A 576716-nucleotide genomic window follows, 5' to 3' on the forward strand; every position below is an offset into this window, starting at 1 on the left:
CGCACAGGGGACACACTCCAGAAGAGATCACATATTAGGTCACAAATCAGCCTCAACAAGTACAAAAAGATTGATATCATACCATGCATATTTTCTGACCACAATGTTATAAAACTTGAAGTTAACCACAAGAAAAAAATTGGAAAAACAAATACATGGAGGTTAAAGAAAAGAGAAAGGACCCAAATTAATAAAATCATGAATGAGAGAGGAGAGACCACAATCAATACCACAGAAATACAAACAATTATGACAGAATATTATGAAAAATTATATGCCAGGGTGCCTGGGTGGCTCAGTCATTAAGCATCTGCCTTTGGCTCAGGGCGTGATCCCAGGGTCCTGGGATTGAGCCCTGCATTGGGCTCCCTGCCCTGCTGGGAGCCTGCTTCTTCCTCTTCCACTCCCCTGCTTGTGTGTTCCCTCTCTCGCTGGCTGTCTCTCTCTCTGTCATATAAATAAATAAAATCTTAAAAAAAAAAGAAAAATTATATGCCAACAAATTGAGCAATCTGGAAGAAATAGAAAACTTCCTAGAAATATATAAACTACCAAAACTGAAACAGAAAGAAATAGAAAATTTGACAGACTGATAACCAACAAAGTAATTGAATTGGTAATTAAAAATCTCCCAACAAACAAACATCCAGGGCCAGATGGCCATAAAGGCAAATTCTACCAAACATTTAAAGAAGAGTTAATACCTATTCATCTCAAACTGTACCAAAAAATACAAATGGATGGAATATTTCCAAACTCATTCTACAAGGCCAAAACCAGACAAAGACTCCACTAAAACAGAGAATTACAGGCCAATATCCATGATGAACATGGATGCAATAATTCTCAACAAAATACTAGCAAATTGAATCCAACTGTACTTTAAAAGAATCATTCACTACGATCAAGTGGAATTTATTCCTGGACTGCAAATAGTTGCAAATCAATCAATGAGATATACCACATTAATAAAAGAAAGAGTAAGAACCATATGATTTTCTCAATAGATGCAGAAAAAGCATTTGACAAAATACAGCATTCTTGATAAAAACCCTCAACAAAGTAGGAATAGAGGAACATATCTAAACATCATTAAAGTAATATACAAAAGACCCATAGCTAATATCATCCTCAATGTAGAAAAATTGAGAGATTTTTCTCTATCTTCAGGAGCAAGACAGGGATGCGCACTCCCAGCATTGTTATTTAACATAGTACTGGAAATCCTAGCCTCAGCAATCAGACAACAAAAAGAAATAAAGGGCCTCCAAATCAGCAAGGAGGAAGTCAACTTTCATTTGCAGATAACATGATACTCTATGTAGAAAACCCAAAAGACTCCACCAAAGAGTCGATAGAAATGATACACAGGTTCAATAAACTCACAGGACCCCAAATCAACACACAGAAATCTGTCGCATTTCTATATACCAACAATGAAGCAGCAGAAAGAGAAATCAAGGAATTGAACCCATTTACAATTGCAGCAAAACCCACAGGATACCTAGGAATAAACCTAACCAAAGAGGTCAAACATCTGTACTCTGAAAACTATAGTACACTTATGAAAGAAACTGAAGATCACACAAAGATGGAAAAACAACCTTGCTCATGCATTGGAAGAACAAATATTGTTAAGTGTCTATACTACTCAAAGTTATCTACACATTTAATGCAATCCCTATCAAAACACCATCAGCATTTCCACAGAGCTAGAACAAACAATACTAAAATCTGCATGGAACCACAGAAGACCCCAAATAGCCAAAGCGACTTTGAAAAAGAAAAGCAAAACTGGAGGCATCACAATTCTGGACGTCAAGCTATGTTACACACTGTAGTAATCAGAACAGGATGGTACTGACACATAGATCAATAGAACAGAATACAAAATCCAGGAATGGACCTACAACTATATGGTCAATTAATCTTACTAATCAAAAATGCAATACATGACAATGCTGTTCTTCAATCATGAAGGAGAGACAAAGACATCCCCAGACAAATAAGAGATGAGGGATTTCATCACCAGTAGAGCCTTACAAAGAAAGCAAAAGGGAATTCTTCAGATTGAAAGAAAAGGACACTAACAACATGAAAATATATGAAAGTACAAAATTCACTAGTAAAGATAACTATATAGTCAAGTTTAATATACTCTACTACTGTAATGGTGTATAAATCAATTTTAATCTTATAAATATTAAAAGACAAAAGAATTACATGTAAGTATAGCTACAATAATTTGTTAATGGATAAACAATTTCGAGAGCATAAAGTGTGACATCAGTAGCATAAAAGGTTAATTAGGGAGAGAAGTAAAAGTGCAGAATTTTTGTATGTAATTAAAGTTAAGTTGTTACCACCTTAAAATGGACTGTTACAACTATAAGATGTTTTATGTGAGCCTCATGATAACTACAAATTTATAACCTCAGTAAATATGCAAAAGATAGATAAAGGAATCCAACCATGCTTTTTCAAAAAAATCAGCAAGTCACAAATGAGGACAGCGAGATAGGAAGAAAGAAAAAAAGAACTAGAAAACAATGAAATGGCAATAAGTCCTTACCTAATAATAATAACTTTAAATATAAATCGATTAAATTCTCCATCCAAAGACATAGATTGGCTAAAAGGATTTTTAAAAATAGGATCCAATAATATGCTGACTACAGGAGACTCAATTTAGCTTTTAATGAGTAACATAGGCTGAATGTGAAGGTGTGGAAAGGTAATATCCCATACAAATAGTAACAAAAAGTCAGAAGAAGTTCTATACTTTCATTAGCTATAATAAACATTTAGTCAGAACCTGCCGCCAGAGAGAAGGATGGTCACATACAATGATAAATGGGTCAATTAAACAAGATAATATAAAAGTTGTAATATATATATATGCACCAAACATTGGAACACTTAAATTTATAAAGCAAATGTTAGCAGAGCTGAAGAAAGGTACAGATGGCAATATTATAGTAGGGTATTTCAATACTCTACATTCATAGTTTATCCAGGGAGAAAATTAATAAGGAAATAGGGACTTGAATAACACTGTAGACAAAATGGATCTAAAAGACCTTTACAGAACAATCCATCCAACATTTACAGAATACATATTCTTCTCAGGAGCACATAGAACATTCTCCAGATAGATTGTATGTTAGGGCAAAAAACAAGTCTTAAAAATTTAAGGAGGTCAAAATCCTATCAAGTATCTTTTCTGATTACAATTATATGAAACTAACATCAATAACAGGAGGAAAGTTGTGGAGGAGGAGGCAAGATGACAGAAAAGTAGGGAACCTCATTTCATCTGGTCCCTTGAATTTAGCTAGGTAACTATCAAATCATTATGAACACCCATGAATTCAACCTAAGATGTAAGAAAAGAATGTCTGGAACAGTATAAGTAGAAAAGTGACCACTTTCTACAAGGTGGGAGGTGTGGAGAAGTGAATATGAGGGGATATATTGGAAGATAAATGTCACAGGGAGGGAGCCTCTGTAAGCCAGCTACTGGAAAGTGATATAGCCCCAGAGGGCAAAATTGGAACCCACAGAAATCTGCTCCAGTGAGAGACATCCCTGCCTGAAAGGGGTTCATATGGTGAAAAGGGGCAAAATTTTAGGTGAGACAGTGTGTACTTGGAATCCCCAGAGTCACAGAAACTCTACTGGCTGAGCCAGTAGAGTTCCCAAGCATCAGAGCAGGGAAACTGGTGACAGTCAGTGAGGCTGGAAGGGGGCTCTCAGCTTTGTTCACCGTGAACTGGAAGCCAGAGCTCAATCAGGCGACTGCTCTGAGTGGGGACTGTGCAAAGGACAGGAAATTGAGACCCCTCTGCCTTTCCCTGGGAGGGGTGGGGTGGGGGTGGGCACAACTGGGCAACAGCTTTCAGGGCAGGAACCGTGTAAAGCACAGTACCAGGAGACCCTCTGCCTACCCCCGGGAGGATGGATGTGGATATGCACTGCAGGAGTCTGCAGAGTTTGGTACACACAAAAGTGAAGAACATTTATACCTGAGGGAGTGCTGAAGAGAGAGGACCACAAACTTTTGACTCTGGGGATGGAGATTGGGGCATAGCCATTTTTATTTTGATCCTCTAAAGAGGCTGAAAGCCTTCAAGGAATGAAAGCCACACAGAGGAACAGCTTACACGGAGCCCTGGCAAGGGGCAGTGCAACTCCAACAAGCAAAGATACCTGAGAAGCAGTGCAGTAGGCCCCACCCTCAGAAGACCAAATGGAAGAACAGGTGCATAGCAAATTTACAGACCATACAAGACTAAAGCTCCAGGGCTAGGGGAAAATAGTATATAGAATTCAAGGTTTTTCCTCATGATTCATTTATTTATCTTTCAGTTTAAATTTTCCATTTCTTTTCTTTTTCTTTTTTCCTTTTCAAATAGTTTCTTATTTTATCAACTCTTTGTTTTAAAAAGACTTAAAGTCTTTTTTTTAAACTTTCATTTCTTACATTTACATTTTATAGCTATATTTTTCATTTTTGGCTTCCTTTTACTTTATTCAATTTTATTTTTGTATATCTATAAGTACTGTGTTTTTTTAAAAAACAATTTTGGGATTAGTGTCTTCTAACACACAGAGCAAAATACACTCATAATCAACTGGATCAGCCTGTTTTGTCCACCCTGTTAGATTATATTTTCTCTTCCCTCCACCTTTTTTTTTTCTTTCTTTTTCTTTTCCTCTTTGGTGTTTTACCTCTTCAGATTTGTCTAGCGTGTATTTTGCTTGAGTCATGGTTGATATTTTTAATTCTGCTCACTCGTTCATCCATTCTTCTCTGGGCGAAATGACTAGAAGGAGGAATTCACAACAAAAGAAAGAACCAGAGGTAATGTAATACTCTCTGCCACAGATCTAAATGATATGGACATAAGTAAAATGTCAGAACTGGAATTCAGGATAACAATTATAAAATTACCAGTTGGGACTTGAAAAAAGCATAAAAAGCACAAAAAAACCCACTAAAAAGCATACAAAAGAAAAAAGCATAAAAGACACTAAAAAAATCTCTTAGTGCAGAAATGAAATCTAATCAGGGTGAAACGAAAAATGCTCTAATATGTAGTCTAAATAGGATGCTCTAACAGCTAGGGTAAATGAGGCAGAAGAGAGAGTAAGTGATGTAGGAGACAAATTGATGGAAAAGAAAGAAGCTGAAGAAAAGAGAGAAAAACAACTAATAGGCCATGAGGAGTGGCTTCGAGAAATCAGTGATTCTATAAAATGTACCAACATAAGAATTATTGGGCTGCCTAGGAGAAAGAGAGAGAAAGGGCCAGAAGGTGTATTTGAGCAAATCATAGCTGAAAATTTCCCTATTCTAGGGAAGGAAACAGGCATTCATGCTCCAGAGGTAGAGAGGACCCCCCCAAAATCAATAAAAATAGATCAACACCCCAACATATAATAGTGAAGCTTGCAAATTTCAGAGATAGAGAGAAAATCCTGAAAGATGCCCAAGACAAGAAGTTCCTAACCAAGAGAGGTAGGAGCATTAAACTTACATCAGACCTATCTGCAGAGACCTCGCAGGCCAGAAAGGGCTGGCATGATATATTCAGGGTGCTAAATGAGAAAAACATGCAGCCAAGAATAATTTATCCAACAAGGCTGTCATTCAAAATGGAAGGAGAGATAAAGAACTTCCAGGACAGACAGAAACTGATAGAATATGTGACCACCAAACCAGCCCTGCAGGAAATATTAAGAGGGATGCTGGAAGCTAACAGAGAGCCCAAGAGTAACATAAACCAGACAGAAACAGAGACAATCTACAGAAACAGTACATTACAGGTAATACAATGGCACTAAATTCATATTTTTCAGTTGTTACTCTGAATGTAAATAGGCTAAATGCTCGAATCTAAAGACATAGGGCACCAGATTGGATAAAAAAGCAAGACCCATCCACACGCTGTCTACAAGAGACTCACTATAGACCTAAAGACACCTCCAGACTGAAATTGAGGGGGTGGAGAACCACTTATCATGCTAATGGACCTCAAAAGAAAGCTGGGGTAGCAATCCTTATATCAGACAAATTAGATTTTAAAACAAAGATGGTAATACAGGATAAAGAAGGACACTGTATCATACTTAAAGTATCTACCCAAAAAGATCGAACAATTCTAAATATTTATGCCCTTAATTTGGGAGCAGTTATAACAACCAATTAATAACCACACTAAAGAAATACATAGATAGTAGTATAATAATAGTAGGGGACTTCAACACCCCACTCCAGCGATGGACAGGTCATCTAAGCAGAATATCAACAAAGAAACAAGGGCTTTGAATGACACATTGGACCAGATGGAGTTCGTAGACATATACAGAACATTCCATCCTAACACAACAGAATATTCATTCTTCTCGAGTGCACATGGAACCTTCCCCAGAAGAGACCACATGCTGGGTCACAAATCAGGTCTCAGCCAAAACCAAAAGATTGAGATTATTCCCTGCATATTTTCAGCCCACAATTCTTTGAAACTTGAACTCAACCACAAGAGGAAATTTAGAAGGAACTCAAACATTGGAGGTTAAAGAGCATCCTACTAAAGAATGAATGGGTCAACCAGGAAATTGAAGAAGACGTTAAAAAAATTCATGGAAACAAATGCAAATGAAAACACAATTGTTAAAAAGCCTTTGGGATACAGCAAAGGTGGTCCTAAGAGGGAAGTGCATTGCAATACAAGCATCTCTCAAAAAATTAGAAAAATCTCAAATACACAAGCTAACTGAATAATAAAAAAAAGAAAAAAAGCAGATGTGAGGTATATATATATATTTCAGCCATAAAATAGAATGAAATCTTGCCATTTGCAACAACATGGATGGATCTATAGGGCATAATGCTAAGTGAAATAAGTCAGTCAGAGAAAGGAAATGCCGTATTATTTCACTCAAATGTGGAATCTAATAAACAAAACAAATAAACAACAAAAAAAGGAGACAAACAAAAAAACCAGACTCCTAAATACAGAGAACAAAGTGGTGGTTGCCAGAGGAAAGTTGGGTGTGGGGATGAGTGAAATAAAGCAGATTAAGAGTACACTTATATTTATGAGGACTGAAAAATATGTAGAATTATTATATCTTTATATTGTACACCTGAAACTAATATAACACTGCATGTTAATTATACTTCAATAAAAATTAAATTAATTTTCTACCAAAGAGAGAGAGAAAGAGGGAGAGAGACAGACCACTGTAACTAGATGTACTTTAGAGGTCAAATGATCAAACTTTATATATCAAATTGTGAAAGGAATTCCACATGAAGTAGAATTGTGTGCTGTATGTGATTCGTTACAACTCATCTTTCAAACTCTAAGGTTGTTTAAAGGAATATATTCTATAGGTAGATAAAGTGATATAAAATATTTTCCTGTACCGAGGTCTCACATTTTTCAAAACAAATTACTAAGCTGATGGAGTTCATATGTATTGGACTTAAAAATTTGTCTGTGTATCATTGAGAGGCACCAAAGATGTGACAAAAAAAAATCACTTTGAATCTATCTCTGGAATCTACAATGACTGTATATTATGTATTGAGTCACTGTATATGAAAGATCAAATTCTTAAACACAGAAATTTAAATACCTATTGATTCTTTTTCCACTAAAGCAGTAGCTTATCAATATAAGCACATTTGAAATGATACAATAATTTTGGATACTGGAAAAAAATCTAATTTAATATGTAAATGTATTAATTTCATTTAATTTCATATCATTTGGATTATCAAGTAAATAAGAAACCAAAATATTAATTAATATTTAGGAATAGTAAAAGTTGACAAAATATTTAAAAAATAAATAAAGTAGAGCACCTGGGTGGCTCAGTCGGTTAAGCCTCCAACTCCTGATTTCAGCTCAGGTCATGATCTCAAGGTTGTGGGATTGAACACTGCCTCAGGCTTTCTGCTTGGCATGGCATCTGCTTGTCCCTCTCCCTCTGCTACTCCCCCAGCTCACGCTCACTCTCTCTCTCTCTCTCAAATAAATAAATAATCTTAAAAAAATTAAATCTTCACTTAAATAGAAGCACATTAAAATAATAATAATAATAACAACAACAACAAACCATCAATCTCAGGGCCAAAAGAAAAAACAAGATTGCAAAAAGACACTGGACTACTACTCATTCAATATTTAAAAGTTTTTTCCTTCTTATTCTTTTCAATATTCCTTTTAATACCAGCATTAATTTAACCTGATATTTGTCACTAACATTCCCACACAGAGTATGTCCTTTGAGTTTATAAATCTTTCATTGTTCAACTACAGCTAGTGGTATGATTTGCAGTTTTACTAAATATTTACTATGATTTGTAGGTTTACAAGATAGCATATAAAGAATAAAGACTTTCTTGACTGCTTCAATGAATTTCCATTTTTATGTGAAAAAAATAAAGCAAGATATTTTCTTTCTAAATTTAAATTATTTTACCTGGAAGTATAAGAAATGTATGAAGATGATTTTTCTATCACATCATACAAAATATATTTGCAAAAAATATGACACTTAAATAAACATGACATTTTCAAAACATGCATTGAACAAATTTCATTTAATTGCTTTTATACCACACCTGAAGATATTACAGGGACATTAGTAAATAGAAGCAAGCTGGAGCTTCAACACAGAGCTCCTTTCTTAACATCAGCAACAAAAAGGCTTTGATCTTAGTTTCGAGGTTGTTCCAGATAGTAAAGTAGTCTGAAAATAAACCAAGTAATTGTAACTTTCATTTAATTAAACATGTGTATATACACACATACAAACATTTCTGAAACTTTCATTTTATGCATTTCTTGTTATTAGAGCATATGTTACATTAATTGCAAGCCATTTTTCAAAATATTATCTAGAACTTTTGGTTTTCAAAAACAGTGATCTTTCTCTCAATGCTAAAAAGTTGATTTTAGCAGGACATTGAGAAAGACTCACACCTCCAGCAAATTATAATTAGGTTCCTCTAAGCCCTCTTTTTGACAAGGCCTTGGCCCTGTCCTTGGCCTGCTTTTAGCAAGAATACTGTTCAGCTAATTTAGTAGGAATGCTCCTCCGCTTGATTTCTCTTTTTGTATTTTATATTGACTCCACACACTGCTCATTGGCTGTAAATCACCAGCTCTCTTTGCTATATCTGGAGTTGTGTTCAATCTCCCTGCCCTATTGCAGTAGTCTTGAATAAAGTCTTCATTACCATTTTAAAACAATTTCAGAATAATATTTTTATAACATTATTCAAAGTGGAAAGGACTTGCCTTATCTTTGGAAGGAAAGCCAAAGCTTTCCAAGGACTACAGATCCTACTCATCTTTGCCCTAATTCTGGCCTAATTTGAACTCCTCAGTGTTCTTGGTTGAAATTGACACTTTCTACTCAGTATTAAGGGACATTCTACTACTGTAAAAAAGCACTACATGTTATCCAGCAACACTGTTGAAATACTATTTTTGCCCGTAATTCTCCAGGAGTCTATTTTTACTTACACCAGTCATTAATCAACAAAAATATTTCCTATATATTTTTCTGAGTAGCTCACTGCCTTCCCAGGTCCTGAATAACTGTTGGATCATTGATAATTCTTGAGTTGTGCTATCCAATATGGGAGCCACAAGTTTAATTAGATTTAAACTAATTAAAATTAAAGATCTACATTCTCAGTCACACTAGGCACATCTCAAGAGCTAAACTATAGCATATAACTCATAGTTCCCTTATTAGAGGGAACAGGTACAGACCATTTCCATTATCACAGGAAATTCTACTGGGGAGTGCTATGGTACTGAAGTTGTAATTGACATGAAAGAGGTGGTTTGGGAGAATTTTTAAATGGAGCCAATATAGATTGAATTTCTTCATTGGGTTTCCCTTGCCAGTAGCTATAAGATCTGGATTTTAAAAAATTAGCGGCAACTATTTGTATATGGGTTTGGGTATTAGTTGATTTCCCTTATATCATCAAATGATAAGCAGCATGTTTCTCAATTCTGGCAGCACATTTGAATCACCTACAGAGAATATGGTTTAATTGTTCCGGGGATGGGAGCAGAGAATTCGTGTTTTTTAAAAGCAACCCAGATGAATTCTATTTTGTAGACAGGCTTCAAAAGCACTAATTTAGCACATAAGTTAGCTCATTTAATCAAATGATTACAAAATTAATATATATGGCTTTGTTATCTGGGTAGTCCATAGGGGCAAACTCAGAAGCTAGAATGGATCCAGTTTAAATAATCCTAGCAGTTGCCATTCATAGGGACAGACTGCTATGTTGAACTAAAATTTATGTTGAAAAAATTATTCTAGAGAGAAACATAAAATTCACCTTGTTCACAATCCAATTATTTGGCACCTTGCAATAACAATTTTACTATTTGTTTCTGCATATATTCTCTCTAAACCCTCACAAAAGTTGTTACTATGTTTCATCTTTATATTACCTCTGGGATGTTTCACGGTTTCAGAGAAGAGATAATCGGTCATTAGTGAAGAATTATTCCATTTATTTTCTCTTGGCTGATACTTTAATTAGGATCAATTTATGATTTCTATTTACCACATAAGCTGTACATTTTTTACTACTGTATAAATTGTAAACATTATCTTTAAATGAGAGATTTTAGAAAATAGTCATTATTTCATTAATTTTTCCATTTTTTGCTTCTGAAGAAATCTGTTTTTTTCTTTAATTTTTGACACTAAATAGAACTCCATGTACTTAGATTAATATCATTGTTCAGTGCTCTAATTTTTGCTGGAGATGTATACACACACACACACATTTGAGGTTCAAAAGGATATTATATAAATTCAAATACTCATGTAATAATCCAGATTGGATTTAAGACCATATCATCCAATAGTATTACTCTCTCCAGGGCACAGTGAAAATGTGGTTAAAAATAATATTTTAATGTTATTAAGATCGATTGGTAAGAATCATGTCTTTAAAATTATTAGCACTTATATTTTGTGCCATTACAAATTCTACAAAATATACTGTAACAGATATCAATCAGGTTATTGTTATGAGGCATTTATGTTTACTTTATATTTACTTCCTTTCCTTTTTGAAATTTGTTGTGCAGTGTGCAAACATTAACATTTTGAATAGGCTGAATATTTTAATCATTTGTGGTTTAAAATATAACTTTTTTAAAATTAGAAGGAAGAGAAAGCATTGAAAACATTCAAACTTACCTGCTACCAATTAAGCTCCTCCGAGATCTGGGCATACCCTATTTATCCAGTCTATTTTCCACTATTGTTCAATAAGCATCATCCTTTCAAGTCAGTGTTATTTTCATAAAGCTTCCACATTTGCAAATTTCATTGCTATCTCCATGAATTTGCTCATGTTGTTTATCTTGACCAGAACTCATTTTTTCTCAAAAATAGCGTTACGGTGGAGATTTCGGGCAGTGGTCCGTGACACTTTAAAGAAAAGTTATTGTGTGATTAAAAAAGAAAAGTTTAATTTCATTACAGTTGACATAATTTTTATTATATGTGACATATGGAAAACAGATTATTATATATGAATAATAGTAACACTGGAAATGGAAATGGAAAAGCAGTATGTAAATCATACAAGTACATACATAAATAAACCTATGTTTCTATAGAAATGATACTGGGACACCTTTAACATAGAGCAGTATAAAGATAGTACAATCATTCTCCAAATTTAGCCTATGTCTGAATCATCCAGAAAACTTGTTAAAACAGATTGCTGGACTTGAACCCTAAAGCTTCTGATTCTATAGGTCTGAAGTAGGGTCCAATAATTTATATTTTTAATATATTCCCAGTTGATGCCCAGGCTGCTTTCTAGTCTAGAGACCACACTTTGACAAGCATTGACAGAGAAATTTTAAAAGTTCAAATTCACTGGGATTTTATTTTGGACTACATATGATATTTATACTCAATATACCTATGGTTCTTCAAAAAAATCAGTCAGTTTTAAGTGAGAGACAATTTGTTTACTGCAAAAGAAAGGGGTAATAAAATTAGTGTCAGGGAGGAAATAGTGGCAAATCCTTTTAGGCAGAAGACTCATGTTTAAGCTGATAGAAACCAAGACTGGATTATAAAATAGGTATTTATTCAAATGATGTTTGTTGCAACATCGTTAGAGAGAAAACTGAAAACAACCAAAGTGCCCATTTAACAGAGTCCTAGTTAAATAAGCTTTAGTATGCTCAAATATAAAGGACTTAAAAAGAATTAGGTTGATGTGAACAGAAATAGAAAAAAATCCTAAAATTCACATGGAACTATTAATGACCCTGAATAGACAAATCAATCTTAAGAACAACAAAGTGGAGGCATCACACATCTTTATTTCAATCTATTTACAAAGCAACAGTCATCAAAAAAAGGTCCCTTAAAAAGTTAAAAATAGAACTACCCTATGATCCAGCAATTACACTACTGGGTATTTACCCCAAAGATACAGACGTAGTGAAGAGAAGGGCCACATGCACCCTAATGTTCATAACAGCATTGTTCACAATAGCTAAACTGTGGAAGGAGCCGAGATGCCCTTCAACAGATGACTGGATAAAGAAGATGTGGTCCATATACACAATGGAATATTGCTCAGCCATCAGAAAGAACGATTACCTAACATTTGCAGCAACATGGATGGGACTGGAGGAGATTATGCTAAGTGAAATAAGTCAAGCAGAGAAAAGACAATTATCATATGGTTTCACTCATTTATGGAACATAAGAAATAGCAGGGAGATCAGTAGGAGAAGGAAGGGAAGAATGAAGGGGGTAAATAGAAGGAGGAATGAACCATGAGAGACTATGGACTCTGGGAAACAAACTGAGGGCTTCAGAGGGGAGGGGGTGGGGGATTGGGATAGTCTGATGATGGGTATTAAGGAGGGCATGTATTGCATGTACCACTGGGTGTTATATGCAAGTAATGAATCATGGAACACTACATCAAAAACTAAGGATTTACTGTATGGTGACTAACATAGCATAATACAAAATTATTATAAAGTAAAAAAAATAAAAACCATCTTGACACTATACATTAAATTGAATTTAAATAAAAACTTTTAAAAAAGGGTGGCACTAGCATAATAACAGGAATCTAGACCAGTGGAACAGAATAGAGAGCCCAGACATAAACACACATGCAGTCCAATAATTTTTGACCTGGGCACCCAGAATATACATTGGAGAAAGGGTAGTCTCTTCAATAAATGGTACTGGGAAAACTGGAAATCCTAATCTAGAGAATGAAATTGCAACCCTGTCTTATACCACTTACAAAACATTAACTCAAAATGGATCAAAGACTTAAAGGTAAGACCTAAAACTGTAAAACTCCTAGAAGAAAACAAAATTATAAAGATCCTTGTCATTGGTCTTTGCAATGATTTCTTGCAAAAGATATCCTAAGTAGACAACAAATAAACAAGTGGGACCACATCAAACCACAGAGCTTCTTAACAATAAAGAGAGCAATCAATCAAAAAGGCAACCTACCGCAGGGGAAAAACATATTTGTAAGCCATATATCTAATAAGGGGTTAATATCCAAATTATAAAGAACTCATATAACTCAATAGCAAAAGCAAATATTCCAATAAAAAATGGGCAAAGGAATGGAATAGATGTTTTTCCAAAGAAGACATAGATAAGGCCAATAAGTATTTGAAAAAGTGCTCAACATCACTCATTATCAGAGAAATGCAAATTGAAAGCAATATGAGATATCACCTCACATCTATTAGGATGGCTGTTATCAAAAAGACAAGAGATAAAAATTTTGGCAAAGCTGTGGAGAAAAGGAAACCCTTACACGCTGTTGATGGGAATGCAGCTGGTATAGCCATTAAGGAAAACAGTTTGGCAGGTTTTTTTTTTTTAAATAAAACATAGAGCTACCATATGATTCATCAATCCTATTACTGGGTATATATCTGAGGGAAATGAAATCTGGATCTTGAAGAGATATCTGCAACCCCATGTTCATTGCACCTTTATTCACAAGAGCCAAGATATGGAAATAACCTAAATGTTATTTGACTATTATTTGGATAAAGAGAAAGTCTCATACACGCACACACACACACACACACACACACACACACACACACACACTGGAATACTATTTTCAGCCATAACAAGGAAGTAAATCTTGCCAATGCCACAACATGAATAACTCTAAAGGAATTTATGCTAAGTGAAATATGTCAGAGATAGAAAGACACATACTGTACAATCGCGCTTGATAAGGAGTCTAAAAAAAGCCAAACAAACCAACATGATAGAAACAGAGAAATAGAATAATGGCTGCCAGGGGCTGGTGGGAGGAGGACATAGGGAAATATGGTTCAGAGGGTATAGAATTTCAGTTATAAGAAGAAGAACAAGTTCATAGGATCTAATGTTCAACATGGTAACTATGGTTAGTAATATGATATATTATACTTGAAAGATGTGGAGAATAAATGTTACATTCACGCCATACACAAAAAATCACAACTATATGAGGAGATGGATGTGTTATCTTTTAAAAACTTAATTGTTAAATTTTTCATGGAGAAAATTTGATATATATTAGCTTCAGTACAACATAGTGATTTGATATTTCTATACATATTACAAAATGATCACCACAATAAGTCTAGTTAACTTCCAACACCATACATATTGTATTTGTCTTTTTCTGACTTTTATCACTTAGTGTAACACTCTCCAGCTCCATCCATGTCATTGCAAATGGCAAGATTTTATTCTTTTTTATGATTAGTATTCCATTGTGTGTGTGTGTGTGTGTGTATGATCACATCTTCTTTATTCATTCATCAATTGATGGACACTTGGGCTGTTTCCATAATTTGGCTATTGTAAATAATGCTGCTATAAACATATGAGTACGTGTATCCCTTTGAATTAGTATTTTTGTATTCTTTGGGTAAATACATGGTAGTGCAATTGCTGGATTGCAGGGTAGTTTTATTTTTAAGTTTTTGAGGAAGCGCCATTCTGTTTTCCAGAGCGGCTGCACCAGTTTTCATTCCCACTAACAGTGCAAGAGTTTCCCCTTTCTCCACATCCTCGCTGACACCTGTTGTTTCTTGTGTTGTTAATTTTAGCCATTCTGACAGATGTGATGTTGTATCTCATTGTAGTTTTGCATTTCCCTGATGATCAGTGATACTGGACATCTTTTCATGTGTCTATTGGCCATCTGGATGTCTTCTTTGGAAAAATGTCTGTTCATGTCTTCTGCCCATTTTTAAACTTGATTATTTGCTTTTTGGGTGTTGAGTTGTATCAGTTCTTTAAATATTTTGGGTACTAACCCTTATCAAGATATGTCATTGGCAAATATCTTATCCCATTACATAGGTTGCCTTTTAGTTTTATTGATTGTTTCCTTTACTGTGCAGAAGCTTTTTTTTTTATGTTATGTTAGTCACCATACATTACTTCATTAGCTTTTGATGTGGTGTTCCATGAACACCCAGTATTCATTGCAATACCTACCCTTCTTAATACTCATCACCAGGCTAACCCATCCCCACCTCCAAAGCCCTCAGATTGTTCCTGGGGTCCATAGTCTCTCATGGTTCATCTCCCCCTCCGATTCCCCCCCTTCATTTTTCCCTTGCTTCTCCTAATGTCATCTATGCCATTCCTTATGTTCCACATATGAGTGAAACCATATGATAGTTGTCTTCCTTTGCTCGATTTATTTCAATTAGCATAATCCCCTCCAGTTCCATCTGTGTCGATGCAAATTGTGGGTATTCATCCTTTCTGATGGCTGAGTGATATTCCATTCTATATGTGGACCACATCTTTATCCATTCGTCTATTGAAGAGCATCTCGTATCCTTCCACAGTTTGGCTATTGTGGACATTGCTGCTATGAACATTGGGGTGCATGTGGCCTTTCTTTTCACTACATCTGTACCTTTGGGATGAATACCTAGTAGTGCAATTGCTGGGTCATAGCATAGCTCTACTATTAAACTTTTTGAGGACCTGCCATATTGTTTTCCAAAGTGGCTGTACCGGGGCGCCTGGGTGGCTCAGTCGTTAAGCGTCTGCCTTCGGCTCAGGGCGTGATCCTGGTGTTCTGGGATCGAGCCCCACATCAGGCTCCTTCGCTGGGAGCCTGCTTCTCCCTCTCCCACTCCCCCTGCTTGTATTCCCTTTCTCGCTGGTTGTCTCTCTGTCAAAGTGGCTGTACCAACTTGCATTGCCACCAACAGTGTAAGAGGGTTTCCCTTTCTCCACAACCTCTCCAACATTTGTTGTTTCCTGGCTTGTTCATTTTTGCCATTCTAACTTGTGTAAGGTGGTATCTCATTGTGGTTTTGATTTGTATTTCCCTGATGGCTAATGATATTGAACATTTTTTCATGTGTCTGTTAGCCATTCATATGTCTTCTTTGGAGAAATGTCTGTTCATGTCTTCTGTCCATGCCTTGACTGGATTAATTTGTTTTTGGGATTTGAGTTTGAGAAGTTCTTTAAATATCTTGGCTACTAACACTTTAACTGATATGTCATTTGCAAATATCTTCTCCAATCCTGTAGGTTACCTTTCAGTTTTGTTGACTGTTTCCTTTGCTGTGCAGAAGCTTTTTATCTTGATGAAGTCCCAGTAGTTCATTTTTGCTCTTGTTTCCTTGGCCTTTGGAGACATGTCTTGAAAGAAGTTGCTATGGCCGATGTTGAGGAGGTTACTGCCTATGTTCTCCTTTAGAATTTTGATGGATTCCTGTCTCACATTGAGTAGACTTTACCTTTGTGTATGGTGTAAGAGAATGGTCCAGTTTCATTCTTCTGTATATAGCTGTCCAATTTTTCCAGGACCATTTATTGAAGAGACTGTCTTTTTTCCATTGGATATTTTTTCCTGCTTTGTTGAAGATTAGTTGATCATAGAGTTGAGGGTCCATATCCAGGTTCTCTATTCTGTTCCATTGATCTATGTGTCTGTTTTTGTGCCAGTACCATGTTGTCTTGGTGATCACAGCTTTGTAGTATATACCTTGAAGTCAGGCAATGTGAAGCCCCCAGCTTTGTTTTTCTTTTTCAACATTTCCTTGGTGATTTGGGGTCTTTTCTGGTTCCATTCAAATTTTAGGATTGTTTATTCCAGTTCTTTGAAAAATGCCATTGGTATTTTGATCAGGATGGCATTGAAAGTATAGATTGTTCTGGGCAGCACAGACATTTTAACAATGTTTATTCTTCCAATCCATGAGCATGGAATGTTTTTCCATCTTTTTGTGTCTTTTTCAATTTCTTTCATAAGTGTTTTGTAGTTTCTAGAGTATAGATCTTTTACCTCTTTGGTTAGATTTATTTCAAGGTATCTCAAAGTTTTTGGTGCTATTGTAAGTGGAATCGATTCCCTAATTTCTCTTTCTACAGTCTCATTTTTAGTGTATAGAAAAGCAACTGATTTCTATGCATTGACTTTGTATCCTGACACATTACTGAATTGTTCTATGAGTTCTAGTAATTTGGGGGTGGAGTCTTTTGGGTTTCCATATAAAATATTATGTCACCTGTGAAGAAAGAGAGTTTGACTTCTTCTTTGCCGATTTGGATACCTTTTATCCCTTTTTGTTGTCTGATTGCTGTTGCAAGGACTTCTAGTACTGTGTTGAACAATAATGGCGAGAGCAGGCACCCTTGTCGTGTTCCTGATCTTAAGGGAAAGGCTTTCAGCTTTTCCCCATTGAGAATAATATTCACTGTGGGCTTTTCATAAATGGTTTTTATGAAATTGAGGAAAGTACCCTATATCCCTACACTCTGAAGTGTTTTAATCAGGAAAGGATGCTGTATTTTGTCAAATGCTTTTTCTACATCAATTGAGAGGATCATATGGTTCTTGACTCTTTCCTTGTTGATATGGTCTATCACACTGATTGATTTGTGAATGTTGAACCACCTTTGCATCCCATGGATAAATCCCACCTGGTCATGATGGATAATCTTTTTAATGTACTGTTGGATCCTATTGGCTAGGATCTTGTTGAGTATTTTGGCATCCATATTCATAAGGGATATTGGTCTGTAATTCTCCTTTTTGATGGGGTCTTTGCCCGTTTTTAAGATCAAGGTAATGCTGGCCTCATAGAACAAGTTTAGAAGTTTTCCTACTGTTTCAATTTTTTGAAATATCTTCAGTAGAATAGGTATTATTTCTTCTTTAAATGTTTGGCAGAATTCCTCTGGGAAGCCATCAGGCCCTGGGCTCTTATTTTTTGGGAGGTTTTTGTTCGCTGCTTCAATTTCATTACTGGTTATTGGTCTATTTAGATTGTCAATTTCATCCTGTTTCAGTCTTGGTAGTTTATAGGTTTCCAGGAAGGCATCCATTTCTTCCAGGTTGCTTAATTTATTGGTGTACGGTTGTTGATAATGATTTCTAATAATTGTTTCTATTTCTTTGGCGTTGGTCATGATCTCTCCCTTTTCATTCATAATTTTATTAATTTGGGTCCTTTCTCTTTTCTTTTGGATAAGTCTGGCCAGTGGTTTATCAATCTTATTAATTCTTTCAAAGAACCAGCTTCTAGTTTCACTGATCCGCTCTACTTTATTTCTGGTTTCTAATTCATTGATCTCTGCTCTAATCTTAATTATTTCTCTTCTCCTGCTTTGCTTAGGCTTTATTTGTTGTTCTTTCTCCAGTTCTTTAAGGTGTAAAGTTAGCTTGTGTATCTGGGATTTTTCTATTTTTTTGGGTGAGGTTTGGATGGATATGTATTTCCACCTTGGGACTGCCTTTGTAATATCCCATAAGTTTTTGTCAATGTGTTTTCATTCTCATTGGTTTACATGAATTGTTTAAGTTCTTCTTCAATTTCCTGGTTGGCCCAAACATTCTTAAGCAGGATGGTCTTTAGGTTCCAAGTATTTGAATTCCTTCCAAATTTTTTTCTTGTGATTGAGTTCCAGTTTCAAAGTATTGTGGTCTGAGAATATGAAGGGGATGATCTCAGTTTTTTGGTGTCAGTTGAGACCTGATTTGTGACCCTGTATGTGGTCTATTCTGGAGAAAGCTCCATGTGTGTTCGAGAAGAATGAGTATTCTGTTGTTTTAGCGTGAAATGTTCTGTCTATATCTATGAAGTCCATCTGGTCCAGTATGTCATTCAAAGCTCTTGTTTCTTTGTTGATCTTCTCCTTAGATGATCTGTCAATTGCTGAGAGTGGAGTGTTGAGGACTCTTACTATTAAAATATTATTATCAATATGTTTCTTTATTTTGGTTAACAGTTAGCTTTTGTAGTTGGCTTCTCTCGTGTTGGGGGCATATATGTTTACAATTGTTAGATCTTCTTGTTGGATGACACTTTAAGAATGATATTGTGTCCTTCTGTATCTCTTACTACAGTCTTTAGCTTAAAATCTAATTTGTCTGATATGAGAATTATTACCCAAGCTTTCTTTTGAGGTCTGTTGGCATGAAAAATGGTTCTCCATTCCCTCACTTTCAGTGTGGATGTATCTTTAGGTTCAAAATGAGTCTCTTGTAGACAGCGTATGGATGGGTCATGTCCTTTTACCCAATCTGCAACCCTGTGCTATTTCATGGGAGCATTTAGTCCATTCATATTGAGAGTGATTATTGAAAGATATGATTTTATTGCCATCATGTTGCCTGTGAAGTCCTTGTTTCTATAGACTGTCTCCGTAAATTTTTAGTCTACATTACTCTTGGGGTCTTCTTTCTTTTATAGAACCCCCCTTAATATTTCCTGAGGGCTGGCTTGGTGGTCACATATTCTTTCAGTTTCTGTCAGTCTTGGATGCTCCTTGTCTCTCCATCCATTCTGAATGACAGCCTTGCTGGAAAAAATATCCTTGGCTGCATGTTCTTCTCATTTAGTACCCTGAATATACCTTGCCAGCCCTTTCTGGCTTGCCAGGTCTCTGTGGACATGTCTGACATTATTCTGGTGTTCCTCCCTCTATACATAAGAAATCTTCCCCTTCACTGCTTTCAAGATTGTTTCCTTGGATCTAAGATTTGCGAATTGTACAATTTTATGTCATTTTGTTGGTCTGTTCTCATTGATCTTGGGAGGTGTCCTCTCTGCTTCTTGGGCATGAATGCTTGTTTCCTTCCCCAGATTAGGGAAGTTCTCAGCTATAATTTGCTCAAATATGTCTTCTAGACCTCTCTCTCCACCCCCTCAGGGATCCCAATAATTCGGATGTTGGAACGTTTCATCACGTCATTAAATCTCTCTGTGTCTGATACCTTGGACTTTAATCTGTTTTTCCCATGCTTCCTCGGATTCCTTCTTTTCTTTTCTTTTTTTTAAAGATTTTATTTATTTATTTGACAGAAAGAGACAGCAAGAGAGAGAACACAAGCAAGGGGAGTGTGAGAGGGAGAAGCAGGCTTCCCACCAAGCAGGAAGCCTGATGCGGGGCTCAATCCCAGGACCCTGGTATCATGACCTGAGCTGAAGGCAGACACTTAATGGCTGAGCCACACAGGCACCGCACAGATTCCTTCTTTTCTATCATCTTATCTTCTAGCTCACTAATTTGTTCTTCTCCCTCATTTACCCTGGCAGTTTATCCAGTTTAGACTGAATTTCATTTATAGCATTTTTAAGTTCAGCCTGATTAGATCTCATTTCTGCCCTTAGAGATTCTATATTGTCGCTAATATTTTTCCCAAGCCTAGATATCGTCTTCATAACTGTTACTCTGAAGTCTATTTCTGACATCTTACTTATATCCATATCCATTAGTTCTGTGGCAGACACCACAGTTTCTGATTCTTTTCTTTGTTGGGGGTTCCTCTCTTAGTCATTCTGTTGGGTGGTGGTTGAGGGAATGTTCAGAGTCCAAAGTATTAACCACGACCCAAGCAAGATGCATCTGTTTTATAGGGACCTTAGGGTTGTTGTCCTCTTGTTCTTCCAGCCTGTCTTCTGGGGGAGGAGCTTGCCACACTGTTACTCAGGTAAACCTGCTTGGACAGAGTTGCCATGCCCTCTGTTGGGGGGGTGATCAGTGAAAACCAGTTTTTTGGGGATTTTCTTCTCTGCTGGCTTTCCCTGACAGTTTTCTGTGTCTCTTCCAAGAGTCAGAGCAGAAGTGACCTCATCCAAACCTCTCTTTCAGAACAAAGAAATCACAGTCTGCTCTTCACTGAGCTCTCCAGTCTCCGTTTCTGTCTGTGCTGCTAAAAACTGCAGCTTCTCTGGTTGCGCACCCCTTAGCAACACTCCCAGCAGTGGAACCCAGGACCAGGCATCTCTGCCCTTTGTTCTTCTAAAACTGGGAGCCACCCATGGTTCACATGCACATGTGCACCCGCAGCTCCTGGATCCTGTCTGGGGGCTGGACTAAAGTCCTTTCCCTGCCACTACAGGTCTGCCAGTCTGTGCCCAGTCCCCAGAGTAGGACGCTTTTATGCTCCTGTGTTATTTCACCTTCCTGGCATCAGCACTTATGATGACTCCCTCCCCCTTCTGTTTATCTTCTGATATCTGCACACAGAATCATGGCTCCCCACTTCAAACTTCAAGACTGCCAGAGATTTTCTGCTTGTAGAGATCCAGATATAAATTCTTACATCTCAGGCTGATTTCATGGGTGTTCAGAATGGTTTGGTAGATAACCAGCTAAATTCAGGGGACCGGTTGATATAGGGTCCGCTACTCCTCCACCATCTTTCCGCTCCACTTCGCAGAAGCTTTTTGTTTTGATGAAGTCCCAATTGTTTATTTTTGATTTTGTTTCCCTTATCTCAGGAGACATATCTAAAAATGAAGTTGCTATGGCCAATGTCAAAGAAGTTACTGCCTGTGTTCTCTTCTAGGATGTTTATGGTTTTAGGTCACACATTAAGGACTTTAATCTGTTTTTAATTTATTTATGGTGTAGGAAAGTGGTCCAGTTTCTGTCCAGTTTTGCATGTTGCTGTCCAGTTTTCTCAACACCATTTGCTGAAGAGACTTTTTTTCCCATCGATATTCTTCCCCACTTTGTCAAAGACTGATTGACCATATAGTTGTCGGTTCACTTCTGGGTTTTGAATTCTATTCCATCGATCTATGTGTCTATTTTTGTGACAGTACCATACTGTTTTGAGTACTACAGCTTTGTAATAAAACTTGAAGCCCAGAATTGTGATGCTTCCAGCTATGCTTTTCTTTTTCAAGGTTGCTTTGACTATTTGGGGTCTTTTGTAGTTCCATACAAATTTTAGGATTGTTTGTTCCAGCTCTGTGAAAAATGTTGCTGGTATTTTGATAGGAATTGCATTAAATGTATAGATAGTTTTGGGTAATATAGACATTTTAATGATATTTGTTAATCCATTAGCATGGAACATCTTTCCATTTCTTTGTGTCCTCTTCAATTTCTTTCATCAGTGTTTTATAGTTTTCAGAGTACAGATCTTTCACTCTTTGGTTATGTTTATTCCTAGGTATCTTATTCTTTTTGGTGCAATTATAAATGGGATTCCTTAATTTCTCTTTCTGCTTCTTCATTATTGGTATATTCATCAGACTTTATATGTTGATTTTGGATCCTGTGACTCTACTGAATTCCTTTATCAGTCTGAGCAGTTTTTTGATGGAGTCTTTCAGGTTTTTTTTATATAGAGTTTCATGTCATCTGCAAATAGTGGAAGTTTGACTTCTTTGCCAATTCAGATGCCTTCCTTTTTGTTGTCTGATTGCTGAGGCTAAGACTTCCAGTATTATGTTGAATAAGAGTGGTGAGGGTGGATATCCCTGCTTGCTCCTGACTGTAGAGGAAAAGCTCCCATTTTATATGTGCCCCATTCACAATTATATTAGCTGTGATTTTTTTGTATATGGCCTTTCTTATGTTGAGATATGTTCCCTCTAACCTACTTTGTTTAGAGTTTTTATCATAAACGGATGTTGTATTTTGTCAAATGCTTTTTTTGCATCTATTGTAATGATCATATGGTTCTTATCCTTTTATTAATGTGATGTATCAAGTTGATCGCTTTGTGAATATTGAACTACCCTTACAGCCCAGTAATAAATCCCACTTGATCATGGTGAATGATTTTCTTTTAATGTACTTTTGGATTCAGTATGTTAGTATCTTATTGACAATTTTTGCATCCATGTTCATCAGGGATATTGGCCTGTAGATTTCCTTTTTAGTGTTAACTTGATCTGGTTTTGCTATCAGGATAATGTTGGCCTCATAGGAGGAATTTGGAGTTTTCCTTCCTTTTCTATTTTTTTTGGGGGGGAATAGTTAGAGACAAATAAGTATTAACTCTTCTTTAAATGTTTGGTGGTAGAATTTGCCTGTGAAACCATCTGGCTTTGGACTTTTGTTTTTGGTAGTTTTTGGATTACTGATTCAGTTTCCTGCAGAATATCAGTCTTTTCAAGTTTTCTATTTCTTTCTGTTTCAGTTTTGGTAGTTTATATGTTTCTAGGAATTTATCTATTTCTTCCAGATTTTCCAATTTGTTGGCTTGTAGTTTTTCATAATATTCTCTTATAATTATATTTCTGTGGTGTTGGTTGTTTTTTTTCGAATCTCTCATTGGTTATTTATTGGGTCTTTTTCCTTTGATAAGTCTGGCTAGTGGCTTACCAATTTTATTAACTTTTTCAAAGAACCTGCTCCTTGAGGCTCCTGGGCGGCTCAGTTGCTTAAGTGTTTGACTCTTGATTTCGGCTCAGGTCATAATCTAAGGGTTGTGGGATTGAGCTCTGTGTTGGCTCCATTATCTGTGTGGAGTCTGATTGTCCTTCTCCTTCTACCTCTCTGCCAGCTCCCATCCACTCATTTGGTCTAAATAAATAAATACATAAATAAATACATAAAATCTTAAAAAAAAATCTCCTAGTTTCTATTTTTTTTAATTTCTTTATCATTTATTTTTGCTCTAATCTATACTATTCTCTTCCTTCTGCTGGCTTTAGGCTCCATTTGTTGTTCTTGTTTCTGTTTCATCATTTAGGTGTAAGGTTAATTTGTGTTTGAGACTTTTCTTGCTTCTTGAGGTAGGCCTGTATTGTTATAAACTTCCTTCTAGGACTGGCTTTGCTGCATCCCAAAGGTTTTAGACTGTCATGTTTTCATTTTCATTTGTTTCCATGTATTTTTTTTAAATTTCTTCTTTGATTTCCTGGTGGACCCATTGATTGTTTTGTAACATGTTATTTAACCTCCATGTATTTGTGGTCTTTCCAGAATTTTTCTTGTGGTCAACTTCCAATTTCATAGCCCTGTGGTCAGAAAAGTTTCATGGTATGATTTCAATGTTTTTTTTTTTATTTCTTGAGGCCTGATTTGTGACCTAATATGTGATCTATTTTGGAACTGTTCCATGTGCAATTGAATGTGTATTCTGCTGTTTTAGGATGGAATGTTCTGAATAGATCTGTTAAGTCCATCTGGTCCAGTGTGTCATTCAAAGCCACGGTTTCCGTGTTTTTCTGTTTGGATGATCTGTTTGTTTATATAAGTGCAGTGTTAAAGTCTTCTTCCATTACTGTATTACTATCAATAGTTCATTTATTTTTATTATTAACTGTTTGAATATATGTTTGAATGCTCCCATGTTGAGTGTTTAAATATCTTCTTGTTGGATTGTCTCCTTTATGATTATATAGTATCCTTCTTTGTCTCTTATTACAGTTTTTGTTTTAAAGTCTATTTTATCCAATATCAGTATTGCTACTCTGGCTTTCTTTTGGCATCCATTTGTATGATAAATATTTCTCCACCCCTCACTTTCAATCTGCAGATGCCTTTAGGTCTAAAATGAGTCTCTTGTAGGCAGCATTTAGATGCATCTTTTTTCCTTTTCCTTTTTTATCCATTCTGACACGCTATGTCTTTTTTTTGGAGCATTTAGTCCATTTACATTTAGAGTGATTATTGATAGATATGTGTTTATTGCTACTTTATTACTTGCTTTGTCATATTTCTGGAGATTTTCTCTATCCTTTCCACTCCAAGAGTCCCCTTTAGTATTTCTTGCAGGGCTAGTTTAGTGGTCACGAACTCCTTTAGTTTTTATGTGGGAAACTATACGTCTCTCCTTCTATTCTAAACGATAGCCTTGCTGGATGAATCGTTTTGGGCTGCAAATTTTTCCCATTCAGCACTTTGAATATATCATGTCACTCCTTTCTGGCTTGGGAAGTTCCGCTGAAAAAACTCTAGCTAGCCTTATGGGGTTTCCCTTGTACATATGTTACTGTCTTATCTTGCTGCTTTTAAAATGTTTTTTTAATCACTATGTTTTTGCAAATTTAATTATAATATGTGTTGGTGTTAGCCTGCTTTCATTGATTTTGTTGGGGGTCCTCTGTTCCTCCTGTATCTATACATCTGTTTTCTTCCCCAGATTAGGGAAGTTTTCAGCTGTGATTTCCTCAGATAAATGTTCTGCCCCTTTTTCTCCTTTGTCTTCTTCTAGAACTTCTATAATACAGATGTTATTATGTTTGATGGAGTCACTGAGTTCCCTGCTTCTGTTCTCATGTTCCATAATTATTCTTTCTCCCTTTTGTTCAGCTTCACTATTTTCCATTATTTTGTCTTTTATATCACTTATTCATTCTACTGCTTCTTTCAGCCTTGTGTTCATTGCATCCAGCCCATTTCTAATCTCAGTTATTGCATTTTTCATTTCTGACTGATTCTTTTTAAACTCATCTCAGGGTAAGGACCTCCCTGAAGTCTTCCATTCTTTTCTCAAGCCCAGTGAGTATCCTTATGATTGTTGCTTTAAATTCTCCATCAGGTATGTTACTTGTATCTTTCTCACTTAGATCTCTGGCCATGGCCTTATCTTATTCTTTTGTTTGGGATAAAGTCCTCCATCTTCACGTTTTGTCTAAGCCCTTGCCTTCTTCTCTGTGTTAGAGAAGCCAGTTATATCTCTTGCTTCTGAAAGTAATAGCCTTATAAGGAAGAAGTCATATAGTGCTCAGGGCCTGGCACTTCAGGGGATGTCTCTGCATGTGCTCTGCTGTTGTGTTCTGGCTGCTCTAGGCTTCAGGCTAATTGTCTACAGAGGTTCTCCTTGCCGTCTATGGGCAATGTTTTGTCCCTGGCCTGAGTGTGATGAGTTAACTAACAACCACATTGATATTTTATTTTCCTTTATTTTTATAGTGTTTATTCTGTGCTTAGATATAAAGGAATCCATAGATAACAACACAGTCACTTTCTTCCAAGTTACCCTTATACAGTTCAGAAAAAAGGTAACATGTTTGTGATGGACACATATCTATATGAACATAGAGAAAATGATAAGACAGAAAGACAGTATACAAACAAATAATGAATCTGGCTATAGGCTATATGAAAATTTCTTCTGGAATTCCTTCAATTTCTCTGTAAATTTGAATTGATAGAAAAAATTTAAAAATTATTAACATCCTATTACATAAAAAACTATAATAACAAAAGCAACTAACAGAAAAATAACAAAAGAATATAAATAGGTGATTCATGGAGAAAATTAAAATGACCGATAATATTAAAATATGCTTAGTTCTCATTAAATATAAAATAATACTCATTGAAGAGAAAGCATTTTTACTATGCATTTATTTTTATTTTTAATTATTTATTTAAAAAATTATAGTAAAATATATAAAGAAAATAAAAAACAATGAAAAATGATAATTTATAAATCTTAAAGTTAAAAATCAGACATAAATACTTGATTTCAAATGTGTGTTGTGTCAAAAAGAGATAAAGATATTTAAAATAAATTATAGTAAGAGAGCATTACAAGAAAAAAGTAAAAAAAAATAAAGTTATGGTAAAATATAAATAACATATAATTTACCATTTAAGCCATTTTTAAGTGTATAGTTCAATGGCATTCAGTGCATTCACACTGTGTAGTCATCACCACTACTGATCTTCAGAACTTTTTCATCTTGCAAAACTGAAACTCTACTCATTATAAAATAATTCCTCATTCCCGTTCTCCCCAGTTCCTGGCAACCATAATTCTACTTACTGTCTCTATGAATTTGACCATGTTAAAATACTTCATGTAAGTGAAATCATACAGTGTTTGTCCTTTTGTGATCGGCTTACTCCACTTAGCATAATGTCTTCATATTCATCCATGTTAAATGCTATATCATGCTGTATCAGATTTTCTTTCCTTTTTAAGGTTGAATAATATTCCATCTCATGCAGATGCCGTATTTTTTTAGTCCATTCATCACTGTTGGACACTTGAATGGCTTCTATTTTTTGGCTATTGTGAATGAGGCTTCTATAAACAAAGATCTTTTCATGTCCCTACTTTCATTCTTTTGGGCATATATCTGGAGTGGGAATTGCTGAATCATACGGTAATGCTTCATTTAATATTTTGAGGAACCACCACACTATTTTCCATAGTAGTTGCACCATTTCACATGTACTAGTACATGAATCCCAATTTCTTTACATCCCCACCAATATTTATTTTCTTTCCTTTTTTCCTTTTTTGTCTTCATAATAGCCATCCTGAATATGAAGTGATATCTCATTGTTTTGATTTTCATTTCCTTAATGAAAAGTGATGTTTATCATATTTTCATGGGCCTATTGGCTATCTGTATATCTTCTTTGGAGAAATGTCTGCTAAAGTCCTTTGTTCACTGTTTTATAAAGTTTTTTGTTTTCATTTTTGAGTCTTAAGGGTTCTCTCTATATTCTGGTTGTTAACTGCTCTTCAGATATATGATTTGCAAATATTTTTCTTCCATTCTGTGGATTTCCCTTTTATTTTACTAACCTTTTCTTTCAATGAATAATTTTAAAATTGTGATAAAATCTGCCTATTTTTAATTTTTTTTTTTGGCTGCACCTTTGGTGTCATACCCAAGAAATTATTGTCAAATGAAATGTCTTTAAGATTTTTCCCTATGTTTTTATCTAAGAGTTTTATAGTTTAGCACTTAGTTTTAGGTCTTTTGTTTATTTTAAGCTGTAAGGTAAGGTAGAAGACAGGGATCTAATTTCACTCTTTGGCATGTGGATATCCAGTTTCTCCAGCATCATATGTTTTACAATTCTCCTTTTTCCATTGAATGGTCTTGGTATCCTTGTCAAAAGTCATTTGACCGTATATGTGATGGTTTATTTCTTGGTTCTCTATTCTATTTCCTTAGTTTGTATGTCTGTCTTTATGCCAGTACCACACTGTTTTGCTTACTGTTGCTTTGTAATAAGTTTCAAAAGTGTGAGCCCTCCAGCTTTGTTCTTTTTCAAGATTATTTTGACTATTCAGGATCCCCTAAGATTCCATATGAATTTTAGCATAGAATTTTTTTATTCTTTAAAAAACATTGCTAGGATTTTGATAGGTATCGCACTGAATCTGTACATCACTTTGTGTGGTATTGATATCTTAACAATATTACATGTTTCAATCTATGAAAAGTCTAGTGCTGGCTATGATGTTGGAATATGAGCCATTCATGAATTTACTAGCAGAATTACTAACTACAATCATTTGAAAAGTAACTTGGATTTATATATTAAAATAAAAACATACATACCTTTAATGCAATACATGTTTACATGCTCTATTTTATAGAAATATAATCACCACAATATAGGTATATATGTACAGTGATATTTATTGTACGATTGCCTATAGTAGCAAAAAATACTTTCATAAAAATCTAAATGTCATTCAGTAGAAGAATGGTTGAATAAAATATAGCCCATTCACATTATAGAATATCATAAAGCAACTTAAAGGTGTAAGATACAAAAGAAATCGGTATAACCAATTTACTTGTATTGGAGGTCAGTGGGATCCATCCAGATGATTCTATTATATACAGAACCAGCAAACTCATATACATAGGGGTGTGCGTGTGTGTGTGGGTGTGTGTGAAACCATGTTTGAAGAAAGGTTTAGAAAAATATACTTGACTCATAACATTGGTTGTCTGGGGAAGGGGGTCCATAGGTTTAAGGTGATTGGTAAATAGAGACAATGGAAACATAGTATAAAGCTTTATTTCATTTTTCTTTGTATAGCAGTGATTTTTTACCTTCATAGATAGGTTTTCTAGTTGTAGAGATCACAGCAGGCAGAGTATTTGTAAGTTTAACATGTTTTTTTGAGATAGAATTTTTTGGATGCCCTAAAAAATGAAAATAACATTATTAAATTACCTTAGAAATGTCCTGATTTCGACTTTTAAAAATTTATAATAAATCTTAATCCACTTCTAAAGCACAGGTTCCTTAAATTTTTAAAAATAATTTAAAATAGCTTTACTAACACAAATATTTTCTCTCTAGTTTTTCCTTGCTGAGTATTTAATATTTATAAACAAAACCAGTAAGAGTGCAAATCCAGAAAAAGAAATAATAGAAATATTATATATAAAAATGCCTGAGGAAGAGCTTTCTTTCTTTTCAGTATTACAATAAAAAACTACTTAAACAATTAAATTGATCAATTCTCATGTAAAGTTTTTATCTTTATATAAAGCAGAACACCTTTATTTAAAAATTTTGTTATAACTACCATGAAAAATCTAGTGCTAATGGAGGCAGACATGTTTAGAAATACTATTGTTATGATACATATTTTGAACACTGTTAAAAACAAAACTATGTAATAAAGAAAATATTTTCAATATGCTCATTTCAAGAAAGATATGCTAAAATAAAAAGCAGAGTGTGGGGCATTTGGATGGTGTTTTCTCGAAGTTACTGGGAAAATTTTACTAAATTAACACATTGAGTTTCTACAATATATGCCTTACAGAGAAATAAAACATTTTGAATTCTTCCATTTCCTTAAGGCAAGTGTTTGCTTAAGAAAGGTTTATGTCATTATTTTTAGATTAAAAGTCTTGATGGTTTGATGGAGAATAAAAACATCTATGATAGATTCATTTTTATTCCATCCACAAAAGAAGCCCACTATTATTGTTCTCTTATCATGGAATAGAAATTTAGATAGTAGATTATTAAGACTATTTGTTAGTTCTTATTGTCTTCCTCTTTCTTGTTTCTTTAGGCAATATCACTGCTTGTAATTAACACCCTCATCAAAGAAAAAGCTTCAGTTTAGAAGAAAAACACTAAATTGGGGCACCTGAGTGGCTCAGTCAGTTAAGTGTCTACCTTCAGCTCAGATCATGATCCAAGGGTCCTGGGATCAAGCCCCATGTCAGTCTCCCTGCTCAGCAGGGAGTCTGCTTCTCCCTCTCCCCCGACCCTGCTCCTGCTTTCTCTCTCTTTCACTCTCTCTCATGTGTGTCCTCTCTCTCTCTCTAATAAATAAATAAATAAATAAAATATTTTTAAAAACTCAAATTATAGGTAAACTAGGAGCTAATAAAGGGAAAACAGTATTATAGGTGATATGAAGTAAGAGGTGAATCTGACATTGTCTGGCAGTTAGTAGGAAGAAGAGGATAGCTTATCTGAACATAAAGAGCATATTACAATTAATTTTTCTAATTGTACAGAAGACTTATTTGCCCAATCATGCCTTACTGCAGTTAATAGTCAAATTTATTTTATCTCTGAGTTACATATCCACAGAATGGTAAAAGGTAGCCAATGGATATAATGTTAAGATATAAAGATGCAGAGTTAGAAAGAAAAGCTGGCGAAAGTGTTGGTAGCATATATAATTATTTGGAGCTTTAGAAAATATAATAGGCCAAAGAAAAATAATCTACATTTAAAAAAACTTTCAAACTCAATATCCATAGGAAATACACTAGGGGGGTGATTATATAATGCCTCTGGAGCAATGATAAGAAATGGAGTCTGTAAATTAGTTCCTAGATATTAATGGATTAGATAGCTGGGGAGATAGTAATGAAGGGAAAGGGAAAACATACTGTTTATTTTCCTTCCAATCTACCCTCATGTTGAGTTTCTGTATTGCAGTTCCTACTTGGGATTGTACAAAAAGGGAATATATAAATCTAAAACAGAGGATTACAAGATGGGTTTATCATAATGGTGAGCAAGAAGGGAAGAATGAGTGGGACACCTGTGTGGCTCATTCAGTTAAGAATTTAGCTCAAGTCATGATCTCAGGGTCCTCAGATTGAGCCCCACACGGGGCTTCATACTCAACAGGGAGTCTACTTGAGATTCTTTCCCCCTGCCCCTCCCCCTGCTCAATGTGTGCTCTCTCTCTTTTTCTCTCCCTCAAATAAATAAATCTTAAAAAAAAAAAAAAAAGGTTGTGAAAAAAGTGGCTTTCCAACTTAGTGGTGGCAGGGAAGAAGAGCTATTCCAGGGATACTACTCATTCACTAAGAATGCATATATGTTAGATAAACTTAATCAGTGTTTATTTTCACTTACGGTTTTGCTAAACTGGTTATATGACTAAGGCTACTACGATCTGGTTATCTCCATATAATTAAAGCTTTCCTAGTTTAGGGGCGCCTGGGTGGCACAGCGGTTAAGCGTCTGCCTTCAGCTCAGGGCGTGATCCCAGTGTTCTGGGATCCAGTCCCACATCGGGCTCCTCCGCTGGGAGACTGCTTCTTCCTCTCCCACTCCCCCTGCTTGTGTTCCCTCTCTCGCTGGCTGTCTCTATCTCTGTCAAATAAATAAATAAAATCTTAAAAAAAAAAAAAAGCTTTAGTAGTTAAAAAAAAAATCACATTGTACACTACCTGAAAGTTCTTTATTCAATGAAGGAAGCTGGATGGCTTTATAAATGGTTGACCCAGCCCTAGATGTTCCAGGATTTGCTTTTGGAGGTTCAGTCACATGGGGTGAAATGGACTCATAAGGTCTTTCTGGAAATATTTAGAAAATATGTTAGCTATAAAATGGGTTACATTTGTAACTAATTTTGATACACAGTAAGTTAGTTACCAATAAAACTGAAGTAACTAAAATTTTTCTGAGGTGATTAATTTCATTAATAAAAAATATACATTAAGGATAGTTTTAGAGATCAGAGCTAAGTGAAGGAAGTCACAAAGACCACTTATTATAAATTCCTATTCTATGAAATGTTCAGTGTACAGAAATTTATAGAGACAGAAACTAGATTAGCGGATTATGGCTTGGAGTGTGAAGATTTCTTTTTCATACAATGAAAATGTTTAAAATCGAACATAATGATGGAAGCACAACTCTGTGAATGTAATAAAAACCATTGAATTTCACACTGTAAATGAATAAACTGTATGGTATGTGAATTCTATATTGATAAAGCTATTAAAATTGACATCTGACTTTCTATCACAAACAATGGAGGCCAGAAGGCAGTGGGATGACATATTTACAGTGCTGAAAGCAAAAATTCACAGCCAAGAATTTAATACCCAGAAAAATCACTATTCAAAAATAATAGATAATAGATTAAAAAAAAACACAACTAAGACTATTTGTTGTTATATTAGGAAAAGTGTCTTAAAAGAAATACTAAAGAAAGAAAATACTACAGGCTGGTAAAAAATGACATCAGGTAGTAGCTCAAATCTGCATGAAGAAATAAAAAGCATTTTAAAAGTAATTATATGGGCAACTATAAATGAAAACATATCTTTTGTAAACTCTTTTCTTCAATTAGCTGATTAAAAAAAAAAAAACACTGCCTAAAACTGTATTTCTGGGCATATAATAGAAAACTCGATTTTATTTCTATATATGAACATTGAATGATCCCAAAACTAAATTAGGAAAACAATTTATTTGTAACAACAACAAAAAAGAATAAAATATGGGGTGCCTGGGTGGCTCAGTCATTAAGCGTCTGCCTTTGGCTCAGGGCGTGATCCCAAGACCCTGGGATAGAACCCCGCATTGGGCTCCCTGCTCCGCTGGGAGCCTGCTTCTTCCTTTCCCTCTCTCATTGCCTGTCTCTCTCTCTGTCAAATAAATAAATAAATAAATAAATAAATAAATAAATAAAATCTTTTAAAAAAGAATAGTAATGAATTTAACAGAGGGGCAAAACTTGTACTGAAAGTTACAAAACACTGTAGAGAGAAATTAAAGACAATATAAATAAAAATAAATTCAATGTTCATAAAATAGAACTACTTATTCATTTGAAATATGATTGACATACCACTGTATTAGTTTTAGTAGACAACTTAATAATTGATATAAGTGAGTTCTGGAGTCTCCCATGTCACCATCTTGAACCAGAACTCTTAGAACACTCATATTTTTAAGATGGCAATTCTTCTCAAATTGATAAACAGATTCAATATAATCCTTATCAGTACTTCAGGAGCATTTTTTTTTCAAAAATTAACAACCTGAAACTAAAATTTATATGAAATGCAAAAGACTTAGAATAGCCAAAACCATTTGTAAAAGATGAATAACACTATAGAGACTTCATTTTTCAATTATAAAATTTACTATAAACTTTGTTATCAAAACAGTATGGTAATACCACAGTGATAGACAAATAGGTCTAAGGAACAGAGCCAAGACTCCAGTAGTAAACTCTTATAATTATAGCTAATAATAGTTACCAAGGCAGTTCAATGGAAACTGGATTCTCTTTTCACAAATGATTGCTCTGGCAATCGGATAGACACTTGCAAAAAGATGAACCCGAAACTTTATTTCTCGTTATATACAAAATTTCACTCAAAATAAATCACATACCTAAATGTAATAGTGATACTATAAAACTCTTAGAAAAAATAGAAAATCTTGAGATCTTAAATAGGCAATGATTTTTTAGATACAAGTTTAAAAGTATGATCCATAAAAGAAAAATTAATAAATTGGACTTCATCAAAATTCAAAACTTTTGACTGCCATTAAGAAAGTTAAGACAAGCTGTAGACTGAAAGGAAATATTTGCAAATCATGTATCCAATGAAGAATTTGTGTCCAGAATATTTAAAGAACTCTTAAAATTTTAAGAACTTAAAAAACAAAACTTTTACAAACAGGCAAAAAATTTTAAAGACATTTTACCAAAGAAATACGCAAGTGGCTAATAAACACATGAAAAGAAGCCCAAAATCATTTTTTTCAGGGAAATGTAAGTATAAACCACAATGAAATGTCATTTCATATCCGACAGAATGTCTATAATCCAAAGGACAGATAATAGCCATGTGATGGCAAGGATGGGAAGAAATAAAAGCCTTCATACCTTGTGAGTATGAGATAAAATGGCAAAGCCACTTTTGAAAACAGTTTGGCATTTTTTAAAAAAATAAACATAAGTTTACCATACAACACAGCAACTCTACTCCTAGGTATCTACCTAAGAGAAATGAAAATTTGTCTTCACAAAGACCAACATGGGAATATTCAGAGGAGCATTCCTTATAGCCAAAAAGTGAAATGAGCCCCAGAGTCCATCAGCCTGAATGGATAAAGAATCTGAGCTACAGCCACACAAGAGAATACTATTCAGCAATAAAAGGAATGAACTATGATACATGTTACTATATGGGCAAACCTCAAAACCATGCTTACTGAAAGAAGCTACACAGAAAACACCATGTGTTGTATGATTCCATTCATGTGACATGTCCAGAAAAGGTAAATTGATAGACACAAAAAGCAGGTTAGTGGTTGCCTGGGACTGGAAGTGGGAACTAACTTAACTAAACTATCATTAGGGATTTTGCAGGAATGGTGAAAATGTTCTAAAACCGAGATAAGATGGTGACTGCAGACCGAGGTAAATGTACTAAAATCCTTGACTCATACCCTGACTCATATAATTAAGATGGGGCAAATTTTCTGATATGCAATTTATGCCTCATTGAAGTGTTTAAAAAAATAATTGCTAATCTGTACCTCTCTGAGGAACAAATTACCAATTAGGGTACAATGTTTATGCAGCTGTTTGTGTCTTTAGCCTTAAAGTATCCACTCAAAGCACTCTTTTCCAGGTACTTCAAGCTGCTCATTTTTCTCTAACTCTGACAGTAAGGTTATGTCATTCATTTATTTTTGGTTTTTTTTTTCTAGCTTTATTGAGATGTATTTGACATATAATGTAAGTTTGAGGTGTACAATGTGCTGGTTAGCACACTTACATATTGCAAAATAATTACCGCCACAGCATTAGCTAATTCCTCTATTACATCACGTAATTACCATATCTTTTTTGTAGTGAGAATATTTAACACTTAGGATAATTTAGTTAGTTAAAGTTCTAGCAACTTTCAAGCATATAATACAGTACTGTTAACTGTAATCATCATGATGCATATTAGATCCCCAGAACTTGTTCATCTTCTACCTGGAAGTTTATATACTTTGACCAACATTTCCCCCTTTCCCCCAACCAATTTTTGGTAACCACCGTTCTACTCTCTGTTTCTATGAGTTCAGCTTTTTTTTAGATTCCACATGTAAGTGGGATCGTATTGTATATGTCTTTCTCTTTCTGACTTGTTTCACTTTAGCATAATTCCTTCAAGGCCCATCCGTGTTGTTGCAAATAGCAGGATTTCCTTCTTTTTGATAGCTGAATAGTATTCTATTATATATATATATATATATATATATATATATATATATATATATATATAAAGTTCTATTATGTACATTATATTTTGTATACAGATAATATATAATTATATTTTTATATATATTTCTAGTATTACATATATTATAATAAAAGTTATTTTGAATTCTTTACAGGGTAAATTTTAGATCTCTGTGTCTTTGGGTTTGGTACTGGAAAATTATTGTCATCCTTTGGTGGTGTCCTGTTTCCTTGATTTTTCATATTCCTTGGAGCTTTGTGTTTCTGTCTTACATGTGAAGTAGCAGTCACTTCCTCCAGTCTTTACTAACTGCCTTCAGGAAGGAACTGCCTTTCATCAGCCCTGCTAGAAATCCTGAGGCTTTCTGGGACCTTGAATGCACATACCTGCTCCATACTTACTGCTCCCTCTTGTGGCAGAATTCTTAAGCTTGTGTATTTTCTCTGGATCCGGCATCACACCAGGCCAAGTGTGGACACCCTCCCTTTTGTTTTCTCTGAGGTGGCACCACAGCTCAAGGTATGGTTTCTCTCTGGCCCACAGAACCTGGCTTACTTTCTGCAAGTGCTCACTAGATGTCCACCAAAGCTTGCTGTCACTAGCACTCTCAGGAGCATGCACATGGAGCTGGCTGCAGAGTTGGGGGAGGTGTGGGTGAGATCGGCCTGTTGCTGGGGATGCCCACAAGCCAGTTGCTGGATTCTACATGTGAGGCTTTCCCAGCAGCCCATGGGTAGGCTTCCTGATGGAGTCCAAGCACAGCAGAAGCCACGTCCCTTTAATGCTCTCTGAGAATCATATCTGTCACTCTTCTGATCTAATCTCATCCCAAAATTTAGTACTCTAGATGCTTGGTGGTGTCCTGCACAGCTAGGAAAGCCTGGTACTCACTCACCTACTCTCTCTTCCCTGCAAAGGGGGACATCATGGAATGAGAACTTGGCCCTAGCTGTACCACCTTGGGGGATGTGTGGTGCAGGCGAAGTCAAATTGTACCTCTTATCCAATCCAATGTGTTCAAACTCATTTTTTTGCTCCAACGAAATACTGAAACTTCTTATCTGGAAACCTGGACTTCCACAAAGCTTTCTTGTCTATGGGTGACTACTCACTGTTCTCCAGGTGCTCCCTGACTATGACCAAGAGGGGTTGGAGCCATTCATGAGCTACTGCAGAGTCCACAGCCAAGATGGAGGTTTGGCTGCCTATTACCCAATGCACAGGTGGGCAAGGCTTTTCCAGGTCCATTGGTGTATGATGCTGGATCCCACAACCTCTACAAAGGCACTTTTGTTCATGGATGGGTGCAAAATTTTTGTTGTTGAGAAAAGGGGAAGGGGGCACAAACAAGGGACATCTTATGTTATTGAGATGTTGATATCAATTGTTATACATTTGTAATAGTTCCTTATGTCCAGTGTGCATTTCATCCTAGGATATCCCAACATCCTGGTTCATTTCTTTTTTGCATGCATATTTTTATTGAGAAAATTACAATATAATTAAAATATAATATAATTGAATGATGGAAAAGACAACCTGATTGTATCCGTCATTTACTGCTATGTGCCTCTGCTTGTTGTGTTTTTTCTTTGCCACCTTTCCGTAAGGGACTGGCTACTGTGGGACCTATCCTTGTATCGCTACTGTATTCTGCATGTGTGTATGTGTGTTTTGCAGGAAATCACATCATAGGAGCTGCCTCTGAAAATGATTATAGATCACAAAATTGTGATCTCTGGCCCTAATGCCAAATTCTAATATGAATTTGTGGGGTTCTGGGAAGAGCACATGCATTTTGCATGGGGGGATATCAAGAATATTGGCAACCGAAGGGAACATTGTGGTGGATTGGTTTCAATAATGGCCTCAATGTATTCTTTTTCCCCCCTAAGATTTATTTATTTATATATATATTTATTTATTTGAGAAAGAGAGAGACAGCAAGAAAGCATAAGCAGGGGGAGTGGCGGAGGGAGAGGGAGAAGCAGGCTCTCCATCGAGCACGGAGCCCAATGTGGGACTCGATCCCAGGTCCCTGGGATCATGACCTGAGCTGAAGGCAGACGCTCAACCGCCTGAGCCACCCGGGCGCCCCAAGCCTCCAATGTATTGTTGACTACTGGTATTCATATCCTCCCATACAATTCTGGTCTTGGCTATATGACTTTAGTAAACGGAACAAAAGCAAACAGATATAAGCAGAGACTTCAAATGTTTCTACAATGCTTGTACAATGGGCTTGCTCACATGTTGCTCTAAGAACCTGAGGTTACAACATGTAGACTCTTAAGCTAATCAGCTGGATGATGAGACACAAGGGGCCAAGTCACCTTTTGTGTCACTTCAAAAGTTTGTTTCCTCTTAGCTCCCAAACCATCCTTCCATAGTTGCTTTGTGGTACTGGATGCAGGACTCTGATAACCACATTCTTGCTTTGCCAGGTAACTCCAAATTAGGGTTATGCACATAAGGCACGCTAGAGAGAGACTGCAAGTTTGGAGGAGAAACAAGGGCTTTACTTCCTTCATTTGGCAACCATTGGGCTTCCTGAGAGCTTCATGTCTCTTTTCAGTTCCTGTGAACATCATCCCAGCAAGGTTTCTTTATCCCAGGAGCTAGAAGTTCTTTCCATGACATAAACGGTCTGCCGTTTTCTCAACATTTGCAAAACCAGTTTTATTTAAACCTTCACCAGCTGAGACACTAGCAATGTCCCTTCTTCAGAAGGATGTCTGAGACCCCTCCTGAAAAATCAGAGATACTAGCACCAGCCAAGCTGCGTCTTCTACTCAGAGGTCTTCATCAGCCCTAGGAGTAGCAACTTCCTCCTAACATTCCTCCATGTTATCTCAGAATTCTTTTACGTGTTGTTACCTCGTTTATAACTTTATAGTTAGTTAATGAGTTTTTATACTTTTGCTCTGTTTTCAAACAACTAGTGAGGTTTTTATCTTTTGGTGAGCCCCAACTATATATCCCCATTGCCCCAAACAACAGCTAGCCAATTGCCAGACATGTGAGTGAAGCCATTGACCACAAGGTGACCAAAGATGCATAAGTCAGCCAGCCAAAACCAGTCCACATTGCTAACTCCCAAATCGTGAACTCTAAATCCTGAACTCCTGTTTTAAGCTAAATAGTTTTTGGGTAATTATGCAGTAAAAGGACACTAACAAATATGGAAAAAAAGTAAAGATTTAGATATGATTTAATAACTCAGATGGGCATAAATTAAACAAACAAAACATCCACCTGTATGGCTGATGGTTATGCAGAGGAAAGTATTTTTTTCCTCCACAATTGCTGGGCAAAATGTTAATTTTAATATTCTTTTAGGAAAGCAATCTGGAAGTATCTTTTAACATTAAAAAATCCTAGGAATTTCCCAAAGAAATGTAAGTATCAATAGATAAGAATGCATGTTCATGGGCACATTTTCCAGTGGTGAAAAGCTAAACCTTTAATAGAAGAATGATTAAATAAAGAATTCTATACTGAGAAATATTATACAGCTAATAAAAGTATAAATTAAAGCCATTTCATTTTCAGGCTTACAAGGATTTACCTAAAATACTTCCGAATAAAAAGAGGAAAAATGAGTAAAATGCAAAGCCATACTAAACAACCACTATAGGGGCGCCTGGGTGGCTCAGTCGTTAAGCGTCTGCGTTCGGCTCGGGACATGATCCCAGAGTCCTGGGATCAAGCCCCACATCGGGCTCCCTGCTCTGCTGGGAACCTGCTTCTTCCTCTCCCCCTCCCCCTCCTTGTGTTCCCTCTCTCACTGGCTGTCTCTCTCTGTGTCAAATGAATAAATAAAATCTTAAAAGAAATCACTATAAGTAACTATATACTTATTTTATACATAAATCTATCATCTATCTATCATCTATCTATCTATCTATCTATCTATCTATCATCTATCATCTGTTTTTTTTTACCTTGATTGTCAAAGGGTGATAAAGTGATCACTTTCGTTGGGAATTTATTCATTATGATGTTCTTCGGAAGTAAATCTTGATGATGTGAAAAAATATTTTTGTCCTTAAATAAATTCATTCCTACAATAAAATTTTTTTTTAAATTAGATGAAGACTCTGAATATTCATACACTACTCTCCAAATACCATGTACTAGTCTTTATTTATATGTTTGTAATGTTTTCTTACCAGATTTTATTGAGTGGCCACTTGTTCATTGTTCTAGTTTATACAAACTCTTTGATCATTTTCTCTTCCTTGTCTTTATTCTGTGTTCATTGTTAGCATCTTTTTTTTTGTAGCTCATTGAGTATACTTACTATACAGAAATTGCACGTATTTAATGCATATACATTTTGATATGTTTAGACATACGCGTAAGCCTGCAATACCATCACCACAATCAAGATAATAAAAATATCCATCACCTCCAAAAGCCTTCTCTTGTTTTCTTCTTAGGTATGTGGTAAGAACAGTTAGCACAAATACTCCCCCCTTAATGATTTTTAAGTACACAACACTGTATTTATAACTGTAGGCATGATGTTGTACAGAAGATCTCTAGAACTTACTCATCTACGTAACTGTAACTTTATACCAACTGAAAAACTACCTGTTTCTTTCTACCCCCAGCCTCTGGAAGCCCCTGTGAGTGGCTTCATTCTCTGCTTCTGTGTGTTTGACTCTTTTTAAATTTATTTTTAAGTTTATTTTTATTTTATTTTTTATTGAAGTATAACTAAGATATAATGTTATATTAGTTTCAGGTGTACAATATGATTCAACAATTCTATACATTACTGAGTACTCATCTTGGTAAGTGTATTTTTAATCCCTTTTATCTCTTTTACATTTCATATAAATGGATTATGCATTGTTTCTCCTGTGACTGGCTTATTTCACTTAGCATTAATGTCTTCCAGGCTCATCCACGTTGTGGCATATGCAAGGATTTCCTCCCTTTCCAATACTGAATAATATTCCATTGTATGTCTAAGCCACATGTTCATTTCATTTTACCCAGCTTTACTGAGATATAATCGACATAGAGCACTGTATGTTTAAGGGTATAATGCAGTGATTTGATACATGTATGTATTATGAAAGGATTATAGTAACAAGTTAAAACCTACATCACTTCATGTAACTATTTATTTTGTGCTGAGAATACTGAGGATCTACTTTCCTGGCAACCTTCAAGTATATAATACAGTATGGTTGGTTATAGTTATCACACTGTACATTAAATCCTAGAATTTGCTCATCTTATAACTGGAAGTTTGTACACTTTGACCAACATCTCTCCATTTCCTTCACCCTTCGGCCCCTGGTAACCAACATTCTACTCTCTGCTTCTATGAATTCAGCTTTTTAGATTCTACATGTGAGTGAAAGCACACAAATATCTCACTTATTTTGTTTATAATAAGACCTCAAGCTCCATCCACTTAATCACAAATGACAGGATTTCCTTCTTTTTTATGCTGAATAATATCCCATTGTATATTTTATACAACATTTTCTCTATAAGAAGAGCAAGACTCTTCTTTTCAAAATCCAAATCATACAGACCTGCACCTCACCAAGTTTCCTGGTGAGATTATGCTACTGTCTTGTCTCTGCAGATAAGCATACCTGCTGGTTGGGACTACTACTTTGGTACTGCAGGTAGGAACTCAGTCTGTCAGGGTCTGAGTGATGGTTTTTGCAGGGACTTCCTTCCTTCCCTGTCACAGATTCCCAGTGGTCAAGTTCCATGGATTACCGCACAATCCCCATTACATGAGACCGAGTGGGGGCTCCCAAGAGATGACACACAATGCTAAAGCAGCCAGATGTCCATCTTGGGTTCTCTTTTCCAGCTGAAGAAACTGGGGGCTCAGGGGAAATTTCTCACTGTGGTGCTCCAATGGGCATGGGGGAGGGGCAATATGGTCAGTGTGTAGCCACTTCTCCTACCTTTCTAATGCAGTCTGTCTTGGTCTCTGTGATGTGGAGAGGGGGTGCTTCAGCTTTATCCTTCTGTTCTACGATTTTTCTCAAGGGTGTCCTGTCCATGAATAGATTTTAGTTTTTCTTCTTGTTTGGGGGAGTACAGTCAGGAATGACCTATGTTACAATTTTTGTGTGCTATTCCTCCTTCCACCTTTTACGTTTTTGATGTCATAATTTACCTTTGTTTATTTTGTGTATCTATTAACAAATTACTGTGGCTGTAGATATTTTTAATACTTTTCTCCTTTAATCTTTATGGTAGAGTTAAGTAGTTAATATGTTATCATACTGCAGTATTAGAGTATTCTGAATTTAGATATTTGTCTTTACTAGTGTGTTATGTGTTTACATATCACATGACAGCTAGTGTCCTTTCATTTCAGCTTGAAGAACTTTCAGCATTTCTTGTAAGGCAGTTCCAGTGGCAATGAACTCACTTAGCTTCTCTTTCTTTTTGAGCCTTATTTCACCTTCATTTCTAGTGGACAACTTTGCCTGGTGAAGTATTCTTTTTGTTTTTGTTTTTTTTTCAACACTTGAATATATCATCCCACTCTTTTTGGCCTGCAAAGTTTTCGCAGAGATTGCTTCTAAGGCCAAAGAGGATTCCCCAAGAATGAGATAAATATTTTCCTCTTGCTGCTTTTATAATTCTCTCTTTGTATTTGATTTTAGACAGTTTTATTATAATGTATATTGGCAAACATTGTTGTGGATTGAAATTTTGCAGTGATTTCTTAGCTTTTGAATTTGGATATTCAAATATCTCCCCAGATTTGGGAAATTCTCAGCCATTAATTCTTTCCATAAGCTCTGCCCTTCTCTTCTTCTGGGATTCCAATCATTCATATGTTAGATTATTGGTGTTCCATAGTTCATACAGTCTTCATTTTTTAAAATTTCCTCTTCTTTGTAAAATTTCAATACTGTCTTCTACTTTACAAATATTTTCTTCCGCTGGGTCTGCTATCAACTCTGGAATTTCTCTTTGATTCTTCCTTATGATCTCTCTCTCTCTGTTAAACTTCTCATTTTGTTTGTGTATTCTTTTCTTGCTTTTGTTGAGCTGACTTTCTGTATTTTCTTGTAGCTCGCTGAGCTTCCTTAAAACAGCTATTTTGAATTCTTTACCAGTTAAATTGCAAATCTCCATTTCTCTGGTGCTATTGGAAAATTAATGTATTTCTTGCATGGTACTATGTTTCCTTGATTTTTCATGTTCCTTGATGTCCTCTCCATTTTCATTACATTTAAAAAAGTAGTCACCTCCTCCAGGTTTACTGACTGGCTTCCAGAGAGAAATCCCTTCTTTCAGCCCTGCTAGGAATTCTGATGTCTTTTCAGAACTTTTCTATGGGTATGCCTGCTCCACACTTCTTGTTTTGGGTTTTTTTGTTTGTTTGTTTGTTTGTTTGTTTGTTTTTGTGGCAGAACTCTTAAGCCTTTCTGTGCTGTAAAGACAGGTTGGTTGCTGAGAACCTCCCTTTTGTTTTCTTTATAGCAGTGCTGAGTGCTCAAGTTTATGGTTTCTTCCCGGTCAGCTTTCTGGGGGTGTTTACTGTCTGTCAAAGTTCACTCTTATTGTTGTTGGGAGCATGCACAGGGAGTCAGCCACAAGGTGGAGTTTGTGTGCATGAGACACATGGAATATTGGAGGTGCCTGTGGACCAGTTTTAGGGACTCCACAGGTGAAGGGTTTTCAGCAGCTGTAGGCCTCCTGATGGAGTCCTTTGACACATTTAGGAGTCACATCCTTTTTATATATTCAATTCTGAGCCTTGGTTGCTATTCATTCTCTCAGCCACTCTCTGACCTCAAGGGTCATGCAACTTATGACTCAGTTCTCTGGATGAGACAAGAGAGAAATGGGTCTTTTTGACAGTATCCTGCACAGCTAGAGAAGCTGGGTACTCACTCACATGCTCTCACTTTTTCCCATGGGAGAAATCTTAGGCTGAAAAGGGCTCTCTTGGCACTGAAGTATGCTGCCCTGAAGAAGGAGTGGTGTAGGTAAAATCAAACTGTTCCTTTTACCCCCTACAAAGTATCCAATCTTAGATTTCATTGTTGTTGCTGCTGCTGTTGCTGTTGTTCCAACAGTGTGCTAGAACTTCTTTGCTGGACTCCTGGATTTCAACAAAGCCTCTCCCATCTGTGGATAAGTATCAAATTGGTTTTCTTTTTCACAGGGGGTGGATGGTAAAAAAAAAACAAAAACAAACAAACAAAAAAGAAAGAAAGAAAAAACAAACAAACAAAACCCCACAAAACTCCTACAACATTGATGTCATCACTGTAATCCTCCTCTCTTGCCAAATATTTTACAGGAAATGTCACTTACTGCTTTTGTTTCTCTGATATATCCAATTATGTCAGTCCTTTTTAGAAAGCTTTCTCCCTTCTCACTGAGAAAGGTTCTTCTTTTGTAGCATTTCGATGCGGTAGTATTTTTAGTATTTGCAAATGTAGATGTACAAAAACTCTTCTTCCTCTTCCTAGGTAAATTAGAATAATTAGCAGCAAAACCCTCACTATTTTTTATCTGATATGGAGGGTGGCATACCTAGTTTTTGTCTGAAGGACAGAGATTTTATTCTCAATATCTTCCTTAATTTTGTCCAAATCCTGTTTTAGTTTGAACCAGAATATTCATTTCTGTATTTGATCTGTACTCTACATTTAGAAGGATGCATTTATAAGGATATACCTTTGATAATTAGAGCTGTATACATAAACCACTGGTTCCCCCTCACCAGTTTAATTAATGATTATTAAATTTTTTTACAAATCCTACTGATTTTAAAAGTAACATGTGCTATTGCAGAACTCTTCCATTTAAACAAATAATTATAAGCCTCATATTATTTAATCATTGGCTAGAGATTAAACTGAAGCAATAGGCTGAGAGGCTTAGTAAGAGACTGTAATCGAGAAAATAAAATACTGTTGACATGATTTATTTCAGAAGACATAATTCCAAGCTAGTCATTCACATTTGTCAAATATGAGTAAAAGCTGGGGAGTCATGTAAGATAAAACCCTTAATGCATGTTAGGGGTAATGGCCCCATACTGTCAAATTTATGTTTATTCTTCATCTTATTTTCATGAAAGTATCAAAACTAAATTATTTGTATGAAAATATTTTGGTATATCTTCGTATTAAAAATTGAATATAATTTTGGATGCAGGCGGTACAGAAGTCTAGTTACCCCAAATGAAATTTCTAACTAAAATGTTATAGGCTCAGTCAGTTAGGCATCCAATTTGATTTCAGGTCAGGTTATGATCTCAGGGTCCTGGGATCGAGCCCCACATTGGGCTCCCTGCTCAGCAGGAAGTTTGCTTGTCTCTCTCTCCCTCTGGCCCTTCCCCTGCTGTTTTCTCTCTTTTTCGTTCTCTCTCAAATAAATAAATAAATCTTTAAAAAAGTATGAATAAATACATCTGCATACAGGTACTTATAAATATTAAACAATGATATATGGAAGAATATTTATTAAAATCTTAACTATGCTGTCAAAAAAAATAAAATGTTAGATTAAAAAGAATGTATTTTAAAAAGTATTGCTGAGATGGCATAATAATATACTCAGGAAAACCAAAAGAAGTAAAAGCATTTAACTTGCAGGTTTCTGCTAAAAAGTGTGTGCGTGTGTGTGTGTGTGTGTGTGTGTGTGTGTGTGGTGTACATATTTTTGTAAAATTAACTGACCTACAAGAATAATGTGGGAAGTTGGGGAGAAGACAAGGGGTAATTCCACAATAAAGGAAAATAAAGAGGGCACAATCAAGTATTTTGGAAAACACTTGTATAAAACACCATTATGTATGGCTTATGACGGCCTAAGTAAGAACTGAGAAAAAGTGGAATGAGATTATAACAGCACAGAATGGAAACCATTAGAATCTTGTATTTTTTATATTAGTGTTACATATTTTCCAAATGCTTAAAATATTTCATAAGAAGTAAAATGAAAAAGCATACTACAAAACATGTTCTAGATAATTAGATACTTATTTTATGTTGTTATATATTTTACCTTGATTGTCAAAGGATGAAAAACTGATCTCGTTTGTTGAGAATTTACGTGGTGCGGTGTCACTGGTAAAAGAATCTTCTTGATGTTGTGTGGACATATACCTGTCTTTAAATAAATTCACACCTAAAACAAAAATTTTAAAAATTTCACAAAGATGTTATGACTATTTGCATACTACTCTCCAGTCTCTGTGTATTAGTCCTTATTTCTGCATTTGTAATATTTTCATATTTGAGTGGCCACTTGTCTATCATTCCAATTTCTATAAACTTCTTCATTTTCTCTCCCTTTTTTTGTTCTGTATTCTTAGATAGCATCTTCCTTAATCTTGACCTTTAATCAAACCCATTTTATCTTAAATGTGAATATTAATTTCTGTATTTGAGCTTATAGTCTCCTTTCAACTCTTTTCCTCTTAGCAATTTCTCTTAAATTCTGTTTACAGCATTTAATTATAAATTCACAATTAATAAATAAGCACAGATTAAGTAACTAAATTAATTTTGCTTTTAAAAGGCATCGTATTTTAAATTGACTAAATGTTGATAAGAGTACTTCATCTCTGTGCCAAAGATTATTAAAATTGATGAGGACCCCTAATATGAGGAACAGTGAAGCAAATAATAATTCAAAGTACCTAAACAAAAACAGTCTGAAAATTAAAGATATATAAAAATGACTCTTCACAATTTATCAAATTTGTTAGAGTAAAACACAAAACAAATTTAACTGCTTAATTCAAATGATTCCATTTTCATACCACCTTAGTTATAAGCTCTTTGAGTAAATAATTTTTATTTGATTCATTTTTTAAAAATTTTATCTTAATTCCAGTTAGTTCACATAACTGACTGGCACCAATAGTGTTAGTTTCAGGTGTACAATATAGTAGTTCAACAATTCCATATAACATTCCGTGATGTGTACACTCCTTAATCTCCATCACCTATTTCTCCCATCCTCCCCCCCCATTCCCCTCTGGTAACCATAAGTTTGTTCTCTAGAGTTAAGACTCTGTTACTTGGTTTGTCTCTCTCTTTTGTCTTTTTTTCCATTGCTCATTTGTTTTGTTTCTTAAATTCCACGTGAGTGACATCATATAGTATTTATCTTTCTCTGACTTTTTTCACTTAGCATTATACTCTCTAGTTCCATCCATGTTGTAGCAAATGGAACTCAAAATGGATTTAAAAATGTGAGACCTGAAACCATAAAAATCCTAGAACAGAGCTTAGGAAGTAATGTCTCTGACATTGGTTGAGGCAACATTTTTCTAGATATGTCTCCTGAAGCAAGGGAGAGCAAAACAAAATATTGGTACTACATCAGATTAAGAAGCTTTTACATAGTGAAGGAAAAAATCAACAAAATTAAAAGTAACCTACTAAACAGGAGAAGATATTTGATTATTTTTAACTACTTTTTTTTCAGGAGTAAAAGTGTGATATAATGAAATAAATAAAGCATTCAAAAGCAAAGTTTCAGAAATCTTGCCTTAATCTTAAATTTCATCAAGAACGCCTATTTTGTTGCTTGTATGTGAGGATTCAACTATTTCCAAATTCTAGATTTCAGCATCATTTCTGCCAAAAGTTCATGACTACAGTATTTCTTAAACCTAAGAGAACTGTATTAGGTCACCTGGGTGGCTCAGTTGGTGTCTGACTCTTGATTTCAGCTCAGGTCATGATCACAGGGTTGTGAGATTGAGCCCCCCCGCCCCCAACCAGTGGGCCTTACACTAAGCATGGAGCCTGCTTAAGATTCTCTCTCTCCCTCTCCTTCTACTCCTCCACCTTCTTGCATGCACACATGTGTGTACACACTCTCCCTCTCTCTCTCTAAAAAAGAAAGAGAATTCTTAAGCTTTCTGTGCTGTAAAGACAGGTTGGTTGCTGAGAACCTCCCTTTTGTTTTCTTTATAGCAGTGCTGAGTGCTCAAGTTTATGGTTTCTTCCCAGTCAGCTTTCTGGGGGTGTTTACTGTCTGTCAAAACTCACTCTTATTGTTGTTGGGAGCATGCACAGGGAGTCTAAAAAAGAGAGAGAGAGGGAGAAGGGGAGGGAGAGGGAGAGAGGGAGAGAGGGAGAGAGGGAGAGAGGGAGAGAGGGAGAGAGAGAGAGAGAGAGAGAGAGAGAGAGAGAGAGAGACGTATCTAACAGTGTTACTCCGGGATTAGAAAATGTAGTGTTATCTGTGAATTACATAACACAGCTAGAGAACTAGGAGAGACGTAAATCCACATGTCAACTTAACTACATATGGTATATATGTGGTAACCAATGAAATAACTGTTATAATGTTCTTATAAAACTCATCAATGAGCCTTTTTTGCTTTTTAAATTTAAAGCAACTTTCCTTTCTACACCAGCAATAGAAAGTGAGTAGAACAGCAGTGAGAAATATTACACCAAGAATATTCTAGGTCCAGTCTAGAGCACTGGATTGTATGGCTTACTTTCTAAATACATTTTAAAACTAATAATATCTAGCTAATTTTCTAATGATAATAAATACTAGAGTTTAATTAATTATAAGAGGGAATTCATGAAGATTTTTACCCATGTAATAACATATAGTTACTGTTGTCATTAAAGATCCGTACTTAATTAAATCTCCAAAATGACATAAACCATAAATATTAGACTTAAAAAATGCAGGGTGACTTTTAAGTTGTGTCTTGATTTCACTGATTATTTTTTCTCCTCCAACAGTATATGTCAAGTGTTCTACATCAGTCTCTATAGACCAAAAAGAAAAAAAAATTCCAAACACTTTATAAGGTAAGCATTAATGTGTGGTTGTGTGTATGTGTGTGTGTGTGTGTGTGTGTGTAGTATAAACTTAATCAGCATTTGTTCTTCTAGAAGAAGAGAAAAACAAAATGTCTGAATTGCACAATAAAAAATTTCCTAGAATTTGAAGTGCTCTTAACAATCATATAAGGCTCATGATACTGAGGCTCAAAAATGTTTAGGGATTTAATCAAGAAAACATACCAAGATGATGACAAAACTGACACCCCATAACTCCTTAACCAGTGCTTTTTCTATACAATGCTACCTTTTTATAAAACCTTAAATATCTTGAGAAATTTGTGTAAATAATATAACTTCCAAGTTTATGCTAAAAGAACAGTCATACTGTAGGATATACAACTGAGATTGAACGCGACATTTTCGTTCATAGTTCAAGTTATAAACCATAGTCCCACATCAGAAAAAGTTACTATGAGGCAGAAATTCTTTGGCTCTTTCAAGACTATTTTATGCCACTTTTTAAGGTTATATAATTGTAAATCAAGTAGGCATCAGTGCTATAGAAAGGTAAGATGTTCTGTGGTCTAAAAAAAAAAAGTGCCTATCAGTTCCCTTTATGTGCATACCTTGTGGTGGGGAAAGGAATATGAATGAATTTGCAGTAATACCACTATTGCAATTGCATATCATTTCATTTGAATTTTTATGTGATTTTAACATTTGCTGGATTTAGAAACTATTAAATAGGTCAAAAAAGAGGAAAAACACATGAAAGATATTAAAAAGGAATTTACATCAAGTCAAAAAGGAGATAATTAGGATTGGTGACTTGGGTCAAATAATGTACCTAATATTTTGTGAATGAAAGTTGGTTATTGGAAAGTGTGTATCAGAGATTGGAAACCTGTCATGAACCTGACACCATAAGGTAGATCTTGTTTTGTTGTAATTGCTGAGACCATGAATAACTGTTAAAGGTGTACTATGACTTTTGGACCCCAAATATATATTCACCACAACCTAAGAAGAAGTGGGAACCAGCCTGGATATCTCAGCAGAAGGAACCATAAAAAATAACATCGGATGCAACAAGTTTCAATAAGTACATAATGACATTTTGTGAAAGTAAAATGCTATAGAGCAATGCAAAATGGGGATATTAGGAGATATATCTGAGGTTCTCTGATTTTTTCTGCAATTGGCATAAGTAAGAATAAATGGTTCATTTGGGATGAGTGTGAGGAGATTCTTAAATAAGTAAGGAGACATTTAGAACATTTCACAGCAGATAGGATTAAAAACTGGGGGAAAAAGGTGTGTCCTAGAGAAATTTATATTCTAGTAAGAATCACAGTTTCCAAGATGCCCTTCAACAGATGAATGGATAAAGAAGATGTGGTACATATATACAATGGAATATTATTCAGCCATCAGAAAGGATGAATACCCACCATTTGCATCGACATGGATGGAACTGGAGGGGATTATGCTAAGTGAAGTAAGTCAAGCAGAGAAAGACAATTATTATATGGTTTCACTCCTTTGTGGAACATAAGCAATAGCACGGAGGACCATAGGGAAAGAGAGGGAAATCTGAAGGGGGAGAAATCAGAGAAGGAGACAAACCATGAGAAACTCTGGACCCCAGGAAACAAACTGAGGGTTTCAGAGGGTAGAAGGGTGGGGGATAACAGGGTGATGGTTATTAAGATGGGCACATGCTGTGATGAGCACTGGGTGTCATATGATTCAATGAATCATTGAACACTACATCAGAAACGAATGATGTACTATACAGTGGCTAACTGAACATTAAAAAAAAAAAAAGAATCACAGTTTCCTCCTTCACAACACCCTCTCACTGCTTTAGTATTTTTAAAAACCTATTCTTTCTGAAATTCGTAGTGTACAGTACACACTTTTATGGTTTCTTTCATGTCTTATATTTTCTTTTTGGTAAAAACTGGGCATTTTAGATAACATATTGCAGCAAATGTGAATACTGAGTTCTCCTCCCCTTGGAAAGTTTGTTGTTGTTTTCCTGATTGTTTATCTAGAAATCAGGCTGGACCATTTTCTATTGTACTGAAGTCTCCTTCCCTGCAATGTGAAGCTTCTGATGTTGATTCTTCGAGGGCATAAACTTGAGCATGCACACAGTCACCTTTGAATGACAGTTTCTTAAAAGGGGTCCCTTTGACTATTTCTTTCCCTTGTTTCTCTGTTAAGTTCTCTGCCTCTTTTGATATCACACAAGGATGGATCAGAAGTGTGTGAAACACTGTTCCACCAGGCAAAGAGGCAGTAGCATAAACTATGAACTATATGACAAAACTAAGGTTTCTACTTCACGTGAGATATTATAAATTTGCTTGATATTTCAATCATATAGAGGGAATTAGTAACCAATGCAATAACTAGCTGTTAAATTCCTCTTCTTATCCATTTTATAAGCTAGAATTTCTGCTTTGAAAATACAAAGCAACTATCCTATGTAGCCTGAAAAAACAAACGGAGTACAACAGCATTTGAAATGCTTCCATCAAGCGTATTCAAAGCTCAATTCCACATTGGGTTTTTAAGGATCACATTTTAATGGATCAGTTCTAAAACCTATAATATGTGACTAGTTGTCCATTTATAATAACTGCTAGAATTCCACTAATTATAGGAGTAATGTAATACTCCTATAATGTAATACCCTATATACATACTATATATATTATATAATGTAATATACTATAATGTAATATTCCTATAATATAATAATAGCACATAGATTCTACAGTCTTTAAAGATCCAAATTTAAACTCCAGAAGAAATAAATAAACCTTAAGTAGACTTGAAATATTTTTGTTCTTACCAGGATGACTCTTTGACTGTGTCTCGATTTCCTTCTTTATTATACCTCTTCCGGTAACACCTGGGAGGGGGTCTGTATCAATCGCTATAGAAATAAACAGTTTCAAAGTACTTTTGAAAGGTAAATGTTAGCACATGTGTGTTTGTGTGTCTACTATCCCTCTAATTAGCATTTCTTATTATAGGAGGAGAATTCTAATGAAATGTCTGGGTTGCAGAAACATAATACCTTTTAATCTGAAGAGCTGTTAGTAAACATGTAAGCCTCATTATACTGAAGCATAGAGATGTTTAGTGATTTGACAAAAGTGACATATCTGGGTAATGACCAAATTATGCACAAATTGATGCTTCTTCTAGGGCTTTACCCAGAAAACATAAAGTCTTTTACAATTTTAAATCACCCCAGAACATTTAACTTAATAGTATAACTTCCATTCACATTTTAAAAACACATTCATATGGTGGGGATATACCTGGTGAGGCAGGACTTAACAGTTTTTCCCCAGGTCAATTTACAAACTATGGTCAGTAGAGTCACAGAAATTCTTTGACTTGTCCAGGAATATTTTAATGTTCTCCCTTTTATTAAGTTACGGCACTTTAAATCAAGTAGGCATCAGTGATGGAAAAGAATAACAAATAACATATGGAATGAGATAAAGTGCTCTCTCAAGGTCCTCTTAGCATGTAGAACTTCTAGCTGGGGAGGAGGAAATGGGTAATTTGCAATAATGTGAACATTGGCATTGCATCCCTTTCCATTGGAGTCTTTACATGATTTTTAGCTTTTTCCTGGATGTGGAAACTACTATGTACGTCTAATGACAGAAAAAATACGAAGAAACTCATCTAAAACAATTTCACATTGCAAAAGAAATAACTAGAATAAGCAACTCTGGGTTACCTATTGGGTGAAGTTTTGTGGGCAATAGGTTCTAACACACGTGTACCTGAAGTGGGAAGCATTGCCATGACCCAGACATCACAGGTTAGAAGTCTTGCTTTGGAGAAATGACTAAGCCCATGAATTGTAAAGTTTTCACTACCACCATGGCAGCAAAAAATATACTGCTACTGTAACCTAAACAGAGGCAGAGACCTGATGGGCCATCATTACTAAAACCAAAGACAAAACTGGATTGGGTCCAGAACAGGTTTTCAATAATTAAGTAATGACATTTATGAAAGTAATATGAGCTATAGCAACACGTAACTGGAAAACATTGGCAGACATATTTTAGCCCTCTGGTCTTTCTCCAACAGATGTAATTAGAAGAACTGAGTCACATGAATTGAGAAAGCAAGGGATTCTTATATAAGGGGGAGGCAATGAGAATACCTCTTGAGTGTAGATTGGGTTAAACATTAGGAGCAAAAAGGCATATGTGTTAATTTTCCTCCTTCACAATATCCTTCCATTGCTTCAAGTCCTTAAAAAAATCCTATGTTGCTTGAAGTTCTTGGAGTTATTTTTTAAATATAGCATATTATACATATAGTATACAATTTTCCCATTTTAAATGTTTAATCAGTCATTATTAATATGATCATAGAAATGTGTAACAGTCACCACAATTGTAGAATCTACTTAAGATTTATACTCATCAAATTCCAGTGAGATTTAGAAATGTTACAACGTATTTTGGATATAGAGTTTTGTATATCATTCAAAAGCCCTATTCTCTTTCCACACCTATAAATATAATTAACTATACTTCTTTCATTATTTATAAAACTTTTTGCCCTATAGAGAAACTGAAAGAAGAGCAAATATGTATAGATAGTGTTTGCTATAATAATCATTTTATTTACGATATCTAGTTCTCTTTCAGCCATTATTTTAAATTATATTCTCTGCTCTAATTTCTCCACTCTCATTGTAGTATTTCAATATTGCAAGTTTGCTCATTCTTTCTACTGACAGCATAAATCTACTGGGCACTTCTAGTGAATTTTAAAATTTCAGTTACTGTATTTTTCAACTGCTGGGTTTCCATGTTGTTCTTTTCAAAATACTATCTTTCCCTTTATACTTATTCCCAAAGGGCAAAGTCTTTGGACATGCCCAGAGTGACCTTTGATGACAGTGTTTTTAATAGGGTTGTCTTTGACTGTACCTTTCCTTTATATATCAGTTAAGCTGTCTACCTCTTTGGTATCACACTAGAAGTCAACAGACAGTATGTCCATCACTGTTATATGGGTAAAGGCAGTAATATAATCTCTGAACTATATAACACAACTAGTGTACTTTACTACAGCTGAGATACCATAATATGCCTGGTATTTCCATCATTCCTCTATTCCCATAGAGGGAAATGGTAACCAATAAATCAACTATCCTAAATTCTTCTTGTGACTACTATATTCATGAGGTAGCCTTTCTCCTTTGGCAAATTTTGAAGGAATTTTCTTGCCAAGCCAGAAAAAAAAAATGAATAGAATAGCATTAAACATACTTTGACCAACCATATTCTAAGGTCACTATAGCATTTAATTTTTTATGGTTTAATTTCTAAATGAATGAGTTCTAAAACTCATAATATCTTAATTTTTATTTCTAGTAAATATCAGAATATAATGAAATATGAGAATATTCATGAAGATTTTACCTGTATAATAATAATAACATAGAGCTACTCTTGTCATTTAGACCCGATCTTCATTAAATCCCAAAGAAGGTAAACAAACCAGAAATATTAGCCTTGTAAAACTCTTGTTCTTACCAGGGAGATTCTTTGATTGCATCTTCATTGCCTCCACCAATTTACGTGTTCCATTAGCATCTTTCAAGTGTTCTATATTAGTTTCTATAGAAATCAACATAAAAATACTTCATAAGGTAACCTTCATGTGTGTGTGCAACACTGACTTAACCAGCCTTGTTAGTAATGGATAAACGTTATAGTGAAATATTTGTATTGCAGAATCAGTAAACCTTATTATTGGAAGGGATATTAGCAATCATTACGCTTCCATATATTGAGGCTTAGAGATGTTAATGATTTGACCAAGACTGTGTATCCAGATAATGAAAAAACTGATGCACAAACTCACATCTCATAATCCTTTAACTAGTGCTTTTTCCATACAATGTTATGTCTTATGCTAAATTAAAATATCCTGGAGAGTTTATGATAATAATATAACTTCTGACTTTACATTAAAATCATAATCATACTGTAAGGATATACCTAGTGATGTGGAACATAAAATTTTTTCCCTACAGGTTACAAATCATGGTCTCCATTGCCACAGGAAATTACTAGGGAGTAGAAATTCTTTGACTAGTTCAAGAATATTTTATTCTCTTTTTATGTTACTTAGTTGTAAAAAAAAAAAAAAAGAGCAGGTATCAGTAATGGAAAAGAAAAGCAAGATATTTTGTGGATTGAAAAAAATAACAATGCTTTCCCAGGTCTCTTTGGCATGTAGACAGTTAAATTTGCAGAAGTACCAGGATTGAGATTTGGTCTCTTTTCATTGGAGTTTTTCTGTGATTTGAAATTTTTACTTGATTTAAAAATTTCAACTAGATCCCATTATAAGAAAAATATATGAACATGGTTAGAGGAGAGTTTATATTGAAAAAGCAAGGGTCACCTAAGGTCAACCACTGGCTCGAAAGTTTTGTGGTCTGGTTGGTTCTAACAGCATGTACCTAAATTTGGAAACATGTTATGAATATTCACCCGGACGTGAAAGTCTTTCTTTGGAACAATGGCTGAGTCAATAAATAGTAAAGATTGCACTATGATCTTGGTAATCCAAATGTACCAACACTGCAATCCGTATAAAGGTGCTGCAGCATTAACAGAATGAAATATGTCAGATTAGGCAGAACGAGTTTTCAATAATTAAGTAAGACCAGTTTGTGAATGTAATAAGTTCTACAGCAACAAAAACCTGGGAGTATTAGCAGATGTATTTTAACTTCTCTGGTTCTTTCTCCAACTGGTATATATAAGAAGGGTTTGGTCATTTGAATTGAGGAAGCAAAGGATCCTTAAATAAGCAAGAGAAAATGAGAACAGTATCTGAGGGAAGATCAGGTTAAGTATTAGGAATTAAGAGTTATGCGCTGGAGAAATTTATAATCTAGTAAAAATTACATTTTTCTCCCTTGTTATGTCTTCCCACTTTCCAAATTCTTTTTTTATCCTATTCTTCTTGGAGATCACTGGGTTATTTTTAAAAACATGTATAACAGAGTACATATCTTTTACCTCTTCTGTTAGGTTTATTCCTATGTATCTTCCTGGTTTTGGTGCAATTGTAAACACAGGATTGACTCCTTGATTTCTACTTCTGCTGCTTCATTATTAGTGTATAGGAACGCAACAGATTTCTGTACACAGATTTTGTATCCTATGACATTACTGAACTTGTGTATCAGTTCTAGCAACTTTTTGGTGGAGTCTTTCAGGTTTTCTATATACAGTACCATGTGATCTGCAAATAGTGAAAGTTTAACTTCTTCCTTGCCTATCTGGAGGCTTTTTATTTCTTTTTGTTGTCTGCCTGATAGGCTAGGACTTCCCATACTATGTTAAATAACAGTGGTGAGATGTCCCTGTCTTGTTCCTGACCACAGAGGAAAAGCTCTCAGTTTTTCCCCATTGAAGATGATATTAGCTGTGGGTTTTTGTATATGGTCTTTATGATGTTGAGGTATGTTCCCTCTTTCCCTATTTTGTTGGGATTTCCAAGAATGGATGCTATATTTTGTCAAATGCTTTTTTGCATTTATTGAGAGGATCATATGGTTCTTATCTTTTCATTTATTAATGTGGTGTATCATGTTGATTGATTTGTAAATCAAAGATGTACAAGTTCTGTACTCCAAGAACTACAGAACACTTACGAAAGAAATTGAAGATGACCCAAAGAAATGGAAAAACATTCCATGCTCGTGGATTGACGTGACAAATGTTGTTAAAATGTCTATGCTATCCAAAGCAATCTACAAGTTTAATGCAATCCCTATCAAAATACCACCATCATTTTTCACAGAGCTAGAACGAACAACCCTAAAATTTGTATGGAGCCACAAAGGACCCTGAACAACCAAAGCAATCCTGAAAAAGCAAAGCAAAGCTGGAGGCATCAAAATTCTGGACTTTAAGCTATATTACAAAGCTGTCATGATCAAGACAGATGGTACTGGCCCAGAAACAGACACACAGATCAATGGAATACAACAAAAAACCCAGAAATGGACCCACAACTATATGGTCAACTAATCTTTGAGAAAGCAGCAGTGAATATCCATAGGGAAAAAGACAGTCTCTTTAACAAATGGTATTAGGGAAACTAAACAGCAACATGCAAAAGAATGAAACTGGATCACTTTCTTACATCATACACAAAAATAAATTCAAATTTGATGAAAGACCTAAATGTGAGACAGAAAACCATCAAAATCCTAGAGAAGAATACAGGTAGTAACCTCAGCCATAACAGCTCCTTACTAGATACTTTTCTGGAGGCAAGGGAAACAAAGTAAACATGAACTATTGAGACTTCGTCAAGATAAAAAGCTTCTGCACAGTGAAGGAAATAACCAATGAAACTAAAAGGCAACCTATGGAATGGGAGAAAGTATTTGCAAATGACATATCTGATAAAGGGTTAGTATCGAAAATAAATAAAGAACTTATAAAACTCAACACCTAAAAAAATAAAAATCCAGTTAAAAAATGGACAGAAGACATGAATAGACACTTTTCCAAAGAAGTCATCCAGATGACCAACAGACACATGAAAAGATGCTCAACATCACTTATCATCAGGGAAATACAAATCAAAACCATAAGGAGACACCATCTGACAATTATCAGAATGGCTAAAATTAACAACACAAGAAACAACACGTGTTGGTGAGCATGTGGAGAAAGAGGAACCCACTTACACAGCTGGTGGGAATACAAACTGATACAACCACTCTGGAAAACAGTATGGAAGTCCCTCAAAAAGTTAGAAAATAGAACTACTCTATGATCCAGCAATTGCACTACCAGATATTTACCCAAAGGTTCAAAGGGATACATGCACCTGATGTTCATAGCAGCATTATCAACAATAGTCAAATTATGGAAAGAACCCAAATGTCCATCAACTGATGAATGGATAAAGAAGAGATGTACACACACACACACACTGGAATATTACTCAGCGACAAAAAAGAAGTCTTGCCATTTGCAACAATGTGGATGGAGCTAGAGAATATTATGCTAAGCCAAGTAAGTGAGTCAGAGAAAGACAAATGCCATGTGATTTCACTCATATGTGGAATTTCAGAAACAAAATAGATGAACATGGGGGAGGAAAGAGAGAGACAATCCAGAAAATAGACTCTGATTTATAGAGACCAAACTGCAAGGTGCTGGAGGGGAAGTGGGCTGGGGAATAGGTTAAATGGTGATAGTTTTAAAAAGGGCACTTGTGATGATCAGTAGGATTGTATGTAAGTGATGAATCACTAAATTCTACTCCTGAAACTAATATATGCTTTACGTTAACTAACTGGAATAAATAAAAACTTGAAACTATAAAAAAATGAATGCAAAACTAACTAAATAAATACAAAACAAAATAAAATAAAACATATATAACATATATAATTTACACATTTAAAGTATTCAATTCACTGTTTTTAAAATATATTCACATATTCACAAAATTGTATAACTATTTCCATAGTTATTTGTAGAGGACACTGGATTTTAAATGTTCTTACCACAAAAAAGAGGATAATAATGTGACATAATGGAAATGCTAACAATACTAGGGTAGTAATCATACTGCAATATATAAATGTACCAAATCAACACATTGTACACATTAAATATACAATTTTGTATGTCAATTATATCTCAGTATATCTCAGACTTATACTAATTATACTTCAGACTTATACTAATTAAGTTGCAGTAATTCCAGTGAGGTATAGAAATGTTGCTCTCATATAGCATTATCCTCATTTACACAATTGTTATACATATTACACCTGTAAATATAAAGTCATCGTTGTAATTGTTATAATTATATCTTTGTATAATTTTATGCCTTTTAAAGAAGCTGAGATAAAAAATAGCAAGTATATGTTTATGATATATATTAATCTTATGACTTCTGGTTCTTTCTTTTGTTTCTGCAGATTCAAGTTACCATCTGATATAATATTTTTTTTTACCTGAATACATTACTGTTCCTACTCATTTTCTTTGTGCTGTATTGTGAAATATATTATATGTCTATATGTCATAGGTCCAATAATACAAACATATACATATTGTTTTATACAATTGCCTACTAAATCAATGAAAAGGAAAAAAGTGATGAAATACATACATATATTTTTTAATTATAGAACTTCCTTTGCCAATTCTCTTTTTTAGAGAATTCAGATTACTATATGAAGTCACTTGCTTTCAGCCTGAATAATTGTCTTTTGTTTTCTTGTAAAGTCAAACTGCTAGCAGTGCATTCTCTCTCTCTTTTTCTTTTTTTTAAATTTATTTAGGAATCTCTATTTCACCTTCATTACAGAGAGATAGTTTTGGTAGGAATAAAATTCTTGGTTGATTTTTTTTTCCTTTCAGCACTTGTATAGGCCATCCTACTGCTTTTTGGTCTCTTTTTAGAGACCAAAGTCAGCCATCATGCCCAATAAATAGTAGAAATGTGAACAGTTTTCCAAAGTGTGTCTATCAATTTACACTACTACCAGCAATTTCTGAAAGTTTCAATTGCCCTACATTATCATGACTTGATTCTGTCATTCTTTCTGATTTACACTCAATGATGGCATGTCACAGCATCTTTGTGACTTTAATTTCAATTTTCCAACTAACTAATAAGATTGTATACTTTTCAAATGTTTATTGGTCATTTAGATATCTTCTTTGGTAAAGTATATGTTTAAGACTCTTGCTCAATTTGTGTTGAATTTCCAATTTATTTCTTAATACCATATTAATAATCCTTATAATATTCTGATGAAAACTTTCTGTTGGTTATTTGAGCTGCAAACCTACTCTGTCATATGCTTTTTAAATCTCTTAGTGATGGACATAATACTGAACATTAAGTCCATCTTTAAAACATTTACATTTATAGGTAGTATACATTTATTGTAGTCTATTTTTAAAATACCCTAATCCAAAGATAAGAACACATTTTCCTATAGAAGTTTCTAGAAGTCCTATTGTTTTACAATATGTAAAAGAATTTTCTTTTACTTTTGTTATATGATTTCTCCTTTGTCATCAATGCATTCAAATCTGTTTCTGACAATAATTTACTCCATTTGTCTATTTATCATTGTACCAGTATTATAGTACTTGAGATTATTTTATTTTTTTTAAAGATTTTTTATTTATTTATTTAACAGAGATAGAGACAGCCAGCGAGAGAGGGAACACAGCAGAGGGAGTGGGAGAGGAAGAAGCAGGCTCATAGTGGAGGAGCCTGATGTGGGGCTCGATCCCATAACGCCGGGATCACGCCCTGAGCCAAAGGCAGACGCTTAACTGCTGTGCCACCCAGGCGCCCCCAGATTATTTTATTTTTATAATAATATCTGATATAAGTATTTTCTGATCTTTAAATGTCTTCTTTTTTGTTGAGTTTTTCTATTTTGGCTCTATGCACTGCTCTATAAATTTTAGAATCACCTTATCAATTTTCAGAAAAAAAAATATTGCTGGATTTTTTTCTAAGTTTTTATTTAAATTCCAGTTAGTTAACATACAGTGTGATGTTAGTTTCAAGTGTAGAATTTAGTGATTCACCACTTACATACAACACCTGCTGACCATAGCAAGTACATTCCTTAATCCCCATCACCTATTTAACCCATCCCCCCACCCACCTCCCCTCTGGTAACCATCAAATTGTTCTCTGCAGTTAAGAATCTGTTTCTTAGTTTGCTGTTCTCTCTTCTTTTCCATATGTTTGTTTTTTTGTTTCTTCAATTAGTATATGAGTGTAATCATATGGTATTTGTCTTTGCCTGACTTATTTTGCTTAGCATAATGTACTCTGTAGCTCAATCCATGTTGTTGTGAATGTCAAGATTTCATTACTTTTATGGCTGGTAATATCCCATTTTACAAATATACCATATCTTTTTTATTCATTCGTCAATTGCCATTTGGTCTGTTTCCATAATTTGGCTATTATAGATAATGTTGCTATAAACATCAGAGTACATGTATCCCTTCAAATTAGTATTTTTGTATTCTTTTTGAAATTTTTAATAGATTTTTTTCTAGAGCAATTCAGGTTTACATAGTTACCATATACTTCTCCCCCCCACACTTACAATTTCCCCTATTATTAACATTCTGTATTAGATAATATATTTGTTACAATTGATGAATCAATGTTGATGAATTATTAATAATATCCATGGTTTACTCCTATTGTTGCACAATTCTATAGATATTGACAAATGTATAATCATGTGCCCACCACTATAGTATTATACAAAATAGCTTCAGCACCCTGAAAATTCCTTGCGCTCCAACTCCATTACTCCTGATTCTGAAACCCTGGCAACTCCTGATATTTATACTGTCTGTATAGTTTTGCCTTTTCCAGAGTACTATATAGTTGAAATTATATAGCTTTTTTCAAAACTGGCTTCTGTCACTTAGCAATATTCCCTTAAGGTTTTGCTATGTCTTTCTGTGGCTTGATAGCCCATTTCTTTTTACTGCTGAATAGCATACCATTATATGGATGTGCCACAGGTTGTTGATCCATTCACCTATTGGAAAACATCTTTGTTACTTCCAATATGGTGTAATTACGGATAAATCTGCTATAAATATTCATGTGCCGGTTATTGCATGGATATAAGATTTCAACTCATCTGGGTAAATATTTGGAGCACAATTACTGTATTGTATGATAAGATAATGTTGGGCTTTATAAAAATGCCAAACTGTTTTCCCAAGTGGGTATAGCATTTTGCATGCACAAGAACAATAAACAAGAGTTTCCGTATTCCACATCCTTTATAGCATTTTGTATTGTCAGTGTTTGTGTTAGCCATTCTCATAGGTGTGTCTCATTAGGTATCATATTGTTGTTTTAATTTGCACTTTCCTAATGACATATGAAATCTCGTATGCTTATTTGCCAACTTGTATCTTCTCTGAAGAGGTGACCATTCAGATCTTTCTGAGAGTTTTAAAATTGGGTTGTATGAATGAAGCATGAGAGACTATGGACTCTGAAAAACAAACTGAGGGCTTCAGAGGGGAAGGGGGTGGGGGAATGGGATAGGCTGGTGATGGGTAGTAAGGAGGGCACATATTGCATGGTGCACTGGGTGTTATATGCAACTAATGAATCGTTGAACTTTACATCAAAAACCAGGGATGTGCTGTATGGTGAATAACATAATAAAAATATTATTATGAAAAAAAATAAAATTGGGTTGTTATTTCAACATTTAATTTAATCATTTTTATATATTTCAAACACAAGTCCTTTACATGAGATAGATGTTGTGCAAATGTTTTTTAATTCTCTTAAGAGTGTCTTTCACAGAGCATAGGTGTTCATTTTAAAGAAATCCAACTCATAACAATTTTTGCTCCTCTTTTTCTAGTTTCCTAAGGGGCAAGGAGAGACTATTTTTTATCTTTCTTATTTTTTAATATATGTATTCAATGCTATAAATTTCCTTCTCAGCACTCCTTTCATTGTTGTGTCACACATATTTTGATAAATAGTACTTTAATTTTCACTTAGTTCAAATTTTAAAAATTTATTTCGACAATTCTTCTTTGAACATACACTTCAAAGGTATATTCTTTCATCTTCAAGTATTTTGAGATTGTCCAGCTATCTGTATATTATTGATTTCTAGTTTTAATTCCATTGTGGACTGAGAGCATGATTTGTGTGATTTCTGTTTTAGAAAAAAATTAACATACAATTTCTTTCTTAAAATATGATCTAACTTTGAAAAGTGGTCTAACTTTGAAATGTGGTCTATGTTTATGAATATAGCTTGTGAGTTTGAAAGCAACGTGTATTCTGCTATTATTGGATGGAGTATTCAAACAGACATCAATTAGATACAATTAATTGATGGGGTCTTGTTGAGTTCACCTATGTTTTTATTTTTTGCCTGCTGGTTATGTTCATTTCCGATAGAGTGGTGAGCTCTCCAAATATAAAAATGTACTTTTTTTTTCTCCTTGCAGTTCTATCAGTTTTTGCCTATGTACTTTGGCAACTGTACGTTAGGGATATTATATCTTCTTGGAGAATTGACTCATTTATCATTACTTAATAACTTCTACTTATCCCTGGTAATTTTCCTTGCTTTGAAATCCACTTTTTCTGATACTCATATAGCTCTCATGTACATTTTTCTCCATGCCTTTACTTCTCTGTCTCTTTATGCATATATCCATTTTCCCACCTTAATTGAAATGTAATTGACAAAATTATAATATATTTAAAGTGTACAGCACAATGATTTGATATATGTATATATTGTAAAATGGCTCACACAATCAAATTAACACATCCATGACCTCACATAATCTTGCTTTCTTGCTTTTTCTTTTTTCTTTTCTTCTCTTTTCTTTTTTCACTTCTCTTTTCTCTTTTTTTTTCTTTCCCTTCCTCCCTCCCTTCCTTCCTTTTTAGTAAGAGTTCTTATATCTACTCTCCTAGCAAGTATCACATATACAATACAGTATTATTATATATAATCATCATGCTGTACATTAAATCCTCAGAATTTACTTACCTTTTATCTAAAAGTTTGAACCCTTTGATCAGTCACTCTCCCTTTAACCCATGCCAGGACCTGGCAACCACAATTCTACACTGTGTTTCTGAGTTTGACCTTTTTCTAGATTCTACATACAAGTTATACTGTATTTGTTTATCTCTGTCTGGCTTATTTCATATATCCAAATGCCCTCCAGATTTATCCACGTTTGCAAAAGGCACCATTTCCTTCCATTTTATGGCAAAATTATATTGCATGGCATACACACACACACACACACACACACACACACACACACGATTCATTATCCATTCATCCATCAATAGATGCGTGGTTATTTCCATTTCAGCTAATGTGAGTAAAGCCAATATAAACATGAGTGTACAAATGTTCCTTGAGATAGTGATTTCATTTCCTTCAGATATAAGCCCAGATATGTGATTACTAGGCCATATGGTAATTATTTTTAATTTCTTTGAAAAACTTCCATACTGTTTTCCATAATGGCTGCACAAATTTACATTATAAGTAACCATGTGCAAGAGTTGCATTTTCTTCACATTCTCACCGATACTTGTTATCCCATGTCTCTGACAATAGCGACTCCAAAATTTGTGAGCTGATATTTCATTGTGGTTTTCATTTGCATTTCCCTGATGATTAGTGATGTTAAGCATCTTTTTATGTATCTGTTGGCCATTTGTATGTCTTTGGAAAAATATCTGTTCAGATCCTTGAATTACTGTGATCATGATTGAATTGTTATTGATTTTACCATTGAGTTGTATCAATTCATTATGTATTTTGTATATTAACCTCTTACCCGATATGTAGTTTACAAGTATTTTCTCCTATTCTGTAGATTACCTCTTCATGTTGTGATTTTTTTGTGTGATTGTTTTATTTGCTGTACAAAAGTTTTTTAGTTTGATGTAGTCCTACTTATTTATTTTTATTTTGTGCTTGTGCTTTTGATGTCAAATCCAAAAAAAAAATATTGCTAAGACCAACATCAAGGAGATTTCTTCTTGTGTTTTCTTTTTTTCCTTTTATTTAAATTCAATTTAGTTAACATATAGTGTATTATTAGTTTCAGGGGTAGAATTTAGTGATTCATCAGTTGTACATAACACCCAGTGCTTATTACATCAGTACCCTCCTTAATGCCCATCACCCAGTTATCCCATCGCCCCACCCACCTCCCCTCCAGCAATCCTCAGTTTGTTCCCTATAGTTAAGACTCTCTTATGATTTTCCTCCCTGTTTTTAATATTATTTTATTTTTCCTTCCCTTCCCCTATGTTCATCTGTTCTGTTTCTTAAATTCCACATATGAGTGAAATCATATGGCATTTGTCTTTCTCTGACTGACATTTCGCTTAGCATGATACCCTCTAGTTCCATTCGTGTCAATGCAAATGGCAAGATTTCATTCTTTTTTGATGGCTGAATCATATTTGTACACACACACACACACACACACACACACACACACACACACCACATCTTCTTTATCCATTTGTCTGTCCATGGACATCTGGGCTATTTCCATAACTTGGCAATTGTGGACATTGCTGCTATAACCATTGACGTGCATGTATCCCTTTGAATAACTCTTTTCTATTTTTATTTTTTATTCTTTGGTTAAATACCTAATAGTGCTGTTGCTGGGTCATAGGGTAGCTCTATTTTTAACTTCTTGAGTAACCTCTGTTTTCCAGAGTGGCTGTATCAGCTTGCATTTCCACCAACAGTGCAAGAGGGTAAGAGGGTCTGCATCCTCGCCAACACCTGTTGCTTCTTGTGTTAATTTTAGCCACTCTGATTGGTGTGAGGTGGTATCTCATTGTGGCTTTGATTTGTATTTCCCTATGCCCAGTGATGTTAACCATTTTTTCATGTGTCTGTTGGCCATTTGGATGTCTTCTTTGGAGAAATGTCTGTTTGTATCTTCTGCCCACTTCTTGACTGGATCTTTTGTTTTTTGGGTATTGAGATTGATAAGTTCTTCATAGATTTTGGATACGAACCCTTTATCAGATATGTCATTTGCAAATATATTCTCCCATTCTGTACCTTGCCTTTTAGTTTTGTTGACTGTTTCCTTTGCTATGCAAAGGCTTTTTGTCCTGATGAAGTCCCAGTAGTTCATGTTTCCTTTTGTTTCCCTTTCCTAGCAAGAAATTGCTGTGACTGACGTCAAAGAGGTTGCTGCCTGTGTTCTCCTCAATGATTTTGGTGGATTCCTGTCTCACACTTAGATCTTTCATCCATTTTGAATTTATTTTTGTGTAGGGTGTAAGAAAGTGGTCCAGTGTCATTCTTCTACTTGTGGCTGACCAATTTTCCCTAAATCATTTATTGAAGAAACTGTCTTTTTTCCATTGGATATTTTTTCTTCCTTTGTTGAAGGTTAATTGACCATTGAGTTGAGGGTCCATTTCTAGGTTCTCTATTCTGTTCCACGGATCTATGTGTCTGTTTTTGTGCCAGTACCACACTGTCTTGATGATTGCAGCTTTGTAATACAGCTTGAAGTCTGGCATTGTGATGCCACTAGGTTTAATTTTCTTTTTCAATATTTCTTTGACCATTCAGGGTCTTTTCTGGTTCCATAAAAATTTTAGTGTTCTATAGTTTTCAGAGTATACATCTTTTACCTCTTTGGTTAGGTATATTCCTAGGTATCTTATGGTTTTTTGGTGCAATTATAAACAGGATCAATTCCTTGATTTCTCTTTCTTCTGCTTCACTGTTATAGAAATGTAACAGACTTCTGTGTATTGATTTTATATCCTGTGAGTTTGCTGAATTCCTGTATCAGTTCTAGCAATTTTGGGGTGGAGTCTTTTAGGTTTTCTACATAGAGTATCATGTCATCTGTGAAAAGTGAGAGTTTTTTTCTTTGCCAATTTGGATGCCTTTTATGTCTTTTTGTTGTCTGATCACTGAGGCTAGGACTTCCAGTACTGTGTTGAACAATAGTGGTGAGAATAGACATCCCTGAAAGTTCTGTTTTTCTTTGTTGAGGATGATATTCACTGTGGGTCTTTCACATAGGCCTTTATGATGTTGAGGTATGATCCCTCTATCCTTACATTGTGGAGGGTTTTTATCAAGAAAGAATGCTGTATTTTGTCAAATGCTTTTTCTGTGTCTATTGAGAGGATCCTATGGTTCTTATCCTTTCTTTTATTAATGTGGTGTATCACGTGATTGATTTTCAGATGTTGAACTACCCCTGCAGCCCAGGAAAAAAATCCCACTTGGTCATGGTGAATAATCCTTTCAATGTACTATTGGATATGATTAGCTAGTATCTTATTGAGAATTCCCCTGTGTTTTCTTCTATGAATATAATGATTTTAGGATTTAATTCTTTAATCCATTTGAATTGTTTTTTGTATAGTGTAAATAGGTGAAGATTCTTTTGCATAAGGATGCCCAGTTTTCCCAACTCTGTTGAAGAAACTATCCTTTCCCATTGTATATTTTTGTTATCTTTGTCAAAAATCAGTTGATTATATATGAATGGGTTTATTTCTGTGATCTCTATTTTGTTCCATGTAACTATTTGTCTTTATATATGTCAATAACATATCATTCTGACTACTACATCTTTATTAATATAGTTTGAAATCAGAATATGTGATGTCTATAGCTTTGCCTTTTTCTTTAGCTATTTGGAGTCTTTTTTGGTTCCATAAAAAATTGTGTAGTTTTTTAAATCTTTTGTAAAAGTGCCATGAGAATTTTGATAGCAATTGCCTTGAATCTGTAGTTTGCTTTAGGGAATATGGACATCTTAACATAATTCTTCCAATCTCTGAGTGCAGAATATCTTCCATTTATTTGTGTCTTCTTCAATTTATTTCTAAATATTTTATTTTTCATGTTACTAAATATGAGATTTTTTCCTTAATTTCTTTTTTTGGGGCACCTGGGTAGCTCAGTTGGTTAAGTGTCCAACTCTTGATAGCTCAGGTCTTGTTCTCAAGGTTGTGAGTTCAAGGCCTATGTTGGACTCCATGCTGGATGTGGAGACTACTAAAAACAAAACAAAACAAAACAATTTTAAAAGTTCTCTTTTTTGTTGCTGGTTTGTTGTTAGTTTATTGTTGGTTTACAAAAATGCAACTGATTTTTGTCTGCTGATTTCATATCTTCCAACTTTCTTGAATTCATGGATTTGGGGGAGTATGTAGGGTTTCTATATACAAAATATTTCATCTGTAAGCAGAGACAATTTTACTTATTTTGTTCTGGATGCCTTTTATTTCTTTTTCTTGCCTAATTGTTCTGGATAGGATTTCCAGTACTATATTGAATAAAAGCGATGAGTGGATATCATTATCTTGTTCCTTATCTTAGATATGATTTCTCAATTTTAAACCATCCTTGCATCCCAGAAATATTCCATTTGATTATAGTGTATGATCCTTTCAATGTGCTGTTGAATTAGTTTCCTAATATTTTGTTGAGGATTTTGCATCTATATTCATCAGGGATATTGATCTACCATTTTCTTTTCTTGTAGTGTTGTTCCCTGAATTTAGGATGAGGTATTCTGGTCTCATAAAATGAGTTTGGAAGTGTTCCCTCCTCTTTAAATTGGGAAAATTTTGAGGATTAGTATATATACATATGTGTATATATATATATATACTATGTATATATACTGTGTATATATATATATATATACTATGTATATATACTGTGTATATATATATATACACATATGTATGTATATACACATATGTATATAAATATATATATGTATATATCTTCTAATATACAATTCAGATATATAATATATTTTAAATTATAGTATATATTATATATTACAATTATATACCTATATAAATATATAAAAATATTTATAAATATAAATAAATAACCATATATAAATATATATGTATATACCTTCTAATATACAATTCAGATATATAATATATTATAAATTATAGTATATATTATATATTACAATTATATATAAATATATAAAATTTATATATGTATATATTTATATAAATTTATAAAATTATATAAAGAAAATGAATATAATTGTACATAAATATGTAATTATATATATTGTACATATTATACATATAATATAGAATATGTATATTAGAATAAACCATTGAAGTCATCTGGTCCTCGGCATTTCTTTGGAGATTATTAATTACTTATTAAATTTCCTCACACATTATTTGTCTGCTCAGATTTTGTATTTTTTCATGATTCAGTCATGACAGGCTGTATGTTTCTTGGGATTTACCTCTTTTCTCTCAGTTATCAATTTTTTTGGCATATAAATGTTCATAGTAATCTCTTGTGATGCTCTTTGCATTTCTGTGGTATCAGTTGTAATGTCTCCTCTTTCATTTCTGATTTTATTGAAGTCTTCTCTCTTTTTCTTAGACTAGCTAAAGGTTTTCAATTTGTGCATCTTTTCAAAGAACCAGTCTTAATTTTGTTAATCTTTTGTATTGTCTTTCCAGTCTGTACTTTGTCTGTTTTCTGATTTTTGTATTTCCCTTCCAATAATTTTAGGCTTCATTTGTTCTCCCCCCAACCATGTTGTGGAGGTGTAATCATATTGTTTAACTGAGACCCATCTTTCTTATATGTAGGCATTTATTTCTTTAAACTTCCCTCCAAGAACTACTTTTCCTTTGACCCTCAAGTTTTTTTATGTTGTGTTTCCTTTTTTGGTTGTCACAAGATGTTTTTTATTTTCCTTTTGATTTCTTCTTTTTCTTCTTCCCACCCCCCCTTCTTCTCCTCCTCCTCCCCCTTCTTTTCCTTTTACACACCTACTCCTGTATTATTTTAAATGTATGTTCAGTTTACTTTCAATGAGTTAAGTATTCAGCTATGACCAGATGCTTGAACAGAAAAGTTTAGAGACCCTCATATGTTAAACAAAGGAGACATTACTTCCAAAAGGTTTGTACAAAGTGCAGTTTCAATGAGTTAAGCATACGTGTATTCCAATATGCTTATTTTTCAGGAGTGTGGTTTAATTTCCACACATTTGTGAATTTTTCAGGTTTCATCTTGTTATTGATTTCTAGTTTCATACCATTGTAGTCAGAAAACATTCTTGATATGATTTAAATATTCTTAGACTTGTTAAGATTTGTTTTCTGGGATGATTTATCCTAGAACGTATTCCATGTATGCTTGAGAAGAATGTGTATTCTGTTACTATGTATGAATGGCATGTTCTGTATAGGCTCACTGGCCTATTTGGTTTAAAATATAGTTAAAGTCCAATGTTACCTTATTTTTTTTTTTTTTTGGTCTGGATGATCTATCCATTGTTGATAGTGGAGTCTTGAAGTCTCTTGGTATTGTAGTCTATTTCTCCCGTCAGTTCTATTAAAATTTGCTTTATATATTTAGGTGCTCCATTGTTGGATGAATATACATTTAAAATTTTTACATCCTCTTCACCACTATGTGCATATAAAAGTACTAATTTTTACTCTCTCCTCTCATATTTTATCTTATTGATATCATAATTTACATTTTTAATATTTATCTATAACATATCATTGCAGCTATAGGTACTTTAATAGTTTTTCTTAACCTTTATAATAGAAGTAAAGGGATTTACACACCAACATTACATTATTTTTAAATGGACTATATATTCACTTTTACCAATGAGTGATATACTTTTATATGTTCTCATTATGTTGCTAATGAGCATCCTTTTCTGTCAGCTTAAAGAATACCTTTAGTTCTTGTCAATTGGATCCAATTGTGATAAACTTAAATCCTTTAGCTTTTCTTTTCTTTTCTTCTTGTCTTTGGTCTGGGAAAAATTAATCTCTCAATTCGTTTTTCTTTTTTTTTTTTAATTTTTATTATGTTATCTTAGTCACCATACAGTACATCATTAGTTTTTGATGTAGTGTTCCATGATTCATTGTTTGCATATAACACCCAGTGCTCCATGCAATACATGCCCTCCTTACTACCCATCACCGGCCTATCTCAATCCCCCACCCCCCTCCCCTCTGAAACCCTCAGTTTGTTTTCCAGAGTCCATAGTCTCTCAGGGTTCATCCCCCCTTCTGTTTACCCCCCCTTCATTCTTCCCTCCCTTCTCCTACTGATCTCGCTGCTATTTCTTATGTTCCATAAATGAGTGAAACCATATGATAATTGTCTTTCTCTGCTTAGCTTATTTCACTTCGCATAATCTCCTCCAGTCCCGTCCATGTTGCTGCAAATGTTGGGTAATCGTTCTTTCTGATGGCTGAGTAATATTCCATTGTATATATGGACCACATCTTCTTTATCCATTTGTCTGTTGAAGGGCTTCTCAGCTCCTTCCAGAGTTTAGCTATTGTGAATAATGCTGCTATGAACATTGGGGTGCATATGGCCCTTCTCTTCACGACATCTGTATCTTTGGGGTAGATACCCAGTAGTGCAATTGCTGGGTCATAGGGTACCTCTATTTTTAACTTTTTGAGGGACCTCCACACTGTTTTCCAAAGTGGCTGTACCAACTTGTATTCCCACCAACAGTGTAAGAGGGTTCCCCTTTCTCCACATCCTCTCCAATATTTCTTGTTCCTCGCCTTGTCAATTTTTGCCATTCTAACTGTTGTAAGTGGTATCTCAATGTAGTTTTGCTTTGAATTTTCCTGATGGCTAATGATTTTGAACATTTCTTCATATGTCTGTTAGCCATTTGTATGTCTTCATTGAAAAGCGTCTGTTCATATACTCTGCCCATTTAACTTTATTTTTTTGATGTAAAGTTTGATGATTCATTAGTTACATATAACACCCAGTGCACCATGCGATATGTGCCCTCCTCACTACCCATCACCAGCCTATCCCATTCCCCCACCCCCTCCCCTCTGTAGCCCTCAGTTTGTTTCTCAGAGTCCCTAGTCTCTCATGCTTCATTTCCCCTTCTGATTATTTTTTGATTTCATTATTTGTTTCTCATGTATTGAGTTTGAGAAGTTCTTTATAGATCTTGGATACCAACCTTCTATCTGTAGTTTCATATGCAAATATCTTCTCCCATTCTGTGGGTTGCCTCTTTGTTTTGGTGACTGTTTCCTCTGCTGTGCAGAAACTTTTTATCTTGATGAAGTCCCACAAGTTCATTTTATCTTTTGTGTCTCTTGCCTTTGGAGATGTGTCATGAAAGAAGTTGTTGTGGCCAGTGTCAAAGAGGTTACAACCTATGTTCTCCTCTAGGATTTTGATGGATTCCTGTCACATCAAGGTCTTTCATCCATTTGGAGTTTATCTCTGTGTATGGTGTGAGAGAGTGGTCAAGTTTCATTCTTTTGCATATAGCTGTCCAATTTTCCCAGCACCATTTATTGAAGAGACTGTCTTTTTTCCACTGGATGTTTTTTCCTGCTTTGTCAAAGATTAGTTGCCCATAGAGACAAGGGTCCATTTCTGGAGTCTCTATTCTGCTCCATTGGTCTATGTGTCTCTTTTGGTGCCAGTACCATGCTGTCTTGACGATCACAGCTTTGTAGTACAGCTTGAAATCAGGCAACGTGATGCCCTCAGCTTTGTTTTTCTTTTTCAACATTTCTGTGGTGATTTGGGGTCTTTTCTGGTTCCACACAAATTTAAGGGCTGTTTGTTCCAGCTCTTTGAAAAATGTCATTGGTATTTTGATTGGGATGGCGTTGAAAGTGTAGATTGCTTTGGGTAGCATAGACTTTTTAACTATGTTTATTCTTCTGACCCATGAGCATGGAATGATTTTCTATCTTTTTGTGTCTTCTTCAATGTCTTTCATCAGTGTTCTGTAGTTTCTAGAATATAGATACTTTACCTCACTGGTTAAGTTAATTCTGAGATATTGTGTGAGTTTTGGTGCTATTGTAAATGGAATCAATTCCCTAATTTCCCTTTCTTCAGTCTCATTGTTCGTGTATAGAAATGCAATTGATTTCTGAGCATTGATTTTGTATCCTGCCACATTACTGAATTGCTCTATAAGTTCTAGTAATTTGGGGGTGGAGTCTTTTGGGTTTTCCATATACAGTATCACGTCATCTGCAAAGAGAGACAATTTGACTTCTTTGCTGATTTGAATACCTTTTATCCCTTTTTGTTGTCTGATTGCTGTTGCAAGGACCTTAGTACTATGATCAATAATAATGGCGAGAGTGGGCATCATTGTCATGTTTCTGATCTTAAGGAAAAGGCTTTCAGCTTTTCCCTATTGAGAATGATATTTGCTGTAGGCTTTTCATAGATGGTTTTTATGAAATTGAGGAATGTACCCTCCATCCCTACACTCTGAAGGATTTTAATCAGGAAAGGATGCTGTATTTTGTCAAATGCTTTTTCTGCATCAATTGAAAGGATCATATGGTTCTTGTCTCTTCTCTTATTAATGTGATCTATCACACTGACTAATTTGTGAATGTTGATACACGCTTGCATCCCAGGGATGAATCCCACGTGGTCGTGGTGGATAATCCTTTTAATGTACTGTTGGATCCTATTAGCTAGGATCTTGTTGAGAATTTTGGCATCCATATTCATCAGGGATATCAGTCTGTAATTCTCCTTTTTGATGGAGTCTTTGCCTGGTTTGGGAATCAAGGTAATGCTGGCCTCATAAAGTTTGCTAGTTTTCCTTCTGTTTCTATTTTTTGAAATAACTTCAGGAGAATAGGTATTATTTCTTCTTTGAATGTTTGGTAGAATTCCCCAAGGAATCCGTCAGGCCCTGGACTTTTTGCGGAGGTTTTTAATCACTGCTTCAATCTCTTCATGATTAATTGGTCTGTTTAAATAATCAGTTTCTTTTTGTTTCAGTTTTGGTAGTTTATAGGTTTCCAGGAAGGCATCCATTTCTTCCAGGTTGTTTAATTTATTGGCATATAGTTGTCGATAATAGTTTCTAATTATTTTTTCTGTTTCTTTGGTGTTTGTTGTGATATCTCCCCTTTCATTCATAATTTATTAATTTGGGTCCTTTCTCTGTTCTTTTGAATAAGTCTGGCCAGTGGCTTATTGATCTTATTTATTCTTTAAAAAAAACAGCTTCTAGTTTTGTTGATATGCTCTACTGTGCCCCTGGTTTCTGATTCATTGATCTCTGCTCTAATCTTGATCAACTGCCTTCTCGTGCATGGGTTAGGCATGTTCTGTTCTAGTTCCAGCTTCTTAAGGTAAGAATATAAAGACTGCATTTTAGATTGTTCTATTCCTTTGGGTGAGGCTTGGATGGCTATGTATTTTCCCCTTAGGACCGCCTTTGCAGTGGTTTTGGATCAATGTGTTTTCATTCTCATTCATTTCCATAAATTGCTTAAGTTCTTCTTTAATTCCCTGATTTACCCAATCATTCTTAAGCAGGATGGTTCTTAGTTTCCAAGTGTTTGAGTTTCTTCCAAATTTTTCCTTGTGATTGAGTTCCAGTTTCAAATCACTGTGGTCTGAGAATATGCAGGGAATAATCGCAGTCTTTTGGTATTGGTTGAGACCTGTTTTGTGACCCAGTATATGGTATTCTGGAGAAAGTTCCATGTGCATTCAAAAAGAATGAGTATTCTGTTGTTCTTGTGTGTAGTGTTCTGTATATATCCATGAGGTCCACCTGGTCCAGTATGTCATTCAAAGCTCTTGTTTCTTTGTTGATTTTCTGCTTAGGTGATCTGTCTATTGCTGAGGGGAGTATTGAAGCCCCCTACTATTTTTTTTTTAAGATTTTATTTATTTATTCGACAGAGAGAGAGACAGCTAGTGAGAGAGGGAACACAAGCAGGGGGAGTGGGAGAAGAAGAAGCAGGCTCCCAGCGGAGGAGCCTGATGGGGGGCTCGGTCCCAGAATGCCAGGATCACGCCCTGAGCCAAAGGCAGACGCTTAACGACTGAGCTACCCAGGCACCCCGAAGTTCCCTACTATTAATGCATTATCTATATGTCTCTTTATTCAGGTTAAGAGTTGGCTTGTACGTCTAGCTGCTCCCCTGTTGGGGGCATAGATATTTATAATTGTTATATCCTCCTGTTGAATACACCCTTAAAGAATAATATAGTGTCCTTCTGTATCTCTAACTACAGTCTCTAGCTTAAAATCTAATCTTTCTGATATGGGAATTGCTACCCAGCTTTCTTTTGAGGTCCATTGCCATGAAAAATGGTTTTCCATCCCTTCACTTTCAGTCTGGATGTATCTTTAGGTTCAAAATGAGTCTCTTGTACACAGCAAATGGATGGGTCATGTCTTTTTATCCAATCTGCAATCCTGTAGCATTTATGGGAGCATTTAGGCCATTCACATTGACAGTGATTATTGAGAGAGATGATTTTAATGTCATGCTGCCTGTGAAGTCTTTGTTACTATGGATTGTAAATTTCTGTACTGTATCACTCTTGGTGTCTTTTTACTTTTATAGAACCCCCTTAATATTTCTTTTTTTATGATAATATTTTTATTATATTATGTTAGTCACCATACAGTACATCCCTAGTTTTTGATGTAAAGTTCCATGATTCATCACTTGCGTATAACACCCATTGCACCATGCAATATGTGCACTCCTTAATACCCATCACCAACCTATCCCATCCCCTAGAACCCCCCTTAATATTTCTTATAGGGCTGGCTTGGTGGTCACATATGCTTTCAGTTTCTGCTGGTCTTGGAAGGACCTTGTCTCTCCATCAATTCTGAATGACAGTCTTGCTGGATAAAGGATACTTGGCTGCATGTTCTTCTCACTTAGTGCTCTGAATATATCTTACCAGCTTTTCCTGGCTTGCCAAGTCTCTGTAGACAGGTCTGACGTTATTCTGATGTTCCTCCTTCTGTAGGTGAGGATTCTCTCCCCCCTGGCTGCTTTTAAGATTTTAACCTGGATCTAAGATTTGTGAATTGTACTATTATGTGACGTGGTGCTGGTCTGTTCTCATTGATCTTGGGAGGGGTCCTCTCTGCCTCTCGGACACGAATGCTTGTTTCCTTCACCAGATTAGGGAAGTTCTCAGCTCCAATTTGTTCGAATACCTCTTCTAGACCTATCTCTTTCTCCACCCTCTCAGGAATGCCAGTGATTCTGACATTGGAATGTTTCATTGAGTCAGTAATCTCCCATATTCTACATTCTTGAAATTGGAGTTTTTAAGCTAAGTTCCCACTTTTTCCTTTTCTATCATCCCATCTTCCAATTCACAAATTCGTTCTGCCTCGTTTACCATGGCCATCAGAGCATCTGGTTTAGACTGCATTTGATTCATAGCGTTCTTAATTTCTGCTAGATTTGCTCTACCTTAGAGATTCTATATTCCCGTTAATATTTTTTTGAAGCCTACACATCATCTTGACCATTGTTACTCTGAACTCCGTTTCTGACAATATGGTTATATCCATATCCATTTGTTCTGTGGCAGAGGCCACAGACTCTATCTTTTCTTTGTGTGTGGGGGGGGATTTCTTCTCCTTGCCATTCTGATGAGGGGAGGTTGCGGGGATGTACAGAGCCCAAATTATTGACCAGGACCCAAGCAATGTGCACTTGTTTTATAGGGACCTTAGGAATGTGGGCTTCTTATTTTTTCAGTCTCCCTTCTGGGGGAGGGGCCTGCCATGCTGATACTCAGACAACCTTGTTTGGGTAGAGTTGTCCTCTCCCCTGTGGGGGTGGGGGTTGGGCACAGTGTGAACCATTTTTTTCTGGGCTTTTGTTCTCTGGTGGCTTTCCCTGGGGGTTTTCTATGACTCTTCTGAGAGTCAGAACAACAGTGGCCATTTCCAAGCCTCTGTCTCAGAACAGAGAGTTTGCAGTCTGTTCTTCACTGAGCTCTCCTGGCCACTTTAACTTTGTTTCTGTCAGTGCTGCTAAAAACCCTGCAGGGTCCTGGGTTGTGCGCCCCACAGCCACTCTCCCAGCCATCACTCCCAGGGCGGGCACATCTCTGTTGTTTGTGCTTCTAACACTTCCAGATCCCCCGGTTCCCGCGCACACACCCGAGCTCCCGGTTTCAGTCTGGTCCACGTGCTTCCAAGCTCCTGGTTTCAGCCTGGTTTCTCCGCAGCCTCTGGTCTGCAAATCTGGCCCACTCCCCAGTGCAGGTGGCTACTGCTTCCCAGTGCCTGAGGGCAGCAGTTCCTTCACACTTCCGTTTATCTTCTGATATCTGTGCACGGATTCACAGCTCCCTGCTTTGTACCTCAATATTCAGTGCTGGAGATGTTCGTTTGTAGAGATCCAGATGTATCTTCCTATGTCTTAGGCTGATTTCATGGGTGTTCAGGATGGTCTGGTAGATATCCTGCTCGCTGAAAAATTGTCCCCTACTCCTCCGCCATCTTTTTCTCCTCTAATCTATCAGTTCTGAAGGACAAGTTTACTGAATAAAAAATTCTTGGTTGGCAGTGTTCTTCCCCCCTTTTAAATTTGAGTGTATCATCCAATTCCCTCCTGGGCTGCAAGGTTTCTGCTTGCAGAAATCCACTAATTGATTTATGACATTTCCTTGAATATAATAAGTCACGTTTGCTGCTTTCAATATTTTCTTTTTCTTTAAGTTTTGAGAATTTAATTATATGTCTCAATGTGGGTCTCTTTTTATTCATTTTATTTGATGTTGTTTGTGCTCCTTGTAACTGGTTGTATGTTTATTTCTACAGGTTTGGGAATTTTTTTTAGCTCTTGCTAGAGTACGTTCTGCCCCTTTCTCATTCTCCTTTCCTTTTGTGACTCCCATAATACATATATTAAGTTTCACTTTATGATGACCCATAGTCCCTTAAGACATCTTTATTCCTTTTCATTCTGTTTTTCTTTTTGCTCCTCTGGTTAGATAATTTCTACTGAGTTGTCATTGACTTTACTGATTTTTCTTCTGCTTCACCTAGTCTGTTATGAAGTCATTCTATTGATTTTTTTTCAAGTCAGTTATTTTATTCTTCAGCTTTATGATTTCTGTTTGGTACTCTTCTATCTCTGTTGAAATTTCTACTTTTTTCATGCATTACTCTCCTGACTCAGTAAGCATCTTTATAACCTTTATTTTGAATTCTCAGTTGTGTATATCACTTGTCTCTGTTTCCTTAGGGTCAGTTTCTAGATATTTGTCTTATTCTTTTGTTCAGAACATATTCCCATTTCTTCAGTTTCCTTAACTCTCTGTGTTGTTTTGTGTGCACTAGATAAAACAGCCATCTCTCCCAGTGATGACAGTCTGGCCTTGTGTAAGAGATGAACCTTGCCAATCAGCCTAGCCACTCTCTTGTTTGCCTCTCCAACTCTGAGCTTCTTTAAACTGCTATCTTTGTTCTTAGTAGCTCCCAGGAGATTCAGGTGTTCCATGACCAGTTGGCAGCCCAAAGACATTAGAAATGTCCACACACTAAATCATGCATCATGGATTACCACTAATTGTCCTTTTAGCTCATCAATGCAGACTAAGTGAAAGCTCAATCATCAGGCTGAAGATAGAAAAGTCAGGATGTTAGATAAGTAGTCTATCTCCTAATAGGGAGAAACTTGGAATTGGGTGTTTTTGCCCACTCATCCGGTTATGATTTGGAGGGGATAGTCATTGAGAGTGCTTTTGTACCCATATAGAACTGCATCATTAATTTATGTGGTCCTGGGGGACTCACAAATGCCAAGCCCCAGCAGCTCCCAGGACTGCCAAGCCCTTAGACAAAGAAGTTGGGGTGCTAGATGTATAGAAAAACTCATTTTAAGGAGAAGCTGGAGACTTGGTTTTATCCCTGGGATGAGCCATGAGAAGGCACAGTTTACTCTCACATGCTTACTCCAGATTCCAGAGGATTACTAATTAGGTTAACAAATGCCAAACACTGTTGGTTTTCAGAGCTAAGTGATTTGGGGGCCCATCCCTCAAGTGGCAGCTGTCAAAGTTGTGGACATGTTCCTTCTAGGGAGAAGTTAAAAACTTGGTTTTATTGTTACTGCTGGAAGAAGATAGAGAAAATGCCCACAAGCACTTTCAGGTTCCTAGGAGGATCCTAATTAGCCCCATGCAGGGTGATTTAGAAGTTTGACTCTCAGAGAGTAGATAAGAATGCAGTCAAACCCCTTCCAGAGAGAAACTGGGAGCCTTGTATTTTTTCCTGCTCCCTCTGTATTGAGCCCAAGGGGATTGCCATTGGAAGTGTTCATGCACTTATTTAAAAATGCCATTTTTTTCAAGAAATAAGAAGTGTTGGTGAGGATGTGGAAAAAAGAAACATTTTTATACTGTTGGGAATGTAAACTGGTACAGTCACTGTGGCAACAGCATGGAGGTTCCCAGAAAAAAATTAAAAATAGAAATACCATATGATCTGATAATTCTATTACTATTTCCCCCAAAGAAAACAAAACTAATTTGAAAAGATATTTGCACCCCTATGTTTATTGCAGCAATAGCCAAAGTATGGAAGCAACCTAAGTGTTCATTGATAGACAAATGGTTAAGAAAGATTAGAGATTAGATAGATAGATATAGATATGTAACAGAATATTACTCAATATTACTCAGCCATAATATAAGGTGAGAATGTGCCATTTGCTAAAACATGAATGGACCTAGAGGATATTATGCTAAGTGAAATAAGTCAGACTGAGAAAGACAAATACCATATGATTTCATACATATGCAGAATCTTAAACAAACAAAAAGAAGAATCAGACCTATAAATGCAGAGAACAAACTAATGGTTACCAGAGCAGAGGGGGTTGGAGAATGGGCCAAATGGGTAAAGGGAAGTGGGAGATACAAGCTTCCAGTTGTGCAATGAATAAGTCACAAGAATAAAAGATGCAGCATAAGGAATATAGTCAATGATACTGCAATAACATATAATGGCAGATGGTAGTTACACTTGTGGTGTGAGCATAGCATAATCTATAAACTTGTCATGGGGTGCCTGGGTAGCTCAGTCAGTTAAGTGTCTGACTCTTGATTTCAGCTCACGTCATGATCTCAGGGTCGTGAGATCAAGCCCTGCATCAGGTTCCACCACTGGGCATGGAGCCTGCTTAAAATTCTCTCCCTCTCCCTCTGCCCTTCCCCACCCCACTTATGCTCTCTCTCTTTTAAAAAAAATTAATTTGTCAAATCACCATATTGTATACCTAAAGCTAACAATACACTGTGTCAACTATACTCAAATAAAATAAGATAAAATAAAATAAAATAAAAATAAAATAAAATAGAATGGGTGTCCTCTTTTTAAAATTTGTGCCTTTAGGACTTATGAATACTGAGGCTCACTGGTTCTCCAAGCTAGTAATTTGGGAGCCAGGAACCTGGCTGGCAGCCATAAAACTTGATTTCGAGGTATGTGGTCCAGACCCCTTGCTTTTAGGGTGTTCCCTCCAAGTTGTAAGGCTTGTTCCAGGGGTGGGACTTATGGCATTGAGTATGTCTCAAGTTTTCCTAATCATTTCAATGTGGGTATTTTACTGGTTGCCTAATGTATAGGAGACACTCAACTAATTTCTGGGTTTTTCTCAGAGGGAACTGATCTGTGTTTAGCTGTATATGCAGTCCATCTGTGGGAGGAAGAAAGTCAGGAGTCTCCTATCCTGCCATCCCTTTATTTTTCAATCTACGTGTCTTTATATCTAATATGTGTTTATTATAAACAGGTAGTTGGGTGGTTGTTGTTGTTGTTTTTTAAATCAACTCTGACATTATCTGTATATTTAGACCATTGACATTTAAAGTGATTATTGTTATACCTGGATTAATAGCTACCATATTTGTTACTTATTTCTCTCTTTCTTTCTTTTTCTTTCCATTTTCTCTCTTCTTTTGTCAATGTTGTAAACATGAGTTGGGTTTCTTTTTCTTTTTTTTTTTTTATTCACCCTAGATACCTGATAAAGCTCCTGGAGGAAAATTTCATAAAAGTGTGGGATATTATATAAGACTCTGTCCTAGAACATTTTATCTCTCAATCTAGTTCATGTTCAGTCTCCAGCAATTATTCAATGATACTCTAAGTTTTCTTATTAGTTGCTGGATCCAGTTTTGATTTTTGTTTTCAGTAAGATGTGATTCTCATTTTTCACCTATCTGTATAGTTTGGGAGTCATGGTTTGCCCTATGACTTCAGTTCTTTGATGAAGCAAAGGGTTGTTGAATTTCAGTTAATTTTGTTTTCTTAGTATATAGACATAAAATTGGTTTTTTTATAGTTTTACCTTATGTCCAGTAATCTTAATAAATCAAGTTGATAATTTTCAGAGTTCAGTATAGACTACAGATTCTTTTAGATTGCGATAACTGCACAGTCATAATGTCTGCAGCTGAGAGTTTTCTCTCTCCCTTTGAATTTTTACAACTTTTCTTCTTAATTTATTATAACAGCTAGGGTAACCAGGACAATAATGAGTAAAAATAATGATAAAACACATTTATATCTCATTCCCAATATTGAAGGAAAATAATTTACTATTAAGTTGCTGAAAGTATTTTGTATTTTTTAAAGATACAAATTCCAAATAAAGAAATTTTAATTCATTTATTTATTGAGATTATGTTTTTTCTTATTTGATTAATGAGGTAAAGTTCTATAGTGATTTTTATTCCTATAAAATTGGTATTAACATCCCTACTTTCTATTCAGATTTTAGTGATTTGGGTCTTCTTTCATTTTTTCTTCATCAATCTAAATTTTTCTCAATTTCATTGATCTAATGAATCCTCTGTGGACAGCATATATTTGGATAATGTTTTTGATCCATTCTGCCAACCTCTGCCTTTTATTTGGAGAATTTAATCCACTTACATTTAATTACTGATAAAGAATTTATTGCTGTCACTGCAAGTTGTTGTTTTGTTGTTGTTGTTCCTCGTTTCCTCTGATATTGACTTCTTTCATGTTCAGTTGATTTTTTAAGGGACTATGTATTTTGTTTCCTTTTTAAATTTCCTTTGCATGCATTCTGTAAATACTTTCTTTTTAGTTAGCGAGGGGATTATGTATAACTTCTTAAAATTATAACAATCTAATTTAAATTGATATCAAACTTAACTCCAGTTACATCCCAAAACTACTCCCATACAGCTCCATCCTCCTTTTTTTATATTGCCACAAACCACATTTTTATACATTGTATGCTCAATGACATAGAGTTGGTGTTATTTGTATATATTTTCTTTACAATATTATATAAAATAAAAAGTGGAGTTACAAACCACAATTTCAGTAATGCTGGCTTTTATATTTGGCATGTACTTTACTAAAAATGTTTATTTCTTCATATAGCTTAAAGTTATTGTCTAACATCCTATCACTTCGACCTGAGAGAGTCCCTTTAGAGTTTCTTATAAGCCAGGTCTAGTAGCAATGCCTTGGATGCCAGGAGATCTTCTATTCTTTGTAGTTTGGTTTTGTGCTGGAGCACTTCTTCACATTTCCACCAAATTTTCTTACAATTTTGAAGATTTTTTTCTTAAGTAACATTCTCTTAGTTACTGTAAACATTTGATTGTTTCCCACTGCTCTGACAAAGTTGAAATTGACAGTTCCTGGGGTTTTGTTTGTTTGTTTTTGGTTTTTAATGTTTCTTCCAAAGATCAAGAACTTAGGGACACCTAGTCTATTTTGCTGCCTTATGGTAGTTATTTGGAAACTATTTCAGAACACCTAGTTTATATTTTATAGCAAAGTACTTAGTCAACTGGCCACACCAGTTTTACACATGTTCTAACTTCTTACATATTTTTCTCTCCATTAGAAATTTCCCAACTTGGTGATAAGGAGATGAAAAGTCTATCTTGTGAAAGCTCCATTTTTAAAATTCCTCTTGTTATTAGAAAAGATGATGTAAGAAATGAAAATTATGTTCTCTAAGAAACTGATCATATAACATCTAGTTTGTTATGACAATTCACAATGTAGGGTGAATCCTATCTATTTTCTGTTTCATAAACAGGAAAGGAAAACTATTAACCATTACCTAATGAATACTTGTTTGGTGGATTAATGAGCACATAACAAATTCACTTAAAGATAAATATTAATTGATTGATTAGAATAAAATTATTTTTGAGAAGTTGTCCTATGTTTGAATTTCTTATATTCTTTTAACAACAGAACTATAGATTTAGAATACTGTAACTGTTAAACTGTGTTTTACTTGCCCAAACATCATAAATCTCTACTTACCTATGACTTTGTTTAAATCTAATTGATGTATTAGATCACTAATTGATGGATTTACTGCTGGAAGATCTGCTGTATCTTGAAGTTCTGAGGCCACTTCATTTTTAACTAGAATAATAACAGATTGCCAGATTAGTTGATTTAAAACTAAAATTTTGTTTATGGTCAAATTATAGCACATAAAATTAATTAGAAATATTTTACTGTATGGTTATTTAGTTTTATTTTTTTAAGTTTCTTTTTAAATTCCAGTTAGTTAACATACAGAGAGATATTAGTTTCAGGTGTACAATTTAGTGATTCAACACTTACATACAGCACCTAGTGCTTATCACAAGTATACTCCTTAATCTTATTTACTTCACAATTTAACATACATTATCTAATTAAATACACATATGCCTAATAATTTTTAAAAACTGATTAAATAGCTACTATGTGCTAGATATTATACTAAGCACTTCTCAAATATTACCTCCTTTAATACTCACAATAATTCTAGGAAGTAGGTATTTTATTCCCCTTTAACAGATACCCAAAGTAGAGCTGAGAGAGATTATGAATATTTTAGAAGTTCACATAGTTATTAAGTACAAAAGCTTAAAATGAATTTTGTTCTTTTAGAATCCAAAATCTATTCTCCAGCTAGTAGATTCAAATGTCTACCAGAGGGGCGCCTGGGTGGCACAGCGGTTAAGCGTCTGCCTTCGGCTCAGGGCGTGATCCCGGCGATCTGGGATCGAGCCCCACATCAGGCTCTTCTGCTATGAGCCTGCTTCTTCCTCTCCCACTCCCCCTGCTTGTGTTCCCTCTCTCGCTGGCTGTCTCTATCTCTGTCAAATAAATAAAATCTTTAAAAAAAAAAAAAAAATGTCTACCAGAACTGAGCATGTAATGTGAGTGAAATGGAACTGCTGATGTTTGGAGTGGCATGAATAACAGAAGTGAAATGGAGAGTATATGTTTATTAAAAATAAAAAGTTATTACTCTTACTGACTGTTACAAATACAGGCCTAGTGTTCCTGGGTCATCTAAATTCTCAAGAGAATACAGAAATGTAGATATTTGAAAGGAATTCCAAGATTTTAAAGTATTTATTAAATATTAATTTAAAAGTTTTAAGCATGTTTGTGGATAAAATATCACCAGCTATTATCACAAGAGATTTACCTAATTTTATAAAGGATTAACTCTAACACATGGGTAGAATTTAAGAGTCAATTGCTAGATTATATTTCTTTGTAAAACATCATTATTTATCCACCAAAATATCTATCATCTAGGAACAGGAAAATAAGATGCTGAGGAAATCAACACTTTCAGAAAAAGAAAATGCCAATAAACAAAATATGCCAAGAAAAAAGTGGAAAGAATAATTAAAAATTAAAATTCGCAATTAAATTAATCTTTCAAAAGGTCAGACCCCCCCATATTTTAATGCATAGAATTCCTTATAATTCTTAAAGAATTAAATCTTATGCCATAGTACATAAAAAGGGAATTTTTCCATTTCCTTTGCAAAGAAAATAGTCATTGTGAAGACATTGACATTGAAATAGACATAACTGGTATAATTGACAATTAAAAAACACACATAGAAATATAATGCAATGAAATATAATGCAAGTCACATATGTAACTGAAGATAATAATAGCTTTATCGAAAATAAAAGAAATAAGTAAAATCAATTTTAGTAATGTTTTATTTAACAAAATAGATTTAAAAAATCATTTCAACATGTAATAAAAATACAATGGATGAGATATGTTAAGTAATTATTTTCATAGTAGGTCTTCAAACTCAAGTATATATTTTAACCTTATAGTACACCTCAATTCAGATTAGCTGCATTTCAAGTGTTTGATATCCACATGTGGCTAGTTGTTGCCACATTACACAGTATAGGTTTAGAATATAAATGCGAAAATCTTAAATAAGTAATAAGGAAATAGAATTCATAAGTTTATTAAAATAACAGCATGGCATCATCTAGTAGGATTCATTCCCAGAATTCAAGGTAAATCATCTCTTAATATAGTTATTATATTAATGGTTCTCAGGAGAAATGATGTAAGATTATCTTAAGGTAAAAAGTTATTTATAAAACTTAAACGTATATTCCTTTTTGATTTCCCCAACTTTATAGAGATGTAGTTCACATATAACATTGTATAAGTTTAGGGTTTATAATGTGATGATTTTACACTTATATATTGCAAACTGAATACCACAATAAGATTAATATGTTTATCATTTTACATCTTGCAAACTGAATACCACAATAAGGTTAATATATCTATCATCTTACATCACATACACACACACACACACACACACACACACACACATATTTAAGATGCAGTCTCTTGGGAATTTTCAAGTACACAGTATATTTAAGATGTAGTCTCTTGGGAATTTTCAAATATACAGTAGAGTATTGTTAACTACAGTCACCATGCTGTATATTACAACCCCAGAACTTATTAATCTTATAAACTGAAATTTATACTCTTTGGCCAACATTTCCCCATTTCACCTACTTTCAGGCCCCTGGCAACCACTATTCTACTCTATGTTCCCATGAGTTAGCACTTTTTGGGTTACATATATAACTAAGATAATACAGTACTTGTCTTTTTTGTCTGACTTATTTCACTTAGCTTAATAACCCCAAGGTCCATCCATGTTTTGCAAAGAACAACATTTCGTTCTTTTTTATGGCTGAATAATATTTCACTGTGTATTTTTGCACATTTACTTTATCCATTGATTTGTCAAAAAGACACCTAGATTTTTTCCATAACTTGGCTAAGGTGAATAATGCTGTAATAGACATGGAAGTGCAGGTATTTCTTTGGAATTCTGATTTCATTTTCTTTAGATACATACCCAGAAGTTGGCATGTTGAATCATATGGTAATTCTTTCTTTCTTTTTTTTAAGAACCTCCACATTGTTTTCCATTGGCTGTAACAATATGGTTCCCTTTTCTCCACATCCTCACCAGCATTTGTTATCTCTTGTTTTATTGATAATAACCATTTTAACATGTGTGAGATGATATCTTATTGTGCTTTTGATACACATTTCCTTGACAATTAGTAATGTTGAGAATCTTTTCATCTACCTGCTGGCCATTTAATGTTTTCTTTGGAAAAAGGTATATATTCAGGTCCTCTATCCAGTTTTAATTGGATTACTAGTGTTAATGCTATTGAGTTATATATTTTAGATATTGACCTCTTATTCAACATGAAGTTTACAGACATTTTTTCTATTCTGCAGGTTTCCTTTTCATTTTGTTGACAGTTTCTTTTGCTGTACAGATTTAAAGTTTGGTTTGTCCTATTTATTTACTTGTGCTTTTGTTGCTTGTGCTTCTGGTATGTTGTCCAAAAAGTCATTGCCAAGACCAATGTCGAAGAGCCTTTTCAATGTCAAAGAGATTTATGGTTTCAGGGCTTACAGTTCAGTCTTTAATCCCTTTCAAGTTGATTTTCGTGTATAGGAATCAATTTCATTTTTTGCATGTAGATATTAAAGTTTCCCAACACAACTTATTGAAAAGACTATCCTTTCTTCATTTGAGTATTCTTGGCTTCCTTGCGTAATATTAGTTGACTGTATATGCATAGGTTTATTTCTGGACTCTCGATTCTGTTTCATTTGTCTTTGTGGTAGTTTTTTATGCCAGTTTTGATTACAATAGCTTTGTAGTATATAGTTTAAAATCAGGAAGTCCAATGCCTGCAATTTTGTTCTTTCTTAAGATAACTTTGGCTGTTTGTGGGGTTTTTTTGTTCCTATTATTCCACACAAATTTTATGATAGCTTTTTCTATTGCTGTGGAAATGCCATGTATAGTGACTGCATAAATCTACAGATGGCTTTGGGTTGTATGGATATTTTAACAATATTAATTCTTCCTCATTTTGGGAGAGGAAGATGATAATAGAGTAGGAGGGCCTTGAGCTTACCTCTTCCCATGAATACAACTAAATAACTATAAAATCATCCTAAATACCCCAGAAATTGACCTGAAAACTGACAGAACAAACACAACTATAGGGAAGAAAAAGGCCACATAAAAGAAGGTAGGAAGTGTGGAGATTTGGTATAGAGAAGAAGTGAATCATGGGTACTGCAGAGGGGAGGGAGCCATAGTCAAGAAGAATGGCAAGAGACAGTGGAGCATACAGGGGAATGCACAAGAAGAACATTTCCCCAAATCCATTGGCTTGGAAAATGAGAGGAGCTGAATTTTGTGAGTTCTTGTAACCAGTGGACCTTTAAAGCCCAGAATTTTAAAGGTCAGTGGGCATGGCTGGCATAGAGCTCAGAGGGCACTAGATAGTTCCTGGAGAGAAGGGAGGGAAACAACCTAGAGGCAGACAGCTTGGAAATAGTGATCTGAAGAACCCATGGGGCACAATGGAGGGAGATTATTTGTTCTTCTCAGAGTGCATCCATAAGAAGAAGTGCTCATGGTGACGCCTCTCCAGGAACAAAGGAGCTAGCTGGCAGTTTCCCTCTCCACCCCTCAGCATAAACACAAGGTCATTTGTGGAAAGCAGCATAGCACCAACACTGCCTGCCTAACTTGCATACACCAAGCCCCATGCCCTTGCACTCTGGTGGGAATGCCCTTCTCAGTTGAGCTTGCATCATTCCCAGTGTGTTGGGCCCCTATCCCAGACAACCAACACAACCCCCTGCCCACAAACACATCTCCCAACCAGAGCTTTCTGCAGGGTCTCAGTCCTGGTGGAGGTTGTGTCAGGTCTCATTTCACAAGCAGAACAAGCACACCTAGTTAAAATCCACCATATTCAGGAGCAGGACCAGATGACTGGCCTGAAGCATAGAGCAACCAAAACACAACAGCAGAGTGCACACAGCACATACCAGGGACACTACTGAAGTGCCAGGCCATGACCACTTCTTCTTAAGGCCTTTACTTTCAGGAGCATGAGACATAACTGGCTTTTCTAACATAGAGAAGAATGCTGAGATTTAGACAAAATGCCAAGATGGAGCAATTCATCTAAAATGAAAGAAGATAAGACCATGACCAGAGATATAAACAAAACAGATATAAATAACATGCCTAATGGAGAATTTAAAACTACAATTATAAGGATACTTACTAAGCTTGAGAAAAGAAGACATGAGTGAGACCCTTACCACAGAGATAAAAGAGGTAAAAAATATCAATCAGAGATGAAGAGTGCAGTATATGAGGTAAGAAACAGGTTTCATGCAATGAACAGCAGGTTGGAAGAAGCAGAGGAATGAATTAGTGACCTAGAAGACAAAGTATTGGAAATTAATGAAGCTGAAGAAAAGGGAGAAAGAATAACTATGCAAAACAAGAATAGACTTAGGGAACTCAGTAACTACATCGAGCATAATAATGTTCATTATTATAGGAGTTACAGAAGAAGAAAGAGAAAAAGGGTCAGAAAATATATTTGAAGAAGTAATAGCTGAAAATTTCCATAATCTGGAGAAGGAAACAGTCATTCAGATCCAGGAGGCACAGAGAAATCCCATCAAAATCAACAAAAGCAGGCCAACACTAACACATATTATAATTAAATTTGCAAAATACAGTGATAAAGAAAACAATCTTAAAAGCAGAGCAAAAGAAATCCTTAACTATATCCATAAGGCTAGCTGCAGATTTCTCAACAGAAACTTGGTAAGCCAGAAGGGAGTGCCAGGATATATTCAATGTACTGAATGGGAAAAATCTGCAGCCAAGAATATTCTATCCAGCAAGGCTATCATTCAGAATAGAAGAAGAGATAAAGAATTTCCCAGACAAACAAAAACTAAAGAAGTTCATGACCACTAAATCATCCCTCAAGAAATATTAAAGGGTTCTCTGAGTGGAAAGGGGAGACCAGAAGTGACAAGGACAAGAAAGGATCAGAGAAAATCTCCAGAAACTATGATAAAATAAGTATAAAATGGCAATAAATACACATTTATCAGTAATTACTTTGAATGTAAGTAGACTAAATGCTGCAATAAAAATATATAGGGCATAACAATGGATTAAAAAACAAGACCCATCTGTATGTTGCCGAAAGAGACCCATTTTAGACCTAGAAACACCTGCATCAATCTGCAGGTGAATGAAGAGGGGGTGAAGAAACAGCTATCAAGTGGATGTCCAAAGAAAGCCAGAGTGGCAATACTTACTGGACAAACTAGACTTTAAAACAAAGACTGTAAGAAGAGACAAAGAAGGGCACTGTAAAATATAAAGGGACAATCCAACAAGAAGATCTAACAATTGTTGGGGCGCCTGGGTGGCACAGCGGTTAAGCGTCTGCCTTCGGCTCAGGGCGTGATCCCGGCGTTACGGGATCGAGCCCCACATCAGGCTCTTCCGCTATGAGCCTGCTTCTTCCTCTCCCACTCCCCCTGCTTGTGTTCCCTCTCTCGCTGGCTGTCTCTATCTCTGTCGAATAAATAAATAAAATCTTTAAAAAAAAAAATTAAAAAAAAAAAAAGAAGATCTAACAATTGTAAATGTTTATGCACCCAATAAGGGAACACCTGAATATATAAAACAGTTAATAACAAACTTAAAGGAACTCATTAATAATGATACAATAGTAGGGGACTTTAACACCACACTTACATCAATAGACAAATTATCTAAACAGAAAATCAACAAGGAAACAATGGCTTTGCCTGAAACATTGAACCAGATGGATCTAACAGATAATTCAGAACATTACATCCTGAAACAGAATACTCATTCTTTTCTATTGCGCATGGACCATTCTCCAGAATGGATCACATATTAGGTCACAAAACAGGACTGATCAAATATAAAAACTTTGAAATCATACCATGCACCTTTTCTGACCACAGCACTATGAAACTAGAAGTCAACCACAGGAAAAAAAATATGGAAAAATCCCGGGGCGCCTGGGTGGCACAGCGGTTAAGCGTCTGCCTTCAGCTCAGGGCGTGATCCCGGCGTTATGGGATCGAGTCCCACATCAGGCTCCCCTGCTGGGAGCCTGCTTCTTCCTCTCCCACTCCCCCTGCTTGTGTTCCCTCTCTCGCTGGCTGTCTCTATCTCTGTCAAATAAATAAATAAATAAATAAATCTTTAAAAAAATATATGGAAAAATCCCAAATACATGGAGATTAAGCAACATGCTACTAAAGAATGAATGGATTAACCAGGAAATCAAAGAAATAAAAACTACATGGACATTTCCCCATTGATATTCTTTCCCTACTTTGATGAAGATTAATTGACCATATAGTTGCAGGTCCATTTCTGGGTTTTCTGTTCTGTTTCATTGATCTGTGTGTCTGTTTTTGTGCCAGTACCACACTGTCTTGACCATGACACTTGTGTAATATAACTTGAAGTCCAGAATTGTGATGCCTCCAGCTTTCCTTTACTTTTTCAAGATTGCTTTGGCTATTTGGGGTCTTTTGTATTTCTTTTTCTTTCTTTCTTTCTTTTTTTTACTTAATCTGATTAATTTCATTGTGCTCCCACTTTTTTAGGGAAAGAGAAGATTTAGGAACCCTGGTGCACATTGAAGTCCTCTTAAACTGGACCATATGCTTGATGAACATTAATAAGAATAAAACACATCTAAATGAAACTCTTCTCCTTTCTAGTGTCTCTTTATTTCCCTTGAGTGAACCACCCCTTTGTAGTGACAGAGGAATTAGTGTGCTTTGTTTCTTGTGTAATCGCCAGGGATAGAGCTACTGACAGAAACAAATGGCCTGGATTCTTTGGATTTTTTGTGTGGTGCCTTACTGGGGTTCTACTCAGTCTCTGCTACTGCTCCTAACAAGACATGTTTCCAGACTTCCTTGTGCACATTCAAATGCACAGTCCCTTCAAATAGTGATATGGGGGATCCCCCCAAATTTTCCTACATCATTGTTGTCATTCTATAGTTTAGCTTGCCAAAGTCAAACTCTCCTACAAAGATCGTTTCTTCTTCTTCTTTTTTTTATATTCACTATCTTTTATTTTATTTTTTTAATAATTTTTATTTTATGTTAGTCACCATACAGTATATCCTTAGTTTTTGATGATATGTTCCATGATTCATTATTTGCATATAACACCCAGTGCACCATGCAATATGTGCTCTCCTTAATACCCATAACTGGCCTATCCCAATCCCCCACCCCCCTCTCCTCTGAAGCCCCCAGTTTGTTTCCCAGAGTCCATAGTCTCTCATGGTTTATTCCCCGAAGGCTTTTTCTGCATCAATGGAGAGGACCGTATGATTCTTGTCTCTTCTCTTATTAATGTGTTCTATCACACAGATTGATTTACGAATGCTGAACCACCCTTGCATCCCAGGGGTGAATGCCACCTGGTCGTGATGGATAATCCTTCCAATGTACCTTTGGATCCTATTAGCTAGGATCCTGTTGAGAATTTTGGCATCCATGTTCATTAGGGATATGGGTCTGTAATTCTCCCATTTTGGTGGGGTCTTTGCCTGGTTTTGAGATCAGCTACATGCAAAAGAATGAAACTTGGCCACTCTCTCACACCGTACACAAAGATAAACTCCAAATGGATGAAAGACCTCAATGTGAGACAGGAATCCATCAAAATCCTAGAGGAGAACATAGGCTGCAACCTCTACGACATCGGCCACAGCAACTTTTTTCATGACACATCTCCAAAGGCAAGAGACACAAAAGATAAAATGAACTTGTGGGACTTCATCAAAAGAAAAAGCTTCTGCACAGCCAAGGAAACAGTCAAAAAAACTAAGAGGCAGCCCACGGAATGGGAGAAGATATTTGCAAATGACACTACAGATAAAAGACTGCTATCCAAGATCTACAAAGAACTTCTCAAGCTCAATACACAAGAAACAAATAATCAAATCAAAAATGAGCAGAAGATAAGAACAGACACTTTTCCAATGAAGACATACAAATGGCTAATAGGCACATGAAAAAATGCTCAAAATCATTAGCCATTAGGGAAATTCAAATCAAAACCACATTGAGATACCACCTTATGCCAGTTAGAATGGCAAAAACTGACAAGGCAGGAAACAACAAATGTTGGAGAAGATGTGGAGAAAGGGGATCCCTCCTACATTGTTGGTGGGAATGCAAGTTGGTACAGCCACTTTGGAAAACAGTGTGGAGGTCCCTCAAAAAGTTAAAAATTGAGCTACCCTATGATCCAGCAATTGCACTACTGGGTATTTACCCCAAAGTTATAGATGTAGTGAAGAGAAGGGCCATATGCACCCCAATGTTCATAGCAGCATTGTCCACAATAGCCAAATCATAGAAGAAACCGAGATGCCCTTCAACAGATGACTGGATTAAGAAGATGTGGTCCATATATACAATGGAATATTACTCAGCTATCAGAAAGAACGATTTCTCAACATTTGCTGCAACATGGACAGGACTGGAGGAGATAATGCTAAGCGAAATAAGCCAAGCAGAGAAAGACAATTATCATATGGTTTCACTCATTTATGGAACATAAGAAGTAGGAAGATTGGTAGGAGAAGAAAGGGAAGAAGGAAGGGGGGGTAAGCAGAAGGGAGAATGAAGCATGAGAGACTATGGACTCTGGGAAACAAACTGAGGGCTTCAGTGGGGAGGGTGGTGGGGGAATGGGATAGGCTGGTGATGGGTATTAAAGAGGGCACGTATTGCATGGTGCACTGGGTGCTATACACAAGTAATGAATCATGGAACTTTACATCAAAAACTTATGATGTACTGTATGGTGACTAACATAACACACAAAAAAATTTATTATTAAAAAAAATAAGTGATCAAAAACCTCCCCAAAAAACAAGAGCCCAGGGCCTAATGTATTCCCTGGGGAATCCTACCAAACATTCAAAGAAGAAATAATACCTATTTTCCTGAAGCTGTTCCAAAAAATAGAGAGAAGGAAACCTTCCAAAACTCCTTCTGTGAGGCCAGGATTACCTTGATCTCTTTTTTATTTCCATACAAATTTTAGGATTGTTTGTTCTGGCTCTGTGAAAAATTATGGTGGTATTTTGATAGCGATTGCATTAAACTTGTAGTTTGCTTTGGGTAGTATAGACATTTTAATAATTTTTGTTCTTCTAATCCACGAGCATGGGATGTTTTTCCATTTCTTTGTGTCATCTTCGATTTCTTTCATAAATGTTTTATAGTTTTCAGAGTACAGATCTTTTACCACTTTGGTTTGGTTTATTCCTAGGTATCTTATGGTTTTTGGTGCAATTGTAAATGGGATCAATTCCTTGATTTCTCTTTCTGCTGCTTCATTATTAGTGTATTAAAATGAAACAGATTTCTGGGACCTGGGTTGCTCAGTGGATTAAATATGTGACTTTTGATTTTGGCTCAGGTCATGATCTCAGGGTCCTGGGATTGTGGCCCACATTAGGCTCTGCACTCAGTAGGGAAACTGCTTCTCCATCTCCCTCTGCCCCTCCTCACTCATGCACTCTATCTCTCTCAAATAAATGAAACAAAATCTTTGTTTTATTTAAATTCAATTAGCCAACACATGGTATATCATTAATTTCAGATGTAGTGTTCAACAATTCATCAGTTGCTCATAACACCCAGTGCTCATTACATCACATGCCCTCCTTAATGCCCATCACCCTGTTACCTCATCCCCCCAACCACCTACTCTTCAGCAACCCTCAGTTTGTTTCCTATATTTAAGAGTCTCTCATGGTATCTATCCCTCTCTGACTTCTTCCTATCCAGTTTCCCCTCCCTTCCCTTATGATCCTCAGCACTGTTTCTTATATTCTACATATGAGTGAAACCATATGATAATTGTCTTTCTCTGACTGGCTTATTTCACAGAGCATAATACCCTTCAGTTCATCTGCATCAATGTAAATAGTAAGTATTCAACATTTTTGGTGATTGAGTAATATTCCATTGTGTGTGTGTGTGTGTGTGTGTGTGTGTGTGTGTGTGTGTGTGTATCACATCTTATTTATCCATTCATCTGTTGAAGGATATCTCACTCCTTCCACAGTTTGGCTATTGTGTACATTGTTGCTATGAAAATTGGGGTGCAGGTGCTCCTTAGTTTCACTATATCTGTATCTTTGGGGTAAATACCTAGTAGTAAAATTTCTGGGTCCTAGGATACCTCTACTTTTAACTTCTTGAGGAAACTCCATACTGTTTTCCAGAGTGGCTGTACCAGCTTGCATTCCCACCAAAAGTGTAAGAGGGTTGGTTCCCTTTCTCAGCATCCTCTCCAACATTTGTTGTTTCCTGTCTTGTTGATTTTAGCCATTCTGACTGATGTAAGGTGGTATCTCATTGTGGTTTTGATTTGCATTTCCCTGATGCCAAGTGATGTTGAGCATTTTTTCATGTGTGTGTTGGCCATTTGTATGTCTTCTTTGGAGAAGTGTCCTTTGATGTCTTTTGCCCATTTTTTGACTGGATTATTTGTTTTTTGGGTGTTGAGTTTGAGAAGTTCCTTATCAATCTTGGATACCACCCCTTTATCTGATATGTCATTTGCAAATACCTTCTCCCATTATGTAAGTTGCCTTTTAGTTTTGCTGACTATTTTCTTTGCTATGCAGAATCTTTTTATCTTGATGAAGTCCCAAGAGTTCATTTTTGCTTTTATTTCCTTTGCCTTTAGAGACATGTCTAACAAGAAGTTGCTGCAGCCAAGATTGAAGAAGTTGATGCCTGTGCTCTACTCTAGGATTTTTATGGATTCCTGTCTCACATTTAGGTTTTTCACATTTTGGGTTTATCTTTGTGTTGATGTGAGAGAACAGTTCAGTTTCATTATTCTGCATGTGGCATTTATTGAAGAGACTGTCTTTTTTCCATTGGATATTGTTTCCTGCTTTGTCAAAGACTAATAGACTTTAGAGTTAAGGGTCCATTTCTGGATTCTCTCTTCTGTTCCATTGATCTATGTGTCTGTTTTTGTTCCAGTACCATACCATCTTGATAATCACAGCTTTGTAATATAGTTTGAAGTCAGGCATTGTGATGCCACCAGCAATGGCATTTTTTTCAACGTTCCTCTGGCTATTCAGGGTCTTTTCTGGTTCCATAGAAATTTTAGGGTTATTTGTTCCAGGTCTGTGAAAAATGTCGATGGTATTTTGATAGGGATTGCACTGAATGTGTAGATTGTTCTAGGTAGCACAGACATTTTAACTATATTTCTTCTTCCAATCCATGAGCATGGATTTTTCCATTTCCTTGTGTCTTCCTCAATATCTTTCAACGTGCTCTGTAGTTTTTAGAGTACAGATCCTTTATATCTTTGGTTAGGTTTATTCCTAGGTATCTTATGGTTTTTGGTGCAATTGTAAATGAAATAGATTCCTTGATATCTCTTTCTACAGTCGCATTGTTAGTGTATAGAAATGCAACTGATTTCTGTGCATTGATTTTGTATCCTGCCATGCTGCTGAATTGCTATATGAGTTCTAGCAACTTGGGGTGGAGTCTTTTGGGTTTTCCACATAAATTATCATGTCATCTGTGAAGAGTAATGGTTTGTCTTCTTCTTTGCTGATTCGAATGCCTTTTATTTCTTTTCATTGTCTGACTGCTGAGGTTAGGACTTCTACTACTTTGTTGAACAAAAGAGGTGAAAGTGAGATTCCCTGTCATGTTCCTGACTTTAGGGGAGAAGCTCTCAGTTTTTCCCTATAGAGAATGACATTCACTGTGGGGTTTTCATAGATGGCTTTTATGATATTGAGGTATGTTCCTTATATCCCTACATTGTGGAGAGTTTTAATCAAGAAAGGATGTTGATTTTATCAAATGGTTTTTCTGCATCAATTAAGAGGATCATATTCTTGTCCTTTCTTTTATTAATGTGATGTATCATGTTGATTGATGTGCAAATGTTGAAATACCTTTGCAACCCAGGAATAAATCCCACCTGGTCATGGTGAATAATCTTTTTAATGTAATGTTGGATCCTGCTGACTAGTATCTTGGTAAGTATTTTGGCATCTATGTTTATCGGGGATATTGGTCTCTAATTCTCCTTGTTGATGCATATTTGACTGGCTTTGGGAGCAAAGTAATGCTGGTTTCAACAAATGAGTTTGGAAGTTTTCCTTTCATTTCTATTTTTTGAAGTAGCTTCAGTAGAATAGGTATTATTTCTTCTTTAAATGTTTGGTAGAATTCCTCTGGGAAGCCATCTGGCCCTGGACTTGTTTTGTTTTGTTTTGCTTTGTTTTGTTGGAGGGGGATTAGATTACTACTTCAATTTCCTTGCTGGTTATAGGTCTGTTCAGATTGTCTATATTTTTTCCTATTCCAGTTTTTGTAGTTTATAAGTTTCCAGGAATGCATCCATTTCTTCCAATTGCCTAATTTGCTGGCATATAGTTGCCCATAATATGTTCTTAAAATTGATTGTATTTCCTTTGTGTTGGTAGTGATATCTCCTCTTTCATTCATGATTTCATTAATTTGGGTCCTTTCTTTTTTCTTTTGGAAAAGTATGGCTAGGGATGTATTGATCTCATTAATTTCTTTCAGAGAACCAGCTTCTAGTTTTGTTGATCTGTTCTACTGTTTTTCTGGTTTCTATTTCATTGAGTTCTTGCACTAATCTTTATTATTTCTCTTCTGCTTGTTTTAGGCTATATTTGCTGTTCTTTCTCCAGGTTCTTTGGGTGTAAGATTAGCTTGTGCATTTGAGCTTTTTCTAATTTTTTGAGAGAGGCTTCTATTGCAATGTGCTTCCCTCTTAGGACCACCTTTGCTGTATCCCAAAGGCTTTTAACAGTTATGTTTCATTTTCATTTGTTTCAATGATTTTTTTTAAATTCTTCTTCAATTTCCTGGTTGACCCATTCATTCTTTAGTAGGATGCTCTTTAACCTCCAATGTTTGAGTTCCTTCCAAATTTCCTCTTGTGGTTGATTTTAAGTTTCAAAAAATTGTGGACTGAAAATATGCAGCAAATAATTTCAATATTTTGGTTTGGGCTGAGACCTGATTTGTGACCCAGCATGTGGTTTATTCTGGAGAAGGTTCCATGTACACTAGAGAAGAATGAATATTCTGTTGGTTTATGATGGAATGTTCTGTATATGTCTATGAATTCCATCTGGTCCAATGTGTCATTCAAAGCCCTTGTTTCTTTGTTGATCTTCTGCTTAGATGGCCTGTCCATTGCTGGAGTGGGGTGTTGAAGTCCCCTACGATTGTTATAATATTATCTATGTGTTCCTTTAATGTGGTTATTAATTTGTTGATATAATTGACTGCTCCCAATTTAGGGGCATAAATATTTAGAATTGTTCGATCTTCTTTTTGGGTAGACACTTTAAGTATGATACAGTGTCCTTCTTCATCCCTTAATACCACCTCTGTTTTAAAATCTAATTTGTCTGATATGATGATTGCTACCCCAGCTTTCTTTTGAGGTCCATTAGCATGATAAATGGTTCTCCACCCCCTCAATTTCAGTCTGGAGGTGTCTTTAGGTCTATAGTGAGTCTCTTGTAGACAGCATGTGGATGGGTCTTGCTTTTTTATCCAATCTGATGCTCTATGTCTTTAGATTCGAGCATTTAGCTCATTTACATTCAGAGTAACTACTGAAAGATATGAATTCAGTGCCATTGTATTACCTGTAGTGTGCCTTTTTCTGTAGATTGTCTTTGTTTCTTTCTGGCTTATGCTACTCTTGGGCTCTCTGTTAGCTTACAGGATCCCTCTTAATATTTCTTGCAGGGCTGGCTTGGTGGTCACATATTCTTTCAGTTTCTGTCTGTCCTGGAAGTTCTTTATCTCTCCTTCCATTCTGAATGACAGCCTTGCTGGATAAATTATTCTTGGCTGCATGTTTTTCTCATTTAGCACCCTGAATATATCATGCCAGCCCTGTGGATAGGTCTGATATAAGTCTAATGTTCCTACCTCTCTTGGTTAGGAATATTTTGTCTTGGGCTTCTTTCAGGATTTTCTATCTCTGAAATTTGCAAGCTTCACTATTATATGTTGGGGTGTTGATCTATTTTTATTGATTTTGGGGGGGTCCTCTCTACCTCTGGAGCATGAATGCCTGTTTCCTTCCCTAGAATAGGGAAATTTTCAGCTATGATTTGCTCAAATACACCTTCTGGCCCTTTCTCTCTCTTTCGCCTAGGCAGCCCAATAATTCTTATGTTGGTACATTTTATAGAATCACTGATTTCTCGAAGCCTCTCCTCATGACCTATTAGTTGTTTTTCTCTCTTTTCCTCAGCTTCTTTCTTTTCCATCAATTTGTCTCCTATGTCACTTACTCTCTCTTCTGCCTCATTTACTCTAGCTGTTAGAGCATCCTATTTAGACTACATATCAGAGAATTTTTAATTTCACCCTGATTATATTTCATTTCTGCACTACATGATTTTTTAGTATCTATTATGCTTTTTCAAGTCCAACTAGTAATTTTATAATTGTTATCCTGAATTCCAGTTCTGACATTTTACTTATATCCATATCAATTAGATCTGTGGCAGAGAGTATTACCTCTGGTTCTTTGTTTTGTCATGAATTCCTCCTTCTAGTCATTTTGCCCAGAGAAGAATGGGTGAACAAGTGAGCAGAATCAAAAATATCAACCATGACCCAAGCAAAATACACACTAGACAAATCTGAAGATGTCAGACACCAAAAAAGAAAGGAAAAAGGAAAAAAAAGGTTGGGGGGGGGAGAAGAGAAGATAATCTCACAGGGTGGACAAAACAGGGTGATCCAGTTGATCATGAATGTAATTTTGGTCTGTGTGTTGGATGATACTAATCCCAAAATTGTAAAAAAAACAAAACTTACAGAGATACAAAAATAAATTGAATAGAGTGAAAGGAAGTCAAAATGAAAATATATCTATAAAATGTAAATGTAAAAAGTGAAAGTTCAAAAAAGACTTAAAAACAAGAAGTTGATAAAATCTGAAACTAGTGGAAATGGTATTTTAAACTGAAAAATAAATGAATTATGAGAGAAAAAAAACCCCTGAATTCTATACACTATTTTCCCCTAGTGCTGGAGTTCTACAGTCTTGTGGGGTCTTGTTATATATCTGTTCTTCCAGCTGGTCTTCTGGGGAGGGGCCTACTTTGCTGCTTCTCAGGTGTCTTCCTGGGCCAAATTACACCATCACTTGCCAGGGGGCCAGGCTCAGTGTAAGCCGTTCTTCTGTGTGGCTTTTTTTCCCTGAGGCTTTCTGCACCTCTTTGGAGGATCAAAGTAAAAATGGCCATGCTCCAGTATCCAGCCCCAGAGCTGAAAGCTGGTGGTCCCCTATCTTCAGTAAACTGTCAGGGATAAGCAGTCTTCACTTTTGTGTGTCTCAAACTCTGCAGACTCCTGCGGTGTGTGCCCACAGTGATCCACCTGGGGGCAGTTGGAGGGTCCCAAGTTACTGCACTTTGTAAGTCTCTGGCACTGAGAAGGCTGCTGGATCCTGTGCAAACCCGGTTGGCCCACCTGGGGGAAGGTGGGGGATGATGGGATACTGTCTTTTACAGGGACCCCACCCTGAGAGCTGTTGCTTGGTCATGTGCGCACCTGTTCTCCCCTTCCTGGGGGATGTCAGAGGGTCCCTGCATTCCAGTCCTCTTCGGGGTCTCCCAGAGGAAAGCCGTCATGGATCAGGCCCCTGCTAGTGGTTTATGGCAAACCGATCTAAAAGCCCCTTCCTGGGTTCACTTACCGTAACCAGTTTCCCTGATCCACTGCTTGGGAACTGTATCAGCTCAGTTACCCCCGTTTATTCTGTGACTCTGGGGATCCTGAGACCACACTGCCCCACCTAGAATTCTGCCTGTTTCATCCCCTGAGCACCTTTCAGGCAGGAGTGTTTCTCACTGGAGAAGATTTCTAAGGGTTCTGATTTTGCCCTCCAGGGCTGTGTCACTTTCTGGTAGCTGGCTTGTGGAGGCTCCCTCCCCTCACCACTTAACTTCCAATATTTCCCCTCAGATTCACTTCTCTGCACCTCCTACCTTCCAAAAAAATGGTCTCTTTCTTAGTTGTAGAGTTCCAGATATTCTTTTCTTACATCTCAGGTTGAATTCTTGGTGCCCAGAATGATCTGATAGTTATCTAGTTAAAATCAAGGGACTAGATGAAACAAGGTCCCCAATATTCCACTATCTTTCATCCTCTCTTAAAATAAAATCTTTTAAAAAATAAAATAAGTAAAATTCCTAGAAAAGTGTTTCCTAAATGAGTATTCCATTTCCATGAAACATTACCCAAGATGAAGAAAAAGATAGGCTTTCTTGGTCAATAAACTTAAGAAATATGGTATAATAATTAAGAATATTAAAAACTATGAGGAGTAATAAGTGGTGCAAATAACATTACAGCATTTACTAGTCCTGTAGAACCCCAATTTTGGCAGATATTTTTCTAAAATATACAACCTAAAGAAAAATTCAATAATAAAACCATAAATAAAGCTGGTCATATTTGGGCTACCTGGCTGTCTCAGTCAGTAGAGCATGCAACTCTTGATCTCGGGGTTGTGAATTCAAGCTCCACAGTGGGTGTAGAGATTATACAAAAAAAATAAATAATTTTTTAAAAAGCTGATCACATATCAGATGTATTTTTAATCATCAAGTATTTTATGACTACTATTTTTAAATACATTTTCAAATATCATACACACCACTCAATCTTTCAGATTGGTAAACTCCACTTGTTTGAGGTTGGTCTTTGTATCCTGAAGCGAGTTCTAAATCTTCAAGTGTAAAATCTGAGAGTTCATCCATATCCTGATCTACTGAGATGAAAATGAAAAAGAACCTTTTAGTAAATTAAATATAGAAACACTTGAAATCTAGCTATTGTGGCCTACTTCCTAGAAGAGTGTAATATCTGAAGCTTAGGAAGATATTTTTATATATTATGTAAAGTAAGAAGAGAAAAAATAACTAATAAATACCACAAGTTCATTTGACAAATTTCAACATCTATTCTTCCTAGGCATTTACTCTTTATTTAATTTTCAATAATTTTTTTATTATATTAAGTTAGTCACCATACAGTACATCCCTAGTTTTTGATGTAAAGTTCCATGATTCATTACTTGTGTATAACACCAGTGCACCCTGCAATAAGCGTCCTCCTTAATACCCATCACCGGCCTATCCCAGTGCCCCACCTCCCTCCCCTCTGAAGCCCTCAGTTTGTTTCTCAGCGTCCATAGTCTCTCATGCTTCATTCCCCCTTCTGTTTACCCGCCTTTCATCTTCCCTTTCTTCTCCTACCAACCTTCCTACTTCTTATGTTCATGGTGAAACCATATGATAATTGTCTTTCTCTGCTTGACTTGTTTTGCTTAGCATTATCTCCTCCAGTCCTGTCCATGTTGCAGCAAATGTTGAGAAATTGTTCTTTTTGATGGCTGTGTAATATTCCATTGTACATATGGACCACATCTTCTTAATCCAGTCATCTGCTGAAGGGCATCTCAGCTCCTTTCACAATTTAGCTATTGTGGACAACGCTGCTATGAACATTGGGGTGCATATGGCCCTTCTCTTCACTACGTCTGTATCTTTGGGGTAAATACCCAGCAGTGCAATGACTGGATCATAGAGTAGCTCAATTTTTAACTTTTTAAGGGACCTCCACACTGTTTTCCAGAGGGGCTGTACCAATTTGCATTCCCACCAATAGTGTAGGAGGGATCACCTTTCTCCACATCCTCTCCAACATTTGTTGTTTCTTGCCTTGTCAATTTTTGCCATTCTAACTGGCATAAGGTGCTATCTCAGTGTGATTTTGATTTGAATTTCCCTAATGGCTAATGATTTGAACATTTTTTCATGTGTCTATTAGCCATTTGTATGTCTTCATTGGAAAAGTGTGTGTTTGTATCTTCTGCCCATTTTATGATTTGTTTAATTGTTTCTCGTGTATTTTGAGTTCTTTGTAGATCTTGGGTACCAGTCTTTTATCTGTAGAGTCATTTGTAAATATCTTCTCCCATTCCGTGGGCTGCCTCTTAAGTTTTTTTGACTGTTTCCTTGGCTGTGCAGAAGCTTTTTATCTTGATGAAGTCCCACATGTTCATTTTATCTTTTGTTTCTCTTGCCTTTGGAGATGTGTCATGAAAAAGGTTGCTGTGGCCGATGTCAAAGAGGTTGCAGCCTATGTTCTCCTCTAGGATTTTGATGGATTCCTGTCTCATATCGAGGTCTTTCATCCATTTGGAGTTTATCTTTGTGTATGGTGTGAGAGAGTGGTCAAGTTTTATTCTTTTGCATGTAGCTGTCCAATTTTCCCAGCACCATTTATTGAACAGACTGTCTTTTTTTCCACTGGATGTTTTTTCCTGCTTTATCAAAGATTAGTTGCCCAAAGAGCTGAGGGTCCATTTCTGGGTTCTCTATTCTGTTCCATTGGTCTATGTGTCTGCTTTTGTGCCAGTACCATGCTGTCTTTGTGATTACAGTTTTGTAGTACAGCTTGAAATCTGGCAATGTGATGCCCCCAGCTTTGTTTTTCCTTTTCAACAAGTCCTTGGTGATTCGGGGCCTTTTCTAGTTCCACACAAATTTAAGGGCTGTTTGTTCCTGTTCTTTGAAAAATGTCATTGGTATTTTGAACGGGATGGCATTGAAAGTGTACATTACAAGTATTATCCATCATGACCAAGTGGGATTCATCCGTGGATGCAGGGGTGGTTCAACATTCCCAAATCAATCAGTGTGATAGATCACATTAACAAGAAAAGAGTCGAGAACCATATGATCCTCTCAATTGGTGCAGAAAAAGCATTTGACAAAATACAGCATCCTTTCCTGATTAAAACCCTTCACAGTGTACGGATAGAGGGTACATTCCTCAATCTCATAAAAACCATCTATGAAAAGCCTACAGCAAATATCATTCTCAATGGGGAAAAGCTGAAAGCCTTTCCCTTAAGATCAGGAACACAACAAGGATGCCCACTCTCACCATTATTATTCAACAAAGTACTAGAAATCCTTGCAACAGCAATCAGACAACAAAAAGGGATAGAAGGTATCCAAATCAGCAAAGAAGAAGTCAAACTGTCTGTCTTCACAGATGGCATGATACTCGATATGGAAAACCCAAAAGACTCCACCCCCAAACTACTAGAAGTTATAGAGCAATTCAGTAATGTGGCGGGATACAAAATCAATGCTCAGAAATTGGTGACATTTACTCTTTAAATAGAATATGTTTCTTTCTCAATCCAACACCTAACATCTTGATTTAGAGTGAAGCGCCAATAGATATTCCTATTAAAATTGTGAACAAAATTAAAAATGTGACTCATTACCATTTAATAATTACCAAGTTCTGGTAAAGTTAGTAATATTTAAAATAGAAATTTGAAAATTTTCAGCTAGTATACACATAGGTTCATCAGGATAGATTTGTCATATAGATTTTTATTTATAGAACGTTAAATTTTTTTAAATGAAAAAAAAAACATACCTGGGTCAAAGGGACTACACATTTCCAATGCCACTGATATCTATATTTTTATTATAATTGATACATATTATCATATAGCTTTCCTGAAAATGTTTAGTCATTATGCTTATTTACCTGTAATATTGATGGCTGTTTTCTCACACTTTTCCCAGTTGATATTATATACTTCAGGTATTTGGTATTTTATAAATTATTTGAATGGAATTTATTTCTTTATTAGTATAAACCTACTTAATCAATAAGTAAAAAATATCTGCCATCTATTTTTTCTTTTGAAGGAATTGATTGTTTCTAACTTCTTTTAATATATTTTTATTAAAGAAATAATCTAAATATGAACATTAAATATTTGTATAGACAGACTTATATGTATTTCATGTAAGGATATAACCTGTTGAATGTCACAAGTGTTTTTTTTAATTATTATTTCTTTTCAATTTTGCTTTTGATAATTCTGTGTACAGAAATTTTAAATTATTATTTAGTTAATTTTTAGTGATATTTCCCTTCTTTTTCTGGCTATGAAGTTATACTTAGGGTAGTTTTCCTCAAAACAAGATTGACTTATGTTGGACTTCTGGAGAGATGGCAGAATAGGAGGATCTTAAACTCATTTCATCCAGGGATATACCTACATAACAGCTATATCAGTATAACCAACACAAAAAACGATCTGAAACTGGAAGAAAAGTCTTTCCACATTAACCATGGAGAGGAGGCCACATCAAAAAGTGTAAAAGGAGTAAGGACACAATTGAGAACCAAACTCCCAGTGATACTAACTACAAATGGGAGGAATACCACAGGCATGGAGAAAAGAGGAGCAGACCCCATGCTAGGCACCACAGACACAGGGAACCTGCACTGGAAAGATGAATCACTATAACATCTGGCTTTGTAAACCAGTAGAGATTTAACTCTGGTTATTTTAAAAATCAGCAGACTCATGTCTGAGAGAGCCAAAGGGCAATAGGATATTGAGTTCCCACCCTTAAAGAGACAGCATAACAACCCCACTGAGATAGAATATGGAAGCAGCAGTTTGAAAAGTGCCTAGGGATATGAAGGAGATTTATTTACTAATCTCAAAATGTGTGCTGGAGGGGCAGGTATTTTTAGGAGACTTCTCCAAGAGCAAAAGAATTGGCAAGTGCCATTTCTCTCCCCCCAGCCTAGATAGACATTTGTGGGAACCAATTTGAACCTCCCACCCATCTTGTTAACACCCATGACCCATGCCTACATTCTCCTACAGCACCCTATTCAACCTGCCCCACTAGGCAGAAGTCCCTCCAAAATGGCTCCTGCTGTATCAAAGCTGCAAGCAGCCTCAGCAGGGACTGGCACCACTCCAAAGTGACTCCTGTTCTGGAGAGAGTGGAATATAACCACACACACCAGTTCAACTTCAACTCCAGCCATGGAACCTTATTACTGGCAATGCAGAAACAGTGCCTTGCCAATCAGTACACCTGTAGCCCGCAGAAAGAGTGGGGACAAGCATCTGATATGACTATTGGACACTCCCAGCAACAAAATCCTCTCAGGAGACAACAGAAGGAGAGTAGTTCAGGGCAACTGCAGTCTCAACAAACAGGCTGAAGGCAGACATCAGGTCTGAAAGCTGACACAACAGATCTACAAGCTCATGGTGGCCCCAGACTGGGCTCTTAGCACAGGGACCAAATCCTGCTTAACAGAGGCAAAGGAACTAAAGGTAAATGAGGCTTAGCCAGAATAATAGGGCACAAGCACCTCACATAGGAGACACCCCTAAAATGTCTTGTTCTAGAGAATAAGGGACATTGTCCTACAGGGCATCACATGATCTGTTCTTCATAAGTCTACTCTTTTCAGATCAGGAGAAAGAACTGAATTTCCTAATACATAGAAACAAACACAGAGAGTTAACAACATGAGGAGACAGCAGAATATGTCCCATATGAAAGAACAGGACAAAATCACAGCAAAAGAGCTAAATGAAATAGAGATAAGCAAAATGCCTAATAAAGGATGCAAAGTAATGTTAATAAATATACTTACTAGATTGAGAAAAGAGTAGAGGATCTCAGCAGGACCTTCAACAAAGAGAGAGAAAATATAAAAAAAAGAACCAAGAAAAGATAACTCAATAACTGAAATTAAATTACAATAGACAGAATAAATAGAGTAAGCAGTAAAACAGATCAGTGAGCTGGAAGACAAAACAATGGAAAGCAAACAAGCTAAAAAGCAAAAAGGAAAAAGAATTAAAAAATGAGACTAGGTTAAAGGAACACAGCAACATCACCAAGTGTAATAAAATTTTCATTATAAGGAGACCAGAAGTGGAGGAGAGAGAAGAGGGGACAGAAAATTTATTTAAAGAAATAATAGCTAAAAAGTTTCCATATCTGGGGAAAGAAACAGAAATCCAGATCCAGGAGGCACAGAAAAAAATCTAACAAAATCAACCAAAGAGGGTCTCTACCAAGACACATACTAATTAAAATGACAAAAATGGAGGTAGAGAATTTGAAAAGCAGTAAGAGAAATCGATCTGTAATTCTCCTTTTTGATGGGGTCTTTGCCTGGTTCGGGGATCAAGGTAATATTGGCCTCATAGAATGAGTTTGGTAGCTTTCCTTCCGATTTCCCTGATGAATATGGACGCCAAAATTCTCAACAAGATCCTTGCTAATAGGATCCAACAGTACATTAAAAGGATTATCCATCATGACCAAGTGGGATTCATCCCTGGGATGCAAGGGTGGTTCAACATTCGCAAATCTATCAGTGTGATACATCATATCAACAAGAAAAAAGCCAAAAATCATATGATCCTCTCAATAGATGCAGAAAAAGCAGTTAACAAAATACAGCATCCTTTCCTGATTAAAACCCTTCAGAGTGTACGGATAGAGGGTACATTCCTCAATCTCATAAAAACCATCTATGAAAAGCCTACAGCAAATATCATTCTCAATGGGGAAAAGCTGGAAGCCTTTCCCTTAAGATCAGGAACAGGACAAGGATGCCCACTCTTGCCGCTATTATTCAACATAGTACTAGAAGTCCTTGCAACAGCAATCAGACAACAAAAAGGGATACAAGGTATCCAAATCGGCAAAGAAGAAGTCAAACTGTCTCTCTTCGTAGATGACATGATACTCTATATGGAAAACCCAAAAGACTCCACTCCCAAACTACTAGAAGTTATAGAGCAATTCAGTAATGTGGCGGGATACAAAATCAATGCTCAGAAATCAGTTGCATTTCTATACACGAACAATGAGACTGAAGAAAGAGAAATTAGGGAATCCATCCCATTTACAATAGCACCAAAAATCATACGATATCTTGGAATTAACTTAACCAGAGATGTAAAGGATCTAAATTCTAGAAACTACAAATCACTCTTGAAAGACATTGAAGAAGACACAAAAAGTTGGAAAAATATTCCATGCTCATGGATCGGAAGAATTAACATAGTTAAAATGTCCATGCTACCCAGAGCAATCTACACTTTCAATGCTATCCCAATCAAAATACCAATGACGTTTTTCAAAGAAGTGGGACAAACAGCCCTTAAATTTGTGTGGAACCAGAAAAGGCCCTGAATCATCAAGGACTTGTTGAAAAGGAAAAACAAAGCTGGGGGCATCACAATGCCAGATTTCAAGCTGTATTACAAAGCTGTGATCACAAATACAGCATGGTACTGGCACAAAAAGAGACACATAGACCAATGGAACAGAATAGAGAACCCAGAAATGGACCCTCAGCTCTTTGGGCAACTAATCTTTGATAAAGTGGGAAAAAACATCCAGTGGAAAAAAGACAGTCTGTTCAATAAATGGTGCTGGGAAAATTGGACAGCTACATGCAAAAGAATAAAACTTGACCACTCTCTCACACCATACATAAAGATAAACTCCAAATGGATGGAAGACCTCAATATGAGACAGGAATTCATCAAAATCTCAGAGGAGAGCATAAGCAGCAACCTCTACAACATTGGCCACAGCAACCTTTTTCATGACACATCTCCAAAGGCAAGAGAAACAAAAGATAAAATGAACTTGTGGGACTTCATCAAGATAAAAAGCTTCTGCACAGCCAAGAAAACAGTAAAAAAAACTTAAGAGGCAGCCCACGGAATGGGAGAAGATATTTGCAAATGACTCTACCGATAAAAGACTGGTACCCAAGATCTACAAAGAACTTCTCAAAATACACGAGAAACAATTAAACAAATCATAAAATGGGCAGAAGATACAAACACACACTTTTCCAATGAAGACATACAAATGGCTAATAGACACATGAAAAAATGTTCAAATCATTAGCCATTAGGGAAATTCAAATCAAAATCACACTGAGATAGCACCTTATGCCAGTTAGAATGGCAAAAATTGACAAGGCAAGAAACAACAAATGTTGGAGAGGATGTGGAGAAAGGTGATCCCTCCTACACTATTGGTGGGAATGCAAATTGGTACAGCCCCTCTGGAAAACAGTGTGGAGGTCCCTTAAAAAATTAAAAATTGAGCTACTCTATGATCCAGCCATTGCACTGCTGGGTATTTACCCCAAAGATACAGACGTAGTGAAGAGAAGGGCCATATGCACCCCAATGTTCATAGCAGCATTGTCCACAATAGCTAAATTGTGGAAGGAGCCAAGATGCCCTTCAGCAGATGACTGGATGAAGAAGATGTGGTGCATATATACAATGGAATATTACTCAGCTATCAAAAAGAATGATTTCTCAACATTGGCTGCAACTTGGATGGCACTGGAGGAGATAATGCTACGTGAAATAAGTCAAGCAGAGAAAGACAATTATCATATGGTTTCTCTCATCTATGGAACATAAGAACTAGGAAGATCGGTAGGAGAAGAAAGGGATAAAGAAAGGGGGGAGTAATCAGAAGGGGGAATGAAGCATGAGAGACTATGGACTCTGGGAAACAAACTGAGGGCTTCAGAGGGGAGGGGGGTGGGGTAATGGAATAGGCTGGTGATGGGTATTAAAGAGGGCACGTATTGCATGGTGCACTTGGTGTTATATGCAACTAATGAATCATCGAACTTTACATTGGGAAACAGGGATGTACTGTATGGTGAATAACATAATATAATAAAATATTATTATAAAAAAAAGAATCAACGGATGATTAAGATTTGCACTTGGGAACAAAATAACACCAGAGAGGTAACACTAAGATCAAAGAGAATGGTAATTTGTTTTAACTCTAAACTTTAAATAAGGTTATAGATACCTATTTTTGAAAGAAAAAAAATGAAAAGCAGTAAGAGAAAACAATTACTAAATACAAGAGTAACCCCATAAATTTATCAGCTGATTTTTCAGCAGAAACTGCAGGCCAGAATGGTGTAGCATGATACATTCAGATGCTGAAAGGCAAACATGTGCAACCAAGAATGCTCTATCCAGCAGGGCTATCATTCAGAATAAAAAGAGAGGTAAAGAGCTTCTCAGAAAAAAAAATCACCACTAAACCAGCCTTACAAGAAATGTAAAGGGAATTCTTTGACTGGAAAGGAAAAGCCATAGTCAAAAATTAAAAAAAAAAAAATTAGGAAAGGAAAAGAATTCACATGTAAATACAAACATAATAAAAATAGGATATTAATCACTTTTTAATACCACTACAGAGATTAAAACACAAAAGCAGTAAAATCAATTTTATCTATAAAAATCAGACAAGGGATTCCCAAAATAAAAGGGTGTAAATTATAACATCATATACATAAAACATGGGGGGAGGACTAAAACTTAGGGCTTTTAGAATGGATTCAAACTTAAGTGACAATCAAATTATTATAGATGTATAAGATGTCATATATGAACTGAATGGTAGCCACAAATCAAAAATGTGTAATAGATACAAAAAAGAAAGAAGAGGAATCCAAACATATCACTAAAGAAAGCCATCAAACTACAAGGGAAGAGAGCAAGAAAAGAAGGGAACAGAGAAGAACTACAAAAATAAACATAAAACAAGTAACAAAATGGCAATAAGTACATATCTATCAATAATTACTTTGAATGCAAATTAACTACATGCTCTAATCAAAAGACATAGGGTAACTGAAAGGCTAGAAAAGCCTGACCCATCTATATGCTGCCTACGAGAGACTAATTTCAGACCTAAAAACACATGCAGATTGAAAGCAAAAGGATGGAAAAACATTTACACTGCAAGTGGAAGTGAAAAGAAAGTTGGTGTAACAATATTTTTAGTAGAAAAATAAACTTTAAAACAAAGACTGCAACAAGAGACAAAGAAGGACACTACATAATAATTTTTTTAATCTAACAAGATCTACCAATGTTAAGTATTTATGCACACAACAGGGAAGCACTTAAATACATAAAACAACTATTAAAAGATATAAAGGAAGGAGTCAATAGTAATACAATAATAGTAGGAGACTTTAACACCCCACTTACATCAATGGACAGATCATCCAGACAGAAAATTAACAAGGAAACAGTGGCTTTGAAGATACATGAAACCAGGTGGACCTTATGAATATATCTGGAACATTCCATCCTAAAATGGAGGAGTACACATTCTCTTCTAGTGTACATAGAACATTCTCCAGAATAGATCACATTAAACCACAAAACAAGCCTCAATAAATTCAAAAAAATTGAAATCATGTCATACATCTTTTCCAATCACGATCGTATGAATCTAGAAATCAATACTATAAAAAATCTGGAAAGAACACAAATACAAGAAGGCTAAATAAAATGCTGATACATAATGAATGAGTCAACTAAGAAATCAAAAAATAAATAAAAAATGCATGGAGACAAACGAAAATAAAACCCAGTGGTCCAAAATCTTTGGTATGCAGCAAAAGCTGTTCTAATAAGGAAGATTATAGCAATACTGACCTACCTCAAGAAGAAAAATTTCAAAAAAAAATGAGTGAACCTTACATCTAAAAGAGTTAGAAGAAGAACAAGAAAAGTCCCAAGCCAGTAAAATGAAGGAAATAATAAAGATTAGAGCAAAAATAAATGTAATAGAGACTAAAAACAAAACCAAAAACCCAACAGTAGAAGAGATCAATGAAAGAAGAGCTTGTCCTTTGAAAGGATCAACAAAATTGATAAACCTTTAACTAGACTCATTTAAAAAAAGAGAACTCAAATACATAAAATCGGGAATTAAGGAAGAGAAATAGCTAACAGCACAATAATGCAAAAGAATATAAGAAAATACTGTGAAAATGATATGCCAACAAATTGAATAACCTAGAAGAAATAGATACATTTCCAGAAATATATAACCTTCCAAAGTGAATTATGAAGAAATAGAAATTTGAACAGAATAATGCTAGCAATGAAATTTAATCAGTTATCAAAAAAACTCCCAAAAAACAAAAGTCCAGGACCACATGGTTACACAGTCGAATTCTACCAAGCATTTATGAAGAGTTAAAACCTATTATTCTCAAACTATTCCAAAAAAATAGAAGGAAAGTTTCCAAATTCATTCTATAAGGCAAGCATTAACCTGATACCAAAACCAGATAAAGACACACACACACACACACACACACACACACACACACACACACACTACAGGCCAATATCTCTAGTGAACATAGTGCAAAAATCATCAATAAAATACTAGCAAACCAAATCCAATAATACATTAAAAAAATCATTCACCATGAAGAAGTGCTAGGTGGCCCAATACTCACAAATCAATCAATGTGATACATCATATGATAAGAATAAGGATAAAAACCATATATTCATCTCAATAGATGTAGAAACATTTGACAAAGTACAACATCCATTCATAACAAAAACTCTCAACAAAGTAAGTTTAGAGGAAAACATATGTCAACATAAGAAAGGCCACATATAAAATCCCCATAACTAATATCATACTCAATGATGAAAATCTGACAGATTTTTCTCTAAGATCAAGACAAAGATGTCTACTCTCACCACAGTACTAGAGGTCCTAGCTGCAGCAAGGAAAAGAAATAAAAAGGCATCCAAATCAGTATGGAAGAAGTAAAACTTTCACTCTTTGCAGATAACAAGATACTACATATAGAAAACTTGAAAGACTCCACCAAAAATCTATTAGAACTGATAAATGATTTCAGTTAAATCACAGGATACAAAATTAACACACGTCTATTGCATTTCTATGCAATAATAATGAAATAATAGAAAGAGAAATTAATAAAACAATCCCGTTTACAACTACACCAACAAATTTAAAAACCTAGGAATAAACCTAGCCAAGGAAGGGAAAGACTTACACTCTAAAAACTGTAAAATATTGATGAAAGAAACTGAAGATGACACAAAGAAATAGATATTCCATGGCCATAGATTGAGAGAACTAATTTTGTTAAACTGTCCATACTATACAAAGCAATCTTTAGATTTAATGAAATTCCTATTAAAATACCAACAGCATTTTTCAAAGAACTAGAACAAATAATCCTAAAATTTGTATGGAAATCTCAAAAGACCAGGAATAGCCAAAGCAATCTTGAAAAAGATAAAAACTGGAGATATCCCAGATTTCAAAATACACAACAAACCTTAGTAATCACAACAATCTGGTATTGGCACAAAAATATACACATAGATCATTGGAACAGAATAAAGAGTCCAGAAACAAACCCACGTTTTTATAGTCAATTAATCTACAATAAAGTAAGTAAGAATATTCAATGGGGAAAAGATAGTCTCCTTAGCAAATGGTGTTGGGAAAACTGGACAGCTTTCTCACATCATACACAAAAATAAACTCAAAATGGATTAATTACCTAAATGTGAGACTTGAAACCATAAAATTCCTAGAAGAAAGTACAGGCAGTAATCTCTTTGACCTCAGGCATAGAAACATTTTTCTAGAAAAGCAAAATTAAACTGTTGGGACTACACTAAAATAAAAAGGGTTTTCACAGCAAAGGAAACCATCAACAAAATAAAAAGGCATCCTACTAAGTGGGAGAGGATATTTGCAATGATATATCCGAGGAGTTAATATTCAATTTATATAAAGAATTTATAGAACTTAACACAAAAAAAATCCCCAAATAATCCTGTTAAAAAATGGCAGAGGAATGAACTATGGGAAACAAACTGAGGGCTTCAGAGGGGAGGGGGGTGGGGGATTGGGATAGGCCTGTGATGGGTATAAAGGAGGGGATGTATTTGCATGGAGCACTGGGTGTTATACGCCAGCAATGAATCATGGAACACAACATCAAAAACTAAGGATGTACTGTATGGTGACTAACATAACACAATAAAAAATGTAAAAAAAAAAGGCAGAGGAAATAAATAGACATTTTCTCAAAGAAGACATGCGTATGGCTAACAGATATACGAATAGATGCTCAATATCACTAATAATCAGGGAAATGCAAATCAAAACTACGAGATATCACCTCACACCTGTCAAAATGGCTAAAATTGAAAACACACAAAATAACAAGTATTGGCAAGGGTATGGAGAAAAAGGAACCCTTGTTCACTGTTGGTGGGACTACAAGCCGGTGCAACCACTGTGGAAAAGAGTCTGGAGATACCTCAAAAAATCAAAAATAGGACTACCATACGATCCAGTAATTCCACTACTTGGTATTTAGCCAAAGAAAATGAAAACAGTAATTCAAAAAGATACATGCACCACTATGTTTATTGCAGCATTATTTACAATAGCCATGATACAGAAGCAACCCAAGTGTCAACTGATAGACAAATGGATAAAGAAGTGAGATATAGATATAGATATATACACAATGCAATATTACTTAACCATAAAAAAGAATGAAATCTTGCCACTTACAACTACATGGATGGATCCAGCGGGTATAATGCTAAGTGAAATAAGTCGGTCAGAGAAAGACAAACACCACATGATTTCACGCATATGTAGAATTTAAGAAACAAAACAAAGAAAAACAGAGACAAAAATCCAGACTCTTGGTGATTGCTAGAGGAGAGGTGGGTGGGTAGAGGATTAAGGGTACACTTATTGTGATGAGCAGTGAGTAATGTATAGAATTCTTGAATCATTTTATTGTACATAGGAAGCTAATATAACACTGTATGGTAATTATACTTGAATAAAAAAGATCAATTTGTTTTATTTTAATATTTGTTTTCTCATGGAAATAAGCTATAAACCAGTTTTTTGAACAGTGGAAGATAAAAAAATCTCACATTTTATTTTGTCCATTTGTCTTAATACCATTTGGTAAACAATTGATTTTTTTTACATGACCAGTTTTTTGTGTTTTTTTTTTTTTTTACATATCATATGATTTTCTTTGATTAATTTCTGGAATTTCTAGTCTGCTCCATTGATCTGAGTGTTTACTAGTCATTATTGAGACTTTTTAATATGTAATTATATCAAGTGTCACTCCTCAAGCTTTATCCTCTTTTTTTTTTTTTACTCAATTATTTGCTATTGAAGTATGTGAACTCTTTTCAACGTGTATCTTAGAATCATTTTCATAAAATTCCATCAATGACAAAAACAACTAAACATCATTGGCATCTTGACTGGAAATAAATTGTTAACTTACAAGTTTTAGAAGCCTTTCACTCAGGATTATGGAGTGCTTCACTGTTAAGTCAACATTTCTTTTTTTGTCACTAAAGTTTGTTTTTTTCATCACAACAGGTCAGCATATTTTCTGATGTTTATCATCAGTTATTTTATTATGTTATTACTTGTTTCAATGCTGTGGTATATAGGAATATTGTTTTCCTGTATCAAATTGGTGTTAGTCACTTTGCTAAACTTTTATATTGATATTTCATAGACTTTTGATTATTTTAGGTTTTAAAGGTAAAAATCTAATAATTTATAAATAATAACCATATTGCATTATCTCTCAATATTTATAACAGATTACTTACTACATTGGTTAGATATTTTACAAAAGTGTTTTATTTAGCAGCAATAAATAACAATTTTGTTTCTAACTTTAATTGGTTATTTTATTTCACCATTAAATATAGCACTGGAGATAGATTTTCTTCATCATATTAAAAAAGGATTGCTTCATAATATAAAAAAAGGAACAGATATATATCTATAAAAATGAAATTTATATAAAAATAAAGAGGAAAACACAACTGGCATTTCTTATCATTTTATCAACATGTCTTGTCACTTAAACATCTGAAATTGAGGAACATACTGTCTCCTTTATAATTATCATGGCAATAACAAGTAAATGCTACATAAGTACAGAAGTCCCCCCTTATCCACAGAGGATATGTTCCAAGACCCCCAGTGGATGTCTGAAATCACAGAGAGTACCAAACCTTATATATGTTATGTTTTTTTCCCATACACACATACCTATGATAAAGTTTAATTTCTAAATTAGGCACAGAGGAGATTTGCAGCAATAAATTATAATAAAATAGGACAATTATAACCATATATTGTAGTGAAACAAGTGAATGTGGTCTTACTCTCAAAATATCTCACTATACTGTACTCACCCTTCTTCTGATGATATGATATAATAAAATGCTACTTGATGAGATGAAGTAAGGTGAATGACTTAGGCACTATAACTAGTGTTAGGCAACTACTGACCTTCAGATTAAGTTTCAGAAGAATGATCACCGGCTTCCAGACCACGGTTGACCTAGGGTAACTGAAACCATGGAAAGTGAAGCTCCAAATAAGGGGAAACTACTGTGACCAACTATAAGAAATTCTGATAGCAACAGAGGAATGATAGCAAAAGAGAAAGGAAGAATAAAAGAAGGGTTTGCATGAGAGGTTAGAGGAAACAGTTTCATTACTTTAAAGTTGAATACAATCAGATACTTCCAGGATTTTCTCTATTCTCTTGAGGTCATAGCAGAGTAAATAGCTAGATTATCTAGGTTTGAAGCCCATATTTAACTATGAGATTTAGGCAAGTTACTCCATGTCTCACTGTCCTCATTTCTTAAGTATTGATAATAATAGTACTTCCCTCATAGGGTTTCTACATGCGTTAGTTATTGACTGATATTGAATGCTTAATAAGTAATAAAATATTTGCCATTATTATTATTATTGTTTCTAAAAAGTCCACATTAAAAACCATAATTAGTTTGATATCTATTTGTAACTGCATTCTAAATTAATTTTTCTGAATGTGAATATTTATGTGATTTAAAGTTATTTTAATATTATATATATTAAGCACTTCCATTTGGACAATTGTGTGTTTCTTAATTTGAGGATGATCTTTTGATTTTGAGTCTACTGGCAAAAGATTTTTATCTGATATCTGAGGCACCTTCTCATCTACAAAACAGATGTTTGAAATACAGTAAAGAGACACATACATCTACGTACATTTACTCTAAAAGCATTTTGAAACACATGACATATTTATTTCCTCATTTCATTAAATTGGTGATTTTCCATATTAAAGTGTACAGCTGAGTAACCATCTGTTAAACATTTGTAATTTGTAAGAAATTTAGCATGCGTGAATAAGTCAGTGAACTAAATACAAGTAGTCACCTTTTCCTTCACCCAACTAAAAAAACTCAGGAATAACATATATATATATGTTAACAAACATAAGAGGTTAAGAACAGGGGCCCGAGACAAAAGTAGGTAAATAGATGTTAACTCTTCAGGAAAATGTAGATATTGAAATACTTCAGAATCATATGGGTACAAATATTTATTGCCATTGATGCATATTTTGAAATACTTAGAAGTTTTTAAAATCATTGTATATTTCTACTAATAATATTGACAACCAATACAGCTTCACAATCTATTTCTATCTTTTGCCCATTTTGGGGTATTTATTAAAATGAACGCTCTCAACTACATGGCCTGTCCTATGCATGTCAGTTAGCCTTACCCCTCTGCTACGCTGGTTCTTATTTCATGGACCTAAAGTACCAAGAAGCCACAGTAGCAATGATGAAACATCTGCATAGACTTAATAACAAAGAGTTTTTCTCACTAAGAATGTTCAGGATTCTGGTAGTGCTGAGTGCTCAAATTGTCAAGAGCATAGGACAAAACTGAGCTTTTCAGTATGATATTATTGTCCAGAAGGAAAGAAAACCACCCAGTAGTAGAGGGATTACACTAAACTTTCTATCATAGAGAGAGCAGTGATTTGCCCTCAATGGATTAGACATATATGCTTGAGGTACAAATTCACTTTCCCTGCCTATAGAATTTCTACCAGTATCATTGTTTATTAACTTGAAGAATATCTTTTCCATTGTCATAGTATCATATGTAACATCAGCTCCAACAAGGGACGTGTTTTATGGAAAATGACGTGTCACAATGGGTTTTACCTATGGAATTTACTGGTCTTAGTAGAAGCTCCACCATTCAGAAGCAACAACTTTTATGAAACAGTAAAATGGCTGGGTGAATTCTGTTACTATGGCAAATGACAGACTGCAGCGCTGGTATACAGAATGCACTATATGACTTAGATCAGATGCCAGTAATGCCACTATATACCCCATAGCCTAAGCCCATATCCCAAACAACTAATAACTCACTTAAATAATTTGCACATCACTTTCCAATGACCTTTGTTAAGTGGGTTACAGAGGTCCTTATGCCCAAGGGAAGAAATCTCCTACTAAAGAAATAGTCATGCATCCAATAAACAACAAGCTGTGATTGCCCTCTTGACATTTGGGGCCCCTATGCCATTAAATCAGTAGGTAGACAAAGAGATTACTATACTGCCCACAGGACTGATACCAGTAATCAACAGGGAATCGAGTTGGTCTTAATTAGTGAAGGCAAGAAAAACTATATTCCGAATCCAAGGGATTCACTGAGTCACTGTATAATACTCCCTTCTACAAAATTCATGATAACGGAAAAATGCAGCAAACTAATAAAGTAAAAACATCAAGTTATCAACTATTATAAGAGTAAAAATTTGGGTTACCTCACCAGATAAATCCTTTCTAGGAGGTCGTGGCAAAGATGAGAATATGGAAGTGTGATGTGAGAAAGCAGTTATGGTAACTATCCACTTCCATAACTAGTTACAGAAGTTACAACCATAGCAGCAAAGTTTATGTTCATTAATTATTTTTATCACACCACCCCCTTTTTCTCCTCTGCCACTTTATATAAAGAACATGGGTGGTGAACAATATTTTAGGCTACATATGGGAGTAAGATCATATTGATACTATTCTGTAATTATATGGATTCTATATTTTTCTTTCACCAAGTTTTTCTTTAAATTCCAGTTAGTTAACATGCAGTGCAATATTAGTTTCAGGTATAGAATTCAGTGATTCATCACTTACATATAACACCCAGTGCTCATCACAACAAGTGCCCTCTTTAATACCCATCTCCCATCTAGCCCATTCCCCACCCACCTCCCTTCCAGCAACCCTCAGTTTGTTATCTATACTTAAGAGTCCGTTTCCTGGTTTGGTTCTCTCTTTTTCTCCCCCTTTCATTTGTTTCTTAAATCCCACATGAGTGAAATCATATGGATTCTAATAGGACCTAATTCTCCTTAAGTTGGGGACATAAATTCATCACATGGATGAAGAATGAAATGGGGATAGTGAGGGTCAAAAGAGGTAGGCAAAGAAGACATCTTTCATTTCACATTTAGAATCACTCTCCAACTTTCTCTAGTTACCTATATGTCCCCAAAAGCCAACATATAGGGAGTGCATCAATTAACTCCCTTGCACTTTGGTTTCCAGTTGAATTCAGCCAATAAAAGCACAGCAGGAGATCAGAGGAAGAAAGGACAATGAGTCCAAGGGATGTATTTCCATGGCTTCCTCCCTGCATGGTCACAGTAACCTGGCATGTATCTTCCCCATCTTAGATCTTTCCAGGCTAACCTCTCTGTATAGCTCCAGTAACTATTCATTCTCATTTCCTCTTCAGAACTAGAGGTAGTTAACTTTTTTTACCTCTGAGTTGTTAACAGCTTCCCTTATGATTCCGTAGACATTCTTTCCCCCTTTGTAAACAGTCCTTCTATTAAAATCTAAGAGTACTCAATTTGTGCCATCTCTTCCCCAAAGAGGCTTTGACTTATACTCCCATCAGTAGGAGACTGGATTTTAAAAAAGTGCATTCATACAACAGATTGTTTAACAATTAAAATAAACAAAATATAAGCTACACATGAAAATGTCACACTACATTTTAAAAAGCAAGATAAGAAAACATATTTAGAGAATTATTTATAAATTTCAAAAACTATATTTATGGATATGTATTAAAACAACAAATCAGTTAGGTTGAACCATAAGAACTTGCCATTGTTGCAGGTCAAAAGTGGTTGAATATTGGCAATCCCATATAGTTGCTCTAAAATAAAGAGAAATAGGAAAACTATTGCCAAAAAAATCTAAATAGCAATTGCCACTGTGGGAGGAAAGGGAATTGTGAAAGATATACTGAAGATTTTATGTGAGAGCAGTACTCTATTTCTTGACCTCAGTAGTGGTTACCCTAGTTTTGTTAATATAATTGTTAAAACTTATACACAAGTCTTATGAAATATCCCATGTTATATTTCACAGCAAGTCATTTAGAAATGTTAGAGATATTTTCAGTATTAGTTGTTCTTGAATATTCTTGTTCTGGCATCTCTTTCAACTTCTGAACTACAAGAGATATTTTTAATTCACTTAAAAAATTACATATTTAAAAAAAACCCTATATATTGAAACTATACAGCAGTCTTTCCTCTCAGTTTTATAACGTAATGAGAACATGACCACAGTACAGTAGCAGTGACTATGTGGTTAAAGCACAGACATATAGACAGTACTTTTTCTGAATGCATGTGTGAAAATATTATTTCATAAATATACCTAATTATTAAACACATTTGAATTTACTATTCAATTTTATTATGGTACACATATTTTAAGAAAAAGTTTAAATTCTTAAAAATGGTTGAAAAAATGGAAAGATGAAAAAAATTATCAATCCAAAAGAATGCAAGAAAGAAGAGAAGTCTACAAAATGTAGGGAAAGTAGAAAGTTAAAAAGAAAGGAAACTCGATTTCTGCTTTGGCATGTAAGGAGTCTAGAAGTTGTTACTCCATTCAACAAGTAAAAAGCTTAACAAACTAAAAAATCAATTCTTTTTAGGTTTTTCATAGAAGTGAAGTCACAGGGTAATCTGCTGTCTCCAAAACTGGAGAGACTGACAGGCAGATACAGAGAATCGGAGCTTAACAGAACAGAAATTGTGATCAGAAACTTCTGTGGGAACCAGTACTGGAGTAAGAAAATTTGAACTGCAATTGATGAACTGTTGGAGGCTTAGTGTGGATAACTGTGAGAGATTAAAAAAAAAAAAATCCCCAGGAAGGTGCCCAGTCATAGTGGATCTCCCATACTTTTGTGAGTTTTGCTTCAGGGAGCTCTTCCAGGTTCTCACAGTGAATACGGGGAAAATCCACTCCTGTTTTCAAAAGAGGAGAAGAAAAGTAACCATTTCGAAATATACCAGAGCAGTCTATTCTTCCTTAAAAGGCCTGGCTTCAAGAAAATCTATTTTACCAGAGCCAAACCTGCTGGAGCCTAACCAACTTAGAGCCTAACCAACTTGAGTGATGGTAAATACCCAACTCCAATCTCTCTGGCCTTCCACCTCAGGAGATGGAAATATCCAACTCCAGGCCACTCTAGACATCTAGTGCCACAGACATGGGGGGCAAATGAGAAGCATTGGTGAAGGTGACAGTGCAGGGACTTAGGCTCACAAACAGAGTGAGATGTAATAATAAGACTATAAAACACTTCCCCCGCCCTCACACCTTACTACCACATCATTAAAGACCTATTTACTGGGGTTCCTTTTCCCAGTATATCATGTCTGACTTACAAAAAAAAAAATTATAAGGCACAGCAAAAGGTTTAAAAAAAATAGTTTAAAGAGACAAAAAGCATCAGAACCAGATTCAGAGATGGCAGGGATGTTGGAATTATCAGACTAGGAATTTAAAACAACTATGATTAATATACAAAGGACTCTAATAGAAAAAGTAGAGAATATGCAAGAACAGATGGGCAATGTAAACACAGAGATGGAAATTCTAAGAATAAAAAATAAATACTAGAAAGTAATGTCAGTTAGATAGCAGAATAGAAGGTTCCAGACCTTGTCCATTCACAGAAACAATGATTTGATAACCAACCACACATAAATACCTTCATATGAGTTCTGAAATCTAGGTGAGAGATTACAGCACCTGGATAAAGCACAAAAATAAGAAAAGACACACTAAAGAGGGGAGGCCAGACAGTTTCACTTAACCCATGTCACCCTTTCCCCAAGCCTATGCAGTACTATGTCAAGAGAGATCCCTCTTTATTCAAGAGCTCTCCTGGGGGGAAAGAAAATGAAGTGAGTGTTTGACTTCACTACAGTCCCTGGCATCCCTGGCACCAGACCTGCTAAAGTGCGACCTGGTACCAACTTGGCCCCTGTGGATCCAGGCTCCAGGCCCACCTCCAAAGATCCCAGTACCAGGCCAACTTCAGCAGATTCAAGCTCTAGGTCTGCCTCTGCAGACCTGGACTCCAGGCTCACCCAAGTGATCCCTGGTACCAAGTTGGTCTCCACTGACACAGCTCTAGGCAGGCACTATTGATCTAGTCTCTATTGGAAGTTGGTGCCAAGCTGGCACTCATAGACCCAGACTCTGGGTCTGCTTCCATGGACCTAGACATCAGGATCCAGGACCACCCCTGTGACTCAGGTGAAAAGCCAAGTGCAGTGGACCCTGGTGCCAAAGCAGCCTCTACAGATTCTTTCTAGGTCTATCCCACTACCAAGACAGTTCCTGCAGACCCATGTGCCAGACTGCCCCAATGGATCCAGGCTCCAGGACTTCCCCTGCAGACCCAAGCACTAGACAGACCCATGGACTATCTGGTGGTGCCTGGTGCCAATTTGGCTCCTTAAGATTCATGATACTGTCCCACAGTTTTGTACCCAGTCTTGAAACTCACCCCACAGACACCAGCTTTAGGTCTGACCTATAGACCCTGGTGCCAGGTCAGCCTTCATAGACCCAGATGCCAGGCCCACCCTGAGAAACCAGGCTCAAGGATAGTCTCCATGGAATCAGACTCCAGGCTAGTATCCATAGAGCTATTATCCAGGTCCATTCCTGTGGACCCCAGACTCTATGCTGGACCTAGGTTCCAGGCTAGCACACATGTACCAAGTCTCCAGGCCTGCCCCAATATAATTCAGACCCAGCCTAGACCCCATGGACCCAGGATCTAGTCTCCTTCTGCACAGACCCAGGATTCAGCCTTATTCCTGAGGACCCAGGTGATAGGCCCACATCAATGGACTCCAGCAACTGGCTGACCTCCATGGACACAGATACCAGGTTCCCACAGAACTCAGCAGCCAGCCACCCAGAATCTCTGACCAGGGTGACTGGTGAAGAGCTTTCCTGATGAAGCCAGTATGTAAAGATGGTAAGAGGCGACTACTTCAAATTCACAGGAATCAATTCAAGGCTGTAAGAATCATGAAGAATCAAGGAAACATGATACCACCAAAGGAACAAAACAAAGTACCGTAAACAAAGCAAAAGAAATGGAGGTTTACAAACCTCATGACAAAAAAATCAAAATAATCATTTCAAAGAAGCTCAAATGAGCTATAAGAGAACACAAATAGACAACTAAATAAAATCAGGAAAACAATACATAAACAAAATGAGAAGTCAACAAGAGATAGAAATCATATAAAAGAAGAACCAAACAGAAATTCTGGAGCTGAAAAACCCAATAACTGTACTGAAAAATATATCAGAGAGCTTCAACAGCAGACTCAATTAAGCAGAAGAAAAAAATCAGTGCACTCAAAAACAGGTAATTTGAAATTACCCAAACAACAAAAAGAAAAAAGATGAAAAAGAGTGAAGAAAATCTATAGGACTTATGGAATAACATCAGTTAAACAAATAGAAGAAGAGAAAAAGGACAGAAAGCACATTTAAAGAAATAATGGCTAAAAACTTCCCAATCTGGAGAAGGAAATGGATATCCAAATTTATAGCTCCCCAAAGGTTCCAAATAGATTGAATTTTAAAAAGTCTATATTAAGACATACTAAAATTAAATTGATAAAATGAAAAAGACAGATTTTGAAAGTAGCAAGAAAGTACATACAAGGGAACCCCCATAAGACAATCAGTAGATTAAAGAGAGAAGCAAATCATAAAACAGACTCTTAACTGTAGAGAACAAACTGAGGATTGCTGGAGGGGAGGTGGGAGGGGATGGTTTAAATGGGTGGTGAGTATTAAGGAGAGCACTGCTTGTGATGAACACTGGGTGTTGTAGATATGTGATGAATCACTAAATTCCACACCTAAAACTAATATTACACTGTATATTAATTAATTGGAATTTAAATAAAAACCTGAAACTAAAAAAAAAGACTATCAGTGAATTTCTAATCAGAAATATTGCACCCTAGGACAGAATGAGGTGATATATTCAAAGTACTAAAAGAAAAGAAAAACTGCCCATCAAATATATTATTATACCTGGCAAAACTGTTGTTTAAAACTGAGGGGAGATGAACTTTCTCAGACAAACAAAAATTGAAGAATTTTGTCACCACTAGACCTGCCTTAGAAGAAGTAATAAATGCAGTTTTTCAAGTGAAATGAAAGGATGCTAAGCATCAGTGCAAAAGCATATGAAAGTATACAACTCACAGATAAATATATACACAATTACAATATATGTGATACTGTAAGGACAAGCCATAAATCAATTTTAATTCTAGCATAAAAATTAAAGCTTTGAAAAAAGTATTAAGACTAACTATAACCATAAAAATTGGTTAAGGGATATACAATATAAAACGAAGTAAATTCTCACTTCAATAATGTAAAGTTGGACTGGGACTAAAAGTGTAGAGTTTTTGGTGCAATTAAAGTTGTTACTGGATCAAAATAGACTACTATAACAATAAGAAATTTTACGCAGGCTTATTGCTCAAAGTTGAGGGTGTATTAGCTTGAATCTTAGTGGTACCCCCACATTACCATGAGTTTTACCTCTAGAAACCCAACCAGGTTCTCAGGGTGAAGATCAAAGAAAAATTCCCACCCAATTCCAACAGGAGGAGAAGAAAGTAGCTACTTTTAAACATGTTCTCCTTAACAAAAGTTTGCCCTCAAAGAAAACTATTTTACAATTTATTAGAACCTAATAAACTTTGAGGAAGGAAAATATTCAAATGGTGTAAGCAGATACAAAATTTCATCCCCTTTTAACCTTCCTACCTTCCCAAATAAATAGGAGAGACATGGAAACACTTATGAAGGGACTAGGAGGCACTGACTTACTAAAAGACTGAACCCTAATCAGATGCTTATAGCATGTCCCTCCCATCCTGACACCCTATCACCACATTATTAGGGCTTCTATATAATAATAATAGATTATAGCTAAAAGAAAATCAAGCCTCAGACCCCAAGAATGAGTCTGAAAGGAAACCCAAAGGTATCAGGGGAGACAAAAAAACCCACAACAATATAGGAAATTTTAGCAGCTGACACCTTCAGCTACAGCAAACAGAAAACAAAACCTTACTTCTAGCAAGATAAACATGAAGCTTCACACCAGAGTCCTATATACCTCACTTCCTTTTACCCAATACATCACACCTACATTTCAACAGTGACAATAAATGCAAGGCATGCTAACAGTAAAAAAGTCTGAAGAAATAGAGATCAAGTATAAGTCAAGTCAGGTATGGCAAAGATTTAGGAATAACTATACTGAGTATTTAAAACTATTATGACTCATATGCTAAGAGCTCTCATGAAGAAAATAGACAACATGTAAGCATAGATGGGTAAAGTAAGCAGATATCTGGAATATCTAAGAAAAAATCAAAATTTTAGAAATCAAAAGCATTGCAACAGAAATTAAGGATGTCTTTGATGTTCTCATCAGCAGATTGGACATAGTCAAGGAAAAAATCGGTGAAGTTAAAGATATGTCATTAACCACTTTCCAAATTGACAAGGAAAGAAAAATAAATGGAAAAAAGGAATAGAATATATAAGATCTTTGGGACAATTACAGAAGTTATAACACACAAATGGGAATATCAGTAGAAGAAACAGTAGAACAGAATATTTGAAGTAATAATGGCTGAGAGTTTTCCAAAATGAATGACAGCACCAAACCGCAGATCATAGAAGTTCAGAGAACATCAAAAGTGATAAATACCAAAAAACCTACATCTAATTATACTACATTCAAAGTAGAAAATCAAAGACAAAGAGAAAATCTTAAAGACTCCAGAGGAAAACAAAAACATCTTAGCTATAGAGGAACAAGGATAAGAATTACACCATACTTCTTATCAAACCATGCAAGTAACAAGAAAATGGAGAGAAATATTTAAAGTGTTAAAGGAAAAAATCTACCAATTTAGAATTCTGCATCCAGAAAAGTCATCCCTCAAAATTGAAAGAGACACAATAACTTCCTCATATTAAAAATAAACTGAGGATATTTGTTGCCAAGAAAACTGCATTTCAAGAAAATATTGAAAGAAGTTCTTTAGAGAGAAGGAATGCAATACAGATCGGAAATCCAGATCTATATAAAGGGAGGAATGGCATTAGAGAGGAATAAACTAAGGTAAAAAATAAAATACTTTATTTTTCTTACTCTTAATTGATAGATAAAAATTTGTTCAAAATAATAATGGAAACAATGTATTCACTGATTGTAGCTTGCAGGTAAGTAAAATGAATGACAGCAATGTTATGAGGGACAAGAGGAAGAAATTGTGAATACACTGTTATCAGATACCTGTACTACAGATGAAGTGGTATAGTGTTATTTGAAAGTGGATAGATTAATTTGTAAATATATATTGCAAATTTAAGACAGCCACTAAATTTTTTTAAAGAAATATAATTGACATGCTAAGAAAGGAGAGGGTATGGAATCATATTAAATATATATATTTAAAGCCAGAGAAGGTAGGAAAAGAATGATGGATGGAAAAAAAAACATACTAGGGATTAAAAAGAAAATAGTTACAAATACTGTCAATATTAAACCAAATATATAAATAGTCATTTTAAATGTGAATGGTCTAAGCACATAAATTAAAATACAGACTGTCAGAATTAATAAAAAAACTAACCCAACTATATGTTGTCTATAAGAAACTCACTTTAAAGATAAGATAGACTAACAATAAGAGAATAAAGAAAGACATAGCATCCTAACAGTAATCAAAGTAAAGCTGGAAACGTTATATTGATTTGAGACAAATCAGACTTCAGAGCAAGGAAAATTATCAGAGATAAATAGAACACTACATAATAATAAAGGGGTCAATATCCAAGAAAATACAATAATCCTTAATGAGTATGCATCTAACAATAGAGCAACAAAATACAGGAGGCAAAACCTGATAGAACTGCAAGGAGAAGCAGAGAAATCTATTATTATACTTGTAGCCTTCAACACCATCTATCAGTAATTGACATATCTGGCAGCTGAAAATCCATAAGGAAGTAGTTGAACTCATGAGCACCATCAGTCAACTAAATCTAACTGACATTTATAAATTGCTTCATCTCTTCTCAAGCTCACATGGAATATTCACCAAGATATGCCATATTCTGGGACTTAAAATATCCCCAACAAATCTAAAAGAAGAGAAATCATATATTTTTATTTTTGATTCTTTTAAATTTGTTAAGGTATATCTTATGGATAAAGAGGATTAAGAGTTCACTTATGGTGATGAGGACTGAGTAATGTATAGAACTGTTGAATCATTATGTTGTACATGAGAAAATAAAATAACACCGTATGTTCATTATACTTCAATAAAAAAAGAATAGAAATCCTATGAAGTATCTTTTCAGACCACAGTGGATTTAAACTGTATTATTATAATGCCAGGACTAGACAAACACATTACAAGAAAGGAGACCTACAGATCGATCTCTTTCATGAATAAGACACTGAAGTCCTCAATAGAATATTAGTAATTTGAATGCAATAATCTAAAATAATTACACACCATGACCATGTGAGATTTATTCCAGGTATTCAATACTGGTTCAATATTAAAAATCAATTAATGAAGGTTTTGGGAGATGGCAGCAGAGTAGGAGGACCCTAGGCTTGTTTAATCCCACAAATACAAATAGATAACTATCAAATTATCACAAACACTCCAGAAATCTACCTGAACACTGACAGAAAAATCTCTACAACTAAAGGGAGAAAAGAGGCCACATTAAAGAAGGTAGGAAGTGTGAAGACATGGTTTAGGGGAGAAATGGATCAGAGGGGCTGCAAAGGGAAGGAGGCAGTGGTCATGGAGAATGGTGAGAGAGGAGCACACAGGGGAACACATAGGAGAATATTTCCATAAAGCCATTGACTTGGAAAACAAGAGGGGCTGAATTTTTTAAAAAGATTTTATTTATTTATTTGACAGAGAGAGAGAGAGCACAAGCCGGGGGAGCAGCAGAGGGAGAGGGAGAAGCAGGCTCCCCACCAAGCAGGGAGCCAGATGCAGGAAGTCCATGCAGGGCTCGATATCAGGACCCTGAGATCATGAACTGAGCTGAAGGCAGATGCACCCAGGTGCAGCAAGAGGGGCTGATTCTTGTGAGTTCTTTCAACCAGTGGGGCTTAAAGCCTGGAGTATTAAAGGTCAGCTGTCTTGACTGGGATAAAGCCCAGAGGCCACTGTGCTGCTCCTAGATAAAAGGCAGGGAAAAACCCAGAGGCAGACAGCTTGAAAACACTGATCCGAAAAAATGCATGGGTCACACAGAAGAGAGACCCTTTGTTCTTCTTGGAGTGCTTCCCTGAGAGTCAACATTCACGTAGACACCACTCCAGGGACAAAGGAGCCCACCCCTCAGCATAATAACAGAGCCACCTGCAGGAAGCAGTGCTACACCAACACCTGCTACTTGATTACTCACACAAGCCCCTGTGCTCCCTGCACTCTGGCGGGACTATCCTACTCAGTTAAGCTAGCCTCAGTCCCAGTGTGGGGGGAACTTCCCCCAGAGGACCAGCACAAAACTGTACCCACAGGTCTCCCACCCCGAGTTTTGCAGAGCCTCAGTTCTAGTAGTAAACTATTACTACAGGTTTCATTTCACAAGCAGATCAAGTACACGGAGTTAAAACATCACATTCAGGCCAAGGAAAAAACACTGCCCACAGTAGGCAGGGAGACCCTCTTCAGACACTGGCCTGAAAGAGCATCTAAAACACAACAGCAAAGTGCACACAGCACATACCAGAGACACTCCATGAAGTGTAAGGCACTGGACACTGATCTCTTCTTCATAAAGCCATTATTCTCAGAGGCAGGAGACATAATTGGCTTTTCTAACATGGAAAAGAATGCAGAGACTTAAATGCCAAGATGGAGGAATTCATCTGAAATGAAAGAACAAGGTAAGGCCATGGCCAGAGATCTAAGTGAAAAAGATATGAGTAACATGTCTGATGAAGAATTTAAAGCAACAATCATGAGCATACTCACTAGGCTTGAGAAAAGAACTGAAGACATCAGTGAGATCCCTATCACAGAAATGAAATAGTTAAAAGAGAATCAATCAAAGACAAAGAACACAATAAACCAGATTGGAAACAGGCTCGATGCAATGAACAATGGCTGGAGAAGCAGAGGAATGAATTATAGACAATAGAAGACAAAATAATTGAAAATAATGAAACTGAACAAAAGAGAAAAAGAATTCTGGAACACAAGAATAGTCTTAGGAAACTCACTACCTCAGAAAATGTAAAAACAGTCATATTATAGGAATCAAGAAGAAGAGAGAACAAAGAGGGCAGAAAATTTATTTGAGGAAATCATAGCTGAAAACTACCCTAATCTGGGAAGGAAATAGACATCCAGATCCAGGAGGCACAGAGAACTCCCAACAAAATCAACAAAAACAGGTCAATATCAAGACATGTTGTATTTAAATTTGCAAAACATAGTGATAAAGAAAAAAATCTTAAAAGCAGTGAGACAAAAATGTCTCTTACTTGCAAGGGAAGGCCCATAAGGCTAGTTGCAGATCTCCCAGCAGAAACCTGGCAAGTGAGAAGGGAGTGAAATGATATACTCAACATGCTAAATGGGAAAAATCTGCAGCCAAGAATACTCTATCCAGCTAAGCTATCATTCAGAATAGGAGGAGTGGTAAAGAGTTTCCCAGAAAAACAAAATCTAAAGGAGTTCATTACCACTAAACCATCCCTGCAAAATATATTAAAGGGGAATCTGAATGGAAAGAAAAGACCAAGAGTGACAAAGACAAGAAAGGATCAGAGAAAATCTACAGAAAAATGACAAAACAAGCAATAAACGGCAACAAATGCATATCTATCAATTATTACAATGAATATAAATAGACTAAATGCTCCAATCAAAAGACATAGGATATCAGAATGGTTAAAAAAAGAAGATCCATCTATATGCTGCCTACAAGAGACTCATTTTAGAACTAAAGACACCCGCAGATTGAAAGGGAGGGGATTGAGACATATTTATCATGCAAATGGATGTCAAAAGAAAGTTGGAGTAGCAATACTTGTATCAGACAAACTAGACTTTAAAACAAAGTGTGTAACAAGAGATAAAGAAGGACATGACACCATAGTAAAAGGGACAATCCAAAATGCAGATCTAACAATTGTAAATATATATGCACCTAACATGGAAGTACCAAAATATATAGAACGATTAATAACAAACATAAAGGAACTCATTGATAATAATACAATAGTAGTAAGGGATTTTAACACCCCACTTACATCAATGGACAGATCACCTAAGAAGAAAATAAACAAGGAAACAATGGCTTTGCATGAAACATTGGACCAGATGGACTTAACAGATATAGTCAGAACATTCCATTCTAAAACAGTAGAATGTTCATTCTTTTCAAGTACACATGGGACATTCTCCAGAATAGAACACACATTAGGTCACAAATCAAGCCTCAACAAATAAAAAAGATTGAAATCTTAACATGTACCTTCTCTGACCTCAACGCCGTGAAACTAGAAATCAACCAAAGAAAAAATTTGGAAAGAGCACTAATACATGGAGGTTAAACAACATGCTACTAATTAATGAATGGGTCAGCCAAGAAATCAAAGAATAAATTTAAAAAATACACGGAGAAAACTGAAAATCAAAACACAACAGTCCAAAATCCTTGGGATGTAGCAAAAGTGGTCCTGAGAGGGAGGTATATAGCAATACAGGCCTACCTCAAGAACCAAGAAAAATTTCAAATATGCAACCTAACCTTACACCCAAAGAAGCTGGAAAAAGAACAAATGAAGCCTAAAGTCAGCAGATGGAAATAATAAAGATTAGAGCAGAAATAAATGATATAGGAACAACAACAACAACAACAACAACAAAACACAATAGAACAGATCAATGAAACCAGGAGCTGGTTCTTTGACAAAATTAATGAAATTGATAAACCTCTAGCCAGTCTTATCAAAAAGAAAAGAGAAAGGACCCACATAAATAAAATCACAAATTGGAGAGGAGAAATAACAACCAACACCACAGAAATACAAACAATTGCAAGAGACTATTACAAAAACCGTAAGCCAACAAATTGGATGACCTAGAAGAAATGGATAGATTCCTAGAAACATATAAACTACCAAAACTGAAAGGAAGAAAGAGAAAATGTGAACATGCCTATAACCACCAAAGAAATTGAATCATTAATCAGAAAACTCCCAACAAACAAAAGTCCAGGGGCAGATGACTTCGTAGGCGAATTCTACCAAAGTTTTAAAGAAGAGTTAGTACGTATTTTTCTCAAACTATTCCAAAAAATAGAAAATGAAGGAAAACTTCCAAACCCAGTCTATGAGGCCAGCATTACCTTGATACCAAAACCAGATACAGACTCCACTAAAAAAGAGAACTACAGACCAATGTCCCTGATGAGCATGGATGCAAAAATGGGTGGGAAAATGGGGTAATTGGGTGATGGGCATTAATGAGGGCACTTATGTAGTGAGCACTGGGTTAGTTATATGCAACTGTTGAACCACCAAATTCTACCCCTGAAACTAATAATACAGTATATGTTACCTAAATTGATTTTAAGTAAAAAATGTTTTAAAAAGAGGGGCTTCAAAATAAAAAAAAAACTCAATAAAATACTAGCAAACCAAATCCAACAGTATATTAAAAGAAGCATTCACTGCGATCACGTGGGATTTATTCTTGGGTTGCAAGGGTGGTTCAATGTTCACAAATCTATCAATGTGACACATCACATAAACAAAAGAAATTATAAGAACCATATGATCCTCTCAATAGTCGCAGGAAAAGCATTTGACAAAATACAACATCCATTCATGGTAAAAAAACAAAACAAAACAAAAACCCTCAACAGGGTAGGGTAAAGAGGGAACATACTTCAACATAAGAAAGACCATATATGTAAAATCCACAGCTAATGTCATCCTGAATGGGGAAAAAACTTTGTTCTATGGTCAGGAACAAGACAGGGATGTCCACCATTGTTATTTAACATAATACTGGAAGTCCTAGCCACGGTGATCAGCCAACAAAAAGAAATAAAAGGTGTCCAAATCAGCAAGGAACAAGTCAAGCCTTCTTTATTTGCAGATGACATGATATTCTATGTAGAAAATCTGAAAGACTCCACTAAAAAACTGCTAGACCTGATACATGAATTCAGTAAAGTCACAAGATACAAAATCAACATAGAGAAATCCATTGCATTTCTATACATCAATAATGAAGAAGCAGAAAGAGAAGTTAAGGAATCAATCCCATTTACAATTGCACCAAAACCAGTAAGTTACCTAGGAATAAACATAACCAAAGAGGTAACAAGACCTGTATCTGAAAACTGTAAAACACTGGTGAAAGAAATTGAAGGACAAAAATAAATGGAAAAGCATTCCATGCTCATTGATTGGAAGAACAAATCTTGTTAAAAATATTACCTAAAATATAAAAATATACCAAAAATATTACCTAAAAATATTACCTAAATCTATGCATTTATTGCAATCCCTATCAAAATACCACCAGCATTTTTCACAGAGCTAGAACAAATAATCCTAAAATTTGTACAGAACCACAAAAACCCCAAATAGCTAAAGCAATCTTGAAAAAGACAAGGAAAGCTGAAGGCATCACAATTCCAGACCTCAAGCTGTATTACAAAGCTGTAATCATCAAGACATTATGGACTGGCACAAAAATAGAAACATAGATCAATGGAACAGAATAGAAACCCAGAAATGACCCACAACCATATGGTCTACTAATCTTCAATAAAGCAGGAAACAATATCCAGGAAAAAGACAGTTTCTTTAACAAATGGTGTTAGGAAAACTGGACAGCAACATACAAAAGAATGAAACTGGACCACTTTCTTACACCATTCACAAAAACAATTTCAAAATGGATGAAAGACTTAATCAACAAAAGTAAAAGGCTACCTACGGAATGGGAGAAGTTATTTGCAAATGACATGTGAGAAAATGTTAGTTTCCAAAAAATATAAAGAACTTATAAAACTCAAGTCCCCAAAAATAAATAACCCAGGTAAAAAAATGTGTGAAGACATGAATAGATATATTTCCAAAGGCATCCAGATGGCCAAAAGACATATGAAAGATGCTCAACATCACTCATCATCAGGGAAATACAAATCAAAACTACAATGAGATATCACCTCATACCTGTCAGAATGGCTAAAATGAACAACACAGGAAGCAACGGGTGTTGGTTAGGATACAGAGAATGGGGAACTCTTTTACACTGTTGGTGGGAATGCAAACTGGTGATTACTTATTTAGTTAGTTAACATAAAGTGTAAGATTGGTTTCAGAAGTAGAATTTAGTGATTCATCACTTATATGTAACACCCAGTGCTCATCATAATAAGTGTCCTCCTGAATATCTATCACCCATCTAAGGGCACTTGTTATGATGAGCACTGGGTGTTTCATGTAAGTGATGAACCACTGACTTTTTAGGTACAACCAAAAGCACATTCCTTGAAAAAGATTGATGTTAGATTTCATTTAAAAACAACAACAACAATAGCAACAAAACTTCTGATCTGTGAAAGATACTATTAAGAGAATAAAAAACAAGAAACAGACTAGAAGAAAATATTTGCAGAAGACATATTTGATAAAGAACTGTTATTCAAAATATAAGGAACACTTAAAACTTGACAATTAGAAAACAAATAATCCAACTATAATATGGGCAAATTATCAGAACAGATACCTTAACAAAGAAGTCATAAAGATGGCACATAAGCATTGAAAAGATGTTCTACATATATGTCATCAGGGAATTGTAGATTAAAACAATGAGTTAAAAATAGAGCTACCCTATGACCCAGCAATTGCACTACTGGGTATTTACCCCAAAGATACAGATGTAGTGAAAAGAAGGGGCACATGCACCCCAATGTTCACAGCTACAACGTCCACAACAGCTAAACTGTGGAAGGAGCTGAGATGCCCTTCAGCAGACTAACAGATAAAGATGTGGTCCATATATACAATGGACTATTACTCAGTCATCAGAAAGGATGAATACCCACCATTTGCATTGACATGGATGGAACTGGAGGCAATTATGCTAAGTGAAATAAGTTAAGCAAAGAAAAACAACTATCATATGGTTTCACTTATATGTGGAACATAAGGAATAGCATGGAGGACATTAGAAAAACGAAGGAAAAAATGAAGGGGGAAATCAGAGGGGGAGACAAACCATGAGAGACTATTGACTCTGGGAAACAAACTGAGGGTTTCAGAGGGAAGGGGGTTGGGGGATGGGTTAGCCCAGTGATGGGTATTAAGGAGGGCATGTATTGCAAGGAGCGCTGGGTGTTGTGTGCAAATGATGAATCATGGAGCACCACATTGGGAACTAATGAAGTACTGTATGGTGACTAACATAACATAATAAAAAAATGAAAAAAAATTTTAAAATGAGATACCATTACACACCTATAAGAATGGCTAAAATCCAAAACACTGAAAACAACAAATGACACCAGGGATGTAAATCAATGGAAACTCTGATTCACTGCTGGTGGGAATGCAAAACACTATAGCCAGTTTGAAGATGGTTTGGCAGTTTCTTACAAAGTTAAGTATAGTCTTACCATATGCTCCAGCAATCATGCTTCTAGATATTTGTCCAAATTAATTGAAAATTTATGCTCCCACAAAAGTTATGCATTTCCCAACAGGTGCTAAGTTGTTTGGACACAAGCAATTAATAAAGAAATTGTTTTGCTTTTCTTGTGGTTTAGGATCATTATGAGAAAATTACTGAGACCCTACAGGCACCATTAACTTCTTTCTGAACGCTTAATAAAAAACTATAAATACTTATCACAAGAAAGCAAACATAGCTATATTATTAACAGACAATATAAACATTAAGACACAAAAGCAGTCCTAGAGAGAAAGAGTATACTTTTACAGAGACAAAGGCTCTGTATCAGATATAAATAACAAGTACAAATTTGTATACATTTTTTTATTTTTTATTTTTATGATAATATTTTTTATTATATTCTGTTAGTCACCATAATAACACAGTTTCCAAATATATAAACCAATCTGGCAAAACTAGGAAAAACAGAGAAATCTGTAACCATGGTGGAAGAATTTAATAAACATCTCTTAATAACAGAATAGAAAGAACTTCAATTAAAGAAGAATTGAACAACACATTCAATCTAATAGATGTATGCAAAAGACATGATTGATTGAACGCTCATAAACCTAAGGACAAAGTTTTGCTACTTGCTTTAATTAAAAATAAATCAATGACATTGAAAATTGTCATACTTACTACTTAGTTTCATTTTGATAGGTCTAAGTTTCCTAGTTTGAGATTAGCTTTTTGACAATACAACTTTAGCCTTGGGTAAAAGATTTTCATCTAACACATCTTCTGCTTTCTGAGCTATAAGGAGAAGGCTTTTAACCCATTAAATAGGCAATTGTATTTATTGAAAAACTTTTGTAATTCAAATACATTTTATAATTTCTTTCTTATGCAGGTTGCATTTTGGGGGGGACACAAATTCAAATCTATTATAATTTCATTGTGAATTGTAGTCACTAGCATTAAAAGTATTTTTGTTATAAAAAAAACAAATACATTTCAATTTTCTGGGAATACTTCCTCTCACGTTTTGAAACTACATAATCAAATACCACATTGTTGAAATAGTGATATATACATATTGTTGACATAGTTATTTATAGAATGAGTGTGAATTATAGAAATTATATTTTTCAAGAGAATAGTTTGATAAGGTATTTACAATTTAGGATTGAATTCAATATTTTTATAAAAGATGTGGGTGAGGGAAAAAAGAAGTGATAAAGAATACATTTGAAATAAATTTAAAAGAATATTAAAAACAGATCAGGTAAGAAAGACAAAATACAAATGATGGTATATTTACCTCAAAAAAAATCAGTACTTCCATTAAATGTAAATGTATTAAATGTTCCATTTAAAATACAAAGATTATTACACTGGATTAAAAAATAATAAATCACAATGTCTTTTATTTTAAATTGTTTTTTTAATTTAAATTATTTTAAATTTAAAACAACTAATTCATAGCAATATGTAAAGACTGAAAGCAAAATGATGAAAAAATTATTTTATGCACATAATTAACATAAAGAAAGAAACTATGTTAATATCAGATAAAATAGACTAAAAGCACACAAAGAAGTTTCTAAAAAATGTTCATCACAAAGATAGAAATTTCAGTTCACTAAGAACATATGACATTTTCAAATCTATGTATTTATTATATATATTTTAAAAAGCTTTAGAAACATAAAACGAAAATTGGCAGAAAAGGAGTAATAGAGAAATAAACAATCACAGTAGTTGAATTTAATGTACTTTCCTCACAGATGATAAACATAGAACTTCAATAAAATTAAGAAGGCAACAACATAATTAATCAACTCGACTAAATGGAGAACATACACACACGGTATGTATGTTATGTACATATACATAGGTATATATATACATATATGTATATCTGATACAGTATATAGCATTCATTTATATGATTGAATATATAGTCATGAACTAAAGAGAGAAATTTAATTAAATATCCTTACACAATATTTTTAATAAGTATACTTACTACTAAATCCTGCTTTGCTGGCAGCTCCAAGTGTCTTAATTTGAGATGAGCCTTTTGAGATTAAAACTTTATTATCTTCAGGTGAAAGATTTTCACCTGCTTTCTTATCCATTTTCTCAGCTACAAAATTAGAGGCTTTTAATTCAATAAAAAGTAAAAGTAAAGTCTATTATTAATAAAGAATCACTTAAAGCTTCCTTCTAGTTTTATAAAATTTAAGCAAATAAACACAATTTAAACAAATCAAACACACTCTCCCCACCCTGCAAAAAAAAAAAAAAAAGTCTGGTGCATTTTCAAAACAGACTATAAAATCAAATGTAAAAATCATCACAATGTTTTCCTTAAAGTGTGAGAAGTCACTCTTGTTACTTTGTATATACACTTACAAAGTTGTAATTAGACTTTATTATATTAAGGGCATTCACAATTTTTATTTATTGATTGATTGATTTTATTTATTTATTTGACAGAGAGAGAGACAGCCAGTGAGAGAGGGAACACAAGCAGGGGGAGTGGGAGAGGAAGAAGCAGACTCCCAGCGTGGGAGCCTGATGTGGGGTTCGATCCCAGAATGCCGGGATCACGCCCTGAGCCGAAGGCAGACATTTAATGACTGAGCCGCCCAGGCGCCCCCACAATTTTTAAATACTTAAAATTTTTACAACATATATGACTGATTAAAAAGTCAGACTGATTGGGGGAGTCTGGGTAGCTCAGTTTGTTAAGCATCTGATTCTTGATTTTGGCTCAGGTCATGATCTCATGGTCATGGGATCTAGCTCTGTGTCAGCCCTGATGCTCAGTGGGAGTCTGCTTGAGATTCTCTCTCTCCTCTCCGTCTCTCTCTCTGTCCCTTCCCCCTCAACCCATGCTTGCATGCTCTCTCTTTCTCTCAAATATATAAATAAGTATTTTAAAAAAATAAAGTTAGACTGATTAGAAAGTAATAATTCCAAAATAAGGAAATGAAATAGAAAGAAACCTAGATCAGATAGGAAAAATATAAAGCACTCCAAAAAGGAAATATTTAAATTCAAATGTATCAATAAGTACAATAATTATAAATGGATTATATGTTATAGGGATAGACAGAGACAGTCACACTAGATTTATAGTTACAGGTTATTTATAAGTGACACTACTAAATAATAAGAATACAAAAAATTGGAATCTAAGTAGGTGAAGAAAGATTAACCATGTAAATACTAACCAAAATAAGTATGCAATAGTTATGTCAATGTCAGGCAAAATAGGATTTTAGTCAAAAGACCCCACTGGAGACTGACTGACTAAAATGGCACCTTTCATAAAAAGAAATTATTGAGTCCATAAGAAATTATCTAACATTTGTATTTTTATGCACCTAACAACCTAATCAGTATAAGGAAAATTTGGGCAGTATAATGAAATGGATAGTACTACAGGAAGAAATAGTTAAGTCCATAATCATTGGGAGATTATTCAAGACACATCTCTCTGTAATTGATAGGACAAGCAAAATTCAAGGAAATCAAGATATAAGAAATTTAAATAACACAATAAAAATTTGACTTAATAGATATATGTAAGCTTCTAGTTGAATATATATCCATGGAAAAAATTCTGCCTAATCAATTAAAATTTTAAACAATTTAATAATATTCACAATTATCATATTCACTAGTGAGCCTTTTCTTTCTAACAGTCCCAAGTGTCAGGAAAAAGATTTTCATCTGATACCTTATATATTTTCTGGGCTTCAGGAAGAAAGGCTCATAAAAGCACTAAATAGAGAACCAGATCTATTGTGGAACTTCTAGATTTATAATATACATTAATTATCCAACAATACATCATGTCATTTTTTAATTATATAAGCAAATCCTGTCTAAGTTGAAATATAAACATCATGTGAACACATTTTTCACTTCTATGTATATACGCAGTCTTGTTACTTCTTAGATATACAGAAGAATTAAAAATATTTAATTTAGAGATATTAATAAAATATTATTATATTTACATATTTACTATTATTCTTTAGTTTTCTTAGAGTATTTACACTTTAGAATAAAGTCTAATTTTTTGGATCAGATATGGCTAAGGAAAAATATATACAAGGATAAAAAATTCAGAGGGTGAAAAAGTGAAAGAAAAATAGGAAGAACCAAGAAAATTGTGCAATTACTCCTAAAAATATAAGTAACTGGATTATATATGATCGAGCTCTAATAAAAAGACAAGGATCAAGCTGAATTTTAAAATATATACAATTATAATTTTCTTACAAGAGATACAGCAAAATCATATACAAGAAACAGGATGGAAAAAAATGTATGATACAAATATCAACCAGAAGTTTGTGGAGCTACATTAATAGTAGAGAAAGTAGTTTTAAAGGAATATTAACAAAAACTGTAAAATGATAAAGAGGGTCTTTTCATTAAGATAAAATGTTCTGTCCTCCAAGAACATTACCAATCTTAAATTCATATACCATAAATAATAGAGTACCATAAATATAAATCATAACCTGGAACAACTACAGGAAAAACAGAGAAATCCCAGTGTGAGATTTAACACATCTAATTCAGTAATTATAAAACAAACAGATAAATCATCAATAAAGGTCTGAAGTGTGATGGGAATAATTACCAAAGAGCATATGGTTGAAGATATATTCTAAACCCAAATCAGTGTTCTCCTGAATTTAATTAAACATAATTCATTAGATTTATATTTAATTACTTACTATCAAGATTCATGTTTCTGGTAGCTTCAAGTTTCTTAGTTTGAAACTGGTTTCTTGAAAATAAAACTTTCTCCTCAGGAAATAGATTTTCCTGTGATATCATATCATTTTTTTGCTTTTCAAGAGGAAATGCTAAGTATAAATGAATAAATAAATACATAATAAATAAACAAATGTAATGGAACTTCTAGAAATTCCAAAGAATTATCAAATTTTCTTCCCATGGAAGTGAAGTGAAAAAAATCATGTGAACAATTTTCATTAGTCTTTGTAGAGAAGCTATCTTGGTACTTAATAATTACTGACCATGTAAATACCAGCCAAAAGGTATTAATTTTGCTTTTGTCTCTATCTTAGGATATTTACACTTTAAATCTGAGTGCAAAGTTTCTATAAAATATGTGTTCAAATACATATTCACGAACCAAAAGAAATCTTCTGATGAGGTTAATTTAAGTAATGAATCATGGAACTTTATGTCAAAAACTAGGGATGTACTGTATGGTAACTTACATAATATAATAAAAAATATTATTAAATAATAAAAAATAATAATAATTTAAATTTTCCTATAATTATTATACTTACTTTTGTGTCTCCCCTCTTTGGAAGTTATTTGTTTCTTTACTTGCACTTGGAATTTTGATGCTGACTCTGGATTTTCAAACATAAGATTTTCATCTGGTGCACCAAAATAAGCTACATAAAGAGATAGATTTAGTCTTCTAAATGGAAAAACAGATCTATTGTGAAATCTCTAGATTTCTAATTTAAAACAAGTGTATAGTAACATTTGTTCATTTACATAAAATCATAAGTAAATTATTATAATACTAGAATTGTTATGAAAATGAAAACTTTGAAATTTTCTCATTATTTCATAAATATACCTAAGCAACAAAAATATTTTATATTGGTCTTCAGGTTTCATGGGTGATTTATTCTTCAGGCTGATACAATAATAGAGCAAGCAACAAAAACTCATATGCACAAGTTTATTCATTACAGCCTTATTTGTAATTGCAAAATACTTAAAGCCACTTATATGTTAAAGCATAGGAGATTGGGCAAATAAATTGATATAACTACAGAATTGGTATAATGTGAGTACTACTATACTGGTAGATAATGGTATCTACATATTTGTATATAAGTGTGTATGTGTAAGACACAGTAGGACATTCCTCACCCATCTGCACTGGTATATCTGATGCTTGCCTGATGTCATTTCATGGGAAAATGAAATACTGGTTGAAATACTGGTGGGGCTGGTACCCTTTTATATTTACTTTTGCTTATAATGTCACAGCAAGTAAATAAAGGCTTGTTACTTCCAACTTAGTTTATTGTCTGAATTAACCAACTCCATAACTAGCAGTTCTCTCAGTGACAAATGGTGACAAATAGTGTGGCCCAACTAAACCCCTCACTTTTCTCAACTGGAGCATATGTCAGAATGACACTGCTGCAGGTCAGAAGTGACCATTGGTCATAATCTCCTGGAACCTATAATCTCCCAGAGTCAGCTGAAAGATACTTTGAGATACTGTCGAGCACTTATTGGGCCTTGGTGGATACTGAGTGTGTGTTCTATGGCTGTGAAATAATCTTATGACTAGAAACTTCAACCTAAAGGTATTAAAGGTTTTGCTTTTGTTTTCTAGTTATCTCTGCATTCTCACACTTTAGGGTCAGAGTGTAAAATTTCCATAATATATATGCTCAAATATGTATTCATGAACCAAAGAAAAAAATTTTGATAGGTTTAAAATACCTTAAAGTTATCCATAAGTATTATACTTACTATGGCGTCTCTCACTTCCAGAAGTTATTTGTTTCTCTACTTGCATTTGGGGTTTTGACACTGAATCTTGACTCACAAGCATTAGATTTTCAGCTGGTACTCCAAAATGAGCTAAATAAAGAGATGCATTTAGTTCACTAAATGGAAAAACAGATCTATTACGAAAATTCCAGTTTTGAATTTATGGCAAGTGTACAGTAGCATTTTCTCTCACTTTTATATCTATAAATAAATTGTCCTAATGTGAGGTCTGACATGAAAATGGTAAGAAAAGTTTTTTCATTGTTTTTTTTTTTTTTTATTATTTGAGAGAGAGAGAGCGTGTGCCTATGAGGGGGGAGGGGCAGGGAGAGAGGGAGAGAGAGAATTCCAAGCAGGCTCCATGTCCAGCACTGAGGCTGACAAGGGACTTGATCTCACAATCCTGAAATCATGACCTGAGCCAAAATCAAGAGTTGGACACTTAACCTACTGAGGCATCCAGGTACCCCAATAAGAAAAGTTTTAATGGGTACTACTGAAACTCATTATTTCATAAATACTCTGTGACATCAAATATATTTCATAATAGTCTGTACTTTTGGGTTACTTATACATTAGCTTAATTTATAACAATAGACCAAACGATAAAAGTTCCTATGTACAAGGTTATTCATTACAGTATTATCTGCAATTGCAAAATATTTAAAACCATCTAAATGTTCAAGAATAGGATATTGGTTGAATAAACTAAGGTATATACCATAAACTATGGTATAGTATAATCTATGGCATATAATATAATATAAACTGCTTTATGTATTTGTGTAAAATAATAAATAGTTCTATAACCTGACAAGAAGAGATTTCTAGGAGCTAATGTTTAAGTGAAAAAACTCTTTAAAAAATAGTGAATCTAGTATGCTACCTTTTGGGTCAGAAAGAAGAAACCAGAAAAAAAATAGAGAAATAGATACTAACTTTACAAAATGAAGCACAGGAAAAATAAACATGACAATAATACAGTGAGCTACCTATAAGAAGACAGGGGTGGAAGAGAGGACTTGAGAATGCAAGGGGAAGGACATATATCTTTTGCATAATACTTACTTATGGAAGCAAGCTCATGCTCTACACATTACAAAAATAAAATTAAATCAACAAGGATAAGATGAAGCAACTAAAACTGAAAGCAAACTTAATGAAATGAACCTAGTGAAGGGATAAAAATAACACTAATCCAAGTAAGTCATCACTACAGCCTTTGAAACATACCCTCAGTCTTGGGCAAGAATATAAGAAGTAGGAAGATCGGTAGGAGAAGACAGGGAAGAAGGAAGGGGGGAGGGTAAAAAGAAGGGGCAATGAACCATGAAAGACTATGGACTCTGGGAAACAAACTGAGGGCTTTAGACGGGAGGGGGGTGGGGGATCGGGATAGGCCAGTGATGGGTATTAAGGAGGGCATGTATTGCATGGTGCACTGGGTGTTACACACAAGTAATGAATCATGGAACTTTACATCAAAAACTTGGGATGCACTGTATGGTGACTAACATAACATAATAAAAAATTATTATAAAAAAAGAATATATGGGGCAGACAGCAAGAAAAACACTATTTTGAATAGGTTTTTTTTTTTTAGTGGTATGTGCTGAACAGTTCTTTAACAAGGTTGAAGTATTGTAGGATTGAACAAATACGTAAATCTGTTGATGTTTTAAGATTCAAGGTTAATACTGGAAGAAAACATATACATATGAAATGGAGGAAGGCAAGAATAAACCCTGAGGAACTAGAATTGAAGGTTTCCAAAAGTCCTCATGACTTCTAAAACATGCATATGTGAAATATATGAATATATATGTCCACATGCAAGTGAATATATTAATACGCATATGTGTGTATCTGCGTGTGTATATATAAAACATGCGTATGTGAAATATATGAATATATATGTCCACATGCAAGTGAATATATGAATATGCATATGTGTGTGTATCTGCGTGTGTGTATATATATATTTATGTGTATATATACATATGTGTGTGTATATACACACATATGTGTATAAAACTAAGGAGTGCAGATCAAAGTTAAAATCCTATGTGTAATCTTTCAGGCTCAACCCATAGAATATTACAAAGTTTTACATGGCATTTATCATGTGAGAAATCTTCCTATCCCATGCTAGACCTAAAGCACAGCCAGTGCACTGGTCTCTGGAAGGAAATACTAATCACGGATACCAGTTTTTATCTGTAGTGTCATTTGCAAATATCTTATTCCATTCTGTGGGCTGCCTCTTAGTTTTCTTGACTGTTCCCTTGGCTGTGCAGAAGCTTTTTATCTTTTTTTTAAATAATTTTTTATTATGTTATGCTAGTCACCATACAGTATATCCTTAGTTTTTGATGTAGTGTTCCATGATTCATTAATTGTGTATAACACCCAGTGCACCATGCAATATGTGCCCTCCTTAATACCCGTCAATGGCCTATTCCAGTACCCAACCCCCTACCCTCTAAAGCCTTCAGTTTGTTTCCCAGAGTCCATAGTCTCTCAGGGTTCATTCCCCCTTCTGTTTACCCCCCTTCATTCTTCCCTTCCTTCTCCTACCGATCTTCCTATTTCTTATGTTCCATAAATGAGTGAAACCATGTGATAATTGTCTTTATCTGCTTGACTTATTTCACTTAGCATAATCTCCTCCAGTCCCATGTTGCTGCAAATGTTCGGTAATCATTCTTTCTGATGGCTAATATTCCATTGTATATATGGACCACATCTTCTTAATCCAGTCATCAGTTGAAGGGCACCTTGGCTCCTTCCGCAATTTAGCTATTGTGGACAATGCTGCTATGAACATTGGGGTGCATATGGCCCTTCTCTTCACTATGTCTGTATCTTTTGAATAAATACCCAGTAGTGCAATTTCTGTGTCATAGGGTTGCTTTATTTTTAACTTTTTGAGGGACCTCCACACTGCTTTCCAGAGTGGCTGTACCAACTTGCATTCCCACCAACAATGTAAGAGGGATCCCCTTTCTCCACATCCTCTCCAACATTTGTTGTTTCTTGCCTTGTCAATTTTTGCCATTCTAACTGCCATAAGGTAGTATCTCAATGTGGTTTTGCTTTAAATTTCCCTGATGGCTAATGATTTTGAACATTTTTTCATGTGTCTGTTAGCCATTTGTATGTCTTCATTGGAAAGGCGTCTGTTCATATCTTCTCCCCAATTTTTGATTTGATTATTGTATTGAGTTAGAAAGTTGTTTGTAGATCTTGGATACCAGTCTTTTATCTGTAGAGTCATTTGTAAATATCTTCTCCCATTCCGTGGGCTGCCTCTTAAGTTTTTTTGACTGTTTCCTTGTCTGTGCAGAAGCTTTTTATCTTGATGAAGTCCCACAAGTTCATTTTTTCTTTTGTTTCTCTTGCTTTGGAGATGTGTCATGAAAGAAGTTGCTATGACCGATGTCAAAGAGGTTGCTGCCTATGTTCTCCTCAAGGATTTTGATAGATTCCTGTCTCACATCGAGGTCTTTCATCCATTTGGAGTTTATCTTTGTGTATGGTGTGAGAGAGTGGTCAAGTTTCATTCTTTTGCATGTAGCTGTCCAATTTTCCCAGCACCATTTATTGAAGAGACTGTCTTTTTTCCACTGGATGTTTTTTCCTGCTTTGTCAAAGATTAGTTGCCCATAGAGCTGAGGGTCCATTTCTGGGTTCTCTATTCTGTTCCATTGGTCTATGTGTCTGTTTTTGTGCCAGTATCATGCTGTCTTTGCGATCACAGCTTTGTAGTACAGCTTGAAATCAGGCAAAGTGATGCCCCCAGCTTTGTTTTTCCTTTTCAACATTTCCATGGCAAGTTGGGGTCTTTTCTTGTTCCACACAAATTTAAGGGCTGTTTGTTTCAGTTCTTTGAAAAATGTCATTGGTATCTTGATTGGGATGGCATTGAAAGTGTAGATTGCTTTGGTTAGCCTAGACATTTTAACTATGTTTATTCTTCTGATCCATGAGCATGAAATATTTTTCCATCTTTTTGTGTCTTCTTCAATGTTTTTCATCAGTGTTCTGTAGTTTCTAGAATATAGATACTTTACCTCTCTGGTTAATTCTGAGATATTGTATGATTTTTAGTGCTGTTGTAATGGAATCAATTCCCTAATTTCTCTTTCTTCATTCTCATTGTTCGTTTATAGAAATGTAACTGATCTCTGAGCATTGATTTTGTATCCTGCCACTTTACTGAATTGCTCTATAAGTTCTAGTAATTTGGGGGTGAAGTCTTTTGGGTTTTCCATATACAGTTTCATGTCATCTGTGAAGAGAGACAGTTTGACTTCTTCTTTGCCGATTTGGATACCTTTATCCCTTTTTGTTGTCTGATTGCTGTTGCAAGGACTTCGTTGAATAATAATGGCTAGAGTGGGCATCCTTGTCGTGTTCCTGATCTTAGGGAAAGTCTTCCAGCTCCTAGTACTATGTTGAATAATAATGGCTGGAGTGGGCATCCTTCTCATGTTCCTGATCCTAAGGGAAAGGCTTTCAGCTTTTCCCCATTGAGAATGATATTTACTGTAGGCTTTTCATAGACGGTTTTTATGAAATTGGGGAATGTACCTTCTATCCCTACACTCTGAAGGGTTTTAATCAGGGAAAGATGCTGTATTTTGTCAAATACTTTTTCTGCACCAATTGAGAGGATCATATGGTTCTTGACTCTTTTCTTGTTGATATGGTCTATCACACTGATTGATTTGTGAATATTGAACCACACTTGCATCCCAGGATGAGTCCCACTTGGTCATGATGGATAATCCTTTTAAAGTACTGTTGGATCCTATTAGATAGGACCTTGTTGAGAATTTTGGCGTCCATATTCATCAAAGATATCGGACTGTAATTCTCCTTTTTGATGGGGTCTTTGCTTGGTTTGGGGATCAAGGTAATACTGGCCTCATAGAATGAGTTTGGTAGTTTTCCTTCTGTTTCTATTTTTTGAAACAACTTCAGGAGAATAGGAATTATTTCTTCTTTGAATGATTGGTAGAATTTCCCAGGGGAATCTTGTTTTGGGGGAGGTTTTTGATCACTGCTTCAATCTCTTCATAATTTATCGGTCTGTTTAAATAATCAATTTCTTCCTGCTTCAGTCTTGGTAGTTTATAGGTTTCCAGGAAGGCATCCATTTCTTCCAGGTTGTTTAATTTATTGGCATAGAGTTGTTGATAATAGTTTTTAGTGATTGTTTCTATTTCCTTGGTCTTGGTCGTGATCTCTCCCCTTTCATTCATAATTTTATTAATTTGGGTCCTTTATTCTTTTGAATAAGTCTGGCCAGTAGCTTATTGATCTTATTTATTCTTTCAAAGAACCAGCTTCTAGTTTTGTTGATGTGCTCTACTCTGCTCCTGGTTTCTAATTCATTGATCTCTGCTCTAATCTTGATTGACTGCCTTCTCATGCATGGGTTAGGCCTGTTCTTCTGTTCCAGCTCCAGCTTCTTGAGGTGAGAATATAAAAACTGCATTTTAGATTTTTCTGTTCTTTTGAATGAGGCTTGGATGGCTACGTATTTTCCACTTAGGACTGCCTTTGCAGTGTCCCATAGGTTTTGGACCGATGTGTTTTCATTCTCATTGGTCTCCAAAAATTGCTTAATCTCCTTTTTAATTCCCTGGTTTACCCAATCATTCTTGAGCAAGATGGTTCTTAGTTTCCAAGCGTTTGAGTTTCTTCCAAATTTTTCCTTGTGATTGAGTTCCAGTTTCAAAGCATTGTGGTCTGAGAATATGCAGGGAATAATCTCAGTCTCTTGATATTGTTTGAGACCTGTTTTGTGACCCAGAGCATGGTCTATTCTGGAGAAAGTTCCACGTGCATTCGAAAAGAATGAGTATTCAATTGTTCTGGGGTGTAGTGTTCTGTATATATCCATGAGGTCCATCTGGTCCAGTATATCATTCAAAGCTGTTGTTTCTTTGTTGATTTTCTGCTTAGGTTACCTGTCTATGGCTGAGAACAGAGTGTTGAGGTTCCCTACTATTAACGTCTTAGTATCTATATGTCTCTTTATTCTGGTTAAGAGTCGGCCTGTATATCTAGCTGCTCCCCTGTTGGGGGCATAGATATTTATAATTGTCATATCCACTTGTTGGATACAAACTTTAAGAATAATATAGTATCCTTCTGTATCTCTAACTACACAGTCTTAAGCTTAAAATCTAATCTATCTGATATGAGAATTGCTACCCAGCTTTCTTTTGAGGTTCATTGGCATGAAAAATGGTTTTCTATCCCTTCACTTTCAGTCTGGACGTATCTTTAGGTTCAAATGAGTCTCTTGTACACAGCATATGGATGGGTCATGTCTTTTTTTCCAATCTGCAACCCTGTAGCACTTTATGGGAGCATTTAGGCCATTCACATTGAGAGTGCTTATTGAGAGATATTTTAATGATGTCATGTTGCCTGTGAAGTCTTTGTTTCTATAGATTGTAAATTTCTGTTCTGTATCACTCTTGGGGCCTTTTTACGTTTATAGAAACCCCCTTAATATTTCTTGTAGGGCTGGCTTGGTGGCCACATATTCATTCAGTTTCTGCCAGTCTTGAAAGGTCCTTGTCTCTCCATCTTTTCTGAATGACAGCCTTGCTGGATAAAGGATACTTGGCTGCATGTTCTTCTCAGTTAGAGCTCTGAAAATACCTTGCCAACCTTTCCTGGCTTGCCAGGTCTCTGTAGACATGTCTTACACTATTCTGATGTTCCTCCTCTGCATGTGAGGATTCTCTTCCCCCTGGCCGCTTTCAAGATTGTATCCTTGGATCTAATATTTGTGAACTGCACTATGATGTGATGTAGTGTAGGTCTGTTCTCATTGATCTTGGGAGGGGTCCTCTCTGCCTCTCGGACCCGAAGGCTTGTTTCCTTCACCAGATTAGGGAAGTTCTCAGCTCCAATTTGTTCAAATATCTCTGCTAGACCTCTCTCTTTCTCCACCCCCTCGGGGATGCCGGTGATTCTGACATTGGAATGTTTCATTGAGTCAGTAATCTCCCGTAACCTACATTCTTAAGACTGGATTTTTTGAGCCAAGTTTCCATTTTTTCCTTCTCTTCTACCAACCCCTCTTCCAATTCACTAATTTGTTCTTCTGCCTCATTTACGCTAGCCATTAAGAGCATCCAGTTTAGACTGCATTTGATTCATAGCATTTTTAATTTCTGCCAGATTGGCCCTCATTTCCACCCTTAGAGATTCTATATTCTTTTAATATTTTCATTAGTATTTTTTTCAAGCCCACACATCATCTTGAGTATTGTTACTCTGAATTCAATTTGGTTATATCCATATCCATATCCATTAGTTCTGTGGCAGAGGCCACAGGCTCTATCTTTTCTTTTTTTTTTTTTTAAAGATTTTATTTATTTATTTGACAGAGATAGAGACAGCCAGTGAGAGAGGGAACACAAGCAGGGGGAGTGGGAGAGAAAGAAGCAGGCTCATAGCGGAGGAGCCTGATGTGGGGCTCGATCCCACAACACCGGGATCACGCCCTGAGCCGAAGGCAGACGCTTAACCGCTGTGCCACCCAGGACCCCCAGCTCTATCTTTTCTTTGTTGGGAGGGATTTCTCCTCCTTGCCATTCTTTTTTTTTTTTTTTAAAGATTTTATTTATTTATTTAACAGAGATAGCCAGTGAGAGAGGGAACACAAGCAGGGGGAGTGGGAGAGGAAGAAGCAGGCTCATAGTGGAGGAGCCTGATGTGGGGCTCGATCCCAGAACGCCGGGATCACGCCCTGAGCCGAAGGCAGGCGCTTAACCGCTGTGCCACCCAGGCGCCCCACCTCCTTGCCATTCTGATGAGGAGAAGTTGCAGGGATGTACAGAGCCCAGATTATTGACCAGGACCCAAGCAACGTGCACTTGTTTTATAGGGACTTTACGGATGTAGGCTTCTTGAGTTTTCAGGCTGCCTTCTGGGGGAGGGGTCTGCCACGCTGCTACTCAGGCAACCCTGTTTGGGTAGAGTTGCCCTGTCCCCTGCGAGGGGGGATGGGGATGGGCACAATGTGAACCGATTTTTCTGGGCTTTTGTTCTCTGGCGGCTTTCCCTGGCAGTTTTCTGTGACTCTTCTGAGAGTCAGAGCAGCAGTGGCCATATCCTAGCCTCTGTCTCAGAACAGAGAGATCTCAGTCTGCTCTCCACTGAGCTCTCCTGGCCACTTTAAGTCTGTTTCTGTTGGTGCTGCTAAAAACCCTGCAGCATCCCGGGTTGTACGCCCTACAGCCGCTCTCCCAGTCCTGGCTCCCAGGGCTGGCAAGTCTCTGTCCTTTGTGGCTCTAACACCGCCAGCCACCCGTGGTTCCCTTGTGTGCTCCTGAGCTTCCTGTTTCAATGTGGTTCGAGTGTGCACTCTGGAGTGCCAGTTTTCAGTTAGGTAGTGCGCGCTCCCAAGCTCCTGGTATCAGTCTAGTTCCAGTGAGCACCCCGAGCTCCAGTTTTTAGTCTGGTCATGCGCATATTCCTGAGCTCACAGTCTCAGTCTGCTTTCTGATGGGTGCTGGTCTGTGAGTCTGGCCAGCTCCCCAGTGCAGGTGGCTACTGCTTCCCGGTGCCTGAGCGCAGAGGCTCCCTCCCCCTTCCGTTTATCTTCTGATATCTGTGCACGGATTCACGGCTCCCTGCTTTGTACCTTAATATTCAGTGCTGGAGATATTTGTTTGTAGAGATCCAGATGTATCTTCCTACGTTTTGGGCTGATTTCATGGGTGTTCAGTATGGTCTGGTAGTTATCCAGATCAATTCAGGGGACCATCTGAAAAAAGGTCCCCTACTCCTCCTCCATCTTTTTCCGGCCTCTCCTCTTCAGGATGCAGGCCATGGCGCTCCACTGGCCCTTCTGCTACTGAGCAACGGGTGCACCTGGGTCAGGGGCAGTTCTGGCGACAGGCTGGAGGCTGGTACCGCGGCAGGACCGCTCCAGTCCACATTCCCACAGATCCAAATAAGGGGACCACCTCATAAATATCTCTATGCATCAAATATGTTTTATATTAGTGACTAGTTTTCTTGGGTTATTTACATTTTAGGTTAATATAGGTTAATACATATTCATAGAATAATGAAAATGCATCTGTACAAGGTTATTCATTAACCCATTATTTATAATTGCAAAATATTCCAACACATTTAATAGTATAAGAGACTGGTGAGATAAATAAAGGTATATTTATGCCATATCATTATACCATATATTATTATATTAGTGGTTGAATAAATTAAGATAGATATATAGATAGATATAAATATATATGTAGATATATATATACACACATACACACACACACAATACACACACACACACAGACACACACACCATGGTATAGTATAAATTATGGTTTATCTATAGTATAAGAAAGATCTCAATAAACTCACATTAAGACATTTCCAGCAGATAATATTAAGTTAAAAAAAAGTATCTACAGATAAAGACAGGAAATTAAGAAAAAATTTAAGAGAAAAAGGAGAGATACTTATGTTTACTAAATGAAACACAAGAAAGATATCAGAAAATATTGCTGATCTGAAGGGGTACCTGCACCTCAATGTTTATAGCAGCAATATCCACAATAGCCAAACTATGGAAAGAGCCCAGATGTCCATCAACAGATGAATGGATAAGAATATGTGGTATATATATACAGTGGAATATTACTTAGCCATCAAAGAGATGAAATCTTATCATTTACTATGACAGGGATGGAACTGGAGGGTATAATGCTAAGCAAAATAAGTAAATCAGAGAAAGACAATTGTCATGTGATTTTACTCATATGTGGAATTTAAGAATGAAAACAGATGAACATAGGGGAAAGGAAGGAAAAATAAGAGGAAAACAGCAGGGGAGGCAAACCATAAGAGACTCTTAACTATAGGAAACAAACTGAGGGCTGCTCAGTTGAGGGGAGGTGGGTAGGGAGATAGGGTAAGTGGGTGATGGGCATTAAGGAAGGCCGTTGATGTAATGAGCACTGAGTGTTATATGAACGGATGAATAACAGCTCTATATCAAACTAATGCTACACTATATGTTAACTAATTGAATTTAAATAGGTCATAGATAAATATGACTGTGCATGTGAATATGTATGTATAAAAGCACACATGTATGTGTGGAAATTACTATGTGTGTATGTGTATACATATATGCATATGTGTATAGGTTTATGTATATGTGTGTATATGTATACATTCTGAGGAAAGTCCAACTCCAGGCCAAAATTCTGTGTGATCTTTCAGACCCCATGATCAATAACTACAAAGGCTTTATCTGGTGGTTGTCATGGGGAAAATATCACACCTCATACTACAATTGATGTACAGCCAAGGTACTGTAGACATTGGAGCCAATTGCAGTAATGGGGCAAGGTCCATTTGGGCTGGCCATATCTGCATTCTAGCTCAGGCACATCCATTTGGAAATGTCTGTATGAGGCAGGGGAGACCTCAGTTGAGGCATTATATTGTTCAGGCACTTCTACCTACACCATCTTATTGGATGGGCCTTCAAACCCTTTCTCTTGTTAAACTTATTAAGTGAAAGTGGTACCTTGTGAGGTATTACTACAGATCCCCTATTTCAGAGTTGCTGACAGTGGCCACTTTGCCTAAAGTGGGGGAGGAAAATGGGAAGGAATATAAAAAGATGTAAAAACTGAGACCACCTCCATCTTCAGCTGGGCACTATTTGGGCTCTGACAGTTTTGGCCCACACATGATGAGTTCCTGGCACTAAAAACATGTATGACTATCTTTCCAGAGAGTATGATATCCTGGAGAACCATCCTGGTGACCTCCTGGGTAAACAATTAGCAAGTGAGAACAACAGATGACAAGATTGCTGACCAGACTCAGATTTCTAGATTCACTTGTGTCAATCATGTTGATTATCAAGCTCAATCAAACCTCTTCATAAGATCATGTGAATCCATCCACAACGCAATCCATAGCTTAACTGATAAATTTTAGGACATGGTAAAAGTGTGTGTGGCCTACATAAAAAACATTGGCCAATGGAGAGAATGTCCTGAAAATGGCAACTCTGCTGAATAATCCAGGCAATGGCCTTACAGAAGTCATCTTTGGATCTAGTTACCAAACAATGGGGTCTCTCAAACGAACAAATTGGTGGGCTCTCTACCAACAACTCATAGTTAGTCATGAGCCATGAGGCTCCCATAAAGCACTAAGGTCTATATAGTGATGGCTACTAAGACTAATACAAGTGCTATTTCCTCCAAATATGCCAGTGAATCTTGAGACTTGGGTACTTTGCTTCCTTGATGAAGGAGATAATCTTGTAAAACTTTAGTGAGTGAGAGACCCTCCCTACTTTTACCCAGATCTCTAAGCTTTCAGAAATGAATATGACTAAAGGTTAGACATAGCCAAGAGTTCAAAGGTCAGAGTTCAAAGTAGTAAAAAATTACATTTCTTGGGCCTTTTGGATACTGGTGAACAAATTCCTGTGACCCCATAATCCCTGACGTAGGATAAGGAGGAAACAGAAAATTCTCTGAGTGGTCTGAAGCCACCAGGCCTCTTTTAAAGACCCAGGTATGGATGAATTTCTTTGGACCATCCACATTATTATGGCTTCTACTACTGAATATATTATTGGTACAAATGGACTTTCTATACCAACCAGCAATTGCATTAAACTTTGATTAGATTTGCTGAAGGTAGAGTATTTTGGTGGGGTATGTGGAAAATCATGACCTACCAAACTATTGGCATCTAGCATCATTATCTACCAAACACAATGTCAACAGCCTAGAGAATAAAAAGGAATAACTGCCCTCATTAGTGAACGTTAAAAAGCCAAGAATGTCTGTAAATTATTTCTCCATTTAATAGTTCCACTTGGCCTATTGCAAGACCTCTGAATTATAGGCTTTAAATTGATTAGGGTTACATAAAGTGTCAATGCTGCCTTTGTCATTGGTGGTACCTGACATTATGACAGTTATAGAGGCTACTGTCCAAAGTGAAGGAACTTGGTAGGTTACAGTTGACATCACAAATGCCCATTTTAGCATCCCTCTCCATGCAGATGATCAGGATTAGTTTGTTGTATTTAGTATGAGTTGCATATACCACAAATGTCCTTCTACAACACTTCTTAAACTCCCTGTCTGTAATCAATGCATAGGTGACCTGGAAAAAGTCCCATTCCTAGAGGGAGTGCTATCTCTCCAATCTCTTGATGAAATCATCCTGGTACATCATTATTACCAATAAGGTACAAGGACCTAAAACCAAAGTAAAATTTCTGGGTATGATCTATAAAAGGGCATAATGTATCATCCCAGAGAAACCAATTGTCATGCTTTTGGTCCTCTGTGCCCCCAAAATAAAAACAATCTGAACAGTTAGTAAGACTACTGAGATACTGCCATACACTCACAAGGATTAGAGAGCACTCATCTATCAGGTTACCATAAAGACTGCTAGTTTTGGCTGGGGCTCTACTGGACAGGATCACCAGAGGGTCCCCCAATTGACCATCTTAGATGCCCTTTTCCTGAACCCCTCTGATTTCCATTTATTGTTCCAGTTACAGATATCAGTAACATCTGTTTTTGCATGCTGGAGCATATAGCAGAAGGCCACTACCATAGGTCACAAGGCACTCCTTGGGCTTTGGGTCTGCAATCTGCCAGTTGTCTAAAAAGTGCATATCCTTTATGAGACAATTATTGGTCTGTTATTGACCTTGGTGAAAACTGAAAACATGACCTTGGTCATGTAATAATCTTCTGATGAGAAATTCCAACTAAAACATATTAATATATTTCCTTTTGTTCTCTAGTTATGTTAAGGTAGTCACAATTTTGGTGGTCAATGTTTAAAATTTCTATAAAATACATGCTCAAATATATATTCATGAACCAAAGAAAGTTCTCATGCATTTAATTTAAAACAATATAAAGTTATCTCTAACTATTATACTTACTACTGAGTATTTCCTCCTTGGAAGTTTTTTGTTTTAATTGTACTTGGGTTTTTAACACTGAATCTTGATGTTTAAGCATAAGATTTTCATCTGGTACTTCATCAAGGACTACATAAAGAGACAAATTAATAAGAAAATAGATCTACCATGAAACCTCTAGATTTCAAATTTATAACAAGTGAATAGCAACATTTTCTCACATTTTTATAAAGTCATAAATAAATGATCATAATACTAGATCTAATATGAAAATACTGAGAACATTTTTAACAGGTGTGTATTGAAGTTGTCTCTTTATTTTATAAATGTTCCAGGCACCAGGTATGTTTATGTTAGACTCTAATTTTGTCAAGTTATTTATACTTTAGGTTAGTACATATTCATATACCAATCAATGAAAATGCATATGCACAAGGTTAGTCAATATAGCCTTATTTGTAATTGCGAAATATTCAAAATCTTCTAAGTATTCAAAAATAGGAGATTGGTTGAGTAAACTGATGTATATACCATAAACAATAGTACCTTCCACAATACATGCAAGTCAAACCATTATACTGTACACCTTAAATTTATACAATGATGTATGTTGGTATTTTTCAATAAAACTAGAAAAATTGTATAGTACCAATTATGATAAATTATGATGTGTATATGCGGGTGTATAAACATATAATATATATAGTAATTAGGGGATATAATGTGGTACAAATAACTACATATAGTGATAAATTCCTCTTCTATCTGAGCTAATACCAACCCTTGCCTGATATCATTTTATGAGGAAATGAAACATTGATTGAAGCCCTGGTAGAGCTAGTGCCCTTTCATGTTTAGACTACTGCTTATATCATTTCAGTAAGTGAATAAAGGCTTAATTTTTACTTTTGATTTGGCTTGTTATCTTAAGTGACCTCCTTCGCACCTGGCAGCTTTCTCCTGGTGACAATTGATTACAAGCAGGTGGCTCAATTAAGCACAATGTCTTTCTGGAAAAGTAAAAATCATGAAGATCCTATGTTCAAGAGGTAACAGTGGTGCTTTTCTTAACCCCAGACTCTATTGGTCAAAATGCCTGGTGGGTAAAATAAGAGATCCAACAGGGTTTCTGAGAAATCTAGGGAAGCAATTCTTTGGCTAATACTATTGTCCTCTGATGATAGGATGAAAAATTGTCACATACTCTGTAAACTAAGTTGCACCCAATGTTTGTTTCTAGCTCTAATGAGGTCCTAGACAATGAAAGACAGCCCACAACAGAGCAAGTTATTGAGACTTGTGGTTTAATTAAATGAATATAGAATTCTTTGAGGTTACTTTGTCCAGTGACCTAAAAAGACCTTAGGCTTGGGTTGCTTGCTCAATGATGAAGAAGGTAATCTCCTTAAACTTAATGAGGGTCAGTGGTACTTCGTGGGGGTACACCACTATAGCACTTTCCTTCAGAATATTCTGACCACAGAAAACTTGATCAAGGAGGCTGAGGGGAACACCCAACTTCTTCTTCTTCCTCAGTTGGGTGCTATTTGGGCTCTGACAGCTTTGGCCCATCCATGATGTGTTCCCTATGACTAAAATACATGCTTGGACCACTCCTGCAGAGGCACCAGCAGCACTGAAAACTACACTGGCGGGCTCTTGGTTCTATATTGAGACACGGAGAGGAGTGGATGATAAGATCATTAACAAGACTCTAGGTTCATTAATGCCATCCCTGCTGGTTATTGAACTCAGCTAAACCTCCTCATAAGGTCAGGTCAATTTTTCAGTGACATAATCCAGATCATAACTGAAAAATTCTTGGGCAGGAGGAAAGCAATTGCTAGTATAATAAGGAGAGACCATCAGATAGAGTGACATGAAAATGGATAATAGTCCTGGAAGATTTGGGTAAGAGCTTTCACAGAGATCTCTGAGTCTGGTTACTAAACACAGGAGTCAAAAGAAAAGATGAATGGGCTTTCCACTGAGAAACTCTTGGTTGAGGAGTATTTCATTAGGAGACAAACAGCAGCGCCCCTAGAGACTGCCCAGTGATGATCCCTCTATCTAAGACTAATGTTGCTTCTTCTCTCAGTGAATTATGAAATGGATCAAAAAGCACCGTTAACCTTTACTCAAACTTTTTGGCCTAAAAAAAAAAGACTATGAAATAACAATGTCCTTATGTCTACAATGAGAAATGAAGGTTTTAGGCCGAAGTCAAAGTTTACAGTAGACACGGGGAAGAGCTACATTTCTTGGGTCCTTTGAATAGTGGTGCACAGGTAACTGTAACCCCCAAAGTCTCTGGAATAAAAATGAGGAGGAAATTGATAATACTCACTGACTGAAGCCACCACCACCAAGACCCTTACCCAGACTTGACTATGGGTGGGTCCTTTGGGGCTTCTACATATCACCATTGTGATGGTGTCCACTCCTGAATGGATTATTGTTATAGGTGTAATGTATTGTCTATATGCATCTCTGAATGCATCCTCTGAAGGGAATTGCTGCAGCTAGGACCATTTTAATGGGACATGTAGAAGAGTAAACTTACCAGACTACCAGCACCCAGTGCTTTTGTCTCTCAAAAACAGTATCAATTTTCTTGGGGATAAAAAGAAATAATTGTTCTTATTGCTGTGCTTAAGGATGCCAAAGTCCACCATATGGCTTTTGCACAAGGCCTTGGGTGCCTGAAAATAATTGTTTATCAGTGGCTCAAATATGTAGTACAGCCTTTGGCACTGGCATTACCTGACATTATAACTGCCATAGAGGTTATCGCCCAAGCTGATAAAAGTAGGTATGAAGTAATTCATATTCCAAATGTCCTTTTTTAGCATCCACATCCACACAGATGATCTGTATCAGTTTGTCTTATGTGTAATGGGTGGCAATAAACATTTAATGTTCTTGTACAAGGCCATGAACTTGAAAAAGTCCCACTCCTAGCTGGAGCACTATCCGTCCACTATATTGATGACATCTTCCACATGACCTAACAGGGACTGCATACCATGTTGACCCATATGGAGTAACATGGGTGGGTCATTAATACAGACAAGGGGACAGTGTGTTTCACTCCAGAGAAGTTCTAGTTATGCTCGGGCTCTTAGCTCCAATAAATACAATGGATGCCCAGAAATTGGTGGGACTCTTCAACTAATGGTGGTCACACATTCCCTATATAACTATCTTGATTGTGACACCCATCAATTAGATTACAAAAAAGACGGCTACCTTGAGTGGGGCATAACAACAGAATGCCCTGAAGGTTCTTCAACTAGCCATTTAGGCCACCCTTATCCTTGCCCCCTCTAATGTATTTTGAGTTATGCATCTCAGAGGCCTCTGTATGCCAACTGAAGCATGTTGGAGGGGCCTGTTGGGCTTCTGGACCCAATATCCTGTAGTTGACTGAAAGTAAACACCCTTTGAGAGACTATTGACTAATTATTTGGCTTTAGTGGACACTGAGCTCAAGGGCCATGCCATGAAATCATCTTATGACTAGACATCCCAAACAAATGTTAAATGGTTTCTGTCTTGTTTAATGATTTCATATTTATCTTTTTTTATTTTTTATATTTTATAATAATATTTTTTAATTATATTATGTTAGCCACCGTACAGTACATCCCTGGTTTTTCATGTAAAGTTCGATGATTCATTAGTTGCGTATAACACCCAGTGCACCATGCAATATGTGCCCTCCTTACTACCCATCACCAACCTATCCCATTCCCCCCCCCACCCTCCACTCTGAAGCCCTCATTTTCTTTCTCAGAGTCCATAGTCTCTCATGCTTCATTCCCTCTTCTGATTACCCCCCCCTTTCTTTATCCCTATCTTCTCCTACTGATCTTCCTAGTTCTTATGTTCCATAGATGAGAGAAACCATATGATAATTGTCTTTCTCTGCTTGACTTATTTCGCTTAGCATTATCTCCTCCAGTGCCATCCATGTTGCAGCAAATGTTGAGAAATCATTCTTTTTGATAGCTGAGTAATATTCCATTGTATATATGGACCACATCTTCTTAATCCAGTCATCTGTTGAAGGGCATCTTGGCTCCTTCCATGATTTAGCTATTGTGGACAATGCTGCTATGAATATTGGGGTGCATATGGCCCTTCTCTTCACTACGTCTGTATCTTTGGGGTAAATACCCAGTTGTGCAATGGCTGGATCATAGGGTAGTTCAATTTTTAACTTTTTGAGGGACCTCCACACTGTTTTACAGAGTGGCTGTACCAAATTGCATTCCCACCAACTGTGTAAGAGGGATCCCCTTTCTCCACATCCTCTCCAACATTTGTTGTTTCCTGCCTTGTCAATTTTTGCCATTCTAACTGGCATGAGGTGGTATCTCAATGTGGTTTTGATTTGAATTTCCCTGATGGCTAATGATTTGAACATTTTTTCATGTGTCTATTAGCCATTTGTATGTCTTCATTGGAAAAGTGTCTGTTCGTATCTTCTGCCCATTTTATGATTTTATTTGTTTCTTGTGTATTGAGGTTGAGAAGTTCTTTGTAGATCTTGCATACCAGTCTTTTATCTGTAGTGTCATTTGCAAATATCTTCTCCCATTCTGTGGGCTGCCTCTTAGTTTTATTGACTGTTTCCTTGGCTATGCAGAAGCTTTTTATCTTGATGAAGTCCCACATGTTCATTTTATCTTTTGTGTCTCTTGCCTTTGGAGATGTGTCATGAAAAAGGTTGCTGTGGCTGATGTCGTAGGGGTTGCTGCCTATGCTCTCCTCTAGGATTTTGATGGATTCCTGTTTCACATCAAGGTCTTTCATCCATTTGGAGTTTATCTTTGTGCATGGAGTGAGAGAGTGGTCGAGTTTCATTCTTTTGCATGTAGCTGTCCAATTTTCCCAGCATCATTTATTGAAGAGACTGTCTTTTTTCCACTGGATGTTTTTCCCTGCTTTATCAAAGATTAGTTACCCAAAGAGCTGAGGGTCCATTTCTGGGTTCTCTGTTCTGTTGCATTGGTCTATGTATCTGTTTTTGTGCCACTACCATGCTTTGTGATCACAGCTTTGTAGTACAGCTCGAAATCTGGCATTGTGATGCCCCCAGCATTGTTTTTCCTTTTCAACAGTTCCTTGGCAATTCAGGGCCTTTTCTGGTTCCATACAAATTTAAGGACTATTTGTTCCAGTTCTTTGAAAAATGTCCTCAGTATTTTGATCGGGATAGCATTGCAAGTGTAGATTGCTCTGGGTAGCATGGACATTTTATCTATGTTAATTCTTCCGATCCATGAGCATGGAATATTTTCCCATCTTTTTGTGTCTTCTTCAATGTCTTTCAAGAGTGATTTGTAGTTTCTAGAATATAGATCCTTTACCTCTCTGGTTAAGTTAATTCCGAGATATTGTATGATTTTTGGTGCTATTGTAAATGGAATCAATTCCCTAATTTCTCTTTCTTCAGTCTCATTGTTCGTGTATAGAAATGCAACAGATTTCTGAGCATTGATTTTGTATCCTGCCACATTACTGAATTGCTCTATAACTTCTAGTAATTTGGGGGTGGAGTCTTTTGGGTTTTCAATATAGAGTATCATGTCATCTGCGAAGAGAGACAGTTTGACTTCTTCTTTGCTGATTTGGATACCTTTTATCCCTTTTTGTTGTCTGATTGCTGTTGCAAGAACTTCTAATACTATGTTCAACAATAATGGTGAGAGTGGGCATCCTTGTCGTGTTCCTGATCTTAAGGGAAAGGCTTCCAGCTTTTCCCCATTGAGAATGATATTTGCTGTAGGCTTTTCATAGATGGTTTTTATGAAATTGAGGAATGTACCCTCTATCCCTACACTCTGAAGGGTTTTAATCAGGAAAGGATGGTGTGTTTTGTCAAATGCTTTTTCTGCATCTATTGAGAGGATCATATGATTTTTGGCTTTTTTCTTGTTGATATGGTCTATTACACTGATCAATTTGTGAATATTGAGCCACACTTGCATCCCAGGATGAGTCCCACTTGGTCATGATGGATAATCCTTTTAATGTACTGTTGGATCCTATTAGATAGGATCTTATTGAGAATTTTGGCGTCCATATTCATCAAAGATATCGGTCTCTAATTCTTTTTTTTTAATGTTTTTTTATTATATTATGTTAGTCACCATACAGTACATCCCTGGTTTCTGATGTAAAGTTCGATGATTCATTATTTGAGTATAACACCCAGTGCACCATGCAATACATGCCCTCCTTACTACCCATCACCAGTCTATCCCATTCCCCCACCCCCTCCCCTCTGAAGCCCTCAGTTTGTTTCTCATAGTTCATAGTCTCTCATGCTTCATTCACCCTTCTGATTATCCCCCCTTTCTTTATCCCTTTCTTCTACCGATCTTCCTAGTTCTTATGTTCCATAGATGAGAGAAACCATATGATAATTGTCTTTCTCTGCTTGACTTATTTCACTTAGCATTATCTCCTCCAGTGCCATCCACGTTGCAGCAAGTGTAATTCTCCTTTTTGAAGGGGTCTTTGCCTGGTTTGGGGATCAAGGTAATACTGGCCTCATAGAATGAGTTTGGTAGCTTTCTTTCTGTTTCTATTTTTTGAAATAGCTTTAGGAGAATAGGTATTATTTCTTCTTTGAATGTTTGGTAGAATTCCCTGGGAATCCATCAGGCCCTGGCGTTTTGTTTTTTGGAAGGTTTTTAATCACTGTTTCAATCTCTTCATAATGAATTGGTATGTTAAAAAAATCAATTTCTTCCTGTTTCAGTCTTGGTAGTTTATAGGTTTCCAGGAAGGCCTCCATCTCCTCCAGATTGCTTAATTTATTAGCATAAAGCTGTTGATAAAAGTTTCTAATAATCCTTTCTATTTCCTTGGTGTTGGTCATGATCTCCCCCCTTTCATTCATAATTTTATTGATTTGGGTCCTTTATTCTTTTGAATAAGTCTGGCCAGTAGCTTATTGATCTTATTTATTCTTTCAAAGAACCAGCTTCTAGTTTTGTTGATCTGCTCTACTCTGCTCCTGGTTTCTAATTCATTGATCTCTGCTCTAATCTTGATTGACTGCCTTCTCATGCATGGGTTAGGCCTGTTCTTCTGTTCCAGCTCCAGCTTCTTGAGGTGAGAATATAAAAACTGCATTTTAAATTTTTCTGTTCTTTTGAATGAGGCTTGGATGGCTACGTATTTTCCACTTAGGACTGCCTTTGCAGTGTCCCATAGGTTTTGGACCGATGTGTTTTCATTCTCATTGGTCTCCAAAAATTGCTTAATCTCCTTTTTAATTCCCTGGTTTACCCAATCATTCTTGAGCAAGATGGTTCTTAGTTTCCAAGCGTTTGAGTTTCTTCCAAATTTTTCCTTGTGATTGAGTTCCAGTTTCAAAGCATTGTGGTCTGAGAATATGCAGGGAATAATCTCAGTCTCTTGATATTGTTTGAGACCTGTTTTGTGACCCAGAGCATGGTCTATTCTGGAGAAAGTTCCATGTGCATTCGAAAAGAATGAGTATTCAGTTGTTCTGGGGTGTAGTGTTCTGTATATATCCATGAGGTCCAACTCGTCTAGTATGGCATTCAAAGCTCTTGTTTCTTTGTTGATTTTCTGCTTAGGTGATCTGTCTATTGCTGAGAGCGGAGTGTTGATGTCCCCTATATTAACATCTTAGTATCTATATGTCTCTTTATTCTGGTTAAGAGTCGGCTTGAGTATCTTGCTGCTCCCGTGTTGGGGGCATAGATATTTATAATTGTCATATCCACTTGTTGGATACAAACTTTAAGAATAATATAGTATCCTCTGTATCTCTAACTATAGTCTTTAGCTTAAAATCTAATATGTCTGATATGAGAATTGCTACCCAGCTTTCTTTTGAGGTCCATTGGCATGAAAGATGGTATTCTATCCTTTCACTTTCAGTCTGGATGTATCCTTAGGTTCAAAATGAGTCTCTTGTAGACAGCATATGGATGAGTCATGTCTTTTAATCCAATCTTCAACCCTGTGGCATTATGTGAGCATTTAGGCCATTTACATTGAGAGTGATTATTGAGAGATATTATTTTAATGATGCCATGTTGCCTGTAAAGTCTTTGTTTCTATAGATTGTGACTTTCTGTTCTGTATCACTCTTGGGGCCTTTTTACTTTTATAGAACTCCCCTTAATATCTCCTGTAGGGCTGGTTTCATGGTTACAAAATTGGTCAGTGACTGGCGATTCTGGAAGGTCTTTATCTCTCCATCAATTCTGAATAACAGCCTTGCTGGATAAAGGATCCTTGGCTGCATGTTTTTCTCTGAAAGAGCTTTAAAAATGTCCGCCCAACCCTTTCTCTCATTCCAGGTCTGTGTAGACAGGTCTGATGTAATCCTGATACCTTTGCTTTGGTACATGAGAAATTTCTTTTTCCTGGCCACTTTCAATACTGTATCCTTGGATCTAATATTTGCGAATTGCACTACGACGTGACGTGGTGTTGGTTTGTCGTGGTTGAGCTTGGGAAGGGTCCTCTCTGCCTCTTGGACACGAATGCTTGTTTCCTTTGCTAGATTAGGAAGTTTCAGCTACAATTTGTTCAAATATCTCTTCTAGACCTCTGTTTTTCTCCACCCCTTCAGGGATACCTATGTTTCTGACATTGGAACGTTCATTGAGTCAGTAATCTCCCATAATCTACATTCTTGAGATTGGATTTTTTTTTTAAGATTTTATTTATTTATTTGACAGAGAGACAGCCAGTGAGAGAGGGAGCACAGCAGGGGGAGTGTGAGAGGCAGAAGCAGGCTCTTAGCGGTGGAGCCTGATGTGGGGCTCAATCCCAGAATGCCAGGATCACACCCTGAGCCGAAGGCAGACGCTTAATGACTGCGCCACCCAGGTGCCCCGAGATTCAGTTTTTTTGAGCCAAGTTTCTGTTTTAGCTTTCTCTTCTACTAACCCATCCTCCAATTTGCCTATTCATTCTTCTGCCTCATTCACCCTGGCTGTCAGAGCATCTAGTTTTGACTGCATTTGGCTCATAGAATTTTTAATTTCCTCCAGATTCGCTCTCATTTCCACCCTTAGAGATTCTATATTCTCGTTAATATTTTCGTTAACATTTTTTCAAGTCTACACATCATCTTGACCATTGTTATTCTGAATTCCATTTCTGATAATTTGGCTATATCCATATCCATTAGTTCTGTGGCAGAGGCCACAGACTCATTGTCTTTTCTTTGCTGGGGGGGGATTTCTCCTTCTCGTTATTCTGATGAGGAGAGGTTATGGGGTTGCCCAGAGCCCAAATTATTGACCAGGTCCCAGGCAGTGTGCACTTGTTTTATAGGGACCTTAGGGATGTGGGCTTCTTGATTTTTCAGTCTGCCTTCTGGGGGAGGGGCCTGCCACCCAGATACTCAGGAAACCCTGTTTGGGTAGAGTCTCTGTGTCCCCTGCGAGGGGGGATGGGGATGGGCACACTGTGTGCCAGTATTTCCAGGCTTTTGTTCTCTGGCAGCTTTCCCTGGTGGTTTGCTGTGCCTCTTCTGAGAGTCAGAGCCACTGTAGCTGAATCCCAGCCTCTGTCTCAGAACAGAGGGATCGCAGTCTGCTCTCCACTGGGATCTTCTGGCCACTTTAACTCTGTTTCTGTTGGTGCTGCTAAATCCTGCAGCATCCCGGGATGTGCGCCCCACAGCCAGCGTCCCAGCCGTCACTTCCAGGACTGGCACGTCTCTGTCCTTTGTGCTTCTAACACCACCAGCTGCCAGCCGCCCCCGCATGCTCTGGAGCTCTGTTTCAGTGTGGTTCGTGGGCGCTCCGAAGCTCCGGCCCTCAGACTGGTCACGCGCATTCCCCAGCTCATGGTCTCAGTCTGCTCTCTCGCGGTGCTGCTCCATGAGTCCTGCCCGCTCTCCAGTGCAGGTGGCTACTGCTTCCTGGCATCCGAACGCAGCGGCTCCCTACCCCTTCCGTTTATCTTCCAATATCTGTGCACAGATTCAAGGCTCCCCGCTTCATACCTCAATACTCAGCACTGGAGATGTTCATTTGTAGAGATCCAGATGTATCTTCCTGTGTCTCAGGCTGATTCCGTGGGTGTTCAGGATGGTCTGGTACCTATCCAGCTCGACTCAGGGGACCAGCTGAAAAAGAGGACCCCTACTCCTCCACCATCTTAACTCTTCCTGTGCTCCTTGCCTGCACCATGAGAAAAATGTCCTTGTGCCACTGCCCTTCCACCTGGGCCCTGCCCCATGACCCAGCATGCTCTGATTTCATATTTTAAGTCAAAGATTAAATTTTCTATATTGCTATTATATGCTCAAATACATATTCATGAAGTAAAGAAAAAAGGTCTGATGAGATTAATTCTTAAAATTTTAAGTTTTTAAATTTTTAAAATCCAAAATTATTTATAATTATATCACTTACTCCTGTGTTTTTCTTCTCTGGAAGTTAATTGTTTCTGCACTTGCATTTGAAGTTTTGCCACTGAATCTTGTTGCTTAAGCATAAGGTTTTGGTCTGGTACATCATCATGAGCTACATAAAGAGATTCATTTAGTCTCTTAATAGAAAAAATAGATCTACTGTGAAATCTCTAGATTTAAAGTTTATAACAAATACATAGCAAAATTTTCTCTCATTTTAATAATGTTATAAGCTAATTACCATAATACCAGATGTGACATGAAAATTGTGAGAATATTTTTAGTGGGTGTGTGTTGAAGCTGTATCACTAACATCTCTATTATGATGTTTCAAATATAATGTTATACTGTATGTAGTCTCTAGTTTTCTTGGGTTATTTATGTTTTAAATTAATATATATTCATATAACTAAAAGAAAATTCATATGTAAAAGAAGATTCAAGGTTATTCATTACAGAACAATTGCAAATTGCAAATATTCACAATCACAAAGTTTTAAGCAGAGGAGATTGGTGAAAAAAACTAAGGTATACACTATACACTATATTGTGTATAAATTTTGTTCAATAATGTGCTACAAACAAAATTACATACAGCTGTAATATGAATGAAACAGATCTCAATAAACTGACTCAATTGTCTTTTTCTTTAGCCTTTGACTCATCTACCAAGATGCCCAATGAGTCAAATGAGAGACACAACAGATAGGCTCTGAGAAAACTAGAGAAGCAGTTTTGTGGCTACTAATGGATCAAAAAAAAAGTTTGAGACACTCCATACTGAGTTACACAGTGACTACTGTTAGCTCTAGCATGCCCCTAAAACCAATGGACAACCTATGATTCAGTGAGCTACTGAGACTCACACTTTAATGAAAAAGAAGATAGAATCCCAAGGATTGCTTTGCCCAGCAAGTCAAAGAGATCTTGGGACTTGGGTACTTTGCCTTCATGAAGAAGGAGGTAAATGTTGTTAAACTTAGTGAGGGAGAGGGGCACACTGTAGGGTTTCTTACAGTAGAACTCCTTATTCAGAGGGCCTTGACAGTGCCCATATTGCCCAAGGAGATAGAGGAAAAGGGGGATGAAAGACATGAACATCTGAGACTATTCTCTTTCCTTAGGGTAATATTTTGGCTTTGGGTATTATTTTGACCTACCCATTATGAGTTCCCTGACACTGGAAAACATATTTGAATCATCTCTTATAGAGTCTCTAATGACTCTGTGAGGCCCCCTGATGGTCTCTAGGGTCACAGATGGATGAGAACAGTGATTTGATAAGATTTTTAACCAGACTCAGATTTCTAGATTCCGCCAGGCCACCTTCACTGGTTACCTAACTCAATTAAACTTCCTTATAAGGTAATGTCAATTGGTTCATGGCACAATTCAGATCCTAACTGACAAATTTTCAAGCATGGAAAAAATGGCTTCCAAGAAGATATTATTGTTGAGGCAGTGAACAGAGAGACCTAAAAATGGTAATTGGGCACCTACACCTGAACTATTTGGTGAGGGGTTTTCCTGAAGAAATCCCTAGGACTAGCTGCTCAACAACAGGGTCTCAAGGAAAACATTAATGAACTCTTCACCAAAGATCTCCTGGCCATGTAGTAGGCCATGAGTCCCAACACACATCCCCACTAAAGTCCAAATTATGATGATCCTTGACTAATACAAGTGCTCTCCCCTTTGCTCCTCCAAGTGACATTGAGAAAAATCAAAGAACTAACTACAAATTTTACTCAGACCTCTCAGCTTTCAAAAATAAACAAAATTAGGGAGGTGGTAGGCCAAGACTCTTATGTCACCAGGGTAATCTGAGGATGTATGCCAAGGTCAGAATTCAAAAGAGGGGTGGAATTGCATTTCTAGGGGCATTAGGATACTGGTGCATAGGTGACCATGATCTCCATAACTTCGGAAGCCTGGTAGTGGGGGAAAGAGATAGTACTCTCTGATTTCTCATCTGAGGTTATCACCAAAGTCACCCTTGGTCAAACACTACTATAAATGTATCAGGCCACCAAAAAAATTCCATTTTTATAGCCCCCCCCTACTAAATGTATAATGCTATAAAAGGAATTTCTATGTGTACCCCCATTCACATTCAGCCCCAGGCCCTGATAGGAATTACTATCTTTAGGGCCATTTACATGGGGCATGTAGAAGACTGCAAACAACCAAACTAAACATCACCTAGCACCTGTGTCTCCCAAAACAAATTCCTGGGAAAGAAAATAAATAACTACTCTCATTGCTGAACCTAATGAAGCAAAAATTCTCCATGAGACTCTTTCCCATTTTAATAACTAAGTTGACCTTTCACATGGACCTGGGTGTATAGTGACTCAATTAATTTTGATTCAATACTATAGCACAGCTCTGTGCACTAGGGGTACCTGAAACTGTAACTGTCATACAGTCTTTTCCAAACTGAAGGAACTTGATATGCAATGACTGACATCTCCAATGCCCTCTACTGTATCCCACTTCATGCAAATGATCACAGTTAATTTAACCTTATGTGAAATAAGTTGCAATATACTATTAGTATTCTTCATATAACTACCAAAATGTTTCAATATCTGTCACCTTATGCTAAGTGAAATAAGTCAAGCAGAGAAAGACAATTATCATATTGTTTCACTCATTTGTGAAACATAAGGAATAGCAGGGAGATAGGTAGGAGAAGGAAGGAAAGAATGAAGGAGGGGTAAACAGCAAGTAATGAATCATGGAACATTACATCAAAAACTAGGGATGTACTGTATGGTGACTAACATAACATAATAAAAAATTATTATAAAAAAAAAAAGAAGGGGAAATGAACCATGAGAGACTATGGACTCTGGGAAACAAACTAAGGGTTTTAGAGGGGAAGGGGTGGGGGGATGGGCTAGCCCAGTGATGGGTATTTTTTTTTAAAGATTTAATTTATTTATTTGACAGAGAGAGAGACAGCCAGCGAGAGAGGAAACACAAGCAGGGAGAGTGGGAGAGGAAGAAGCAGGCTTCCCAGCGGAGCAGGGAGCCTGATGCAGGGCTCTATCCCAGGACCTTGGGATCATGCCCTGAGCCGAAGGCAGACACTTAATGACTGACCCACCCAGGCGCCCCAAGCCCAGTGATGGGTATTAAGGAGGGCACGTATTGCATGGAGCACTGGGTGTTATACTCAAACAATGAATCATGGAACACTACATCAAAAACTAATGATATACTGTATGGTGACTAACATAATAAAAAATTTTTTTAAAAAGTAGAAAAAATATCTGTCATCAATGTATAGTTCATGACTTTTAAATGTCCTACTCCCAGAGAGAGGATTAGTCTTTAGTTAAGTGGGCCCAGACAAGGACACCATCCAAAAAGGACTAGATGCCCTTTTGACACACTAGTGGCTCTTGGATGGTCTATTTGTACAAAAAAGGGTACATTTACCTCATATCCTAGTGAAATCCTGGACATGATTTCAAAAGAGCATGACTTCTCATTCCAGAGGAGAAGACTACCAAATATTGGCCCACTCATCAACCCCAATAAATAAAGGCCCAGAAATTAGTGGGACTCTGACTATTTGCACTCTCATTTTCCCTGTGTGGGGTCCTTGATGATACAATCTATAAGATTACCAAAAATGTCGCTTACTTTTAGTAAGGATACAACTAAGAGGATGACCTAAAGACCCCCCAATAGGCCTCTTAGGCAGCCCTTCCCCTATACTCTTTTGATCCCTATTTCAGGTTTGAATTACAGATCTCAGAAACATCTGTATACCAATTGGAGTCTATGGCAGAAGGCCACTGCTACAGGTCAAAGGCATCCATTGGGCTTTTGAACCTGTAATTACCTGGAGTTGGCTGAAAGGCACACTACTTTGGAGAAACAATTATTCACCTGTTTGGGGCCCTGGGAAATTCTGACTGCTTGTCTTGTGGTCATAAAATGATATTAAGACCAGAAATTCCAACCAAAGGATAGCAATGGTTTTGCTTTTTTTTCTAGCTATCTTGGGGTATTCATATTTTAGTCAAAGTGTAAATTTTCTATAAATATATGTTCAAATACATATTCATGAACAAAAATAAAATGATCTAATTTAAGATAAAGTTATTTGTAATTTTATACTTACTACTAAGTCTTTCCTTTTTGTGAGTTTGTTTCTTCACTTGAATTTCTGATATTGACATTGAGTCCTGATGTTCAAGCATATGATTTTCATCTGTTATTTCATCCTGAACTACATAGAGAAGCATTTAGTCAACTAAATAAAAAAGACATGTATTGTGAAATCCCTAGGTTTTAAATTTATAGCAAGTATACATCAGCATCTTCTCTCATTTTTATAAAGTTATAAGTAAATTACCATAATGCTAGATCAGATATAAAAACTGAGAGAAGAGTTTTAATGGGTGTGTGTAGAAGGCATTTTATCATATCATTAATATTCCTAGGCTTTAAGTGTGTTTTATATTAGTCTCTAGTTTTCTTAGTTTTATAATGTTTTCAGTTAATATCTATTCATAGACTGAACAATGAAAACACATATACAAAGATTATTTATTCTAGCATATTTGTAATTGCAAAATACTCAAAACCACCTAAATGTACAAGTGTAGGAAATTGATAGACTAAAGCAGATAAACTATGATAATATAAACTATGGATATAATGTGGTACTAACAGCTGTACACACGAGTATAGAAGGAATGCTATAGATCCCTACAAACTGACTTGATGGTATTTCTAGGAAATGATGTTTACTGGAAAAGAACCTGAAACAGAAAATACCTAGTAGGAGAAGAAAGGGAAGAAGAAGGGGGGGGTAAAGAGAAGGGGGGAATGAACCATGAGAGATTACGGACTCTGGGAAACAAACTGAGGGCTTCAGAGGGGAGGGGGGTGGGGGAATGGGATAGGCTGGTGATGGGTATTAAGGAGGGCACATATTGCATGGTGCACTGGGTGTTATATGCAAATAATGAATCATGGAACACTACATCAAAAACTGGGGATGTACTGTGTGGTGACTAACATAATATAATAAAAATATTATTAAAATAAAATAGTATGCTATCTTTTAAGTAAGAAAGAAAGGGAAATGGAGGGGGATGAAGAGAGATACATTCTACTTACCTTTACAAAATGAAACACAGGAAATATAAACCAGAAAACGAGATATTTGGTCACTAAAAAGTCACTGTAGACACTGATAGCTGAGTTGTATTCAGTGACTATTGTTAGTTCTAAGCATGTCTCAGGCACTAATGGATAGGCTATGACACAGCAAGTTTTTGAGACTCATATTTAATGAGTTGCTTTAAACTTGTTGCTTTACCAGAAAGTTGAAGAGACAATAGACTTGGGTAGTGGGCCTCCAACCATAAAGCAAGTAATCTTGTTAACTTAGCTCAGGACAGTGGCAACTTGTTGGGTGTGTCACAACAGATACACTGTTTCTGAAGTCCCTAAAAGCACCCACTTTGCCCAAGGAAGACAGGGGGACAGGGTGAAGAAAAGACACACAAATACCTGAGACACTCTCCTTCTACTGGCTGCCATTTGGTTTCTGAAAAGTTTGGCCCATCCAAGATGTGTTCCCTGCCACTGAAAATAGTATCTAGTTACTCAACAATGGAGTCTCCAGGAGGAAATGGATGGATTTTCCACTAAGAATCTTCTGGCCAGCGGGTAGTGTGCCATGAGGGGCCAACACACAGCCCCATAAGAATCAAAATGATGGGGACAACTGGGTGGCTCATTCAGTTAAGCATCTGACTTTTGATCTCAGCTCAGGTCTTGATCTCAGGGTCATGAGTTCATGCTGGGTGTGGAGCGCACTTAAGAAAAAAAAGAATCAAACCAGTGATCTTAACACGAGTCAGAGAACTCTGCCTACATTTACCCAGAGCTCTTGGCTTTCAAAAATAAGTAAGACTGGGAGCAGGCCAAGATCTCTCTATTTCCACTGGCATGTGAAGATGTATGCCTTTGAGTTCAAAGAGGTGATGAGGAGAAATTACATAACTTGGGCCTTTTGGATTCTAGTTGATGAATAACTGTGATTGCCACAATTCTGACCCAGGATAATAGGAAGCAATTAATGCTATCTGGCCCTGTCTGAGACCTGACTATGGATGTCTCTTTGGGGCACCATAAGCCTCCATTTTTATAACTTCCGCTACTAAATATATTACTAAAATAGATATATTTTCTATGTGAACTCCAACTGGGATCAGCCCCACGCCCTAATGAGCATTGCTGCATATAGGGTCATTTTAGTGAGGCATGTGGAAGACTATAAACCTACTAGACTACCAATATCTAGAGATTGCCTCCAAAACCAACTATGTAAGGGAGAAAAAAAAATTATCCTCAGTGCTGAGTTTAACTAAGCCAAAGATCTCCATGAGACTATTTCATCATTCGATAACTAAGTCAACCTGTGCATATAGCCTTGGGTGCTTATAGACTCAATTAATTATAGGCAGCTTAAATAATGAAACAGCCTAGGACACTGATGTTACCTAACATTGTGACTGCCATAGAAGCTATTGTCCAAGCTAAGGGAAATAGGCATTGAAGTAATTCACATTCCAAATGCTGTTTTTATCATCCACAACCATACAGATGATCAGAATCAGTATCCCTTTAATGTGATGGGTTTCAATACACCTTGAATGTCATTCCACAAGGCTATGAACAAGAAAAAGTCCCACTCCTATATGGAGCACTATCATTCCACTATATTGATGACATCCTTCTGGTTGGCCTAGTCAAAGGCACTACCCAACAAGGACTAGATGCTGTGTTGACCCACTTTCAGCAACACAACTGGGTCATTAATATGGACATAGTACAAGGACCTATACCCAAGTGAAATCCCTGGACTGGAGTAATATGTCTCATTTTAGGAGACAACTTCCAAATGCATGTCCCTCTCAGTCCCAACAAATACAAAAGAGGGCTGAAAATTTGTGGGACTATCCTGACTGGCACTCTCATATTCCCTTCCATGGGATCCTGAAGGCAACCATCTATTGAGTTACCAAAAAGGCCTCTACATTTGAGTGGATTTCAACCAACAAAATGCTCTGGAAGTCAAAACAGACCTCCTAGGCCCCTCCGATTGCATTTGAGTTATAGGTCTCAGCAACTTCTTTTTACCAGTTGGAGTCTTTTGGAAGAGGGCAACTGCACAGGACAGTGGATTAATTAGGCTTCTGGACGCCTAACTACCTGGAGCTGACTGAAAGTTACAGACCCTTTGAAAGAATTATTGGCCTGTTTTTGACTTTGGTAGATACTTAGGGCATGACCCATGGCTGTGAAATAGTATTATAGCCAGAAATACTAACCTTAAATTATGATTACTTTAGCTTTTGTTCTATAGTTATTTTAAGACATTTATACTTTAGGTCAAAGTGTTAATTTTCTATAAAATACAGATTTATGATTCAAAGAAAAAATCTTTGGAAGCAATTAATTAAAAATAATTTAAGATTATAATTATTATCCTTACTAGTATATCTTTTCTCTCTAGAAATTCTTTGTTTCTTTACTTGTATTTGGGTTTCTGATATTGATTCAAGATTCTTAAGCATTAGATTTTCATCTGGTGTTTTATCATGAGCTACATAAGAGATATATTGTGTACACTAAATGAAAAAAAATGGTTCTATTATGAAATCTCTATAATTTAAATTTATAAAAAACATACAGCAAGATTCTCATTGTTATGAAGTTATAACTAATTACCATAATTCCAGGTCTGACAAGATTACTGTGAAAATAGTTTTATTTTATTTTTTAATAATAATTTTTTATTATGTTATGTTAGTCACCATACAATACATCCTTAGTTTTTGATGTAGTGTTCCATGATTCATTATTTGCATATAACACCCAGTGCTCCATGCAATACGTGCCCTTCTTAATACCCATCACTGGCCTATCCCAATCCCCCATCCCCCTCCCCTCTGAAGCCCTCAGTTTGTTTCTCAGAGTCCATAGTCTCTCATACTTCATTCCCCCTTCTGTTTACCCCCCTTCATTCTTCCCTTCCCCCTTCCTTTTTCCACCGATCTTCCTGCTATTTCTTATGTTCCATAAGTGAGTGAAACCATATGATAATAGTCTTTCTCTGCTTGACTTATTTCACTTAGCATAATCTCCAGTCCTGTCCATGTTGCTGCAAATGTTGGGTAATCGTTCTTTCTGATGGTTGAATAATATTCCATTGTATATATGGACCACATTTTCTTAATCCATTCATCTGTTGAAGAGCATCTCTGCTCCTTCCACAATTTAGCTATTGTGGACAATGATGCTATGAACATTGGGGTGCATATGGCCCTTCTCTTCACTACATCTGTATCTTTGGGGTAAATACCCAGTAGTGCAATTGCTGTGTCATAGGGTAGCTCTATTTTTAACTTTTTGAGGGACCTCCACACTGTTTTCCAAAGTGGCTCTACCAACTTGCATTCCCACCAACAGTGTAAGAGGGTTCCCCTTTCTCCACATCTTCTCCAACATTTGTTGTTTCTTGCCTTGTCAATTTTTGCCATTCTAATTGGTGTAAGGTGGTATCTCAACTGTCTCTCTTTGCAGATGACATGATACTGTATATGGAAAACCCAAAAGACCCCACCCGCAAATTACTAGAATTTATAGAGCAATTAGTAATGTGGCGGGATACAAAATCAATGCTCAGAAATCAGTTATATTTCTATACACAAACAATGAGATTTAAGAAAGAGAAATTAGGGAATCGATTCCATTTACAATAGAACCAAAAATCATACAATATCTCAGAATTAACTTAACCATAGAGGTAAAGGATCTAATTTTAGAAACTACAGATCACTCTTGGAAGACATTGAAGAAGACACAAAAAGATGGAAAAATATTCCATGCTCATGGATCGGAAGAATTAACGTACTTAAAATGTCTATGCTACCCAAAGCAATCTACACTTTCAATGCCATCCCAATCAAAATACCAATGACATTTTTCAAAGAACTGGAACAAACAGCCCTTAAATTTGTGTGGAACCAGAAAATGCCCCAAATTGCCAAGGAATTGTTGAAAAGGAAAAACAAAGCTGGGGGCATCACGTTGCCAGATTTCAAGCTGTACTACAAAGCTGTGATCACAAAGACAGCATGGTACTGGCACAAAAACAGACACACAGACCAATGGAACAGAATAGAGAACCCAGAAATGGACCCTCGGCTCTATGGGCAACTGATCTTTGACAAAACAGGGAAAAACATCCAGTGGAAAAAAGACAGTCTCTTCAATAAATGGTGCTGGGAGAATTGGACAGCTATATGCAACAGAATGAAACTTGACCACTCTCTCACACCATACACAAAGATAAATTCCAAATGGATGAAAGACCTTGATGTGAGACAGGAATCCATCAAAATCCTAGAGGAGAACATAGGCTGTAACCTCTTTGACATTGGCCACAGCAACTTTTTTCATGACACATCTCCAAAAGCTCTAAGAGAAACAAAAGAAAAAATGAACTTGTGGGACTTCATCAAGATAAAAAGCTTCTGCACAGCCAAGGAAACAGTCAAAAAAACTAAGAGGCAGCCCACAGAATGGGAGAATATATTTGCAAATGACACTACAGACAAAAGACTGGTATCCAAGATCTACAAAAAACTTATCAAGCTCAATAACCAAGAAACAAATAATCAAATAAAAAAAGGGCAGAAGATATGAACAGACACTTTTCCAATGAAGACAAACAAATGGCTAACAGACACATGAAGAAATGTTCAAAATCATTAGCCATCAGGGAAATTCAATTCAAAACCACATTGAGATACCACCTTATGCCAGTTAGAATGACAAAAATTGATGAGAAGAGTTTTAACAGATGTGTGTTGAACGTTTCTCATTACGTCATTGACATTTCTAGACATCATAGGTAATTTACATTGGTCTGTTTCTCTTGGGCTATTTATACTTTATGGATCATATAGACTTCAGAGACCAATGAATGCATATGTATAATTTATTAATTACAGCATTATTTGTAATTGTACATTAATGTTGAAATATAGGAGATTGGAAGAATAATCTAAGACATATACTATAAACTATGTAAATTATGATAAATAATATGGTATAAACAGCTGTATAGAAATGTAAAAGGAATGAAAAAAGATATCTATTGGCTGACTTAGAGGGATTTCCAGAAGACAATATTAAGTGACAAAAAGGGGGGGTCACATGGTACCTTTTAGGTAAGGAAGAAGGGGAAATAAGAAATAAGAAAAAGAGATACTTACCTTTACAAAATGAAACACAAGTGAGATATTAAAAAACAGTGTAGTTGGTTACCCACAAGATGAAAGGGAGAAAACGGGACAAAATGGTTCTCTTCTAAGTATATCTCTTTATATATTTTTTTACTTTTGGAAGCAGGTTCCAGTTCTGCATACTTAAAAAATAAAATTAAATCACAAAAGAGGAACTACAACTGAAGGCAAACTTAAAGAAATGAACTTGCTAAATAATAAAAAAGCATTAATGCAAATAATGCATCAATATAATATTTGACATGGATCCTCATTCATAAGCAAGAGTGTGAAGGAGATACTGTAAACACGTGACAAATACTTTTAGTAGTCTTATTTTTCTTTGTTTCTTTTTTTAAAAAGATTCTATTTATTTATTTATTTATCTATCTATTTATTTATTTATTTATTTGAGAGAGAGAGAGAGCATGAGCTGGGGAAAGGGCAGGAGGAGAGTGACAAACAGGTTCCCTGCTGAGCAGGGGGCTCCACAAGGGGCTCAATCCCAAGACCCTGAGATTATGACCTGAGTTGAAGTCAGATGCTTAACCAACTGAGCCACCCAGGCACCCCATTGTTCATTATGCTTATTTTTCCATGTGCTAAGCAATTCCAAAGCAAATTTATAAGCATAACAAGATGGAGCAAATGAGTAAATGTGATATATTATTTACAGTCAAGATTTACACAGTGAAAGAAAGGACATACACATGCAATGGAGGAAAGCAAGAAAAGGCCCTGAGGGGATAGACTAGAATTGAAGGTTTCCAAGATTTATCATGAATTATAAATACGTCTATGTTTATTTACATACACATGTGTACATATGTAGGCATGAGTGTGTGAATATATATGTGTAAGTATAAGTATATGTGAATACACCTATGGAATCTGACTCCAGGCCAGATCTTATGTGTGATGTATCAGACACAAACACAGATGATTATAAAGGAATTATCTGGCAATTAGCATGGGGGAAAAAAGCTTCTCAATCCACAAATGACTTGATACACAACCAATCATCGTCTCAACTTTCTCTTCCCTCAAGCTCTTGCCCATAGTGCATTCTTACCCCAGTTGCTTACAGTTGGAGGCTTCCTTATGGTGGCAGGGAGGAGGCGCTTGACTTAAGTATTGTATTGTTTAGGCACTGCCTCTGCCTAGACCACCTCACTGGGAGGCACTTGAAATTTTTCTGTTTTTCACTTTTCTATTCCTAGCCCTGCCACCACTACTTCCCAAGAACATAGGATCCATAAAGCATCAAGAGACTTTTCTTTGGGGATCCTTCAGCTGTGAGATGATCCTCCCCTATATCTCATACCAGTTTGCACTGATACATCTAACCCTCATCCACTGCTAATCCAGAGGGGAAATGGAACATTGGTGTAGATGGGGCCCTTTCCCATTTAGACTCTTGTTTGTAATATTGTACTAAGTGAATAAAGGCTTGTTACTTTCATTTTAGCTGTTATTTTAATTGACCGACTCAAAAACTGGCATCTCTCTATCTGACAAATTGGAACAGCAAGCAGGGTCAATGAAGTTCAATGCCTTTATGAAAGCACACTTTGGAATATCCTAGTGAATCTGTGGGACATTCTGGGGTAGGGTAGTGCAGTGCTACGGGATCATTAGCAAGAGTCTGAAAGCTGCCTGAGACACTTTGGCAGTCAGACCAATATGTTTTGGACAGTGCTAACAAATCATGCAGGGTGCTCTAGGAAAGCGTGATTTTGTTGTTTACATAAGCTTTTTCAGTTCTGAGGGGGAACGAAGTTTCTTCTCTCTAGACCTCAATTCATTGGCCAAGTCACCTGCAAGAGCCATGGGATCACTTCGGCCAATAACAAAAAAGAACTTAGAAACCTGGGTTGTTTGCCTCAGTGGGAAAGGGAATAATCTTGTTAAACTTAGTGAAGTAAAAGAGCACATTGTTGGGCTTCTACTACAGAGCACCTTCTTCAGCAAGCCTTGACAGTAGCCATACTGACTGAAAAGGTGACAATAAATGAAGGATGAAAAGTGAAAATATCTGAGACTAGGTACTGTTTTGGCTCTGACAGGATGGCCCACCTGTGAGGAGTTCCTTGCCACTGAAAACAATGTTTGGATCACCATTATAGAAGGGAGAGTGTCCCATTAAGTCACACTAGTGGTCCTGCAGTCTACACTGATGGAATGAGGACAGTACATAATAACATTTTTTTAAAAGATTTTATTTATTTATTTGAGAGAGAAAGTGTGTGCATGAGTGGGGGGAGAGGCAGAGAGAAAATGAGAAGCAGACTCCCCACTGAGCAAGGAGCCTGATGTGGGGCTCAATCCCAGGATCCCAGGATCATTAACTGAGCCAGAGGCAGACACTTAACTGACTGAGCCACCCAGGCATCCCAGCACATGATAACATTTTTAAACAGACTCAGATTTCTCAATTAATTATGCCACCCTAACTGGATATCAAGCTGTATTAAACTTCTTCATAAGGTCAGGTCATTGGGCACTATACAATCTGAATATTAACTGATAAATTGTTAGACAAAAAAATAGCAGCTACTGCCAAGGTAGCAATGATTGACTGAAAGTGAAAGCAATGTAAAAATGGTAATCAGTCACCAACTCCTGAACAATTTGGGCCAAGGCCTTCTCAAAGAGATCTATGAGTGGATAACCAATAGTGAGGTGCCAAATAAGTAGATTGATGGGTTCTGTACCAAGGCATTAATGGCCTGATAGTGAGCCATGGGATGTCCAAAGGCGGCTGAACTAGGTTCCACAAGCTTATGGCCCCTATGACTAATAGAAGTTCTACTGCCCAGCTCTTTCCACTGAATCATGACATGAATCCTAGAGCCTACCAAACTTTATCAAGAACTCTTTGTTTTCAGAAATGAATAAGACTATGCATTAAACCAGGTACTTGTCCATTTTTCCTCAGTGGAAACATAAAGACCTATGCAATGGTCAGAATTTAATGGGGAGGTGTGTTTCTTGGGCTTGTGGATACTGGTGCTATGTGACTGTGATCTGCACAACTTCTGATACCAAGATGAAGGGGAAACATGTAACATTCACTATATAAGGGAAAGGGATCTAGGCAAGGATCTCATTGGGTCTGAGGCCATTTCCATGTGACCCCTACCCAGATCCAACTATGGATATTTCCCTTAGGATCACTGCAAACCTCCATTGTTATGATCCTATTAGCATACATATTATTATATTATTAGTATAGATGAATTGTCAATGTGAACTTCCACTTTGTACTAATTCCTCAGCCCTGATGGAAATTTCTGCAGTTAACTACATTTTAGTTGATATATGGAAGACTGTGAACCTATTCAATTACCAGTGTCTAGTGTCTTTTTCTCCCAAAACACCTGCATGGGGAAGAAAAGTTTATAGCGTCCCTAATTACTGAGCTGAATGAATTGAAACTTCTCCATGAAACTATTTAACTATTCAATGACTCAGTCAATCTGTGCTCACAACTTTGGGTACATGGAGATTTAACTGATCTATGCAGCTTAATGTTGTAGTATAGCCCTTACACCTATGGTATTTGACATTGTGACAGTGCTATAGTCTATGTTCAAACTTGAGGGATCTTGGGATGCTGCAATTGATATTATGAATGCCCCTTTCAGCATCCCTTTATTGTGGATATACTGATCAGTATATCCTGTTGTGGACTGGGTTGCCATACACCACAACTGTACTTCCACAATGCTGCTAAAATTCTCTGAATATCTGTCATCAATGCAAAAGTGATGACATGAAAAATTTCCACTAACAGAGAAAGCAATAGACCTCCACTATAGTGATGCCATCAACCAACATGGGCACAACTAAGCAAACACTAGTTGTCCTCAGACCCACACATGGCAACTTAGTGGGGTCAGTATTACAGGCAAGGTACAGTTACCTGGTACCCTAATAAAATTCCTCAACATTCTTTGTAAAGGGTATAACATCTCATTCCAGAAAAGAGTGCCCAGCCTTGGCCTACTCTGCTTCAACAAATGAAAGCCCAGCAATTGATGGGACAATTTAGTTATTTACACTCTTACATTCCCCATGTAGGGCCTGTGATGGCACCTATCTGTGGGTAAGTAGAAAGGCCACTTACTTTCAGTGGGGCCATGACCAAGAGGATGCCCCAAAGGCTCTCCAACAGGCCAACATGTTGCCCTTCTCCTGGGCCCCTCTAATCTGTATTGGCTCTTTGAGTTACAAAACTTAGCAACATCTCTATTCACTGAAAGAAGGTATGGCAGAAGGCCACTGATACAGGTCAGAAGCACTCCTTTGGGCTTTCAAACCCATATCTCCAGGAGTCAGATGAAAGGTACACATTCTTTCAGAGATGTTTTGTGGCCAGTTACAGGGCCTTGGTGGATACTGAGTGGTTGCCCTATAACTATGAAAAAACCATGGGACAAGAAATACCAACCAAAGACTGAATTCTTCTGCATTTGTTCTCTAGTTATCTTTAGGTACTGATACTGTAGGTCAAGGTATGATTTCTATAAAATATATGTTCAAATATATATTCGTGAACCAAAGAAAAATGATCACCCAATGAGTTTCATTTAAGGTTATCTATTACTCCCTGCCTTAGAGGAAGCAAGATGGTAGAAGAGTAGGGGGACCTCATTTCATCTGGTCCCTTGAATTTAGCTAGATAACTATTCAAATCATTTGGAACACCCATGAATTCAATCTGGGGTGTAAGAAAAGAATGTCTGGAACTCTACAAGTAGGAACGCCACCACTTTTTGCAAGGTGGGATGTGTGGAGAAGTGAATCTGAGGGAATATTTTGGAAAATAAGTGGCTGGGGGAGGGAGCCTCAGTAAGCTGGCCACCAGAAAGTGATATAGCCCCAGAGAGCAAAATCAGAACCCTTAGAAATCTGCTCCAGGGAGAGACATGCCAGCCTGAAAGGTGCTCAGGTGGTGAAGAGGGCAGAATTCTAGGTGGGACAGTGTGGTCTCAGGATCCCTGGAATCACAGAAGAACGGGGGTGCCTGAGCCAGTAGAGTTCCCAAGCACTGAAGCTGGCACAGTGAACCAGAGGGAGCTCTCAGCTTGGTTCACCATAAACCACAAGCCACGGCCCAACTGGGAGGGCACTGTCCTTGTGGGGACCTGCAAAGGACAGGAAAGCAGAGACCTTTCACCTTCCCTTGGGAGGGGTGGAGTGGGATCACACACAACAGTGAGACAGCTGTCAGTGCGAGAGCTCTGGAAAAAAACGGGAATGTGGCAACCCTCCATCATCCCCCCAGGAAAAGACTCAAAATACACAAGGTAAAATTACACCTAAAAGAGCTAGAGAAAGAAGAGCAAATAAAGCCTAAGCCAAACAGGAGAAGAAATATAATAAAGATCACAGCAGAAATCAATGAAATAGAAACTGAAAGAATCGTAGAACAGATCAATGAAACTAGAAGCTGGTTCTTTGAAAGAATTTATAAGAACAATAAAGCCCTAGCCAGACTTATCAAAAAGAAGAGAGAAAGAACCCAAATTAATAAAATAATGAATGAAAGAGGAGAGATCACGACCAAAACCAAGGAGATACAATCAATTTTAAGAACATATTATGAACAACTTTGTGCCAACAAATTAGGCAATTTGGAACAAATGGATGCATTCCTGAAAACATATAAACTACCAAAACTGAGGCAGGAAGAAATAGAAGATCTCAACATACCCATAACTAGCAAGGAAATTGAAGCAGTAATCAACCTCCAACCCCCCCCCCCCGCCAAAAAAAAAAGAGTCCAGGGCCAGAGGGCTTCCCAGGGAAATTCTGTCAAACACTTAAAGAATTAATACCTATTCTTCTGAAGCTGTTTCAAAAAATTGAAATGGAAGGAGAACTTCCAAACTCTTTCTATGAGGCCAGATTACCTTGATCCCAAAACCAGACAATATCCCTGATAAATGTGGATGCCAAAATTCTCACCAAGGTACTGGTCAACAAGATCCAACAGTACATTAAAAGGCTTATTTATCATGACCAAGTGGGATTTATTTCTGGGCTGCAAGTGTGGATCAACATTTGCAAATCAATTAACATAATACATCACATTAATAAAAAGAAAGGACAAGAACCACATGATCCTCTCAGTTGATGCAGAAAAAGCATTTGACAAAATTAAGCATTCTTTATTGGATGCTGTAATTCTCCACAGTATAGAGATAGAGGGAACATACCCCAATACCATAAAAGCCATCAACAAAAAGCCCACAGCAAATATCATTCTCCATGGGGAAAAACTGAGAGCTTTTCCCCTAAGGTTAGGAACATGACAGGGATGCCCATTCTCACTGCTATTGTTCAACATAGTACTAGAAGTTCTAGCTTCAGCAATCAGACAACAAAAAGAAATAAAAGGCATTCATATCAGTAAGGAAGAGTCAAACTCTCACTTTTCACATATGACATGATACTTTGTGTAGAAAACCTAAAAGACTCCATGCCAAAATTGCTTGAACTCATACAGCAATTCAGCAACGTGGCAAGATATAAAAATCAATGCACAGAAAGTAGTTGCATTTCTATATTCTAATGAGATAGAAGAAAGAGAAATTAAGGAATCGATCCCATTTACAATTGCAACAAAAACCATAAGAAATTTAGGAATAAACCTAACCAAAGAGGTAAAGGATCTCTACTCTGAAAACTACAGAACATTTATGAAAGAAGTTGAGGAAGACACAAAGAGATGGAAAAATGTTCCATGCTCATGGATTGGAAGAAATATAGTTAAAATGTCTATGCTACCCAGAGCAATCTACACAATCAATGCACTCCCTATCAAAATACCATCAACTGGAGGAGGCAAGATAGCAGAGGAGTAGGGAACCCCGTTTCAAATGGTGCACTGAATTTAACTGGATATCTATCAAACCATTTTGAACCCACGAGATCAGCCTGATATGTAAGAATATATATCTGGATCTCTACAAGTAGAAAAGTAACTGCTTTTTGCAAGGTAGGATGTGCAGAGTCATGAATCTATGGGGAGACATCAGAAGATAAACAGAAAGGGGAGGGAGTCTCCATTAGCTGGTTCCTAGAAAGTGATATAACAGCAGAGTGAAAAATTGAAACCCTTAGAAATCTGCTCTAGTAAGCGACATCCCTCTCTGAAGGGAGCCCTGGAAATGAAAAGGCAGAATTTTAGGTAGCACATTGCGGTCTCAGGTTACTTGGAACTACAGAGCAAAAGGGCTTTCCTGAAATGGTAGAGGGCCCATGCATTGGAGTCGGGAAGCAGGTCATGGTCAGCAAGGCCAGGAAGGAACTCTCTCAGCTCAGATCACCATAAACTGTGGGCCCAGCTGGTGGATAACTACTCTTTCCTTGAACAGCCTGAAAAAATCTGGAACATGCACCCATGACTAGGCAAAACCTCGCACAGTGGTAGTTGCCAGGAAAGGGCTTATAGAGGTACCCAGGCCTGATTCTGGAGCTTCAGGTATGCACAGAAGCTGCAGCTCCTTGCGGTTTTAGAATCACAAAGGGCAGAGGCACTCCCAGGCCCCTGCCAATACCTCTGAGAGAGTTGCTGTAGGCACACAATGTGGGAGGCTGAGGTTTTCAATGGCACATGCAGAAGTGGAGACGGTTTGTTGTGGAGGGTTTATTAAAGAAGGCAGACTGAGATTTTTCTAGTCTGGGCCAGAGATTTGGCTGTGGCCATTCTTGCTCTCATCCTCCAAAGAGGCATGGAAAGCCCCAGGGGAAAAAAGCCACACAGAAGACGGGTTTCCCAGTCAAAAAAAATATGAGGCAGCCCACGGAATGGGAGAAGATATTTGCAAATGACACTACAGATAAAAGACTGGTATCCAAGATCTACAAAAAACTTCTCAAACTCAATACATGAGAAACAAATAATCAAATCAAAAAATGGGAAGAAGGTATGAACAGACACTTTTCCAATGAAGACATACAAATAGCTAACAGACACATGAAAAAATGTTCAAATCATTAGCCATCAGGGAAATTAAAGTCAAAACCACATTGAGATACCACCTTACAGCAGTTAGAATGGCAAAAATTGACAAGGCAGGAAACAACAAATGTTGGAGAGGATGTGGAGAAAGGGGATCCCTCTTACATTGTTGGTGGGAATGCAAGTTGGTACAGCCACTCTGGAAAACAGTGTGGAGGTCCCTTAAAAAGTTAAAAATAGAGCTACCCTATGATCCAGCCATTGCACTACTGGGTATTTACCCCAAAGATACAGACGTAGTGAAGAGAAGGGCCATATGCACCCCAATGTTCATAGCAGCATTGTCCACAATAGCTAAATCGTGGAAGGAGCCAAGATGCCCTTCAACAGATGACTGGATTAAGAAGATGTGGTCCATATATACAATGGAATATTACTCAGCCATCAAAAAGAACAATTTCTTAACATTTGCTGCAACATGGATGGCACTGGAGGAGATAATGCTAAGCGAAATAAGTCAAGCAGAGAAAGACAATTATCATATGGTTTCACTCATTTATGGAACATAAGAAGTAGGAAGATCGGTAGGAGAAGGAAGGGAAGAAGAAAGGGGGGGTAAACAGAAGGGGGAATGAACCATGAGAGACTATGGACTCTGGGAAACAAACTGAGGGCTTCAGAAGGGAGGGGGTTGGGGGACTGGGATAGGGTTGCGATGGGTATTAAGGAGGACACATATTGCATTGTGCACTGGGTGTTATACACAAGTAATGAATCATGGAACTTTACATCAAAACTAGGGATATACTGTATGGTGACTAACATAATATAATAAAAAAATATTTTTTTAAAAAAAGAAGACAGGTTTCCACTGAGCCCATTCCCCTGACAGGGGGTGGGGCAACTCTGCCCAGGCAGGATTACCTGAGAAGCAGCCCAGCAGGCCTCTCCCTCAGAAAACACGCTGGAAGAACAGGTGGATGACAATCCTATGGATCCTATACAACTGTAAAATCCCAACACCAAGGGGAAACTATATATTGTGCTCCAGGTGTGGCCTCATGACTTCTTTATTTTTCAGATATAATTCTCCTTTTCTTTTGTATTTCCTTTTCTCATGCTTTTTTTCCTGTTGTATTTTGCTTTTACCTTTCATTTCAACTAGATGTCTATTATATCAACTCATTTTTCATAGTCACTTTTTAACTAGTATTTTTTTTAAAGATTTTATTTATTTATTTGACAGAGATAGACAGCCAGTGAGAGAGGGAACACAAGCAGGGGGAGTAGGAGAGGAAGAAGCAGGCTCCCAGTGGAGGAGCCTGATGTGGGGCTCGATCCCAGAACACTGGGATCACTACCTGAGCCGAAGGCAGACACTTAACGACTGAGCCACCCAGGTGCCCCTTAACTAGTATTTTTTTTTTAAAGATTTTATTTATTTATTTGACAGAGATAGAGACAGCCAGCGAGAGAGGGAACACAAGCAGGGGGAGTGGGAGAGGAAGAGGCAGGCTCATAGCGGAGGAGCCTGATGTGGGGCTCGATCCCACAACGTCGGGACCACGCCCTGAGCCGAAGGCAGATGCCCAACTGCTGTGCCACCCAGGCGCCCCCCTTAACTAGTATTTTTACACACCTATATTTTTTATAAATATATGGTTTGCGTTAGCCCTTTCTTCACTCTAATCAGTTTTACCTTTTTATACAGACAAGTTTTACTTTCCTTACTTTGGGACATAGTGTCCTCTAACACACAGACCAAAATATACACAAGAACACTGAAACACCTTACTTTGTCTACACTGAGAGATTATAGCCCTCCTTCCCCTCCCCCACTTTTTAAAATTTTCACTTTTTAATTTTATTCTTGTGTTTCATTTGGCTTTGTTTTTTCAGTGGTAACATCTGACCCTTCTGGATTTTGCTAAGATGCATCTAGCTTGGGTTGTGGTTGGTAATTTGGACTCTGTTCATTCACTCAACCGTCCCTTCGAAAAATGACTAGGTGGAGGAACTCTCAACAAAGAAAGGCACCGGAGACAATGTCCTTTGCCACAGAACTAATGGATATGCATATAAGCAAGATGTCAGAGATGTAATTCAGGATAGCAATCATGAAATCAATAGCTAGGCTTGAATAAAGCATTAGTGACAATATAGAAACTCTAAGGGCAGAAATGAGATCTAATCAGGCTGAACTTAAAAATGGTATGAACGAGATGCAGTCTAAACTGGATACTCTAACAGCCAGGGCAAATGAAGCAGAAGAGTGAATCAGTGATCTAGAAGATAAACTGATAGAAAGGAAGGGAGCTGAGGAAAATACAGATAGGCAGCTAGTAGCCCATGAAAACTTAGAGAGATTAAGGATGCCATGAAACATTCCAATGTCAGACTTATTAGGATCCCCGAGGGGTGGAGAGAGATAGATGAATAGAAAGTATATTTGAGCAAATCATAGCTGAGAACATCCCTAATCTGGGGAAAGAAACAGGCATTTATGTCCGAGAGGCAGAGAGGCCCCCTCCCAAAATCAATAAAAATAGATCAACACCCTGACATGTAATAGTGAAGATTGCAAATTTTAGAGGCAAGGAAGCTATCCTGAGAGCAGCTGGGGGGAAGAGATTTCTTACATATGAAAAGAGGAACATCAAAATAACATCAGACCTTTCCACAAAAACCTAGCAAGCCAGAAAGGGCTGGCAAGATATATTCAGGGTATTAAACAAAAAGAATATGCAGCCAAGAATACTTTACCTAGCAAGGCTGTCATTCAGAATGGATGGAAAGACAAAGAGCTTTCAGGACAGAGAGAAACTGAAAGAATATGTGACCACCAGCCTTGTAAGAAATATTAAGGGAGATTCTGTAAGTGAAGAGAAACCCCAGGAGTCACATAGACCAGAAAGAAACAGAAAATCTACAGAAACAGGGACGTTACAGGCAATACAGTGGCACTAAATTCATATTTTTCAATAGTTACTCTGAATGTAAACAGGCTGAATGCTCCCATGAAAAGACACAGGGTTTCAGACTGGATAAATAAGCAGGATCCATCCATATGTTATCTATAAGAGACTCATTTTGAAGCTAAACACACCTTCAGATTGAAAGTGAGGAGATGGAAAACCATTTACCACACTAAAGAACCTCAAAAGAAAGCTGGGGTAGCAATCCTCATATCAGACAAATAAGATTTTAAAACAGAGATGTAGAGGGACACTATCATTCTTAAAGGGTCTATCCAACAAGAAGATATAACAATCTATGCCCCCAACATGGGAGCCAGTTATATAAACCAATTAATAACCAAAATAAAGAAACATATTGATAATAATACATTAATAGTTGGAGAACTCAACACTCCACTCACAGCAATGGACAGATCATCTAAGCAGATCAACAAAGAAACAAGAGCTTTGAATGATACATTGGACCATGGATACATGGACAGATGGACTTTGTAGACATACATAGAATATTCCATCCTAAACCAACAGAATATTCATTCTTTTCAAGTGCACATGGAACTTTCCCAGAATAGACCATATACTGGGTCACAAATCAGGTCCCAACAAATACCAAAAGATTGAGATTATCCCCTGCATATTTTCAGACCATAATGCTTTGAAACTGGAACTCAAACACCAGAAGAAATTTGAAAGGAAATAAAACACTTGGAAGTTAGAGAGCATCCTGCCAGGATGGATTGGGTCAACCAGGAAATTAAAGAAGAACATAAACAATTCACTGAAACTAATGAGAATGAAAACACATCAGTCCAAAACCTACGGGATACTGCAAAGGCGGTCCTAAGAGGGAAATTCATAGCCATCCAAGTCTCTCTCAAAAAAATTAGAAAAATCCTAAATGTACAAGCTAACCTTACACATAAAAGACCTGGGAGAAAGAACAGCAAATAAGGCCTAAACCAAGCAGAAGAAGAGAAATAATAAAGATTAGAACAGAAATCAATGAAATAGAAACCAGAAAAAACAGTAGAACGGATCAAAAAAACTAGGAGCTGGTTCTTTAAAAGAATTAATAAGATCAAAAAACCTCTGGCCAGACTTATCCAAAAGAAAAGGGAAAGGAACCAAAATAATAAAATGATAAATGAAAGGGGAGAGATCAAAACTAACACAAAGGAACTAAAAGACAATTATTAGAAATTATTACCAGCAACTATATGCCAACAAACTAAGCACTCTAGAAGAAATGGATGCTTTCCTGGAAACTTATAAACTACCAAGACTAAAAGAGGAAGAAATAGACAATTTGGACGACCTATAACCAGCAAGGGAATTGAAGCAGTAATCAAAAACCTCCCAAAAAACAAGAGTCCAGGGCCAGGTGGCTTCCCAGGGGAATTCTACCAAACATTTAAAGAAGAAATAATACCTATCTACCGAAGCTGTTTCGAAAAATAGAAATGGAAGGAAAACTTCCAAACTCGTTCTATGAGGCCAGCATTACCCTGACCCCAAACCAGGGAAAGACCCCATCAAAAAGGACAATTACAGACAAATATCCCTGATGAACTTGGATACCAAAATACTCAACAAGTTACTAGCCAATAGGATCCAACAGTACATTAAAAGGATTATCCATCATGACCGGGTGAGATTTATTCCTGGGATGCAAGGGTGGTTCAACATTCACAAATTATTCAACATGATAAAGCACATTAATAAAAGAAAAGACAAGAACCATATGAACCTCTCAACTGATGCGGGAAAAGCATTTTACAAAATACAGCACCCTCTCCTGATTAAAACTCTTCAGAGTATAGACAGAGGGGACATACCTCAATATCATAAAAGCCATTTATGAAAAGCCCAAAAGCAAATATCATTTTTTAAAATAATTATTTTATTTTTTTAATGTTTTTTTATTCTATTATGTTAGTCACCATACAGTACATCCCTGGTTTCTGATGTAAAGTTTGATGGTTCATTAGTTGCGTATAACACCCAGTGCACCATGCAATACGTGCCCACCTTACTGCCCATCACCGGTCTATCCCATTCCCCCGTCCCCCTCCCCTCTGAGGCCCTCAGTTTGCAAATATCATTTTCAATGGGGAAAACCTGTGATGCCATTCTCACCATTATTGTTTAACATAGTAATAGAAGTCCTAGCCTCAGCAATCAGACAACAAAAAGAAATAAAAGGCATTCAAATTGGCAAAGAAGAAGTCAAACTCTCTCTCTTCACAGATGACATGATACTTTATATGGAAAACCCAAAAGAATCCACCACAAATTACTAGAACTCATACAGCAATTCAGCAACATGGCAGGATACAAAATCAATGCACAGAAATCAGTTGCATTTCTTTTTTTTTTTAATGTTTTTTTTTATTACATTATGTTAGTCACCATACAGTATATCCCTGGTTTCTGATGCAAGGTTCGAGGATTCATTAGTTGTGTATAACACCCAGTGCACCATACAATATGTGCCCTCCTTACTACCCATCACCAGTCTATCCCATTCCCCCACCCCCCTCCCCTCTGAAGCCCTCAGTTTGTTTTTCAGAGTCCATAGTCTCTCATGCTTCATTCCCCCTTCTGATTACCCTTTTCTTTATCCCTTTCTTCCCCTACCGATCTTCCTAGTTCTTATGTTCCATAGATGAGACAAACCGTATGATAATTGTCTTTCTCTGCTTGACTTATTTCACTTAGCATTATCTCCTCCAGTGCCGTCCATGTTGCAGCAAATGTTGAGAAATCATTCTTTCTGATAGCTGAGTAATATTCCATTGTATATATGGACCACATCTTCTTAATCCAGTAATCTATTGAACGGCATCTCGGCTCCCTGCATGATTTAGTTATTGTGGACAATGCTGCTATGAACATTGGGGTGCATATGGCCCTTCTCTTCACTACATCTGGATCTTTGGGGTAAATACCCAGTAGTGCAATGGCTGGATCATAGGGTAGCTCAATTTTTAACTTTTTGAGGGACCTCCACACTGTTCTCCAGAGTGGCTGTAACAACTTGCATTCCCACCAACAACGTAAGAGGGATCCCCTTTCTCCACATCCTCTCCAACAATTGTTGTTTCTTGCCTTGTCAATTTTTGCCATTCTAACTGGTATAAGGTGGTATCTTAGTGTAGTTTTGATTTGAATTTCCCTGATGGCTAATGATTTTGAACATTTTTTCATGTGTCTGTTAGCCATTTGTATATCTTCACTGGAAAAGTGTTCATATCTTCTGCCCATTTTATGATTTGTTTATTTGTTTCTCATGTATTGAGTTTGAGAAGTTCTTTGTAAATCTTGGATACCAGTCTTTTATCTGTAGTATCATTTGCAAATATCTTCTCCCATTCCGTGGGCTGCCTCTTAGTTTTTTTGACTGTTTCCTTGGCTGTGAAGAAACTTTTATCTTGGTGAAGTCCCACAGGTTCATTTTATCTTTTGTTTCTCTTGCCTTTGGAGATGTGTCATGAAAAAGGTTGCTGTGGCCGATGTCGTAGAGGTTGCTGCCTATGCTCTCCTCCAGGATTTTGATGGATTCCTGTCTCACATCTAGGTCTTTCATCCATTACTGAATTTCTCTATAAGTTCTAGTAGTTTAGGAGTGGATTCTTTTGGGTGTTCCATAGAGAGTATCATGTCATCTCCGAAGAGAGACAGTTTGCCTTCTTCTTTGCCGATTTGGATACTTTTTATCCCTTTTTGTTGTCTGATTGCTGTTTCAAGGACTTCTAGTACTATGTTGAATAATAATGGCGAGAGTGGGGATCCTTGTCGTGTTCCTAATCTTAAGGGAAAGGCTTCCAGCTTTTCCCTATTGAGAATGATATTTGCTGTAGGCTTTTCATAGATAGTTTTTATGAAATTGAGGAATGTACCCTCTATCCCTACACTCTGAAGGGTTTTAATCAGGAAAGGATGCTGTATTTTGTCAAATGCTTTTTCTGCATCTATTGAGAGGATCATATGATTTTTGGCTCTTTTCTTGTTGATAGAGTCTATCACACAGATTTGCTGATGTTGAAGCACCCTTGCATTCCAGGGATGAATCCCACTTGGTCATGATGGATAATCCTTTTAATGTACTGTTGGATCCTATTAGCCAAGATCTTGTTGAGAATTTTGGCGTCCATATTCATTAGGGAAATCGGTCTGTAATTCTCCTTTTTGATGGGTCTTTGACTGGTTTGGGGATCAAGGTAATATTGGCCTCATAGAATGAGTTTGGTAGCTTTCCTTCTGTTTCTACTTTTTGAAATAGCTTTAGGAGAATGGGTATTATTTCTTCTTTGAATGTTTGGTAGAATTCCCTGGGAAAACCATCAGGCCCTGGGGTTTTGTTTTCTGGAAGGTTTTTAATCACTGTTTCAACCTCTTCGTAATGAATTGGTCTGTTTAAAAAATCAATTTCTTCCTGTTTCAGTCTTGGTAGTTTATAGGTTTCCAGGAAGGATTCCATCTCTTCCAGATTGCTTAATTTATTGGCATAAAGCTGTTGATAAAAGTTTCTAATAATCCTTCCAATTTCATTGGTGTTTGTTGTGACCTCTCCCTTTTCATTCATAATTTTATTAATTTGGGTCCTTTCTCTATTCTTTTGGGTAAGTCTTGCCAGTGGTTTGTCAATTTTATTTATTCTTTCAAAGAACCAGCTTCTAGTTCTGTTGATCTGCTCCACTGTGTTCCTGGTTCTAATTCATTGATCTCTGCTCTAATCTTGATCAACTGCTTTTTTGTGCATGGATCAGGCCTGTTCCTCTGTTGCTGTTCCAGGTTCTTGAGGTGAGAATATAAAAACTGCATTTTAGATTTTTCTATTCTTTTGAGTGAGGCTTGGATGGCTATGTATTTTCCCCTTAGGACTGCCTTTGCAGTGTCCCATAGGTTTTGGACCATTGTATTTTCATTCTCGTTGGTCTCCATAAATTGTTTAAATTGATTTTTGATTTCCTGGTTTATCGAATCATTCTTGAGCAGGATGGTTCTCAGTCTCCAAGTGTTTGAGTTTCTTCCAAATTTTTCCTTGTTGTTGAATTCCAATTTCAAAGCGTTGTGGTCTGAGAATATGCAGGGAATAATTTCAGTCTTTTCGTATCAGTTGAGACCTGTTTTGTGACCCAGAACATGATCTATTCTTGAGAATGTTCCATGGGCATTAGAATAGAATGAGTATTCTTTGGTTCTGGGGTGTAGTGTTCTATATATATCTATGAGGTCCGACTCGTCTAGTATTGCATTCAAAGCTATTGTTTCTTTGCAGATTTTCTGCTTAGGTGATCTGTCTACTGCTGATATGGAGTGTTGAGGTCCCCTACTATTAACATATTTTTATCTATATGTCTATTTATTCTGGTTAAGAGTTGGCTTGTGTATCTTGCTGCTCCCCTGTTGGGGGCATATATATTTATAATTGTCATATCAACTTGTTGGATACATCCTTTAAGAATAATATAGTGCCCTTCTGTATCTCTAACTATAGTCTTTAGTTTAAAATCCAATCAGTCTGATATGACAATTGCTACCCCAGCTTTCTTTTGAGGTCCATTGGTGTGAAAGATGGTATTCCATCTTTCAGTCTGGATGTATTTTTAGGTTCAAAATGAGTCTCTTGTAGACAGCAAATGGATGGGTCATGTCTTTTTATCCAATCTGCAACCCTGTGGCATTATGGGAGCATTTAGGCCACTTACATTGAGACTGATTATTGAGAGATATGATTTTAATGATGCCATGTTGCCAGTACAGTCTTTGTTTCTATAGATTGTGACTTTCTGTTCTGTATCACATAATTCTGATACCTTTGCCTTGGTCCGTGAGAGAGTTCTTTGCCCCGGTCATTTTTTTTTTTTTTTTTTTGGAGAATATCCTTCACCCCTGGGGGCAGGGAAGGATTTCTTTTTTCTTTTTTTTCCAAATATTCATTTATTTGACAGAGAGAGGCAGCCAGCGAGAGAGGGAACACAAGCAGGGGGAGTGGGAGAGGAAGAAGCAGGCTCATAGCGGAGGCGCCTGATGTGGGGCTCAATCCCAGAATGCCGGGATCACACCCTGAGCCGAAGGCAGACGCTTAACGACTGCGCCACCCAGGCGCCCCATGCCCTGGTCACTTTCAATACTGTATCCTTGGATCTAATATTTGCGAATTGCACTATGATGTGATGTGGCATAGGTTTGTCATGGTTGAGCTTGGGAGGGGTCCTCTCTGCCTCTTGGACACGAATGCTTGTTTCCTTTGCTAGATTAGGGAAGTTTTCAGCTACAATTTGTTCAAATATCTCTTCTAGACCTCTGTTTTTCTCCACTCCCTCGGGGATGCTGATGATTCTGACATTGAAACGTTTCATTGAGTCAGTAATCTCCCGTAACCTACATTCTTGAGATTGGATTTTTTTTGAGCCAAGTTTCTATTTTAGCTTTCGCTTCTACTAACCCATCCTCCAATTCACCGATACGTTCTTCTGTCTCATTCACCCTGGTGTCAGAGCATCTAGTTTTGACTGCATTTGATTTAGAATTTTTAGTTTCTGCCAGATTTGCTCTCATTTCCACCCTTAGAGATTCTATATTCTCATTAATATTTTTGTTAATACTTTTTTCAAGTCTACACATCATCTTGACCATTGTTACTCTGAACTCCATTTCTGATAATTTGGTTTTATCCATATCCATTAGTTCTGTGGCAGAGGCCACAGACTCATTGTCTTTTCTTTGCTGGGAGGGATTTCTCCTTCTCGTCATTCAGATGAGGAGAGGTTGCAGGGTTGTCCAGAGCCCAAATTATTGTCCAGGACCCAGGCCGTGTGCCCTTGTTTTATAGGGACCTTAAGGATGTGGGCTTCTTGATTTTTCAGCCTACCTTCTGGGGGAGGGGCCTGCCGCCCAGATACTCAGGCAACCCTCTTTGGGTAGAGTTTCTGTGTCCCCTGTGAGGGATGGGGATGGGCACACTGTGTGCCGGTATTTCCAGGCTTTTGTTCTCTGGTGGCTTTCCCTGGCGGTTTGCTGTTCCTCTTCTGAAAGTCAGATCAGCAGTAGCCAAATCTCAGCCTCTGTCTCAGAACAGAGGGATTGCAGACCACTCTCCGCTGGTGTTCTGGCCACTTTAACTCTGCTTCTGTTGGTGCTGCTCAATCCTGCAGCGTCCTGGGATGTGTGCCCCACAGCCAGCATCCCAGCCCTTACTTCCAGGGCTGGCACATCTCTGTCCTTTGTGTTTCTAACACCACCAGCCACCAGCCACCCCCACGCGCTCCGAAGCTCTGTTTCAGTGTGGTTCACGCACTCAGGAGCTCCGGTTTTCAGACCGGTCGCTCACGTTCCCCGGCTCACGGTCTCAGTCTGCTCTCTCGTGGGTGCCGGTCCGAGAGTCCGCCCACTCCCCAGTGCAGGTGGCTACCGCTTCCCTGCGCCCAAACACAGTGGCTCCCTCCCCCTTCCGTTTATCTCCCGATATCTGTGTGTGGCTTCATGGTTCCCCGCTTCGTACCTCAATACTCATCGCTGGAGATGTTCATTTGTAGAGATCCAGATATATCTTCCCGTGTCTCAGGCTGATTCCGTGGATGTTCAGGATGGTCTCGTACCTATCCAGCTCAACTCAGGGGACCAGCTGAAAAAGGGGACCCCTACCCCTCTGCCATCTTAACTTCTCCCAATATGTCATATTTAAAACATAAACCAATTAATAACCAAAGTAAAGAAACATATTGATAATAATACATTAATAGTAGGGGAGTTCAACACCCCATTCACAACGGAAAGATCATCTAAGCAGAAGATCAACAAAGAAACAAGGGCTTCAAAGGACACACTGGACCAGATGGACTTCACAGATGTATACAAAACATTCCATTTTAAAACAATTGAATATTCATTCTTCTGAAGTACATATGGAACTTTCTCCAGAAGACCAAATACTGAGTCACAAAGCAGACCTCAACTGATACTAAAAGGCTGAGATTATTCCCTACATATTTTTAGACCACAGTCCTTTGAAACTGGAACCCAATCACAAGAGGAAATTTGGAAGGAGATCAACGCTTGGAAGTTAAAGAGCATCCTGCTAAAGAATGACTGGGTCAACCAGGAAATTAAAGAACTTAAAAAATTCATGGAAACTATGAGAATGAAAACACATTGGTTCAAAATCTGTGGGATACTGCAAAAGTGGTCTTAGGAGGGAAATACATAGCCAACCAAGCCTGTCTCAAAAAAGTAGAAAAATCCCAAATGCACAAGCTAACCTTACACCTAAAGGAGCTGAAGAAGGAACAGCAAATAAAGCCTAAACAGAGCAGAAGAAGAGAAATAATAAAGATTAGAACAGAAATCAACGAAATAGAAACCAGAAAAACAGTAGAACAGATAGACAAAACTAGTAGTTTGTTCTTTGAAACAATTAATAAGATCAATAAACCTGTGTCCAGACCTATCGAAATGAGAAGAGAAAGGACCCAAATTAATACAATAATGAAAGAAAGGGGGTAGAAGCAAGATGGCAAAGGAGTAGGGGACCCCATTTCAACCAGTCTCCTGAATTTAGCTGGATATCTGCCAAACCATTCTGAACACCCATGAAATCAGCCTGAGATGTGAGAATATGTATGTGGATCTCTATAAGCAGAAAAATACCACCTGTCACAAGGTAGGGAGGGTGGAATTGTGAGTCTGCAGAGAAGAATCTGCAGAGATATCAGAAGATAAACAGAAGGGGGAGGGAGGCTCCATAAGCTGGCTCCTAGAAGGTGATAAAACATCTGAGCCCAAAAGCATCCTATGCCAGAGACCAGGCAAAAACTCACAGACTGGTAGTGTCCAGGATAGTACTTTAGAGCTGTCCCCAATAGGATCCAGGAGCTGCGGTGCACATGCAAACCCATAGCCATGCACGTTTTTAGAAGTACAAAGGGCAGGGACATGCCAGGCCCCTGAGACTACCTCTAAGAGAGTCAGTATGAGTGCGCACCATGGGAGGTTGTGGTTTTCAGCGGTGCATGCAGAAATGGAGACTGTTTGTTCTGGGGGGAGGGGTTAGTGAAGAGAGCAGACTGCAATTTCTCTGCTCTGGCCAGAGGTTTGGGTGTGACCATTTTTGCTCTGACCCTTGAAAGAGGCATGGAAAGCCACCAGAGAACAAAAGCTCAAAAGACTGGTTTCCACTGAATCCATCCCAACAGGGGGCAGGGCAACTCTGCCCAATCAGGGTTGACTGAGAAACAGTGGGGCAGGCCCCTCCCCCAGAAAACAGGCTGGAAAAACAAGAGGATGACAACCATATGGACCCACAAGAAGTGTAAAATCCCAACACCAGGGGAAAATAGTATATTTAGCTCCAGGCGTTGCCTCACAGCTTTTTTTTTTTTTTTAATACAACTCTCTTTTTCTTTACATTTTTTCTATTATGCTTCTCTGTTTTTTTTTCTTTTTACCTTTTTCTCACTTAACTAGATGTTTAATATATCAACTTATGGGGCGCCAGGGTGGCTCAGTCAGTTAAGCGGCTGCCTTTGGCTCAGGTCATGATCCCAGGGTCCTGGGATTGAGCCCTGCATCTGGCTCCCTGCTCAGCAGAAAGCCTGTTTCTCCCGCTCCCTCTGCCTGTCGCTCTGCCTACTTGTGCTCTCTAGCTCTCTGTCAAATAAATAAATAAAATCATTAAAAAATAATAATAATATGTTGACATATTTCATAGTGGCTTTTTAACTTGTAATTTTTCACACACACACACACACACACACACACATATATATATGCATATGCCTCATTTTAGTCCTTTTTTCCCTACTCAGTATTGCCTTTATATATATACAAGTTTTAGTTTGCCCATAATTTTGGGAAGTAGTGTCTACTAACAAACAGACCAAAATACACCTAGGAACAACTGAAACACTCTACTTTGTCTACATGAACGCCCCCTACCCCTCACTGCCTTTTTTTGTTTGTTTTTAATTTTAAAAAATATTTTTAATTTTATAACTTTTATTCTTGCTTTTCATTTTGGCTTTGTTTTTTTCAGTGGTGGCTTCTGACCACTCTGGATTTTCCTAGGGTACATATTGCTTGGTTCCTGGTTGATATTTTGGACCCTGTACATTCCCTCAACTATCCTGTAACAGAATGACTAGGGGGAGGAACTCCCAACAAAGAAAAGAACCAGAGACAATGTCCTCTGCTACAGATCTAATGGATATGGCTATAAGCAAGATGTCAGAGATAGACTTCAGGGTAGCAATTATGAAGTCAATAGCTAGGCTTGAGAAAAGCATTAGTGACAATATGGAACCTCTAAGGGCAGAAATGAGATCTAATCAGGCCGACCTTAAAAATGCTATGAATGAGATGCAGTCTAAACTGGATACTCTAACAGCCAGGATAAATGAGGTAGAGGAATAAATTAATGATCTAGAAGATAAACTGATAGGTAGGAAGCTGAGAAGGGTAGGGATAGGCAGCTAGAAGACCATGAGAACAGAGTTAGAGAGATCAATGACACCATGCAAAGTTCCAATATCAGAATGGGATCTCTGAGGGGCTGGAGAGAGAGAGAGGACTAGAAGGTATATTTGAGCAAATCATAGGTGAGAACTTCCCTAATCTAGTGAAGGAAACAAGCGTTCATGTCCAAGAGGCAGAGAGGACCCCTCCCAAGATCAATAAAAATAGACCAACACCCTAGCATATAATAGTGAAACTTATAATCTTAGAGCCAAGGAAGCTATCCTGAAAGCAGCTAGTGGGAAGAGATTTCTTATGTACGGAGGGAGGAACATCAGAATAATGTCAGACCCTCACAGAGTCCTGGCAAGCCAGAGGGGCTGGCAAGATATATTCAGGGTAATAAATGAGAAGAATATGCAGCCAAGAATACTCTATCCAGCAAGGCTGTCATTCAGAATGGACAGAGAGACAAAGAACTTCCAGGACCAGCAGAAACTGAAAGTAAATGTGACCACCAAGCCAATCCCCCCTATTAGGGGGGATTCTATAAAAGAAGAAAGACCCCCAAGAGTAATATAGACCAGAAATTTACAGAGACAATCTATAGAAACAGGGACTTTACAGGCAATATGATGGCACTAATTTCATATCTTTCAATAGTTATTCTCAATGTGAACGGCCTAAATGCTCCCATGAAATGACACAGGGTTTCATATTGGATAAAAAGACAGGACCCATCCATACACTGTCTACAAGAGACTCATTTTGAACCTAAAGAAAACTCCAGATTAAAAGTGCGGAGATGGAGAACCATTTACCATACTAATGGACCTCAAAAGAAAGCTGGGGTAGCAATTCTCCTATCAGACAAATTAGATTTTAAGCCAAAGAATGTAGTAAGAGAAGTGGAGGGACACTATATCATACTTAAAGGGTCTACCCAACAAGAAGAACTAACAATTGTAAATATCTATGTGCCCAACATGGGAGCAGCGAACAACATAAACCAGCTAGCTATTAATCAAAATAATCATATTGATAATAATACATGAATAATAGGAGGCCTCAACACTCCTCTCAAAATGATGGACAGATCATTTAAGCAGGAGATCAACAGTGAAACAAGAGCTTTGAATGACACAATGGACCAGATGGACTTCGTAAATATATACAGAACATCCCACCCGAAAACAACAGAATACTCAATTCTTTTTGAGTGCACATGGAACTTTCCCCAGAATAGACCACATACTGGGTCACAAATCAGGTCTCAACCAATACCAAAGATTTAAATTATTCCCTGCATATTATCAGACCACAATGCTTTGAAACTGGAACTCAATCACAAGAAAAAAATTGGAAGGAATTCAAACACTTAGAAGTTAGAGAGCATCTTGCTAAAGGATGATTGGGTCAACCAGGAAATTAAAGAAAAACTTAAACAATTCACGGAAACTAATGAGAATGAAAACACATCAGTCCAAAACTATGGGATACCACAAAGGCGGTTCTAAGGGGGAAATACATAGCCATCTAAGCTTCTCTCAAAACATTAAAAGAAATACCAGATACACAAGCTAACCTTACACCTAAAGGAGCTGGAGAAAGGACAGCAAGTAAAACGTAAACCATATAAGAGAAAAGAAATAAGATAGAGCAGAGATCAATGAAATAGAAACCAGAGGAACAGTAGAACAGATCAACAAAACTAGAAGCTGGTTCTTTAAAGCAATTAATAAGATCAATAAACCTCTGGCCAGACTTATCCAAAAGAAAAGGGAAAGGACCCAAATTAATAAAATCATGAAAGAAAGGGAAGAGATCACAATTAACACCAAACAATTATTAGAAATTATTACCAACACCTATATACCAACAAATTAAGCAATGTGGAAGAAATGGATGCCTTCCTGGAAACTTATAAACTACCAAGACTGAAACAGGATGAAATAGACAATCTGAATAGACCAATAACCACTAAAGAAATTGAATTGGGAATCAAAACCCAACCAAACAACAAGAGTCCAGGGCCAGATGGCTTCCCAGGGGAATTCTACCAAACATTTAAAAAGAAATAGTACCTATTCTACTGAAGCTGTTTCAAAATATAGAAACAGAAGGAAAACTTCCAAAGTTTTATGAGGCCAGCATTAAACCAGACAAAAGACCCCATCAAAAAGGAGAATTATGGGCCAATATCACTGATGAACATGGATAACAAAATACTCAACAAGATCCCAGCCAGTAGGATCGAACAGTACATTCAAAGGATTATTCACCATGACCAGGTGGGATTTATTCCTGGGATGCAAGGATGGTTCAACATTCACATATCAACTAACATGATACATAATATTAATAAAAGAATGGACAAGAACCATATGATCCTCTCAACAGTCTCAGAAAAAGCCTTTGACAAAATACAACATCCTCTACTGATTAAAACTCTTCAGAGTGTAGGGATGGAGAGAACATACCTCAATATCATAAAAAGCCATCTATGAAAAAACCACAGCAAATATCATTTTCAGTGGGGAAAAGCTGAGAGCTTTTCCTTTATGGTCAGGAACACGACAGGGAATCCCACTCTCACCTCTTCTATTCAACATAGTACTAGAAGTCCTAGCCTCAGCAATCAGACAACAAAAAGAAATAAAAGGCATTCAAACTGGCAAAGAATAAGTCAAACTCTCACTCTTTGCAGATGACATGATACTTTATGTGGAAAACCCAAAAGACTCCATCCCAAAATTACTAGAACTCATACAGCAATTTAGCAATGTGGCAGAATACAAAATCAATGCACAGAAATCACTTGCATTTCTATACACTAACAATGTAACTGTAGAAAAAGAAATTAAGGAGTAGATTCCATTTACAATAGCACCAAAAACCATAAGATACCTAGAAATAAATCTAACCAAAGAGGTAAAGTATCTATACTCTAGAAACTACAGAACACTTATGAAAGAAATTGAGGAAGACACAAAGAAATGGGAAAACATTCTGTGCTCATGGATTGGAAGAAAAAACATTGTTAAAATGTCTATGCTGCTCAGAGCAATCTACACTTTCAATATCACCACTATTAAAATACCACTGGCATTTTTCAAAGAGCTGGAACAAACAATCCTAAAATGTGTATAGAACCAGAAAAGACCACAAATAGCCAGAGGAATGTTGTAAAAGAATACCAAAGCTTCAAATTCATAGGAACAGAAGACTTGTGTTCCCCCAGCTCTATGGGACACTACCAAAGAGAATCAGTTCTCTCTTACAGTATACATATAGTGAAGAAGGAGTTCCATGATGATGAGAAGGAAAAGATCACATGAGTGGCAAAAAGGATTCTTAGAGGGCATAAAATGGATTCAATTCCCACTGATGCATTGTAAACTCCATCTGAAAGCCCACACATGAGCTGCTGGAAACCAGTGGGACTTAAAGCCTGGAATTTTAAAAATCAGCAGGCTGGGTTCTAAGAGAGCTTGGAGGGCAACTGGAAGCTGAGTCTCCACCTTTAAATATCCAGCTTAGCAAACAGCCCATGGACATACAGCTTGGTAGCAGCAGTTTGAAAAGTGCCAAGGGCTTATGGGAGGGAGAGTTAGTTACTAATCTCAGAGTTTGCTGAGGGACTTCTCCCAGAACAAAGGAGCTGGCAAGTGCCATTTGCCCCATCCCCCACCCCCAGCATAAACACATTGCCACCTATGGGAACCAGCACTGCAGGCATTCACTACTTAACTTTCTTACACCAAGCTCCACCCCCTCCAGCCAGGCTATTGTTCAGAATAGAAGAAGAGATAGAGTTTCTCAGACAAACAAAAACTAAAGGAGTTCATGACCACTAAACCAGCCCTAAAAGAAATATTAACAAGGACTTTTTGAGTGGAAAGGAAGGACTATAAGTAAGAGTATGAAAAGCAGAAAACAAAATCTGTTAAAATAAGCTTTCTGTAAAAAAAAAATCAGCCAAAGAATTAACAAAATAAAATAATGTAAAATATGACTCCATATATCTAAAACATGGGTGGGAGAGGAGTAAAGAATGGGTTCAAACTTATGTGACCATCAACATAATATAGACTGCTACATACAGAAGATGTCCTAACCACACGTCAAAAACCACTAATAGTTCTGTTTATGGCCGCTGAGGAATGTAGATTCAGTGTTGTAACCCAGTGGGAAAATGCGGCCTTTGATTAAATAAGAGACCCGCATAATGTTTGAAATGATAGTGAAATACATTTGAGAGAATCTTCAGCTCCTGGTCAACAGGTCCAATGGTACCTACTGTTTCGGGCTGCACAACAACTAGGTGTACTATATGAATGAGAAGATCCTGAAGTTGGCCGCCAACATCTCTGGGGACAAGCTAGTGTCATAGGGTACCTCACTAAGACTCACAAGATCCAGTTGCACATCACAGTTCTGGATTACCTTGCATCCTATGCCAAGTATAAAGTGTGGATAAAGCCTGGAGCAGAGCAGTCCTTCCTGTATGGGAACCATGTGTTGAAATATAGGCTGGGCTGAACCATTGAAAATATTTGTTGGCACCAAGGAGAGGTGGTACGCTCCATGGCAGACATACCTTTGAATTTTGGGGTGGCAGCAAAGTCTGCACAAGACTGTAGGAAAGTAGACTCCATGGTGATTCTGGTATTTCACCAAGCAGACATTGGAGAATATGTGAGACACTGATTTAAGACGAAATCATTGTAAAGACTTATGCTATGTGGAAGGACCTTGCTTTGTTTCCTGTGTCTGTGTAGGCTCTAGCATAATGTTGAATTCTTTCAACAATGTAACTGCTTCAAGGACTTCTTAGTTTAATATTATTTATGGATGAAAGTAGGCTGGACTCATGCAGAAATGGCTCAAAAAATGGCGTTTCAGACCTTTGCGTTTGTGACTAAATAGAATACTGTGTTTTATATTGAATCAGAGAGCTTTTGGTTTTGAGTAACAGCTTCTAAATTGTTGGAACTCAGGACAAGAATAGCTTGTTGTTGATGTACTATACCTTGGCTAATTGAATTAAAATAAAAATAAATAAAAAAAAATTTTTTTAAAGAATAGCTTATTGTTATCCGTGACAACACTGTTTTCCAAACTCATAATAAGAACACAATGAATTTTCTTCATTATTTATTAATATGATGAAAATTACATATTGCCATATCAGAATGTTAGGCCATGGATGGGATTTTACAAATGAAATTTGGATAAAATAATAGCAACAGGGACACCTAGGTGGCTCAGTCAGTTAAGGTTCTGACACTTGATTTCAGTTCAGGTCATGATCTCAGGATCCTGAGATTGAGCCCTGCAGAGGGCTCTGCACTCAGCCCGGAGTCTGCTTAAGGTCTCACTCTCCTTCTCCCCCTGCTCATGCTAAATAAATAGATGATAGATAGATAGATATAGATAGATAAATAAAATCTTTAAAAATAATAATAACAGCAATTTGTTCTGCTAATTTTCTATACAGTAGATGTTGTGTGGAAGAAAAACTTGGAGTCAAACCAAGTTCTAACACCTACCAGCTATATGGCCTTAGAGGAGTCATTAAACTTTAATAAGCTTAATTTTCTTCTTCTGTTCCAAAAAACAGCTTTAACCATCTACCTAAGAATGGTTTTTAGAATTAGAAATCATGTTTATAAAATATTTAGCACCGTGCCTGGCAAATGATAGGTGTTAAATAAATGGTAAGAATTATTTTTATATTGCATATACTAGGTATTTCTATTACTAAGAGTAGGATCTTATGAGTATAGTTTAATTATGTATCTTGGCTCTTGAAATTTATTTAGATGGTATGATCCCAGGCTAATTTTATTTTGTCACCTTGATTTCTTAAATCATGTCCCTTATGAACCTTTACTTACCTGACTAAACTAGACAGAAGGCACTAATCAGAGACCCTGAAATAAGTGCCTCCACCCTTCCCCATGACTGCCAAAATTATTTTTGGAATTATAAAAAATGTTTTTTAAAAATGAAAAAAATTCCACTGTTTTTAAAAGCTTCCTGTATTGTTAAAAAATGTCTTTAATTAATATACTTCTTATTTTAAATTCAAAAAAGAACACTAATAGATATGCAAAGAATAAAGAGAAAAGAACCCAAGTATATCACTAAAGTAAACCAGCAAACCATGAGAGAGCAAGAGAAGAAAGGATCAGAGAAAAACTACATAAATAACCACAAAATAAGTAACAAAATAGCAATAAATACAAATACAATGACTTCGAATGTAAATGGACCAAACACAGTAACCAAAAGACACAGAGTGACAGAATGGGTTAAACACACACACACACACACACACACACACACACACACACACACATACAGAGACCTTATGCTGCCTACAAGAGACTCATTTTAGACCTAAAGATACTTGCAGATGGAAAGTGAGGGGATGTAAAATAATCTATCATGCAAATGGATGTGAAAAAGAATGCTGGAGTTACAATATTTATATCAGACAAAATAGACTTTAAAACAAAGACTGTAACAAAAGACAAAGACACTACATAATTATAAAAGGAACAATCCAACAAGAAGATCTAACAATTGTAAAAATTTATGCCCTCAACATAGGAACACCCAAATACATAAAACAATTAATAACAAACATAAAGGAACTACTACTAATATTATAATAATAGTAGGGGATTTTAAGCCCCCACTTACATCAATGGACAGATCATCTAAATAGAAAAATCAAAAAGGATCCAATGGCTTTGAATGACACACTGGACCAAGTGGACTTAACAGATAGCAGCATTATCTACAATAGCCAAACTATGGAAACAGCCCAAGTGTCCATCAACTGATAAATGGATAAAGAAAATGTAATATGTGTGTACACACACACACACACACACACACACACCATGGAATATTATTCAGCTATAAAAAAGAATGAAATCTTGCCATTTGCAATGACATTGTTGGATCTAGAGAGTATTATGCTAAGCAAAATAAGTCAATAAGAGAAAGAAAGACAAATACCATATGATTTCACTCACATATGTAATTTAAGAAACAAAACAAACAAGCAAAGGGGAAAACACAGCCAGAGGAAAACCAAGAAAAAGACTCTTACCTATAGAGAACAAACTGATGGTTACCAGAAGGGAGGTGGGCAGGTGGATAGGTGACAGGGATTAAGGAGGGCACTTGTGATGAACACTGGATGATGTATGAATCACTATACTGAACATCTGAAATTAATATTATACTGTATGTTAACTAACTGGAATTTTAAAACTTTTAGAATCATAAGGAAAATACATATATGGTACTATATTGCATTTGTCAAAAAAGTCTGCATATAAGTAGACCCATGAAGTTCAAACTCATGTTGTTCAAGGGTCAACTCTTTAAGAAATTGGGAAGATAGCAAATAAATGATCTAATTTTGCACCTCAAAGAACTAGAACAAATTAATCCCAAACATAGCTGAAGTGAGGAAATAATAAAGGTAAGAATGAAAACAGATGAAATACAGGCCAGAAAAACAATAGAAGAAATCAACAAACAGTAGTTTTTTCCAAAAGATAAACAAAATTGACAAACCTTTAGCAAGATTAAGAAAAAAAGAATGATAAATAAAATCAGAAATGAAAGAGGAGTAATTCAACTGACAGTACAGAAATCCATAGGATCATAAAAGAATACTATGAAGAATTATAAGCCAACCAATTAGATAACTAGAAGAAATAAATAAGTTCCTAGAATTATACAGCCTACCAAGACTGAAGCAGGAAGAGACAGAAAATTTGAGAGACCAATAAAAAGGATACTAAAATAGTAATCAAAAACCTCCCAACACAGAAAACCCCACAACCAGATGGTTTAAGTGGTGAATTATATAAAACATTTAAAGAAAAACAAATGCCAATCATCCCCAAACTCTTTCAAGAATTAGAGGAGGCAGAAACACTTCCAAACTCATTGTAGGAGTCTAGTATTACCTGATTCCAAATGCCAGATACGGACAGTACAAGAAAACTACAGACTAATTCTCCAGAAGAATACAGATGTAAAACTGACAACAAAATATTATCAAACCAAATTCAAGAACTCATTAAAACGATCATGAACTATGACCAAGTGCAATTTATCCCTGAGATACAGGGATAGTTCATCATTCATAAATCAATAATTGTGATATATCACAGTTCATTTAATAGAATGAAAAATAAAAATCATAAGATCACTTTAATAGATGTGGAAAAAGCATTTGGCAAAATACAACATTCTTTCATGATAAAAACTCTCAAAGCTTAGGCATAGAAGCTTAGGTATAGAAGGCACATAAGTCAACATATGACAAACCCACAGTTAACATTATACTCAATGAAGAAAAATGTAAAGCTTTTCCTCTAAGATCAGGAACAATACAAGTATACCCATATTCAACACAATACTAGAAGTCCTAGCTAGGGCAATCAAGCATGAAAAAGAAATAAAAGGCATCCAAATAGGAAAGTAAGAATTAAAATTTTCATTATTTGCAGATGATAAGATTTTGTACAGTTGACCCTTGAACAACATGGCTTGAACTGCATGGGTCAACTTATATGCAGATTTTTTTTATAAATGCGGTGATATAAATGTATTTTCTCTTCCTTATGATTTTCTTCACATTTTCTTTTCTCTAGCTTGCTTTATTGTAAGAATACAGTATATATATCATATAAAATATGTATTAATTGGCTGTTCATGTTATTTGTAAGGCTTCTGGTCAACAGTAAGCCATTAACAGTTAAGTTTTGAGGGAGTCAAAAGTTATACACAGATTTTTTACTGCACAGGGGTTTGGTGTCCCACCCCTTCATTGTTCAAGGGTCAATTATATATTGAAAATCCCCAAAACTAAAAACCGTGGAATATGATCAATGAATTTAGTAAAGCTGCAGGATGTAAAATCAATACACAGAAGTCAGTTACAGTTCTGTATGCTAATAGTGAAACATCTGAAAAAGAAATAAAGTAAACTATCCTATTTACAATGCATTGAAAATCATAAAACACCTAGAAGAAAATTTAACCAAGGAAGTAAAAAATATGTGCAATTAAAACTACAAGAAGTTGTTGAAAGAAATTGAAGAAGATACAAACAAATGGAAGGGAAATCCATGTTTATGAATCAGAGGAGTCAATATTGTTTAAATATCCATGCTATCCAGAACTATCTATAGATTCAATGCAAACTTTACCAAAATTCCAATGTAATTTTTCATAGAAATAGATACAACAATCCTACAATTTGTATGGAACCACAAAAGAACTCCAATAGCGAAACAATCATGAGAAAGAAGAGGCATCACACTTCCTGATTCAAATTATACTACAAAGCTATAGTAAATAAAATAGTACAGTCTGGCATAAAAAATATATATAGGCCAATGGAATAGAAAATGCAGAATTAAACCTCTGCCTATATGGTCCTCTAATATTTGACAAGGGAGACAAGAACATCCAATGGGGAAATGATTGTCTCTTCAACAAATGGTGCTAGGAAAACCAGATAACCACAGGCAAACAAAATGAAATTATATCCCTAACTTCAACATCTCACAAAAATTAACTCAAAATGGATCAAAGATTTAAACATAAGATCTGATACTATAAAACTCCTAAAAGAAAACATAGGGAAAAAAGGAACTCCTCAACACTGGCCTACCAATGATTTTTTTGGATTTGACATCAAAAGGACAAGCAACAAAAGAAAAAATCAGTAAGTGGAACTACATCCAACTTAAAAACTTCTACACTGCAAAAGAAACAATTAAAATGAGTGACATCACCAAGATGGCAACATAGGTCATTCTTGACCTTGCTCTCCCTCATAAGAAGGACAAATAATTATTCATAGACACCAGTGAGAAAATCCTAAAACATGGGGATGAAGCTAAAGCATTACAGAGACCAAGACAGACGACATTAGAAGAATAAGAGAAGTGGTTACACACTGACCACAGTGCCCCTCCCTCAGGCCAGGGCAACACCACACTGAAAGGTCTCTTCTAAGTCTATCATTCCTTCACTGGGGAAAAAAAAAAGAACCCAGGGTGGACATCGAGCTCAGACTGAATTACACTCCCAGTTTTCCTGGTTCTCCAGCTTGCAGACAGTGAATAATGGGACTCCTTGGCCTTCGTAACTGCATGTGCCAATTATTACAATAAATCTCCTTTTATATATCTATATATAGATATCGATATCCTATTTGTTCTGTTTTTCTGGAGAACACTAATACAGGTGGCTTTATTAATATCAAACGAGATAGACTTTAAAACTGTTTAAAAACTGTTGCAAGAGACAAAGAAACATTATATGTTGACAAAAATATGTTGTTCTGTTTTTCTGGAGAACACTAATACAGGTGGCTTTATTAATATCAAACGAGATAGACTTTAAATAGTTTAAAAACTGTTGCAAGAGACAAAGAATCACATTATATGTTGACAAAAGGGTCATTTGTCAAGAATATATAACACATATGAACATATGCACACACAAAAAAGAACCCCAAAATATATGAAGCAAACAAGCATATTAAAGATCCATAAATAAATATAGGACTTGAACAACACTATACACCAACTGGACATGACAAATGACATTTATGAAACCCACAGCTAACATTCTACTCAATGGTGAAAGAATGAATGATTCCTCCATAAGAACAGAAAACAGACATTGTCTGTTTTTACCAGTACTATTCAACAATGTAGTAGAAGTTTGAGCAAGAGCAGTTAGAAAATAAAAAGAAATAAAAGGTATCCAAATTGGAAAAGGAGTAAAACTATCTTTATTCACAGATGACATGATCATATATTTAGAAAATTCCAAAGATTTCACACAGAAATATTAAAGTTAAATTTAGCAAAGATTCAGGATTCAAGATCAGCATGCAAAATCAGTTGTATTTCTAAACACCAGCAATAAGTAATTTGAAAATGAAATTTTAAAAAATTCTATCACTATATATCAGAAAGAATAAAATACTTAGGAATTCATATTACCCAAGAATTATACACTGAAAACTATCAAATATTGCTATAATAAACTAAATAAGACCTAAATAAGGTGGAAAGGCATTCTGGGTTCATGAATTGGGGGACTTAATACTATTAAGATGACAATACTTCCCAAGGTGATCTACAGATTGAGTGCATTCTCTAGGAAATCCCAAAGGCCTATTTGAAAAAATGAAAAGATTTGATCCTAAAATTCATATTTAGTTGCAGGAGGACGAAAATAGCCAAAGTGGTGTTGAAAAAGACAAAAATTAAGAACTCACATTTCCCCATTTCCAAACTTACTACAAAGCTAAAGCAAATCAAAACAATATGATATTGACATATGGGTAGACATATACACCAGTGGAATACAATTGAGAGCCCAGAAATAAACCTATACATGGGGTTGACTGGTTTTTTACTAGAGTGCCAACACAATTCAGCAGAAAAAGAAAAGCCTCTTCAACAAACAATGCTGGAACAACTCAATATCCACAGGCAAAAACAAAAAATTAAGTTGTATGGATCACTACTTCATACCATACAAAAATAAACTCAAAATGTATTAATGACCTAAATATAAGAGCTAAAACCATAAATCTTTTAGAAGAAAGCATAAGGGTAAATCTCTTATCTTAGATTTGGCCATTGATTCTCAGATATTGACACTAAAAGCATAATAACAAAATAAGAAACAGATAAATTGAGCTTCATAAAATTATTTTTATGCATCAAAGGACATTTTCAAGAAAGTAAAAAGATAACCTACAGAATGAGAGGGAATATTTGTAAACCATACATCTGACAAAAGGTTTAATATCCAGAATATATAAAGAACCTCTACAACTCACAACAAAAAGACTAACAAACCAATTATAAACTGGGTGAAGGAGTTGAATAGACATTTTTTTCCAAAGAAGATATACAAATGACCAATAAGCACATTAAAAAAATGCTTCACATCTTCAATAATTGGGAAATGCAAATCAAAATCGCAATAAGATATATTTCATACCTACTAGAACCATTATAATTAAAAGAGCAAAGAAAACAAGTGTTGGCAAGAATGTTTATCCTTCTATATTTCTGGTGGAAATATAAAATGGTGCACACACTGTGGAAAACAGTTGGGCAGTTACTCAAAAAGCTAAAATTAGAATTATCATATTATCCAGCAATTACACTCCTACCCAAAATAATTGAAAACAGATTTAAACAGCTACCCATACACCATGTTCATTGCAGCATTATTGACAATAGCCAAAAGACAGAAACAACCCAAATGTGAATCAGCAGGTAAATGGATAAACAAAATGTGATAGATAGATAGATGATAGATAGATGATAGATATAGATAGATGATAGATGATTGATAGACAGATAGATAGGTGATAGATGATAGATATAGATAGATGATAGATGATAGATAGATTAGATAGATAGATAGATAGATAGATAGATAGATAGATAGATAGATGATAGATATGCAATGGAATCTTATTCAACCATCAAACAATGAAGTTCTGACACATCATGGATGAAACTTAAAAACATTATGCTAAGTGAAATAGGTCAGATACAAAAGGACAAATGTTGTATGATTTCACTCATATGAAATAGGCACATTCATAGAGATAAAAAGTAAATTAGAGGTTACCAGGGGCTGGATAGGGGCAGGAATGGGAGTTATTGCTTAATGAATTTTTTTTCAGGGTAATGAAAAGTTGTGGATATAGAGGGAGTGATGGTTGCACAACATTGTGAATGTCATTAATGCCACTGAATTGTACACTTAAAAGATAATTAAAATGGCAAATTTCATGTTATACAAATTTTACCACAATAAAAAATTTTAGTGGATTGATTAAATTCTGGCTAACTGCTGGTTAAAATTTGTAATAAACTTTGAATAAAAGAAAACAGCCTGATCATAATAAGGAATATTTATCTCAGATAACCTGGTAACATAGGTGAAACAGTAGAGGAACTCTCAACTCAAAGCACAATAGAAGAGTAATTCTCTTGCACTTTACATCACAATCATTTAATTTTATTTAGAAAGTTCAAGCCAATGTTGGAAGATATGGGTTGATTATAAAAGTTACATGTGTTGGAAAGGAAGAACAAATTTATCATTTAGTATACACATACACACATACATACATATTTTTTTAAGAGAGAGAGGGAACACCCTCAAGTTGGCAGGGGGAGCAAAGGGAGAATCTTAATCAGGCTCCACCCCCAGCACAGAGCGCCATGGAGGGTTCAATCTCAGGACCCTGAGATCATGACCTGAGCTGAAATCAAGAGTCAGTCGCTTAACCAACTGAGCCACCCAGGCACCCTGTTTTAAAACATATTATATAAAACACCTAAATAATCTATTATTTATACCACAAATCACCTTTCTCCTGCTGTACCCTGAGGAATTTTTGGCGTGATATGTTCAGAATTCATAATGTCAAATACTGTTATTTGGTTAAGGCAAAGCAATCACTTCCCTTTTACACAGATCTTAGTTGAAATAAACTCTGGGTAATGTAATGTTAACTCATCAAATTAATTTTTGCATACTGGTCAATATATTTCCATATTATGTGATGACTGTCTAAGGAGTTATTTCCAGATTTAATAATGTTCTCTCTTCATTTATTTATGATTATACCATGGGAACACATAATCATTCACATTTTTATCTTACAAAATAGAAAATCTTTTTACCTTGAAATTCTCTTGCTTCTTGGTAAGTTTGTTTTTCAGTCTTAGTTCGTAATTTCTCTTCTACAACAGCAGCCTTAATGACAAAAGTTATAATAATAATTTCAAATTATATATCTTGGAACTCTACCTTCTCTCAGAGCAAGAATTTTTACTCATATCTACAATGCCAATGCATAAATGTTTTACTTTTATATCCTGAATGCATCAAATAAAAACACAAGAACAATGAAGGGATCTGAAACATTTGGGAACACTTATGTGGAGGGAACCCAAACTATATTGTGATTCTCCTTCTAAATAATTCCAAATAAATCATGTTAATAAGGATTATGATTCTACTTTAGATTTATATTTCAGTCTGATTCAATCTCTAGACTAACTCAAATGGCTCATGAAATTATTTTTAAGGTCACTTTAATAAATTCTATTATAAAAGTATATTGTACATATATGTCAAATATATACAGCCTTTTTATCATTTCTTTTTCCCCAGCATTTTTGCTTTAAGAGTTTCCTAATCAAATACTGCCTTAACAAAAGCAATTCTGATAATTTTCTAGCCCTTGTTTAAGGTACATAAAATCATTTCAAAAAAACTATGTTTTCACAATTACCTTACTATATAAAAATATTTTTTCTAGATGAACCCAAAATGAAAATTTCCCTGTCTCAGCTAGGAATTGTGTATATTTTATCATTAAAACTCTAAGCCACAACTTCTTTGTCAATACAGCTTAGAATTTTTTATGTTAATATCACTGATTCTCAAATATTACTTTAAAGATCCTAAATATAAAACAGATTGTATTAAATGGCAAACTTTTTATTCCTTTCAAATAAGAAAATATTAATGAGTTTTAATTAACATTTGCTTAAAATATTAAAGGAGTCTAGCAATTCAAAGTAAACAGCTTTCAAATTATTATACTGTATCTTACCTTTGAGATGTCACTACCCATTGGCTTTCTTTTATGTGAAATGAATGATGCTGTTGCTGTTTCACTCCCTTGAAGTGATGTTTTGACAGACAGTAAATCTTCAATTTCTTCGTTTGATAATAGTCTTGTTAATGATTTATCATGGGTCTTTAATGGAAGTATATGGGGTAGGTCTTTATCAGCTGAACCTTCATTTGAACTCCTTAAAAAAGCTGATCCATCTTGAGACGTTAGGATCTGTGAAAGATCTGAAATAGCAGAGCTAGCTCTTTTCTTCTCTGAGCTTTAGAATTACAAAACATCTGGTATTAGATTATGTGAAGAAAAATTTTTATTTGTAACTGAAGAATCATTTTCATAATCTATAAGAATATTAAATAAGCAATCAATTATTCATTAATTAGTGGTAATTCAAATATGAAGTTGCTGCTAGATAAGTTGAAGATAATATATCTTTTGGGATTTAAAATAGATGTACAGAATTAAGTGACATTTAAAATACTTAACATAAGAGCTATTCAAGATCATAACAGGCACAGAACAAAAAGTATTTGGTCAAAGTAGAGCACAAGATGTTTTAGAGGATGCCCTTTAGTCACATTTGTCCCAGTTATTTTTCCACAATTTCTTTCAGAATGAAAATAAAAATGAAAATTTCTCTATAGCAGTTTTAATATTACAAGATCACTGTCTTCCACAAGAGTCAATTTTCAAGCTCTGAGTTAGTTTTCTTCAAGGTAATAAGTATTTATTCTTCACCAGTTGGCAGGATCAGCTTATTAGGGTTCCAGAACTAGGGTAACTATATGTCATGGTTTGTCTGCACGGTCTCAGTGTATGTTAGTCCCAACATTCCAATTTAGATGATAATTTAAATGGTCCAACTACCTATGTTTTATAGAATTTAACATAGCTTTTCTAGCTCTATCAAATGCAACAGAGTTTGATGGTTCTTTGTTTTATACAGCTATTACTCCAGTTAGTATAATTTACCTAAGGTTTATTGCAGCACCTAAAATAATTTGAATTTTGGTCACACAGATGCAAAATTTTACAATGTAGCTATTGTCACCCATCCTAATCTGTCACTTTAGGATAAATTTCAAACACCAGGTTTTAGATTATAAAAAGAGGGGTATGGAGGACAATTCTGAGAATAAAAGTGTAAGATAATTGATGGCTATATAATTTATGACAAACAGACTTTTGTAGTAGTGTTATAAAATGGATTCCAATATTAAAGTAAAGAGAATAGGTGGCTGCCTGTCCTAAATTAAGGATGATATCTCAACCTCAAACATGATTTTTTGGTTTTATTAGGTTTTTGAATTTAAAATGACTAGTTATAAAATAGTCTAACACTCTTCTGGAAAATATTTTTGAAGACAGATCCTAGAGTACTGTTGTCATTTTTCAGCCATTGAAGCATAACAATTGTCCAAGTACATAATATAATTGATGCTTTTTTACAAACATACCTGCAGCTATACACAAATCACCACTCCTGCCACTAATATTACCACATAGCTATATATAGAAAGTAAAATATTTTCAAAGATTTTGAAATGTTTATTAGGGGATATCATTAATCACTTGATTCTACACAGGCAAGTGATCCTATTATAACAAGAGAGAAAATGTGTGGCAATATCAAGAACAAGGCCTTAAATACAATACAAAGCATATAATACAAAGTTTATTTATAACCATATAAACACACTCAAGCTTTCCCCACTTATATTGGCTCCCACAACCACAAAGGACTGTCATTGCATAACACCATAATACTTCTGCTGAGGGGGAACAAGAATCAAAAATACTAGAAAAGTATGCAAGCAATACTGTTCAAGCTCACATCAGCCAAACAAGTACCTCTAGAAGTGGAAACAGGCATACTTTCAAGGCCTGATATTTGTTTGAATGATAAAAGAAAAGAAGAGGAAAAGGAGGAGGCAGAGGGGAGGAGGAAGAAAAGGAGAAAAAAGGAGGAAGAGGATAGAAAGTCTATGAAAGTCAGTCTATAGTCACACAGAAAATAATGATGATTTGGCCAATCCCCATTCTTTGGTAAATTATCAAAAACAACCTAAATATATTTTATAAATCTTGCTAAATTTGCATCATTTGTTATCCACTTTTGATTAAAGATTTTTTCTAGTCATCACTGTGTTAAAACACAGAGTATAATAGTATACTTATGAGCATGTATTTCAACAGCTTTGATAATAAGGATGTTGGTAGCATTCTACATGACAGTCTTTAATATCACTGATGTGATATAAAGATATAATAATATTGATATATAAAGAATAAATCTCCTCTTGTTTGCAAAAGCATTTCTTAATACTGAAGATCTGAACATTGCATCCTTTTCTCACCAGCAAATAGATGTATAAAGGTATAATCTGTTATGCATATCATCAGGCACACATTTTTAACACATTGTCATCCAGGCAAAATGGAAGATTTCCATAGAACTACTGCCCAACCTGTTCTGAGTTGATTTGTCTGTCTGTCTCTGTTTCCATTTTCTAAACTGTCAACACAATCCCCAAGACATTTCCCTCCTCCCTTAGGAAAAAAAATTTCTTGTAAATATTGATATATACACTGAACCTTAAATTATCAATGGAAATACAGAGGAGAATGGATTTGATATTCTTATCTGCAATAATAAAAGATGAGGAATGTATTTCTATATGCAAGAAAAACAAAAGATCTAGGATTCAAAGTGTGTAGTACAACCTTAAATGATTCTAAAAATTAACTTCATAAGAAAATTTCAATATAATGAATGTAAAAATAACTTTCAAAATTTATCATATTTGATAGTTTTAAAAATTATAATTATCATTGGTCAAATTCTTCATAGTGGTTAGTTTTAGGCTCCTCAACTAAAAAGGAACTCAAAAAAATTGAAAATATTCAGTAAAAATACAAATGATTAAAAACCTGGAAAAATGAAATGTCAAAATACTTAGAATTATTTCATCTAGAGAAAACAAGGCTGGTTGACTACTTAGAAGTAGTTTGTAAACATCTAAATATATCTTACACTGAAAATATTGACTGGCTACAAATACTAGCTACTGCTATTACTGAAATAATTAAAAATAGAAATTAAACTATAAAATAAGGAAAGTATATGAAACAAAAAAGGAAAACTATTCTAACACCAGAAAAACAAATTATCGGTTAATGAGGATGATAAACATATTTTCTCTTGCATGGCCCTGGTGGATATTTCCCTTTCCCCAACCAATAGCTTGGCAGAGATTCTCAAAATCTTTCATTGATACCTGCAATATTGGACTGTGAACTCCCTCCACACACCCTTTTATTGACATGTCTACTTCCTCTTCATCAGGGAGTTTCACAGTTAGAGAATCATCTATTTTTTCTCTGCATTCCTCCCAACTTCTCTAAAAATACTATATACTAGTATGTGAATAGGACCCTTCCCATAGAGCACTTTAGATTATCCATCAAGTTGTCACTAGCCCAAACATTCCTTGTGCAAAATGAGAGCTTGGAATATTACACATATTCTGCTTCTACTCTGTTTGTAAGTTTTTTCAATAAATACTATTGTAGTATAACAACCTACATCATATAGTCAGTTGTATATGACTTATCTGGATATTATAGATTTGGAAAACAGAACCAGTTTCATTGGACCCTGACAGAGGTGGAAAATTAACCCACTGGAAGACAAACCCACTAGAAGACAAACTATTGAGTTGGAATGGCCAATATCTCAGTGACCATGTTATATATATCCACAAAAGCCCCAGAGACACAAATTACTTGGCCAAACTAGAATGACTAGAGCCCATGTAGCCACAGAGATATGGGATACCACAACCTCTAAGTATGTAGGATAGCCACATAGTCCAAAGACCACTAAAGCCCTGAAATGGGAAAATTTCTTAGAAATTCTGGAGCAGGGAGGAGCCCAAGACGGCAGAGGAGTAGGAGACCTAAATTTCATCTGGTCCCAGGAATTCAACTAGATAGATACCAAATCATTCTGAACACCTACCAAGTCAACTGGAGAAGAAAAGAATAGCAGCAACTCTATGAACAGAAAAGCAACCACTTTCTGGAAGGTAGGAGATGCAGAGAAGTGAATCTGAGGCGACATATGGGAAGACAGACCACAGGGGGAGGGAGCCTCAGTCAGCCAGCTACTGGCAAGAGATAGAGCTGCAGAGCACAAAATTGGAACTTTTAGAAGTCTGCTCTGGTGAGGGACGTCACTCTGGTAGCTAAGTGGGGGGGGGGGGGTGGAACCCTCGCTGGGACAGTGTGGTCTCAGGATTCTCAGAGTCACAGGAAGACCAGGGGTGCCTGAGTGCAGCAGAACTCCCAGGTATCAGAGTGGGGAGTCTGGCTGCAGTGAGCCCAGGAGTGGGCTCTCAGCTCAGAGTTGCCATAAACTATGATCCACAGCACAGCTGGGTCACTGCTCTTCAAGCAGAGGCCCAACAAGTGGCATAACTGGGGAGACTCCCCTTCCTCTCCTGGGAGGAGTAGCATGGGAGCGTGCCAAAGGAATCTGCTGGGTTTGGAGTCTCCAAACAGGGCCGTGTGCCAGAGATAGAAATGCTTGGTCACAGGCCAGGTGACCACAGAGTGTAGCTGGAGATCAGGGAGACAGGAGTGATTGACTGCTTTTCTCTGAGGGTGCACTGAAGAGTGGGGTCCCAAGCTCTCCACTCCTGGTTCCTCTGGGATGGGAGACTGGGAGACTGCCATTTTCATTCTCATTCTCTAAAGCTGGGCAGAAAGCCTTCAGTGAACAAAACCAAAAAAGAGCAAACTGGAGCGGATTACTTAGCCTGGCCCCAGGCAAGGGCAGTGCAATTCCACCCAGGGCAAAGACATTTGAGAATCAATGCAACAGACCCCTCTCCCAGAAGATCAGCAAGAACGCCCAGCCAAGACCAAGTTAACCTACCAATGAGAACTGCAAAACTCCAGTGCTAGGGGAATACAGCACATAGAATGCATGGCTTTCCCCCCATGATTCTTTAGCCTTTCAACTTTAATTTTTTTTATTTTATTTTTTTTTCTTTTTTTACTTTTTCTTTTTTTTTTTGAATAGTTCTTTCCTTTTTCAACCAACCTCTTACCTTATCAATTCCTTTTTTAAAAATCTTTTTAAATTTTCATTGTTATATTCTATCCCTTCATTGTGTTTAACCTTATTTTGTGTGTATATGTAAGTTTTTCTTTCTTTAAAATTTTGGGAGGCAGTTTCTTCTAACAGACCAAAATATACACAAAATCTAGTGTATGGCTCTGTTCTATTCATCTGCCTGATCACATTCTCTCTCTCTCTCTTTTTTAAATTTTTCTTCTTTCCTTTTTCAACCAACTTCTTATCAATTCCTTTTGTAAAATCTTTTTTTTTTGTAATTTTCATTTTATAGTCATATTCCATCCTTTCATTGTATTTAATCTTATTTGTGTGTGTGTGTGTGTGTGTGTGTGTGTGTGTGTGTGTGTGTGTATACATATATTTTTTTCTTTCTCTAAAATTTTGGGATGCAGTTTCTTCTAAGACCAAAGTACACCCAAAATCTAGTGTATGGCTCTGTTCTATTCACCAGCCTCATCAAATTCTTTTTTTTTTTTTCTTTTTCTTTTTTCTCTTATCTTTCCCCCGGGTTTCTGGTCTCTTCTGATTTCTTTACTGTATATTTCTCTGGGGTCGTTGTTACCCTTTTAGCATTTTGTTCTCTCATTCATCTATTCTTCTCTCAACAAAATGACAAAATGGAAAAACTCACCTCAAAAAATAAGACAAGAGGCAGTACCGACTACCAGGGACCTAATCAATAAGGACATTACTAAGATGTCGGAATTAGAGTTCAGAATAACGATTATAAAGATACTAGCTGGGCTTGAAAAAAGCATAGAACACCCTAGAGAATCCCTTTCTGGAGAAGTAAAGACTAACTAAGTCGAAATCAAAAAGACTGTTAATGAGGTGCAATCAAAAACTCAGGGTCTAAGTGCTAGGATAAATGAGGCAAACGAGAGAATTAGTGACACAGAAGACCAAATGATGGAGAATAAAGAAGCTGAGAAAAGGAGAGATAAACAACTACTGGATCACGAGGGGAGAATTTGAGATTAAGTGACATCATAAAGCAAAATATTAGAATAATTGGGATTCCCAGAAGAAGAGGAAAGAGAGAGGCAAAGGTATACTGGAGCAAATTATAGCAGACAACTTCCCCAATCTGGGAAAGGAAACAGGCATCCAAGTCCAGGAGGCACAGAGAACCCCCCTCAAAATCAATAAAAATAGGTCAACACCCCAACATATAATACTGAAACTTGCGAATCTCAGAGACAAAGAGAAAATCCTGAAAGCAACTCAGAACAAGAGGTTTGTAAGCTAAAAAGGTAGACACATTAGATTGGCAGCAGACCTATCCATAGAGACCTGGCCAGCCAGAAAGGACTGGCATGATATATTCAGGGTATTAAACAAGAAAAATATGCAGCCAAGAATACTTTATCCAGCTAGGATGTCATTCAAAACAGAAGGAGAGATAAAAGCTTCCAGGACAAACGGAAACTAAAAGAATTTGCCATCACCAAACCAGCCCTACAAAAAATATTGAAAGGGGTCCTCTAAGCCAAGAGAGAGCCCAAAAGTAACATAGATCAGAAAGGAACAGAGACGATATACAGTAACAGTAACCTTACAGGAATACAATGGCACTAAATTCCTATCTTTCAATAGTTACTCTGAATGTAAATGTAAATAGTTACTCTAAATGTCCCAATCAAAAGACCCAGGGCATCAGATTGGATAAAAAGCAAGACCCATCAATATGCTATTTGCAAGAGACTCATTTAGACCCAAAGACACCTCCAGATTTAAAGTGAGGGGGTGGAAAACCATTTATCATGCTAATGGACATCAAAAGAAAGCTGAGGTAGCATTCCTTATATCAGACAAATTAGATTTTAAAACAAAGACTGTAATAAGAGATGAGGAAGGACACTATATCATAAAGGGTCTATCCAACAAGAAGACCTAACAAATGTAAATATTTATGCCCCTAACATGGGAGCAACCAATTATATAAGCCAATTAATACCTAAATCAAAGAAACACATTGACAATAATACAATAATAGTAGGGGGCATTAACACCCCCCTCACTGAAATGGACAGATGATCTAAGCAAAAGATCAACAAGGAAATAAGGGCTTTAAATGACACACTGGGCCAGATGGACTTCACAGATATATTCAGAAGATTTCATCCCAAAGCTACAGAGAATATACATTCTTCTCTAATGCACATGGAACATTCTCCAGAATAGATCATATCCTGGGTCACAAATCAGGTCTCAACCGGTACCAAAAGATTGGGATCATTCCCTGCATATTTTCAGAACACAATGCTTTGAAACTCGAACTCAATCACAAGAGGAAAGTTCGGAAGAACTCAAATATATGGAGGCTAAAGAGCATCCTACTAAAGAATGATGGGTCAACCAGGAAATTAAAGAAGAATTTTAAAAATTCATGGAAACAAATGAAAATGAAAACACAACTGTTCAAAATCATTGGGATGCAGCAAAGGCAGTCCTAAGTGGAAGTATATAACAATATACTTCTCAAGAAACAAGAAAGGTCTCAAATACACAACCTAACCCTACACCTAAAGGAGCAAATAAAGCCTAAACCCAGCAGGAGAAAAGAAATAATAAAGATCAGAGCAAAAATCATTGAAATAGAAATCAAAAGAACAGAACAGATCAATGAAACTAGGAGCTAGTTCTTTGAAAGAATTAATAAGATTGATAAACCCCTGGCCAGACTTATCAAAAAGAAAAGAGAAAGGACCCAAAAAAAATAAAATCATGAATGAAAGAGGAGACATCACAACCAACACCAAAGAAATACAAACAATTATAAGAACATATTAGGAGCAACTAAAGGCCAACAAACTAGGCAATCTGGAAGAAATGGATGCATTCCTAGAGATGTATAAACTACCAAAACTGAATCAGGAAGAAATAGAAAACCTAAACAGACCCATAACCAGCAAGGAAATTGAAGCAATAACCAAAAATCTCCCAACAAACAAGAGCCCAGGGCCAGATGGCTTTCCAGGGGAATTCTACCAAACATTTAAAGAATTAATACCTATTCTTCTGAACCTGTTCCAAAAAATAGAAATGGAAGGAAAACTTCCAAACTCATTTTATGAGGCCAAAATTACTTTGATCCCAAAACCAGACAAAGACCCCACGAAGGAGAATTACAGACCAATATCCCCCATGAATATGGATGCATCACCAAAATACTAGCCAATAGGATCCAACAGTACATTAAAAGGATTATTCACCAGGACCAAGTGGGATTTATTCCTGGGCTGCAAGGTTGGTTCAACATCCACAAATCAATCAAAGTGATACACTATATTAATAAAAGAAAGGACAAGAACCATATGATTCTCTCAATAGATGCAGAAAAAGCATTTGACAAGTACAGCATCTTTTCTTGATTAAAACTTTCACAGTGTAGGGATAGATGGTACATACCTCAATATTATAAAAGCCATCTATGAAAAACCCACAGCAAATGTCATTCTCAATGGGGAAAAACTGAGAGCTCTTCCCCTAAGGTCAGGAACACAGCAGTGGTGTCCACCATCACCACTGCTGCTCAACATAATACTAGGAGTCCTAGCCTCAGCAATCAGACAACAAAAAGAAATAAAAGGCATCTGAATTGGCAGAGAAGTCAAACTCTCACTCTATGCAGATGATATGACACTTTATGTGAAAAATCCAAAAGATTCTAAAACTGCTAGAACTCATATGGGAATTCAGTAAAGTGGCAGGATACAAAATCAATGCACAGAAATCAGTTTCATTTCTATACACCAACAAGAAGACAGAAGAAAGAGAAGTTAAGGAGTTGATCCAATTTGCAATTGCACCAAAAACCATAAGATACCTAGGAATAAATCTAACCAAAGAGGCAAAGGATCTGTACTCAGAAAACTATAGAATACTCCTGAGAGAAATGGAAAAGAAATGGAAAGAAAAGAAATGGAAAAGAAAAAAATGGAAAAGAAATGGAAAAAGAAATGGAAAAGAAATGGAAAGAAATGGAAAAGAAATGGAAATACATTCCATGCTCATGGATTGGAAGAACAAATATTGTGAAAATGTCTATGCTACCTAGAGCAATCTACACATCCAATGCAATCCTTATCAAAATATCATAAACTTTTTTCACAGAAATGGAACAAATAATCCTAAAATTTGTATGGGACAAGGAAAGACCCTGAATAGCCAGAGGAATGTTCAAAAAGAAAACCAAAGCTGATGGCATCACAATTCCAGACTTCAAGCTCTATTACAAAGCTGTAATTACCAAGACAGTATGGTACTGGCACTAAAACAGACACATAGATCAATGGAACAAAACAGAGAACTCCGAAATGGACTCTCGACTCTATGGTCAACTAATCTTTGACAAAGTAGGAAAGAATATCCAATGGAAAAAAGACAGTCTCTTCAACAAATGATGGTGGGAAAATTGGACAGCTGCATGCAGAAGAATGAAACTGGACCATTTACTTACTTACACTATACACAAAAATAAACTCAAAGTGGATGAAATACATAAATTTGAGACAGGAATGCATCAAAATCCTTGAGGAAAACACAGGCAGCAACCTCCTCAACATCGGCCACAACTTCTTCCTAGACACTTTGCCAAAGGCAAGGGAAGCAAGGGCAAGAATGAACTGTTGGGACTTCATCAAGATCAAAGCTTTGGCACAGTCAACAAAACCAAAAGACAACTGACAGAATGGGAGAAGATATTTGCAAATGACATATCAGAAAAAGGGCTAGTATAAAGAAGTATAAAAAATGTATCAAACTCAATACCCAAGGAACAAATAATCTAATCAAGAAATGGGCAGAAGACATGAACAGACATTCCTGCAAAGAAGACCTCCAAATGGCCAACAGACAAATGAAAAAGTGCTCAACATCGGTCGGCATCAGGGAAATCCAAATCAAAAGCACAATGAGATAACACCTCACACCAGTCAGAATCACTAAAATTAACAAGTCAGGAAATGACAGATGTTGGCAAGGATGTGGAGAAGGGAACCCTCCTACACCACTGGTGGGAATGCAAGCTGGTGCAGCCACTCTGGAAAACAGTACGGAGGTTCCTCAAAAAGTTGAAAATAGAGCTACCCCTATGACCCAGCAATTGTACTACTGGATATTTATTCCAAACATACAACTGTAGTAATCCAAAAGGGCAACTGCACCCCAATGTTTATAGCAGCAATGTCCGTAATAGCCAAACTATGGAAAGAGCCCAGATGTCCACTGACAGATGAATGGATAAATAAGAAGTGGTATAGATACACGATGGAATATTATACAGCTATCAAAAATGAAATCTTGCCATTTGTAACAACGTGAATGGAACTAGAGGGTATTATGCTAAGCGAAATAAGTCAATCAGAGAAAGACAATTATCATATGATCTCACTGATATGTGGAATTTGAGAACAAGGCAGAGGATCATAGGGGAAGAGAGGAAAACATGAAACAAGAAGAAACCAGAGAGGGAGACAAACCATAAGAAACTCTTAATCTCAGGGAAAAAGCTGAGGTTGCTGGGGGTGAGAGGGATGGGGTGGCTGGGTGATGGACATTGGGGACGATATGTGCTATGGGAAGTGCTATGAATTGTGTAAGACTGATGAATCACAGAGCTGTACTCCTGAAACAAATAAAACAAACAAACAAATGCCATTAATAATAATTTTTTAAAAAAGAAATCCTGGAGCAGATTTGCTATACAAGAAAAATCTGGAGCAATAGTTTTTAAGTAGGTGGCTACAACACCTTTTTTACTAAAGGAAAGTCAAAGAGGCTAGGTCAGTAAAGCCTAGAGAAATTGTGACTGAAAGTTAACAGGCCGATACTAAAGCCTAAAAAGAACTAGTTTGTAGTTACTTTTTCCTCCAGGTAGAAGAGTAAAGGTTTAAATCAGCTCCTAGTGCTGGAGCAAAGCTTTAAATAAACCAAAGGGGGGAAAAGGTGGAGGTGAGGGTTAAGGGGGATAAGGGTGGGTGGGGAGAACTCTAGTCTTTTCTTCAACCTAGCCCTGCTAGCTGTAGCAATCACTCTCTTCCCCTTGCATTCCAGCTGGGATCTCTTTGCAGCTCTAATGTTAACTTTGTAAATGCTAAATGTATTGCTAGTATGAATTTGCTATGAGTAAAAATGAGAATTTTTAAATGGCTTTTTATTTTGTAACTGTGCATCTGGATATATGATAAAAATTAATGTGAAATGCTGTATGTTTTAATTTCATAAATGCTAAAAGGGTCGTCCTGGTCAGGGAAAGCTGCAAAGAAAAAGTGTTAATGGGATTTTGCTGCCAAGGGTGACCTGGAATTTAAATTCTTTGGATATTGAAAATAGAACAACGGGGAGCCTGGGTGGCTCAGTTAAGCATCTGCCTTAGGCTGAAGTAATGATCCTGGGGGTCCTGGGATCCAGCCCCTCATCGGGCTCCCCACTGAGTGGGGAGTCTGCTTCTCCCTCTCCCGCTCCCCCTGCTTGTGCTCTCAATCTCTCTCCCTCAAATAAATAAAATCTTTTTTAAAAAAAGAAAAAGGACAAGATTTCATAAACCATGATTTTTGTCTATTAGAAGCCGGAAAAGCAGCTTATGTTTGCTTATTAGAAAAGGAAAAGCAACAGGAGCCAGAGAGTCAATCCCTAAATGAAGATACACATTTGGAGTTTTATCTTTTTTCTTTTTAAGATTTTATTTACTTATCAGAGAGAGAGAGAGAGCACAAGCAGGGGGGAGCGGCTGGCGGAGGGAGAAGCAGACTCCCAGCTGAGCAAGGACTCGACCCCAGGACCCCGGGGATCATGACCTGAGCCAAAGGCAGACCCTTAACTGACTAAGCCACCCAGGTGCTCACATCTGGAATTTTAAACAGCAGGTTTTGGTTGCTAATAGGCTCTTGTAAAATCAAACATTTGACCCTTAATGTTGATTTTCTGGCCTGATGTGCATATTTTTTAAGTGAGTCAAATTTGGGCTCTAAGACTAACAAAGAAGGTTTGGTAACACCTCGATTGACATTTGGACTTGCAACAGGGCTCTCTGACTCTATGGCATCTCAGCTTTGCTACTAATAAAAATAATAAAGAAAAAAGCTATTCACAGATCCTAATTGCCTGGACCTGACTCAGCTAAAACCTGACACTGTCTGCTATGGGCTGTTTCAGCTTCAGCATGGCTTATTCTAAAGAATGAAAAACAGAAAGGCTTAATCAGACTCTGGGACAGCTCCAGATCTAGGACAACTGTCTTTGAGTCCCTAAACTCCAAAAACATCATGAATGCAGACTGCACCATCTGCACCATCACATACCAATATCCACAGAAAAGAGCTTGTTTTCTGAAGAAACCATCTTAAATTCAGCTGCTAACCTACTCTGTATACAGAGACTAACTACACTCCTCACTTTCCCTGATGAAAGTTGCAAGTTGGGGAAAGTCACAACTCAAGAACTGTGACCACTGCATGCTCTTAACAGATCAAACTCCCAACTCCCTCTCTGGATGTTGATTATTGGTTTGACTTACTGGACTCGTTGCAGTTTGCAGTAACGGACTGATACTCTGACTCTACTTCTCTCACCTGTCTCCTGGTATACACACCTTAGTAGGTCAGTTTGACTATTAAAAACAGCTGTTCCCACAGAGGGACTGATTTATTTTTTCTAGGCTGCTCACTAGATAAATGATCAGAACAAAAGGGATGGGAGGTTATGTAAACCCATTTTGAAATTTTTGAATATTCAAAATTTGTTCTGACCAGTTCCTAAACATGTTGTATCTTTCTGGTTAGGATGTTTAAAAATGCTTTTCTGCAAAAATGATTTTGTCCTTGCATACAGCCCTTCTGGTCAAAAGATCTGGATGAAAGCAGAACATGGTTTAGAAAGAATGTAAAGTTTTGATTACTGAATGAAAACACTGATTTGTGTAACGCCTGATAAAAAAAAAACACAAAAGCTCAGCGCCTTAGGAGGCACTAGGGAGGGGGAGGGCACTGGTAATCTTTGTTTTTCAGAACTGTTCCAGAAGTGTTACCCTCTTCCTGAAGGAAAATACCCTGTGCTGCCTTTCCAAGCTGCTGAGAGCACCTTGAATTCAAACTGACTGCTGAGACCTAAGATCACACTTGACAATGCTGATTATGAAGGGGTGGCCCAGATCCTGCACTTTCCACACAGAACTGCTTCAGATGTCCTCCACACTTCCCAGGTAGATTAACTGGTGTCATTCACAAGAAAAACTGTTTGGAACTGACTGCTTTCAAGAAGTCCTTCTAAAACAAAATGATTCAACTAAATCAATCAGCCTGGACCAGAAACCCTATGGTGAGAGGCCACATAGGGGCCCTGTACACCAGCACTGACTAAAGTATGTCCTCTTGGGGTGCTCTAACGATTATAAAGTCTTCATTTCCAGGGATACCATGTGTCCTCTCTGGGATTAAATTTGCTGCGTGTGTGCCCTGTTATGACACTGTCTCAGCCCGGGAAGGCCTTCACATCAGTTTCAACTTTTTGGCCATAGTTGTAGAGTTCCTGAATTGGTGCCTTGGGTAAGGTAAAGAAAAGATCAGTATAGAAAATTAAAGAGAGGGGCGCCTGGGTGGCACAGCGGTTAAGCGTCTGCCTTCGGCTCAGGGCATGATCCTGCCGTTATGGGATCGAGCCCCACATCAGGCTCCTCCGCTATGAGTCTGCTTCTTCCTCTCCTACTCCCCCTGCTTGTGTTCCCTCTCTCGCTGGCTGTCTCTCTCTCTGTCAAATAAATAAATAAAATCTTTTAAAAAAAATTAAAGAGAAAGTCACTTAGCTTTCTAAGATATGGTGAATGGGACTTGTTTTACAAGTGAAGTCCAGGACTCCTAAAGGGTATGACTGAGATTAATACGACCCACTAATGACAATTTTTTACTGTAAAAATGTTTTGGTCAAGGGGGTGTACCACACAGAAAAGAGTGAACCCAGCAGGACTGAGACTGTTATCCTTAGAAAACCTGATTGCAAGGTTGAGTCTTGGCCAACATTTGGGAACTCGGACTTAGGGAGGGTTTCTACAATTCCCAGAACTGATAAGAGTGGCTCACTGTGCCCAAATTGGTAGCACAAATAATGTGATTTATACAGAGTACCTGCTTTGCTAATGGGAGCCTAGAATTTTGGTATATAGCAGGCAGAGGGTGGTATATGACTAGCCTCACTAAAAACCCTAGGCGCTGAGTCTCTAATGAGCTTGACATTCCATATGTATTGTCATAATTCATTGCTGGCAGAATGAATTCTGTGTGACTCCACTGGAAGAGAACTCTTGGAAATTTGCACCTGGTTTCTTCTGGATTTTCTCTCATGAAACTTTTCCCTTTACTGGTTTTGCTTTGCAACCTATCACTGTAACAAATCATAGCCATGATAATGACTCTGTCCTGAGTCCTCTGAGTTCTCCCAGTGATGGGACTGGTCTTAGGAACCCCTGACACACAGGGCTACTATTTGTACTATATTTATATTACAATCAAGTTTGCTGTTTCTCTTAGATTATATAACTGACATTGAAGTTCTGGAATACTAAACCCAAAACAGATACAAAGCCATGCTGATTAGAAAACTACCCTATTGGCCAAGTACATGAACTTGGGAAGAACTGTCTGAACTAATCATTCAATAATATTGCATATAGGGAGGGTAAAGATAAAATTAGTCTCCAAACAAAATTTGATGAATACAGGGATTCTATGAAATGCCAATATGTCTCGTTAAAACCACTGGGCATGATAGTCAAAGCTTCAATAGCAGAAAAAAACAACTGTACCCCCCCCAAGTCTTTGTTATTATACCAGCTACTGAATAAGTTGCTGCCACTACTGATACATGTATGCAGCAAGACGTGAAACATGCAACCTTTACTAATCTTTCTTGGGAATATTTGAATTCCTGACATACATTTTCAACAGATGGAATAAAACCAGCACAATGTGAACTGCTAGCAATTTCCAGACATTCTAGTATATTGAAGACAATGGCCAACACTGAAAAAGTACTGCTTATTTTCTAGGCACATCTCATTAAAGATAATTTTAAATGAAATACAATCCAGGGCCCTGTCATTCAAATGAATTTGGGGAAGGGGATCATTATTTGGACAATACCAAAAAGATATATTCTACATCTTTACAAGAAAATTTATTAGCTCTACAGGTCCCAACCACAAAGGACTTTCTTCTTTAAGCACTGATAACAACACATTCTACACCTAATGACTCTTCAGAGCATCTGTATCACCGTAACTAATTTTAAATGGAAGCTCCTACATTAAGAAGCTATGGAAAAGTTCCAGGCATAAAAACAAGTTTTAACTTTACATCTGCCATATTTTTTAGACTCATGGGATTACAGGTACATGGCATGTAAGCTAACTTTTGCTGATATTAGCTTTTGGCTAATAATACTTCAAATTACTTGTCAGTTCCTGGGACTTTGAATTCCATTATTTCTTCCCTCTGCTAAATATCACACTCTCTTGGCCTATTATTGGGCCCTAATGGGGCAGATTTTCTCACTTTCCAAACATTCCTATCCCATGATGGATCTTCTCTAAAGTCTCATAAGGTACAAGCCTGGAAAATTCTACTGAAATGGGACCTGACTTAGCACATCCAACCAAGGGCCAATCCTGGTTTTTAGGACCTTGGCCAAATTAATAAAATATGTCTGCACACTCGCTGGACACAGAGATACTCCCCTGCTGTTTTAACCAAACCATTGACTTAGTAAGACCCTTGCCTACAAGATTTGCCACCTGACAAGAAAGTATGATTCACTGATCCAACGGTCTCTCTCAAAAGTCGTAAGATCTATCGAGGTACCGCATTCATCCACCAGAATAATGGTAAGTTGTTAAGATCCTATAGAATTGGGATCTTCAAAATTAGGTGAATTTCAGGCATTGTTCATAACCACAGAGCACTTTTTTGTCCTTTTGTAAAAGGACAAAACTATTAAATACACATACTTTTCTGAGACACCCCCTACCCAAGGAAATAGATAGAGCAACCTTTTTTTTTTTAAAGATTTTATTTATTTGAGAGAGAGAGAGACAGAGAGAGCGAGAGTGCACGTGCAAGAGCTGGGATAGGGGCAGAGGGAGAGGGAGAAGCAGGCTCCCCACTGAGCAGGGAGCCTGATGCGGGACTCAATCCCAGGACCCTGGGATCATGACCTGAGCTGTAGGCAGATGCTTAACCAACTAAGCCACCCAGGCACCCCAGGTAGAGCAACTTAATAACAAACTCAATCCTTATTTTCCATGTGTTCATGCCCACAAGGAGGAGCTAAATCTAAAAGAAAAATATCTGATCTAAAAAAGTTAATCAAGAATGTATGACCTTCGTGTCTACTATGGTCTTGGGTCCATCTCCAATCTATCCCATCATGAAGGAACTAGATGTTAAACAGGCAATGTATCTAAAAGACAGAGAAGCCACTGTTGCCCATCAATCCTATTCTACTTGCCACCTAAGCCAGTCTCTTTTAAAAACAACCTCCACAGTGCTTGTCAATACAGCTTTCCCTTGTTGTTCACAAGTTATAGGCTGCCATACCCTGCAAGGGCCTCTCTGTACTGGTTGAACTCCAATGTACTTTGGAACTAAAGAGTGAAAGAAAGAGTATTTCAAGATAAATATTATATTCCCTTTTTTTTTTACTCCCTACTTTGATCTCAGTGTATGAATGGACAAAGCAGACTGCTTATTTAAAAGATGGACATTGTCTTTGCATCAGATTCTTCTGCAAACATCCTCTTCTAGCCCTGCAGGTGACTTCTGAGGGGAAAATAGTAACTTTGGGGTCCCTGCTGAATTTATTGCTCCAAAAAGTGAGAAGCTGGCTCATTTCCAAGAAGGAATAACAGATCTCAGTTTATCAGGCGTGAACATGTCTGACCTTGGGAAATGGTTGGAGGGGGGATATCAAGGGAGATAATGAATAAATTTCTCTCTTCCTGCAGATATTGTACAGATATTCTAAAACAGCCTTTGGCTGTCCAGGAAGTAAAGCTTATGATGGATGAATGTATTTACTTATGCTGGTTTTGCACCCACACCTACCTCAGCTGGTGACCCTACTGGCATCTTTCTCCCAGGCAATACTGTACAAATTGTTGTGATTAGGACCAGATGTCAGCCAGAGCTAATGGAGAAACCTATTAGTGAGACCCAAAGACCAAGAAGTAGACAGAGGACAAACAAATCTCTGTTATGGCATGGGCCTGGTAGTTCTCTCCATTCTCCCTTTTGGTGGTTTGCTAGAGCTGGCTCACCAGGACTGTTGAATGGAAAAACAGCTCTCACTGACACCAGCTATGTTAACATACAAAATGCCTACTCCTCCAGGAGCTTCCTTTTTCTAACAAGGCCATTGCCCCAAGCAGGAATCTCTCACTGTTAACATGGTTGACTAGGTGCTCTCTATCCCCTCCCAATTCCTCTATAATTTTGTAGGGTTATGTAAGGAGCAAGTCCCTGTCAGGAGCACTTTCCATGGTGAATTTGATGTACTTTTCTGCAGAATAACAACAGCTCAGGATATATTGTACCCTCTACTGTTTCTTAGTTTATAAGGTTTCCTCTATAAAATCTAACTAATGTCTATAATTTGGGCCACAAATAATATGTTACTTGTACAACCATTAATTGAGGAAATTATAAAGTCTCCTTTAGGGTTTTTTAAAAGGTAAACCTCCATTTGTAGTTTATTTTGATAAAAATTGGAAAGAGGCAAAAAATTTTGACATGTTTTTTATTTCATAATTAGATAATCTCTTTTCTTGATACATAATATCTTCCTTGACCAGCAATCTAAATTAGCCTTCCCTGTGACTCCCTATCAGGAAGGGAGTTTTATTCTCTTCATTTATTACTCTCTAAAATTATCTTGTTAATATATTTTCAATTGTTTTTTGCTTGTCTTCCCATTATAATGTAAACATCACAAGAGAAGAAAGCTTTTTTGTGTTATTTATCCATAAAACCCAACGTTCAAAAGAGTACATATCATATGATGGTGACACTATTTGTTTTGAGTATTGTATTGATTGAGTTTAGTGAATAAAGGAATGAATAAATTTAATAGCTAATCATCTAATCCATGGGGAAAAAAGGACGCATACTAATACACTTCCTCTTTTGTATATGTTTTTGTGCTTAGTGTTGGGGGCAAATTTGTAAAAAAAAAAAAAAAAAGGATTTAGAAAGAAGTAGGTTGGATGTATAACTCTTAAAAATAAAACACCAGTTTACATTTTCATATCCAAAAAGTGTAAATTTCAATGCTATAAAACATTTAAGAAAAGCTAACACATTTGATGTGAAACACTGAATTATTAACATCTGTTATGTTTGATTAAATATTTGCCACTAACTCATTCCCTAACCAAAACAAATCGCTAAATGTTGTAAAGCACAAAAAAAAATGTACTTTATTGTAATCAATACCATGTGTTTGTTCAGGTGGGATCTCCTTACTTCGCTCCCATCCACTCTCTGAAGGTTTGGGAGACTTTTCCAAAGTATTTTAGAAATTCTATTAGGATCTAAGAAGTAACCTAAAATGAAGTTTGATGAATAATATTGTGCCATGTGCTTAATAGTTTGATTTTTTAATTATATTTAGCAATATTCAACCTACAACTATCAAGGGAAATTCTATAAAATCGAACCAGCTAAAGCAACCTATTTCATCTCATATCTCCCATCTTTTCCTCAGTTTAAACTAAAATAAATTACTGGTCTTTCCCTGGCACATTGCGTAGATTCTAAACACCTTGGTTGTTTTTTTTTTTTCAACTCTTCAGTCCACCTGTAACACCTGTTCCTCATGTTTCCCTGTTAAAACCCAGCCCGTCTTTCTTAAGTTAAATGCTGTTACACTCAATCTAGCCAAAAATAACTTTTCCTCCTTTTTGATATAACCTCTTGGTAACCTTTTATAGAATGCATCTTCTGCATTATACTGCACTTATTTTTGCACATGTCTTGTCTGCCTACTAGAACATTTAATGCATTGAAGGCAAGGATGTTACAGCTGTCATCTTTATATTCCTCACAATATCTAGCACAGTGTGTTGCACAGCATGGATGTTCAATCCATATTTCCTTATTTGAACTAATTGAAATAATCTTCCTTCTGAAGTTAGGGAACATTACATGAATTAACACTAATGGGGGGAAAAGCCATTTAAGAGGAATTTTTTTATATTCATTCTATGAACTTTTTCTGGCCTTAATGTCCTATATTCCCTACCATCCTTAGTCCATTATTCCCCATCCAACACTTCTTCCATTCTTCCACTTCCCATTATTATTCTTATTAACTGTGACTTATCAGCCAAGTAGAATGGGGGCTGGCAGGAGTAGTAACTCACAGTAACACTATCATAACCCATCTTCAAGATTTTTCCAAAGCTCAGAGAAAGTAACTGAGACTGCCTTGCTATGTCTTCAATAGAGACTAGAAATTCTCTTTAAAATACTTTTGTTTAAGCCAATATTTCTAGTTCCTGAGAGTCACCAAATATAGTCTATTAAATTCAGCAGCAGCAACTAAATGTCCAATATTAAAACAACTTATATGAAAAGTTATTACTTCGTGTTCTTCAAGGTGACAAATTATTAGCTTTCCAGCATTTTCAAAGCCTATTACTTCATGATGTTTCCATAGAAGAGCTATAGTAATGTGCCATGCTCTACCATAATCTTAACATGAGTATGAATATCATGCTTTGTTTGTTTCTATTTCTACAGTTCAAAAGCTGGTTAAGTTCCAATTAAAGTTGAAGATAACTATTAATACTTTTTCTTATACCTTCTCATATATTCATAATACTGACCAAATATAATTATAATGTGAAGTAATAAATGACAAGAACTCTACACATAATAAGTTTGCAAAGCAACAAATGTCTATCTTCTCTTGAGATATTAAAAACATACTTTAAAAAATATAATCACTACAGACATTAAAATGGACCTTTTCAAAACTTCTAGCCCTTAGTCATAACATTTATTACTTAATTCTTGCTAATTCATCTGGGTCCGTAATCTAGAAATATTAAAAATAGTAATGAAGCAGAGAAATGCACATTTCTAGATCATGCTTTCCTCTTTTCTGCATGGCAATCAAAGCTAAAATTTTATATATTAAGCTCTGTATAATTAGAGAATAAGTGCCTCATGTAAATTGAATTTGAATTCTCAATAATTCAAGTGAATGACTGAAAGGAAACACTGTCACAGTTTATTCTCATTGAAGAGAAACCTAACTCTTATTGACAGAATTTACCATTCCACTAATCTATCTGGTTCAGGCTTTCTGTTTCTTGACCTGTTTGTGAATCGTAACATGTTAATCAAACAGACTCACTCACTAATGAAACTGTAAGATTTAATTGGATAAGTCAACCAACTCAATTATTTATGTGCATGCATATGCATATACATAAAGTGATTAAGCAAAAATGAAATGCAGAAAAAAAATTTAAGTGAGTTTTATGTATTGAGGTCATGACTCAATGAGGTAAGTAATTCCACACATGAGTATTTTCCTGAGCATAAATAAAAATTGTTTTCACACAAATACCATTTTTAAAAAAGGATCATATTCAGGGGTGCCTGAGTGGCTCAGTCAGTTAAGCGTCTGCCCTGGGCTCATGTCATGATCTCAGGGTCCTGGGATCAAACCTCCCTCCCCCAGTCTGGCTCCCTGCTCAGTGGGGATTCTGCTTCTCCCTCTCCCTCTGTACTTCCCCCACTCATGCTCTCTCTCTCAAATAAATAAATAAATAAAATCTTTAATAAGAAATGGGTCATGTTCAGTTTCTCACTATCTGAAAATTTAATTGTTGCTGGTGGGGAGGGGTAGGGAAAGTGGCTTTGTACCATACCTAGTCCTTAAATTTTTCACTTAAAAGTTTTGATTTTCACAGCATCCAAAACTGTTGATCTTTGACAACATCTAAAGTTTTAAACATTTTCTATTTAAAATTAGTTTTGAAGAGTACGATATTGTAAGCAAAGATATAAATCAAGGAGTTTTACGATAATGAATTTAGAATGGTTATTTTGCCATTTAGGTATATAAACTAATGAAGATTAGAAAAAGAATATTTTAGGGGCGCCTGGGTGGCACAGCGGTTAAGCGTCTGCCTTCGGCTCAGGGCGTGGTCCCGGCGTTATGGGATCGAGCCCCACATCAGGCTCCTCCGCTATGAGCCTGCTTCTTCCTCTCCCACTCCCCCTGCTTGTGTTCCCTCTCTCGCTGGCTGTCTCTCTCTCTGTTGAATAAATAAATTAAAAAATCTTTAAAAAAAAAAAAAAAGAAAAAGAGTATTTTAAAATTTTTTACCTCTTGTCAGTTGAGCTTCCATTTGGGACACTTGAGATCTGTGATAAAGAATACTAAATTTAAATACACTAAACATACACACCAAATGTTTACACTAAATTATTTAGAAAAATGTCATTCAAAGCAGGTTTTTTAATATGAAAATTTTGGAAGATTAAGGTGTCAAAAAAGCTAAGAAATGATCATACCTGGCATTGGAAGAAACATTGCAGAAGATGAACTACTACCAAAATTATATTTCTAAATGAGTGCAAAGAGGGCTTTATATTTATCATAAATAAACATTATTTTAAACATATCCATTACACAATTACTTAATCTTTTTAATATTCTTTTTGAAGCATTTATAATTCAAATGCCAATAGTATACTAATATGGTAGTACTAACACATAGTATACTAACATGACAGTATTTTTTTAATTTAAAAAAGTTGTAAAAGTATATTGAGAATACATGCTAAAAATATACTTACTGAGGTGTGTGATCAAAAATATAAGAAACCAATGACCTCAAGAGTGTGATTTTATTACTAACTTACCCCCTGGGAAGATAACATGTTTTCCTATAGCATAATGTTGATTCTAGATTTTATCCCAGGCCTGAATTTTACCTAACTCAGTTTCTTTCATACAGAGATTAGCTAGTTTTATCCTTACTCACCTGTGTCAAAGACTTCTGATGTTCACCAAACTAATTTCCTTAAGGCACATTACTGGTCTATATTTCTAAGTCCCTCCTACAGTTAAATGTGGTAAATTAATTATGAGAGAAAATGGTGTTTACCACTTCCAGCCTGGTCAATGAAAATTGACTCATGTTTTGTCTTCCATCTTCTTTTCTGGTAGCTGGATGTCTATGCCCAATGTGGCCCAGGAAGCCAATGTAAGATGGCAAAACCTCCATATGCCAGGATACCTGAATGACCCTGTAGAGCAGGACTCCCTAACACAAACATGGACCCTGAACTTCCTGGAAGTATTTACATGAGGAAATAATTTTCTATGTGAGTCATTACATATTCTGGGCCTGTAGGTGACAAGAGTTAGCCTATATATTAAGTAATATACCACCATGGGTTTTCATATGGACTATGTAGATAACTAGACAGAACTAAATGATGATAAAACCTAACATTCACATAATGCTTCATGATATACAAAAGCATTTGGTAAACATTATCTCATTTTACTCTAACATGTTTATAAAAAATTATCATCCTCCTATAAGTAAAGGTTTATTTAAAAAAAAAAAAAAAACATGTTCAGCTCCTGACACATAGAAATGATAATAGGTCTTACCTTAATCTCTAATTTTAAAAAGACTACTATTCCAATAAGCAACTTTAAAAACAGATGCAAAAACAAAGAGGAACTACTTCTAAAATATGTCATTAATATATACATACAACAGACCTTTTGTGTAATGTGATCTAATGTCCAGTGGTAGGAATTCTAAATATTTTTCTTCCACTTCTTCTAAATTTTAAGTTGCTATCACCAGTAGCACAGGGTGATAAGCTGCCTTTCACAGTTTCCCAAGAGCACTGGGAACATGCAACCTCATTTGAGAAAACCCTCTCTTGATACTAGCAATGTCACAGCTCCACAGCCAAACAAGGTATTGTAATACCTAAGACAACTATATCAGCAAAAGAAATGAAATATATTTATAGTTACAATACATAGGTAAGACCTTATGAATTATAGGATCAATACAAAGCAGCTCTTCCCTTTCTGACAACTGAAGACCAAACTGCTTAACTTACCACTCAATTCAAGAGTTTGCACAACCTCATAACAATCTACTTGTAGGCAATCTCTAAAATGGCTCCCAGTGATCCCTGTTTCATGGTATTCATGCCTGTTGTATTACCCTCCCTTGTGTTTGGGCTGGCCCTGGTGACTAGACTACTTCTACTTGTAATGAATAAGATATGGCAAAAGTGATAGGATATCACTTCTGAGATTAGATTCTACCTTTCTCCCTCCCTCCCTGCTGCTTTCCCTCTCTTCTTCCCTGTTTCTGCTTCCGTGTTGTAACTAACTTTATGGAAAGGCCTCCATGGCAAGGAACTGATGTCACCAAGTAACATCCAGCAAATATCTGAGGCCCAACAATAGTTCCATGAGTATATGCTGAGCCCAGAAGTATATCCTCCTCCAGTTAGGTCTTGAGACAAATGTAGCCAAGACCAACATTGACATTGAAAATCTGATTTTATCACTTTAACTACTGCCCAGCTCTTGTTTTTCTTTGACAATTCAGTGCTGTGACTCAGATAGGATCAGATTCATCACTGGCCTCCAGAACACTCACCCAGGACCTCAATTTTTGTGTATTTTTGAAGCCTCTGTTTTCACTCCTGACTGATTGAGGATCCACTGGTGGTGAGTCCAACTCCTAAACCATTGTTCCATGCAAATGTCCACTGAAGTTAGTAGGGACAGATTTTGATTCTTAAGATTCTGAGTATACTCCAGAATCTGGTTAGGGTCTCAGATAAATGGAGGCTCGATTCAATTTCCAGGCTTCTGTATTTGTAAGGGGCTAATCTGTAAGGAACAGAAGCTATGTTTGAGTCCTAAGTTTTCTGTTTAAGTATAAAGGTACCATTAGTTAAGAACATGGGAGCTTCTCAGTTGACTAAAAACCTTTGAAACCTCTCCCTTCCTATCACTAATACTTCTCCTTCCTCTTTTTATCATCGTCAGTCTTCACTAAGGTTCTCTTGAATCTTTTGGTATGTCCCTCTTTAACCACCAACCTCCCTCATCTTTCTGACTACCCTGCCAGACTTTCCCTTTCCCACTTGAGCCCCTCGGTTCCCTACAGTCACTTAAACTTTAAACCCCCATACCCCCTATGAAGAGATCTCAAGAGACTCAGACCCCCAAAAGCAACCATTTCAGGCTGAAAAGAGAGAAAGACACTATTTGAAAACAAAATTAGTGTTTTGCCCACTTGATGAGCCAGAAAGCCACAGACATCTTCTCAGTCACTCACCTAAAACTTAGTCCACACTTCCCTAAGATTACATATCAAGGCAAAACAAAGTCTTCTCCACAAATATTGACAAACATGTAAGCTTAGCTTGTCCCAGTTGCCAGAAACACAATTAGAATAAAAATATAAAGTGGAAAAAAGATGAAAGCTAACTCTTCCATATAGACCAGCTGAGTTTGTATTACAATGTTTTACTGATTCAAGGCTAACATTTTTTAATGAAAGCATTAAGATCTCTTTTTGCATCTCTTTGTTTGTTTATATATGTATTATATATGTGTGTTATTTTTTCCTCCAAATGATATCACCAAATTACTCAATAAAATCTCTTAAAGGAGTTCTATCAAATTGGCTTAGAGATGAATGAGTGTCATTATAAATTAAGTATTTCTAAGACAACTTCCAAAAATACAGAAACTAACACAAATGTTTTGGTGGGGGCTTTTTAGATTCATATGATCTGAAATATAAATTGGTAAATAAAGCTAGTTTTAAAATCATTGTTAAAATAAAAGCAGGCATATATTCAGAGATGTCAGCTTTAATACATGCAGACATGCAATTTTTTCTACCTAAATTCACTAGTCAAACAAGTTTATGTTATAGCTGCTAAATGTTTACTATTATAAACTATAAATCCAACCTAAGAACAAAATGTACAATAAAAATGGATTGCTTCAAAGTCACAGGATATAAAGTCAATGCACAGAAGTCTGTTGCATTTCTTTTTTTTTTTTTTTTAATATTAAAATTTGTTTTATTTATTTATTTTTTTATTAATAATGATTTTTTATTATATTATGTTAGTCACCATATAGTACATCCCCGGTTTTCGATGTAAGGCTCGATGATTCATTAGTTGTGTATAACACCCAGTGCACCATGCAATATGTGCCCTCCTTACTACCCATCACCGGTCTATCCCATTCCCCCACCCCCCTCCCCTCTGTAGCCCTTAGTTTGTTTCTCATAGTCCATAGTCTCTCATGTTTCATTCCCCCTTCTGATTACCCCCCCCGTTCTTTATCCCTTTCTTCCCCTACTGATCATTCTAGTTCTTATGTTCCATAGATGAGAGAAATCATATGATAGTTGTCTTTCTCTGCTTGACTTATTTCACTAAGCATTATCTCCTCCAGTGCCGTCCATGTTGTAGCAAATGTTGAGAACTCATTCTTTCTGATTGCTGAGTAATATTCCATTGTATATATGGACCACAACTTCTTAATCCAGTCATCTGTTGAAGGGCATCTCGGCTCCTTCCACGATTTAGCTATTGTGGACATTGCTGCTATGAACATTGGGGTGCATATGGCCCTTCTCTTCACTACGTCTGTATCTTTGGGGTAAACACCCAGTAGTGCAATGGCTGGATCATAGGGTAGCTCAATTTTTAACTTTTTAAGGGACCTCCACACGGTTTTCCAGAGTGGCTGTACCAACTTGCATTCCCACCAACAATGTAGGAGGGATCCAGAAGTCTGTTGCATTTCTATACACTAATAATGAAGCAGCAGAAAGAGAAATCAAGGAATCAATCCCGTTTACAATTCACCCCAAACCATAAGATACCTAGGAATAAACCTAACCAGTCAGGTAAAAGATCTGCATTCTGAAACCATAGAACACTCATAAAAGAAATTGAGCAAGACACAAAGAAATGGAAAAACATTCCATGCTTATGGGTTAGAAGAACAAATATTGCTGAAATGTCTATGCTACCCAAAGCAATCTATACATTCAATGTACTCCTTATCAAAATACCACCAGCATTTTTCACAGAGCTGGAACAAACAATCCTAAAATCTGTATGAAACCAGAAAAGACCCTAAACAGCCAGAGGAATGTTGAAAAAGAAAACCAAAGCTGGTGGGATCACAATGCCACACTTCAAGCTGTACTACAAAGCTGTAATCATCAAGACAGTATGGCACTGGCACAAAAACAGACACATAGATCAATGGAACAGAATAGAAAACCCAGAAATGGGCCCTTAACTCTATGGTCAACTAATCTTTGACAAAGAATATCCAATGGAAAAAAGACAGTCTCTTCAATAAATGGTGCTGGGAAAATTGGACAGCCACATGCAGAAGAATGAAACCGGACCATTTTCTTACATGATACTCAAAAAATAAATTCAAAATGGATGAAAGACCTAAATGTGAGAGAGGAAACCATCAAAATCCTATAGGAGAACACAGGTAGCAACCTTTCTGACCTCAGCCACAGCAACTTCTTGCAAGATAGGTCTCCAAAGACAAGGGAAACAAAAGGAAAAATGAACTGTTGGGACTTCATCAGGATGACAAGACTCTATGCAGAGAAGGAAACAATCAACAAAACTAAAAGTGCAATCTATGGAATGGGAGGAAATATTCACAAATGACATATCAGATAAAGGGCTAGTATCCAAAAGCTATAAAGAACTTATCAAACTCAACACCCCAAAAAACCAAATAATCCAGTCAAGAAATGAGCAGAACACATGAACAGACATTTCTCCAAAGAAGAAACACAAATGGTTAACAGACACATGAAAAAAATGTTCAATATCACTTAGCGTCAGGGAAATACAAATCAAAACCACAATGAAATACCACCTCACACCAGTCAAAATGGCTAAAGTGAATAACTCAAGAAACAATCAGACGTTGGTGAGGATGTGGAGAAAGGGGAATCCTCTTACACTTTTGGTAGGAACACAAACTCGTGCAGCCACTCTGGAAAACAGTATGGATGTTCCTCAAAAAGTTAAAAATAGAACTACCCTACAGCCCAGCAATTACACTACTAGATATTTATCCAAAGGATTCAAACATACTGATCCAAAGAAGCACATGCATCCAAAGGTTTATAGCAGCAATGTCCATAATAACCAAACTACAGAAAGAGCCCAGATGTCCATTGACAGATGAATGGATAAAGATGATGTGGTGTGTGTGTGTGTGTGTGTGTGTGTGTGTGTGTGTGTGTGTCTGTGTGTGCGTGTCTACGTGTGTGTGTGTATATATATTTATATTTTTATATATATATATTTATATATATAATGACATATTATTCAGCCATCAAAAAGAATGAAATCTTGCCATTTGCAATGATGTGGATGGAACTAGAGGATATTAGGCGAAGCGAAATCAGTCAGTCAAAGACAAATACCATATGAGTTCACTCATATGTGGAATTTATAAAACAAAACAGAAGAACAGAGGGGAAGGGAAGGAAAAATAATATAAGATAAAAACAGAGGGAGGCAAACCATAAGAGACTCTTAACTATAAGCAACTAACTGAGGGTTGCTGGAGGGGAGATGTGTGGGGGGATGGGGAAGTTGGATGATGAGCATTAAGAAGGGCACTTGATGTAATGAGCACTGGGTGTTATATGCAATTGATGAATCCCTAAATTCTACCCTTGAAACTAATAATACACTATATGTCAAGTAAATTGAATTTAAATTTTAAAAAAATGAATTGCTTCATACATGCCAGGCACAACAGTTTAAAAAAAAAGAGGGATGAACCATATGTTTAACTTTTTAGATCCTTTGCTTCTGTGATATATTTGATACCTGATTTGTTGATAAGAAAAATAGCAAAATGAGGACTAGCTTTGTTTAATTTCTCATATAACTTTCATGAGCAATTCAAGAACAGTTAAGAATAATTAAATAGATGTCAGTGGAATAAAAGTTTATTATAAGTGAACTTTTCAACAATTATAGTTCATAATATGTCTCTTTAAAAAGTTTAAAAACAATGATCCTGTATTGTAGCAAAATAATTTTCTGTACGTCATATTGTCTTTATCAAGTATTCAATTACTTAAGAAAATCAAATCTCAATATTAGAAAGCTAAGGTGTTTTTTTTTTAACATTAATGTAACCTTCTATATTTATCTTGGAAATCTTATATTATTACATTTGTTAAATAACTAAACGACCTGTGATCCTATTTTGTCAGGTATTCAGACTTTTTAATGTTTAACAACATTGATAACCTGAAACTTTAAAAAGCTATACTAAGTTAAATAATGAATAGTCATTGATGAGCTAGATCATTTCCAAATAAGATAAAAGATTGAAACATTAACTGCTGAACACAAATTTATCAACTTTTGGCATCTTGTTTTTATACAGTATAGAGAATCTACATATATTATGATCTCTTAATAAACATGATAACTGGCACTATGAAAAAGATATTTTTCTCTAGAAAATTGTGAAATGATGTGCTCATAAATTTGTTAGGGAATGATAGTATGTGGCTGACAGTTCACAATTGTTCACTTCCTAGTATGTTAAAAAGAAAAAAGTCCGCTAATGGTTTAAAATCCTAATTAATGTATGTAAATGAAGCTAACAGGAATGGTAAAGATAGAGGAAAAAAAGAGTCTATATGTAAGGAAAACAACGTGTGTGGTTTTTTTTTAATAAGAAAGGTATGAAGGACATTTTTTGTTGAGGAAAAAATAGAATAATTTTTTCCTAAATTAGGATAGCTAGTTGCTCCAGAGGAAAACAGAAAAAAGTAATACAAAAGTTGAATGGATTTTTAAAAGAAAAAGTGGTGCAAAAGGAATCTTGGAAAGGGAAATTTATGTGTGGTCAAGCTAGATAAGAATTGGAATGGATTTATTTTTAAGTTTTTTTAGTGAGCATTGATATCAAAAGTACATTGGTACAAACCTAGGATTCTACTTTGTCCCTGTTGAAAGGATAGTTTTCTTGGACTGTTGATATTCTCTTGATAAGAGATTATGAAAGATTTTTCTTTATCTCTTCAGTAATCTGTCTAGAAAACAATGATCCTGTATTGTAGCAAAATAATTTTCTGTACGTCATATTGTCTTTATCAAGTATTCAATTACTTAAGAAAATCAAATCTCAATATTAGAAAGCTAAGGTGTTTTTTTTTTAACATTAATGTAACCTTCTATATTTATCTTGGAAATCTTATATTATTACATTTGTTAAATAACTAAACGACCTGTGATCCTATTTTGTCAGGTATTCAGACTTTTTAATGTTTAACAACATCCCCAAATCAAATGCTAAATGAAGTCTTTTGACCTCAAACTATCTTTGAAATTTCCCAGAGGGTCCCTGGAAAATCTCAAAGGATTTGTCTTTCACCTTATAAAAGAGAGAAGTTTAATTATGTTTATGTGGTATGTTAAATCATGTGGAAAGTATTGTCAAATTAGTGAGGATAAACCTTCATAGGTTATGTGTGTATGGATATATGTTACTAATATAAGTATTCCAGAAATTGTTTGAAGTTCTTAAAAATTTGTCAGTACCTTCATCGTCTGCTTATTATGTTAAAATGTTCTATGTCATAGAAATAACAAAATTTCCTTGTCAATTCCATTGTAATTAATTCTTATCAGATTTTTATCTTGACCCTTTTGTCACTTATCATTCACAGATAGTAATTGTTTTACTTTGATTCTTTTTCTGAAAGTATTTATAATCAGCTACTGGTGAGAATGCATCATCATGGTACCACTTGAATAACTTTGAGACCATGCCACTAGACTGATAAGATTTCAAGAACTAATAAAGAAGCTAATGGATTCATAAAACCGCTAACACAAGATCAAGTAGAACAAAAATTGAATTAATTAGGTAGAACTGAATAAACTGATGAGGATGATTAATTTTTTCAATGACCCTTTGAAACATAGCTGCTTCCTGAATGGTTTTTTTTTTCCAGATTTAAGGAAATATTCTTCTCTATTGTCTTAACCTATCTATAACTTGCAGCAATTAGGTAAAGTATACTTTGTGAACAACTACTTTTTCTCTCTATCTGATCCCTCTTAATTTGGAAACTCTTAGCATTCTTATTTCCATGGCAATATAGTTATTTGCATAAATAAAATAGGAATCTGTTCCCCTTGAAACAGAACACAATTGGAAACTGGTTATATTACCAAGACTTTGACTGGAAGGTCACATTTGAGAATGATGTATAAAATCAGTTAGTCAGGCAGCTCTAAGGAACTAAGGTTGATTTGATGGAGCCGATAAAGCCCTCCTTCAAAAACATGCCCAGTATCTTGCTTATATGGTTTCTGACCACACAGATGAGCAAAGAAAGTCACTTCCTGGCAGGCTCAGGAAACTCAGAATATCTTGGAGACCTCTAGAATAGAGGAATTCATCCAAGTCTATAGATATTGCCTGTGAAGCCTGATTGAGAGTACTTGGCTTGGCTTCCTAGCCTCAAGAAGTTTCTAAAAGTCCAACGTCAAATTCCTTATGAAAAATTCCAGCAAAGCAAATGCAAGACCTGTGTAGTCAGTCACTGTTCTTGCTGCACTTGTATAAATAATCAGGTCGATTTTAATAAGACTAGATTTATTTTGCAAATGAATTTGTCTTACTTTATCTTTGCTAGAACTGGGGGGATCACAGATAAATTATGTTTAAATGAAAAACATACCCTTGTGGGTGTTTAATTCTAGTCCTATTCATTGTCTTTAAGTTTTTATTATCCACCTATGAACTGGACAAAATGCTGAACTCTAGTTTCCTCTAATATCTGGTGACAACTTTCCAAATTAGTGTTTTCAATTTTTCTGCCTTTTGACTTGAAATCACTGAGAACAAGAACTGCCCTTTTCCTGAAGCTCTCCAAGCTGAAGTTGGAAGACTTGATAAAAATTTCAAGAAAATCACCTTGACAGATTCATGACAGATCATGAATGGGCTGCTGTCATGCCTGCTGATGTGTGGGCCTCTTAGAAAGTTCAATGAAATACCCAATGCCATCACCACAGGTACTCAAATCACACCAAGAAATCCATTGCAGGACTGGATCGCTGTCCTCACTCCATCATCCAAAGCCCAATATCTAGAAATTTTGACTGGCTTACCTCTAGATTCAGAAACTTAGTTTTTAACTATTAATCTTTGCTTTTACTTTCACAGAAACTTTTGTCATTAAATGTCTGACTTCTAACACCAACAAGTCCCAACAGATGATTCAGCTAGTCCATAATGAAGAAGAAGTGACCAAAAAATGGACTTATTTGTTCAAAAGAAAGAATATCACTTCTTTCCTTGAACATGAGAGGGGGCTGATAAAGATTCTTTGCTTGACCAAAATTTTAGGTTCTTGAACCTTCTCCTAGGCCCATCTGTGTACATCCTTTTAAAATCCCATTTTAGTAAGAACCCTGATAAGTCAATTTAACAGTGCCCATTCTCTATAATTGATCTCCCTCAATACTTAATCAGATTCCTCATCTTTCACTATCCTCTAGGTGATAGCTGATGACTTTTTTTTTTTTTTAAGACTTTATTTGACAGAGAGAGAGAGCACACAAGCAGGGTGGTGGGAGAGGGAGAAGTAGGCTCCCCACTGAGCAGGGACCCTGGGATCACAACCTGAGCCAAAGGCAGTTGCTTAATCAGCTGAGGCATTCAGGTGTCCCTATAGCCGATCACTCTTGCCTACCTTCGGCAAAGATCCTATTAGGTCAGTTCAGCCAGAATCTTCCTTATACTCACAATGTTTCCTCTTAGTAACTGTCCATGGACCACCAACCTACTCTTTGGCTATAAATTTCTACTTTCCACTGGTGTATTAGGAATTGAACACCATTCTATACTGAGGTTTCTTTTCTCCTATTGCAATGGGCTTGAATAAAATCTGTTTTTACCTCTTGACTGCCCAGCTCTGATTTTCCTTTGATAACACTTTTTGATTGCATCTTTTTGAGACCATGAACTAGAGGACCTAGCTAAGCCTTCTTTCTGGATTTCTGACTCACAGATACTATGAAATAATACATGTTTGTTGTCTAAGCCACTAAGTTTTGTAGTAATTTATTATGTACCAAAAGATAACACAGTACTTTTTGTTCTTCATTCATTTTTTAACCAGATGAATTTTAAGAAACAAGGGAGGGAGAAACAGTGTTGAAAGCAAAGAGAACAAGTTATGCAAAATCATGAAGGTGACAGAAAACGTAGTGTGTTCCCTGAACTTAAGGAAGTTCAGTGTAGCTAAAGCATAAATATATATTTGTATGTGTGTCTGAGTGCTCGTGCTTATGAAGTCAGTTGCAATGAATGGGTGGGGAGGAGGGCTAATTAAAAATGAGCCTGGCATCTCAAGAAAGGACCAGATCTGACACAACCTTAACCCAAAATTAGGAATTTGCATTTCAACCAAAGAATGATGGGAACCATTAAAGATTTTAGGCAAGAAGGTTAACATGAACAGATTTTAATTTGAAAGATGACTAGACATCAACATGGATACTGGACTAAAGACAGTTAATTCTGGACAAAGCCACAGCAATTAGAATCCTGGTGGCATCCTGGGAATTGCCAGTGAAAGCGGAAAAAAAAAAATGGGTAAAATTTTATGGCTAATAATTGGATTGAGAAAAAAACGGAAGAGACAAAAACGATTCCCAAGATTCTAGTTTCAGCAATCAGGTTATGAGAATGCCAGGAAATTGTGAGTACTGGGAGAAGAAGCAGTCTAAGAAGAAAGCAATTAGTTTATTTTAGGACATGATGAATTTTAGATGTTGTGGACCATTCCAGTAGGTAAATTCAAAAGGCTGATAGATAATAGGTCTAGAAATTAGGTAATATCTGGGTTAGAGACACAAGATTTATTGAGCACTTGAAGCCATAAATGTATATAAGCATACTCAGAAAGAGTATATGGAATAAAAAGAGAATCCAGGAGGGAAAACTCAGAGAAACACCAACAGTTAAAGAATGGACAGCGCAAGAGGAGACCAAAACACAGTACCAGAAAAATATAAAGAAAACCAAATAATTAGTCTGCCTCTAAAACAAAATGCAGACTACATTAAAAAGAAATAAATGGTCAGGGGGCACCTGGGTGGCTCAGTGGGTTAAGCGTCTTCCTTTGGCTCAGGTCATGATCCCAGGGTCCTGGGATCAAGCCCCATGTCAGGCTCCCTGCTCAGTGGAGAACCTGCTTCTCCCTCTCCCTCTGCCTGCCACTCTCCCTGCTTGTGCTTGATCTCTCTGTCAAAGAAATAAATAAAGAAATCTTACAAAAACAAAAAAAGAAAAGAAAAGAAAAAAAATGGTTGGGGGTGCCTGGATGGCTCAGTCAGTTAAGCATCTGCCTTCTACACAGGTCATGATCCCAGGGTCCTGGGATTGAGCCCCTCATCAGGCTCCCTGCTCAGAGAGGAGTCTGCTCCTCCTTCTCCATCTGCCCCTCCCCTGCTTCTGCTCTCTCTCTCTTGCTCTCACTCTCTCAAATAAATAAATAAAATCTTAAAAAAAAAAAGAGAGAGAAATGATCAAACATGATCAAATAATGCTAAGAGAATAAATGAGATAAATAAACTATAAAGCATCCTTCAGAATAAGGTCAAATAGATTTGTTGTGACCTTGGCAAAAATAGTTTTAATATAGCGGTTGGGAAAAAGGATTATAGTTACGTGAAAAATTACTATAAGAACATGCAGACAGTGAATATGAACAACTTCTATTTCAACAAAATCTTCAGTAATGAATCCTGTTTCATTATTACCAGAGCAGGCCAATCCAAATAAATGATATTATATACACCATCCATGCAAAGAAGCTAGTATATAGTAGGTGTTTAGTAAGGATTGTTAAACTGAGTATTTAAGAAGAAAGCTATCTGTTAATCTATTTATAAAACCACTAAAAATAAAAATCACTTGCCCAGATTGAAGGTGATAAAGCTACCTGGTAAAATGCCTCAGGTATTGAAGTTGCTCTTTCAAATTCGTCTTATTTTTAACCTAACATTTTCTATTTAACTTGTCATATATGACAGGATTTATTTTGGATTTGGGGAAGAATCCTGGGAAATAAAAAAACACTAAGTCTATTAACAAAGTGAGGGTTCAAATGCAGCCACACAGAGAAGCAAAGAAGATATCCTGACCTTATTTTGAAGCCGTAAAAGACCTAGGTTTGAAGTCTAATTCAACATTACTATGATGTTGCATAGTTAATTTTTTTAGGCTCCAGTTTCATCTTCAAAATGGGGGTGCTGATAGCTACCTTACTTATTACTTATTGTGTAAATGACTAGTACATATATATAAAATCACCAGCATATTTTATAATGACAGAGGATATAAAGTGACTAGCATATTTTAAATTGTGTTGCCACACTTTCTCTTTGTCTTAAGCCAGTTCACAGAAACCTGTGTTTCTAAAAAAATTGCTTTTGTATTCAATTCAGGGCAAAAAACAAAAAAGACCCTAATAACCTTAATAATTTCTTTTTCATTAAGAACAATTGCTTTCATTTTTTTATCTTTCCGAGAAGAAACTGACATAATTTGCAATTAAAATTTCATACAATGGGTTAAATAAGTGTTGGGATTAAGGACAGCACTTGTTGTGATGAAAACCAGTTGTTATATGTAAGACTTGAATCACTAAATTGTATACCTGAAATTAACATTACACTGTATGTTAACTAACTGGAATTTAAATAAAAACTTTAAAAATTATATACAAAAAAAGATTAAAATAAGGATAAAATTGCTGTGTGATGATATTCCCCTTTAAAAAGCTAGAGTATTGGCCTTTAATTTTACTTTATTAATTGCCCATTTGCTAATTTTACTATGCTATCTCTAATACACATAAACTCTCATTCTGAAAACGAGAAGGAAGGACACTAAAGAATATAAAATACTATTTAAGAAATGAGGGACCTGATAATACCTATCCTGCTAGAACAAGGACAATCAAAATTGTATTCTCAGCAGTTTTGCTTTACTTCTTGAACTCTTTCCATTACTTGTCAATAAAGTTGCTTATGTGTAGACTGTTATTTTCTTCTAAGCACAGATTAATAAATCTCAATGTTCAGGAAAGTGCTTCTGAATCCACTGGACAACACAATCAAAAATACATTTTTTTCAAGAATTTTTCTGCACAGATAATAGCTACACTTGCAGTGAGCAAAGCATAACATACATACTTAACAAACCACTATGTTGTACACGTGAAACTAATACAACATTGTGTGTCAATTGTACTTTAGTTGAAAGATAAATTTGAAAATGTTTCCCCATAGTTTTGCATTTATATTTAATTTTGTTACTTTATACCAAAATATCTTTAGTCTATGAACTATTTTATCTGGCTCTCAAATCTCAGGCATTTATATCATCATTTAAAACCAAAACATATCTAAATTATAAATGTGTATTCAAGACAATGAATTGCTATAACCAAAGGTGAAAGGCAAAAGGTCCAAGCAAAAAACCAGGGCATAGAATTTTTTTTGAAATAATATATACAAATGAAGTAAACAACAATATAAAAGATAATCTTACAGCACAGATTACTGTTTTTCTGTCTTCTGTTTTCTCTATTTCAGTAATTCCTTACCTGTAGATGCTCTTGGATTGTAGAATTCGTTTTTTGTCCACCTGAATCTATAACTAGTGATTTCCTTGTTCCTTTCTCCAATGGTATATCTTTTGAATCTTCAACTTTCATTTTACTAATACCCATTTCCATTGTTGTCTTGTTCTTCCCTTCACTTTTAAGTAATCCCGTCCCTTGATTTAGGAAATAGTCAAGTTGAAGCTTAGCTCTTTCAGCTTCCTGTTTTTAAAAAAGTAATGGTTTATCAAGCATTATGTGTGACATTTTTCTGTCAATATTACAACTTTCAGGAATAAGAATATGTTCATGTCCACATTACTTTTCAACTTTATTTTTACTAAATTGGAGAGAGCTAAATTAAACCACTGGTATAATCCATAGTTTAATCCATAGATTAAAATTAAAAACCATGAAGAAATGCCTTCCACTTTGAGCGCTAGTTTTATATCCCAGGAAGTTCCCCTATTATTTTTTTAAAGCTCTAATTATTGTAGAGTCACAATAAAAGTAAATAAAAGATATACATTAGAAAAGGTGATAGAATGTAACCGGGATAACTAATATCTACAATATCAAATAATAAAAGAAAATGTGAAAAATAATTTATTTCTTCTAGAATATAAGGTTTTTAAATGCTACTTTTAATAATTTTTTACTTAGATCAACAAAAATGAAGTTCACAAATAATCTCACCACAAACAGAAAATTCACTGTTAACATTTGATATATATCCTTTTTCATTATTTCTGTATATAACTAGTGCATATACGTATTTTTAAAATTTTTATCCATACTGGATCCTACTATACATACCCGATATGCTCTTTTTGTTAAATAATGTCATAGATATGTCCCAATGATAATAAATGTACATCTAAATCAGAATAGCTAATAGAAGCACATTTAATAGTGTACTTTTGTTTAGCAAATTTCTTATTAGGGACACATTGGTAATTTAAAAATTTTTGCTATTAAAATTTTTTATATTATACATACTTGCACAAAATCCCTGTACACTCTTCTTTATGATTAATTTTTGTAACTGCACTGATTCAATGAAAAGCCTACGGTGTCCCAAACTTTTGCTATATATTTTCTTCCAGAGAAGTATTATTAATTCATAGTAATAGAATTATGTAAAAGATTACTTATTTCAACATATATCCACAAATATTAGACATTTCTCTTCCTAAAATTTTTACTGACATGGTAGGTAAAAAACAAATCTATCGCACTGTTATTTTAAGTTGCATTTGATAACTAGTGAGGTTGAATATATTCATATGCATTTATTGTCTTTGTGTGTTTCTAAGTTATGACTTGCCTGTTTGTGTTTATTTGGGGGAATATTTGAGGGAAGGACATTCATATTTCTTATAGATTTGTAAAAGATCTTCATATAAAACATTCTGTTAAGAATTTGCATTTATCTTTATATCTTATGAATCTTCTAACATACAAAAGTTTTAAATTAACAATAGCCAAATATATTGCAATATCCCTTTGCAATATGATGCTTAGAAAACCTTGCTCTAGCCAAGACCATATCACTGTTACCCAGTATTTCTTCTTATATCTTCATACTTCATTTATTAATTTTGGAACTTAAATCAAGCTGCAACTTATTTTGATGTGTGTCACAAACTATCACATGAGAACTATTTTTTTTATAGTAGTTTACTTTTTGTGACTATTTTGTCTGTCTATAAAAAAGTTTCAGTAACTAAAATTATAATATACTAAATTATTGCATTCCTTTGAATCTGCTTCTGGATTTTTTATTCAGCACCAAATCCAGAACCACATTGTTTTAGTTATTATAGTGTTATATTACATATTGATTTTTTAACAACCAAATCCTTATTATTCTTTTGAATAGTCACCAGATTCCTTTCTCAATATATCCTGTAATAATTCTGTTAAACTCCAAAATAATTCCATCTATACCCAGAAATAAATTGCTTTAAATCTATATATCAATTTGGAAAATACAGAAAATTGAAATATTTATAATATTGTACCTTCAAAACCAAAAACATAAATTTCTATTTCTTCATTATTCATCTATATCCCTCAGTAAAGTGTGTTTTACTTCATTTAAAAAACTTTGTATTTTTTGTTAAATATGCTACTCTAGTATTATAAATAGAATCATCTCTACACATGAAAAAATGCTCAACATCACTTGGCATCAGGGAAATGCAAATCAAAACCACAATGAGATACCACCTCACATCAGGCAGAATCACTAAAATTAACAAGTCAGGAAACTACAAATGTTAGCAAGGATACAGAGAAAGTGGAACCCTCTTGCACTGTTGGTGGGAATGCAAGCTTGTACAGCCACTCTGGAAAACAGTATGGAGTTTCCTCAAAAAGTTAAAAATAGAGCTACCCTACAATCCAGCAATTGCACTACTAGGTATTTACCCAAAGGATACAAATGTTATGATCCGAAGGGGCACCTGCACAACAATGTTTATAGCAGCAATGTCCACAATCCAAACTATGGAAAGAGCCCAGATGTCCGTTGACAGATGAATGGATAAGAATATGTGATACACACACACACACACACACACACACACACACACACACACACACACACACACACACACAATGGAACATTACCCAGCCATCAAAAAGGATGAAATCATACCATTTACAATGACACGGATGGAACTGGAGGGCATTATGCTAAGTGAAATAAGTCAATCAGAGAAAGACAATTATCATATGATTTCACTCATATGTGGAATTTAAGAAACAAAACAGGATCGTAGAGGAAGGGAAGGAAAAACAAAATAAGATGAAATCAGAGATGGAGACAAACCATAAGAGACTCAACTATGGGGAAAAAACTGAGAGCTGCTAGAGGGGAGGTGGGTGAGGGGATGGGGTAACCGGGTGATGGGCATTAGGAGGGCACTTGATGTAATGAACACTGGGTGTTAAATGCAACAGATGAATAATTGAACTCTACGTCTGAAACTAATGGTACAATATATGTTAACTAAATGAATTTAAATAAAATAAGTAAAATAAATAATAAATAGAATCGTCTCCATTATGGTTTCTAAATGGTTGTTTTGGATAAGAAGGAAACCTATTGCTCTTTTTCTTTTCCTTTCTTTAAATTTTAACTCCAATGTAGTAAATGTACAGTGTTATATTAGTATGTACAAAATGGTAATTTACCAAATATTACTCAGTGCTCATCAAGGTAAGTGAACTCTTAATCCCTTTCAACTATTTTACCCATCTTCTCACCCACCTCCCCTCTGGTAACCATCTGTTTGCTCTGTAAAGTTAAGAGTCTGTTTCTCAGTTTGTCTGTCCCTCCTTTTTTCCCCCTTTTTTCTCTTTTTTTAAAGATTTATTTGAGAGAGAGCCCATGAGCAGAGGGGAGAGGGAGAGGGAGAGGGAGAAGCAGGCTCCTCGCTGAGTAGGGAGACTGCTGATCCCAGGGTCCCGGGACAATGACCTGAGCCGAAGGCTGATGCTGAACTGACTGAGCCACCCAGATGTTCCTGTTTGTTTTGTTTCTTAAATTCCACATATGAGTAAAATCATATGGTAACTTTCTTTCTCTGACTGGCTTATTTTGTTTAGCATTATACTCTCTAGCTCCATCCATATTGTTGCAGATGGAGAGATTTGGGGTTTTTTTATGGCTGAATAATGCTGCATTATATATATAATATATATTGTTTTATATATAACATCTTCTTTATCTATCAATGGACATTTGGAGTGCTTCCATAGTTTGGCTATTGTAAATAATGCTACAATAAACACAGAGGTTCATATATCCCTTTGAATTCGTGTTTTTGTATTCTTTGGGTACTGTGATTCCTGGATCACACAGTAGTTCTGTTTTTAATATTTTGAGGAAAGGCCATACTGTCTTGACAGTGTCTGCACCAGTTTGCATTCCCACCAACAGTGAGTGCACCAGGGTTCCATTTTCTACACATTCTCACTAACATTTGCTGTATCTTGAGGTGTTTGTTTGTTTGTTTTTTGGTTTTTTTTCTATTTAATGTATTTTTTATTGTAGTCTAATTATTTATTTATTTATTTATTTATTTATTTATTTATTTATTTATTTATTTATTTTATGTAAAGTTCAATGATTCATTAGTTGCGTACAACACCCAGTGCACCATGCAACACATGCCCTCCTTACTACCCGTCACCAGCCTATCCCATTCCCCCACCCCCCTTCCCTCTGAAGCCCTCAGTTTGTTTTTCAGAGTCCATAGTCTCTCATGCTTCATTCCCCCTTCTGATTTTGATTTTAGCCATTCTGACAGGGGTGAGATGAATCTCATTGTGATTTTGATTTGCATTTCCCTTATGATGGGTGATGTTGACTATGTTTTAATGTGTCTGTTGGTGATCTAGATGTCTTCTTTAGAGAAGTGTCTGTTCATGTCTTCTGCCCATTTTTATTTTTTTATTTAAATTCAATTAGCCAAGGTATAGTATATCATTAGTTTTTGATATAATGTTCAATGATTAATTAGTTGAATATAACACCCAGTGCTCATCATATCACATGCCCTCTTTAATTCCCATCACCCAGTTACCCCATCCCCCTACCCACAACCCTTTTCACAACCCTCAGTTTCTTTCCCAGAGTCAAGAGTCTCATACGGTTTGTCTCCCTCAGTGATTTCTTCCCATTCAGTTTTCCCTCCCTTCCCCTATGGTTCCCTGCACTATTCCTTATATTCCACATATGAGTGAAACCATATGAAAATTGTATTTCTCTGATTGACTTATTTCACTTAGCATAATATCCTCCAGTTCCATCCATGTCGATGTAAATGGTAGATATTCATCCTTTCTGATGGCTGAATAATATTCTATTGTATATATGAACCACATCTTCTTTATCCATTCAACCATTAAGGACATCTCAGCTCCTTCCACAATTTGACTATTGTGGACACTGCTACTATGAACATTGGGGTGCACGTGCCCTTTCTTTTCACTACCTCTGTATCTTTGGGGTAAATAGTCAGTAGAGAAATTGCTGGATCGTAAGGTAGCTCTACTTTAATGTCCTGAGGACATTTTTCTGTTTTCCAGAGTGTCTTCCAGATGTTTTCCAGAGTATCTACCCATTTTTAATTGGATTATTTGGTTTTTTTTAGTGTTGAGTTGATCTTTATGTATTTTGGACACTCACCCTTTATCAAATATGTGATTTGCAAATATCTTCTCCCATTCAGTAGGCAGCCTTTTAGATTTATTGATTGTATTTTCAATATGCAAAAGCTTTTTATTTTGATGTAGCTCCAATTTCATTCTTTTTTGCAGGTAGTGTCTGGTTTCCTCAGCACTATTTGTTGCAGAGACTTTTTCCCATTGCATATTCCTTCCTACTTTTTCAAAGTTTAATTGGCAATATAATTGTGGTTTATTTCTGGGTTTTCTATTCTGTTCCATTGGTCTATATATCTGTCTTTGTGTCAATACCATATTGTTTTGATTACTACAACTTTGTAATATAACTTGAAGTCTGGAATTGTGATACCTCGAGTCTATTGTTTGTTTTTGTTTTTCCTCTTTCAAGATTACCTTGGCTATTTGGAGTCATTTGTTAGTCCATACAAATATAAGTTTGTTCTACCTCTGTGAAAATGCTGTTGGTATTTTGCTAGGGATTGCATCAAATGTGTAGATTACTTTGGGTAATGTAGGCATTTTAACAATATTTGTTCTTCCAATTCATGAGCATGGAATGTCTTTCTATTTCTGTGTGTTATCATCAATTTCTTTCATCAGCATTTTGTACTTTTCAGAGTACAAGTCTTTCACCTCTTTGATTAGCTTTATTCCTAGGTACTTTATTATTTTTGGTGCAGTTGTAAATGGGATTATTTTCTTACTTTTTCCGCTGCTTCATTATTTATTAGTGTATAGAAATGCAACAGATTTCTGTACATTGATTTTGTATCCTGTAACTTTATTGAATTCATTTATCAGTTCTAGCAGTTTTTTAGTGGAATCTTTCAGGCATGTCATCTGCAAAGAAGTTTTACTTCTTCCCTGATGATTTGATTGCCTCCTATTTCTTTTTGTCCTCTGACTGCTGTGGCTAGGACTTCCACTACTATGTTGAATAAAAGTGGTGAGAGTGGAAATCCTTGTCTTGTTCCTGATCATAGAGGAAAAGCTCTGTTTTTCCCTATTAGGATTTAAGCTGTTGGATTCTCACATAAAACTTGTTTTCTTGTTGATTTTCTGCTTGAATGATCTAATGACAAAAACTTGACTGATTTCTCATAGAAATGTTTTTACTCCTTTTGTGTTTCCTGCCTTTATACTGTCACTTTTGATTCCTCCTTTCCACTCAAAGAGTCCCCTTTAATATTTCTTGCAGAATTGATTTGGTGGTCATGAACTCCTTTAGTTTTGTCTGTCTGTGAAATTCTTTATCTCCCCTCCTATTCTGAATTCTAACTGGTGTGAGGTGGTATCTCATTATGGTTTTGATTTGTATTTCCCTGATGCCAAGTGATGTTGTTGAACATTTTTTCATGTGTCTGTTAGTCATTTGTATGTCTTCTTTGGAGAAGTGTTTGTCCATGTCTTCTGCCCATTTCTTGACTTATTTGTTTTTTGGGTGTTGAGTTGGAGAAGTTCTTTATAGATCTTGGATACCAGCCCTTTATCCATAGTGTTATTTGCAAATATCTTCTCCCATTCCATGGGTTGTCTCTTTGTTTTGTTGACTGTTTCTTTGGTGTATAGAAGATTTTATCTTGATGAAGTCCCAAAAGTTCATTTTTGCTTTTGTTTCCCTGCCTTTGGAGACATAGCTTGCAAGAAATTGCTGTAGCCTATGTTGAAGAGGTTACTGTCTATGTTCTCCTGCAGGATTTTGATGGATTCCCGTCTCACATTGAGGTCTTTCATCCATTTTGAGTTTATCTTTGTGTATGCTGTAAGAGAATGGTCCAGTTTCATTCTTCTGCATGTGGCTGTCCAATTTTCCCAGTACCATTTATTGAAGAGACTGTCTTTTTTCCATTGGGTATTTTTTCCTGTTTTGTAGATTAGCTGCCCATAGAGTTGAGGGTCCATTGTCTTGCTGCTTTTAAGACTTTTTCTTTATCACTATATTTTGTAAATTTAATTACAATACATCTTGGTATCAGCTTGCTTTTGTTGATTTCAAAGGGAGTTCTCTATGCCTCCTAGATCTGCGTGTCTGTTTTCTTCCCTAGATTAGAGAAATTTTCAGCATTTATTTCTTCAAATAAATTTTCTGCTCCCTTTTCTCTCTTCTTCTTCTTCTGGGACTCCTATAATACGAATGTTATAACCTTTGATGGAGTTACTGAGTTCCCTAAGTCTATTCTCATGGTGCATAATTCTCTCTTTTGTTCAGCATCATTGCTTTCCATTATTTTGTCTTCTAGGTCATTAATTTATTCCTCTGCTTCTTCCAGCCTCTTGTTCTTTGCATTAAGGATCTTTCTAACCTCATTTATTGCACTTTTCATCTCTGATTAATACTTTCTTAACTCTTTTATCTCTGTGGTAAGGGTCTCACTGATGTGTTCCATTCTTTTATCAGGTCCAGTGAATATCCTAATGATCATTGCTTTAAATTCTCCATCAGGCATGTTACTGTATCTGCTTCACTTAGATCTCTGGCCACGACCTTATCTTCTTCTTTCATTTGAGATAAATTCCTCTGTCTTCTCATTTTTCTAAGACTCTGCCTCCTTCTGTGTGTTAGAAAAGCCAATTATGTTTCCCTCTTCTCTCCTAAAAGTAATGGCCTTATGAAGAAGAGGTCATGTAGTGCCCAGGACCTAGAGCTTCAGGGAGTGCCTACAGTGTGTTGCATGTCTTCTGCTTTTACGTTCTGGCTGCTCTATCCTTCAGATCAGCTATTGCAGAGGCTTTCTTTGCCTGCTGTTGGCAGTGTTTGGTCCCTGGCCTGAAGTGGTGAGTTTTAATTAGGTGTACTCTGATCTGCTTGTGAAATGAGACCTGTCATCACCTCCACTAGAACTGAAGCCCTGCAAAACTCTCCGATTGGGAGATGTGATGTGGGCAAGTGTTTGTGCTGGTCTTCTGGTGGATGAGCCAACTACACCAGGGCTGAGGTAAGCATTACTGAGAACGGCAGTTCCACTGGAGTACAGGGGAATGGGGCTTAGTGTAAGCAAGCTAGGCCACCATTATCCACATTGCACTGCTTCCTACAGGTGGCTCTGTGTTTATGCTGAGGGGTGGAGCAGGGAACTAGTGACTAGCTGCTTTTCTCCCAAAATGTGTCTCAGTGAATGCTGCCTCTCAGGGACATGCTCTGAGAAAAGCAAATAATCTCCCCACGGTGTGCCCCAGGCACTCTTCAGATCACTGTTTCCATGCTGTATGTTCCCAAGCTGTTTGCCTGCCTTCCCTCCAAGAGCAATACACTGCCCTCTGGGCTCTATCTCAACCAAGTCTGTTGACCTTTAAAACTGCAGGCTTCAAGCTGTGCTGGTTGCAAGAACTCATGAAATTCAACTCCTTTTGTTTTCCAACCCAATGACTTTGGAGAGACATTCTCCTTGTGCATTCCACTGCATGCTCTTCTTTCACCATTCTCAATGACCACAGCTGCTTCCCCTCTGCCACAGCCAGGATGTGTTTCTCCCCAAACCACATCTCTGCACTTCCTGTCTTCTTTGAGGTGGCCTCTTCCTGTAGTTGTCAGTCTTCAGATTGGTTTCTGTGGTATTTGGGATGATTTGATAGTTACCTAGTTATAGTCATGGAATGAGGTGAGTCCTCCTATTCTGCCATCATCTTCCTGTCTTCTCTCTCGCTGCTTTTAAAATTGTTTCTTTATCAATACTTTTTGCCATTTTGAGTACCATGTGTCTTTGTGTAGACCTCCTTGGGTTGATTTTGTTGGACGATCTCTGTTCCTTCTGGATCTGGATATTTGTTTCCTTTCCCAGATTGGGGAAGTTTTCAGCCATTATTTCTTCAAATAAATTTTCTGCCCCCTTTTGTCTCTCCTTCTGGGATCCCCATACTGCAAATATTATGCTTGATGTAGTCACTGAGTTCCTTAAGTCTATTGCGATTTTGCATATCTTTTTCCTCTCTAACTTGCTCAGCTTCATTGCTTTCCACTATTGTCTTCCAAGTCATTAATTTGTTCCTCTGCTTCCTCTAGCCTGCTATTTATTCCATCATGTGTATTTTTAACTTCAATTATCATGTTCTTGGTCTCTTGTTGGTTCTTTTTTATCTCTTTCATAAGAGTCTCACTGACATCTTCCACTCTTTTCTCAAGTCCAGTGAGTACTATTATAATCATTACTTTAAATTCTCTATCAGGTATAACACTTATATCTGTTTTGCTTAGGTCTCTTGATATGGTTTTGTCTTTTTTTTTTTTTTAAGATTTTATTTATTTACGTGACAGAGAGACAGCCAGAGAGAGAGGGAACACAGCAGGGGGAGTGGGAGAGGAAGAAGCAGGCTCCCAGCAGAGGAGCCCGATGTGGGACTCAATCCTGGGACTCCAGGATCATGAAGGCAGACGCTTTAACAACTGCGCTACCCAGGCGCCCCTGATATGGTTTTGTCTTATTCTTTAATTTGGAATATATTCCTCTGTCTCCTCATTTTGCCCAACTCTGTCTGTTTCTGTGTTTTAGGAAAGTCAGCTACATCTCCTGCTCTTAAAAATGGCCTTATGAAGAAGAGGTACTGTAGTGCCTGCAGTGCAGCATCCCTTGTCTCAAGGAACTGATGCTCATAGGGTGTCTCCTGTGTGTGTTTTATGTGGCCTGCTGTTGTGTCCTAGCCACTTTTTTCTTTAGTCATCTAAACAGACTCTCTGCCTATTGTTGACAGGGTTTGGTCCCTGACTGTGGTGGAGCACACTTTACAAAGTGCGAACAAGTCTGCTTGTGAAATGAGACCTGCCACTGCTTCTGTGGCAGTGGACCAGTGCTGGATGGATAGAACATGCAATTTTAACAAGGTTGCAGCTTGAGCTTCCACAGGGCCTGACACCACTGCCGGGACAAGAGGAACAAAATAGTAGACCAAGAGAGGACATATTGGTGAAGTTTGCATGGTCTTCTGGGGAAAGGGACCCACAGCACTGGGACTGGAGCAATTGGGAAGTTTGGGTCAGCTGAAGGGTGAGAGGGTAGGGCTTAGTAGAAGCAAGTTAGGTACTGAATGTTGGCATCATGTTGGTTCCTACAAGTGGCCTTATGTTTATGCTGGAAAGTGGGGAAGGGAGATGTTACCTATCACCTCCTTTGTTCCTGGAGGGGTTTCCCTTTGATTCCCACCACTCTGAGATGGGCTCTGAGATGAGTAAATAACTCTCCCTCCCATATACTCCATGCATTTTTCAAACTACTGCTATTATGCTGTACCTCCACAAGTTGTTTATCATGATGTCTCATTAAAGACAGAACTCAGCTTCCTAATACCCTCTGAGCTCTCTCATAGCCAGCCTGCTAATTTTTCAAATTCCAGACTTTAAGTCCTGCTACTTGTAAGAACTCACAAAATTTGGAACCTCTTGCTTTCAAATATTACAGAGATTCATCTTCTCCATGCAGGCTCCCCAGTGTAACAGTCTGTTTCTCTTCCATCTTTTTACCCACAGTGTCCCTTCCTCCTAGGGATAGTCGACATGCATGTTTAGCTCCCCACCATGTCCTCACCCTGCCTACCCTCTTCAGTGTGGCCTCTTCTCTACCTTTAATTGTAGAGTTTTTTCTGCCATCCTTCAGGCTGTTTTCTGTTATTTATGCTGATATGAGTGTTATCTAGCTATATCTGCAGGATGAGGTGTAATTAAGGTCCTCCTATTCTGCCATTTCCCCGGCCTTCTTCCATTGCTTTTTTATATCTATTTTGTCCTCAGCCACATTTTGAAATTATGTCATTAATATTTTTATTAATAAATTTGTGTATTATCTTGTTTTTCAAAGGAAAATAAATATAAAAATAATTATACTTTTGTCTATCCACTTATGAAAATGTTTGTAGCTTTTTTCATTTCTTTAATCATTAAACAAGAATTTCATAAAGAGTAGTAAAAACCAACATCATAGTTTAATTGAGTTGAGCTGGGATGCCTGCATTATTGTCCACATAACAGTGTCTCAGTTTGAAATAGATTTATTTTATTTGATTAAGGAAGTTTACCTTTCTTTCTAGTTTATTGTTTTGAATAAGAATGAATATTAAATTTTACTAATATATTCTTAGTACATAAAATGAATGCACTTTAAATCCAGAGAAATAGTACAATACATAGACCTATTAGTTTTCAAGGTCAAAATTATTCATTTAAAAGTTGTTTACATTAGGAGAAGGAAGGGGAAAATGAAGGGGGGGAGATCAGAAGGGGAGACGAACCATGAGAGACTATGGACTCTAGGAAACAAACTGAGGGTTTCAGAGGGAAGGGGTGGGGGGGATGGGTTAGCCCAGTGATGGGTATTAAGGAGGGCACATATTGCATGGAGCATTGGGTGTTATACACAAACAATGAATCATGGAACACTATATCAAAAGCTAATGATGTACTGTATGGTGACCAACATAAACACACACACAAAAGAGTAAAAAACCCAAAGAAATTTTTTAAAAAGTTGTTTACAGATATTTCCTTCACTTGTTAACAATTTTAAAAGAACATAATGTCATTTACCTGGACAGCCTGTTTCAGTTGTTCCTGAAGAACTTTGTTCTCAATTTCCAGAGCATGTGCTATTTGCTATGATGTAATAAAAGGGGGAAAATGCATTCATTTTAGTATTTCTGTTTCTATGAATTAATTGTTATAATTATTATCTTTCTAAAATCCACAGGTAGCCAAGATGATGACTGGAGCACATTTATTTACTTGCACATTTCTCAGGAATAATGGTGGATAATTTCTGCAGGTGTATCTTCCTGTTCATTTCCTACAGGAAAACTGACTTGAATCTGATAAATTATTACTACAATAAATTAAATATTTCATTTTTCCTTTTCTCTAGGCCTGAAATATTTTAATACAAACATTTCAAATTCTATGAAAAGAAGCAACTCTACTCCTAGCAGAAAATAAACATAGTTCTGACTTTGTGAGAATGAATGGATTCTGTTACACATGAAATGTCTCAGCAATTCTCCATCAGATGAGAGACAGTTTGAGGAATCATATCTAAAATCCCCAGCTCTGTTTCTGGTATAGCAGGGCAAGTTCCTACTGGATAGACCCTGCCACATATAAAATCTACAAACCCTGAACAAAATACAAATACCAACACTGGACAGAAACCAAGAATAGGTAGATTCTTGAGAGAAGGGGATGCTTGGAAGAAGAAAGGGTCCTAGGTAAGATTCTTGTTTTCTGGCTTCTAATCTGAGGGCAAGCCCTACCTGAGCCAGGCAGGGCATCTAACAGCTGATAAAAAATAATAATAAAATAAAAAGAGTTTCTACACCTCACAAACCAGAGAAAGAAAATCAGGGCAATCTCAGCCACTCAAAAACTTAGGGGAAGTCACACAAAGAAGAGAGAATGAAAGAAGGGGACCCAAACTCTGTATAAACCCTTCCCAAATCTCCCCCAAGCCCTGAACCACATATACATAGGGAAGACTACCAAAACCTAAAAGAACTGAAATGCAATTTGAGCTGATGCCTAAACACAGAATTTTCATTTTATATCCAATAATGTTAAGTATATTAATGCAAAACAAACAAAAATAAGACTAACCATACCAGAAGAATATAGTAGAATCCAGAGTTTGAACAACATGATATTCCCAATATTCAGAACACAATTTAGAATTACTTAACATTTAAAGAAACAGCAAAATGAGACTTACTCATAAGATAAAAACAATCTACAGAGAGTGATCCCAAGATAGATTCAATTTTAAAGTTAGTGTAGAAGATTTTTAAAGCAACTATTATAACAATACCCAAAGTAAGGGAAAATATGTTCATAATGAAGGAAATAATAAAAATTTCATCAGATCAGTATGACCTATAAAAAATAGCCAATGTAAATTGTAGTAGAGAAAAATACAGTACCTGAATTTTTAAAACTTAAAGGATGAGCATAGGAGCAAATTGGATAGGCAGTGGAAAGAGTCAGACCTTTGAAGATACATCAGTAGAAAATACACCTATCTAAAGACAAGAGAACAAATACTTGAAAAATGAAGAGGGACTAAGGAACATTTGGGATACTATTAAATATCTAACATTTAAATGCATTTTCATAAGGAAAAGAGAGAAAGTGATAGAATAAGTGGCTGAAAAAGTAGCTGAAAATTTCTCAAATTTGGTGAAATTTATATACTCAAGATGCTCAGCAAACCCCAAGTTGATGTATATAAAGAAAATCATGCCTACACACATCAGAATGAAATGTTGAAAACCAAGTAAAAAGAGAAAATCTTAAAAAGTAGACGAAGAGAATGCCAAATTACACAGAAATGTTGATTTGAATGAATGCTTCTCATCAGAAAAATATGAACTTGAAATGAAAATGGAAAACCATCTTCAAAGTGTAGAGTAAATGTTTCTCTTCAGAAAGTGTTATCTTAAGAAACAGAAGAAAGCTTTAAATCTATATTTTTAATCTCACTGAAATTAGAGAGGACACAACTATAAAAACAGAAAAAGGGGATAATGAGGACAAAAACAAGCCTTCTAGCAACTGTTCAGAGATCTCTATATAGGACTATAATGTAGTGAGGAAACTCACATTCGTAAACAGCCACAGAAATATAATAAGCCATTTACTGGAACTAAGTAACTTCAGAGAGGAAGACCAAGTTGAATGATCCAAGGAGGTATCCCCACTAAGGCAGATCTAAAGACACAGACAGAAAATAACTACAAAAAAACAGAACTCAACTCTGATGGATGCAATTATAGCCATAAATTAAGATCCAATGAAATTATTTTTTAAACATGGTTTTGTACTTAAAATGTCAGGAGGGAAGATACTATTGGACTTCCTGGGAAGATAGCAGAGTAGGAGGATCCTAACCTCACCTCATCCCACAGAAACAAATAGATAACACATCAGTGCAAATAACCCAGAAAAAGACCCAAAGACTGGCAGAATAAACTCCACAACTAAATGTAGAGAAAAGGCTACATCAAAGAGGGTAGGAAGGGTGGAAACACTGTGGGGACGTAAATGGATAGTGTGCCATCCATGAGAGGGAGGGGCCTGGGGGCACAGAGAGGGGTGAGAAACAGACTATCACAATAGAGACCCTGAACAGGGAAGATGAATCCCCATAGCATTTGGCTCTGAAAATCAGAGGTACCAGATTTCCTGAGTTCTTACAACTAGCAGGCCGTAAACCCTAGTATTTTCAAAAATCAGTGGCTCCATTCTAAAAGAGCCTAGAGGGCATTAGAAAGCTGGGTCCCCAGCCTTAAAGAGAAAGCACAACTTCTAGGAAGATATAGCTTAGAAGCAGGAATTTCATAAATATCTGGGGCATATAAGAGTTAGTAATCTCAGAGTTCACTGAGGAACTTCTCCTGGAAAAAAGGAGCTAGCAGGTGCCATTTCCTTCGCCATCCCACAACATAATCACATAGCCACATGCGGGAACCAGCCAGGCACTGTCATTCACTACCTAACTTCCCTACACCATGCCCTTCCCCCCTCCAGCTGAGGCTGCCTCAGTCCCAAAACTGCAGGTCCCCTCCCCAGAAAACCAGTGCAAACCATGCCAACACTGCATCTTCTGACTTCTTGCAGAGGACAGAGCATATTGTTAAAACTGAGCACCACCTGAGCACCTGTGGCTGGCTCAGTCTCAACAGTGGCTACACACCCCTGTGGGAAGAAGACAGACACAGCCTTGTTAAAAGAGCATGCCCCACCCACTACTTTCAAGGGCAAGAGACATAACTGACTTTCCTAAGAGACAGAAACAGACACAGAGAGTTAGGCAAAATGAGGAAACAGAGGAATATGTCCCAAATTAAAGAACAAGACAAAATCATAGCAAGACACCTAAGTGAAACAGATGTAAGTGTTATGCCTGATAAAGAATTTAAAGTTATGATTATAATGATATTCGGTGGACTTGAGAAAAGAGTAGAAAACATCAGTGAGAAGCTTAACAAAGAGATTAAAAAGAAAACAATCAGAGATCAAGAATATGATAATTGAAATTAAAAATACACATGATGGAATAAATAGCAGGCTAAAGGAAGGAGAGGAACAAATTAATAACCTGGAAGACAGAATAATGGAAAGTATTCAAGCAAAGTAAGTGAGAGAAAAAAATATATACAAAATAAGAACAGACTTTTTTTTTTTAAAGACTTTATTTATTAATTTGACAGAGAGAGACAGCCAGCGAGAGAGGGAACACAAGCAGGGGGAGTGGGAGAGGAAGAAGCGGGCTCTCAACGGAGAAGCCTGATGTGGGGCTTGATCCCAGAATGCCAGGATCACGCCCTGAGCTGAAGGCAGACGCTTAACGACTGTGCCACTCAGGCGCCCCAGAATGAGAACAGACTTAAGGAACTCAGTGACTTCATCAAGCATAATCGTATTCACGGTATAGAGATTCCAGAAAAAAGAGAGACAAAAGGGGGAAGAAAATTTATTTGAAGAAATAATAGTTGAAAACATCCCTAATCTGGGAAAGGAAACAGATATCCAGATTCAGAAAGCAGAGATCCCCCAACAAAATCAGCCCAAGGAGGTCCACACTAAGACATATGTTAGTCAAAATGTAGTGATAAAGAGAAAAAATTTTAGCAAGAGAAAAAACAGTTACATACAAGGGAAACCCTATAACGCTATCAGCTGTTTTTTCAGAGAAACTTTGCAGGCTAGAAAGGAGAGGCATGATACATTCAAAGTGCTGAAAGGCAGAAATCTGCAGCCAATAATACTCTATTCAGCAAGGCTATAATTCAGAATAGAAGGAGAGATAAAGAGTTGCTCAGACAAATAAAAACTAAAGGAGTTCATGACCACTAAACCATCCCCAAAAGAAATATTAAAGGGGATTCTTAGAATGGAAAGACCATAAGTAAGCATCCCAGAATGCCAGGATCACGCCCTGAGCTGAAGGCAGACGCTTAACGACTGTGCCACTCAGGCGCCCCAGAATGAGAACAGACTTAAGGAACTCAGTGACTTCATCAAGCATAATCGTATTCACGGTATAGAGATTCCAGAAAAAAGAGAGACAAAAGGGGGAAGAAAATTTATTTGAAGAAATAATAGTTGAAAACATCCCTAATCTGGGAAAGGAAACAGATATCCAGATTCAGAAAGCAGAGATCCCCCAACAAAATCAGCCCAAGGAGGTCCACACTAAGACATATGTTAGTCAAAATGTAGTGATAAAGAGAAAAAATTTTAGCAAGAGAAAAAACAGTTACATACAAGGGAAACCCTATAACGCTATCAGCTGTTTTTTCAGAGAAACTTTGCAGGCTAGAAAGGAGAGGCATGATACATTCAAAGTGCTGAAAGGCAGAAATCTGCAGCCAATAATACTCTATTCAGCAAGGCTATAATTCAGAATAGAAGGAGAGATAAAGAGTTGCTCAGACAAATAAAAACTAAAGGAGTTCATGACCACTAAACCATCCCCAAAAGAAATATTAAAGGGGATTCTTAGAATGGAAAGACCATAAGTAAGAATATGAAAAGTACAAAACACAACAGAAGTAAAAATAAGTGTATCTGTAAATATCAGTGAAGGGATTCACAAAATAAAAGGATTTATGACACCACATAGCTAAAATGGGGGAGAGTGAGAGAGTAAGGAATGGGTTCCAATTTAAGTGACCATTAACTTCATACAGATTGTTACATGCACTGTTCTATACAAACCTAATGGCAACCCCAAACCCATATCCAGTAATAGATATGCAAAGAATAAAGAGAAAGAAATTCAAGTATAGCACTAAAAAAAGCCAGAAAATGATTAAAGATAGCAAGAACTAAAGGGATCAGAGAAAAATAGAAACAACTCCAAAACATGTAACAAAATGGCCAATAAATATATATCTATCAATAATTACTTTGAGTATAAATGGATTAAATGCTCCAATCAAAGGACATGGGGAGACAGAGTGGATAAAAAAACAAGACTCATCTATATGCTGCCTATAAGAAACTAATTTCAGACCTGAAGAGACTTGCAGATTGAAAGTGAGGGAATGGAGAAACATCATACTAATGGATGTCTAAAGAAAGCTAGAGAGGCAATACTTAAGTCAGACAAAATAGACTTTAAAACCAAGACTGTAACAAGAGACAAAGAAGGACACTATATAATAATGAAAGTGGACAATCTAACAAGAGGATACAATTGTAAATTTTATGCACCCAACATGTGATCACCAAATACATAAAACAGTTAATAACAAAAGTAAAGGAACTAGGGGCACCTGGGTGGCTCAGTCATTAAGCATCTGCCTTCGGCTCAGGTCATGATCCCAGGGTCCTGAGATCGAGCCCCACATCAGGCTCCCCGCTTGGCGGGAAGCCTGCTTCTCCCTCTTCCACTCCCCCTGCTTGTGTTCCCCCTCTTGCTGTCTCTCTCTCTCTGTGTCAAATAAATAAATAAAATCTTAAAAAAAAAAAAAAAGTAAAGGAACTAATACATGGTAAGAAGAGGACTTTAACACCCCTCTTACATCAATGGACAGATTATCCAAACAGAAAATCAATAAGGAAACAGTGGTTCTGAATGACACACTAGGCCAGATAGACAACAGATATATTCAGAAAATTCCATTCTAAAACAGCAGAATACACATTCTTTTCAAGTACATATGAAACATTCTCCAGAACAGACCAAATATTAGGCCACAGGCAAGTTTCAAGGAACTCAAAAAGATCGAAGTAATACCCTGCCCCTTTACTGACCACAGTGCTATGAAACTAGAAAAATCTGGAGAGACTACTAGTATATGGAGGCTAAATAACATGCTACTAAACAATGAATGGGTCAACCAAGAAATCAAAGAAGAAATCAAAAACTACATGGAGATAATTAAAGTGAAAACAGAACAGTCCAAAATCTTTGGGATGCAGCAAAGGCAGTTCAAACAGGAAAGTTTATAGCAATAAGGCCTACCTCAAGACGGAAGAAAAATCTCAAATAAGCGACCTAACTCTACACCTAAAGGAGATAGAAAAAGAAGAACAAACAAAACCCAAACCCAACATAAGGAAGGGAATAATAAAAATCAGAGCAGAAATAAATGATACAGAATTTTTTAAAAAACAGTAGAACAGATCAATGAAATCAGGAGCTGGTTCTTTGAAGAGATGGACAAACTTGGTAAACGTCTAGACAGAGTCATAAAAAAGAGGACTCTAATAAAACAAAATCACAAATGAAAGAGGAGAAATAACAAATGACACCACAGTAATACAAAAAATTGTAAGAGAATATTATGAAAAATTATATACCAACAAACTGGACAAACTGGAAGAAATGGATAAATTCCTAGAAACATATAACATACCAAAAAGGAAGCAGGAAGGAATAGAAAATTTGAACGGAGTGGTTACCAGCAAAGAAATTGAATCAGTAATTTTAGAAAATCCCAACAAAGAAACGTCCAGGACCAGAGGACTTCACAGACAAATTCTACCAACCATTTAAAGATTAATACCTATTTTTCTCAAGCTATCCCAAAAAACAGAAGACAAAGGAATGCTTCCAAAGTCATTCTATTAGGCAAGCATTACCCTGATACCAAAACCAGATAGACACCACACAAAAAAAGAGAACTATCACCCAAAATCTCTGATGAACACGAATGCAAAAATTCTCAACAAAATACTAGTAAACCAAATGCAACAATACATTAGAGACATCATTCATCACAATCAAGTGTATTCCTGCAATGCAAGGTTGGTTCAATATTTTCATGATGCATGACATCATTAAGAGAAAGGATAAAGACCGTATGATCATTTCAACAAATGCAGAAAAAGCACTTGACAAAGTATAACATCCATTCATGATAAAAAACACTCAACAAAGTAGTTTAAAGAGAACATACCTCAACATAATAAAGACCTTATATGAAAAACACACAGCCAACATCATACTTAGTTGTGAATAACTGAGAGCTTTTCCCCTAAGGTCAGGAACAAGACAAGGATGTCCACTTTCATCACTTTTATTCAACATTGTACTAGAAATCCTAGCTAAAGCAATCAGACAACAGTAAGAAATAAAAGACATCAAACTGGTAAAGAAGAATAAATTTTCATTATTTGCAGGTGACAAGATACCATATATAGAAAACTCAAAAGACTCCACAAAAAAACTACTAGAACTGATCACTGAATTTAGTAAAGTTGCAGGATACAAAATAAATGTACAAAAATCATTTGAAATTCTATACACTAATAATGAAGCAGTAGAAAGAGAAATTAAGAAAATAATCCCATTTACAATTACACCAAAACCATAAGATATCCAGGGATAAATTTAACCAAAGAGGTAAAAGACCTATACTCTGAAAAGTATAAAACATTGATGAAAGAAATCAACAATGACACACAGAAATGGAAAGACATTCCATGCTTATGGCTTAGAAGAATGAATATTGTTAAAATGTCTATACTGGGATGCCCGGGTGGCTCAGTCAGTTAAGCATCTGCCTTCAGCTCAGGTCATGATTTCAAGGAGCCTGCCTCTCCCTCTGCCTGCCACTCCCCCTGCTTGGGCACCCTCTCTCTCTGACAAATAATATTTATCTTTAAAAAATAGTAATAAATAACAATAAAATAAAATAGTCTATACTATCCAAAGCAATCTACAGACTTAATGCAATCCCTATCAAAATACCAATAGTATGTTAACTAGAACAATCCTAAAATTTGCATGGAACCACAAAAGACCTCAAATAGCCAAAGCAATCTTGAAATTGAAAAGCAAAGCTGGAGGTATCACAATTCCAGATTTCAAGTTCTATTACAAAGCCATAGTAATCAAAACAGTATGATACTGAACAAAAATAGACACATAGATCAATGGAACAGAATATAAAACACAGAAATAGGCTCCATGATTATAAGGTCAATTAATCTTCAACAAAGGAGGAAACAATATGCAATGGGAAAAAGACATTCTCTCCAACAAATGATGTTGGGAAAACTGGACAGCAACATGCAAAATAATAGAATTGGACCACTTTCTCACAGCATACACAAAAATAAACTCAAAATGGATTAAAGACCTAAATGTGAGACCTGAGACCATAAAAACTGTAGAAGAGAACACAGGCTTTAATTTCTCTGACATCGACCACAGCAAAATGTTTCTAGATAGGTCTCCTGAGGCAAGGGAAATAAAAACAAAAATAAACTGTCAGGTCTACATCACAATAAAAAGTTTCTGTACAGTGAAGGAAATATCAAAAATACTAAAAGGCAACCTATGGTATGGGAGATATTTGCGAATGACATATATCAAAGGGTTAATATCCAAAATTTATAGAGACGTGATACAACTCAACACCTAAAAAACAAATAATCCAATTAAAAAATGGGCAGAAGATATGAACAGATATTTCTTCAAAGAAGACATCAAGATGGCCAACTGAAAAATGAAAAGATGCTCAACATCACTCATCATTAGGACAATGCAAATCAAAACTACACTGAGATATTACCGTCATACCTGTCAGAATGACTAAAATAAAAAACACAAGAAACAACAGGCGTTGGTGAGGATGGGGAGGAAAAGGAACCGTGGTGTAGTGTTTGTGGGAATGCAAACTGCAGCAGCCACTGTGGAAAACAGTATGGAGCTTCCTCAAAAAGTTAAAAACAGAACTACCCTAGGATCCAATAATACCACCACTAGGTATTCACCAAAAAAAATACAAAAACACTAATTCAAAGGCATACATGCACCTCTAAGTTTATTTCAGCATTATTTACAATAGCCTAATTACTGAAGCAATTCAAGTGTTCATGAATAGGTGAATGAGTATAGAAGATGTGGTGTGTATGTGTGTATATATATATATATGCATGCATGTGTGTGTGTGTGTGTGTGTGTGTGTGTATGACCATCAACTCCATACAGATTGTTACATGCAATGTTCATAAGAAAGAACAGAATCTTTCCATTTCCAACAACATGGATGGAGCTAGAGAGTATAATGCTATGCATAGGTCAGTCAGAGAATGACAAATAACATATGATTTCACTCATATGTAGAATTTAAGAAACAAAACAAGTAAACAAAGGTGAAAAGAAAGAGAGAAAGAGGCAAACCAAGAAACAGACTGTTAACTAAAAAGAGCCAACAGATGGTTACCGGAGGGGAGGTGGGTGAGGGGATGGGTGAAATAGGTGATGGGGTTTTAAAGAGTACACTTATTATGATGAGCACTGAGTAATGTACAGAATTGTTGAATCACTATACTGTACACCTGAAACTAATATGAGACTCCATAATAACTATATTAGAATTAAAATTAAAAAACAATTTAAAGAAGTCAAGAGGAAGTGGAAAGGAGAAAGGCTACTTTTGAGAATAGGTTTAGAACCACTGTCAAGTAAATGAAATAAATATTTCATGGTACAGAACAAACACACAAACAGAAGCTAAGACCAAAAATACAGAAAACTTAAAAATTATATCTAGGAATCATAATATTCAAATATTAGTTTCATAAGGGTAAAAGAAAAAAGAAAGATAAATATTACTAAAATAAGTAGGAAAATAAAACTTAGTTAATTAAATTAAAAAATTACGATCTGGTAAAATTTCTATACTTCAATGAGAAATAAAGGTAAGAAATAAGAAGACCGGGTCCCAAATAACATCAAACTACTATACCTACCTGAAAATATCTACCCAAATTTTCCATGAGAGAAAAATAATACTCTGTCATGTTTAAGCTATTGAATTGTACGGGGTCCCTCTATAGAGCAGCCTAGCCTATTTACTAATAAAAATATAGAGTTAAATAAGCCAAATCTAGATTCAATTGAATTTTATATAAAAAGAGAAAGGGAAGGGAAAGAAAGAAAGGGAAAGAAAATATACACTTCACTTATGGTAGACTAAAATGCCATAAATTCTTTGTAGTAGCTCCCCTCAAATATGGAGTCCATCTCTTCAACTCCTTAAAACTGGACTGCCCTGTGACTTGCTTTGGCCAATAGGATACAATGAAAATGGCAGTATCTGAGGTCTGAGCTTATTAGGCCTCAAGACGTCTTCCAACTTTGTTTTGCTCTTGCTGCTGGGAACCCTTCTGTAAACTACCCTGGGCTAGCCTCCTAGAAGATAAAAGACTAGAAAGAGATCCCATCTGTCATAGATGTCCCAGCTGGGACTTCATATATTTGAATAAAGCTATCTAAGATCATCCAACCCAAGCCAAGCCTTCCCAGGGAGAACACTTAACCAGTCACTAAGAGAAATAACGAATATCTGTTGTTTCAAATCACCAAGTTTTGGAATACTCTGTTATTTAGGAAAACTTAACTGTTATACTTAGCAATAGAAAATGTGTATTTTTACGTCATTAGAACACTTACAAAAATTGAATAGTGTGTTGGATTATTTCCACAATTTCTCCTACTCTATGCCACTCTTCCTCATGAATTTTGGCTAACCTGATGACTTCCTTAAAGAATGTGGTAGAAAAACTACAAAGACTTTCAATACAACAGTCTCTAACAAGCTTTACAGGTTTTGCTTTTGCCAGTGTGGAAAACTGATATTGGAAGCTGAAAAACAGGGTAGGAACTCTGTTATGTAGTTATAGAACAATTAACAAAACTCAGGCCTAGAGTAACTTGAAGGAGTAAAAACATACCTAATAAGCTTGTGGATCTGGCTAAGGAAATCTCCAGCCAGAATGCTAAAAATACTATTTGGCTTATACTACTGAAATGCAATAAAGTTATTGCAAGAGAAATAAACTAAAGAAAGAACTGTTCAATTTTAAAGCAGAAATTAGAAGATTTAGAGGGACTCTAGGACAATATCTCCAGCCCACAAAAGAAATTCTCAAAGTAAGAAATTACTTTAGGGTAAAGATCAAAGTCATAATCCTGACAGTAAAATGTAGCATCAGAGTCAAAGTCAAATCAAGGGCGTAACTACAAGACTCCCTGTTAAGACCTCAGAAACACTTAAATATTCATTGTGGATCCTCCAATAAGACAAAAGAACTTGAATAATCTTGAAAGTATTGTCCTGTAGAAGCCTGACATACTTTAAGTAAAAAGAAGTCTCTCTCAGAAAGAATTTTGGGGTAAAAGAGTGAACAGTAACATACATAGAAAACAAATTTTTAAGAGAAACACCATCATATTAGACTAAAAAATACAGAGACATTTCAAAATGAAGAGAGATCTGTAGGTCCCCAATAATACATGAACAGGAAGCAGGCTGAGTGAGCTATTCAGCTGCAAACATTGGCAATTTCTTATGGTAAAGGAATGATGACTCAGAGAGGAGAATCTATGTACCACACTGCAAAATAAGGGCTACTTTATTTTGGATTAGGAAATCATTCCCTGGCAGCAAAACTAGACCTCAATCAAAGTACAAACGCCACCCTGAAAGTCAGGAGAACTGGTGACATATGTCTGGTTGGATTTCAGGATTGCTTTCTCTTTTCCCCCTATTTGTATAATAGTGTCTGTTGCAATTATCCTATCCTTGTCTCAATAGTATGTGTTAAGTATGTGTTGGGAGGGGTGGGGTAGGAATAACTTCCTTATTTAGATAACAGATCTCCTGATCAAGAAGAGCTGTGCCAAGAACCCATAACTAGTCCTGGTACCATATCTAGACCTGGTACAGATGTTGAGATCCTAGACTTTAAGATAAAACTAGAATGTAATGAGATTTTAGAAGGAAGGGGTGAGCACGTTTTGCCTGTGGAAGAAAATTAACATGTGGCCAGAGAAAAGATTATCACAGACTATTTCCAAAAATGACCATTTATAATTTGCCCCACATATATATGTAGAATATATATATATATTCTACTCCTCTCATTGAGACTATTTTCCCTCCCTGTGAGTCTGGGTTGGCCCCTAACCAATAAAATGTAATGGAAATTATGTTCTCAGGCTTCTGAGCTCAGATCATAAGAGGTCTTGCAGCTTCTACTTTTGACCTATTAGATTCCAGCTGCCATGGAAGTATGCTTGGGCTTGACTACTAAATGTTGAGTAATGACATGAGAAAAATTCAGTCCTTAGCCGTTCCACCAACCACCAGACATGTGAGGAATTAAAAATGAAGAAAAAGGGGGAGAAGAAATAATAAAGATGAAGATTAAAGTAATTAAATAGAAAACAGTAACAGCAACAAGAAATTAAACAGAACAGTTATATGAAACATAAAACCGGTTAGTTGAAAGCACCAGTAATATACAATCCCTGACAAACCTGACTGAAAGGAAAAGAAACAAAAAACAAATACTTTTATAAATGAAAAATAAATGGAAAAAGATACAGAAAAAAGAAAACAATAAAAGAAATCCTAAGATAGCATAAAGTAAACTTCTAACCAATGAATTTGAAAAAAACCATTAAAAATGGACGAATCTATATTAAAATATAAACTACCAAAATAGATGCACCAATAATCTCAAAAAGAACAGGACAAGTGGTCAAAGAGCTATCATTTTTTTTAAAAAGTCTCCTAAATGATTTCACAGTTAAGTTTTATATAATCTTCAAATTATGTCTCCCTTATTTAAAAAAAAAGTCCTTTTTAAATTCTGACTAGAAATGCATTACATTTGTTATATTAATTTGAAAGAATCAATATTTTTATAAAATTAAATCTTCCCATTTGACAACATTAAAATTTAGATTACAAGAAGTACCACTTTCAATTCCATCTTAATAAATTCATATAACATAATTAACTACTTTATCACTGAGTTAAATTATTCCAAAAGCCCTCTAATTGTTCTTCCTGACTACAAAATCCAATCTCTACCCCAAAATTCATCTTTCATAAAGCTGGCAGAGTAATATTAATAAAAAAATACCAAATGGATCATTTTTAATATTCTTCAATAAATCCCCATTTTTTACTCAAAATGCAAATTAATAATGCCCATAGAATGCAATTATAGTTACTGTTTATGTTTGCATTAAGGATTCAATATCCTTAATACTTAAAATTAAACAGAAAATAGTTTTAACAGAATGACAGAGCTCTTGGCACTATGCATAGAAAAAACTAAGTGAAGTTTCTATAAACTTTAAAAGTTGATGATCCTCAAAAAGAAACAATAAATGGGGAGATCACATTTGAAATTACACTCTTAGTCATTTTAGCCCCACCAAAAAAGAGAGAGGAACCCTGGGCTATCCAGTCCAACCAGAGTACCTCTTATAACTCTTCAAATCCAGTCTATTTAATATCTCTGAGTTTCCTCTTCTAAAAATGAAACACAGTAGTCTCCCTTTATCCAAGGTTTTGCTTTCTGTGTTTCAGTTACCTATGCTCAACCACAGTCTGAAAGCAGTTGACTACAGTCAGAAGATCAATAGTAGCTTAATGCTATGGCACAATGCCTACATAATTTCATCTCACTTTATCTCATCACATATGCATTTTATCATCTCATGTCATCACAAGAAGATAGAGGCGTACCGTGCAATAAGATTTTGAGACAAATCACATTCATGAAACTTTTATTGCAGTATATTGTTATAATTGTTCTATTTTATTATTGTTGTTACTCTCTTACTGTGTCTAATAAATTTTAGCATAGGTACATATGTATGTATAAGAAAAAGCATAGAATATACAGGGTTTGGAACTATCCACAGTTTCAGGCATCCCCTAAGGGTCTTGGAATGTATCCCTATGGATAAGGGAGGACTACTATACTAGTAATTACTGCTAAGCCTACTAAAATATGGTATATGTTATTTGACTCAGAAAACATTCAAATATGTAAAACATTTCTATATTCTAAAATTTTAGGTTATAAAACATATGTTTGTCCTCATCCTTATGACTAAGCTGCCAATCAACCCACTCGGTAGATAGTTGCCCAAGGTAAATACACTCTATTTTTCTAATAATCTGAAAATCAAGTTAATAGAATAACAAAACATTTTATAACATTTTATCCAAGCATGATTTTGTTAAGTACAACTCTGCTAGTCCATATGATGTCTTTGATAAAATAAGACCCTTTGTTCAGGCAAATGCAGCCCTATGCCAGAGTATACAGTTGGCAAACCATGGGCTAGATTTCAACACCCACTTTTCCCTTAACCCACTCCCTGCACAACTGTACAAAGTAAGAGTAGCCTTGGGTCCAAATGGATTATTTAATCTACATCCTTGAAATCAACGTTACAATAATTACTGGAATAATGATCCTCTAAAAGGTATACAACCAATAGCAACAAAAAACTAGTTCATTTAAAAACTAAAATAAAGTTTTATAGGACTTATTAAAACATTTTAAAAACATTATAATTACTTGAACAGATAGACAATATACCAACTGATTGTATTATCCATGCTGCCTGAGGAAGCAAAACCAAATATATTTTCACGAACGGCAAATGCTGAGTAGGGTTCAGAGAGCCTTATTTGCAGTTCAGATTTCACTATCAATTTATTCTCTAACCCCAAGCAAGTCACTTTTTAGCTTCTACTGATCTCTACAAAATAGCCTAGATCAGTGATAGTTCAGAACAGAGTTTTGGAAGAGGAAAATAAATTCCTTTAAAATTCTCATTAAATCCATAGATCTTCTCCAGAAAAAAATTATACAGAAATTTTTTACTTTAAATTCAGAGAAAAAAATAAATTTTAAATAACATTAGCTGCCACAAACTGAATGTTTATGTCCCCCCAATATTCATATGTTGTAACCTAATCCCCACATGTTGGTATTTGGAAGTGGGGACTTTGGGAGGTGATTAGGTCATGAAGATAGTACCCTCATGAATGGTTTAATGCCTTTATAAAAGAGGCTCCAGAGATCTCCCCTACCCTTTCTGTCATGTGAAAACACAGAAAGAAGATGGCAGCCTATGAACCAGGAATTTGGCTCTCACCAGAACCAGATCTGCTGGTGCCTTGATCTTAGACTTCCCAGCCTCCAGAACTGTGAGAAATAAATGTTTGTTATTTAAGTCACTCATTCTTTGTCATTAAATCCTCTTGTGGTCTGAATTTTTATTTCTCTCTTCCCCTCCCCCACAAATTCATACGTTGAAATCCTAATGCCCAATGTGTTGGTATTAGTACATGGGGCTTTTGAGAAGTGATTAGGTCATGAGGGAAGAGCCCTTGTGAATGAGATTAATGTCCTTATAAAAGAGGCCTGAGAGAATGCCCTTGACTTTTATGCCATGTGAGAAAGAACAAGAAGTCTGCAATCCAGAAGAGGACCCTCACCCCACCATATTGACACCCTGATCTGAACTTCCAGACCCCAGAACTGTGTGAAATAAATTTCTGGTTTTTTAAAAAATTTCATTTGATTTTTATTTTTTTGAAATATTTTATTTATTAATTTATTTGGAGAGAGTACCTATGAGTGAAGGGAAGGGCAGAGGGAGAGAGAAAATTTCAAGTACACTCCATGCTGAGCATGGAGCCCCGCATGGGGCTCCATCCCACAACCCTGAGATCATGACCTGAACTGAAATCAAGAGTCAGATGTTCAACCAACTGAGCCACCCAGGCACCCTAAATTTCTATTGTTTATAAGCTACCCAGACCCTGATATTTTGTTAAAGCAGTCTGAATGGACTAAAACACAGTCCAAATGAACTAAAACACTAACTTCTAATATTAATTATATAATGGGATTACAGTAATTTGTTTAATATACAAAATACTGTTCTATATAAAATAAAACGGTAAGTGTGGTAGGCAGAATTCTAATATGGCCAGCATGATCTCCAGCCCTGTGGTTATGCTCTGAATAATCCACTCCCTTTGACTATGGGTGGGACCTATGATTTGCTTCTAGCCAGTAGAAGATAGCAAAGTGGTGAGAGTCCACTTACTTTATTAGAGTGCAGTATATAGCTCAAGTGACAAGATATCATTCTCATGATCATGTTACAATATTTAAGACTCTGTCTTAGCAAAAAAGAGAAACCTTTGGCTGGCCTTGAGATAGAAGCAAGCTGCTGTAATGTAAACTGCCTATGGAAAAGGTCCCATGGCCAAGTGCCTCAGTCTTAGGAAGGAATTGAAGTTTGTCACATCCACTTGAGTTTAGAAGAGTACCCTAACTAATAGAATGGAATAGAGCCTACCTACCTAACACCTTAATTGCCTTTAGTGAGCATGGGACAAAGCTAAGACATAGCTAAGCCTGCTCAGCCTCCTGATCCACTCAAACTGTGAGATGGTATAAGTTGTTTTAATAACTGAAAAATTTATGGTAACTTGTTACACAGAAATAGAAAATTAATACCATAAAGCCAAATATTTTATATTCAATATCTTGAATGGTACTCTCATTTTCTTCCCAAATTTATGTTACCTGATTCTTAAAGCATTCAGTTGCATGCTTATGGGACACTTAACTCCAGCCACTCACTGAAATGAGTGGTATGATGCTCTGGCAGTTATTTTAAAAAGTTAATTTGCACAAACACACAAAAAAGTATTCCAAAGTTCAGATGAAATAAAAAGTTACTTACCTTTCATTGGATCACATTAAAAAGAGTGGGCTCTATAGTTCATAATTACTGAAGGGCTTTTTCTTATTTGGTTTTTACACCTCTTATACCTTTTTGAGATAGAGAAGATATTGTTTTACCCATTTTAGTGACCAAAAATATAAAGCTCAAGTAGGTTAAAGGGAATTGCCCAATGTCACAGAACTTAGTAAGACCCTGTTATGACTCACAGCGTGATCTTATTTCCTCCATGATATTACCTGTAATTGAGTTAACCACGGTAATTTTCATAACTTTGACAATAAACATGCTTGGATTTAACATTTAATTTTCTGAAACTTACTGAGAAAAGTCAACAAACAAGGAAGAAATATCTTAGAAAGAACTTTAATACACACATACAAATATACACACATACACACACACATCCCTATGTCACATGCATACTAATGTTGTCTACACATATAATTATCAGAGCATATACTAATTAAATTTAGATTCATAGAGAGAGTACATGTCTTACCTGGACTTGAAGCAAATCTCCTTTTATTTTAAGCTCTTTCGCTACAGACTTCTTCCTGTTAGTAAAAAGATTTTTAAATATATCATGATATTTTAAATTGCATGACTACTTTGCTTTCTTGAGTAGTACTTAAATAATTTTTAAATAAAACTTCTCAAAAGAAATTAATATTTTTAAGAATCATAAATCCATATAAGTGATAAATTACTGAATAACATTTCTCAAGCTAATTTCTCATTGGTAGGATTAAAATATGGAAGTGAGATAAGGCAAGGATTTTCAAAGTACATTGATCATTTTTTTTCCTCTATGGTCATCTTTTCTTAAGTTTTCATTTAAATTCCAGTTAGTTAATACACAGTGTAATATTAGTTTCAGGTGTATAATGCAATGATTCAACATTTCCATACAATACCGAGTGCTCATGATAGTGCCCCCCCTTAATCCCCATCACCTATTTAACCCATCCCCTTACCCACTACCCCTCTGGTAACCATCAGTTTGTTTTCTATAGTTAAGAGTCTATTTCTTGGTTTGCCAACAACACAATAAACAGTAGGTGTTGGAAGGATATGGAGAAAGGGGAACACTCTTACACTATTGGTGGGAATGCAAACTGGTGCAGGCACTCTGGAAAACAATATGGAGATTCCTCAAAAAGATAAAAGTAGAGGAGTTAAGATGGCAGAGAAGCAGGGGTCCCCTTTTCCAGCTGGTCCCGAGTCAAGGTGGATAGGTACCAGACTATCCTGAAAACCCACGGAATCAGGCTGAGATGCAGGAAGATACATCTGGATCTCTAAAAATGAACATCTCCAGCACTGAGTATTGAGGTACCAAGCGGGGAGCCGTGAATCCGTGCACAGATGTCGGAAGATAAACAGAAGGGGGAGGAAGCCTTCGTGCTTAGGCGCCGGGAAGAGGCAGCCACATGCACTGGGGAGCAGGCTGACTCGTGGATCGGCACCCACAAGAGAGCAGACTGAGACTGGGAGCTGGGAAGCGTGCGCGTGACCAGTCTGAAAACTGGAGATCCGGAGTGCGTGGGAACCAAACTGAAATGGGGCTTGGGAACACGCACGGGGGCAGCTGGCGGTGTTAGAAACACAAAGGACAGAGACGTGCTGGCCCTGGAAGTGAGGGCTGGGATGCCGGGTGTGGGGTGCACAACCCGGGACGCTACAGGGTTGAACAGCACCAACAGAAACAGAGTTAAAGAGGCCAGACGAGCTCAGTGGAGAGCAGACTGCGATCTCTCTGTTCTGAGACAGAGGATGAGATTCGGCCACTGCTGCTCTGACTCTCAGAAGAGCTACAGAAAACCACCAGGGAAAGCCACCAGAGAACAAAAACCCAGAAATACCAGCTCACATTGTGCCAATCCCCATCGCCCCTCGCAGGGGACGGGGAAACTCTACCCAAACAAGGTTGCCTGAATATCAGCGCAGCAGGCCCCTCCCCCAGAAGGCAGGCTGAAAAATCAAGAAGCCCAAATCCCTAAGGTCTCTATAAAACAAGAGCACACTACCTGGGTCCTGGTCAATAATATGGGCTCTGGGCAACCCTGCAACCTCTCCTCATCAGAATGACGAGAAGGAGAAATCCCCCCCAGCAAAGAAAAGATAATGAGTCTGTGGCCTCTGCCACAGAACTGATGGATATGGATATAACCAAATAATTAGAAATGGAGTTCAGAGTAACAATGGTCAAGATGATGTGTAGACTTGAAAAAAAATTAATGAAAATATTAACGAGAATATAGAATCTCTAAGGGCGGAAATGAGAGGGAATTTGGCAGAAGTTAAAAATGCTATGAATCAAATGCAGTCAAAACTAGATCCTCTGACGGCCAGGATAAATGAGGCAGAAGAACAAATTAGTGAATTGGAGGATGGGATGGTAGAAGAGAAAGCTAAAACAGAAACTTGGCTCAAAAATAGACAATCTCAAGAATATAGGTTACAGGAGATTACTGACTCAATGAAATGTTCCAATGTCAAAATCATCGGCATCCCCAAGGGGGTGTAGAGAGAGGTCTAGAAGAGATATTTGAACAAATTGTAGCTGAAAACTTCCCTAATCTAGCAAAGGAAACAAGCATTCATGTCCAAGAGGCAGAGAGGACCCCTCCCAAATTCAACCATGACAAACCTACGCCACGTCACGCCATAGTGCAATTCACAAATATTAGATCCAAGGATACAGTATTGAAAGCGACCAGGGCGGAGCGCCTGGGTGGCACAGCGGTTAAGCGTCTGCCTTCGGCTCAGGGCGTGATTCCCGTGTTATGGGATCGAGCCCCACATCAGGCTCCTCTGCTATGAGCCTGCTTCTTCCTCTCCCACTCCTCCTGCTTGTGTTCCCTCTCTCGCTGGCTGTCTCTATCTCTGTCAAATAAATAAATAAAATCTTTAAAAAAAAAAAAAATGAAAGTGACCAGGGCAAAGAAATTTCTCACGTACAAAGGCAAAAATATTAGGATTATGTCAGACCTGTCTACACAGACCTGCAATGAGAGAAAGGGTTGGGGGAGGGCAATTTTAAAGCTCTTTCAGAGAAAAACAGGCAGCCAAGGATCCTTTATCCAGCAAGGCTGTCATTCAGAATTGATGGAGAGATAAGGACCTTCCAGATCGCCACACACTGAACAATTTCATAACCACGAAACCAGCCCTACAGGAGATATTAAGGGGGGTTCTATAAAAGTAAAAAGGCCCCAAGAGTGATACAGAACAGAAAGTCACAATCTATAGAAACAAAGACTTTACAGGCAACATGATATCATTCAAATCTCTCAATGATCACTCTCAATGTGAATGGCCTAAATGCTCCCATAAAGTGCCACAGGGTTATAGATTGGATAAAAGACATGACTCATCCATTTGCTGTCTACAAGAGACTAATTTTGAACCTAAAGATACATCCAGACTGAAAGTGAAGGGATGGAAAACCATTTTTCATGCCAATGGACCTCAAAAAAAAGCTGGGGTAGCAATTCTCATATCAGATAGGTTGGATTTTAAACTTAAGACCATAGTTAGAGATACAGAAGGACACTATATTATTCTTAAAGGATGGATCCAACAAGTGGATATGACAATTATAAATATCTACGCCCCCAACAGGGAAGCAGCAAGATAAACAAGCCAACTCTTAACCAGAATAAAGAGACGTATAGATAAAAATACATTAATAGAGGGGACCTCAACACTCCATTATCAGCAATAGACAGATCACCTAAGCAGAAAATCAACAAAGAAACAAGAGTGTTGAATGCCATACTAGACCAGATGGACCTCATAGATATATATAGAACACTACACCCCAGAATAACAGAATACTCATTCTTTTCGAATGCACGTGGAACGTTCTCCAGAATAGATCATATGCTGGGTCACAAAACAGGTCTCAACGAATACCAAAAGTCTGAGATGATTCCCTGCGTATTATCAGACCACGGTGCTTGGAAACTGGAACTCAATCACAAGGAAAAATTTGGAAGAAACTCAAACACTTGGAAACTAAGAACCATCCTGCTCAGGAATGATTTGATAAACCAGGAAATCAAAAATCAATTTAAACAATTTATGGAGACCAACGAGAATGAAAACACAATGGTCCAAAACCTATGGGACACTGCAAAGGCGGTCCTAGGGGAAGAAATATAGCCATTCAAGCCTCACTCAAAAGAATAGAAAAATCTAAACTGCAGTTTTTATATTCTCACCCCAAGAAGAAGGAACAGGAACAGAAGAACAGGCCTAACCCATGCAAGAGAAATCAGTTGATCACGATTAGAGCAGAGATCAATGAATTAGAAACCAGGAGCACACTAGAGCAGATAAACAGAACTAGAACCTGGTTCTTTGAAAGAATAAATAAGATCAATAAGCCACTGGCAAGACTTATTCAAAAGAATAGAGAAAGGACCCAAATTAATAAAATTATGAATGAAAAGGGAGAGGTCACAACCAACACCAATGAAATAGGATCATTAGAAAGTTTTATCAACAGCTTTATGCCAATAAATTAAACAACCTGGAAGAAATGGATGACTGACTGGAAACCTATAAACTACCAAGACTGAAACAAGAAGAAATTGATTTTTTAAAACAGACCAATTAAATATGAAGAGACTGAGGCAGTGATCAAAAACCTTCCAAAAAACCTTCCAGGCCCTGATGGATTCCCCGGGGAATTCTACCAAACATTCAAAGAAGAAATAATACCTATTCTCCTGAAGCTGTTTCAAAAAATAGAATCAGAAGGAAAACTACCAAACTCATTTTATGTGGCCAGTATTACCTTGATGCCCAAACCAGGCAAAGACCCCATCAAAAAGGAGAATTACAGACCGATATCCGTGATGAATATGGACGCCAAAATTCTCAACAAGATCCTGGCTAATAGGATCCGACAGTACATTAAAGGGATTATCCATCATGACCAAGTGGGATTCATTCCTAGGATGAAGGGTGGTTCAACATTAGCTAATCTATCAGTATGATAGACTCTATTAACAAGAAAAGAGTCAAGAACTGCATGATCCTCTCAACAGATGCAGAAAAATCATTTGACAAAATACAGCATCCTTTCCTGATTAAAACCCTTCAGAGTGTAGGGATAGAGGGTACATTCCTCAATTTCACAAAAACCATCTATGAAAAGCCCACAGCAAATATCATTCTCAATGGGGAAAAGCTGGAAGCCTTTCCCTTAAGATCAGGAACACGACAAGGATGCCCACTCTCGCCAATATTATTCAACATAGTACTAGAAGTCCTTGCAACAGATATCAGACAACAAAAGGGGATAAAAGCTATCCAAATCAGCAAAGAAGAAGTCAAACTGTGTCTCTTTGCAGATGACATGATACTCTATATGGAAAACCCAGAAGAATCCACTCCCAAACTACTAGAAATTATAGAGCAATTCAGTAATGTGGCGGGATACAAAATTAACACTCAGAAATCAGTTGCATTTCTATACACGAACAATGAGACTGAAGAAAGAGAAATTAGGGAATCCATTCCATTTACAATAGCACCCAAAATCATATGTTATCTTGGAATTAACTTAACCAGGGATGTAAAGGATCTATATTCTAGAAACTACAAATCACTCTTGAAAGACATTGAAGAAGACACAAAAAGATGCAAAAATATTCCATGCTCATGGATTGGAAGAATTAACATAGTTAAAATGTCCATGCTACCCAGAGCAATGTACACTTTCAATGCTATCCCGATCAAAATACCAATGACATTTTTCAAAGAACTGGAACAAACAGCCCTTAAATTTGTGTGGAACCGGAAAAGGCCACGAATCACCAAGGAATTGTTAAAAAGGAAAAACAAAGCTGGGGGCATCACAATGCCAGATTTCAAGCTGTACTACAAAGCTGTGATCACAAAGACAGCGTGGTACTGGCACAAAAACAGACACACAGACCAATGGAACAGAATAGAGACTCCAGAAATGGACCCTCAGCTCTTTGGGCAACTAATCCTTGATAAAGCAGGAAAAAACATCCAGTGGAAAAAAAGACAGTCTCTTCAATAAATGGTGCTGGGCAAATTGGACAGCTACATGCAAAAGAATGAAACTTGACCACTCTCTCACACCATACACAAAGATAAACTCTAAAAGGATGAAAGACCTCGATGTGAGACAGGAGTCCATCAAAATCTTAGAGGAGAACATAGGCAGCAACATCTTTGACATCGGCCACAGCAACTTTTTTCATGACACATCTCCAAAGGCAATAGAAGCAAAAGAAAAAATGAACTTGTGGGACTTCATCAAGATAAAAAGCTTCTGCACAGCCAAGGAAACAGTCAAAAAAACTAAGAGGCAGCCCACGGAATGGGAGAATATATTTGCAAATGACACTACAGATAAAGGACTGGTATCTAAGATCTACAAAGAACTTCTCAAACTCAATACACAAGAAACAAATAAATAAACCATAAAATGGGCAGAAGATATGAACAGACACTTTTCCAATGAAGACATACAAATGGCTAACAGACACAATGAAAAAATGTTCAAAATCATTAGCCATCAGGGAAATTCAAATCAAAACCACACTGAGATACCACCTTACGCCAGTTAGAATGGCAAAAACAGACAAGGCAAGAAACAACAATTGTTGGCGAGGATGTGGAGAAAGAGGATCCCTCTTACATTGTTGGTGGGAATGCAAGTTGGTACAGCCACTCTGGAAAACAGTGTGGAGGTCCCTTAAAAAGTTAAAAATTGAGCTACCCTATGATCCAGCCATTGCACTACTGGGTGTTTACCCCAAAGATACAGACGTAGTGAAGAGAAGGGCCATATGCACCCCAATGTTCATAGCAGCAATGTCCACAATAGCTAAATCGTGGAAGGAGCCAAGATGCCCTTCAACAGATGACTGGATTAAGAAGTTGTGGTCCATATATACAATGGAATATTACTCAGCTATCAGAAAGAACGAGTTCTCAACATTTGCTGCAACATGGACGGCACTGGAGGAGATAATGCTAAGTGAAATAAGTCAAGCAGAGAAAGACAACTATCATATGATTTCTCTCATCTATGGAACATAAGAACTAGGAAGATCGGTAGGGGAAGAAAGGGATAAAGAAAGGGGGGTAATCAGAAAGGGGAATGAAACATGAGAGACTATGGACTATGAGAAACAAACTGAGGGCCTCAGAGGGGAGGGGGGTGGGGGAATGGGATAGACCGGTGATGGGTAGTAAGGAGGGCACGTAGTGCATGGTGCACTGGGTGTTATACGCAACTAATGAATCATCGAGCTTTACATCGGAAACCAGGGATGTACTGTATGGTGACTAACATAATATAATAAAAAATCATTAAAAAAAAGAAAGAAAGAAAAAAAAAAGAAGAAGATGTGGTCCATATATACAGTGGAATATTACTCAGCCATCGAAAAGAACAATTTCTCAACATTTGCTGCAACATGGACGGGACTGGAGGAGATAATGCTAAGTGAAATAAGTCAAGTAGAGAAAGACAATTATCATATGGTTTCACTCATTTATGGAACATAAGAAGTAGGAAGATCGGTAGAAGAAAGGGAAGAAGAAGGGGGGGTAAACAGAAGGGGGAATGAACCATGAGAGACTATGGACTCTGGGAAACAAACTGAGGGCTTCAGAATGGAGGGTGGTGGGGGAATGGGATAGGCTGGTGATGGTTATTAGGGAGGGCACATGTTGCATGGTGCACTGGGTGTTGTATGCAGGTAACGAATCATGGAACTTTACATCAAGGGCTAGGGATGTACTGTATGGTGACTAACATAATTGTTATTATTTTTTTTAAAAAGTTAAAAATAGAACTATCCCACAATCCAGCAATTTCACTACTAGGTATTGACCCAAAGAATACAAAAATATTAATTCAATAGGATACATGCACCCCAATATCTATAGCAGCATTATCTACAATGGCCAAATTATGGAAACATCCATAGACTGATGAATGGATGAAGATGTGATGTGTGTATATAGATATACAAGTGCACTTGTGATGAGCAGTGGGTGTTGTAGAAATGTTTAATGTATTGTACATCTGGAACTAACATTGCACTGTACATCAAATAAACGGAATTCAAATAAAAACTTAAGATGACCAGAGAGCAAAAAATGATCAATGTACTTCGAAAATCCTTCCCTTATCTCACTTCCATATTTTAATCATACCAATGAGAAATCAGTTTGAGAAATGTTATTCTACACAGACACACACACAGACACACACAGGAACACGCACTGGAATATCACTCAGCCATTAAAAAGAATGAAATCTTGCCATTTGCAATGATGTGGATGGAGCTAGAGAATATTATGCTAAGAGAAATGAGTTAGTCAGTGAAAGACAAATACCATATGTCAAATTTAAGAAACAAAACAAGCAAAAGAAAACAAGGAAAAAGAGTGGTCGTCTTTTCTTTTCTGAGACAAAGGTCAAGGCTGTTTGTCCACTGAATTTCTTTTCAGAATTTGTGAAACTCTATAAAGATTGAATTCACAGTTTCTTTTTAAAATTATATATTTATATTAGGATTTGACTAGAGCAAATCCTAAATGCAAAAAAATATATATTACTAAAGAAAATATTCACTTAATAAGGCCACTTTACAATAATCCATATGCATAAAAAATAGATAGATTTTATAAAATATGTATAATCAAGAAATTGAGTTAAAAAAATAAAATAAATAATGCCCAGACTAAGGAGTTAAGGTACAAATCACAAATCATTAGCCAAACCATCAAGGAAAAATGTACATCCTTTTGTCCCTAAAATCATTTTCAGATTTAATTCTGTTTACTTATTCCTTAATATCTTGTGGTTCATTCTCCTCTTCTAACCTACCTTTAGTTCTTTGTTCTTCCCTTGTCAGCCCTCTTTCACCATCATATCCTGGCCTGCTTATAAAACTATGTATTACGTAGTGTTATATTTTTAAGAAACTCTTAATAAGTTATGTTTATATGACCTCAAACTGTATAAAATGAAAATGTAAATTAACAAGGAAAAAATATTAACATGTAGCTTTATGTCTTACTCTTCTGAATCCTCAGGTTTTCCTTTGTCTTTTTTCTTCTCAGTTTTTATAGTTTTCTTTGTCCGATCATGTGTAGACTTTGTTTTCTGTGTAATTTAATATATGACAGAAATAGTTAATGAGGTAATAAATTAGAAAGAAATAAAAGATAATATACATTACTAAGATTTCAATTTTACTTTGAGAATTGCTATGCTGTTTCAAGGAAAATTAAACAGAAGCAAAACAAAATAAAGGATATAGTCAGAATATTTCCTATGGCAATTTACTGAATGTAAATTGTATACAAGCTAATATATATCAAAAAAATTAAGTTCCCCTGACAAATTACAGCCAGTTCTTCTAAAGTATAACATATGCCTTCCTGAAAATCATCTTACTATGAAAAATCATGCACTAAAAACTTCAGGATGTATGAGAGAAATGAGGTAAGGTGCCCAGCATGCAAAAAACACTGCCAATGATACATTTTTTTAAAAACATAGAAACCTAATAAGAACAGTTCTGTTTTACACAGTTAAATGATTTAAGAAATACATAATACTAGAAATATAGCTAGCTCTTTATCTTGAGGAAGACTTGAAACTTGTTTGTGGAAATGAGCATCGAATAGCTTGCAACTTGTTTTTGTGCAATTTTGGAAGAAGTGTTACCTGAAATTGGATGAAAAGTTGTAACAGACGTGGACTGGTTTGTCACACTACAAACACGGTGAATGAACCTATATAGTGTATAGAGTCAATTTTCTGCTTTCACCCAGTACTTTTCACAGATGAAATTGTGCGTAAACACATGTAAAATTCATATTTGGCTCAAATTGTTCGTGTTCAAACAAATTTGCATTTCAAAGCAAATATAGGAGAACTAACCACATATTTTAAAGTATTCTTGAACTATGTAGTAACAGATTATTTTATACAAGAAAGTGAGAAAAAACCTAACAATTAGATTATTGAAATTTATAGATGCCCTTAATGATAGAGACCTATTAAGGCACGCATTAGGTGTTTATTTCCTGTATTATACCACAACTTCCAACACACAAAATCACTAGTGGCAAAGTTCTCACTAGTTAAACAAAAAGTGTAATAATTCCTCATAAAATATGAAAAATAAGTATAATGATGAATTTTTAATGAGAATTGTTAAGGTCCCCAAATAACTTTCTAGCTTAAATATCAGTTTTGGGATATATTCCCTATGTGGAAAAATCTAATATACATTGACAATTAAAAAATACTTTAAAAGCGAAAAAGACTAAAAAATAGTGATAAAAAATGATCAATAGATCATCAGTGAGTTGTGAGAAAACTTCAAGTGACTAATATGCTTGTAATTGCAGTATATGATGGAGAGAAGAGGTAAGGAAAGAAAAGAAATATTTGAAGAAACAATGGCCAAATTTTATTCACAAATTTAACAAGAACTATGGCTTGTGGTTCTTTGACAAGAACTATGGTTCTTGTCAAATATAGACTGCAATAACCTAAAACAAGACTGTAAGCGCTTTACTGCTTTACTGTAAAGCAACGAATAAAGCAATCAGTTGAGCAGCAAATACAAAAGTAATAAAGAGTTTGTTACCTGGATGCGGGGTGCTATTGTAACATATAACTAAAAATGTAGCAGTGGCTTCAGAATTGGACAATAGGCAGAAGCTGAAAGAATTTTATGAAGCATGAAAAAAATATATTTAGCAAATTATGAAAAGAAGAAAAATACTTTAACTTGATAAATGATATTGAGAAAGAGAGGCAGGCACAGGTATGCTGACTGACCACAGAAACAAGAAAACGTTCCCTTTATAATTGGGAACAAATGAAAAATACCCACTCTCCTCATGTCTATTCAGTAACATTCTAGGGGTCTTTCCCAGTGCAGCAAGGCAAAAAAGAAAAAAGCAAAAAAAAAGAAATAGCATTTCAAATTGAAAAGCAAGAAAATTTAGGCAATTATTATTCACACATACTTTGACTTTGCAAGTAGGAAATAAAAAGCTAACCATTATGACAGTTTAGGTAGATTTCCAGATGCAAAATTCAATACAGAAAAATTTATTACGCTTCCCTAATAGTAGTTTAAAATATCTTTTAAAAAGACAGCAATTAAAATACCATAAAAATATGAAACATCTAAGATTAACAAAATGAATGAGCTTTATGAAGAAAATCATAAACATTGTAAGCATTAAAGAAAACCTTAAAAATGGAGACATTTAATATTTATAAACAAATAGGTAAATCTTGATATCCTAGATGTAAACGTCTACAATTTGATGTACAGATTTAATGCAATTGTAGAATTTGACACATTAACTCTAAAATTTATACAAAAGTGCAAAGACCAAAAAATAAATAAGTTCTTATAAATAACAAGGTAGGTTGACTTGCCCTACAAAATATCAGGACCTGTTCTAAATCTCTAGTCATTAAGGATTCCAGGCATTAACACAGAACTACACAAGACCAGTGGAACAGAATAGAAAGTAGAAACAAATCTTTAAGCAGTGACATTTTCTAGAAACAGCATACCAAAACATACACAGGTAGAAGATCCCTTTTAGGAAGCTATTATAGAAAACCAGGTGTTAGCAGAAATGAAATAAATAAGGAGACAAACTGTAGGCCAAATGTGCCTTGTGGCCTTTTTTGTAAATAAAGTTTTATTGCAACATAGCCATGCTCATTCATTTGTGACTATTTTCATACTATAGAAACGGACTTAAGTTGCAACATAGGCTGTATGGCTTACAAAACCTAAAATAGTCATCTAGCCCAGTAAATGTTTGCTGATACCTGGAATAACAAAATGGATAACTCAGTAATTAGGGAAACACTACCAAGTTATAGTAGACACAGGATATTTGTGCCCAGTATCCTTTTTACCTTTTGTTAAGAAACAGCACTACATTTTAAGGCAGGTTCTGCACTTCCCCCATCTCAAACTGTCCTGGTGACATTTTACCTAAGTGAAGTCAATAAGATCTAATCACTTAAAAATTGACTATTACGGAAGGGAAGCTGTTGGAGCTGAGTAAACCCAGAGTCACTATCCAAAGGGATGGGGGGTAGGGGAATAGCTTCTCCTTCCACATATCTCCTTCACATTTCCCCTTCACATTTCCACACAATGATCACAAATGCTACAAGTAATTTCCAATGAAAGAAGTTAAGAACAGTCATTCACTGATTACATCTCACATATGTAAAGTATAAGAAATGTGGCCACTGAACGTTAATATATTTTATTTTGAAGTTTTCATTTAAATTTCAGTTAGCTAACATATAATGTAATATTAGTTTCAGGTGTAGAATTTAGTGATTCATCACTTACATACAATACCCAGTGCTCATCATGACAAGTGCCCTACTTAATACCCATCACCCATTTAACCCAGTTGAGGAGTGAAGCAGTAATGACGTGCAGGAATGGAGACAAAAATGAATAAGAGGTATAATCTATCGACAAGCACAGAGTTTCTATAAATCAAACAAGAAAACCATGTTGTATCACAGACCATATATTGAAGAGATTCATACAGAAATAATTGTTCTATAGAGCAGAATAATTGCGGTTTAGAGACACAAAACCTAAAGAAATAACACAAGAAAGCAAAATCAGAAACTGTGGCAACATCTTCAAGTCATCTAAAAAGCTCCCAAGTTTTTTGTATGTGGATCTAGTGCATGATTAAGGTGTTGCAAAATTCCTACACTTGGCCAGACTATTCAATTTTTTAATATGACAATTACTACTTTATATCTATTCATTTACTTATTTTTTAAATTTTCTATTCCTACTTGGAATGCTACCTAAATGAAATTATTCCTCACTGAACATACGTGACAGCCTTGATCTAATATATTGAACACTTGTGTAGGATCACTGCTTCTCTAACTGATTAAAGAGCAAATTTTCTGGTCCTCCTTCTGCTTCCTCCTCTAGTAAGAAAGAAATATCAAGAAACCAACATTAATGAATTCAAGGGTACTTTCCTTTATTTGATTTGACCTTACATTGAAATATAGTTTATGAATTTATGAATTTAAATGGTTAATAAATTTTTTTCTAAACCATTTGATTTTGTCTATAGTTTGACTTTTATAAGTTATTTAAAAATAGCAAAAGAGAAAAAAAGCAGACAAATTTTATCCTTAGTATTTCTTCTATTCACTCTACTTAGTACAGTGAACGTGTACACATACATTACATAACTGCAAATACAATAAAATGTATTTAAGATATATTTGAGGAGGTGGGAGAGAAGATGGTAGATGAGTAGGACCCCAGACTCGTCTCATCGCACAAACACAACTAGATAACTATCAAATCTTTCTAAATACCCCAGAAATTATCCTGAAGACTAACAGAACAAACTCCACAATGGGAAAGAAGAAGCCACATCAAAGAAGTTCTGAAGTAGGGAGACATGGTTTGGAGGAGAAACAGGATGAGGAAGCAGAAGGCCAGCTGAGGACAAAGCAGAAGCTGACACCCGACACCGACCCCCCCCCCCAACCATATGATATGTGTGACATTCCTCAGGCATTCTGGCTGCCCTAAAGCTATGGAAAGGAAAAATAAATAGTTAACTAATAGAGATCACAATCCTGCAGGACAGGAGTCTCCCTCAGTTTACAAATGTCCCAGTGAATTACAAGGAAGAAGCTTTCTTATCAATAGCCTAACTTCCAGAGACCCATAACTCAGTTTCCTGAAGCCCTAACATCACCCTCCCCTCCATAAAATTGAGGGAGGCTGAGGCAGAAGGAAATGTAAATAAAATTGAATTTCTTTTAAACCTACAGCCCATTGATAAGGATGTGTGATAGGAGGAATGTAACATTCCTCCAGAAAGCTCCCAACTATCTTACTGTTAATGCCTTACCAGAAGGAAAAATAACCTTAACTTGACAAATAGCAAAGCCAACAGTATCCTGTGTGTCTTCTTTAATACATGAAAGTTCTTTTAAAACCTCCCTTTTCCTTACCTCCCCCAACCCCATAGTATATAATCACCACCCCTCACGACCCCACTGCAGCTCTTTCTGCCCATGGGTCCTGTCTCTGTGCTTTAATAAAATCACCTTTTTTGCACCAAAGACGTCTCAAGAATTCTTTTTTGACCATCGGCCTCAAACTCTAACATCTTTCCTACATCAAAACAGACTTTTGGTGCTGCGGAGGAGAGGGAGCTGTGGTCATAGAGAAAGCCAAGTGAGAGAGGAGCACACAGGGGAATACACAAGGAAAAAATTTCCCCAAAGTCATTGGCTTGGAAAACAAGAGGGGTGGATTTTTATGACCTTTTGCAACAGACAGGCCTTAAAGACTAGAGTTTGAAAGGTCACCAGGATTGGCTGTTAGACCCCAGAGGGCATTGCCCTACTCCTGGAGAAAAGGGACAGATGGTGTGGAAACAGTGATCTGAAAAATGCCTGGGTCAGCATTTATAGTGATGCCTCTCTGGGGACAAAGTTGCTGGCTGGTACCATTTCTCTCCCCCACCCCTCACCATAAACACAGAGCCAACTGAGGTAAGTAGCACAGCACCAACACTAGCTACCTAACCTGCTTACACCTGCTTACACCCCGGCACTCTGGCATTACTGCCCTTCTCCATCAAGCTTGCCTCAGTCCCAGCAGAATGGGACCCTCCCCCAGAAGACCAGCAGAAACCCCTGCCCACAGCACATCTCCCAACCAGAGAGTTTGGCAGGGTTTCAGTTCTAGTGGAAGTAGTATCAGGTCTCATTTAACAAGCAGACCAGAGCAAGCCTTGTTAAAAGTCACCATATTCTGGCCGAGGACCAAACACTGCCAACTGCAGGTGAGGACAGGCTTTTCAGATGACTGGCCTGAAGGATAGAGCAGGCAAAATACAGCAGCAAAGCACATGCAGCACACACCAGAGGCACTCCCTTGAAGTGCAGGCCCTGGGCACTATAAGATCTCTTCTTCGTAAAGCCATTACCTCTCAGGAGCAGGAAACATAAGTGGCTTTTCTAACACAGAGAAGGCAGAGACTTAAACAAAATGCCGAGACAGAGGAATTCATTCCAAATGAAAGAATAAGATAAGGTCATGGCCAAAGACCTAAGTGAAACGGATATATGTAACATGCCTGATGGAGAATTTAAAACAACAGTCAAGGATACTCACTGGACTTGAAATAAGAATGGAAGACTTCAGCAAGGCCCTTACCCCAGAGATAAAAGTTAAAAAGAAATCATTCAGAAATGAAAAATGCAATAACCAAGATTGGAAACAGACTGGATGTAATGAATACAAGGCTGGAAGCAGAAGAACAAATAACTGATACAGAAGATAAAATAATGGAAAATAATGAAGCTGAACAAAAGAGAGAAGGAGGAATGGAACATGAGAACAGACTTAGGGAACTCAGTGACTCCGCCAAACATAATAACATTCATATTATGGGAGTCCCAGAAGAAGAGGAGAGAGAAAAGGAGGCAAAAAATTTATTTGAGGAAAAAATAGCTAAAAACATCCCTAATCTGGGGAAGGAAACACAAATCCATATCCATGAGGCAGAGAGAACTCCCATCAAAATCAACAAAAGCAGACCAACAATACCAAGACATATTGTAACTAAATTTGCAAAATATAGTGATAAAGAAAAACAACCTTAAAAAGGCAGCAAGACAAAAGTCCCTAACTTACAAGGGAAGACCCTTAGGGCTAGAAGGAGATTTTTCAAAAGCAACTTGGCAAGCCAGAAAAGAGTAGGATGATATACTCTAACTGCTGAATGGGGGAAATCTGCAGCCAGAATATTCTATCCAGCAAGGCTATCATTCAAAATAGGAGAGATAAAGAGTTTCCCAGAGGAACAAAAACCAAAGGAGTTCATAACCATTAAACCAGCCCTGCAAGAAATATGAAAGGGGACTCTTTGAGTGGAAAAATCTCCAGGACACTGACTTTACAGGTAATACAATGGCACCAAATTCATATCTATCAATAATTACTCTGAATATACATGGACTAAACACTCCAATCAAAAGACAAAGGGTGTCAGAATGGATATAAAAACAAGACCCATCTATATGCTGCCTACAAGAGACTCATTTTAGAACTAAAGACACCTTCACTGAAAGTGAGGGGATGGCTAAACATTTACCATGCAAATGGAGGTCGAAAGAAAGCTGGAGAAGCAATATTTATGAGATAAATTAGATTTTAAACCAAAGACTGTAACAAGAGATGAAGAAGGAAGTAATATAGGGGACTATCCAACAAGAAGATCTAACAATTGCAAATCTTTATGCCCCCAAGATGGGAGCACCCAAATATATAAAACAATTAATAACAAACATAAAGGAACTAACTGATAATAATACAATAATAATAGGGAATTTTAACACCCCATTTACATCAATGGACAGATCATCTAAGCAGAAAATCAATAAGGAAACAATGGCTTTGTATGGCATACTAGACCAGATGGACTTAACAGATATATTCAGAACATTCCATCCCAAAGCAGTAAAATACTCATTCTTTTTGAATGTACATGGGACAATCTCCAGAATAGCTCACATACTAGGTCACAAATCAGACCTCAACAAGTACAAAAAAACTGAGATCATACCATGCATATCTTCTAACTACAATGCTATAAAACTTAAAGTCAACAACAAGAAAATATTTAAAAAGACCACAAATACATGGAGGTTAAACAATATGCTAGAAAACGATGAATGGGTCAACCAGGAAATCAAGAAGAAAAAAAATTTTTGTGGAAACAAATGAAAATGAAAACACAATGGTCCAAAATATTTGGGATGCAGCCAAAGTGGTTCTAAGACAGAAGCATATAATAATACAGGCCTACTTCAAGAAGCAAGAAAAATGAAAAAAGATGGCAGAGGAGTAGGGGACCCTATTTCAGCTGGTCCCCTGAATCAAGATGGGTATCTACCGAACCATCCTGAAACCCACAAAATCAGCCTGAGACGTAAGAAGATACATCTGGATCTCTACAAATGAACATCTCCAGCGCTGAGTATTGAGGTACAAAGCAGGGAGCCGTGAATCCGCGCACAGATATCAGAAGATAAACAGAAGGGGGAGGGAGTGGCTGTGCTTGGGCGCCGGGAAGCAGAAGCCTCCTGTGCTGGGGAGCCGGCTGGACTTGCAGACCTTGCGGCCCGGTAGTAGGTGGGGGGTGGGGCGGAACTAGACCGAAACAGGGAGTTCAGGGTGCCTGTGACCCAGACTAAAACTGGGAGCTTGGGAACGCTCGAAACAGACTGAAACTGGGAGCTCCTGAGTGTGCACTCGAACCAGACTGAAAACTGGAGCTCTGGAGAGCACGCAAGAACCAGACTGAAACCGGGAGCTCGGAAGCGCACGCAGGAACCCAGGACAGCTGGTGGTGTTAGAAGCACAAAGGGCAGAGATGTGCTGGCCCTGGGAGCGAGGATGGGAGAACGGCTGTGGGGCACACAATCCAGGACGCTGCGGGTTTTTAGCAGCACCAACAGAAATGGAGTTAGAGTGGCCAGGAGAGCTCAGTAAAGAGCAGACTGTGAACTCCCTGTTCTGAGACAGAGGTTTGAATGTGGTCACTGCAGCTCTGACCCTCAGAAGAGTGACAGAGAGCCTCCAGGGAAAGCCCCCAGAGAACAAAAGCCTGGAAAAACCGGTTTTCACTGTGTCTATCGCCCCTGCCACAGGGGACAGGGCAACTCTACCCAAACAGGGTTACCTGAGTATCAGCATGCCAGGCCCCTCCCCCAGAAGGCAGGCTGAAAAAACAAGCCCACATCCCTAACGTCCCTATAAAACAAGTGCATCTTTCTTGGGTCCTGGTCAATAATTTGGGCTCTGTACATCCCCACAACCACACCTCATCAGAATGACAAGGAGGAGGAACCCCCAAAAAAAGGAAAGAAACAGAGACTGTGGCCTCTGCCACAGAACTAATGGATATGGATATAAACAAATTGTCTGAAACGGACTTCAGAGTAACAATGGTCAAGATGATGTGTAGGCTTGAAAAAAATATTAATGAAAATATTAACGAGAATATAGAATCTCGTTGGGCGGAAATGAGAACAAATCTGGCGGAAATTAAGAATGCTATGAATCAAATGCAATCTAAACTGGATGCTCTGTTGGCCAGGGTAAATGAGTCAGAAAACGAATTAGTGAGTTAGAGGATGAGATGATAGAAAAGAAAGAAAGAGAAGAAACATGGCTTAAAAAACTCCACTTTCAAGAGAAAAGACTACGGGAGATTACTGACTCCATGAAACATTCCAATGTCAGAATCATCAGCATCCTGAGAGGGTGGAGAAAGAGAGAGGTCTAGAAGAAATATTTGAACAAATTGTAGCCGAGAACTTCCCTAATCTGGCAAAGGAAACAAGCATTCATGTCCAAGAGGCAGAGAGGACAACAGACCGACAGCACGTCACATAAGAGTACAATTCGCAAATCTTAGATCCAAGGAAATGAAAGCAGCGAGGGGGAAGAGATTCCTCATGTACAGAGGGAGGACTATCAGAATAATGTCATACTTGTCTACAGAGACCTGGCAAGCCAGAAAAAGCTGGCAAGACATATTTAGAGCACTAAGTGAGAATAACATGCAGCCAGAGATCCTTTATCCATCAAGGCTGTCATTCAGAATAGATGGAGAGACAAGGACCTTTCAAGACCGGCAGAAACTGAACGAATATGTGGCCACCAAGCCAGCCCTACAAGAAATATTAAGGGGGGTTCTATAAAAGTAAAAAGACCCCAAGAGTCATACAGAACAGAAATTTACAATCTATAGAAACAAAGACTTCACAGGCAACATGACAACATTAAAACCATCTCTCTCAATAATCACTCTCAATGTGAATGGCCTAAATGCTCCCATAATGCCACAGGGTTGCAGATTGGATAATCTGACCCATCCATATGCTGTCTATAAGAGACTCATTGTGAACCTAAAGATACATCCAGACTGAAAGTGAAGGGATGGAAAACCATTTTTCATGCCAATGGACCTCAAAAGAAAGCTGGGGTAGCAATTCTCATATCAGACAGATTACATTTTAAGCTAAAAACTGTAGTTAGAGATACAGAAGGGCACGATATTATTTTTAAAGGGCATATCCAACAAGAGGATCTAATAATTATAAGTATCTATGCCCCCAACAGGGGAGCAGCCAGATACACAAGCCAACTCTTAATCTGAATAAAGAGACATACAGATAATAATACATTAATAGTAGGGGACCTCAACACTCTGTTCTCAGCAATAGACAGATCATCTAATAGAAAATCAACAAAGAAACTAGACATACTGGACTAGATGGACCTCATAGATATATACAGAGCACTACACCCCAGAACAACAGAATACTCTGTTGTTCAACACAGTACTAGATGTCCTAGCAATAGCAATCAGACAACAAAAAAGAATAAAAGGTATTCAAATTGACAAAGAAGAAGTCAAACTCTCTCTCTTCACAGATGACATGATACTTTATATGGAAAACCCAAAAGACTCCACCCCCAAATTACTAGAACTCATACAACAATTCAGTAATGTGGCAGGATACAAATCAATGCTCAGAAATCAGTTGTATTTCTATACACTAACAATGAGACTGAAGAAAGAGAAATTAGGGAATCAATTTCATTTACAATAGCACCAAAAACCATAAGATACTTTGGAATAAACTTAACCAGAGAGGTAAATGATCTATACTCTATAAACTACAGAACACTGATGAAAGACATTGAAGATGACACAAAAAGATGGAAAAACATTCCATGTTCATGGATCAGAAGAATAAGCATAGTTAAAATGTCTATGTTACCCAGAGCAATCTACACTTTCAATGCCATCCCGATCAAAATACCAATGACATTTTTCAAAGAACTGGAACAAACAGCCCTTAAATTTGTGTGGAACCAGAAAAGACCCTGAATCGCCAAGGAAATGTTGAAAAAGAAAAACAAAGCTGGGGGCATCACATTGCCTGATTTCAAGCTGTACTACAAAGCTGTGATCGCCAAGACAGCATGCTACTGGCACAAAAACAGTCACATAGATTAATGGAAGAGAATAGAGATTCCAGAAATGGACCCTCGACTCTATGGCCAACTAATCTTTGACAAAGCAGGAAAAAACATCCAGTGGAAAAAAGACAGTCTCTTCAATAAATGGTGGTGGGAAAATTGGACAGTTATATGCAAAAGAATGAAACTTGACCACTCTCTCACACCATACACAAAGATAAACTCCAAATGGATGAAAGACCTCAATGTGAGACAGGAATCCATCAAAATCAGAGAGGGAACATAGTCTGTAACCTCTTCGACATCAGCCACAGCAACTTATTTCATGACTCATCTCCAAAGGCAAGGGAAACAAAAGCAAAAATGAATTTTTGGGACTTCATCAAGAGAAAAAGCTTTTGCACAGCAAAGGAAACAGTCATCAAAACAAAGAGGCAACCCACAGAATGTGAGAAGATATTTACAAATGAAACTGCAGATAAAAGGCTGGTATCCAAGACCTATAAAGAACTTCTCCAACTCAACACCCAAGAAAAAAATAATCAAATAAAAAAATGGGCAAAAGATATGAACAGACACTTTTTCAATGAAGACATACAAATGGCTAACAGACACATGAAAAAATGTTCAAAATCATTAGCCATCAGGGAAATTCAAATCAAAACCACATTGAGATTACTACCTTACGCCAGTAAGAATGGCAAAAATTGACAAGGCAAGAAACAACAAATGTTGAAGAGGATGTGGAGAAAGGGGATCCCTCTTACACTGCTGGTGGGAAGGCAGTTTGGTACAGCCGCTTTGGAAAACAGTGTGAAGGTCCCTTAAAAAGTTAAAAATAGAGCTACCCTATGACACAGCAATTGCACTACTGGGTATTTATCCCAAAGATACAGACATAGTGAAGAGAAGGGCCATATGCACCCCAATGTTCATAGCAGCATTGTCCACAATAGCTAAATTGTGGAAGGAGCCTAGATGCCCTTCAACAGACGAACGGATAAAGATGTCGTCCATATGTACAACGGAATAGTACTCAGGCATCAGAAAGAACGATTTCTCAACATTTGCAACAACATGGATGGGACTGGAGGAGATTATGCTAAGTGAAATAAGTCAAGCAGAGAAAGACAATTATCATGTGGTTTCACTCATTTGTGCAACATAAGGAATAGCAGGGAGATCGGTAGGAGAAGGAAGGGAAGAATGAAGGGGGGGTAAACAGAAGGGGGAATGAACCAGGAGAGACTATGGACTCTGGGAAACAAACTGAGGGTTTCAGAGGGGAGAGGGGTGGGGGGATGGGCTAACCTGGTGATGGGTATTAAGGAGGACACGTATGGAACACTGGGTGTTATACGCAAACAATGAATCATGGAACACTACACCAAAAACTAATGACATACTGTACGGTGACTAACATAATAAAAAAATTTTAAAAAAATAATAAAATACATATTAAATGCAAAAAAAAGCAAGAAAAATCTCAAATAAACAATTAACATTACACCGAAAGAAGCTGGAAAAAGAACAACAAATGAAGCCTAAAGCCAGCAAAAGGAGGGAGGTAACAAAGATTAGAGCAGAAACAAATGCTTTAGAAACTAAAAATACAACAGAACAGATCATTGAAACCAGGACCTGGTTCTTTGAAAAATTTAATAAAACTGATAAACCCCTAGCCAAACTTTGTAACACAAAGAAAAGAGAAAGGACCCAAATAAATAAAATCACAGATCAGCGGAGAAATAATAACCACCACCCAAAAATACAACCAGCATAAGGGAATATTATGAAAAAAACTGTATGCCAACAAGCCTGGAAGAAACAGATAAATTCCTAAAAACAAATAAACATACAAACACCCATATTAAAATAGGAAGAAATATAAATTGAACAAATCAATGACCAGCAACCAAAATCAACAAAAGCAGACCAACAACACCAAGACATATTGTAACTAAATTTGCAAAATATAGTGATAAAGAAAAACAACCTTAAAAAGGCAGCAAGACAAAAGTCCCTAACTTACAAGGGAAGACCCATAGGGCTAGAAGGGCTAGAAACAGACTCTTAGCTATAGAGAACAAATTGAGGGTTACCTAGTAAGGAGGTGGATGGGGGGATGGGTTAAGCAAGTGATGGGAATTAAGGAGTGCACTTGCTATGATGAGCACTGGATGTATGTAAAGGTTGAATCAGTAAACTATACACCTGAAGCTAATATTACACTGTATGTTAACTGGAATTTTTTTAAACTTAAAAAGAAGATATTTTGAAAATGCTAATTTATTGAGATTTCGATAAATAAATATTTGATCTAGAAATGTCTTGGAATTTTAAATTTTATGTCCTTTTTTCATAGCATCTTTTTGGTTTTAATAGCTATATAGTAATTTAGAAAATAGCATTATTTTATTGTTTAAAGCACAGCTGTTAACCATTATTAATATCAAAAATGTATTATAAAACATTTAAATATATCTTTGATTTCTATCCTACAATAATAAGGTTTTTTAGGTATTCTACCATTTTCGGACACTAAAATTGAACTAACCTCAGTATTCTTCAACTTTTGTAGTTCATTTTCCAGTCCCAATTTCTCCTCTAATAACACTTGAAAATCATTTTCCATTTGTTTGTATTTCTAAAAACAAATATTATAATTTCAGTAAGAATGAAAAGCATACATTTCAATATAGAGAAATTATTTGGGCACTTAATTATTACAGTAAGAAAGTCTTCATTAACTCATTAAAATAATGAACCACTGGTATTAATCTGCATAATGAATGATAATTGGGGCTGAAAGAGTCAAGCCAACTAGAAGTACAAGGAATAGAAATTTAGAAGACTATGGGGTATATAGTTCAATATTTCAGAAGTGAAGTGTTTTTGAATGATAATAAGGTCTAGTAAAATCAAAAAAGGATATTATTTATCCCAGGTCACATATGCATAGGAATTTCTTGAATAAACTGAGGAAGTATTGAATCTTTCAGGTTATACATCCTGACAAAGGATGTAAAGGGCAAAGTGCAGTTTCAAACTGAGAGTGCTATACTTACAGCCTCTAACAAACCTTGATCACTCGCAGCTCTGAAAAACAAACCAAAAATATCTATAATGTATCATCATTTTACATGTATATTTTTAGTTATGTAACATACTTCTATATTTTCTTTGAAAAAAATATTAAGATAATACAAACAAGGTTAAAGAACACTTGGACTACCATTCCAAAAATTCAATTCTCTCTCTAGAGATATTATCAGATTGTTGTGTATCTTTTCAGAACTTGTTTGATGCATTCATAAAATGCTACATATACCTATTCAATTCTATAATTTTTGTTAGTGGGTTAGATGACTTTCGTTTTCTTTTTCACATAAATGACATCAATGTATATATTGTCTTAAACTTATTATTTTCACTTAACACAATGTCTGAGATCTATTTATATTGGTAAACACAGATATATTTCACTCCTTGAAGTACCACTTCTTATTCCATAGCAGGATTTGGCAAGCTTTTTCTCTTAAGGGCCAGAGAGGAAATATTTTAGACTTTGCAGGCCAGATGATTGGTCACTACCCCAGCTCTGCAAAAGCAGCTATAGATGACAGGTAAATGAATGGGTATGGCTAGGTTTGACTCATAGGCTGCAGTTTGCTGAACACTGTTCCAAGGTATGGGTAAACTATAGATTTTTTTGATAAATGAGTTATTTATTATAATCAAAAATTTTAAGCTTTATTTTTTAAGATATAATTAACATACCATCCAATTAATTCATTTAAAGTGTACAGCTCAATGGGTTTTAATATATTCATCAAGTTGAGCATCTATTTTAACTATTTGATTTTAGAACATTTTAATTACCTCAAAAAGAAATCCTGTACTCATTAACAGTCACTCCCCATTCTTCCCAGCACTGCCTCAACACTGGCAGGCACTAATCTACTTTCTGTCTCTAGAGATTTGCCTATTCTGGATATTTCATTTAAATAAAGATACATAATATGTGGTCTTTTGAAGCTGATTTCTTACACTTAGCATAATGTTTTCAAGGTTCATCCATGTTGTAGCATATATTAGTGCTGTGTTCCTTCTTATTGCCAAATATTATTCCATTGTACCAGTGTATACATTTTATTTATCCATTCATCAGTTTATGGGCATTTATATTTTTTCCGATTTGGAGCTATTATGGCACATGCTACTATGAATATCCATGTACAAGTTTTTGCTTATATATGTCTTCAATCACTCAGGTATAACCTAGGAATAGAATTTCTGAGTCATATGTTGACTTTGTATTTAACATTTTGAAGAACTGACAAACTGGTTTTCATAGCAGACAGACCACTTCAATTCCACCAGCAATGTATGAGGGTCTCAGTTCCTCTACATCCTTGCCAACAATTATTATTGTCATCTCTTTTTTCTTATAGCCATCCTAATGGGTGTGAAGTGGTAAATCACTGCACTATTGATTTGAAATTCCCTAATGAAAATGACGTTGAACATCATTTCATGTGCTTATTGATCATTGGTATATCTTGCTTCAGAATAGGTCTATTCAGAGATTTGTCCATTTTTAATTTGGGTTATTTATCTATTACTGGGGCATAAGTGCTATTTATATATTCTGGATACAAGTCCCTTATCAAATATATGATTCATGAATAGTTTTTGCAATCCGAGTTAGCTTTTCACACTCTTGATGTATCATTTGTAGTACAAAAGTTTTTAATTTTATGACAGTCAACTTATCTATTTCCTTTCTTTTGTTTGTTGTGCTTTTGGTGTCTTATTTAAGAAGCCATTACCTTACTCAAAGCCACAAAGATTTATTCCTATGTTTCTTCTAAAAGGTTTATAATTTTAGCTCTTAAATTTAGATCTTTGGTAATTTTTGAGTTAGGTCTAGTGGATGGCATGAAGAAAGGATGCAACTTCATTCTTTCACATAGGGATATCCAGTTGTCCAAGTATCAGTTATTAAAAAGACTATTTTCCACAAATGATATATCCAATAAAAGGTTAGTATCCAAAATATATAAAGAATTTACCAAAGTCAACACCAAAAAAAACTACAATCTGATTTTTAAATGGGCAAAGGACATGAATAGACATTTTTCCGAAGACATAGACATAGCAAACAGACAAATGAAAAGATATTCAACATCACTAATCATTGGGGAAATGCAAATCAAAACCATGATAAGATATCACCTCCCATATGCTATAAAGGCTAAAATAAAAAACACAAGAAATAACGAGCGTTGGTGCAGATGTGGAGAAAAAGAAACCCTTGTGCACTTTTGGTAGGAATGCAAAGTGGAGCAGCCACTGTGGAAAACAGTATGGTGGTTCCTCAAAAAATTAAACATAAAACTACCTTACAAATCCAGTTATCACGCTACTGGGAATTTAACAAAAGAATACAAAAACACTAACTTAAAAGGATAGATGCACTCCTATGTTTATTGCAGCACTATTTACAATAGCCAAACTATGGAAGCAGCCAAAGTGTCCATCAATAGATGAACTGATAAAGAAGATACATAGAAATAGATGATATAGATGATATACATTAGATAGACGCTATATATTAGATAGATGATAGGTGATAGATAGATGATAGATATACAGACATGTTCAATGGAATATTATTCAGACATATGAAGAATGAAATGTTGCCATTTGCAACAACGTGGATCTAGAGGGTACAATGCTAACTGAAATATGTCAGAGAAAGACAGATATCATATGATTTCACTCATATGTGGAATTTAAGAAAACAAATGAACAAAGGAAAATAGAGAGAGAGACAGATCAAGAAATAGACTCCAAAATATAGAGAACAAACTGGTGGTTACCAGAGGAGAGGTGGGTGGGTGGATGGATGAAATAAGTAAAGGGGATTAATAATATGCCAAGTAATGTATAGAATTGTGAAATCATATTGTACATCTCTGAAACTAATATGAGACTATTTTAATTATATTTGAATAAAAAATAAAAATATTTTTTTAAAAAAAGACTATTCTTTTCTCCACTGAATTGTGTTGGCCTCCCTCTTAAAAATCAATTGACCATAAATGTAAGGGTTTATTTCTAGACATTCAATTTTATTCCACTCATGTATATAGGTCTAACCTTATGCCGGTACCACATTGTCTTGATTACTACAGCCTTGTATTAAGTTTTAAAATTAGTTAAATGTAAAAAAAAAATGATAAAAAATAATAAAATTAATTAAATGTGAGTCCTCCAACTTTGTTCTTCTTAAGATTTCTTTGGTGATTCTGGATTCCTGGCATTTCTACATGAATTTTAGGATAAGCTTGTCAGTTCATCAAAGAGAAGGTTGAGATTTTGACAGAGATTGCATTGAATCGGTAGATCAATTTGAGGAACACTGCCATTTTAAGATTATTAAATCTAACAGCCAATAAAAATGGAATGTCTATCCATTTAATTAGGTCTTCTTTAAGTTCTTTCAATGTTTTGTGGTTTTCAGTGCACAAGTCTTACACTTCTTTTGTTAAATTATTTCTTGTCTTTGGTGGTATTTTATATGGAATTGTTTTATTTCATTTGCGGAATGTTCATCACTAGTGTACTAGTTTCCTAAGACTGCTGTAACAAAGTATCACAATCTGGGTAACTTAAAATTTATGTTCTTACATTTCTGGAGACTATAAATCTAAAATTAAGTTGTTAGGGCCATGCTCCCTCTGAAACTTCTAAAGGAGAATCCGTTTCCCTCTTCTAGCTTCTAGTAGTCCCTGGTACCGTTTGGATTGCACCAGCATAAATCCAATCTCTGTCTCCATAACTTCTTCCCTCTTTGTGTACAGTCTTCTCCAATTATTACAAGGATACCAGTCATATTGGAATAAGGGCCAATCCTACCCCAGTATGACCTCATCTTAACTAATTACATCTGCAATGACCTTATTTGAAAATAAGTTCATTATGAGATACTAGGAGTTAGAACTTCAACATAACTCTTTGGGGGACACAATTCAACCTGTAACAAGTTAGTTTATAGAAACAATTGATTTTTATTTATAAATCTTGTATGCTGCAAAATGCAAATTCACTTATTTCTTCATATAGATTTTAGTGGATCCCTTAAAATTTTCTAAATACAAGATCATGACATCTACAAAAAGAGGTAGTTTTACTTCTTCCTTTCCAATATGAATCCCTTTCATTCCTTTTCTTCTCTAATTGCCCTGGCTATAATCTGTACCACAATGATGAATAGATGTGCTAAGCATGTCCTGCTTTCTTCCGGATCTTAGAATTAAGTATAGTGTTAACTCATAGAGTTAGCATACTAACTCATAGATAACCTTTATCAGATAAAGTTGTTAGGGCCATGTTCTTTATAGATCTTGGATACCAGCCCATTATCTGAACTGTCATTTGCAAATATCTTCTCCCATTCTGTGGGTTGCCTCTTTGTTTTGTTGACTGTTTCCTTTGCTGTGCAGAAGCTTTTTATCTTGATGAAGTCCCAAGAATTCATTTTTGCTTTAGTTTCCCTTGCCTTTGGAGACATGTCTTGTAAGAAGTTGCTGTGACCAAGGTCTAAGAGGTTGCTGCCTGTATTCTCTTCTAGGATTTTGATGGATTCCTGTCTCACATTGAGGTCTTTCATCTATTTTGAGTTTATCTTTGTGTATGGTGTAAGAAAATGATCTAGATTCATTCTTCTGCATGTGGCTGTCCAACTTTCCCAGCACCATTTATTGAAGAGACTGTCTTTTTCTCCAATGGATATTCTTTCCTGCTTTGTCAAGGATTAGTTGACCATAGAGTTGATGGTCCATTTCTTGCTTCTCTGTTCTGTTCCACAGATCTATGTGTCTGTTTTTGTGCCAGTACCATAATGACTTGATGATCACAGCTTTGTAACATAGCTTAAAATCCAGAATTGTGATGCCACAAGCTTTGGTTTTCTTTCTCAACATTCCTCTGGCTATCAGGGTCTTTTCTAGTTCCATACAAATTTTAGGATTATTTTTCCAGCTCTGTGAAAAATGTCAATGTTATTTTGATAGGGATTGCACTGAATGTGTAGATTGCTCTGGGTAGCGTAGACATTTTAACAATATTTCTTCTTCCAATCCATGAGAATGGAATGTTTTTCCATCTCTTTGTGTCTTCCTCAATTTCTTTCATAAGCGTTCTGTAGTTTTTAGAGTACAGATCCTTTACCTCTTTGGTTAGGTCTATTCCTAAGTATCTTATGGTTATTGGTGCAATTATAAATGGGATAGATTCTTTAATTTCTCTTTCTTCAGTCTCAGTGTATAGACAAGCAACTGATTTCTGTGTATTGATTTTATATTTTTTATATTTTATATTTAGATCTGTAGCAGAGAGTATTACCTCTGGCTCTTCCTTTTGTTGTGAATTCCTCCTTCTAGTCATTTTGCCCAGAGCAGAACAGATGAATGAGAGAACAAAATAAAAAATATCAACAACTGAAGAGAAGTACACACTAGATAAATCCAAGAGATCAGAAACCAAAAAAGAGAAAAAAAAGGGAAAAAAGAGAGAATATAATCTCACAGGTGGACAAAACAGGGTGATCCACTTGGTCCTGGGTGTATTTTGGTCTGTTTGTTAGAAGACACTAAATCCCAAAATTGTAAAGAAAGCAAAATTTATATATATACAAAAATAAAATTGAACAGTGAACAGAAGTCAAAAATGAAGAATATATCTATGAAATGTAAAAGTAAAAATTAAAATTAAAAAAAATACATAAAAACAGAGTTGATAAGAAACTAGTTGAAAAGGAAAAAAAAAGGAAATTTTAAACTGAAAGACTAAAGACTCATGTGAAAAAACCTCCAATTCTATATACTACTTTCCCCTAACACAGAAATTTTTCAGTTCTGAGTGATCTATAAACTTGGTATTTGCCTAAGGATCCTTCTGGTCTTCTGGGGAAGGGGCTGATGCTCTGATTCTCAGGTGTCTTTGCCTGAGCAGAGTTGCACCACCCCTTGCCAGGGGGCTGGGCTTAGTGTAAGCTGCTTTGGGTTGTTCTATGTGGCTTTAGTTCCCCAAAGGTGGGGCCCGGATCTCCAGCCCTGGAGCTGAAAGATCCTTGCCACCATTCTTCAGTGTACCCTCAGGGAAAGGCAGTCAGTCCCTTTTGTGTAGGCCAAACTCCCCAGACTCCTGCAGTGCCACCCACACCAATCCTCCCAGGGGAGGGAGGGGTGTCTCACCACCACCCTGCTGCTCGCTGGGCCTCTGCATTGAGCATGCACTCCCACTGCTCCTCCCAGGGGAAGGAGCTGGGTTTCACAGTGGTTGTCGCTTGCTGGGCCCCTGCTCTGAAGCAGTCACATACTGTGCTGTGGTTTGCGGTTTATGGCAACACCTAGCTGAGAGGCCACTTGGGGGCTTGCTAATTATAGCCAGCTTCCCTGCTCCAATGCTTGGGAACTCTGCCATATTTAGGCTCCCCCTTTCTTTCTGTGACCCTAGGGATCCTGAGACCACATTGTCCCACCTAAGATTCCACCCCACTTCACCACCTGAGCACCTTTCAGGCAGGGTCATTCCTCACAGCAGACTTCTAAAAGTTCCAATTTTGTGCTCCACTGCTATACCACTTTCCAGCAGCCCGCTGACAGAGGCACCCTTCCCCCACGATTTATCTTCTGATATATACCCTCAGATTCACATCTCCACACCACCAACCCTGCAAAAAGTGGTCACTTTTCTATTTGTAGAATTGCAGCAATTTTCTTACATCTCAGGTTGAATTCCCAGGTGTTCAGAATGATTTGATAACTAACTAGCTAATTCAAGTTACCAGATGAAACTCGCTGCCCTATTCTGCCATCTTCCCTCCCTCCTAGTTCTGAATTTAAGGCTAAAACTACACTAAGACTTCTGCCACACCCTATCTTTATTTTAACAGAATTTTCAAGGATGTAACTGTAATAAGTTGTGTAAGGAGGCATCAACGGAAACCCTGAGTTCCCAGTATCACATGCCAAAGTAATGGGTGAGGCAGATGGCCATTAGCACTTCAAAAAAAAAGCAGGCAGCCAAGAAAGAGCATTAAAACCTTTCATTGATATGGACAATATAAAAGGGTCAGGAGAGAAGACTTAAGAGTATTTCTCTGCAGAGAGCTATTGGGTGCCCTGAGCCACATACAAACCCTTAAGGGAGAGGAGGATATGCTTGCCCTGATCACAAGCCTAGTGAGAGGCATTTTAAGAATACTTAGAAAATTGGGTGTTATCTGTAGTTATGGAGAAGGAAGCCAGTGACAGTCAAGTAAGACTTTTCCTGTATACCTGACTTTTCTTTATTCCCTGTCTTCCCAAAGACATGGAGAACAGAAACTACAACTAGATACTTGGAAAGGAGGTAATGAAAGAGAAAAGTCAGTCATAACCCCTAGCAGTTTCCAGCTGGTATATTGGGTGGGAGGAAAAGGAGAGAAGTCTTTTTTTCTTTTTAAGATTTTATTTATTTATTTGACAGAGAGATAGAGAACACAAGTAGGCAAAGTGGCAGGCCGAGGGAGAGGGAAAAGCAGGCCCTTTGCTGAACAGGGACCCCACATGGGACTTGATCTCAGGACTCTGGGATCATGACCTGAGCCAAAGGCAGACACTTAACCGACTGAGCCACCCACGCACCCCAAGAAGTCTTGACTTAGAATAAAAATTAAAATATTGACTATAATATTTGACAGGGAATTTTAATTTTCCAATTAAGGACAATGCTTCTAAATTAAATTTAAATTAATTATTATCTGAGAGTGATCAAAAAAGTCATGGTTTACCCTAGTTTTTATCCAGGAGCAGGGGGAAAATAAGCTTCGATTAGCAAATGTAAATGAACTGAAAGTGTCCAAATAAAAGTTGATTTGTGATTTCATTCTACAAGACATGCTTTTTCAACATACAAGTTTTGTAACTAATTTAACCTTAGTCACCTGAAAGAACTGTGGGTAATCCACAGTGACTATTCTAGGTACCTCATAGAAGTGAAATCATATAACTTTGTGTTCTTGTGACTGGTTTATTTTACTTAGCATAATATCCTTAAGGTTCATTCAACTTGTAGCATATGTCAGAATTTCCTTCCTTTTTAAGACTAAATAATATCCCATTGTATGTATGTATCACATTTTCTTTATCTGTTTATCTGTTTTTGGTCACTCGAGTTGTTTCCACCCTTTGCTACTGTAAATAAGGCTTCAGTAAACATGGGTGTATAAATATCTTTGAGACCCTGATTTCAATTTTGCAGGGTATCTAATCAGAAATGAAATTACTGGATCATATGGTAATTACATTTTTAATTTGTTGAGAAACTGACATACTGTTTTCCATTGTGGCTGTACAATTTTATATTCTGCATGGTTACAATTTTAAAATTACACATATCACGAAAATTGACATAAGAACACTAAATTTTTTTAACAGTGTGCTTATTTATGTTTCCAATTTTTCTAAAATAGATGTCTACTCATTTTCATAATGAGGAAAAGGAGTTATTTTAAAAGCTTACCTCTCCAACATATTTGACTGTTTTTCAAATATTTTCAACATGACATTCAATCGATTCATCAATGAATAAGCAGTTTCTATCACAAAAAAAAGGGAAAAAATTTAAAGGTATTACAAATGGCTAGTTATACCTCTATGCTGATGTACCTCACTACTGTATGTATGAGAACTCGATGAACATAACAAGGAGACAGTACTCAAGGAACAAATGCTTATGATAAATAGAGCTACCACTTTATTAAATTCCTGTTATATCACTATGCTACTTCACAATTCTCTGAATCCTCAAAATAACCCAAAAAGAAGATATTGTCACCATTTTCAAATAAATAGAGTCTCAGAGAGGTTCTATAACTTGATCAAAACTATGCATCTAGTAAGTGACAAAACTGGATTGAGGTCAGTGTGTGTGACCTCCTTATAACATCATATATAAAAGGACTCTAAGATGCTAAGAGAAAAGTTGCTGTTGCTAAGTCAATAAAGTCTATGGGAAGATGCTAACAATTCTGTTAAGTTTTCCACCTGAATCAAATAACCCAAAAGGTTAACTAAAATGCTACTTAAAAGGAAACCCACATAGGGATGCCTGGGTGGCTCAGTCGGTTTAAGTGTCTGCCTTCAGCTCAGGTCATGATCCCAGAGTCCTGGGATCAAGTCCCACATCGGGCTTCTTGCTCAGTGGGGAGCCTGCTTCTACCTCTGCCTGCCACTCGCCCTGCTTGTGCTCTCACTCTCTCTCTCTCTGGCTAATAAATAAAATCTTTAAAAAATAATTTAAAAAAAGGAAACCACATAATGAGAATCCATAGTAATCAATGAACTCTCAGGGTAATAACATAAGATTCTTCAATCCTGTAACACAAAAAGTATATGAGAGAAGACAAACTTCACTAAGTTTGCTGCAAGATAAACCAAACATGAAGTGTAAAAAGATAATGTTAAATAACATGGAAGCTGTGCACAGTTCCTATATATCAATTGTATTTTTTTCTATTCCACATGTCAAAATAGTGGTACAGAGAAATATAATAAATGTTTAGGTGCTGAGAAGGGAAAGGAAGAAGATAAAAATCAGCTAAGCCTTAAAGAATGGGTAGGCTTTTATTAGAAAGAAATAGGCAAAATCATACGTAAAGACAGGAAAAGCAGAAATGTGCAACATATATCAAGGGAACCAAATAAGTCAAGTACTCATGATCTCATGGGTCGTGAGATCAAGCCCTGAGTCGGGCTCCCTGGGTGGCAGGGAGTCTGCTTGAGATTCTCTCTCTCCCTCTGCCCCTTCCCCTCGCTCATGCTCTCTCTAATTAATAAATAAAATCTTTTAAAAAATAAAATAAGTATATAAAGAAACCAAGTAAACCAGAGGCTTTGTTCTAGGACAGTAAATACTCCTTAAAAATTCAAAATGTATGTTAAAAGAAGTCACTTTTAGAAAAATCAAATTTAGAATTTTTTATAGGCAAGAGAGAATATTTAAAATGGATAAAATATGAGGTGCCTGAGTGGCTCAGTTAGTTAAGTGTCTGCCTTCGGCTCAGGTCATGATCTTGGGATCTTGGGATAGAGCCCTGCATCAGGGTCCCCGCTCAGGCAGAAGCCTGTTTCTCCCTCTCCTTCTGCCCCTCCCCCCCACGCTCACACACTCTCTCTCTCAAAAGTTAGTCTTATAAATAAATAAATTAAATATTATACCATATCATTTTAAGATTAATTTGATAATAGCATAGGGCATGATTTAAAATTATGCCTTGGATTTAGTAAAGGATTACAAAGAACATCAACTGTTATTTCTGTCACAATTTGAAAGTGCAGGTCACAGAAAGGAGAAAAGGCCGTGCTATGGATCAATATTCACCAATATGTTGGTACTTGGAGATGGGGCCTTTGAGAGGCAATTAAATCATTAGGCACATGAGATACAAAAGACAGGAGTGAGACAACTTCCTTTCCCTATTTTCCATCATTTGAGGATAATCTGCAAACCAGGAAGAAGGTTCTCACCAGAGCTTGACAATGCTGGAACCCCGATATCAGACTTCCCAGCATTCAGAATTGTGAGAAATAAATTTGTTGTGTATGCCACCCAATCTGTCATATTTTGTTATAGCAGCCCAAACTGACTAACACAGGCCTCCATCTATGATGCTACTAATTTAGGAATTTCAACTCAGTATCATAGAATGTGTAGATGGAAACATTTTACTTCTGTTACCAGGTGGAATAGTTTGAGGAATCAACCAATTGTTCTTCCTCAAGTTCTCATTATGAATAACGTGAAAACCAAAAAATAAAAGAGATCGGGAAACCCATTCTTTTTAAGATTTTTTTATTTTTAAGTAATCTCTACACCTAATGTAGGGCTCAAACTCACAACCTTGAAATCAAGAGCCACATGCTACTGACTGAGCCAGCCAGGTGCCCCCATTTCTTATTCTTACTGAAATGTTCTGGTGAAGATCCTCTTCCTGAGAAGAATACCCCTGGTTACCAAAGTGGCCTATGAAGTAATTTTGAAGTAGTTAGCATGGGAAACGGAGATTTAGCTGCATACTGGGGGGAATGTGAACCTCTTTTATCTCTTTTATAGAAGCTGCAGCATTTTATTAATTAACTGATAAAAATTATTAATAATTAATGCATATTACTTCTCAATTGACAGGTTTTTTTTTTCCTCTTTGGAAGAGGTCTAAGAAACAGCTAATCTGTGTAGGATTCGTGTACATAGATGGATTACAAAAATGGGATAAAAACGTATATAAAATGCTTTTATCTTGCTTCATTCTCTTAAATGTCAAGGAAAATGTTTCTAAGCAGTTTACATAAAGTTATTCTTTTTAAAAGCTATGCAACATTCCATTGCTACAAATGGACCATAATTCATTTAGTCAGTCCTAAAATGCATGTTGTTTCCGTGTTTTTGCTTATACAAATATACTAAGAGTATTACTTCCTATGGAAACAAATATAGAAATTATCTATATGAGCATCTATGGGAGAATTAGAAATTATGACATAACCATAAAATAGAATACTATATGTCCATTAAAACTGCTAATACATCATGCCAGTATCTCTGTTGAGACAAATTCCTAAAAGTAAATGTGTTGTTAAGGTATGCACATTTCTACTTTTATAGATATTACTATAGTGAGCTCCATAAATTTGAGAACAATTTTCATTCAAACCAACGAAGTATGACAGAGTTTTTCTCCATATGGTCACCAATATTAGTTGTTATTAATGTTCACTTCAATATGTCTTATAAGTAATTTTCATTTCCATGATCACTAATCAAGTAAAACCTCATTTCATTTGTTTTTGGATATTTTTATTTCTGCTTCTGTGAAATGCCTGTTCATATGTCCATTTTTCTACTGAATTGTTTGACTTTTTATTATTCATTTGTAGGGGCCAATTAATACTAGATATAATATGTAACAAATATCCTCTAGTCTGTTATTATTTATTTACTAATATTTATAGATTGTTTCAAATGTACAGAATTTTTATACTTAGTCAAATCTATTGATTTTTTCTTTTATAGTCTCTGGGCTTTACTTCATTCTTTAAAAGTCTCAATATAAATTAATCCCCTTAGTTTTATTTTATATTTTATAATCATGAGCTTTGGCATATTTACTGAGTCATACATAAAAATATAATTACCATTTAATGAATAACTACAAAGCAAGTATCCACACAACCACCACTCAAGGTCAACAACATAGTACCTGGAATTGCCAATATCCCAGAGGCTCTTTATGTGTCCCCCCCCATCACAACCTTTCTTTCAGCCTATTATCCCTTTTTTTTCTCATTTTTATATCTTTTCCACCTTTGTTAATATCCTTAATCAACATAGTTTAAGTTTCCCTAGCTTTTAATTTTTTACAAAAGAAAATTCTCCCTGTATTTATGACTTGTTTCTTTCAATCAATATTACATTTGAAAAATTAATGGTGTTATGAGTAGCCATTTCAAATATTTTTATTATGGTATGACTTTCCATTGCATGAATAGGCCACAATTTGTTTATCCACTCCACTCTACAAATATTTGGGATCTTCGATTTGGGGGCTATTACAAAAAAAAAAAAAAAAGCAAACAAAAAAAAACTTGGTATGAAAATACTTGTACATGTATCCCAGAGCATATGGACAAGAGTTTAAGGACATCACCAAAATTGCAGAGTAGGAGACCCCAGCTTCCATCCCTCTACAAAGATCAACCACTAAACAGCTGTCCATGAATGAAACAACTCAGGTAGAGCTCCAAATTCCACTTAAAAAACTTTAGCCACACACTGAAATAAAATAAAAAAAAAAAAACTTAAAAATAACTGCATAAAAATGAAAGGAAGAAAAGCTTCTTTGTGCCTGCACCATCCGATCCCCCAAGCCATCATTACTTAGCACCAAACTGGAACTCCCCAGCTAGAAAGAGTTCCCCTGGCTGGTAAAGAAGAAAAGAAAAACAAGAAAAGAAAAGAAAAGAAAAGAAAAGAAAAGAAAAGAAAAGAAAAGAAAAGAAAAGAAAAGAAAAGAAAAAAGAAAAGTAAAGAAGAGAAAAGAAGAGAAACAAAAAAAAAAATAGAAAAAAGAAGAAGAAAGAAAGAGGGGGGGGTCAGCAACCAGCTCACCTAGGCTTTCCTCCACTCTATAAAGGATCTCCTTAGGTTTCATCCCACCCCGAAACAGGTAAGGCTGACATATATAAATACAGCTAGGAACAAGGAAGCACAGGTGCTACCAGTATCAGCCACAGAGCCTGAGTCACTATCGTTCCCTGTGACCTGCTCCACAGATGACCTCAGCAGCTTCCATCACTAAAGAAACCAATGGCCAGCACAGCCACTGAGAACACCCTGCAAATTTCACTGGGTTTTGTCCCACAGCTATTTTCATTGGCTGATGTCAGTTGCCTGGTCCCTTCCTAATCCCCATCACATACATACATACACACACCACCACCACCACCACCACCACCACCACCACCACCACCACCACCACTGGAGCCCAAGAGCCACACCAGCAGCCAGCCCAAGACTCTGTGGCTGTGCAAGTGCAAAACACCAGCCTAGGTCCCCATAGCTAACACCACCATGCGCTCACTCAGGGCTAACCCCTCCAGTTGTACACCTGCATGCTTCCAGCTCAACCCATCACCAGCTTCTACTGTCATGTGCATGCCAAGAGGGAGACTAGGCAGTCACAGAAGAGCGCTGCCAGCAGCCAGATCCCCGCAGCTGTTTGCAGGCCCAGAACAGGCCCCTGTCTTCTGTCACTGTGCACCACTGCACACCCCTGGCCCATTACCAGCCTCCACTGCTGTGTGCCTGTAGCAAAACCCAGAAGCCACAGCGGCACACACAGACAGCCAGGTTCCCCAAGCTGTCTGTGTGCCCATAATTGGCCTCAGCCCTTGCTGTCTTCCCTGGACCACACCACTACATATGTGTTTACAACTGGCCACTGCCACTACACACACACCTCCTGCTGGCCTTCAGCCAAGAGTGTGTACACCAGCTCTGGCCACACCAATGTTTGCCCTGGTCCCTTGTAGCTGAACCTGGAAACAATGCTGAAGACGTCAACAGCCTCTGAAGTCTCTGCAGACTCTATAATATTTGCCATGGACCGTGCAGTTGTTGATGCTGTGGACTACGATAGCCTGACCCAACAATTCACAATACCTCCAGACTAGTTCTGCCACATGCCCCCCCATACTTGGCACTAGACCGTAGGGTCATGGCACACTCCAGCATCCCCCCACCTGCAGTTGAAGATCTTTCCTTACTGAAGTTAGTCTATAAAGCCTAAAAGAGGCAACTGCTTCTTCAAATGTGCAGTCAACTATGCAATGATATAGGGATCACAGAGAATCAGGGAAACATGATTCCACAAAAGGAATACAATAAATCTCCAGTAATCGGCCCCAAAGAAATAAAGATACAGGACTTGCCCAACAAATAATTCAATATAATTTTTCTGAAGATGCTCAGAGACCTACAAGAGGATACAGATAAACAATTTCATGACATAGAGGAAGTAATACAAGAGAAAACGAGAAGGTAAACAAAAAGATAGAAATCATTTAAAAAATAGAAATTTTGGAGTTGAAGAACACAATGAAGACACAATGAAATAAATAAGGAACAACAAGAAAAAGTGGGACTACATCAAACTAAAAAGTTTCTGCATAGCAAATGACAAAATCAACAAAATAAAAAAGCATGCTATGGAATGAGGAAAATATTTCCAAACCATATGTCTGATAAGTTAATATCCAAATACATATTTTTAAATCCAATTAAAAATGGACAGAGGACCTGAATAGACATTTTTCCAAAGAAGGCATACAAAGAGCCAATAGATACATGAAAATGTGCTCAACAACACTAACCATCAGGGAAATGTAAATCAAAACAACAATAAGAAATCATCTCACACCTGTTAGAATGGCTATTATCTAAAAGACAAGAGATAACAGCTGTTGATGAGATGTGGAGAAAAAGAAACCCTGGTGCACTGTTGCTGGGAATGTGAAGCGGCACTGCCACTGTGGAAAACAGTATGGAGGTTCCTCAAAAAATTTAAAATAGAAATACTGTATGATCCAGCAATCCCATTTCTGGGTAAATATATAAAGAAAATGAAGTCACTGCCTCAAGGAAATAGCTGCTCTCCCACATCCACTGCAGCATTATTTACAATACAATAGCCAAGACATGGAAACAATCTAAAAAATGAATAAAGAAAATGTGATTGATACACACACATATATATAAATGTATACATATATGTATACACATATACATAAAATGGAGTATTATCCAGCCATAAAAAAGGAAATCCTACCACTTGTGACAACACAGATGGACATTGAGGACATTGTACTAAGTGAAATAAGTCAGAAAGAGAAAAACAAATACTATATGCTCTCACTTACACATGGAATCTAAAAATATTGAAAAAGAAACGGAGTAGAATAGTGGTTTCCAGGAGCTGTAGCATGGGGGAAATGGAGAGGTGTTGGTCAAAGGGTATACATTTTCAATTATAATATGAATAAGTTCTGGAAATCAAATGTACAACATGGTGACTATGGTTAGTACTGTATTATATACTTGAAAGCTGCTATAAGAGTAGAACTTTAATGTTCTCACCATAACAACACCAACAACAAAATGGTAATTACATGAGACACAAGATGAATAAACTACCCTTATTGTAGTAGGCATTTTGCAACATATACATATCAAATAATTTTGACCACCTTAAACTTATATATGTCAATTATATATCAACAAAGCTGTGAAAAAAGAGTTTAAGGGTATGCAATCCATAACTTAGATAAAGAACAGCTATTTTTCAAAGTAATTGTGCCAGGCACCTTGGTGGCTCAGTCAATTAAGCATCGCCTTCGGCTCAGGTCATGATCCCAGGATCCTGGGATTGAGTCCCACATGGGGCTCCCCACTCAGCCAGAGAGACTTCTCCCTCTGCCCATCCCCAACTTGTGCGCGTGTGCGCTCTCTCTTGCAAAAATAAATAATTTTTAAAAAACAAAGTGTGCCAATGTACACCTCACTCAGTGTACATATGAGGAGTTCCTGTTGGTATATACCCTTGTTAATACTTATTGTCACACTTTTTAATTTGACAATCTGAGAGGTATGAAAGAGTTTCCCACTGCAGTGAATTTGCAATTCCTTGATTATTCAGTCTTACTGGCTATTTGGATTCCTTCTTTGGTTAAATATCTTTTCTTTTCTTTCTTTCTTTTTTTTTTTTTTTTTTTTGTCTGCTTTTATTGAAATAATTGTCCTTTTTTCTGGATTTAAAATAGTTCTTTATGTCTTTTGTATACTAATCATTTGACAGTTTTAGGTATTCAAAAATCTCTTTTTCCACTCTGATTTATTTCTGATTTCCTGATAGTATGTATTGGCAAACAGAAAATTTTAATTTTAACATAGTTAACTTTATCATACTTATCCCTTATGACTGGTACTTTTATGTCTGGTTTTAAAAATCATTTTCTTACCACATAGTAATGAGGATATTCTCTTAAATCATCCAAGAAAATATTTTTACTTTTGCCTTTCATATGTAGGTGTTTAATGACAGGGAGTGAATTTTTGAATATGTTATGTTTTCTCAAATTTTATTTTCACTAGTATCCAAAAAGATGAGCTTCCTACAGATAAATTTAATGAAACTTTACAATAACTTTTTTCAAAAACTATAAAACACTGCAAAAACAAATTAATAAAAACTTAAAAATGGTGATATAAGCTATTTTCATGTAATGAAAACACCAAGTTAAGAAAATGTTTGATTTTGAGTTTATTTTTGTATATAGTATAATAAAGTAGTCCAGTTTCATTCTGCTGCATGTGGCTGTCCAGTTTTCCCAACACATTTGTTGAGAAGACTGTCTTTTTTCCATTGGATATTATTTCCTGCTTTGTTGAAGATTAATTGACCACATAGTTGTGGGTTCATTTCTGGGTTTTCTATTCTGTTCCATTGATCTATAGGTCTATTCTTGTGCCAGCACCATACTGTTTGGATCACGACAGCTTTGTAATGTAACTCGAAGTCAGGAATTGTGATGTCTCCAGCTTTGCTTTTCTCTTTCAAGATTGCTTTAGCTATTTGGGATCTTTTGCGGTTCCATACAAATTTTAGGATTGTTTGTTCTAGCTCTGTGAAAAAGGCTATTGGTATTTTGATAGGAATTGCATTAAATCTGTAGATTGCTTTGGGTAATATAGACATTTTAACAATATTTATTCTTCCAATACTAAATGTTAGAGAGGAAGCCATTAAAATCCTAGAGGAGATACAGGGAGTAACCTCTATGACATCAGCTGTAGCAACTTCTTACAAGACATGTCTCCTGAGCGAAGGGAAACAAAAGCAAAAATAAACTACTGGGGCTCCATCAAAATTAAAAGCTTCTGCACGGTGAAGGAAACAATCAACAAAACTAAAAGGTAACCTTTGGAATTGGAGAGGATATTTGCAAATGGCTTCTTAGATGAAGGGTTAGTATCCAAAATATATAAAGAACTTACAAGACTCAACACCCAAAAAGACAAATAATCCAGTTAACAAATGGGTAAAAGACATGAATAGGTGTTTTTCCAAAGACACATAAAAACATGCTCAACACCACTCATCATCAGGGAAATGCAAACCAAAACTACAATGAGATATCATCCCACACCTGTTAGAATGGCTAAAATTAACAACACAGCAAACAACAGGTGTTGGCAAGGATACAGAGAAAGAGGAACCCTCTTGCACTGTTGGTGGGAATGCAAACTGGTGCAGCCACTCTGGAAGACAGTATGGAGGTTCTTCAAAAAGTTAAAAATAGAACTACCTTATGATCCAGCAATTGCACCACTGGTATTTACCCAAAGAATACAAAAATACTAATTCAAAGGGATACATACACCTTGATTATCAACCAATAGCCAAATCATGGAAAGAGCCCAAATGCTCATTCACTGATAAATGGATAAAGAATATGTAGTAAATAGATGAGATAGATAGATAGATAGATAGATAGAGACAGATGATAGATGATGATAGATAGATGATAGATAGATGATAGAGTATAGATGATAGATAATAGATGATAGATGATGATAGTTAGATAAAAATAGAGAAATATATACAATAGAGTATTTCTCAGCCATGAAAAAAAATGAAATCTTGCCATTTACAATGACATGGATGGAGCTAGAGACTATTATACTAAGCAAAATAAGTCTGTCAGAGAAATATGATTTCAACAAACAAAACCAACCATCATGGGGGGGAAAAAGAGAGAAAACCAAGAAACAGACTCTTAACTATACAGAACAAACTGTTACCAGAGGGGAGGTGGATGTGGGGATGGGTTCAATTAACTCAAAATGGATCATAGATTTAAATACAAAATCCAAAAATATAAAACTTCTAGAAGATAATATAAGAGAAAATCTAGATTACATTAGGTTTGAAGATGACTTTTAGATACAACAAAAGCACAATCCATGAAAGAAAAAACTAGTAATTTCAATTTCATTAAAATTTAAAACTTCCATTCTACAAACGGTACCATTAAAAGAATGAAAAGAGAATCCAGAGACTGAAAGAAACCCTTTGCAATTATCTGACAAAGGGCTTATGTCCACAATACACAAAGAACACTTAAATCTCAACAACAAGAAAGCAAATAACCCAATTAAAAATGGGTAAAATATCTGAACAAATACGTCACCAAAGATGGCAAAAAAATATGAAAAGATTCTCAACATCAGATATTACAAATTAAAACAATGAGATACCACTAAATAACATTTAGAATGGCTAAAATCCAAAATTCTGACAACACCAAATGTTGACAAAGATATAGAGCAACAGGAATTCTTTTTCTCATTGTTGGTAGGAATACGAAATGATGAAGCCCATTTGCAAAACAGTTTGGCAGTTTCTTACAAAACTAAACATACATTTACTATATGATCCAGCAATTGCCTTCCTTGATATTTACCCAAATCAGTTGAAAAACATGTCCACACGAAAAACCTAAGTTTGCTGTAGCTATTCTGTAATTGCAAAAAATTAGAAGCAACCAAGATGTCTTTCAATAGATAAATTGATTAAACAAACTATGATACATGCACACAATGGATTATTATTTAGTAATAAAAAGAAATTAGCTATAAAACCACAAAAATCATTAAGCAGAAACCTTAAATGCATATTGCTAAGTAAAAGAAAGACTGTATGAATCCAAATATATAACATTCTTGGAAGGGCAATACTATAGAGATATCAAAAAGATCAATGATTGCCAAGGACTCAAGTGGATGGAGGGACAAATGAATAGGTTGAACATGGGATTCAAAACAGTGAAACTCTTCTGTATGATACTATAAAGGTGGATACATGACATTATACATTTGTCAAAACCCATAGAGCTCTATAGCACAAAGATTGAACCCTATGTAAACTACAGAGTTTAGGTAATAATATATCAATATTGGTTCATCAATTTTAACACAGGTAGCACATTAATGCAAAATGTTAATAAAACACTGTGCAGAAAGTAGGAGGCAGAGAATGGATATATAGGAACTCTGTACTTTCTGCTCAATTTTTCTATAAATCTAAAACTGCTCTAAAAAAATTAATTCCATAGGTGCCTCAGTTGGCTAAACATCTGCCTTGAGCTCAGGTCATGATCCCAGAGTCTCGGGATCAAGTCCCGCATCCAGCTCCTTGTTTAGTGGGGAGCCTGCATCTCCCTCTGCCTGCCGCTCCCCCTGCTCGTGCATGTTCTCTCTCTCTCTGATAGATGATAGATAGATAGATAGATAGATAGATAGATAGATAGATAGATAGATAAATAAATTTTTTTAAAAAAGTTAATTCTATTAATTATGAAATGAAGCAACATCAAAATTAAATAGTGGTATAAAAGCAGAGTAGAATACAAAGGTAGCTTTTGTCTTGTTGATTAGGCTATGGTATCAAATAGAATTTAGAGAAAAGGAAGAGAAGAGAATAAAGTTTGTCTGGTAAGATGAAAAGGGGTACTTTTAACAGAAAAAAAAGTGTATACAAGTAAAACTGAACAATACTGAGACAGCAGATCTATACCAAAGGAGCCCAGGGACTGAGGCAGTGGCCATGGAAAAAGTTAGCTCGTGAATACAGAGAACAGATTGGTGGCTCCTAGACATAGGGGGTGGAAGTGGGGTGGGCAAAATGGGTGAAGAAGGTCAAAAGATACAAACTCCCAGTTATAAAATAAATAAGTCATGGAATGTAATGTACAGAATGGCATCTAGAGTTAATAATGCTATATTGCAGGGGCGCCTGGGTGGCTCAGTCGTTAAGCATTTGCCTTCGGCTCAGGGCGTGATCCCGGCATTCTGGGATGGAGCACCGCATCAGGCTCCTCCGCTGGAAGCCTGCTTCTTCCTCTCCCTCTCTCCCTGCTTGTGTTTCCTCTCTCGCTGGCTGTCTCTCTCTCTCTCTCAAATGAATAAATAAAATCTTTAAAAAAAAAATAATAATGCTATATTGCATATTTGAAAGTTGCTAAGAGAGTAGATCTTAAAATTTCTCATCCCAAGAAAAAAAAATTCTTGTAGGGTGTGGTGATAGATGTTAACCAGACTTATGATGATGATCATTTTGCAATATATGCAAATATCATACACTTGAACGTAATGTATATCAATTATACCTCAATTAACTGAATGAATGAAGAAAGAGACAGAAAGAAACAGAAAAAAGAAAAAGAATATTTTTAAATCATCACTAACATTTCTACTATTATATTTTATTCTTTTGGTTTGGTTGGAAGATATGTTCTATCAGCCCATATGGGGGCATAAAGACTTCTGGTTTTGTCCATGATAGAGCATCAGAGACTAGAATTATCCTTTCACCTTAAACCAATTAAAATCTGGATGAAAATATGTGAAAAAGCAACATTCAGAAATTGGAAAACAAAAAGTGCAAGGCGGTAATCTCTGACAGAAGGAAAACAAAGGAACAAAGCCCTTTGATAACCCCATCTTACTTCCTGAAGTTTCCAGGACACAGCATAAGAAAGGGGGACCCAAACAGAGTCTATTGTTGTCCTGTAGTTCAGAGACAAGGTTTAGAGCTTTGGAAGCCCCAAGCAGCTAGAATTCACAGGGCATAGTATTAGAGAGAAGACAGCTGCACAGATAGAGAGCGAGCTCCATAGATGTACAGAGGGTTTCCCCTTGAGGTAGAAAGAAGCTTTCACTATCCACTCCAAAGCTCTAGATACTTTTCTACCCATCTAGTCATTCAGGACTCTCTTGGACCAAAGGTGTCTACAGAACTTGGAAGTGCTGTGGCATCAAGCTGCCCTTAGCTTAAATATGGCAACATTAGTTGAAAAGCTGAAGTTGAAAGAGGGCAGGATTCCCATCAGCCTTTTCCAACCAAATCTTATTTTCCACATCTAAATTGTATTCTATAGCATACATTACATGATTGCTTCAAAATTCTTTCCAGTACTAAGACATAAGCAAAGTAATTTCTCCCTTCTGTTGATAAGTAGTCAGAAGATTAACATGTTAGTTCTTACAGCCTTTTATATTCATGAACTGACAGGTATTCAGCTGTTGTCAAGGAATTAGTGCATACGAGATGATCTATAATTCATAGAAACAAAATCTACAAATGACCTCTTAAATTTATCACTGTTCATCTCAAAGGCCTGGCACTCCTGAAACATTTCAGTAGCATACTCCAATCAAACTAAAAATCCTTCAATCCAAGTGATAGCCAGGTAGTCCTCAAAAATGAGTCTATTTTTTGTAGCATGTAGCCTTAACTAGGAATTTCAATACTTGCTGGATAGCCAGTTCAACTATATGGCTCCAAACTTCAGGGAATCTATGTTATTACCATAATAATTACTTTAAATTATAGAAATTAATGCACTCAACAGGTTATTAACACAATAATGCTTAAGCAAGTGGAAACTTACGTGGATCAGTTGCAGAAACATCTCCAAATTCTTCAGTTGAGTGGGTTTTTATGAATTCTGAAATAATAGTAAGTTCGTCATATATTTCAAATATTAATTATATGTATTGAGTTTAAATTTCATAGTTCTTTTTTAAATAACTCAGTAAAGAGAAAGAAAACTCTAAGAGAAACAATAGAACTGCCGACACTAGAGATTCTCCCAGTCAGACAACAAATGGTAATTAACATCTGAATGAATGTATATAACTGATACGAACTCATCATCGTTTTCTCAACAACACTTGTTTTTCCTCTTCTATTCTCTTAGTTAATGTTACCAAGATTTAATCTCCCTTCCTTTCATATCCAATCACCAAGTTTTGCCCATTTTACCAGTAAATTTCCTCAAATCTGCCCCTTTTCTTATTTATGTTCTAATATAAATATGCACTTATCATACACCTAAAACAGAGCAATAACTTCCCTTTCCTATTCCTAGTCCCCAAATGTAGCTTCTACAAATGGCCTGAATAATCTGTCTACAATTGAATCCAACAATGCCACTTCCCTACAAAAAGTCTTCAGTGATTTCTTATTATATATGAAAAAAAATTCCTTAGCACACCATCCAATCCCTCTGATTGGCTCTCTCTTACCTTATCCCTACTTATTGCTTCACCTTCTAATACCATTCTACTTGTAATTCCCTATTCATGCTGTTTGTTCATGCTACATCCTCTTTGTAAAATACCAGATATCTCCCTTCTTCACTTGACTAAATCCTACTCATCCTTTAAGGTTGCATAAAATCTTCCCAATTTACTTGGGTTGAACAAATTGGCTATCTGTGGACTCACTACAAATTACACATAACTTTTATCATGTATTACACTATACATTAAAGTGATGCATGATGTGCTTGTGTCACTACAAATTACACATAACTTTTATCATGTATTACACTATACATTAAAGTGATGCATGATGTGCTTGTGTCCTTACTAAGTTATGTATTTTATGGTGGCTAACAACCAAGGTTCATTTGTTTTGTACAACTCCCAGAATCTGAAACATAAGAACTTTTATTGAAAATATCATACTCACTACTGAATACCTCTTTAAATTTGCTATTGTATAATTTTATGGCTATAAATTTTTAAATGTAAGTCTCAAAATGTTAATGTAATGTAGAAAACCCTATAATTGCTTAACATGTATAAAATATTATCACCTTCGATTATCTGCTGTACAGCTTCATAACTATGTACTGCTCCTGGTGAACTCTCACTATCCCTGTTAAAATTTTAATAAGTACATTTATTTATTATCAAAGAATAAGAGTTTAAATTATACTTAAGACATAGAATATATGTTCTAGATATATGTAGTTTGTAAAATAAAATTTAACATAATCTTTACCCTTTATTCAGACACTAAGGTAAATTAGAATAATTGCAAGCAAATAAGTATGAAAGTCACACTATGTAATTCTATGAATGCTATATATTCCGTGAATATAATTAGGTATACCAACAATATTAACAACAGAATTAACAAAAGTAAATTGAGTAGAAGCATGAGATTTCTTTTAATAGTGTAATTGTTAAGAGCACAAGTTCTAGAGCCAAACTGCATGGCTCAAAACTTGTTTTACCTGCTTACTAATTTATGACTTTGGGTAAGTTTCTTAATCCCTCTGACTTACAGTTTCTTCATCTATTAAAATTGGGTTATAGAGTACATACCTCGTAAAGTAGTAGTAAGGATCCAACACATGTAAAGTTTACAAGGAAAATAGCTGTACACATCAGACACTTAAATTTCAGGTATTACTATTAATACATTGTCTGAAACAAATTTTGTGCCTCACAATAGATAGCTCAAGTGAATCTGAGCCTCTGAACTAAGGATCTAGTTATACAGCACCTACTGGAGCCAACTCCAGTGCCGCTCCTTTCATTTCTTTAAATCTAGTCATTGACAGAGATATAAAGCAATTGCATAATAAACAGTCCCTCCCAATTACTCTCTATTTTAACACTATAAAATAAAGGGGTTTTGTATATGTCTAATGCAAAAAAAATGGCTATAAACTTTTACTTGGATAAGTTACTATACCAGATATAGTTGGCAATAACAGAATACTAGGGGAACAAAAGTGTTGATTTAATTCAGATACTCATAAAGTTACACATATTTATTTACTGTTTATATGCGATAGGAAATATGTAGATGTGTGTGACTAGTTCTGAACTTGAGGAAATAGTCTTTCCAGGGAGACTTACACAGAAATCATTAATTCATAATATAAAATTACTAGGTACAGGCATACATTATTTTACTGTGTTTCACTTTACTGCACTTCAAAGACTACATTTTTTACAAATCAGTTTGTGGCAACCCTGCATACAGAAAGTCTATCAATGCCATTTTTCCAACAGCATCTGTTCACCTTGTGTCTCTGTGTCATATTTTGGTACTTCTCACTGTATTTTAAGCTTTTTCATTATTATTATATTTCTTGTGGCTATCTGTGATCATCTTTGATGTTACTATTGTAATTATTTGGGGGTACCATAAACCACATTATTCACTTAAGCCAAAGCATAGTTCAGAGAGAACTCTTCAATTCTATGAATGCTGAGAGAGGTGAGGAAGCTGCAGAAGAGAAGTCTGGAGTTAACAGAGGTTGGTTCATGAGGTTTAAGGAAAAGAAGCCGTCTCCATAACATAAGAGCACAGGTGAAGCAACATGTGGTAATGCAGAAGCTGTGCAACTTATCCAGATCTAAGATGCTCAATGAGCGTGCCTACACTAAATGACAGATTTTCAATGTAGACAAAACAGTCTTTTATTGGAAGAAGATGGTGCCTAGCACTTTCATAGCTAGAGAGAAGTCAATGCCTAGCTTCAAAGCTTCAAACAACAGGCTGATTCTCTTGTTAGGGACAAATGCAGATGGTGACTTTAAGCTAAGCCAGTGCTCATTTACCATATTGAAAATCCTAGGGCCTCTAAGAGGTTGGAAGATGATGGCAGAGTAGGAGAACCTGAGGTTCACCTGGTCCCATGAATACAACTAGATAACAATCAAATCATCCTAAATACCCCAGAAATCAACCAAAAAACTGGCAGAGCAAACTCTATAGCTAAACGTAGGGAAGAGGCAGGAAGGAGAAGAAGGCAGGAAATAAGGAGAGAAACAGATTGTGGCCCTGTGATGGATAGGGAGCTCCCGTCATAGAGAAGGGCAAGAGACAGACTAGAGTCCGTATGGGGAAGATGAATCCCAATAGCAATTGCCTTGAAAAGCAAGGGGGGCTGAATTTTGTGAGTTCTTGCAACCAGCAGGGCTTGAAACCTGGAATTTTAAAGATTAATTGGCTTGGCTGGGAGAGACCCTGGAGGGCACTGGGGTTACTCTTAGAGAAAAGGCAGGGTAAAGAGCCTGTGAACATACAGCATGGAAACAGTGATCTGAAGAGTGCCTGGGGCACACAGTGGGGAGGTTATTTGCTCATCTCCCACCATGTCCCAGACAGGCAGTGTTCACAGAAAGAAACCTCTGGGAACAAAAGAACTGGCAGGAACCATATCCAAAACCTTCTGGATACTGGGAAAACAGTTCTAAGAGGCAAGTTTATAGCAATAAAGTCCTACCTCAACAACAACAACAAAATCTCAAATAAACAGCCTAACCTTACATCTACAGGAGCTAGAAAAAGAACAACAAAACCCAAAACCAGCAGAAGGAAGGAAATAATAAAAAATCAGAGCAGAAATAAATAATACCAAAACTTGGGTCTGTCTCTGAGGATCTAGACCTGATGCTGAAGCTGGCTCCATCTCAGGACTGTGACTGGGATCTCTAAGATTTTGACCCCATATCTTCAAGTTCCCACCTTGATCCAGACATCATCAACCCTGAACCTCTGGTAGGTATGTATGTATGTATGCATGTATGTATGTATTTGAGAGAGGCAGAGCAGGGGGAGGGACTCACCGAGAGGGAGAGGGGATTTGACTCCCCTGCTGTGCAGGGGGGGTGGGGTGGGGGCTGATCCCAGAGCCCTGAAATTATGACCTAAACCAAGGTCAGATGCTTAACCAACTGAGCCTATCAGGCCCCCCTGTTCCCCTGGTTCTTGACCCAGTGTGCACCTCCGCCCCACCCAAGCCCCAGACCTGGACCCCCCACCCCGCCCCCGATTCAGGCTCACTGCTACACCCAAGGTTCTGCCCACTAGTCCCATGGTGCTCGCTACATCTGCCAGCCCTCTCCGACCCTTCTCCTGCCCCGATTATGCTCAAGCCTTCTGTCGCTGCTCTGGACTGAGCCAGCACTGCCGCACCCACAGCAGCAAGAAGCCATACCGCTGCCCGACTTGCAAGGAGTCGTTCAGCCATGGCGCCATGCTGGCACAGCATCGAGGCATCCACACCGGCGGGAGGCCCAACCCGAGGGCCACCTGCCGCAAAACCTTCGGCTGGCACTCCACACTGCTGAAGAACGGTGACGGCCACAGCCACAAGAAGCCGCAGCGCTGCCCGGTGTGTTTCAAGGCCTTCAGCACGGCTTTCTGCTAGCACAGCATCTGCGCATGCACAGCAACCCTCAACCATGCAAGTGCCAGGTGTGCGCCAAGGGCTCAGGCAGGGCTCAGCATTGTTGAAGTACCTGCGAGTGCACACCGGCGAGCAGCTGTTCCCATGGCTGCAGTGAGGCAAGGCCTTCAGCCAGAGCTCAGCACTGCGGCAACACCAGTGCCTGAGCGCTTGCGCGCGGGCGCGCGCACGCGCGCACACACACACACACACACACACACACACACACACACACGGCAGAGCGCCCCTACCAGTCTCCCCACTGCCGCAAGGCCTTTGGCCAGAGCTCCAACTTGCTGCACCACCTGTGAATCCACACCAGCTAACGGTCCTATTCCTGCCCCCACTAGCTTCTCCCTGCTGCAGCACCTACATATGCATTCTGGAGTGTGCCCCCTACTGCTGTCAGCTCTGTGGCAAGGCTTTCTGACAAGCCTCCAGCCTCACCAAGCACAAGTGAAAAAAAAAGAGAACTACAGGCCAATATCTTTGATGAACACAGTTGCAAAAATCCTCAACAAAATACTAGCAAACCAAATCCAACAATACATTTAAAAAAATCATTCACTACAATCAAGTGGGATTTATTCCTGGGTTGCACGGGTGGTTTAATATTTGCAAATCAATCAACATGATACATGATATCAGTAAGAGAAAGGATAAAGAAACCATATGATCCTTTCAATAGATGTGGAAAAGGCATCTGACAAAGTACAGCATCCATTCATGACAAAAGCCCTCAACAGAGTAGGTTTAGAGGGAATGTACCTCAACATAATAAAGGTCATATATGAAAAACCCACAGCAAATATCATACTCAATGGGGAAAAACTGAGAGTTTCCCCCCCAAGGTCAGGAACAAGACAGGGATGTCTACTCTCACCAGTTTTATTCAACATAGTACTAGAAGACCTAGCTACAGCAATCAGACAACCAAAAGAAATATCAGGTATCAAAACTGGTAAGGAAGAAGTAAAACTTTCACTATTTGTAGATGAAATCACAGTCTAAATAGAAAATCCTAAAGACTCCACTAAAAAAACTGCTAGAACTGATAAATGAATTCAGTAAACTCACAGGATACAAAATCACTATGCAGAAATTTGTTGCACTTCTATACCCTAATAATGAAGCAGCAGAAAAAGAACTTACTAAAACAATCCCATTTACAATTGCACCAAAAATAAAAAGATACCTAAAAATAAACCTGACCAAAGAAGTGAAAGACCTATACTCTGAAAACTGTGAAACACTAATGAAAGAAATTGAAGACAACACAAAGATATGGAAAGACGTTCCATGCCCATAGACTAGAACAACAAATATTGCTAAAATGTCTATACTACCCAAAGCAATCTGTAGATTTAATGCAATCCCTAAAAAATACTAATAGCATTTTTCACAGAGCCAGAACAAAAAAAAAATCCTAAAATTATACTGAATGATCCTGAAATGATCCTGAATTTCCAAAGCAATTTTGAAAAAGAAAAGGAAAGGTGGAGGTATCACAATTCACACTTCAAGTTATATTACAAAGCTACAGTAATCAAAAAGTAGATGCTGGCACAAAAATAGACATATAGATCAACAGAAAAGAATGGAAAACCCAGAAATGAACCCACAGTTATATGGTCAATTAATCTTCGGCAAAGCAAGGAAGAATATCCAACAGGAAAAAGTCAGTCTCTTCAACACATGGTGTTGGGAAAACTGGACAGCAACATGCAAAAGACTGAAAAGGGGCCACTTTTGTAAAGCATACACAAAATAAATTCAAAATGGATTAAATATCTATACATGAGACCTGAAACCATAAAAATCCTAGAAGAAAATATAGGCAGTAATGTCTCTGACATTGGCCATAGCAACTTCTTATTAGATATGTCTCCTGAGGCAAGGGAAACAAAAACAAAAACTATTGGGACTTCATCAAAATAAAAAGCTTCTGCACAGCAAAGGCAACAATCAACAAAACTGAAAGGCAAGAGATGGAATGGGAGAAGATATTTGCAAATGACATATCTGATAAAGGGTTAGTATCCAAAATATATATAAAGAACTGATACAAACCAACACCAGAAAAAAACCAAATAATCCAATTTACAAAGGGGCAGAAGACATGAACAGACATTTTTCCAAAGAAGGCATCCAGATGGCCACAGACACATAAAAACAAACTCAGCCTCACTCAGCATCAGGGAAATACAAATCAAAACTACACTGACCTATCACCTCACACCTGTTAGAGTGACTAAACTCAACAATACAAGGAATAACAGCTGTTGGTGAGGATGTGGAGGTAAAGGAACACTCTTGCACCGTAGGTAGAAATGCAAACTGGTGCATCCACGGTAGAAGACAGTATCGAGGTTCCTCAAAAAGTTAAAAATAGAACTATCCTGTGATAGTTCTACTGGATATTTACCACAAAAATATCAAAAAATTCAAAAGGATACATACACCAATGTTTACAGAGCATTATTTACAATAACCAAATTATGGAAGCAGCATAAGTGTCCATCAGCTGATGAATGGATAAAGAACAAGTGGTATATATACACAATAGAATATGATTCAGCCATCAAAAAAAAGATCTTGCCATTTGCAATGACAAGGATGGAGCTAGAGAGTGTAATGCTAAGTGAAATAAGTCACTTAGCAGAAAAACAAATACCATATGATTTTACTTATATGTGGATTAAAGAAACAAAACGAACTGGCAAAAGTGGGAAAAAAAGAGAGAAGGAGACAAATTAAGAAACAGATTCTTAATTATACAGAACAAACTGATGGTTACTAGAGAGGAGGAGAATGGGAGGTTGGGTGAAAGGTGATGGGGATTAAGGTGTGCCTTGTTGTGATGAGCACTGGGTGATGTATCAACAATTCTGTTGTATCACTATATAATCACTAAATAAAAAATAAAATAACAAAAGCTGAATAAGTCAGAGATCTAACATACAACATGGTGTTTATAGCTAACAATACTATTGTATATTTGAAATTTGCTAAGAGAGTGGATCTGAAGTGTTCTCACCACAAAAAAAAAAAAATAAGTAACTATGTGAGGTGGAATAAAAGTTATGAAAGATATTCTGTGATGATAATTTATTTATCTATTTAATTTTAAGGCAGCTAACCCTCAAATATCAAAAGTGAGTGTCAACAGTTAACAGGAGTATCACTGTAATCATTATTTGAATCTTCCTCCCATCTGTCAAAAAAAACAAAAAAAAGCTTTTCTCAACTAAAAAACAGGGAATTATGCTTTGGAACATATCCCTGTCCCTTTGAAATTTTTAAAAACGTTCATAAACAATTAATCATTTAATTATATCCTAGTTTCTTACTTGTTATAGAAACTACGCAATCAAACTGAGAGAAGATAAAACCCAGATATTCAAAGCCAGCCACGTCCAATAGAACTTTCTAACAATAACCACATTGGTTACTAGGCATTTGAAATGTGGCTCGTGTGACAGCAGAATTGATTTTTTAATTAAATTGAACTCAATTTTAATTTTAGTAGCCACATGTGACTAGTGACTACTGATTGGACAGTGCCATTTCAGACTATTAAGAATTTCAAATAGGAGCAAGCTGACTAGACTATTTGATTTGATTTAGAAACTCTATGTACAGTATAATATCTGAACCATTATCTTACATGCATTACTAATTATATACCCATTCATTTTTGAATTCTACTAACTCATATTTTACTTACTTGGCTTTAGACAATGTGGCTTTCGTGTACCTAGACTGTTTAAGGCGATTTTTCAGTTCTTCTAGTTTTTGCACCTGCTTTACTACTTGTGCAATATTTAAAGTGACTGTTCTGTCAGGTGCTGGAAAATCTGCCTCTAAAAACGTTTGACCTTTACTTATCTAAAATGATAAAATCAGCCAGTTACTTAGGTAATACCCATTTTGCTCTTATACCTCAAAGAAATTTCATCATTTTATTTACCATATTTAAATAATTTTTATAATACTCTTATCTATAGCTATAATCAAATACTGATATTTTATAAATATAATTTTACAAGTAATTACCTAACAACAGAATTATAACTAAGTGTTGACTTTCACATGTCAAAACTCAAATCAAATCTTCTGTTTATTATCTTAATATATAAGCATTTTAAGCAAGTTCAATAACAATCGAAACAGGATCAGTTAAGGGCAACTCAAAACATTTACAAGAGAATTCTAAGGTAATTGTTTCCCCAAAATCCTTTCTAAGAATAGTCTTACCTATGATAAATATGGAAAGACAATAATTTGCTCTCAAAAGCAATACCTTCTACTACTAACTCCCAGAAATTAATATATAAAAGTCTATGAAACTGACATTCCTTGGTCTGTCTGGGAAAAACCGAGACCCATTTGGGTGTCTCAAGACTTTTAAAACAGACCAAGCTACAGAATAATGAGCCATCAGGAAAAACAGTAATATCCACAGAATAATATGATAGACCATAACTGATACTCTAGGTATTAAGTCTGTTTAAAGAACACTGAGTGGGGTGTCTGGGTGGCACAGCGGTTAAGCGTCTGCCTTCGGCTCAGGGCGTGATCCTGGCGTTATGGGATCGAGCCCCACATCAGGCTCCTTCACTATGAGCCTGCTTCTTCCTCTCCTACTCCCCCTGCTTGTGTTCCCTCTCTCACTGGCTGTCTCTACCTCTGTTGAATAAATACATAAAATCTTAAAAAAAAAAAAAAAAAAGATACGGTACTATTTAAAAAAAAAAAAAAGAACACTGAGCAAGATGAGTGCCTCCCCTCTTAAAAAAAAAAAAAAACTAAACAAAAACAGCCAATATGTACAGACATAAACAAGCAGAGTAGCAATTGAGGTAAAAAAAAATTTTTTTTGACAAAATAAGAGAGATTCACCCATGTATATTATACACTTCCAACCCTAATGATGGGAGGGAAAGCTTAAAAAAAAAAAAGAAGAAGAAGTAGTAGTAGTAGTAGTCAAGGCATAGACCTAAAACCAAGCAAAGAGAAATTCTAGCAATGGGATTTAAAAGAGACTTCATTTTAGTAATGCCTACTTGAAATGGAATTAGGATATAATAGCAGGAAGTATATACTGGGCAATGAACTAGAAGTCTGAATTTGAGGGATGCAGAACAGGTGGAAGGGAAATAGGAAATGTATGGAAACTCTATGGACAAAGGCATGATCCCAAAAGAGAGGACATAATTTGGTATATCAGATATATTGCCAAATCATAAATGGAGTCTAAAAGTGAGGTAGCCAGTTATCAATTTATTGCCTCTCATTTAAAAACCCATTCTTCATTGTCCTGCTTATAACAGTGGAACATTTCTCTCTTGACAGGTATCATGTTAACCTTTATCAATAGAGGGTCCTAGATACTACAGAAAGAAGCAGTTTTCTTCCTAAGTCTGTCATCTCTTTCTGCTTAATCCGAGGACACTGCATAGTATACCTAGTACAGCTCACCCCAAAAAGTTTCAACAGCACCACCGCATAGGTGTCTTCCTTGTAAGGTCCCTGGCATGACTCATTCCCTTGGGCAGCTTCATCCAGAACTTCTTAGCAAAATCTACCAGTGCAGAACCTCCCTCTGGGAAGCTTTCCAGCATACCACCCTTGTAGACAGCAAGAGGTACAGCACCTCCCTGGAAGATGGCTTTTCCAGACCACAGAGGATGGCTTCCCAATGTACCACCAACAAGGGCAGCTTCCCAGTAAATCCCAGTTCCCACCAGCATGGCACCCCAGCAAACTTTCTCTGCCACTCAGTGATGACAGCTGCTCCTTCTTCGCAAGGTGTGGACCTTAGCCCTGCTTTAGGGAGAGGGTAAGGATAGGGGTATTAAGATTTGTTCCTTCCTTAAGTGCTATGCTTCCATCCGATCAGTAGAGGCTGTTCTATATACCTTCTAGCCCTGTATTCTTTAGAGTTGTCTTTATCACTTTATAGGTATTCTCCTGTTATAATAATTTTTTACGTTAAACTTTCCCTATTCAGATTACTGTGTAGTTTTTATCTTTTGATCAGTCCCTAACTGATACATTGTATTTCCCATTAGGAATTCAATTTAAACATAAATCCTTTCTGGGAGAAGAGATGAATAGACAATGAGATTATAGGCTATAAGATTTCATCAAAGAGACATACTGGGCACAGGCTCCAGCAGAACAACTCTGAAGCTCATAGGCTACATGCTTAGCCTACATTTCTCTGTTATGGCTCACCATACATTATGAAGCCTTCCTCATGTATCTTATTAATGCAACATGACCACAAGCACATAAACCTCACCAGCATGTACTAACAATAAAATGTGTCAGCAATAAAAACGAGATTATTCCACAATCCTCAAAAGTTAGTGTACATAATAATCCTCTAAAAAATCCTATTAAAAAGTTGGATTTAGCTCTGAACCTGTAAAGTATGTCCCTTAGCTAAACTGTTTTTATAGAAAATCCATAGACAGCTCCAATTGTTTTGATAGCCCTAGTTGGCTCTTTCAAGGAGAATATGCCCAGATTAACCTCCTCACTAAGTGCCAATTTACCAGTTAACAATTTTTTAATAAAAAATTCAACTAGTTTCACTGTTCCTAAACTATCTGCAAGGCTTTTCTCTTCTCTTTTTTAAATTTTTTAAAAAGATTTTATTTATTTGAGAGTGAGAGAGAGGGAGAGAGCAGGAGCAAGGGGAGGAGCAGAGGGAGAGGGAGAAGGAGACTCCCTGATGAGTGCGGAGGCAGACACAGGGCTGGATCCCAGAACCCTGAGATCATGACTGAGCTGAAGACAGACACTTAACCAACTGAGCCACTCAGGTGCCCCTTCTCTCCTCTCTTTTATAAATCTTGGGTTTTGCCTTTATTCCCCAACAATAATCTAATTACTATTTCCCTCATGAGTAAATTTGCATACAAAATAGTTTTTAAAAATTGGTTATGAATGGCAAAAGAGAAATAGGCCTGTAACTGGAGGGAATGTGGCATCAAATTAGAGAGATATGAGCATAATTTAAAACCTGAAAGGAATGACACAATTAGGAAAAGTTTAATATACAATAGAGAATGATTAAACAAATTTCTTAAGATCCAAAACAAGTAAAAGAATGAGTCTTGTGTAGGAAAAGGAATAATATCTGTTTAACAAGAGGAAAGGAGGATAGAATGAGCATGTACATAAATAAATTTTTGTTTGGTAGCAGAAAATGAAGGAGTTCTAACCGGTGGATTGTATTTTCAAGCATTTTAAGTGACTGGCTGACAGTGAAATAATGGGACAGAAGGAGTGTGGGTTTGAGATGATAGTGAAATTCATTTTGGAAATGCAAAAGAATTGCCAGGCAGTATTTGGAATAATTATGTCTGAATAACTGTGTCACTTTCTTCATCAGTGTTTCACAGCTAAGCTAAAGGCCCAAGAGTAAATAAGTGCACTTATTTAAGGTTAAATTCTGTTAGACGAGTGCAATGAAAAAAAACAAGAGGTAAAGGAGAGTGGGAAGTTAAGAAATTCACTGTTAAGTACATATTCTCCAAGCTGAAAAGAAAAATGAGTAAAAAAGACTGCAGGAAGGTTAAGGAATGAATGAACTAGTGGTCTTGATAAAGTCAAAGAGTGGCCAGAAAAGTATTTAAATAATAGTATTTAAATAATAACTGATAAGACAGAAATTTGTAGTTCAAGAATAAGTTGCTTGAATTAATGATTTTTAGAGTAAAGCAATTTGCTTAATGATAAGGTCTAGAGTATGACTGGAAGTGAGGGCCAAAGGTAAAGAAAGACACTCGCTCTGGGGAGATGAGGAGTCAAGGAACTGAGAGGCTGGGATTTGGGGTGGGTCTTCACATTGACAGAACTAACTATAAAAAGAAGAAAATGAGACAAAAGCATGAATAAAGTAGAATAAAAAGAAGTTGGTAGGGGCGCCTGGGTGGCACAGCGGTTAAGCGTCTGCCTTCGGCTCAGGGTGTGATCCCGGCGTTATGGGATCGAGCCCCACATCAGGCTCCTCCGCTATGAGCCTGTTTCTTCCTCTCCCACTCCCCCTGCTTGTGTTCCCTCTCTCACTGGCTGTCTCTATCTCTGTCGAATAAATAAACAAAATCTTTAAAAAAAAAAAAAAAAAGAAGTTGGTAGATGAAAGTAAGAAGGCAGAAGGCAAGCTAGATTTTTCAAGTTGCAAAGTATGCATTTTACAAGAGGAGAGAACAGTGGACTTCACCTCAATCCTACATCTCTGGAAAGATAATGACCAATCTACCATGGTCAGAGAGCTACTAACACTCTTCCAATGTCAGCCATATCCATTCTAAAGCAAAGAGTATACAGACCATTAAAGTCAACTCTGGAGCCAAAGGTAAAATAATAAGAGGGTGCTAGGAGACAGTTACAATTTCTAGCTTTACTTTTTAATTTTATATCCCAAATAAATGAACTTATTTAATTGAAAGTGCCTGGGATTCAAGAGCATTTAATTGGACTTAACCATAAACATAACCAAAGGAGAACAAGAATCATTCTATAAATCACTGAGGTTATCCTAGAAATTATTCTGTTATATTAACAGCATAAAGTCTTTCCCAAAATAGAATTAAAAACCCTTAAGGTTAGAAACCACTAGCTTTCAAAATGGTCATAAAACATCTGAAAATCTAAAGTACAAAAAAAAAATCATTAAAATAACATTAAGTTTAAAGAAAACCAATATATAATTTTATAAGTAAGTAGATCATCATATTATACATGCTTTTTAAAATACAGGAGAAATGTTTAAGTTGATAAGTTTTCGCTTGTCACTTACTCTTTTATGTAAATTAGGAAAGAATGATAAATTTCCATTATTTAATTTTAAGAGAAAGAATGTGTCAAACTTAGAGCATTCCAGATACATATAGGAATGTAGTATGTAGTCACTGAGAAACATTTTGTTCTACCCATTTGTTCCTTCTCTACCTAAATTAAAAGATTATAAACAATGATTATTCAAAAATTTTTACTTCAAATTGATTTTCAGATGAGACAAAATATTAATTTAATTTACAATTAAGATAATGTTATACTTACCTCTTCCATCTGATTGACCTGTAGCTGAAACCACTTTAAAAAAAAAAAGAAATACTTATTGACAAGTTATTCAAATATATGGGTACACGTGAGTGCATTTGTGTGTGTGTGTGTGTGTGTGTGTGTGTGTGTGTCTTCATCTATCAAATATTAGCCCTGGACCAAACATCAGTTATCATAGGGTTCAGAATGGGGCTAATGCAACATAAAACTTGACCATAATATTTTTCAATGTATATAGTAGCAAGTTTGGGAGTTCTTTTTAGTTCCTCAAAACTTAGAAACTTCTTCATTAATACATATTTCTGTATTAAATGTTAGTAAGCTTAAACTGCAATATATTGAACATACCTTAAAAAGAGATTCCAAAATCTGGAAAATAAAGTTTTAATTAAAACATTTAAGAATAAAAATTCTTCACAGTGTATGATGTGATAAAATAAGTCTCTATATTTCTCAATCAGAAAAATGCACAAGTTACTAAAACTATAAATCTATAATCCAAAATCATATGTTTATAATTACAGATACAGTTTTTAGTATATCTTGAACAGACAACTCAATTCTATAAAAATTTCCATCATTATAGATCGATATTAGGATACCCCCAAATAATTCACATATATGATTTCATGTATTTTCTTAATATAGGTAAGGAAAAAAAATAAGATTCCTCTTGGGAAAGTTTTTTTTATACATCGAGAGTACATAACGAAAAGCATTATCATAAGAACATTATCTCTTCAATAGGACTTTCCTTTGATAACGGGACTAAAAATCAAATATAAAATATTATACTACTACTTGATATTTTTAATGGAAAATGCAAATAACTGGTTTGGGAGATTGTGACAGAAACTGAATATCCAAATCGAATAACATAATCCAAAATACCAATATTTAACACTTAGAAAATGTAATGTTAACATGATTATGTTTGCCACACAATAAAAGCCCATTTTATCACATCCATCTAAGAGTTTTTAATTACTTTGTTAAAGAAAAATATTACTACATTCAGGCAGTAAAAAAAAAAAAAAGTTACTTTACTAAAAAAATCAGGCTAGTCTAAAATTTCTCTTCTGCCACACTAACTCTAAATAAATAGTTCAAAAAGTGTGGTCCCACAATCAAAAACATCAGCACCACCTAAACAAAGATATTCATGGTCAATGTAAATTCTTAGGCCCCACCCCAATCAATTTAATCAAAAACTCTGGGAGTAGGGCCGGCAATTTGTGTTTTAACAAGCCCTCCAATTGATTCCATTGCATGCTAAAGTTTGAGAATCACTGTGCTAAGTAATAAGAAATCAGAAATCTAAGCAAAAAGGGCTGAGATCCTCAAGAAAACATACCAAAGTAAATAAATATCCAAGTCTGAAGGAAAAGGTTTTCAGCTACGTAAGGATTTAGAAACTAATGTTCACTGAGGCAAACTACATTGGAGTAAACTCATTCTTCTCACTATCAAAAGAGATTCCAAGGTTCTCAAAACCTCTTTTCCTATCTCAGAAGATGATGGGAAACCATCATATGTCAACTCATCCATTCATTAGAGTCAGAGTTCAACAACTATCTAAACCACTAAAAGCCTGGAGAACAAAGGCTTTCTCAACTACTGAGAAAAACATCAGTTCTAGTAATGTCGAATCTAGAACATTACTGATAAAAGTGGAAAATGAAAACTGACCGGAAGTGAGAAAATCAATTTTAGGCAAACACTAAATAGAAAGAGAAAATTCTACGAAAATGTGGAATAATATATATAAAGTTCCCCAGGAAAATATTAAACTTCTATTCTAATTTTAAAGATATTATCATGTAGGTGTGAAGCCAAAATAAAACTATTTTCAGAAATTCAAAGGCTCAGAAATGATTTCACCACACATTCTAACCTAGCAAACAAAAACAAAATTTATTCTTAGAAAAGTAAACACAAGAAAAAACTATAGGCAAGGTAATCAGTAAATATCCTATTCTTTTTCTTTCAACTTTTTATTTAATTAGTTGGCATATAGGTTAATATTAGTTTCAGGAGCAGAATTTAGTGATTCATCACTTACATATAATACCCAGTGCTCATCACAAGTGCCCTCCTTAATATCCATCACCGATTTAACCCATCCCCCTGCCCACCTCCCCTCCAGCAACCCTGTTTGTTCTCTACAGTTAAGAGTCTGTTTTATGGTTTACCTCTCTCTTTATTTTTCCCCTTATGTTCATCTGTTTCATTTCTTAAATTCCACATATGAGTGCAATCATATGGTATTGGTCTTTCTCTGATTCACTTATTTCACTTAGCATAATACACTCTAGCTCCATCCACATTGTTGCAAATGGCAAGATTTCATTATTTTTTATGGCTCAGTAATATCCCATTGTGTATATATACCACAATTTCTTTATCCATACACCAGTCAATGGCCCTTTGGGCTCTTTCCATAATTTGGCTATTGTTGATAACGTTGCTCTAATATAAACATCAAGGTGCATGTCTTCCCCCTTTGAATTAATATTTTTTTATTATTTGAATAAATACCTAATAGTGCAATTGTTAGATATTAGGGTAGTTCTATTTTTAATTTTTTGAGGAACTTCCATACTGTTTTCCAGAGTGGCTGCACCAGCTTGCATTCCCACCAACAGTGTGGGAGGGTTCCCCTTTCTTCACATCCTCGCCAACATCTGTTGTTTCCTGTGTTGCTAATTTTAGCCATTCTGACAAGTGTGAGGTGATATCTCATTGTAGTTTTAATTTGTATTTCCCTGATGATGAGTGATATTGAGCATCTTTTCATGTGTCTGTTAGCCATCTAGTAAATACCCTACTCTTAAAAAAATTGTGGATAATGGGACTGGCACTTAATGCTGCTGTCATAAAAACTTCCCAATGAGAAGATGGCATAATATTTTTTAAAGTGAAATAATAACCTGTAACTAAAATTCCAGATAGGCATATTGTATCACTGAAGCCAAGAGAAGTCCCGAAAGACTGGCAGCTTTTGCCTTTGTTTCATCTAGCTCAAAACTCTCTCAAGGCAAAAAACAAACAAAACGAAACAAAAACAAAAGAACAAAAAAACCCAGCTAAGCAGAGGGCTTTCCTCAACATTGAAAGGCAAATAAACAAGGCACAGCTCCCTGGAGAAAAAGACTGCAGTTGTGACAAATAATACACATGTCAGCAGCCTAGAAGAAAAAGCTGGGTAGAGAGTTACTTTGGAAAATAAGGATTTTGAAAAGATACCATATATAAGGGAGAGTCTAACAAGCCATGCACTTGCCCAGGGCAGGACTCATGCTCAGAAAATATCTGAGTGGACACTAAACTTTCATCTTTGGCTTATCTTTATCTCAGAGCAAGTAGAAAATGAAGGCTAACTCAAGATTTGTAAACAACCTGGCTAAGCTTTGTAGGAGTGCCCCAACACACAGCCAATCTTAAAGGAACAGGATTTTTTTTTTCTCCTTTTCTTTTTCTTTCTTTCTTTTTTTTTTTTTCTTTTTTTTTTTTTTTTTTTTTTGTGGCTCAAGGCATTTAAGGGAATCTTCCTCAAATCCACCAGCTGACCACAAGCAACAGGAACAGAGGCCTGAGATATAAAATATTTAATCAAGGAATACAGACTTTCAAAATAAATAGTTTAGACTTCTGGTTTCCAATCCAGCATTCAAGGAGCCTGGATTAGTCACTCTGTCTTAATAATAAAAGCTGAATGGACTGAAAATCAACGACTCTTCTTACATATACACAGAATTGAGGTCACTGAGCAAATCACAGCACCAAAAATTAAAGAAACAAACAGGTGATATTGAGAATCAGAAATTATCAGAGCAGAAATCCATGAGAACAAACCTCCACAGGAACTAGCAGTGGGATAAGAAAATCCAAACTGTAAATGAGTTGCTGAAAGCCCAGTATGGACAAGTTCAAGAGTTAAAAACTTTAATGGGGGCAAGTTTTGAGGAGTTTCTTTAAAAACTAAGCATACTCTTACCATATTACCTAGAAATCATTCTTCTTGGTGTTTAACCAAATGAATTGAAAACTTATATCCATACAAAAACCTGCACACAATGTTTATAGCAGCTTTATTCATAATTACCAAAACTTGGAAGCAAACAAGGTGTCATTCAGTAAGTGAATGGATAAACAAACTGTGGTACAACTATATAATAAATTATTATTCTGCACAAAAAAAAAAAAAAAGAGCTGTCAATCCATGAAAAGACATGTAGGAATCTTAAATGCATATTACTAAGTGAAAGAAGCCAATCCAAAAAAGGCTATACACTGATTCCAACTATATGACATTCTAGAAAAGGAAAACTAAAGACGTAAAAAGATCTGTGGCTATCAGGGGTTGGATAGGGAAAGGAAGATGAATATGTGGAAGACATAGAATTTTTAGGGCAGTGAAACCATTCTGTATGATACTATAATTGTGCATACATATCATTTTACATTAGTTAATACCCATAGAATGTACAACACCAAGAGAAAGCCTTATGTAAACTATGGACTTCGGGTGATAATAATGTGTCCGTATAGTTTCATAGATCATACAAAGATACCACTCTGGTGCATGATGTTGATAATAGGGAAGGTCCATGCATGCATAGGAATAGAGGATATATGGAAACTCTCTGTACTATATGCAATTCTGCTGAGAACACAAAATTGCTCTAAAAATAAAGTCTATTTAAAAAATAATAGTTTAGAAAAGTTGATAAATAAAAATAAAAAAATTTAAGGAGAGGGGAAAATCTGACATCCAGAGTTACCACATAAAATATTCAAAATACCTTGTTTTCAACAAAAAATTACAAAACAAGCATTCAATGATATAAGAAATTGTGACTTATTTGAAGGAAAAAATAAATAAACAGATACTGTCCCTAAAGAAGTTCATATGCTAGACTTAGTAGACAAAACTTTTAAATCTACTGTCTTAAATACACTCAATGAGCTAAAGGAAATCATGCACGAAGAATTAAAGGAAACAAAAAACAGTATTCTAACAAATTTAAATAAAGATATAGAAATTACAGAAAGAAACCAAATTCTAGAAATGAAAACTTAAATTTGGGAACAATAACTGAAATGAAAATTTTACTAGAGGGTTTTGACAGCAGATTTGAGCAGGCAAAAGAATCTGTCAATTTAAAGTCAGACCAATTGAAATTATCCAGTCTGAGAAGAAGAAAGAAAAATGAATGAAAAAGAAAAGAACAGAGCCTAATAGAATTATGGGATATCATCAAGTATATCAACATAGACATTATAAGACTCCAAGGAAAATAGAGAGAATAGGGACCAAAAAGGATATTTAAGGAAATAATGACAGAATACTTCCCAAATTTGAGAAAAGGTAAGGATTTGTATGTCAAAATCCTAGTAGAATAAATGAAAAAGATCCATATGAAGACACATTATAATAAAACTGTTGAAAGTCAAACACAAATATAGAATCCTGAAAGCAGCAAAAGAGAAGTAATAGGTACAAGAGAGCTTCAATAAGATTAACAGCTGATTTCTCCTCAGAGACTATGGACACCAGAAGGTAGTGTGATGGCATATTTTAAATGCAATTAACAAAAAAATACCGTATGCCAAGTATTACATATCTGGCAAAATTATTCTTCAAAAATGAAGGATAACTTAAGAAAAAAACACCATAATTAAATATAAGAAATTTATGAATAAAAATATGTAAATATGACAGCATATACATAAACTGCAGGGGGAATAAAAGGAACAAAAAGAAGTTTTTTTAGAATGTGTTTGAACTTAAATGACCAGCAACTTAATAGAGACTGCTATATGCTTAAGATGTCACATATGAGCTTCATGGTAACCACAAACCCAAAATCTATAAAAGATACAAAAAAATAAAGAGAAAGAAGCCAAATATAACACTACCGAAACTCATTAGTCACAAAGGAGAGCAAGAGGAGAAAGAAGCAGAGAAGAACTACAAAAACAACCATAATGTAATTAACAAAATGGCAATAAGTACATACTATCAGTAATTACTTTAATGTAAATGACCTAAATTCTTCAATCAAAAGACATGGGGTGACATGTGGATAAAAAAAATATAAGAACCATCTACATGTTGTCTATAAGAGACTCACTTCAGACCCAAAGACACATACAGACTGAAAGTGAAGGAATGGAAAAATACTGACCCTTACAAATGGAAGCAAAAAAAAGCCAGGTAACAATACCTGTATCAGACATGGTACTTTTAAACAACAACTTTATTTTTTTTTTTTTTTAAGATTTTATTTATTTATGTGACAGAGAGACAGCCAGTGAGAGAGGGAACACAGCAGGGGGAGTGGAAGAGGAAGAAGCAGGCTCACAGCGGAGGAGCCTGATGTGGGACTCGATCCCGGCACGCCGGGATCACACCCTGAGCCGAAGGCAGACGCTTTAACGACTGCGCTACCCAGGCGCCCCTAAACAACAACTTTAAAAAGACAAAGAAAGGTATTACATAATAATAAAATAAAGAGATCAATCCAACAAGAGGATATAACAATTGTAAACATCTATGCATCCAATATTAGAGCAACTAAATATATTTAAAGCAAATATAAACAGACATAAAGGGAGAAATTTTAATACAATAATAGTAGCAGACTTTAACACCTCACTTATATCAATAGATAGATCATTCAGGCAGAAAATCAATAAGGAAATAAGAGTGTCTGAATGACCTATTAGACCAGATGGACATAACACATATATATAGAACAATCCATCCAAAATAACAGAATATACATTCTTCTCAAGTGTACATGGAACATTCCCCAGAATAGATATGTTAGGCACAAAACAAGTCTCAATACTTAAAAACTGAAATCATACAATGCATCTTTTTCAACCACAATGGTATGAAACTAAAAATCAGGAGAAAAAAATGAAAAGAACACAAATACATAGAGGCTAAACAACATGCTACTAAACAACTAATGGCTCGATGAAGAAATCAAAGAAAAAACTGAAAAATATATGGAGACAAATGAAAACACAACCGTCTAAAATCTTTGGGATACAGCAAAAGCAGTATTAGGAGGGAGATACATAGCAACACAGGCCTACCTCAAAAAACAAGAAAACGTTCAAATAAACAACCTAACCTTACACCTAAATGAACCAGAAAAAGAACAAACAAAGCCCAAGGTGACCAGAAGGAAGAAAAACTAATAAAGATCAGAACACAAATAACAAGACTTTTAAAAAAGAAAAAGATCAATGAATAAAACCAAGAGCTGGTTCTTTAAAAAGATAAACAAAATTGATAACCCTTAGCCAGACTCCTCAAGAAAAAAACTCAAATAAATAAAATCAGAAACAAAAGAGAAGAATCAACTTACACCACAGAAATACAACAGAAAATAAGAGAATACTATGAAAAATTATATGTCAGCAAACTGGGAAACTTAGAAGAAATGAATAAAATTCTAGAAAAATGCAATCTTCCAAAATTGAATCAGGACAAGACAGAAAAGTCTGAAGACCAATTACTAGTAATGAAATTAAATTGGTAGTCAAAAAACTGCCAAAAAATAAACGTCCAGGACCAGATAGATTCATAGATGAATTCTGACAACCATTTAAAGAATTCTCAAACTATTCCAAAAAATCAGAAGAAAAAAGAAAAGTTTCCAAATTCATTCTACAAGGCCAGCATTACCCTAACACCAAAATCAGACCAAAAAAAGAAAACTATAGGCCAATATCATTGATGCACATAGATGTAAAAATCCTCAACAAAATACAGGTAAACCACATTCAGACAATACATTAAAAGGATCATTCACCACGATCAACAGGGATTTATTCTGGGGCACCTGGGTGGCTCAGTTGGTTAAGTGTCTGACTTCAGCTCAGGTCATGATCTCAGGGTCCTGGGATCAAGCCCAGTGTCAGGCTCCTTGCTCAGCGGGGAGTCTGCTTGTCCCTCTCCTTCTGTCCCTCCCCCACTCATGCTTGCCCTGTCTCTCAAATAAATAAAGTCTTATAAAAAAAAAAAAGAGGGACTTATTCTGGGGGTGCAAGGATGGTTTAATATTCACAAATCAATGTGATACATCACATCAACAAAAAGGATTAAAAACCATATGATCATCTCAATAAATGCAGAAGCAGCATTTGATAAAATTCAACAGTCATTGTGATAAAAATTCTCAAGAAAGTGGGTTTAGCAGAAACATACATCAACATAACAAAGGCCATATTAAAAAAAAAAAAAAACAGCTAACATCACACCCAATGCGGGAAAGAAATAGAGCTTTTCCCTTAAGGTCAGAAATAAGACAGGATATCTACTCTCACCACTATTATTCAACATAGTACTGGAAGTCCTAGCTACAGCAATCAGGCAAGAAAAATAAATAAAAAGCATCTATATTGGTAAGGAAGAAGTTAAGCTGTTGTTATTTGCAAATGGCATATCACTATACATAGAAAACCCTAAACTATTAGAACTATTAGAAATAATAAAGGAATTCCGTAACATTACAGAATATAAAATTAATATTCAGAAATCTGTTGCATTTCTATACACTAATAAGAAAGTAGCAGAAAGAGAAATTAAGAGAACAATTCTATTTACAATTACACCAAAAAAAAAAAAATTAAATACCAAGGAATAGATATAACAAAGGTAGTGAAAGACCTATACTCTGAAAATCATAAAACACTGATGAAAAAAATGGAAGATGACACAAATGGAAAGATAGTTCATGCTCATGGATTGAAAGAATTAATACTGTTAAAATGTCCATACTACCCAAGGCAATCTACAGTTTTAATGTAATCCCTATCAAAATAGCAAAGGCATTTTCACAGAACTAGAATAAACAATCCTAAAATTTGTATGGAACCACAAAAGACCCCAAATAGCCAAAGCAATCTTGAAAAGAAAAACAAAGCTGGAGGTAGCAGAATTCTAGGTTTCAAAATATACCACAAAGCTATAGTAATGAAAACGGTATGGTACTGGCACAAAAACAGATTTATAGATCAATAGAACAAAATAGAAAATCCAGAAATAAACCCATGCTTGTGTAGTCAATTAATCTACAACAAAGAAGGCAAAAATATACAATGGGGAAAAGACACTTTCTTCAATAAATGGTGCTAGGAAAACTGGACAGCTATACGCAAAAGGATGAAACTGGACCACTTTCTATACCATACACAAAAATAAACTAAAAATAGATTAAATACCTAAATGTGAGACCTGAAACCATAAAAATCCTAGAAGAGAACAGAGACACAATTCTTTTTTTGACACTGACCATAGCAACGTTTTTCTAGGTAAGTCTCCTGAGGAAAAATAAACAAAAGCCAAGTAAACTATTGGGATTACATCATAATAAAAAGCTTTTGCATAGCAAATGAACCATCAACAAAACAAAAAAGCAATCTACTGAATGAGAGAAGATATTTGCAAATGATGTACCTCATAAGGGGTTAATATCCAAAATATAGGGGCGGGGGGGAGATGGCAGAGGAGTAGGAGACCCTTTTTCAACCAGGCCTCTGAATCAAGATGGATATCTACCAGACAATTCTGAACACCCATGAAATCACCCTGAGATGTAAGAAGATACATCTGGATCTCTACAAACAGAACATCTCCAGCAGTTGGTCTCAAGGTATGACATGGGGAGCTGAGTTTGCGGGCAGATATCGGAAGATAAACAGAAGGAGGAGGGAGCATCTGTAAACTTGCTCCAGGAAGACAAAAGCTTCCCGCACTAGGGACAGGCACAAACTCACAGACCAGTAGAGGCAGGGAAAGATCTTTAGGACGTCACACCAACTGAAACTTGGAGCTCAGGAGCATGCGTGCAAACCAAGGGCAGCTGGCTGTTTTGGAAGCACAAAGAGCAGAGATGTGCCCAGCACTGGGAGTGAGGACTGGGAGAGCAGCTGTGGGGTGCACAAACCAGCCTGCTGTTGGTTTTTAGCAGCACAGACAGAAACAGAGTCAGTGTGGCCAGGATAGCTCAGTGAAAAGCAGACTGCAATCTCTCTGTTCTGAGACAGAGGTTTGGGATACAGTCACTTCTGCTCTGACTCTCAGAAGAGACACAGAAAGCCACAGGGAAAGATGCCAGAGAAAAAAGCCCCAAATAACCCATTCTCATTGAGCCCATCCCCCCACTCAGGGGGCAGGGCAACTCTGCCCAACAGGGTTGCCTGAGTATCAGCATGGCAGGTCCCTCCCCCAGAAGGCATGCTGGAAGAACAAGAAGACCACAAACCTAAGGTCCCTATAAAACAGGTACATCTTGCCTGTGTCCTGGTCAATAATTTGAACTCTGTATATTCCCGCAACCACACCTCATGAGAATGACAAAGACGAGGAACCCCCAACAAAGGAAAGAAACAGAGGCTCTGGCTTCTGCCACAGAACTAATGGATAAGGATATAACCAAGATGTCAGAAATGAATTTCAGAGTAACAATTATCAAGATGATGTATATGCTTCAGAAAAATATTAACAAAAATATAGAATCTGTAAGAGCTGAAATGAGAACTAATCTGGCAGAATTAAAAAGGCTATGAATGAAATGCAGTCTAAACTGGATGTTCTGACTGCCAGGATAAATGAGGCAGAAGAACGAATTAGTGAGTTAGAGGATAAGGTGATAGAAAAGAAGGAAAAAGAGGTAGCATGGGAAAAACTAATCCAATTTCAAGAAACTAAGCTGAGGGAGATTACTGACTCAACAAAATGTTCCAATATCAGAATCATCGGGATCCCCAAGGGGGTGGAGAAAGAGAGAGGTCTAGGAGATATATTTGAGCAAATTGTAGCTGAGAACTTCCTTAATCTGGAGAAAGAAACAAGCATTCATGTCCAAGAGGCAGAGAGGACCACTCCCGAGATCGAGAACAGACCAACACCATGACATATAATAGTACAATTTGCAAATCTTAGATCCAAGGAAACAATCTTGAAAGCAGCGAGGGGGAAGAGATTTCTTATGTACAGAGGGAGGAACATAAGAATAATGTCAGACCTGTCCACAGAGACCTGGCAAGCCAGAAATGGCTGGCAAGACATATTCAGAGTACTAAATGAGAAGAACATGCAGCCAAGGACACTGTATCCAGCAAGGCTGTCATTCGGAATGGATGGAGAGACAAAGAGCTTCTGAGACTGGCAGAAACTAAAAGAATATGTGACCACCAAGCCGGCCTGCAAGAAATATTAAGGGATGGAGGAGTTCTATAAAAGAAGAAAGACCCCAAGAGTGATACAGAACAGAAATTTACAGGGACAATCTATAGGAACAAGGACTTACAGGCAACATGATGACATTAAAATCATATCTCTCAATAATCACTCTCAGTGTGAATGGCCTAAGCGCTCCCATAAAATGCCACAGGGTTGCAGAATGGATAAAAAGACATGACCCATCCATATGCTGTCTACAAGAAACACACTTTGAACCTAAAGATATAACCAGACTGAAATGGAAGAGATGGAGAACCATTTTTCATGCCAACAGACCTCAAAAGAAAGCTGGGGTAGCAATTCTCACATCAGACATTAGATTTTAAGCTAAAGACTGTAGTTAGAGATACAGAAGGACACGATATTATTCTTAAAGGGCATATCCAACAAGAGGATCTAACAATTATAAATATCTATGCCCCCAACAGGGGAGCAGCCAACTACATAAGCCAACTGTTAACCAAAATAAAGAGACATATAGATAATAATATATTAATAGTGGGGGACCTCAACACTCTGCTCTCAGGAACAGAAAGATCATCTAAGCAGAAAATCAATAAAGAAACAAGAGTTTTGAATGACACACTGGGCCAGATGGAGTCATAAATATATATGAACATTCCACCCTAAAATAACACAATACTCATTCTTTTCAAACGCACATAGAACTTTCTCCAGAATAGACCATATACTGGGTCACAAAACAGGTCTCAACCGATACCAAAAGACTGAGATTATTCCCTGCATATTCTCAGACCACAATGCTTTGAAACTGGAACTCATTCACTTGGAAGAAAGTCAAACACTTGGAAGCTAAGGACCATCTTCTTAAAAATGTTTGGGTCAACCAGGAAATTAGAGAAGAACTTAAGCAATTTATGGAATCCAATCAGAATGAAAACACATTGGTCCAAAACCTATGGGATACTGCAAAGGCAGTCCTAAGGGGGAAATACATAGCCATCGAGGCTCACTCAAAACAATAGAAAACACTAAAATGCAGACTCTATACTCACACCTTAAACAACTGGAGATGGAACAGAAGAACAGGCCTAAGCCATGTGCAAAAAGAGAACTGACAAAGATTAGATCAGAGATCAATGAATTAGAAGCTAGAAATACAGTAGAGCAGATCAACGAAACTAGAAGCTGGTTCTTTGAAAGAATTAATAAGATCGATAAACCACTGGCCAGACTTATCCAAAAGAAAAGAAAAAGGACCCAAATTAATAAAATTATGAATGAAAGGGGAGAGATCATGACTAACACCAAGGAAATAGAAACAATCATTAGAAACCATTATCAACAACTATGTCAATAAATTAAGCAACCTGGAAGAAATGGATCCCTTCCTGGAAACCTAAAAACTACCAAGACTGAAACAGGAAGAGACTGACATCCTAAATAGGCCAATATCCAGGAACAACATTGAAGCAGAGATTGAAAACCTCCCAAAAAACAAGACTCCAGGGCCTGATGGATTCCCTGGGGAATTCTATCAAACATTCAAAGAAGAAATAATACCTATTCTCCTGAAGCTGTTTCAAAAAATAGAAACAGAAGGAAAATTTCCAAACTCATTCTATGAGGTCAGCATTACTTTGATCCCCAAACCAGGCAACGACCCCATCAGAAAGGAGAATTACAGACCGATACCCCTGATGAATATGGACGCCAAAATTCTCACAAGATCCTAGCTAATAGGATCCAACAGTACATGAAAAGGATTATCCATCACAACCAGGTGGGATTCATCTCTGAGATGCAAGGGTGGTTCAACATTTGCAAATCAATCAGTGTGACAGAACACATTAATAAGAGGAGACAAGAATCATATGGTCCTCTCAACTGATGCAGAAAAAGCATTTGACAAAATACAGCATCCTCCCCTGATTAAAACCCTTCAGAGTGTAGGGATAGAGGGTATATTCCTCAATTTCATACAAACCATCTATGAAAAGCCCACAGCAAATATCATTCTCAATGGGGAAAAGCTGAGAGCCTTTCTCCCTTAAGATCAGGAGCATGACAAAGGATGCCCACTCTCAGCACTATTGTTCAACACAGTACTAGAAGTCCTAGCAACAGCAATCAGACAATGAAAAGAAATAAAAGGTATTCAAATCGACAAAGAAGAAGTCAAACTCTCTCTCTTTGCAGATGACATGATACTTTATGTGGAAAACCAAAAGACTTCACCCCCAAATTACTAGAACTCTTACAGCAATTCAGTAATGTGGCAGGATACAAAATCAATGCACAGAAATCAGTGGCATTTCTATATACTAACAATGAGACTGAATAAAGAGAAATTAGGGAATTGATTCCATTTATAATAGCACCCAAAACCATAAGATACCTTGGAATAACCTAACCAAAGAGGCAAAGGATCTATATTCTAGAAACTACAGAACACTGATGAAAGACATTGAAGATGACACAAAAAGATAGAAGAACATTCCATGTTCATGGATCAGAAGAATAAACATAGTTAAAATGTCTATGCTACCCAAAGCAATCCATACTTTCAACGCCATCCTGATCAAAATACCAATTCCATTTTTCAAAGTGCTGGAACAAACAATCCTAAAATTTGTGTGGAACCAGAAAAGACTCCGAATCACCAAGGAAATGTTGAAAAAGAAAAACAAAGCTGGGGGCATTACGTTGCCTGATTTCAAGCTGTACTACAAAGCTAAGACAGCATGCTACTGGTACAAAAACAGACACATAGATCAATGGAACAGAATACAGCACCCAGATATGGACCTCAACTCTATGGTCAACTAATCCTTGACAAAGCAGAAAAAACATCCAATAGAAAAAACACAGTCTCTTCAATAAATGGTGCTGGGAAAACTGGACAGCTATATACAGAAGAATGAAACTTGACAATTCTCTCACACCACATTCAAAGATAAACTCTAAATGGATGAAAGACCTCTATGTGAGACAGGAATCCGTCAAGAAATCATAGAGGAGAACATAGGCAGTAACATCTTCAACACTGGCCACAGCAACCTCTTTCATGACACATCTCCAAAGGCAAGGGAAACAAAAGCAAAAATGAACTTTTGGGACTTCATCAAGAGAAAAAGCTTCTACACAGCAAAGGAAACAGTCAATAAAACAAAGAGGCAACCCACGGAATGAGAGAAGATACTTGCAAATGCCAGTTCAGATAAAGGGCTGGTATCCAAGATCTATAAAGAACTTATCAAACTCAGCACCCAAGAAACAAATAATCAAATCAAAAAATGGGCAGAAGATATGAACAGACACTTTTCCAATGAAGACATATGAATGGCTAACAGACACATGAAAAAATGTTCACCATCATTAGCCATCAGGGAAATTCAAGTCAAAACCACATTGAGATACCACCTTATGCCAGTTAGAATGTCCCTTTTTTGTATATTTTTAAATTATTAGTAGTTACCTTAGCATGACAATGAATATCATAAACTTTTAATAGTATAGTTTGAATTGATGCTAACTTAATTTCAAAATTACACATCTCTGTTCCTATACAGCTTCATCCTCCCTTTTTATTGTCATAAAGTAGACCGTTCCACATTGTGTGCTCATTAACATAGATTTATAATTACTTATGTTTTATGCTTTATGCTGTCTTTTATATTGTATGGAAAAAAGGATTCAAAAACCAAAAATATATTATTTTTTGTATTTTTTATTTAGCTACATGGTTACTTCCTTTTTTTACTTTTTTATTTGAATATATTTGACACACAATGTTACATTAGAATCAAGTATACAAGACAGTGAAGGGATTCAACAACTCTGTAAATTACGCTATGTAAGTGTAGCTACTATCACCATGCAATGCTATGACAATACAATTGGTTATATTCCCTACACTGTAACTTTTATTCCCATGATTTATTCATTCAATAGCTGGAAGCCTGTATCTCCTACTCCCCTTCACCCATTTTGCCCATCCTCTACCTCCTGCTCTCTGGCAATCATCAGTCTCTTCTCTGTATTTACAGATCTGATTCTGCCTTTTGCTTGTTTATTCATTTGGTTTTTTTAGTTTCCACATATAAGTGAAATCATATGGTATTTGCCTTTCTCTGTCTGACTTACTTAACATAATGTCTTCTAGGTCTATCCATGTTGCCACAAATGGCAAGATTTCATTCTTTTTCATGACTAATATTCCATTATATATATATATATATATATATATATGTTCTATATATATATATGTATAAACACACACACATATTATATATATATCACATCACCTTTATCAATTCATCTATCAAGATAGATGACTTGTAAAGTCATCTTGGGATGCTTCCATATCTTGGCTATTGTAAATAATGCTGCAATAAACGTAGGGTTTCATATCTGTTCAACTTAATATTTTCATTTTCTTTGAGTGAATATTTGGTAGAATTATTAGATCATATGGTAGTTCTATTTTTAAATTTTCAAGGAACCTTCATACTAGTTTCCATGATGGCTATTAAAGTATAATGCATCTGAACTAATTAATAGTTTTGTCATACTTCTTTAGTCGTTTAAGTGGGGAGAGATTTTTGTATATTCTTGGTATTTAAGGACTACTTAAAATTAGAATGTCATAAAATGAAATTTAACATTTTAGAATAATGAGATTTTGGTAGATAAAAAGAAATAACATTTTTTATTACACTATAGTTAAGTGTTATTTTCACGTTACCACAAAACTATCTGGCAAAAAACTTTCTGCTGCTAATTTCTAAAATATTAAGAAATTTTTTGAAATAAAATGAGATTATAGATAATAAACCAGTAGCAGAGATAAAATGATACACTAAAAAATTATTCAATCTAAATTAAGGCAGGGTGGGGCATCTGGGTGGCTCAGTCAGTTAAGTGTCCAACTCTTGATTTCAGCTCAGGTCATGATCTCAGGGTTGTGAGATAGAGCCCCAAATCAGGCTCCACATTCAATGGGGAGTTTGCTTGAGATTTTCTCTTTCCCTCTCCCTCTGGCCCTTCCCCCCTCAAATAAATAAATCTTTAAAAAAATAAAAAAATAAATTAAGGCAGGGCATGACAGAGGAACAATACCAAAAAAAAAAAAAAAAAGCAAAATGGCAGTCTTATACCCAAACTTGTTATTATTACACTAAATGCATATAGTCAAAACACTCCAATTAAAGGCAGATATCATCAGACTGAAAATTAAAAAAAAAAAGATTTATCTATAAGAAACACATTTTAAATAGAAAGATATAAATAAAGTGGAAGAAATACCATGACGACACTAATCGTAAGAGTAACTGTATCAGTATCAGACAAAGCAGACTACAAGATGAGAAATATTATCATAGACATATGAAATACTATTTCATAATAACCAAATGGTCAATTCATCTAAAAGGCATAATAAATTATTGGATTCAACTAGCTCTGTTTTGCTTAGGATTTTTACATATGTTTATAAGTAAAATTGCACTGTAATTTATTTTTATCTAAATGTCTATAAAAGCTTTGGGCGTAAGAATATGTTAGCCTCTCATACCAAGTTGGGGAATTATCTCATTTTGGATTCTCCCAAAAGCAGATACTGAGACAAGAATTGTGTGCTAGTGGTTTGTAAGGCAATCCCAAAAAATATGGGGAGAGTGGGGAGAAATCAAAGAATGGTGAGTTGTTACTAGGAACAACTGAGGCTCAATCTCACCATTTTAGAGCATGTGAATACATGTGAATACACTTCATAAATGGCCACAAAGGATACTTATTCATCAATTCTGGGAATATTAACTCTGCAGCAATTCTAATCAGCCAGTCAGGCAAAAACACATGATGTACTTCAGTTAGAAGCTGGCATGAATTTCTGAACTTGGATCAGACAGTCGTTTGAGGTTCAGTGGAACTATTATTGTACCTCTAGTAAACAATTCCACCCCTGTCAGATCACAGCCTCCAATCACACAGTACCTAGACTTGCAGGGACTGGAAATAAATATTCCCAAAGTGGATCATTGGGAGTGATGAGAAGAGGAACCAAATCTACTTCGTTGATTCCTGGACCTGTGTAACTCTAGTAACTGGGAACATAGCACCACAGTTGGTTCAACACTTATACCACATCTTGCTGGACAACACCCCCCCCATGCTGTATTATTATTGAGTTGAGCATATATACATTCCTGGTGAACCAAACCTTTGATCATTGTACGGAGACTCATCTCTACTTTTATTTGCCTTAACTTCTAATTTGTCTAACAATAACAAAGCTATGCTAGATTTAAGTTACCATTTGTTTATCCTTTTACTTTCCTTTATTTTTTTAGTTTTTATTATATTTTTTGTAGTCACCACGAAGTGCATTATATCCCCAGAACTTATTTATCTTATGCTGGAAGCTTGTACCTTTTGATCATCATCACCCATTTCTCCCACCTCTCACCAACACCACAACGAACCCACCCCCTCCCTGCCACCTCTGGCTGCCACCAATCTGCTGTTTCTATGAATTCAGTTTTTTTAGATTCCACGTATAAGTCAAATCATACTTCGTCTTTCCTTGTCTGATTTATTTCACTTAGCATAATGCACTCAAGGTCCATCCATATTGCTGCATTTGGCAAGGTTTCCTTCTTTACAGAAGAGTAATATTTCACTATATATATAGATACCACATTTTCTTTATTCATTCATTGATGGAGGGTTTCCATGTCTTGGGCTTTTCTTTTTTAAAAGAATTTATTTATTTATCTGAGAAAGAGAGAGTGAGAGAGAGCACAAGCAGGGGGAGGGGTGAAGGGAGGGGAAGAAGCAGACTCCCCACTGAGCAGGGAGCCCGACACGGGACTCGATCCCAGGACCCTGGGATCATGACCCGAGCCAAAGGCAGACGCTTAATCAACTGAGCACCCAGGTGCCCCTTTGTCTTGGGTTGTTATGAATAATGTTGCAACAAACATGGGGGTGCATATATCCCTTCAAGACAATGATTTCATTTCCTTCTGATATATACACAAAAGAGAAATTTCTGGATCATACTGTAGTTACATTTTTAGATTTTTGAGAAATTCCACATTTTTTCATAGTGGAAATTTATATTACCACCAGTAGTACACAAGGCTTGTCATTTCTCCACAAGCTTGCAAGCATGTATTCTCTTGTCTTTTTGATGATAGTCATTCTAACAGGTATGAGGTAACATTTCATTGTGGTTTTGATTTGCCTTTCCCTAATGATTGGTGACACTGAACACCCTTCTATGTACACGTTGGCCATTTGAATGTCGTCTTTGGAAAAAAATGTTTCTCTGCCCATTTTTTACTTGAATTGTTTGGGTTTTCCCCCCAGGGAGTTGTATAAGTTCTGTATATATTTTGGATATTAACCCCTTATCAGATATATGCTTTATAGACATTTTTACCCATTCTGTAGGTTGTCTTTTCATTTTGTAGATGGTTTCCTTTACTGTGCAGAAGCTTTTTTAGTTTGATGTAGTCTCATTTGTTTATTTTTGCTTTGTTGCCTTTGCTAAAGATATAACATGCAAAAGAATCATTGCCAAGATTGACCTCAAGGAGCTTATTACCCCCAAGTTTTCATCTAGTAGTTTATGGTTTCAGGTCTTATATTCAAGTCTTTAATCCATATTGAGTTGATTTTTGTGCATAATTTAAGGTAGGGGTCCAGTTTTCCCAAAACCATTTATTGAAGAGATTATCCTTTCTCCATTATATATGCATGGCTCTTGTGTCATATATTAATTGACCATATATGTGTGGGTTTATTTCTGGGCTCTCTATTTTTTTTTCCATTAATCTGTGTTTTTATGTGAATACCACACTGTTTTGAGTACTATAGCTTTGTGATATAGTTTGAAATAGAAGACTGATGCCTCCAGCTTTGTTCTTTTTCTCAAGATTGCTTTGGCTCTTTGGGGTTTTTTGTCATTCCATACAAATGTTAGGATTTTTTTTTTCTATTTCTGTGAGAAAATATCATTGGAATCTTAAGGCAGGTTGCACTGAATTTACAGATCACTTTAGATAGTACGGACATTTTAATGATATTATTCTTCTGATTCATAAACACTAAGTATATTTCCATTTATTTGTATCTTCTTCAATTTCTTTCATCAATGTCTTATAGTTCTTAGTGTACAGATATTTCACATTCTTAGTTGAATTTTTCCTTAGGTATTCTATTCTTTAATTTTTTACTTTCAACTTTTCTGTATTTTTATGCTTTAATATGTCTCTAGTAAACATATAGTTTAAATTTATTTTTCATCAATTTTTCTTTTAATTGGTACATTTAATTGGTATATTTACTGATATATTTAGATATATTTCTACTCTCTTACTTGTGGATCAACTTTCCTATTTTTTTCCTCTTCTTTTTTAGAATCTTTCGATTTTTTTTTTTTTTTTTTTTGGTCATTCGGTTTTCCTCTACTAGGGTAAAAATTCCACCTACATACTACTTAAATTTAAAAAAAAAGAAATTTTTAACAGGAATACATAACTTATTAAAGTCTTTACTATTCTCCCAAACAACATAAGGACCTTAGATTATATTTTAATTGCAATTAATTCCAAATCTAAGTTCATTCCTAATTGTGCATAATTATCATGCATTTTGATTCTATTGTATTTTCTTGATCATAAGATTTCAATCATTAATATATATTTACATTACATGCATATATATACATTCATTCAGTGTTTATTACATTTATCATGTTGGTTGCTCTTTCTACTTGTTCCTCAGACCTTCCCTCCGGATCATTTTCTCTCTCCAAAAAACATCTCTTACTGTTACTTTCCATTTGTTATCCAAGTATAACTGGCACATAATGTTACATTAGTTTCAGGTGTACAACATAGTGATCTGACAACTTTTTACATTAGGCTATGTTCATCACAAGTGTACTACCTTCCATCACCATACGACACTATTACAATACTATTGACTATATTCCTTATGCTCTACCTTTCATCCCTCTGACTTATTCATTACATAATTTAAAGCCTGAACCTCCCACTCCTCTTTACTCCTTTTTGCCCACTCCCATCCTCTCCAACAACCAAACTCTCTAGTTTGTTCTCCATATTTATGGCTCTGTTTCTAATTTTTTGTTTGTTCATTTGTTCTGTTATCTAGATTCCACATACAAGTGAAATCATATAATATTTGACTTTCTCTAAATTATTTCACTTAGCATAAAACACTCTAAGTCCATCCATGTTGTCACAAATGGCAAGATTGCATTATTTTTATAGATGAATTATATTCCATTGTATATATATATATATATATATATATATATATATATATATACACACACACACACACACCCCACATCTCCTTTATAATGGTATTATATATCACTGTGTGTGTATATATGTATGTGTGTGTGCTTATATACATATACACATCTCCTTTATCCATTCATCAATTGATGTACACAAAGGCTGCTTCCTTATCTTAGCTGTTAAAAATAATGCTGCAATGAACATGGGGTGTATACACACACACACACACACACATATATATATATATCTTTTTGAGTTAAAGTTTTTGTTTTCAAACTTAAACAGGTGAAACTAGTAAAGGAAGAAGAAAAAAGAACTAATCCAAGTAACTCGTCAATACAAAATTTAACACACACCTTATACTCAGTCTTGGACAAGAATGCTGCTAAGGGTGAGGGGGGCAGGTAGTTCAAAAGAAATCACAAAATCTTTTTAGTAGGTTTGTTTTTGTGGTGATATAGAAGAGGAAATTCTTAAATGATCTTGAAAATATTATAAGATTGAACAAAAGAGTAAATGTACTGATGTTAAGAGTTAGAATTTTAACTGTGAAAAGAAGGACATATACATGTGAAAGAAGGAAGAATAAACCCTTATGTGAGAGACTAGAATTAAAGGTGTCTGTGAGAACTCCAGATTTCTAAATATGTCTATTCATGTATATATGCACGTATATGTGCACGTTATTTGTAAATAGGAATAGAAGTATATGAATTGTGAGTATGTATATGTGTGCATACCTACATACATTTCCTAGTTCTGTCTGCTGAAATGGCATAAAAGCATTCATTCCAGGATCACTGGGCACAATTAACTATCAGATCTTGATTTCTAATACCATTCCTCATTAAAGAAATAAGACTTTACCAGCAAGATGGTGAATATGAAGCCTGAAACTCTCCTTCCCCTAGAAAACCAGGAATTCAACATCAAACAAACCAAATGCGTCTGAGAAATCCCAAAACCAGTTAAAAGGTTCCTGTATCTTAGGCAAGGACAAAACCAACCATATCAAGTCCACTAAAAAAAAAAAAAAAATTGACACTCTCAACATTAATTTGACAGTCTCTCCTTATCCTCACGCTGCAGCACAATTGGGAAGAAATCTCAACTCTTGTTTTCCTCTTGGGGATGGAAAGGAGTAGAACACATATCCAACATTCTGACATTTGGGGCAAGGGGTTGTCCAAGGGGCCAGCTTCCCTCTTGCCTCTATCCAAGTACTAACAGCAATAGGATGCCAGATTGAGAATCTCTGAGAACTAAGACCAGAGTACACGATGCACTAGGGTTTGCAGTACCAAAAACAGACACTGGGTGGAGCTCCCGTACTGAAATTTATGGCAGCACCAGGGAGGCAGCACCAGCGAGGCACTAGGGGGAGTACCTGAATAGAAACCTCTAAGCCTCCTCTAATAGATTACATGCACAACCCCAGAGGAACACATACTCAAAAAAGGCTGAAGAGGTCTCCAGAATCTAGGCAGACTGAATGGAGAAAGGCCTCCTTATAGGAAATCAGACCACAAAATCTAGAAGTGTTGGCGGATGTTTCAGATGCCAGATCTGAACAACAAAAAGTAACAAGACATACAAAGGAAAAGGGGAACCATGCCACATTTAAAAGAACAAATTAAATCTCCAGAAACTAAAGAAGCAGAAATATACGAATTGCCAAAGAATTCAAAATGGTCATCATAAGGACACTTAACGAGCTAAAAGAAAGCATGAAAAGATGCAAAGGAAATCAGGAAAACAATATGTGAGCACGAGAATATTGAGAAAAAAATAAAAACTATGAAGAAAAACCACACAGAAATTCTGGAACTAAAGAATACAATAATTGAATTGAGAAAAAAAATTTAAAAAAAAAAAAGAACCCATTATAGGAACTCAACAACAGACTTGACCTGGTAGAAGAAAGAATCAGCACACTAGAAGACAAGACTTTTAAAATAATCAAGATACAAAAGTAAAAAAAAAAGAAATAAAGAAAATGAAGAGATCCTAAAGGACATATGGGATACCATGGTACAGAACAAAATATGTATTATGGGAATTGAAGAAGGAAGAAAAAAGAAAGGGACATGGAACTTATTTGAAGAAATAATGGCTCACTATTTGCAATAACACGAAACAATGAAATACACCACATAAACAAAATGAAGGACAAGAACCACATGATCATCTCAACAGATGCAGGAAAAGCTTTTGATAATATCAACACTCCATGATTAAAAAAAAAAACAAAAACCTCAACAAACTAAGAATAGAAAAAAACTAAGTCAACATAAAAATCCACAAACAGGCTATAGTAAAGAGCACATTCACTGGGAAAAGACTAGTAGGTTTTTCTCTAGGATCAAGAACAAGGCAAATTTGCCCATCTCACCAGCACTAGCACTATTCAACATAGTACTGGAAGTTCCAGAAAAATTAAAAAAGAAAAAAATAATAAAAGGCATAAAGTTGGAAAAGAAAAAGTAAAATTATCCCTGTCTGCAAATAACATGATCTCATATGTAGGAAAACCTAAAGATTACACACACACACACACACACACACACATATACCGCACTCACACAATGTTAGAACTAATATATTCAGCAAAATTGGAGGACACAAAATCAACATTCAAAAATCAGTTATATTTCTATATATTAACAATGTTCAATCCAAGAAGAAAATTTTTTAAAAATCTCATTTACTATAGCATCAAAAATCTAAAAATAGTTAGGAACAAACCTAACAAGGAGGTGAAAGATATATACACAGAAAACTAGAAAACACTGCTAAAAGAAATCAAAGATACAAATAAATGGAAAGACATCCCATGTTCATGGATTTGAAGACTTAATATTGTTAAAATGTTCATACTATCCAAAGTGATCTACAGATTCAATGTAATCCGTAGAGAAATCCCAATGGAATATTTTGCAGCAATAGTAAAAAACATACTAAAACACACATGGAATCTCAAGACACCCTGAATACCCAAAACAATCTTGAAAAAGAAAAACAAAGTTGGAGGCTTCAAAAATCCTGATTTCAAAATATACTGCAAAGCAACAGTAATTAAGAGAGTGCCTTATTGGCATAAAGATATATACATACCTACACCTAAAACTGATACAGTTTTATTAACACAGTTAATTATACCTCGATTTTCAAAAATTAAAATAAAAAAATAACCTGAAACAAAGGTAACATCATGTCAACTACACTTCGATAAAAAATAAAATAAAAAATTTTAAATATAAAGAGACCAAGAGAACAAAACTGAGAGACCAGGAATAAACCTTTGCACATATGGCAAAATAATTTTTGACAAAAGTACCAAGACAACACAATGGGGAAAGAACAATCTCTTCAACAAATACCACTGGGGAAACTGTATATCCACATGCAAAATATAAAACAAAATTGGACCCTTACACCGCTTATACTATGTACAAAATTAACAGAATAAATCCATGACCAGATCTAGTGATCCCACTTTCAGATATATATCCAAAGAAAACAAAATTAGTATCTCAAAGAAATACCTGCACTCCCATGTTCACCGCAGCATTATTCACAATAACCAAGATATGGAAACAACCTAAGTGTCCATGGATGGATGACTAGATAAAGAAATTGTAATACACACACACAAACGTGCACACACACACACTGAAATATTATTCAGCTATAAAAAAAGAAGGAAGCCCTGCCATTTGTGACAACATGGGTGATTCTGAAAGACCTCATGCTAAGTGAAATAAGCCAGACACAAAAAGACAAATATTGCATGATCTCACTTACATGTGGGTAAAGAAAGAAAGAAAGAAAGTTGAAAGAAAGAAAGAAAGAAAGAAAGAAAGAAAGAAAGAAAGAAAGAAAGAGAAAGAAAGAGAGAGAGAGAGAAAGAAAGAAAAAGAAAGAAAGAAAGAAAGAAAGAAAGAAAGAAAGAAAGAAAGAAAGAAGAAAGAAATTAAGAAAGAAAGCCCGCCAAACTCAGTAACACAGAGTAGAGTGGCGGTTACCAGGTGCTGGGGGTCATAAGGAGTTCAATGCATACAGTTTCAGTTTTGCAAGATGAAAGAGTTCTGAGATGGATAGAGGTGATCATTGCACAATATTAATGTATTTAATACCACTGAACTGTACACTTAAAATTGGTTAACATAGTAAGTTGTACCGTATGTGTATTTTGCCACAATAAAAAATTGAAAAGATATTTATCAATGTACATATAAATGAATTGCATATATAAACATACACAGCATATGTGTGCATATTTACTGTGTGTATATGTATATATATGTGCGTGTGTGTATATATACACACAGCACACTAGAAAACATGTTCTAAAATGTTAATGGTGCATATATACTAGATTGAGATTACAGGTAACTTGTTTTCCTATATACTTTCCTCAATTTCAAATGTTCCACAATAATATGTTTACAATCAAGGGCGCCTGGGTGGCTCAGTCAGTTAAGCATCCGACTCTTGGTTTTGGCTCAGGTCATGATCTCAGGGTTTTGAGATCCACCCCCCAAGTCAGGGTCCATGCTCAGTGGGGAGTCTGTTTAAGATTCTCTCTCCCTCTCCCTCTCCCTCTGTCCCTTCTCCTGCTCATGCTTTCTCTCTCTCAAAATAAATAAATAAATTTTTAAAAAACAATAATAATATGTTTACAATCAGATAAGACACAATAAATACTATTTTCCAAAGGTCAAAAAATAATAAAAGTGCATTACCAAATAGTATGTACAGTATTATTTCATTCTTTCTAACTCTTTATAACTTTGGAAAATCAGTAAGGGAAACAAAAATATGTTAACAATAGTTGGTTATCTTGGGTAAATAGTATTATGGTAATTTTTGTTTTCTTCTTTATGCATGTCTTTTTTGAAATTTTCATTAATTATCACATATTACTTCTGTAATATAAATTTTCTTATTTGGATGGAACTGGAGGGTATTATGCTAAGCAAACTAGTTGGTTAGAGAAAGACAAATACTGTATGATTTCACTCATATGCAGAATTTAAGAAACAAACCAGATGCGCATAGGGGAAGGGAAGGGAAAATAAGATAAAAACAGAGAGGGAGGTAAACTCTAAGAGATTCTTAACTATAGAAAACAAACTGAAGGTTGCTGGATGGGTGGTAAGTGGGGGATGGGGTAACTGGGTGATGGGCATTAAGGAGGGCACTTGATGTAATGAGCACTGGGTGTTATATGCAACTGATGAATCACTAAATTCTACCCCTGAAACTAATAATACACTATATGTTAACTAAATTGGATTTAAATTAAAAAATTTTTAAAACACTAAAATATAAATACTATCAATACTATATTTCCATTTGTAAATATGAAAATACTAATGACCCAATAAATGCTATAAAGGAAAATTCACAGATCTAAATGACTACATTAAGAATAAAAAAATATATATTTTCTAATGCCTTTTATAACTCAAGGCATTGTATCTAGACTAATACTACTGAATGGATTATCACATTCAAGTTCGAACAACCAATATAGCTTTAAATATTGTATTACTAAAATTGTTATTAATAACAATTAATGATTTTAATAAATTAATATAAAACTTAATACAAAATTTATTATTAACATTACTAATAATTTAAATCATTAAAATATTAAATATATTTGACAGTTTACACAGAATACATACATTACGTTCTTCCTTAGCTGCTTCTTCTAACTGAGCGGCAAATTGTGAACAACATACCAAGAATGAATTCAGATCATCCCCAACCTTTTGAAAAGAATAACAAAACAAAGTTACTTTTGTTTCGGAATCCATATGCATCCCCATCTACATTTTAGTATATTTAATTATTTTGGAAAATATTTTTTTGTCTATAATTTATGTCCCTTCAAACCTTTAAGACAAGAAATCATGCTCCAAATGCAATACTAGCGAATTCTCCCAGAAAGTAGAAGAGAGAACATTCTGGGGAGTGGCCCATGAATGACATAAATCCTGCTATGCCTCTTTTATTCTCCCCTGAACGTTGCAGAAAATCAAGCATCCCAGATTCAGACTTCTGAAATTTATGAATATCCAAAAAAAGGTTGGCACTCTGCATATATCTTAGAAATATCTCTTTGTGTTAAAAAATGAATGTTCATTATGACTTCTGAATTTAAGTATACTTGCCAAGAGCTGTAGTCTTTTACCCTCACTCAGTGGGCAAATGAACATTTTGAAGAAAAAGCAGTGACAGATGAAAATATCACAATGACTGAATCTTTTCTAGTACAGCAGTGATTTGTAAATCAGAGACAACCTATGATAAATAAATCTCAGATGCTTATATATGATTAGGATTCTCATAGAATGTTCTCCATGAGGAATATGTTCATTCAACATCACATTTTAAAATATACTCACAGGCTGATACACTCTTTTTTTTTGTCATGATAAAGACCTATGCCCTTATAGGAGAGTGGGGAAAACTGAATTAGTCATTTGGGAGAGTGGGAAATGAATGAACTAGGTTTACTAATTATAAATATAAAATGAGACTATAAGCATACTTGGGGATTTTCTTCTATTCACATTCAGACACTGCAAATATAGAGAAGACTATGATTGATTTGATCAGGGCTGCCATTTAACAAAATAAAATCAATATAGCATGGCAGGGCAAGAAAGTACATGTGCATGGAAGCAATAATAATAATGGACCATGGAATTTAAGCTAGGTAAGTAAGATCACAAGGAGGATTTGGGACAGCAAAGGCAGTAAGACCAATGGATTATAGTTCCGAATGGAATCAAAGGACTTTTGGAGACAGAATATTAGACAGACTAAGTGGGAAAGAGAAGAGATAGTGACCAGAGATTAAGAGGATTGAAACATAAATAATGGAAAAGTTAAAGTTATTGGTTACGACAAAGACTAGAGGATATCATCTTGTCAGTTAGTTGCCGAAATGATAGAAGACAAGATCATTGGAGGAAAGAAATTCAATGAACTGAGATGCTGAATTATTTGCAAAGATCATCTACATGGATATCAAAATCATCAAAAATTATGACAACAGTGTTGTGAGACAAGTATATAGTAGTCTTATAATAGTATCACTTATACTATTATAATAGTATTATAATGGTCATTATAATAGAGACTATTAGTTGCCTACTAAAAGACCTCGATTTTATTGGGGATGCCAATGTGCATAGCTAGTAATAATAAGGGGCACCTGGGTGGCTCAGTCAGTTAAGCATCTGCCTTCGGCTCAGATCATGATCCTGGGGTCCTGGGATCAAGCCCTGTGTTGGGCTCCCTGCTCAGCAGGGAGCCTGCTTCTCCCTCTCCCTCTCCCCCTACCCACACCACTCTGTTCTTTCTCTCTCTCTCAAATAAATAAATAAAATCTTTAAAAAATAACAATAAGTTTTCCAGCCTCCTTTACCAATAAGGGTAGCCATGTGTCCCAATCAGGCCAATGAGACAAAAAGAAATTGTTGGGCAGCACTTCTAAAAAGATCTTTAAAAGGGAAGCAGAAATGCCACTTATGATTATGATGTGAAAAGGTAATGAGAGGTCTTCACTTTGGTGTTAACATCCAGAAAGGACGGCTTGCCTGGGTGGCTCAGTCATGGTCCCAGGAGCCCCACATTGGGCTCCCTCCTCAACAGGGGGTCTGCTTCTCTCTCTCTCCTTCTGCTACTCCCCCTCCTCATGCTCTCTCTCTCTCTCTCAAAAAAAAAAAAAAATTAAACATCCAGACATCCAGAAAGGAAAAATATAAAACATATAATTATCATCCCTTTCCTTGAGGATAGTGAAAAGGAGAGGATAGGATAAAAATCTGATGAACTGAATTTCACAGAAGAACTCTTTATAGATAAGCAAAGAACCAAAGCCATATCCATACCTAAAGGGAACATGGTGGAGAAAGAACACTTGGTCTAGTGTGTGCAAAGTGTGCCAAGTCAGCCAAGTCAAAAAGCAGGCCTACCATTGACAAACAGAATTTAGAGGATAAAGAAAAACCAGCTGAGCCCTTGACAGCCATTTAGGCTAACAGACTGGAATGAGAAAAGCTCCCACAGCAAATCACTCAACCCAACCATTTTTCTTCTACCAAACCCCTTCCCATTTGAATTTTGCCAACAAGGTGGCAGGAAAGGAGGCCTACATTCCTTACGAATGGTCAAAATTAAAAAGTCTGACAATACCAATTTTGGTAAGGATGTACAGCCACTGGAACTCTCCTAGAGAGCTGATAGGAACATAAAATGATTTTGCCACGTTGGGAAGTAGTTTGGCAATTGCTCGTAAAATTAAACATATACTTATAACTCACCAGTACCATTCCAAAGCAATTATCCAAGATGAATAAACACATACATCCTCACAAAGACTTGCACACAAACATTCATAGAAACTTCATTCACACGGAGGGGCACCTGCACCCCAATGTTCATAGGAGCAATGTCCACGATAGCCAACTTTGGGAAGGAGCCGAGATGTCTTTCGGCAGATGAATAAAGATGATGTCGTGTATACACACACACACACACACACACACACACACACAATGGAATATTACTCGGCCATCCGAAAAGATGAATACTTACCATTTACATTGAGGTGGATGGCACTGGAGGGTATTCTGCTAAGTGAAATAAGTCAGTCGGGGAAAGACAATTATCATATGGTTTCACTCACATGTAGAATATAAGAAACAGTGCAGAGGACCACAAGAGAAGGGAGGGAAAACTGATTGGGAAGAAATCAGAGAAGGAGACAAACCATGAGAGATTCTTAACTATGGGAAACAAACTGAGGGTGGCTGAAAGGGAGGGGTTTGGGGGAGATAGGGTAGCCAGGTGATGGGCATTAAGGAGGGCACATGATGCGATGAGCACTGGGTATTATATGCAACTGATGAATTGCTGAACACTACATCTGAAACTAATGATGTACTATGTGTTAGCTAATTGAATTTAAATTAAAAAAAAAAAAAGAAACTTCATTCATAACAGCCAAAACAGTTACTGGATCCAACGACCTAAATGTTTATTAACTGATGAATGGATAAACAAACTGTGGTATAGCCATACAATGGAATATTCTTCACAATAAAAGAAACAAACTACTGATACATAGAACAGCATGGATGACTCTCAAAAACATTATGATGAAGTAGTGAAGGCTAGATATGTAAGGCTACATATTATATGATTTTACTTATAGGACATTCTAGAAAAGGCACAAGTATACTGTAGATCAGTGGTTGTCTGGAGCCAGGGTAGGAGAAAATTAACTGTAAATGGAGTACAAGGAGGCTTTTGGGGATAATGAAAATGTTTTAAGGTTTGATTGGCATTTACACAACTATAAAAAGCAGGAACTAAGAAATAGAGGAATCTCATCCTGCATGTTCTTGTGGTAATTGTATTTTGAAACTCTGCCAGCATTGAACCAAGATGTGAACCAAAACTATTTAAAATCAGAGTTCAAACTCTCGCCACCTAAAATATTGGCAATATCAAAGAAATCAGCCCCTCAGGAGAAGCAGCAATAGGAGAGATTATGGGTTACACAAATCAGACAAGAACTCAACTTAATTAAAATATGGACCAGTTCCTGCTCAAATCAATTCTTGTAGGAATGAGAATTATTAGCTGTTCACCCAAAATGCCAGGAAGGAAACAGTAAGCATTCTTTAGAAAATAAACATTGTACCACAGTTTCCAATGTCTTCCTAAATCTAATGTTTGGGATCCAATAAAAAAAATTACAAATCATATGAAGAACCAGGAAAGTACAATCCATAATCAAAAGAAAAAAACAGAAGTAAACACACTGATGACCCAGATATTGGAAATTAGCAGACAAAAACTTTTAAAACTCTGTGACTGGTAAAAGAATTTGCAGGAAAAGATAGGTAGACTAGGTGAAGAGGTGGATAATAGCAGGAGAAATAGAAAACCCCCTAAAAAGTAACAAAAAGATAATCCTTCAATATATACCAGACATTTGTTAAAACTCAATAACTTCTTGGTTTAGTTTTTTGAGGTTTTTTTTTTTTTTAGCAAAATAGAAACAGAAGAATACTTTCTTAACATGATAAAGAATATACATCTCAAACCAACAAGTAACCAATGTTTAAAAATTAAATAGAATAGGAATTAACAATAAAAGTAGGTTTAAAATACAGATATGTCTTGGGGTACCTGGGTGGCTCAGTTGGTTAAGCGGCTGCCTTTGGCTCAGGTCATGATCCCGGGACCTGGGATGGAGCTCCACACCAGGCTTCCCTGCTCAGTGAGGAGCCTGCTTCTCCCTCTGCCTCTGCCCCTCCTCCCGCTCATGCTCCCTCTCTAATAAATAAACTTTTTTAAATGAAATGAATAAATAAAAATATATAGATATGTCTTAATTAAACTTCAAGATAAGTGTTGGCAGAGGATAGAAAAATAAGTACTCTACTTTCAAGTTCCCTAACTGAATCATTTTCACGGATGGGGAATTCATTTTGAGAGCATAAATGAAATCCAAAAGAAAATCTTAACCCTTTTCAGTGTTAACGTCTCTACATTAGGGTTACATATACTTACTGATAAAGTTAATTCTTCATTTTCAGGCTTCACAACTGAATTTTCTCCATCTTGAATGGTAAATCCATAGGTTTCTTCCAAAGTAGAAACAATCTGTGAGTGAATCAAAGCAAATTAAGTATTTTTATAGTTTAAAATTATTATACTAAATGTAAAAAAACATTTAATCAAACATGTCAGGACCTTCTTAGCAGTAAGTCTTATTTCTTCCAGTGCCATAAATTTTAAACTTTCCATCTCACACCCCATCTCATATCACCATAAAGAAATGACGAGAAACAGGCCTCAACTCTACTCCCTACAATGGAGAAAGTCCCTATGACTCCCATTTCTTTGTTGACAGATGTGTAAAAGACTATGAATAGCTGAAGCATCAACTCCACTTACCACCAAAGTATTCCTCAAAATCTGACTGACTCAACTTTCTTCTTTGAAGAGAAGTGGGCAAAACAGAAATGGAAACCAGAGAGCAATAAACTTTTAAGGAAATTCTCTAAGCTAACACCTCAAACTTTGAGGAAATTTATATTTTGGAAATTTGATAAACTATATTCTTTTCATATTTGTACTATTCTTCATTGTTCTCATCTGGTATTTGGTACATCTACAATCAATTCTGTCTCATTATGCAAAGAGAAACTCACCGAAAAGGAAATTTTTTTTCCCCAACACTAAGAGCTAGTTTCTAAAGTGCTAAGAAGAGTTAGCGTAGCAGGAATGAGAGTTGGAAAGGTCTACCGTTAGAAAGATCTGCTTGCAAGGCTGGCATGGGACTGGTGTCTCAGTACTTGGATTTTAGGAGCGTTCCCATCATTCACTGAGGACAGTGGCTCATTATCCCTAAACTATTTACACAAACAATGTGGTTTATCCTAAACATCTGCTTTCCTTCAGGGAGTCTGGAATTTTGGTACATGCTAGGCAAAGTACCTAGATGAGCAATCCCCAATAAAACTCTGGGCATTGAGTCTCTAATGAGCTTCTCCAACAGACATTGCACATGTGTTGTCATAATGTGTTGTTGGAGGAATTAAGCACATCCTGTGTGGCTTTAAAGGAAGAGGAATCTTGGATCTAGTTTCCTCCAGACCTCATCCCATAAGCCTATTCCCTTTGCTGATTTTGCTTTGTATCCTTTCACTGTAATAAATCTTAGCCATCAATAGGACTATATTTTTAGTCTAGTGCACCTTCCTAACAAATCACTAAGCCTGGCACTGGTCATGCAGACCCCAAACACAGGAACCAAGAAGTGTCTTACCATCTTCAGATGTTTGGTAATTTTCCTGATTAATTCATCTTCTGTTATTAACTCCTTTGTCTTACTTGATGGAATGGGCAAAGCATACCTTATGATGGATTCCCCCATTGGTGGAGAGCCTAAAACCATTGGTTCAAGTTTATCACGTACTAATTTTGCACTATGTTTTTCCTTTGGTTTAGGTGACAATGATAAATTAAATAGTCCTTTTTTGTAAGTGAATTCTGGAACATTTGCCAATTTATTACTGGAGGCTAACAGATGTTTTGCTGGATTCATTTTGTTATTTTACTTCACTTCCAAGTTATAGATGAAAAAATTATATTCCTCCCTGTGAATAAAACATTAAGATTTCAGATTAAAAATTACGGCAGGATTATCAATTGCCATGTAGATGGTGAGTCCCAAAATCAGCTCTACAGAAATTACAAAATGGAGAGAATATATTCCTAACAACAAATACCAACAAAAAATTAAAAAAACAAGCAAAAAAACAAAAAAACTGTGAGAAATCCCTACAGTGGCTGAAGGCTGATTTAGGTATGGGCATTTAGGATGGGGTCGGAAGAGACAGTGGCAGGAATCAGAGAATTTCTTAAGAAAAATTTAAAATTTGATTCTTACCTTTCCCCCATTTTTTGAGGTAATATATGCCCTTTATCATTATTTCTATAGGAATAATAGCCCAGGGTATCAAGTGAGTAATATCAAGGCAGCATGAAAGTCAGGCTGAGATAAGAAGTACAGACTGGACAGGTCTTAGGCTTTCATTCTTCTACTACTCTCTCTTTCCAAAGCTGATTAAAACTCAGGACAATGCCTTCTCCCAAAGAGTTTTAAACTCTATGCTTGACCATGGGAGTTGTCTCATAGACTGACAAAATACAGAATAGCGTTGGTTCTCTGTTGTCTGAACTTAGATGTCTCGTTGTAGTTTGAACTGTGTCCCCGAAAAAAAATATGTTCAAGTTCTAACCTCTGGCACCTGTGAATATGACCATATTTGAAAACAGTTGTTGAGGATGTAACCAAGTTAAGATGAGGTCATACTAGATTACAATGGGCCCTAAATTCAATGACTGGTGTCATCATAAGAAAGCCATATAAGGGCACCTGGGTGGTGCAGTTGGTTAAGCATCTGACTCTCGGTTTTGGCTCAGGTTCTGATCTCAGGGTCATGAGATCGAGCCCCATGTCAGGCTCTGTGCTCAGAGTAGAGTCTGCTGGCGACTCTCTCCCTCTCCCTTTTGCTCTGATCCTCCACCTCCAGCACCACACTCATTCTCTCTCTCTAAAATAAATAAATAAATAAATCTTTTTTAAAAAAAGAAATCATGTAAAGACACCAGAGATATACAGGGGTAAAGGTCATGTAATGGCAGAGGCAGAGACTAGAGTAATGCAACTACAAGCTAAGGAATGTTAAAGATTTCTTGAACACGAATAAAGTGAAATGCACAACACCATCAGTAAGTATTGAGTTAATACCAACCAGATTTTAAAGAATTTAAAAAATTAACAGTCCTATGAAAATGGGAAAATACAGGTCTGCATTTGTTAATAACATAATAAACATGATTAAATTTTTAGAGTAGCACCTAGTATAGAGAGGGTCATCTAATAAATTTTAAGAGCCTGATAATAGGTATTTTTATTTAGCAGAAACCATGGCAAAATTCAATGGCATCCTGTTAGCACATTTCTGCAAAATACAAATATTAGCACCAAATAATAGACCATTTAGGAAGTAAAATACAAAATCAAATAATAAATATTATAGGATACATTATGAATAAAATCAGTTTGATTGACGTTTTTAAGAACTAATTATTTCTCAATTATTTTGGACACAATCCTTAATGTAAAACACAGAAGGCACATAAGAGTTATTGATATAATTGTGGATTTCCAAAATGCAAATATTTCTATATGTGAACATGTATTAGGATTTTGACCAATAAATGACACAACTGGAGAAGAATCATAGACATTTTTAAGAGCTTACCAAAAAAATAAAGTTAAAAAATACATAATATATATATATATATATAAGTATATATAATAGAGATACAATGACTCAAATACACATGAGAAGAACAAAGCAAACAGAAAATCCTCAAAAACGAAAATTCTATGATATTTTGCACTTGTCAAGACATTTTTTTTAACTTGGTCATGAATGATAGAGCAAAAATATCTCCTGACAACACTGAAAATTTTTATTTCATTCACAAACTACACTACTGCTTTATTGTTTTAGAAACACTGCAGTTAATAAACATAATTTTTTAAAAAGATTTTATTTATTTATTCAACAGAGATAGAGACAGCCAGCGAGAGAGGGAACACAAGCAGGGGGAGTGGGAGAGGAAGAAGCAGGCTCATAGCGGAGGAGCCTGATGTGGGGCCTGATCCCATAACGCAAGGATCACGCCCTGAGCCAAAGGCAGACACTCAACCGCTCTGCCACCCAGGCGCCCCTAAACATAATTTTTAAATCATAATCAAATAAGTATTGGAAAACATTATTTGATGCCATGTCACTAAAAATTCATTTTGAAGAAAGAATGCAATGTTCTTTTGGAAACTGTTGATAATAATAATAAATATACGTCTCTGGTTAACTTAATTCCAAGGTAACTTATTATTTTTGGTGCTATTGTAAATGGGATAGATTCCCTAATTTTTCTTTCTTCAGTCTCATTGTTCGTGTATAGAAATCCAATTGATTTCTGAGCATTGATTTCATATCCCGCCACATTACTGAATTGCTCTATAACTTCTAGTAGTTTGGGAGTGGATTCTTTTGGGTTTTCCATATACAGTATCATGGCATCTGCAAAGAGAGACAGTTTGACTTCTTCTTTGCCGATTTGGATACATTTTATCCCTTTTTGTTGTCTGATTGCTGTTGAAAGGACTTCAAGTACTATGTTGAATAATAGTGGCAAGAGTGGGCATCCTTGTCGTGTTCCTGATCTTAAGGGAAAGGCTTCCAGCTTTTCCCCATTGAGAATGATATTTGCTGTAGGCTTTTCATAGATGGTTTTTATGAGATTGAGGAATGTACCCTCTATCCCTACACTCTGAAGGGTTTTAATCAGGAAAGGATGCTGTATTTTGTCAAATGCTTTTTCTGCATCTATTGAGAGGATCATATGATTTTTGGCTTTTTTCTTGTTGATAAAATCTATGACACTGATAGATTTGCGAATGTTGAACCACCCTTGCATCCCCGGGATGAATCCCACTTGGTCATGATGGATAATCCTTTTAATATACTGTTGGATTCTATTAGCCAGGATCTTGTTGAGAATTTTGGCGTCCATATTCATTAGGGAGATCAGTCTCCTTTTTGATGGGGTCTTTGCCTGGTTTGGGGATCAAGGTAATATTGGCCTCATAGAACGAGTTTGGTAGCTTTCCTTCTGTTTCTATTTTTTGAAATAGCTTTAGGAGAATAGGTATTATTTCTTCTTTGAATGTTTGGTAGAATTCCCTGGGAAAACCATCAGGCCCTGGCGTTTTGTTATTTGGAAGGTTTTTAATCACTGTTTCAATCTCTTCATAATTAATTGGCCTGTTTAAAAAATAAGTTTCTTCCCGTTTCAGTCTTGGTAGTTTATAGGTTTCCAGGAAGGCCTCCATCTCTTCCAGATTGCTTAATTTATTAGCATAAAGCTGTTGATAAAAGTTTCTAATAATCCTTCCAGTTTCATTGGTGTTTGTTGTGACCTCTCCCTTTTCATTCATAATTTTATTAACTTGGGTCCTTTCTCTATTCTTTTGGATAAGTCTTGCCAGTGGTTTGTCAATTTTATTTATTCTTTCAAAGAACCAGCTTCTAGTTCTGTTGATCTGCTCTACTGTGCTCCTGGTTTCTAATTCATTGATCTCTGCTCTAATCTTGATCAACTGCTTTCTTGTGCGTGGATTAGGCCTGTTCCTCTGTTGCTGTTCCAGCTTCTTGAGGTGAGAATATAAAAACTGCATTTTAGATTTTTCTATTCTTTTGAGTGAGGCTTGGATGGCTATGTATTTTCCCCTTAGGACTGCCTTTGCAGTGTCCCATAGGTTTTGGACCATTGTGTTTTCATTCTCGTTGGTCTCCATAAATTGTTTAAATTGATTTTTGATTTCCTGGTTTATCGAATCATTCTTGAGCAGGATGGTTCTTAGTCTCCAAGTGCTTGAGTTTCTTCCAAATTTTTCCTTGTGGTTGAGTTCCAATTTCAAAGCACTGTGGTCTGAGAATATGCAGGGAATAATTTCAGTCTTTTGGTATCAGTTGAGACCTGTTTTGTGACCCAGAACATGGTCTATTCTTGAGAATGTTCCATGGGCATTAGAATAGAATGAGTATTCTTTGGTTCTGGGGTGTAGTTTTCTATATATATCTATATATATCTAGGATCTATATTCTAGATATATAGATATATATATATATAGATATATATATCTAGGATCTATATTCTAGATATATAGATATAGATATATAGATATAGATATATATCTAGGATCTATATTCTAGATATATAGATATATATATAGATATATATATTCTAGAATCTATATATATATCTATATATATCTAGGATCTATATTCTAGATATGTATATCTATATATATATATCTATATATATATAGAACAACTATCTATCTATCTATCTAGATAGATAGATAGATATAGAACAACTCATCTAGTATGGCATTCAAAGCTCTTGTTTCTTTGTTGATTCTCTGCTTAGGTGATCTGTCTATTGCTGATAGTGGAGTGCTGAGGATCTATATTCTAGAAACTACAAATTGCTCTTGAAAGACATTGAAGAAGACACAAAAAGATGGAAAAATATTCCATGCTCATGGATCGGAAGAATTAACATAGTTAAAATGTCCATGCTACCCAGAGCAATCTACACTTTCAATGCTATCCCAATCAAAATACCAATGACATTTTTCAAAGAACTGGAACAAACAGCCCTTAAATTTGTGTGGAACCAGAAAAGGCCATGAATCGCCAAGGAAGTGTTGAAAAGGAAAAACAAAGCTGGGGGCATCACAATGCCGGATTTCAAGCTGTACTACAAAGCTGTGATCACAAAGACAGCATGGTACTGGCACAAAAAAAGACACATAGACCAATGGAACAGAATAGAGAACCCAGAAATGGACCCTCGGCTCTTTGGGCAACCAATCTTTGATAAAGCAGGAAAAAACATCCAGTGGAAAAAAGACAGTCTCTTCAATAAATGATGCTGGGCAAATTGGACAGCTACATGAAAAAGAATGAAACGTGACCACTCTCTCACACCATACACAAAGATAAACTCCAAATGTATGAAAGACCTCGATGTGAGACAGGAATCCATCAAAATCCTAGAGGAGAGCATAGGCAGCAACTTCTACGACATCAGCCACAGCAACCTTTTTCATGACACATCTCCAAAGGCAAGAGAAACAAAAGAAAAAATGAACTTCTGGGACTTCATCAAGATAAAAAGCTTCTGCACAGCCAAGGAAACAGTCAAAAAAACTAAGAGGCAGCCCACGGAATGGGAGAATATATTTGCAAATGACACTACAGATAAAGGACTGGTATCCAAGATCTACAAAGAACTTCTCAAACTCAATACACGAGAAACAAATAAACAAATCATAAAATGGGCAGAAGATATGAACAGACACTTTTCCAATGAAGACATACAAATGGCTAACAGACACATGAAAAAGTGTTCAAAATTGTTAGCCATCAGGGAAATTCAAATCAAAACCACACTAAGATACCACGCTATGCTAGTTAGAATGCAAAAATTGACAAGGCAGGAAACAACAAATGTTGGAGAGGATGTGGAGAAAGGGGATCCCTCCTACATTGTTGGTGGGAATGCAAGTTGGTACAGCCACTCTGGAAAACAGTGTGAAGGTCCCTTAAAAAGTTAAAAATTGAGCTACCCTATGATCCAGCCATTGCAATACTGGGTATTTACCCCAAAGATACAGACGTAGTGAAAAGAAGGGCCATATGCACCCCAATGTTCATAGCAGCATTGTCCACAATAGCTACATCGTGGAAGGAGCCAAAATGCCCTTCAGCAGAAGACTGGATTAAGAAGATGTGGTCCATATATACAATGGAATATTACTCAGCCATCAAAAAGAACGATTTCTCAACATTTGCTGCAACGTAATAGCACTGGAGGAGATAATGCTAAGTGAAATAAGTCATGCAGAGAAAGACAATTATCATAAGGTTTCTCTCATCTATGAAACATAAGAACTAGGAAGATTGGTGGGAGAAGAAAGGGATAAAGAAAGGGGAATGAACCCTGAGAGACTATGGACTCTGAGAAACAAACTGAGGGCTTCAGAGGGGAGGGGGGTGGGGGAATGGGATAGGCTGGTGATGGGTAGTAAGGAGGGCACGTATTGCATGGTGCACTGGGTGTTATATGCAACTAATGAATCATCGAACTTCACATCAAAAACCAGGGATGTAGTGTATGGTGACTAACATAAGAAAAAAATTATAATAAATAATAATAATAATAATAATAATAAATATAAACATTATAGAACATAAGCCAAAGTCCCCTATTGAAAAATATTCCTTTTTATATTTTTCTCATATTACCTGTGGCATAATGTTTTAAGTAAAGTTAAGGTAGTTAAGTGATACAGAAATCAAATTCAATTTACAAAACTGAAAAGCATCAAAAGAATTTCAAAGAAATTATATTGCCAAAGGCATTCCATCAAAAGTGTCAGGTCTGAGAAAGAAGGACCAACAAAAAAGACTTAAGAATGAGTGACAAAGGAGCCAGAAGGTAAAACCAAGAAAATACATTGAGAAAATACAGTGAGAAAAACTTCTGCCTGAGTGATGATCGTCATCAAATGCTGGTCAGGTAAGTTGAGGACTAAGAACCAACGGATTTAGCAGCCTGGAGGTAGGTCACTTGTGACCTAAAGTACAGCAATAATTTCAAGAGTGATGGAGGTGAATGCCTGATTGATCTAAGTTCAAAAGAGAATTATCAAAGAGGAAGTGGAGATAGTGAATATGAATGTAAGCACTTGAGAAATTGTGCTACAAAAGAGAGTAAAATATGGGCGAGAGGAAGATTTTTTGATGAGAAAAGTAACATGTTTGTATGCTGTCATAGGTTGAATTATGTCCTCTCCCCAAAAATATGTTCACGTCCTAACTCCAGAACCTATGAATGTGATCTTATTTGGAAATAAGGCCTTTGTAGATGCAACCAAGTTAAGATGAATTCAAACTGGACTGGCCCCAACCCCGGGTTGTATCGGAAGAAAAAAAATAGATACACACAGGAGAGAACACTACGTGAAGGCAGAGACTGGCCCATGACTCTACAAACTAAGCACACCTACCATTGGCAGCAGCCTCCAGAAGCTAGGAAAGAAACATGGAACAAATTCTCCCTCAGAGCCTCCGGGAGGAACCAACACTGCCCACACTTTTCAGCTTTCAGCTTCCAGAAGTCAAAGAGAATAGATTTCTGTTGTTTGTGATACTTTTTTAGGCAGCGCTAGGCAACTAATACATACGCCGATGGAAATGACCCAATAGAAAGCAAAATGTGTTTACTGGCATAGAAGGAAACTGATGGGATGATACCCTGGAGTGAACAAGGGAAAACGGGTTTTCACGCACAAATGCTCCCGTGCACGTAAGGTCGGCACAGGTTACGTTCGTCGGTGGTACCAGATAGGAAGGCAGGGATGCCGGCCAGGTCAAGAAACCAATTAAGAAAAAGACGGCCCATTCAGGTGCTACAAAACCACCTCATCGATGGATCCATGAAATTCACATGCGTATACGAATAAAGGTTACAGGGAGTAAACGCTTGTATTGACAAGAAAATGTTTAAGGATTCTACGTAGTCTCTTCCTCTAACCCTCCTAACCATGCTAGCGGGTGTACGTTGTATCACCACAAATTTGCCCAAGTTTACAGTCACCTGCTACCACAGAGACAAAAGTTTTCCGGTCCTCCGTCAAGGATTCACCTCAAACCCTTTAACCATACAGTACACGAGGAAATGGGGTGCGGGGCACAGGGTAGGAAAGCTCTGATTTGCCTTAGATTTCTCATCAACAGCGGCACCACTGCCACCGAGTGAGGGAAAGGAAACGCTTTTGCCAGAGAACCCAACGCTCACAATCCGGTGAGGGAAGGACCGCGCACGCCTCCCCGCCTGGTAGTCCGTGTACCTGCTGAGGCTGCGGGAAGCCACGTTACTGGGTGGTGTTGCCCGGACGAAGAGGGCTCTGAGGTGAAAGAGTTGGAAATGCCGAGCCTCCCAGACTTCCTACCGCGCGGAAGCCTGCAAACCCTGCAGACTCCAGCCCTGCTGTTTTACAAACTGACATCTGGGCGGAAAGGCCGGGCCTCTGCGCCCTGAGGCGGCCGCAACGACGGAGGCCAGGCGCAAAGCCGCGGGGTTGGCGGTTGACGCCGCGTCCCGGATGCCTCCGCCGCGCGCGTCCCTCCGCCGCGCGCGTCCCTCCGCCGCGCGCGTCCCTCCGCCGCGCGCGTCCCTCCGCCGCGCGCGTCCCTCCGCCGCGCGCGTCCCTCCGCCGCGCGCGTCCCTCCGCCGCGCGCGTCCCTCCGCCGCGCGCGTCCCTCCGCCGCGCGCGTCCCTCCGCCGCGCGCGTCCCTCCGCCGCGCGCGTCCCTCCGCCGCGCGCGCCCCCGCCGGCGAGGTGGGCGCCGCGCTAGGAGCGGGAGCTTGGCTGAGTTTTTCAGGATAATAAAGGAGGTTTTGAACAGTTTTATGCCCAAAAATTCAACAACTTGGATACAATGGATAAATTCCTGAAAGACAGAAATTATCAAAGTTCATTCAACAAGAAAAAGATATCCTGAATACCATTATATCTAAAGAAATTAAATTTGTAGTTAAAAAATCAGGAAAAGTTTTCCACTAAGAGAACTCCAGGTCCAGATAGCATCATTGGTGAGTAATAAAACATTAAAGAAGAAACAATACAAATTTTATACAAATGCATCCAGAAAATTGCAGAGGATCCAGGGATACTTCCCAACTCATTCTAAGAGGCAGCGTTACCCTAACACCAAGACCAAAGACATTAAAGAAAAGAAAACTACAGGTCAATATCCCACCTGAACATATATGCAATAATTGTTCATGAAATTTTAGCAAATTGAACCAAAATATATATATATATTTATAATATATAATATATAATATATATATTATATATAATATGTGCTACAAAAGAGTAAAATATGGGCAAGAGGAAGATTTTATTACATATATATCATATATATATATATATATATATATATATATATATATATATATATATATATATTAGTCATGACCAAGTGGTCATGAGAGTACAAAAGAGAGTAAAATATGGGCAAGAGGAAGATTTTATTATATATATATATTATATATATATAATATATATATATAATATATATATATTAGTCATGACCAAGTGGGGTTTATCCCAGGGGTGCAAGGTTGCATTAATATATGATAATCAATGAAATCATCATATTTACAGGCTAAAACACACACATGTATGCACACACACATAGGATTATCTAAAGAGGGGCTGAAGAAGTAATTGACAAAATCCAACATCTATTCCAGATTTTTTTAAATCCGAAACCCAAAATAAAAACTTTCTTAACCTGATAAAATGCATCAGTGAAAAACCTACAGCTAACATATCCAATGGTAAAGATTGATTGCTTCCCCCCTATGATAAGGAACAAGGTAAGGCTGTCTGTTCTCATTACTTCTTTTCAACCATGGACTTACTGGAAGTCCAAACCAGTGCAAAAGTCAAGGAAAAGAAATAGAATTCAAACCGGAATGGAAGAAAAATGAAATTTTTAATAAGAAACAAAATGATCTATGTAGAAAATCTGATGAAATCTTCAAAAATTAATAAGTTTAACTTTGTTGTAGTTACAAGATCAAAATACAAAAATCAATTATGTTTCTGTATGCCCTTGATGAACACTGAGGAAGTAAAATACCATAAATACCACTAACCATGGCATCAAAAATATGAAGTATTTATGCATAATGCTGCAAAAATGTGCAAAACCTCTATACTGATAACTACAAAAAATTGCTGAGAGAAAATAAAGGTCTAAATAAATGCAGCTACATGGTGTTCACGAATTAGATTTAATAACGTTAAGATGTCACGTCTCCCCTACTTAATGTATAAATTCAAAACAATCCCAATCAAAATACCAGCAGGCCTCTTTGAAGAAATTGGCAACCTGATGCTAAAATACCTTTGGAAATGAAAAGAACCTACAATAACCAAAACAACTTTGAAAAAGAATAAAGTTGGAGGACTTCAAACAAAAAGCAGAGTTCCAGAGGAGTTCCTGGTGCCCCCGGGAATAAAGTCTTATTTACAGCTGTAGAGCAATGCCCTCCTTCCCCCAGGTGGCATCTGTAGCTCTCATAGTACACAGTTGACAGTGGCTCCAACATGGCCTCCCAGCCACTGATACACTTTAGGGTTCTGTCTTCTGTTCAAATTATTGAGAACACTAGTTTTTTGGAGGGACTGCATAATGGCAGTCAGTCCAATTGTTCTGTTTGTTTATAATAACAGTTGAGTGGGATTTGTCCATCAATAATAGGTATGGGAATGTGTGTGAGAAAGACCACAAAAATTTTCATAAGGTTTTGCATAGGAGGTGAAGAAGCTGGGGCCATTTGCTGCTATTTCTAATACTGAGAAGTAAGATTAAGAGAATAGCAATCAAACTGTAGTCAAAGCCATCTGGCAGATAGCAATTCAAAAGTCAGTTACATTCAGGGTGCCTGGGTAGTTCAGTCAGTTAAGTGTTTTCCTTCCTTCAGCTCAGATTATGATCCCAGGGTCCTGGGATTGAATCCCACAACTGGGCTCCTTGCTCAGTGGGGAGCCTGTTTCTCCCTCTGCCTGCTGCTTCCCCTGCTTGTGCTCTCTCTCTCTTTGACAAATAAATAAAATCTTTAAAAAAAAAAAAAAGCCAATTCAAAGAACTTGTAATAGTTTGGGAGAGCTTAACAAGATTTTGTCCTTGTGAGGACGAGTCCAGGAGTTGTGCTAAAAGATAAAAGAATATTAATATTTTTTCATTTCCCAGTACCTCCCACTGCTTGCGTTCCTATCCCCAGGTGCTTAGGTTTTCTTCCTATCTTTCTATTGCCACAAAATTAATGTGTCCCATTCCTGTTACTATAACTTCTTTCCAGTTGCCCTCCACTCTCACCCAAATTTTTCATCTAGAAGAATCAGTCAGAAACAAGAGATCCAAAGGGTTTTTTTTATAAAGACCCATTATGTCCCCTTCTTTCTGCCCATGTGGGCCAGTATTTGGGAGAGTACAGACCCAAGGCAGGGCAGTAAGAGCCGGAACACTACACAGTGAAGCCTCTATGATTTCCCGTGGGATTTTCTCTGTTTGAAGGAACTTTTAGTAAGAGGGCCCTTATGGCTGGAAAAAAAAATCTCAAATAACTCAGAGACTTTGTACTGTCATCTCTGAAATCATCTAAGATTGGCTTGATATGGAATTCAGGAGCAGTTGAGCCATAAGAGGGCCAAACTACGGTCATTCCTCCTCAACAAACATTATATGTCCCTCCCCCTCATCTCCTGAGCTAACAAGCCAAAGTTCTAAAGATTTGCATGATTTTTCCCCATAGGGGTCACAAATTTCCCTCCTTTTGCATTTGGTGTATACATGTGTCTCTGTAAGTGTTGTTTAAAGAGGATCAGAACCTTCCTCTAACCTGGGATGGATCTTAGTACCAATTGTTTCAACAGGGCAGGTATGAGGCTAACCATCAAACTGTCCTTCCAGCCCCCACCCCAAGGAGTAAGAACAACTAAGTCATCTACCATTCTGGCAGCTACCTTTGACCCTACCTCTCAGTACACGGCCTGCAACTACCTCCCTCCCAACCATCTCCCTCCTCAGGAACAGGGATCAAAGTAGAGGCTTATTTATTGCTTGATGGAATGATTGAATAATATAGCTGCTACTAAAGGATGACCCAAGGACATCCCTCAAATCACATTAAATGGAGAGGCCTTTGTCTTTCCTATTACAGAAAACCAGGTCTTGTCAGTATTCCATCTTTTTCACTGAAACTGTCAAGAACAATGAAAGGTCTACAATTTTCCTTATTTGCTTGAAAACAAGTCAGCCTGCCACAATATCATAGACACTGGCATAACATTTGAGACTCCTGGGCTAGAGATGAAGGACCACTTATTAATCACAGCAATAGCAGCAACCAGTATAACAATATTTGTGCTGGCTCCCCAAGCCCCAACTCCTACAAGGCAAAGCAACAATAGCTAGGTGATGCCGGCACACTCAGTGAGTTGGGCTCACTGGTTAGGAAGCCCCGGTCTTCTCTAGAAGTGCTGCAAGCAAATCTTCTCATCCATTTTCCAGTGAGGAGAATTGTCTTTATTATCATGAACAGCCAACAAATCTGCCCTCTGTCCCAGAGAGAGATGCTGTATTTTCCAAAGCTGTTTGCCATACCAATATCCTTGGAAAGGTATCCAGAACAAAATCTATCAGAAGATATGCAGAAACAAGAGAGAACCATGGAGAACTATCTCCCAACAGCTCCATAAATACATATTAACTCAAAATGGATCATCAGCCTACCTAAGTGTAAACCTAAATCTATAAAGCTTCTAGAACAAAACAGAAGTAACCAAGATTACTTTATAGCCAACAAGGTCAATAGTCCAAGGAGCTTGACCCACATAGACAGGAACAGGATTGGAACATTTAAGAAGGCACTTACTCTCGGGTCCGGAGCCTGCACTTGCACAACCCAGAAAGTACCTCCTTAAATTTGTGATTATCCACTTGGGCTTGCCATAATCTCCACACTGCATCTTTTTCCATTATTGATAGTTCCAAAATCAGAAAATGTCAGATTGTATTGTCCAAGGAGCAGTACAGCTTACATCACAGCCTTAGACCTTTTCTTCCCAGGCCAACTTGAATGTTACAGCTTGCCATGTCACATATAGTATGTGCTGGATCAGTACTTGGAAGTGTCGAATGTGTCCACCAGAACCCAAAGAGATCCACCAGATAGTGTACTTCCTTCTTCATAGTAAGTACACTCCCCATTCTTACTGGGAGTGATATCATCCTCAAGGTGGAAAAACCTAGTTCTTAGGGGGCAAAAAATATCTTATACCTTATAATGGTTTGTGGTCCTCCAAAGGCTATATTACCTTAGCAAATATGCACTATATCTGTGCTATTAATATTCCATGATGGAGAAGTAGTTAGAGAAAAAATAATCCTAAAAATTTCCTTAGCAGGGCATTAATGACAAAACGGTTGGGAAACACTGTAGTAGGGAGAAATGCAACAAAAAATTATACCCTTTGAAGTGGATGCCCTAACATGCCTTTGACCATTGGATCTTTAAACTATTTACTGTAGTGGTGAGTTCCAAAATCTTTGAAGGGTTTTTAATCTCCCACCTTCTAGAATGTATGTGTCAAAAATTGCCCATTATGAACTGGGTTCTTCAGATCCACCAATTCATAAAAATGAGTGAACCCAGCAGCAGCTCATCATGAGATGGAAAAGGTGCATCTGGGATTAAGCCTGAATAGAAGTAGAGGGCAGGAGTAATTTATGTGAGGAGGCAGACTGTACCTCCATGTCGGTCACCACTGTTGTACCAATGCTTCTCCCCAAGCCTCACATCAGTGGCTCTATGGGCACCCTCCACTACCAGCTGAACGAGGAGAAAAATCCAGAGATTGGTTTTCAGATGGGTTACCAAGTACAAGGCAAAAACAGATGGTAGATATATATATATCGGCTACTATAGCCAGTGTTAGGAATGATCTTGAATGACAGTGTTGAAGGAAATTTTTCCTAATGGAAGTAGTTGTGAGCAGTATGTCTGGTTTATCCTCTTTGCAAGGAAGAAGTGGCTCAAGATAAGAATATATGTGGACTCATGGGTGGTGGCAAATTGTTTGGCCTGCTGATCAAGGGCATAGAAGGAAAAAAACTAAAAAGTCAGAGACAAGATCTTAAGTGGAGGCATGTGGATAGATATGAAATTTTCCATATCACACGTCATTACCTACTAGAAGACATCATCACAGAAGAAGCACTGAACAACTTAGTAGATAAAACAATATAGCTAATTGATGTTAGCCAATCTTTGTCCTCATTCATACCAAACTTGGTACACGGGGCACATGACGGAAGTGGTCACAGTAGGAGAGATGGAGGCTACACATCAGTCCAAAATCATGGATTTCCTTTCACCAAGGTCAATCAAGCTTCAGTTGCCTCTTCATATCCACCATGACAGCCAGAGAGGCCAGTAACCTAGTGTGACACTATTCCTTGAGGAGACCAGCCGGCCATTTGGTGGCAGGTTGATTAAACTGTGCCCATTCCACCCCAGAAGAACCAGTGAAATACATGGGTCTGGAAACCAAGGGATGGAAGCAGAAGATATCCCAGTTGGCATCATTCCCAATAACCACTAAGGAACTTTGTGCTTTTCTTCCTGCAACTCTGGACTTCAAAAACTTAAAAGTCTAAATCCCCAAAGGAAACGGCATACCTCCTATTGAACCACAAGCTAGAGCTGCCACGGCTGCCACCTAGACATTCCAGGTTCCTTGTGTCCAGGAACCAGGAGGCTGGAAGGGGACTCACCGCGTTGGCAGGCATAAATAATACTGATCATCAGGGTAAACTAGAACTAATGTTACATGATGGTAGCAGGGGGGAATATATGAAATTCAGGTGATCCCCACTTGAGTGCCTCTTGGTACTCCCTTTCCCAGCTACAACTGTGAATGAGCAAATGCAGCAAACCTAGCCTAAGAATTGTGTGGGTCTGGGGGTGAGACCACTCAGGAGTTTAGGCCACACAACCAGGTAAGCTGTCATGACCAACAGAAGGGATAGCTGAAGACATGGAAATTTAGAATGGATGGTGGACAAGGGATATGATAAGTATATGTGTCAGCCCCCAAACAAACTGCAGCAGTGAAGACTGAAATTTGGCCCATAAAGCTCCCTCTTTTAAGTTTATTCTCAGGAAGAACGGCCCATAGGAGCTATGGAGGAGCTGTGCCTGAATGTGTAAGGAGAAATACATGGGAAGCAAAGCATGAACTGTGGCAGCCAGGAAGACCTCACCTGTGCCGATCACATCTCCCTTCAAGAGAGAACCTGAAGCAAAGAATACAGGTTGCTGAAAGCCTCCAGCTGTGGATGTCCGCAGGCTCTGTCTCAGCCTTTGAGCTGAATCCACTTGCCTCTTAAGCATCCCCCAGCCCATGACCGAGCACACAGTGATATAAAGACTTGCTATTTGGGCCAATGTGGGAATCCGCCATGGGCATTCTTCGTACTCGAGATCTCCACTGGACTTCCCGAGACTTTCTCACAGCTATGCCACAGTCTGATGCTCTTTCTACTTAATCTTCCTTCCACCTCCCTCACCTTTCACAAGTATCAGATCAGCATCATTGTCTGAAAGCTTTCGCTGCCTCTCCTGCTCCTTCTCCCCTTCAACTTTCACAGTTGTAACCCCCAATAAATCTCTTTCACTTATAACTCTTCTTGGCATCTGCTTCCTGGAGGGCCCAAATCAACACAGACCTAAATGTAAAAACAAAAACCATAAAGCTAGAAGAAAACATGAGAGAACATATTCATGACCTTGATATAAGCAAAGTTGTCCTAGACAAGGCACAACTATAATATAAGTTGACTAGTACTTAGACAAGTACTAACTATAAAAAAAGAAGTTGATAAACTGTACTTCTTCCAAGTTTGAAAATAAATTATCTTTCAACAGATGAATACATAAACAAGCTATGGTGTATCATTACAATCATTAATATTGTTCAGCAATATTGTTCAGCAATAAAAAGAAGGGAACTATTGATACACAAAACAATTTGGATGAACCTCAAAGATTGTGAAAGAACACAGTTTTAAAAGGTTACACACTGTATCATTCTGTTTATATGACATTCTTAAAAAGACAAAAAACGTGGTAAGAGAGAACAGATCATCATTTTTCAGGGGTTAGAGGAAGGGGATTGTATGCGTAAAAGGGTAGCATGAGGGAGCATTTTGGCATTATGAAACTATTCTGGATCTATATTCACAATGGTTATGTCCATGCATGTGTTAAAATTCACAGAAATGTACACCAAAGAAGGCAATTTTACTATAAGTAAAATTTTAAATGCAAAATACAAAAATAATCCCCATGTATCAATGCTTTGCTTAAAATGACTCAATGAATGAATGTTTGGGGCTACAGTTGCTGGGGCATATGGTAGGGGTGTGTTTACTTTTGTCAGAAGCTGCCAGGCTGTTTTCTAGAGTGTTCTACATCTTGACTGGGGTAGTGGTTACACAGCTATGTACCTTCGTCCAAACTCATCAAACTGAGTGCTTAAGGGTGGCTGCAATTTATTTTATGTAAAATCTACTTCAATAAACCTGACTAAAAAGAAAATATTTTAAATGATCCCTACATATCAATAATAAAAAGATTTGAACAGGCATCTCATAAATGAATACACAGCATCAACAACACTCTTTCTCATTAAGGCAATGCAAGTTAAAACACAGTGAGATATCACTACATAACCACTAGAACGGCTAAATATCACTGAATACCAAATGTTCCAAGAATATGGAACAACTGGAATTCTCATACATTGCTCATGAGTGCGTGAAATGGCACCACAATTTTAGAAAACATTTTGGTCATTCCTTATAAGTTAAACATAATCTTACCCTCTGACTGAGCAAATACATTCCTAAGTAATGAAATATATACACAAAATGACATGGACGTGGAATGTTTAATCATAATAGTACCAAACTTGAACCATACAAATGTCCATCAACAGGACAATGAATAACCAAACTGTGTCACATTCATATGACAGAATACTAATCAGCAACATAAATAACAACCACTGCCACACACAATGACCTAAATCTCACAGACATTATGTTAAGCAAAAGAAGCCAAACACAAAAGTGCATATACTGCATGATTCCCTTTATATGAATTGCAAAAACAGTAAAACTAATATGTACTGGTATATATTAGTCAACCTCCAAGATGCCCTCAATGATCCTTGTCTCCTGGTTTTCATATCTTGTGTAGTCCCATCCTACACTGATCCATGTCTGGCCAAGTGACAGATACAATATTACAGAAGTGACAGTGTGTGGCTTCCAGAGGTAAGACATAAAATACATTGCAGTTTCTGTCTCAGCCTCACTTGAATTGCTCACTCTGGGAAGCCAGCCACCATATCACAAGGAACTTGCTGGCCCTGGGAATAAGTCACCTTGGAAGAAGATCCTCCAGCCCTGTTCAAACATTCAGCTCACGGCAATCCTGGGCCTTGCTGACATGTGACAAAGTCTCATGAAATACTCTGAATGAAACCATCCAAACAATGGAGTCCCAAATTCCTGACCCACAAAACTTACAAGAGAGAATAAAAGTTTCTTGCTATTTTATTTTTTTATAATGATTTTTTATTATATTATGTTAGTCACCATACAGTACACCCCCAGTTTTCGATGTAAGGCTCGATGATTCATTAGTTGTGTATAACACCCAGTGCACCATGCAATATGTGCCCTCCTTACTACCCATCACCGACCTATCCCATTCCCCCACCCCCCTCCCCTCTGTAGCTCTCAGTTTGTTTCTCATAGTCCATAGTCTCTCATGTTTCATTCCCCCTTCTGATTACCCCCCCCCTTTCTTTATCCCTTTCTTCCCCTACTGATCATTCTAGTTCTTATGTTCCATAGATGAGAGAAATCATATGATAGTTGTCTTTCTCTGCTTGACTTATTTCACTTAGCATTATCTCCTCCAGTGCCGTCCATGTTGCAGCAAATGTTGAGAACTCGTTCTTTCTGATTGCTGAGTAATATTCCATTGTATATATGGACCACAACTTCTTAATCCAGTCATCTGTTGCAGGGCATCTCGGCTCCTTCCACGATTTAGCTATTGTGGACATTGCTGCTATGAACATTGGGGTGCATATGGCCCTTCTCTTCACTATGTCTGTATCTTTGGGGTAAACACCCAGTAGTGCAATGGCTGGATCATAGGGTAGCTCAATTTTTAACTTTTTAAGGGACCTCCACACGGTTTTCCAGAGTGGCTGTACCAACTTGCATTCCCACCAACAATGTAGGAGGGATCCCCTTTCTCCACATCCTCTCCAACAATTGTTGTTTCTTGCCTTGTCTATTTTTGCCATTCTAACTGGCGTAAGGTGGTATCTCAGTGTGGTTTTGATTTGAATTTCCTTGATGGCTAATGATTTTGAACATTTTTTCATGTGTCTGTTAGCCATTTGTATGTCTTCATTGGAAAAGTGTCTGTTCATATCTTCTGCCCATTTTTTGATTTGTTTATTTGTTTCTCGTGTATTGAGTTTGAGAAGTTCTTTGTAGATCTTGGATACCAGTCCTTTATCTGTAGTGTCATTTGCAAATATATTCTCCCATTCCGTGGGCCGCCTCTTAGTTTTTCTGACTGTTTCCTTGGCTGTGCAGAAACTTTTAATCTTGATGAAGTCCCATAAATTCATTTTATCCTTTGTTTCTCTTGCCTTTGGGGATGTATCATGAAAAAGGTTGCTTTGGCCGATGTCGTAGAGGTTGCTTCCTATGTTCTCCTCTAGAATTTTGATGGATTCCTGTCTCACATCGAGGTCTTTCATCCATTTGGAGTTTATTTTTGTGTATGGTGTGAGATAGTGGTCAAGTTTCATTCTTTTGCATGTAGCTGTCCAATTTTCCCAGCACCATTTATTGAAGAGACTGTCTTTTTCCCACCGGATGTTTTTTCCTGCTTTATCAAATATTAGTTGCCCAAAGAGCTGAGGGCCCATTTCTGGGCTCTCTATTCTGTTCCATTGGCCTATGTGTCTGTTTTTGTGCCAGTACCATGCTGTCTTTGTGATCACAGCTTTGTAGTACAGCTCGAAATCCGGCATTGTGATGCCCCCAGCTTTGTTTTTCCTTTTCAACAGTTCCTTGGAGATTCGGGGCCTTTTCCGGTTCCATACAAATTTAAGGGCTATTTGTTCCAGTTCTTTGAAAAATGTCCTCGGTATTTTGATCGGGATAGCATTGAAAGTGTAGATTGCTCTGGGTAGCATGGACATTTTAACTATGTTAATTCTTCCGATCCATGAGCATGGAATATCTTTCCATCTTTTTATGTCTTCCTCAATGTCTTTTAAGAGTGATTTATAGTTTCTAGAATAAAGGTCCTTTACGTCTCTGGTTAAGTTAATTCCAAGGTAACGTATGGTTTTTGTTGCTATTGTAAATGGGATGGATTCTCTAATTTCTCTTTCTTCGTTCTTGTTATTCGTGTACAGAAATGCAACTGATTTCTGAGCATTAATTTTGTATCCCGCCACGTTACTGAATTGCTCTATAACTTCTAATAGTTTGGGAGTGGCTTCTTTTGGGTTTTCCATATAGAGTATCATGTCATCTGCGAAGAGAGACAGTTTGACTTCTTCTTTGCCGATTTGAATACCTTTGATCCCTTTTTGTTGTCTGATTGCTGTTGCAAGGACTTCTAGTACTATGTTGAATAATAGTGGCGAGAGTGGGCATCCTTGTCGTGTTCCTGATCTTAAGGGAAAGGCTTCCAGCTTTTCCCCATTGAGAATAATATTTGCAGTAGGCTTTTCATAGATGGCTTTTATGAGATTGAGAAATGTACCTTCTATTCCTACACTCTGAAGGGTTTTAATCAGGAAAGGATGCTGTATTTTGTCAAATGCTTTTTCGGCATCGATTGAGAGGATCATATGGTTCCTGAGTTTTTCTTGTTGATATGATGTATCACGCTGATTGATTTGCGAATATTGAACCACGCTTGCATCCCAGGTATGAATCCCACTTGATCGTGGTGGATAATCCTTTTAATGAACTGTTGGATTCTATTAGCAAGTATCTTGTTGAGGATTTTGGCGTCCATATTCATTAGGGAAATCGGTCTGTAATTCTCCTTTTTGAGGGGGTCTTTGCCTGGTTTGGGGATCAAGGTAATATTGGCCTCATAGAATGAGTTTGGTAGCTTTCCTTCTGTTTCTATTTTTTGAAATAGCTTTAGGAGAATAGGTATTATTTCTTCTTTGAATGTTTGGTAGAATTCCCCAGGAAAACCGTCCGGGCCTAGAGTTTTGTTATTTGGAAGGTTGTTTATCACTGACTCAATTTCTTCATAATTAATTGGCCTGTTTAAGAAATCAATTTCTTCCTGTTTCAATCTTGGTAGTTTATAGGTTTCCAGGAAGGATTCCATCTCTTCCAGATTGCTTAGTTTATTGGCATATAGCTGTTGATAAAAATTTCTAATAATTCTTCCAATTTCAATGGTGTTTGTCATGACCTCTCCTTTTTCGTTCATAATTTTAATAATCTGGGTCCTTTCTCTTTTCTTTTGGATAAGTCTTGCCAGTGGTCTGTCAATTTTATTGATTCTCTCCAAGAACCAGCTTCTAGACCTGTTGATCTGCTCTACTGTACTTCTGGTTTCTGCTTGATTGATTTCAGCTTTAATTTTGGTCAACTGCTTCCTCGTGCGTGGATTAGGCCTGTCCCTCTGTTGCTGTTCCAGCTTCTTGAGGTGAGAATATAAAAACTGCATTTTAGATTTTCTATTCTTTTGAGTGAGGCTTGGATGGCTATGTATTTCCCCCTTAGGACCGCCTTTGCAGTATCCCATAGGTTTTGGACTGTTGTATTTTCATTCTCATTGGTCTCCATAAATTGTTTAATTTGATTTTTGATTTCCTGGTTTATCGAGTCATTCCTGAGCAGGATGGTTCTTAGTCTCCAAGTGTTTGAGTTTCTTCCAAATTTTTCCTTGTGGTTGAGTTCCAATTTCAGAGCGTTGTGGTCTGAGAATATGCAGGGGATAATTTCAATCTTTTGGTATCGGCTGAGACCTGTTTTGTGTCCCAGAACATGGTCTATTCTTGAGAATGTTCCATGGGCATTAGAATAGAATGAGTATTCTTTGGTTCTGGGGTGTAGTGTTCTATATATATCTAAGAGGTCCAACTCGTCGAGTATGGCATTCAAAGCCTTTGATTCTTTGCTTAGTTTTTGCCAGGGTGTTCTGTCTATTTCTGAGAGTGGAGTGTTGAGGTCCCCTACTATTAATGTATTTTTATTTATATGTCTCTTTATTCTGGTTAAGAGTTGGCTTGTGTATCTTGCTGCTCCCCTGTTGGGGGCATATATATTTATAATTGTCATATCCACTTGTTGAATACTTCCTTTAAGAATAATATAGTGCCCTTCTGCGTCTCTTACTATAGTCTGTAGTTTAAAATCCAGTTTATCTGATGTGAGAATTGCTACCCCAGCTTTCTTTTGAGGTCCATTTGCGTGAAAGATGGTACTCCATCCCCTTACTCTCAGTCTGAATGCATCTTTGGGTTCGAAATGAGTCTCTTGTAGACAGCAAATGGATGGGTCATTTCTTTTTATCCAATCTGCAACCCTGTGGCGTTTAAAGCAAGAATTTAAACCATTAATGTTCAGGCTGAGTACTGAGAGATATGCTTTTAATTCTGCCATGTTGTCAGTAAAGTCTTTGTTTGTATTGGCTGTGACTTTCTGTTTTGTATCACTCTTGGGGCCTTTTTACTTTTATAGAACCCCCCGTAATACCTCCTGTAGGGCTGGTTTCGTGGTTATGAAATTGGCTAGTGACTGTCGATTCTGAAATGTCTTTATTTCTCCATCAATTCTGAATGACAGCCTTGCTGGATAAAGGATCCTTGGCTGCACGTTTTTCTCTGAAAGAGCTTTAAAAATGCTCCCCCAACCCTTTCTCTCATTCCAGGTCTGTGTAGACAGGTCTGACGTAATTCTGATGCCTTTGCCTTGGTACGTGAGAAATTTCTTTGCCCTGGCCGCTTTCAATACTGTATCCTTGGATCTCATATTTGCGAATTGCACTATGACGTGACGTGGTGTAGGTCTGTCATGGTTGAGCTTGGGAGGGGTCCTCTCTGCCTCTTGGACACGAATTTTTGTTTCCCTTGCTAGATTAGGGAAGTTTTCAGCTACAATTTGTTCAAATATCTCTTCTAGACCTCTGTTTTTCTCCACCCCCTCGGGGATGCCGATGATTCTAACATTGGATCGTTTCGTTGAGTCAGTAATCTCCCGTAGCCAACATTCGTGGGCGTGGATTTTTTTAAGACCCTCTTCTATTTTTATTTTTTCCTCTATTAACCCATCCTCCAATTCACTAACCCTTTCTTCTGCTTCGGTGACCCTGGCCGTCAGAGCCTCTAGTTTTGCCTGCATTTGGCTCATAGAATTTTTAATTTCTGTCAAATTCGCTCTCATTTCCGCCCTTAGGGATTCTATATTCTCAGTAACATTTTCCTTAATATTTTTTTTCAAGTCTACTCATTATCTTGACCATTGTTACTCTGAATTCCATTTCTGATAATTTGGTTACATCCATATCCGTTATTTCTGTGGCAGAGGCCACAGACTCACTGTCTTTTCTTTGCTGGGGGGGGCTTCTCCTTCTTGTCATTCTAATGAGGGGAGGTTGTGGGGTTGTCCAGAGCCCAAATTATTGACTGGGTCCCAGGCCGTGCCCCTTGTTTTATAGGGATCTTAGAGATGTGGGGCTTCTTCTTTAAAGATTTTATTTATTTACTTATCTGAGAGAGGGAGACAGTCAGCAAGAACGGAACAGAAGCAGGGGAGTGAGAGAGGAAGAAGCAGGCTCCCAGCGGAGGAGCCCGATGAGGGACTCCTTTCCGGAACGCCGGGATCACGCCCTAAGCCGGAGACAGGCGCTCAATGACTGCGCCACCCAGGCGCCCGGGTTGTGGGCTTCTTGATTTTTCAGCCTGCCTTCTGGGGGAGGGGCCTGCCACGCCGATACTCAGGCAACCCTGTTTGGTTAGAGTCTCCGTGTCCCCTGCGAGGGGGGATGGGGATGGGCACTCTCTGAGCCGGTATTTCCAGGCTTTTGTTCTCTGGCGGCTTTCCCTGGCGGCCGGCTATGCCTCTTCTGAGGGTCAGAGCAGCAGAGGCTGCATTGTCACAGAACAGAGGGATTGCGGCCCGTTCTCCACTGATGTTCTGGCCACTTTAACTCTGTTACTGTTGGTGCTGCTCAACCCTGCAGCGTCCCGGGATGTGCGCACCAACCCGGCGTCCCTGCCCTCACTTCCAGGGCCGCCCCGTCTCTGTCCTTTGTGTTTCTAATGCCGCCAGCCACCGGCCTGCGCGTCTCTGTCCTTTGTGTTTCTAATGCCGCCAGCCACCGGCCGCCCCGCGCGCTCCCGGGTCTCCCGGTCTCAGTCTATGCCCGGTGAGCACACCTCGATTCCGGAGTTCCGTGAGAAGCCTGGTGGCGCGCGCACCCGGTTCAGGGTCTCAGTCTGCTGTTTCGCGGGTGCCGACCGCGAGTCCGCCCGCTCCCCCGTGCAGGTGGCCCGCCAGCCGCCAGCCGCCCCGCGCGCGCTCCGGGAGTTCCCGGTCTCAGTCTGGATCCCGTGAGCACACCGGGATTCCGGTGTTCCGGGAGATGCCTGGTGGCGCGCGTTCACGGCTCACCGGTCTCAGTCCGCTCTCTCGCGGGTGCCCTCTGTGAGTCCGCCCGCTCCCCCGTGCAGGTGGCTGCCGCTTCCCAGCGCCCAAACGCGGCGGCTCCCTCCCCCTTCCGTTTATCTTCCGATACCTGTGCCCGGTTTCACGGCTCCCCGCTTCGTACCTCAATACTCAGCGCTGGAGCTGTTCATTTGTAGAGATCCAGATGCATCATCCTGCGTCTCAGGCTGATTCCGTGGTTATTTAGGCTGGTCTGGTACCTATCCAGCTCGACTCAGGGGACCGGCTGAAAAAGGGATCCCCTACTCCTCCGCCATCTTAACTCCCTCCCCTGATCATCAGTTTCTTGCTATTTTAAGCCACAAAGTTTAGGGTAATCACTTATGCAGCAATAGATTCCTAAGACACGAAAAAAATCAAAATGTTATTTGTGGGAAGGGGAATATTCACTGAAAAGAAGCACAGTGTATCTTCCAAGGGTAATAGAAAAGTTGTATATCTTAATTTTAATGATGTTTATATGGATGTATTCCTATGTCGAATTTTGAACTGAATGCTTACTATTGCATTTAAAATATATCTGAGAGAAAGTAAGTAAACAATAAAGAAAACATGATTCAGGAAATAAAAAGCTTATTCGCAGTAGCAACTACACTATAAAATATCTAGAAACAAACATTAAAAATGTGCAAATTCTATGCAAAGAAAAAAAAAAAAGACTATAACTCCTTGGAGAATAATACCAAGGGGAAAAAAAGACCTAAATGAAAAGAGAGACATGGCATGTTCCTAATAATAAAAGTAATTAGAATAACTGACATTTATCGAATGTTTTTAATGTAGCAGGCTCTGGTTCTAGCACTGCACATGGATTACATCATATCATACCTTAAAATAACACATGAAGTGGAGCACCTGGGTGGCTTTTGGTTAAGCCTCTGCCTTCAGCTCAAATCATGATCCCAAGGTCTTGGGATCCAGCCCCGCATGGGCTCCCTGGTCAGTGGGGGAGCCTGTGTCTCCCTCTGCCTGCAGCTCCTCCGGCTTGTGCTTTCTCTCTGTCAAATAAACAAATAAAGTCTTGAAAAAAAATAACACATGCAGTTATTTCTATTTCATAGACAATTAAACAGGTTGAGAGGTTAAGTCAATATTGTCAGTATGTCTATTCTACAGATATTAATCTTTAAATGCAGTGTAATACCAAGCAAAAACTCCAACATTTTTATGAAATTTGGAGGACTAATTCTACAATAAATAGAGAAGAGAGAAACAAATGACAGAGAGATTTGCTTTATCAAATCATGCAAAGTATGCAAAATAAATAGTGATTTAAATGGGGAAATTTGGAAAAGACATTAACAAATATATAGGGAAAGTGAATATAAAGCCCAGAAATAGATCCATATGTATGGAAATTTCTGGTTGTAAAAATACAATATTTTGAATCACTGGTGAAAGAATATGCAATTCAATAAAATGGTTTGAATATATATCTACCATTTAGGGAATAAATTACATTGTTTTCCTACCTCGTACCATATAAAAAGTTCTAATGGATTAAAATAGCAAATGCTAAGTAACTTCAAAGTATTAAAGGAAAAGTAATGTAAATTTTTATAACTTGGGATAGGAATGGCTTTACTAAATAACACTCAAAGCTCAAAATGGAAAGATCTGATTACATGATTTTAAAATTTCTATTTATTGCATGATATCATAAGTAAAAATTAAAAGGAATATTTGCAACATATGTAACTGACAAAGACTATATAAAGAACTTCTTCTAAAAAGACAACTCAATAGAAAAATGAACATTGAATATATAGCTCACGGAGGAAATAAGCATAAGAAAATATATTTAACTTTTCTAGTAATTGTAAAAATGCAACCTAAAATAAAAGTGAGATATCATTTTATACTAACGAACTGGCAAAAATTAAAAATATTGATTATATCCACTGTTCACAAGGATTTGGGAAAGGAACAATCTTATGGATACTTCATGAGAAAACCAATTAACAAAATCCTTTTGTAAAGCAATTCAACATTATTTTTCAAAGTTAAAATTTTAATTATTCTTTGACCAAGTAATTTTACATCTAGAAATCTATCCTGTAGAAATGTCCAAACATGAGCACAAAGATATTCTAACAAGGATGTTTATTGCAGCATTATTTATAATAGTTAAAAATTTTAAATAACGCAAATGTCTGTCAATACAGAGGTTAGTTTAATAAATTGGGATATATAACATAGCAAAAATACTATGTAATGATATGCAACTATTAAGAGTAAGAACTTTGTGTATCATTGTGGAACAATTACTAAGACATGTTCATTGAAAGTTTTATAATTATGCATAAAGTATTATTCCATTTGTTTAAGAAATCTTATGTATTTCTGTAGATATATGTATATAGATATATGTGTATTAATGCAGTGAAAAAGAACTCAAAGGTACAAATCAACATATGTATATAGGTAGAAAATGAAGATGAACTTTGAGTGCCACTCTCGTGTTCATGCACAACTGAGTCCTTTATAAAAATACAGTAATTTATTTCTATTACCTGTACAACCAAAAATACAGAGAAATATAACCATCAAAAATCCATTACATTTACAATATACAGTTTATTAAATATAAGACTGTGATAATTTGAATGGCTGATAATATTGCCAAACATTTTTATAATTTTTGATGTCAATTTTTTACATTTTATTCAGCAAATATTTGAGGTCACTAAGCAACGAGCACTGTGTTGGGTACTTAGACACAGTAGCCAGAGAAAACATAGCCAACTGCCCTTGTAGAGTTCACAGTCTATTTAGAAGTAGAGAAAAATAATGAAGTAGTTAAATGAAATACAATAAATGTTACAATGAGGGAAATATGGGGTACAAGGAAGAGGAAACTGCAAGAAAACCTAATGTAATCTAATCTAAAACTGACTCAAAGAGCACAAAAAGCTCTAAGAAAGGAGATATGCCTTCTCAGAAGAGATGGTTACATTCAAACTGAAATGTTGATTCTGAGTAGCCAGAGAGTAGGAGAGAATACTGGGGAAGGAGAGGGAAAAAGACCAAAATGAGAATGTTCAGGGCAGAAGAAATTATCATGTGCAAAGTAAGGTGGCTGGAATGATGTGGGTGGGGGTTGAGTGGCAAGAAGTTAGTTTGGAGAGAGAGCCCAGGACCCATTTGTCAAGTTTCTGATTAGCCCTGTTAAGAAAGGAAGAACTCTATCCAAAAGCCAATGAGAAGTCATGTAACAGTTTTAAAGCAGGAGCGTACAGGCTCAGATTTCTACCACGTAACCAAAGACCTTATCAGATGACCGTGGAGAAAGGACTCCGGTGGTACAAAAACCGAGGCAGAAAAGTCTATCAGAATACGGTTCCAGTAATTCGGGGAATAGAGACAGAGATGTGGGAGGAGTTGGAAGATATTTAACACACGGAATTCAGTGGGAACTAGTGACCGGGTGGATGTGTGAGGACAGGGCGAGGAAAGAACGAAGACCATTCCCCCAGGGGCCGGGCCGCCGGCGCGGGACTGGCGCGGGACCCAGCCGCGAGGAGGAGCTGGCGGCCGCGAGGCGGGCGGAGCCGGAGGCACTCGCCGGGGCGCTGGGGAGGGAAGGAGGGGCGCAAGTGGAGAACCGAGTGGACCCGCTCTGGGCCTGGGGAGCTCCGGTGGCTCCGCAGCCAGAAGGGCGTTGTTCCGAGAAAACAAGGAGGCCGCCAAAGCTGAGGCTCTCGAGTATTCCCGCACCGTCGCGTGGAGAGCCTCGGCCGGGAAGGCGCCTCGGTCAGAGGAAGAGAAGGCGGAGCCGGCCTCGAGAGCCGCGGGAAAAGCCGGAAAGAGAAGAATAAAAACAAGGCACAGAGGAGCGGGGTGGCTTCCCTGGCACCGCAGGCAGGGCTCCGACTCCCGACTCGTCCTCGCCCTGCTACAAGAGGCGGCGCCACGGTGCCTGCAGCCAGCGCCCCCCACCCCCCGACCCGGGGCAGCTCCCTGGGGCCCCAGCTGCCGACAGAGACCCACCTCCCGCTGGCCCGCGAGCTGGACGGCAGGCTTGCGGGAGCCGGCTGTGAGCAGGCAGGCCACGTGGTCCCCAAGAGGGGGCGGACGGAAGGACGCACCTGCCTGGGAAGGCCCCAGGAGACCTTGCTGTGGCCAAGTACAGCTATTTCTATTTTTCTTTGACGCACTCTTTGTACTTAAATAAACTTATTTGGGGGTTGGGGGGAGAATAAATTCCAACTTTCGATATACCCACTGGTCTCTCTACCCAGGTATCTTCCTTTTACCAATTAATTTTTATAAGTCATAGATATGATTCTCTTAATCATTTTTATTAACTATTTTCTAGTTGTCTGGAACTATTTCCTTCTTTGAGGAGCCTTATGCATTACTTCATTATCTTCCAGAATTAGATACCTGTGGTGTATGTTTCTTCTGAAAATGGAGTTCTATCCTAGGGATTAAATAAAATTGTCTACGCCATATGTAAGGTTTTGAAAATTATAACAAAGAATATAGGAGAACTGTTCTCTAACACAAGAACACAAGTGAAAAGTTTATAAACAAACCATTATGTTGGGTTATGTTTTTAGTGGATCAATAATTAATATCAATTTATGATTCTGTTAGATGCTGTGGTAGGTTGAATAAACTACCACTCCCCCAAGATGTCTGTGTCCTAATCCCTGGAACCTGTGAATGGCAAAGGGATTTTGCAGATGTACTTAAGTTAAAAACCTTCCAAGAATCCAATGGCGCAAGTCATATCCAAAGCATATCTAATTTTATATTTTTAATTTTGTATTCCTTTTCTTAAAAAGACCCCCCCAAATTGTAAGAACTTCAGAATTCCACAAAACCATGATCTATACCTACCTATGAGGTAAATATTATTACTGTCCCCATCTTATATATAAGAAAACGGTCACGGTGAGGTTTTATAATTAACCTAAGATTATATAAGCAGTAAGTGTCATAGTAATATTTCAACCCAATTATTTCTGACTCTCAAGTCTAGAGATTGATAATTTGCCCGTTAAATTATTCTGTCTCTTCAGGGAATTTCTTAACACACCCCTTCTTTTCCTCTAGTTAGTATTTTATCTTTTTTTCATTTCATGAGCCAAAGAATAATGTACATCCACCAGCTCTACTTGCTGATCTCCCACTTATTTTTAACTCACTATAATCCAGTTTCTACCCAACCCCACCAAAACTCTTACTGTCTCCAATAACCTCCAATTCACCAGATCCAATGGAGGTTTTTTATTTAGCATACTTGAACTAACTGAACCATACTCAAACCACTCCTCCCCCCTGAAGCTTTCTCTTTCCTTAATTACTAAAGCATATTTTCAGGGAGCCTGGGTAGTGCAGTCAGTTGAACCTCTGACCCTTGCTTCCACTCAGGTGTAATCTGGGGGGCGTTGAGACTGAGCTTCATGTCGGGCTCTGTGCTCAGCACTGAGTCTGCTTGGGATTCCCTCTCCCTCTCCCCTGCCCCTTTCCCTTTCTCTAGAATAAATAAATCTGTAAAAACAAAACAAAACAAAACATACTTCCCTCTTCTTCCCCTTCTTCTAAGACTGTGCCTTCTTTTATTTGTTGTGTTTCTCTTTTATTTGTCTCACTTCCTCATCCCACTCTTTAAATATCAATGAAATTTCTAGTATTTTTTCTTCTACCCTCTTCTCACTCATCGCATTTCCTTACGGTTATTTTCACATGTCCTACAGCTTTAACTAGATTCTAATAGTCACAAGTCTGTACCTCTATCTTAACCACGTATCATGAATTAAAAACCTACACATACAATTGCCCAGTAGACATCTCCATCTACATACACTACTTCCAATTTAGCAGTTCTAAATCTAAATTTAAATCTCAATCAGCTCTTCTTTCTGCTTAACCCATCTAGTCAATCAAGTCAAACCCCAGGAATCTCCTTATTTCCTCATATTCTACATGTAATCTTAACCAAATCCCTGTGGTTCTGTATCTTATTCCCTCTTCTTCAACCCCACGGGGATTGCTTCAGCTCAGATTATCACCATATCTGACATCTTTTACATCACAAAAATACTTATAATTTGTTTTACTAATCTGTATTTAACCCTCTTTACACACACACACAAGCACACGCACACACAGACACACAGACACACACACAGACACACACTACTCGCATACTCCTAAATAATCACTTCCTCCAGGGTGCTTTTCCTAAAATGGAAATCGTATCACATTACTTCCCTTGTGTAAAGCTGTTTTCATCTTCCTATTGCAGAAGTGATTAAATTCAAATGTGTTGCATGGCAAACTGATATCCTCATTATTTGTCCCTAATTACATGTGACCTTAACTTCCAAAGTGTCTGTCTCAAATCTATACTTGAACCATTGTGAACTTTTCGTAGGTATTAAACTATGTTGTTCCATATCTCTTTCACACACAAGTCATTCTCTCTGGCAAGCTTCCATTTCTATGGTCCTCCATACAAATTCCTTAAGACTCAACATATGTCATCTCTCTGAAGTCTTCCTTTTCCCCTCATTGGGTAAAACTGATTACCTCCCCACATTGCACTTTGTTATTTCACTTTGTATACTTCTTTATAATATTTAATATACAAAGATAGAATCTACAATATCTGCAATGAAAAACACACTGGATTGATTAATTATAGATTAGACATTGCAGAAGAATAGGTTAGGGAACTTGAAGACCTAGCAAAGGAAACTATTCAAAATACAGAGAGGAAAGACTGAAGAAGAAAGAAAAAAAAAAAAACTAAACTAATGCACTATCACTGAGCTATGGGACAATTTCAAAGGACCTAGTGTTTATGGTATTGAAATCTCCCGTAGTGGTTGGAAGAGAGGAGGCATTTGAAGAAATAATGGCCAAAAAATTTCCAAATTTGATGGAAATAACCCCACAGATGCAGAATTTCAATGAACAACAAGCACAAAAAAATTAAAAGGAAACCTATACCAATATACACCATAATCAAATTGGTTAAAATGAGGGAGTAAGAGAAATCTTGAAAGCAACCAGAAACACAAGACATTACTTACTAATGAACAAATATGAGGTTGACAGCAGACTTTTTGTCAAAAACAGGCAAACCAAGAAACAGGAAACCAACATCTTTAAAAGTATTAAAAAATTGCCACCCTAGAATTTTTACTCAGTATGATAAAAAAACAACTTCTTCTTAGTGAGATTGTTTTTCAAAACAAAACAAAATAAAGAATTTTTCAGAGACTCAGATGTCATCAAAATAGTGACGTTACTCCTGACTTCAGTCCCCCTTACAAGACTTCCTATCCATACACGAGACGACATTCTGAAAATCCCAGAGCCCAGAGAGTGAGGCTGAAGCACCACTCCAGACCACAGAGACTGAGAAGAACACATTTGAAGATAATAGGACTGACTACACTCAAACCAGTACAGGGCTGCACAGACAGGGTCTCCCTAGGCCTACAGTTTTTCCAGTAAGAAAAGACAGCCCCAGGTGGACATCCAGCTCCCCCGGTGTTACAGAACACTTGCTGAGAGGTACCTTACTTAGGTTTTGCTTCATGGATAGTCTGGATTGCTCAACTACTAGGGATCAGATTAAGATAGAGAATGGGGGCAAGGCCTACAGCAACAAGTGCTAAGATCTTGGTGGATAACATTCCTGCATTCCTATTTGCAATAGCAACAGGGCAGAGACCCCAGCCAGCAGTTCTGCTCATCTGCAGAACTGAGCTGGAGGCTCCACTGGGCTAGGTGCTCAGTGTGCAGTTCTATCTGATTTGGGTCCCCAGCCAACAAGCAGAACTGACCATGGAGTCTGTTCTACAGCCCCACCTATGCAGGGAAGCAAATTCATAGCTCTTCCCAACAGAAAGCCTGGTCAGTTAACCCAGGCAAACAGAGAGCTCATTCTACAACCCTGCTTCCAGAATGAGCCAAAACAGCAGCCCTGCTCAACTGATAAGTATAGCCTCTGGCCCCACATAACCAGGGAACCTAAACGGTGACCCTGAGCATCCGCAGAGCTCAGCCTATAGTACCACCCAGGCAAGAAGCCCAGCCTGCCGCCCTGCATAAATCCGAGCCCAGCAATATGGCCCTGCCTGATTGTTAGATACAACCTAAGGCCTGATCCAGACAGGGAGTTCAGTGAGTGACCCTACCTAATCATAGAGCATACCCGGAGGCCTCACCCAATGAGTGAACACAGCAACTCCACCTGACACGAAGCACAGTGTCTAGCCCCACCCAACAGGGGGATACAGGTGGAGGCCCCTCCCAACCAGGCGCTACCCAGAGACCTTGTCCAACAGCAGAATGAATACATATATATATCTCAAGACTCCACCATATATATATATTCTCTTACTATACATGTAGTGGCATAATACCACCTGACCATAGACCATGTTACATTAAAGGTATATAATATCAATAATAAAACATCCGCTGAAATAATACAACGAAGACTTATAGCTAATGTGTCAACAGGGGAGATGAAATGAAATAACCTTTTAAATAGTCAAAAAGATGTCAGGAAAAGGAGATGAGGGGAACAAAGAAAAGAGGATAATTAGAAAATGGATAATACGATGGTAGATGATCTCATTAAATATAAATGTTCTAAACACTTTCATTAAAAAAGTGGAAATAAGCAGATTAGTATGAAAGCAAGATCCAATTAATCTGCCTAAAGGAAACTCACTTTATTTTTGTTTTCAGTTTGAAAGTATTTATTTATTAACTGACCAGATCACAAAAATAATCATGGTGGATACCTTGGTTCATTCTTCTAATAAGCCTATTGATCTGGTCTTCCCTGTGGCCAGCATCTCCAGCTTCTACAAAATGGGTGGTCCCCATTTTTCTTCATTCCCCCTCGTGGAGAAGATAATTTTTGAAGGGCCATAAAAAGTTGTTTGCTTCTTTGAAATATTTTCCAACAGTACGGACCTCATGAATCAGATCCTCCATGCAGATGATACCATATTTACCAAGAGATTGAGCAATCAATGTGTTCTATGTTAGGGCAATTTGCTTTTTGTTGATTCTGTTGTAACCATTTTTGTAGATCAGTTCATTCACCAACGTCAGGTTTGGGTACCCCCATGCTATCTATGGTTCCACAGTCCTTAGCATGTTCACTGAAGCTTTGTTGAACCTAACTAAGGTGCTATTGAAGAGCTGGTGAAGGCAAAGAAGCTGCAACACCTTTCGAGCCTATGGGCTCAGACCACTGATAACCTCTCATCCTAATGACAAATGCCAGTTTGGGTTCTGCAGGTACCTAGAAATTGCCAACTTTTCTTGACATCCTAGCCACTCAAATCTCAGTTTCTGTACATCTGCCTATATTCCTTGTGGTAATGCTTAGCTTTTTCATAGATAAGCTTCCTCCTTGCCTTTAGAAGCATCTTTTGGGCAAACTTTTTTCTCAGACACTCGATATTCAACTCTGCGAAATTTCTTTGCTTTTTCTTAAGGGTTTCTGGCATAGCAGGAACCTTATTTGTCTTCTTTTCTGCACCCTCCATGGTTCCAGCCAGAAAAGAGAGCAAGGAAACTCACTTTAAATATAAAGGCACAAATAGAAACATAGTAAGAGATGGGACGCCTGGGTAGCTCAATCCGTTAAGCAGCTGCCTTTGGCTGAGGTCATGATCTCAGAGTCCTGGGACTGAGTCCCAGCCCTGCAGGGAGTCTGCTTCTCCCTCTGCCCTCTCCACCCCACTTGTTCTCTCTCTCAAATAAATAAGATCTTGTTTCAAAAAAGATAAATAGTAAAAGAATGGAATGATAGACCATACTAGCATTGAATTAAATGAAAGGTGCGTGGCTATATTAATATTAGCTAAAGCAGAGTTTAAACCAAAGAATATTACCAGAGTTAAAAAAGCATTATTTCATAATGAGGAAGACGTCAATTTATCAAGAGAACATAATAATCCTGAATGTTTATGTACTTCATACGGGCCTTCTAAATATATGAAGCAAAAACTGATAGAACTGCAAATTAAAGTCAGTCTTTCAATAATTGATAGAAGGAGTAGACAGAAGATTGATCAGAAAGGATATAGAAGATTTAAACAACACTATGAACCGACATCTAGGTGACATTTGTAGAATATTCCATCCAACAACATAAGAATGCACATCTCTTTCAAGTTCACAAGGACCACTGAGCAGGATAAATGATTTTCTGTGCCACAGAACACATCCCAACAAATTTATAAAAATTCAAGTCATGTGGGGTGCCTGGGCGGCTCAGCCGTTAAGCGTCTGCCTTCTGCTCAGGTCATGATCCCAGGGTCCTGGGATCGAGCCCCACATCAGGCTGCCTGCTCAGCGGGAAGCCTACTTCTCCCTCTCCCATTCCCCTTGCTTGTGTTCCCTCTCTCACTGTCTCTCTCTCTGTCAAATAAATGAATAAAGTCTTTGAAAAAAAAAATTCAAGTCATGCAAAATTGTTCTTAGATCTCATTCGAATAATACTGGAAATTAGAATAATACTGGAAATTAATAACAAAGAGATCTCAGGGAAAGTCCCCAAATATTTAGAAAACAAAGTAATGCAAATCTAGAAAAAAAAAAGGAAGAGGGAAAAAACCGGAGCAGAAAGTAAAAACACTTTAAATTGATAGAAAATACATATACAAAAATTAGTGAGGTGCCAGTAAAGCAGGGGAAAATAGCACTAATTGCATATATTAGAAAAGAATATATGTCAAATCAATGTCCACAGTTTCTACCTTTAAAAAAATTATGAAGACCAAAATTAAAAATTAACAAAAGAAAGAAAATAATGGCAATCAGACAGAAATTAATAAACTAACAAACCAACATATAGAAGATATTAATAAAACCAAAAGCTGGTTCTCTGGGAGAATAACAAAAATAGATAAACATTTAGCCATATGATCAGAAGAAAAGTGAAGACACAAATAACTAAATCAGGAATGAGAGAAATGATAGCATGACAAATTACAGGGAAAATAGAAGAATTATAAGGGAGCAGTGTAATTATCTTTGTATCCATAAATTCAATGATTTGAGTGAATAGATAAATTCCTTAAAAAGTACAAGCTACAAAGCTCAATCAAGAGAATTAAAAACAAAATTTCTTTACAAACTTATCTAGAAAATTTGGGGGAGAATATGTCTTTTTTTTAAGACTTTATCAATTTAAGACAGAGAGATACAGAGAGAGAGAATGGGGGGCAGGAGGGAGTGGGTAGAGGAAGAGGGAGAAGCAGACTCCCCGCTGAGCCAGCAGCCAGGTGTGGGACCCAATGGGATCATGACCTGAGCCAAAGGCAGATGAAACCACCTGAGCCACCCAGGTGCCCCTGGGGGAGAATATGTCTTAACTCATTCTTTCAGCCAGCATTACTCTTTAACCAACACCAGATAAAGATACTATAATAAAATATACAGACTAATATCCCTCGTGAATACATGTGCAAAACTTCTAAACAAAATTTTGCAAAATTAAATTCAACAGTATAGTAAGAGAATAATTCATCATGAACAAATAAGGTTTATCCCAGGAATGCCAAGTTGGTTTAACATTCAAAATCATACGATTCACAACATTAAAAAGAAAAAAAAGACAAACCATATCATAATACCAATTAACATAGAAAAAGAGTTCCCAAAATCCAACAGCCATTCTTAATTGTTTTCATTCTTGACAAACTAAGAATAAAATGGGACTTTCTTAACCTAATAAAAGGCATTAATGAGAAAATGATCTTAATTCAAAGAATACAATTTGCACTAGCGTCAAAATATGAATACTTAAGGATAAATCTGATAAAATGTGTGCAATACCTGCACATTGAAAACTATAAACTATTGCTGAAGTAAATTAAAGACTATGTTAGTCTACTTGGGCTGGTACAACAAAATACCACAGACTGGGTTGCTTATAAACAATGAACGTTTATTTCTCATACTTACAGAGGCTGGGGAGTCCAACATCAGTGCCTCATTAGCAAGAGATTTTGGTCAAAATTGAGTTTTATCAAATTTTAGAAGAGGCAGTTCAGAGACAGGGCATGATTGACTAGGAGGTCAAGGATTTCCTTCTAAGGCTGGCAGGTCTCGGGTAAAATAAGCTAGCAAAAGCTGAGTTGGTGGATTGTGACTCGTGTATGTTAGGTTTTCTTGACAGGTGTTTCCTGTAAGTGCAGGCTGACTTAGGTTTAGATTCGTGATGTGAGTCAGGCCTCCATTTTGTGGGTCCTGATATACAATTTAACTTTATCAGATCTTATACAGAAATGAAGAATGTATTATTCGACAATGGAGGAGAGGTGATCCTTGTCATAAAGTGGTAAAGAACTTGGCTGAATTGGTAGTGTCCTATTCTTTTATGAAAGATAGAATTTGTGATGGATGAATTTAGATATTTGGTCAAGGAAATATGTAAATAAGGTGTTGAAGCTGTGTCTTGGCTTCTATTGGGTGCTTATAGTAAAATGCAAGAAAAGAGAAGTGACGGAAGGAATTGTTACGCAACCAAGGAAGCAAAAATTTAAGATTCGAAAAATTTTCAATCTATCCATATTGGGAAATAAATTCTATTAGGAAGAGAACAAAAAGGGTGTGCCCAAATCAGATAAAGAGATTATTATGGATAGGCTGTCTCAACAGAAGCTAGGAGCCATTGTCAAGACAGTGGGGAGATGAGTCATCCATCTAAATGGAAGTCAGGACCTATTGTCAAAGACCCCAGAGGTGTTTCAGAGATTTGGGGGCTGCCCCTCCCATCAGAAGCCCATAGTGGACAGGACCATAGAGAAACCTCATTAGAGCAATACCCAACAGAACCTTGAGAGTGGGGTCACCCCCATAAACCCAGAGTAGTAGAGCCACCACCCCACTCCATGCCTGGGGAGCTCAAATGCTGTCATGGAGGTGGAGCGCTGCAGAAAATAGCTGTAGGGATAGGCACAGGGACAAAGATACCTCAGGGCCTGGCCACCTAAAGCCCTAAGGGCAAGGCTGTCCAGAGCCTGGGGGCCCAAACTCTGCCTAGTGTACCAAAAAGCAGGACCTCTGCCCCAGTGGGCTTAGAAGATAGTGCATCCAACCAAAGATTATTCTTTTTTTTTTTTTTAGGTAAGATATAATGTATTGTTTGCTTCAGGGGTGCAGGTCTGTGATTCATCAGTCTTACACAACACCCAGCACTCGCCATAACAAAAACCCTCCCCAACGTCCATCACTCAGCCACCCATCCCCCCACCCACCTCCCCTTCAGCAACCCTCAATTTGTTTCCTGAGATTAAGAGTCTATTATGGTTTGTCTCCCTCACTGGTTTCGTCTTGTTTCATTTTTTCCTCTCTTCCCCTATGATCCTCTGCCTTTTTTCTTAAATTCCTCACTCTTAAGCCTTAAGATTTTGGACTTATTTGGGACTTGTTACCCCTTTCTTCTTTCCTATTCCTTTTAGAATGGGAATGTCTATACTATGCCTGTCCTATCATTGTATTTTGGAAGCACAAAACATGTTCAGTTTCATAGGTGTGATCACAGCTGAAGGGAATTTGCCTCAGAATGAGTTACTTTGAGTTTCATCCATATCTGATTTAGATGGTATTTAGATGAGACTTTGGATTTAGATTTTTAAGTTAACGCTGGAACAAATTAAGACCTTTGGGGCCATTAGGATGGAATCCACATATTTTGCATGTGAGAAGACAGGAATGTGGAAGGCAAGGGCAGAATGCTATGATCTGGATATTTGTCTCCCCCTAAAATTTATATGTTGAAATCTAACCCCCAGGTAACAGTATCAGGAAATAGGGTCCTTGGGAGGTGATTAGGTCATGAGGGCATGATAGAACTGTGAGAAATCAGTGTTTGTTGTTTATAAGTCACCAAGTCTATGGTATTCTGTTATAGGAGGCTGAACAGACTAAAACATGAACCCATATATATAGGGTCACTTGATTTTCAACAAAGTTGCAAAAGCATCTCAATGAGTAAAGGGTAGTCTTTTCAACAAATTATACTGTAAAATTGGACATTCATATGCAAAAAGAGAACTTTGACCCAGACCTCTATCATATAAAAATAACTTAAAATGGATCATAGAACTAAAATGTAAAATTTAAAACTATAAAACTTCTAGAATAAATCATGGAAGAAAAACTTACATAACTTTGGGTTAGGCAAAGATTTAGATAGTACTCCAAAAGCATGATCCATAAAATAAAATATTAGTAAACTAGACTTCATCAAAATTTAGACCTGCTCTTGGAAAAATAGTCCAAAAATGAAAAACTAAACCACAGACCAAGAAAAAATATTTGCAAATCACGTATCTCATGAAGGACATAAGTCCTTCCTATTTTGTATAAACAAAATACATTAAAACTCTCAGAACTCAATAATGAGAAACAAGCAATCCACATAAAAAATAAGCAAAAGATCAGGTCATGATCTGTGGGTCATGGGATCTAGCCCCCCCATTGGGCTCCACACTTAGCATGGAGCTGCTTGGGATTCCTTCTCTCCCACTCTCTCTGCGCCTTTCCCTGCTTGCATGGGTTCTCTCTCTCTCTCTCTCTCTCTCTCTCTCTCTCTTTAAAATAAATAAATAAATCTTTAAAAAAAGAATTGAGCAAAAGATTTGAACAGACGCTTCACCAAAGAAGATATATAGATGGCAAGTAAACAGTTGCTTAACACCACCAGTCATTGAGAAAATGCAAATTAAAACCACTACATTTAGAATACCTAAAACTAAAAAGATTGACTATACCAAGTGAAGGTATGGATGTAAAATAACTGGAAAGTTCATATAATACCAGTAGGGAAGTATATCCACTTTTTGGAAGTTTCTTAAAAGTAAAACATACATACCATACCTAGCCATTCCATTCCTAGGTATACTCAAGAGAAATGAAAGCTTGTGCATGAATATTCACAGTAATTTTATTTTAAAAAGCTGTGCAAAATAAGCAACACTTAAGATGGCACATACTGTATGATTCCATTTATATGAAATTCTAGAAAATGCAAAATCTGCAGTTCCAGAAAGCAGATGAGTTTTTGCCTGGGATGAGGGAAAGGGCAGGGAGGAGAGGAATGGACTATTTCAAAGGGGCACAGAAAACTTTTTGAGTGATGATTATATTCCTTGCCTTAACTGTGGTGATGGTCTTATGGATATATAATTGATTCAGATTATATAATATATATATATGTATACAAAAAAAATCATATATTTTATGGCAGCTTATTGTATATCAATTATATCTCAATAAAGATGTTTTTAAAAAGAAGTAAAAAATTAACCTCTAGTACCAAATCATAATTAGAAATCAAAATAAAAACAATTATTAACTAAAAATTTGTGGAATTATGTACCCACTATAGGCCAAGCACCGTGCCAGTTGCTTTGGAGGAACACAAAAAAATAGTAGAGTCCTTGCATTAATCACAAATCAAGACCAAAATATTTTCAAGGCAGTGTATATCAAGAGTATTGAACAGCTTTTGACTTTAAGGAAGATGGCAGAGTAGGAGGATCCTAAATTCACCCCTCCCACAAACACACCCAGATAACAGCTACATCAGTGCAGCCAATCCAGAAAATGACATGAAGATGGGCAGAACAGACTTTCCACAGTTAATGGTAAAGAGGAGGCCATATCAGAAAGGGTAAGAGGGGCAGAGACACGACTGGGAACCAATCACCTGGCAAGACTAATCACAAACAGGAAGGATACCACAAGCACAGAGAAAGGAGGGGAACAGATGAGGCACCCAACACAGGGGACCTGTACAGAGATGAGTCCCCCTGACATCTGGCCTTGAAAAGCAATGGGACTTAACTTGGAGAATTTTTACAGCCAGCAGGGCTTAATTCTGGATACTTTATAAATCAGCAGGCTTAGCTCTAGGACAGCTAGGTGCAATAGGAAACTGAGTACCTGCCCTTCAAGAGATAGCACAACAAACAGCCCCCCACCCCAAGATAAAGCACAGAATGAACAGTTTGAAAAATACCTAGGGTATATGTGAAGAATCATTTACTAAATCTTAGAACAAGTGCTAGAAGGTCAGGGATGTTTAGAAGATTTCTCTAAGAACAAAAAAGCTGACAGGCTCCATTTCTCCCCCTGCACTATCACCCACCCACCCCTGCCCCACCCAAGCCTGGATAGCCTGGACATGTGCAGGAATCAACACAAACCCTCTTAACTACTTTGCTAACACTGTGTGCCCTGCCCCCACATTCTGGGGTCTTGGGATGACGATCTGCCCCATCCAATCCACTGGGCAGGAGTCCCTCCAAAGTGGCTACTGCTATGTCTTATCCTACAAGCAGCCCTGGCAAGGACCAGAGCCACTCCAAAGTGACTCCTGCTCTGGGGAGAGGGGAAGATAACCACATACACCAGTTCAACTACAGACCCAACAAATAAACCTTATAACTGGCAGTGCAGAGAGTACCCTGTAAATCAGTGCATCTGCACCCTGAGCAGCTCCTGATCTAACTGCTGGCTCTGCTCATCAACAAAAACTTCTAAGAGGCAGCACAGGGAGAGAGCCCTACAGTTCAGGGTCACTGCAGCCCCAGCAAAACAGCTGAGGGCAGCCTGCTGTTCTGATTGCTGATATCACCCAATTATAAGCCAACGATGGCCCAATACTGCCCAGGGACAAAACCCAGCCCACAACAGGCAAAGTGAGCCATTAGAGCCTACTGAACTAAAGGCAAATGTGGCTCAGGCACAATAGTAGGGTGCATGCAACATACATAGGAGACACCCGTGAAGCACCAAGTTCTGGAGAAGAGGGGACACTGCGCTGCAAGACACAACAGGACCTCTTCTTCATAAAGTCACTACTAGCAAAATCAGGAGATGTAGCTGACTTTCCTAATATGGAGAAACAATCAGAGTTAGACAAACTGAGGAGACAGAGGAATACGTTCCAAATTAAAGAATAGGACAAAACCACAACAAGAGACCTAAGCAAAACAGAGATAAGTAATATGCTTGATAGATAATTTAAAGCAATAATCATAAAGATACTCACTGGACTTGAGAAGAGTGCAGGGTCAATGAGACCTTCAACGAAGAGATAGAAATTATAAAGAAGAACCAATCAGAGATGAAGAACTCAATAACTGAAATTTAAAACACACTAGAGGGAATGATTAGCAGATTAGAAAAAGCTGAAGAACTATCAGTGATTTGGAAGACAGAGTAATGGATAGCAACCAAGCTGAACTGCAAAAAGAACAATAAAAAATGAGACTAGGTTAAGGGAACTCAGTGGCATCATGAAGCATAAAAACATTCATGTTATAGGGATTGCAGAAGAAGGAGAGAAAGGGAGGTAGAAAATTTACTTGAAGAAATAATAGCTGAAAACTTCCCTAAACTGGGAAAGAAAATAGACATCCAGGTCTAGGAAGCACAGAGAGCCCCCAACAAAATCAACCCAAGGAAGTCCAACCAAGACACATAGTAATTAAAATGGCAAAAAATAGTGATAAAGAGAGAATTTCAAGAGCAGCAAATGAAAATAGTTATATATAAGGGAAAACCCACAAGGATATCAGCTGATTTTTTCAGTAGAAACTTTGATATATTTAAAGTGCTGAAAGGTAAATACCTGAACCAAGAACACTCTATCCAGAAAGGGTATCATTCAGACTAGAAGGAAAGATAAAGAGTTTCCCAGATAAACAAAACTTAAAAACAAACGACAAACCAAAACAAAAACAAAAACAAAAAACCAGGAGCGCCTGGGTAGCTCAGTTGGGTAAGCGACTGCATTGGGCTCAGGTCATGATCTCAGGGTCCTGAAATCGAGTCCCACATCGGGCTCCCTGTCAGTGGGGAGCCTGCTTCTCCCTCTTCCACTCCCCCTGCTTGTGCGCTCTCTCTCTCTGTGTCAAATAAATAAATAAAACCTTTAAAAAAATAATTAAAGGAATAATTCACCATCGACCAGCCTTATAAAAAATGTTAAAGGAAATTTTTGAGTGGAAAGTAAAGGCCATAATCAAAAGTAAGAAAATTATGAAAAAAAATTTCACAGGTAAATGAAATATAATAAAAGTAGTAGATGAGTCACTTATAAAACTAGTACAAAGATTAAAGCAAAAAAGCAATAAAATTAATTTTATCTATAAAAATCAAAGGATTTACAAAATAAAAGGATGTAAAAGTATGATATATACATAAAATGGGGGTACTGCTTTTAGAATGGGTCCAAACTTAAGCAACTATCAACTTAATATACATTGCTATTTTCATTCGATGTTATACATGAATGTAATGGTAACCACAAATCAAAAACCAGTAATGGATCCACAAAAAATAAAGAGAAAGGAATCCAGCATCTCACTAAAGAAAGTCATCAAACCATAAAGGAAGAGAGCAAGAGAAGAAAGAGGAACAAAGAGCTACAAAAACAAATGTAAGACAAGTAACAAAATGTCAGTAAGTATATACCTATCAATAATTACTTTGAATGTAAATGGACTAAAAGTTCCAGTCAAAAGACATATGCTGACTGAACCAATAGAAAGCAAGACCCATGTATAGGCAGCCTACAAGAAACTCACTTCAGATGTAAAGACACATGCAGATTGAAAGTGAAGGGATGGAAAAACATTTAAGAATGGAAGCAAAAGAAAGCTGGGGTAGCAATGCTTAGATCAGATAAAATAGACTTTAAAACAAAGACTGTTGAGGCACTTGGCTGACTCAGTCACAACAGCATGTGACTCTTGATCTCAAGGCTGTGAGTTTGAGTCCCACACTGGGCATAGAAATTACTTAATTAAAAATTTTAAAAAAAGACTGTAACAAAAGACAAAGAAGGACCCTATATAATGATAAACATACAATGAATAATTTGACAAGAGGTTATAACAATTGTAAGTATTTATGCAGCCAACATGGCAGCACTAAATACATAAAGCAAACTATTAACAGACATAAAAGAAGAAACTGACAGTAATAAAATAATAATAGGGGATTTTAACACCCCATTTACATCAATGGATAGATCATCCAGACAGAAAATCAACAAGGAAACAGTGGCTTCGAATGACACATTGGACCAGATGGCCCTAACAAATATGTTCAGAACATACCATCCAAAAACAGCAGAATATACATTCTTTTCAAGTGCACATAAAACATTCTCTAGATTGGATCAATGTTAGAACACACAAAAAAGTCTTAATAGATTCAAAAAGATTCAAATCATATCACGTATCTTTTCTATGACAACTGTACAAAACTAGAAATCGATCACAAGAAAAAATCTGGAAAGGACACACAAACATGGAGGTTAAATAACATGTTAATAAATAATGAATGGTCAACCTAGAAATTAATGAGGAAATCAAAAGCACATAGGATAAATGAAAATGAAAACACAATGGTCCAAAATCTTTGGGATGCAGCAAAAGTTATTCTAAAAGAAATTAAAACAATAAAGCCTAACTTGAGAAACAAGAAAAATTCAAATAAACAACCTAATCTTACACCTAAAGGAGCTAGAAAAAGAAGAACAAAGCTCAAGGACAGTAGAAGAAAGGGAATAATAAAGAATAGTGCAGAAATAAATGAAATAGAGAAAGAAAAATAGAACAGATCAAGGAACCCAGGAGCTGGTTCTTTGCAAAGATCAACAGAATTGAAAAATCTTTACCAGACTCATCAAAAGAAAAAAAAAAAGGAGAACTCAAATAAATAAAATCATAAATGAAAGAGGAGAAATAACCACCTATACCACAGAAATAGGATTATAAAAGAATATTATGAAAAACTACATGCCAACAAATTAAACAACCTAGAAGAAATGGATAAATTCCTAAAACATATAAATCACCAAAACCGAAACAGGAAGAAACAGAAAATTTGAACAGACTGATAACCAGTAAAGAAACTGAGTCAGTAATCAAAAAACTCCCAACAAACAAAAGTCCAGGACAAGAGGGCTTCAGAGGTGAATTCTACCAAACATTTAAAGAAGAGTTAATACCTACTCTTCTCAAACTATTCCAAAAAAATAGAAAGGGAAAGAAAGCTTCTAAATTCATTCTATGAGGTCAGCATTATTCCAAAACCAAAATGAGATAAAGACACTAGCAAACAAAAGAACTATAGACCAATATCTCTGATGAGCATAAATGAAAAAATCCTCAATGAAATGTTAGCAAACTGAATCCAACAATATATTTTAAAAAATCATTCACCAAGATTAAGTGGGATTTATTCCAAGGATGCAAGAGTGGTTCAATCTTTGCAAATCAAACAACATGACACATCACATTAAAAGAGAAAGATAAAAACCATACAATCATCTGATGAAAAAAGCATTTGACAAAGTACAACATCCATTCATGACTCAACACTCTCAACAAAATATGTTTAGAGGGAATATAACTCAACATAATAAAGGCCATATATGACAAACCCAAAGCTAACATCATACTCAATGGTGAAAAACTAAGAGCCTTTGCCTTAAGATCACGAACAAGACGAGGATGTCCACTCTCACCACTTTCATACAATATACTACTGGAAGTCTTAGTCACTGCAGTCAGACAACAAAAAGAAATAAAAGTCATCCAAATTGGTAAGAAGTAAAACTTTCGCTATTTTTAGAAGACACGATACTACATAGAAACCCTAAAGACCCCGCCAAAAAACTATTAGAACTGATAAATGAATTCAGTAACGTCGCATGATACAAAATTAACATATAAAAACCTGTTGTAATTCTATGTTCTAATAATGAAGTAGCAGAAAGAGAAATTAGAAAAATGATCCCATTTATAATTATACCAAAAATAACAAAACACCTAGGAACAAACAACCAAGGAAGTAAAAACCTGTACTCTGAAAACTATAAAAATGAAAGAAAGTGAAGACAACACAAACAAATGGAAAGATATTTCAGGTTCATGGAGCGTAAGAACAAGTATGTTTAAAATATCCATACTACCCAAAGCAATCTACAGATTCAATGCAATCAAAATACCACATTTTTCACAGAACTAGAAAGAATAATCCTAAAATTTATATGAAACCACAAAGACCCCAACAGCAGAGCAATCTTGAAAAATAAGAACAAAGCTGGATGTAACACAATCCCAGTTTTTGAGATATACTACAAAGCTACAGTAATCAAAACAGTATGGTACTGACACAAAAATAGAGACATAGATCAATGGAACAGAATAAAGAATTCAGAAATAAACCCACACTTACATGGTTAATGAATCTACAACATAAGAGGCAGGAATATACAATGGGGGAAAAGACAGCCTCTTCAATAAATGGCATTAGAAAACTGAACAGCTACCTGCAACAGAATAAAACTGGACGACCTTCTTACACCATCCATAAAAATAAACTCAAGATGGGTTAAAGACCTAAGTGTGATACCCAAAACCATAAAACTCCTAAAAGAAAATATAGGCAGTAATTTCTTTGAAATTGGCTATAGAAACATTTCTGTAGATATGTCTCCTGGGTAAGGGGAACAAAAGCAAAATTAAACTATTGGAACTATGCCAAAATAAAAGTCTTTTATTGAGCAAAGGAAATCATCAACAAAACAAAAGGCAACCTACGGAAAGAAAGAAGATATTTGCAAATGACATATCTGATAAGGGGTTAATACTTAAAATATATAAAGAACTTTTCTACTCAACACCAAAAAAACAAATAATCTGATTTCAAAATGAGCAGAGGACCTGAAGAGACATTTTTCCAAAGACATCAAGATGGCCAACAGACACATAAAAAGATGCTCAACGTCACTAGTCCTCAGGGAAATGAAAATTCAAGCCACAACGAGGTATCACTTTATACCTCTCAGAATGGCTAAAATCAAAAACACAAGAAATAACTAGTGTTGGTAACGATGTGGCAAAAAAGGAACATTTGTGCACTATTGGTAGGAATGCAAATTGGTGCAGCCATTGTGGAAAACAAGGGATTCCATAGAAAATTAAAAGTATAATCACCATATGATTCAATAATTCCACTACTGGGTATTTACTCAAAGAAAATGAAAACACTAATTTAAAAAGATATATGTTTTTTGCATGTTTATTGCAGCATTATTTAAAATTGCCAAGGTATGGAAGCAGCCCAAGTGTTCATCCATACATAAATGGATGAAGAAGATATGATATATATATATAATGGAATATTACTCAGCCATAAAAAAGAATGAGAAACAACATGGATGGACCTAGAGGTAATTATGCTAAGCGAAATAAGTCAGAGAAAGACAAATACTATATGATTTCATTCACATGTGGAATTTAAGAAATAAAATAAAGAAAAAAAGAGAAATAAAAAACCATACTTCCCATGCAAAACCAAAAAACAAACTTGAGACAATTGGGAATATTCATAAACTAACAAAATATTTGATTGGAGAAAGGGACATATTTTTATTTTATTGCATTGGGATAGAACCCAAACTGTTAATAAGTGAATATGTGGGATTTTGTTTTTCTCTAAACTCTCCTTTGTAGAATTTTGGAAATTTTGAGCACAAAATTTCAATATAAAATTTCAATATCAATAGTATACTCAGTTTAATGTTTGCATTGCAATGCTTCAAAATAATTAAACATTACAGATATGAAAGGGAAAAAACCCAAACTCTTAATAAAGAGACTAAACTGGTGGTTGCCAAAGGGGACATGGGTGGGAGGATGAATGAAATAGATGAAGGGAATTAAGAGTACACTTAGCTTGAAGGTACTGAAAAATGTATAGAATTGTTGAATCATTATATTGTACACCTAAAACTAATATAACACTGTATTTACTTATACTTGAATAAAAAAAGAGATTAAACACAAGTAACACTAATTAATTTGCATTATAATTAACTTCAAGATATATATATACCCATATACACTGTATTTAAGAATATATACATAGGCATACATTCCTACACAATAGAGAAGTTAAAAAGGTAATTATTCCCATTGTAGAGTAATAAAACACTGGAGTTCTTTAAAGTACAGATCTTGCTTATGCATTAAAATATTATTAAAAAGTAATTTGCAAGTCTTTCAGGAATTGATCTCATATAAATTATAATGTACCTCCAATTAAATAGATTACTATAGAGAGCAATGCCTTTTAATCAGGAAACGAGCCCTGAAGTAGGTGAGTTTTAGGTGAATTTTAAAGGTCATGAAGGTTAGGGAATGGTAGATGGGGACGTGGGTAAATTATTCCAGGTGAAGAAAATACTTTTGTGGCAAGCCTGAAAGACAGATGAATTCCAAGAAAATGGAAAGTGAGGAAACAGCAGACAGCCAATCTTGAAGGTCATTAATAAAAAAGGTTTTTGAAAATAAATTAGCTTTTAAAACCAGTGAATGCTACTCAGGGAAGCTATGGATCTGCGTAAGTATGGGAACGGGGAAGAGTCATTCGGTCAATAAGTGAAGACTCATTGACAATAAGTCATGACCATAAACTGACCCCATTTGGGAATTCTCCACAGCTGGATCAGCCTCCCCCCACCCTACTTTCTAAATAGATGAAAGACTTAAATGTAAGATGTGAAATTGTAAAACTCCTAGAATAAAACATGGGAGTAAGCTCCTTGACATCATTCTTAGTGATGTGTTTGGGGGGATATGACACCAAAAGCAAAAGCAACAAAAGCAAAACTGAACAAATGGAACTACATCAAACTAAAAAGCTTCTGCACAGCAGAGGAAATATCAAGAAAATTAAAAGGCAACCTACAGAATAGGAGAAAGTAAGGGGCTAATACCCAAAAAATATATAAGGAACTCATACAACTCCATAGCAAAAAAAAAAAAAAAAAGCAAAAGCCTGATTAAAAACTGAATAAACATTTTTCCAAAGACATACATATGGCCAACAGGTACATGAGAAAGTGCCCAACATCTTCATGTAAACACAAATCAAAACCACAATGAGATATTGCCTCACAGTTATTCGAACATCTTTGAAAGGTCAACTGATGACAAGGGTTGGTGAGAATGGAGAGAAAAGGGGACCATTGTGCACTGTTGGTGGGAACGTAAACTGATACAGACAAATATAAAAAACAGTATGGCAGTTCCTCAAAAAATTAAAAATAGAGTTACCATATGGTCCAGCAATCCCACTTCTGGGTATAATCTGAAGGAAATAAAATCACTATGTGGAAGAGAGATACACACACCATGTTCATTGCACCATAATTCACAGTAGCTAAGACATGGAAATAACCTAAGTGTCTTTCAAGAGACGAATAGGTGAATAAAATGTGCTATTTATATTTATGTACACACACACACAATGGAATATTATTCATCCATTTTAAAAAAAGGAAATCCTGCCATTTGCAACAACATAAATGGACCTTACCAACATTAAGCTAAGCGAAATAAGTCAGACGGAGAAAGATAAATACTGTATGATCTCATTTATATACAGAATCTAAAAAAACAAGTTCATAGAAACAGAGAACAGATTGGTGGTGAGAGGTACAGGGTGGGGGTGGGAAATGGGTGAAAGTGGTCAAAAGGTACAAATGTTCAGTTAGAAGATCAATAACCCCTGGGGCTGTAATGTACAGCAGGCGACTATAGTCGTTTATTTGAAAGTTACTAAGAGAGAAGATCTTAAAAGTTCTCATCCCAAGAAGAAAAGAAATTGTAATTATGTGACATGATGAATGTTAAGAAAATTTATATGGTTATCATTTTGTAATTCACCTTAAACTAATACAACATTATGTGTCATTTATATCTTAATAAAACAGGTGGGGGGGATGTTGACCCCATTTAGAGAATTCTCCACAGCTGGATCATCCTTCCCCAGAGCACCCACACACACATACTTCCTTCTGAGGCAGAGGGAGAAAAAGAATAGTTCCAGCAGCTACAAAGGATAAATAATAGTTATACCAGGTTGAATCAGAGAGAGTCTTTTCTACTAAACACTAAGACTTCCTTCTGCCTGTTTTCAAGAGGCCAGCTCTGGGGAAGTTAGCAATACATCTGTATTCAATGAAGGTCTTGGAGGAGACCCAAATCACCACATTCGGAAGAGTTCCAGGAACTCTGGGAGGCTGTATGTTCCAAACAGAGAGAAAGAACACAGAAAGCAAGGCTTGAAGTGGAGCCCAGAAAGAAATCTAGTAATAGGAAGCATGAGTGTGGAAAATGAGCATTTTAAATTAAAGTTGCCCAAGAATTCTCAGAATCAATAGTCTACATACTTAATGTTTGAAATATGCTTTTTTACAGCATTCCTTTTCGTTCACTAAACTTAATACGACTTTGAACAAGCACGCTGACAGAGAATAGTTGTGGAAGAGAACACTGGCTGATTCGGGGTAATAAATATTCCCATGCATACATATACCAAACAACGCTGCATATTCATAAAGAACATATTAGTGACTAGAGGCTGCTTTCTTAGAACATATTTCACTTTTTTTTTTTAAAGATTTAATTTATTTATTCGACAGAGATAGAGACAGCCAGCGAGAGAGGGAACACAAGCAGGGGGAGTGGGAGAGGAAGAAGCAAGCTCATAGCGGAGGAGCCTGATGTGGGGCTCGATCCCGGAACGCCAGGATCACGCCCTGAGCCGAAGGCAGGTGCCTAACCGCTGTGCCACCCAGGCACCCCACATATTTCACTTTTTAGTTTCACAATAATACTATGCAGTGTTAGGGACATCATTATCTTTCAACACACGGAGAAATGTAATATTAAGTGAAATCTAAGAATTTGGGCAAGCACATCTTAGAAAATTCATTTTTAAGAATAAGTTCACCAGGGCCACCTGGCTGGCTCAGTCAGTGGAGCATGTGACTCTTGATCTTGGGGTGGTGAGTTCAAACCCCACATTGGCTGTGGAGATTATGTTAAAAAAAAAAAATAAGGCCACCAAAAAAAATTCTGTTACATGCTACACCATGCATGAATCTTAAGGACATTATGCTAAGTGAAATAAGCCAGTCACAGAAAGACAAACATTCTATGACTGCACTCATATAGTTATCTAGAATATTCAAATTTATGGAAACAGTCAAATGGTAGCCAGGACCTAGGGAAGAGGTATATGTGAAATTGTTGTTTAATAGATATAGAGTTTCAGTTTTGCAAGATGAAAAAGTTCTGGAATTGGTTGCCCAACAACGGGAACGTATTTTACAATACTGAACCATAACACTTAAAAATGTTTAAGATGGTACATTTTATGTCATGCATGTTTTACTACAGTTTAAAATATTTTAAACTAAGGGAAAAAAGTCAGTTCACCAAGTACCCAGGCTTTCTGAGAAGTCACAGAAGGACTGAATAAACATACAATGTAATATTTTTAAGTATACAATTGGAAGAAAGAATAAAGTAAACGAGCATTTACTGAGTCCCAGCACAGATTCATCATTATCAGATCCTTTACATATGTTGTATTAAACTCTAACAATAATTCTGAAAGTAGATATTCTGGTCCAGATGCTGATATGATAGTCCTGAAAAAATTGGGGTTTGGAAAGGAAAAATATCTTCCCTAAGTTTTGCAGCTGATAAACAGCCTGGGGAAATAGGGCTACCACCATTTGACTTTCTATTACTGGAAAATAACAGGGTCATTACAATGAAAGTTTAGAGAATTAAGGGAAGAATTAGTTTTCTACATTCCCTACTCTATTTTCATAGAATCCTGAGAAGATATTTAAAAACTAAGTTAGTTTAGCATGGATGGAGGAATTTGCAGGGAAAAGCTTTGAGAGTTTCCTAACCTAATTAGCATAAAATTTTGGAACTGTAATACCAGGTTACCTGCCAGAAAACAGTGCCCAGGAAAAGACCTCACAAGCCTGGTCATATACACAATGAGCCTGCAGGTGGAAACAAAATATGGTTGGGAGCCATTCACATTTATCACACTTATCATATGTTTAAGTTTCTTTTGATAGAAAGTGTGTCAGTCAGAATACCAGATAAAATTGAACTTCTACCACTTAATAAACACTTTTCGTAAAATTTAACCAAGGAATTTGTATCAGTCAGGGTCATGTCAGGAAACAGCACACACAAACTCAGTAATTTGAAGAAAGTTTAATAAGGAGCTAGTCATGAAGGTGTGGTCGGTGTATAAGGAAACCACAAGGAATAGTGCAGTACCTTGGGGCTAGTGGCTTCAGGGCTTACCCACCGCAAGGCCAGCACCGACAAAGGGAGTCAGCTATTTCTGAAACACCAAGAGAGTGAACTGCATGGCTGATGCTACCTTTTGGCCACAGGATGCAACCAGCTTGCAGTGACCCAGCAGAGAGAAAGTCCAGAAATTAAATATTCCCAATCCCACTCTCCTCTATTCCCCTTTCTGCTCTCCTGTCAATGCTCCCCTAATGGCCACACCTTCTCTTAAGCCTTTTAAGGCACAGAGTAAGGCGGGAAAGAATGGAGAGCACATTTGGAGGGGCCAACAAAAGGTATCCAGCAGAGACTGACTAACATATTATAGGCCCATGTGAGAATAAGTTTACGGGAACACTAACAAGAGTAAGTCCTCTGGGAGGTTTGTTTTTTAATAAAATATATTAGAAAACTTACTACTAAGCCTGAGAGATGCTGCGTTAGTTAGGTTTTGCTATAACAACGCAGCGTCACAAACAACCCCAAAATCTCAGTGGCCTATAATCATCAACATTTATATTTTACTCTCAGGTCTACAGGTCAGTTCTGGTTCAATTACATTTGGCTAAGTTAGCTGGACATGGCTCCAGGCTAAGGGTTGGGATCAGTTGTGCTTCACATATCTTCTCCTTCTAGAATTTGGGCTAAAGGGCCAATGATTACATAGAACATGGAAGATGGTAGGAGCACAAAGGGAAAAACAGAAATCATGACATCTCTTAACTTGTACTTGTAACTGGCATGCTGTCACTTCCACCATATTGAATCAGCCAATGGAAGACTTTTTTTTTTTTTAAAGATTTTATTTATTTATTCGACAGAGACAGAGACAGAGACAGAGACAGAGACAGCCAGCGAGAGAGGGAACACAAGCAGGGGGAGTGGGAGAGGAAGAAGCAGGCTCATAGCGGAAGAGCCTGATGTGGGGCTTGATCCCAGAACACTGAGATCACGCCCTGAGCTGAAAGCAGACGCTTAACCGCTGTGCCACCCAGGCGCCCCCCAATGGAAGACTTTTGACCAAGCCCAAGGTCAATGGAGTGGGAAAGTCAATGGATAGAGAATGGAAGAGTGAATATTTTGCAAACTATAATTAATCTACTATACTTAGTAAAACTGCCTCTGAAAATATATAAAAACATCCAGGCATTATGACTACAAATAGATTTTTACCCCATTAACTGTTTTTGTGTATATACTTTTTTCTTTTTTAAAGTAGTCTACTGCTGTGATTACGCATTCCCTGCCAATCACATTTACCATCTACATTACTAAAAGAAACTGTCTAGGTAAACACTATTAACAGAAATATCAGCCTGAAAGCACATTATATGTACCTTCATATATAGATATAGGTATAGGCCTCTGCCTAAAGCGCCTAAAGAAGACAAAAAGCAGTAAAAGTTCATATATTATACACCCTAGTGACTTATTCAAATTTCGAAGCTACTCATAGCCCTTTCTAAATCATCAGCAGAATTTTTAAAACATATTAAAGCTGATTTTTAAAGATTTATATGTTCAGTGTTTCCTTGCTATCCATCGACAGTTACAATGTTTTTTTTCCAGCTTTATTGAGACATAATTGACATATAGCATTGTGTAAGTTTAAGGTGTACAAATTGTCGAATTAATACATTTCTATATTCTAATGTGATTACCACTGCAGCCTTAGCTAACACCTTCATCACATCACATAATTACCATTTCATTTTTGTGGTGAAAAAAAAATTTAAGATTACTCTCTTAGAAACTTTCAAGTATACAATACAGTATTATTAACTATAATCGCAATGCTGTGCATAGAACTTGTTCATCTTCTAACTGGAAGTCTATAATCTTTGTCCAACATCTCTCCATTTCCCTCATCCCCCTGGTAACCACCATTCTATTCTATGTTTCTACTAGTTCACTTTTTTAGATTCTGCATATAAGTGACATCATACAGTATCTGTCTTTCCATATCTGACTTATTTCACTTAGCATAACACTGTCAAGTTCCACTTGTATTGTTGCAAATGGCAGGATTTTCTTCTTTCTCATGGCTGAGTAATATATATATATATTATATATATATATATTATATATATATATAACCATTTTTCTATCCATTCATCCATTGTTAGACACTTGGTTATTTCCATATTTTGGTCATTGAGAATAATGCTGCAATAAACTTGGACATGCAGATATCTCATCAATATCTTATTTTCATTTTTGCATCTATACTCATCAGGGATATTGACCAGTAGTTTTCTTGCAGTGTCTTTATCTGGCTTTGGTATCAGGATAATTCTGGCCTTGTAAAATAATTTTGGAAATTTTTTGGAAGAGTTTGTGAAAGATTGGTGTTAATTCTTCTTTAAATATTTGTTGGAATTCACCAGTGTAACCATCTGGTCCTGAGCTTTCCTTTGTTGAGAGGTTTTTGATTACTGATTAATGTTTCTTCTCATTATTGGTCTGTTCACATTTTCTATTCATGATTCAGTCTTGATAAGTTGTATGTTTCTAGGAATGTATCCATTCTTCTATGTTATCCAATTTGTTGGTATGTAATTGTTTATACTAGTCTCTTATGATATCTATGTATTTCAGTTGTAATAACTCCTCTTTCACTTCTGATTTCATTTGAGTCCTCTCTCTTCTTCACTTACCTAGCGAAAGGTTTTCAATTTTGTTTATCTTTTAAAAAAACAGCTCTTAGTCTTTTCTATTATTTTCCTGATCTCTATTTCATTTATTTCTGCTCTGATCTTTGTTATTTCCTTCATCTGCTAAGTTTAGACTTAGCTTGTTCTTCTTTTTCTAGTTCCTTGAGGTGTAAATTAGGTTATTTCCAAAGATAAAGAGAAAGAATCAGAGCATACTACCACAGAAAATAACCAGTTAACAAGGGCAGCAAGAGAAGAAAAAAGAAACAAGGAAGCTACCAAAAAATAAAAAAGCCAGAAAATGATTACTAAGATGACATTAATAAGTCCTCACATATCAATAATTTCTCTAAATATAATCGATTGAATTCTTCAATCAAAAACACAGTGTAGTTGGCTGGATTATAAAAAGCAAGACCCAACTATATTTTGCCTATAGGAAACTCACGTCAGCTTTGCGGAAAACATGGGCTCAAAGTGAAAGGATGGAAAAGGATATTCCAAGCAAGCAGAAACCAAAAGAGAACAAGGACAGCTATACTTACATCAGACAAAGAAGACTTTCTGCCAAAAGTGGTAACAAGAGACAAAGAAGGTCATTATATAAGATAAATGGGTCTATGTCAAGTATACTTCAAAAAATTAATTTTTTTAATTTAAAAACATAATAAAAAAGTTTTTTAAAAAGATTAATGGGTCAACTCATTAAAAAGATATAATTGTCATAAATGTATTTGCACCCAACATGGGACCACCTAAATTATTAAGCAAATATTATTAAGAGGTCTGAAAGGCAAAATAGATGATAATACAGTAATAGTAAGGAGACTTCAATACCCTACTTTCAGCAATGGACAGATCATTCAGAGAGAAAATCAACAAGGAAACATTGGACTTGAGCCATGCCTTAAACCAAATGGACCTAATGAACCTATAAAGAACATTCCATCCAATAGCCTCAGAATACACATTCTTCTCAAGCACACACAGAACATAGTCTAGGATAGATCATATGAAAGGTCCCATAATAAGTCTTATCAAATTAAAAAAGACTGAAGTTATACCAAGAATCCTTTCCAGCTACAATAGGATGTAACTAGAAACCAACAACAATAGGAAAGCTGGAAAATTCACAAATGTGGGAATTAAGCAACACACCCTTGAACAACCAGTAAAGAAGAAATCGAAAGGGAAATCAAAAATTGTCCCAAAATAAATTAAAATGGAGACACAACCTAACAAAACTTATAGGACACAGCAAAAGCAGTTCTAGGAGGGAAGTGTATAGCAATAAATGCCCATATTAAGAACAAAAGGAAGATCTCAAATAAACAACCTAACTTTATAACTCAAGGAACCATGATGTTTATCTTCTAATTTATGCACTAGGCATGAAAGAAGGAAAATCACAAAAACCTTAGAAAGGATTTAAGCAGTTACATAGGTAAACTTACAGTCCTGTTCAGGAATGTTTTCCCCTGTGTGCCTGACAAAGTACTGTGCCACCTCTGATTAAATAGCTCTGGTGATAGACTGTCACCATCTAACGTGGTAGTCTTTTGGACACTCTCTTTGATGGAATGTTATAATTTATTCACTTTTCTTTTTTGAGTAAACTCTACACCCAAGGTGGGGCTTGAACTCATGACCCCAAGATCAAGAGTCACAGGCCCTGCCAACTAAGCCAGGCTGGTACCCCACTTGTTTTGTTTTTTTAATTGATCCAAAATCTTCCTTTCTTCAGCTTCCTCTCTAATTGTTCCCAGTTTTGTCCTTGGAAGTAAAGCAAATGCATCCCCTCTTCCATTAGGTTAGCTGCTCCATGTTCGGAAACAGCTAGAACTTGTGCTATCCTCCTTCCCTGACCCCATTTCCCACTCCACCAGTGCTCTAGTTTCTTCTTAAGACAAGGTCTCTTTCGAAATGTCCTCTTGTATCAGTGTCTCCAGAACTCTTGTCACCCTGGTTGTACTCTTTTAGATTCCGTTGAGAAAAACAGACTCAGGGAGATTTATTTCCAGATTTTAAATATTATGTTGCCTTCCCCAAACATCCAACCTAAAGTAACTTTCATTATATCCTTGCAGGGTACCTTGTTCTATTCCTTTTAGTACTTATTATATATAATCAATACTTACAAATTTAATTAATCATATATATCTAATTTAAATTACATTTAAATTATTAAATGTTCATTTAATAATTGAATTATACCTATAATAATATCTGTCTGTCCCACTGGTCTGTAAGTTCTCTGAGAGGACGAACTGTATTTATTTTGCTCACCTTCTTATTTCTTGCTTTCAGCATAATCCCTGCCTCACTGTAGATATTAGTAAGTACTCATTGATTTTCAGCTGTTGAATAAAATGAAATTCACATTGTAAACATAATTAAAGAAAGCAGAGTGGCATTGTCTTGCTACATAGAAAAAAATTTCCCAGAAGAATTTAAGTTTAAGGTGAATTTTGAAGAAGACAAGGGTCCTGTATTGATGGTGAAAGCAGGGAAAAACACTCCAGCAAATAGCGCTTTATCTCATGTGGTAGAGAAAGGTAGCTGTTTACTGAAGTCCATCTCCCCTTCTTCCTGGACACATGGTTAGGCTACATTTCTAAGCCTCCCTTCCTGTTCTCACCAATGGAACGTTAGCTACCCCTTTTGCGTTTCTGTCTTCGAAGTAGTTGCGTTTCCTCCTTGCCCTTTTGTCTCTTGCCAGCCTCAACAATGCAGACAACAGCACGGCCACAAGTGACCTATGTTCCACATGGGGCAGAGCCACAAGTTGGAAGGAGCCTGGGTCCCTTTTTGACTCATCGTGTGGAGAAATAAACTTCTTTGCTCTTTAGGCTACATTATCATTGGGTCTCTTCTTGTAACAACTTACCCTTCACCCTAAGATATCTGTCATTTAGAAAATACGCAATCAATATTGTCTGACTTCACAGTGTAGAGAATGACATATGTGGCATAGCCTCAAAGAATCTACTCACAAAGAGAGGAGATAAATGTGCCTCAGATAAGAAGCTAAGTGAAAAGAGTAGTGAGAAATCACTTATCAATTTTGGAAAGTATTTGGGGTTATTATAAACATATATATTATATATGTGTGTAAATAACATGTTATATTATTAAACTCCCATGCACCTGCCCCTCAAAATGAATTAAATGTCAGCATTTTTGGAATTTACTTCAGATTTTTCTCATTTTTTTAAGAAATAGTACCTTGTAAAAAATAACCATCCCCTATAATTATCCTCGTTGGAGGAGGTTTTTCAACATTCCTCTGAAAATATGGTACCTACAGCTAAAACCCAAATAAGGACTAATCATGAGAGTACAGAGCCTATTACTCACTGGGATCTGAACAGTGAAGTTCTAATAACAGAGCCCAAGATTGCATTACTTAATAACTGCTTTTAACACTATTTTTTTTAAAGATTTTATTTATTTATTTGACAGAGATAGAGACAGCCAGCGAGAGAGGAAACACAAGCAGGGGGAGTGGGAGAGGAAGAAGCAGGCTCAGAGTGGAGGAGCCTGACGTGGGGCTCGATCCTGTAACGCCGGGATCACGCCCTGAGCCCGGGATCATGCCCCGAGCCGAAGGCAGACGCTTAACCGCTGTGCCACCCAGGCGCCCCTGCTTTTAACACTATTTGCTTATGTTAAACTTGAAATTTACTAAAACTGCCTAGCCGTCTTTCACATCCACTCCTACCAACAGTTCTCCCCTTTCCATGCTAATTAAACTTGTGAAATTCACTACCAACATAAGTATACCACCCAACATTTATTACTTGTAATTGTTATCCTGCTGATTTTGGTCTATTGATGACAGAGCATGATTCGAATCAGGTGAATTTTTGGCATCTAATTGTAGACATTGCCCACTTACCTGCTCTGAAAAACTTCCAGGTGGATCCTAGCATTTCCAATATCTTACATTATGATGATCACTTGGGTCCTTTCCCAAAACCAGTCAATATATCAGGCAGGTACAGGGTGCCTGGTGAAGGCAAGGCCCTACCTTAGCATTTTTGCTTTGTTTTGAGTCTGATGAAGTTTCATCTAAAAGTTGCTAGACATATTCTGCCACAACCAGTAGCAACACCCATTATTCCTTGGAAGAGACTTCCTTTGTTTTGAAAGAATTACATAAAAGAGCCATTTAATTATATTTCCCAATTGTTCTGTGGATTGTTCTGCGGTAGCATGGAACAAGGGTTTTGTTTGGTTTCGTTTTTGTTTGCTTTGAGGGCAGAATGGGTGAAATTAGTCCAAGAGATTTCCAGATGACATTATTGAGTGAAAAAAGTAAGATGCACAGAGGTGTATATAATGTGATTCCATTTATGTAAAATAAATGAAACAAAAATATGAACATATAAATATGTTTTTAAGTGGCTATGTGAATATAGAAAGAGTACATTAGGATATATACACCAGACCGAACATGGGATGGTCTTCTGGTATAAGAGAAAAGCAAAAACAGGGAAAGCAGGTAAAAAAAAAAGGGGGGGGGAGATATTTTTAACAAAGAACACTAAAAAGCAACATTACCATGTAATAGTAAAAGATTGGACTTTGCTAAACTAGTTGTCTGGGGGCTCGAAGTCATCATTTTTCAAATATGAAAGGAATGACCTTATTTTATAGTAACAGGCCTATGTTTTAAGATGAACATCAGAATGCCAAAAAAAATCTACTATGTGTAAATTGTTTATTTTTTAACTATATGTAAATTAGAAGGCCATGGTAAAGCCCTCTATGACAAAAGCAAGTGCAAATTATCTCAAGTGTTTCTGTTAATAGATTTTAAATATGCAGTTTGAAAGGGTACAGTTAGTGGCACGTCATTCTTAAGAGCAAAGAAAAAAAATGCCAACTAAAGCAGATTTGATTCCAGATCACAGAATAAAGTGGGGAGCCTTTAATGGCTTCTTTCAGTTATGACTTAAGATTCCAGCATAGGTTTTAATGTAACCATTTTACAGATGATGAAACTGAGTCTTGGAAGGTTTTGGCAGCTTTCCTAAGATTTGAGCCCATTCACATAATTCCAAAACCCATGTACTCTCTCTGACAGTAATTGTCTATGTAGAATGATACAAGTATCACAGATTTAGAATCCATTTAGGAATGTGACATATATATCCTGCACTTGCCCTGGCAGGCTATACGATATTCCAGAGTAGTGCCACCTAGTTCCTCTCCTTTTGTACTAACTGAAATGTTCTCTGTGTTTCCATGCTCCAATTTATAGATCCTTCATTAAATCTTCTTTTTAGGCTATACAAACCTACATACTCTGCACATAGCTCCATCTCTCTGACTTCCTCTCCTTTCTTACTCCACTCCGGTCATTCTGGCCTCCTTGCTGTTCCTCAAACACAATAAGCATGCTCCTGCCCCAGGGCCTTTGCACTTGACATCTATTTCCTCTACCTGGAATAGTCTTCCCTCAGATGTCTACTTGATTCATTCTCCTCTTCACAGTGAACATTTTCCTGATCAACTTACTTAAAATTAGAATCTTTGTGGTCAGTCTGACTCTTTCTAATGCTGTCTCCTGTTTTATCTATCACACAAATCATCATTTAATAAGCTTTATATTTATTTATTTACTTCGCTTGATTCCTACTACAAGAATGTAAGCTTCATAGGGTAGCGATTTTCTCTTTTGGTTACTGGTATGTCCCAGGCATCTAAAATAGCACCTGGAACACAGTAGGTACTCAATGTGTGGAATAAATGAATAAATGCAGCACTATTCTCCTTTCCAATATTCAGATCTGATAGTATGATGTTCATAAGATATGTCTTTTAATAACCACATTCTGGTCATGCATCTCATCCTAGAAATGTCTACAATTTCTAGATGTCTATGATTTCTAGAGATAAAAACAGGAGGGAGGGGTTACAGGTGAGGAAAATGAGTCAATAATATTGTTGAAGAAGGGGCACCTGGGCGGCTCAGTTGGTTAAGCATCTGCCTTTGGCTCAGGTCATGAACCCGGGGTCCTGGGATTGAACCCCATGCCGGGTTCCCCACTCAGAGGGAAGTCTGCTTTTCCCTCTGACCCTCCCCCTTATTGTGCTCTCTCTCTCTCAAATAAATAAATAAAATCTTAATATATATATTGTTGAAGAAATTGTAATTATATAATATGAAAATATAGTTTTTATCTGTGCTCATACTTTACACAAAAATGAATCTAGGTAGATTATATACATATTTTTAAATGGTGCAAAGGTCAGAAAGTAGAATTTTATCTTGTCAGTAGAAGGGTAATAAACAATGTCTATATTGCAAAAAGGGATCAAACAAATTTATAAGAAAAAAATTTAAGATTTTAGGAGATAAATGGGCAAGGTGTAAATAATTTACATAGTGAATACACAATTTGTAAACAAACATGGAAAAAGTCTTCAATGAGTTAATGAAAAATGCAAATGTAAACTATCATATGGTATCATTGTCTTGACAATTAGAAAGTACTATGGTGAAATAGTTATGACAATGTTAAATGAAAAAGGTAGAATTCAAATTCTGTCATGTTTATGGTTATGTATATGGACGTGGACTGGAAGGGAACCCAAAAGTTAAATGTAATTTGGTCTGCTGGTTTTATGAGCATACTAAAATTTAAAGTCTTCTTTATTTTTTTCCCTACCCTATGTTTTGGTATGTTGACATCTGAGATCAATCCTCACCAGGCCAGTTTTCTGTTTTTTCTTGTTGCTATTTTAAACTGACAAATATTAATTTTCTATCTCCTGTCACACCATATTTTCTCCAGAGCATTAAGCTTTGCAGTTTTGAGAGGCAGAATAGTACACAGGTTACAAGCAAGACTCTAGAGCCAGACTGCCCCATTTTGAATCCCAGCTCAGCATTTTACTTGACCTTGGACAAGCCACTCAAATGGCTCAGTTTCTTCATCTATGAAATGGGCATAATAATAATCCCTCACTTGTGTGGTTATTGCAAGGATTAAATGAGTTAGTGCATATATAAAGCACTTAGGACAGTACCTAGCACTGGATAATAGTAGCTATTATTATTAATTATTTAAATAATTGATTATTTTCTCTCCATCTTTCCATTTTCTCAATACTCTTGGTCAGATTAAAATTCTTGTCAAACATCCTTTACAACCTTAATAAGAATCATAAGGTTTTTTGCCAGGAGTCTGGTGTTTTCTCACTATAATTCAAGGTTCGGGTAATCAAAATCTGATCTCTAATGCCATCTATGTAGCTCACAACAGAACACAGCCAGGCAAGTCGGTTTCTCCAGGTGGGAGAACAGACTGGAAAGGGTTGGGTTCTGGAGCCACACCACCAACCATGTGGTACAGACAGCGGAAGAGTAGATCCCTCCCTAGGTGGTAGGAAATTAAGTCTAAACATTTACCAAACGTGTCATGTTCCAGGTATTGTGCTAAGTCTAAAACCAGAGGAGGCAGCGAGACGGAGTCCTTGCCCTCATAGAGAGTAAAGACAAAGACAAACATTAGATAATCACAAGTGTGATAAACGCTTCTCGGAGGTCCAGGATTCTACAGCAGCTTATAGTCTGACAAGCAGATATTCCACCGCGTGGCCACAGCCAAGAGAACACAGGTTTATTTAGCCTGGGCTGTCAAGATGAGTGGCAGCACCTGTAAGGAGGACAGAGCAAGCGTCGCTCAAACACACGGGTGGCACGCCAGGACTCTTACTCCGAAGTCCCCGCCGCCACACGGTTTCAGGGAGAGAATTCAGATGCTCGGAAGATTAAGACAGATGGCCACATCCTGAAGGAAAGTGAAAAAAACATACCATAGTCTAGAACTACAAGTAATTCCGTGTGGCTGGAGCCCAGACTGGAGAGAGAGCGCTGCGAAACGGGGCTGGGCTCAAACAGGGACTAGATCTTGAGAGCGTTTTCATACCATGTGTGGACAAAAAATCTGCCGCCGACTGGCCAGGGAGTTCTCTTGTCCCTTTCCACCCACTAATAGCACCAAGCAGAGCCTGAGCCAGTGGGGAGAAGAGTTTTCTAGCTACCGCATTCATCCCAGTGGTCCAGACCCACGCTCAGAAGGGCTTGTAACTAACACGGCCTGTAGAGTTGCACCTTGGAGCACCAACAAGAAATAAGGTTCTCTTTCTTCTCTTTCCCTCCCCCCTCTCTCCACCTCTCTTCCTCCCTCCCTCCCTTTTTCTGTTTCTCTCTCTCTCATTTTCCCTCTCTCCTGCTTTTTAAAAGTCCAACAACTTCTTCTCTAATGAATAAACAGCTCAATGTTTATTTTGCCTCTTCCCTCATCTAGCCAAAGGAAATGATAAGATAGCCCTTCGTTTTTCTTGCTAGGAATGGGTTTTGCTGAAGGTGGGGGGAGGGGTACTAGTGTCAGTAGGTGGCAGAAGGGACAGAAGCTCTGCTGGGAATTCTCAGCCCAAAGGGAAGAAACACCCACATTTCTACTGAAAAATAAAATAGGCCATTTGATCTCATCCATGAGTTGTTTTTCTGTGATCATTTTTCTTTGAATCATGCTGATACTTTGTTATTGTTTTAAAACTATATAATTTTGGAACTTTATTGTGGTATAGACATTACATACATGTACTGCATAGAATACCTTTTTGAAATAATTTTAAATTTATAGAAAATTCGGCATTCTACTCTAAGGAAAAGCTTTCTCTTCTACTTATTTGTTGGTTTGTTTATCTCTGTATGGAATGTGTATTCCTATTTTATTTAATGTGTTGTACTCTGTTACTATCCTTACTTACTTTAAAGTTCAAAATGATCCTGATTTGGCCGGTGGGGAGTCCCTCAAACTAGCTTCTATGGCCTTTGACAACTGTTTATAATCCTTTGAGCATTTCCTTACTTTCTTGAACAACAGGTGATCCAAGTCATCTTGTATTTTCTCTGCCTCAGCTCTGGAACCAACCATTTCCAACAAGTACTGGTTTCTTTTAGTGGATATCAATATTTGGAAACCAAGATCTAAGTACTCAGTATCCTTATTTCTACTGAGCTGTCATTGTTTCTAAGCCCGCTCAGAGAAAAGAAGTAGGAAATATATGCATGTGTACACATAGACATACAAACATACATACACATACATATATCTATTTCTATATTTATCCATGTATATATGTATATTTTAACTCATTAGTTCACCTACTAATACTTTCAATTCCAATCCAGCCTCCCTCCTTCCATATTAATAAATTCTTTCTCCAACAGTGAGAAACCTGACTCTTACGATCGTCAATGTGTTTATTTATTTGTTCAAACTACCTGCATGTAATTGATCTATCTACCATGTTGGCTGCCTGCTCAACCCCAGGGACTGCCATCTCCACAGCAACTGCCTCTTTAAGAGGGGAGGAGAATGGATAAAAAGAGTGGCCTAATGAGAGGGAAAGAAAAAAAGGAAGGAAGGGAAGGAGGGAGGAACCAATTCCATCTTAAGGCTTCTCACCTACAGATTATTCAAAAAACCACAGGCTTATTCAAAGGGAAGGGTTCAATTGTGTTTCCAAATGCCAAATAGGAAAAGAAATGGAGAGTCTGATCCGTATTTAACTGTCTGTGCTTCTTGCAGAAACCCAAAACTTCTGTCAGTAATAATTTCAAGGAGTCCTACAGAGGCTTTTCTACAGACAAGCTGATTATGGTTGAGGGTATTCCTACCATTGCCACAGTAATGTCCCCATGTGGGCTCCCCAGTTATATTTCTCCTAATTAATCGTCACACACCTGTTTATGATCAACCACCATGTCATAGTACCTGTGTTAAAAGGAGCCTACACATAGCACCAAAAACCAGCCCTTGCCCATGGAAGTTTTTGTATCGAATGCTCAAGCTCTTGGGGACTAAATGCAAAGACATGTATACCTTTACGAGAAGTAACCAGGCCTTTATAGAAAAGGTCTTGATATTCTTTGTAGAGAAAAACAGTGATAATTTCTGACTTTTTCAGGGTAGTGATGATGCATAGCAGGCTCTGCAATTTACAAAATTCCAGGGCACACATAACTTCATTTACGAAAAGGTAGGAAATTACCTTATAGACATGTGCGGAGTATGACTATTTGATTACACTTAGAAGACCTCAGCAAAGTTCCAATATATGAATAATATTCTTCACTTCCTCTTAGAGAACTCATGGCAAACTCTGAGAATAAATCTGAATCTTTCCTGAGATAAAAACTTATCCTTCATAGAAATCTCTAGTCCAAGTAGTGCTAAGCCTTCCTGGACATTCAAGCCAACTTTAGAAATGTTCTTTTAAACTCCAGAAGCTGAACTTCTGGACCAAAGCTGTCCAGTAAGGGATCAGAATGGTACCCAACTGTCCACTAACTGTACAAATGAGAAATAAATTACAGTATAGTCAAGAGCGAGCTATTACACAGCACTGAGTGAACTACAGCTCTGTGGCAACACTGAATCTCACGAAGATAACCAAACATGAAAGCATGCATCGTGTATGATCTGTTTACACACAAGGGCCAAACCTAGACAGACCAGGGCATGGTACTACAAGTCAGAATACCAGTCACTCAGCGGGAATAACTAGAAGAGGGCATAAGGGCAGGCGGTTCCAGAATTCTAATACTGTTCTGTTTCTTGATCTGGGTCCTCTTCATTTTGTAAAATTTCATCAATTTGTATATTTTTAGTATGTATGTTAAATTTGATAAAATAAGTATACCTCAAAAGACTCCTTGAATGAAACACCACTGATCCTTAAGGATATCCAGAGGTTTTCAAAAACAAAAGACATTTCTTAGGTCACTTTCTAACATATACAGGAAAGGTCATAATATTTAAATTCCCTGGCTATGGCAGTGGTCTTCTCTTCTGTCCCAGTGCCAGCTTACTCTGACTGGACTTAGCCATATATATATGAATCAGATGGCTCTAAGACCATGTGGGTACCATTAGTGACCAGAGGACTTTTGGAGGTGAGGTATATTCCACAGGAATATATATATATATAGGAATCAGATGGCTCTAAGACCATGCGGGTACCATTAGTGACCAGAGGACTTTTGGAGGTGAGGGAACCTCCATGCTTACACCTATATTTTTGAGAAGGCTGACTCTCTCCAAGTCAAACTTGCCAATATTTGATGGAGAGCCTACCAAACACCAAGGCACATTCAAGGCCAGGAGAACTAATCATTCTGAGGAGGTGGTGAAATGCAATCATCACAGGTAAGCATCTCTAGAAAGCGAGAAAATTCAACAATCTTCTTCAAAATGTTGAATTTAAGATTTCAAACATCCAGAAATCTTGAGCTCATATCCCATTTTCTAGTTTTAAGTAGCAGAGTTTTGAAAGCTCCCCATACCCCCAAGAGATTCCTTGCCCTTCAAAATGATGTGAGCCTACAACCACATTTATATCTAAGAGGCCTAAATTGGTAGGGAAAATTGGATTTTTGTTGCTTTAGAGAAGAGAAAAAAAAATAAAATCTGTTTCTTTTCCACAGGAATCAAAAAATGTTAATCACTTAAGTTTTTGAATTCCCCATTTGTCTTTCCAGGAAGCAATCTAACCTGAAGGTAACATATGCATTGACTGTTCCCTAGCCACACTTAATGAAGTTATGCCCCTACTGAATATATTTACAGTGGCATGTCCCTAGAATATAGTTTCAGATTGATGTCTTGCTCTGCTTGTTCTTACTGTTACTATCATCACACCTATTCACACCCCAAATCTTGCTCAACTGATTTAAACACACTTTCTAGCTTTTTTCATTGCTACCATGTCATCTTAGCAGCTTTTTTCCTTTGTTGATTATTTGTAAACATTCCTTTTTCTCAGCCCAATACATACAGCTGCCACAATATCTAGCTAGCAATTTTCACTTTCTTCTCCATATATTGTTTCCAAAATAAATCACAAGTTATCCAGGTTTAACCAAATTATAGTCTTGCATACTTGGCAGCTGAATCATTGAAAGAATGTGTCAGATAATCCTTCCCAATGAGATTTTTATCAGGGCTTTCATAAAGTAATCCCTATATTTGGGCAATAAATAATTTATTTGAATTTTTCTTGACGAACAAATCATATTTAGAATGGTTCTGTGATCTGTGTACTTTTCCTAAGAGACTCCTTCTAGGCCTTTCTTTGTTCATCCAATGACCAGTAATATCCACAAATGTAGCTACAACCTGAGCAACTCATGTATTTTATAAGATCACAGAAAAATAAAGGAACCCTTCAGGATGTGGTATATTTTCAAAGTCAATAGATTAATCTAGAAGTATCATCTGAAGCAGAATTCGCTTAGGAACTGAGACTTGTCATTTTTAACACTGACAACATATGTTATCCTTTTTTCTTCCACTCTTTTAATTTCTCCACTGCTGTGATTCTTCCCTTCATTTGAACAGCTTCTAAGCTCTTTGTTCTAAGATCTTACCCTGTTTTTGCTTTTCTTTTTTTTTTTTTTTTTTTTTTTTTTTTTAAAGATTTTATTTATTTATGTGACAGAGAGACAGCCAGCGAGAGAGGGAACACAGCAGGGGGAGTGGGAGAGGAAGAAGCAGGCTCACAGCGGAGGAGCCTGATGTGGGACTCGATCCCGGTACGCCAGGATCACGCCCTGAGCCGAAGGCAGACGCTTTTAACGACTGCGCCACCCAGGCGCCCCTGTTTTTGCTTTTCTTTACTCATCTTACTACTCAAAATTTGAAAGTAGGGTTCAGCAAACTTTCTAGGTGTAACCAAAGGGGACCGTTTGTCAAGTTCGGCACCCTCTGGTTTCAGGTCTGTATCATGCTGCTGATATCTTATCCGTACTTCCAAACCTCTATTAGCTCCTTCGCTCCATAACCCAATGCCTCATAGTCTCTACTTACTGCCTGCAGCTGGCACAGGAAATCTCTCCTCTTTCCGCACAGATAACATGGTAAATGGTTTTGAAGCTTTTTCAAACGAGGGAAATGATGGCACCAAAAGTGATATTGATTGCACACTGTGCTATGGTTTATGTAATAGTTTATGCGATTGTTAGAAATAAGTGACAGGCCTCCTAATTCCCAAACCCTGGGTCTGGAAAGAATTTAATACTGTTGTCTTACTGTCATTTTATTTAGTTTTAAGATTATCTTCTATTAATAATAAGTGAAACTGTTCTCCCATTAATGATGGCAATATAAAGTCTCCCTTTAAGATATTTAAGTAAAAATGCCATTACATTAAAGAAATTTTAAATAAATAATAGCAAAAGTGATATGAGGATATGGCAAAAATGGTGATAATCAAATGACTGAGGTTTGGGAAACATCACTCTCTGGAAAACACTATAAAGACTGGTATATAGTGATGGCAGGGCAATCGAGAGTCAAGTGTCATTTACTATGTTCTCTGGATGGGATTTAATGATTCTTATGACATGGATCTTGGTCCTGATGGCAAGAGCTAATCCCAGGCCTTAATTTAGCCAATAACTGACTTCACTACCCTCCTTGCTGGCTGGCAGTTAGAGAAGCAATCCTATCACAGGTTTGGAACAGCCAGAAAATATGCTGACAAGAGCCAATCTGAGTGACAGTCTTTGAGTCCTTTAAAGAATATAAAACTGACCCAAATAAATGAACAGGTAAGTTGGCCAGGATCAGGGACCATAAATTTGCATGCCACCTCACCCTTGGGGCACCAGTCTCTGATTTTTTGGGGGGGTGGGGGGATCTTTCAAGAAAGCAGATGTGGGCAAGTGTACAACAGTGACAGAAAGAGCTCTGTGCTCTGGGAAACCCTTAAAGTCTACTAAGGACATTGTAAGTTGGGGTTCTTTGCTTGGTATTTATGGTATTTCTGTTATAAGAAGTATTCTTTTTAGCTAAAAATAATGATAAATATCTTATTTAAGTGACAGGTAGTTGCAATGGTAATTTTGTTCTTGTCAAAACCATAGGTGAGGGACAGAGAGAAGAAGGGGTAGGGAGATTGATACAAAGATCTGACCCTAAATTCTTAGCAACAGGGCAGAATCTAGAAGAGGAAGCTCATGTTTTTGTTTAAGAACAATTTTTACCAAAAATTAGAATAATATTTATTAACCTTGGGAAAGTCTTAAAACTTTTATAAGCTTCAGAGTCTTCATCTGAAAATAAAGACAGCAATAACTAACACGTCTCACACTAATTATTGTGTGGACTACACAAGATAATGAATATAAAGCACCAGGTCACACTAATGCTCAATAAATGTGACATCCCCAGGAAGCCAAAAGAACTCAGGTCAAGATCTGAATCCCATCATAGGTCAGTTTATTTATGTATGGCTCAAAATTCTCCAAAATGTATATGAGGCTGATTATAAAAATTCCAAATAATAAAATGTACACATAAAATTTCAGAATCAGGGAAAATATAAATTAGAATAGAAAACCAAGATGAGAAGAGAAAGTATAACATAGACGTTCAGACCAATAAGTCTTTCACAAGTACCAATGTCTACTAAAGTACAAAGTTAGCTCTGGGCTTCCTAGCAACCCAAAAGAAAATGGGAAAATGTTTGATTACAAAATATCCCTTCATTCGCCATAAGGGAGAAAAATATCAAGTGCTCATGGCCATCATATTTTCAAAGCTTTAATCTCCTCATCCTTAAAATGATAAAAACATTATCTAGCTTTCAGGTTAGATGTTGAATACCAAGTGGAATAATGCATATGAAAAAGTACTTTATAAACTTAATGTGCTATCTAAATGTCACTTATTATTCTTTATACTTTAATTTATCTAATAGAGCAGGTTTCTCACACTTTGGGGTCTTCACTTAAGTTACTGAGCTAAATTATTTTTGCTATAGGAGTATCTAGCATCCCTAGCACTATTCTAAAAATTTACATGTATCCCATTACTCCTCACAGTAATAGTAGGTACTATTTTATTTTCCTATTCAGATGAAGAGATTGGGGCACAAAGAGGTTAAGTGACTTTCCCAAGATTACTCTGCTAGCAGGTGACGGTGCTAAGATTGGAAATTTGGCCCCTGAGTCCATGCTTTTAACCACCCTTGTGCACAGATACAACTAGGTATAATCGCCTTATACTGAGGGGGCTTACGTAACTATAAAAAATACTATAAATCGAATATAAACAAGCAATAAAACCAGTACGTTTTAAATTACAAGCCTTAATTTTATGTGACAGAAGATATTGCTTTTCTCATCACCACTTGTAGCATGAATTTGATAGTATGACAGTTGGGTTAAAACCAGGTGCTGCGAGACAACATTACCTCATCGCTGTGTTTCGTACAAATTACCGGTAAACCATTTGCTCGTACAGCTTGTAGTGCTCTTATGCCTTCACTTGGTATAAGCGCATCATTGACATAGTAAGCCTGCTTTGGTTCTTTCCTCATTAATTCCCTGATTAAACTAGAATTGCTTGACGCTAATTCAATTGTAAAAACAGACTAAAATTGCACAGTAGTACTTGGCTGGAGGGAGGTCATTCAGAGGAGCCACAGTATACTTATTACTTTTAAATTATTGCTTAAATGAAAATTAAAAATTTTTAAACTGTCACAGAGAGCTCACAGACACTAGAGTCTCTTGTTGGAGAAATCCCACCAGAGAGCATTCTTTAAAAACCGGTTGAGGGGCGCCTGGGTGGCTCAGTCGTTAAGCGTCTGCCTTCAGCTCAGGGTGTGATCTTGGAGCCCTGGGATCGAGCCCCACATCAGGCTCCTCCGCTGGGAGGCTGCTTCTCCCTCTCCCACTCCCCCTGCCTGTGTTCCCTCTCTCGCTGGCTGTCTCTCTCTCCATCAAATAATAAATAAAATCTTTTAAAAAAATAAAATAAAATAAAAACCAGTTGAGCAGATGATCTCTTTGTACTAGGGTGTGCAAACCTACCCCAGTCCATTGCCAGAGAACCAGCACCAGAGCACCGCCTCCTGCCAATAAGAGAAGAAAATCTCTAAGCAATGCGTATACTCCTCCAAGTTTCCACCTCTTTCTATCATGTACTTTGGGGCATCTTCAGGTGGAGAGTTCAGCTAGTCTGAGTCCTATTTTGATGTAGGCCAGGGGAAAAGAGAGAGACCTTAGGGAGAGATTTGGCTACAATAAATCTGTTCTGATGGTACCACGTGCCCCATGCTGACCCTAAGGGGCCTCAGACTGACAAAGGGCTCTCCTGGGGTTCTTTGGGCAAGAGCAAAGTCCCTGCATCATGCTCAGCTTGAGTTCCGAGCTGAAAGGGTTGCGGTTCTCAAGGAACAGTTCAGCCCCAGGGTGAAAGCAGGTCCAGAAGATTCTAGGTAGGAATGGAGTCTTGTTGCCTAGTGCAAGTCCTCCTCAAATTATGGTTTGCAAACTCAGGTCTGTTGTATTGGTTTCCAAATATGTACAATGGACACAGCATACTGATTTGAAGATGCAAACAGTTTAAGATCTCTGTTACTGAAAATTACATATTAAGACATCTATGAGGATAGCAAATACAGTGCAACAACCTCTGCAGAGAAGCAAAGACAAGGGTCCAGCATGCCAGCTTCTGGCTTAAAATTACCATAAAATAAAGAGCCAATAGCACAGATCTTTCCTAGCAGTTCTGAGAATGAAGTCTGGGCCCTAAAATAGAGTGACTAACTCAATCTCATGATGACAGAAATCTGATCTTGGCCTCATCAACATTTTACACTAACTCCTGGGTAAGCAATCTCTTTAAAGAACCCTCAGTAAGGATAAATAACACCCACCTGGCATTTTCTTTTGCTAGTGAAAACTGATAAGAGGTAAATGATGGTGAGTCAAAAATTAAGGAAGGTAATATCAAGAACTTATATACATAACAAAAGTAGTAAGGAGTTGGCTGCCATCAGGGCTGTAGGCTTATTTATAAAAAGTTGATCTAAAATGACCGTATTTCCTGATTTTCCCCTGTATAATTCAGCCTGTTGTACCAATACAATTATTAATAGTACCATTTGCACTCTTGAAAATGTTCTGGATTTTACTATAAATGACCTAGACACCTTATCTATGGCACCATCTCACATTATTTTAGGCTCCACTTCCTCTTCTGATCCTCTTCTCCCTCATCCCCTAGGAATCCTTTATCTTCTTTTTTGCCCATTGGCTGTCTTCCCCTGTTTTCTGAGTGTTTCATGCTCCGAAGTTACTCCTCTGTTCAGTATTCAGTCTTCACTACTATGTAACCCAATTCATTCAACTCAAATGATCCTGGTAAATGATTAGAAAGCAAGCAATCTGATTTTTACATGTAAAGCAGTTTGTATTTGTGCTCTCTGTGATTTTACAAGTAATTTAGAACTATGGAAGGGGGGACAGTTTTCTAATGCCTCATGCAAAATCTCTGCCATTTGTCAAAGGTGCAGTTGTGTTAATTATGTAATCAGTTCTGTGTGAGTTATTTTTGTGACTGCTATTATATATACACTTATTCAGTTATATAAGAGGGATCGCTGACTTGGCACCCTTTATTCTGAAAGTTTGCCAACACAAAAAGAAGTACAAGGAAAGACACTGGAAAGAGATCCAGAGAAGCAGAATTACATATAAGTGGTTAGTATATTCTTTATTACACATTTCCATATTTTCCAAATGGCTGGAATTGAGTTTATTCTACCTTTATCACCTGGGGGAAAAGATGAATACAATAGAAGAGAATAATATGTACGATAAAAGTAAAGGTCACTTAGACTATTACTTATTTTTATCAATAAGAAAATCTCAAAGCTAGACTTGACATGGGATAATAGTCTGCTGGTTATAAATATATATATTTATATCACATATATATCAAATAATGCTTCTTTCAATGGTCAAAAGTTAGAGTGAATCATCACACTAGCAATCCAGCTTTGCAAGAACTGCTTCTCTCTTATTGGTGACCCTTACTGGCCAGAGAAAGGTCCCTCTTTCCCGTTGTGTGGCACAGTAAGGTGTGAACCCAGAGAGACAGGAATAAGCCTTGTAAAGGCATGTTTTGTAAGCGGTGCTGTTTCTCTGCACCCCCTACTCTGAGCACCAGAATTTTTATTTCACTTGTTGGTTGAGAGCTATTCAGTCCCCAAATCTAACCTATAACAATGCCTAGTGTTCTTTTCATGCAGTACACTATAAAGACAGACAATTCATTATGAATAACTGACCTAAATACTAAAATACAATAAACTACCTGTATAGATTCTGTCATGAAAACAACCCCCAATCCCCCACACTGAGGAGTTATAAGAATTCTTAGCTAGATACAGCTGGGGAAATTATTTATGATTTGATCCTATTAAACCCTTCTTCCTCTGTCATCCCAGGCCCAAATTATTTGCTGAATTGTTTCCAATAAGAATTCATGTTCATTAACAATAAATGATCTTTCTTGTATGGACGCTTTAATGATTTCTTATAGAAAATTTTCATTTCTCTTTCTATAATTATTCAAAGTTCATACATTAAGCAAGAGTCCTTACCAACTGTGCTTCTATTGCTCTGATTAGCCCAGTCTCTCTCTTACCTCAAATCTACACAAGGCTTAAATTTTAAGCAGGATAGTCCCCATCAGTATATGACCTTTTTCATCACGAATCTGAAGTTGGGAGTGGTGGGGGTCATGGAGGGGCACATGTTCTCTATAGTCCTGGGGTGTTTTTTTTTTTTTAATAACAAAAAGAATAGCTTCCATATTGAATACTAGATGAAAAATTCCTCTCTGTTGAATTTTTACTACGATACTGCCTATAGCATAGTACAAGAAAACTCCAAGCTAGGTCTAGGTTTACTGTTTAACCATTTCATGTCCATAGGTCCACAATAGGTCAGTCACCAGAGAGTCTAGAATTTTGATAAGCCACATAGGAACAAGCAGCTTGAGTACCAGCTGAGATCACCCAAGATTTAGGGTTCATAAAATGAAAATGGCTGCTGCTGAAGGAGGTATGCATGTAGCTGTCAAGAATAGAAGAAAAAGAATCCTCAGAGAGTGAATAGTGATGGAACATGCAGTTCTAGAATGCTTGCCAGCAACGTGATTACAGGGTAACATATAAATATAGGAGAGCCATTCTTTAATGAGAGAAATGAGCAGCTGTCTTAGGCATTTGGAACACAGGTCATTGAATATTTTTGAAAGAATTATATCTGTCCAGCTCCTTTACTATATATGTCTACGTACAAATCATCAGATCCCATCACTCTGTAATAATTAAAATAGCTTCTTTAATTAAGAGATAACAGGGTACCTGGGCGGCTCAGTCGGTTAAGCATCTGACTCTGATCTCGGCTTGGGTCTTGATCTCATGGTCGTGGGTTCGGGCCTTGCCTTGGGCTTCAGGCTGGATGTGGAGCCTATTTAGAAAAAAAAGAGAGAGAGCGATAAGATACATACTATAAAACAGAGTTAGTGTACTAATCAATGTATAGCTCAGTAATTTTTACATAAATATGTATACATATATGACACACATACATACATACATACATACATACATATGTGCATATCTTGTATATTGGTAAGCACAACCCAGATTAAGACTAAGGATTTCTTGCATTCCAAAGTCCCCTTGTTCTCCTTCTCAGTCTAGCATACAGGACAATTAAAAAATAGCTGGTTTTAACAGAGAAAATACTTTGAAGATTACTCACACTAATTGTCTTAGAAATTGCATTAGCTGTGAAAAAGAGACCCCATAAAACAGTGCCTCAGACAAATTAGTGGTTTTCTTTTCCCCTTATGTGAAAAGAAGTCCAGATGGAATGAAGATTCCGGAGGACCTAGTTTTCGTCCATCTGTGCCGCTACCCTTCACCATGAAGGATCTTCTTGTTGTCACACAGCTCCTGACTCCACCCAGGCGTGGTGACCACACTCCAAGCAGGAAGAAGGGCGGAAGGTGAGGAGCAAAAGGCCCTGCCTCCTGAGTCAGGCCACTGTCGATGCTTTCTCAGAAGCTCCACCAAATCACGTCTGCCTGAATCTCACTGGTGAAAACTGTGTGGCAAATAGTTTTGGGTGGCAAGCCCAAAATAAAATTGGATTTTTTGAGTAAGAAAGGAAGGGAGGTTCGATATTGGTTAGTCAGAAGTCCCAGCCACACCAATGGTCACCAATTGCTCCCTTGAATGACCTTTCTTGAAAATGTCACTTTGCTTGTAATGGATAAGTGCAATCTGAAATCGTCCCACAACGGGTAATGCGTCCCGAAATAAACATTCCTAAACCCCTGCTACAGATATAATATTAAAACATTTGGAAAAGAAGTCTAATGAGGCACTACTTCAAAAATATGTTTCCCAAAAAAGCATAACTTTATTCTTAAGAAGGAAAATACAGGGAAAATATTAAAGGGTAAAATTAAAAGAACTTAAGACCACACAAATCACTAAAGAAATCTGACAGCAGGTGTGTGTTAATTCGTTAGGGCCCGCGAACGAAAGTTAGGCCATTTCCACATTGTAACTCTGTTCATAACCATGAGGATGATGAGCTTTGATTTAAACTAAATGATTTTTTTCTTTTCTTTTTTTTTTAAAGATTTTTTAAATTTATTTATTTGACAGAGATAGAGACAGCCAGCGAGAGAGGGAACACAAGCAATGGGAGTGGGAGAGGAAGAAGCAGGCTCATAGCGGAGGAGCCCGATGTGGGGCTCGATCCCAGAACGCCGGGATCACGCCCTGAGCCGAAGGCAGACGCTTAACCGCTGTGCCACCCAGGCGCCCCTAAACTAAATGATTTTTTTCAACAAACTGAACGGGACTAGCATCTACAGATGCACAATCTCTTATCTACACTTACGAATTCCCAAAATTTGAAAGCTGAAAACTTTTTCGCAAGTTGTACTATTTGTTTGGTGACAAAAGCTGACCCGAATTGACATGGGGCTACGTATAGTCTTTATTTACTCCATTCAGTATGATTGGTCATATATCTTGTTATTATATTTGGTTATGGGGTGCGGCATCATATTCCTACTTTAAAATTACGGAAGTCTCCCCCCCATTCGTGGGGGATATGTTCCTAGACCCCTAATGGATGCCTAAAACCTCAGACAGTACCAAACCCTATATATACTACGTTTTTTCCCCATACATACGTACCTTTGATAAAATTTAATTTGTAAACCAGGCACAGTAAGAGATTAACAATAACTAATAATAAATTATAACAACATACTATAATAAATAAATTATAACAACATACTATAATAAAAGTTATGTGGATGTGGTCTCTCTCTCTCAAAACATCTTATTGTGCTGTACTCACCCTTCTTGTTATGATGATGTGAGATGATAAAATGCTACGTTATGCATGAAGTGAGGTGAATGATAGAGGCACTGTGACGTAGCGTCAGGCAAGTACTGACCTTCCGATGATGGGGAAGGAGGATCGTCTGGTTTCTGTCAGAAGGTAGGCCCCGTGTAACTGAAACAGCAGAAAGCAAAACTGTGGGTAAAGGGGACGACTATATTTTAAAACTCTGAATTCCAAAACACAGCTTTCTTCACCTCACAGTTCTGAGAAGCAAAGGTCTTAAAAACTGCATTACCTAATTGGTTCACAATTTGACTTGTTTCGAGATTCCTATCACTATCAAAGCTCATTCAAGGAATTACACATCATTGCTTTCAAAATTTTTCTAAGTCTTCGAATCTAAGAAATCGAACACATTATTTCTGCCCGTGTATACACAGCATTTTGGTTTGCTGATGAAGAGTAAATTCAAAAAGGATAACTGTTTTGATTCCAAGTGTATTAGTTAAATTCTAGCTTTAATAATGCTTTGGCTCATTTGTTTTTTTAAAAAATGTGTTAATTGAGCTTTGTTCAACTGATAGGAAATACAAGGATTTTTTAATAAAAAAATACCAAAGTCAACACTTGAAAAGAAGTAGAAAATGAGGCAAATGGTTGCCTGACTTCTTTCTTTTCGTTTTACTAGTACTATGTATAATCTATTTGTTTTTTGTTCATATTCATTTATGAACTGAATCATAATCAATGACTATAATGATGCAGATGAAATGTAGATTTTTTTTATTTTTTAAAGATTTTATTTATTTATTTGTCAGGCAAAGAAAGTGCACAAGCAGGGGGAGCAGCAGGCAGAGAGAAGCAGGCTCCCCGCTGAGCAGGGAGCCCGATGTGGGACTCAATCCCCAGACCCCGAGATCATGACCTGAGCCGAAGGCAGACGTTTAACCAACTGAGCCACCCAGGCATCCCTGAAATGTAGGGGGTTTTTTTAGAATATAATACCAAAACACTGTGAGCCAGCTATGTCAATTCACAATTTGCATGGAGTTTAGTTTTGTTTTGTTTTGTTTCTCTATTTCACCAAAGTTTCTCTGGATCTTATCATCACTAAACCTCTAAAATCTCAAATTCGAACCTTCTACTCTGTGAATATGATTCACTTGCTTAGATACAGAACTCTCCCCTGTAGTTTACAAACCTCTGCAGGATATCACTTCATTTCTGACCTCATCTGATGTCATTTTCCCTTTCTCTCAATATGCTGCCCCCACATTGGCCTCATTTTACTTCCTGGAATACTTCAAGCCCTATTCAGCCTCAGGACATTAGCACACGTTGTGCCCTCCTTCTGGTCTGCTACGTCTCACATATATTTCAAGTTTGGCTCCTTCTTATCCATCAAATCTAGTTTCAATGTCACCTGCTTAGAAGCAACTTTCCTTACCACCTTATCTATGTGTTTCCCTTCCTATTTCTGTCTACAACTTCACCGTTTATTTCTTTAAAGTACTTATAATTTGCTTGTTTATTTCTCTGTCTCCCCACTAGACAGTGAACTCCTTGAAGGAGATGATAAACTGTCTCTTGTTTATTAATATATATGTAGCACCAAGCATCATGCCTGGCACATTCTAAACTCTTAAGAACCTATTTCAATAAACAACATGAGAATAATCTATCCTATGTCTTTCAGTAATAATTTATCCAAAACATCTCACTGTACATTTTACCTTTACCAAAACAAAAGATGTTCAAGTCTTGTATATCATGAATATTGGCTCAAAAACTCTGAAGAAAATTCTCCTATAAAAAAGTATATAATTAGAAACATGCACATTGTAGAATATGCACAGAAGATTCTAGTCTATAGATAAAGTATACATCAGCATGCATTTCTACGTAGGTATATACGGATGCACATATATAGTTATATATGTATAATTGTATGTATACATACATGGATGTACGTGCATATACAGGTTTGGGAGAGAAAAGAACAGGGCGAGGGTGATGGAAAGACAAAAGGACATAGTGAAACTGGACTCTAACAAATTTTTTCTATTGGAAGGAAAGCTGCTTAAAAATTACTCAAGAATTTTTGTCTACTCTCCTCATTAGATGACTTCTTAAGGATGTTTTCCTGATTATAATCAAATATCACTGAATTTTATTCTCATCGGGTCACTACTGATGAGATTACAAAATAAAATGGGTATTAAGATATTCTCTTTACCACGGTTGTTCATTAAATATATCTGAATCCAAGTCTTTTGTCATCTCCTTCAGTTGACATGAGAGCAGGGACAGAGAAGGGGTCTAGCTCAGGTTCTGTCTAAATCGGCCTACAACCCATGCCTGCAGGTGCTTTGTCTGGCAAAAGTTATCAAAGGTCTCTCTGAAGACATGGTGAGCTCTACCTCCTGGTTTACCGTGGACAATCCCTGTTTATTCCAGTCGTCATAGAATTAATAATATGCCCCCTTTCACTGTCATGTGTCCTGGTTAAGATGGCAAATTGTATAGTCACCCTAGCTATAGCTCCTTAAGGATGTTACCTACTAAATCCCAGGCAGGGCTAGGGATGCCGGACTCACAAGTTGGGGGCGGGAGGCTGGGGAAGGGATCCTGAAGGTAGGCAATTCCCCACCTCTGTCTTCATCCAATTCCTTTAAACCTTGTTCTCTCCTTGGCTCCTTAGAAATTTAGCTGGCCAAGAATTTTATCCTGAACATGTTCAATTAACACATAGATGCAGTATTTGACACATTTTGATACTTGCTGACTTTTTGACTTTACATTTGCAATCGTCGTGTCACATTTATTTAGTATTGCAATTTTTTTTAAGTCTCAGACTTCGTTTTTACTTAAAAGCCCAGTTGCAAACACCCAATACCTGACTCAGCTCACAACTAGAGACAGAGCATCAAATTTCCCAGCCCACTTAATTTGAAAGCCTGCCAAGATAGGTGAAAGACCTTATAAATATGTAAAGCAGGAAGTTCAAATTACAGCCAAGTAAATCTCTAGTGATTGATGTTCTTTTCAAAACAATCAAAAAAAAAAAAAAAACCTCATAAAAGCAGCACGTGTCTGAGACCCCCCCTTACGAAAGGTTTCACCCGAGTTCAGACTGGACAATGTACTTTTCGTACTGTATTTATTTTGGATTTTTACCACTTCCTGGAGGCCAGGAGGAGGCACAGTGGGAGGATCCAAAAAAACTCAGTACCACAGCCATTTTGTTTGTAAGGCAGAGCGGTCGAATTCTGTCAGCCAGGAAAGGTTTTCGAAACAGAATTTTTAAGGAGGAAAAAAAAAAAAGTATGCCTATTGTTTTAAAATTTAACCACTACCACCCTTTCAGGCAGTTATTGCGGCTAACGAATTCTGTTTTTACAAGGAATTGAAGCTCTCTCAGCTACGGAGTCGTGCATTTCGTTCATGGACGACCGCCTTCCCTGGGTACCTAAGGATGTCAAATCCGAAATGCTCTGAGGGCCGTAGTTCTCAAATGGCCGTATTTGCATCCCCATTACACGTCGACGTTCGCGAAGTGATCAACAATTTGCTTAAGAAAAGCGGTCTATTCCGTAAAAACACCCACAGACAGGACAGGAGCGTGTTCCCCGAGCCGTTAAGAGGGCATTTTCCCGAGCTCGCAGGCAGTCGTGGGTGCTATTGTTTTGCAGTGTCACTTAATAGCGAGCTTCGACTTTCGTCGTTGGGTGGCTGTGCTTTTAAAAGCCCAGTGTAAAATGGCACACACACTGCATTTTTTTCCGAGCTGCAGGGGGCGGGGGCGCGGGGGATAGTGCAGACTGTAGGGACGCTGCGCTCCCAGCCAATCAGAGCGCGCCTGCTTGCCATCGCAAAGTTGTTAACCCCAGAGTCTTCTGGCTGCCGCTGCCTCCTCTGCTTTTAATCTTCGTGGATATTTCTCCGATTTTCTCCAAACGCCCACAGATCCTGGGGGAAGCCACCCTGTTCAGCCACCCATCATGGAAGAAAGTATTACTTTTTATTTACCAAATATTTTGAAGATGTTTGAAGATCCATATGTTGCCCGGAGGCTGTTGTTTCTAGGGACACAAGTATCCAGCCTATATTGTTACAATTATTTTTCAAGAACTGGCTTCTTCTTTGCCTACACTAATGGTAAGTTTGTAATTTTAAACATTTATGTCATTAAATCTTCCAAGGAGCCACCAGATAAAGAGGATTTTCATTGTGTTTCTTCTAACAAAACCAATCTTTGTATTTTTCTTTAGCTTTGGTCTCTGCATATTCCACCTAATCCTGTCTGGTAAATTTTTACTAAAAGAAAAAACAAACATAGTTGGTTTTTTTTTCATTATTAAAGCTAAATATTTGCGATATAAATTATACTTTAATTACTGTGAACTACAGGGGAACTCAGCTATTTCAAGATGGACTTGTTTTGTGCCAGCAGTGTTGGTAATGCCAAATATGTGCATATCCTCTTTATAAAAATTATGTATTACCTAATTTGTCCAGGACTAAATTATCAGCAGGCAAACTGTGGATGTAGTTTTGTTTCTTTTCTTTTCTTCTTTTTTTTAGTAGGCCTATTGTGGTTTTCTTGATGGATTACTTGGATACAAACTACAGAAAAGCTGCCCTTGGTATAATGAAGGTGGAGATTGACATAACCGGGTTTATATTAAGTTATGGCTGTTACTAAATAGTGGATCTTTTATTTGCTGATCAGATCTAAACTTGTATTCCCTGATATTAATTCTTTGAAGCTCTTCATTAGATGATCTTTGCAGATCTAGCTTGATTTTCTCCAAAAAGGTGCATTTGGGAGACATTTTGTAATTTTTGGCATTTTTCTAATTTTTTTTCTTTTTGCACACGGTGGGAGATCTTTTTTGTTTTGCATTGATCTGTGTTGGTGGCGCTGTAGTGCTCCTCAACAATTTATGTCAGTTTCACTAAAAGAAAAAAGGAGGAAAAAAAAGAGGTGGGGCAAGATTTGATCTATTATCTTATCCCTTTATTTCCTTAAAGAAAGTTCAATTTGGTCAGAGGAATTATTCAGTTGTATTATTTAAATGTTTGTTGTGAACTGTGAACTGTGGGTGAGAGCAGACATGTCGTCACAACCCGTCCAGGGAGCATCAGGGACAAGCATGCAGTTTGCAGTTGTGTTTTATCTGATCTGATTATCTCTAGATCAGAATTTTTCAATAATAAGCTGTTGGTTTACCTTCTCTTGCCTTGGTAACATTTTGCATTTTCTTTATACTACAATACCATATCTGCTAATGTTTTTTCAATGTAACAAAATGTTTGAGTTTTAGCTCACTCAACATTGTAAAAGTTGAATTTCATTTTGAACCTAGTGATTTCTTAGATAACTATTCTAAGTTTCTCCAGGGAATTTTCTAGTAGTTTGACATGTAGTAATGCCTACATTATTATTTATTTTGAAATGATACTTCAGTTGAATTTATGTATCTCCTTGTTTTGAAAAGAGCAAATACTTTGGAATCAGATAATTTTTTGAGAATATGTACACAACTGCTTCTAACTTTAAAAATACTGGTATTCATGTATCTAAATGCAAGTAAATGTTTTTCATCTTTGTTCTTACTGAGAGTTATCTGATCAGAGAATATGGGGTTTAGGCCCAAAGCCTCCCAAGAACAAAATGTATATTACGATATGACATAGATTATACCCGTCTCTGTGAACATTTTAGTTGTTTATGAAGATAGTAAGTATATCCTTCGTTCAAAAAGGAAGTGGGAGGAATCAATAATTGTACCGCAAAACAGATTATTTTGCCAAATAAAATAAAAACAACTGAAATACTATCCTAGACCACCTTACCATATGATGGAATAATTTCTTGAGAGAGTGAAAATTTCTTGAGTTATTGTTTTTATTCACTTTGAAATAGGTAAATGCTTATTTCCCTAATCATTTATAATTCTGAAGTAAAAAGAATGTGTGAAATAGTATTTCTCGTTTTTGTGTCCCTATAATTTATTTGTATAGGACTCTTTTCTTGAACTTCAAAAATAATTATGTATCATGTCCATATTTTGTTTATACTATGCTATAAAAATTTGAAAATGTCCACTGTAATATTTTATCTCTTTATAAAATTTAAATGCCCCCATCAAGACTAGTTCTGACATTATAGATTATTTATAGAATGAAATACAGCAGGTGTAAATATACTATCTAACCCTCTGGTTATTCTGGAGAGTTTAGTTCTCTGAAGTTGATCTAATGAATAAAATATACTTCCCAATATGTTTGTTGCTAAAATATTTTGTTATTCAGCTGGTGATATATTTTATTTTAATTTGTAAAAACTAAAAATGTTTATATACTGTAGCCCCCCTTTTAAAAACAAACTGATGCTATGAAGTCCATATGTAGCTATGCAATGCTCTTTGTTCTCCTACATCATTGACTATTACATCATTGATTATGAAGTAACCATTATAGTTAAATCTTCACTTTTTAAAATCACCCGTATATATTTATGTTAAAGATATTCTTTTATATGTGCCTCTTACATCACTAGGTAAGTAGGAGGTTTAAATCTATAAGGCAAAAACAATATTCTTTTATATTATTCTCCATTTTTAAATCCACCTTGTGCTTCGTTTTAGCTCTGGATTCTTTAGACATTAATTCTTTTTTTAACTGACAATATTTTTGTGGGCGTTAGTTCACAAGTTTGGTGTGATTTAGATTAGAATTATTATAAACTATGTTTTTTATCATGAAAAAAATCTTTATTTATTAAATGTAGTCTAGAGAGAACTCAGTTTTCCATAGTAACAGTTGCTAGATCATGAACAATAAAAAAATTATATTAAAAAATCCTGAAATGTCATTTTAGTTAATAATTACACATTTCTTTATTTCTTGCACACCATTTTATCAGAGATAGTAGCAAGTAGCAAAATTGACTACATTAAAATGTCATATCATATTTTTTTAACCTGCCCATCCCTCTGGTGGAAGGGAGGGGTCAATGAGTAGTGAAATAGCCAAAAACAGGTTGCAGAAAAAATAAACAAATGATACCAAAGACATGGAGAATCTATAAATCAAATTCTAACAATAAACCTCAGAAAAATGAACTTGATATTACGGAGTTTGGTCAATAACAGAAACAAGATGAAAATTTTATTAAGACTTAATGTAAGGAACCAATAAAATTCCCTAATTTATTAATTTGTAGTCATTAGTATTGCTAAAAATTGAGAAAATTTTTACGTTAGCCAAACCTATTAGGAAAGATGAGATGACAAAGGGAAGAGATATTAAGATGACCTAACATAAATACTAAAAACATTAGCCAAGACCAATCTAATATACCTTGGAATGAACTTCTTTAGAAGAAGAAAAAGAGCTAAAAATTTTGTCCTCAGAAAACCAAGTTCAATACAGATCTGAAATTGTGCGTTTCAAATTCCACCCACTTCTTGTGCATATTTTCCTCTGCTGTTTCTTGGACATATCATTACTTTCCACAAGACCATACAGATTCACTACTGGCCTCAGCATGGTTGTGTGAGGAAAGAGAAGGGGAAAGTAATAGACAAAATAGGTATTTACAGTATAACTTTTTTTATGTATTTCTAAAAAGATTCTTAAATGGAGATTCTAAAGAGAAAATAAAGCAAAGAAATTATTTCTTTATGAAAAGGATGAAAGGGTTTTACTTTCTACTTGATTTGTTTAACATTTATTTTTATTTGGAGATTTATTTATTTTAGATTTTCCTACATATTATTTGCTACTCTGCTAAGGTGCTGGGGTATAATATTAAGATGAGCCAAGCATCCCTGCTTTCATGGAGTTTATTGTCCAAGACGGTTCGAGTTCTAATCTAAGGTGTTAGATATGGGGGGAGAGGGCTCCCATTTGGAAATAAAGACCAAATGAGATTTCTGGAGTAAAAATAAATAAATAAATAAATAAATAAATAAATAATAATTTAAATACAATCACATGATTTAACAAGTGTCCCTCTATTGAAGGGCCATTATTTGGGCACCAAATATTCACACACTGAGGGGGAAATAGCCCTCAGATTTTAGATATAGCCCAAATAGATGCTGTATAAATAGACAGTTGATTAATACAAAGTTCTATTGCAAAATGAGAAATAAAACACAAACTTGTTTGCTTGTGAAGAGAGATGGAGAAGATCACTCTGTTAGTAGGAATTTGGGGTGTGTCCTTGTAAGGTCCATTTGGTGAAAACTTTTGAATGTGGTAGAGCCTCATTTTGTACGTTGTGTTCACTTTGTCATGAAAAAACTGTCAACGTAAATATAAATTGTGAAATGAAGCAGGAAAATATGATTACAATGTTAAAGGATTATATCAAAATTAAAATATTTGTTTTTATTTTAAAATCTTCTGTAATATTTTTAATGATAGATATGCCAAATTTTTTAAATAAAAACAAATATTTTCATTTACAGAGTAACATAATTATGCAGTTAGCTAATAGTTAATTAGTTAAGCACATCAGATATGGAGCAGGAAAGTAAGACAGCTGTTATATGCAGATGATTTGGAGAAGGATCTCTTCATTAAGGATTCTCTATGTGTGGTTTAAGATGACCTCAAGAATAAAGTCATTATATCATTTTGTCATAGAGCCAATTAATCCATACTGGCTATACATCTAGCTAGAGATGTATTATGTCATTTAGTTTGCTTTGGTACTAACATAGAACTTTACTGATAGTGGCATAAAAAATATGCTAAATTCAGCTAAATCAGTAACAGGAAGCAAGCCAGTTATAGGTTTGGTTCAGTAGCTCAACAGTGTTACCAAGTTCCTTAGCAGGTTCCATTCTTTTACATTGCCACAATGTCAGCAATGTCTTTCCTCATAGTCACAATGCGGCTGCTGCAGCTCCAGGCATCATAGCTTGATATTATAATTTCCAAAGGGAAGAGAGTTTCTCTTAATGCATCCTATAATAAAGGAAGAAATTCTTTCCCAGTGACCCACAGCACACTGCTTCTTATAGCTCTTTGACTAGGTTTATAGGACATGCTCATACCTTAACCAGTCATGGACAAGGAGGTTAAAATTCCCATGATTAATTTGGCTAGGGAAGAGCTCTTGGAAGGGTGAGTACCTGCTCAGTATCCAGTGTTCAGTATGGTTAGCTTCTATTTGCTTTGTATGAACTTTAACTGCTTTGTATGAACATTCTTGAGTAATAAAGCATAAATACTGTTTTCATAGAGACCAGACTGGGCACGAAGGCAGCTACTAAAAACAAAACTAAACTAAAAACAAACATTTAATCAGAGCTTACCATGTTCCAGCTTCTAGCCAAATGCTACCTTTATTATATCCTTAAATTCTCACACAAACTTTGGAGATAAGACAATTATTATACCCATTTTACAGACAAGGAAACTGAGGCTTAGAATGGTTTAATGGTTACCCAATAAATGAAAAAGGTGGAGTTTGAACCTGGGACGTTTGAAATCAGAAGCTGTATACTTACCTGCACCTCTATGCTATCCCATTAGACATTCGTAAAATTTATGTTCTGTAAATGGACGTATTTTAACGCACTGTACGATGTCACTGTTTAAATGAATCCTCTAGTGAATCATTTTATAAATCTAATATTTTCATTAAAACAGTAATTGGCCCCCTAACTTATCGGTTGTATACATCTGAATTTTTGTATGTTGAATTTGCTGAAGGCCCACTTGGATTGCATCTAATCTCTTCAGGAACATCTCATGAAATTCTTTCAGAAATTTGATTTTTATAGGGAAAAAAAAGATCAAAGACTAGAGATTCGGTGAGGCTTAGTTGAACTGGGTAAATTCATGATTCATAACACTAGGTCCAAATGGAATATTGGCGTCTATTTCACAACGTACAAGTTCAGTTTTATGTACAAAATGTTTTGATCTTAACCAAGTGTGGGATGTATGGAAGTCTACCCCTCTGGGACGTTTTTGGGGGATTCAGTGTACTCTAGATCACTGTATCTCAAACGTCATTGTGCACCACAATCGCTAAAACACAGATTGCTGGGCCGCACATCTAGGGTTCGTAGCTCAGTTGGTCTGGGGTGGGGCCTGAGAAACTGTATTTCTGGCAAGCTCAGATGCTGTTGATGTTGCTGGTCCCCTTTGAGACTCTGCCCTAGAGAATCAGATGGTACCTGCCATGATAAATACTTTGACTTTGAAATATGCCGAACTTAAAAGGATGTCATTTAATATTTGGCAAATATATGAATACACATATATTGAAATATTGAATAGGGTTGTCAAGATAGCCTCACTGAAAAGGCAAGAGTTGAGCAATGACCGGAAGGAGGATTCTTCTTATGCCTCAGCATGAATATCACATTTCAGATTTATTTGCCAATGAATCATATATGTGTGTATTTTTAACCCTTTTTTTAAAAAAGAAATAGCAATCCACAGTTTACAAATTATTTTTTAAAGTGGGTAAAAATAGAACTTCGTTGTGTTCAGTACCAAGTTATATCTGAGAAAGACTTCTGTATCTGTGGCATTTTTCTGGTTTTTCTCAAGACGTTACCCCCCCAGCCACTAATGCCCCACATTCATTAATAGGACATGGTTTCAATGAGACTGAGGAAGAGGCTGCCATGCCAGTGACCTATATTTAGCTTTGAAACTCAGTCCACTGCCCCAGTCCACTGGAAACTCTCCATCATCCAGAACAAAGGTCGCAACCTCCAGTTGAAAAACACTATCATATGCCAAGGAGTGAAGAAGACCTTTCCCAAGAGTTTAATTGCTCCACTGCTTTGATACTTAAGAAATTTTTAATTGTGAGGGCCTCTGCTCATTTTTCATTAAAGTATAAAGTCCAAGAAACAAACTGCCAGCATAAATGAGTAAAAAACAATCAGCAAATTCAATGTCCTAATATTCTCAGAGCCTATATAAACTTTTTTCTTTTAAAGATTTTATTTATTCATTTGACAAAGATAGAGACAGCCAGTGAGAGAGGGAACACAAGCAGGGGGAGTGGGAGAGGAAGAAGCAGGCTCCCAGCAGAGGAGCCAGGACACCGGGATCACGCCCTGAGCCGAAGGCTGATGCTTAACGACTAAGCCACCCAGGCGCCCCAAGAACCTATATAAACTTTGAGCTATCCTTTCATACTACTAGAGGCTTCGTCAAGAAGCTAGCGTGAAGTACCCCGAAGAGAAAAGAGTAGTAAGAGTGGACTGGTGTGGTCCAGTATCAAAAAGAGTCATTCAGCATCTATATAATAGTAAACTCAGATCATTTTAAATTGGCCTTATCCTGCCAAACTGTACTGTCCAACACAGTAGCCACTAGCCTCCTGTAGCTATGTAAATTTAAGTTTGGATTAAAATTAAAAATTTAAGAGCTACACCTAGCTAATGGCTACCATATTGGACAACAGATTTATGGAGCATTTCTGTCTTAGTCTGTTCAGGCAGCTATAACAATACCATAGCATGGGTAGGTTATAAACAACAAAAATTACTCATGGTTACAGAGGCTGAAAGTCCAAGGTCAAGGTGCTGGCAGATTCAGTATCCGGTGAGGGTCATAGTGTCCTGGTTCATAGATAGCCATCTTCTTGCTGTGTCCTCACACAGCAGAAGGGGTGAGGGACCTCTCTGGGGTCTGTTTTACAGAGACACTAATCCCATTCCTGAGGTTTCTACCCTCGTGACCTAATCATCTCCCAAAGTCCCCACCTCCAAATACCATCACACTGGGGGTCAGGATTTCAATATATGAATTCTGGGGGGGGACATAAACATTCAGTCAATAGCAATTTCCATGATTGTAGAAAGTTCTATCGGACAGCATGGCGCTCCAGACCTTGCTAAGCTCACACTGTTACACCAACGCTTCTCAGCTCTTCCTTCAGTTACCATTATCCAGAAACTTAAAAACAATGCCCAGAGGTTTTGGTTGGTCTGGGATCAGATCTTGGCATAAGCATTTTCCAAAAGCTATTCATAGGATTCAAATATACAGCTGCAGTTGAGAATCGCTAAGTTCCCTATTGAAGAGGTCAGTGGATTAGTGCTGCTACTTATCATCTCAATATTTCAGAAGCTATAATCCCATCTCCTAGAAAGTGAGGAACGTTCAAACCAAAATAAAGAAAAACTGGACAGTCAGGCCTGTTCTGTGGGATGAAACTTTAAGTTGACCGCCTAATGAACACCAACTTTAGCTGGAAGAAAAACAGCCCGATTGCCATTGTTAGTCTTGCATACTGAATGACTATTCTGAAGTTAATTTGAGTTTTTAAAAGGTAGTTTGAAATTTATTAATGTTAATATCCAAGGAAGCTCTTCCTTATGTTTTTAAATTTAGTTTACAAATCTTACCACTGTGAATCTTATAAATTTTAGAAATCATGGTTCTTTAAAATTTGGTCTTATTTATACTGTCACTTGATTAAATACCTTCCAACTTTTTATTCCCCTTTATACCGCATTTATAAATTTACTGCATACAGCTGCCTCCTTTGGTATCTAGTAAGTACTTTCAAGAAGTCAAGAAAGTCTTACATATCTAATAAACTTAACTTCTAAGTGTGGTGATTCTTAAGTTCTCTTTAACGTTTCAACACTATAGATAACTTTGTGGGAATTGTACTTAAAAGTCTAATAGGCTGGCCTCTTACTCCAATAGGTCAAGTGTTCTTAAACAGAATAATTACCTACATTAAAAAACACTTCTGGGGTGCCTGGGTGGCGCAGTCATTGAGCGTCTGCCTTCGGCTCAGGGCGTGGTCCCAGCGTTCTGGGATCGAGCCCCACATCAGGCTCCTCTGCTATGAGCCTGCTTCTTCCTCTCCCACTCCCCCTGCTTGTGTTCCCTCTTTCACTGGCTGTCTCTATCTCTGTCAAATAAATAAATAAAATCTTTTAAAAAAAAATTTCTGTACTAATTCTAAAATCTTTCTGGAGTTAAAAGCTTCTTACCTACTAAGAAAACAGTTAGGTCCTACCAAACGATTTTGGGTGATGCCTCGCCAAGTGAATGTTTTTATCTGCCTTGCCTTCTCAACTTATTGTGGTTCCTTGATGAGCAGAGGTTTTGGTTGGAACACACTAGATCCTTGTCTGAGACACTGATGTAACATTCTGAGCCTTACTTATATTCATTGAATCAAAAAAAAAAAAAAAAAAGTAAGCTTATTTGCCCAAGATAGTGAGTCGTATCTTTACCTTTTTCCAAGTCAGGTTAGAATCTTTGGTTCTTACACCCACAAGTGGCTACAATAATGAACAAATATTTAGGTTGTGCATATCTTAATCCTTTAGAATATATAACTATCCTTTATATCAAATCTAGACACCTTTGAACTTGGCAGAATCCTTCACATTCTGTCTTGTAGGACAATCAACTCTTGAAGATACAAACAGATACTTAATTGACACTGAATCTCTCTCATGGCTTTGTCTGACTATGTGGTCACAATTTCCAAGCATATTCTGTTGACAGGGTTTTGTTTTGTTTGTTTTTGGTTTTGTTTGTGTTTTTTTACCCCTCAAATAGCTAACTCGAAGCCTCCCCATACACATTTCTATTGAAGACATTATGAGAACACAGCTTTGCCCGATCTGTTGGAGTTCCTAGCTCTGCCCTTCACTACATGTGTAAACTTGGGCCAGTTGCATAACTGTGCGGACCCTCAGTTTCTTCTATGAAACAAGGTAATATTCCCTCCACACCTGGCTATTGTGAGACTATAATGAGTGAAAGCACTTAAAGCACCAAGAATAGTGCCTGATATGTCATAAGCATTCATTATATGCCATAAGTTCCTTTTTTCATAGATACCCTTGATTTCAGGGATCAAAATAGGCTTTACACAGTGTGATGGGAATTATAAAGTTCAGCCCATTTAGGCATATGGATATCACAGTATTATCAGAGAAGCTCTCATTATCCTCTGTAGCTACTCTCAGAAGTCAGGAAGTCAGATGGCCTTTCCAGCAATTAAGGTTTCTTTGTTACCTGCTCTTCACTCACCAAATAAATCTTTATTGAGGTCTACTGTATTAAAAACAACAGCAACAACACTGTCTTGAGCCTTAACAGATTAGAGAGAAGAGAAGCAGTTGGGAATTGAGCTAAACTTCATGGAGAAGATAGTTTTGACCAGAGCCTCGAAAGGCACATAGACTTTCAATATGTAGAAATTGAGAGAAGACATTCCAGGTAAAGAAAGCAGTGTGGGCACAGGCAAGAAGAGAAAACACATGGCATTTGGAAAGACCAGCTAGAAGTCCCATGTGGATAGAAAGTTAGCTATAATGTGTGGGGGTTAGTGTCCGGGAGAGATGACCTGTGATGGTAGCTTGGAACCAACACCAGGAAGATTTGGAATCCCAAGCTAGGGAATCTGGATGTCAGCCATTTCTGATAGAACAATTCAAGTGCTTGTAAGTAGCCAAAAAAAAAAAAAAAAAAAAAAAATGGTGATGGAATAAATAGGAGGAAATTAGTTCTTTCTTACATTACCATTTACCCGTTAGCCTGAGTAGAGGAAAACTTCAATGGTCTGGTTCTCTGGCCAGGTAATTTTTGATGGGGACAATAAAGAGAACTAGCAAAGGTTGAAAAGTTTGGGACAGTTTTCAGTAAGTGTGGACACTGGGCAGCAGGGGGCAGCATGAGGGCACCTAAAAGTCCAAAGAATGCATAAGGCGTTTGCTTCTGCAATATTTCTTGACAATTATAAATTTACATAATATAGGCTACATATATTAATAATAACTTAGTATTCTTTTCCCCAAAATGAATAGAAATTAAAAGAGAAAAGAAGAAAAGTAGCAGGCTGATGACAGAATGACATTGCTGTTTGAGAGCATAGAAATTAATGATTGTCTATGTGTTATTTCCTTTCAGAGTTCATGTAAATTTGAAAATGTCTAAATTTCAATTGGAAAGCAATTGCTTTTCATTTGGAAAACCTTTATGGCTCTTAAAGATTTTACATTTTTTTTGAAGGATCCTTGTTCAGTTATACTGTGTTTCTTAGAGAAACTAGTAAAACAAAGAGAGAAAACACTTGAAAATAAAATTTTAGTTAAGTAATGGATAGAAATTTTATTACATATCCTATTTTACATACCAAGTATATGGACTTTTAAATTTTTTTATGCTTATGAAATTTTTGGACTTTCAAGTGATTTTTTTTTTATATATATCTAAAATTCGAGACTATCTACACTAAATTTCATTGTATTTTTCTGGTGAAATTTACCTCTTACTAACCTTTTCAAAAGTTTGGATGGTTCATGGTATAAGAGTAGAAAATTAGAAGTTTCCATGTAGATTTTTTTTTAGCTCTGGAATTTGCCATTGTGAACGCTACATTACACCCACCAGAAAATAGCTCTTTCTCTCATTGTATGAGGAAGATGGTATAACACTGCTCATATCCTATACACAGAGAAACTTTCTCTTTGTTCCTTCATGATTTCTCTCAGTGACATCACACGTGTTTAGGAGGTTGTGATCCCTGCATGGACCATCCTTCACATCCTTCCCTCATTTCACCTTTCTGTATATGCTTCTTTCCATGTATTGACAGAATATGTTACACTTATCACTTTAAACGGCCACAGAAATTGATGGCTGACTATTCCACGATTGTTGAATATCGATTTCCACCTTCATTAAGGAAAATCTGAAATGATGAACAAACTTTTGGTTTAAGGTAGTTTACCTGAAGGGCTCCTGGGTGGTGCAGTCAGTTAAGCACCTGACTCTTGGTTCGAGCTCAGCTTGTGATCTAAGGGTCGTGATATCCAGCTCCATGTTGGGCTCCATGCTCAGCACAGAATCTGCTTAAGATTCTCTCTCTCCTTCTCCCTCTGCCCCTCCTGCTTGTGTGCTCTCTCTCTCTCTCTCTAAAATAAATAAATAAATCTAAAAAAAAAGTTTACCTAAAAATTAGTTCTTAAATATCATGAAAGGAAATGAAAACAAACGACTTTGTAAATTTATGAAGCATTTCCTGTATATTTTATTTCCATCATTTCTAAATCTGAAAATATAAAAATTAAAAAAATTATTTAAGATGTTACCTTTCAAACCAGGATTACCAGGATATACATACAGGACATGCCATGTTTTTATAGGAACAAAGTTCATTAAGTGAAATAACATCTTTTTCTTTTGTATCTCCCATGGTCCATAATACAATACTTGCACAGAGGCAGGGCCCAATAAATGAAACATTAGGAAAACTTATTAAAGTATATGTAACACAGTCTAGTTTTTTGATGTAAGATTTAAATGTACTCTTCATACTTTCATCATACTTTTCAAATTGTTAAACTGGTAAAATTGTTACTCTTACTGTTCTGGTTGTTGCTATTTGGTATTTTTCCCAGTACCTGGATAATAGTATTGTGTTATTTTCTTAATTTATTACATAGAAATTCCCAGTGTTTTTCCAGTGAGAATTTCAGGCTAATTGCAGATCTTTTATCACCAGAATCTATTATTTTGATCATTTCTGCTTCAGCTTTTGTTTTTAAGTTTGTCTTTCTTTTGATATTAATTCTGACTCTTTATTTTCCAGTGTTAATGATACAAGCTACATGGATTTCTCAGGTCACATTTGACCATATTTATGGCAAAGCTGCTTTTACTAAGCATTCTCTAAGAACGTTTTGTTTAAGCATCAAGTGTTACTAATTACCAACTAACAGAGCATTGTATCTCTGACTCAGTGAAATTACTCTCCCTAGGGCATAGCTTCCAGGACTCTGTTTGCTCTTACACTCGTCATAGGGGCTTTCTTTAATATGTAAATATGTAGCCAGGAAACACTAAAGGCGTACTTACTATAGAAATCGTACATCTCAAATTTAATTATCTTTTCTTAGCTTTTTACTTTTAAAAATTTTTTGTATATCCTCATTTTTTTTCCTACCAACTATTAGTAAAGGGGAGAAATTCAAAAATTTTTTGTATATCCTCATTTTTTTTTCCTACCAACTATTAGTAAAGGGGAGATATTCGCTAATTATTTGACAGTTGGAAAAGTTGGGAGGGATCATTAAGTCTTAGTCCTTTTTTTCGAAGTTGAGGAGACTGAGGCCAAGGGATTACGATCAAGATCATACAGCTAGATATGCCTGGGTGGCTCACTGGGTTGAGCGTCTGCCTTTGGCTTGAGTCTTGGGATCGAGTGCCGCATTGGGCTCCCTGCTTGGCTGGGAGTCTGCTTCTCTCCCTGACTGTTCTCTCTCTCCTTCTCTCTCTCTGACAAATAAATAAATAAGATTTTGAAGAAAAAAATAAGATCATACAGCTAGCTGGTGGTAGAAGCAGAATTGGAACCTCTATCTTTTAACATAAAATGTTCATAAATAACCACTTGATACTGGTGAGATAGCCAAGCATGTGTTATTTTTTAATTCGTTGATGATTCAATTATAAAAATATAACATGGCTTAAAAACCTTTCCTTCCTGGTTCACCTGGGTGGCTCAGTTGGTTAAGCATCTGCCTTCAGTTCAGATCATGATCCAGGGTCCTGGGATCGAGCCCCACATCAGGCTCCCTGCCCAGCGGGGAGTCTGCTTCTCCCTCTCCCTCTGCCCCTCGCTCCTGCTCTCACTCTCTCTCAAATAAAAAAATGAAATCTTTAAAATAGTTGAAGAAAGTTTTTAAAAACCTTTTTTTTTCCTAAAAAGTCTTAAAAACCCACATGATGGAGGCAATACTATTAGAAAGTTACTCTTTTCTATACACTTAAAATTGTTTTTGTTTTTTATTCCTACTGAGAAATAACAAAATAGAATTTTAAGAAAGACCATTAGACAGAATATAGTTAAAATTACTCCTGAAGAACTATGATTTTTCAGGTAGACCATGAAAGTTTATTTGAAGAAGCACAACCCAAGAAAATAAAGGCAGGGAGTTCTATTAAGATGGAAGACTGGAACTAAATACTAACGAGACACACAATAGTGTCCCCTACAAGCCTGATATAAAGTGTGTGTGTGTCCTATACGTGTACATGCTAGCATTTCTGTGAATGGAAGGACAAAAGATAGGGTTTGAAAAATTGTCGAAGAAGGAATACTTTTTCATTCCCATAGCATTTCCTTCTTTCAAAGGTTTGGGTTTTGAGTATTTCTGTTCAAAGAAAAGAAGGACTGAACAGCTAGTGTAAACCCCGTTTAGCATTTATGTTTAAGTGAAGGTAATTAGGACCTGGTTAGCCTACTCAGGGGCAACCAACTTCTCACCCTACACTGACAAATATTCCTTAATCTTTCTTTGAGAAAAATGCTCAGCTTTTTTGTGAAATAGTATTATCTAAGAATACTTACTGAAATCTTACTACAATGACAGGCACTGAAGCTGTTTTATAACATTTGTGGGATTAAACGAGATAGTATATGTAGAGTGCCCAGCACAAGTAAGAACGCAGTAAATTTGGTTACCTGGCTTCTTTATCTATTCCAAACAATACTTGGAAGGATGAACTATCTCCATGCTACAGAGGAGAAAACTGCAATTCATAGATGTTAATCGTTTTATTTAAGTTTACAGAGCTACAAAACCCAAATCATGTCTGACTCTACTCTGGAGCTAGTGTTTTTAACCACTACATTTTAGCCATTTGTTTTCTTAGCATGTCATCTGCTAAAAACCTGGAATGCTGCTTTTAAAATGAGGGAAATTAGAGAGCAGAGAAATTCAGGAAAAAAACATTTTTATTGATTTTCTGTTCTTAATAAGGTGATGATGAGGAAGCGACAATTTTGAGAAAAATACAGTAAAATTATAAAAATGTATAATTGTAGAAGTTCTAATACAGGTACATGTCTTATCTTAGAATAATTCAGTTATGATAGATTTTTTAAACTTCTGTTTTGTGCTAGACACTCTTTAGAATAATTGAAAAAAAATATGGCCAGATAAATTAAAAGGGGTGAAAAAAGATTATTGAAAAATAAATAAAATGGGTGAATCTCGGTGTCATGTTAAAGATTTCCCATTTACGGCAATGTTGAAAGCACTCTAGTCTCGCAGTGAAATCTTCTGTGATCAACTGGGTGATTTGGATAGGTCATAGATTTTCTCTTCCAGTGTGTTCTTTTGGGACATGTATACATATGCCTTTCCTAGCCACTATGGTGAAACTGAAATAAATTATTCTTCCTTATTATTTATATTTGTGTTTGCAGCTGTCAAGATTTTTCGCTATATTATCTCATTTGTTCATCAGAGTGGCGTAAGAGAGAGGAAAACAAGTATTCTTTAGACTAAGTATATGAGATACTTAAGGCTCAGAAATTAAATCACTTTTGGGGCACCTGGGTGGCTCAGTCGTTAAGCGTCTGCCTTTGGCCCAGGGCGTGATCACAGGGTCCTGGGATCGAGCCCCACATCAGGCTCCTCTGCTGGGAAGCCTGCTTCTTCCTCTCCCACTTCCCCTGCTTGTGTTCCCTCTCTCCCTGGCTGTCTCTCTCTGTCAAATAAATAAATAAAATCTTAAAAAAAAAAAAAAGAAATTAAATTGCTTTTGTAGGGTCGTACTGCTGGTAAATGGTAGATACAGATGAGCACCCGGCTCTTCAAAGCCAGTGTTCGTCTCACTGCACCTTGTTTCTACTTTGAATGCAAAATGTTACTTATCATTTGACTATTTTTACACAAAGCACTCACCCTAAGGGAAACAGTAGCAGCCTGTACAGAAAGGCCCTGACCCCCTGGGGAGCTTGCTTGACCAGATTTCGAGATTGAGCAGTCCCTGGGCAGCCACCTGAGGAATCATTTGGCAATGGGGGGGGGGGGGGGGAGGCGTACCAGAGGTCCTTGTAGATTTAAACATAGGAATGTTACAAAGCTACTAAAGAGAAACAAACAAAAAAAAAAAAAATTCTAGAAGATGGGTATAATGTTTTATATAAATTATATATGTGTGTCCGTGTATATGTATGTACACTCAAATATAGTCTTTGGTTTCATTTGAGGACATTTTTAGCTTGGTTTTGTTTTGTTGCCTTAGCTAAGAGTTTTGAAAGCCTTTACAGTTAATATTGTTTTATACTGTATATATGGTGGGGGGAGCTCAGAAAAATAAAATGATCTGTGGGATAAAATAGGATTAAAATGTCCTTTAAAAATAGTTCATGTTTATTGAGCATTATTTTTGTGTCAGGTTGATGATAAACTCTTTGCATTAATGATTTTATTGCATCAAGATATCAACCTGCATGATAGATTCTGTTGATTCCTATTTTATGGATGGAGAAGCTGCAGCTCCAAGAGCTTAAGTTAAAATAAGAATCTGAATCAAAGTGGTTCACTATGTTCTTCTTAATAGAGAAACTTTTGGAAGGAAACATAGCTAAACAATTTCATTAATTTGGTATTAATACCAAATATATTGCTATCAATCTGCTTAACTCTGTGTTGGTTAGAATTCTGTTCAGTTTTACACTTAAATGTCTTATTTTGCACTGTGTTTAACAGTATAAAAATCTTAACTGGTAATAAGGATAGTATTTATAAGATCTTTATGCTTCTTCCAAAGTTCACGTGTCTGGCTTCTTAAGCAATTAAATGAAAAACTTGATTAGAAAAACTTTCATTTCCTTGTATTGCCTAGATTAGAATTTCCCAAAGTGTGCTTTTATAGAATTAAAGGTAATAATTAATAGTACATAGTAAGGGGTTGCATGGTTAGACAAATTTGAAAAATACTGTGATAAGCGTTAGTAAGTAGATTACTTTTCTGTCAGGACTTGTCCTGATACTATGCCTTGTGAGCCCATACATATTTTTAAAAGAAAGATATAATAGACAGTATTTTTCTAACTTACTGGTTTTATATGTAACTATTTATGTACCTCATCTCAGAATGTAACCTCTGGGATTAATGTTTTATGGATCATACTTTTTTAAAATGCTAAACTAATATCTGGGAAGAGATACTTACATTTTAGACCTTAAATATTGATATTTAAGATATTGAAGACCTGTATTTTGCCATCAACTCAGAATGACAGTAAAATTGTCAACCTTCATTTGTGTAGACTTGGCACTATTGTTATTTAAAGAAAGGCAGGGGTACCTGGTGGCTCAGTCTGTCGAGCATCCTGCTTTTGATTTCAGCTCAGGTCATGATCTGAGGGTGCTGGGATCCAGCCCTGAGTGGGGCTCGGTGCTCAGCAGGGAGTCTGCTTGAGGGTTCTCACCCTCTCCCTCTCTGTCAGCCCCTCCCCCTGCTTGCGTGCATGCGTACATGAGCACACACTCTCCCCCTCCCTCAAATAAATAAATCTTTAAAAAATAAAAAATAGGGCAAACCTCTTGGGTTCCCTCCCTCCTCGGGAGCTTTGTACTATCTTTTTGCTAGCTCTCAATAAACCTTGCTTTGCTGCCCACCAAAATAAATGAATGAATGACTGAATGAATAAATAATAAAAATTAAAAATAAGCAAAGAACAGCAGATATTTGTTCTGTGCCTTAAGCCATGAAAATTCAAACCCACTGTTTACTTTAAATGTTCTATTAAGGCAATATGGTTCTTTATAATAAAGAAAAGTCAGTACATTCCATAAAGTCCCTGAAGAGGGTATGCTTAAGTGAATCATGGTATATACATAGGATAAGTATCTGTCAAAAAATAATCTTATAGAAATATTTAATGAGGTGAGAATATTCTCAGATTTATTTAGAAGGGAGGACCACAAAACAATATTCAGGATTTTTCCAATATTACAAAATAAACAAATGAAAAATAAAAGAAAATCCAGGAAAGACTGGAAGACACAAAAACATCAAAATGATAACCTGATTATAAAGAAATCAGTTAAACCCAAAATGTAATATCCAAGTACATGTGCTACCACATTGCACCTGGGTTGTGTTGTGGCTGCTGAGTCGAGTGTTTGGGAAACTTAATTCAGAAGAAATCTTCAGATCTGGATATGACGTATATCTTTATCGCTAACTCATTTAAATAAATTGGCTTAGTTTTTTGTTTACTAGTTTCTGCAACTTTAAAGATGGTAGATATGTTTTACTTCCTCCTGTAACCAGGATTTTGTTGTGAAATAATGGAATGCATTCTCTTTTAATACGTCTAATACGGGAGGTGCTGATGATGTCTCTGTCTCTGGCTATGTCCTGAAGCTAAGCTGATTCTTGGCCTCGAGGTGCTCTCACTTGGGTGGGCAAGTAACAACAGAAGTATCACAGAAAAGTAGTGGGAAATCACTTCAAAATTTTACTTGGCTTGGGCTTGCCTGGTAAATGATTAATTAACTTGCTTCAGGCACCACTCAGCGGATGCCTCCTCCAATTCACGTCTCCACTCACCAGAGTGTATTTTCCGCCCATGGCGTCCTCTCAAAGTCGTACTTGCTGTGATCTCCAGTGACAACCTCCATCTTTTTGGTCCTCCTCATTGACCTTTTTGGCCCTCCTTGAAATAGTGACCTCACCTGGCTTCTCTGCATGCTTCTCCCAGCCTCTTGTCTCTCCTCTGTTCTTTCCCTGGCTTTTGTCCCTCTCCTAGATGTTGGTATTCCTCCGGCTCTATTCTCCATGTCCTCCTCTTCTCACTCCATGAATCATTCTTCACACCTATAATCTCACTCCTTGGGGCTGAAATTACTCACTTTCCCTTCCCTATTCTGGAAGAGAGGAGAAACTGGATTTAGAGTGCTTATCTAAGTAATTGGCACAACGGTTACTCACAGTAACGTGAAGAACAGAGTGAAAGTAAAACTTTAAATTTCAACAATCCTAATTTATTAGGTAATAGGGAAGATAATCCTGTGCCCCAAGTTTCAAAAAGGAAAATGATTTCCTTCCTGTAACTCACAAAAGTCTCTCTTGAAAGCCCTCTTCCCTGTCAATCTTTTTTTGTTTACCACACACTAACTTGATTTAAACCTTCCAACATAAAATTCTACTTCGTTAACAGTTTTTCTCTTATTTCTCCGAGTTTCATTTCTTCACCCCATGTACCATTTATACCACACTGATTTGTATATGTTGCTTAGTAAAATTAGTGCCTAAAGTATAGCATATTTTATGTGCTCAGACTGTAAGGCACCTAAAGGTTACTACCTTCCCTTTCCCTCCCTCTCTCTCCCTTTTCCTCCTCCTCCCCTTGGCCCTTTCCTCGGGTCTCTCCCAACTCTCTTTGTACCTTGGACTAACTAATACCTGGGCTATACACAGTAGTCTGTCGGTAAGTGCCAGTCATTGGATTAAATGGGTTAATAGTAATTTAACAAAATTCAATTTAGATAAATACTACCACATATGTTTTAATATTTATGGTTTAGTTCTTCAATTTTCCTTGTTTTCTCAGACTTTTATTCTCCTGGCAAATTAATTGTTGGAACGTATGACATTCCTCTAAAGTAATAGTTAGTGTTCAAATTTCAAACGATTTCTTGCTTATGACTCCCACCTATGCATCCAACTGCATCAGAGTCTAGTAGGATCCTCATTACAATAATGCCGTACAGGTCTCATCAGCTGCCTACCAGGATTGGAGGAGGGGGAGAGCAGATGATGTATAGGACCTGGGAATTAAGGAATCCAAGTCCTAACAATGGATAAACTTACCTAATCACCTTTTTCGTTTCCAGGGGGTATGGACTAAATTTTGGCAAAATCCTTGCTGTGTTCAAAAGTAGATTTTCTATAAATTTAGAATTTTATGTTCTACAATAAGATGTATTATGTTTCATTATCTATGTATTATATTTCATTATCTTTTTAATTTTTAAATTTCAATACTGTTGGCACCATTTTGTGAATTTTAAAAAATATTCTAATTCACTCTCAAACAGGCCCTATTTGTTAGTGTTTTTTTTTTTTTCTTTTTCTTTTCTTTCCTTTTTTTTTCAGTTAAAGTTTGTATTGGAGATGAAGGTAAACTGAAATAACTTTGAGTCCATCCTGCTACAGTTTGCTAAGAATAATAATCTGCCCTTTATTCTTTTAAGGTAGAGATAGATTATTTCTGGATATATTCTGAATATTTTATATCAAACCTAGAGCTTAAATATTACATACAGAATTCCATGTATAAATCAACTCTGTAAAGAAAATTAGTTCAGATATTGTTTCTTTGACACCCTATTAAATATATTGCAATATTTAATTTCCGATATTTCCTAGGGGGGAAACACATCATGAAAGCATTTCTAGTTTTTATTTTCCTAAATGTTATGTTGGAAGAATTCTTTGATGCCATTTCCTTATATAGCTTATCATTGAAAATAAAAAGCAGAAGGTTAAGAAAAATGATAACTTGAAGTGAAAATGTATTAAGTCAGTATTTAGTGCTTTTGCACAATGCTGTCAATTATAGCACTGTATCACTGTCTCATGATGAGATCATTATCCATTCATACATTTTAAAGAAATTAATTTCATATTTTTCCAATTAAATGTAAAGGCAATATATCACTTCATTATTAGCTCTGTGAGGCTATATAGGGATCATGTCTTATTTATCATTGTTCTCCAGCACAAACTGCTTTACCTAGTTCTTAGTAAACATACAATTAATATTTGTTGAAGGCTTGAAGGAATGAAGAATCTAGGCTCCTGCTAGCAACACTGGGATCATGATTTTTTAAATCTTATTGTCCCATCAAAGAGAGTTTAACTTCTTTGGATCACTATCCATTCTTGCCCTCCTTCCTTCCTGCCTCAAAGGAAGACAGGTCTAAAGTTAATCCAATTACATGAGTCTTTGCTTTCAGTGTACAAACATGCCCACATCTCTCCCACCTTCAAAAACAACAAAATCTGTGACCCAAATAGCTACCCCTTTGTCTCTGCCTTTCCTCCCTTCATTGCCAAGCCTCTTGAAAGGGTAGCCCATATTCAACATCTCTCTTTCCTCACTTCTAGTTCACTCCTCACTTCACTTTATAATCTGGTTATGGGTGCTTCACTCTGGAATCAGACACTAGGGATTTCAATGTCAGCATTGCCTCTCGCCAACTTTGTGACCATGGGCAGGTCTTGCAACCTCTCTAACATTAGGACAGATCTCATAGGACTCTCATGAAAATTAAATGAGATCATGCATTTAAAATGTACTTCTGCATTGCCTGGCACATGTAAATGGTGGTTATTATTCTTACTGATTGAAAATGTAATAGGAGTTCAGAGATGAGAAGGAATGGTGTAGGCTTAAGAAGAATTATTTTGAGTTCACCTAACCTCTCACTCTTCAGCTTAGGAAATTAGAACCTAGAGAGATTAAGTAGTCAAAATTTCATGGAGGACATGATATTTAATTGGATTTTGAAGGATAATAACAATAGTTTACAACTACTGAAGGTTTACTCTGGGTCAGAGACCATTCTAAATATTTACATCAATTGTTTTATTGAATCTTCAAAACATTTCTGTGAGGTGGCATTTCGGTAGCTAGAAATATAGTCAGTCTGAAGCTGGACGGGGAGAATAGAGAGAAAGGAATGAATGAAAATCTGGAGGCAGGAAAGACATGCTGATTTCTAAAGATGGTGATGAGACTTAGAAGCCAGAGTGAAGAGCTTGTCTTAGACAATAATGGGAAATTATGTTAGACAGAGTTAATCAAAGTTATTGAGGCGCTCTAACATCCATACAAAAAAAAAAGGTTTTATCTAATGGACAAAATAAAGAGCAGATATAAATAAGTGACGTGGGGAGGGGAGGACACACATGGAACGGGGATTTAGGCACACTGATTTGGTGGCGTGCACATGAAGCCCTGAAGGGCAGTTTGTACTGTGTTCTTCATATCCCCAGGAACCAAAGCTTCTTCCAGCCATTATTGGTTATCACTAGCCACTATGAGAGTACCTGCAGTTTCCTGTAAAGTAGGTGGTTAATAATATTTTATTAAAGGAATGCATGAATAAAGGATGAATTGGATTGGAGGCAGTTTCTAGGCCGGAAGTGATGAGAGCTGGGACTATGGTTGAGACGATGGCAATGGAAATAAGGAACGAATCCTGGGTACAATTTCCAAGAATAAATAATAAGACTTGGGCACATATTGGACATGAACTAAAATTCAGAACCATATTTCAGGTTTATTATATATAGCAAACAGCAGTGCCAAAGCAGTTGCATTTCACACATTCTTTGTTGTTTTCAGCATAAGTTCTGTATTTGGTACAAACTGGAATGAAGCACATTTCAGCATGATGATATTATCAAGTAATTATTATCACCATTAAAACTTTATCTCTTTACTTTCTACCCCTACTCCCTCAACCCAAGTTCTTACCCGTTTTACCATATACCTGGTTGTCAGGAGTCGGGAGTCTCCTCCTGAACTCTGGCCAGATAAACCTTCTCATCTTCACACACCAGCCAGTTGCCTCCTCTCACTGTTTTGTTCATACAGTTCCTTTCTCCCATGAGTACCCTTTCTTCTACCAGTTCATTGCCATTGCCAACTGGAATAGTAGTCATCCTTCACAACCACATCACACACTATCTTCTCCATGTTGTCTGATCAGCCCAGCTGGAACTGACTTTTCCTTCCGAACTCCCATAGCACTGTACTTCACCATACTGCCTTGAAACTGGTCATTTGGTTAACTGGGTATCCCTTGATCAGAATCTTACTTGTATTCCCTGCATTGAAACCTGAACCTTTATAAGGCTGCACTCCTGCCCGTTAGGAGGGAGGGAAGTGAATTGAATTATGAGGCTTGGGATTCCAGCCTTTAGGTCCTTGGGAAACCAGTAGGACTGGGAGTCAGAAATCCAGGGCATTGAGGTGGATGGAGAATTGATGAAAAAAGAAAATGTCTCTCAGCAGGCATATTATCTGCAAAAAGCATATCTCCGAACCTGCCATGGAGGATGATTCTAGAATTTCTAGTGAACAGGAACTGATTTGTACAGTGCCCATTAGGGATGTAGAAAATATTATCCACAAGCTGTTATTTTAATGCAGTTTAAATATATATATATATATTTGTTTCCTTGGTGGTTCACTCATAACTTAAGACCCTATTTTGTTCTATAAAATTTTTAGTCCATAAAGTCTGTAAAGACTTTCCTGCATGAAGTCTTTAGTAAAATCAACAGAATTCTACTTTTAGGATTTTCAGAAATCTAGTACTGCAGACAGGAGAGAACTACTATACTAATACTGAGCCAGAACTCTTAAACCTGCCGAAATAGGTGTCTGTTCCACTGTATGGTTGGCAATTCTTGAGGCTCCCAGAATATGACGTGGGCTCTCGTGGCTGCCTTTGCACATGCTGCTTCCCTTGCCTAATATACTTTTCTTCTTTTCATTTTTTGGCAAGGTTAACTCATATTTATCCTACACAATTTTGCCTCAGATATAATCTCCTCCAAAAAAACCTTCCCTGAATGCTCTCATTAGAGCTGGTGCCTGTGGATTGCGTGCCTCTCCTGCCTGTTCCCACAATAGCCTGTGCTTTCATCATAACACTTACTTCAGGTGTGGCAGTTGTCATCTACAGGTCCTTTCCACGAGCTCTGTGGGTGACAATCAGCAGCATACTTAGAAGTCCAAAGGACTCAGTAAATGTTTGCTCATTGAATAAATGCATAGTCTTAGTATAGGAGATGTAGATGAAAGTCCCTCTGCCTCACAGAGGGAAGTTGCCAGTATTAGTTTGAGGGTAATTTTTGAGAACTGCAATCTGAGCGCTCCTTGTCTTCTCCCCACCTGGTAGAATGTAGCTAAACCAACCTGGAAGATAGCAGTTTGCCTATGTGCCTTAAGCAAGTAACAGTTCCTATCCAACCCGGTATTTAAGAATAGTGACTATTTTTACTAAGTAGCCCCCAGGGAGAAAAGCAGACTTATAAAACATTTTTGTATCTCAGTAAATGTTTGAAATTTTGCTGGCCAACCTACTAAACCCACCCCAACAGTCTCTGGATTTTTAAAATATCCCACTGAAAAGAGCTTTCTAGATACCAATTTTCATGTGGTTAATGATCGATCACATCCATCTAAATCTCTGTAATAATACAGTTCCCCCCCTTTTTTTTCTTTTTTTCTTTCGCAGGAGCACTACATATCTTTATATAATTCAATTTTAGAAAGTTTTTCAGAAAAATGATAAGTGTGAACCCATGGCTATTTTGAAGCAGCATTTTCTTTCAGTAAAAACAAAATCATGAGCTACATATAACAAAATGGCTCTAAAATTTTGAAGTAGGACTTTAAAATTTTTTCCCTTAGGGTTACAGTGTCTGATAATAACTCCTTTTGCTTCGATTACAATAAAAGAGTGAATATGGATAGATAAAATGCAAGATTAAACAAACAAACAAAAAACCCCACCTACTTTGGAGCAGAGTAGGATGTCTACCGTTTACATTAAGCCCAATGGATGGGAACTGACCAATGATTTGTGGCGGAGCCTGTCAAATATTATAATCCAGAGTTTCATTAGACGTAAAAATAATCGCTGGTAAAAGTTCACCCAAAGTAGCATTTTGCCCCTAATTTCGTCTGTATTTTTGTTTTAAAGATCTAAAAAGCCGCGATAACTAAGACGTGCATTCACCCACTGAATTTGCCGTCGGTGCGCTGCGCTTCTTGAGCGCCCCTCCTAAGCCCCACCGAGGGCGGCTTTGGCCCCCCGGCGTCTCCCCCGCCCCTCGCGCCGGCAGCTGGTGGGGGTGACAGGTGCCGAGCCCGCCTACCCCGGGGCAATAGCACCACCCCGCAATTCTCCCGCCGTTGCCTTTCGCAAAGCCGGCGTGCGGGTGGAGATAGTTTGCCTGCACCTTCACCTGTCAGAAAACGGCGCTGGGAGGGAGCGAGCGTGAGAAAGTGAGCGCGTGCCCGAGAGGGAGAGGAGGATCGAGGAGCCGGCTCCCGGCGTCCGAGCGCCCAGTCTGCCCCGTCCCGCCCGTCCGCCTCCGGGCCCGCAAAGGGTGGGGGCCGCGAGCAGCGAGGCCGGCGGGCGCTGGGGGTTGGCGGGACGCGCGCTCCGTGCCGGCGCCCGGCCTCGAGCCCGCGCTCCCCCCCCCCGCGTGCCCGCGCCGCTGCGCGATGCAGTGTGGGGAATGGCTGGGGTTGGCTGAAGAGCGCACAGTGGAGTTTTAATGTCCGCCATGTTGGCCATGGCGTATTGAAGAGAGCGAGCGAGAGAGGAGCGGAGCGGCACAGCCTCCCACCCTCCCGGCTGGTGTTAGTGCCCGGACGGCGGGCTCTGCGCTCCGCCCCTCAAGTCCCCGGCAGCGGTAGGCAAGTGGGGACCGAACCCCCGGTTCTCCATGATCCCGCTGGCCGGGGCCGTTTCCCCAGAGCGGAGAGGTATCTGCTGCGCCTGAGATGAGTAAACTGTCGTTTCGGGCGCGGGCGCTAGACGCCTCGAAGCCGCTGCCGGTTTTCCGCTGTGAGGATCTGCCCGACCTGCACGAATACGCCTCGATAAACCGGGCCGTGCCGCAGATGCCCACCGGAATGGAGAAGGAAGAGGAGTCGGTACGTGTTAACTCCCCTGTCCGACCCAGCGCCAGGCCCCGCTCCCTCTGCTGCCTGCGGCGGCGGCGGAGCAGCATACCCACACAAAATGGCCGCCATCTTCTCTTCGCCGCCGACTCTCAGTCGCCGGCCGGGCCTTTACCCCGCCTCCCCCGGCCTCGACCCCCGGCCGCCGCGGCCCGGCGGGGCCTCCCCTCAGGCCACCCGCCGACCCCGGCCACTTGTACCCGGGTCCCGCGGAGTTCGGGAGCCCGAAAGGCACAAAGGGGTCACGTGACGAAGCTGCCGGCAGCCATTTTGTGGTCTTAGTTCTTGGGTTGGGCCTTGTGCATCCGGAGAGGGGAACGGGGTGGGTGGCGGTGGGGGTGCGGCGAGCCGGGAGCCGCGGAGGACCCGCCTGCAGCCCTCTCCGCAGTCCGCTGGGTGGCGTTCTAGGGCCACCTCGGTCTTCGCGCGCTGCCGGCGCCGGGGAGCGCAGGTTCCTTGCGCTGTGGGGGAATTTCACTTCCCGGTGGCCTGGAAAGGTGGCTGGGCTCAGTGGGGCCTGTAATGTTGACAGCACGTCTGTGAGGTTTATATTCCCTTCACCCCCTGCAACAGAATGTCGAGGGTACAGCGTGTTTGCCCGGATGACTGACTTTCATAGAAGATAAGACAATTTCTGTATCCTCTTTCTGGGACTTTTATTCCTCCCCAGTTCCAATTAATCGGAGGGTAATAAACTATCCCTGACTTTTTTTTTTTTTGATCTTTGAGACTGTGTTGCAGACTTATTTTGGAGTACGTAGCTCTTCTAAAGCCTGTAACTTTATTATTGCCTTTTTTTTTTTTTTAATAAAGTGTAAGTTCGACTTCTTTCTGGTTTCTCAACATAGGGGAAGAAAAGACCCAATTTAAGAAGATGTTATAGATCTAGATTTCGAAAGAGGTTCCTTCCTTATCGATAACCGAACTAAAGTTCAGTGAGTTCATTCACGGAAATCTTAACATTGAGATGTCTAAATCGGGTGGGTTTCAGTATTTAAACTGTTTACACCTAGTAGACATTTTGTCATAGCTATGGCTTTACCTTGTTGTAGAAATGGGGTTCAGACACAAGGGTAATAGAATCTTCCTCTCATTTCCCCCAGATCCTTGACAGTATAACTTGATGACTTCTAATCCTAAGGAATTGCATACCTTGGTTTTCAGGTACAGCCATTTAAACAGGGTGCAGTGTATTGACAGTTCAAGGAAATCAAGGAGTCGCTGGATTTGTGTGCTACAATTTTGTTGTGGAAAATTGTACTGTAATACTTCTATTTGGTACTGTAAGAATTTTAAATGTAGAAATTATGCTTTGTAATGTTGATTTTCAAAATAAAGCTGTTTAAACTGTTTGGGTTATTTAACCTTTTCAAGTAATATAGTTGTGACAGTTGAATGTTACTTTTGAGAGTAGTGTTTTAAATCTAACTTTGCAGATAAGCTAAGTGATAAGTGTATGTAGTAGTTGAGATTGTCTAGTGTAGTACTGACTTTTCAGCACTTATCTATGAGACAGAACCTCTTAATTTATTTTACATGTATCAACTTTAGAGTAGACTGGTGCCATTTGTTTATTTTTTAATAAGTGATTTGTTTTTAAAAATTAAAGTACTTGTGACTGCAGAATCTTGTCTTTTGGTTTTATTTTTGTTTCTGTTTATAAGTTTTACAGATAATACTTTCAAGTTGGGGTGCTGGTGTTACACTGCCTTGGAATTTAATTTATAGTTCTTGTTTTGCAGCCAGGGAAGGTGGGGAGAGCCTTGATAAAAGCAAGGTAGCACTACAGTACACTTTAGACATTTAGTTGAGTCTTGCTTCTGTGAATACTTCGGACAGTCCAAGAGCTACAACCTGAAATCAGAGCTGAGCTCAACTGAAGTATCAATACTTGTTAAATTTTACAGATAATTTTTGTTCACAGAAATAATTTTGACATTTTATAGTGCAGTGGATGTCATTAGTCACATGTGGAATCTCTATTTCTGAGGGAGATGAGGGACTTTTTTTCATCAGACTTCTTTTTCCATCATCTATTGAGAATTTGTTTCACTTTACCTACAACTGAAACTATGATCAGTGAAGCACAGAATTCAGGAATAGGTCTGAATACTGAATACTGAATTTAATAGAAGAATGTAAACAGTCCCAGGTAAAGCGCTGCTCTGCAGTCCTGGGTTCGTGCTGTTAGTAGTAATAAACCATGTAAATCACAGTATTGAAAGTAACATGTTACACGATATTGAAAATGTAGACTAAGCATAAAGGTAGTTGAATTCTGAACTAGCCTTAGAAAAAGAAAACTTCTTGATAATTTGCCAAGGCAAATTATATATTTCTTAAAAAGGTGAATGGTTAAAACAAACTTTTGCTTTTGACTGATGCATTATTTATGGTATCCCTTAGGTCAGAGTGCCCTAGAACCTGAATTGAGGGTCTAGTTTAGAAAAAGTATAACGGTATGTTGATCATGAAAAATGGGGCAGACTTAAATGAGGACAGTTTTGTATACACCACCTGATTAAGAAAGCATTTCATGATCAAAATGTATCTGTAAAATTGTCATGTAAACTGTATCTGGTTATTGTTACCATATTTTGTTTCTATGGTGAATAACAAATTCTAGGTCTTAACACTGAGAAAATAAAACTTATTAATGTACTCCCATTTAACCAATTTTAATAATGTAAGTTGAACACAATGACTTAATTAGGCATGCCTCTTAATTTTTAAGAAACAGCTTTAAGCAGAAATCCTCAAGTTCTCTGCCCAAAAATGACTTAACTCAATTTTAAAATTTATTTTTTTATTACCGTAGGATTGAAAAATAACTCCAGATTGTAATAAATTGAAGGACTTGACTGAGTTTTAGATGTTTAGGGATTAAATGTTTGAATTGATACATTGTAATACATTGTAACTTGTTAAATCAAAAAAAATAACTTTTTTTTTTTTTTTTTTTTTTAAGTAGGCTCCTTGCCCGGGGTGGAGCCCAACATGGGGCTTAAACTCACGACCCTGATATCAAGACCTGAGCTGATGTCAGGAGTCACCCAGGGGCCCCCAGAAGTAATTTTCAAATAGGAAATCAATAGACTGTCAGCTCTAAAATGAGATAAATGAGTCCCTTTGGGGGTTAAAAAAGACAAAAGTTTAAGCAAGTTAAGAGGGCAGATGTTGCACCATTATAATACTTGAATATTTTTGTTAAGATTATAATCTTAAATTTGAAATCTTAGCTTTGAAGTTAGGAATGTTCAAATACTAAGTTTAGTGCTATGGTATCACCTTTAATTGAAAAGGTAGATTTTCCAAGATGTCAGTACTATTGATATGTTTTTATTAAAATTGATTTATGTTGGTTAAAATTGGAGCTTTACATTAAATTATAATTTTCCCTTATGGATACTTACCCTTTAGGAAAGACATTCTGAAAACGCTGGTTTTAAAGTGATATTTAACAAATTGGAGTTCACTGGTTCCTATAGTATAACATATTCATTGGGATGTCTAGGGTGTTGTGGCTCCATTAGCAGTGGAGAGTTAACCTTTCTGCTCCTATTACCCAGTCTGATTTGGGTGGGATATGTGATGTAATTGACATACTAATTGTATCACAGCCACGTTTGAGACTGTTAGAAGTAGGGTCTAGCCATTGCAATCCAACACCTTGTTTTAATAGGGTTCTAACCAGACAAAAGGGTCTCCTACATGTGCTTTTCTCTCCTCTTCAAACTACCACCTTTCATTATTGGTCCTGTATACAATGTTATTAAACCCAAGTTAAGGACCATTCATAAAGTGGGCAGGTTTTTGTTTGTCTTTAATTAGGGGGAAATTGGAAATATGTACTTCTCTGATATGAGGAAAAATAGCCACTACATTTTCAAAACTTAAAGTCTAGTTTTCCTATTTTATAAAAAATGAAATAACTTTAAACGATCAACTTAAAAGTTTGATTTCTCATTTTTCGAAAGAAATCAAGAATCGTTTTTTCTCTTTAAAATTGTATAAACTAAGAGCTTTTAGTCCTTGTATGTGGACCTGTAAAATTAATCTAGATTTCTCCCTTCTGTCTTGGAAGTGAAGAAAAATATTAGGAGCAAAGTTTAATTTTTTCAAATAGTTTGAATTAGAAATTGAGAGGTTTTTTTGTCTTAAGTAGCAAATAGTCTATTTAGAATCAAAGATAATTGAGAAGTAGTAAATTTTTATTTCTACCTTTCCAAGATTTTTTAAATTTTTACATTTTATTTATTTTTTTTAAGTGAGCTGTACACCCAGCATGGGGCTTGAAATTATGACCCCAAGATCAAGAGTCACACTCCACTGACTGAGCCAGCCAGGTGCTGCTCCCTACCAAGAAATTTTTAAGTAGAAGTTTCTAAGCTGGGGTTCTAAGGATTATGCGGAAATGATCCTGAAAGTAATGAATTCCCACAGTACACCTATAAAATTTTATGATGGTATTTTTTTTAGGAGAAAAGTTCGTATTTGTCATCAGTTTCTCAAAGTATTGGTAATGAGGTGGAGCAGAACCCTCAAGGTTAAGCATTACTTCTAGAAATTTCAAATGAAGTTATTTTGGTTTTGTGTGTGTGACAATTACATAGACTTACTACTAGGAGAAGGATAATTGAAAAAAAGCTAATAGGCAACTCAGGAAGAAACTGAGTACTCTTAACTGCAAAAGGAACCTCTTGAAAACTGTAATTCCTAGGTGCCTAAAGAGCTCTTGTTTCGGTGTACTATTTGATATTTAAAATTTTGGATTAGTACCATTTATACTTAGACTTCATTTTCTTATAAAACAATAGTGATGACAACTGACAGGCTTACGTATCTAATCACGTTTTGTGAAAGCTTTGTGATCTGTAATGGAATTTGTGCTGAACTACCATTTCTTTTTCTTAATTAACAGTACTTAATTAAAAGTACCATCTAAATGTAGGATAGCTTTAATTTTGTAAACAAGGAATAATAACCTGTGTTTACATGTTCATGAATTTGTGGTTAGATTGAATATTAAACCAACATCCCTAAAAACTAGGTTTTAGTTTGATATTTTGCATTCTACACCGTGGGATGTGGTAGTAGTAAAGTTAAACAGATAAAAGATACATGTGTGTATGTACATACATACATAGCTAATGACAAGAGTTTTCTTTCTATATATAAAAATGTGGAGCCTGACTGTATGATTCAGTTTTCCTGAAAAGTTAGGGGTATTTGTTACCAACAGTTGGTTAAAACAGTAAGTTTAAAGCAGAAGATAGCTTTTTAAAAAGAGCAGTAATACCATGAAATGATGGTATAGTTTGTAATTCTGCTTCTTAATATAACCAACAAGGAAATGAGAATTTTATATTGTAATTTGAGAATAAAATGAGTTGTGAGTTTCTAAGTATAAAAGTGGTATGAAAATACGAAGTACTTCTAGAGACAAGGACTAGAGTATGTCTTTTACTTTTTAAAGTAATCTTTGGAATCCTTAAGGTGTGATTTACGTTAGTATTTTATAATACCTTTTCTGTAAGAATATATCAATTTATTAGAAAATCAGATGTTTTCAATAAATTGCTGAAACTACTTTCAGTCAGTTACTTGAAGCTAACTGTGTTGTCTTCAGCACTTTTATAAATTGTGGCAAGTCTTTCTCGATCAAGTTTATGTAACTTAAAGCCTGTGATTATAGGTGGTGATTTTGAGCTCTTACAGTATTTCAAACATAGTGGAGACCCAGCTTTGTTCCTTTAAATATATATGAAGTGAATTTCTTCCACCATCCTCCCAGTGGTAGGTGGGTGAAAACAAAAATATGTTGTAATTAAATCCATGACCCATTATTTGAGTTGTAGCTGTGATGAATGGGGGTATAATCAGTTCTTTAAAAGATAAAACTCTTCCTCAATTATTTGTTGTTATAGAAGTTATCTATGAAAAGTTTGGTTCAGCTTCAGTTATGCGTGGTGGCGTAGTTGCTGAATTTTGCTACATATTAGTAAAGCAAATCATTTTGTTTGAATTTATTTCAGTGTAGCAAGTTCTAGCTTAAGAAGTAGGACATTGGCCTTAGAGTCAATCCAGAGGCAAAGATAATGTGAGGTTTAAAACATCCAGTGGATGGGCAGACAGCCTCTCTGCTCCTGCCTGCTGCTTCCTGGCAGTGTATTCAGTAAACTTCTGTCTCCTGTGAAAATATATAAAATCATCCCGTGGATGATTTACTAGAGTTTCAAATCCTTTTATATATTGGGATGAACTATTTTCATAATTGTGGGATCACAAGTAGCAGTTGTATATTCTCTGAGAAAATGTACTTTGGCTTTTATGGCCTTTGACAAATCACTTAACCTTACTGAGTGAGCTTCAGTCTCCTGTGTCTGCGGTCTTCTGACTTACTCTCACGAGGTAGCTCCAAGGAGTGAATAAGGCAGGAATATGCAAAAATGCTGTATAGATGACTTCTATTATTACCAAATACTAACTGAATGTTTAGAATAATGGCCTTTTTCTTGATTCTGAAAAACTACTACATTTACACATTCCTTGTATTTGGGGATTATCTGATATGAACGTGTTAGATGTGTTCTTTTTCTTGTAGAGTTGTATATAGTTGCAAAAAGGGTGTCTTTAAATTTAGGTAATAATTGGGGAAATCAACCTTGGACTCAAGGCTTCATCCAGGTTACAACACTTGCGTGCATGCATACATGCACGCATGCGCCCACTCACCCAGGTTTTCTTAACTGCAAAATGAAGCAAGGCTGTGATGATTTCCTGTTGTAATGAGTATATTATGTTACCAATAAATTTAAGTCTGTTTCCAGATGTGCTTTATGTGGTTATAGAATAGTCATTCAATCTTGAATTAGTTAATGATTTCATTTGCATACTATATAAACATAATTTACACAAAAATAAAAGTAGTCTGGGTGTGTGGATAATTGGTTCATTTTAGTCTAGGAAGGCTCACAAATTCTAAAGGATTTAAAGAATATAAATGGGTGTCGCAGTCACAATGCTTTTATTGTTATGAGAATTTGAAATTGGAGGCAGAATCTCGTAGTGATGTGTGCACATTTGTTTTTTACCTGTAGTGTAATGGAGGGTGAAGGGAAACAAAATATAAATATGGCTGTTGGAAGTCTAAAGCAAGAATTTGATCATTATTCTAGTAGATAAGTGGAGATATTTGAGGTAAGGTATGTTTGTTGTGCAAAGACTGGGAAGATGGAGATAAATCCCTTTGCCACTTTTGTGGCAAATATCTTGCGCATTTGCTTTGAGGCAAGGACTGTTATAGACCCTGTGGATACAACACTGAACAAACAGTTCCTTTTTTCATCGATCTTACATTCTAGTATATAGTAGGTTCTGTTGGGGCAGGAATTTTTGTCTAGCTTTATTTAACTGATGAGTTTTCAGCGCCCAAAATAATGCCTGGCATGTAGTAAGGGTTTGATATTTGTTTAATTGAATGAATTGTAATGGGAAAACACGAAAAAACAGAAGGCAAATGAAAGTAAAAAATATAACTCTTATGTGGCAGTGGAACAAGATGATTTCAGGTGGAAGGAGGAAGATCTAGTTTTCTTTGCACAGCTGGTCAAGGAACATTAGATCTGAAACTTGAATGGTGGGAATGAGCCAACCCTGTGAAGAAGATGTGGATGAAGAACATTCTACGCAGAGAGACCCATAGATGTAGAGAGCCTGAAGTAGGAATGGAAGGCTAATATGACTAGGGCAAAGCGAAAAAAGGGTAGCGTAATATGAGACTGAGGACCAGGGATAGTCAGGGGTCATATCTGGTACGGTATTATAGGCTACTACAAGAAGTTTGTAATTTTTTGAAATGAAGTAAGCCCTTAGAGAATTTCAGGCAAAGGAGTGACATGATATGAATAATCTTTTCAAGATTATTCATGCCACCATGTGGAAGAATGAGCCATATTGGCAAGAATGAAAGTTGATAGTGACTTTGACTAGGGTGGTGGTAGTGGAGATGAAGAGAATTGGGTGGATTTGAGGTATATTTTGAAGGTAGAACCAACAAAACTTGCTGGTGAATCTGAACGTACTAGATGGAGAGAAAGAATCAAGGATTAACTCCTGATTTTTACGTTAAGCACCTGGATAGGTAGGTGATTGGGCCACTTATTGAGACAGGGAAAATTGGAGGAGGGAGGATATTAAAAGAATGGATGTGTTTTGTTTGAAGTGTTTCTTGTCCGTATTTAACTGGATATGTAAGAACATAGTGCATTAGAACAGTCTGCATAGAACTGTAAAATTCAGAAGTCATCGGTTGGTACTGTAAACTTGAAGGTTTTTGGGAGATAGATGGTTTTTAAAGCTGTGCCTTGGAGCTCAGCTAGGGGCGTAGCTAATGTAGAAAAGTAGGAAGAAAAACAAGGATCAAAGGGTCTCAAAAAAGAAGGACATTGGTTAACTATGTCCACTAAGAAGATGAGTAAGGGGAAGGTAATGGTTTGATGAGATGTGTGCCATTGGCCTATTTTGATGGAATAATGGGAAGAAAAGCCCAGCGAGAATAGAAGAAATAATTAAAGATAAATAAAGGAGTCCTAGCAAATATAGATGATCTTTTGCAATAGTTCTGCTGTGAAAAGCAGCAGAAAAAATAGGACAGTGGCTGGAGTGGGCTGGGCAATCAACAAATGATTTCTTTTAAAAATGAGTCAAAATGGGGTGCCTGGGTGGCTCAGTCTGTTGTGTCCAGCTCATGATTTCAGCTCAGGTCATGATTGTGAAATCGAACCCCACGTCGAGCTCCAGGCTCCAGAATCTGCTTAGGATTCTCTTTCTCCTCCCTCTGACTCTCCCTGTGCATGCACGTGCATTCTCCCTTTCTCCCTAAAATAAATTAATTTTTAAAAAATGAGTTACAAGTTTCCAGTAAACACAAAGGAATGATAGGACAGAAATGACGGAAGCAGAGCTAGCCCTCGGTCTCCCCGTCTCTACCTAGAGAGTTTCCAGGCTGCAAGCATAGATAGGTAGGAGACGTCCCAAATAGACCCTGACAACCTCCTTCAGTTGAAGAGAGAAAATTCAGAGTTTAGGGAAGCTGAAGTGACTTCAGGGGAGGATATTAGACATGCACAGAGCTCCAGAGATCCCCTTGAGTGTGGCTAAAAACTGATTGGAGCCTATCTGTGAGGAAACTAAAGAGGCTGAGGGAAAAGCAGTTGGAAAGAACTAGGAGGGACAGTTCTGGGAGCTCACATAGGGCTAGGAATATGTTGTGTCTTCACTAGCCAGAGCAGAAAGACATCCTAACACACAGGGTGTCAGATCAAAGTTCTCAAAAGAGTTACTTCCTTAGTAGTAGACCCCAATTAGCTTTCAAGACTGTTCTGGGTACAGCCTAACAAAGATTAAACACTGTTCTCAAAAGGATCAAGCTAATTTCAAGTAACTTCACTGTGTCCCAGAAAAAGCCCAAAAATGTTCACAGGAATACTAAAAGGTCCTACAACATAAAACTTAGTTTTTGGATCCAATAAAAAGTTATCAGGCATGCAAAGAAGCTGGAAAATACAACCAACAACTAAGGGAAAAACTAATCAACAGAAAAAAATATAAATAACCCAGGTAATAGGTAATTAGTAGACAAAAATGTTAAAATAGTTATTAGACTTAGTGTAATAGTTGGAATGATGTTGTCAAAAAGGATAAAATAATCCTATCCTCTCTTCTATTTGGCACTTTGTTTTTTAAAACTATTTCCTGCAAACTCTCTCTCCTGGATCAATTTCACAGTGAGGATTGGTCATTCATTAGAGCAGAAATACTTCTTCCTCTTTAAAAGTAAGAAGAAGGCAGATATGTGAGGGGGAAATGCTGATCCGTTGTTAGAATTGGCAGTGGGAGAATGAGGTAATTCATCCTATGATTCTTTCTTCTTTGTGAAGTATGAGGTGAGGTCATCACCTCAGAGTGGGGAGGGGACCTTAAGAGAGACGAAGGTATGTGTGAGAAAGCTAATTTACTAGAGAAATGTGGTCTGATTGAAGAAGGACTGGCTGAGCGCTCAATATTCGTGATCACTTAAAGTGAGACCAGTCAGCTCGCTTAAGCAGTTGAATGCAAGCGTTAAACTTGAGTTCAAGTAGGTTTTTCTACAGTGAAGGTTTTCCCAGCAAGTACAAAGGAAGAAGAGAGGGATGAGAGGTAGATTATCATGATAGGCCCTGGAATCTAAACTGGGTGGGCAGGGAAAGAAGACATCAAGGGCTGATAAAGAGTGGGGGAGTGGTAGGAGTCATTGAAATAAAAGGCTCTGTGGGAGGGAAGTGCTAGAATATGTGAAATTAAGTCACGAGAGGGTGGTGGTTAAAAAGTGAGGTGCTTGATTTTTAGATGTCTGTGGCGGCACAATTACCAGTGAAGGCAAGAGCTAGAGTATAATCACAGGAGTGGTGGCCGAGGTGGAATAGAGGAAAAAAGATCAATGTGGGTGAGGTCATGATGGCAGAAGTGTATTAGTAGTTGAGAAGAAGACTGGGAGCTCTGTGACTTGATCAAGAGGGTGTGTATGTCAGCTTTGGGAAGAGTGATGGTATGAATTTCTGAGGATTATGATTTTTGAAAGGACAGCAAACAAGAAATGGTATGGGATTGGCAGTGGGAAGCAAGGAGGATGAATAGTTGTTTTTTTTTTTTTTTAAGATTTTATTTATTCATTTGACAGAGATAGAGACAGCCAGCGAGAGAGGGAACACAAGCAGGGGGAGTGGGAGAGGAAGAAGCAGGCTCATAGCGGAGGAGCCTGATGTGGGGCTCGATCCCAGAACGCCGGGATCACGCCCTGAGCCGAAGGCAGACGCTTAACCACTGTGCCACCCAGGCGCCCCAAGGAGGATGAATAGTTAACCCACCTATAAGTATGTGGGACCTGGGAAAATAAATGGCTTCTGCTTGAAAGGGCTACAGGGAGTATGATTTCTGGAAGACTTCTGCCAGGCTTCAGGGCAGGAAGTTGAAGGAACAGTGAAAGAAGCTGAGACTTGTATGAAGACTTTACTGATAAATCTCTACTCTAGAGAACAGAGCAGAAGAGTTCGGGAAGGCAGAGAAGGGTGGAAGATTGGGTCACATTAGTTGATACTGAGGTCAGAGCCGGGGAGATGCTATTAAGTCTTGGATTCTGTTGGTAAAGAGAGGTTTATCCAGCTAACCTCAGATGCACAAACAGTTTAAGATACCTTCCTAGTTGATAATCGGAACTGTATGTAGCTATTCCTGCAGCTCGATATGGTGTGATAGCCTGAAGGAAGGGCATCCCCACTAGGTAGAAACTAGCTGCTTGATGAACTCCAAGGAGTATCTGTCACTCCTTCTGCAGTTGTATGCAGGCATACTTCAGAGAGATTGTAGGTTCAGTTCAAGACGACTGCATAAAGTAAATACCGCAATAAGGCGAGTCAAATGAATTTTTTGGTTTCCCAGTGCATTTAAAAGTTATGTTTACACTATACACTATTAAGTGTGTAATAACATTATGTAAAAAAAAATACATACCTTAATTAAAAATGCTTTATTGCTGGGGTACTTGTGTGGCTCTGTTGGTTACGCATCCGACTCTTAATCTCAGCCTCAGGTCTTGATCTCAGGGCCATGAGTTTAAACCCCCCAAAAATACTTCATTGTTGAAAAATGTTAACCATCATTTGAGCTTTTGGTGAGTTGTAATCACTGATCACAGATCACCATAACAAATAAAATAATGAAAAAATTTGAAATATTGTGAGAATGACCAAAATGTGACACAAAGACACGAAATAAGCACATGTGGCTGGAGAAATGAGTACTATACACTTGATCTATTCATGGTTGCCATGAACCTTCAGTTTGTAAAAACTGTGAAGCTCAGTGAAAGGAGGTATGCCTGCAAATATCTTTACAATGAAGGATTTTTGGTACAGTATGCTTATTTCAGGATCCAGTAAGTGGACCTTTGGGGTTGTTATTGAACATCTGAGAACTTTCCTTTCTCTGCAGTGGTTCTCCATGGGGACTGTAGTATTCTCTAATCCTCAGGACATTCTGGAAAACTGGGGATGCATTTGATTGTCACGATTTTGGAGAGATGCTTTTGGAGTCCAGAACAACGTGAGTTCCACTGTGCAAAGGGTAGTCCTGCAACACAAAGAATTGCCCTTATGACTTTAACTGTCTCCCAGAATATTTAACCTAACAGGTTAAATTTCCATTTGTAAATTATCTGAGCCTAGGACCTAATTCCGTTTTACATGCGAAGTGTTTTTGTTCACTTTTTATATATACTAACATTTTTAGCATTGCTATTAGTATATAAAGTAATATATATAAAGCAGGGAAATGGTATACTATATTTCGTTTAGAACTTTTGTAGGGGTTGTTACCATTTTGGAAATAACTTCATCAACTTCATTTGTGGGATTTGAGTCAACAGACCTAAAGCATAAAGTCTGTTCTTTCTTAACTGTTACATTCACAATGATTCTTTGTAGACTTGTAGCATCTGTGATTGCTTCATTTTGTCTTCCTAGGTACATACCCCAAGCATTTACATGTTGCAGTTCATATTTTATTATAAATTACTTTCCTTTTATTTCTCCTTTGTTTTGCAGTTAATGTTCTTGGATTGAATATTTTTAAAATGCATGAAGTAGAATAGTGAAAGAATTTGAAAAGAAGGAGCATTGGGTCTGATAGGGCTGAAAATATCTACTCAACTGGACTCAAAACATGAGCTATGGAATTAGGTTTTAGCTAAAGTTCTGGTTGTGCAATTAACCCCAAGTCTGGTTTAATTGAGATCCTATGTAAAGTTTATAACATGGTGCCTTACATAGAGTAAGTGCTCAGATGTTTTTAACTTACTATTTTAGTTTCATTTTTAGTCCTTGAAGGATTCTTAGTCCTTGAAGGATAGAAATGTGTTTTTTAGGTTGTTTTTAAAAATTTCAACGAATTTCCATTATAACAAATGATTTTTTGTTACGGAGTATTTTGATAGCGAGTGAGTACTGATTTTGATACAACCTATAGTTGTGTTTATGATAGAATGTGAAGTACTAAGCAAGGTATCAAAGAACATGGCCTTAAGTAGACAAGTATGTCAACCAAATGGATTGTCTTCTCTGCTTAAACACCTGATGGGTTTCCTAGTGGATGCTAAAATGTATAAAATGTGTTTGAAAGAATTCATCAGGTGAAAAAAAAAAGTTTTCTGCACTTTTTAACAGGTTCTGTTTGCTACAATGATTTTTAGTTTTTAAGGCTGTTCCTTTACATAAATCTACATATCTGAATCTAAGAATTCCTTTTAAAACGTGAAGACACCCTCTTATTCTGAAAGACTTATAATTGCTTCTTAATTGGTCTCCCTACTCTGGTTTTCAAATTTATAACCCCCTCTCAAAGTTGTCAGGGTGATCTTTTTAAAATTTGAATTTGGTTGTTGTTTTGATATCTAGAATCCATAAATTGTTCCTTTTTCTGATAGAATAAAATGCAAAAACTCCTTAATGGAGTTTCCTAGGCCCTGATGATCTGACCTCTGTTTCCTGTCTTTTCCCTTAACCCTGCTTAAATTCTGTATTAATTATTTATTACTGTGTAATAAATCACTCCTAAACTTCGAAGCTTAAAACAACGAACACTTATCTCACACAATTTCTGAGGGCTAGGAATGTAGGAGCAGCTTCTCTGAGCCATCCTGGCCTAGGGTCTTTTATAAGGTCCCAGTAAAACTCTTGGCAAGGACTTCAGTCTTGTAGAGGCTTGACTGAGTCTGGAGAATTTCACTTCGAAGCTCCCTCACATAGTTTTTAGCGAGCCTCAATTCCTAGCTGACTGGAGGCCTCTGTTCATGAACTTCTCCATTGCTGTCTCATTGTTGTCACAATATAGCAGCAGGCTTACCCCAAAGGCAGTGACCCAAAAGAAAAAGCACAAATGAGAGAGCATGAGAGACAGAAACAGTGCTCTTTTATGATTTTAGTTTGGAAATTATATATGGGCACTTCTGTCATACACTATTTACTGGTCATACAAACCAAGTCTGGTAAACGTAGGAGGGACCACGCAAGGCTGTGAATGCCAGGGGATGGGGATCATTGGAGGCTGGCTACCACAGTAGCCACATGCAGAATGCTCTCACTCGCTTTCAAAGCCCCCACAAGTCTCATCCCATTATAGTATCAGCTTGTAGTCCAGACTCTCATCCAAATTGTTTTCAGATATGCTGATGCTTCTCAGATGTAGTTCCTTAGGTACAGCTTCTCAAATTTCTCTCAACCTGTTAATCTAAAGAGAAATACCTGCCCCTCCCTCACATACCCAGTATACTACACTGAGTAAGGCTTAGGATAGTCCTATAAAGCATTCCCCATTCAAAGCAGGAGGCAGAAGGTAGGGGGTGGTAGACACAAGCGGGTTCTGGTCCAAAGCATTTTTGAAATCCAGTCACACAGATTATGGTTGGTAGTTCCTTGGTTGGATGTCAGTTCCTTACTATAATTCACGTAAGACTCTCTCAGCTTTGCCCTTTTGGGCATTTGGTTCTGCTCTCTTCTCACCCTTTCTTTTTCAGGAAAGGTAGAACGTATTTGTTACTGAGTTTCCTTAGCTTGCTTCCCACCAACATTTTGGGACTCTGAAGACCTCTTTTCATTTTGTATTGTCTCTTGTTCAAGCTGGCTGTGTTTCAAAATATGTAATTCTTTTAAAAACTTTGTGGGTCTTCTATGTATTTTATTGGGGTCTGTTTCATTAGTTGAATGCCACACCCATTCATGTCTTTAAGATAAGCCTCTTACTACCCTGAGTTCCTGCTGAGAGACCACACCCTTAAGCCTCCTAAAAAAGCCTTATTGTTGAGAGAATCTGAAGTGAGTAGTTCTCTTTACCAGACCTTTTTTTTTTTTTTTTTTTTTTTTTTTTAAAGATTTTATTTATTTATGTGACAGAGAGACAGCCAGCGAGAGAGGGAACACAAGCAGGGGGAGTGGGAGAGGAAGAAGCAGGCTCCCAGCCGAGGAGCCCGATGTGGGACTCGATCCCGCAACACGAGGATCACGCCCTGAGCCGAAGGCAGACGCTTAACGACTGCGCTACCCAGGCGCCCCTCTTTACCAGACCTTTTATCTGAACAGTCTTTGATCTTTCTGAGGTTTTAACGAAAGGTTTTATAGTCCCTCGCTCCATTTAGTTTTAGACCATGTTTTTCTGTTAGTGCCCTGGATTTGATCTTGTCTCAGAGTCCATTTCTAAATTTTAGTGTTTGCATCCTGGAGAAACTGCACATTTTCAAAACCATCAAGTCCTGGCTGTTCTTTAACAGTTCGTCATTTAGTTTCTTTTCTGTCATTTTTTTACTGTATAAAGCAGAAAAACAAGTCAGCACTTTTCGGCTCTCAGTTTAAAATCTCCTTAGCTAAATCACCCAGTTTATTAGGTAAATTTTCTACTTTTCACATAACTAAAGGTAAAAGTGTTACTAAATTTTCTGCCCTTTCCTCCAGCATCTGCCTCACTTTTCTGCCCTCTGCAGCCTTAAGATAACACCGTGAAGATTTTATTAACAGTTTCTTCACTAATACTGTCCTTAGAGGCCATGGTTTACTTCCAAAGCCATTCCAACATTTTAGGTTTTTGTTATACAGTGAGGACTTGGTACCAACATATGTGTTAATTTTCTATGGCTGCATAACTACTTATGCAAATGGCAGCAGCTTAAAATAAACAATCTGACCTACCTTTTCTGGGGATCAGGAATCTAGGAGTAGCTTTTTTAGGTGATTCTGGCTTGGTATCTGCAGAAAATTGTTTAGGGTTGCAGTCATCTCAGCTGGAAGGTCTGCTTCCAGGCTCACTTACGTTGGCTGGAGTCTTCTATTCCTCATCACGTGGGCCTCTCCATTTACTACCTATTTGTCCTCACAACTTGACATCTGGCTTCCCCAGAGCAAATGATGCAATAGAAAGAGTGTGCTCAGCCTAAAACAGAAGCTGCAGTCTTTTATAACGTAATCTTGGAAGTGATACACTGTCATCTCTGCTGTATGCTACCACAAACCCTCTGCTCAATAAACTGAACTACTTAATGTACTTAATATTCTCTTCGTTGCTCAATTCTGCCTTTGCCTACACTATCCCTCTTTTCTTTCCATGGGTTCACTCAACAAACTCCTGTTTGCTATCAACTTTGATGAAGCCTTTCTTGACATACCTTCCCAAGCCCTGTCATACAAAACCTGAACTTGTAGAAAATAAATTCACTTACATGATTATTTCTTATACTGAAAGCCCTTTGATAGCAGAAACCGAGTTGTATCTTAAACACTTAATATTGTTCTGGCATAAATGTTTCTTAATGTTTAAGTGTTGTGAGAAAATCTAGGTATTTCACGATTTTTTTGTGTTCTAAAATGGTAATCAGATACCTATTTTAACTGTCTTCGAGCCTAATGAAGTAGGGTTTAAGCTATAATTTTTGTGTATTTTTGTAAGATTAGGAAGGACATGAAGACATTCTAATAATTACGCCAAAAGTTTAAGCCAGAGAAAATGTCATGACCTTTCCAAAAACATGTTTTGTGAAATACTGTGCTAAAAGTACTTATTTTATATTGTGTTGATTTGTCAACTATTTGTAAACTTACAAAGCATAATGATAAATATTATGGGCTCTATAGATAAGTCTTTTCCTTCAAGGGGCTTTTGATTCATATGGTAAATAAACTATAATCTGAGGTAGTCTTTTTAAGTCCTTGCTGTAAAGATCAGAAATATGTATTTTTACTTTGGGTAGTTTATCACTCGGAATCTAATAAAACTGTGGAAACCAGTTTCTAAAGTTAAGTTCCTGAAAAATCATCCCCCCCCATTTAAAGTAAATATAAGTAAAATCATGTAAGATCAAATCAATCCTTTTACTCTAATTTAGTGTTTACATTGAAATGCCTTTTCTCTGATCTGAAAGTGTTTTTGCAAGCCAAGATTTTGGTTGCAAATACCACTTTATTATCTTAATTGAAGTTTTCCTTTTTCTCTACCATAGTGACATGTTGAACTGTATGTGAGAATTCTGTATGAATTTTTTGCCCTTGGTGAATTTTTTTTGCAGTGTAATTCCAATAAAATACGAGCAGTCTTCTTCTTTTTTTTTTTTTTTTTTTTGTATATCGGTGAATATCATGGAATCAACTCCACAAAAATATGTTCTTTTGTCTTGAGTTTTTCTGTGCACTATCTAAAAACATCTATTGAATTCTATTTTTTTGTTGTTGGAAATTTTGTGTTATGATTTTGTAGAATACACTTTAGAAATTCCTCCTAACTTTCGTAGTGATGAAACATTTCTTGGTTTTTTCTGAAGATGGGACAGAGTAAAGAAATGTTTGATAGGATTCACAATTTCCCCTGGTCTTTATATTTTCCGGATTGGGTTTTTTCATATAAAATTGAACCTCAGTTGAACCTCAATTCTTGTTCATCTCTAGAAGTATAGGAAGGATTCCTAATACTTTGTATCACTAGGAAGAAACCAGTTAAATAACTATAATGTCCCTTTATTTCCACCCAGCTACCTTAAGTCCTTCCTGGAATAAATCTTAAGTTCGAATAAAAAGCATTTGTAATTTCTAAGATTTGGATCTAGAAAGTTTTCACTAAATAGCCTGCCTTGTCATTTGGGAAATGATGGAGTATAATCTGATGTTTTCTATATGAAGTGGCATGAAACAAGATGACCGCTCATTGCTAGTATATGTGCATCTTCTAAATGTATTGCTGGGGCCTGTTGGAGAGGCAGCCTTATGATATATATATATATATATATATATATGTATGTTATGCTACCCATAACATCTTGGTTTTACGCTGTCCTTTCACTCAGTTTAATGCATTCAGATTTACTAGGAATTACAATGGAGAAGTTAGAGAATCAGGATGAAAATTCAAATAGGCTAGCAAGAGCGTAAAAGACCCTGAATAAAAATTCTTAAGTGGTTCATATGTTATCGTCTCCATTGCTACTTCCCTAATTCAAAGTACTGCTATCTCTTGCCTAGGTTTAAGTACCTTCCTAACAAGTCTTCCCAAGACTGCAATTGCTGCCTTCCCCAGTATTAACAAAACCAATGGCCTTTTGCAAACTGAAATCTCTTTGTGTCACTTCCTGCTGAAAATCTATAAAGAGCTCCCATTGCTCTTAAAGTGGCTTGTATGTTAGGCCTTATGTAATCTGGCCCCTACCTCCTCTTAGTTCCTCCAAAGCCTTTCAGGTCCCATCCACAGGACTGTTTCTCATTTATTGCCATGTACTGATTCATTATTTCTCTACAGGTTGGTTTAGTAATCTCCCACAGATCCCTCAGATCCCAGCTCCAGGTCACTTCCTTAGTTATCTACCCATTACGGTAGGTCTGTTACATGCTCCCATAACATATCTTTTTTAACAATTACTGTTATAAACTTCCATTTCATTTATGTGATTATTTGATTAATCTTTACCATATGACTCTTAGTTCCAAGTACCTTTAGAATTGGAGCTTAATGCCTTCATTATTTGTTGAATTAAGGGCTGGATTGGCCTATTGTTAATTTATTTATGTGTTTCTAATTCAGTCTATCCCAGAGTTGGTATTTAGAGATTAACAGCATAACTCCCATTGTAATTTAGAATTACATGAGGGTAATGATGTTTCCATCAAATTTTTCTACCATATGGTTACTGTGTGATTAGACAAGTCATATAACTACTAGACCTCACTTTTATCATTTGTAGAAGGAACTGGAACTGGTTGATCTATAAGCGTGCTCTGACTCAGATGTTCAGTGAAGTTTAATGGTTTCCCTTCATCATCAGGACAAAGAATGATTTTTTTTTTAAAGATTGTATTGATTTATTAGAGAGCACAGGAGTGCACAAATGAAGGGAGGGGCAGAGGGAGAGGGACAAGCAGACTCCCCACTGAGCACAGAGCCCAACATGGGGCTTAATCCCAGGATCCTGAGATCATGAGCTGAGCCCAAGTCAGACGCTTAACCAACTGAACTACCCAGGCGCCCCCAAAGATTGATTTCTAACTTCATGGTCCATTGGGTTGATTTGAAAGTTCTGTTCTACGTGACCCCACTCCAGGATTCAGCTGACAGAGCAGCCTCTATCCTCAACTTTGCTGGACACTGTAATAGAGGAAAGAACTCCAGAGGATCTCTTATCTTGTAACAGTTATTCAGATGCTCTGGCCAGAAATTACATGTCACCTAGGCTCACAGCTCATTGGCCAGTATGAGCCACACGGTTGTACCTAACTAACTATGAAGGGACCAGGAGGTACAATCCTACCATATGACCAGAAGGCAAAGAAAAAAAATATTTGGCAAACAACACTAATGACAGATCTGCCCTTCTGGTCAACCAAAGATTTAAATCACTGTCTTTACCACAAAATATACTCATCTCCTCCCCAGTGAACCCATCCCCAAAGTCCCAGCTAAACAGCGTGAAGCTTGAAGTATTAGGATTTCCAAGTGATACACATAATTCTCTACATTGGTTTGGATGGGTTTCCTCATGATACGGAGACGTGGAAATGAAAATACTATCTGCACCGCCACCTGCTTCCCCTCTACCTCTGCTATACACACACCCCGTATACGTTGGAATAATAGGGCCATGATAACTGCAATAAATACTCCCATTTGGATTATGGAAGATTGAGGGAAGCACAGCACTCCCTAATACATAGCAACTCAGAAATCCCACCGGGCTGACTTTATAAGGATCCCCTTCCCCTGGACATGGGGAATATTTTTGTTTAGGTACTAAATCTTCTCTCCTGGAGGGTCTCCCTAGTCCATTGTTTTGTGGTTCTTGACATTCTTTCTCCATCGTCTTCCTTAGCCTCATCTGAAGTGTAGGTATTGGGAAAATATGCCCTTTGGGGAGCTAATGCAAGTTTAGATCAAATTTTAATCTGGACTTTTGATTTTTGATTGTCAGCAGCACAACTTTGTAGGCTTCTAATGTGTTTTCATTTAGCTTCGTATTCCAGTAACCTATATTCATAGTTCTTTATCAGATGTCAGTCTCCTAATTGCTAGTAGCATAAACCTAACTTTTGCTGGAAAGCTACACTCTCAGTGTTTTCTCTTCTTTCCTGCTGAAAGCATTTTGTTCAACTGAAAGCACTAACACAGTTTTAATTGTGTGTTTTTGAGACTCGAATTCATTCAAATGTTTTATTTTAAGTATCGTGGCCCTACTCTGATTTAAACCTTACCCTCGAGGTTGATTACTCTTCCTTTGTTAGCCAGAGGCCGCCTTGATTTTTACACTTACAGCATGGGTTGAGAAGCATTCTTCAAATGCTACAAGTCCCTGAATTTTTGGACTCTTCCTTTTCATTTCTGCTTACCAACTGATCAGTTTTAAAAATTTGTTTCTTACAATACCAAACACAGCGCAGCCAACACACCATTTTAACAGATCGCCAGATCAAGAGGCAACACATCCATGCGTTCAGGGTTTTTAACCTCTCCTAGAGCTACAGGTTTATTAAGTACATTACTTGCTTTTCAAGCTATCGTAACAGACTTTTACCAAGTATTTTGTACTACCCAATATGAATTACCAGCCTTCCATCCTCTGAGAAGTTTCCTTGCTGCTTGGCCCCCAAACAAATGGCATATATTTTAGCCTTTGTGTTATAACAGTATCCCACTTCTGGAACCAATTTATGTCATTCAGGATCAACTAGATTATGATGTGATAACAAACAAGCTTAAAAGTTTATTGTTTTATGTAACATTTTTTCATGGATCAGCTGGGGAACCAGTCAGATGTAGGAGTCAGCACCTCAAGTATGGTGGCAGGTGGAAGGAGATTTCAGATCTTCACCAGCAATTAAATACTCTGGCCTAGAAATAATAAGTTGCTTTGATTCACAACTCATTGACCAGGATTAGTCACCTAGCCCCACCAGCCACAGGAGAGCCCGAAAATGCAATATTGTGTATCTGGAAGGCAGCCAGGAATGATTTGATGAACAGAACTAAAGACTATCTATTACACTTTCAGTATTTATCTTTGTGTATTGGGGGAAGAAGATGAAGAAAGGGGGATATGTGAGGACATTTGTGAAGACAGATAAAAAGCACACCTTCAGTGGCGCCTGGGTAGCTCAGTCAGTTAAGCAGCAGACTCTTGATTTCTGCTCAGGTCTTGATCTCAAGGGTTCTAGGGTCAAGCCCCAGGTCAGGCTCCGTGCTTAGCAGGGAGTCTGCTTGAGATTCTCTCTCTCTCTCTACCTCTGCCCCTCCCCCTGCTTGCTCTCACTCTCTAAAATAAATAAATTTTTTTTTAAGTATACCTTCAGTAAGCTCTGTTTTATCTCTTCTGAGCTTAAGATTTTTAACCCATCCTTCTTCACTCCATTTAAATAGTAAGTTTTGCATTCTGACTATGGTTTGGTCAGATTATAATATAAATATTTCACTTACCTAAGATGTTTATTTTGGTCATCATCATCAGATTGAAAAAAACCATAAATTCCTAATTAAATACAGGTGTCTCACACAAGCCGTCTGCTACCATTTATTACTGGAAAATTAATTTGCCTTTATAGGGTTAAAAAAATGGCAATGTCTGCCACAGTTTACTTCTTTAAAATGAGATCATGGAAGTATATTACTTACTCTTGTTTAGGTGTAGAAGAATCAACCTTTCATTCTGACCAAATTTAATGCAGCTCCTGAGATGATACAAACTTTTTAGCATGATTTACTTAATACTTTTGTAGGAAACTTAAATATTATCTGGAAACTTTATTTAGTTATTTCATCTATTTCTGCTATGAAATAAGAGAATTTGTGTAATGTTCCTATGAGCCTAAAGACCTTTGCAAGAAAGAATTTAATTTTCCTTCTTTTCCGTCTTTAAATACCAACTAAATAGAGATAATTTAAATGTGTTAGGATTAAATCTAAAACTGCTATAGGTATGTTATTCAAGTGTTGCAGCCTTTTGCCCTTCCTCCCCAAATAAAAGTTCTGCATTTTTCTCTCATTTCCATAGGAAAGAGGAAACCAGATTTTTTTTTAGATAGCATTAAATTAGATTAAAAATGTAGTTATCTCATATCCATTGTGGGATAAAGTGTATGGTAAAAATAATCTTTGAAATGAATTACTGCCATTAATTTAACTTGATCAGGAAAGCTGGGAGGATAGGGCTTCCTTATGACTCAGTGCATGTTTCTTTTTTCCTTTTGTACTTTAAAGTGTATAGAGAGACCTCATTCTTCTGCAAAAGCTGAAAAAGTGAGTGTGGTCACTATGGTATGGTGCCTGAATTTGTCATTTGAAGTCCTACAGTGAGTGAGATTTGACTGTCTTCAGAGGTTAGGGTTGTTTTAACAGTGACAGTCTGCCAATAATAATTAATTGGAGGTTTAAAATGTCCTCATTTGGGGCACCAGGGTGGCTCAGTTGGTTAAGCATCAGACGATTGATCACAGCTCAGGTCTCAATCCTCAGCGTCGTGAGTTCAAAGCCTGGCACTGGGCTCCACGCTGGGCTTGGAGCCTACTAAAATAAAATAAAATAAAATATCCTCATTTATAGGATTGGTAGGAGAAAGGATATCATTTAAGAAAACATAAGGTAAATTTGGACTTAGTCTTATTAATTTATTGATCTAAATATAGCTAGAGTAAAGCAATTTCTATTAATAATGTAGGCCATAATCTATTGAAATTTGCTGTTATAATAATAATACACCACCACTTTATAGACATAATCTCACTTACTCCTCCATGCAACCTTTATAAATTAGGTAGCATTTTCTGCCCTTTATGAATAGGGAATAAAGGTTAAGTTGGTATCGTTATTTATATTATGAAAAGCTAATAAAAGTGTATGCTAGGTTTATGCTAAGAGGTTACCTGCATTTCTTATCTCATTTTACCTTTATAATAGCAGTTACCTCATTTTACTAATAAGAAAATTTAGGATTAGAGAAGTTAAGTCACAATTAGTAAGTGGCAAAATTGGGAGTCCAGTCCAGGTTTCTGACATTAAAATGTGTGCTTTTAGAAATTTTATTTCCATACAATATGTTTTATAACTTACAAGAAGATAATTTGTGGAACAAAACAACATTAAATTAATTAGAATAATTTGAGATTATAAAATATTTATTTTCATCTAACAATGTATTAGTTTAAATAGAGTGAGTTTGAGTAAGTGAAGGATACAGACATATAATTAAACAAGAAAGTTTTGAAACTGTCAGAGCTGCTTTTATTTTTTAGCCACTACAGAAGACACAGCTTCCAAAATTACACTGGGAGTTTTGTGATTTCAGTGAAACCAAGGGACTTGGTGTTAGTTAAGGAAGAAAATTTTGTGTGATTAGTTTTAGTGTATTATGAACTATGATTTCTTCCTATATTAGCCATGTTTTAATGTTTTCCACAGTTACCTTAAACATGCACAAATCTTAGCATTCATACAAACCCTGAAATTTTATATTTTTGATGGGTAAAACAAAATATTAATAAGAACAGTGTAATAGTTAAGTCTCAGTTGCTACATTGACTGGCAGGAAAATACAATAGATAAATCTGTTATTTTTGGTGAAAGAACAGAGAATGATCAAATTTGGTCTAACTTGAGACTGTTTCAGCCTGTTATTATGTAGATCTTATCTCTCTAGAGTGGTAAATAATTTAGTGTCCTCTTCGTTTATGGTAGATTATATAATGTACCTAAATAAAGTACTTTAAAGCCTAAATGAATTCCTTCCTAATTTACTTTTAATTCATTTATTTTTTATTAACATATAATGTATTATTTGTTTCAGGGATACAGGTCTGTGATTCATCAGTCTTACACAATACACAGTGCTCCCCACAACACTTACCCTCCCCAGCGTCCCGTCACCCAGCCACCCCATCCCTCCCACCCGCCTCCACCCCAGCAACTCTGTTTGTTTTCTGAGATTAAGAGTCTCTTGGTTTGTCTCCCTCTCTGGTTTCATCTCATTTCATTTTTTCCTCTCTTCCCCTATGATCCTCTACCTTGTTTCTCAAGTTCCACATATCAGTGAGATCACATGATAATTGTCTTTCTCTGATTGACTTATTTCGCTTAGCATAATACCTTCTGGTTCCATCCACGTTGTTGCAAATTAATTTGCTCTTAATTCAAAGCTGATTCTATTCTCAGAGGGAAACTCCTATTATTTCTGTATATAAAGAATAAACTCCTGTTTATTTCTGTAAAGAGATTATTTTGTTTCTACATTTGGTAGATGTGGTGTCAAAGGTATAATAAGCAAAGTCTTGGAAGTCCCGAGGAAGAAGTACAAATTTTAATGTAGTTTTACTGTCTAATTCAGCAAGGTAAAACATAAACTTAATAAAGGGAAACATACTTTACTCTTTACTGTAGACCTCTATATATGTAGGGATGATAGATGATTAAAAGTAGTTACTTACACAGGAAACATGTACACCGTCTTGGTTCTCCTAGGACTTAATCTTCCGCAGTTCCATTCTTCATATCCACGGTGCCCGGTATTACCAGAGTTAAGCTTTTTAGCAGTGATTTAGTAAAGCACTCCAAAGAAAATCCTGTAAGAGAAGTTAGGAAATTGCTGTTAACTTCCTCAACTTACCAGGTTGTAACTTTCCGCTGATCCTTGTAGCTGTGATGTTGTTGTTCGTCTCTTCAGCTGTTTAAAGTCCTTTCTGCTTCTCTCTTAGTCCTCCCCTGAGTACCAGCCAGAACTCAGCCATACATGGGGAAGACAAAAGAAGACAAGAAGGAGGAATTGAACCACAGTAGAAAGATCATAGGGTTCTGGAGTCAGACCTCAATCCAAATCCTACTTCTACCACTTCGGGCAAGTGACTTAATCTTACCGAGCTTCACTTTCCCTGTAAAATAGGTATACTAATACATTTTAAGAATGAAGATGTCGTATCTAATATAGGGTCTGAACATAGAGATACAATTTTACATAATAAACTTAACTACGTCTACTGTCATTTTCACCAAGTAAATAGAGCATGCTTTTATGTCTGTCTGTGACCCACCTTACCACAACCCAACTACTGAATCTTCAGAAGTGAACAGCATAAATAACTATAGCAATGTCAGGATTCTCCAAACTTTGCGTAAGAGTCAGATAGTAAAAATTTAGGCTTTGCAGGCCTTACAGTCCATCGCAACTACTCGGCTCTGCTATTGTAGGGCACAAGCAGCATGGACAATATGTAAATGAATGAGTGTGGCTACGTTCTACTAAAACTGTTTACAAAAACATGGGGAGCTGGATTTGCCCCTCCACGAGGCTACAGTTTGCCAACTACTAATCTGTATTACTGTCCATAAAAGGGAGTTCTGTTGTCAGATTTTGTAGTCTAAAAACAGCCCCCCGATTTTAAAAATAAACTTACCAAAAAATGCCTCAGTATGAGTTGAACAGTAGAGTCATATTATATATCCCAAAATTGATAGACTCTATTATTGTAGAAGAGAATAGTTTTTATATGCCACATTTTAACATTACAACTTTAATGCTTATCATAGTTTTTAGTCCTGAAAATTAAAGGCTGGGTCCCACCAAACATTTAGATGAATCACACTAACAGTGGTCAATGAATAATTAAGACATGTTGACTTCCCTATTACTGATTTGGAAAATCATGGTGCATTTTAGTCTGTGTAAAATCTCTGAGGATTCTTCTGTAAAGAAACTGTTCGACATTGCGTATCCCTGTCTGTGCATTTCTCAAAACTAATCACAGAACTCTTCAGGTAACACTTAATGATATCTCTAGAACTACTATTCAGAAGACAGTATTCTGATGATATCTAGTTTAGATAAGGAAATTAAGAGCCAGAAAACTTTCACTGACTTACGGAGATCAGAGATTGTGCAGTTATTTGGCAGTAATTCTGGAAGATGTACTTCCATCTCTTCCTCTTGCTTTCGGGGAGTCTTTTTTTTTTCTTTTTCTTTTTACTCTTTAAAAAAAAAGCTATTTGGAAATAATTTCAAGCTTACAAAAAGTTAGCAAGAAAAAGAGTAGTACACCCACACATACCTGTTGTTAACATTTTGCCCAGTTTGCTTTATTGTTTGGTTTTTTTCACACACTCTTATCATACCCAAACACATGTACACACACATACACATATTTTTCCAAACGATTTAAGAGTAAGTTTCCTACATGATGGCCTTTTATTCCTAAATATTTCAATGGATGTTTAACCTTTTATGATGCAGTTTTTGAAGATTACGGTCCCTTTGATTTTTTTTTTTAATAGAGGATCCCATTTTGAGTTTGTCTGATGTTTTCTGAATTAGATTCAGGTTTTGCACTCTCAGGTAGAATTTTACATAAAAGGATGTTGCAGTCTCATAACTATCACATCCTGAGGCACATAATTTATCTGCCCGTGATTGGTAATGTTAGTTTTGATAACCCAGTCAAGGTGTGGGCCTATTTCTCCACTGTATAGTTACTAGTTTTCCCTTACAACTAATAAGCAATCTGTGAGGAATCTGCATCCTTTTGAGAATTAATATAGTGAAGTTGTTAAGAGTTTATACTGGGAGCTCCTGGGTGAAGCAAGCGTCTGCCTTCGGCTCAGGTCACGATCTCTGGGTCCTGGGATCAAGTTTGTTTGTCCCTTTCCCTATGCCCGTCTCCCCACTCATGCCCTCTCTCTTTCTCTCTCTCTCCCAAATAAATAAAATCTTAAAAAAGAGAGAGTTCATCCTAGAGTCACAGCTGGGTTTGAATCCAGCTAATTATATGAACTTAGGCAAGTTTAGTGATCTGTGAAATAGGGATGATAGTTGCCATGCCTTTCTACATATAGATATAGATAGATAGATGTATATGTAATATACAGAGAGAGAATATATATTGTTAAGAGCTTTTAATGAAGTAAGGTATATGAAGCTTAGGCCTGGCATGTAATAAATGTTCAGTATATGTTAGCTATTACTATTTTAGTTCTGGAAAGGTGAATTAACATAGTAATAAAGCCTAAAGCTTTATAATCCAAAGTTAAAAAGGAGTTCACAAAGTCATTTCTTCCAAGTAGATTAATATTTTATCCGAGATAAATGGCTCTTTAAAATCTTACTGAGCTTGTTCTCACTCTTGGTGTTCTTCCCTATCTGTGGTGCCCTGTCCTTTCTGGTATGTGTGAGGCAAGTAGTTTAGGGGTGAAAACCCCTACCAGGAAATTTTTTTCTGAATTCTGACTCTCTGAGTTTTCAATTTCATAAAGATGTTAATTGAATTTTTATGAAATAGATACTTTAAAAATCACCTATACCTGTTTTCTATTCTATCACTGTGATAGTATTATGTAGTAGTTGTAAGAGACTTTCTGAAAGGGGTAGATATCCTAGTAGAATTATAAAGAATAGAGAGGGGTTTAGATGGACTTAAAGACAGGAAACATCACATGTAGGTATTACTAGAAAGGTGTGTTAGATGTCCCCTATGGCTAGATTGTGAAATTCAGAGTAGAAAGTGGTAAGGTGTTGTACCAGAAGAATTAGCTAGAGCTAGATCATGAAGGACCCTGTTTGCCATGCCAAGAAGTTTGAATTTCATCATGAGACAGTAGAGAGCCAAGGATTAAATGTGAGGGTGATGGGAACCAACTTTTAGAGAGACCCTGGCAACTACAGCTACAGAAGGTAATTGGAGAATAGTGTGATACCAGAAGTAAGGAGGCTAGTTGCTGTGCCTGAACTTCTAAACAAACAAACAAACACTGAATAATTTCTAGACCTAAAATGAATGAGAAATCTATAGGATCTGATGGCCTTGTTTGGAAATGGTGAAGTCGGAAGCAAGAGACAGATGGAAAAGTCAAGGCTTCTGGCTTGGGTGACTGGCAGTATGATGATGGTGGAGTTATAGGTAACACCAGAGGAAGAACAGATGTGGAGAGTCAGCAGATGGGGATGTTCGTGTTAATGAAGTCTCTGTAGAACATGTGGTAAACGGTATTTATACATGTGCCTAGAGGTTAGCAGAGATCTAGGCTAGAAATTAGGATTTCAAATCATGTCGTCAGCATACAAATGGCAGTTAAGGCCATGAAAGTGGATGAAATTGCAAGAGTGAGTATGTGCAAGAGCTAAGGACTAAGTCTTGGCATAGCTTTTGTTTGTATTAGTTATATAACCATGTTTAGTTTTAGACAAGCTTCAATTAGATTATTCAGGCTGTTGATTTAGAGTCTTAATCCCCCAAAATGAGAAACACCATTTGTATTTTATTTGACTGCATAAGTTAAAAGGCATTAAATAATGGCAGATGACTAGCTCTCCAGAATATGTTGGAGGTTTAGAAATCATCAGCATAAAGACTATAACCAAAAATCAGAGTTTCTCGAGACTTTTTAAATTTAATTTTTTAGGGAAGCATTCTACTTAGATTGTCACTTGTGAGAATAGAAAGAAACTAATTTTAGTCCCTTCCCCCTTCACATGTCAGTCATCACATTGGGCATGCAGGCTCTTAATAAGTGCAGCACAACCCAAGTCTAAAGGGATGTAAGGGCTATAAATAAAGGACATGAGAGGGCAAGCATCAAAATTGAACTTAATTTTGTCCAGGCTGCCTTTGACCACCATGCTACTTAGTAGCTTTATGTCCTGAATATTTTGTAAGAAAAGTATTAAATTGATAAGTATTTCACACTAAAGAGAAGTAACAAGACTGGACTCTTATACCTGAACCTTAGCAATCCTTTACTGTTTTATACTCTAGAAATAAAAGTAATTTCAAGATACTGAGCTTTAAATGGGAGGAGGGGTAGAGAATCTTTTACCATTTATTCCTTGTAGAAAATAATAAGTATTGAATTGCTTTTTTCTTCCCAGGTAGTCCATATCTTCAACTATATTAACTCTTCACCCTGAGTATTTTAAATACAAAAGCAAAATGTGTTCAAGTCTTAATTTTTTTCTTTGCTTTTGTGAAATTTAACCTTAGTTTTTTATGAATTCTGTTCCAAGCCAGTATTTGTGGACCTTAAATAACTGGCACAATTTGCTGGCTCGTTTATTCAGCAAATATTTATTGGATATTTGTGTGTGTTAGGCACAGTTCTAGACCTGAGGTAAAGCTAAGCAAAAAACAAATTCCTACTTTCATGGAACTTATATTTTAAGGAGAGGAGACAAGACAATAAATAAACAGTAAATTCAGTAGTCTATAAGGAGGTAAGTGCTATAGAGGAAAACAAAGCAGGGGGCGGATAAAGTGTTCTGGGGTGAAGAGGGGAGAGATTCCATTTTTTTGCAACATTTTGTTACGAAAATTTTCAAACATACAGTAAAGTAGCAAGAATTTGCAGTGACCACCTATATACCCACCAGCTAGATTCTCCTATTAACATTTTACTACACTTGCTTTATCATGTAATCCATCATCTCTCCATTTTTGGGGTGCATTTCAAAGGAAATTGCAGACAGTGCATGTTTTCCTAAATGCTTCAGCACAGATGTCATTAACTATAGTTCAGTATTCCCTATTTTTTTCTTTTGGGGTAAAATTTACATGCATAGAAATTCACTAATAATTAGTCTACAGTAGCTGAATTTTGACAGTTCGTATACTTTCATAACCCAGCCCTCATCAAGATACGGAGCATTATTACCATCATCACTGAAAATCTCTTCATTCCCCTTTCCAATCAATCCTTGCCAACACTCCCCAGAAACAGGTATTGTTGATTTTTTTCACCATAGATTAATTTTGCCTGTTTTAAAACCTCACATAAATGAACTCAAAGAATGTGGACTCTGTTGTGTAAACCTATTTTTACTTAGCTCAGTGTTTTTGGGATTTACTCATATTGTTGCATATATTAGTTGTTCCTTTTTGTTGCAGAATAATATTCCATCGTATTACTCTGCCATAGTTTGTTCATCTGTCCTATTGATGAACATCTGGGTTGTTTCCACTTTGGGACTGTTATGAATAAAACCATGTGAATGGTCTTATTCAGTTCTTGTTGGGGGCTTGGGTAAATACCTATGAGTGGCATTGCTGTGCCATGTGGACTGTATATGTTGGGATCTGCCATATGAGATCTGCCATACCTTTTTCTCACTAACACAGTGTATGAGAGTTCTAGTTATTCCACATCCTCATCATCATTTGATGGTTGTTAGCCTCTAGCCATTCTAGTGGGTGTTTAGTGGGAGAGCTGGGAAGGAATGATCTGTTTGCAAAGATGACTTTTGAACAAAGACTTGAAGGTGAGGGAGCAAGCTGCTTAAGTTTGAAAAAAAGCAAGGAATCTAGTATGCTAGAGCAGAGTGAGTGAAAAGGAGAATAGTAAATGATGCTAGAAAAGTAACAAGGAGAGGGGAATGCAAATCATTCTGGACCTCGTAAGCAGTTTTAAGAACTTTGGCTTTTATTCTGAATGAGGTAAGAAGTAATTGGAATATTTTAAATAGAATAATGGCATGATTTGACTTGTATATTAACAGATCGGTTATTCTGTGAAGAATGAATAAAAATGGACGCAGGAAAACCAGTCAGAAAGTTATTATAATGAGCCAATCAAGAATTGGGGTGTTTGGAGGTAGAAAAACTATGGAGTCCTTGCTGGAGCCATATTCCTGAATAGGCATTGATGTTTTAGTTCTTAGAAATGTCATTAGAAAATAGGAGAGAAAGTAATTCAGCTCAGTGCTTTTGTTCAAGTAGCAATGGAGTCTAGCTCTACATGCGTAAATAATCAGGGGGTTAAATTTCTTAAGTGCCTTTTACAAGTTAGTAATCACTTATTTCCCCATAAGGAATTTTATACATTGTTGCTTATAATAACCTGTTTTTAATTCCGTAACCCAGAAGGTCCAAATGTGGTCTTAATTATTATGTCTAAGTGTTAAGGTCATTATTTGCTTAAATAAAACCTAAATGAATAAGTGAATATAATTTAATCTTTGTTTAGGAATTTGTTCAGTATAACTTTGAATAGCTTTTTTTGGTTTGCTAATATGTATTAGAAATTTTAAAGTAAATACAAATATTCTTTTAATTTTTTTCATGTATTTTATTTAGGCTGCTACTTATCATTTTTCTTTAATGATATTTTATAAAGTACTGAGTATCTGTAATAAAACAAAATATTGTAGTAGATGCTGAGCAGGTTACCAAGATAGTTGTGTGTAGTCTTCATCCTTAAAAAAAAATCAGAGTCCCCAAATAATACAATAGAATACATCTTTTAAAGGAAAAAATGCAAAGGTGAATTAAACATAGTGTCTACATTTTGGAGATCAGTATATAAACAAATAACTACAATTTCTGTGTAGAGACTATAGTACTATAGAAGCACAAATTGGGGAGCATTTCTGCTAAGGGGAGAGAGGAAAGATAATTTTAAACCAAACTTTGAAGAACAAGTGGTAGTTTTCTGTGGTGGAGTGGGGGCCTGGTGAATGATAGTGTCAGCAGATGTATCTATCCCTGTGAGCAAAGGCATAGAGCAGATGTTTAAGACACATTTGCAGTACTGCCCCTTCAGATAGGTTTTATCTACACATAGCTAATGTCACTCTCATTTAATCAATAAAAATGGTGTTTTCTGATTTCTCAAATGCAAATGACATGCCCTGTTCAGAGCCAGTTAACCCTTTCACATTAACTACCAATACATTTAACAAAGACCATAAAAAGCCACCTGGAAGGACAACATTTTTCTAGGGGTAAACAAAAATAACAAAGAGGTGAGTAAAAGAAAAAACCTCAACTGCTGGAGAGAAGAGAGGGAAAGATGGGTAAGGGAGGGAAAATGATACAAATAGGTAGTAGAGTGATTTTTCTGGATTTAGGGTCTGATGAGGAAGCTATGATTCTTGAGTAGGTCTCTGTCTGTAAGACCCATGCCCTTTCAGTGTACTAGGCAGGCTGAAGTAACGAAAGTGAGTATTTTTGGAGCCCACTGCCATGATAGCAAGGTTCATAGAGACATGACAGTGTGCCTCTGAACTTTAGTCTAAAGATCATTGTTCAGTCTTTTCTGATCCTCTCTTTTATTGTTCATATTGCTTTGTATAGAAACCATAATTACTACAGTGCAAGAAGTGTTTTTAAGTTATTTGCTTAATCATAAGTTATAGTTCATCTCATTCTACTTTATATAAGGTCAAATATTAAGGAATTCTCTAGATTATTTAATTTACTTTGTTCCCTGTAAAACCAAACGAGAATTTATGCTTCTGTTATTTTATGAAAAATTGGAATTGTTCTTGGTATTTGGTATTCTTACAACTGTGTTTAATATAAATATTCTATTACATAAAGAAATTTTACCCACCCACTGTGTCAAACATGTAAGTGGTCTTCAAACATAGTTATCCCCTTTTCTTAAAACAATCTTTAACTCCCACTGCTGCAGATGTTAGTTTAAATGTCTCTAGTGAAATGATCCTGTCCTTGTAATCCTTTTCCTTTTACCATAACATACTGTACTTTTTCTTCATAGCACTTACCACACTGGTGCAGTTTATTTTTAGGACTGTTTTATTAGTATCTGTTCTCCCTACTAGAGTGTAAGCTCTGCAGTGTTAGGAACTGTGTATTTCAGTTACAGTATTGTGTTACCAGTGGGGCACATGGTTGACACTCGATAAATGCGGACCAAATTAATGAATGAATAAACTTAATCCTAGATATTCTTCTCTGTATCTCTAATTTTTGTTCTATACCAACATTTCCCAAACTGTATTACAAAAGTTCTCTGAGCTATTAATAGATACTTTCTGAAAAAATGATTCTACAGTCATAGGCTTGAATGACTATATGCCCGCTCTGGAACAACCACAATTTATATTAGCGTGTTAAAAGTTCTTAGAAGTCCTAAAGTTAAAAAAACAAACAAACAAAAAACCTTTTAGAATCCAGCATTCTGTCTTTTTTTAACTATCAAACTCTTTATTAGACTATTTGAAGTTATTTGAACACAGCTGACCTACTGAATGCTGCAAGTAGATCTATTCAAAAATTTCAAATGACAGTATCTTCAAGGAACTTCTAACTTTTTTATGTAATTGTAATTTAAAATTGGATTATCTTAGGTATTTAGTCAAGGCATTCAATAATTACTGAATTGAATTCAGAACTCATTCTAGTTTGTTTCATTTGTTATTTGGCTTCACCATTCTACATCTTTCTACTCAAAGCAAGAATGTCATTATAATTTAATGTTACTATTATGTAATTTAACGTTCTATTTCCTAGAAATAGATTATATAGTTTGGAGTTTTAAAAATACTTTCTTTACCTGGAAAGCTACAAGTGTATTTTACTCTTGAACTAACTTAAATGGGAAAGGTTTTACTGAACCAAATAAATTATGTCTTTTAGAAATCATCAGTGTTTTAGAAAATCATTTAGTGAAATGTACTCGTATTTCTTGTCAAGAAGTAATACAAGTACATTTTAGGAAATATGGGAAATAAAATTACAAAAGACCATTTCAAAATTGTACCACCTGGAGATAATCTATTAACTTTTTTGTGAATATACTTTGAAACTTTATGTCTGTGCATAGATACGTACATACGTCATTTATTCAGCAAATATTTAAGTGCTATGCTTTGTGCCCAGCACTATTTTAGGGTGGCAAAAATCCCTGCCTTCATGCAGCTTGGATTGAGGTGGGGGGGGAAGAAGGGGTGACAACAGTAAACAAGTATATGACATGTCAGAGGATGACAAGAGCTATGAAAAAATAAGGCAAGAAAAGGAGTAAAGGAGTATAAAGAGAAGGATTGTTTTGTATATATGCTCATCTGCTTTGAGACTTTTTTCTGAATGTGCTTATGTTCAGTTGTGTCTTTTTCTTTTAAAAAAGAGTAATTGATACAAATATTCCGAACGTCCAGTTTTCAGATCTGTCTTTTTTACTTAATAAATTGATGGGTTTTTTCCATGTCATTAAATATTATTCTGAACTGTTTAAAGGCTACACATATTCCATTTTACAGAATATGGTCTCTTGTCTATGTAGCAACCAGGGTGATCTTTTAAAGCCTTTCAGCCACTCTTGCTCTTCGTGAAAGGACAGATCCTTAACATAACCAATGACTGCATGATTCGATGCAGATCCCCTGAGCAGATAGCATCTGTTACTCTCCCCACTCACTCACCGTGCTCCAGCCATATTGCCCTATTATGGGTAACAGATTAAAACCTATTATGGATAACATATTAATAGATAACAGATGCTATCTATTATCTCTCCTCAGACATACATGGGGAGAGCATAAATAGGAATACATAAAGTTACAGTTATACCCCAGCTGTTGAAGAATACTTTCGCAAGACTTAGAAGAACTTAACCATAAATGCAGTATATTATACACATTTAGGATCCTTAGTACCCTGTTCTTTAACTTTGTATTATAAGAATTTTCAAACTTAGAGAAGAGCTGAACAACTATATACTCAAACTAGATTCCAAAATTGTTAATGTTTTGCTGTATTTTTTCTCATTCTGTGATAAAATATTTTTATAATTGAACCACTTGGAAGTATGTTGTACACATCCTGATACCACCCCTATAAGCCGTGTATTAAGGGGAAATCATTTTCTTGACTGTTATTGATAGGAGAAAATTGTGTAAAATATTTTATAAAACAAAAACTACAAATACAATTTTTTTAAGCTGTAAGTATTCACTCTAATATTGATAAAAATTTGAGTTCACGGTTGTGGAAAATGGACAAAACCATACGGAAAAATCTTTCTACAAAACACTTCATACTAGAGAGAAAATAAATGGTTACCATTAAGCATATGGAAGACTCTTTAGCTTTTCTAATAATGAAAGATATATATTTGCTACCGTATGTTGGATAGATAGTAGGTCTTAGGCATTTTATCTTAACCACAATTCCATATGGTAGGTACACAATGTACATTTACAGATAATAAAACATACTGGGATAAATATGTCTCAAGACCTAAAGTCCTAGAGCTACTAAACCATCATGCCAACATTTAAATCCAGAGCCCTCTTGATTATCAAAGTCCATGTTCTTAACCAGCATTCTGTATTGCCTGTAAAAAGTAATTTTATTTATGGTTCATCTAGAAAAATAAATGAGATAGCCAGGAATATTCTGTAAAAGAATTATGAAGGAGGAATTGCCTTACTAGATAATAAAATGTAGTATGAGGTGACACTTTAAGTTAAATACTGGCGTAAGAGACAGTTTGGGTAGAGTAGGAAAAAAGCTTAGGAATACTCCCAAGTGAAAGGGAAATTTATTCTATGATACAGGTACATTTTTGATCATTAAAAGGGATAGATGTTTTTATACATGACGTTAGGACAAGCAGCTTACCATTATTTTTCCTTATACAAAAACTAAAAAGATAAAACTATTTCTCACATGTTCACCTACACAAGAAATTATGATAGATCAATTGTTCTAAATTAAGAACAAAATGCAAATTAAGAATAATGTGCCTTGCTTCCCCACTCCCTCCTTGAGTTTGATATGTATGTGGGGCATAGGTCAAAGAAAATTTTTCTTGACATTTGAAGGAATCTGAGAGTAGAAGAAGTATGCATGTGACTGACCTCCCAGCTGGAGCTTATGGAGGCACCCCTGTGTCAATATATAAGGGCCAGTAGATACAACAACAGACTATACCAAAGTATAAGAGGATACATTTAGCCATTGGGGAGCCCGAATCAAAGATCGAATTGAGTTATAAAGAAGAAAGTATTTGTTTACACCCTAGTTTGTGACTATACAATTTATACCTGTTATTAAGCATGACAAAATTATAAAGGAAAAGATTAATAAATGTGACTAATAGAACTTTCTTGCGTGGAAAAAATACTCTAAATGAGAAGTCATCCTTCAGGAAAATATTTGGAAAATTTATTACATGGGTCCTATTTCCTTAATATTAAAAAGGAAATAATCTATTTAAATGTCAAAAAGGAAAAGTAGCTCTTTTGAAAATGAGCAAATAACAGCAAAGTTTAAGAAAAAGACTGTCATTATAAAAAAATTAACCTGAAAATGACAAGATGGATGACTTTAAAATTTAAAAGAGTCATTAAGAAGGTATTACAAGGAGGGGCACCTGGGTGGTGTGGTCGGTTAAGCATCCAGCTCTTGGTTTGGGTTCAGGTTTGATCTCTTCGGGGTCATGAGATAGAGCCCCACGCGGGGTCTGTGCTCAGCACAGAGTCTGCCTGAGATTCTCTCTCCCTCTGTCCCTCTCACTTGTGTGCTCATGCTTTCTCTCTCTCTCTTTCAAATAAATAAATAAGTCTTTAAAAAAATAGAAGATATTACAAGGAATGATAGTGTATGTTGTTGAAACCTCATATGCCCTTTGAGGACTTTTTTGTAGTTGTCCTACAGATGCTTTCACAAATCCACAAAGGTGTTTTGTGTATAATAATACAGATGTGATTTTTGTAGCTTTCACGGAGAATAGGCATTTAGGTTGTCTCCAGTGGATTTTTTCCTATCAGTTAGTGTCTGGTTAAATAAATTATGGTACATGCATATAGTGGAATACAATGCAACTGCTGCAAAAATTGTAGAAGTGTCAGTATAGAAAGATCTCCGGGGTATATCTATTGAACCAAAGCCCTAGGGATAAAGTTCTGTATGTTGCATAGTAGAATTCTTTCTGACTTTTAAATCCTATGTGAATATATATGTATATTTTTTAATTAAAACAGGATACTTGGGGCGCCTGGGTGGCACAGCGGTTGGGCGTCTGCCTTCGGCTCAGGGCGTGATCCTGGTGTTATTGGATCGAGCCCCACATCGGGCTCCTCTGCTATGAGCCTGCTTCTTCCTCTCCCACTCCCCCTGCTTGTGTTCCCTCTCTCGCTGGCTGTCTCTATCTCTGTTGAATAAATAAATAAAATCTTAAAAAAAAAAAAAAAAAAGTAGGGCCTGCTGATTTTCAGGTATGCCCTGCTAGGAACCAAGACTTTAAAAAAAAAAAAAAAAAACAGGATACTTATGAGGACTGGAATTTCTGTTTTCATACCATTGGAATATTTTTTATCCTTGAACTTGTATTTTATGTATTTTAAAAGCTAGTTTAAATTTAATGAAATGTTTACCAAAATTCAGTGAGAACAGATATTTTTATGGCAGCTGGTAGTATCACAAACTGGTAAAATCTTCCTGTGTGGTGACTAAACCAAAGCTTACTTCGAGTGCCTGTATGCCAGGCATTATACTAAACATTTTTTGCAGATTTATCTTACTTAAATCTCCAACCAACCCTACAAAGTAGATTATTTTTCTCATACTATAGGAAACAGATTTAGAAAAGTAAAGTGTCTTTCCAGGAGTCACAGACTCTGAAGCCTATGCTTCCAACTCCTATACTGGGCTCTGGAAATTTGTAAGGGGTTATTGAGACAAAAGACTGGATTTGAATGTGTCAGTTTCATCAAATGAAAATGGAGAGGATACTCTGCCCTTCTTTGAGAAGATCGTATTAGTTGATTTGTATGAAAGTGCTTTCTAGATTTATGAAGCAGTCTATGAAAAGGAAATTAGAATTTTTTTTATCCAGGGGTGCCTGGGTGGTACAGTCGTTAAGCGCCTGCCTTCATCTCAGGGCGTGATCCCAGCGTTCTGGGATCCCAGCGTTCTGGAATCGAGCCCCATATCGGGCTTCTTCGCTAGGAGCCTGCTTCTTCCTGTCCCACTCTCCCTGCTTGTGTTCATTCCCTCTCTCACTGGCTGTCTCTCTCTGTCAAATAAATAAATAAAATCTTAAAAAAAAAATTTTTTTTTTTATTCATAGCCTGCTTTCTTTATACAAACGTAAATGTTTTAACCCTTTTTCTTTGAATCTCATCTGTAAAATGAAAAAGTAACAGTTTAGTCAGTTTTTTGGAATTTTGGAATCTTTTGTATAATTTAACTCAATTTTGGTGTAGTACATTTCTTAAATTGAGGAAGTATACATTGTATCTAATAAAACTTTGTTTCTACTTAAAATGTGCTTACCACTAATTGTATTGTTAGCATCCTTTCAAGGCTACAAAAATCCTTCCAGTTTAAAAAAAAAATGAACAAAAACATCTTATTAAGGCTACACATTCTGTTTGCTATTTTTTAAATACATAAACTTACCTATTTTTTTCCTGTTTTTAGGAACACCATCTTCAGCGGGCTATTTCAGCACAGCAGGTGTATGGCGAGAAGAGGGATAATATGGTCATACCAGTCCCAGAAGCAGAAAGTAATATTGCTTACTATGAGTCCATATATCCTGGGGAATTTAAGATGCCAAAGCAGCTCATTCACATACAGCGTAAGTAATTACTCTTTTAATTATTATATTTTCTATAGCTATCTTCTGCTTAACTCTTGACACATTTTTACCTGCTCAAGGCCATTTTCGGTACCCATTTCATTGAGTAGCATCAGCTAGAGGGTTCCTAGAGCCCATTTTCAACTTTTAAAATTGAGATTTCTGCCTGACAAAAAAGATGGTTTTTTCATCCTAAGTTTTTAGTTTCATCTCAACGTGAGATCTTATACTACTTTAGACAAAAGGATAAAGAATATACCTGAGATGCAAAAATGGTTTTCTTACTGTTCAGAAATAATGATATGAGTAGCCTTAAAGAACATCTTAGGAAAAGTCGGGAATCAGCAAACTTTTTCTAAAAAGGGTCAGATAGTGTATATCTTAGCCTGTTGGAGTCTTCAGTCAGTGACAACTTTTCAGCTATACTGTTGAAGGAAAGGCAAAATCAGCAGTTGACAATATGTAAACAAATGGGCAGGGCTGTGTTTCAGTAAAACTTTATTGAAAAAAACAAATGGCAACCCAGTATTGGCCCATGAACCAATAGTTTGCCAACCTCTGATCTGTGATCCTACTAACTTTTAGTGTTCTAGGTGGTAGCTTGTTTCATGTTGTAGTAATGAGTTCTTCATTAGCAATCATCCTTCGATGGTTATCACATTTAATGATGAATAGCTGAGAGCTTATAAACTTAAGAGAATACATTTCATTCACTCAATCCCCAAGTAGTTGACAACTTTAAAACGTAGTTGAAAGTTTATTAAGGTAAAATTGATGCAGCTTTCATTGTGTTGACCTAATGAAGAGGGTTTTCCAGTGACCTAACAGGACCATATAAATCTGTGTTGTTTTTAGAAATTATTTAAAACTAACTGCTTTCCTCATTTAACCTTTCCTCCATATGATCTAGTTTCTGTAATGAATTCTAAACATTTATTTTACTGTTTGTTAAATATGAAAATCCAAAAATAAACACAGTGCCTGTATTGGCTCTTATCAGTACTGTATTGGCATTTGCTATTTTTAGCTTCATGTTTTTTCCTCTTTAATTCTAACGTGCACCTTAATTTATTGATTTCCTTTAGAAAAAGAGTATTTTTTTCCAATTTGCTAAAGGTTACTTTGAAGTGAACTAAATAAATGGCATATGCTTTCTTGCCCACTCACATGTTTAATTACATATAAGACATAGACACAGACATCTTAAATGAATTTGACCAATATTAGAATATAAAAATTGGTTCTCTGAAAAATCATGGCAATTTGAAAGTTACAGATCATGATCAGATCCATGTGTTAACTAGAGCCACACTGTATTCCACAGCCACAGGTTATATTTTCTTACAAATGCATGCTTTTAGGTTAAAGCAGGATTAAGTAAGGTGAAATTATATGAATCAATTTACATTATCATTACTATCGGAAAAAAAATTGGATGCACGTTTTACAAATAGACTGCTCATTGATGACCAAAACCCACAAAACACGTTTTACTGGTAACTATAATGGATTAAATTATGGTCAGAAGAGTCAAAGATACAGTGTTTAAAAAGGAATTGACTTCGCTGATATTGTTTTCAAATAATAGCAATAAAATGGCAGCAGAATTGTAGCTTATTTGGGGAGAAAATTTTTTGATCAGTACAAATTTGAAGTATGTTGTCTCTGCAAAGGTATATACATTGGAATACTAATTAAGATACTCTGCTAATTAGTATTAGCTGTCATTGAGTTTCTTTTAACATTTCGTTTTAAATAATTATAAATTCACAGGACAACATATGTAGCTTTGTCTACCTCAATCGAGATAACTCAACTGTAACATCACCACAGGATTCCATGTTGTTACTCCTATAAAGCCAAACCCAGCCCCTGGCAACCACTAATACATTCTCCATTTCTGTAATTATATTAGTTCATGATTATAACATGAACAGAATCATGCAGCGTATGTCCTTTTGAGTTTGGCTTTTTTCACTTAGCATGATGTCCTTGGAGTCCATCCAACTTGTTTCGTGTAATATAGATCATTCCTTCTTATTGGTGAGTAGTATTCCATAACATGTTTGTTTAACCATTGACCCAATGAAACACATTTGAGTAGTTTCCAGGTTTTGACTATTACAAATGAAGCTGCTATGAACATTCATCTGCAGGTTTTTGTGTGAACATAAATTTTTACTTCTCCTGGTATAAATACCTATGAGTTCAGTTGCTGGGTCCGTTTTTAGTTTGACAAGAACTTCCACAGTATTTCCAAGAGTATCTGCGCTGTGTTACATTACCTCCAGCCGTGCGTATGTGATCCAGTTTCTTCTGTATTCTTGTCGGTATTTGGGGTTATCACTTTTCTAATTTCGCCGTTCTAATAGGTATGCAGTGATATCTCATTATACTTTAAATTTGTATTTCTCTAAATGGCTAATACGTTAAACATCTTTTCTTGTGTTTATTTGCCATCTGTATATCCTCTTTGGTGAAATGATTGTGCGTGTGTTTGCCTATTTTCTAATTAGATTGTTTTAACATTGAGTTTTAGGATTCTGTTTTATTTATATATTCTAGACACAAAGTCTTTGTCATATATGTAATTTAGAAATATTTTTCCCAGTATATAATTTGCCTTTTCATTCTCATAGCAGAGTCTGTCATAGAGCAAAAGTTGTTAATTTTGATGAGATCAAGTTTAATCAATTTTCCTCTTATGGATCATGATTTTGGTATCAACTCTAAGAACTCTGCCGTTTCCTGGGTCCAAAAGAGTTTCTCCTATGTTCTATTCTAGAAGTTTACAGTTTCACATTAAGTGTATGATCAGTTTTGATTGTGTGAGGTTTATTAGGTCAAGGGTTTTTTTTGTTTTAGGTTTGGTTTTGGTTTTTACCTCTAGATGTGCAGTTGCTCCACCATCATTTATTGAAACAGCCATCCCTCCTCCACTGAGTTGCTTTTGATTCTTGGCCAAAAATTAATTAGGCATATTGATATGCATCTGTTTCCGGTTCTATATTCTATTCCCTTGATTTCTGTTTATTCCGAGATAGTACCGCTGTTTTGATTACTGCAACTTTATAATAACCCCTTATATCAGGGACAGTCATTCCTTCTTCATTTTTCTTTTTCAAAATTGTATTGGGTATTCTAGGGCCTTTCCATATAAATATTACAATAAGCTTCTCTGTATCTACAAAGAAACTTGCTGAGATTTTGACAGGAATTAGATTAAACCTATAGATCACTTCAGGGAGAATTGACATTTTGACTATGTTGAGTCTTCAGTCCATGACCACAGTATGACTCTGCAAGTATTTAGGTCTTCTTTGATTTCTTTCATTAACACTTTATAATTTTCATCATACAGATCCTGACCATGTTTCTTTAGATTTATACCTGAGTGTCTTATTTGCTTTGAAGCAATTGAAAATGGTATTGCAGTTTTTATTTTGGTTTCCACTTGTTCGTTGTAAGTGTACAGAAATGTAGGTGAAATTGTTTATCTTATGTCCTATGGTCTTAACTGAAATTGCTTATTAGTTCTAGGAGATGTTTGCAGAGTCTCCGGGATTTTCTACGTAGAAAATCATGCTGAAGTCTGCTAATAAATACAGTTTTATTTTTCCTTTTCAGTCTCTCTGTCTTTAATTGCTCTTTCTTCCATTATTATACTGGCTGAAACTTTAGTACTGTGTTTAAAATATAAGTGGTGAGAGCAGACATCCTCGCCTTGTTCCTGATCTTAGAAGGAAATAATTAAGTCTTTCATCATTATGTATTATATTACCTGTAGGTGTTTTTGTAGTTGCTTTTTATGAGATTGTCATATATGTGATTTGGAAATCTTTTTTCCCTGTGTAAAATGTATCTGTTCATCCTCTTAACAGAGTCTTTCACAGAGCAAAAGGTTTTTTTTTATCAGTTTTCCTCATATGGATTGTGATTTTTATTCTTAATGTACTGAGTGTTTTCATGAGTCAGTGTTCAATTTTGTCAAATAGTTTTTCTACATCAATGGATAGCATCATGTCACTTTTCTTCTTTAGCCTGTTGATAAGTTACACTGGTTAATTTTCAAATGTTAAACCAACCTCACATACCTGGAGTAAATCTCACTTGACTGTAGTGTATTTTTTTCATACATTTTTGGGGAGGATTTTATTGGGAAGTTTTGCATCTAGGTTCATGAGAGATTGCGTATATGTGTGTGTGCACGTGTGCGTGCTCTGTCTTACTTGGTTTTGGTATCAGAGTGATAGCGGCTGTATAAAACAAGTTGGAAAATATTCTCTTATTCTCTTTTCTGGAAGAAATAGTGTAAGATTTATGTTAATTCTTTAAAACTTGGTATTGGCTTTTAACACACTACAGTAAAAAAATAATTAGAGTATAAATTTCTGCAAAGTTAGAATTGAATTTTGTCTGCTAGGTGGTCTAGTAAATTACTTATGAAGGATATATTACCTTGAGTTATACATATGGACTGGTTCATTTTAGTTACCCTAAATCTCTTAAGCTAATGTTACACAAACGCTTCTTGGGAATTTTTAAAAGATGATAATTAGTATTCTCTAAAAAAAAGCAATGGTCAAACATGTTTGAGAATGATGGCATATTATGTTCCCCTACCTGCCCCCAGAGTCATAATGCATATTATCATATTTATAGGGTCTAGGGGTCTTGTGGCTAAAAAAAAAAGCTAATCTTAACCTAGCATTTTCCAGTTCTCTGTAAACATTTCATTGAATATTAGTTTGGAAAAGTTCAGCTCTGTCCTTATCTTCAACTGGCTTAGGGAAGAGATCATAATTTTCTTCCTTTTATCCCATCAGAGCTTTGAAGGCATAAACCCATATTATAACCATTATCCCCTTCTTTAGTGCCAGATTTTAGGTACTTTCTAAGGTATTTCACTGAGTGCTTGACACTTAGCATCTCCTGATCCAAAGGATCCTGTAATGTTTCTTTTTTGCCGCTGATCTGTAAGGCTTCTAGGTTATACAGGTAGGACTTCTTTCCTATTTATACTGGAAGAAAGGATAAAACAGTTCTGACCAGAATAGACAAGAACAAATCTTTCGCTCCCTTCTTTTTGCACTTGGGTCTCAAGGCTCTCCTGTTAAGAAAGGAAGCCTTTTTTTAAAGGGTAATCTTGATGTACATTTATATATGTATATATGCCTGTGTATGGAAATACGTGTGTGTGTGTGTGTGTATGTATCTATATCTATCTATCTATATATATATATATATATATATATATATATACACATTTGTAGCTCTGTCCACTGGAAGAGCCAAGAAACAAGATTATTCAGTACCAATGAGCACACCAAGCACCTCTTCTCTAACCCGTTCTCCATTAAATAGGACCAAGAATCTGTGGAGAAATGGCTGATTCCAGGGCTGTGGAAGGGTAGGTGCAAGATGAACTTGGAACCTCTTATTATGTCAGAAATTAAGCATTAAAAAAAAAATGACAGGGGCGTATCATAAGGACACAGGAATTTCTTCCACTGGCTGGTTCTGGGACAATTTAAGCAATTCAATAATTAAACATAATAATGAATTGTAAAGCATTGAAAAATGTAGGAATTCAGGAGTCCCTACTGATAATAAAAAATGGTGAAGAGTAGTCTCATGCTTCTGTAGCACAAAGCCAAAAGCTGAGTGGTGCAATGTGAAGAGAGTACTGGAGTTGGAAGATCATTTTTGCAATTATCATGACCAAGATTGAATCATGTTAAGAATCATCAATGTGTTCTCAATATAAGAGGAAATTTTCATGAGGAACAGGATATTTGCATGATCTTAAGCTCTCCCTACCAACTGTTTATTAGTTACAAGAGGGGGGATAAATAGACAGTAGTTATGAGTGAAACGATTGGGCAATTTCTTGACTGGTGATGAAAATTATCATCACTTATTGGGAACAGATGACCATGGTGTGCCTTTAGATGTGATACCACGAGAAAGACGAAGAACGTTGAGTATGCCGTATGCCGTCTAAGAATGCATAGTCTAATCATAATGGGAATAATAATAATAATAAATGTTCTGGGGAGAGGGCTGTATTCTTCAAAAACATCAGTGTCTTAAAAGATAAAAAGGGCTTTGGAAATGTTCCATGTTAAAGGAGGCCAAAGAGACCATAACAAAAATAATACCTGATCCTAGACTGGTCTTGTGCTGGAGGGGGAAATGTTATGAATTATTGGATCAGCTGATTAAAACTGGAATGTAGGCAGGAGATTAAATTGTTGTATGAGTGTAAATTTATGAAGTTGATGACTGTCCTGTGATTATATAAAAGAGTCTAAGGAAATACACTCTGAAGTATTTAGCACTAAGGGGCCATTATGAATGTAATTTATCCTCCAGTGCCTCAAAAATTAAAGTGTGAGTGTACATAGATAGCTAAAGATATAAAACAGAGAACACATGCAAATGATAAAACAATAAATTTTAACAGTAGGTGAATCTGGATAAAGGATATGCAGGTGTCCCTTGTACTATTTTGTGGGGGGTTTTTTTAATTGTATTTATTTATTTATTTGAGAGAGAGACCGAGAATGCGCATGGGCACGCAAGACAGAGAGAGAGCACAAGCACGGGGAGGGCAGGAGGGAGAGGGAGAGGCAGGCTCCCCGTTTGAGCGGGGGGGCCCAGCGCGGGGCTGGATCCCAGGACCCTGGGATCATGACCTGAGCTGAAGGCAGACACATAACTCACGGAGCCACCCAGGTGCCCCTGGACTGTTTTCATTTTGCAATTTTTAAAAGTGTGAATTTCTAAATAGGAATTTTTGATAGATCTTTGTACAACCTACTTTTAAAATTACCTCTTAGAATCGAGGTATACTGTCTTTATGCCCTCATTCTGAAAGATTGCATTGCCTCCTCTGCCTACCTCTACATCCACCTACAACATCCGGTCTTCTGCCATTATTCTTCTGGTACTACTGTCTAATATATAAAATCTATAGTATCATCCACAGAATTTTATCAAAAAGAATTTCATATCTGTGGCTTGAAATCTTTCAAATCTGGGATTTTTCATTCATTCTCCTCAAGTATATTATAAAAGTGACTCCAGGCTCTCAGTGACTTATGAATATAAAGAAGTTGAAGACTTTGATTAGCTAGCTAGCCAGTGATAGCTTTGTCTTCTTAGGTCTAAAACAAATGTCAAATACCTACCACACTATAGTAAATATCACTATTAACAATAGTATTTTCTGCTGCTCAGAATTAGTTTCAGGAACTTTACAAGTAGATATTACCAATCATTGAGGGCTAGTGCTTGAGTTGAAACCCACTTACCATTCTTGGGCTGACAAATTTCTCCTCGCCTTGTATGGTGTGCCTTCTTTTCAATCAGGGATTACATTCTGTTTCTGATCCACAATTTGTGCCATTTTGGGGCCCAAATATCCTTTCACTATTGGTGTTATACACATACATACTTAGTCTGAGCTATATATGGCATTTGACTGTAAGCATAAGGGCAAGGACTCTGTTGTGTACTACTTTGTATCTTCTTTAAAAATAATCAATTTAGGGGTGCCTGGGTGGCTCAGATGGTTGGGCATCTGCCTTCGGCTCAGGTCATGATCCCAGGGTCCTGGGATCAAGTCCCGTATCGGGCTCCCTGCTCGGCGGGAGCCTGCATCTCCCTCTCCCTCTGCTGCTCCCCCTGCTTGTGTTCCCTCTCTCGCTGTTTCTCTCTGTCAAATAAATGAATAAAATCTTTAAAAAAATAAAAATAATCAACTTGTATGTATGTACTATTGTGTTCTTTTTGCTTAGATTTATTTTCTACCGCATTTTCTCCTCCATCTGTGTATTTTGTTTAACCATACACATATCTGGGTTTATCCCTATCAAAATATTTTAAAAGGAGTTAGCCTCTATAATATGGCTCCTGTTCTTAAACAATTATTGGCTAGCTGGGTCTCATTTTAATTGACAGAAAATCACAAGATGCAATCCATTTGCCTATTTCTCTGTAGACCCTGTTTTCTACTTTGAACACATTCAGTAACATGACCCAGAAACTTTGAAGGTTCTCCTCGTTCTAGGACCATGATAACTATGCTGCATCTTTATCAGCTGCAGTTGAGCTGCCATTTGGAAGCTGCAGGTTGGGCTGAAGCTGAATTACACTTTAATCATTGGCTGTGGTTTTTTGGTCAAATGAAATCCTAAAGTGAATTTTTACATGTTAGCATTTTTCTAGGGCTTTAATATTTTTATGTCTGAACAAGATTTGGTTCTCCTCGTATTTTAAGATCTTACATGTGTTTGCACCATCTATTAAAGGAAAGCTTCTTGCAGAGGCGAGAGCAGTCTGACGCTCAGGTACTTGTCAACTTTCCGTAGAAAAGACACTGAGCTCCCTATCCTGGGGATCTTCCTTTCCAGTCTTGAGTGCCTTCCCCAGTATGTTGGATGTGACTTGTCATTCATGATGTAATATATGTCAAATATATTTTGGTAATGCAACAGTAAGGTGATATTAGGTGAGCTTGTTTTGTTTTTGTGAATAAGTTTTGTAAGTATGATTTGATCTGAAAAATTTTTAAGTGGAAGATGCCAAGTAATACATAAGTAAGACCCTAAACATACATAAAATACACCCTTAAGAAGCAGAACAATGCTAGTTGGTCCCAGTCAGTTTGGCTTCCTGGATTATGAGGATCACCACTCTTTAATAGAACTTTAAATGATGAATAGAAATATTTTATAATTTGTGCTTTCTGGTACAGCACTAGCCACATGTAGCTATTTAATACTTGAAATGTGGCTACTGTGACCGAGGGACTAAATTTTTAATTTAATTTATTTAAATTAGCTAATGGTTATCCTATTGAACAATACAGTTATGAATTGTTTTGGTTAGGGACCCAAAAAAACAAGTGTTTTAATCTAACAGACAGGGTTTAATCTACTTCAGGATCTGCAAAAGCTCTGTTTACATCGCAATAACAAACAGAAATAGATCATGGAAAGTCATTGGAGGGCCTATTGGTGTAAGAAACATGGGTGCAGAGGTGTTAACATATAGAGGTTTTTATGAAGGAATCTAAATATTTTAATTAGGAGTATTACAGAAGTAATATAGGTCAAAATGGAAAACGAACAATGATCTAGTATGTTCAATTCTACAAATATTTATTGGATTCCTATAGGCCAGATACTATGTTAAACTTGAAGCAGGGAAGGCAGGTTTGGGGTAGCCAAAGGGTCCCCTCTTGTACCTATCACAGATATCACTAATGGATGACACATATTTTTTCAGGGTTTTTTCCCCCACTTTACTAGAGGCAGTATCAGAATGCTTTCCAGTAGAGTACTGTGAACAGAGTTGCATACAAGATGAACATGTTTACTGTCTTTGCAGAGATAAATAAGTCACGATGCTTCCTCTCAAGCTCAGTCATATTCTAATATTGATCAAGTAGATTGTAAAGTATGTGTAGATAAATAGTACAAAAGAAGGGCATTGGTCTAGAACAGGAATTTTTAACCTTGGTGCCACAGCTTTTAGGAATATTTGAATTCCTTGTAATTTATGCAGAATGCTATATGTTCACACAGTCTGTTTTTCTGGGAGAGGGTTCATAGCATCAGTAAAAGATAAAAGTGGCTGGGAACCACTTACTAGTTGGGAGCAATCAGGAAGAATTCCACAGGACTTGTAGTCAGATTGTTTACAGTCATTTGCTAGGTGGGCAGGCAGAAAACAGCTCATGTAAATGCCTAAGGACATGAAATATGTGAGATTTCAGGGGCCCGACTGGCTCAGTTGGTAGAACACACGACTCTTGATCTCGGGGTGTGAGTTTGAGCCCCATGCTGGTGTAGAGATCACTTAAAAAAGAAAAAAAAGAAATATATGAAATTTGATACTGCTATATCGTAAAGTACTGATGAGACTGGAGAGATAAGTCAAAAGAGGCCTCATACAGTCCTAAGGATTTGGATTCTGAGGTGCTGGGAAGTTAAGAGGTATTAAGCAAGGGAAAGGTGTGAGACATTTTGATATCAAGCTGTTTGGTAGTTCACTTATATTATTGTTAGCCTAGTTTAATTCTGATACGTGATTGACATTTGATAAGACAGTATAGAGCAGTGGTTCTTGGCCTTTTTTTCAAATCTTAACAAATGTAAGAAATACATCACATTTCTGTCACTATGACATTGATCCCTCATGAGGAAACAAGCCTCCTTAGCAGAAGTGCACTCATTGAGTGATAGCCGTTACTGTTAGTGGCAGTGGCTTTGAACACTTGAGCTTTAAATACCACTCCCTAGACATTTGGTAAAGTAGTTAAGTAATCTATTAAGTAGGATTTAAATATTCTAGAAACAATCTTATTTAAAGACCTTTTATATTATATCAAACCATATGAAATTGCTGATATTTTATCATTTTTAGCTATAAGATTTTCATATAGTTGAATCCAATACATTTAATAATCTCTTTATTTTCTTAATAATGGGCTTCTGGTTTATTTGTTTTTGAGGTGGGGCGAAGGGGTCACATCCATTGTCTTTTACGACTTATGTATATGTCTATATTAGCAGTAACTTTAAATGTGGGAAGCATAAATTTCTTATTTCTTCAGAAAAATCTAGATTTTGTTTTTATCCAGACATCTGTTGAGAGGTTTTTGTCAGTGGATTCACATAGTAAATGATTGCTTATGGTTTCTTCTGTCAGCTTTTAGTTTGGATGCTGAACAGCCTGATTATGATTTGGATTCTGAAGATGAAGTATTTGTGAATAAACTGAAAAAGAAAATGGACATCTGCCCATTGCAATTTGAGGAGATGATTGACCGTCTAGAAAAAGGCAGTGGTCAGCAGGTACAACTTCACCGTATATATAATAAGTATGTGTTTCCATATATGTGTATATGGAAACAGGATGATATTGGTGAGGGTAAGTGAGCAGACTCTGGAATTAACAAGCATGAATTCACAGCCCATCTCTGCCCAGTACTAACCTGTATAATCTTAAGCAATACGTTTAAAAAAAAAAAAAAATCTGTGCCTCAATTTCCCCTTCTGTCAAATAGAGATGATAGACATGATAGGATTGTTGTGAAAATTAACTAAACTAATGTATATAAAGCGTCAGTGACTGACCTGTATAAGGCACTCCACGTTTGCTGTTATTAATACCGTTGTTATTTTGATTATTGTCATCAAAGTTAGAAGTACTTTTGAACCTTATGTATGTATTATATGAAAATGACATAATGATTTTACATTTAGCCAGTCAGTCTGCAGGAAGCCAAGCTACTGCTAAAAGAAGACGATGAATTAATTAGAGAAGTTTATGAATACTGGATTAAAAAGAGAAAAAACTGTCGGGGGCCATCTCTTATCCCATCAGTAAAACAAGAGAAGCGAGATGGTTCCAGCACAAATGATCCCTATGTGGCTTTTAGAAGACGTACTGAAAAAATGCAGACTCGAAAAGTAAGTGAATTTGGAAAACTTTTTTTGTAATTTTTTTTAATGTAAGAAAAATTATTTATACTTACGAATATCTCTGCATCAGAAGGCTGTATTTTAATTTGTATTTAAATAGACTTTCTATACGAAAAAGTGAAAAGTATTAATTTAAAATGGATCAGCCTTAGGATTCATTACACAGCTATTAATGATATGTTTTAATGTTAAACTATTTAAAAATCACATATAAAATTGATTTCCTGGTCATCCATATTCCCTTTCAATGTCTTTAAATTCTAACTAGCCCCTCAAATATATTATGTATTCTTGTATATAAGTAGCCACTAGTTAGAAATGCTATTGACATTAAAAAAGCAACTTCATATTTGCAGAATCGCAAAAATGATGAAGCCTCTTATGAAAAAATGCTTAAACTGCGTCGAGATCTGAGTCGGGCTGTTACTATTCTAGAGATGATAAAAAGAAGAGAAAAGAGTAAAAGGGAGCTATTGCACTTAACACTGGAAATTATGGAAAAGAGGTAAAGTATACTTTAATAGGGTCAGGAAGTATGGTACCATTAGCATTTTGTATATTGAAGTATGGTACCTAAGCAATTAACCCTGGAAATACCTTCCTTTAATAATAAGTAGAGACTATTAAATGTGTGATATGATATACTTTGCATAATTTTACATGTGTTTCTCTCTTTATTTTCTTTAAAAGTGACTGAGTTCAGTAAAATTAAAATATGGCAGGTATAATCTTAGTCTTTTGTCCTTATTTGAGTTGAGTGCAAGGCTGGAAGGGAGAGAATATTTGTCAATTCTAAAGTTTTTAATTTACTCACTAGATGGTACTGATTTTTTTTTTTTAACATATACTGGGTTTTTTAACAGAGAAGTATAAAGAAGGGAGGGGGAAAGTCCCATAATCTTAACACTAAACCACTTGGCAAGATACAGAGTGACAACTTCAAGCCTCACTCCCCTATTTCCTAGTCAGTATCTCCAAAGAAAACCACTATTAAATTTCTCATAATTCATTTCAGGAAAATTAGTTTTATAGCACAAGCAATTCAAATTAGTAGAAAGTTCCTCAGCACCATTTTAGGCATTAATTTCAACATCTCCATCAAATCTTTCACCAAAATTGGTAAGTTAAAATTCAAAACCCTTGTTTTTTTCCCACAGTCATCTATTTATGGTGCAAAGATAAAGCTATAAGCCAAAAACTAAACGGAAGAAACAAAAGGAATTATGTAATCTTTATTTTTAATAAGCATTCAGCAAATTGTGAGAGTTTAATCTTACCTTAAGTCTACTCAGTGTTTATAATCATCTCAGTTAGGTATTAATAGTCCTAAGTGTTTACAGAACTAACTTTAACTTTTGCAGCTTTCTTTTGTATAATTTCAGGTATAATTTGGGTGACTACAATGGAGAGATCGTGTCCGAGGTTATGGCACAGAGACAGCCAATGAAACCTACTTATGCCATCCCCATCATCCCTATTACTAATAGCAGTCAATTTAAACATCAGGAAGCAATGGATGTGAAGGAGTTCAAAGCAAATAAGGTGGTAAACATTTTTGTGATAACAGTAGCTGATAACAGGGGCGCCTGGGTAGCTTAGTCATTAAGCATCTTCCTTTGGCTCAGGTCTTGATCCCAGGGTCCTGGGATCGAGTCCTGTGTCAGGCTCCTTGCTCAGTTCTCCCTCTCACACTCCCCCTGCTTGTGTTCCCTCTCTCGCTGTCTCTCTCTGTGTCAATAAATAAAATCTTAAAAAAAAAAAAAAAGCTGATAACAGAATGGCGTTTTATCGTTAGAATGAAAAAGAAAAATTCATATAAACCCTACCGTGAAATATGCTGCAAAGTTAGCTTTTGATTCAAGACTGACCTGTCGAGACAACAGTAGGAATTGTAAAGGGATATACCATATAGATGAACTTCTCATAATTTACTTTTCCTGAAAAGAACCATAATGCCATAAACCACCTAAAACTTGATACAGATATTTAGTATATGTATACAACCATGATACCTGCCGTGATCTTTTTCTCCCCAACAAGTATCATTTTTGCCTCTGACCTTTCTTGCCTCTTGCATCCTTCATACTTCTAGCCTTTGCTGTCACCTGCATACATATTTCTAACATGCACTGTGTTCATCAGCTCAGTCACTTTTGCTTCTGTATTTTATCCTTGCGTTGTGCCTGTTTCATGATTTCATCTCTTGATCACCTAAAACTGCCCAAATTCACTCCAGAAAGCCTTTATTGTTTAGCTACCAAATCCATACTACTCTTTATTTTTGTAACACCTCCACATTATAAGTTATCTAAGGTTTGCTTTGTGTGTATGTAAAATTGTTTGCATTATTATTTTCCCAAAATTGATTTGTTAACTAAAGACTAGATTCCCCCCTTTTTTAATTCTCTCCTAGAATTTTCATAAAAAACTAAGAAAAAGGTACAGGAGCCAATGGTAACTACTAACTGCAGTTACAGGATTTCAGAAGCTGAAGAACTTCTATTCTCTTCTACTTTAACTGAAACAGAATATTTTATGAGATTACGTTTAGGTTGTAGGAACATTCTCCATGTTTCACAGAGACCAACCTGTAAGACTTACAATATAAGATGACAAAACATAAGTGTCTTACATCTCTTCTGAGTATGAATGACTTTTTATAGCTCTCAACTTCTTTTTAAAACTTACCCCAGGGGCGCCTGGGTGGCACAGCGGTTAAGCATCTGCCTTCGGCTCAGGGCGTGATCCCAGCGTTCTGGGATCGAGCCCCACATCAGGCTCCTACGCTGGGAGCCTGCTTCTTCCTCTCCCACTCCCCCTGCTTGTGTTCCCTCTCTCGCTGGCTGTCTCTATCTCTGTCGAATAAATAAATAAAATCTTTAAAAAAAAAAAAAAACTTACCCCAAACTGCAGGTTTGTCGAACAGGGTTTCTAATGTCTGATTAATATATGACTTTATTGCAGCAAGATAAAGCCGATCTTATCCGACCTAAACGTAAATACGAAAAGAAGCCCAAAGTCTTACCATCGTCTGCTGCTGCTACTCCTCAACAGACGAGTCCTGCTGCACTGCCAGTCTTTAATGCTAAAGATTTAAATCAGTATGACTTTCCCAGCTCAGATGAAGAACCTCTGTCCCAGGTAAAGATACAAATTGCTCTATCAGGAGGAGGAGAAATGGAGGAAGTCACATGTTTTGACTCACTTCATTTATTTTTAAAGGTTTTGTCTGGCTCTTCGGAAGCTGAAGAAGAAAATGATCCTGATGGTCCTTTTGCTTTCCGTAGGAAAGCAGGCTGTCAGTACTATGCTGTAAGTTTCAGGTTCTCTTTTTAAATAACTGTTCACCTTTAACTGAGAAAATAAAATAATTTGGATTTTTTTTTTTTTTTCAGCCTCACTTAGACCAAACTGGCAACTGGCCTTGGACTAGTCCTAAAGATGGAGGATTAGGGGATGTACGATATAGATACTGCTTAACTACCCTCACCGTACCCCAAAGGTGTATTGGATTTGCACGAAGACGGGTTGGGCGCGGTGGAAGGTAAGTACTTCTGTATTCCTAGCATAGGGATAGTAGGGACATAGACAGTAGGGTAATCAAACATAGAGCTTAAAGAGAGGGAATCCTTCTAAATAAATAGCTCATTTGTTCCCATTTTCTGTTCTTAACTGATTTTTGACTAAAATACTTAAACTGCAAAAAGTTGTTTCAGAAGTTCTGGGAGATGTTAGGAGAAAGGATTGAATAAGCAAAGAAATGTCATGTAACTAGTACACTAAGTTGTTTAACTCCTCAGTGAATACGCTCCAGGAGGGGCGCCTGGGTAGCCCAGTTGGTTGAGCTCAGGTCATAATGTCTGCGTCGTGAGATTGAACCCTACGTCGGACTCCTCACTCAGGGCTCAGTATGGAGTCTGCTTGAGATACTCTGCCTCTCCCTCTCACTTTGCACCCCCTCACAGGCACGCGCATTCTCTCTCTCTCTTTCTCTCAAATAAATAAAATCTTTAAAAAAAAAAAAAAAAAAAAGGCTCCAGGATCCATGCATGACCTGACCTTGACATCCCAGTTTTTCAGCATCTATTTACTCTTCTTTTGTTTAAACATGATAGAACCCCCTGTACACTCTAGATGCCTTTATGTGAGAATTTGTGTGGGAGGCAGGAGGGAATTACAGAACACATAAAAGTGAAGAAAAAGAAAGATATTCCCATGTAAGTGAAAAAAAAAAAAGACACAACATAATATCAAGGTGCTTTCAGGAAGAAACCTAAGGATGTAATTTTTAGTGAATTATGGCTTATACATGCTTCTTTCATTTTTCAAATCATGCAGTTTTTAATCACTTAAACATTAGTTTAGAATTGTCTGGGCACTGAAATATATTTTATTTAGTACTTTCCCCCCATCATTATGTTGATATCAATAGTAGTGAAAACTCTGTGTGTTGGTTATATTTTATCCTATACTAGCATTAGTCAGTGTTAGTATTTTAAGATGGAATCATTTATAAAGTTTTTATAAACAACGTAAAAATGTATCCTCTAGAGTAGTGGATCTCAAATATTTTGTCAATAAGAAATTTTAATGGTATGAACTATTCCAAAGATCGCATACCTTTTACTGCTTTTCTCTTACATCCCCCACCCCTGAAAAAAAAAAGATAAGAAAAAGAAAAGAATGAAGTTTTTGCTTAATAGAGAACAGATATTTTATAAAGTGTTTTGGTGCTTCGTAATGGAAATAGAAGTCTTTGGTTGAAAAGCAGTTTGGAAAGATAAATAGTCTCATGTTTTATCAGTAACTTCTACTGGTAGACCAACTCATTGAACTGTTAGAAGGCGCTTGCTGATGTATAATGAATAGTGTACCTTATTCTTTAAGGTGGATTACTCTCTTTAATCAGATCATTATAAAGTAAAAGAACTTTTATCAGAAATTGAGAATTTACAAAAAAAATTTGAGAATTTAGCTTATAAGGCCAAATACTGAAATAATCAAATTAAGAGCTTTTAAATATTTAGTATGAGATGGCTTTGGGGAAATTGGGAGGGTCTTTTTTATATAATTTTTGAATAACTATTTTACATATATGTTCCCTGCCTTATTTTTAATAGGGTCTTACTGGACAGAGCTCACTCAGACTATGACAGTATGTTCCGCCATCTGGATTTGGAAATGCTTTCCTCTCCACAACATTCTCCAGTCAATCAGTTTGCCAATACCTCAGAAACAAATACCTCGGACAAATCTTTCTCTAAAGACCTCAGTCAGATACTAGTCAATATCAAATCATGTAGATGGCGGCATTTTAGGCCTCGGACACCATCCCTACATGACAGTGACAATGATGAACTCTCCTGTAGAAAATTATATAGGAGTATAAATCGAGCAGGAACAGCACAACCCGGGACCCAGACAAGCAGTACCTCTACGCAAAGTAAAAGTAGCAGTGGTTCAGCGCATTTTGGTATGTTTATTTTTTATGAAGTACATTTCTATAGAAATGTCCGGTTCATCCATTTTCTGAATATGTGTTTATTATATTCAAGGCTAAAAGTCCTTTTCTCTCAAAATAATGAGAAAAAAGGGACCTAGGTTAAGTATGTATTTGAATTCTGTTTGTACATGTGTTTTCACTTAAACACACCCACATGCAAAGGTGATTAATTACTACTTAATGTATGATAATTGTTTCCTGGATACACTCTGTGAACCCACAATTCACAATTCAGCACTTATATTTTCAAAGAATATGAAAAGAAATTTGCCATTAATCGTTACTATTTTATGCGTGGACACTTCTCTAGTCTTTTATTTAAACTGTTTACAAGTAGACCTGCAAGTCAGTAGATATGCAAAAGCCTTATCTACTGACAGTAATGCAGAAAAATTTATAAGAGAGAAACTAATTTTTCAGGGAATAATACTTAAAGGATTATTTTAATTTTATTGGATTATTATAATTTTGGAAACATTTCCAGATAACATCTACTTTAGCATTATGGCTACATGGTGAAATGTGTCTAAAATAAATGCTGTCTTTAAATATTCCTAAAATTTTAGCTTTCTATTTTAAAGCACAAATCTGTGTTATTTGAGGCATGAAGATTATAGAAATTCAGTGTTCAAATTATGTTGCCACAGATTTTTGTAAAGGTAATTTAAATACAGATTTTGAAGGGACTGTGAAGATATTTATTGTGTTGCCCTAGTTACCTGGTAAGGCTACAGTTAAACCTTCTAATAAATATGAAAATGTGCTGCTTATTCTTAAAGATCTCCAGAAAAGGTTCCATGAACTAATTTACTTTGTGTCTGGAAAACAAGTACTTCTATGATATGGAAGTCTTGAGCTCATAAGAAAAATAATCACATTTCAGAAATCAGCTAGAAGATAATCTAAATTATTCTGAGTCCTAACGGATTAGTACAGTCCTGTTAATTTCAGAGTATATACTATGGAGAGTCCGTTTCTTTCTCTCAGCTATTACAGTATTAAAAATCAAAATAAAGAATTTTTCAATATGAAGGAGGACTTATGTAGTGTGCGAGTGTAGAGATTTTAAAAGTGTGAACTTGTTCCTATGTTTTCCCTGGTATATATTTAAGCTGTATAAATTCCTTGAGACTTCTTGGCATGTTTCATCAATCCCTATCTTCTCACCCCTTAAAGTAGAGAACTTGAGGGGTGCCTGGCAACTCAGTCGGTGGAGCACGACTCCTGATCTCTGGGTTGTGAGTTTGAACCCCATGCTGGGTGTAGAGATAACTTAAAAAAGTAAAATCTTAAAATAAAAAAAAAAAGAGAGAGAGAGAGAGAAGTTGAATTGTATAAACTATCCTAAGGATCTTTTAATAATCTTTTTTATGTAAATATAAATCTTTTTTATGTAAATAACCACTATACTTACTACATAAGTAAGCATTGATATTATGAAACTTACTTGATTTGTGTTTGCCAAAGAATATTAAAAAGTGAACATTGAACCAGTAGTATTAGCGAAAGTTTAGCTGAAAAACAATTTTTAGTAACTGTAATTTTCTTTTTAATCATGTCCTCCCCATATAATGTGATACAATCTTTAAAGAATGGGTTTATCAATTTTTTGTTGCACGTAATTGTTTTCAGTTTTCCCTTAATTTTTACTAGATCTTTTGTGTACTTAGAAAACAGATGCCTACAGATTGCTATTGGGTAATGCTTTATTCTTTCCTATTTGTGAATATTCCAAAAACCCAAAGCTTTTCTCTTTATGCTCTATGAAGTATATTACGGTAGAGTCCTATCATATGTACATTTAACTTAAGTGAATTTATATTGTCCAGAGTGAGCCACTCTGGGAATGGCAGAAGTGAATCTGGTACTGTTCCTCTCAGAGTGTGTGTGCCTCCATTGTCACTTCATTTAGGGGTTAAGCATCTCACCTCCATCAGTGTAATTGTAATTTTAAAGATAAATTTTTCCGGGGCGCCTGGGTGGCACAGCGGTTAAGCGTCTGCCTTTGGCTCAGGGCGTGATCCCGGCGTTATGGGATCGAGCCCCACATCAGGCTCCTCTGCTGGGAGCCTGCTTCTTCCTCTCCCACTCCCCCTGCTTGTGTTTCCTCTCTCGCTGGCTGTCTCTGTCTCTGTCGAATAAATAAATAAAATCTTTAAAAAAAGAAATAAATAAAGATAAATTTTTCCGTATACCATGGCCCCCAAATACAAGCCTAACTGTGTCATCTGGTACTCAGCCTCAGAACCTGATCTAGTCTGATGCCGGAGGAAAAACTGTCTTTTTCTGTGCTTATTGAATGCGATAACATCCATCATGGGAGACTAAGGGAATTTTCAAGGCTCAGTTTTTACTATACTGACTTTAGAACTTAACCACTATATGAGATATGAGTCAGTTGATACATACTTACTTGTCTGCTGCTTAAGCCAAATACTCAGATTTAGTCATTTTTTATTACTCTGTCGTTATTTTAAATATTAATATTTATACATATGCTGTGGCATAGTGATGCCCTCCGGACTGATTTTCCTTTTTCTAAATATCACCTATAAGAGCCTATTTATTCTCATTTTCAAATAGGAAATTCTAAATCAGGATCTCAGGAGCCCATTCTTTTTAGTAAAGGGCATGAGCTTTTTAACACACCAACTTTTGTAGCTTCTGGTGCTCAGAATTTTTTTGCTTGCTTCCCAGTCTTAGCCATTTTGCATAGTTGTGTGGCCAGATGGGCAACCTGGTTAGTCATGTGCTTGAGTGCTTGGTCCTCTGGATAACACACAGCAGAATGACACAACATTGAGGAACTTGGGAAGACTTAAATATATGTGTATTTAGAATTTCTAGGACTAGATTTTAGTACATATGAATAAATTCTGTATTTTTAATAATCTTGAGTTAATATGTGATTTGGACAGTTTCCAAATACAGTCTACTGGGTTTTTTTTTTAAATCTATAAAAGCACCTTTGAAAATTTAGTGTTTGTTCAGTGACTATTCATTTGCATCTGTTTGAGTTTGGGGGATATGATATGTTAGAATTAATACCTTTTTCATAATTAGAAAGAACTCTATAATTCAGAAAGACTGTAAATAGAAAAGTGAATTTTAAATCACCATTATATGTGATTTTCAGGATTTGAATTCCCAGTTCCCACTGAAATTGCCTCAGCATTCTAAGTAATTTTCCTAAGCTCACATATCTGCGGTTTAGTTTCATAAATTAATAGGATATATGTAGCTGGAATGATATGTTCTAAGTTTCCAGATCTGTAGCTTACTTAAATTAGTACGTTTTCCTTCATAAAATTTGTAACATATAGTTTTCAAAGGAACTCTAGATTCGAGCATTGAATATTTTCATGGTTAGCTTTTATATATCTGTAGAACCTTAATCCTTTTCCAAGTGTGTTTCACGATTCAAAATCACATCCTTAGCAGGGTGTGAGGTAGCACCCGTGGTTGTAAAATTAATGGTCCTGTAGTTGTGTGCTGAACTGCAGGATTATCCACAATAAGTGGAGATTGGACCACAAATAATCTCATGTTCAAGTAATTCATGGCCAGATGAATTCAGGTTCGTTCATGTTCGGCCATCTAAGGAAATACACCATATTTTTCTCTTCAGGTTGGATTTCTGGGTGGCTGATAAGTGCTTATGAACCTCAAAACTCATTCAAGCTTAGGTTAGGGGATCATACTTTAATACTCTCTGAAGTCATTTTATTTTATATTTATTTCTCTAACGTTACCTTTTCCTGTATTAAAATAATTTTCTGCCTGTGTAGTGCTCAAATTTCTAATCAAGGGTTATCTTTTAAAATAGGTGTTTGGGTTTTTTGGTTTTGGGTTTTGGGGTTTCTTTTAACTAACATAACGATGTACATCTTGGTAAACTTAAATCTATCTTCTCAAACTGGATTTTCAAATTGTTAATTTGTTTCTAAGTTCCTGTCACCCTCACCTACTCCCACTTCTTTGACCATTTCCTTTGGTCTGCTCCGGCTGCAGGAATGTGACTTAGAGGGCACCCGCCTGAACTATTCCAGGTGTTGGGGAGCCGTACAGTAGTTTCCTGTCCAAGTGGACTGGTAACATGTTAGATTATTTCATCTAAATTTCTGCTCCAGAGAGCTGTTAGCAACTACCAAAACCACAGTAGTTTCTGACCTTAGTCTAGACACTTTAGGGAGGGGATCAGGTTTTCTCGATCAGGTTATTCTAGAGTTGGGAATCTTGTTTAAAAGCTTGTCCCCTGGGGCGCCTGGGTAGCGCAGTCGTTAAGCATCTGCCTTCGGCTCAGGGCGTGATCCCGGCGTTCCAGGATCGAGTCCCACATCGGGCTCCTCGGCTGGGAGCCTGCTTCTTCCTCTCCCTCTCCCCTGCTCTGTTCCCTCTCTCGCTGGCTGTCTCTCTGTCACATAAATAAAAATAAAAATAAACAAAAATAAAAAATAAAAGCTTGTCCCTATATGAACAAAAGCTGCCTCCTTAAATTGAAATCTGTAGGTTCCTCTTTTGCCCTTAGAAGCATGAATAAGTTTTTAGTCATGGCCCTCACATGACTTCTCCCAAACCTAGACTCCTGTCAGGAGCTGTATATATGAGGGTGGTTTTTTTTTTTTAAAAGCACTTGATTCGTACTCTTGGGTACATTGAAAGTTTAATTATTTCTTGTAAATAATATTAAATCTAAAACAAACTTTTGTCTATTTCTTTTTATATTTAAAATTTCAATGGTTTGGGGGTGGGTTTTTCCCCTTCCACTACTAACTATCTTTGTGACCTCAGATGAAAGTTTCTTCATCTTTAGTGTGAAGTTGTAGGAGGAAATCACCAAGGATGCCTCCTGATCTAAAAATTTGGGGTTCTGTGAAATGCTTCTTATTCTAGGTTTGGTCATCTGTCCATGAAACCATCCTGTCCATCTTTATGTTAATTGCAAACTTGACCACCAAACCTGGTCTGGAGGTAGACCTAGAACCGTAACACTTTCTACCTTGATAGAGACTAGGGAAATACGGTCATTTTTATTCATTTCCGCTTAGCAGTTGATTAGCCTTTAATTATAATGCCGTCTGAAATCCTCTCGGTTTTCTGTATGACAGTGTAAAACCAGTTCAGATCGTATTTGTCCAAATTTACACCTTACCTTTGTCCAGGCTTTCCTGCTTATTCATACAGCCTTTTGGATTGGAAATGTATTTCTCAGAAAAAAAATATAAAATCCTTGCATCACTTGGCTGAAAAGGCCTTTAGTGATCACCTAACTTAATCTAAGTATGTTGGATAAACATAACTGAGCCCCAAAAGGTTCAGGTACTTGCCCAGATATACTCGACTAGTTACAGTAGAGCTGAGAGCTAAAAAGAAAAAAAAAAAAAATCAAGATCTCCTGGCCCCTACACCCATGGTTTTTATTACCATTATTTTCAGCTTATATGTTGCTTGGCATATGCATTTCTTCTAGATCAAGTATGAAAAATGTCTGCGGATAATTTCATTAACTAGACTCTAAAAGTGTAGAAATATTTCTAAGCAATAGATTGACAGTAGTGATCTAAAATCATGATGAGTATTAGTTGCATTTTCATTTCTAAATCTTGTATTAGGAAGAAGTTAACAGTTGTTTAAAAGTGAAATTCACAAGACCCTCAGAGACCAAGGATTAAAATGTTGACTTAAATTAAGGCGAAAATGTTTGGAACTTTTTTCCAAGTCAATTTCTAATTTATTATTGCTTAATTTTTTATTAAAGCATACACAAACACAAGCAAAGTTCTATAATAATATGTTCATTCATAAAAATGGAGTTTTTTGTATTAGGTCTCCAGGGAATGCTAAATTATTGTTTTCGTAGATATGTAATAACCTGACCTTATAGAAATAAATGATCCTTTTTTTAAAGAAAATTTACTGAGTATTCCCTGCTAGGAAATTCAAGACTTTTAGGCAACTCACTCAAACTTCAGAAGTTAAAGTGTAAATCTCAAAAACTAGATACTAGCAAAACTATTTAATAAATTAAGGATCTTTAGGTTTAAAAAGTTGCTTTTTATGGATTTTTCAAAACATAGATAAATGTTACATTAATTAAATTATAAACAATCTTTCAGGGCAGCATTAATTTTTGTGATCTTGAAGTTTTGATTCAACACATTTCTATCATATGGAAATGGCCATTTTGACACAAAGTTACTTTATGGCAATATTTAGAAGTTATCCTGTTGTCAATAAAAGTCTCTTCCCTGTAGTATTCAGATCTGAAAAGTACAGCGTAGTAGGAAAAGAAACGCCTCAAAGGACAGATATCAACTAAAGTTTTTACAACAAGAAATTATGTTTTAGCTCTTGTAGACCAAGAACTTAGTTCAAGTGTAAAGCCTGTGTAGACACTTAATTTCTGGGGTTTTCCTAAATATTATTTCAGAATTTTCTGATCCATTCAAAATATGGTAGAATTTCTACCTAAACATTTTGTAGTGGTACTAAGGAAAGCTGTATCCTGGAAGATAAAGATTCTTTGCGTTACGAGTGAAAATTAGAAAACTTGATGAAGTGCTAATCTCTTCAACTAAATTATTAAAATGCAGTTAAAAACAAGTTAGGTGACAGTGTTTTGAAAACATTAAACTTTAGATTGAGGAAATTTGCATTGCATGACTTATAGATTCCCTGGTATTCAGGGATGCATGATAAACTTTTTTGTGTTTTGAAATAATTCTTACCCACACACCACGGGTTTCTTAAAGAAGCCTTTAACGTCAGATGTTGTGATTGTATGTGCCCTTTTTTTTTTCCTTTTTTTAATTGGCAAAAATAAGAAAAAGAAAAGAAAAAGGTTTCCTTTTTAAAAACTGCACACACTTTTTTGGGGGGTAATAAATGAACATTTTTTTGTTTGTTTTTTTTAGAACTGAGCTCTCCATAGACAAACATAAGTAGCATAACACAGTGTCTTTCCTCAGACATCATTCTGTACAGTAAATCAACATAAACAACTCCGTTCTTATTGACTGGATTTTTTCCAGGTGGGTTAATTGGGTGGGGAAAATTAATTAACCTTAACATTTGGAGCCTCTTTTCTTCCTGTTAAAGGATGAGTTCTTTAAAAAAAAAATAAAGGTAATAAACCAACAACCTTATAGTCCATATAGAGGGAATGTTTGTAATGGCTTAAATTAGAAAAAATGTCAAACAATTAGTATTGATACACAGAACCGTTAGGGATCATCTGAATGCATTGGGACAGTAATATAAGTAAACGAGAAACCGAATGGTAATTATCAGACTTCTTCTCAAGCTCAGTGCAAAGTTGAATTCCAAAAATGTGGATTTAAAAAGCTGGATTACCTTTTTACACTGTCTAGCACAAGTGTCACAGCTTACAAAAATAATGGTTCTGAAACTTGAGAAGTGAGTTCTCTTTCCTATGTTGTTATAACGCGGGAAGTTTATAATTTCGTGTTGATTTAAACCGAAGCCACTCCTGTTAAACGTGGTTGTAAAAATGCAGAACTTTGCCTACGGAAGTGATCTTTAGCAGCATCGTGAGCCTTTGTCAGATGCTTTAATTTTGCACAAGATTCCGTTTACTGCTAAAACTTGTCTTGGTACTGTAAGATGTGGGTGCTGTCTGTGCATCTTAATAAAGTGTTTCCTTGTTTTATGTTCAGCATTTACAGCCGAACAATACCAGCAACATCAACAGCAACTGGCACTAATGCAGAAACAGCAGCTTGCACAAATTCAGCAACAGCAAGCAAATAGTAATTCCTCCACCACCACTGCACAGGTGAGGGATTTGTCTGTCTTATGATTATCCCTCATTGTTTCCCACCAGAGTTCATCTCTAATTACCAACTGTTGTCATAGAACCTTGCATCTAACCAGCAGAAAAGTGGCTTTCGCCTGAACCTACATCATAGCCATTCTATACAGGGTTTAGAAAGAGCATTACAGGTGAGTATGGAAGCTGTTGCCTCTGCTCCCTATTTTAAAAAGTAAAACTAAAAAGCATAGTTAAATGAGATCAAGACACTGTCTTCCAAGTCTGTCCTATAGTCTGTGAATTTACCTCTTTAAAGTATAATCTCACCCAGCTCATTATCTTGGGTATTTTAATAATTATTAAAATTTATTTAAGGTTATACTAAACCTCTTTTACTATTTAAAAAAACCGCTTTTAAACCTTAAGCATGATGAATGTTTGCCGTTTAAATACTTGTAAGGCTTAAAGGCTGACATTTGAATCTCAGCATCTTAGAGGAAACATTCATTTAAAAAAACTCAAGGAGCCTCAATTTCTAGGCCAGGTTATGATATGATATTTTGTTACCTCTGTTCTAAAGGGATAGTTATCTTACTGTCCCAAAGGGGCCTTTTTTTATATGTGTATATATGTGTAAGTTAGGTGACAGAAACTTAAATACTTATTTTTCATTATATGTATTTGCAGATCACTGAAATGTTTTTTTACTAGCATATTTCTTGTCTGACACTCTGTCGGAGGTTTACTGTCTCCACATTACAGGTTTCTTTTCGTAATTAACGTGTCCATATTACATATTATCACGTATGAAGATCAAACTTCATGGTCCCTGCGTTCTTAGATCGCTTGAGCATTTTTCAAACTTATGACTGTCAAACGAGATAAAGATATCTCAGTGGCTTGCCGCTCTGGCGTAGACTCAGGCTGATTGTGGTATACCTGTGTAGCTTTAATGATAATTCGAGACCAAGCGATGCTGATTAGATTCGTTTTGTAACTTTAGGGTTTTGTTTCCAAGACTTTGGATTCTGCTAGTGCTCAATTTGCTGCTTCTGCTTTGGTGACATCAGAACAACTGATGGGATTCAAGATGAAGGATGATGTGGTGCTTGGAATTGGGGTGAATGGCGTCCTTCCAGCCTCAGGTAAAGATAAAGACATTTAGGGGCACCTGGGTGGCTCAGCCGGTGGAGCGTCCGACTCTTGATTTCAGCTGAGGTCATGATTCAGGGTCCTGGGATTGAGCCCCATGTTGGGCTCCATGCTGAGCACGGAGCGCCCTTGAGATTCTGTCTCTCCCTCTCCCCTCCAACCCCCACATGCATGCTCGCACACACTCTCTCTCTCTCTCAAATAAATAAATAAATCTTTTAAAAAGGAAAGGATAAAGACATCTAAGTTGTTCTGATGTTTGTAACATATATCTATAATGAACAGCCAAGTTGTGCGTTGTTTTGATGCTTCTTTCTTTTTCTCTAGGAGTATACAAGGGCTTACACCTCAGTAGTACTACACCAACAGCACTTGTACACACGAGTCCATCAGCGGCAGGTTCGACTTTGTTACAGCCTTCAAACGTGACACAGACTTCAAGTTCCCACAGTGCACTGAGTCATCAAGTAACTGCTGCCAATTCTGCAACAACTCAGGTTCTGATTGGGAACAACATTCGATTAACTGTCCCTTCATCAGTTGCCACTGTAAACTCTATTGCCCCCATAAATGCACGACATATACCTAGGACTTTAAGTGCTGTTCCATCGTCTGCCTTAAAGCTGGCTGCCGCAGCAAACTGTCAAGTCTCCAAGGTTCCATCTTCATCCTCTGTAGATTCAGTTCCAAGGTCAGTAGTTATTTGAAGCGTGACATGTTTGAAAAATATGAGCTCTAACTTATATCTTGTGGCAGTACTAATCATTTGTGTTTTCTGTTCTTTTCCTTATATACATTAAAAATGGCTAGATGAGAATTCCTTATTTATTCAAGAACTAAACAAATAAATGTTATAATTCAGTATTGAGAATTTGAATTAAATGATATACTGAATATCACATATGTGCTTTGAACGTCACTTTCTTAGTATAATGATAGCTTACAGTGCTCTCATTTTCCACCTTTGGGTGGAGGGAGTTCTCTTTAGAATGTTTCTTTTGTTTTCTTCCATAGCTTCTCATGTAAACAATTGATATAACCCACCCCTGGCTTATGCTAAGTGCTCTTAATAATGTAAAGGCTTACATTATTAATGCCAGGTCAACTTTTACTCAAGTATTTTTTATCCTAATTTGTCTTGTTGGGTTTCAGTAGATGGTTTAGAATGTTGGCTCAGGCTCTCCTGTTTTAACTATTAATGGCAATTAGAATCCTGCTATTTACAAAGTACTATGGGGGGAACAAAAAGAGAAAGACAAGGGGTTTTCAGTTTAGTTAGAAGACAAGCATAAAAGTATAAAAATTAAGTAATGTTAACTGAATAATAGGTGAAAATCATTCCTGTATTACAAAGCATCATATCCTTGTCAAATTAATTGTGTAGATTATAGCTATAATTTCCAAAATAAGGAGAAATCTTTTCACACCAGCGGTATTCTGGGAAAGTTCTACAAAATAAGATCAGATTTGATCTTGGTTGGGCAGAAAGGAGAAAGAGAGAGTTGGAGAAACACAAATGTGTTCAGAGGCTAACGACTAAACTAGTTTGTCTAGAGGTTTGGGAAGGTTAGTAGTTGAAGTTGGAATGGTAGGAGGAGGGCAGACTTTGGAACACCTTGGATGCCAAGCTGATAGGCAGACTTCCTCAGCTGGGAGTGGCCCAGGAAGGAGGAGCAGCAGGCTTTGCAGCAACGGACTGTAGCCTTAAGTTTCCAAACCCCTGCATCCCTGCCTGCTTCTCAGCTTCAGTAATAGTCCTCATCTGCTCCATTCAGATCAGCATTCGGGGTCTAGTCGTAACCAGTCAATCAATTACAGTTCTTACTTAAATATATAATACCTAGTTTTCATTGCTATAGAATTATGTAACCACGGAGCACTCGCAGTGTATGGTAAACTTTTATATCACTTATTTTAGTCCCTTTGTTTTAAGGATGAGGGAGAGGAGATCCAGAGAAGCTGATGGATTTCTGCAAGCACACTCGGCAGTGTAGGTGCTAGGACCCCAGGGACCCTGGGCTTCTGATGACCAGCTCAGGAGCCGTCCTGCTCAACTGCACATACACAGTCCTGACGTGAATGAACCTCAGTCACATCTGTTCCTTTTTCAAAATTTTCATGAAAGGTTTAAAAGAAGAGGAAAGTGAAACTTGGGAATTCTTTATGTTTTTAACAGCTGGGTTGCTTGGCTGCTACTACAGTTTTGTTGGTCATATCGTTGGCCATGGAATTTACGGTGGACAGAAGCCTGACTTCCGGTCATGTATTCCTCATACTAAACTGTAAAGGTCCATATTCCTCTACTTGTGTCTTATGCCCAAAGAGAGTCACATTTCTTCCTACTATTAAAAATACTTCATTTTTTCATTGGGAAGATAGTCTTGATTTGTTAAATTTGTATTTTCTTAAATTTGTTGCGGATAAGTAATTGAACTGAACTCTATTTCAACAGGGAAAATCATGAATCAGAAAAGCCAGCATTAAACAACATAGCAGACAATACAGTGGCGATGGAGGTGACGTAGCTTCCTCCGGAGCAGAGCTGCAGCCTGGGGACTCGATTAGGTGCTATGCATCAGTAGCATTTTGAACGCAAGGGATGATGGAATGCAGCACATGCGTTTCTGTGGCAGCTGTGGGGACTTGACAGCAATGCTCATCTCTCATGCTTCAATTTTTCTTTTCTTATTGTTAATAGGAAAAAATCAACATCTGTAAATTAAGAATACAGCAATTATCTGTACAGTACTGCATATTTGTAATACCCTTGTATATATGTTACTTGAATACAGAAATGTTCATTTGTGATGCTTTGCACTTGGGGGTGGGGGGTGGGAGGGAAATAAATTGCAACAAAGAGTGTGAGATGTGAGATTGTATAGAGATGAAGTGTCATCACATCATGTGCATGGTGCGGAACCTGCTGTTTTATCTATTTATTGTGCCGTGTTTACAGTTTTTTGTACACTGTACCTTCATTGGTTCCTGTGCTGTAGTAAATGTGTTAGGTAGCTGTGGACTCCTTGGTATTTTGTAAATGGTATAACATAACTTGGTTCCCCTCTGGGTCCCTGAGTTTTCTGTGTATCATGTGAAAAAAATGGTGACATACATACAGAATTTTACAAAAAAAAAAAAAAAAGGCATCAGTTTTTAAAAAATGGGGAATGTACTGTTAAATGGGGATCTTCCTGGTCTACTATCATTAGGACAAGTAACAAGCTAAAAATGAAGTCTCTTGAATCTTCCCATCCCCACCTGCCCACAGAGCTGTGGGTAGTTTCTGGTACTTAAAGCACTAATGTTATGTTGCTGCTCTGCAAACGGCCCAGTAGTCCCATTTCCTTCCACGCCAAAAAGTGTTAAATCAAGTATGCAAATGGAGTCCTTACAACTGGAGTTTATGTTGTCTTGCCCTTTTTTTAGCACAAAAAAATTGTACTTTTTTATTGTCGAATTGTTTAAAAGACTTCATTCTTTACTTGTTCTTACAAAAAGGATATAAGGGAGAAGAATGCAGTAATTGCTGTACGTGTATCATCATTCCAGTTTCTAAAAACAGCCAGCCAGCTTTTTTCCTTTTAAGATTCTCCAGAAGGCTGCAAGGCCAGAACCACAAATATCGGGTGCCTTCCTTTGGAAATATTTGACCTCTCTTCTGTGAAGAGAATGGTACTTAACAGACTACTACTAGTGCTTTGTCAGTACCGAAGTCTGAATGCCCAGTCCAATGGCATACATTATCCTTAAGGTTTTTAATCCCACCTGGAAAAATTGTGATAGAATTCTCACAAAATAAACCCAGGGCATTACATGTTGACAAACTAATGTGTAGTGGTTTTGCTTTTATTTCCAACCCAAGAGCTTCTGTGTGACTTTAATTAAAATCACTCAGTAAAGGGGGGGACATGGGAATGGGAGTGAGGACTTTAAGTTCATTTTTTTCAATGATTATTATTGAATGATTACTATGCTTAGATCCTAGAACAGTGAAAAAAAAAAGGCCTGCCCTCATGGAGTTTGTAATCTCATTGAGTAATAAAATAAGGTTTAAATTGTATTATGAAAAGTATTAGGGGAAAAAATGCAAGAATGGGGAGAAGCTGTGCTAGGGTGGGGTGGAGGTTTCAGTTCCAAGCAGGGTGGGCAAGGAAGGGCTCACAGACGTGGTTACATTTGATCAGAGATTTGAAGCTGGGGGGAGAGTGTGCCAGGCAGGGAGGTCAAGTACAAAGATCCCGGGGTGGGCGTGTGCCTGGCTTGCTAAAGGAACAGCACTGTGGCTTTGCAGAGGGAAAGAGGAGACTAGGGTGGGTTGAGGAGTAACGGGAAGTCTGCTCGTGGAGGGCCTAGTAGGTAGTTTCAAGAACTTTGGCTTTTCCTCTGGGAACGGTGTTTGAAGCAGAGAAGTGATGTGATCTGAACAGGTGCATCTGACTTTGGTGTTAGGATTGACAACGGGGGAGCCCAGCGAGGAAGCAAAGCCAAGCGAGACGACAGTGACAGGGATGGTAGGGCTACCGTAGTGGGCCCGTGGGCCGTCTAAGCAACAGAAATCGGTAAGAGGCCAACAGGGAGTTCCAGGCAGGGCTCTACTGGGGCTTGTGCCCAAGCACAAAGGAAAGAATCCTCAGGCTGACTCCGCAAGGAGAGATCATGGCAGGTAAAGAGTGATGTCTCCGCATGTAGAGGCAGGGATTGATAACACCTGTGCATCTAAAGGTCATGCTGCTTCATGCGTCACGCATCTAATTAACATGTTAAATCTCTACCCCCAGGCATGGTTTTTAGTATTATAATGAGGAGGAAAGTTGGTGAAATGTCAGCGCTGGGGTCCGTCTTGGTGCAGGCTGGTTTGGTCTGATGTTTGCCTGTCTTCGTAGTAAGCGGCCTCCTTTCACTAAGCATCCTCCCTCCACATTCCTGCAAAATAGTCTACTCAAGAGACAGAGTTGCTTTATTTTGTTTTCTGTTTTCCTTGTAGAGGCAGCCTAGGGTTGCTGGGTTTCACGGTCAGCTTGAGGGGACCCAAGTCCAGTCCCTGCTCTGTGTCAGTAGTGAGAAGCAGTTGGATTCTCTTCATATTTTGAAGGTCAGCCCAGTCAATTTTGTTCACTGGATAGATGTGAGGTACATGAGAGAATGAAGATTTAAGGATGACTCCCAAGTTTTAAGCCTGAGCAACTGGCCACAGTTGGAGAGCACTGTGGAAGGAGTGGGTTTGGGGGAAGCTCAGTTTGGGGCTGTTAGATATCTCCATTAGACATCCAAATAGAGTTGTTAAGCAAGCAGTTGCATACGAAATCTGGAATTTGGAGAAGTCTGGGCTGGAGATCAAACCCTGAGAGTTCTCTCCCTAGATGAAGTTTAAACATGAATCGGTGAGATCACCAAGAAAGTGGGATTAAATCTTGGTGTAACAAATACAGCTATTACTGATTGCGGGGTTTAGAGTTATTCTTACCTTTAAGAGACTTCCTTGTCTCAAAGAGATAGACTTCCAATTTATATAACTACTTGTCTTTTAGTCTGTTCTTCATTCTTTAAGGAGAGAAGACAAAAAGCTGCCTTTCAGTGCTAGTGGCTGGTACGTGTGACTAAAATTCAAACTGCTGGTTTAAATGTACTCAAGAATAATTAGGATTAAAATTTCTAAACAAAGTCCAGCAGAGGGAGTGAGGCCTGGGCTCCCGAAGTCCCCTAGTAATGCCTACTGTTCATGGGCAAATTTAGAAATGGATTGAGGAACAAGAAAATGAATCTTCATCAAGGGGTAGTGAAGTGGCAGACAGGCAAGTAATCATCAAATCCATGTGGCACTCACTCTTGCATTTTAGTACCAACACTGAGATGCAGACAATACAGATTCATATTGTTCACATTTTAAAATAATGACGTTTATTCAAAACGGAGACTTCAGCCTCTCAATGTCTTGCTATTTTTCCATAGATTTCATTACCAGGTTTATAACAGCCGAAAGTGAAGGATAATACAACAGAACAATTTAAACACTGAGAAAAGAGAGAAAGAGAGAAATCGGTCATCAAGGGAACTTTGACATCTAGTCTAGTTAATAACTATCATTTATTGAGTATTTACAAGATAACATCCCATGCATAGTAATTATTTCGTTTAATCCTTAGAGTCCTTTTATACAGATGCCTGGATTACCACCATATTATAGGTGAGATCCACTCAAAGTTACTCAGTGAGTGGCAGTCCAGGATTGGAACTCAACTGCCGAATTCCAAAGCTGTTGCTATTTGCTTCCCCCTACTTAGTGGCTAAGCCCAGAAACCGATTTCTAACATAATTTCTTAGTAACCTTTGTTCCTGTCGTGCTCCTAAAGAACTGGCTGATTCTGTTACTCTGGTATTTGTTATGCTTTTTTGTTTCATGAGCAGAAGCCCGAAAAACCTCCCACACTGACTTTTTACCTAGATATAAATTTTGTTTCTTAAAAAAGCCTACGTAAATAGTGTTTTCTGAACTCCAAATGCCAGAGCTTTGTGACTATTGTAACAATGCATAATACGCTACAATATTAATGTGTCATATGTTACAGACAGGTAAGCAGGACTTCACACTGCTCACTAAGAGCTGATCTACTTGTATCTATTTTATATGTTAATGTTCTGTATAAAATATATATCCAACAAAGGGATTCTGCTGTTTTTAAAAAGTTTGAAAAAAACAGCGATAGAGAAACAAACAGCACATTGATGCAACAAATATTTATGAACTGTGCCAGGTACTGTTAGATGTTGGGAACCCGTCAATGACTGAAGTCCCTACTTCAGCGTCAGTGACATTTCATAGAATATGCATTGATCAGCATTGGAAGAACCAGAAGACAATTCTAGTATTTTTTCCAAAGAGTATATTCTGAACAAATTAGCCACAAAAGAAAAAAAAAAAGTTTCACATAGGCAAATGTATAACTGTGCATTGTGAAAGAGAGTCCAGTCTTAGAGAATAATCCACCCTATTTTTGTAGTTCTGTAAAACACAAAGGGGGTTAGTACATAGGCCTATTAGCATCACAGAGCTTTCGTCTTTACTGAAGACTTTTTTGCCGACCACATGTATTCGTTACCTGTGGCTTCAATACTAAATTACCAAATGATGGCCTTAAAACAGCAGAAACGTATTCTCTCACGGCTCTGAAGACCGGAAGTCCACAGCAAGTTTTTGGTGAGCTGAAATCAAGCTGTCAGCAGAGCCGTGCTCCCTTTGTATGCTCTGGGGAGAATCTGTTTCTTGCCTCTTCCAGCTTCTGACGGCTGCCTGGCATTCCTTGGTCTATGGTGGCGGCACTCCAGACTCTGTCCATCTCTGGGTTCACATTTCCTTCTCTTGAGTGTGTCTGAAAACTCCATCTTTTCCGAGTACACATGCAGTTGCTTCTAGGGCCCGCCCACATAACCCAGGATAAACCCTTCAAAGTCCTCAATCTAATCACATCATTTGCCATCTAAGGTAATAGTCACAGGTTCTGGGGATTAGGATTTGGACATATATTTGAGGCCACCATTCAACCCGCTATACCATGATACTTTTGTGGCTCCAAATATCCTACGAAAGGATAGTAAAAAAGCAAAACCAAGTTCACCCTTGTATCAAGCCATTGTTGTAAGTAGCTGCAATTTTTTAAAAAAATTCCAGTTTGTCTATCTCAAGAAAAAAATCCTCAGGTTTCCTGAAAAAGCATCTAGAATGATCATGGATATAAGAAAATTGTATTGTGGATAGACCGAGCATCGATTTTGTTCACCAAATACTGAAACTCTAGAAAACAAGAGAGCCTCCCTACGTCACCCACCCACACACACATCTGTTTCTGGGAAAATATTTATGATTAGAAGAAGAACTATGCAAGTTTACAGTGAGTGAATTTAAGGTACCAACTGTGCTTAGAAGTTAGCAGCTAAGTTATGGGCGCCTGGGTGGCGCAGTCATTAAGAGTCTGCCTTCAGCTTGGGGCGTGATCCCAAAGTTCTGGGATCGAGCCCCGCATCAGGCTCCTCTGCTGGGAGCCTGCTTCTTCCTCTCCCACTCCCCCTGCTGTGTTCCCTCTCTCACTGCCTCTCTCTCTGTCAAAAAAATAAAATCTTAAAAAAAAAAAAAAGCTAAATTAAAAAGTTCAAAACAGGCTTAATGTATGTAATAAAATGATATGCTGTTATGGTCAAACTAGAGATTCTGTAAGATAAATCTTTATTCCAAGGTAGCCATCATAAAACCATCTAATTTCCCTTAGACTAATCTGATTTGACTCAAGTCAGATTTTATTATTTATCACTTGAGCTCTTGACTCTACACTCCACGCCTGTGCAGTTCAATGTGCTAACTACTAACTACATGGCAACTTAAATGTAAATTAATTAAAATTAAATAAAATTAAAGATTCAGCTCCTTAGTCACACTAGCCACATTTCTAATGCTCAACGGCTATTTGGCTTAGTAGGCACCATATTGGACACATTCACATCACTACAGAAAGTTCTATTAGACAGTGATGTTCCAAAGCCATATAGATTTTGATCATTTCACTGTGCTCCACACTAAGGTCCTCTTTCCTCTTCCTCACCCCTAAAGAACCCACATGTGCAATCTGGGTCTTCTCTAGTTTCTCTGTCCTAATTAATAGCACCACTGGTTATCCATCTTAGTGAGAAAACTGAGATCCTTATTTCTTTCTTCCTTCTACCTAACCTCCCACATTCATCAGGCAAAAATAATTTTTAAAAAGTTCCGTATGTATTCAGTTGGTATACTTTCCATCTCTGCGACTGCCACATTTGTTCAGACCACCATCATCTCTCTTCAGGACTGGTTCCCTAACTGCTCTCCCTGCTCCCAGTCTTAATTCTAAACCTTCCCCCATCTCATTCTGCTGCCAGAACTGTCTTTCTAAAACTCAAATCTAACTATATTGAATACTCTTGGAGGTGAGTTCCAAACTTCTTCACATGGTATACAAAGACCATCTTGAGCCATTTTCCCCTCACACAGGGCTTCGCACTCCAGCCCTAATGATAGGTAAGAGATATTGAGCGCTTACCAGGTCCCAGCACTGCTCTAATCACTTTGTTTGCATTCTCTCGTGTAATCCTCACAACCAAGCCACTGGGTATGGTGGTACAGTTCTGCTACTATTATCTATGTGGTCTCACGTAAATGGCACACTCCCAACTCCACACTGCACAACTTACAGATGAGAAATCACAACTTACAGATGAGAAAGCAGCCTGCCTCAGGTGGGATAGAACTCCGAACCATTTGAACTCCTGAGTCCACATATGTAACTAAAGGCCCTATTTTAAATAACAGTCTAGCTTTAGTGAGGACGAGTGCAAAGTATTACATTTGTGAATAAATAATACAAACCATATGTAGAAGATTGTGCTTTCAAAGCTAAGAGTTATAAAAACCAAAGACGCTTCATTTCCAGGAAGAAATATTCCCTCTTTCTTCAGATTAGAAAGTGGAAGAAATTCTTACAACTGCACAACTTTTCTAAAGCAAAGCAGCAAATCTTTGTGTTATTTCTTGGCCATCCCAAGAAATGTGATAGTTTAGGCATAAATGGCATCCTAATAGTTTGATTATTATGAATCTGGGGCCTGAACTTGTGAAAGGCAAAAAATAAAAAAATATATATAATTATTAAATCTCATTTAGTAAAGCCCAATCTTGTGTTTTTGTAGTTTTAAAATTTTTGTGGAAATAATGAAGTACTTGGTCCATAAAACCAATATAGGACATTCAGAGAGTTTAAAACCACAAGAAAAACTAACCTTAGTCATGTGCAAGTGAGTCTTTTATATCATGGTAAAATTAGAGTGAAGACATAAAGCTGGTTGTAAACCAATTTTATTAACTCTTATTTGTACAAAAATTCATTTATTCAGCAGGACCATTATACCAACCGTGCTCTACTACACATTATAAAATCTGTATTTCTAAATCAAACTGTTCAAGTCTTTAAATTATGCTTAAAAACTCTGAATGTGAGCTTCTAATTCTGGCCAAGATGGAGTAACAAAGATGAGATTTACTCTCTCACCTAAAACACAAAATTGAACAAAGTATAAAACACTCATTTTTAGGTATCAAACATAGGCAACAGAGGATAGTGAGCCCTGGGAGAGAGGAAACAAATGAGGTGAGTTCTGAGGGGGCACCGCAAGGAGGAGGAACTCAGAGCCTAGCAGAGTCACAGAGTCGAGGAAATGGAGCTAGAAATTCAAGAGGTCAAAGGCCAGTTCACTGAACAAGTACCATAGAGTGCTGAAAAGAAAGACAACCCCAGAGATTTGCAGAGGTCCTCTCTGATTATTCAGTTGTAAACTTAAAAATGCATGTGTGTGAAGAAACTGCACAAGGATGAGGAAAAGCCACCAGAAAGATCTAGAGGTAACAACTCTTAAAGCTTAATCAGGTCTGGGAGCAGTTTTTGTACGTATTGGCCACAGAGTGGAAACCCTCATAATTCACGAGGCATCAGGCAAGAGTATTCAGAAGGGTATTGCCTCAGTAGTAGGGCAAATTAGACTTTCTGCTCTGGATCTGCCTAATAAATCTGAAGAGCTAACTTCAAAAGAATCAAATCATTTCCAAGCAATCTAACTTCTTCCCAAAACAAAGCTCAAGAATTTTTTTTAAATACAAAAATTTTTAGAGGAACCTAGGTGGCTCAGTCGGTTAAGCATCTACTTTTGGCTCAGGTCATAATCTCAGAGTCCTGGGATTGAACCCCACGTAGGGCTCCCTGTTCAGCGGGGAGTCTGCTTCTTCCTCTCCTTCTGCCCCTCCCCCTGCTCATGCTCACTCATGCGCATGTGCTGTCTCTCTCTCAAATAAATAAATAAATAAAATCTTTGAAAAAATTTTTTAGCACCCCACAAAGTAAAACTCACAATCTCCAGCATCCAATTCAAAATTATCTGGCATGCAAAGAAGCAGGGAAATACAATTGAATCAGGAGAGAAATCATGTGGAAGAGCTCTAAATGGCACAGATGAAAGAATTAGTAGATTTTAAAAAATGTAAAATCTGTTACAACTACATTTTATACGTTCCGGAAGTTACAGGAAAACTTGATCATAATAAGTGCAGACATTGAAAATATTAAAAAGACTCAAATAGAACTTCAAGATATGAAAAATACAATGTCTGAGATGAAATTAAGAGTAGATTAGATACTACAGAAGAAAAGACTAGTGAAATTGAAAACATGCAATAGAAGCAATCCAAAATAAAACATGGGTGAAGATTAAAAAAAAATGATCAGCTGTGGTATAATTTCTAATGTATACGTAATTGGGGTATAGGAAAGACAGGAAAGGAAGGCCATACTTAAATAATGACCAAAACTTTCCCAAATATGTTCAAAACAATTCATAGTCCTAAGAAAATCAACAAAACACAAGCAAAAAAGAAAGAAGAAAGAAAGAAAAGAAGAAAGAAAGAAAGAAAGAAAGAAAGAAAGAAAGAAAGAAAGAAGAAAGAAAGTTCACCAAAGCATATCATAGAAAAAATTGCTAAATATCATTGATAAAGAGAAATTTATTTATTTATTTTAAAGATTTTATTTATTTGACAGAAAGAGACACAGCCAGCGAGAGAGGGAACACAAGCAGGGGGAGTGGGAGAGGAAGAAGCAGGCTCCCAGCAGAGGAGCCTGATGCGGGGCTCGATCCCAGAATGCCAGGATCACGCCCTGAGACGAAGGGAGATGCTTAACATCTGAGCCACCCAGGCGCCCCTGATAAAGAGAAATTTTTTTAAAACAACTAGTAAAAAAATAAACAACTAGTAAAAAAATAAAACACAGACAAAAATAAGAATGACAGGAGATATTCATTGGAAGATGTGAAAGCTAAAACAGAGGAGCAATATCTTTATTGAACAAAAAACAACCTATCAACCTAAAATTCTATACTTAGCAAAATTGTCTTTTGAAGGTGAAGGTGAAATTGTTTTTTCGACATACAAAATTGACAGACTTTATCACAAGCAGACATCCACTACCAGAAATATTAAAGCCTTCATTGAGGCTGATGAAAATATCAGATCAAAATCTGGACGTATACAAATAAAGAACATCAGAAATGGAAAATATGGGGGCGCCTGGGTGGCTCAGTCAGTTAAGCATCCAGCTCTTGATTTCTGCTCTGTTCATGATCTAAGGATTTTGAGATCAAGCCCCACATGGGGCTTCATGATGGGCATGGAGCCTGCTTAAGATTCTCTCCCTTTATCCCCCTCCAGAAAAAAAGGTTTAAAAAAAAAGAAATGAAAAATATGTATGTACAAATAAAAACCCTTTTCCCTTATTTTTTTAAGTCTTTTAAAAAGAAAATTGACCTTTTGAAGCAAAAATAACAATGTATTATGGCATTATAACAGAAAGAAAACATATGACACTAGCACGAAGGTCCTGAGAAGGACCGGAATAAAGAGTCTTACGCTATACTTAAAGTGGTGTAATATCACTTGAAGGTACACTATAATAAGTTAAAGATGTGTACCAGAAGTCCAAAAGCAGGGGTGCCTGGGTGGCGCAGCGGTTAAGCATCTGCCTTCGGCTCAGGGCGTGATCCCGGTGTTACAGGATCGAGTCCCACATCAGGCTCCTCCGTTATGAGCCCGCTTCTTCCTCTCTCACTCCCCCTGCTTGTGTTCCCTCTCTCGCTGGCTGTCTCTGTCTTTATCGAATAAATAAATAAAATCTTAAAAAAAAAAAAAAAGTCCAAAAGCAGCCACTGAAATAAAGAAAAGAGTTAGAGCTAATAAGCCAGGGAAGAAGATAAAGTAAAATCATAAACAATATTCTATTGACCCAAAAGAAAGCAGAAAAAGAAGAAAAGGGACAAAGCAAATAGAAAACAAATATGAACATGGTAGGTTTAAACCCAACCCCATAAGTACTATTAATTGCTAATGATCTAAACAGCCCAACGGAAAGACAAAGTTTGTAGTTTGTTCAACTATATAAAAAAGAAAACTCTGGGGCACTTAGGTGTTGCAGTTGGTTGAGCAACCCACTCTTGGTTTCAGCTTGGGTTTTGAGATCAAGCCCCCCATTGGGCTTTGTACTCAGAGCAGAATCTACTCAGTTACTCTCTCCCTCTCCCTCTGTCCCTCCCCCCCTGCACACCCTCTCTTTCTCTCTCTCTTTAAAATAGATGAATGAATCTTTTTTAAAAAAAATTTTTTTAAAGAAAAACCCATCTACACATTGCCTACAAGGAACTCACAAATCTAAAAACACAAACAGGATAAACAAACCATGTTAATACTAATCAAAAGAAATCTAGAGTAGCTATATTAATATATTAGACATAGTAAATTTCAGAATAAAGACTATTGCCAATAAGAGAATGAAGCAAACTATAATAGACTCTTGACTATTTGAGAACAGACTGAGGGTTGACGGAAGGAGGTGGGTGGGGATGGGCTTAGATGGGTGATGGGTATTAAGGAGGGCATTTGTTGTGATGAGCACTGGGTGTTACATATGTAACTGATGAATCACTTAATTCCCCTATAAACCAACTTGACCTAATTGACATTTATAGACTCTGTCCCACAACTGCAAGTACACATCTGCTTCAAATGCACATGAAACATTTATCAAGATAAACCATACTGTGGGCCATAAAACAAGTAACAATAAATTTAAATGGCATTAAATCATAAAAAGTATTTTCACTAACCACCCTGGAATTAAATTAGGATTATTAACAGAAATCTAGAATCTTAAATATTTGGAAACTAAATGACAAACTTCTAAACGTATGTGTCAAAGCAGAAATCAAAAGAGGAATTAGGACATTTTGAACTAAAGGAAAATGGAAGTACAGATCAAAAGTTGTGAGATAGAGTCAAAACAGTGCTTCGAAGAAAATTTATAGCAAAAAAAAAAAAAAAGAAAGAAAGAAAGAAATCAATGATCTACACTTTTACCTCTATAGGAAACTAGAATAAGAAGTACAAATTAAATCTAAAGTAGACAGAAGAAAGGAAATAATGAGGATCAGAACAGAAATCAAAGATATTTTTAAAAAGTAAAACAATACAGAAAATCAATGATACCAAAAGCTGGTTCTGTAATTCAATAAGATTGATAAATCTCTAACCAGACTAATTAGAATAAAGAGAAAGAAGTATGGCGTATGAGGAGTATGGGGGGAAATATCACTACAGATTGTACTGAAATTAAAATGATAAGGAAATATTTAAAATTGTGTGTCAATAAATTTGACAACTTAGGTGAAGTAGAAAAATTCCTTAAAAGACACAAATTACCAAAGCTCCCTCCAAAAGAAATAGATAAAAAAAAGAAAGAAAGAAACTACAGATCAATACAAAAAAAAAAAATCTTTAAAAAATTTTAGTGAATCAGTTGTTATAAATATATTTGAAGGATACTACATTATGACCAAATAGGAACCACCCCAAAAGTGACTGTGTGGCATAGCTAAGCGACTAATACCTGAGACACCTACATAGTTTCCCAGAGTCCTTGTAAAGTGGCTGAAATTTACCCCATGCTTCCTAAGACGGTGTGGATAGAATTCAGATGGAGCTAGAGCTGTAGAGACCCTGTATTAGAAGACAGGAACACAGTTATACATCAACAGCCATCAGCCAATGGGGCAATTTATATCCTACCATGTGTCAGTGTATGATCAGATGACAATTGAAACCCAGGTGGTTCTGGTTCAAATCCTGGATGTAAGCTGTGTGGCTTTGTGTGAGTTACTGAACCTATCTACACTGCATTTTATCTCTAAAATGAGGGAAATAATAGTACCTACTTGTTGGGAGAATTAAATGAGATGATAAAAGTAAAGTATGCAGTTGGGTCAATGTTAAACAAAAGAGAAAGAGAGAGAAAAAGAGAAACAAAGTCTATAGTGCCTTCCCTGAAAAAGAACTGAATTTCATGCTGTCAAGATGATGCAGTCAGATGGGAACTGGGAAAAAAATTTGCAACTTAATACTACTTGTTCTGGATTTTTGTTTGTTTGCCAAATAAGTTGACTTATAGAAGTAATCTTTATCTCTTGTCGTTCCTGTTGTTATGCAAATTAACCGAGGCTCTAAATTCACTGTGCCCCAAATTGCAAAAGGAAAAGAGACACAAAAGTCTAGCCAGCAATGTGTTAAAACCTGCACACATTGACTCATGAGAATCAATTTTTTAATTTTTAGGAATTTAATGAACTGGCTGTTAAACATTGTTTAAAAATAAATTATAGGGGCGCCTGGGTAGCGCAGTCGTTAAAAGCGTCTGCCTTCGGCTCAGGGCGTGATCCCGGCGTACTGGGATCGAGTCCCACATCGGGCTCCTCCGCTATGAGCCTGCTTCTTCCTCTCCCACTCCCCCTGCTGTGTTCCCTCTCTCTCTGGCTGTCTCTCTGTCACATAAATAAATAAAATCTTTAAAAAAAATAAATAAATAAAAATAAAAATAAATTATATAAGCTTAGAGGTAAATAAATTATATAATAACAAAGATAATGATACAAGAAAACTACAGAACAATCTCCCTGATGAATATTAATGCAAAATCTTAAACAAAATTCAACAGAATTCAATAGTGCTTTAAAAGGATTTTATACCATGACCAAGTGAGATTTTTTCTTGAAATCCAATGATGGTTCAACATATAAAAATCAATCAATATAATATAACACATTAACAGAATGATGGGGAAAAATACATCATCATCTCAATTGATGCAGAAAAGGCAATTGACAAAATTCAACACTTTCTCATGATAAAAACACTCAACAAACTAGGAATAGAAGAAAACTATCTCAACATAATAAAGATCTATATGAAAACACCACTAACATCATACTAAATGGTGAAAGACTGAAAGCTTTTCCTCTAATATCAGAAACAACACAAGGTTGCTTGCTTTCACCACTTCTATTCAGAATAATACAGTAAGTCCTAGCCAGAGCAATTAGGTAAGAAAAAGAAATAAAAGAAAAAAAATAAAAGGCATGCCAAGTAGAAAAAAAATAATAAAATTATCTCTGCTCATAGACTATATGACTTTTTATGTAGAGAACCCTAAAGATTCCTCAAAAAACTTGTTAGAGAATGCCTGGGTGACTCAGTCAGTTAAGTATCTGCCTTCAGCTCAGGTCACGATCCTGGAGTCCTGGGATCGAGTCCCACCATCGGACTCCCTGCTTAGCAGGGAGTCTGCTTCTCCCTCTGCCCTTCACCATACTTGTGCTCTCTCTCTCCCCGTCTCTCTCAAACAAATAAATAAAATATTTTTTAAAAACTTGTTAGAACAAATAAACCAGTTCAGCAAAGTTGTAGGATATAAAACAAAAGTATTAGTGTTTCTATACACCAACAATGAACAATCTGAAAGACAAATTTTATTTTTTATTTATTTATTTATTTTTAAAGATTTTATTTATTCATTCGACAGAGATAGAGATAGCCAGCTAGAGAGGGAACACAAGCAGGGGGAGTGGGAGAGGAAGAAGCAGGCTCATAGCGGAGGAGCCTGATGTGGGGCTTGATCCCACAACGCCGGGATCACGCCCTGAGCCGAAGGCAGACGCTTAACCGTTGTGCCACCAGGCGCCCCTGAAAGACAAATTTTAAAGTAATTCCATTTACAACAGTATCAAAAAGAATGCAATACTTAGGAATAAAGTTAACCAAGAAGGTGAAAGACTTATATACACTGAAAACTACAAAACATTGCTGAAAGACATTAAGCTCTCACCAACAAATGGAAGAATAGCCTGTGTTCATGGACTGGAAGACCTAATATTGTTAATATTATTATTGTTCCATCTGAAGTGATCTATAGAATCAGCACAATCCTTCTCAAATTCCAAATGGCAATTTTTGCAGGAAAGAAAAATCCATCCTAAAATTCATATGGAATCTCAAGGGACCCTGAATAGCCAAAATAATCTTGAAAAAGAACAAAGTTGGAGATCTCACACTTCCTGATTTCAGAAGTTACCACAAAGCTACAATAATCGAAGCTGTGGAGCTGGCATAAAGACAGACAAATAGACCAATGGAATAGAATCGAGTGTCCAGAAATAAACCCTCATTTATACGGCCAAATGATCTTTGACAAGAAGGCCAAGATCATTCAACGGGAAAAGCATGTTCTTTTCAACAAGCGGTGTTGGGACCTTACACCATATACACAAATTAACTCAAAATGGATCAAAGACCTACACGTAAGACCGAAAACTATAAAAATCTTAAAAGCAAACATAGGGGGAACCCTTCATGACATTGGATTTAGCAATGATTTCTTGAATATGACACCAAAAGCATAGGGAACAAAAGTAGAAATAGATATATTAGACTGCATGAAGATTTAAATCTTCTATAGATTAGAGGATACCATCGACAGGGTGAAAAAGCAATCTATAGAATGGGAAGAAATACTTGAAAATCATATATCTGATAAGAGATTAATATCAAGAATGTATACAGTACTCCTATAATAACAACAAAAACAACCCAAAAACAAACAAAAACCAAACAAAAAAAACCCCAGGCAGATGACTTGAATAGAAGTTTCTCCAAAGTACTTACACAAATAGCCATAAGCATATGAAAAGATGTTCGACATCACTAATCATTAGAGAAATACAAATTAAGACCACAAGGAGATACAACCCCATACCCATTAGGATAGTGACTATTTTTTTTTTTTTAAAGCAGAAAATAACAAATGGTGAAGTAGAGAAATTGGAACCCTTGTGAAGCACTGGCAAAAATGGAAAATGGTGCAGCTGCTGTGGAAAACAGTATGGCAGCCCCTCCAAAAATTAAAAATGGAATTACCATATAATCCAGCAATCCCGCTTTTCTGTTGAGATATATATATGTATACATATATATAAAGAGGTATCTCAAAGAGTTATTTATACACCATATTCATAGCAGCATTATTTAAGATAGCCAATGGGTGGAAGCAACCCAAGGTTCATCAACAGACAAACGGATAAAGACGATGTGTTATATACATGCATTGGAATACAATTCAGTCTTTAAAAGGAAGGAAATTCTGTCACATGCTGCAATATGGGTGAATCTTGAGGACATTATGCTAAGTGAAATAAACCAGCCACAAAAAGACAAATACTGTGTGATTCCACTTACGCAGGTATCTAAAGTAGTCAAATTCATAGAAACAGGAAGTAGAATGGTGGTTGTCAGGGGCTAAGGGAGGGGGAAGCGAGGAGTTGTTTTGGGTGTGGAGATGGACTTTTACGAGATGAGAAGAGTTCTGCACAACAATGGGAATATACTTAACACTACTGAACTGTACACTTAAAAATAGTTCAGACGGTAAATTTTATCTCATGTGTGTTTAGCACCATTAAAAGATGTTAAGAACAAGGATAATAGACACTCAAGCCCCATAACTTTGTAGTTGTTTTCTACATGTGCTCTTGGGGTCACATCTATTCCATTTATGTAGTTAACATGCCCTATAGAGGTGGGCTTCTGCACATCTCTTCCAGGCTTGGCATTTAGTAAGAGCACCTTGATAGCTTGGAATCAGCCATGATGAAAGTATTTATCCCCACGGAGATCGATAAAGGCTAAAAATCGTTTGTTTGCTGGTTAAACATTTCCCCGCACACCCCTGGGTCTAGCAGAGATGTAGATTTGGGCCCTTTCTGCCACTGAAAAACACACTAACCATTGGCACGGCGGTGCCCTTCTTTTCTAAGACGGTGCTAGGGGATGATGAGGGTGGGTACTGAGATCACATGCAGAGTGTTATTTTCACTCCCTGGCCTCAGGGAGAAAGAATGTAAAAAAGATCATTAGGACTTGACGGGGAAAGTGTGTCAAACCTGCAATTCTGTATTTGAGCCTTTACACAACCGCTGTGTTATTCACAGCTATGCTCTCTGCCCAGCACAGCCGGGACCAAACCCCTCAGGCGGAAGTCCCCAGGCCCAGTCCAACCTGGCACACCCCACATCCCCAGGCACATAATCTCCTTAACCATCCATGGAGCAAGGCCCAAAGTCAGCAGTTCTGGGATCCATTCTAATGTGGTCAGAGGTGAAAAGCTCCAGATCTTTGAGGCCATGGGTATTAGTCTGGCTGATAAAACATCCCATGACTCTTCCTTCAAAAACTTGCTAACTGCTTGCCAATTTGGCAATTTTAATTAGCAGTCCGACTACTACTAGGAGGAAGTCGCTGGTGCCCCCTTGTGGCAAACTTGGAGGAGGCGCGAGCCCAGAATTGCCCAGAAAACAGGGAAAACCAAAGGGCACGTCAGGTGACAAGGCGGAGTGCAAAACAGGGTGCGCCCTTGTGCTTCCCCTTTTGTTACGAAAGGAAGTAGGGACGGGAGTGCAGGTCTATACCATCTCTAAAAATGTTAGTATATTACTGTAATGCTTAAAAAAATATATCCGAAAGAAATAGAGACAGCTTGTCATTGTATCAGGAGAGATTCCACGGCAAGTGTTCGCTCAAGCAGTGCTGGCCGCTGCCGGGCAGGGGTTCTCAGAACCTGGTCCTCGGGTGCCTGCATCTGTCACCGGCAGGGCATCAGAAGGATATTCCCAACACGAGCCAAACCTTACGGGCTTCGTTTCTCTGGGAGCGAACATGTAAAAACAATCTGGGTGCTTCTTACGAACACTAATGTTTGAAAAGCAGCTGAATGCAAAGATGAGTAAGACATTCAGGTGGGCTGTCACTGTCGGTATGGCCGTCTGTCACCGAGAGCCTCTCACGTCATCGGTCCCACATCAAAGGAGACTGAAGAGACAAGACAGTGAACTCGGACATGTGATCCTGAGTGGATCCTGCTCCAGAAAGAAGGCACGAGTGAGGCAATTGAAGAAATTTTTTTAAATGTCTGAAGATTAGTTAATAGTATTATTTCAATGTCAATTTCCTTGTTTTAGTAATAGCACTATGATTATATATAAGGTATTAACATTTGGGGAAGTTGGGTAAAGGGTCTCTGGGAATTCTTTGTATTGCTTTCATTTTTACTTTTTGCAAGGACAACATTATTTCCAAATTTTAATTTACAAATTTAAAAAGAAACTTGGGTCTCCCACTTGGTAAGGGCTTTGTATCCTTGCTGCCTGAAGTGTGGCCCATGGTCCAGCTGCACGAGCTGCACCTGGGAACTTGTCAGCAGTGCAGATTCTTGGCGACCGCAACGCAGCACGGAGCCAGAATCCGGGTAATTCATATGCTCATTCAAGTTTGAGAAACACCAAAGTTTATACACATTACGCCATTAACTCTTCCAACAACACTACAATTCAGATAGTATCATTCCCGTTTTACTGATGTGGGGGCTGCAGCTCTCAGAATTGTCACTTGCCCTATGTCCCATGAGCAAATGAATAGAAAGGCCAGATTTGAACCCATGTCTATCTAACGCTAAAACCCGTTTTTCTAAAGTGCTACCTGGCATCCGGTTGCAGATATAAAATTTCCAATTATATGCAAGCCTAGGAGTCTACTCTTACCCATCCTATCTTCCGGCCTCTGTCCTGAAGGCAGCTATATTTGAGGGAGCGCTGCACCATCAGGTCAGGGCAGCTCCGGTCACTCCTTGCCACTTTGTTGGTTTGGAACTTCAGGAGTTCTGCGGATGAAATCTGAGACTGGTCCCCATACGTGGAGGGCAAGGAGAGACCGAAGAGGCAGACCACTCCCAGATGATTGGTAGATGGTAGTTTGAATGAGCAAGGGAACTTACAAGTGGGGCTTGTCTTGCGTAGCTGCAAAATGAGTACATTTTTGCACCCACCCGTCAGAATCTTAGACGTTTATAGAGTCCTTAACTGGTTTCGGTCATGCATTCGGTCCAGATGGTCGCAACAGTTTACTCTCTCAAGACTATGAGACTGTGTCCTTGAAGCAGCTGCTAGTATGGGAATAGCAGGCTGACCGTATGTTCCAAGGACAAGGGAGGGGTAAGGAGCCTCTGGTTGCTCGCATCCAGCTCTCCGGTCCACTGGAGGTCACCGCCTCTCGATGATCTCCCCCAACACACTTCCACAGCCCACTTCATGGAGGCTGCCTGGCCCCTCAGGGTGCTCGCATGCAGAGTGAACGGGCGCCACAGACCTTCTGCGTGGTCCCTTCCAGCGCCAGCCTCCAGTGAGCCTTCTGTCACCTTGATCCAGGCCCCACAGCTAGCTGGAGGGGTGGGGTGAGAGATACATGGCCATCGTAGGCCTTCCTCTGAGCCTGCGAAGGCTCCCGACCCGCGAAGTAAAGACCTCTCCCTCTCCCCCCTTCTCCACCTGACCGCCACTGTGTCTAAAGGCCGCGAGCCCCTCTCTTCCCCGGCTCCTGGCCTTTCACCCAGGCCAGCGGATTAGGCTCTCGAAGAGGTGACAGGCTCGGAAAGACCTGAGTGGACAAATGCACTTTGCAGCGTTAGCCGGAGCGGCCTGCAGCGGAGTCCTCCTCGGGGTGTGCGTGCGCCGCCCGAGACGCACGAAGTGACCCTCAACTGGTGACACGGACGTGACTGCAAACTGGCAGGAGATGCGGCCCAGGAGCCCTTGGGTCTCATCACGCACGTCTCTCTACTCAGAGCCAGCCCTTCGAGGGAGAAGCCGCCACGTCAGGAACGCTACTGCCTAAAGGGGGGGAAGAAGGCGGGTAGGGCCACACCGAGCGCTGACAACACACTGGGCAGCTACCCAGAGCCAAGGGCGGTGGAAGGTCCGAGCCTCACGGCCGCGTAGAGTTCAGGCCTCAGACGGTTAATGTGCAAATGTTGTCTTCCTCTGACTCCCAATCTTATCTTAACCCCATCGCGGGAGTGCGTGTCTGGGCGTGTGTGTGCCTGTGTGCAAGAGAGAAGTTGAGATTGAGAAAATGGAATATGGCAAAGGCACATCCTTAAAAATTCATTCAAACTGGGGTGTGGGGTCAGAGCCTCCTGCAGTCCCACTAGCACAGAGAGTTTCGCTTCTCTCTCCCCCTATCACATGCTCATTGAGAAACCTCACATCTTAGAAGTGGTTCCCAAAGAAGGGAGTTTTGAGGGGTGGGGGAGAGTATCTGAATCATAAGGGTAGCTTTTTTTTTTTTTAAGATTTCATTTATTTATTTGAGAGAGAGAGAGCACAGGATTAGGGGAGAGGCAGAGGGAGAGGGACAAGCAGACTCCTCGCTGAGCAGGGAGCCCGATGTGGGTTGATCCCAGGACCCAGCGATCATGCCCTGAGCCGCAGGCAGACGCTTAACCGACTGAGCCACCCAGGCGCCCCCAGAGTAGCTTTTCAAACCACTTTTTTTTTTTTTTAAAGAACTACAGCAATGGTTCTCAAGCTAGTTTGCCTAAGCCCCACATGGGGTAATTTTCATGGGTCTTGGGCAGGACCCAGGAGTATGCATTTGGAATGAGTATTCCCAGGCAGTTTTGCTGAGGGAGGTGTAAAAGCCACCCTCTGAGAAACCGTGCCCGATAGCAATGCTTCTCCAACTTTAATGAGCACTCTTAGGAATTTTGTTAAAATGCAGCTTCTGATTCAGCGGGTCTTGGGCGGGGTTGCAGATCCTGCCCTTCTTAACAAGCTCAGAGAACACGCTAGTGGTACTGGTCTGAGAACCAGCTCAGGGTAGCAGGGCTCCCAGGGTTGAAGGGGTTTTTAATCAGTTGCACACTCTCATTCGGATGTTTTTCAATAATATGTGCTTTGCTCTGTTATAAGCTTCCTGAGTTATCAAAGTTACAACTTGATGTAGGAAAGATAGGATAGTAATTTTGTATTCTCCTCCCTGCTAAAAAACAAAGTATTGTGTGATGCCTGAGCGCAGAGAAAAGTGTGTTAGATAACCGAACGTAACTCGATCTTGCCAGTCAGCTAAGAATTAGTCTATTTTTGAAAACCATATAAAATTCAGTAGAAAGTCTGCTGGGACCAGGTGTTTTCCGGTCTTTGGAGACAAAACTGCTAATTCAGGCTCCAGCTGCAAACATTTTCTTCTTCTCAATGTTTCTTTCCCTCTTGGGAAAAAGACTCTTAAATTCAGTGACAGCAGAGCTCTAGCGCTCATTTAGAAGGAACTTAAAATGTTCTTCAGTTTGTCATCTGCTGAGCTATGTGATTCCAAAGGCCCTGGTAGAAGGACATCTTCACTGTACCCATGGCATGGTGATGGGGACGGCGACCCCGTGGCCAGGATGATCATGCAGAATTGGGGGTTCAGAAAGGCCAGAAAATGTCCCTTACAGTCTTTGTTGTTTTGGAGTTTTTCCTCCTATTAAAAAAAAGAAAGAAAGAAAGACCCGGGGTGCCTGGTGGCTCAGTCAGCTAAGCGTCTGCCCTCGGCTCACGTCTTCATCTCAGGGTCCTGGGATGGAGTCCTTGTGGGGCTCTCAGCTCAGTGGGGAGCCTGCTACTCCCTCTCCCTCTGACCCTCTGCTTGTGTGTGCTTGCGCTCTCTGTCTCAAATAAATAAAATCTTTTTTAAAAAAAGACACTTTTAAAAAAAATTGTGGTAAAATATGCCTAACATAAAATGTACTATTTTAACCATTTTTAAGTATACAGTTCAGTGGCATTAAGTATATTTTCATTGTTTGCAACCATCACCACCATCCATCTCCAGAACTCGATCATCCTACACTGAAACTCTGTACCAGATTCCGTCCCCCTCCCTGCAGCCAGTGTTGGAAGGTGAAGCAGCCTCAGACCCAGAAGGCACTCTCGTACCAAAACCTGAAGCAAACCATGCCATACTGTTTACACCGAGTTGATGTTGTTGTTTAAGATTTTATTTCTTCATTTGAGACAGAGAGATAGAGCATGAGCAGGGGGAGAGGGAGAAACAGACTCCCTGTTGAGCAGGGAGGACCCTGAGAGCATGACCTGAGCAGAAGGCAGACACTGAACCATCTGAGCCACTGAGGCGCCCCTACAGCGAGTTTTATTGGAACTTACTGACGGGCAATCGGGCAGAGGGACGGACGATCCGGTGGTACCACGCAGCCATTCTCCACCCAGCCCAGCCCTCAGCCCACGTCTTTACAGAGCGGCTGGTGGTGCGGTCACGGGGTAGTTTCTAAAGCGGCAGCACCTGTGCACCAGCGGGGAGCACGGGCTGGACAGCCACAGACGGAGTCCGCGCTGGCAGCGGTCCTACACTCCACCCCCACGGCCTCATGGCCCGTATGATCCTTGCACACAGTTCTTCCACAATGACCCTAGAATCAGGTATCAGGAGGCAACTTGCATCCTCTCCCTTTGCTACAGCAGCAATAGAAACGGCAGCATGAGATGTCCCAGCGGCCTGGGAAGGAGGCCGTCTCCTCACAGCCAGCAGAGCAACTGCGAACTTCGGCGTAAGTCGTGGCCCATGACAAGAAGGTGCTTCCTGATGCGACAGGAGGGAGCGCCAGCGATGCGAGGCCAGAGTTGAGAAGACAAATGGCAACAGAGATGGCAAATCTTCCTTAGCAACAACATGATAGCGGTTTGGTCCCCTCGAGCCAATACCACCCCAAGCTTTGGTAGTTTCGCTGGGTGATGATACCATGCAGTTTGCCCCTTTATATTATCAGAGGATGTGTCTATATTGTACAGAGGCATTTCGCTTGCACCCATACCGACAACGCTAACCTCAGTGCCAAGTATCAGAGGTTCAGAAACAGTTATTTGTGTGTGTCTTGGCCCTGACCAATGTAGAACAAGGGGTTAATAGCAGACGTGAGCCCTTGGCCCCAAGGGATTAGGACACCAAGACACCTGGGGGGGCACTCCAACCTAATTTCCAGTGCACTGAAGTCTTGCCATGTGTGGGGTCTCCTGGCAATTGCAAAGTGAGCCCCCCTCCAGCAGATAGACCTCAAGCTGCCTCACAGCCCCTGCAACCATAGGGAGCCAGCTGAGGGGCCGTGGTTGGTTAGACGTTCATATGCTCTGAGTGAGTGTTAAGAAGTCGAATAGCCTCAGTTAGTCTTGGAGACCACCCTTTGAGAGAACTGTCTGGTGGGTCTTTAACGTGTTTTTTTTATTAGTCCCTTCGTCCTCTCCATCAGGCCTGCAGGGTGGGATTGTATGGAGGGATGGAAAGTCCATAATATATCCTGGGCCTCCGCCTCCGCTTGGACGTCATGGCTGGTAGACTGTGTGCCTTGATCACTGTCTGAGTTGGCATTGGTACGCGCCCTCTAGTTTTGTTCATCCCTTTGTAGCTGCAGCCGGATGGACTCTTTTACAGGCCAACTCTTGTTCAAGTCCTGTGGAAATGTGACACAGGTCAGCGTATGTTCGTGTCCTTCCGATACCAGCAAAGGGGCCTATATCGTCTATCTGCAGCGAGAAACAGGGCATGGAGTCCACCCAGTATGCCCAGTATGCCCCAGCTCTACAACCCTCAGGTGGCATTGGGGGCAGTCCTCCTCAGCAGCTTGCAGCTTTTAAAGGCAAATGTAATCTTTTTACTATTCCCTAAGTAGTGTTGGGATCGGGTGTCCCGATTTAGAGTGGACCCATTCTGCTCCATCGGATGGGATCAGCATTTCCTCTGGCAGAAGGGCTCAGGCTCAGGCTAACTCGTCTGCCTCGCAATTGCCTGGTAGTGTGGCTGCGGAGTGAGTGGACACAGGCCATACTTGGATAGCTGCATCGGGTTTAGTGCCCCTTCCCCAGCATCTTGCCATAGATCTGCTCCCCACAGGGGTCTGTTTAATGCAGCCCAGGCTTCTCTGCGCCACTGTAGCATCTGTGTTGTTAACCATTTCCACACTGCCCAGGTGCCGCTGGTCTGTCAACACAGGTTCACGTGTCAACACAATCCGTGCTGCTCACTACTTTCAGTTCCTTCTTCCAAGCAAAGCACACCAGGATCCGTGACAGAGGAACGCCCAATAGGTGGGTTTCCTGGTACGGCCATCAGTGTGCCATGTGTCCCCCAGGCGCCAGCCTACCCCTTCCTTTACTTGGGAAGGCATACTGTTGGGCTGGGGTTGCCATAAGTGACCGGCCTCTATAACCAGTGTAGTTCAGTGTACTTTCTCCTCTGCTGTAGTGGGTAAATGTGCCATTCTGTAAGGTGCTTTTCTGGGCACGGACACTCTTCGGTCTGCTGAATGTGTTCTTAATCCATCCTTCTACTGGCAGGGAGGTTCCATCATCATGGGCAGGTCATCAGTCGGTCCTTCCCATTTTGTCAGTGCCACAAGCCCCAGCTAGACCCTTCTGGATATGAACTCACGTTGAATTCACAACTCACCTTTGGCATCAATACCCCCATCAATACATTTTACTACCATTTCTGCCTTTAAGAAAGCCTCTTGTTGGTCAATACCCCAATCCCAGCGGCTTTCCTTCTTAACCAAGGTGTATGAAGGTCTTAATATATGCTCTTGATGGGGAACAAAAGGTCTCCAGTAACCCAATAAACCAATGAAAGTCTGTTGGGAAGGCTTGTATCTCATCATTGACCACCTCTGGCATCACTTTGTCTTACCCAACCAGATGACACCAAGGACCTTAACTGATTGACCCAGCCCACAGATCTCCTCATGACTTTAAGTACGCCTGTAATGTCACTGCTACTTGAGACAAGGAGAATAAATTGTTACAAGTTAACATGACATCATCTACATAATGATAAAGCACCATCTTCTCTGGCAATATCCATCTTCCCAAATCTCTGGCTACCATCCTGTGACCAATTGTGGAACTATGGAGATACCCTTGGGGGCAATGGCTGGAAGGTCCATTGTCTCCTGTTCCACATGAAGGCAAATTGGTCCCTGGATTCAAGTCCTAATGGAATGTTGAAAAAGCCTACATAGGTCCAATACATAATGATATGTCTTGATGGATGCCATGATTTTCTTCTAACAAGGCTATATAAGGCACCTCTACAAGGATGGATAGAGTAACTTTATTGAGTTCCCTATAATCCATTGCTACTCACCAGGTCCCATTACATTTCTTTACAGGCCAAACTAGACTAATGAATGGATTTGAGCAGGCCTGATTACCCCTGCCTTTTCTAATTCTTTAATGATGGCTGTAATCTCATCATGCCCTCGCCACCCCACCCGGTAGCATATATCGTTTTATATTTATTACTCTCTGGGAACAGGCGGCTATCTAGGTTCCTGTTTTGCATGACCCATAGGACATATTTCACTACTTGGATACACCACTCAAATTCACCAGTCATTGTAGTCAGATTCAAAATCTACGCCCAAAATATACTCAGGAATGGGTGAAATATGCACTAGAAAACAGCCAGGGTCAAAGTCTGCCAATCTGTAGGGGAGAGACTAGTTCGTCTAATCTTGATAATTTGTCACCCCCCCACAAGCATCGAAAGCCTTTATTTGTCCCTGAAATTTTTAGGGGTTTCCCTAGATAAATGTGCATTCCGCTTGTGTCTATTAGAGCTAGTACAGTCTGTTTGTTAGTGCAAGACCAGTAAATGGTTAACTCAGCATGGGGCTTCCAGTCACCTCCTGTCGCAGGCCCTAGAGGGCCGCGCTGCCTGACACCTAGTCTCTAGGGGTCGGCGATATCCAACCCTGAAGTCCCTCCATCAGTGGAAGGGCACTCAGTGACACATCTAGCGTTTTGAGCCTTCTTTCAAAGGAGAAACTGTTTTCTCTTAGGCAACGCCTTCCATATCTTAGAAGACCTCATTGGGTTGTTTGTCTTTATTTTCTCTCCAGGTCCCACATAATATTTAGATCTTGCCATAATTGTTTCTGAGAGACCTTGATGGGCCCCCTGTCCATCATTTTATTGTGGTAGGATCTTTTGTTCTCCCCCACTTTTCCATCCATCTATTTCCCTTAATGACAGATTCTCTCAGTTTCACTGAAGTTGGCCACCACAGCGGTTACTCTAGCAATGGGCCACTTGACCACAGCAGCAAGGACAGATACCAAAGTCCCGTACATGCCCCCAGGGCTGAATGTAAGATACCATCTTTCATACCAAAGGAAACTGATTCTTCATCTGGGCCTCTAAAATGCTGGGCATACATGGCTTATTTCATACCCAATTCACGTATGATTTCTTGTAGTTCTTCCACAGAGGTTCAGGGTAATGGAAAGGAGAGAGCATCCCCTTCGTTAGGCCAGCTTATCTCAATGCTAACATGTATCCAGTCAACCAAATTAGCTAAGCACCTGCAGTTCTCACTCATGCCTGCGGCACACAGTCTCTGTCTGAGGCAGGTCGAGCAGTAACTGCAACATTCAAACCCATTTGACACAATACCAAATCTCCCAATATCCCATGGTTGTAACACCTAAGCTGCCAACCCTTCTTGGTCCCTTTGCTTCAAAAACTCATTAGCTCCACCAATTCCACGGACAACGGGCTCTCCCCCAGCAAGAACAATGGGCATTCCCCAGGCACAGCCCCTTTACCCACTCTCATTTTGTTTTCCGTATCTTGCTGACTACTCCAACAGTTAGAAGGTGGAGGAGAATCCGTAATGTATCCTCCAGACTGAGAAGTCACTTTAATATGGAAAAACGAAGCAAGCCACTCCATACCATTCACACCAGGTAACTTACAGGGTAAGTTACAGACAGGGTAATAGACAGCTATTCAGGGTAACTTACAGACAGGGACCAATCGGGCAGGTGGGTAGATGGACAGATGATCCAGGCGGTACCACGCAGCTCCTCCCTGCCCAGCCCGGACCTCAACCCACAGCTTTTGTAGAGTGAGGAGCATAGTGGTGAGCCCACAGGGTAGTTATCTAAAGTGGTGTCATCTGTGTGCCCAACAGAAGAACAAGATGGAGGGCCGAAGATGGAGTCAGTGTTGGCAATGCTCCCACGCCCAGCTAACCACTGTTCTACAATCTATCTCTGCGAATCTGACTCCTCTGGGTCCCTCATGTATGTCGTCAGTCAGCTCAGGCTGCCGTAACAGAATAAGACAGACTGTGTGGCTCAAACAATGGACATTTATTTCCTCCCAGTTCTGAAGGCTGGGAGCCGAGATCAGGGTGCCAAGACGGTTCCGGTGACAGCTCTCTTCCTGGTTTGCAGATGGCCACCTTCTCACCTGTTCTCACATGGCAGGTAGGGAGGAAAAGAGAGGGAGAGAGAGCGAGTAAGAAGGAGGAAGACTGAGAGAGAGAAACCTCTCTGGGGTCTCTTTTTATAAGGACACAAGTTTTGTTTTTTAAAGTTTTTATTTAAATTCCAGTTAGTTAACATACAGTATGATATTAGTTTCAGGTGTACAATATAGTGATTCAACACTTCCATACAACACCCGGTGCCCGTCACAAATGCACAAGGACACTAGTCTTACTGGATCAGAGCCTTACTTTTATGACCTCATTTAACCGTAATTACCTTCATAAAGGCCCTATTGCCAAACACTGGGAGCTGCGGCTTCGACATGTGAATTGTAGGAGAACACCATTCAGGCCATAACATCGTAGAAGAGGAATCAGACAATATTTGTCCTTTTGTGCCCGGCTTATTTTGCTTAGTATAATGTCCTCAAGATTCATCCATGTTATAGCGTTGATCAGAATTTCATTCCCTTTTAAGCTCAAACAACATCCCATTGTATGTATACACTACATTTTGTTTATTCATCTGTTGAGGAACATTTGGGTTTGTACCATCTTTGGACCATTGTGAATAATACTCTTATGAACATTGGCATCCAGGTGTCTGTTTGAATCTCTGCTTTCAGTTCTTTTGTGTATATATCTGGAAATGGAATCATTGGATTAAATGGTAATTCTATATTTAATCTTTTGAGGAACTGTCCTATGTCCTTTGGAGTCTTGAGCCAGGACATATGCTAACATGTGCTACCAAGGCCGCATCATAGCACCTCAACCCAGGGCTGACCCTGGCAGAATCAGAAAGGGAGAATTTTATTCTTCTATCTCTGAAATGGATTTAGCATCTCTAATCCTTCCTCTGTACTGCCCAGCATCCCAGATATGCCCATGATGAACCCTTCCCCTTTCCCTACAAGAGAAATCAAACTCCTAGATGCAGTCAAGGCCAGGACCAGGTGTAAGATTTCCAAAATGCCAAAGGAGAGCCAACGAATGCCAGGGATGCTTTTCCTCCTCCACTATGTCTCAAAATTGGAAACTCACAAGGAGTGTGACCCAATGATCACTTCTCGCACTTACAAGCATATTGTGCAGGGCTACTCATTGTCAAACATGTCAGCTTTCCCTTTACGACTTCTGAGTTTTATCTTTTGAGAAAAGGCTTTCCATCCTCAAGATTATATATTTTTTCTCCAATATTTTTTTCTAATTCTTTCATGCTTATTTACCAGCTCTTCTGGATTTCAAATTTAGTTGTTAAGTAGGGATTTGGTGTTTTTCAAATTGATGGCCAGATGTCCCCCAAACAATGTATTGAATGAACCATATTTTCTTCACTGACTTAAAATACTATTTTTTAAAAAGATCCCATTCATTTATTTGATAGCGAGAGAGCACAAGCAGGGGGAGCGGCAGGCAGAGGGAGAGGGAGAAGCAGACTCCCCGCTGAGCAGAGAGCCCACTGTGGGGCTTGATCCCAGGACCCCAAGATCATGACCTGAGCCAAAGGCAGACGCTTAACCGACTAAGCCACCCAGGCAACCCTTAAAATACTGTTTTATCACAAGCTAAATTCCCTCATGTACCTGGATATAAAATGGAGAAAAGTGAAGAGCCCTGTCTGTCTGCTTTGAATGGTGGTGTCAATATAAATTCACAATTTTGTGTATGTGTGTATTTGTTTATTTCCTAGGTCTGTCCACAGAAATGGTCTTAAAACAACATTACAGAACACTGAGCATATCTAATGTCTATTTCTTGGTTTCTAAATACCATTGCCCATTAAAAAGAATTAGGGTCCTTGGAGAAATTGGGAATCCTGTGTCTTACTCCAGACCCTGAGGCAGGGAAAGTCCAAGGTAAGCATGAAACGTCAACATCTTGCTCCCAAAAGAAGAAAGGGCTTAAAGACTAATAAGGTAATATCAAAAGGGCATAGAAGTCATTTTGGAGGAGATCCTATAAGCCAAATCTGAGACAATTTGAGAAGGGAGGGAGGGAGGGAGGGAGGGAGGGAGGAAGGAAGGAAGGAAGGAAGGAAGGAAGGAAGGAAGGAAGGAAGGAAAGAAGGGGAATTAAATTTATGGATTACAACTTCCTGAGCTTTAACAATCCATAAGTCCATAGTGATAGTCACAAAAACGGATACAGAAAAGAGGGGGAGAAGAAGAGTTTTTCTTTACTGAATGCCAGCTAATAAATACAGGAAGAATGATAAAATAAAAACCATTCTTTTGTAACTCCCAGTTGAATATCAATGATGCTAAAACCATCAGGTAAGAACACCTGGGTGGCTCAGTCAGTGAAGCGTCTGCCTTTGGCTCAGGTCATGACACCAGGGTCCTGGGACTGAACCCCTCATCGGGCTCCCTGTTCAGTGGGGAGCCTGCTTCTCCCTCTCCCTCTGCCGCTCCCCCTGCTTATACTCTCTCTCTCTGTCAAATAAATAAATAAATAAAAAATCTTTAAAAAATCAAAATAAAACCATCAGGTAAAGAAGTTGAGAAACAAGATTCACATGACTTCAAAGAATAATCCCATAGTTATGTATTAATACAAAGAAAAAGTGTGTCTTACAGCAGATTGTTTAGACATGGCCACTATAATTCCCCTCCTTGTATTCAATTCTATCAACCATGTGAATTCCTTTGGCTAATGGACAATAGATCATGTTACAGAAGCAGGAGCATGAAACGTTTGTGAATTGGGAATTACTTTCTTGCTGCTGATAATATTTCCACTACCATAGAAACAAGCTTGGGCTAGTTTGATGGAAGATGAGAGATTGTGTGAATGAAGGCTCCAGAAATCCCACTTATCCAAGCCATCCCAGACGTATAAATAAGCCCAGCTGAGAAGAGCCAAGCCTGGCCCAGACCAGGAAGCTCTGTCAGCTACAGGTGCTGGGCTGCAGAATTGTGAGCTAAGCAAATGATTGTCGCTTGAAGGCAGTAAGTTTTGGGGTGTTTGTTCTGCAGCAAGGAATGACCACTACATAAGCTGGTTCCAGGAGTGGTGAGCCGTTAAAACAAAAAATTTAAATTTATAGCCTTGGGACTGGGCAGTGGGCAGAGGCTAGAAACTCCTATGTGAAGAAACTCCTATGACCAATTTTCCAAACCCTTCCTAATATACTGTCAGGGAAGTTTTAGGAACTCCACTTTATGTACTGTGGGCCCTCATGATCTCCAAGTATCAAGGAGCCGTTCTCACAACGTGTGAGGCATCCTTGCCAGGATGTGGAGTCATCAGTCATGGGATACTCCTCCGATGTAAACGCCCATATCAATAAACTCTCCCCATCAAGATGTACATTCCAGTCCCCGCCCTGTCAAACCATACCTTTCATATGCACTCCCAGACTCACTCTCCTGGTTCCTGCCAAGTCCTGCAGATTTGACGATGGGGGAAGTCATCCATTTTCTCTCATTGTGGGGACAGTACTTCCTTGTTCAGGTCATTTGGAGACGGAAACCTAGTCTTTGTATGGATGCCATGAGGGTAAACAAAAGCAGTTAGAGGACATGCTCCGTCTTGTGCGGCGTGTGCTTCCGATGAGAACTTTGCATGGTCTGCAGGCAGCAGGAGTCTACTCTTCTCTAGCAAGAGAAAGCATCTGCTTCTGTTAGCCGAATGTTGAAGAGATTCAGGTGTTTTAATGTTTTCGACTGCAAATGCTCCCATCCCACATCTCTGGATCCTTATTTTGGCCAAGGAGACTTTCTGGAGCTATGAAGTTAGTTTCCCAAGTAACTCTGCCACACTACAAATTTTGGACCTGATTTTTAATAGAACCTTTAGCTACCAAAGGGAAAAAAGAACATATTATGGGCAGAACAACAAAAATCAGAATTCTCATCAAAAACTATGCAGATAAGAAGATAATGGAGCAACATTAAGGAATATTTTTAAGGGGAGCCTGGGTGGCTCAGTCGGTTAAGCGTCTGCCTTCAGCTCAGGTCATGATCTCAGGGTTCTGGGATCGAGCCCCATGTCGGGCTCCCTGCTCATTGGGGAGCCTGCTTCCCCCATTGCCTCTGACCCTCTCCCTGCTCATTCTCTCACTCGCACACTTGCTCTCTCTCAAATAAATAAAAATTTTTAAAAATATATTTTTAAAAACACAGATTGACAGAGAAAGACAAATACCATATGATTTCTCTCATATGTGGAATTTAAGAAAAAAACAGATAAACATAGGGGGGATAAACGAGGCAAACCATAAAACAGACTCTTAGCTACAGAGAACAAACTGAGGCTTGCTGGAGGGGAGGTGGTGGGGGGATGGGTTAAAAGGGGAATGGGTATTAAGGAGGGCACCTGTGATGAGCACTGGGTGTTGTATGTAAGTGATAAGTCACTAAATTCAACACCTGAAACATATTACACGGCACGTTTTAACCAACTGGAATTTAAATTAAAACATGGGGGGGGGAGGAAAAAATAAGAATACAGACCTAGAATTCTATAACCAGAGAAAATATCTTTCAATTTGAAGGTGAAATAAAGAATTCTCAATAAGGAAAAGATGCAATAATTGATCACCAGCAGATCTTCACTATAAGAAATGTTTAAAGCAATTCTTTAGACAAAAGAAAAATAATTCCATGTGGCAATCTGAATATGAACCAAAGAATGAAGAGCATAGGATATGGCAAATATATATAAATATATTTATATATATATGTTTATAAATATACTTATATATAAATATAAAAGATATTTTTGTCCTTTCATTTTTAATCTCTTCAAAAGATCATGGAGTATTTAAGGAGAAATAATAACAATGTATTTTGGGACTATAACATGTAGAAGTAAATGACATGACAGCAGTCGTACGATAGATAAAGAAGAAATAAAATATGCTGTTGGAAGATTCTTTCACTATATGTGAAGTGATATAATATTAGCTGAAGGTAGACTGTGATAAGTTAAAGATGTATATTACGAACCTAAAAAATAGAGATATAACGTAGTAAGCCAATAATGGAGATAAAATTATATCATAAAAAAATTACTCAAATAATCCAGAGAAAAGCAAGAAAAAAAGAAAAGAAAGAACAGGTGTGATTGACACTTAGAAGCAATAGGAAGATGGTAGATTTAAGCCCAACTATTTAGACTATTTAGACATTAAATTGTCTAAACATTCCAATTAAAAGGCTGAGATTTTCACATTGGATAAAAAAATCAAGACCCGATAATATTTTGTCACTGACATTTGAAACTGACATTAAATATAAAGGCATAGATAAATGGGTAGATAAAATATACCAAACAAAAACTAATTGAAGGAAAGCTGATGGCTATATCACCGTCACACAAAACAGAAGAGAAAACAAGAAATACTACCATGAGAAAAGTGACACATTTTATAAGAATAAAAGGCTTAATTCATCAATAAAACTCAACAATCCTAAATTTATATGCACTTAATAATAGCGTAGCAAAATACACAAAGCAAAACCAGATAAAGCTGAAAGGAAAAGTGGGCCAATTCTGCAGGACAGCTGAGATTTCAACACTCCTCTCTAAGCAGTTGTAAACAAATAAATCAAAAATCAGTAAGGATACTGAAATCTTGAACAACAGTGTCAGCCAAATGCCCTAATGGACATAACACTCCACCACGAAACAGCAGAATACTCATATACGTGTACGTAAAAATAGAATAAGACCATATTCTAGGCCATAATATAAGTTTCAATAAACTTGAAAGAAGTCAAAATATATTTCCTGATCACAATGGAATTATATTAGAAATGAGTAACAGAAAGATATCTGGAAAATCCCTCAAATATTTGGGAATTAAATAACAGGCTTTCTAAATTACCCTTGGATCAAGAAAATAATTTCAAATATTAGGAATATCTTGAATTAAAATGAAAACACAATCTCTCAAAACTTGTGGGATATGAGTAAAGTAAGACTTATAGGGAACGTTATACCATCAAAAGCTTATACTGGAAAAGAAGAAAGCTGGTAAATCGGTAGTCTAAGCTCCCATATTAAGAAACTAGAAAAATCAGAGTAGAGTAAACCCAAAGTAAGCAAAAAGAAGGAAAAAAAGATAAATAATAAATGAAGGAAATAAAGATAACAGTGGAAGCCAGTACAAATCAGTACGCGTAAAATAGAAAAACAGGAAAAAAACAAATAAAAAGCTGACTTTTGGCTATCAATAATAATTGATAAACATCTAGCTGAAATTATCAAGTAACAAAGAGAAGGCAAGAAATTGCTAATTCCAGGAATGAAAGTGGAGACATTTCTAAAGAATTTACAAATATTACGAGAATAATAAGGGGATATATAAGCAAATTTTTACCAATAAATTTGACGACTTAAGTAAAATAAAGAGCTTCCTTGAAAGACACAGATAACCAAGGCTTACGCCAGAGGAAATACCTAGATCTAGCAGGTATCGCCCTAGATCTGGTAAAGAAATTGAGTGCATGCCTAAAAAAATTTCCACAGAGAAAATTCCAGGCCTATAAAACTGACATTACCCAAATCCTTCTCCTTCTGATTTTGCTTTCAAAAGTTTGAGGCTGGAAAGATTTGGAAAGCATGGACAAGCCTTCTGACTCCTTACACGAAGGGAGAATGAAATCCTAATCCAAGAATGGTATTTTCCCAGGCTGGGCAAGTGAGAGCAAAGGGACCATGCTTCCCAGAGTGGAGGGATCTGGGCCCCCGTTCCTGACAGCAGGGCAGAGAAGCAGCAAACTGAGAGACACACGGCCATAGGCTACAGCATAGCAGACACGAGCCAAGTCGGCCTGAGCCAAGTCTTGATTACACGTGAGGCACAAAATCTTCAGAGACACCAAGGCTGAAAAGCCCACGTGGAGGGGGACAGTGGCCCTCTCAGGATACCGTGTGGCCCAGTGACTTGAGGCCAGTTAGACTCCACCCAAAGCTTTTACACTTTGTAACAAGCCCCAGGAACCTAGATACAAGCCTAAAAATGGCTATGATGCATTTCCCACCAGCCCAGCAAGAATGGGTCTCGAGCAAAAAATGGAGTTGTTAAATTATGCACTTGAGGGTATATGCTGAAAGATACACCCACAAAAATCCTCCCCAAATAGGAAATGACATAAAACAGTATCAAAAGGAAAGCATCAGGATGAAGAAAAATACGTACACTGTCGTTTACAACCTTTGAGGACGAACACTATCTCAAAGAGAGGAAAAAATGACCTGGCACAGATTTCCCCCGGAGAAGAAGAAAAAAGAGAGCGGGACAGGCTGCTACGTAGATGGAAGTAGAAAGAAACTACCACGTGGAGAATGCACTGCTTCTGTAGAGCAGCCCAGGCGCCAGCCGACGACCCCCGCCCTGTGCTGAGGTTGTGCTAAGCTAGAACTCTGGATGGCAAATTCGCTCAATATCAAAGAGCGCTGCAAATTCTGGAGAGCGTGTATCTTACGGCCACCGAGGCCACTGAACAATTCACCTCCCAGGGGCTGCCTTCTAGGACTCATTCCTCTCTCACCACATACTGTATCCTGGAAGCTTTTGACTTAGCCAGAAGCTCCTTAGTACAGGGAGGAAGAACGAAGAGCCAGATGGCGTTCTTTTCCCTCTGACTCACTAACAAAAGAATCTTTATTCTCCAAAGAGAATAATTTACTCTCATCCTCCCTTGCTCGTGTCAAGGGGCCAGCCCGGAGTCAACACCTCCCAACCGCTTCTTACACCCTTATGAAAACAACCTCCATGCACCGTTGAGCCCCACACCATCTGCCTGCACCGCACCACCTCCCCATCCTCATTCACGGACGCCTGGTCACTCCCAGCCCAACCCTGGACGTTATCCTGGGTGTTTTGATGTAAATGTCCCTTCTGGCGCACGAGCTAGCCGCCTCCTCCCACCTGTCCTGTAGCTGCGCCCGGTTTGTACGGTGGAGTACCGAGTCAGCAGCAACTTCAAGGCCATCATGACTACCGCGTATCAAAGTCTCATCATTCCCGTAAAATATCCGCGGTTGCCAGGCTCCTAGAGTGTGAGGCTGCTTGCGCAGAACAGTTCCTTGGCCTGACGGACGAGTACACACCTCACATCGATGGTTTTCGACCTCAGCTGTGTCCCCAGCACAGCTCAGCAATCCTCCTCCCGGCCCCTACCCCGCGGTTCCCCTCTGTCCCACGACCTTCAGCGCCTAACCAGAACTCAGCTCTCATTCTCGGAGAAGAGGGGGGACTCTCCGGCATGAACTCCAGTTTTCCATCCCCCCGCCCTGCAGAACGGCTTGTATCTGCCCCCACACATGCCTTCCTTGCCTCTGCCCCTCCCTGAAGGAGAAGGTGCCCCCCCCCCCCATCAAAAGCGATTTCTACCTCTTGTGCTTGGGACGCATCTCCCCATCTCAGACACATTGCTTTTCAAATATTCCCTCCTTTTCCTAGGTCTTCGATCCCCCCCCTTTCTGTTGGCTTCTTCACTTAAATAAATACACATGCTCACATTTCTTAAATTCTCAGGGAAAACAAAAACAACCTAAATCTTTCTTTTTGTAGCAACCTTTTCTGTTCTTCATCCCCATTTACTCTGTTTTTTCCATTGAAAATATTTATCGTTATTTCTGACTACCAAAAAAATACATCTTTACTGCAGAACAACTTTTACATTTGCCGAAATTATACACAGCCTACTTTAATTTTCCCTAACTTGGCTACATGTATCAAATGTAGTAGGCTCAAGCCCTTACAAAAGGGAAGAGGCCAATTTGGTGGGAACTGTGACCAAAAACTCGGCAGATTCAACTACCATTCCCGTCTTCCTTGCCCCTCTCTACCGCTGCCCTCCCTCCCCTATCCCCAAAGACCAACACTGCCGTTCTCGGAACATTCTACACCGTAGGGTAGTTGTGGCTGGTGACAGCTGAGGATTTTGATGGCTCTTCTGGTCCGTGTCTTGCTGTTCTAAGCTCGGGTCCTGGAGGCGCAAGGAGGTCACAAGCGTGGAAGTGAGTAAGATGGATGTTTGGCAACATTTCTTTAAAAAATGCTCCTGTCCCCCAACTTAAGTTCATCCCCTCTAAAGCTATCAGGTTTAACTGGCTTATTTCCTCTTAAACTAAGAGGAATAGGGGGCAGTAATTACTATAGACTTAATTATTTTACTTGGTAATAATTGGAAATAATTAGAAATCAAGGGACGCCCGGGTGGCTCAGTTGGTTAAGCATCTGCCTTCTGCACAGGTCATGGTCCCAGGGTCCTGGGATCAAGCCCCGTGTCAGGCTCTCTGCTCTGCTGGGAGCCTGCTTCTCCCTCTCCCTCTGCCTGCTTCTCCCCTTGCCTATGCTCTCTCTGTCAAATAAATAAATAAAATCTTAAAAGAAAAAAGGAAATAATTAGGACTCAAAACATTCTTTTGGCCAAGTCTCATAGACCTACACAAAGTCACACCTCTGTGATCCTTCTTCATTGTCACATCTCTCTCTGGCCACAGCCAGGAAAGCTTCTCTGCTTTTAAGGACTCATGGGATTAGGCTGGGCCCAGGCAGGTAATCCAAGACAATCTCACATCATACAGTTCTTCACCTTAATCACATCTGTAAAATCTCTTCACCCACACAAGGTAACAAGGTCACAGGTTCTAGGGATTAGAAAGTGGACATTTTTGGAGGGTCATCATTCTGTCTACCACACACGATACACTTTGAACCTTCAATAACTGAATCTCGTGCCATGATCCTTTACACGTGGGAGCGTGTAGCACAGCGGTCTGGCGCACTAGTGTCAACTGTTGTGTCAGGGAGCCCGTGTTGCATGCATGTGGCTAAAATCAAGAGGACTTGTTCTGTCTACTCAAGCTACTATTTCAGATGTGAAGTCGAAAATCTACGCGCTGTTAGAAACACAGAGAAGCCCTCAACTGTGTGAAGAGAAAGGGAAGGACTTAGGTTTTTTTTTGTTTTTTTGCTATTTGCAAAAGACAAACTTTATTTTATTTTTTTAATGGTTTTTTATTATATTATGTTAGTCACCATACAATACATCCCTGGTTTCTGATGCAAGGTTCGATGATTCATTAGTTGTGTATAACACCCAGTGCACCATGCAATACGTTCCCTCCTTACTACCCATCACAGGTCTATCCCATTCCCCCACCCCCCTCCCCTCTGAAGCCCTCAGTTTGTTTCTCATAGTCCATAGTCTCTCATGTTTCATTCCCCCTTCTGATTACCCCCCCGTTCTTTATCCCTTTCTTCCCCTACCGATCATCCTAGTTCTTATGTTCCATAGATGAGAGAAATCATATGATAGTTGTCTTTCTCTGCTTGACTTATTTCACTTAGCATTATCTCCTCCAGTGCCGTCCATGTTGTAGCAAATGTTGAGAACTCGTTCTTTCTGATGGCTGAGTAATATTCCATTGTATATGTGGACCACAACTTCTTAATCCAGTCATCTGTTGAAGGGCATCTCGGCTCCTTCCACGATTTAGCTATTGTGGACAATGCTGCTATGAACATTGGGTTGCATATGGCCCTTCTCTTCACTACATCTGTATCTTTGGGGTAAATACCCAGTATTGCTAGGTATTTTTAAAAGCTGTTTAAATGGTTGTGTTTGTCCATTTTCACTGAATTCTCAGCTTTTCTTCAGCTTTGTGTAGAGAAAGGCAGTGACTCCAAACAGCGACTGTTTCACATTGAAGCTTTTTGGTTTTCCCAGTGTCCATCCAAACCATGAGGACAAAGTCATTCTGAAAGAAACTTTTATTCTCCGAGTTAATATCCGTGATTGGGTAACTGCGAATTAGCATAATTTCAATCACATTTGGTCGTCCGAACAGTCTGAGTTTACTCCTACAAAGCAGCATGCCGCAGGAGAGGCAAAGTGGGCACAACGGCCATACCATTAGATCCGGGAAGGGGCACTCGTTGCTTATGACATGCTTGATCCCTTTTGTTAGGTGAACAAATTGGTTTTGAGCTCAGCCAAAGATCTTGCCGGGAAGATTTTGAACAAAAAAAGAGATTCAAATAACTTAATAAAAAGAAGGTTCTCATAAGTGTTTTTCCAATCTCAATGGCAGCCTCGAGTGAATAAGGGATTTTTTTTCCTGCGTCATTTTGGGCATCATTACCAAATAACACAAGTACAAATTCTGGTAATCTCCTCAGATGGCTTCTTTTAACGAAAATTCGTTGAACAAAAATAACGTACATCACTTTTGTTAGGCACTATCAAAAGAGTAAATTATATGTAATCACCTCTCAAGCTATGAATACACGTGAATTAGAAATCTTGGTGCAAGTTTACATCAAAACTAAAACATTCTCATTAATGTGGATTCTCATAAATTTTTCTTAAACTATGTGAAATTGAGCTGAATATCCTTATTTCCTGACTGATCTTAAATACTTTTCCTCTTCTCGTTGGAGAACATTTTGGCGAATTAATTAGATATACTACTGTTTATATTACATAGTTCACTTCTTTATTTCCATTTATGACAGTAATACTAACTTTGACATGCGGTAATAATATAAAATTTTCCTTTCAAATACATTTATCTTAGTAAAAATGAGTCAAACTAAATAAAACAGTCTGCACTGGAATTTGGGAAACTTGTAACAAAATCAAAAGCATCTGGCGAATAGCAAATACATGATGAAAGATAGCTACTATTTTAGAAACATTTTTACTTATTTTTTAGTTAAATCATTGTGAAAATTTACATTTCTATTATTTAATTTACAATTTCAAATTTATTCAACAAGTAGGTACTGCCCATGACGTGCCAGGCCCTGGGAATTCAAAGATGAAAAGGAAGGAAATAACCCTGCTTTCGAGGAGCTATCATTTTAGTGGAGAGAGCTACTGAACAACCAGTAACAACCTAATTTTTTTTTTAAGATTTTATTTATTTACTTGCCAGGGAGAGAGCACAGGCAGGCAGAGGGAGAGGGAAAAGCAGGCTCCCCATTGAGCAGAGAGCTCAATGTTGGGTTCGATCCCAGGATCCTAGGATCATGACCTGAGCCCCAGGTAGACCCTTAATCGACTGAGCCACCCAAGCTTCTCCAAAATGTTTTTTTCTTATTATGAAGCTACGTACAAAGTGCTGTCTGAGCACAGGGGAAGGCTCCCTAGGTTTGCCGGCAGGATAAGGGAATTCTTTACAGAGGAAAGCAATTGAGCAGAAGTATGAAAACGGCAAGTAAAGGGAGCCACAAGCAGCTCCATACTCCAGAGGAAGAAGCTTAGGGAACGGAACAGAGGGAGATAAGGCTTAACAGGAAGGCAGAGGCAACCGTGATGGTCTTCGTATGTCAAGGGCAAAAGTTGTGGTTGTATCATGTGGCTAGTGAGCAGGGAGCTGCTGACCAGCTTCGATCAGGGAAGTAAAATATTCAGCGTGTTAGAAAAATCACTCAGGCAGAAGCCACATGGGCAAGCCGCTGGAGGGACAAGGCTGGAGGCGGAAGAGTGGCAGGTAGTTCGACAACAGTCCATGTGAGAGCTGAGGCCGACCACGCCCAGCAGAGGCCACGGAGAGGAGGGGCGCAGGGGAGCCGCGGCCGGGTGCAAGTGCCCGCCGGACTCGGGAAGGATGGGATGCGGAGGGGAAGGGAAGACCCTCTCCAGCTCTCCTCTCAATCTACCAGACTTCTGGATAATCCTGCAGTCCGTTCCATTTTCTCTTAGTCAAGCCAGAACAGCGTGCTTCGCAGCCGCACTCTGACACTGTCATGCTAAATAACAGGAACCATTTCGTTTCCAAATCAAGCCACTGTTGATTGCCTTGTCTTTGGAAATCAGTATTCCATTCACAATACTGCAAATGACTGCTAATGAATAGGACTTGAACAGATGTTAAAATAATGTTTTGAGTAAGTAGGGTGCTCTGTGAACAAGGTTAGAATCTCCCCATTACAATTTTCCAACACCACACACCTGGCATCTTTGCTAATTGAAACTGTTAGATATCGTTCCCCATAAATCCTGCTTATATGGCTAATGTAGCGTGAAATTATGCCAACTGAAGCAAAACATAGTGCATAATAAACATTGGCAAAACCAGCATGACTATGTTAGCAGTTTTGCATACAGAGTACAGAATCAGGGTTTCTTCTTGGAACATGTGGCCAATTCTTTTTTTTTTTTTTAAGTTGAATGTACAAAACAAAATAAGGAATGTTTGTTAAATTTGCATCGTAAAGTGAAATTGTATTGGTGATAGAAAAGGCAATAAGGATCACAACAAGGATCCTACTCAAGGTTTTCTTTGATTTCTGAAAGGTGGTTTTTGACAACTTGGTTCCTTGAAAGTGTGTGCAGGTCTTCATCAAATACTCAAGACAAACCTGGCTGTTTAGGGCCAGTCACCAAAGACATTAAATTCTCCCGTCCTCTGCAGTGTCTCTCCATTTCTTTGCCCTCACCTCCCTTGAGTTAGGTAATGCGTGATGGGCACGAAGGAGGACACTCGATGGGAAGGAGCACTGGGAGTTCTACGCAAATGATGGATCACTAAATTCTCCCTCTGAAACTAATAATACACTGTATGTTAATTAAATTGAATTTAAATTTTAAAAAGAGGGAATCCTTAATAACAACGACTAACATTTATTGA

General features: G+C 37.0%; 2 protein-coding genes and 1 pseudogene across 4 annotated transcripts; 2 read left to right on the forward strand and 1 right to left on the reverse strand.

Moving 5' to 3' along the window:
• Positions 1 to 29042: 29042 nt before the first annotated feature.
• On the reverse strand, positions 29043 to 366134 carry CCDC7 (coiled-coil domain containing 7). Its single transcript, XM_087857885.1, has 32 exons — positions 365284 to 366134; positions 364023 to 364115; positions 359114 to 359197; positions 333204 to 333224; positions 332853 to 332885; positions 327502 to 327662; positions 320400 to 320461; positions 319188 to 319244; positions 305644 to 305719; positions 297138 to 297168; positions 296627 to 296716; positions 283024 to 283109; positions 274440 to 274494; positions 256945 to 257010; positions 245238 to 245456; positions 230843 to 230880; positions 209290 to 209572; positions 208352 to 208424; positions 166985 to 167092; positions 162848 to 162958; positions 152445 to 152552; positions 139427 to 139537; positions 138211 to 138321; positions 137623 to 137754; positions 134889 to 135023; positions 99780 to 99893; positions 82096 to 82200; positions 53908 to 53991; positions 51180 to 51263; positions 45558 to 45680; positions 31725 to 31850; positions 29043 to 29210 (listed from the first exon to the last, which is right to left on the reverse strand). Exons 1-32 carry the CDS (start codon positions 365560 to 365562, stop codon positions 29086 to 29088), a joined length of 3384 nt encoding a protein of 1127 aa, XP_087714011.1. The 5' UTR covers positions 365563 to 366134; the 3' UTR covers positions 29043 to 29085.
• Positions 198772 to 199286, forward strand: LOC123784878 (60S ribosome subunit biogenesis protein NIP7 homolog; annotated as a pseudogene).
• A 77891-nt stretch (positions 366135 to 444025) lies between the features above and the next one.
• On the forward strand, positions 444026 to 537856 carry EPC1 (enhancer of polycomb 1). 3 transcript variants are annotated; one of them, XM_045786417.2, is made up of 15 exons: positions 444026 to 444317; positions 507948 to 508107; positions 518827 to 518972; positions 519384 to 519590; positions 519959 to 520107; positions 520985 to 521144; positions 522567 to 522743; positions 522825 to 522914; positions 522998 to 523146; positions 524723 to 525075; positions 532782 to 532900; positions 532981 to 533067; positions 533880 to 534021; positions 534356 to 534719; positions 536481 to 537856. In XM_045786417.2, the coding sequence occupies exons 1-15, from the start codon at positions 444315 to 444317 to the stop codon at positions 536551 to 536553; spliced, it is 2379 nt and encodes a 792-aa protein (XP_045642373.2). In that variant the 5' UTR covers positions 444026 to 444314; the 3' UTR covers positions 536554 to 537856. The 3 variants fall into 3 exon arrangements, with proteins under 3 accessions (XP_045642373.2, XP_045642370.2, XP_045642372.2); XM_045786414.2 differs by lacking the exon at positions 444026 to 444317 and adding an exon at positions 469220 to 469677; XM_045786416.2 differs by lacking the exons at positions 444026 to 444317; positions 532981 to 533067 and adding an exon at positions 469221 to 469677.
• Positions 537857 to 576716: the final 38860 nt, after the last annotated feature.

This window comes from Ursus americanus, chromosome 31, assembly GCF_024610735.1.
Source record: "Ursus americanus isolate L20-20 chromosome 31, mUrsAme1.1.p, whole genome shotgun sequence".
NCBI classification, from domain to species: Eukaryota; Metazoa; Chordata; class Mammalia; order Carnivora; family Ursidae; genus Ursus; species Ursus americanus.

Coding starts and splice junctions, on each gene's coding strand:
- CCDC7 (XM_087857885.1), bottom strand. CDS start 365,562: ATGAATCCAGCAAAACATCTGTTAGCCTCCAGTAATAAATTGGCAAAT. Junction 274,495..283,023: donor AAACCTGAGGATTCAGAAGA/GTAAGACATAAA, acceptor TTTTACTAACAG/GAAGAAGTCTGTAGCGAAAG. Junction 162,959..166,984: donor CAAAAAGGAAAGACTTAGTA/GTAAGTATAAAA, acceptor CTCTTTATGTAG/CTCATGATGATGTACCAGAC.
- EPC1 (XM_045786414.2), top strand. CDS start 469,525: ATGAGTAAACTGTCGTTTCGGGCGCGGGCGCTAGACGCCTCGAAGCCG. Junction 525,076..532,781: donor CAGTGGTTCAGCGCATTTTG/GTATGTTTATTT, acceptor TTTTATGTTCAG/CATTTACAGCCGAACAATAC. Junction 534,720..536,480: donor TCTGTAGATTCAGTTCCAAG/GTCAGTAGTTAT, acceptor CTATTTCAACAG/GGAAAATCATGAATCAGAAA.